Genomic DNA, 468510 nt, shown 5'->3' with positions numbered 1-468510 from the left:
AGAGTTTCACATGTTGGAAGAAATACTTCACCAGGCTTGTCACATTTCAGAGTGCCAAGAATAACACTGGCTACATATCTTCCATTTACATCACTTGTTTCATCTATTGAAACCCGTATCTTATTGTTGTCAACAGCAGATCTTATCTTCCTAACACATCTTCACAGCAGGCAGAGATGTAATTTTTCCTTACAGTTGATTCATTTGGAATCGGGTGACTGGTGTACTTCTCCAAAAAATGCCTGAGGCTACCACTACCTAATTTCCTTAAGGGAATATTTGAAGTAACCATCACTATACAGAGATCCTTACAAAATTCTGACTGGGTATTTGATGAACCTGTAGTTGAAGCAGCAGCTCTCTTGAAAAGGAGACGTTGCCTGTTCTCAGCGAAGGTAAATCTTGCTCAACAACTCTTGCGTTTCATGGTGTCACAACGTTGTTGAATATGAAAATCCTTTTGGGCCGATACCTTGACTTCACACAATTTACAAAACAAAGTATCACCATCACTACTGAAAATCTGCTCCCCAAATTCTTGAACAAGATGCCTTAATTTCACACTCGCTGAACATCTTTTAGGCATGTTGAAATCAGATTGCAGCTCTTATGTGACTCCCCCACCTCGAACACACACACACCTGAGTTGGGGAGCAAATGAGGAAAAAAAAAGGCAAATTCTCACTCTTTTTTTTCAGGCCTGGTCAGGGGAGAAGCCTCTGCCTGAAGTTATTTTTAAAAAGGTTGCTCTCCCTCTGTTACACACACACACAGAGCCCTGAGTTGGGGAGCAAATAAGAAAAAACAGGCAAATTCTCACCTTTTTTTCAGGCCTGGTCAGGCAAGAAGCCTTTTCCCTTTCCCTCCCTCCCTCCCACATACCCCTGAGTTGGGAAGCAAAGAAAAAGAAAACAAAACAGGCAAATTCTTTTTTCAGGCCTGGTCAGGGGAGAAGCCTTTGTTCCCTCTCTCTCTCTCTCTCACACACACACACCTCCCTGAGTTGGGGATCTAATAAGAAAAAAAAAACCAGGCAAATTCTCACTTCCTTTGCTGGCTCGAACTTGCTAGCTTATCAGGAGGGTTGCCAATGACCAAGATATGACGTTTGTTACAAATTTAAGCAGAAATATGACATAACACCTTTAAAAAGTCAAAATATGACTTTTCAGGCCAAATAAAAATAATCTAATTCTCACCAGATTACTCTAAAACATGTTTTAACTTACTTATAAATTCAAATAAGGGTTCCAGAATAAATATGACATGTCACAGAAATCCTCGCCCTAATCATCAGCCTATCTGAAGCTGTTAAGATTTCTTTCAGCTATTTTTATTTCCAACTTTTATGTCTTTTAGTCCAGCACTTCTCATGATGTATTCTGCATATAAGTTAAATAAATTGGGTGACAATATACAATCCTGTACACTCTAAATTTATCTTTTCCAGTTCTGTAGCCACTCCTGCAATTTCTGTAGCTCTTACAAAATAGAAGTAGCACTAATTATAGAATCTTGCAAGATTTTAAACAGTTCATCTGATGTTTTATATACTTACGCAGTTTCGTTGTCAGTAATATTTTCTAGGGCCCAATTCACCTTCTAGAATGTCTGTTTGCTTTATCTTTAATAATGCCATGAATTTCAGTCCAGAGTTCTTCAGGCACTCTGTCAAATACAGTCCATTAAATCAGTTCTTTCCCTTTACTGCATTCTCATGCAATATTGTTGAGATTGTATCATGTTGATCAGATGATTTTGCTTGTTTTCCTTAGGTATGATTTTGTAAGGTTTGTGATCTGAGCCACAATCAGCATCAGGTTATGTTTTTGCTGAGTTGATAGAGTTGCATGATTGCTTGCAGGTATTTTTAGCCCAACAAGGTAGAGCAGACTAAGAAACCAATGCCATACAGGTCAGGATTACTTTTATTGTAACAGCATACAAAGTAACAGAAACTTGCAAGTCTGAATGTTTCCTCCTCCCTCTCTTTATGTGAACTAGGGAGGGGCTTGCCTGAGATGTCTTCTCAAGTTATTTTCTTGGTCTGGGCTCAAGCCCCTCTTCTCACCATTGCCTTGATAGCAGCTCTTCTTCTTGTCCTTCAAAGTCATTCCGTATGCCCTCTACAGGTGTACAGTCAGTTTCAGTTTTGTGTTGTCCATCTAGCAATGTCATATAGAATAATTTGGTTCTTTCCATTATTGTTAAAATAGGTTTGGCTGGCAAGGGGTTAATAACTTTTAAAAATAACTCACAAATCTTATTATTCCCACATAGCTCTATCATAGCTCTTGCAAAATCAAAATTTATGAAATTTATGCTCCACATGGGTTCTGGCTTGAAAAGAGTTAATAAATGATAACAGTGTTTTGGTTCTAAAATAAACTTATGAAGTATCTCTGATTCTATGACACATCCCACTGTTATTTGCCATGGTTTTATTTAGAAAAGGGCTGTTCTGTCTACTTTTACCCTACCCCTATTTAAGATGCTATTCACACTACTTTAAAGAAATCTCATCATTTAAATCCAAATTTAATAATTTCTATAAATCTGTTGCATCCTAGCTGACTATAGCTTGATACAGTACGGTAATCCAGCATCAGGGCACAGCATACACATAGCTTTGAAATGTTTCATGGAAAATAGGAGGATTCTTTTGTTTCTTTTGAGATATGGAATGTAGAAATTAATCATCATGCTTTCTACAAGATCAGCAAATACCACCATTTTGGTTTCTTCTTCTTCTGAGCTGTTTTATTTTAGGAATAAATATAGCAAAAAGTTCCCAAGGCCATGGATATCATAACCTTCCCAGCTGACCCCTTAAGGGATCATACTATCATAGATAAGGGTTTTTCAAACTGTTCCATGGAATACTAGGTTCTGTGAGAACCTGATGGGGTTCCATGCTAGATTAAGCACCCTAAGCACCCCCTCCCTCCCCCCCCAAAATGCAGCCAGTTTTCTATCACTAGAGCTTTGCTTCTTGATCAGGGATTACAGGTTTTTTTTTAAAAAACTAATAGGTTCCACTGCATGAAACAGTTTGAAAACTCTTTTCTTATACTATGCTAAATTTGTCTCATTAGAATGAGTTGATTTTCATGAAGGAGATTTTATGTTCTTTTGCAACATGGAGGACAGCTTGGGTTTTAAGGGCTTTTTAAAGATCTAATTATGCCTACGCATTCTAGTACTAAGTGCATCTACTTATTCAGTTCCAACCCAACAGCACAGATACTATACAATACAGGATGGATGGGAAGAAAACTGGCATATAAAAGAAAAGATAGTAGCTGAGTATGTGGAAATAAAGAAGAAATTATTGTGGTTTATTCAATACCCCATGATAAAGGAAACCATGGTTTAATGTGTTATGAGGATATAGTTACTCTTTTAAACCATATGTTCTTAGATTAATTGTGACCACATACACAATTAATGTGTCCTAAAAGACAAATATTTCTCTGTTGACATGCCAAGTGACATTCAATAGACTGTACTGTGATGAATCATCCATTCAATACAATGTTTGTGTAGCTATTTGATTTATTCTAATTTGTGTATTCACAATAATAGATCAAAATTACCATAATACCTACATTTATTGATTATACATCTATTTATGATTTCTAATACAACTTGAATGTGATATAAGCATTTTGGTGTATCAAAGAGGATGAATGAGAAAATTAGGAGAAATCTACAAAGAAATCAGGTCAGCTGTAAAGATGAAATTCAAAGCTTGGTAAGCAAAATAATTTGGTGAAAGTTACAAAAGACTTTTGACATAAGCAGCAACTGAAAAAGTCCTGGAAGAGGTAAGCTGATGAATATCAGGGAAAGACTTGAGGCTTTGGATGCACCACCAAACGCTGACCTTTGAAGAAAGCTACTACACTCTGAGGGAAGGCCTCCTTTACTGTATGAGTGATTGGCTGTTAGTATCAATACATAACTAAAGTTGTACTAAGGTGCTATTCTGATGCTTCAGTAACAATTCTGCAGTGCAAGGCTGATCACTCTGGCCTGTTTGGAGAGAAGGGTAAGTTAAACAATTAAAGAGATTATGGCTAAACTTTATGCATAACAATTCTGTGCAAAGCACTATCAAAAACATGAATTACCTTGATCAACCTATCCCAACCAGGTGAGTGGACTTCAGCTGTCCAAATTCCCCAGCCAGCATGGTTCCGATTAAGAATTGTGGGAGTTGTCCACACATTTGGTGGGCACCAGTGTTGAAGAAGGCTGATCTAGGTTCCCTTTAAAAATAATAGTAACAACAGTAGTAGTCTAATTTAAATAAAGAGATCTAATCATCTCGTCTCTCTTCATTTTACTTATCTTATGATAGAAAATTTCAGTTCAGTTTCTTAAGTAGGTATGCTAACACTGTACAAGCTTTAAATAAGTTCCAGCCACAAATAAGCTTATAAAACAAATTTAAAATGTTTATTTTCTCTTGCATGTTTGTGGTGGGTTTATGTGTGAAAATTTAGCCCTCACAGTCTTTGTTATACACATAGGGTACTATAGCGTCTACAAAAATGAGAGTACAGTCCTGTGTTTATGCGTTAGAAAGCTTTAAGTCCCTACTTTGATTACTTAGTCCTAAGTAAATGTGCCTCCAGTTCCATATATATTTACCTGGAAATAACCTACTGAAATCAGGGAGATTTATTTCTGGGTAAATATCATTAAAACTATAGCTCACTTGAAACAATATATTTATCCAAAATATGATTTGTTTATTTGTAGCTTAACATGCTGTGTGAACTCAGCCACTGTGGTTTGAAAACTATGATTAAACTGTGGAGTCCCATTTTATGGGAACACACCCTATGCTTTAGTGGTAAACCAAACCAAGTCTTAGTTATGTGTTTTAGATAAGCCAATAGCAGACTTAATGATAATATTAGGAGACTGTCCTCCTATGCTATAACAATTACTTGGGTTGGCTTAACTTCCAGTTTTGCATCTGTTGATGTCAGGCAGGAATTTGGGCAACAACATATAGAATTAACTTGAATCAGGATTCTTTTAAGAGGAAAATAATACCTAATGAATTCTTTATAATAGTTAGAGCCTACAAATGTTCCCTGAATTCCCTTATATCTGCTAGTTTCTTAAGCTGTATTTATAGAACATGCTAAGCCGTGCTTTAATTTAAAAGATATATTTGGATGAATTCACATAACAGACTAATCTATGAACCAAGGCTAACAAATCATAGTGGTTGACTTCAAACAGCATGTTATGTTATAAATGAACAAGCAAGCAAACCATATTTTGCCTTAGCATATTGTGTGAAGCAAGCCCCAAGTTGGTGCTGTGGTTTTCTTTCTTGTTTGTTGCAGGTGGATGTATCTGAATTTGACTGCATACCATTTTTTTCTTTTTTTCCTTTTCTTTCTCAGTAATACAACCCTAAACATTTTTACACACTACTAAATTCAAGTTCAATTGATATTACACCCTGTGACAGTTCACACTCTGTGCTAAGTCATGATTTAATTGTGATTTATTGCATAAATCACAACTGACTTAGTATGTGTTAAATCATAAACCATGATTTACAAGACTCAGTTACTAGGTTTGCAAGTTCAGTACTGATGAAGTTTTTAAAGGTTAATAAAAGAACTCCAGCTAACAGCAATCTTGCAGAGCAGAAGTGTGAACCAAAAGAGAACTTGCACATTAAGCTTAATTATGTTCAGAAACAGATTTAGTCTTCACAGTGTAGTTAGATGAAGAAAAAATAGAGATAGCTTACTTTTATTCAGTAGATCTGGATACAAGTAGATTCATAGTAGAAAGCACTTAATCATCACTGGTTCTTTTGTTGAGGTTTTCCTACTAACAGATTAAGCTACTATTATACCTAATCATTTGGCCAGGTGAAGGGGTTGCATTTGATTGTCTCCTCTCACGTGCTTCATGCAAAATAGCCTGGGGGGAGGACCTGCCCGGACTTGTTCTCACTTCTTCTTTTTCTCTCTGCTGGAAATGTAGCTCAGCAAGGCTTGCTCCAAAAAGGGAGCTAGGTCCTTTAAATGTTTTGCTTTTGTTTTTGTTTTCTGTAAATAAATTATTTTTATAGAAATGCTTGGTGTGTGACTTTTTTGACCTCTCCTGGGCTAAAGGCTTTCCCAGCATCTGCAACAGGTTATGTGCCCAGTAAACAACGCAGTAAAACCCAGAGAGAAAAGAGAGATCAACTCCACACCTCATGCACAATTTAAAGGCAGGTAGCAAAGACCTGTGAAGATTTTCTTTGGAGCCACCTGGAGATTTTCCAGCAACTGCCGGTCTACAGGACAAAGAAGCCAGCTGAGGTGACTTGCAAAAGAAGGAAGAAGCCATGGCTACCTCCCAGCCCTCAGCGATGCCTCTGGAGCGCCTATCAGAGACCAACTATTTGAATTGGGCCCTGAAGATGGAGATGTATCTTCGCAGAGAGAATCTTTGGCTGCAAATTGGTGAGCAAACCCCCCAAAATCCCAATGCTGAATGGCTGAGACAGGATGAGCGGGCTAGAGCCACCATTATCTTGGGAGTTGAGGACAATCAGCTAGTCCACGTGCGAGGCATGCAGTCTGCAAAGCAACTTTGGGACGCTTTGAGAGACTTATATGTAAAGGCAACAGCAGGGAGTAAAGTTACCCTGACGAAAAAGCTGTACAGAGCCTACCTTGCAGAAGGAGATAGCCTTCCTGAGCACCTGCATTTTATTCAGCAGCTGTATGTTGAGTTGCAGGAGAGAGGAATGGAATTTATACCTCTCACAAAATCCTATATCCTCCTGTCCTCACTGAATGCAACGTGGGACATGCTGATTTGTACCCTGGAGGCTATGCCTGAAGCAGACCTCACCCCATCGTATGTTACACAGCGCTTACTCGCTGAATGGGAGAAGAGAGAGGAAAGATCCCCCCCCATCTCTTCTGGAAAGCTGCAAGACCAGAAAATGAGGGAAAAGAAGGGAAAGGAACCTGAGGCCACAGCTCTAGCAAGCCAGAGATGCTTCACTTGTGGTTCAGCTGGACATTTGTCAAGAGACTGTGCCATGAGACCCAAGAGTAGAAAGACAGAGCAGAAGAACACAAGGGCAACACAGAAGAAGGCTCTTCAGACAACCCAAATTGCACAGGTTGCTGAGAAGGGTAATTCTGATGTATGGGTGTTAGATTCTGGGGCCAGTTGTCATTTATGTAATTGTAAAAGCTCTTTTGTGTCACTGTCTAAAACTGAAAGACAAAGTGTATCTTTGGCTGATGGGTCTGTCACCAAAATTATGGGACAAGGTGACTTGTATTTATCCTGCTTAGGAGAAACTGTAAAAGGTGTGTTGTATGTGCCAAATTTACAATCAAACCTTTTATCTGTGGCACAATTGGCTGCAACAGGGTATATCATAACATTTAAGAAAAATGGTTGTGAGATACGTAAAAATGGGAAATTGTGTGCTACTGGTATGTTAAAAGACTCCTTGTACATTGTGCAAAATGCAAGGAAGCCAAGCTGCAAGGCTGCAGTTGGCAACACACCATATCATGACCAATGTGTACACCTGATGCACAGGAGACTTGGTCATGCTAATTACAAGTATATAGCACAAATGCCACAGCTGTGTGCTGACCTAAAGATAAAACCCTGTGATAAATACTTAGATTGTGTAGTTTGCAAAGAATGCAAAACACTAAAAGCTCCTGTGAGTAAGCACAGTGACAGAGTTACAACTAGACCTTTGGAAATTGTACACTCTGATATTATTGGTCCTTTTGCTCCAAGTCTTGGACAAGCAAGGTATGCAATGACCATCATTGATGATTTCTCAAGATACACATTTATCTACATCTTAAAACACAAAGATGAGGCATTTGAGAAATTTAAACGTTTTGTGACATGGGCAAATGGAAAATTCCCTAGGCCTGTATCTGCACTCCAATGTGATAGAGGAGGAGAATACCTTTCTCACAAATTCAGAAGGTTCCTAGTGGAAAAAGGGATAGAACAAATTCTTTCTAACCCGTACACCCCTCAGCAAAATGGTGTTGCTGAAAGAAAGGGCAGAACCTTGCAAAATGCGATGGAATGCATGTTAAAAGATTCACGATTATGTTTTAAGTTCTGGGGAGAAGCTTTATCGACTGCTTGTTATGTTCAGAACAGGTTGTATAACTCTATGATTCAGGACACTCCATTCCATTTGTTTTATGGTGTGAAACCAAAGGTAAGCCATCTTAGAGTGTTTGGTAGCACTGCATGGGTTCACATTCCAAAACAGCAGAGAAGGAAAGGAGGCCCCACAACAAAGAAAGCCATCTTTGTTGGCTATGAACAAAGCCAGAGGAGCTACAGGTTCATAATGGGAGAGAAATTAATAATTAGCAAAAGCGCTTCTTTTGCTGAACAAAACTGGGGGAGATTAAATTCTAGCTCTCCAGTTGAACTGACCACCACAAGAGAACAGCAAGGACTTGCTGATGGTGATCTTTTGCCTGATGAGGACATTAAACCAGAAAAGCAAATTGAAGATCTGTCTGATGAGATAGATGCTTCTCAGGAAAGTGATAGGAGTCAAAATTTAAGCCCTGTATTACCTCGCAGATCTCAGAGGAGTAATAAAGGCGTTCCTCCATCACGTTTTCAGGCTGAAACAGTAAAGGCTTTTCACATATTCACAGAACCTGAGTCTTTAGAACAAGTGAATGCTTTACCACCTGAGATTGCACAAAATTGGCATTCTGCCATGCAACAGGAATTAGCATCCTTGAAAGAAAATAAAACATGGAAACTGGTAAATCTACCTCCCAATGAACGCTGTCTGGGTTGTAGGTGGGTTTTCAAACTGAAAAGGGATGCTGATGGCAAAATCCAAAAATATAAAGCAAGGTTGGTTGCAAAAGGGTTCACTCAAAGGAAAGATTTAGACTTTGACAAGACTTTTGCACCAGTTACTAAAGGTGAATCAATTAGATTACTGTTAAAAGTTGCTGCACTCAAGGGAATGTCAGTTAACCACTATGACATTCAAACTGCATTTCTCTATGGTGATTTAGACCACAGATTATACATGCAGCAACCCCCTGGCTATGAAAAAGGGGAGAATCTAGTCTGTGAACTGCAGAAGTCAGTCTATGGGTTAAAACAAGCTGCTAGATCCTGGAACCAAAAAGTAGATGAAAAACTGCAGAATTTTGGTTTTGAAAAAGGAAAAGCAGATCCCTGTGTATATATGAAGAAGGACAAACAAGGCTGTATGTATCTGTGCATTTATGTTGATGATTTGCTGCTATTCACATCAACAGAAAAACAAAGGCTTGATTTTGAAGCCTGCATGAAAAGCCATTTCACATTAAGAAGCCTTGGAATAATAACCTAGGTTTGGAAAAACACAGGAAGAAGAATGGTAGCTTTCTGTTGAACCAAAGGGGAGATAATGGTAAAGTAATGTGAATGGAAAGACATATAAAGGTGTCAGAGAAGATTGGTTATGCATCTTAATCTGTAGTGTAAAAAGGGGAGTGTTGAGGTTTTCCTACTAACAGATTAAGCTACTATTATACCTAATCATTTGGCCAGGTGAAGGGGTTGCATTTGATTGTCTCCTCTCACGTGCTTCATGCAAAATAGCCTGGGGGGAGGACCTGCCCGGACTTGTTCTCACTTCTTCTTTTTCTCTCTGCTGGAAATGTAGCTCAGCAAGGCTTGCTCCAAAAAGGGAGCTAGGTCCTTTAAATGTTTTGCTTTTGTTTTTGTTTTCTGTAAATAAATTATTTTTATAGAAATGCTTGGTGTGTGACTTTTTTGACCTCTCCTGGGCTAAAGGCTTTCCCAGCATCTGCAACATCTTTGTTAGCAGAGGATGGTTGGGGGAGGGCTGCATTCTGCAGCTCTTCCTGCTTGCATGTCTGCTCATGAGGTAATGGAGACTGTTAATCCCCAAGCCCAAGAAGGAAGAAGAAGAGGAATTCAGGTGGCCCATGTGACATCCCACAAGCACAATAGAGATGCGATTTGCTAGAGCGACCCCTTATGCTTATGAGACAATGCTGAGTTGATCCCTGATAATTCCAACAAGTACAATAGCCTATAAGTACCCCATAGCTTTTATTTTGTGAAATTCAGAGCAATCTCAGATTGTGCCACTGAAAATTAGTGGCAAAATGGCTGGATTTGATGGTTAAGATATTGTACTTTCCCCCCCAAAGTTATAAAGCTGGAAATGGATGCAATAAGCTTTTTGTGAGGCAAAACTGATCTGTTTCCACCCTCAGCCCTGATCAAAACATATACACAAAAGCTTAGCAATCACTTACGTCACAGTTTCATCAGATATGCCTTCCTGTGGTCTTTGAAGATCTATATATGAGGTCAAGATATACATTTATATCTATGTGTTTCTTAAAGCTTATATAAGGATGTCCATTTTATCTTTACAAGAGCAACTCCTAAAATACGATGGACACAGAGAGGGCAGATCTGCACTTTCTGCTTGCCATTGCTAGTATGGGCCACTCACTACTTCTTAAGTGCAGGAATGGCTGTTGTCCATCCCAAGAAACCTTAAGCCCTTTTGAGTGGTTGGTTTGCAGCGCTTCCAGTCAAATCTTGCAATGGCCATACTCTGGAGTGACCACCAGTTCCACTCTGCCAATCCACCACCATCCAGACTAGGATGTTGAAAGTTAGCTTCAGGGATGCTGGGAGTAGTTCAGGAGAACAGGAGCTTAGGTTGTAGTATGGAATTACCCAGAATGGCCCAAAGTCAACCAGTGAGTTTCCATGGCTGAGGATGGAAACACCGTAATTGCTGTGTCACACACTGGCTCTCAGGGTATACATATACACACAAACACTGCTAAACGAGAATATGATTTTATGTAGTCTATATTTCCATCTCAGTTGATCTCCTAAGGCTAAAAAAGATTGCTCATCTTTGATTCAGCAAAACCAAACTATTCTATGGCTAACCTTAGATTAGGTTAACTAGACATGCTTTAGAAATCTTTTCAGACCTGTAAATCTTGAGGGCCTGTTCTGTTTAGACTATGAGGCGACTAGGAAGAAAAATGGAATTCTTTATTTACAATAGAACTATTTACCATCAATAATTGTCCTTTAATTAATAGTTCAAATTCAAGCCCAACCGGGCAATGGTGGAGAGCTTGTCAAGACAGTGAAGTCAGATTCAGCTGGAAAGCAAGGCAATACGGCTGGATGGAACTCGACTGGGACCTGCAGCAAGGTGGCTAGGCAGGACTTGACTAGAGGCTGAGGCAAGGAGGTGCAACAGGACTCAGCAGGAAATGACGGCAAGGCGACTGAACCAGCCTCAGCTGGACGACACGGTAAGACTGCAGGGCAAAACTTGGCTATGGATTGCAATGAGGCGACAAAGCTAGGCTCAACTGGACTCCACGGTGAGATGACAAGACTGGACTGGGCAAGACCTCATGGGAGGGCGGCAAGACTTGACTCGACTGGGTTTTGTGACAAGGCGGCAGGACTCGACATGACTGGGCTTCTTGACTGGAAGGCAAGGTAAGACTCGACTGAGCTTCTAGGCAAGGCGACAGGACTCGACTTGACTGAGCTTCTTGGCAGGTCAGCAAGGCAAGACTTGACTGGATTGCAAGGCAGCAAGGCAAGACTTGGTTAGCTTTTGCTGCAAGGTAGCAAGGCAAGGTTCGGAAGGCTGGGAAGACTCTGGTTCCATAGTGGCTACAGGGCAGGGCTCCGAGAACGGTTCCGGCTTTTCTTCTCCTAAGGAAGCTGTTAGCTCAGTGGAACGTTTGTCTCCGGCAGCCCGGTCCTTGTGCTGGCTCCTTTTTATTTTGTTTGCGCCGTTTCTCCTCCGGAACCAATCAAGCTTCTTTTTGCTTGGCATGCTTTTTGGCTCACCTTTCCCTTGTGCTGATTGGCGGCTTTGAATCCAGCTCCTGGTTTTGGCTAATCAGCTGCTCAGGACTTTCCCGCTCTGCTGAATCACTCTGAATCATTTCGGTTTCCCCGATTTGCCTAGCATAGGTTTCGACTTCCCCTTCCACAGCCTCAGAGTCAGACTCGACCCTTACAGCCCAAACATTTCTGTGAATTAAGCTATCAGTATGGATTCCCAGAGACAACATTTTAAAGACAGGATAAAAAAGCCATTTTTGGTTGTGACTGTCTGGATTCACACATTATGCTAAGATAGAAAATTAAAAACAATGGTTTGTTGTGAAAGCCATGATGCCCTGTTGGTACATCATGTAAACATAACATGAATGGTCATATTAAGCCCACAGAGAACAGACTGTGGTGTAGTGTTATGTATAAATTTGTTTCTCATGCCCAAAAAGATAGTTAATGGTAATCTCTTTGCAATGCATGGCAGGATGGACACTGATGAATAAATGAAGATTAGCATATTTCTTTCCCTGCCTTGCCTACTCTCTCCATAAGTAAGGGGAGTAGAAGGGACAGATTCATTTGTCTATGCTGGAAGTAGCCAGTAGGCACTATGGATATTTTTCCTAAAATCTGATGGGGAACCCCATCTTTTAACATGCTAATGATACAAACATGTTATGTAGTATGAGCAAATTTTACATAAGTCTCCAGTGAAACTGGACCAACTTGATTGTTTGGTTGTTTATAAATCACCTTCCTTTTCATCCAACAAGGGTTCTCAGTGTGGTGAAGTAAAGGATATTCAGCACTTGGTTGTCTTGGAAGCAGCAAGGGCAAACATATATTAGTTGCCTGCTCAGCAAACTAAGAATGGTCAGCTTCACCATTCCTTGTGGGTCTTGCAAAATAGTGGATCAGACTGTAACTGGCATAAGACACAAATGAGACAAAAGATCACCCAGGAAAATACATGTGATGCCAAAAAAGCGAATATTCCATCAATCCAATGAACAAGGTTCATTGTCTGCTAATTGGCTGTGGTTTCATGATATGCTGAATGTCTTGGTAAGATTTTGACAATGCCACTCTCTTTCTAATTTAGTACATTTACTTTTCTCAAGCATTCCAATCTAATGCACACAAAGAAAAACCTAGCACTGAGTTTATGCCTAGCGTTGTTTACAGTTCTGTCAATGCTTTTTTTTAAAAAACTTATTCAGGTCAGAGATAGAAAACCCAACATGGGCAGTCTTTTTGAGTAAATATCTAGGAATTGTAGGGAAAAAAAGAGAGAAGGAAAGGAAGATATGTTTAAACCATGTTTCTTAACTTGGGATCCATTGCTTATATATGATCTCCATGGCAACCAGGAAATTGGAATAGGGAGCAATCCTTTTATGGCTGATTTCCGGATTCTGTGTGGCCAGCCCTGGTGCCTGCAGATCCCCCAGTTACTTAGCAACCTGTTTCTTATGCTGCAGTCGCTAGGAAACACTGTCTATTGCAAAATGTGGTGGCTTTCCCCCCTCCTCTTTTTCGGGAAACCTGATATCATCATCATATGTTCTATTCTGCTTACTTTATTATCCCTCTCCTTCTCTTTTAGCATGAAAAACTGTTAGGAGACAAAGCTGTACAAAAAACTATGTTCTACCTTTTTCACTGTTGATGCTATCCTCCTCTGATCAGGATTACTTAATGCTTGCCAAAAAGAAGAAGAAAAATACAACCTTGTCTTTTTAAAAATGTTCCTCCAAAGTGCTGCTTACTGATAATATAATTGGTGCTTTCTACATTCTGTAAAATTACCATAGCTTGTAGTTTTATTAATGTAGCTTTGCATATTTAAGAGCCATCTTTGTATTGGGCCATCCAATACCATACTAGTATATAATACAGTATGTTCGTTAAGGGCATATTTTTATATTCAATACGCTGGCTGAGAAGAGATACTGAGGCTGTGGCACCAGATCCGTACTGAACCTTAGATACCCCTTCAGCAATGGAGAAACCATCAATACAACTTCACTGTAATATGGATGCAACCCAGCTGGTAAAGGCTCCATGATGGAACAGAGCAAGGATGCTCTGAGAGTATTTCAGAAAAGGGTTAGACAAATATTAAGTCTTAAACTTTCCCCAAAGGGCCTGATCTAGTGCAACATTACATTACTTGCAAGGGATATACAAATAAAAACAAGTCACTGATCTTAAGGGAGAGGAAAATACAACTCCTATTACCCAGTAGTGTTGTAATAGCTTATTTCAGAAACCAATCATAGCATATCCATGTCTACATATAGCCATATCTTTCAAATTTTTAAAAATACAATAGGTCAGGGAACTTTAGAAGTTATGGAGAAGAGCATTTTGCACACAAAGGAGAGCACTTTGGACAAATAATTTGTCTTCAAAACATATTTATAAAGATCTGCATTTATGTGCAGAACCTTTATATTTCCATGTTCAAATATTGCCAAATCACCTCCTACTCCATTTTTAGAGTGGGAATATTTTTGTGAAAAAAATATACTAGACTAGCAGAAAAAAAATTCTGGTTAAGCTCTAGCAAATTATTGGAAATGCCAGCAATAGGACTACTATAAGATTTCTCATTTACTCAGTGGATGCAGAGCTTAAGAATACTGATGATGATAAAATCCTATTTCAGAGAACCAAAGACTGGAAGAAAAAACTGTTTTTTATTTTTATGCCTCTGTTTACACAGTTGGCTAAAGCCACACAGTTCAGCTAAGGTGCACGCACCACTCTCTTACCCACAGCTCAATGCTGCTCTTTAATCAAAGTCCCAGGCTTACTCTCCAATCTGAAATTGGAGCAGACACCATTTGGGGGTTGCAGAAACTGGAAGTTATAACTTAAAACAAGCCTTGGTTATGAATTTCAGTTTCCACAAATCTCAAATGATGGCTGCTCCAATCTGGAAGACCTATTAAGCCCAAAACTTTAGTTTAAGCATCATTCATAGTGAGACAAGGGCAAGAAGATGGCTTGTACTTTTTTTTGTATACTGGACTTTTTGATTTGAAGTGTTGTGTGAATACTGGCTATGGCATTGTGTTATTTTTATTTCTTCTATTCTGATGAGCAACTTTCACTTGCTAATATTTCCAGATGAAATAACAGGAAACTTCTAAGGGGAAAATTTGATGGACACTTTTGCATTCTCAAGACAAAATTGGGTTTTTAAAGAGCAGAAGGGTAATGAAGATTGGAAACTAAATCCTAAAAAGAAAGAACTGGGAATATTTAGCCTAGAGAAAACTAGGAGGGAAATAGCACTTTTCAACTATACCTGAAAGATGTTACATGGAAGAAGTTCAAGACTTGTTCTTTATTACTCCAGAATACAGGATGTGAAATAATGGATTTTCATAAGCCATTATATATAAGATGCTAGCGGGACAAGTCACATACCAGAAGGCAGATTTCAATTCAATGATTTAAAAAATGTTTCCCTACAGCAGAATTAATTACTCAAAGTGGTAGACTCCTCTTTGTTGGATGTGTTGGAGCTAGGCAGCCATCTGTTTGAGACTGCTTTATTTGGATTTCTGCACTTAGCTGAGAATTGGGCTCAATGGCCTAAATGGTGTCTGCTAATTGTTTGATTCTGTGATACTCAAATACACCAAAATCCAGGTAAATCCCATTCTCTGTCATGCATAAAGTCAATGCACATTTCATTACTCTGCATTATTTATTTTTTCAGATATATATACTGTATAAATGCATATGTATAGTATATACATCAGATATAGAGTAATTTAGGAAAACTTACATTTTGGCACAATTTTGTTTATGAATTTTATGGTAAATCACATTAATTTTACTGACAATTATTTTTGAGGAAACTAGTTCACATCGCTGATCAAGCAGATGTATTTTCTCAGTCTTTTCAGAAATGAACTACTGTCTTTCCCTTCAAATCACAGTGACAACTTCACTCAAAAATAATTGTTTTGCTTATTTTATAATTTTTCTGTTTTGCAGTGGAAGTTGGGAAACCAGCAATTTAGGACCATTGAGCAGACACACTGAACAGGAAGGAAAGTAGGCATTTATCAGCACTTCCCCTATAAATTATGTAGTTCCAGCCTTCCTCTCTTATTTAATACCCTAGCTTTTCTCAGTTGAATTTTGAAAACAAAATGAATCTGAAGTGTTTTAAAAAAAAAGACATAGTTCAAAAGGAAGCGGATGCTAAACTTCTACATAAAATACTTTCAGAATTTTTGGCTGTGCAGACTTGAAACCAATATTCTAAATAAAACAAGTATTTTCCTAGCCCTCCTTCCTGGAGTGTTTTTCAATTCAGTCCTAATGCAACACTCTGCACCCTCTCCTCAATTACATGCACCTTATTTTGGCCAGCAAACTTCCCACCCACAACTGCAAATTCTTCCTACTCTCTGGGATAATCCATGCTTTTTGAACCAGCTGTAAAATAAGGCAGTGCCTTAGCAGCACAGATAACCATCAGCATAAAGAGACTTGGGACAATAAGAAAAGCAAGACTTGGAAAGCAAGGCAAGGTTGGTAAGTCTGAAGGTGTTCGTGGGGCACAAAAAGGAGAACAGAGGTAGAACAAGGACTTTGGAGAGAAAGAGGTTGGGGGTGCAAATAGATTAGCTTTTGAAGGGATAAAGGGAGAACAGATGCTACAGCAAAGAAGGAAAGGTGTAAGGAGACCCTGTGCCCTCATTGGAATCCTTATATATATAACTCCATCCAAGGAATGACTCTGGAGAACTCTGATCCCACAGCCTATATTATATCCAATGGGAAGAAGAATCAAGTATCACTAATAAGAGAGACTGTTACCTGCCCACTGGAGTAGGAGTTTTTGACATCAACTCCACCACATCCAACTAGCCCTCTGGAATCAATTTTTAATTCAAGGGCATTCATATAGGATGGAACATCCCTAACTTAACCCACACCAGTAAATGCCAATGCTGTCCCCTTAGAGGACAATTTATTCTGCACACCAGTTAGACTAAAGAATGTGAACAAATCCCTAAGAACTCCAGTTTTGACTGACATTTATCTCAAGAATGCTCCTTGAAAATACTGAGAACATTTTAGAATAGTTTGCTAAATCAACAAATTGGACTTCCACAGTTTTCTACAACATTCTGATGCTGTAACAGACCTTGGTGCTTGATAAATTGGATATTTAAAATGTTTATGCCTACCTTAATATGGCTGTCCCAAGTCAGAGAGGGGGCAAATCCAAGAGAAGTCTTGGACTTTTCATTTCGGCTTAACTCTTCGACAGCGTAACTCAGCTCCTTCTCCGTGGTGAGTGGGTGTTAGCTGCATTTGTGATTTGCATCAATGTGATATACTTTGCATTAATTTGGATTTATCTCCTGTACAACTACAAAGAGGCTAGGATGCTCTGGAGCGAGGTGGAAGAATGTATGGATTATTATATTGGTCAACTTCCACGTTGCATGATGATGATTGGAGGTGACTTTAATGCCTTTCTGGGAGTAAATGGCACTAAGCTGCACAAGTGCTTTCGATAGTGGATGGATAATCGAGATGCAATGTTGACATCACCGGCAAATCCTTTCAATACAGAAGGGCCTTGGTAGGTGCTTCTGACACACACACACACACACACACACACACACACATCAAGATGCCTGTAGAGAGTAAGGAAGATGAACTTGACACAAATATACAAGAACCGTTACCTAGGCAAAGAGTGCTGAAACATCCTTTAAGACTTGGTAAGCAAAATAATATTCAGAAGCGGCTCAGACCAACACCTCCCTGATTAATCAAGGTGTAAGAAGGAGGGGAGTAATAGCATAACCAGACTTGCAAGATTCTGTTGTTATAGCTTATCTCAATAAAATATAGGTCTAGACTTCCTGTGGAGTTGATTTCCTGGTCTGGTCTACCTAGTGGGACTGACTTCGCTTTACCTTCATCTCTAGCCCCCAGGGTTTTCCTGGATTCTACATGTGATCTAGTTGGCTTCTCTTTAGCTCAGATGACCCATATTCAAGAACTCCACATTTTAGATTGGCACCATTCAAGTAGATCTCAGAAAATTTACACACTAGTCAGGCTCTAGACTTTCAACTATTATGTATTTTCTAATCGCCTGTAGCTTAATCCCAAATGTTATTCATTTGGAAATATCATTTGGACAGAGAGTGACCATTTACCTCTCATCCTTGAATGCTTTGCCCAGGATTCAATTCTATTAAAACTGCTAAAATCTCTCTTTCCAACTATTGTTGATGGTGGGAGATTAGAGTTAATGCAATGGACTCTTGAATAAGGAAATTTCCAGCTGGTTAATCCACAAAACAATGCAATAAATTAAGGGAATCCATTAAGCATAGTGTCATAGCTGCTTATTGTGGGTAGGCCAACGGTTTGAGAGATATGCCACTTTAGTCCATGGCCTTTAGTCCTTTTTGGTCAGGACTAACAGCAAGTTCTTATAAAACTATCTTCCAACTTACAGGTGGTTCAACTCCAATTACATTAGGACTAAGAAGACATTAGCTTAGCCAAGATACTCACTGACTATAAAAACAATCTATTGTCTACTTCTAGTCAAATGTTACAAGCTAGGAGGAACATTTTATTGTAAACCACCCAGAGTCCCTCTTTTGGGGGAGATGGGCGGTAATTAAATTGGAATAATAAATAAATAAATAAACATAAAAACCTATTAAAGAAAAAAAAATGAGGCCAGGCAGTAACTGACTGAGGCAGTGAAACTCTGAAACACCTCTCTCTTCTGGCAACTCATGTCTATTTAGCTAGGCACAGGTCTGTCTAGAATATCTTGCTGTATACTGGCCAGTGTATGTGAGATTTCAGCCTGTGACTGACTCCGAAAACGAAACTTATCCGGAGTCAGAGGGGGAAACCGAAACTGACCAGGAGAGGCCTGAAAAAGCAGAACCAGGAAGTGATTCAGCAGAGCGGGAGAAATGGGAAACAGGGATTGGACAAGCTCCAGTGGGGGATTTGAACTCTCCAATCAGGGTGCAAGACAGGAGAGCTGAGAAGCATGCGAACCAGAAAGCAGCCCGATTGGCTACTGGAGAGAAAAGGTGTGGAAGGGATTGGCATAAAAGGCAGACGTGCGAAGAGCAAGCTGCCAGAGACAACTGATCCTTTGAGCTCACAGCCATTGCGGAAGAGTTGGATGCCTTGCCTGTAGCCTGTGTCGGATGTCTTGCCTGTAGCCAGAGTGGAACCAGCACCAGCATCTTCTACCTCCGTAGAATCGCCTTCTGCACAGGCTGCTCCAGAGGATCCTCCTCTTGCTGTCCCTACTGAGCACAGCCTTGCATCTAGCTCCAGACCTTGTTGCCACACTCCAGCGTGATCCAGATGTGCACCCAGCCTTGCTTCTAGCTCCCAGCCGTGCTTAGGATCTCCAGTCCAGTCCAGTCTTGCTTCCAAGCCCCAGCCTTGCCTAGAATCTCCAGTCCAGTTGTGCTTCAAGCTCGCAGCCTTGCCTAGGATCTCCAGTCCAGTCCAGTTGTGCTTCAAGGTCTCAGTCTTGCCTAGGGTTTCCAGTCCAGTCCAGTTTTGCTTCAAGCCTGCAGCCTTGCCTCAAGTCTCCAGTCCAGTTCAGCCTAGCCTCCAGAGCCAAGACTTGCCCAGTGGTTCCAGTCCAGCCCAGCCTAGCCTCCACGAGTCAGTCCAGTCCTATCTGTATGCCAGCTCACAGATCCTTGCCTCCAGTTTCTGCCTTGCCACGCACTCTAGCTTCACCAAGCGTGACCGCTTCGATCAGATAGTTAGCTAAATTCTGCTTTGCTGTTCTGCCACAGTCTGACCCTGCAGCCTTGCCTGTTCATCCGTCATTGCCTGGGTGGCCTTGATTGGAACTGCTTTGCCTTATTATTCACCAGGACTTTATTACTGTAAATAGTTGTTTTAAATAAAGAGTTTTGATAATAATTCTGTCTGGTCGCCTCATAGTCTGAACAGGACAGTCTATGGGAGAATTACTCTCACAGGGTTTGCAGGTTGTTGAATTAATAATCTGCATCTTTAATGCAATTACTACGTGGCTCTCAGTTACCACCTTTGAAACCAAGCACTAATTGAGCAGCTAGTCAGGGAAAGCTCTGGTGATGACTTCATCTCAGTAGAACTACTTAAGTCCAACATAGACTGGAGGGCTCCAGGCCCTGCATTGCTCTTCACCTTCACCTCCTCAACACGCTCTTTTATACTTTAAGGCATGGGCAGGTGTTACAGTATGGCATTCCAAATCATTGGTAAGATCAGGCAGCATCCATTTCAGTCATCTGACTTCTGATTTGTTCCTTTTGCTGGCCTATGAGTCAGTGAGCAGATCTCCAGGAATCTGGTATTGGGTAGATCATCTCTTATATATGAGAAATCTTAGGTACCTGGAATATGTTTTTAACTATAAGAACTTTGCTGCCTTCCTCTTTGCTATTCAAGGTGGCACCAATTACTCACAATAATATGGGACAGTATCTGGGGCCCATCTACATGGACACCGATTCCCCAGCCTTGGCATTTGTTCAGTTCCTGTGAGGACTTGACTTAGTTTTTATTATTCACAGTTGCAGTTCACAATTTTCTTGAGATGTTCTCAACCTTTCTTCAGTCACTAAGGAAGTTCCCACTCATGCCTTCACTCACACATTAAAACAGGTCCTTGACTTGAATACCGTGGATAACATACGTTTTTACAGTATATATAAGATTCCATAATGTACATAAGGATTGGATGATGGAACGTGTGAAGCTGCACAGAGGCAAAAAAGTAGCAGCAGTGGTTGCAAAGAAAATTTTTAAAAGGGCACTGAAGTGGAAAAAGGTGGGATGGCAAAGATCTGCCTTCAAGGAGAAGAGAAAAGGAGTAGCACATTATAGGGGAAGAACAAGGCATAATTATGTTCTAAGTTGTAATCATGACTCTGCAAGGGTTGAAACTGGTGAGATGGGAATTTCTGATTCTCATGCCAGAGAAAGCTGTTTTATAAACAAGACAAGGGACAGATGGCAGAGGCCTTCAAGGCTGGGAAATGAGTAATCACTTAGATGTTGATTCAAAAAGGCAGCAGGAAGGCACTCAGGAGCCAAACCTTCTAACTAACATGTATAAAGGGCATGATTTCTGAATGTTGTATGAATGTTTGAATTTCTTGTACACGACTTTTGAATTCTCTGTAATCAGTTCAATCATCTAACTTGAATCTGCCTAACTGATTGGAGAGTTTAACTCCAGTATGAGGCCTCAACAGATTCTGCATGTCACAGATAGAGCAAAAACAAACACAGCTTTACACCCTTCCAAAAGTTCTTTTTTCTTCCATTTGTTCATTTCACAATGCAATCACCCCTGTCTAAACTGTCATGTGTGAGGAAGAGGAGGAGGAGGATTTTTCTTTGTTTGTATGCACTATACTATTTTACCTTGCTAATTACAGGGCTGGGCTAACACAACTTTGATTTTTACCAAAGCAAGTGGCAGAGAACTCTCCTAATTTTTGAAAACAACTTTAATAAGGAAAAAATAAGGTATACATGTTTTCCTTGAAAAGTGTTACCTTCTCTATGATGTATCACTGAGGTTTTAAATTGCTAAAATATATGAACGATCTGTACTCCTGTTGGTTTCCCTCTACTTCATGAAACTAAAATACACAGTTTCAATGTTATGAACAATCGAATGGTAAAATTCCATCCTGATCACATACAGAAAGGATGTTTCTTCTAATTCTCTTCTTTGACAAGGCCAATACCCATATTTGGGAAGGAACTTCCATGTGAGATTTACTTCATACAACCCCCTATTCATTCATTGAGCATCCAGAAAGTGTTATCTTGTATTTACACCCTTTCTATGAGTTCTTTCACATTTTTCTTTCTATCAATATCTATTAAGAAGGGGAAAATGACAACTTTTTAAATGGATAGTGCTAGGAGCCACCCTCCCCAGAGTAACCTGTTATTGGCACAGTGATAATTTCCCAGAGGAAAATAATCTAAGAAATATGAGAATTTCTCAACAATAGAATAATTAAGATATAAAAATGATAAAACATAAAGATATCTATGGTGATCCATGAGGGGAAAAACATTCCAAGATCCATCTCTCTTCTATTAACACCTTTATTAAAAGTAAACAAAATGCCTTAAAAGTTCATCCAAACTTTCCAGTTTTCCAGTTACTCATCACACAAGGTAATAAAAACAAGCAGGTAGTGAAAAAGCCAAACTATTTAAAAGAATTAAGCTAGGTTGTAATAATAAGGTCTACAGTTTAGAGTTAGCCTTAAGATGGAAATTGCGGACTGAGTGTTTTTGTCACAACTAAATGTTGCAAGATTCTGTAGCACTTTGGACCCAAGAAACAATGGGTGACGATTGCTAAGAATCACTGATGAAAACACAAAGGCAATCTGTATCTCAAATCTATCTGTCCTCAAGCAAGCTGAAAAATGTTTTGTCAGGGAGGTGAAGTAAAGAGAAACATGACAGTCTTTAGCCTACAGATTAAGTTTAGTTGTTGCACTAGTCTGAAATCAGTCAAACTATATAATATTACATAGAAGCTAGAATTCATTACCACTAGGATTGTACTACACTCCGGATCCAAAGTTAAAAAGATACATCAGAGTGGGTATGGGCACACACAGTGTACCTATCAGTGTTTCCTTAGAAAAGTTGCATCTTTTCCTGGGCTTACAAATAGCTGCAAGACCACAGGAAAACATGCATTTGAGTTAAGGAAGTTCCATCATGGCAGTTTCTTTAAGGACTTTCTTTAGAGAGTTGCCAACAGATGCGGCATGCACACTCATGCACACTTTGAAACACCATTTTGGCTTTGGATACAAAGCACAGCATATCTCTAATTACCAAATACTCATCTCCCAAATTGCTGGAGTTTCATATTTGCACCTAACAAGTCACAAACAAGTCCTGACAACATCTTTTTTTCTATTGTGTTCTCATGATGTTCCCTTTGTTTTGTTTCCAGCCTATGAGTAAGATGGCCTTAAGTCATTCTTAGCTATACCAATGTTAGTGTTTCCCCCCTTATTCCAAAATAATCCAAGGGCAGCTTCAAGCACAGGCATTCATTCCTAACCACAATGACACCGAAATGATGAACCAGGTGTCATAATACCACAGTGCACACGCTGCTTCTCCATACTTCCATCTCAGCATTGTATGCAAATACGTAAGGGGTGAAGACTGCACCACAATGTCACAATGCATGTTTTGGCACTTCCCCTCACAGATGATTCCCATGGTCTTTCCCTGGGTGTCCACAGAAGGAAGCAGTTCCCTCCCCTGAACATTAGCCATAATCCCCAGATTCCAGCTTTCATTAAAAAAACAACAAACAACTCCCTAGTTTCTTACCCTTCTAGAAATAAAGCAAAACCCATTGTTACTTTTCTTTTTCTAAAGAAAAGCCTGATTTTATGTTTGTTTGTTGATTATAGATACGCAGGCAGGCAGACAGGCAAGCAGGCAGATATAAACTTTTTATTCTGGCAGGTGTTCAAAGCACTTACAAATGTTAAATAATAAAAAGAAAGTATATTAATTTATAAATAGATTAATATTGACAAAAAATTAACAATGAAATAGGTTCCAAAATCAGTTAAAAGCCTGGTGAGAAAGGTATACTGTGCCTTCACTGAGTTTTCAGGATGGGAGGAAGGAAATGCAACACCCAACAGAGTGCATCACATAGTCTGGGAACAAGACAAGAGGAAGTCATCTCCTCTGTGCCAGAAAAAGGGGGCCCTGACACTGAATGCATCTTCAACAGTGCCTCTCCTGTGGATCTTATCAGCCAGATTCATAACAGGAGAGGGCTGTCAATTACTGTCCTACCAAAGACTAATATTCATATCGTTGCAGGAGAGTATTTCCTGGAGTATTTTCTTTTGAACTTACCTTGTTGTGGCTTAATATAAAACAAAACAAAACAGGTTTCTGGAGTATCTGTGATCAAGTAGTAACGTGTCTGTCCAAATATTAAACACGGCTTTAGGATGTGAACCGCTTGTTAGGACTTCTATCTCTGAAGATTTCACTGTAGGTAGAAAGCTAGTATCTGGAACCATGGGGGGGCAGGGTCAAAGGGAGGCAGAGTAACATTAGCACTGTTGTAGTGTTGCAGTGCAAACCCCACCTCTTTTCTACATAGGTTGAAACGTCCTACAGATACTCCAAAAGGACAGAGCTTGCGTCATATGCTGCTTTCATCATGTTGATGGAAGTAGCAAAATCCTGCAGATGTTGTCATATCTGGATGTCAAGTGTGTCCACTGAAAAGCAAGCATTTTTCACAAAGCCTTACCTTTTTCTTCACAGACCTTGTATTCAGGCTGCTTTGTCACTAGAACTACCAAATATAGTACTGTTCTATGATGCTAGCAAGCCTTATTTTATTAAATGTGCAGCTAGACACAAAATCTGCAAGAAATATACCGTTCTAACAGCATGCATATAGCATAAAATTCAAGTAATGCAAATTTGTTAGCTGATAAAAATGGCTGATCAACAACGTGAAAGTAAAACAAGATCCAAAGCCTAGTCTAATACATCCACTTTCTCCCTTCTGACTGCAAAGCATTCCTTACAGACTTCACTGCTATTCCCTAAAATAATAATTCCTAATTTGTGACTCATTAAATACTAGACAATTTCCCTGGATACCCATGACTATGGCAATAGTATTTTACTCAATTCACCTAAATAGCTTTATGCATTAGTAAGTACAGAATCTCCTGTGTATCTCAGACAAACAGACAGACAGTATTTAATTAGCTTGGGAGGTCTACATAATATAAGGATTACCCAAAATTTCTGAGGCATTCTGGAGACCACAGGAGGACATCTGATGACAGTGGTGTCACAAGGAGCATGGTTGGATTTTGGGGATATTTTTTATCTTCCAATGGGTTTTAACAGTGACAATATGAGAGGAAGGCAAACCATTCCCATTCCTGCCCTAAACCCATCAGCTGAAAATTGCCCCCAAACTGCAACCATTAGGGATTACCTTGTGACAATAAGGCAGTGAAAGTCAATATTCCTCTGCCTTTATTGCATGTGCTGACAGCTGTCCAGTGGCCCTGTTAAGGGTAATCCAGTCCCTATTGGGCAGGGAAGATCGCTGGGAACATATGCTGGGTGCTGTGAGGATTATTCAGGCTATCTGGTGGATAAAGTTGCTCAGATTCACTCTGCCTTGGACTCTGACTGGACAGGGCAGGCTGAGGTGCTTGGGACATGGTCTGGTAGTGTGATCTGGGATGAATTTAAGCCAGTGACTCCTGAGGAAGTGGACAGGGCTCTCTGTGCTGTTGCACGGCAACCAGATTACTGAATCTGGGTCCTTTCTGGGTCGTGAAAGTGGCCAGGTAGGTGACAAGTGGTTGAGTCCATGCTGTAGTGTTGGCCTCTTTGATGGAGAGGGTAGCCCCCCAGCATTGAAAGAGGTTGTAGTGTGCCACCTCCTCAAGAGGCTGTCTTTGGACCCAACAGTCTTTGATGACTATCAACAAATGTCCAACCTTCCCTTTCTGGGGAAGGTTGTTGAAAAGGTGGCCTGTCTGCAGCTGATGAGAATCCTGGAAGAAACAGATTATCTAGACCCATTTCAGTCAGGTTTCGGGCTGAGATTTAGCACTAAGACAGCTTTGGTCATGCTTGTAGATGACTTGTGGTGGAGCTGGGATAGCGGTTGTGCATCCATCCTTGTGCTCCTTGATCTCTTGGCAACTCCTGATACCACTGACCATGGTATTCTTTTGAGCTGGCTCTGTGGATTGAGGAGTTGGGGCACTGTTTTATGTGGTTCTCTTCCTCTCTCTGGGGCCAGTCTCAGTCAGTATTGGTTGGCGGGGAGAGATTGCTCCCCAGGTCCCTCCTTTGTGGGGTGTTGTGGGGTTCTATCCTCTCTCCCCTCCTTTTCAACATCTACATGAAATTGCTGGGTGAGGTTATCCACTGGTTTGGGGTTTGGTATCATCAGTACGCTCATGATACCCAGTTGTATCTTTAAGACTCCCGGCTGGCCAAGTGAGGCTGTGTCATGACCCTGTTGCAAGGCACAAAGAGCCTCACAACGTGGATCATGATTATTAAGAAAAAGAGGAAGGAGATAATTAAATCAGCGCTTAAACCAAGCACCCAAACCACCCACACCCATGGAATCATATGCAGCTGAATAGAAGGACTTCAGATAAGCAGCGATAAGCCGCACCTGGTGCCCTGGAGGACACACCTGAACCAAGAGGACAAGGACAGCAACCGGGAGAACGCCCCCACAGCCATCAAGAAACCCATCAAGGGGAATGGGGACAATGAAGGGTGGAGGAGCACGGGACCCCGCAAGAGGGTATAAATAGGGCACCTCAACACCGCACCCCCATTCCCGTTTTTCTCTCTGTCAGTACCGTTTCAATAAACCGGAAATCCTTAACCCCTATTAAGTGAGTCCGTGTTTTATTCGGAGCGAGGCTGACCCTGACAGGCTATCAAGATTCCGTCCCAGTGCCTGGAGGCTGTACAGGTTTGGAAGAGGAGGAACTGTCTCCGACTTAATCCTACCAAGGCTGTGGGTGTTTGGACTGCCCAGATCTGGGGATATTCCATCTTTGACCTTAGATGGGATGGCACTTACCCATTCAAGGTGGTTGCATAATCTGGGTGTCTTCCTGGACACACACTCCTGCTCATTGTACAGGTGGCAGCTGTGGCCAGGAAGGCCTTTGCACAGCTTCATGTGATGTGCCAGTTGTGCCCTTAGATCGGGGAGCCCTTCAGATAGTCACTCATGTCCTTATCACCTCATGGCTTGACCACTACATTATCTATGGGGTTGCCCTTGAAGACTACCCAGAAGCTTCAACTGGTCCAGAATGCAGCAGCATGGGCAGTGATTGGTATGCCATAGTATGCCCATGTAATACCTCTGCTTCATGAGCTACACTGGTTGCCAATTTGCTTCTGGGTGTGATTCAAGGTGCTGGTTGCTACTTAAAAAGCCCTACATGGCATTGGGCCTGGTTACTTGAAGGACTGCGTTTCCCATAGTATCTGCTTAGGTGATTTGATCTAGAAAGATTGGAGTGCTCCAGGTTCCTTTGATTAAACAATACCATTTGTCAAGACTTCAGAAGCATGTCTTCTCTGTAGCAGTCCCTGCCTTCTGGAATGAGATTCCTCCCAAGATTCTTTGCCTAGGTCCAACCTTTCTAGATCAAATCAGCCAAGCAGATACTTTGGCGAGGGTGATTGAATGTTATCAATGATTATTGATAACATTCAATCACCCTCGCCAAAGTATATCATTGATAACCCTCAATGTTATCAATGAATGATATCAATGATTCTCAGCTTTATGTAATGGTTGCCTAATCCCAAATACTCAGTCTCACAAGCCCGGGCTTAAAGATAACTGATTTATTAAAGGAATAGTATGCAAATACAGAGAAAGCTGAGAATGAGCAAAAGCGCGCCAAATACAAACTTAAAAGCCTTGCTTCCAACCCAGTCCCGCCCCGAGCGCTCGTTAGCAACCACCCCCTCGCAGGTGCTAGCAACCGTTACATCTGCCTGGGAAAGTAACCTTGAACAGAGTTGCAAACCCAAACATACATTCCAAAGTAGCAAAATAAGGAGCACAGCAATAATGGAAAATACCCGCAAACGTTCAAGCATGTAAGACACGGAAGAACGGTTTGACATGTGAAACGTTGCAATGTTAACAACACATTGAAATGGTGAACATGACATTGAAGCCTTTTTCCTTTTGCTTTGTTCTCATATGAGTTTGTCATCTCTGCCATCTTTTTTTATTGTTTTTAAATGTTTTTTAAAAATCTGTAAACTGCCCAGAGTCCCTAGAGGTCAGGTGGCATATGAATTTAATAAATTATATTGTTAAGCTGAAATTTTGCCATTTTGCTGCCAAATTTCAGTACTGTTATTTTGGAGTGCTACAAATAAGCTCATAGCTTGTGGGTTGACCACTCCTAATCTAGGAGGATGAACAGTTTATCTCTCCCCCTTTTCCCTTCTACTAAAGGAGGTTTTGGTGCTGTAGATAAAGCTCAGCTCCTGTATGGACATGTCCATGCAGGTTTTTTGGTAGCAACAGGAAATAAATTGCTATTTCCTTTTTTTTTTGGCACTGTATCCAGGCCTAGATACAGATTGAAATTGGTCTTCTTTTTTCCCATGTGCAGTTCTAGAGGGCATCCTGTCTATCATTTTATCACTTTATGCTCATGTAACACCTCTGCTTCACGAGCTGCACTGGTTGCCTGTTTGCTTCCGGGGGTGATTCAAGGTGCTGGTTGTTGCCTATAAAAGCTGTACATGGCATAGGGCCTGGTTACTTGAGGGACTGCCTGTGTCACATAACACAGGGGTTGGTGCACTCCGGGTTCCTCCAATGTCATCTATCAGGACCCCGGAAGCATGCCTTCTGTGTAGCAGTGTCTGGAATGATGTTTGCCCTGAGATCAGGATGGCCCCCCACTCTGCTGTGGTTTAGAAGGGCTGTGAAGACCTGGCTCTTTACCCAGACCTTTGGCGAGGGAGAGTGATACCCCTTGCTTCATCTTGCTTGCCAACTTTAATCTTTATCTTTTATTGATTTTATTGTACTTACTAATAGTAATGGAAGGAAGGAAGGAAGGAAGGAAGGAAGGAAGGAAGGAAGGAAGGAAGGAAGGAAGGAAGGTAGGTCACAACTGGGCGGTTGTTCCACAAAGTCTCTGGGTACAGAGTAGCTTTTAAGAAGAAGTGCAGCTTGGTATCTCTTTCAAAGCAATTGTCATAATTAGTTCATATATTGAAGGGTTGAACTATCTTCTGATTTACCCAGTCAACCCCACCCCCAAACTAAACCTCACTGGTCAGAAAGGGTAATGATTGAAGTTGTCTAATTCCTACAAATATCTTTTATTCTTCTTCAGACTGCAATATATTGACAGATGCAAATGACTTTATCCTCATCATGTCACACTGAGTGGTTTGAGTGTGGTACTGGACTATTCCTGAGTAGTCATGTCACTGAGAAAACTGCACAGGGTTGTTTACCGAGGATGTAAAGATAGAGAAGTATGACGGAGAAGTATGTTTGTTTTGTTTGCCATTACCAGCGTGAGATGGTAAGTGTACTAATTCACTCTAATCTGTGCTTGGTCTGATTTCCTACCAAATTGTTTGTTGCTCAGAATTTCTCAGAAAACCAAGAGAATCATGAGGCCACAAGGGATGCTCAGGAGCAATAGGTCAATATATACTCACCACCCTAATTCACTTACTGATTTTGCCTACTCTTTCCAACTTTTGCTGTAGTTTCCCTATTTTCTCTTCTCCAATATTGGTTTCCATTTTCCACTGGCCCAGCTCCGTTCCCACTCCCTTGCTTTCTTCATTCTTCTGCTATCTGCTTTTCCTTTGTTATTGGATTTTGACCGCCTCTTGGGTTGGCCTCTGAACACGTGGATAATGCACACCCATGTATCCCTCTGGTGCTGCTATCATCAACTGTCTCTTTTTTATTGGCCAGGCAATAGACTGCACTGGTGAATCCTGATGGATCATCTCCTTTGCTACTTTGTTTTCTACTTTCCTTCCATAACATGCAGACAAAAGTGAAGAAGATAAATCAGTGATAGATGACATACTGCTGTTAATCTCCAAATGTTGTAAAGTTTCTGATCCTTAACACTTTGACAACCATAAATTTTCCAGTACTCCAAGGAATGCAATAACGGGAGGCAAGGCACAATAGTTTCATTCTTTGTTGACTTTGTCCTTGTTGAGAACTGCTGTATGTCATGATAACGAACTTTCATTTATACTTCGTATCATGAGACCTCAATGGAAAATACATTAGCGTCCAATACAAGGAAGAGTTTATATTTGGGCAGTATATTACTTATTATATAAACAATATCCTCAAATAGATACAGGATTGATCTTGACCCTCACGGTAGTCATTAGTCACTGATGATTCCTTTTGCATAAAAAATTACATTGATTTTCTGAGCTACATTATGCTTTAATAAAAACTGACAGGAAAAGACAGAGAAATGGAACTCCTTTCTCTCCACGGTATTATTTACTGTTTCTTTTTACAAATATACAAATGGAGCACAGTAGACATACTTTGTTTAAATACTTCCTTTAAATAGTCTACACCACAATCCCATGATCTAAAATCAAGCCAGTACCATCAAATGCTGCTATAGCTCCAAACTGTACTTTCAGTATCTATTCTCAGCCTGTGGAATTATTTGTATCTTCTTTTCATGTATTCATGGCTTGGGGCCAGGTTACTTAAAGGACTGTCTCTTCCCAGTTGTTTCTACCCATCTCATCCAGTCTGCCAGGACGGGCATACTCCGGGTCCCAGAAGCTGAGCCCTTTTTGCTATAGGGCCCACCCTTTGGAACATTCTCCCTCTGGAGACTTGGTTGGCCCTGACCCTGCTGGCCTTTTGTAAGGCCCAAAAGCTCTGGCCCTGTGCCCAGGCCTGGGGCCCTGAGTGTGTGAAGGGACCTGTCTCTGGCTATGTGGATTATGGTTTGTTTCTCTTGGCTGCTATGTATTTTAATTTTTGTATATGTATTTGTTATATTTTTATTATTGTTCGCTGCCCAGAGTCGTCGTCAAGATGGGAGGCTATATAAATTGATTAAATGAATGAATGAATGAATGAATGAATTAATTAATTAATTAATATACCTACATTTCAGCTTCATTATTCAGGGATGAGATCTAGTGAGAACATTTTCCAATAAAATTTTATAGCTGTTGGGCTATATCTACTGTGACCATATAGTTTTGGAAAAAATAAAAGACAAACTTGAAAAAGGGCCAAATCTGAAAGAGGTTCATAAGGAGAAAAATTGTTGATTGTTTATAACTTTGCCTTACAAAGGAAAATTCAAGAGCAAAACCAAGAAAAACTTTACAAAAACACATATTCTAATAAAAATATCTAAAATCAAACAGTATATATAAATTTATTTTTAAAAGACAATTCAATTTCCATATTTTTCACATGAATGTGAAAGGCTGTGCATTAAATGGTACCATTTGTATGGTAAAAATAAATGGCCAAAATAAAGGACAAAAGTGCGTTGTTGAAAAATAAATAAATCTAAAGGACAACTTTCTGAAATAAAGGGCTGTCCTTTATAATAAAGGATGTATGGCCACTGTAACTATATCCAACCAGTTGGTTTATGTTGATGGCTGATGTCTCAGTTCTGTTAGTGCTAATGTTTTATTCCTGATTTATTCATTGCCTTGTTCTCTTAGAATTATCTATAATAAGCATTTATACCAGTTCACTGATTAATAGAAATGGTTTTACTTGTTATACTAACTTGTTTCCCCAACTGAAAAGAAAAGGGTTATGAAAATGTTAAAGCACGTCCAGAAATAACCATATTGCAGGAGATAAATCAACCCAAGTAGGGATGCAGACTTTTTACATCCTCATGATTTGAGGCTCCACACATCAGCGGGTGCCCCTGAAAGCAGAGGGCCTGCTAATAGTTTTAGAAGCAAGTATTAATTTTCTGGCTACTAATACTGTCTGCGATACAGATGTGATGTGTGTGTCTTACAAGGCACAAATGGATTTAAAAACCAGAGAGTTTGCATTGTTTGATGTGCATAGAAGAGGCTGCTGAAATAGTCATCACCCAGCAAAAATACATGATTAAACTTACCTAGCTAACGGAAGCATAACGTTGATTGTGATGTTCCTGCTGCCATTTTTATCTTGGTTAAACAGCAGGAAGATCCAAAAGCCAATGATTCAATCATAACCATGTTAAAATGACAATTTTTTATACTTAAGTAAAAATAAATTTTATATTGGGATAGTATATAGAAATAACTGGCATTTTCAATAAATTCTAGTCAAGTGCCACAAATGGAGCAGTTCCACTGAATATTGAGTGTCAGTAGATTTGTCGGGTCTAGGATGTTCCTCAATACATCTACTATTTTTAAAAATTAGACATCCGTATGTGCACACATACCATACTACCCATTTTTGAGACAAGTGGCATTATACAAAGCACAGAAAAAGAGTAAGAGAAAGCAAAAGAAAATATAGACAAAGGGAAAAGGAAAAGATATCTAATGAAATCTAGCTTACATTAATAGTATGAAGTGTACATCTTTATACCTTTTTATCTTTGCAAACCCTTCTTGCCTCTATCATATCCCTATGACAGAGGCAAGAATAAACAAATCTTTTGTTCTTTAAGCTTTTCATTTTTTTCTCTTTGTGGATTTCAATTCCGTTCAACCATAACTTTCTCAGTCTTCCCCTTCCTTTTAACCCATTAACCCTTCTTTCAGGCATTTGTTTCTTATTATGGATCCTCATTAATTCTCTCTCATAAAACGGCTTCAACATATTTTTCTCATGCTGATTTTTGTACTCAGTAGGCATTCATTTAGCGCTCCTTCATTGTTCATGCTATCTCTTGTTTTGCCACAACACTTCTTGATTAACCCTTAGCTATTACATTCAATTTATTATTGTTTCTCCTGAAATATTCAGCATGCGCTTCCATATAACGAACTGGACAGAAACACACTTTTATCCCAGGAGTGGGATAAAGGAAGTCCAGTGCACTAGTAGCAGCTTATGGCCACTCATTTATATGCAGCCTGTTGACTGCATGGATCTTGCAGTCCCCCCTGCTCTCTAGCTGGGTTTTCCAGATAGGTTCGGCTAGAGTATACAAAACACACCACTCTGGTCGAAAGCTGAAAAATAATTAGGAACACATGCAAATCTCTTTCAGCAGAACACTGAGGCACATAAGGTTCTGATGGAATACATAGAGACCCAATGAATTCAAACTTTATTGGTTACAACACAAATTTGCTCTCTCATACACTCACATGATCATCCCCACTTACCCAGGTCCTTCTCAACTAGACTGTCCAGACACTAGCTAGAGGGATGGAAACCATCAAGCCTACATCCAGAATGACTCAAAGAGCAGTGGGATTCACAAGCCCTATTTATCCCCAAAAGTCCTTCCTTTATTGATTTACAAGTTTGGTAGCTGTCAATGGGATTAAGGGGTTTTCTGCATGCTCAGGGTCCAGCCTCCTTTGTCTGTCTTCTAATATTTCTCCTTTCATTCTTAATGACTTGGTTCCTTCTTATCAACCTCCAAAAGGGAACTTTTTAACAAGATTCCTGGCTTTTGTCTTCTCCGTGTATGTGCCTGCTCCATTTTTAGGTTATGGCAACTTCAGCCTAGTCTCACATATCCAGGTTTCTATATGCAGTAAGTAACCACACAGAGTGTGTGTCAGTTAATGCTATTGTATTTTGTATGTGCTCAGAGTCTGATTTCACTCACAACTACTTTTCCATAAGCTCAGTCTCCATTGTCTCTTTGTTTACACTTACTCTTGCATGTGGATGCATTTGTAACTCTTGCTAGTAACTCCTGAAACCAAGCAAATTTTTTCCTGGGCTCACATGTTTCAACTACAGAGGGCAAAACAGCCTTACATACTAACCCTTCTGTAGTGTTTGCATTGACATATTATCCTGGGATCATGCTGCTATCATGTAAGCCCAAGAAAAGACATGGGTACTTTAAGGACGCGCTGATAGGTGAAGTGGGACCATGTCTACTCTAAAGCATATTCTTAGCTTTAGAACTGAAGCACTGCACATCCCTACTTGTTACCTTTCCTTTGTACAGCATTCTTCAGATTAAGAGGCACAGATGCACTCTTCACGCACACTTTAAACAAGTTGCACATCTATTCCAGAAAAAAACCACATCCATATTTTAACATTACTCCAGTTACACTATCTACATTTGCAGTCTTACCATTTTTCAAAATTCTGACAGCATGTATAATTTCAATTTTTTCTTGGACACTAACATTTATAGGGTTCATTTCAATCCTATTCTTCTATGTATTGAATCATTCCTCTATCTGTCAGTCAATCAATCTCTTCCAGGATTCCCTCTGTTCAGTGTCATCCTAAATCACTGCATACTTTTTATTCACAATTCTGTTAACACTTCTGGAGGCTTCTTATTTAACCCTTTTCACCCATTTCCAAAACAATTTTTAAAATTTCCATTTAAATTGCCTGTATTTTTGTGCTTCTTTAAATCTTAACTATTCTTTTTTCCCTTTGGCTATATTCTTTGCAACTATCTTTTTTTTCTAGATAGAAATTATACAGTATTTTTCTCTCATCCTCATTTGTTGTAGCAATCATTCTTTTATGTGCATTTTTCTTTATCCAGAGCTGCTTTCACTTCATCATTCCCCCAACTATCCTTTTTAATATTTCCCATTAGCAAATTTCCTCACCCTTCTGCAGCACTTTGTAATTTTTTTCACTCTGGTTTGAAAGCTGCTTTCACACCCTCTTTTCTTGCATTCACATTCCATTCATTATTTGGGAAATAAATCTGTCTTCAATATTTTTCTACCCAAGATTTTACTTTCTCTTGCTGCAGATATTCTACTTCCATTTGTGGCTGTTTCACTTTTTCTCAAGATTTCACTTGAGTAAAGTAAGTGCACCAAGTGCAAAAAAGTTCTTAGTAGGAGGTACCCTTTATGCCTCATGAAGAGAAAGCACATACACATACAAATAAACTATACTGGATGACATTAGAAAATGGTTCATGAATTTTCTTAACTGATGTTACTGCTTTTCATGGCTCAATCTCAAATAACTTCACAAATTTAGTTGCTTCCATTAAACACTTAGTCAGGCTCTTGTCCAAAAAATGAAGCAGGATGAATTTATTATTTCAAAATAATTACATTTCCTCATCCTACAATCACATCATAACATGACATGAACAAAATAACTATTTTGGGAGAGACCAGAGCACAATCAACTCTGATAGCAATATGCTTTGATAAATCTGTAGAATCTGCAGAACATTATCAGATGTTGGAGCCCTGTGACTAGCACAGTTGCATGTGTGAAGCTCATGTATATTAAAACAGCACTGTGATGTGAAGATTAATTCATTTATGATTCTTAGAATGGAACAAAGAGGTGAAAATATTCCATAATAATTAATCTGAAAATGTACATCTTCCCAAATATGTATTCATATTTCAAGACAAAACTTCTTTTTGGAATTGTTGCAATCTAGATGGGGTCCCATTAAAAAGTTCAGAATGGCTAAAATATATAAGTAAGATCTGTAAGTAGAGTCAATAAAACAGTATTTCATCTTTTGTGATATATGGAACTATATTTTAAGATATATTAAGGACATCATGAAACACTATGATGCTGCTTCTATGCAATATACATAGGAATGTATATTGTTTGGTTTAGTTAACCAAACAATGTAATTACATAGCTTGTATCTTTTTTCCTTCTAGCAAGTTATATACATTCATCTTCATATTCTAGCAAGCTATAGAGAGCGAGCTTCTAAAATCTTTGAAAAGTAGATACATACTACCAGTGAAGAAAAATATATTAATGGACTATGCTGGATATGCTCATTTTGTATAGCATTTTCTACAACTTGGTACCATCCATGATGGACTGCAATTTTCATCATTCCCAACCAGCATAAGTCTTTAGCAATATTGTCTGGGAACAGTGGTATACCTAGTGTATTTGACACCTGGAGAAGATCAGGGGGCTGAGCAGCAGCTGAACGATCCAGGCTGACCCAACCATACAATCATCAGCCCACCTCACTCCATCTCCCTTGCTCTACCACATTGCCAAGTGCCAAACAGCTGACTGGCATGCCAAGAGCAGCAATCCGACTCTACACCTGCCACCAACCCTCCAGATAGCTTCCTCAGACAATGCACCTTCTTACTGCCTGTAACTGGGGTGGACCACTCCCACTGCCCTACTCTTGGTACACCACTGGCTGGGAACAATGGAAATTGTGCTCTTAACACTATCAAATGAGGAAAGCTTCTATTCACTAATAGATTATGCTGAATGTGGATCTTTACATAGTTCATGTAGAGTTTTCTTTATGTTTGTTGCAATGTAGTGGTCTTCCAGATCTTTGCAGACTAGGTATAGTAGCCCTAGCATAAACAACATCAATAACAAAGCCCCTTGCAACCATTTCTATGCTCTCTTTTTCCTGTAAATGTCTTGGCTTAGTGTGCAACTTGAAGGAAACTGTATGTAGGAACTGGGAAAAATATCTGCAAATCCTACTGTTTCACCATTGTGATATTCTACAGGTATCATTTCAGCCTTACATCCCATGTCATCCCATGCCTTACATCAACTGCCCTATTGATTTTAATGGCTGTAACCATACAGATTATAGCTCCCTAAATCTTAAAATTCTTCAACCTGATGTGAACAGAATCCAGAGTTTCCTGCAGGGACCAGGATCTGGTAAATCCTCCATTGGAAAATGTGACTGCTAAACATCCACATTCTGTGAGAGCATCAGAAAACCATAACTCTTTTCAGCTTGCCTGTCCTTGCCTTTCCATACCATTTCTGGCCACTTCATCATTTCTTGCATCCAGCATCTGCCTTGAAGTAGCAGCCTCTTCATTTGCATTTCTAGAGCAATGGGAGTCAATCCTCTTTAGCTTGTGCTTGCTATGAAATGATAAATATTGTACTGTAAAAAACTCTGGAATGGTATGAGTTAGGATGCCTCTTAAATTTGAGTTAAGCGATGCTGTCCTGAGAACAGGGTACCCACCAATACACATGACTGCAGCTATTTTTGTGATAGTATAAAAGTGACTGTGAATACAATTACATGCCTTTGAGGTTCTGTTTTGAGAAAAGTTATTGTCAGAGATAGGGAGGCTGAGAAAAGATCGGATGAGATACAGACATAAACGGTCAAGAGTTAGTAGGCAAACCATATTGCAGCTTATTTGAAAGCATTCAAAGGGACTTGAAGCATTATAAAGAATTCACTATAAATGAGCTGGGAAATTCCTATTAGTTTCCAATATTTGGGATTTACCCCAGCTAGCACTAAAGATATTTCACTAAAATCTGTGTAGTTCTTGCTTCCTTGATCTTACCCAACTGTGTGAAGTCTGACAGTTACATATACATTTTTAATGGAGGGAATTCAATTTAAAAACACAAGGATATCTTAGAGTAGAAAACCCTTAGGTTTGAGATGAAGATTGATGAAGATTGAGATCCTCCAAATTCATTCATACATGACATTGCATAAATATGATAAATTATGTCATCATGAACTTCTAGTTTCACGTGCTTTATAACTCAGCAACTACATTTTCCCTTTGAATACCCAGTCCTTCTATTTGGCAAGTGGAATTTGGCAATTTGGAAAACAAACATAAATATGGCGATATGTCTGTCCTTCCTTAAAAAGAGCAACTCAGATCTAAAACAGCCATTTAACTAGAAACACTCAATAATAATACAGATTCAGAAACAATCCCTTATTGAAACTCAGATGCCATATCTCCTGAATTGAGACCAAGATATGTGTTGAACTATTACTTCAATATAATTATTTTATTAAAGACTACTAGAGCTAATTCTTTTTTTCCTCTTTTATTATTCTCCCCTAACATCAACTGTGTGCCTGTATAAAACACCTTCCTCTGCATTATATTCTACACATTTGGTGAACTGAAATCAACAAAATGTGTGTGAGAAATCTTTCTGGAAACTGTTTCTTCTTCTGGAAACTGTTAGCAATGGTTACCAAAGCTACATCCTAATGTATTTGATGGAATTTTAGTTCACTTCTGAAACATCATGGCAAAAAATAGTGGTAAATATTTAATAATTTACATCAGGATTGGGGAATCATGGCTTTAATTGATCATCACCAGTGATGCTGCCTGAGGCTGCTAGAAATTAACACTTTACCCACATCTGATGGGCTCCATGTTCCTCACCGCTGTTCTACCTAACCCTCTCAAATGTGCTTTACATATATTTTTCTTTCTTTATGAATTAAATGAATCCAGTCTAGAATTTAAAAATTTGCATTGACAATGTTCTGGAAAAATGATTTAGTAAAAACTCTTCAATTTAAGCTCTTTTTGCTCAATATGGCATTTACGAAAAACAAAAACGTATTGGCACTCAGTGTAAAAGTGAATGAGAATTTTACCTTTTTGCTTGTAACAAAAATCATAACTCTATAACAGATATAAACCTGCATAGCATATATATCCTTTGTTGCTTTTAAAATTATTTCTATGGCGAGGAACATTTAGGAACGAAAAATAATCAGGAACTGGAACTTATGGGTGCAGACAGTTGATGGTGGATAGAAGCACCTCTTTTCTGTTTCTGCTACTTTATTTTTCTCTATGTAATCAAAAAAGGCATTTGACATCAATGTTAATTAAAATGTAAGAGACAAAAGAATTTGGTTTGAAACAGACATCTATCAGTCCTATGTTGCCTTAAGAAACTGGCTTTATAGAATGCTCTCTGGGAGCTAAATAAATAAATAAATACAAACGGACACACACACACAGTTTTGATATTAGCCTGAAAAATAGAAATTATTTCATTAAAATCAGATTTCTGATGCGCAATCTGCCTTGTTTGGCAGAGATATTTATAAATTTAATTTATATTTCCAGTAATTTGTCTTTCTGTTCATTTTGTACATACAAAAGTGAAAAAAATTCCACTCATGGCAACTGTTTTCTTGCTGTTCCCTCTTAATCTCTTTCTTCCTTTCCACTACTGTTAACCTCCATCCTCTTCTTCCACCATCTTCTGGAAGACTCTAAGGTTTGTACTTTATACCTCTGCTGCAGAAAATAAACTATTACAGACAAATGCTGGCCAAAAAAGAGGACCTTTCCAAATGATCGTATTTGCACAACTGTGATAGGTCTAAATACATTACCCACAACAACTCCTGTGTTGTATGGCCAGATACACCTGCAAACAGTGGTCCAACTGATAAATATTATTCTTTAAAGTCCAGCTGAGTGCCAAATTTTATATGGCACTCAGCATATAAGTTTGATGTGTTTGGATGAGAATTCAACGAACAAGTGCCACATATGTTTTCCAGGGCACCTCCAGAGAATGATCTTTGTCCCATTCCTAAATCAGTGCTACATCTGTATAATCCTAATAATCTGTTTATTAGCTAAATTGTGTTTGTAATTAAATAATCAAGGCTTAGATTGTGCATTTTGAGCTCATCTTTTCTCCAGAAATCTAAGGGTTGTACGCATTGTCACCCCCATGTTTATTTTCACAATAGGCTAAGTGGATTAAAGATATACCGCAGACAAACATGCTCACACCAACCTTTATAGATTGCAGTTTTAAGTTCTTGGAGTCTGTTACCTAAAATCCTTATGGAAATATACATAATTGTATTCTTTGTGTTATAGGGCACAGAATTATGTACAGATCTCAACAAGAGATATGGTATGCCAGTGGCTTCTTCTAAACTCAGGTTTATGTAATAATGGAAGATCAAACCCATCATGGATAAGAGGTCAGTTAGATGCTACTGAGTCAAGATGACTCCTGTTAACTGCATGGGTAAACACCATCCTGATCGGTCTTTAGTAGTATCTTGTAGCTTTCCCAAAGACAGTTCTGTAAGTTCTTTGATCATCCACATTATTGATTGTATTCCCCTTTTTTCTACTTCCCTCAACTCTGCCAGGCACAGTTCTTTTTTTAGCCCACCAGTTTGTTTCCAGTGTTTTTTTGCTGTGAGTTGTTTGCATCACATGCCCAAAGTATGAGTTTCTGCTTGCTGGTAATAGCTTCACGGGAGCAAGAATCGGTATTATTTACTTCAGGATGGACTGGTTTATCTTGCATCCATGGTATTCTCAGTAACCATCTTCAGATCCATAATTGGAAGGTATCTATCTTCCTTCTCCATGTCCAGCTTTCACAGCACTACACACAAATAGACAAGGGGTACAATCCAAAGTACTTTTCTATTTTCTCCTTAAATTCTGGCATTATTGCATCTTTCCTACAAAGAGACGCTGCATTTCAGACCGTATATCTCTATATTAAATAATACCCAATTCTATAATGGAAAACGAATGTGTGCGCAACATATATCTTTAAATACTGCATAACCTCACCTTGCTATTAATAGTAATCTTTCCCCTTTCCTTATGGAAATTCCGTTTTCAATAGCTCTTCCTCCAACCGCCCAGAGTCGCTTGCCGAGATGGGCGGTGAAGAAATGTGATAAATAAATAAACAAACCCCGCAGAAACCTCACCCTTGAGGGACACGGGCGTGCCTCGAACACGGCAAACGTGTGAAAGAAGCAGAGCCAACTCTACCTAGAAGCGCGCCTGCGCGCCCCCTGCTGTTCACTAATAGAACGTGCAGCGGGGAGAAAGTTGTTGGTTGCAGCCCAACCCACCACCTGTGTGCGGGCTTAAGCTACCGCCCCTCCTCCCTCTTTGGATAGAGGGCGAGAGAGTTAAGCGCGCCACCCTTCGCAGGACATACAGTCTGACTTGGCAAACGCGTGGCGCGTGCGCAACTCTGCATGCGCGCGCAGATCTAAAGAAGAAGCGCGAGGCGGTGCCACCCCCCATCACTTCGCTCATTGGGGAGCTGCGCGTGCGAGCGGGTGGCGTGCGGCGCGTGCTCGTCCTTTGCTTCTCTCGTTCTCCTGCTGTGGGGATTGTTTTGTGAGGAACAGAGCGGCTCAATGACTGAAGGCGAGGGGGCAGCGCCATAGCCGCCGCCATCACCGCCGCCACCGTCCCATCAGAAGATCCCCCCGCTTGGCTTGTATCTGAGGAGGACGGAGTGAGCCGCTCCTTGTCGAGATGTGGTGAGGCAGGCAGGAAAGACTCCCCACCTCTGTTTCTCAGCCCCTCCCCCAAACTTCGGGGCAGAGGACGGGAAGGAGGAGAAGTCGAAGTTGCCGCGCCCCGAAGGGTGCTCGGACGGAGCCCGACACCGGAGTAGGTGAGTGAGGAGGAAATCAACAATTTGGGACTCAGTTCGGCTGACGCCCTGCCTCGGAAGAAAGGAAAGAAGGAAGGAAATTGAACGCTGGATGGGTGTGCCATACTGACCTATGCAGGGGTGAGGGGAAAGGGATTCTGTCATCGTCCTTGATTCTTCTTCCCCCTCCCACCGTTTCCATATCATTGTATATCGATGTGGAAGGAAGGAAGAAAAAGGTTCTGGGATATGTATGAGGAACTTATGTGTATTTGTATGAGCTTATAGCATCCATATTACCTGTGTACATTCAATCGATACTTTAATCTGCTACATAAAACTGTTTTTAAAGAAGGACACACAGATCTCTAAAATACTGCTTGTTTATGAAGCTGATGCATGTTTTTATTATAAAGTGATTTGAGGTGGGAGATACATCGTACGTTATTGGAATAAAAAACTATAACACATTGCTAGGGATAATGATATTGCTGTGCCTTTGGAAACATACTTTGAAAACAGAAAAACCATAGGTTCTCAGGAATCTTGCTGTTCCCAACCTGTTCCAATCCTAATTTGTCATTGCTGAACACATAGCAAGACTTACAGAAGGAAATAAACCCAGTGCTATGGTAATGCATAGTCTGTGTGCTGGAAGTCTGTTATTACAGGAGATGCAGGGAGTGGATCTTTTGGTGGTGACTTACTGGGTGGGGAAATGGGTTTCATTTATGAATCTGTTAGGACAGGAGTTGGTAGTTTACTGCTATCACTGCCAGAATATTGGATGAAACAGTAGTGATGCTTGTGAGAAAACATCCTAATTCAGTATTCATGTATAAGAGATGGAGCATATTGGCCTGGATGAGGGGTTGCAATGCATTATCAGTACAGTAGATTATCATGGGCATTTTCTACTCTAATGTAAGTATAAGATTTTATAGATTAAAATGTCAATGTCAGCTATATATGGAGAATACAGGAGATTTTGATAAAAGAGCATGATATGCAGTGGAAAGCAGGGCCATCTGAGCTAAACATATGACTTCATTGAAATTGTCAAACTGCATGTGGGCCACTTTAAGACTTGTTGATATTCATGTATTTAAAATGTATTTGTTAGGCATTTTATACTGTCACTTACAATAAATATCTTAAAAGTAAAATTAAAACAAACATTAAAAATTTAAGTAGTCAACAATTAGAAGCCTGTTCAGAAAGTTGTGTTTTTAGGGCCTTTTAAAAGGCACTACAGAGATCAGTTCCATCTTCAGAATAACAGTTATTTCAGGAAGTCTGCAGCTACAAAGAAGGTTTAACTAGTTGTCATCATGAGATGAGCCAATGGAAACTATAGGTAGAAGCCTTCAGGTGACCTTAATGAACAATGGAAGGGCAGGATTATAAGGACAAAGTGTTCTCTGAGGTAAACAATATATTTATTTAATTATTTAATTAATTTTTATCCGGACTTTTTTATTTTTATAAATAACTCAAGGTGTGAACATACCTAATACTCCTTCCTCCTCCTCTTTTCCCCACAACAAAAACTGTGTGAGGTGAGTTGGGCTGAGAGAGAGTGACCCAAGGTCACCCAGCTGGCTTTCATGGCTAAGGCAGGACTAGAACTCACAGTCTCCTAGTTTCTAGCCTGGTGCCTTAACCACTAGACCAAACTGGCTCTCACTATATCATGTTTAGAAATATTTTTGCAGCTAGTGTAATGCTTTCATCATAGATATAATGGTCTTTTTGAGTACCATTATTATTTGGAGGTAGCTCCAAGTAGAACACATTAAAGCAGTGCAAAGCATTCAAAAAATGTGCTTTACACAAAGTATGTTAGTGCAAGTAAAACACTCCTACTCAAAATGCTTAAGCAGATGTGTTCTCTTGAGGCTTGTGCTGCAGCTTTGAAGGTGTCTGCACATATCTGCACGTGTGTGCATGTACAGCTGCTTTACTGATTATGGACTCCAGTGCAAGTGCCATCTGTGCCTGCGTACACAAAGACAACTAGGGCAGCCTTTGACGTAGCTGTGCGAATCTTTCAGAGGATGTGCCTGAATCAATGCATCAGAGAAGAGTGATTAACTTGTGCTAACATGGTTTGCAAAGCAAATGTTTTGCACAGCTCTAGAGCATATAATAATAGTGAAGCCTGGATGTTACCAATGTGATTTTTCTAAAAACGATGCAGTTGATGTATCAAAGTGATCAAAGATGCTTCTGGCTATTTCCTCACTGAGAGAAACAAATCTGGATCCAGAAGTTTCCCCAAATTATGACCCAATCCCCCATCTTACAAACCTTACAGGTTTATTTTATTTTATTTTCTATCCTGCCTTTATTATTTTTATAAATAACTCAAGGCGGTGAACATACCTAATACTCCTTCCTCCTCCTATTTCCCCACAACAACAACCCTGTGAGGTGAGTTGGGCTGAGAGAGAGTGACTGGCCCAAGGTCACCCAGCTGGCTTTCATGCCTAAGGCGGGACTAGAACTCACGGCTTCTAGCCCGTCTCCTGGTTTCTAGCCGTTGCCTTAACCACTAGACCAAACTGGCTCTTTAGGTGGCTATTCAGAAGAGGTATATCATTACTTGAAAATGTTATGGAGAAATAGATTTGAATGTTATCAGCTTACTAATAGCACCTTATTCTTGAAATTGCTGGTAAGATCATCCACTGGTTTACGGTGAAGTATCATCAGTATGATAATGATACCCAGTTGCATATCTCTACCTTGAACTGAGCAGGAGATTCCATGGAAGTCTTAGCCTGGTATCTGGAAGCTATGAGAAATTAGATGGGATGAAACACCACATTGAGAGTTATAGATTCACCAGAACTCATCTGGCTCTAGATTACTTCCATCTGTGGCTCTAAAAAAGCACGTGTACAACCTGCGGTTCCTCTTGGGCTTACAGTTCTTGCAGGATCAATAGGTGGAGGCCATGGCCAGGAGACCCTTTGTCAAGCTTGTTTGGTGCACCAGTTGTGAACTGTTTTGGAGTGTGGGGCTCTAGCAACAGTTACTCAGACTCTTGTCATATTGTATCAAGACCACTGCAATTTGCTCTACAGGGCTTCCATTGAAGATTGCTTGGAAGCTACTGCAGATACAAAACGCAGCTTCCTGCTTTCTGACAGATGAGGGCTGTTACAGTACAATAGTGTTTATATTATGGGAGCAGCCTTGATTGCCTGCTTCTTTCTGCGTCCAATTCCAGGGACTGATTATTACCTATAAAGCCCTTTATGGCTCAGGCCCTAGTTACGGTCAGGATTGTCTGTTTTGAATAGAATCTCTTCATTCAGTATGGTTGGCTGAGAGGGCATGCTGCAGATGCATCCCCACAGAAACTTAAGGGAGTAAGTGTGGAGGGAGGCCTTGGTTAGAGCACCTTTTTTAAGAACTTCATTTCTATTAACGTTAGAAAGACTTAAGACTATTCTTTTCTGTAGAGTCTTTGGGACATAAAATTTGGGAAGTAGCAGTCCATGGAATGTCTTTAATTTTGGCTTCACTGCTAGTTGATGGCTGAGGTATGTTTTATGATATATCTTATTTATGTAATGTCAATTTTCCTGGATTATGTTATTTTAGTGTTTTTATACTCTCAGCTGCCTTGAGTCTTGGATGAAGGTGGCATACTAATTATATTAGTAAATATAAACCACTCGTGCCCTAGTCATCTCCCGTATAGACTATTGCAATGTGCTGTACATGGGGCTACTGTTGAAGAGTATCTGGAAGCTACAGCTGGTTCAGAATACGGCTGCGCGAGCAGTTTTAGGGGCCCCAAGGATGGCCCATGTAACACCTTTGCTGCACAGGCTGCATTGGGTGCCAGTTTGCTTCCAGGTCCAATTCAAGGTATTAGTCATTTCCTTTAAAGTCCTACATGGCATGGGTCCAGGTTACCTGAGGGACCATCTCACCCCCATTACATCGACCCATCCCACCTGGTCAGGCAGAGACAGGGCCACAACTGGGGGGGGCAAGTGGAGCATGTGCCCCGGGTGCTGCATTGAAGGGGGCACCAAAATGAACTCTGGGGGGTGGAATATGTCACCCCCAGAGGTGAGGCAAGCCCCCATTCTCCCAGCCTTCCGAAAGGGAGTGAAAACCTAGTTCTGCCATCTCGCTTGGGGCAGGAGTGGGGGTAATCAATCATGGGGGTGGTTAGCGCCTTGAAGAGGCCCCGGGAATTATATATATTTAAATTAAGATCTTTGGATTTGCTATCTTGGACTTTATATTTTATATTTATATTTTTATGAAGAATTTTGCTTTACTGTATTTTAATCTGTAATTATTTTAATTTTATTGTAAACTGCCCAGAGTCACTCTTAGTGAGATGGGTGGTGATGAAATATGAAATATAAATAAATAAATGAAAGAAAGAAAGAAAGAAAGAAAGAAGTTGGCATTCAATATAGGAGAAGGATTCTTTATTTCCTCTAAAGCCCTTCAATGTATAAAAGGTATCAGGTATTTTGATTCTAAGGAAGTGCATGAAGAGAAATTTCCAGTGGACAAAACTTGCTTTTTATTGACCTGAGACAGAAAATACACCTTATGATATAAGCTGGAAAATTAAACTCTTTTTTTTCTGCAACTTTTACCCAGTTTCATGAGTAAACAGTGACAGTAAGAATAACCACTTTCTCATTCAATTGCATTTAAAGTTACATTTTGGTAATAAGCTTTGGAGTTATTTGTCTTATGCTGTATTATTTATTTATTTATTTACCACCTTTATTATTTTTATAAATAACTCAAGGTGGTGAACATACCTAATACTCCTCCCTCCTCCTATTTTCCCCACAACAACAACCCTGTGAGGTGAATTGAGCTGAGAGAGAGTGACTGGCCCAAGGTCACCCAGCTGGCTTTCATGCCTAAGACAGGACTAGAACTCACAGACTCCTGGTTTCCAGCCCAGCACCTTAACCACTAGACCAAACTGGCTCTATTTAAGATACAGGTAGTCCTCACTTAATGACCACTCTATCTAGCGACTGTTCAAAATAGGATGGCGTGCTGAAAAAGTAACTTTACAATTAGTCTTCACACTTATGACCATCGTAGCATCCCACAGACATGTGATTGTCATTTGTGTGCTTCACAGCCAGCTTACGACAAGCAGAGTCAATGGAGAAGCTGGCGGTAAAATCACAAGTCGCAATCACATGATGTCTTGCTTAACAACTGCGTCGCTCAGTGATGGAGTTGCCAGTCTCAATTTTGGTTGTTACGCAAGGACTACCTGTATTTATTTATTCAATTTCTATGGCCACCCCTCTCAGACAAGTGACTCCGGGTGGTGAATAATCATTAAAAACAATTACAACCAATTCAAACATAATACATATGTACATACATATTTAGCAGCTGAGAAAATATCACCTTACGTATCAATATAGCCAGGAAACACATTCGGGGCCCCAGGTCTGGGCACATAACCAGGTCTTCAAGGCCTTACGGAAGGCCAACAGGATCAGGGACATCCTAATATCTGGAGGGAGAATGTTTCAGCCGACATTCCTTAGTTGATGGGACCCATAGCATGCCCAACCTGCCAGATAGAATTGGATGGGTAGAAACAATTGGGAGGAGACGGTCCCTCAGGTAACCCAGTCCCAAGCCATGAAGGGCTTTGAAGGTGATAACCAGCACCTTGAATTGCACCCAGAAACATACTGGCAACTGATGCAGCTTACGAAGTAGTGGTGTTACATGTGTTGAATACCTGACACCATTTACTACCCGTGCAGCTGCATTCTGTGCCAGTTGACGCTTCCAAATGCTCTTCAAGGGCAGCCCCACGTAGAGCACGTTGCAGTAATGTAGATGGGAGGTCACAAGGGCATGAGGTTTAGGCTTGCATGAGGCCCTGGGGCCTCAGGTTATTCAATTTTGTTAAAAAAATTACATAGGAAGAAGATTTGTCATCATTGCTGGTGGAATTGCAATTATATTTAGAAACTGATGATTTTTAAAATGGTTTTGAAGTGAAATATTAGTTACCAGCGTTCATAATTGACCAAACTACTTATACACATTGACCGAAAGTAATGGTTTGCCTAATTCTAGTGGGACAGGGACTGATCAGCAGACATTAGTACTACCTTAAATCAGGCAATGTCGGGAATATAAATTACTGAAATGTATAAATTCAGATTATATTGTTTTTTTCTAGCAGTGTAAATAATCATCAGGAATGAGACCATTGTGTAACTAGGACTCTTCTGGTATATCTGCTATAATATGAAGATTGTTTGTGTCTGTTGTCAGTCTACTGGTGACTTAATCAGAAATATCAATTTGTGATTACTGACATGAAAGCAGTTATTCTTTTCATCCGAAAAGGAGGTTACCCTGAATTTTAAGACAGCCTTTCCCAAAGAGAGAACAAATAGAAATACACACACACACACAAATGTAAGTCACAAGTTGCCAGTTCCAGCTGAAACTGATTTTGGAGATTTATTGCCCACCACAAAATATGTGGAAGTAGAAGACGTTTGTGTGTGTGTGTGTGAAAATGTATTTCACAGAGGTCACACTCCCAAAATAGGCAAGACCAGAAAAATAACAGCAGTAGATGAATTTATGTTAATTAAATTATCTGGACCCTTTTCAGTCTGGTTCAAGCTGGGGTACAGCACTGAGATGGCATTGGTTGTGCTTGTGGATGACCTCCGGAGGGCTTGGGACAGAGGTAGTACAACTGTCCTGGCTCTCCTGGATCTCTTGGTGGCTTTTGATACCATCAGGCATGGTATCTTTATGGACTGGCTTTGGGGTTGGGAGTGAAAGGCACTGTTTTACAGTGGTTCATCACCTTCCTACAGGGCCATTTCCAGTCAGTGTTGGGGGAGAAGGCCCAGCCCTAGACCCCTCTACTGTTGGGTACCTCAGAACTTCAGTCTCTCACCCCTCCTCTTTAACATTTACATGAAGCTGCTGGACAATATTATTTGTTGGCAAGGGGTGAAGTATCAGTACGCTGATGATACTCAGTTCTATATCATCACTCCTAGACAGTCAGATGATGCTGTTGAGGTGCTGACCCAGTGCCTGGAGACTGTGAGGGTCTGGATGGGGAGGATCATAAGTAATGGAACAAACCAACTTCATTACAAACATAAGGAACACCTTTAATACCTGGATGAAAATCCTTTGCAGTCAATGACTGCCTGAAGTCTGGAACCCATGGACATGACCAAATGCTGAGTTTCCTCCCTTGAGATGCTTTGCCAGGCCTTCACTGCAGCTGCCTTCAGCTGCTGCTTGTTTGTGGGTCTTTCTGCCTTCATGCTCTATTGAGTTGAGATCAGGTGACTGACTTGACCATTGAAGAACATCTCACTTCTTTGCCTTGAGAAACTCTTGGGTAGCTTTTGCTGTATGTTTTGGGTCATTATCCATCTGCACTATGAAGTGGCGTCCTATCACTTTGGCAGCATTTGGCTGAATCTGAGCAGAAAGTATAGCCCTATACACTTCAGAATTCAGCCTGATCAGCAGTCAGGTCATCAATAAACACCAGTGACCTGGTTCCATTGGCAGCCATACATGCCCATGCCATAACACTGCCTCCACCATGTTTGTCAGATGATGTGGTATGCTTTGGATCATGAGCTGTTCTTTTCCTTCTCCATACTTTTCTCTCCCCATCATTCTGGTGCAAGTTAATCTTGGTTTCATCAGTCCAAAGAATCTTATTCCAGAACTGGGCAGGCTTTTTTACAGTAGGTGTTTGCTGGCAAAGTCTAATCTGGCCTTTTTGTTCTTGAGCGTTACCAGTGGTTTGCACCTTGTTGTGAAGCCTCTGTATTTACATTCATAAAGCTGTCTCTTGATTGTAGATATTGACAATGATATGCCTACCTCCTCAAGAGCATTCTTGACCTGGCTAGATGTTGTGAAAGGGTTCTGTGATGAATCCTTCACCTTGAGCAGAATTCTGCGGTCATCCACTTTAGTTGTCTTCCGTGGTCTTCCAGGCCTTTTGCTGTTGCTGTTTGCTGTTGCTGAGCTTGCCAGTTAATTCCTTCTTTTTCAGGATGTTCCAAACTGTTGTATTGGCCACTCCCAATGTTTTTGCTCTCTCTCTGATGGGTTTATGTGGTTTTCTCAGCCTAACAATGGCCGCCTTCACTCGCATGGACACCTCTTTGGACCTCATGTTGAGAGTTCCAGTGAACAGCTACCAAATGCAAATGTAACACTCAGAACCACCTCCAGGCCTTTTATCTGCTTGATTGGTCCTGGGGTACCCAGGAAAAAGGCCACACCTGGCCATGCAGCTGCTTGTCAGCCATTCGTTCCATTACTTATGAGCCACCAACAATGGGTGTGTGTGTATGCCACTGGCTGTACTTCCTGAATGGTTGGTGTCCCAGTTTTGTCAAAGCTCTTGAATTACTGCTGGAAGTCCTGACTTCGCTCCCATCTGGGTGTGTTTCCTTTCAACTTCAGTGTGGTGGTGTACAGAGGCCAAATGCCAAAACAGTTATCCTTGTTCCAATATTTCTGGTCCTGATTGTATGTTGATAGAGCTGCTGCCTTTTGAGTTTCCATACCAAAATTGGATTTAAGGACAAATTTAAATTTATTTTGATGAACTAGAGCATCCAGAAGACCTGGAGCATCCATTTGAAACCCTCCTGAAAAACTGAACATTAAAATTATCTGGGAACTATCCAGTATGATGAGATTCAAGGAAGTCTGAAAGAAGCTCATTATTGCCTTGCCTCTTTAAAGCTGGATGGGATACTTTTTTGTAAGGAAATGTTTATGGCTATTCAAAAGAGTGCTTCTCTCATGGAGGAATTTATATCAGCTCATGTTGTGAAGTGCTCCTTTCAATACTTTGCATAGCCATTGTGTTTACTATTACCCTTAGCTCACTCTTCAAAAATCTTGTCCCTTTTACTAATTTATGATACCACTGAATGATGGCATTCTGCAGTGATCTGAAAAAGAAAACACTTCTTAGAATGTCCAAACAGCATTATTTAAGACCTTTCATAGAGAAACATTTGGAAGTGGGTTTTTAAAAATTATTTATTTATTACAACTGTGTATGCAACTCTATTTCCAGAGATTTCGAGTGGCTTATAGCAATAATATCAATTAGTACAAACAGTTGATGTACCACCATTTGCATAGTACCACCTTATTCATCCAAAATGCTTTCTTGGAGCATCATCATTTTATGGCTCTCCAAAAATATAGTAAGGAGAGGGTGGTAGTCTGGATATCTGAGGGTAAGCTGTTCCAAAGGTTGGGGCTGTAATTGAGAAGGGTTGAAGCTAGGGTCCTTGATGGTGGCATTTCCATGATGCCAGAATTCTCAGCAAGCCCTCTCCTAGATATTTCTAGAATGGCCAATTCAACTCAAAAGAAGGTACTTGTGGAAATATCCAAACCCTGAGTGATGTAGGGCATTAAAAGTGACAACCAGCATTTTGAATTGCACCTGGAGGTGAATTGGCAGCCAGTGCATGTCTCATAGTAGTGGAACTCCATGGGCAAATTTTGGAACATCCATAATTATTCAGGCCCTGAATATTGCACCAGCTGAAGCTTTCAGATGGTATTCAAGGATTCAGGAAAAGCTGTAACTAGTACACAAAATGTAACTGTCAAAGTTCATTGTGGCCATAGCCTCAACTTGCTGTTGAAGCAGGAGGCAGGAGTTCAGAAGGGCTTCCAAGTTGTGCGCCAGCTCCATCTGGGGAAGCAGTACCCCATCCAGAGTAAAAATGAATTATCTTTGGACTTAGTCAGCTTCCAAATTTGCAGTCACTTAGACTTGACAGAATTTAGTCTACCACATTCAGACTCTTAACAGCCTCCATGCTGCAAGTCAGAACTTCTACCTTATCTCTTCCTTGGATCTAGGTGAAGATATATAAATGGGTATCATCAGCATGTTCAGCCAATGCTACCAAATAGCCTCCCCCTGCAGCTTCAAGCAGATGTTAAAACAGTAGTGGGGTGAGGACTGGGCTCTGTGGCCCTGTGGGGGTTCTTTGTTTTCCAAGGACTGGACATACCACAGCATAGAAGACAACTGTACATAATGGTTTATTATGGCACACACCTTCCCCAACAATAGACTGTTGCTCTGGATTAACTCCACCCTCCTCGGCTTTGCAAATTGATGCAGCCACATAAATAAGTCTTTAATGCTCAGTCTGTAGCTTGTGGTCCTGGCAGTTGACTGGTAGCCTTTTTGCTTGTCTGTAATGGTTGTAAATGCCCAGACATTGCCTCCCACTTCCACGTCTGCTTGCTGTCTTCGTAGCACCTTTTCTCCTACGCATACACCAACTCTGTGGTAGCTTTCCCTTTTATAGGCTAAGGGCCTGGGTAGGGTGAGGCTGCTTATGGACATTGGCACTTCCTGAAAATGCCAGGGTGTGGCTCAATTAGCCAGACAGCTGGGCCACCAGCATAGATACTTGTGAGTGTGCTGTTTCAGTAAACTGTGTGTGTGTGTGGGGGGGGCAGGGAAATGAATGAACGAGCCCATCTCCTCTCAAGTTTCTGCGGCTGTAAACTTTTATGGCCCTTTGGGAAAAGAGAGGAGCTGAGCCTAACCTTGGGGAGGTGAGTGCGGGAAACGTTTCTGCTTGGCTGCAGCTGCTTTTCGCAAGTGCAGACAGCAATCCCAGCTTCACTTTCTCACAGGCCTCCATAACAGAATAGCTGAGGGATTGACCTCTTTCCACCTGCCATCACATTTGTAACTGGCTGCTCAAGAAGGAGGAGAACAGTGCCCCCCACTCGGGTCTATCAGTCTGGGACAGCCTTTCTCAACTTTTGACCCTGGAGGAACCCTTGAAATATTTTTCAGGCCTCAGGGAACCCCTGCACATTCAAGCTCAAATATAGGCCAGAAGTTACAAAAATTATTATATTCGTTTCATGTGTAGGCCTGTATATATGCATTAACATTATTCTTAAACTAAAAATAAAGAATAAAACTTACCTCCTTAATGTGTAGTTGCCGGAATTTGAAATAATTTTTTAAATAAATCCTGATCTCCCAGGGAACCCCTAGTGACCTCTCATGGAACCCTAGGGTTCCACAGAACCCTGGTTGAGAAACCCTGGTCTAGGGGGATACTATGGTCAGTGGTCCAAGGCTGCTAAGAGATCCAGCAGAACCATGATGTTGCAGTCCTTTTATCATAGTCCACCAAAGGTCATCAACAAGGGTGTCATCAGCATAGCACAGGTTATTGATGTTTCTTCCTCCAGCTTTAAAACCATGCTCAACCTTTTCTATTCCAGCTTCCTTTAATATACAGTATATTCAGCATATTGGTTGAATAAATAAGGGGAGAATATAGATCATTGTCTCCTTCCTTTGACAAACTGGAGCCAGTCTGTTTTGCCATGTTCTGTCCGAACTGTGGCTTCTTGACCTGTATATAAATTTCTCAAGAGAACAGTGAGATGTTTTGGGATTCTGGTTTTTCTAAGCACATTCCACAGCTTGATGTGATCGACCAAACTGAAGGCCTTTCTATAATCAATGAAGCACATTGTAACTTCTTTTTGGTATTCTTTGGCTTTCTGAATTATCCACTGTGCATCAGAAAAACTACTTTGTGTTCCTTGGCCATTTCTAAAGACAGCTTGAACATCTGGCCTCTTTTTTTCCATGTAGGGCTCTAATCCGTGTGGGATGATCCTAAGCATTATTTTGCTAGTGTGTGAAATTAAGGATGTTGTAGTTTGCACACTCTGTTAAGTCTCCTTTTTTTTTTTTGTATTGGAATGTACGTAGATTGACCTCTTCCAGTCTTTTGGTTCTCCAGGTTTGCTGGCATGGCTTGGTTGGAACCTTTACTGATTCTTCTTCTGTGGCTTGTCATACAAGTAGTCCTCACTTAATGATAGTGATTGGGACCAGAATTTCTGTCACTAAGCGACGTGATCATAAAGTGCAATGCCATATGCGCTGCTTAGTGACAGAAATTCCAGCACTTCCAGTTGCCATTGTTGAGCATATCATCACAGGTTGTTAAGTGAGGATGTCAAGTGGTTGCCATTTGCAACCTCCTGCCAGCTTCCCAACTGAGTTTGCTTATAGGAAGCCAGCAAAGAAGATCACAAATGGTGATCATGCGACCATGGGATGCTGTGATGTCATAATTGTGAGCCAGGCACCAAGCACCTGGATAGCGACCATGTGACCATGGAGACGCTGTGACTGACGTAAGTATGAGGATCAGTCATAACTACCACTTATTCAGTACCATTGTAAGTCCGAACAGTTGCTGAACAAGTGGTAGTTAAGCAAGGACCATCTGTATTTCAGTGAGTATTCCAGTAGTTCCTGTAGCCTTCCAATCTGGCAATGACCAGAGTGTTGATCTAACTTCCTCTTCTAATACTAGAGGTTCTTGTAAGTAGGGAATATCTTATAAGGTATCTTGGATGTTGACATCTTTATTGTACAATATTTCAGTATAGTTCTTCCATCTTTCTTTGATCTTCTTTGAATTGATAGCGATCTGGCCATTGACGTCCTTTAGCATACCAATTCAAGTTCAGATATCTTTTGAAAGATGTTTCTTGTTTTCCCATGTCTGTTTCCATCTTCATTGTCTTTACAGATGTTGTTGTAATACTTCTTGTCTCTTCCAACAGCCCTCTGAAGGTCTTTTTTGAGTTCCTTCCTGAGATTTATGTCTTTCTAATTGATATTAACAGGTAATTATGGTGTGGTGGTGTTAACTGAGTGTATTTCTTAGAGTGTTTTTTTCTTTTCCTTTTTGTACTTATTAGTTGGGTATATTTTGATTTCAAGGTATGTTTGAGTTTCAGATTTTTGTAATTAGTTAGCACCTACTGCCTTGATATTGTCCTTCTGTAAATGTAGCATTACTGTGTAATTACAGGTAGTCCTTGCTTAATGACCACCCATTTAGCAGTGGTTCAGACTTACAACGGTGCTGGAAAAAAATGACTTACGACCAGTCCTTGCACTTATGACCATTGCAGTGTCCCTGTGGTCATCTGATTGTGATTCAGGCGCTTGGCAGCTGGTTCACATTTACAACTGTCACAGTATCCCATGGTCACGTGATCACCATTTTCAACCTTCTCAGCTGGCTTCCAGCAAGCAAAATCAATGGGAGACAGCATGATTCGCTTAACAACCATGTGGTTCGCTTAACGACTGTGGTGATTCTCTTAATGATGGCCATAAAAATAGTTGTAAAATCAGGTCGGATTCGCTCAATGGCCGCATTGCTTAACAACTGAAATTCAGGTCCCACTTGTGGTTGTTAAGCGAGGATTACCTGTATTAGGGTTTTTTTTATGTTGTCTGTTTCAATAGCTATGTTTGTTTATGTACGTTATTGAAAATCTTTTCTCTTGATCCTTCTGTTTACTCTAAATTCTGCCCCGTGTCTCTTCTTACTCTTTTAGTTAAGGTTCTTGAGAGAATAGTTCTCTCTAAATTGTATCTTCGCCTTTCTGTTAATAATCTTATGGACTCATTCCAGCTAGGTTTCTGTGTAGGATGCTCTTTATGGAATATTCATTGGTTTGTGTTATTAATGATTTGGTGGTGTCCAAGGTGAATCATCTGTAATCAACATTGATGTTACGAGACCTATCTACTGCATTTGACACCTTGGACCAATATTATTGCCCTTGGGTGTTGTTGGTGCAGTACTTCAGTGGATTCAGTTTTATCTGTCTCACCAGACATTATCAATTTAACGGAACAGTTCTATTTTCTGACCTTTTCTTAGGGGTTCATGTTGAGCACCTTATTAATTTCTTTAACAACCCTTCAGCTAGGCTCCCTGATTTCATCTTCTCAGTTCAATTATTACATCTGTGTTTATGATTTACAGGTCTATTTTTCCTCTCACTGGATGATATGGTGTTCACACTTTTTTCCAATTGTCTGGTAAGGATTTCTGATTGGATGTTGTCCCACCATCATAAACTGAATGCAGATATTACAGAGATTATTGTATTCCATCCTGATCATCTCATTCCTTTCCTTCCTGTTTCTCCCTTTGGTTTTCAAGTCTGCCATTTGTGGGTCTTCTTGGCTGTGAAGAACTTAGGAATCCAAAGTGGTGATAGATTGTCTTAAAGCCCCTCATTGAAACAGTAGTTAGAATAAATGTTCATAGGATTCTTTGGTTCCTTAGTATGGAGATGGCTCAGCAGTTGGTTCATGCCCCTGTTGTATTACCCTTGGATGATTCTAGCAGCCTTTGGGATGGATTACCCAAGACCTTGCTTCACCATTTGATTCATATCCACTATGCTGCTATTTCTATCCCAAATTATTACATTGGAGTATTTGTGAAAGATACCAGTGTATATTGCATGCGTTGACACATCATATGCCTGTTTATGGGCACCCCCAATTATTTGAAAGCCTGGCTGGGGCTCATGTACCTGTGTGGTTGATCCAGTTACCAGGCCAATGTCAATTGATTCTCCTGTATTTTAGGATAACCATATTGCAAATGAGAGCATTTTCTAACCTGGCTCTAGTTCTTTGGAATTGACCCCCACTGGATTAAGCTTGGAGTTACATTTTTAAAGAGTTAAAACATACATGCGCACACATACTACTTTTCCTTTGGCTCATTATAAAAACCCTATTAATTTCAATTCATACTGAATGCATTATACATTTTGGGTAGCAGCATCCAAAAGATCTTACTGCTTTCATCAGATTAATGAAAGCAATTTTAGATTAACTGTCTTCAACCTTGACTCATGTGAACATGCAATAATCATCTTCAGACCCTCTAGCACTTGATGAAACTTAGCAAATTGAGTTGTCTTTATTTTTACTTCATCGCAGAGGAATTTCATTTTACTATCAACAATGGTAATGTTCTTGTCCAATGCAGATATCTTCATGCATGCTTACCCTCTCCCCATGAATAGAACCAATCCCTGAACATAATTACCATGATTTGACTCTGTAACACTGCAAATAGACTGCAATTTGGCCATCAGATGGAGCTCTTCTTTAGATGTCCTTTTAGCTTTTGGCGCCACCTAATTCTAGACCACACCAACAGGACCAGTTCTTCTATGGAGGAAGGACTAGCTGCATTCTCATCCGTTGGAGAGGACACTTTCTTTTTGCAAGGCGTAATTAATTCTGCATTTTTGTCACTAAAAAAAATAGTTTATCAAATCTAAACGGTCCCATAAGTCACCCAATATTTAGTCTGATTCATAAAGAGAAAGAGGAGGGAGACTAGCAAGTCAGCTACTTAAACCTCCATGCTACCAGAAGTCCCCCCTTTAGGGTCATGTGTTTGACATGACACATGTTCAAAAGAGTCAGGGCATACTTTGTGATGTTACCTTCTTCAATCTGAGCCCCCTTCCCACTCCTGCAATGCCATTGATTATAAGCCTTTTAGTCTAGTGGTTATTTTGTGATTTTACAATTGTTTGTAGAAATGAGAACCAGCATGGTGTTAGCAGTTAAGGTGCTGGACCATAAGTGGGATGACTGAGGTTCTAGTGTGCCTTTAAGGCACTGAAGCCAGCTGGGTGACCTTGAGCCACTTTCTCTCAGCCCTAATCAACGTCAGGCTCTATCGCAAGCGGCTAAAAACAAAACCCCTCACATCATGTACTGATAGTTACACCGTGTGAACTAAGTGAGCTCAGTACAAACCAAGCAGAACCTGTAACCTAGCAGGATGAACGCTAAATTAAATGTCTGTATTGTACTTAATTATAGACAGTTGATCAATAAATTTACCACTATTACTTAGGGTAGAAGTAAGTAATTCATCATGGTGATGTTAGTGGCTGTAGTGTTTTATTGCATGCAATAATTTTTGTCATATTTCTTTACTATTTCAGTCCCAGGAAAATAATTATTTTGTATTTAAAAACAGAAACATTAATTATAATTTATTTAAAGTTTTGATTTTTAAAAGAAGCAGTTGGAAAATTGTTCTATAGATAATAGAATGATAATTTTGCTCTCTTAATCTATTTATCGTCAATACGTTTTCCAAAGTTTTGTACAGCATGCACTTGGGCAGCCTCGGATATTACCAAGCAGGCAAGAGAGTTCTAATATATTATGGTGTCCATGACAACTTCTCTCAACTGTGCTGTCTTGCTAGACTTTGATTTCTCATGTAATCTAAACTTTTATCCACCTGATTCTTGCAGACTTCATCGCTTTATCGCTTTTCCTTTGACAGATTAATCATGCTGAAATCTATGTATTCCATTTTTTTTCTGGTGTTACTTGTCCATTCCTACTTTTATCCACCTTATTCTTGTATCAGTGCATAGAAATATAATGATGAGAAATACATAACTTCAACCCGCTTTAATAAATGACGGTCACAACAAACACTATGAAATTTTCAAACATACCATTTGTCCAGATGCAAAACTATATAATTCCATTGATTGATTGATTGATTGATTGATTGATTGAATTTATCACCGCCCATCTCCCCAGAAAGGGACACTGGGTGGTTTACAATACAACATAGATTAAAAACCCCATAAAACTACAGAATAAATAAGTATTAGTACCCTGTTAGTGAACCCAAAACTGGATTATTCTTTGGGAGAAGGTACGAACTATTTTCGGAGGAAGAAGCCTCCCTCAGATCCAGTTCTTACTTTCTTTATTGCCTGTCACACAAAGTTGATCTTATTCCACTCCCCAGATAAAAGCTTGGGAAAAGGATGGCATTCCTCACACAGTGCTCTCAAGGCTTCTGTTTTGTCCAGTTGTACTCATTTGGCTCTTGGCCCAGAAAAAGGAGGGTGTGGAAATGCAGTGTTCCCAGAAGAAGTTCCCTCAGTTCTGACACAACCCTGTATGCAGGGTAGTCAGATGTCTTTACTGCTTCATAGCTACCTGCAGTATTGTTTTCAATATGGATTAGTTTATAATTTTCAAATGAAGTAGACTCACTCTTCATTCCTTATTATTAGTCCAAACCAGGATAAAATGTGTTCGGAGAGAAATCTCAGGCATAGCTCATACTGTCTATCCATGGGGGAAAAGGGGAGAAAATTATGAAATGATATCATGTTGCAGTGCAAACCCTACTCCTTTTGTATGTGCTTTGCAATATTGACATACGTGAGGGGCAGAACTGATGTTGCGATGTTTGTCTTGTTCTGATGAAATTGTCAGAACCTGCACATGCTCATGGTAACAAAGCATGCTGCAATTGTTTTATTAAATCCCCATTAATGGAGCAAATATATACAAAAAATGGAAAGCATCTTTTCTAATCTTGTGTTCAGTTTCATTTCTTCATCACTAGAAGCAGGAACTTAAGTAAGAAATGGTACATCTCTTTTTAACTTTTGAGGAGATACTTCCTGATGGTAGTTATTTATGCCAGAAGCTCAGTTATCCTTTTAAGTCATCCTGTCTTAGCTAATAATTGCAGATAGGTCTGCTAGTCTCCCAGAGAAGTCATCTACTTTATGTATCCAAATTGTAGCTTTCTTCTCTTGCTATAGAAAATGCAAAATGACTCACATTTAGAAGTAGAGTAGGAGAAAGGAAAAGATAACGTATTTGCTCAGCATAGAATTTTCATACCAATCTGTTTCCATTTAATATTAGCTGAAGCAGTAATGGTGCTACAGTTGAGAGAGTACAAGTTTTCTGACCCTGAATTCTCATACGGAAGATGCCTCCATTTTTTACTCATAGTTCCTTATGATATTATATTGTACTTTTCTAGATTCCTTTTTAGTGACATTTTGCTTAATCAGGGGAATTAATCTCGTTAGATCCAGGATGCTAAACAGTCTGTCAGAAGATCATGGATAGACTTCAGTGTTTAACAATTAGGGATGAATCACCCAGTAAATTTGGGGAATGCTCATTCGTCAGTTTTAAGCACAAATCTTCTGAAAGACCTCCTACTTGTAACAGGCTTCTCAGAATCTGGGAAAGAGATGACAGTTTGCAAAACATTATGAACAGAAAATATGTGCACATTCTTTATCAGGAAAATGGATAGGAACTTTCCCAGTGCATTAGCAGGTAGTTAGCAAAAGGATCAAAAAATCTGTACCCTAATGAATGTAGAAATAAATTGGGTGCTAAAATAAATGTATCTGGCTGCCATGATTGCTGTAAGCTAATCCCCTTTCCCTTTCAGTAAATCTGGTTAAAGAAAACTCTTTAAGAAATCTTGCTTTTTGGTTGTAAGGAAAAGATAAGGAGTTGACACTACCTGATCTATTCTGTCTGCCGTTATTAGGTTTTAGAGAATCTTCATCTTTGCTTTAATAGAAGTCTTACTTGACTTGAAAGCTGTCCAGATCATTTAAATCTACAGTTCATAGTATCTACACTCTGAGTTTTCTGAAATTCTTTTATGTCTTTGCAACTGAATGCTGTTAGAGCTTGATGTGGCTTCTGCTGATGAGCCTAGGTGAACAAAGAATACCCAAGTTTGGTGCTTATTTTGTTTATTTTATAAAGAAAATCCTCTAACATGCCTTGTGACTATGTGAAAGAATAATCATTTCAGTCAATTCAATTAAAGGCATAACTAGGGGTAGTTATGTATTTCACTAAAAAATCAGAGCTGATTTGAGCTAGCCTTATCCTATTTAAATCTCACAAACTTTAGCACTTTTCCTCACAGTGAAGTTTTCACCACTCAGATTCTAGAAGCATTTCATGCCCACTCAGAATAAATTTCTGAAGAGCCCCATAAAAGTAATTGATGCCCATCAGTCTGAAAATAGTTGCAAAACTATTTTTAAAGCTCTGGGCCTCTACCAGTCCACAATTAGATATAATATTGAAATGGAATAGATTTGAGACAATAAGAGAATATTCCAGAGGGTACCTCCCCTTTTAAAATTACTCCAAGGGCACAGCATAAAATCTCCTAAGAAGTCAGAAAGAACCCGGAACAGCATCAAGAGTTCTGTATGCCTCTCTCATCCTGACTAAACTCGATGTTCATGATTCTACCACCTGAAAAGTATTTGGAGTAAAAATGGGAGAATAGCAAGTCAGAAGCCGTTGTTCATCAAGAAGAACATTGATGCTTGTCCCACATTTGCTAAATAAATACCTGGAGGAATGTTCTACTGACAGATGAAACAAACATGAAACTTTGGGGCCCTAGTTATGTTGGGAAGAATCAAATGCTGCATTCCACAATAAGAACTTCATCCAGTTGTCAAGCATGGAAATGGTAGTGTCATCATTCAGGAATGCTTTGCTGCCTGCATGACTTGCCATCATTGAAGGAAGAATGAATTCTCCTTTGTATCAAAGAATTCTACAGGAGAATATCAAGCCATCTGTCCATCAGCTGAAGCTGGAATGCAGGTGGATCATACAGCAAGACAGTGATCTCAGACATACAAGCAAGGTTACAGGAGAATGGCTGAAGGAGAATAAATCTACTGTTTTGGAATGGCAAAGCCCAAACCTAAACCCCATATAAATGTAAATGTAAATATAAATGTGATAGAACTTGACACAAGCAATTCATGCTAGAAAATTGAACTACTTATCCATGGAGGAATGGACTAAAATTCCTATATAGCAATGTGAGAGGCTGATAACCAATTATAGGAAGAGGTTTGATTTGGGTGTTAAGTGCAACTAGTGACTAATCTAAGGGAGCATTTGTTTTCATATTGGCATCTCATTAGTGCCGTTTATGAAATAAATGAAACAAGCTCCAATCTTTGATGTTATTTTTTCACATGAACTCCCTTTATATATTAGTAGAACCCACAACAAACTTTGTTAACATTCAGTGGCAAAGATATACAAACATTCAAAGAATCTGAAAGGGTGAATATTTTTTCACAGAATGGTAGGAAAGAACTGCAGATTAAAAGTGACCTGTATAGCCTTCCTGCCAAAGAAGCTTTGCCAAAGCAAATACACTGAAGATTCTCTAAAGCCTAATAAAGATAGAAAGAACAGATTTAAACACTGAGTTCATTGCTTGGAATAAATTATTTCCGGCCTGGACTATAAGCACAAGACAACCATTTTGGTTCATACTTGTCCACTGTACTCTTTCTACACTTTCCCTGCACCTGATTTTTACTTCAGAGAGTGCTGTTGCTTGTCCTCTCTGTACATGTTTGACAGATTGAAGGACTTCTTTAATTTCATTTTTTAGTGAAAAGTGAAATCAATATACACTGATACATTTTGGGCACAAATAAAGTTCTTTATTTGTGCCCAAAATGCAGCCTTAGTTTTCATAAGGAGACCTTGTTAGTGCTCTGTCATGGCCTCTTGAATTTCTCTGGTATCCTGTCCTTACTTGAATGTAATCCATTTTGGTGACCTATTTCCTATCTACTTGTTAAAATTTACTGTTATCATTGGCTCTTAAAAATAGCCTTAAATTTACAGGAACAAAGGAGTTCATGCCTGATTCATTGTATCTGGATGTCAGAAGATTATGCTGTTTGCCTTTGCAAATTCATTAGTTAGCACAGTGTGATATAATGACTTACAAAGCAAGCAGAAAATATAAATGATTATTTGTTTTTAACTTATGTCTATCAAAAATGTAAACATCAAAGGAATAAAAATAACTTTTGCATAACAAATTTGCTTTTACATTCACTCAATTCTTTTTCCACTATTGCTTGCAAGTAAGTTCCTACAGTATGTTGTGATCCAGGCAATAGTACACAGTATCAGTGTATGTTGATTCAAACTACAGTGGTGCTTAAAAGTTTGTAAACCTGTTTGAATTTTCAATATTTCTGCATAAATATGACCTAAAACATCATCTGTTCTCCACACAAGCCCTAAAACTAGAGAACCCAATTAAACAAATGAGTCAAAAACTTTATCTTTGTTCATCTATTTTTTGAGGAAAATGATCCAAAGCTACATATTCGGGTGTGGTGGAAGTATGTGAACCTTTGCTTTCAGTAGCAGGTGTGCCCCCCTTGGGCAGCAATAACTGCAACTAAACATTTCCAATAACTGTTGATCAGTCCTGCACATCAGCTTGGAGGAATTTCAGCCCATTCTTCCTTACAGAACAACTTCATCTCAGGGAGGTTGGTGGGCTTCCTCGCATGAACTGCCCGCTTCAGGTCCTTCCACAACATTTCTATAGGATTAAGGTCAGGACTGACTTGGCCATTCCAAAATACTAACTTTCTTCCACTTTAATCATTCTTTGGTCATACAACTTGTGTATTTTGGGTTGTTGTCTTGGTGTATGACCCACATTTTCTTGAGCTTCAGTTCACAGACAGATACCCTGTCATCTTCCTGTAGAATGAGCTAGTACAATTCAGAATTCATAGTTCCGCCAATGATGGCAAACTGTCCTGGTCTAGAGGCAGCAAAGCAGGCCCACACCGTGATACTGCCACCACCATATTTTACAGATAGGTTCTTATGCTGGATGCAGTGTTTGCCTTTCACCAAACATAATGCTTTTCATTCAAGCCGCAAAGTTCTATTTTGGTATCATCTGTCCACAGAATATTCTAAAAGCCTTCTGGCTTATCCTTGCAATCCTGCCATGCATACCATTGTTGTTCAGTGTTCTGATGGAGGTCTCATGAACAGTGATATTTGTCAATGCAAGAGAGGCCATTTCACGTACACCTTGCTTAATGACTGCCCTGTTTAGTGACCATTTGAAGTTACAGTGGCACTGTAGAAGTAACTTTACGACGGTCCTTGCATTTACAATTGCCGCAGCGTCCCCACAATCACGTAATAGCTATTTGTGTGCTTCACAGCTGGCTTCCGACAAGCAGAGTTGATGGAGAAGCTGGCAGTAAAATTGCAAGTCACAGTCATGTGATGTCTCACTTAATGACTGTGGGTGATTTGCTTAATGACCGCAGTGGAAACCAGGTCATAAGTCTGTCATGGTTACATTGGTCATGGTTACATTTTTTGCTTAATGACCATGTCGCTTAGCAACAGAGTTGCCTATCTCAGTTGGGGTAGTTAAGCAAGGACTACCTGTAGTTCCTTAGACATCACCCTGGGCTTTTTTGAGACCTCCCAGAGTACTGTATGCCTTGTTCTTGGTTTGATCTTGGTTGGTTGACCACTGGGGAGGGTAACAACAATGTTGAATTGCTTCCATTTGTACACAATCTGCCTGACAGTGGACTGGTGGAGTGCAACCACTTTAGAAGTAGTTTTGTAACCTTTTCCAGCCTGGTGTGATTCAACAACTGCTTTTCAGAGGCCCTCAGGAATCTCCTTTGTTTGAGCCATGACACACTTCCACATACCTGTGTTGTGAAGATCAGACTTTAGTGATGAATACCCAGAATTCTGTTCTTTAAATAAGGCAGGAGCTCCGCACTCACAACTGGTTATCATTTCATTGATTGAAACGCCTGACTCTAATTTTCCCTTTAAATGAACTGATAATCCTAGAGATTCACATACTTTTGCCCTAAACAAATATGTAGCTTTTAATCATTTCCCTCAATAAATAAATGAACAAGTATAATGTTTCTGACTCATTTGTTTAATTGGGTTCTCTTTATCTAGTTTTAGGACTTATGTAGAGAACAGATCACATTTTGGGTTATATTTATGCAGAAATACTGAAAATTCAAACTGGTTCACAAACTTTTAAGCACCACTGTAAATTAAATAACTTTAAATTCTTTTAACACTATCTAAATTGTCATTATAATCCCTGATAGTTTTACAATACATTAGGTAAAAAAAAATTCCTTTCATATGTCCTGTATCTAATTTACTTCTGTGAATGGCACTAAGTTTTTATATTGTGTGTTACATTTTCTACATGATGCATGATTTTAGATAACTCTCTCAACCTCCTTCCATCTTTTTTTTGAAATCTAAAAAGCCACAAACACTCTAGGAATGTTGTAAGAAAGCAGCCTGCCAATAATTTCAATTGTATAGTATTATTCAAAGTATGCTACTGTTTTGTATAAAAATATTACTGTAATGACATGGCATATCCCTTTTATTTTTAGTACTTTTTTCAATGACATCTTTTTACCAGTGAGGTACATTGGGTTGACATTTTCAATTCGCTATCTCTTATAATGGTATGATCATTTTCTTAGTGATTGACAGCTCTAGCCCCAGTCGAAGAGAATGTTTGTAGCTCAGGGTTGAACTGTGGAGTCCTTGGTGTTCTCTGAGCCCTGTTGTTTTCTTGCAGATGTTTCATTGCCAGACTAGGCCTAGTCTGGCAATGAAATGTCTGCAAGGAAACCACAAGGCTCAGGATTCCACCACTCTGGCCCCATTAGTGTATTTGTGAAGTTTGGATTTTTTTTTAATACTTCTGTTATACTGCACTTGCCATTTTAAAGCCCATTCATCCAGTTTGCAAATAGTTCTATAAGGATTTATTCTATCCCTTTTGGATTTCACAACCTTGATTCAGTCAGTCAGGAAGAGGGACTGTTCCTTCTTCTAGAAAACTACCAGAGGGTTAGGAAAACTGCTAGCCCCCCAGTCAATCAAATGCCAGTTCAAGCCTGGGAGGAGTATTTTAGAGGGTTGTACATGGACCCTGCTAGTAACATAAATGAGAGTGAGATCAACCTGGACCAGGTGCAAAATTGGCTCCCTGTCTCTGTAACTTGATTGATTGAATCCCTTAAGGTGAACATGTCACCAGGTGTTGATTGTGTTTTGCCTGAAATAGTAAAAAAGAATCGCAACTGGTAGATGCCTCTGCTAGCATCCCAGTTTACATTCATAGATCAGACTGGTTATATTCCAAAAGATTGGGGGCCGGCAATAATAGTACCAATTTATAAAAAAGGGCAATAAGAACAATCCATGCAATTACAGGCCTATCAGCTTTTTGAATGTTGTTAGCAAATTATATGCTAAACATTTAAATCACAAGCTCCAAGACTGGATAGAGACAGAGGGTATAATTCAAGATGAGCAGGCAGGATTCAGAGAAGGGAGATCAACAATAGCCCATATTTGGTGCTCTACCATCTTGCACAAAAATACACCCATAAAAAGAAATCCTCCTTCTTTGTGGCCTTTCTAGATTTTAAACGTGCCTTTGACTCAATTTCAGAAATGCCCTGGGGGAGGGGGGACCACAAATATTGACAGACGCCTCCTTTTTCTGATACAGAAAAAGATTAGACTCCAACAGTATAATTAAGAACGAGGTATAATCCCCAGGGGTCCCTCTCTGGCACAGTAAGCGTTCAGAAAGTAGTGTGACAGGGATGTATTCTTGCCCCCTCTCTTTTCAACTTATATGTTAATTCAATGGTGGACCTTCTTCATAACCCGGATTTCCACGTTCCTAAACTAGTAGGGTGCAAAATCCATATACTCGTGTATGCTGATGATGCCACCATAATATTACAAACCCCCTTTAGGGCTGAAAAGAGCAATGGTAGCAATATTTTGGTACTGCAGACAAAACCACCTGGTTTTTAATTTTGAAAAATCTAAAATTTTGCTCTTTCTCAAGAGAGGCACCCAACGATCCTGGACAGTAGAACAGCATAAATTAGAACAGGTTACTGCATTTAAATACCTTGGGGTGATTTTCCGCTCTAAAGGCACCTGAAATGTGCACCAGGATCATGTAGTGCAGCTAGCTTTTAGATTTACAAGTGCTATTAAGGACTCCTTTTACAAAAGTGGAGGCCAATTAATCCCTGCAGCTTTAAAACTTTTTGAGCCTAAATCACTGGCCCAAATCCTTTATGGTGCACAAGTAGGAATTTATGCGAAGAAGGCTGCACTGGAATCGGTGCAAACAAAATTTTTGAGATCCTCATTGCATCCAATGGAACAGCAAACAGCTGGTTAAGGTTTGACACTGCAATCCTGCAATCCAGGTATAGGCCTGGAGGATGATGATAAACTACGGGCTGAAAATCCAATTCTTTCCAGTCAGCCTGACTCCTCTAGTTCTAATTGACAGTTTTCCTTCTCCCTGGAAACAAGCCATAGAGCAGAAGTTGGCATTATATGAGAGTCAGTTTGGTCTAGTGGTTAAGGTGCTGGGCTAGAATCCAAGAAACTGTGCATTCTAGTCCCGCCTTAGGCATGAAAGCCAGCTGGGTGACGTTGGGCCAGTCACTCTCTCTCAGCCCAACCCACCTCACAGGGTTGTTGTGGGGAAAATAGGAAGAGGAAGGAGTATTTGGTATGTTTGCTGACAAAAATAATTGTTGGAGGTTTGCCCCAAAAGCCATATAATCACTTCTGGGACTTCTCCTCTGTCATGGGTTGTAAAAGAGGGAGTGGGGTTCACTAATTACTGCTTGGGAAACCAGAGACATCACTGAATGATACAGCGAGCTGGAGCCAGGCTGTTGTGGCTAGCACCTTATCAGAAAATGGACACTGAAGAATGCAGCTGGAAGTTACGTTTTAAAACCAAAGCAGTTGTAAATATTCAATTTCAAAGAGAGGTGGGAGGACAGGGCAAGAAAAGGAGGGAATTGGGGAATCTTGTTCACTTGAGTCTTTGCATGGATAGGGGACTGTATCTTAAAGAGAATCTTTACTGAAACCTAAAGAGCTTCAAGAGAGATTTCTTGCCATTTGGATATCTGAACCCACGATCCTCACAATAAGGCGGGATAGAAAATACTAATAATACTAATAATGCTAATAATAGTTTTCTGTACCATTCCTAATTTCTTTAGGGTATGACTAAGCCGAACAACTGCTCACTCAAAGAATAAGGAATATGGGGTTTCAGGCTGAAGTTAATATGCTATCCCAACATGGCAGAAATTGGATAAATAAGAGCACTTGGAGACCCACAAGATACCTACAAAATCTGACTTTCCCAGGCTGAGGATAGAATTTTTCAAAGCCAGACATAACATTTTACCATCTGCAGTGCTGCAAGGTAGACACTCCAAAACCCCATTAACTGAGTGTACCTGCCCATGTGGTGACAAGAAGATTGAAATCATTTTGCATGTATTATTATACTGTAAATTCTATAGGGGTATTAGATCTGCTTATATTCTGCCCCAATATGTAAATTTCCAGGAAGGCTAGACAATTCTTATGTGAACCATCTTCTAAAAGATTTGAAATCCTTTATAATTAGTGCAGTAGGTAAATTCTGTGCTGCCATGATAAAAATAAGGCACAACTGGTCACAGAAATAACCACTTCTGCTTTATTCATCACTTTAGGTTTATTACATGTTAGCTCTCTTGTTTAAGGTGATATGTATATATATTTTTTCTCTGCTCAATCATGTCTGATTCTCAGAGACTGCCTGGACAAGTCCCTGCAGTTTTCTTGGCAAGGCTTTTCAGAAGTGGTTTGCCATCGCCTCCTTCCTAGGGCTGAGAGAGAGTGACTGGCCCAAGGTCACCCAGCTGACTTTGTGCCCAAGGCGGGAGTAGAACTCCCAGTCTCCAGGTTTCTAGCCTGATGCCTTAACCACTACACCAAACTGGCTCCCTGCTTTAGCTCGTAGGTTGTAATATTTTAGATGTACCCTTGCAGACCAATATATTTTTATTATAGAAAATCCTTGTTATGCTAGTATTTTATCTCACCCATTTGATTTTACTTTAGTGTTGTATATTTTCAAATTTGCGGGTCTTTGACCGAATAAGCAGTATTTCATTTCACAACTACAGTAATAACCTGAATACAGATCATAGTAATTTATAAGTCAGGGAAAGAGCACTGGTCCTAATACAGATATTTGGGACTACATTTTCCACATCTTTCTATTATGAATATTGCTGTTTTTTCCATTCTTTGGTTTTTTTTAATGCTATCTTCTTGATTTCATTTTCCATCAAGTTGTTGTTAGATTTGTGCATATGCATGTGTGTATGTATATTGGTCAGTTCAAGGCGGTGAACATACCTAATATTCCTGCCTCCTGTTTTCCCCACATCAACCACTGTTGAGGTGGGTTGGGCTGAGAAAGAGAATAACTGGCCCAAAGGCACTCAGCTGGCTTTCTAAACACTTTATCAAGGGACAATAATATATCCTCAGTACTAATTTCCTTTGCAGCCTGGAATTGGCTCCACAAAATTCCTGGGGAGAAATCTGTAGACTCTGCACTACTTGGGAATGCTTGTTTGTTGGACTGATGTTCCAGGGTATCTATGGAATATCCTTCCTTTTCTTACAGTTTTTTTAAAATCAAAGTTCAATATAGAGATTATGTATCTATTTATAGAGCTTATCAGCAAAGATAATTTTATCCCATTGATTCTGACCATTGCACCAAATTTTTGTTATGCATAACTCTCATGCCTTTGTCTTAAAGGTTTGTAGCATTTACAAGTAAACACATGTTGTGTATCCTCTTGCATCTATATGTTGCATGCTGCTTTATAGGTACCTCTATGTTGTCCTTTTGATCTGCTATCATTTGTTATCTTATACCTTTCAACAAAATCCCCATTTGAGCAATCAGTCATTTTCATCTTCATCCTCTAAGAAAGATTCCTCTCAAATGGAATGATGCTCAGACCCTGTTTGCTTGCCCTTACCCAGAGGTCAGTTTAAAAATTGTTCTGCTCTCCTTTTTGAAGTTCTATATAGCCTACATTGTCAAAAGCTATCCCAGTGTTTAAGAAATCTAAACAAATCATCCTGACATCATTACATGTCCCTCTGATGAAACTAATAAACTTTGCTTAATTAGCCCTTTAGGAGGAATAGGTTGCATTTTCAAGAAAGGGATTTTGGTAGCTTTGATTTTCAACATCCTATCCAACAATCTAAATATTATTTTGGACCAAAGGATTACATTTCCTCACAACATCTGAGCTGATATGTACGCTGACCACTAAGTCCTACCCAATACTATTATGATGGGAAAAACTCCCCTAAGAACATGCCAACAATGGGAGAGAGTCCAACTATTGTTTTATCAGGTTAGAAAGTTCTCCTGCTGAGCCACTGTTCTCCTGCTGTTAAGAATGAAGAGTTCCAGAGACTGGTCAAAAAATTCTTATATAGGAATATAGTGATTGAAGATGAACATACAGTGATGGTTAAAATGTTGTGAACCCTTTTGAATTTCCAATATTTCTGCATAAATATGACCTAAAATCTGATTAGTTTTCTACACAGGTCCTAAAAAGAGAGAAAGAGAACCCAGTTAAACAAATGAGTCAAAAACATTATACTTGTTCATTTATTTATTGAGGAAAATGATGGTAATCAAAGACAATTTTGGTATTAAAAATCACGTTTAGATTTAAAGCTACAGTTAATGCAACAAAAATATTTGGTACATTTTTTATGTATTTATTTGTTATTAAATGTATACACTGCCCATCTCACTATAAAAGTGACTCTGGGTGGCTTACAAATATAAATTATAAAACCATTATTAAAATAGAAAGTACAAAAAATAAAAGAGGGAAACTAAAAGGCAGAGAGAGTGTCTTAAGCCACCAACCACCCCCAGGGCTGCCTATCACTCTTGGATCCCCAAGCTAATTGGCAGAGCCAGGTCCTGACGCTCTTCTTGAAGGCCAGAAGAGTGGGGGCCAACCTCACCTCAAGGGGCAAGATGTTCTGCAGGGTGGGGGCAATGGCAGAAAAGGCTCTCCTTCGAACGATAGGGTCCGCAGCATGCCCTTACTGCTGGACCGGGTGGGATGGGTCAATGTAATTGGGTTGAGATGGCTCTAAGATATATTCTGCATTTTTCCAGAAAGAAACTGAGGATTCAGCTAATAATAGATGTAGTGCTGAAAGTGCAAGACAGGTTTATATCTTATCTGTGCGTATTTTTTTGAATAACATAAAAATAATTTGGAAACTAATAAGTGGACAAAGGAAGTGCTATATGGTTACAAAAAGTTTAACATTCTAAGGATGGAAAAATACCACTTACCTGTCATATATACTATAATCTGAAGAACTAATGCCTGCATTTGAATAAGGCTTTTGTCATTGGAAATCTTGACTAGAGAATTATTTAGAAATTTGAACTATTATATGCATGCTTAATTTTCCATTTTTTCTAAAGTTAGTAAATTGACTTAAACGTGAACCAAATAATTGTACAGTGTGATATGAATATATATGGAAGGCTATTTGATTAGTCTGAGTGATGAAAATTTTTTCCGTTTTTCTTTTGCAAATTACATATCACATATATAAAAGTTGGTGTTATGGAAGGATGATTGCTGGATGCCACAGTTATAGCCAACTCTTTTTTTCAGCAGTTAAGAATTGCTCGAGGTATGAGTATTGAGAATCTTGGCAAGAAAATGGTGTCAGTGTTTATTCCATTCACTTTATCTATCTAAGTTTGTGTCATTGCCTAATTATTTTCTTTAAGATTATACTTAGTTCCTTCTAGAGTCCATCAGCATCAGAAATAAAGCAGTGCTTTACTCAGATAACACAGAAATAAGTTTTAAGTTAGTTATTGAATGTTCAGTGTTTCTCTTTAACCTCATGTTGACAGCTGTGGTGTTTTATTTCATTCACAAATTGTCTTAGGCTAGTTTTTGATATAAGGATCTTAACTAGGACTGTGCAGATCTTTCAGAAGAGGTGCTTCAGAATGTGCAGGAGCATATATTTATTTTGCTTTATTTTTTCTGCAATCTGAATTTTTTTTTTTGCAAGGTTATGCAAAGCAACTTGGAAAAAAACAAAGCAGTGTGGCTATACATGCACACAAAGACAGCCAGGAGCAGTTTCTAAAGTACACTGGAAAAAGTTGCTTTAACAATTTGAAAACAAGGTGCTTTGTACAGATTGTCCCCATTTAATGACAGTAATTGGGCCCGGAATTTCCATCGCTAAGCAATGCGGTTGTAAAGCTCTAAAGGCTCTGAGAATAGTGTGAGAGCTTCTGGAGGCAGTGCTATCTTCAGAGAGCTGTGCTCTCTTTCCAAAGGCTCTGAGAAGGTAACATAAGCTTCCGAAGACAGTTGCTCCAAAGGGAGTCACGTGGAGGAAATGTTTGCTGGAGAAGCTGGGTCTGAAAAGGAGTCAGCAAAGACAGCCAGGCTTTCCCCTTGGCAGCTGGGCGAAAAAGGCGAAAGGTCAGTGCAGGGAACTGGGAGAGGAGTCAACTCGATGAATGAATGAGGGCTGGGGAGGGTGGAGCTTGCTACGGTGGCTTTGTGTGGCTGGGCTGGGGTGGCTTTGCATGGCTGGGCTGGGGAGGCTGGGGCGGCTTGGGATGGCTGGGCTGGCTTCATCTGGCTGGGCTGAGTGGGTTTGCGTGGCTGGGCTAGGGAGGCTGGAGCTGGCTGAGGCGGCTTTGGACAGCTGGGCTGGGGTGGTTGCAGTTTCGTCCTGTGCTGCAGCTCAGGGGCGTCTTGCAGCCCCAGAGCTGTGTGGTTCTGGGTCTACTTGCTGCCCCACAAGGCAGGCTGCAGGTTTCCAAAAGGGCAGAGATGGAGGGGAGATAGGTGGGTGGAGGGAGTTGATGCACCTCTGCAATTGTAAGCGTGGGCAGGCTGCCAAGTGCCCAAATTTTGATCACGTGACTGTGGGGGCACTGCAACGGTCGTAATTCGGGCACAGGTCGTAAGTCCATTTTTTCAGCGCCGTGATAATTTTGAATGGTCGCTGAACGAATGGTCGTTAAGTGAAGACTACCTGTATATGCTCCTGTGCATTTCAAAGGACCTCCTTTGAAGGATTTGCACAGCCCTAATCTAAATAGAAATGGAAAAGACCCTGATGCTAGGAAAGACTGAAGGCAAAAGGAGAAGGGGACGGCAGAGGATGAGATGGTTAGATAGCGTCACCGATGCAATGAACATGAACTTGAGTAAACTCTGGGAGACAATGGAGGACAGGAAGGCCTGGCATGCTATGGTCCATGGGGTTACGAAGAGTCGGACACGACTTAATGACTGAACAACAACAACAACAAATCTAAATAGACAATGTGTTTGACAAGATATCTTTAGTTTCACCTTTAGAGAAGCTGCTTGCTAAATAACGGTTATTGAGAAAAGCATTTTACAATATTCACAACATTATCCTTTGTTCAATCAATGTAAATGCTTTTTGCTAAGAAATGCATTAAATAAGCACCCCAAATGAATGTTCTTAGTTAGGAGATTTCTCATATTCTTCTACATTTCTAATTGTGAAGATGTTTGCAGCATTATTCATGACTAGTCATTTCAAACTCTTTTGACAGTTTGTTATAGCCTTTATTGCTACTTCTTATGAATATTACCAGTGTGTACATTTCCTGATGTATCAGTTATATCAGTAAGAAAAACTCTTCCTTCTTCTGTTGATGCAAAAACACATATGAGGAATTATTGTGGGTACTGCATTCCCCATAAGGGCACAAAGTAATAATTGTGCCCTTTAGATTATTTGGACATTTCTGAGAGTTTATTTTACTGTGTATTTATCCAACAATTTCTCTACAATATCTGCTGTGTTGAGTGGACTGTATGCTGGTCAAAGTGACTGAAACATGATGAATTACGCATTCAAGCCAGTTTGGTCTAGCGGTTAAGGCAACGGGCTAGAAACCAGGAGTCTGTGAGTTCTAGTGCTGCCTTAGGCGTGAAAGCCGGCTGGGTGACCGTGGGCCAGTCACTCCCTCTCAGCCCAACTCACCTCACAGGGTTGTTGTTGTGGGGAAAACAGGAGGAGGAAGGAGTATTAGGTATGTTCGCTGCCTTGAGTTATTTATAAAAATAATAAAGGCAGGATAGAAAATAAATAAATTCTCACTAATAGGAAAAAAATAGGTTGTTGCATAAACAAAGTTAAATTTTGTTTTCCAGTTGCTTCTTTTTGTGGCCTCATGGTGATTTATATTTCTGCAATATGGAGTTTCTTTTTTCTTTTTGCCATAGGTAAAACTAGGCCTTTCAGAACTATATGATGTGGCTGGAACATTGTTATCAAAATAACTGAAATGTTAGATGCTAATGATGACATTGAAGAGGAGCAGATGGAGAGACATCAAAGTGTTCTCTACCTTAACATAATGAATCAATGCAATTAATGCAACTACTGTTTTTTTTTAATATTGCTGAATGTTTGCACTAATAAAATGAAATAGTATAGAGATACCACCTGTTTACTAAGTGCATTAAACTACTGCAGCAAACTAGGGAAAGGAAACACTGTAGGTGGCATAGTGCTTAAAGGATGTTAATTGTATAGGATATGCCCTAAATGCCCTTTTCCTCTTTGCCACACATTTAATAAGGACACAGTTTAGAATATGTGCTGCAAAAGATTTGATCCAGTTTGAGAGATTCCAAGGATACTGTCACACTACATAAGAGAAAAAAAGTAGTTTTTATTGATGATATCTTCCCCTTTGATTTGCAAGGGAGGACTATTTATTTATTTAAAGACGTTTTATGGCCACTTAAAGTGGGATACTTCAGCAAAGGATCGTTACCTTGTCGTGGTGCTGGAGCTTGAGCACCTCAATGATGCCATGAGCTAAACCGTGAAGGGCCACCCAAGACGGGAAGGTCATGACAGAGAGGTCAGACTAAATGCGATCCCTGGGGAAGGTAATGGCAACCCACCTCAGTATTCTTGCCGTGAAAACTAAATGGATCAGTACAACCAGAGATATGTCGGTATACCATCGGAAGATGAGACCCCCAGGTCGGAAGATGGTCAAAATGCTACTGGGGAGGAACAGAGGATGAGCTCAACTAGCCCCAGACGTGATGACGCAGCTAGCTCAAAGCCGAAAGGACGGCTAGCGGCCGACGGTGCTGGTGGTGAACGGCGAATCCGATGTTCTAAGGATCAACACACCATCGGAACCTGGAATGTAAGATCTATGAGCCAGGGCAAATTGGATGTGGTTATTGGTGAGATGTCAAGATTAAAGATAGACATTCTGGGCGTCAGTGAACTGAAATGGACTGGAATGGGCCACTTCACATCAAATGACCACCAGATCTACTACTGCGGACAAGAGGACCACAGAAGAAATGGAGTAGCCTTCATAATTAATAGTAAAGTGGCTAAAGCAGTGCTTGGATACAACCCAAAAAATGATAGAATGATCTCAATTCGAATTCAGGGCAAGCCATCTAACATCACAATGATCCAAATATACGCCCCAACCACAAATGCTGAAGAAGCTGAAGTAGAGCAGTTCTATGAGGATCTGCAGCACCTACTGGACAACACGCCTAAAAGAGATGTTATTTTCATCACAGGAGACTGGAATGCTAAGGTGGGCAGTCAAATGACACCTCGAATTACAGGTAAGTATGGCCTGGGAGAACAAAACGAAGCAGGACACAGGCTGATAGAATTTTGCCAAGACAATTCACTCTGCATAACAAACACTCTCTTCCAACAACCTAAGAGACGGCTTTATACATGGACTTCACCAGATGGACAACACCGAAATCAGATTGATTACATCCTTTGCAGCCAAAGGTGGCGGACATCTGTACAGTCGGTAAAAACAAGGCCTGGAGCTGACTGTAGTTCAGATCACGAACTTCTTCTTGCACAATTTAGGATCAGACTAAAGAGATTAGGGAAGACCCACAGATCAGCTAGATATGAGCTCACTAATATTCCTAAGGAATATGCAGTGGAGGTGAAGAATAGATTTAAGGGACTGGACTTAGTAGATAGGGTCCCGGAAGAACTCTGGACAGAAGTTGGCAGCATTGTTCAGGAGGCGGCAACAAAATACATCCCAAAGAAAGAGAAAACCAAGAAGGCAAAATGGCTGTCTGCTGAGACACTAGAAGTAGCCCAAGAAAGAAGGAAAGCAAAAGGCAACAGTGATAGGGGGAGATATGCCCAATTAAATGCAAAATTCCAGAGGTTAGCCAGAAGAGATAAGGAATTATTTTTAAACAAGCAATGCGCGGAAGTGGAAGAAGACAATAGAATAGGAAGGACAAGAGACCTCTTCCAGAAAATTAGAAACATTGGAGGTAAATTCCAGGCAAAAATGGGTATGATCAAAAACAAAGATGGCAAGGACCTAACAGAAGAAGAAGAGATCAAGAAAAGGTGGCAAGAATATACAGAAAACCTGTATAGGAAGGATAACAATATCGGGGATAGCTTTGACAGTGTGGTCGGTGAGCTAGAGCCAGACATCCTGAAGAGTGAGGTTGAGTGGGCCTTAAGAAGCATTGCTAATAACAAGGCAACAGGAGACGACGGCATCCCAGCTGAACTGTTCAAAATCTTGCAAGATGATGCTGTCAAGGTAATGCATGCTATATGCCAGCAAATTTGGAAAACACAAGAATGGCCATCAGACTGGAAAAAATCAACTTATATCCCCATACCAAAAAAGGGAAACACTAAAGAATGTTCAAACTATCGAACAGTGGCACTCATTTCACATGCCAGTAAGGTAATGCTCAAGATCCTGCAAGGTAGACTTCAGCAGTTCATGGAGCGAGAATTGCCAGACGTACAAGCTGGGTTTAGAAAAGGCAGAGGAACTAGAGACCAAATTGCCAATATCCGCTGGATAATGGAAAAAGCCAGGGAGTTTCAGAAAAACATCTATTTCTGTTTTATTGACTATTCTAAAGCCTTTGACTGTGTGGACCATAACAAATTGTGGCAAGTTCTTAGTGGTATGGGGATACCAAGTCATCTTGTATGCCTCCTGAAGAATCTGTATAACGACCAAGTAGCAACAGTAAGAACAGACCATGGAACAACAGACTGGTTTAAGATTGGGAAAGGAGTACGGCAGGGCTGTATCCTCTCACCCTACCTATTCAACTTGTATGCAGAACACATCATGCGACAAGCTGGCCTTGAGGAATCCAAGGCTGGAGTTAAAATCTCTGGAAGAAACATTAACAATCTCAGATATGCAGATGATACCACTTTGATGGCTGAAAGTGAAGAGGAACTGAGGAGCCTTATGATGAAGGTGAAAGAAGAAAGTGCAAAAGCTGGTTTGCAGCTAAACCTCAAAAAAACCAAGATTATGGCAACCAGCTTGATTGATAACTGGCAAATAGAGGGAGAAAATGTAGAAGCAGTGAAAGACTTTGTATTCCTAGGTGCAAAGATTACTGCAGATGCTGACTGCAGTCAGGAAATCAGAAGACGCTTAATCCTTGGAAGAAGAGCAATGACAAATCTCGATAAAATAGTTAAGAGCAGAGACATCACACTGACAACAAAGGCCCGCATAGTTAAAGCAATGGTGTTCCCTGTAGTAACATATGGCTGCGAGAGCTGGACCATAAGGAAAGCTGAGCGAAGGAAGATCGATGCTTTTGAACTGTGGTGTTGGAGGAAAATTCTGAGAGTGCCTTGGACTGCAAGAAGATCCAACCAGTCCATCCTCCAGGAAATAAAGCCAGACTGCTCACTTGAGGGAATGATATTAAAGGCAAAACTGAAATACTTTGGCCACATAATGAGAAGACAGGACACCCTGGAGAAGATGCTGATGCTAGGGAGAGTGGAAGGCAAAAGGAAGAGGGGCCGACCAAGGGCAAGATGGATGGATGATATTCTAGAGGTGACGGACTCGTCCCTGGGGGAGCTGGGGGTGTTGACGACCGACAGGAAGCTCTGGCGTGGGCTGGTCCATGAAGTCACGAAGAGTCGGAAGCGACTAAACGAATAAACAACAACAAAAGTGGGATAAATTAAATTAAATTATACTACCTTGTGAAGGGAGATGCTTGAGCCAAGCATACCACAATGGAGATCTTGGGTGACTCCCAATATCCCATACATTGGATAAGGTTCTTCAAACTGACGGTATTGTATTCTTCTTATTTACACCTAAGATATGCAGATATTGTGATGGCTATTCATTGTGTGTACCAGAGATGTGAATAGTTTGCTCCCAGTCACTCCTAAATCAGCCATTTCCCCCTCCCAAAATGGGGTTTACATTGACTTCCAGGTGAATTTCTAACCCTATATGATACAGTTAAGATCATTACCTGATTTTTGTGTGACAATCACAGTACAACCATCATAATGTAATCATTATATTTTGTTAAAACATTGAAAGTCCAATAGTAACTTGAGAAACTCACCCAGAAATAATGAACATAGTCCTTCAAAGAAAGTATGACGACACAAGAATATTTATTAACCTGAATGTTCAAACACGTTCCCTTCAGCATCTTCAAATCAGGACAACTATAATCATTCTGGCAATCTGTCTTGCATTTCTTTGCCTGACCATTTGCATTTCTTTGTCTCACCATTTGCATTTTTATGTAATGACGCAGCCAACAAAGGTTGTCAAGTCTCAAAAGCAACAACCCTGTTCTGACTTGTTAACAATTAAAATTTGTTATAAACTGGCTAAATAATCCCTACTTAAAAGAATCAGGGGGATTTAAATTCCTGTTTATCTCATCTGGATTATTGCCCTGATGTTATGGAATAATTATCAGTCTTCCTCAAACAGATTTGTCAGGGAACGTCTCCTTTGGTATGGATTCACTTTAGGAGTTGTAACCCCACTAAACTATATGAAAGCTACAGATATTAAAAAAACCCCAAGAAATGTTGATGTTCCAATTATGCTCATTACTGAACAGGAATATAGTTTTTGATCTTAGGGCTTCATGGCAGCCAAATATATGATTAGACACAATAAATACTATCAACAAGTGTGGATAAAAGGATATATATCTTAAAGCATACATTTAGAAATCTTACATATCTAGCATGGGCATTTTTTTTACTGAACATGGATTGCAATGCTCTTATAAATATATCAGACAGGGAATATAATAGATTGATGGCTATTTTACCTGCTTTCACAGAGGAATTCTTGGTGTATTAAACTGCAAGGTGATTCTTACTGATATAACACTTCTAGAATTTTGAATTATTTTTTCCTCGGGGTATTTTTTAATTTGAAAAAGTAAAACATATATGGAACATTTACCACTTTAAGAGCAGAGAATACATAACCTATGAAGTAGCATATAATATTTAGGTGTTCGGCATATTTATGAAATCAGACCTTCTTTGGGACTTACAGGTTGTTTCTCATTGAGATTTTTCTTCTGATACCTTGATACTCAAAAAAGATCTTTTTCATTTTCTGCCTCACATCCCTCTGATCATGTTATTTTGCAGCAAGGCAGAGTAATAAGCTGCTTATTTCCCAGTCTGTAGCACAATGCATATGTCACAGTAGTAAGGTGATGAGAAAAGGTTAATAATTAGGGATCAGATGAAAAGGATGGCAAAATAATTTTGTTATTTATAGCTTTATAACAATAATTTAACTCATTCAAAGGAAGATATTTCATAGCATGATTTTTAATGTATACAACATTACCAGCTTTTCTGGTCAGTGAAAGAAAAAATAGAACATATTTTGCTGTTTTTTAGGGTTTTTTTTATCTTGTAAGAACTTTCATATATTTTTGTTGAACAGTTCCACTTTTCTCCAACATTATCACTGTCCAGTACATTCCCCTTTCTTCAACATTACATTGTAGATTGCTGATCAATTTGTTAAAATTATCCTTTCTGTAACTAAAGAATTTCAGTTACATGTAAGTTACTTGTCCTATTTTATCATGGTCTACATACAGAAGAGGAGCAAGCTCTTGTACCTGGAGATAGTATCAGGACAGGTTATTTCTCTGTAATTTATCTTTGGGTTGTAATCTGTGCAAAATCTTACTTAGTCACTCCTATGGCTTTTGATTTTTCTACATTTATTTCTAGTTTATCTTCACAAATGGTCTGAAAAGATTAAAGGTAAATTCAGCACACATTTGATTCTCTTGTATTTTCTAAGCTTGCATAATATTTCAGAATAGATTCAAAAGTAGCATAATGTTGAAAAAATGTTTGTTCAGTTGGCTAGTGTTCATTCGAAGTATATCAGTTGATAAGTGTTCATTGAAGTTTATTAGTAAATGAGGTAACTAATATGGGTACTTATAAATCACTGTAAATAAATTCACACTCTTTAGTTCCAGTAGCTCATCTTAGAGGATTTTTCACCCCTGATCTGTTTCCAGTTTCCAGTATGTAGGCTTGGTGCCCCTGACTGCCTATGCAAGACATGGCCTGTCTGCAATAAAACGCCAGATCTTATATTGTTACCAATGGGGGGGGGGGCTACCTTGCCAATTTTACTCAATATGCAGAACCCAGTCATGTTCCAAACTGTTAAACAGGTGAGGCAGAACAGAATCCAGAAATATATAAATATGGTCAGCCTGTAGAAGATAGAAAATCTCTATGTAAGAGTATTTCATTCAAAAACTGAGGGTTTTTTTAAACTTGGATTTTGGATGTTGCAGTATTAATGTAAATAGCAGATATAAAGATTTTTGTGCCTCTACTTTATTTTTTGTCATTAATTATCAAAAATCAGTTGATGGATACATTTAATTTTTTACATTTATACAGCTTCTGGGTCGTGCTGATTAGACCAGAACAGCCATGTTTCGGAACAGTCTCAAGATGCTTCTTACAGGTGGCAAATCAAACCGCAAGAACAGATCCAGTGGTAAGTGAGAGGCGTGTCTTGATGCAGTGCAATCATCTTAATCCAGGAAATGAAACTACTTCCAATGTAGTTCCAGCTAGACCTCACAGTGGTGCTGCTGCTCTTGAAATCATGGTTGCTTTGCTTCTTTATTTATTCATTCATTTGCGTGCTGCCTCAATCACTGAAATAAACTCTAGGTGGCTTACATACTTGGGTTAAAATAGTTATAAAAGAAATAGAAATAACAAAATAGATAATAATTCAACATTACCATATACTGGGAAGAATAACCAACACAACAGGACAACAGGACTAAAGCATCATGATAGACTACTAGTTGTTGTTGTTTATTCGTTTAGTCGCTTCCGACTCTTCGTGACTTCATGGACCAGCCCACGCCAGAGCTTCCTGTCGGTCGTCGACACCCCCAACTCCCCCAGGGACAAGTCCGTCACTTCTAGAATATCATCCATCCACCTTGCCCTTGGTCGGCCCCTCTTCCTTTTGCCTTCCACTCTCCCTAGCATCAGGATCTTCTCCAGGGTGTCCTGTCTTCTCTGTAATGATTGCCTATTCTGACATACTCAGTCTCACAAGGGGGTTCTTTATGAAAACTGATTTATTGAAAGAATAGTATGCAAATACGAAGAAAGCTGAGAATGAGCAAAAGCGCTCCAAATACAAACTAAAAACCCTCGCTTCAAAACCAGCCCCGCCCTTCCTCCCTCCTAGCAACCACCCCCTCCCAGGTGTTAGCAACCGTTACCCACATTGGCCTGAGAAAGTAACCTTGAACAGAGTCACTAACCCAAACATACATTCCACAGTTGCAGTAAGAAGATTACAGCCTGGCACGGCTGGAAATTTCCAACCCGCAAACACGGGTTAGAAAAGTGACATGCGAAATGTTACGATGTATACAGAACATTGAAACGATGAACATGACATTCTCATTATGTGGCCAAAGTATTTCAGTTTTGCCTTGAATATCATTCCCTCAAGTGAGCAGTCTGGCTTTATTTCCTGGAGGATGGACTGGTTTGATCTTCTTGCAGTCCAAGGCACTCTCAGAATTTTCCTCCAACACCACAGTTCAAAAGCATCAATCTTCCTTCTCTCAGCCTTCCTTATGGTCCAGCTCTCGCAGCCATATGTTACTAGATAGACTACTAGGAAATAAGTTATTACACACTAGCCCAGGGCTTGCTGGAAGAGCCAAGTTTTATGAAAGCTCATCAGGGTAAGGGCCATTGTTCTATAAGACAGGCACTGCTACAGAGGAGGGACGCCTAGGTCCTGCAAGATGACAGTGCTTTACAGCTGGGACCTTGAGATACCAACTCTATCATATCTTACTGGTTTGGCAGAAATTATAGAAGAAAGACAGTACCTAGAGTAATCAGATGTTACATGGGCAAGATGTTACATGGGCAAAATGAGGAACACCCATAATTGCTTGTATGGCCGCATTCTGGACCAATTGCAGCTTCTGGGTGTTCTCTGAGGGTAGCCAAGTTGGAGGTAACTAGAGCATATGTGGCTGTAGAACTGCCTCCCAATCCTGGAAAGGACATAACTGTCATACAAGATGTGTTTGTACAAAGACTCTCCTAGCCATGGCTGCCATCTGCTCATTGAGCAGGAGCCAAGACTCCAGAAGAACTCCCAATTTACATGCAAGTTCTACTCTGGAGAGTGCTACCCCATCAAGAGCTTAAGATGGTAAATCCTTGGATTGAAAGGTCCTTGAACCTAGAGCACTTGGGTTCTTGCTAGGGTTGAAACTCAGCCTCAGTTGGCAGTGCTAACATCCCCAAGGATCTTTTCCACTTCCTCAAGACTCACAGATTCAAACTCCTCCTAGATAATAGGGCAAGAGCCCTCTCCCGTCAACTCCATGGGACTGCCTAGCCAGAGTCCAACACCAAACAATTCTGAGCAACTTTATCCATCAGATACCTAGAATATTCCTCAGAGTGGCCATTAAGATGTTCTTCATCTCCATTAACACCCATAAGGGTTCCTTTAAGAAAGGGCTTCTGAATTGTGTTCTCAACTTCAATAAGAGTAAAAAAAACCTGTTGCATCTTGCCACCCTTATCACAAGGGCGAGGATTTCTATGACCTAAAAATGTTAGAAATATGCAAGCATTTATGACCTTAAAACTGTTTAAATATGACCAATTAAACCAAAAATATGACTTTTAAAGCAAAAATATGACTTTACAATTTTTCTGAAATTTTAAAAATCGATGCTTACACACACACACACACACACAAGTTTATTTTTCTTCACTTCCAGTACAGAAGTGCTAGTATTGAAGGAATCAAATGAACATTTTGAGAGTAAAATGGTCATCCCTGGATTAGTTTTCATTAACAGCAAATTGCATTGGATGACCACGTGTATCTTGAGGTTATCAAACTCAGAACTCCTTCTGTTGTCCACCAGTATGTTCTTATATCTGGAGAAACTCTGTTCGACATCACAAGAGGTTATAGGAACAAATTTGAAAAAAGCAAACTCATCTGGAGAAAATTCTGACTCGAAGTCTTCAAATTTTCCTTCGAGCCCATTTAGAATGTTACTTATTTTGCAAAGTGTTGAATAATCCAGATTAGATTGGAGCACTCTTTGCAGTTTATCACTAATTTTTTCAGCCACTTTCCCCTTTGCTGGCTTTAAATCACTCTCAGTTTGTTTTACAATGTTCAGTGCATCACTAAATTCCATTCCTACAGTTTCATGGCAGGTGATTGCTCTTGATAATCCACTGAAGTTAGATCCTATATATGCTAAATTTCCAGCCAAGGTTTCAGAAAAGGAATCTTGCACAATCTTGACGGAGGAAGATTCACAACAGTCAAATTCTTTAACTATCCGTTACAGGGAAGCATAATTTGTGAAATGATACATAGCCACATCCAGCCAAGTCCCCCAATATGTCACAACAGTTTGGGGAGGGAGAGCCAAAGTAGGAGCAATTTCTTTGAACTTTTGTACTCAAAGTGGAGCTTTAATTAACATTTTTTTCCCATTTGAAATTATCTTACCTACTGTACATCAGGATAGTTGCTTCGAATCTCTTCGGCCACTCTGTATAAACCATGTGCAAGGCATGTGATACGGATCATTTTTGGATAAAGAAGTTTAAGTCCCTTGGCTGCTTTAGTCATGTATGGAGTGGCATCTGTTACAAAGAGAAGGATATTTCCCCTTTTTACACCATCCGGCCAGAGTAGTTTCATAGAATCATCAAAGAGCATAGCAATAGTGGAACTGTTTACTTTTTGTAGAGTTTCACATGTTGGAAGAAATACTTCACCAGGCTTGTCACATTTCAGAGTGCCAAGAATAACACTGGCTACATATCTTCCGTTTACATCACTTGTTTCATCTATTGAAACCCATATCTTATTGTTGTCAACAGCAGATCTTATCTTCCTAATACATCTTCACAGCAGGCAGAGATGTAATTTTTCCTTACAGTTGATTCATTTGGAATCGGGTGACTGGTGTACTTCTCCAAAAAATGCCTGAGGCTACCACTACCTAATTTCCTTAAGGGAATATTTGAAGTAACCATCACTGTACAGAGATCCTTACAAAATTCTGACTGGGTATTTGATGAACCTGTAGTTGAAGCAGCAGCTCTCTTGAAAAGGAGACGTTGCCTGTTCTCAGTGAAGGTAAATCTTGCTCAACAACTCTTGTGTTTCATGGAGTTACAATGTTGTTGAATATTAAAACGCTTTTGGGTTGATAACTTCACACAATTTACAAAACCATTCACCATTCATCATATCACCATTGCTACTGAAAATCTGCTCCCCAGATTCTTGAACAAGATGCCGTAATTTCACACTCGCTGAACATCTACTTTTAGGCATGTTGAAATCAGATTGCAGCTCTCATGTGACTCCACCACCTCAAACACACACACACCTGAGTTGGGGAGCAAATGAGGAAAAAAAAAAAGGCAAATTCTCACTCTTTTTTTCAGGCCTGGTCAGGGGAGAAGCCTTTGTTCCCACCTCTCTCTCTCTCTCTCTCTCTCTTCCACACACACACGTCCCTGAGTGGGGGAGCAAATAAGAAAAAGGAAAAAATACAGGCAAATTCTCACTTTCTTTGCTGGCTTGAATTTGCTGGCTTATCAGGAGGGTTGCCAATGCCCAAGGTATGACCAAAATATGACGTTTTTTACAAAATTAAGCAGAAATAAGACATATCACCTTTTAAAAGTCAAAATATGACATTTCAGGCCAAATAAAAATCATCTAATTCTCACCAGATTTACTCTAAAACATGTTTTAACTTACTTATAAATTCAAATAAAGGTTCCAGAAAAAATATGACATGTCATAGAAATCCTCACCCTACTTATCACTATTATGTAGGTCTAATATGGGCTTGTGCAAGTGTTCAGTGAGACTCTTCCTTTGTCTTTCCCAGCAGCACTCCAGGCGTCTGTTCTGACAGAGGCTTTACTTAAGACAAACTCCATTGGGAACAACTGTTCTATCTGAAGCTTTGTACCCTTTGCCCCCCAAAACTCTGTCACTCTGAAACTGGACTGGCCGATGAGCTAGACAATTTCAATTTTATTTGTTGCGGTCGTAGACTGGTACAAGCAGAGTGCTTAGTGAATATATATAGATCTTTTTAATAGATAATAAAGAAAAAAAAAGACCTAGACATAAAACCTAGGCCTTTGAACCATGACCTGACAATGCTTCTGCCCATTGCTTTGGATTCTCGCTGTTTGGAACTTGTTTGCAAGCAATCTGATATGTTATTGGGACTTTACTGAGGTGCTTGCAAGCACACTTTCTCTGTTACTGCCTATACTTGCTGGATCCCAAAATAAAGCCTTAGCAACCTAACTTTGTGTGCACATGGCTGGCCTGGAGCAGGATAAGCACGTAGAGAGAAGCCACGTAGTTGCAATCTGATTGATGGCTCCTAATGCTCCCTCATTCCAAGAATTGATCAAGGTCTCGGATGAACTGCCATCAAAGACTCAGGAAACTCCTGACTTACCTTTGAAAACCATAGGTACTTGGGGTGGACTGATCTAATAACTTCCATCTCCTTGCAGGGGAGACCAGCACCAGAAAGCTCCAAAGCAATCAGAAAGTGATCTGACTATAAGAAGGGATAGATAATAACATGTCCTACCCCTCAGATCATTTTGCATGTGCCCTGAGGTAAAAACTAGATCAAGCTTGCGACCCCGATGTGTGTTGAGTTCTCAATAATCTGGAACATGTCCACAATTGTCATGTGGCCATTTTAATAGAGATAATCCTTGACTTATGACCATTCATTTAGCGACCATTCGAAGTTACAATGGCACTGAAAAAGGTGACTCACAACCAGTCTTCAGACACTTACACCACCATTGCAGTCCTGCAGTCATGTCAAAATTCAGATGCTTGGCAACCAGCATGTATTTACGACGGTTGCAGCATCCTGGGGGTCATATGATTGCCATTTGCAACTTTCCCAGCTGGCTTCCAACAAGCAAAGTCAATGGGGGAAGCCAGATTCGCTTAATGACCGTGGCAAAAAAGGTCATAAAATCAGGCGTGACTCACTTAACAACCACCTCACTTAGTGACAAAAGTTCCAGTCCCAGTTGTGGTTGTAAGTTGAAGACTACCTGTATAGCCTCAGCAGCGAGCTAGGGTAAATAGTAGCTAGATAGGAAGAAAGAAGATAAAATAAGTCTAATCTTTCATATGACATTTTTATAATTATAGAAACTTTCTTGGTTCCAGATCCATTAATGTCACATTAAGAAATCAGGTTTAAATAGGTCTTCTTTCTTATGCAAACTGATTTTGAAGTAGAATATCTTACAATCAATATAATTTACTTTTTAGTAAACACGTATAGCAAACTTTTTATTGTGACCTTGCACAATGTGCAGCTGCTGTCAAAAAAAATAAAATGCTCCAAAATCATAACAATATTTTTATTGTGAACTGCCCAGGGTCCCCCGAGAGGGGGAGATTGGCAGTAATAAAAATTGTTGTTGTTTATTCGTTTAGTCGCTTCCGACTGTTGGTGACTTCATGGACAAACATTAAAAACATTAAACCAAACATTTTCTTTGACATGGTACATGACTAAAGTTTAAAAATTTGATTTTGAAGGGTCAGATCATCACATATCACATTCGTTTGCATCTAATGGTGTGAGAGCTTCACTTCTGTTAAGGGGCACCATTGTTGGGCTGCTCTTAAGCCATCAGTTAGCCTTAATCGACCCTGACAGTTGGGGAAGATTAATCACACATTTCTTAGCAAAGAGGTTGTGCTTGTGAAGTTCTAGGATATTTCTGATGTGAGTCTCATGTAAAGATGAAAAAAATCAGGTTGGCATCCTGAAAACTACCATTACTCAATCTAAAGGGCATTACCGTATATTCAAATTTGCCATACTGGGTGTTAAAAGCTGTTAAATATTCATAGCCTTCTTTCATTCAGATCAAATGGTAAGCTCTTCTCAAGTCCAATCTAGTAAAAATGCACACCTTCTGAAGGTGATCAAGCAGATCTAAAATACGAGCTACTGGGTAATTCTCCTTAATAGTCACAGAATTTAGAATCTATAATCATGAACAGGCTTCCAAGAATTATATTTCTTTTTTTAATAAAAAATTAGAGTGCAATATTCAATCTGATTTTTTTCTTGGAGCTGTTAAGACATGATCTGGATCAGGGAGACATTGGATAGATAAATATAATACTTTTTTTTTTTTTGCAATATTCAATCATGTTCCAGTTATACTATGATTTGAATATAGGAAAAGATTCTGCTGATTTATTGATTTATATATTTAATCGAATTTTAAGGTCACCTGACTCCTTTACAACTCTGGGAGACTTACTAATAAAAAAGGAAAAACAATATATAGAAATGTAATTGTTAGCCTGTTGTTAGTCTATTGTTGTGGTCAGATCACTTTCTGATTGCTTTTCAGCTCACTGGTCCCACCCTTCCATTAGTTATGTTTGGTTTATAACCGTTTTGTCCTTCGGGTGCGCCACAACTTTTTGTTGTTGTTTATTCATTTAGTCGCTTCCGACAGTTCGTGACTTCATGGACCAGCCCACGCCAGAGCTTCCTGTCGGTCGTCAACACCCCCAGCTCCCCCAGGGATGAGTCCGTCACCTCTAGAATATCATCCATCCACCTTGCCCTTGGTCGGCCCCTCTTCCTTTTGCCCTCCACTCTCCCTAGCATCAGCATCTTCTCCAGGGTGTCCTGTCTTCTCATTATGTGGCCAAAGTACTGCAGTTTTGCCTTTAATATCATTCCCTCAAGTGAGCAGTCTGGCTTTATTTCCTGGAGGATGGACTGGTTTGATCTTCTGGCAGTCCAAGGCACTCTCAGAATTTTCCTCCAACACCACAGTTCCAAAGCATCGATCTTCCTTCTCTCAGCCTTCCTTATGGTCCAGCTCTCGCAGCCATATGTTACTACGGGGAACACCATTGCTTTAACTATGCGGACCTTTGTTGTCAGTGTGATGTCTCTGCTCTTGATTATTTTATCGAGATTTGTCATGGCTCTTCTCCCAAGGATTAAGCGTCTTCTGATTTCCTGACTGCAGTCAGCCACTGCAGTAATCTTCGCACCTAGAAATACAAAGTCTTTCACTGCTTCTACATTTTCTCCCTCTATTTGCCACTTATCAATCAGGCTGGTTGCCATAATCTTGTTTTTTTTGAGGTTTAGTTGCAAGCCAGCTTTTGCACTTTGTTCTTTCACCTTCATCATAAGGCTCCTGAGTTCCTCTTCGCTTTCAGCCATCAAAGTGGTATCATCTGCATATCTGAGATTGTTAATGTTTCCTCCTGCAATTATAACTCCAGCCTTGGATTCCTCAAGCCCAGCATGTCGCATGATGTGTTCTGCGTACAAGTTGAATAGGTAGGGTGAGAGGATACAGCCCTGCCATACTCCTTTCCCAATCTTAAACCAGTCCGTTGTTCCGTGGTCTGTTCTTACTGTTGCTACTTGGTCGTTATACAGATTCTTCAGGAGGCATACCAGATGACTTGGTATTTGCATACCACTAAGAACTTGCCACAATTTGTTATGGTCCACACAATCAGAGGCTTTAGAATAGTCAATAAAACAGAAATAGATGTTTTTCTGAAACTCCCTGGCTTTTTCCATTATCCAGTGGATATTGGGAATTTGGTCCCTAGTTCCTCTGCCTTTTCTAAACCCAGCTTGTACATCTGGCAATTCTCGCTCCATGAATTGCTGAAGTCTACCTTGCAGGATCTTGAGCATTACCTTACTGGTATGTGCCACTGTTCGATAGTTTGAACATTCTTTAGTGTTTCCCTTTTTTGGTATGGGGATATAAGTTGATTTTTTCCAATCTGATGGCCATTCTTGTGTTTTCCAAATTTGCTGGCATATAGCATGCATTACCTTGACAGCATCATCTTGCAAGATTTTGAACAGTTCAGCTGGGATGCCAACGTCTCCTGCTGCCTTGTTACTAGCAATGCTTCTTAAGGCCCATTCAACCTCACTCTTCAGGATGACTGGCTCTAGCTCACTGACCACACTGTCAAAGCTATCCCCGATATTGTTATCCTTCCTATACAAGTCTTCTGTATATTCTTGCCACCTTTTCTTGATGTCTTCTTCTTCTGTTAGGTCCTTGCCATCTTTGTTTTTGATCATACCCATTTTGGCCTGGAATTTACCTCCTATGTTTCTAATTTTCTGGAAGAGGTCTCTTGTCCTTCCTATTCTATTGCCTTCTTCCACTTCCACGCATTGCTTGTTTAAAAATAATTCCTTATCTCTTCTGGCTAACCTCTGGAATTTTGCATTTAATTGGGCATAGCTCCCCCTATCACTGTTGCCTTTTGCTTTCCTTCTTTCTTGGGCTACTTCTAGTGTCTCAGCAGACAGCCATTTTGCCTTCCTGGTTTTCTCTTTCTTTGGGATGTATTTTGTTGCCGCCTCCTGAACAATGTTGCGAACTTCTGTCCATAGTTCTTCCGGGACCCTATCTACTAAGTCCAGTCCCTTAAATCTATTCTTCACCTCCATTGCATATTCCTTAGGAATATTAGTGAGCTCATATCTAGCTGATCTGTGGGTCTTCCCTAATCTCTTTAGTTTGATCCTAAATTGTGCAATAAGAAGTTTGTGATCTGAACTACAGTCAGCTCCAGGTCTTCTTTTTACCGACTGTGTATAGATGTCCGCCACCTTTGGCTGCAAAGGATGTTGTTGTTGTTTATTCGTTTAGTCGCTTCCGACTCTTCGTGACTTCATGGACCAGCCCACGCCAGAGCTTCCTGTCCGTCGTCAACATCCCCAGCTCCCCCAGGGACGAGTCCGTCACCTCTAGAATATCAACCATCCATCTTGCCCTTGGTCGGCCCCTCTTCGTTTTGCCTTCCACTCTCCCTAGCATCAGCATCTTCTCCAGGGTGTCCTGTCTTCTCATTATGTGGCCAAAGTATTTCAGTTTTGCCTTTAATATCATTCCCTCAAGTGAGCAGTCTGGCTTTATTTCCTGGAGGATGGACTGGTTTGATCTTCTTGCAGTCCAAGGCACTCTCAGAATTTTCCTCCAACACCACAGTTCAAAAGCATCGATCTTCCTTCGCTCAGCCTTCCTTATGGTCCAGCTCTCGCAGCCATATGTTACTACGGGGAACACCATTGCTTTAACTATGCGGGCCTTTGTTGTCAGTGTGATGGCTCTGCTCTTAACTATTTTATCGAGATTTGTCATTGCTCTTCTCCCAAGGATGAAGCGTCTTCTGATTTCCTGACTGCAGTCAGCATCTGCAGTAATCTTTGCACCTAGGAATACAAAGTCTTTCACTGCTTCTACATTTTCTCCCTCTATTTGCCAGTTATCAATCAAGCTGGTTGCCATAATCTTGGTTTTTTTGAGGTTTAGGTGCAAGCCAGCTTTTGCACTTTCTTCTTTCACCTTCATCATAAGGCTCCTCAGTTCCTCTTCACTTTCAGCCATCAAAGTGGTATCATCTGCATATCTGAGATTGTTAATGTTTCTTCCAGAGATTTTAACTCCAGCCTTGGATTCCTCAAGACCAGCTTGTCGCATGATGTGTTCTGCATACAAGTTGAATAGGTAGGGTGAGAGTATACAGCCCTGCCGTACTCCTTTCCCAATCTTAAACCAGTCCGTTGTTCCGTGGTCTGTTCTTACTGTTGCTACTTGGTCGTTATACAGATTCTTCAGGAGGCATACAAGATGACTTGGTATCCCCATACCACTAAGAACTTGCCACAATTTGTTATGGTCCACACTGTCAAAGGCTTTAGAATGGTCAATAAAACAGAAATAGATGTTTTTCTGAAACTCCCTGGCTTTTTCCATTATCCAGCGGATATTGGCAATTTGGTCTCTAGTTCCTCTGCCTTTTCTAAACCCAGCCTGTACATCTGGCAATTCTTGCTCCATGAACTGCTGAAGTCTACCTTGCAGGATCTTGAGCATTACCTTACTGGCATGTGAAATGAGTGCCACTGTTCGATAGTTTGAACATTCTTTAGTGTTTCCCTTTTTTGGTATGGGGATATAAGTTGATTTTTTTCCAATCTGATGGCCATTCTTGTGTTTTCCAAATTTGCTGGCATATAGCATGCATTACCTTGACAGCATCATCTTGCAAGATTTTGAACAGTTCAGCTGGGATGCCGTCTTCTCCTGCTGCCTTGTTATTAGCAATGCTTCTTAAGGCCCACTCAACCTCACTCTTCAGGATGTCTGGCTCTAGCTCACTGACCACACCGTCAAAGCTATCCCCGATATTGTTATCCTTCCTATACAGGTCTTCTGTATATTCTTGCCACCTTTTCTTGATGTCTTCTTCTTCTGTTAGGTCCTTGCCATCTTTGTTTTTGATCATACCCATTTTTGCCTGGAATTTACCTCCAATGTTTCTAATTTTCTGGAAGAGGTCTCTTGTCCTTCCTATTCTATTGTCTTCTTCCACTTCCGCGCATTGCTTGTTTAAAAATAATTCCTTATCTCTTCTGGCTAACCTCTGGAATTTTGCATTTAATTGGGCATATCTCCCCCTATCACTGTTGCCTTTTGCTTTCCTTCTTTCTTGGGCTACTTCTAGTGTCTCAGCAGACAGCCATTTTGCCTTCTTGGTTTTCTTTTTCTTTGGGATGTATTTTGTTGCTGCCTCCTGAACAATGCTGCCAACTTCTGTCCAGAGTTCTTCCGGGACCCTATCTACTAAGTCCAGTCCCTTAAATCTATTCTTCACCTCCACTGCATATTCCTGAGGAATATTCGTGAGCTCATATCTAGCTGATCTGTGGGTCTTCCCTAATCTCTTTAGTCTGATCCTAAATTGTGCAAGAAGAAGTTCATGGTCTGAACTACAGTCAGCTCCAGGCCTAGTTTTTACCGACTGTACAGATGTCCGCCACCTTTGGCTGCAAAGGATGTAGTCAATCTGATTTCAGTGTTGTCCATCTGGTGAAGTCCATGTATAAAGCCGTCTCTTAGGTTGTCGGAAGAGAGTGTTTGTTATGCAGAGTGAGTTGTCTTGGCAAAATTCTATCAGCCTATGTCCTGTTTCATTTTGTTCTCCCAGGCCATGCTTACCTGTAATTCCAGGTGTTGTTTGACTGCCCACCTTAGCATTCCAGTCTCCTGTGATGAAAATAACATCTCTTTTAGGCGTGTTGTCCAGTAGGTGCTGCAAATCCTCACAGAACTGCTCTACTTCAGCTTCTTCAGCATCTGTGGTTGGGGCGTATATTTGGATCACTGTGATGTTAGATGGCTTGCCCTGAATTCGAATTGAGATAATTCTGTTGTTTTTTGGATTGTATCCAAGCACTGCTTTAGCCACTTTACTATTAATTACGAAGGCTACTCCATTTCTTCTGTGGTCCTCTTGTCCACAGTAGTAGATCTGGTGGTCATTTGATGTGAAGTGGCCCATTCCAGTCCATTTCAGTTCACTGACGCCCAAAATGTCTATCTTTAATCTTGACATCTCACCAATAACCACATCCAATTTGCCCTGGCTCATAGATCTTATATTCCAGGTTCCAACGGAGTGTTGATCCTTAGAACATCGGATTCGCCGTTCACCACCAGTGCCATTGGCCGCTAGCTGTCCTTTCGGCTTTGAGCTAGCTGCGTCATCACGTCTGGGGCTAGTTGAACTCATCCTCTGTTCCTCCCCAGTAGCATTTTGACCATCTTCCGACCTGGGGGTCTCATCTTCCGATGGTATACCGACATATCTCTGGTTGTATTGATCCATTTAGTTTTCACGGCAAGAATACTGGGGTGGGTTGCCATTACCTTCCCCAGGGATCGCATTTAGTCTGACCTCTCTGTCATGACCTTCCCGTCTTGGGTGGCCCTTCATGGTTTAGCTCATGGCATCATTGAGGTGCTCAAGCTCCAGTACCACAACAAGGTAACGATCCTTTGCTGAAGAATAAAAATATGACAAATAAATAAATAAATACGAACTTTGAAAATGCTGAAAGCTTCAGTATTTTTGTCAGTGTCACCTGAAATCTCTCATTATTCTTGGCAAAAATACTTAGATCTCATTGGATTTGGTTATTTTAATTTTGAAGTACATTTTTAGCTTACTTTGGCCTCCAGATGCCATCTAAGGTAGCTCAATAAGGAATGTATAGGACTGATCTGCAAAGAATTTAGTCATAAAGAGCTATGTTGTACTTTAGTTTCTTAATGGTTCTATATGTTTCTATTTTTTATTTGGAGAAACTAGTATTCTATACAAACTGCACTTAAGTTGAATCTTAATCTATTGTGAATTTGGACACTAAGCTTATAGTTCTATATGGATATAGACTGTACAGCTCATATTGTGGTTGAATTTTGGATTTCACTTAAATAGCATCCAAAAATACATTCACCAGAGACAATATGTTTTTCTGCTGAGAGAGAATTCTGACAGTGGCGACGTGCAGAAGAATTTCCCAAACCTCACCTTGATTTTGAAAGGAAGATAAAGCTGTATGATGTTTCTCTGCTTTCTGAACCTCTTTAAGATTTGTTATAAAGTCTGGAGTTTTTCCGATTTGGCCAGTGGGGCAGAAGACTGAACTTTTTACTGAGTTACCTCCATAGTGTAGTGTGATGTTTCAGTCAAGAACATTATTTTTCCTTTAAGGGTCACATATCTTTGCTAGCTACCAAATATTCACAAAAGGTGTGGATCCCAGCATTTGGCAGTTAGGCTTCGTTGTTGTTTTTTTAATATTTTAGTAGTGACTAAAATTACTGTGCTCCTTTCATGTGGGACATAAACATGCTGCCTTTCTAAAATTAAAATTCTTCGTAGCATTTCCCAAACAAAGTAACCAGCATCATTTATCTGGGTCAGTGAAAGCCTGTTAAAGATATCTCAATATTTACTGCTGTGGCTCTGTATTCCAGTTGACTGGTTTTATTATTTATTTATTTATTTATCAAATTTTATTACCGCCCATCTCCCGCTCAAAGGAGGGACTCTGGGCGGTTTACAAAAACAGGGTTTAAAATTCCATATCAATATAAAATACAATGATAAATAGTAAAAATATAAAAAATATAATAAAATACAATCAAATCCAGATGGCTACAATTTGTGTTCTAGTCCGTGAGTAAATGAGATTGTCCTAGGGCGCTAGCCATCCCCACAAATGGCTTTTCCCCATCCTGTCCCAGACATGATGGCAAAAACCAGGTTTTTAGCTTTTTGCGGAAGTCCAGGAGCGAGGAGGCTTGTCTCGCCTCTGGGGGAAGAATGTTCCAGAGGGCGGAAGCTACTGCAGAGAAGGCCCACTTCCAGGACCCCATCAGATGGAATTCCTTTACGGAAGCGGTCTGTAGCATGCCCTCTCTGCATGACCGAGTGGGACAGGTCGATGTAATAGGGATGAGACAGTCCCTCAGGTAACCTGGCCCCATGCCATGTAAGGCTTTAAAGGTAATAACCAACACCTTGAATTGGACCCGGAAGCAAACTGGGAGCCAATGCAGCTCGCGTAGCAATGGTGTTGTGCCCACCTTGGGGCATTTAAAATTGCCCACACGGCTGTGTTGTGGACCAGTTGCAGCTTTCAGATATTCTTCAAGGGTAGCCCCATGTACAGTGCATTACAATAGTCTATATGGGAGATGACCAGGGCGTGAGTGACTGTTTGAAGTGTTATTTCAACACTTTCATTATACACTTTTCTAGTAAGAAACTGAACATACATCATCATCAACACATTGCATAGCTCAAAGCAGGATTCTTTAATACTTTGAATATACATTGAATCAATTTATTGTTTCCTTGTAAGGATGAATTAGGAGAGGAAATGGAAATCAGTTGGGTCACTTGAATTTGTTAGCATAATTGTTGAACTTGTCAGAGAACAAGGATTTTTTTTTGCTTTAGTATATAGAAAGCATACAAAAGATATAAATAAATAAAATCCAGAAAAAGAAAAAAAGAAACTAATACATACCTAGACAAGTCAACACAAGCATTTTTTCCATCTGCTATTTCTTCTAAGGCTAATTTCCAAAACAAAATCTTTGTCAGGCCCTTCTCAGGAGGGTACTGAGTGGCATTACAGACAGAGGTATTACAGTTGAGAATGCTGCTTTCGACTTACATGTCAACACTGCTAACATTCTTGAAGATCTCCCAGGTACCCTTCTTCTCCTGATCTATTGCCACTTTCATCTTTTGTTTTCTCCCAGGTCACTGAAGAATTGCCACTGTGAGCTTATCTTCCCTGCCTGCTACTTGCCTTTCTGATCCCTTTCCCTCTTACCTTTATTCTCTCTTTCTTCTTGTTTCCTGCCTTACGTCATTTGCCTCACGGACTATTCTTTAAAATCTTGCAATTGCCCAGGAATAGTCAAACGATTTTTTTCTGACCTTTGTTGAAGAAACCTTCCCTTAGTGTATGCTAATTACCATCCTGTATCACTTCTTCCCTTTTTGTCTAAAATCCTTGCCCTTTCACAATTGGCTGTTCATCCAACCAACCATGATTTTGTTGATCCATTCCAATTGGGATTCCAAGTAGGTCATTCAACCAAGATGACATTCTCTCTAATGGGGGTAATTGAGCACTTAACAGAGATGAAGTTTCAAGAGCAGCAGCATCTGAGAATGTCTCTAGCAAAGCTTTAGAGTCTCTAATCTCTGATAAAGTTGACTTGCTGTACCTTGGAGATATGTGTGAAGAACATTTTTATTGGAATAATTTCTGGTAGATCTTCAAGTATTGTTAAAGGGCGGGGTGGGGGGGGAAGCTTTGCATTTTCTTCCTAAGGGCATCTTATCATCAAATTGAGAGTTAGCAGATTCCTGATTAGTACTGGCACTCTGCCAGAACTTTGGGGTTAAAGTACCTTCTGCCACTTCTTGCATGTAGCTTTTATTTGGATATATAATTCGTTGTAGAGGTTACATCCTGACTCCATATGAATCCGCTCCTGTTGGTCCTCTAAAAAGATTCTCCCTTTATTACATTTCTCATAATTCTTTCCCAGAAGGTCCTCAACCATGGCCTCTGGGATTCTCTTTCTTGTAAGGGCTTTTGGAACTTCTTTGCTTCAGTATGAAAATCTAGATTGGTTTTCTGAGTTCTTCTGTTGGTTTCAATCAGTTGTGTTGTTAGATCTATGAGCAGCAAAATTTGCTCCTCCTCAGGATTGGTCTGCCTTATCAATTTCTGCTGTCTGTCTACATGCAATGTGCTGAAGTCCATTATGTATTCCCTTGTGCTCTTGAATTTGTCTGTTGTGCCTTTCTTTTTATGGGTAGAGGATCTTAAACTGTTCCAATAATATGCTGGTGGTATATATTTTAACGTGCCAGAGTTCCCTTGTTTTTCTTTTATTGGGAGTAAAGTTTTGAGTCATTCAGTAGAAGCAACAGCTGTTGTTAGTCTGCTCTTTACTGCTTCCAGCTTACGTAGATTTTTTAGATTTTTTTTTTGGTAAGCTAGGGAATGGGTTGTGCAGGGCTAAGCAGTATCTTTACCTTTTGTCTCTGTTCCTTCTGCTGATATACCTGCTTCTCCCTTCTGTGTTTTGCATAATTGTGCTGGTTTAGGCCTGGCCTTGAGTTTAAGCACAGTCTCGTATCTCCTATTGGGTACCACTGCATGAATTTATGCTGTTTTCCAAGCACTTTTTACTCCCCCAGACTGAGGCTAGCCTCTGCATTTCAATAAGTGGGAAAAATCAACATTTCTAAAAAAAGCTGCATAAGGACAACTTGTATTTTTCTCAAGAGAAGTTTCATTCTTAAAATCATTAATGGCAAAGTTTAAAGGTTAGTACGATTGTCTTGTGTCTACAGTGACTGAATAGCCATTCAGTCTCTCTCAGATTACTGTAATATATTTGACATCATAGCATTTGAGTGAGAGAATGGATAATGGCTTGTTTGTTAGGCCAGTTACCATGCTTCATCTTATTTACAGTAATCAGCAGCAGAACTCTTCTTTCGAAGGAGAAGGCATGAATTTCTACTTACTTCAGTAGTTGTGTATTTAGCCCAAGTGGTTGCAAGACCACTTCGTAAATGAGCAAGGCTCTTATGAGAATATTTCCTGATACCTTCTGTATTCCTTGCTCAGCCTCTGTGACATACACCTCAATAGTTCTGTCTCTGGGGGCAGCTTTACAGTGGCTATTTCTTTGGCATTCAAGTTCCTTTTCCTCTGAATTTTTTTCTTGAGATTTCATTATATACTGCTCAAAGAGGCATTTAAGCTAATTCATCTTCTTGTGCCCTGCTTGTGGTTGATCATAAACTGAAATGACTGTGCCGTTAATAAACAATGTTTAGCCTCTAACTCAGGGGTGTCCAACCTTTTGGCTTCCCTGGGCCACACTGAGTGAAGAGGAATTGTCTTGGGCCACGCATAAAATATATAATATAGTTAATGTATATGAGTAATAAAACTTCATTTATTTTTTATATTTTTTATTATAAATTTTTTAAAGAGAGGGCAACATAAAACTAGTGGGATATTTGACTTTGTTTTTGTGAAACTAATGCATCAATGTCTGGTTCAATGAAAATGGTTGCAATTCTCAGTGAGTTCTCAAGGTGCTGGTCAGAATTTTAATTCTAATTTTACTCTTCGTGTGTTTCATCCTTGAAAATAGTTGCTCACAAATGTACGTGCTGCCAAAAAGCAATGTCATGAATAAGGCGTGATTGTGAAGTGAGGGATATTTTTCTCTGGGAAGATAGGTCTTATAAAAGTCCAGGAGAGGGACATGATCAAATTTTCTTTGAGTTGAATATCTGATTGCAACTCTATGCATTCCATTTGAAAATTTGGAGGTAATGTAGTTATGTCGACGGAAAATGGAGTTGAAAATATACCAAAATATTGATGAATTTTCCAGAAATCTTGAAACCTGTTCTCAAATTCCTGTATCAAACTGAAAAGCAAGGCTGCATATTTCTCGCTGTTCACAGGACTATGTTTAACCAACTTATTAAAATATATAAAATTATTTTCCATAACTTGAGCTTGGCATACTTTAAGTTTCATTTCAAATGCTGTTATGGTTTGAAACATTGTAGTGATAAGTTGGTTTTCACCTAGGTAAAGGTAAAGGTTTCCCTTGACGTAAAGTCCAGTCGTGTCCGACTCTAGGGGGCGGTGCTCATCTCCGTTTCTAAGCCTTGGAGCCGGCGTTGTCATAGACACTTCCGGGTCATGTGGCCAGCATGACGACTCGGAACGCCGTTACCTTCCCGCCGAAGCGGTACCTATTGATCTACTCACATTTGCATGTTTTCGAACTGCTAGGTGGGCAGGAGCTGGGACTAGCAACGGGAGCTCACCCCGCCGCGCGGTTTCGAACCGCCGACCTTCCGATCGGCAGCTCAGCGGTTTAACCCGCAGCGCCACCGCGTCCCTATTGGTTTTCACCTAGAAGACACATATTTAACTCATTTAAATGAGCGGTCAAATCCACCAAAAATGCTAAATCTGTGAGCCATTTTTCATCTTCAAGTTCTGGCACAAAGTTTCTTTTTGATTCCATAAACAACTTGATTTCATTTCGCAAATCATAAAATCTTTTCAGCATTTCACCCTGACATAGCCACCGTACTTCAGAAATGTAAAAGTTGTCCCAATAATCAACATCCATACTTTTAAGGAACTCCTGGAATTGGCAATGATTTAGTACCTTGGCCCTTATGAAATTCACTGCTTTGATGACAATTTGCATGACATTATCCATTTTTAAAGCTTTTGTGCATAAATTTTCTTGATGTAGAATGCAGTGATACTTCATCAAATGTGAGTTGCAGGTGGCTCTTGCATCGTCTTCTATCAATTTTGTAAGTCCCTCATTTTTACTGACCATCGCCAGGACGCCATCAGTAGATATACCAGATATGTTGACAGTGGTTAAAGAAAATTGCTTTAATGTCATTTTTACTGCTTTGTACAAATCAAGAGATTTAGTTGTGTCTTTTAATAGCACCAAAGAAGCCATTTCTTCAGTGACATTATATTTGTTATCAATACCGCTAATAAATATGACAAGTTGAGCCATATCTGTAGCATCAGCACTTTCATCCATGGCCAAAGCATAAAATTTGAAATCAGCAGCTTTACTTTTCAAACCTCTTTCAATAGATTTTCCTATTTCTTCAATTCGCCTGGCTATAGTCTGGTGAGACAAACTGATTTTAGAAAAATCACTTTTTTTATCAGGACAAATTATAAATTTGTCCTGATAAAAAAAGGACCATATATTGCTTGATAAACTCACCATTGGTAAATGGTTTTGAATTTTTTTTAATCAGATTTGCTACAAATAACTAGCTTTTATAATAGAGTCCTTTTGAATTGTGACTTAAAAAAAAAACATTGTTGAGACAGACTTTTTTTCAGTTCTGCTAATTTATCTTTACGACAAATTCCTTGATACACATCGAATTTGGCAGCATGTTTTTCCATATAATGCCATTTCAAATTGAAGTCTTTGAAAACTGACACATTTTCCCTACAAATTAAACATAGTGCCTTAGTATTTGTCTTGACAAAAAAGTACTCATCTGTCCATTTTTCGTTGAATACTCTTCCTTCATCCACAATTTTTCTTTTTTTCTTTTCTGTTTTCTGTTGAAATGACATTGAAGCCATGCTGGAATAAATTTATTTAGGAATAAATATAAATAATAAATAAATATATTTTTTAGGAAATAACACAACAAACCCATCGTAAATTGTTAGATAGGCAAATAAACAAAGCGAAGTTTAATAATCAAATAAGAGTGTAAAATGGGTGAATTTAGGGGCACCCAACACTACATGCACAACTGCATTCTGGACCAGTTGTAACTTGTGGGTGGTCCTTAAGGGCAGCCCCATGTAGAGCACATTGCAGTAGTCCAGATGAGTTGTAGCTGAAACACCATCATCTGAGCAAAAAAGTGTTGGAGTAAATTTGTATTTCATTGCTGCCATTGTAGATCTCAAAAAAACCCATATCAGAATACAAAACATGAGATTTGGTAGTTTCATGACTTCTGGGGCATTTTTCCCTCTGAAGAATATTTAAAAAAAGAAAACCAATGTCCTATTTAAGTTTGGAGATCCATGGACATAGTCTAGGGGCCCTGATGATCCATGACATAATGGATGTTGGATTTATCAGTTGCAACCAAATCATAAATTACTTAGCTATTAATTGCTTAGGCCTGGTGAGAAATGTAGAGGAAAACAGGAAGAGAACTGAAGGAAACAGACTATTGCTATTAACGTAGACTTCAGCTGCTCTCAGATAAATGTTTATTGTGTAATTGTCCTTCTTCAACATCAGACCCATAGTGCTGACGTCATTGGGTCCCCTTGAAACTTCTTGATTTGGACTGCTAAAGATCCAGTAAAAGCTGTTTTCTAGCACCAAACGAGATGTCAGGGACATAGAGGAGCTAAATTTGTCAAGTGCAATGTGGCTTAATTCCCCATTTTTCTACTTTTGATATGCACACTTTCACACTTTCTCCCTGAAGGGGACCTCCAGTGCCACGTCTTCCAAACCCCTCCTTTGGGAGGAGAGGGCTGGGCAGGCAGCCCCCCGCCCTGGCTTCTCCATGTGTGGACCCCTTCCCAGCCTCGCCTCCCCGGATGGCTACAGTGTGGGCAGCCCTGGAAAGGAGGAAAGGAGGGCCAATCCCTTTTTAGCCAGAAGGGATTGGCCCTAAATTAGGTTGACCATATTTCCTTGAGACAAAAATGGGACATTGGGATGTAAAAATGGGACGGGGTTAAACTTACATAATATTCCATATCAGTCCCTGTGGCATTGTTTCCCAATGCGAGGGGCAGTCAGGCTGGGATCTCACAGCAGGAGAGTTTCCCTGGCATAGCAGGGCAAGAGGCAGGCACTAGGACTGGCATGGAATTACAGCCGGACTCCGAAGCAGAACTCCATGTGGCGGCAGTCTCAGAGGCAGCAACAGCAGGATACAAGCCAGCAGCAGACGCAGAGATGGTGGTGACAGTGAGGCAAGCACCAGCAGCAAGCCGGGGGCAGTGACAGCAAGACTAGACCCGGTGACAGGCTCAGTGGCAGCAGTGGCAAGGTGCAGGTCAGCAGCAGTTTCTGGCGCAATGATGAGGCAGGGTCCGTCAAGTTGGCAGGGCAGGGCTTCTGAGGTGATTCTGGAGCAGAGGCTTGAGGTGGCTCTGGGAGCACGATAGAACGGTCATTTGCGACAACCAGCTCTTCTCCTGAGTGCCTTTTATTTCCTCAAATCTCCTGCCACTTGCAGGCAGGAGCCAATCGCCTCTTACGCTCTTGGGCTCTTTTTTCTGCCCTCCACGCTCGCACCCTGATAGGCTGCCTAACATGCGCTGATAGGCGTTTTTTAAAAAAAGGGACAAAATGGACATTTACATTAAAATAAGGGGATAATATTTTGGGGCCGCATTTCTAGCTGTTCAGGGCTGCACGTGGGCTGCGGGTTGGACACCCCTGCTCTAACTCCAGGTCAGGATCAAGACAGCGGAATTTGAATCTCCCTTCCTCCCTAGCCTCTGAGTATATACCCTCCTGAAGAGATACCAGTTCTTCACTCTTTGTCAGCCCTTTGAGATAGGCAAGATCAAGAAACAAACACAAGAGGGATTGTGTTTGAATGCTCTGTGTTGTTGTAGAGTAGAATAAGAAAATCTTGAAAGCCTGTCAACATTTCTCTCTATGCCATTGTATACCAAACAATATCAGTGCAGGTTATTCTGAGTTTCTTTCTCATATTTTCATCTTTCTCAGGACAGAGTAATCATTTTTGAAACTCCCTCTTTAATGGTTCCTTCCCCATTCCCAAGTCCAGATCTACATTCCTTCAAATTGCCTCCCTTGTAAAAATCACTTTCACCTCCCATGCACAAAGATGGACCAAGCAATTCATAAGGGCAAGGAACACAGCATCATTCTACCTTCTATCATTTGCAAATGAACCTGGCAGCTTGCCAAGATAAGTGGACAAGTCCAGCAGATAAGAGCTAGATGGAGCTGAAAAGTGCCCTTTTTTAGAAATAAAGTGGTTTTGTGTCTTCTGCAAAATTAGGAATGAATTGTCTATAAAAGTTGGCAAGGCCCAGAAAATGTTGCACATTAGGTGCTTGTCATGTGAGAATGGATTGTACCTTTGCAGGATCTATTTATATTTTTTGATTTATATCCTAATGGCAGCCCTGAATTAACTATTAAGCAAAATAAACATGTTCTTAGGGCACTAAGGGAAGGGGGGCACCACAGATTTTTTTTCTCCTAGTTACCATGTCCTTAACACTTTCACTGCCACACTCAGCTTTGGTCGATTTTTTTGTAATTGACCTTATCTGCCATGTTCAACTTTAATCTGCTTTGTTAAAAGAAACATTTTCTTTGACATGGTACATGACTAAAGTTTAAAAATTTGATTTTGAAGGGTCAGATCATCACATATCACATTCGTTTGCATCTAATGGTGTGAGAGCTTCACTTCTGTTAAGGGGCACCATTGTTGGGCTGCTCTTAAGCCATCAGTTAGCCTTAATCGACCCTGACAGTTGGGGAAGATTAATCACACATTTCTTAGCAAAGAGGTTGTGTTTGTGAAGTTCTAGGATATTTCTGATGTGAGTCTCATGTAAAGATGAAAAAAATCAGGTTGGCATCCTGAAAACTACCGTATTTGTCCAAATTATCAGACAATATTTTACTGATGAATGTAGAGAAGACCAGGAAGCAATTACTCAATCTAAAGGGCATTACCGTATATTCAAATTTGCCATACTGGGTGTTAAAAGCTGTTAAATATTCATAGCCTTCTTTCATTCAGATCAAATGGTAAGCTCTTCTCAAGTCCAATCTAGTAAAAATGCACGCCTTCTGAAGGTGATCAAGCAGATCTAAAATACGAGCTACTGGGTAATTCTCCTTAATAGTCACAGAATTTAGAATCTATAATCATGAACAGGCTTCCAAGAATTATATTTCTTTTTTTAATAAAAAATTAGAGTGCAATATTCAATCTGATTTTTTTCTTGGAGCTGTTAAGACATGATCTGGATCAGGGAGACATTGGATAGATAAATATAATACTTTTTTTTTTTTTGCAATATTCAATCATGTTCCAGTTATACTATGATTTGAATATAGGAAAAGATTCTGCTGATTTATTGATTTATATATTTAATCGAATTTTAAGGTCACCTGACTCCTTTACAACTCTGGGAGACTTACTAATAAAAAAGGAAAAACAATATATAGAAATGTAATTGTTAGCCTGTTGTTAGTCTATTGTTGTGGTCAGATCACTTTCTGATTGCTTTTCAGCTCACTGGTCCCACCCTTCCATTAGTTATGTTTGGTTTATAACCGTTTTGTCCTTCGGGTGCGCCACAACTTTTTGTTGTTGTTTATTCATTTAGTCGCTTCCGACAGTTCGTGACTTCATGGATCAGCCCACGCCAGAGCTTCCTGTCGGTCGTCAACACCCCCAGCTCCCCCAGGGATGAGTCCGTCACCTCTAGAATATCATCCATCCACCTTGCCCTTGGTCGGCCCCTCTTCCTTTTGCCCTCCACTTTCCCTAGCATCAGCATCTTCTCCAGGTGTCCTGTCTTCTCATTATGTGGCCAAAGTACTGCAGTTTTGCCTTTAATATCATTCCCTCAAGTGAGCAGTCTGGCTTTATTTCCTGGAGGATGGACTGGTTTGATCTTCTGGCAGTCCAAGGCACTCTCAGAATTTTCCTCCAACACCACAGTTCCAAAGCATCGATCTTCCTTCTCTCAGCCTTCCTTATGGTCCAGCTCTCGCAGCCATATGTTACTACGGGGAACACCATTGCTTTAACTATGCGGACCTTTGTTGTCAGTGTGATGTCTCTGCTCTTGATTATTTTATCGAGATTTGTCATGGCTCTTCTCCCAAGGATTAAGCGTCTTCTGATTTCCTGACTGCAGTCAGCCACTGCAGTAATCTTTGCACCTAGAAATACAAAGTCTTTCACTGCTTCTACATTTTCTCCCTCTATTTGCCACTTATCAATCAGGCTGGTTGCCATAATCTTGTTTTTTTTGAGGTTTAGTTGCAAGCCAGCTTTTGCACTTTGTTCTTTCACCTTCATCATAAGGCTCCTGAGTTCCTCTTCGCTTTCAGCCATCAAAGTGGTATCAACTGCATATCTGAGATTGTTAATGTTTCCTCCTGCAATTATAACTCCAGCCTTGGATTCCTCAAGCCCAGCATGTCGCATGATGTGTTCTGCGTACAAGTTGAATAGGTAGGGTGAGAGGATACAGCCCTGCCATACTCCTTTCCCAATCTTAAACCAGTCCGTTGTTCCGTGGTCTGTTCTTACTGTTGCTACTTGGTCGTTATACAGATTCTTCAGGAGGCATACCAGATGACTTGGTATTTGCATACCACTAAGAACTTGCCACAATTTGTTATGGTCCACACAATCAGAGGCTTTAGAATAGTCAATAAAACAGAAATAGATGTTTTTCTGAAACTCCCTGGCTTTTTCCATTATCCAGTGGATATTGGGAATTTGGTCCCTAGTTCCTCTGCCTTTTCTAAACCCAGCTTGTACATCTGGCAATTCTCGCTCCATGAATTGCTGAAGTCTACCTTGCAGGATCTTGAGCATTACCTTATTGGCATGTGCCACTGTTCGATAGTTTGAACATTCTTTAGTGTTTCCCTTTTTTGGTATGGGGATATAAGTTGATTTTTTCCAATCTGATGGCCATTCTTGTGTTTTCCAAATTTGCTGGCATATAGCATGCATTACCTTGACAGCATCATCTTGCAAGATTTTGAACAGTTCAGCTGGGATGCCAACGTCTCCTGCTGCCTTGTTACTAGCAATGCTTCTTAAGGCCCATTCAACCTCACTCTTCAGGATGACTGGCTCTAGCTCACTGACCACACTGTCAAAGCTATCCCCGATATTGTTATCCTTCCTATACAAGTCTTCTGTATATTCTTGCCACCTTTTCTTGATGTCTTCTTCTTCTGTTAGGTCCTTGCCATCTTTGTTTTTGATCATACCCATTTTGGCCTGGAATTTACCTCCTATGTTTCTAATTTTCTGGAAGAGGTCTCTTGTCCTTCCTATTCTATTGCCTTCTTCCACTTCCACGCATTGCTTGTTTAAAAATAATTCCTTATCTCTTCTGGCTAACCTCTGGAATTTTGCATTTAATTGGGCATAGCTCCCCCTATCACTGTTGCCTTTTGCTTTCCTTCTTTCTTGGGCTACTTCTAGTGTCTCAGCAGACAGCCATTTTGCCTTCCTGGTTTTCTCTTTCTTTGGGATGTATTTTGTTGCCGCCTCCTGAACAATGTTGCGAACTTCTGTCCATAGTTCTTCCGGGACCCTATCTACTAAGTCCAGTCCCTTAAATCTATTCTTCACCTCCATTGCATATTCCTTAGGAATATTAGTGAGCTCATATCTAGCTGATCTGTGGGTCTTCCCTAATCTCTTTAGTTTGATCCTAAATTGTGCAATAAGAAGTTTGTGATCTGAACTACAGTCAGCTCCAGGTCTTCTTTTTACCGACTGTGTATAGATGTCCGCCACCTTTGGCTGCAAAGGATGTAGTCAATCTGATTTCAGTGTTGTCCATCTGGTGAAGTCCATGTATAAAGCCGTCTCTTAGGTTGTCGGAAGAGAGTGTTTGTTATGCAGAGTGAGTTGTCTTGGCAAAATTCTATCAGCCTATGTCCTGTTTCATTTTGTTCTCCCAGGCCATGCTTACCTGTAATTCCAGGTGTTGTTTGACTGCCCACCTTAGCATTCCAGTCTCCTGTGATGAAAATAACATCTCTTTTAGGCGTGTTGTCCAGTAGGTGCTGCAAGTCCTCACAGAACTGCTCTACTTCAGCTTCTTCAGCATCTGTGGTTGGGGCGTATATTTGGATCACTGTGATGTTAGATGGCTTGCCCTGAATTCGAATTGAGATAATTCTGTTGTTTTTTGGATTGTATCCAAGCACTGCTTTAGCCACTTTACTATTAATTACGAAGGCTACTCCATTTCTTCTGTGGTCCTCTTGTCCACAGTAGTAGATCTGGTGGTCATTTGATGTGAAGTGGCCCATTCCAGTCCATTTCAGTTCACTGACGCCCAAAATGTCTATCTTTAATCTTGACATCTCACCAATAACCACATCCAATTTGCCCTGGCTCATAGATCTTATATTCCAGGTTCCAACGGAGTGTTGATCCTTAGAACATCGGATTCGCCGTTCACCACCAGTGCCATTGGCCGCTAGCTGTCCTTTCGGCTTTGAGCTAGCTGCGTCATCACGTCTGGGGCTAGTTGAACTCATCCTCTGTTCCTCCCCAGTAGCATTTTGACCATCTTCCGACCTGGGGGTCTCATCTTCCGATGGTATACCGACATATCTCTGGTTGTATTGATCCATTTAGTTTTCACGGCAAGAATACTGGGGTGGGTTGCCATTACCTTCCCCAGGGATCGCATTTAGTCTGACCTCTCTGTCATAACCCTCCCGTCTTGGGTGGCCCTTCACGGTTTAGCTCATGGCATCATTGAGGTGCTCAAGCTCCAGCACCACGACAAGGTAACGATCCTTTGCTGAAGGGGCCACAATTACATTTTTATATATTGTTTTTCATTTTTTATTTGTAGCTCACTAGCTTCCTTATCATCACTAATCATCCTTTTTCATATTTCCATTTCATGCAACTGCATGCAATTCCCATTACTGCAATTCTTTTTTCAGCCTTTCCATTAGTGACAATCTGTAACAAAGTTCTTTTCCAAAGTTCCATGCAGTTTTCACACACGCTTTCCTTACATTCAATTTTTATTCATTCTGTAGGAGATTATCTTCTAATATTTTTCATGTAATACTTTCTTTTTGCATTTGTTCTATTTTCATTCTTATTACATTCATTTCTTTCCTATATTCCATGTCAGTTTTTCCATTGATATTTTGAAAAAAAAAAGGTCAATCTCACATTCAGGACTTCTGTTCACTCTTGTTGTACTCTTCTCCAATCTTCTAAAAATAATTTTGATTTGTTAACTGTATTATAGTACAATTAGGTATATAATAAACTTTCTAGTAGTAGTCCATTGGGCAGTTTTAAGATTTTAACTTGATTCAGGTTTATCATGGTTGATAAACTGCCTTGCAATGAGTGGGTTGTTTGTGGGGTAGGAGAATATGCTTAATTAGTTGTGCCTATATTTGCTGAAAACCTGGCTTTGCCACCTTGCTTGGGGTGGAAGGGGGGTAGTCAATCAGGGGGGTGGTTGGCGCTGTGATGTGGCCCTGAGGAATTTTATCAAGATTATTTGTTTGTCCATCTGGGATGTTATATTTTATATTTATATTTTTATGATGCACTTGTTTTTGTGATATTAATTTCTTGCTATTTTAATTGAATTGTAAACCACTCAGAGTCACTTGTCAAGATGGGCGGTGAAGAAATGTGAGAAATAAATAAATAAATAAAATAATCTAGAAAGGTCACAAATTAAGTATAGTAATTTTATAGGAACATAAGGCTACCCATGGATTTATTTTGAAGTTAATTTTTACTTTTTTTTGCTGAAAGGAATTCTGTGCCAAGTTCAAATCCCTAATCTTCCTGCCAGAATTTTTTTTCAGACTTTCAGAGAATATGTTCTTAATATAAGTTTTGTATAACACTGATGATTGATTTAAGTTGAAGCAGTTGTACCCGTTCTTCAAGTCTTAATGAGTTCTAGGAAGCAAATGAAAGAATTAGTCAACTTCACTTTTTTCAAATCAAAATGAAATTTGTGACAAACTAGCTGCAAAAATATATTCAGCAAAAATGGCATTTTCATCCATAATGATCTCTTAATTTTATAAAAACTTCTATTTCCTTATTATACAGATTTATCCTCATGCTTAAGAAGATGATCAAGAATGCCATAAAATGAAAAAAATTAGGGCTAAAGATTATTTCATCTCTTCTAAACTTCTAAAATTTTAAATATGGATTTCAGATGCAGTTATTGGTTTCTTAATGCTAGGGAGGAATGATAAGGAGTCCAGTGCAATTCAATTTGTATCAATTGGAGTAAGTTTTGAATTACCTATTGAAAGTCATCATTTTTTCCTGATTTGATATACTTGAACTTGCATCTTTTTGTTTATAAAATGCCTAATCCTATTTTTTAATAGTTCTTCAAATAAATAGATGGATTTTTGCCATCTCAAAAACCAAGTAATAGGTAATGGAATTTGGATTTTTTGAAACAAAAGTAGAATTTCAGGAGGATGATACTTTTGAATGCAGCTTTCTAGAAAGTAATGATAATACATGTTCAGTTTTAATTTTGGGCAGAAAAGGATATTATTATATTTAATTAATTGGTGAGAATACTTTATAATAGCTATTCCCAAGTATTTAAGTCTACCTGGACTGCATCCTCTTAACAGTGTTGATTAACATAGAAGAAAATCTACCGAAGTTCTAAATCTGCTACTGCATAAAATTGATGCAATATTACTACTGTTATTTACTGTGCACTTATATCTAAGCATGATGCAATATAATAATGATGCAGTATAATTTAACACTAAATCAGCAAGACATTTCAAATGTTTCCTCAATGGCCAGATGTATCAACTGGCTGTATGATTTTGGTTAGGAGTTAAGTTATGAGGCTACTGAAAAGTATTCAAATATGTCTGGTCTACTTAGTGTCAAGCTTCCTTTGATATTTTGAGACTAGTATGCTTTATTACTACCCTCAGAGAAGAGGAGGGAACTTTTACAAGAGGACAATTAATCAAGCAAGTCAATTTTGCCATCTCTGCAAATTCTGTCATCTTCGCCAACTATTCCTCCATTGTGGGTATTTCAGAGTCTTTCCATCTTTGTACATATCATAATCTTGCTGCAGTTACCATGTACAAAAACAATTTTCCAGATACTTCTGGTGAGGAGCATGGCGAACTAGATGTGTCTGGAGGAGCAGAGACAACACTGCGATGGGATTGGCACCCGGATGGAGATTTCTGGCTGGCCAAGCCTCTCTGGATAAAGGAGAGATTGTGAGACTGCCCACTTGCACTTCGGACAGCTGCTCATCATGAGTAAACTGCAGGAACTGAGGTTTCTGCAGTCAGCTCATGAGTTGAGCGGCTGGGAGTTGAGGGATTTCCACCAAGTCACAGCCACAGTGTAGCCTATATTATGGACACAAAGTTCTCCTGATCCTCATTTCTTAATCATATTTGGAAACTGCTTCTTAGCTGCTTTCAACTATTAAGAACATTCCTATTGACAAGTTTTATAAAACACATTGGGTGAGTTCCCATTAATCCTTAGCAAAAGAAAACAATTTTTTTTTGGAATAAACAGCAAAAGAGTGATTAGAACATTGATTTTGGAAAGTTATAAATGGACTAAGGGTCCAGATGGATTTGAAATAAGATTTTGAAATTAATTATAAGAATTCTTCCTTTGGGAAAATGCTGTTGCTTTGAATTCTTAAAAGAAAACTTGGTAAGATGGGAATTTGAATGTTGGACTCTAGAGGAAACCAGAAGGTACTAAAGATAGCAATTAAAGAACACTTAAATTTGACTTACTAACACAGAATGGAGCAAAATACCTTAACATCAGATAAGGATGTTTCTGAACAATGGACCCAGAAGTTAATTTTAGAAATGTCCACCATTATAGATAGACTGTGCTCAGATGTTAAAGAAGAGGAACAAGTTTTACTGGATAAGACTGAAACTGATCTGAAAGTGGATTTAAAAATGTTGAGCTACAACAGTGATATAGAAAAAGATGTTATACTGGATATACAAATGAAACCGGCTGATGTTTTAATAATTAAAAGGGATATACAAATGACAAACCAAAAGAACGCCTTGGATAATTTTCATATATTGGATTTACAAAAGGGACCAGTTAAAATTCTGAAGGACTTGTGAGAAATGACAAAGAAAAAATGAAAACAAGCTCTAGGACACTATTTAAAGGGATTAAAGATTAATATTATTAAAAGTAAAAGGAAGGAATATAAAGTGGGTTTATTTGATGAAGGTTAAAATAGATATGTTGTTATTTCTGGTAACCCTTAATGGGTTTTTTTGGCCAGGATTTTGGTATATTATTTTTTTCTTTCTATTCTATTTTTTTTTCTTTTTTCTGCACTTCCTATTTTTTCTTTTTATTCTTCTCTTTTTTGTAGTTTGTATTAGTTTTTTTATCTGAATAACTTTAATGCTTAATAAAATTAATATGTAGATGTGTATCTATATCTATATATCTATCTATATCTATCTCTGTATATCTATATGTAGATCTAGATCTTAAAAAAAGCAATGTTCCATAGGTCTTTTCTAGTTGTCTGTCTATTAGTTTCAACAAAAATAGTTCTAGTTTCAGCTGAATATTAATATTTAAAATTCTTTGTATCACTGTGTGTATTTGAACCCAAAACTTTCTAGCTTTTTTACAAGTCCACGAGGCATAAAAAAATGACCCTCAATTTCCATATTTCCATCATAAATTTGAAGTACCTTAGTACATTCTAGAACATTTTTCTGGTATCATATACATTATTACTGCAATTTTTTAAATTTACAGCCAGAGACCAAAACCCCCCCTGTACACATTAGCACGTTACAGAAAGAGATTATAATAATATTCTAATGTTCTAAAAATAGAATAAAATATAGTAGAATAAAAAATAAAGGTTAGATAGATAGATAAAGTTTAGTTCTCCTAACCACCATAAAAATCAAACCCAGAGCCCTCTAATTGCAATTGCATTACTACATTCCTGGAAATTTCAGTGGTGAAGTTAACAAAGAAAAAGCAAATAACTAGTTTCAGGCCAGCACAGTAAGTAAGAAGTAGATGATGAGCTCTACCAACTGCAGTAGAAAGGATAATAAAGCAAAACATGGCCTAATTTTCAAACAATGGAGAGACTTTCTGCATGAGGAATATTACTATATCTCCCCTCTGACAACACTGAAGGTACAGCATTGAACTTTGCTAACATGAATGTGCCTTTGGTATAGAAATTCTATAGAGATAACTGGGGTATGTGAAAGAACTATGAAAGATGACCATGAGACAGTAAGATGGAATTTTAGATCTGTTATTCTGTACAGGCATCTCAAGGACTCTTGACTATTTGCATGGCTTTGGGTATTCCAAGTGATACTAGAAATAGGGCAGAAAAGCCACAGGAGGAGAAATAATTGTCAGTGATCATCTTCTAAGTTAATAACAGCCAAACTGAGCTGGGTCAGTAATTTGCCCCAGAAGATTTGTCTTAGCCAATATTTCAGATATCATATTTTTATTTAAGCTGCTATAGAGGGGCATCCAAATTCTGAGGAGGTACATTCAGTGAGGAGTGGGAGACCTTAAAGTTTAATGAATTTCGATTGAGTGATTTCAAAATATGAATGATCAGAATATGTACAGAATTGAGCACTGAATGGCAGTAGGTGCAACACATTAGCACTGAAAATTTTTATGGATGGTGGGAACGATATGTTCCTATTGTAGCTGGCAAATCTAATAACTGTACTAGAGGTTTTGTGAGGTTGGGCTGTAATCTTTTGAGATTACTGTATCCTTGATGTGGACAACTGGAAATAGATGCCTAGATATTTAAACCCTTTTACTTACTCAGTTTACTCAGGTTATTGTTTTTCCCTCTGTACTGACATGTACACTTGGGGAAAGTAACACCTTTGTTTTTGAGTAATTTATGTCCAGTCCAGTGTTCAGCCAATGTCCCATAGTTACAGCAAAATCCATCTTGAGTCAGGGAAAAAATAGCTGTATCATCTGTACAGAGGAAAGTGAAAATTAGTATCTGATTTAATGAGGGAGGGGATGAAATTCACATCACCTGAACAATTCTATTAACATAAAAGTTGAAGGGCTGGATACAGAATGCATCCTTCCTTGAGACCCTTTTCGGTGGGGATTGATGGTGCTAAAGTACTATTGACATCACATTTAATTTCCACAGTAGTGGCCTTATGAAGCATTATAATTCGCTGTAGAAGTCAATGATTGATAGAGGAGGCATCATGTTTCTGCCATAGCTGTTCCCAAAGGATCAAAACAAAAGCCACCTTCAAGTCGGTGACAAATAGAGGGTCTCTCAAGGGAGACTAAGGCATTTTTTTTGCTCAGTGTTGCGAAGTGATGCCTCCACAAACTGAATTCTCCTTCCAAGTCACCAAGAGTTGAGTCATCTAAGACATTTAAGGGCTAAAAGAGTTAATCTCCAACCTATTTTTATTATGTTTTTATCTCTGGAGTTGTGGGGCCAAGGTGAAAGAGCTTGTTAAAGTAAATATTTGAAGCATTATAATGCAGGAGTAGAGACTACATTAGTCATTAGCCTTCTATCTGGCATTAAAATCACCAGCTAAAATTGTAAGATCAAATCTAGTATAAAATCCTCAAAAAAATTCTAGGAAAAATCAGCCTATGGGTGGAGGGGGGGGACTTTAATCGATAATAAACTAAGGCCCTTAATTTTTAACTCCAGAGGAAAAGGTACAGAGGTGCAAATTATTGGTTTAAAAGGAATTGCTTAATGTTTGGAGGAGATCAAGTAGTTATGCCTTCTAATGAACACCCATGCTTTGTACTCGATCAGTGGTCCTCAAATATTTTCGTCTCAGAACCCCATCAAATTCTTAAAAATGATTGAGGGACCCAAAGAGCTTTGGTGTATGTGGGTTATATATCTATTAATGTGTACTGTATTAGAAATTAAAACTCAGTTAATTGGCTACTAATTAATGAAATGAGGTGAGTTTTTTTTTGTCAAAAATATAATCTATAAGAACATAGCATTGCAACCATTATGTCATGAGTAAGGATGGCGAGCAGGGGGCTCTCACCCAGACTGTCAAGCGCATGCGTAGCACTGAGGAACTGTTCAGCCATTCAAAGAGACACAGATCGGGACCGCCTTAACCGTTGGGGTTTATATGGCTGGGTTTCCCCACGCTTTCTCAGTTTGTTAGGATTCTTGTTAAGTACTACTAATAAATATTAGAGACCAAGTCCTCGCCTCAGTGTGTTTCCTGGTAATCAGGACACATTAACAGCTTTTGAAAATCTTATGTTGGCACCTGCAGATTCTTTTAAAGGTCTGTATATAAAAATCTATAAAATCCTGTTAGAAGTTGTTGGAGTGGGACAAACATCTCTCAAAGAAACATGGGAATCAGATTTAAGAATCAACATCTCAGACACACAATGGGCTATACTTTAGAAGAACTCCACATAACAATATAATCAGCAAAGATCAGGGAAAATTACTTGTGATTCTTAGATGGTATTATGTTGTTGTTTATTTGTTTAGTCGCTTCCGACTCTTCGTGACTTCATGGACCAGCCCACGCCAGAGCTTCCTGTCCGTCGTCAACACCCCCAGCTCCCCCAGAGACGAGTCCGTCATCTCTAGAATATCATCCATCCACCTTGCCCTTGGTCGGCCCCTCTTCCTTTTGCCCTCCACTTTCCCTAGCATCAGCATCTTCTCCAGGGTGTCCTGTCTTCTCATTATGTGGCCAAAGTATTTCAGTTTTGCCTTTAATATCATTCCCTCAAGTGAGCAGTCTGGCTTTATTTCCTGGAGGATGGACTGGTTGGATCTTCTTGCAGTCCAAGGCACTCTCAGAATTTTCCTCCAACACCACAGTTCCAAAGCATCGATCTTCCTTCTCTCAGCCTTCCTTATGGTCCAGCTCTCGCAGCCATATGTTACTACGGGGAACACCATTGCTTTAACTATGCGGACCTTTGTTGTCAGTGTGATGTCTCTGCTCTTAACTATTTTATCAAGATTTGTCATCGCTCTTCTCCCAAGGATGAAGTGTCTTCTGATTTCCTGACTGCAGTCAGCATCTGCAGTAATCTTCGCACTTAGAAATACAAAGTCTTCCACTGCTTCTACATTTTCTCCCTCTATTTGCCAGTTATCAATCAAGCTGGTTGCCATAATCTTGGTTGTTTTGAGGTTTAGCTGCAAGCCAGCTTTTGCACTTTCTTCTTTCACCTTCATCATAAGGCTCCTGAGTTCCTCTTTGCTTTCAGCCATCGAAGTGGTATCAACTGCATATCTGAGATTGTTAATGTTTCTTCCAGCGATTTTAACTCCAGCCTTGGATCCCTCAAGCCCAGCATGTCGCATGATGTGTTCTGCATACAAGTTGAATAGGTAGGGTGAGAGGATACAGCCCTGCCGTACTCCTTTCCCAATCTTAAACCAGTCCGTTGTTCTGTGGTCTGTTCTTACTGTTGCTACTTGGTCATTATACAGATTCTTCAGGAGGCATACCAGATGACTTGGTATTTGCATACCACTAAGAACTTGCCACAATTTGTTATGGTCCACACTGTCAAAGGTTTTAGAATAGTCAATAAAACAGAAATAGACGTTTTTCTGAAACTCCCTGGCTTTTTCCATTATCCAGCGGATATTGGCAATTTGGTCCCTAGTTCCTCTGCCTTTTCTAAACCCAGCTTGTACATCTGGCAATTCTCGCTCCATGAATTGCTGAAGTCTACCTTGCAGGATCTTGAGCATTACCTTACTGGCATGTGAAATGAATGCCACTGTTCGATAGTTTGAACATTCTTTAGTGTTTCCCTTTTTGGGTATGGGGATATAAGTTGATTTTTTCCAATCTGATGGCCATTCTTGTGTTTTCCAAATTTGCTGGCATATAGCATGCATTACCTTGACAGCATCATCTCGCAAGATTTTGAACAGATGGTATTATACCCACATACAAATTGCTAAAATTATTGGGAGAGGCCCAAATAAATGTTCAAAATGTGGTGAAGGAAAAAGCACCTATTTGCATGTATGGTGGTCCTGTGAGGTTGTACATAGATTCTGGACTGAAGTGATTAGTGAGATTAACAGCATGGATATTGGAATATTTAGTTACAGTCCCAAGATATGTTTACTCTCTTTATTTAGTGAGACAACTCAAACAACTGGAAACATAACTGTTCAATTCATGATGGTTGCTGCAAGGTTGGCTATAATATTGGAAATATTTAGAGCCTCCATCATTAGATGTCTGGTATGAAAAATTATGGAAGATTGTTACGGAAAAAATGATATATAAAAGATGTTGGGATATTTGATTCAATTTGGGAAAGAGTTATCCTTTTTGCAAAACATAATAAGCCAAATTCTTCTATATACAAAAGTTGTTGGAATCTTGATTTGTTCTTAGACCTTTTTAATATGTTTGTTAATTCCACTGTGATATTTTGAAATTTTAATTATTTTGTTTTACTCTCTGTTATTGTTTTTACTGTATATTTTATTATCTTTTTTTCCTTTATATTTTTTTATACTGTGTAGGAATTTATGTAGGAAAATTTGGTTGTTTAAATACATGTTTTTTAAAAAAATTAAAACTGAAAAATGTTAAAGTATTTATTTGACTTCGTAGACCCCCTGAAATGGGCCCCAGACCACAGTTTGAGAACCACTGTACTAGATGTTTCAGGCTGCAAGAACAGGGTGAAGCTGGCATGTTTTGTGTCACCCTAGTTGAGCTGTGAAATTGGAATCATTCTCTTTGGAGTGTCAACTTGCTGTATTCCAGGAGATCAGCTACTGAAAAAGAGTGCAAACTGTTCAGTTGAATGGGGCTCCTGGAGTCACCCAGGATAGTGCTTGAGGGTGGATATGGCAATAGGGAGGTCATTCAAGAGCAAGGAAATTGTATTTGAATTGGTCTCTAGTGCTGATACACTATAGTTGAAAAGCTTGGAACTGGCTCCTTAAGTTACAAAGAAATCATCCCTTGGTTGTATTGCTGCTAAGCACCAGTCCAGAGCAACTGGAGAACAGGATCAGATAACATGGTTTGATACTTCCACAGGACCTATTTATTTATTTATTATTCAAATTTGTCACCGCCCATCTCCTCCCACCTCTGGGACTCTGGGCGGTTTACAGCAAAAGAATCAATAAAACAGTAGATATATGATACAATTACAATATATAAAATACTCTGTATAAAATAATAAATATAGATAAAAATGAAGTCCAGATGGCAATGATCTAATTCAGTCCTTGTGTGGGATGAGCGCTTTAGGGCACTAGCCATCCCCAGGCATGACCATTCCCCTTCTCACCCCAAGCCAGGTGGCAGAGCCAGGTCTTCAGACTCCTCCGGAAGGCCAGGATCAAAGCGGCTAACCTCACCTCTGGGGGTAGGATGTTCCAGAGGGTAGGAGCTACTGTAGAGAAGGCCTGCTTCCTAGACCCTGCCAGACGGAATTCTCTTACCGACAGGGTCCGCAGCATGCCCTCTCTGCATGATTGGGTGGGACAGGTTGATATAACAGGGAAGAGGTGGTCCCTCAGGTAGTCTGGCCCCATGCCATGTAGGGCTTTAAAGGTGATAACCAACACCTTGAATTGGACCCGGAAGCAAACTGGCACCCAACGCAGCTCGTGTAGTAGAGGTGTTAAGTGCGCCCTTCTAGGGGCACCAAAGGTAGCCCGCATGGCTGCATTCTGGACCAGCTGTAGCTCCTGGATACTCTTCAAGGGTAGCCCCATGTAGAGCACATTGTAATAGTCAATATGGGAGATAACATGGGCATGAGTGACCATTCAAAGGGCCTCCTGATCCAGGAAAGGTCGTAACTGGTGCACAACACGAAGCTGCGCAAAGGCTCTCCTGGCCACGGCTGCCACCTGCTCTTCAAGCAGGAGCCATGAATCCAGGAGGACCCCCAGATTATGCACCGGGTCTGTCTGGGGCAGTGCAACCCCATCCAGAACCAAAGATGACAATATCCTGGATACAGAAGAGCCATTAATCCACAGCCACTCTGTCTGACCAGGGTTCAGCTGAAACCTGTTGTTTCCCATCCAGACCCCTACAGCCTCCAGGCACCGAGAGAGGGCGGTCACAGCATTACTTACCTCACCTGGGATGGAGATATATAATTGAGTATCATCAGCAAATTGGTGATACCTCATCCTGTGGTGATGGATGATCTCACCCAGTGGTTTTGTGTAGATGTTAAAAAGGAGTGGAGAGAGTACTGAGCCCTGTGGCACCCCGCAAAGGAGGGGCCGAGGGTCAGATCTCTTGCTCCCTATCACCACTGACTGGGACTGGCCCTGGAGGAAGGAGGTGAACCAGCACAAAACTACGCCGCCCACCGCTAACTCCCTGAGCCAACCCAAAAGGATACCATGGTTGATGGTATCGAAAGCTGCTGAGAGGTCAGGAACACCAAGGATGGATGCACTACCTCCATCCCGCTCCCACCAGAGATCATCCATAAGTGCGACCAATGCCGTTTCTGTCCCATATCAGGGCCTGAAACCCAACTGAAAGGGGTCTAGATAATCTGTTTCATACAGAACCCTCTGGAACTGTAACACCACCACTTTCTCAACCACTTTCCCCAAAAAGGGGAGGTGGGAGACTGGATGAAAATTGTCCAGCACAGTGGGTTTCTTGAGGGGGTGCACCAGTGCCTCCTTAGAGGCAGCTGGAAACACCCCCTCAAGAATGTATTAACCATCACTTGGACCCAACCACATGTCACCTCCCGAGCTGCTTTCACCAGCCAGGAGGGACATGGGTCTAGATGACAAGTGGTGGCATTTACCATCCAGAGGATCCTGTCCACTTTCTTGGGCCCAACAGGATCAAACTGTTCCCAGATAACTAGGTAGGTACGCTCCCCTGGTATCTCCACGGACCATGCCTCATGCTTGGAGTCTAACGTGGAACGGATCTGAGCGATTTTATCCTGCAGATGCTCAGAAAACTCCTCTGCACGGCCCTGTACGTGGGTCACTGGGCCTACCATCCCCAAAAGAGATCGAGTAATTTTAAACAGGGCCGTCAGGCGGCATTCTGTGGACGCGATAAGAGTGGAGAAGTATTGACGCTTTGCCGCTCTTATCACCACAAGGTAGGCCTTGATAGTGGCTCTAATCAGACTTTGGTTGGAGTCTTTGTCTTCCTCCAGTGGCACTCTAGACGTCTCTTAACCCTCTTCAGAACCCTCAGCTCCTCCGTAAACCATGGGGAGTGTTGGGTTCGATGGGATAGGAGGTCACACCGGCAAGATCCTGTCCAAGGCCCCTGCCGCCTCCTTATTCCAGGCTGCAGCCAGGGCGTCCGCTGGACTGTGCATAACCCCCAGCTCCTTCTGAAACCCTACTGGGTCCATCAGTCGCCGGGGGTGGACCAATTGAATGGGTCTAGCCTCCCTGTGGAGGGGGCAGCACAAGAGAATCTCAGGGCCACCAGGTTGTGATCTGACCATGACAAAGGGGACAGATTTAACTCTCCCCTCAGATCACATTGCCTTTGCTCCAACAAGAAAACCAAATCCAGGATAAGGCCACTATCTCGAGTGGGTCCCGAATACTCTGGGACAGGCCCATGGCTGCCATGGTAGCTATGAACTCCCGGGCTGTCTCTGAAGCATGCCCCAGGGACGGCAGGTTGAAGTCCCCCAAAACTATAAGTCTGGGTAACTCCACTGCCAACCCCGAGATGGCCTCCAGCAGCTCAGGCAGGGAGGTTGCTACGCAGCAGGAAGGCTGGTACAGTAGCAACATTCCCAACTGTGCTCTTGGGAACACAACTTGAAAACAGGGTCTCACAACCAGCTACTTGTGGAGCAGTGCCCCTGAAGGCCACTAGAGACTCTTGAATGACACCCCTCCTCCCCTGCCCTGGTGTCTCAGCTGATGCCATACCATAAACCCGTCTGGGCACATTTCCGAAAGAGGCACCCCCCCTTTGGGGCCCAGCCAGGTTTCAGTAATACATGCCAGGTCTGCCCCCTCTTCAGTGATCAGATCACATGAGAGGGGCTTTGTTGTTGACTGACCTGGCATTAAGCAGCAGCAACCGGAGACCAGGGCCTCTATGAATCCACTGTCCAGGGCCTGGGTCTGAGCATAGAGGGCTGGAACACGCCACTGGTTACAAACACCGGGGGCGTCTTCCCTGAAGATGGCCTGCCCTCCGGCTCCCACCATAGCATCTCTTACCCATGACCACCTCAATGATATGACCCACCCTACAACCCCCAGAGTCCATCCTCCTGGACCTCCGGAGTCCCTAGTTTGAAATAGAGGTCCCTCCATCCACTTGCACAACTTCACACAAACTCAATTGCCCACAGGGCAGGTCCTCTGGCGTACCAGATCACGCCCTTGGCACCGTCAGAACCCAGCCATCACCAACCCATTCACTATTCACTCACTATACCACCCCCGGCCTCTCACTGGTCAGCAGGGGGGCATCTCATTCACTCCCTCTCACTTCCTGTCTCTCAATCAGGAGGTGAGTGCTCTCCCACATCATCAAACACTCCTGGACTCCCCCCCCCTTGTCTCTCACCCTTGGGTGGGAGTCCTCATTCACACTGGAGGGGCCCCAACTGCTGTCCACTGTCCCTGGGCAGGTTGGGAGGGGATGGTCGAGTTCTCAATTCCAGGCCCACTGCTCCTTGCCACCAAGGCCTGCCACACCGAGGTCCGTTGTACCACCTGGGTCCCCTGCACTGTTACAATCTGTGGCACTGCTAAGGTTGCTCGCCCCCACCGCTTTGTCCAAGGGCTCTGGCTCATCACCTCGCCCTGCCCAAGTCTGTTGTGTTGGGCAACCTGGGTCTGTTGCATTGCCCGGCTGGCCCTCCCAAGCCAGTCTGCCAGTTTGCCGTGTTGCTGGTCTGCTGCACCGCCAGACTGCTCCACCAGGCTGGCCCTCCGAGGCCGGTCTGCCAGTTCGCTGTGCTGCTGGCCTGCACTGCCAAACCGCCCTGCCAGGCTGGCCCTCCGAGGCCAGTCCGCTGGTTTGCCGTGTCGCTGGTCTGCGCTGCCAAACTGCTCCACCGTGCCTCCCAGCCGCCAAGCCGCCAGACTGCTCCGGCCCACTGTCCAACGCCCCCGAGGGTCGCGCTGCCAAGGCTCCCCATGCTACCGAGATCCCCCAGAGTCTGCTGCACCGCTGACATGCCGCCCAACCTTTGGAACTCGCCATGCTGCTGGGAGCCCGCCCAGACCCACCGCACTCCGCTGCTCCATCCAGGGGCTCCATCCCAACACTGGCCCATCAGGTACAAGGACTGGGGACCCTCAGAAATCTCCCTCCAGGGCCCCAGCTAACAGTGAGGCCGGGGGGCGGGAGAGGGTCAGAGAAAACTAGGAGTCTCCCTTAGAGCAGCGGCTGGCGTCTGCTCTCGGTCGCCATCTTGGAAATCACTCAGTTATGGCTTGATGGCTCCTATTAGTGCAGTGTAATGAGAGAAATGAGAGAAACTGGGTGTAGGATCAGTCAAATTTTTGGTAAAGAGACTTGGCAGAGTGCCTTTGCTTTATAACAAGCAGCAAAGGCTTGATGTGAGAGATTGTGGGAAGACAGGGGATGAGGCATTTGATGTTTGTCTCAGAAGAGGCAATTCATTTCAGCTGCTGAGAGATGTGGAAAAAGGTATTTTAAAAAGACTCACTATAACTAGGCTGGAAAATTGTTCTGAAAAGTTTTCAAGATTTTGTAATTACCCTAGAATAGCATTAAATACACCTTCTTGAAATCAATGACATTCTTGCTTCTTTGGCTGTACCAGCTATGTAGGGCTTGGTGGATGTTCAAATCACAAAAAACACATTTTGGATAGATTTAAAGAACTTCTCATTTTGAAGTTAGTTAAAATTCTGCAGTCACTTGGATTTGGGAGCCAGCTTGTTGCTTTTATGTCTATGTTGGAGATTGGAGCTCTTAGCAACTGGCATAAAGAAAGCCTGATTTGTGAGCTGTTCAACTGTATTTGTTGGCAACGTTTCTAGTAACAAGCATGATTTGAGAATTCTGGTTGTAGAATATAATTAGATGGAACATCAAAGAACTAAGGTCACTTTAGTTTCTCTGGAAAGCCATAAATTGGCCCTTTCCTCATCTATAAATATAACTTTTTATTATTTATTTATTTAATTCAAATTTTATTACCGCCCATCTCTCCCAAAAGAGGGTCTCTGGGTGGCTTACAATAAAATCAAGCTACAACAATAAACATTAAAATCTCATAAAAATCAAACACATTACAAATATAAAATGCAATAAATAAATATAAAATCCAAGAGGCTTTTTGGTTTGCAAGCAGCCAGATGAGTGATTTACAAGGTTGTATAGAGCATCAAGTTTTTGTTAATCACAGTAAAATTCAGATAGATCAAAGATACCGTATCAGCTATGAGAAATCACTGTTCTGCTAGCAGTTTTATGTTAAGAAAGTGAGAGGCTGTTGAATTCTTGTGCAGGTCCTCTATGCCTGAGCTATTCAGTAGCTCAAACCACCAAAAGTGAGTCCACTTTCAAAAAAGAGGGAAGGCTCATTTCATTGTTCTGTAAATCTTAGAGTTCGTTTTCTACTGAGTTTATGGAGACAAATTGGTTAGTGTGGATAAATATCCCCATTTGCTGAAATGTGGTCCACAGTTGATATTAATTTGTCAATTTCAAGTAGTTTATTATTATTATTATTATTTTGTACATCTGAATACATTATGTTGTTTCGGTACTATATTTGTATAATATTGATTGAAGATTGTTAACACTCTAATGTTTAGGTAAATGAAACTGTTGAGGAAAAAAAAGAAGAAATATTCTATCAATGTTAATTACAATTTAGGATGTCAGTGTTAATGAGGGCAGGATTATTTGGGATTTTCATCCAAAATTGAGTATAATGTGAAAAAAAAAACCCTGCTGCAGATTGTGGCAAAATATTTGTTGTGCAATGAAGGTTTCTGTCTTGAGCTAATTACTTAGTGTTAAGCTCTCCATTGCATTGTTACTGTTTTTTATAGATGTTAATTAAAAAAAAGAAGATACACAGAGAAAATTTGACAATTAAATACAAAAAGAAAGGACTATTGGGTTTCTAACTTCCCCCTTTTTGTGCATCTGTTAATTTACAGTGTCCATAAACATTTAGGTCCCCTTAGAAGCCAGACTGTAAGTGATTATATTTCCTATGCTGCATGATGCATGATGCATTTTATGTATGGAAACCATTCTTCCTTAAATTTGGTTAAACTTCTATGGTGAATTTATTTATTTATATTTCAGATTTAGTCACTGCCCATCTCACTCATTATATCTTTCTTCCAGTATTAGGCAAAATTTATTCTTGATGCTGTGAGCATGTATCTCATTAAATTATGGTGTTTCTTATTGGGTTTTTTTTCTGAAATTTTACCTCATAGGAAGAGTTGTGGTTTCATTTCAAATTTAAATTCTAAGATTTTCTGCATTGTACTATGTATATTTTTCCAGTTGAGTTTTGAGTTTTTTTACATGTCTACCACATGTGGTAAAACATTCCTTCTGTTTTGTGGAATTTCCAACATTTATTACTGTATGACTATCTTAGATATTATTGATGGAGTTGTATAACATCTGTAAAATCCTCAGCCTCAAAACTATTTGAAATTTGTACTAGAAAATTTACTAGTACAATACTATTTCAAGGCAGTTAACAGATTAGCTTCCGAACAGTAAATTTCTAAAAATTAATTTTAAAAAATGAAAATGAAATAGAATGAAATAAAATAGGATAACATTGATTGCTAAAAAATAACAAATACTAGGTGAATAAGAAGACTAGTATAAGAAGTTACCATAAAATCAGATAAGAAATTAGAGTTGAAAAGGTCTATACAACCTTGTAAATCACTCACCTGGCTGCTTGCAAACCAAAAAGTTGTATTCTATAGATGGGGAAAAGGCCAATTTATAGTCAATACACTATAAATGACTGAAATTTATAGCTTATACTAAATTGAATCACCACTGAGAATCTAATCTAATTGGAATAGTTTATAATAAATTGAATCAATACTGACAATCTAATCTAATTGTAATATTCCATGAAGTTAAAATATAGAACTAATACATAGAAAAATCCAGATTTTGGTTGAGGTACAACTATTAGTCCAGAAATGTTTCCCAGTTAGAATTGAATTTTGTATCAGATTTACTTAAGGTACAAACTTATTCTGGACATTGAAACATATTCCCATTATTTGAGCATATAATATTCTGGCGGCAGTTAACATATACAGTGCTAATATACTTTGCAGGGATGTATGGTTTAGTAAATATTTTAATGGAAATATCACAGGTTGAAATGGGAAATAAACTTTTAAAACTTGTTATGAATTGTTTTCCAAAATTGTTGAGGTTTACAGCATTGCCACCAAATGTGAAAAAGTGATCCAACGGCTCATTACATTTCCAGCAATTTTTAGAAATTGAATTATTCAATCAGTCAGTCATCTGTATTTTTGTCAAGACCAGCATAAAAGCAAAAACAAAACAGAACAGAGATGGTCCAACAACAATACCATAAAGGAAACATCAATTTTGATTACTTTTGATGTATGGGTATATAATATTCTAATTAAGAATGGCCTAAAATCTAAGAATAAACTCATGGTGTTATTAAGAGCTAAGACTTTGTCCCTAATGAAAACTAAATGGCAGGAGTTTAAAAAACATTATACTTGGAGGACATCAGCTCCTGCCTAATTTTAATAGCAACATGGCTGAATTTAACAACATCCAAGGAAGTAGGGTCTGGCAGGTCTGAGAAGAGAGTGTGTATATAAAAAGAATCTGTACGCTCAAGGTATTTTGCTGTATATGGATGAATGAAACGATCTCTGGAATCCTGGTAGGAACTACAGTATAGCAAAACATGAGCAGTACATTCTATAGCACCTATGCCACAGGACACAATCTGGTAGCATAGGGTATTCTTTTATACCTGCCTGCTAGAATAGCAGAAGGCAGAGTATTAAACTGAGCTAATGTTAAGGCCCTTCTAAGCTTGGAAACAGTGATACAATTTAAATATCTGAGAGGTCTGATTGACTACTTAAGAAAACATCTTTGGGTAGCTGAGACTGATGTAATTGTCTTTCTGTGTCCAACACACACACACACTGTCAATACATTTTTGGCTTGTTTGTGTCCTAGAAGTAAGAGAGCTTCCTCAGCTAATCCATAGAAGTGCAGCTTCTCTAGTAGGTATTTCCTCCATCCAACATTGAAATTATCTGCTAGTGTCAAAGGAGACAAGCCTATGGTAAAAATTTTAGCTTTAACCAGCAGGTTATGAAAAACAGCCAATTCTTAGTTTTGATCTTAGTCACATTGGCCTCACAGTGCGGGACCTTGTTTGAGACATAGCATAACTTGAAAGATGCTTTGTAGAAATTTCAGTTGCAGTTTCCACTTTTAGATAGTTATCATAGGGCCCTAACTGCATGCTATACAAGAACTGGAGGCACGGTTTGGCAAAGAATAACTTTAAGGCAGCACAAATAAATAAGGCACCTCTTGATTGATAAAAAGTTCCAATTGCTTGTTTGGGCATTTTGAACTACATAGTCTAAGTAAGCATATCTCCTGCCAGGGGCCTAAAAACCAATTCTGATATATTTAAAAGCCTTGGTTTGCTCAATTTCATGGCCATTTAACTACCAATTGTGGATTCTAGGGTGTTCAGCAAATACCAGGTCTTGTTTTAGTACTAATTCTTCATCCTTGAAATAAATGGCAAGGGATCTCAAAGTACATTTTAACCCTGTCAAAGTTTGGGACAGTAGAACTACCTAATTAGTGTACAAAAGCATGAGTGAGCTAGCTTGGCTGGGGCAGGGGCGGGGTGAGTTAGGACTGTTCTAATAGTCAATCAGAAAGTTAGATAGTAATTATGCCAGTATGCAGCCCTGTCTGACTCCTCCAATCAAAGTAATTCCTTCAGTTAGATGACCTTGTAGGGTGAATTGATTTTTAACTTAGAATTTTTATATAGCTTATATATCAGAAGTAATAGATGCCTATCGTAGATTTAGCAAGTTTGTCCCATAGCCCAACTCTTGATATCAAATCAAAGGGAGACCTGTAATCTATAAAGACAGCATATAAAGTGGCTCTTGCTCTAGCCATATACTTCTCCATAAGATAGAATGGAAGTATGATTTGGGGGAATGATCAGTTCTAAATCCACCCTGTTCCTCTGCAAGGATTTGTTGTTTCCAGTCATTTAAGCTATCAAGACTTGAGTAATATATCAACAATAAAACAGCTTGTACCACTTTTCCCTGAGTATAAATTTGGAGTAAATTTAGTATTCTTCCATTGAAATTCCCATTGTTGCATCTCTATTACTGCTAGTAATACAACATCTCTATTGCTATTACTATTACTGGAATAAATTTAATATTCTTCCATTGAAATTCCCATTGTTGCATCTCTATTAGTGCATTTAATTTCTGCATCTATTTAATCATACAGTTTTGGACTTCAGACTTCAGATTCTGAATCATAATTCACCAAAAGTTTATAAATAAGACCCTGCAGATGTTAATGGTATAAGATTTTCAAATTCATTCATATTTCTCAATATTCCCTCATGTTTCTGCAATGTGCTATATTACTTAGGCTATATTACTTGTCTGAATATACTGTATCCAGTCAGGCAGACCAAACCATTGTGATGATTTTAGAGGTTTCATCTTTATCTTGTTGACAATTAAAACTTGCCATCTGAACTAGTTATTAACTTTCTACTGAGCAAAAGTCTTGGTATTTTCCTCTTCATAAAAATAGACATTTATTAACAAAGTGAGGGGGTTGAAATCTGGGGTTATTCTTTTCCTATATTTGTCTCAGAAAACTAAATTATTTAATTTATTATTATTATTTATAAGTTATTTCTGTTCGTATTGGCCCAAATATATTTATGTAAACCATCTGTAAGTCCTACTGCTACCATAGAAGTAACTGGGCTATAAGGATCCACTCATAGATCCACCTTGAGATCCATAAGAAACTAACATGACAATATCATTTGAAATTTGGAGTCACTAATCCACCTTGCTGTCTAGAATTCTGCAAAAATTTGAATTAATCTTTGGTCTTTTATTGGACTATATGTAGGTCATTATTTGTTTATGACAGTCCCTTAATACCTTATTGTCAACATATACTTTGAAGAGCAAAATTGAGTCTTGGTAGAATATTCATTTTAATGGCTGCAATTCTTTCTTGTCAAAACAGATCTAGGTTTTTCCATCTATAAATATCTGCTATTATACTTTTCCAACTCAATAGGTAATTATTTTTGAGTAAGTCAAATAGTTTCCTAAATATATGACCTCTTAATACAAATATAGTTTTTCTTCCCCTACCAAGTTCCATGTCCAAATGTGGTTTTTTCTTTATTAATTGGGTAACCTGACACAAAGCCATACAGATAGTCCTCATTTATTGGCTGCAGGTTGGCTGTTAAGAGAAATGGTCGCTAAGTGAACATGTGACAGAGAGAGAGAGAGACTGAGACTCTGCGGAGATTGTTGGATTATCTCATTCAGAGAAAGTTCTCTCATACAGCGTCTAGCCCCCCATTTTCCCCCTTGTAGGGTGGAGAGATTGTTTAAACAAGCCATCTCTTCCTGAACTGCTTTTCTCCACAGTGTAGTGCTTCCCTAATAAGTGCTGACAACAAATTAACAAGCTCAGCTCTGTGACCTTAATTAGTTAATTAAGCCTGCTCACAACTGCTGCCTTAAACTGACCAGTTCTTAATCAGTTTCATACTGAAGGCTTCTGTTGTCATAAATGTGTGTATTGGTCAGAAAATGATTTTTTAATTGCCATTTATTACCATTACATTTGCGAATGGTCGCTATGCGAGGCAGTTGCTAAACAAGGACTACCTGTATTGGTATACATTCCACCATCAATATTAAAAGAGTTTGGGTTGAGTAATTGTGAATATAACATTGTCAGCAAATAATTTCAACACATAATTTCAATGTGTGTTCTTGCATTACTAATTTATCTCCTGGGAATTTATTTTCTTGGCCTATTTTGATTACCAGTGGTTCTTATGCCACTAAAAATAAAGAAGGAGAAAGGGAACAACTTTGTCTTGCATTGTTGTGATAAAGAACTATTTACTGTTATTTTGGCTTTTTGTTCTTTAAAAATGCTTTTCATGAAGTAAGAAAATCTGAGGCACAACCCATGAAAGGCTATTCTAAAATGTCAAAGGCTTTTTCTGTGTCAAGGAAGATCATGGACACTTTTTTTGTTTTTTGTTTATTTACATTGTTAATAACATTCAGAAAGTTCAGAATAAATCAGTCTGATCAGGATGTATCGTTTTGGATTAAAAAAAATCTGTAAGAACTGGCACCCTCAGTTTCACCATTCACCCAACGCATGCACAATAGCTATATGCAGAATATAGGTTTATTGGAAACAAGTGCACAGAACAGTGAAAAAGCTGCAATTAGAAATTCCTGCTCAAAATCCATTAAAACATTCCAGTCCCAGGCATTCCCCTCCCCTTGTTTCTTTCTCATCCTTCTTCCAATGGCCAACACTGCAATCCACAGATGTCTCCTGCAGAACGTCTTTGACTCCCACCTGAAACCCAAACAAGATAGTTTCACACTCCTTGCATTTTCCCCCTCCCCTCTCTTCTTCTGACATGCGTCGAGTGGCTGTTCCATTGCAGACGAACACAATCAGACGTTTCCCCAAACATTTGATTGTGGAGACTGACAAAATCTTTTCACAAGAATTGCTGTGAGAAATGTATAATCTGTGTTCAGTAAGGAAATAGGTCTATATGACTCAGGACAAGATAATATCTTTTTCTCCTTTATAAATGGTTAAGGCAACAGGCTAGAAACCAGGAGACTGAGAGTTCTAGTCCTGCCTTGGGCATGAAAGCTGGCTAAGTGACCTTGGGCCAGTCACTCTCTCTCAGCTCAACACACCTCACAGGGTTGTTGTTGTGAGGAAAATAGGAGGAGGAAGGAGCATTAGGTATGTTCGCCACCTTGAGTTATTTATAAAAATAATAAAGGTGGGATAGAAAAAATAAATTTTAAAAAATTGAAGAAATAAAGGCTTTTTTCCATGACAGAGGAAGTTCTTGAATCTTCCTGAATCTCAGTCATTGCCCCATTCTGGTTTAACCAGAATTTTTTTGAAAGAATATGATAGCTTAATTGAAAAGAAGAAATTGGAGTATATAGCATACAGAGACAAAGAATACAGAGTAAATGGAAGTGTATCTACAACTTAGCTCTTAGGAACACCCAAGATCGTTGGAAGGGCTGAGAAGAAGAATCCTTCCACATAGCTGGAAAAAAATACAGTGGGATACATAGGACTGAACCCAATGAAAAATCATATCGGCAACACCTAAAGAGCTCAAGAAACACAGTAAAATTTTATGATCGAGGATATGAAATGTCACAGAGGAGTCCAACAACATCAGTGCTGATGAAGGATAGTTAGCCACCACAAATCATTTACAATCTGTGCCAATACTGTCTTCATTGAATCACCTATATAGAACCCTCTTTAAAATGGGTCAGTGAGGTGGTTTGCCAAAAGGTAAGAAAGAAATTATCTTCAGTAGATGCAACCACTGAACTATAACTGGTAGACTAAATCTGGCAAATTTCTTTCAGTTTCTCATAAAGGAAGCACAATAACATCTTGCTCCACTTCCAGAGAAAGTGCTCCATGACCACCTGAGGTGAATGCAAAACATCTTTGGCTAAGTAGTAGTTGTCTGTGTGTCAGATAGTTATAAAATATATTTTTGTAGAATGACAGACAGATAGGTGTTTTACTCTGGCTTCATGGTAACATTTAATTAGTAGATTCAAAAGACAATTCAGATGAGCTGTAATCTGCCTGTTTCCCAAGAGTTCATAAAATCTTTAAGCTCTGTTTGGGTTCAGCCTAGATATTGCCAGGTTTGATTGAATTTCAAACATTTATGGATAATTGTGTTCTATTGTACCAGTAAATTAAAAGCTGGTTTATTTTCAAGATTATGTAGTAAATATAACCTTGAATTGCCTTGCTAATAAGCATTTGAGTTCTTTAACTTCTGTATAAATAAAATAAGAAATCTGATTAGATTACTGAAACTCATCAGTCTTATTTTGGGGGGGGGAAATTAAAATACACCAGTTGGCCAGTTTTGATCAAAAGAAGGGGTGGAAGCTGTTATGACAAGAATAAAGTTTGCTTTACTTCAGCCAACTGATTTTGCAAATAGATATTTCTAATAAAAACTGGGAGAGCAAAAGTATTTTTACACTCCTCAATATTACTCACAGGCTGAGCCTACCACTCTCCTTCTGACCCAGCTTTTTTGCTGATGTTTGCCTAATAGCTACCTAACCTGCAAGTTTAGCAGTAAAAAAGATGTCTAAAAAAGGGCAATCTTCAAAATAGCTGAGGAATTAAAGCTTATATGGATCAATCAGAGACAGCCAAGATAGGGCTCCAAACTGGGAGTGAAGAAGAGATAATGACCGAGGAGGAAGAAAATGCCTTGTCAGAGGGTAAAAAAGCCAGAGGGCAGAAAGGCTTGCCAGCTGAAAGAAAAGCCTACTGCCTGGAAAAAAAAAAGCCTCAAGGATGACGTGATAAACAATCTGACTAAGCGACTTAAACAAGAATTAAAGGAGGAGTGGGATAAATCAACTACTTTATTTTGAAAGGACTTGGCAGGTATGCTTGAACATGTTAATAAGCAACTAAAAGATTTGTTTTCTCAGATTTCAGAAGTCGCCCAGACTGGTAGCACAGTCTGATGTGCTATGTTGTTGCTATGAAAAATGAGCCTGATATTGGAAACATTCAAAAAGATATTACTGATATTAGATTGGATTTGGTTGATATGCAGGATCAGAACAGAAAAAATAATTAGAGAATTAGAGAATCAGGCAAAAAGCAGAAAAGACTAATTTAACTGGTTATCTTATCTCAAAACTGAACAATAATCGACTAGATTTAAAGCATTCAGATGTGGAACACACCATAGTCTTCTCTCTTAAGGCCAGTAAAATGCAAAAACTAAGAGATACGCTAATAAGATTTGTAAACAGTCAGGTGAAAGAAAGAATTTTGCAACAAGCTCATGGACTAAAAGATAAATTGGGATAGTGTTAAAGTGTTACTTTTTTCAGGCTATCCGTCCTGCCATATTACAAAGAAAGGTCTTCAAGCCTATAACAGAAGAATTATTAAAAAGAAAAATAAGATATATATGAGGGTTCCCCTTCAAGCTAATTGTATTTCAACCACAAAGAACAGATATTACTTCTACAATCCCAGAGATGAACAAAGTCCTCATAAATTTAAAGAATACTAAATAAAGAATTAATAAAGAACAAGCTTTGAGGGTTTTTAAAAAAAAAAAACCTCATATAAATTTAGGAGAAGATATGACAATGGGATCCTTCAGCTTATGAAACTCATGTTGGTTCTTGTTTGATATAGCTTATGTTAGTTGGGAAAATGTTTAATATTGTTAAATGTTTGATATTGCTTGTATTAGCTGGGAATGTATTAGTTGGGAAATAAGTAAGACAAGACACATAAAAATGGCAGAGCATTATTGGAAGTTAATACAAAGGCAAGGCAAGCTGGGAAAAGGGGAGCTAGAGCTCATTGGAGCACTCACCTCAACCAGACCAGTTAGCACTGCTTCCCAAACCTGGGTAAATTACCCAAAATTAGATAATAAAAGTGGTTTTTCTTTGGGTAATGACACATGAACACATTAAATTGACATAAAGTGTTTTACCTACATTGGGTAAAAAGGACTTTGTCATGCGCTGCCTACCTCTGAATAATGCTCAGACACTGGTTCGGTGGAACAGGCTCTGGTTTATTCACAGCGCAGGTACAGCATCGGAAAAAAGCTGAGAGTGACAGGAGCGCGCCGGTGCGGGGTTTAAATACCCCGCGCCGGTCAGCGCCCCCTCACTCGCGGTCACGTCACCCCCCTTTGTCCAACACGTTGACTTGCCGGTGGGTGAGGGGTTGCGAGGCCCCGCTGGCGTTCCGGGATCGCCCATCATCGGTTTCTCTATTCCTCCAGTGATTGCTGTCAGCTGGGCGATCTCCGTTGTATTAGCGCTAATGGCTTGGGTGTGCTCCGCGATCCGTTTAGCTATTGTTTCTTGACCTTCAGTCGTTGTGAGTTGATGGCTACTTATCTTGAGCCCCTTCCCCTGTTTCCTTGCTATTGTCATGTGTGCCATTGCGCTGATGACTTCAGCTCAACGGCACTCATGACATACTGCCCCCTGTCCGAATAGTGCTCCCCCCCGGTTTTCTGGTTTTTTTTTTTTTTTTTTTTTCGGGGAGCTGTCAAACGGAACTCTTTTTTTTTTTTTTTTTTTAATTTCCCGCCGGAGTAGTTCTCGCCCCTCCCTTTGCTCCTCCCTCTACCACGTGCCTTCCCAGGGTGTGTCCTTAGTACGCATGCCCAGGTCACGCCCTGGCGTGCGCATGCTCCGGCCACACTCTGTTTGTTTGGCTCAGTTCGGCGAGGAGAGAGGCGTGGCTGGTCGGGTGCTTATCAGCTCCAGGTAGGGCCCTTCTTTTTTATTCAAAGTGCGTCGCCTTTGTTATTTGTGCTCCTGGGCGTTGCCCCCAGGTTGCCCTGTTGACTTGCTTGCCACTCCCCCGTGGGCCCGGGGCGGGGGGAGGGTGCTGGCGAACGCTTGTTACTGCCTCGTGGGCCCGGGGCGGGGGGAGTGAGTCCCGGGGGGGGAGGTCCACCCAAGTCGCGGGCTTGGGGGGGCCCTTTCCCTTGGGGCACGGTAGGCGGGGGGGGCCCGCGGGGGAGGGGTTTTGCAGGGGACGGCTTGCTAACCTTGGTTTTGGCTTGTCGGGGTATGCCCGGTGAAAAGCCCGGGTCAGGTCAGGCGCGTTAACGTTGTGCGCCGCCACCCATTCCGGGTGGGGGAAGTGTTTCCACCTGACCAAATAGTGTAGAGTTCCTCGTTGCTTGCGGGAGTCGAGTATGTCCCTTACGTCAAAGTGATGTTGCCCGTCGATCATCACCGGTGAGGGCTGTGGCGTGCTTGGGTGCCATCGAGAGGTGGTTGCCGGTTTCAGGAGGCTGGTGTGAAACACCGGATGGAGTCTCCGTAGGTTGTGTGGCAGGTCCAAGCGTATTGCCACCGGGTTCACTGTTTGCGTGACTCGGAACGGCCCGATGTACTTAGGCCCCAGTTTTTTCGAGGGTTGGGGTGACTTTAGGAATTTGGTGGATAGGTAGACCATATCCCCCACCTGGAACGTCGGTTGTTGGCGCCGGTGCTTGTCGACCTGCTCTTTGTAGGCTGCCTGTGCATCCTTCAGCGCCGCCGTGATTATTGGCCATGATTCCGCGATCTTCCGTCCCCAGTCGCTAGCGTCCACCTGGGGTTCCGGGGGTTGAGGTAGCTCCGGTATGGGGACGAAGTCGCGCCCCGAGACTACCTCGAACGGAGTTTTCCCCGTGCTCGTGTGGACGGCGTTGTTGTATGCGACTTCGGCGAACGGGAGCAGTTCAGCCCAGTCGTCTTGGTGATAGTTGGTATATGAGCGTATGAATTGCTCTAGGGTGGCATTGAGGACCTCTGTGGCTCCGTCTGTCTGGGGGTGCCAGGCAGTGGATAGGGCCTGTTGGGTCCCCGTCAGCTTTAGGAAGGCCCGCCAGAATTTAGAGGTGAACTGTGTGCCCCTGTCGGTCACCACACGTGCGGGACATCCGTGTAGCCTGTACACGTGGATGAGGAAGAGTTTGGCTAGTTGTTGTGCGGACGGGACCGACGTGCAGGGGATGAAGTGGGCCTGTTTTGAGAAGTAATCCTTCACCACCCAGATGGCCGTTTTCTTCTGGCTGGGTGGGAGGTCCACTATAAAATCCATAGAGATTTCCTCCCATGGGCGGGAGGGTTCTGCCACCCGTTGTAATAGCTCCGCGGGTTTGCCTGGTGCCCGTTTGGCCCTAGCGCACGTTGGGCAGGACGCTACGTATGCTTTCACGTCTCGCCTGAGTGCGGGCCACCGGAATTGACGCCGTGTTAGGTGTAGGGTCTTGAGGAACCCAAAGTGTCCCGCTTGCTTGGCGTCGTGTGACCTATGCAAGATCGCTTGGCGTTGCGAGTCCGGGACATAGATTCTGCCTTCCCCCCATGCCAGGTCCTGTGCCATCGTTACCTTGTCGGGGTTTGCCAGGAACCAGGGGTCGGTTTTGAGGGCGGCGGCGATGTCCGTGCGTATTCCCCCTGGTAGTTGCGGTTGGCTTCGTCTGGTCGCCGGTTGTCCCGCCGTCGGTTGCGCCGTAGAGTCGAGCTGTCTCCGAGCGCCGCTTCGGGTGGTCACGGCCATCCCCAGTTGCGAGGCGGATAGGACCGTCCCAATGGTGTCTGGGGCGGGCTCTTCGTCTTGGGGCAGTCGGGAGAGGGCGTCGGCCAGGAAGTTCTTTTTGCCCGGCATGAACTTCAGCTGGAAATTAAAGTGGCTGAAGAATTGGGCCCATCGGACCTGTTTTGGGCTGAGGCGTCTGGGCGTTCGTAGGGCCTCGAGGTTCCGGTGGTCGGTCCAGACCTCGAATGGTTGGGTGGCTCCCTCGAGTAGGTGTCGCCATGTTTCTAGCGCCGATTTTACCGCGAAGGCTTCTTTCTCCCAGACGTGCCATCGCCTTTCTGTCTCGGAAAACTTCCTCGACAGGTAGGCGCATGGTTTCAGGAGTCCCGTGGGGTCCTTTTGGAGTAGGATGGCCCCCAGGGAGAAGTCTGAGGCGTCGGCTTGGACCACGAACGGCCGTTCTGGGTCCGGGTGCGCGAGGATTGGCTCCGTGGTGAACAGCGCTTTCAGCTTGTTGAATGCGGTCTGGCACGCGGGAGTCCAATTCAATACTGTGCCCGGGTTCTTGGCGCGTTGGGTGTCCCCCACCCCTTTGGTTTTGAGGAGGTCCGTTAGGGGGAGGGCTATCTCTGCGAACCCCCGGGCGAATGACCTGTAAAAATTCGCGAAGCCGAGGAAGCTCTGGAGTTGGCGTCTGTTGCGGGGGCGCTCCCAGTTTAGCACCGCCTCGACTTTTGCGGGGTCCATTTCTATGCCATCCCCGGAGATTCGGTACCCCAGGTAGTCTAGGCGCGCTTTATGAAATTCGCACTTTGTAGGTTTGGCATAGAGCTGCGCCCTTCTGAGCTTGTCGAGGACTTGCCTGACTAGGGTCACATGTTCCTCGTGTGTTTTAGTGTAGATAAGGACGTCGTCTATGTAGACAAGGACCCCTTTGAACAGGTGTTCATGCAGTACCTCATTGATGAGCTGCATAAACACCCCAGGGGCCCCCGCGAGTCCGAACGGCAGCACTTTGTACTGGAAGGCGCCTAGGGGGCAGTTGAACGCAGTCTTCCATTCGTCCCCCTCCCTGATTCGGATGCGATAGTACGCCTCGCGAAGGTCCAATTTGGAAAAGACTTTGCCCGTGGACAGGTGGGCGAGCATGTCCTTCACCAGGGGTAAGGGGTATTTGTTGGACAGGGAAGCCGCGTTTAGGCCCCGGTAGTCGGTGCAGAGCTGTAGGGTGCCGTCTTTCTTCTCCCGGAATAAGACGGGGGCTCCGACCGGTGAGCATGCTGGCTCTATGAATCCCCTGTCTAGGTTTTTATCGATGAACTCCCGGAGGGTTGCCATCTCCTTCGGGGTCATCGAGTAGATCTTCGGTCTAGGTAAGGGGACGTCGGGCAGCAGGTCGATCCGGCAATCCGTCTTGCGGTGGGGGGGGTAGTTGGTCAGCTTCCGCCTCTCCGAAGACCTCGGAGAAGTCGGCGTATTGTTCCGGTAGGTCTGCTATGGTAGCGGCGTTGTCCTGTGTAGTCGCCTCCGCTCGTCCCACAGTGGGGTTGGTTCTGCCCGCTGGAACTGGTGCCCGATACTCGCCGTCGCCAAATGTGAAGGTGCGGGTCTCCCAGTTGATGCGCAGGTTGTTTGTCGCGAGCCATGGCATTCCCAGGACTGCAATGGGCCGTCCGATGTGAGTGACGACGAACGATGTGCGTTCGGTGTGAGTGCCCATTTGCAGGGTGACTGGCTCGGTTTGCATCGTAGCTGGTTTCCCTCCCGCTGTAGAGCCGTCCAGCTGGTGGAATGCCAACGGCGTGGGGAGGGGGAAGCAGCGGAGGTCGAGTTTGGCGACTAAGTCGGGGTGGATGAGGTTTTTTGAGCACCCCGAGTCCACTAGTGCCGCGGCCGTGGTGGCTCCGTTGCCGGCAGAGAGTTTAATTGCCGCCATTATTACGGAGCTTTCGCCATTCCGTCGAGGTGGTCCGCGCTGCTGTCCCACCGCCTGCCTCGCAACGCGTTTCAGGGCAGGCGGGGAGCTTTTCCCGCCGGCTGGTCTGGGTCTACGTTGTCCTCTTCCCCCCAGTAGGCGTCCCAGCCTTCCTCTGGTGTCGCTGTGGCTACGGTCATTCGACGGTGAGGGGGCGGCACCGGGTTAGGTGGTTTGGGGCTAATTTTCGGGGTGGGTTTAGGCGCACTGGTCGGCAGTCGGTTGGCGAAGCAATCCGCCGTCTTGTGCCCTAGTTTGCCACACCTCCCGCAGGGCTCCCGATTGAATTTCTTCTTTGGGTATGTGGGGCCGGCCGTCCCCACGTGTGGTGCGGGTACCTTTTTGCAGGTATAGTTCGTGTCTTCCGTGGTTGTCATGAGGAAGGTGCGGTGCGCGTGTTCGGCTTTCCCCGCGAGGTGGATCCACCCGTGTAGCGTTTCTGGGTCGTTGCGGTAGAGGGCCCATTGGAGTACGTCGCGGTTGAGCCCCCTTTTGAACATTTCCAGCAGGGTGGTCTCGGACCAGTCGCTGACCTTCCCCGCGAGGGCTTTGAACTCAAGGGCGTAGTCTGGGACCGTGCGTGTGCCCTGTTTAAGTCTTTGGAGTGCGCTTTTCGCCCTCACTTTGGCTAGTGGGTCTTCGAAGTAGTTTTTCATCTCATTGATGAAGGCGGGGAAGTTGGCGAGGGCGGGGGAGCTGGACTCGTACAGTTGGACGTACCAGTCCGCCGCCCTGTCTTGTAATTTGATCGCCACGGCGGCGATTTTGTCCGCTTCGGAGTCGTAGGAGTGTCCGTGCCTCCCCATGAACTCCCTGGCGTTCGTTATAAAGAACGACAGTTTCGTGGGGTTCCCATCAAAGAAGATGGGGAAGTCCTTTGGGGCCCGGGCGTTTTGCGCGGCCCTTCCTCTCGCTTCCCGGCCTGTGGTGTCGTCCGCCTGGGCCGTCTGCTGACCTTCATTTGGCCCGTGGGGGTTCGGTGCTTCGCTCGGGGTGTGGGCCTGTGCGGGGACGTTGTTGGGCGGCGCGGGGGCCATGAGCGACTGAAGCATGGTCCGGAGTTCCTCCAGTTGGGTCCGCATGGCCGCGAGTTCAGCTCGTGCTTCCTCGTCCACGGTCCGCGCCTCCGCTGGGGCCGGTTCCGTCGGTGTGTCGGCGGGGGTGGGTTGCCGGCGGGGTTCAATCTCCCTCTGCCGTTGGTCCGCTTCCTCCGCCGTCTGCTGGGTGTCTTCATCGTCCTCCTCCGTGCTGACCGCCGTTGGGCTGTCGCTCCACGCCCGTTGCTGGGGTGCGATGTGGGGCGCGGGGTCCTCCGCTGGTTTCGGAAGGTATGTTGCTCCCTCCCGCGGTCGGGTTGCCTCCGTCGCCATCTCCCCTTGGGGTTGGAGCTGAGGCTCGGGTCGGGTCGGGTGGGCGTCCATGGCTCCGGGAGTCCGCGGTGCCTCTGGCCTCGGTCGGTCCTCCTCTGTTTCTCGCCGTGCGGCTCGCCCTCCTTGTCCGCGTCGCTCCGGCTTCATTGTTCTGGTCTTCTCGCCGTCTATTCCTCCCGCGGCTCGTTGTCGTCCGGTGGGGCTCGGCGAGGCTGAGTTTATGACTCTCAGCTTTATGTCATGCGCTGCCTACCTCTGAATAATGCTCAGTCACTGGTTCGGTGGAACAGGCTCTGGTTTATTCACAGCGCAGGTACAGCATCGGAAAAAAGCTGAGAGTGACAGGAGCGCGCCGGTGCGGGGTTTAAATACCCCGCACCGGTCAGCGCCCCCTCACTCGCGGTCACGTCACCCCCCTTTGTCCAACACGTTGACTTGCCGGTGGGTGAGGGGTTGCGAGGCCCCGCTGGCGTTCCGGGATCGCCCATCATCAGTTTCTCTATTCCTCCGGTGATTGCTGTCAGCTGGGCGATCTCCGTTGTATTAGCGCTAATGGCTTGGGTGTGCTCCGCGATCCGTTTAGCTATTGTTTCTTTACCTTCAGTCGTTGTGAGTTGATGGCTACTTATCTTGAGCCCCTTCCCCTGTTTCCTTGCTATTGTCATGTGTGCCATTGCGCTGATGACTTCAGCTCAACGGCACTCATGACAGACTTTCTGATAAGCCATTTTAAGTCAGCAGGATCAAAAAGAAATGTACACAGAATATGGACCTATCTGCAGAAATTAAGATTTTTTAAAATATACATTTTTATTACAGAAGTTAAAGGTTTATGAATAAAATATAATAGAACAGGCTCAGTTAATATATACAAGCAATTAGAAAGGAAAAGAAAAGAGCTCAATATTTTAGAAGCTGACAGAATATCATCCTAAATTTTATTCTTAAAACAAAAATGCTATAAACCCAGGATTACTGGCAAATAAACTAAAAAAAAATGGAAGGAGGTATATAAAGACAATACAAGATAATAAAGGTCACATTGTTACTAATATTAAAATATTTTAATATTAGTAATTTTTTTGTAGAATTTTTTAAGGAACTGTAAACTTCTAAAAACCCTGCAATAGAAAAGTTCAAGATGAACTGAACTTGCCATCCGTCTTTAATGGATGCTCAATACTTGAATACTCCATTTTCACAGTCAGAAGTTGAAGAGGTTTTTAAAAACATTAAAAATGGAAATCATCTGGTGAATTTAACAGGTAAATTCTATTAGGCATTTAAAGATATTTCTATACCACTGCATCAAGGAAATCTTCCCTTATCCTGCTGCAATTCTAAAATTAACTTTAATTCCTAAACCAGGTAAAGACCCATTATAAATATCTTCTTACAGACTTATCTATCTTTTTAGTATTGATTATAAATTATACATTAAACTATTAGCCAATCATCTTAAATTAATTGTAGGAAGACCTATTCATCCTGATCAATATGGCTTTATTGCAAAAAGAAACATATCTAACCATATTAGAAAATTGTAAATTATTATTCATTTTTGTAAAATTAACATGTCTTCCTTATCGGTATGCTCATTAAATATCTTTAAAGCTTTTGACTGGGTGGAAGGATTGTTTTTAAAACAAACTTTAGTTTGGCAACTTCTTTTTCAACACAATAGATCTAATATATAATAGTACCAATGCCCAGGTTATAATTAATAATTATAGTTCTGAGCAATTCCAGTCTCAAGAGGTACCATGCAGGGCTGTCCATTATCCCCCTTATTATTTAACCTTGTTATGGAGGCATCAGTAGTTGTTCTTTGGAACAATAAATAAGTTGAAAAGGATAAAAATAGGAGATAAAAATTATTTATTACATTTATTTGCAGACAATATGTTATTAACTTTCTAGTAATACAGTTAATCCTGATTAACACTAAATTTTCAAAAGTCACAACTGATACTCTTCCATACCGTTCTTAAAATACAAAGTGAGATAGCTAGTATTTTAAATATACCCCTGGAAACGAAATCCTTCAGTTATTTGGGAACTAATATTACTAAACACATTAGCAAACTATATAATAATAATTTCACCCCAGTGTGAGAAAAAAATAAAAAAAGAAATGGAAGACTGGGATAAAAAATATTTAAATATTCTCAGTTGAATTGTGGCAGTTAAATGATGGCTCTTTCAAAATTATTATTTTTATTTCAAACTCTTCCAGTAGGAGTACCATATAACATATGAACATTATGGCAAAGAAAATTTGACCTTTTTTTAATACTAAAGAATTAAGTAATAGATTATATATAGACCTCATGTGCAATGAGGATGGGGAGTTCCATTTTTAAAATTATATTATCAGGCAATATTTATTCTCTTAATGTTGGAAGACCCAACAAGACTATGGATACAGCTAGAAAATAAAACAGGAAACAAATATATCCATAAGTGTCATGTTCACCGTTGCGATGTTTGTTACATCGTAACGGTTCGCATGCCAGTGTGTTGACGCGCGTTCCTGGCTGGGAAGGTGCTGCTGATAAACCTTGTATGGGGAGATGTATCAGGCTGTGCCATGGAGGAATGTGTTTGGGTTATCTCTTTAATGTCAAGGTCTTTTTTGCCTGTTGATCAGCAGAGCTCGTTAGGAGCACCTGGGAATGTGGGATTGTTATGAATGTAGGGGGGGGCGGGATGCTGTTTGAAACGGAGCTATTTAGTTTGACTTTAGCCGCGGTTTTCTCATTCTCAGCTTTCTTTCTGTTTGCACTCTGTTCTAAATAAAATCAGAACCTAAACTTTGATTTGGAGTCTGAGTGTTTTATTTAGGTTCAGGCATTCATCACATAAAGCTGAGAATCATTTCACGAAAAAACCTCGCTAGTCTTTACCAAGAAATTTTCTTGTGAAAGAAGAAGTTAGCAATGGCAGAATCGAGGAAAGAGTCCACGGGGTTTGGGGAGTCGACCAGACAGCTCCTGGAGTCGGCATTCCCAAGCAGGGACCCAAGCCCCCTCCCAACCCACCTTGCCCCCCATTCCAGGGAATCAAGCTCCAGCCCGGAGTTGGGGGACCTGATGGAAGAGGGGCACGGAACAGATGATGTGGGATGCCATGGCCGATCCCCAGCCAGGGACGTCTCATACAACATGGAGGCTGCGGTGCCCCTTGACTCCTGAGAGGGAGTCCACCAAAGTGTCGGCGAGTCAGCAGCCTGAGGTACCAGGGCTGGAGGACTCCATCACGCCTGACAGGATCAGAGTCATTGAGTCCAAGATCGAGTCTTTGGAGTATATGCTAAGATCCATTTCGACCGCAGTGGGGGACTTGGTGAGGATTGTTGGAAGTCAGGGAGCAGCAATGGGACCCAGCATCCCACCTACCCCATCGCCGGCACCGAGGGGAAGGGGCCGGCCACGGGACTCCTCGCCAGGTCTCCGTGGTCCCACTCCGGTATTAGGGACCCCAGCTCGTCCACCGGTTGGGGCTGCTCCAGTTGGCGGGGTTGCTAAGGACTTTCCGGTGAAATTTGATGGCGACCCCACGAATTTGTCATTTTTCCTTACCAACGCGGCAAATTATATGCAACAATATGGACACTGCTTCACCTCAGAAGGGGCTAAAATCACGGCAATTGCCACGAAACTGAAGGGCAGAGCTGCGGATTGGTATGTGCAGTTATCCGAGGCAAAAGCCCCAGCGCTTGGTCCCTTCGACACCTTTCTAGCCGCTTTGAAACACTATTTTGAGGATCCCCTTGCTAAGGAGAGGGCTAAGGAGGCTCTGAAGGAACTTGTTCAGGGGCAGAAGCTAGTTGCTGATTATGCCCTGGAATTCAAGGTGTTGGCAGGAAAAGTTCCTGAATGGTCTGAAGCTACATTGATCAATAGATTTAAGGATGGCCTCAATCGAGAGGTGTTGCGGTGGGCGCTGTGCAGAGACAATCCGGACTCGCTTCATGATTGGATTTGTCTGGCCGGGAAGGCTGAGCATGCCCAGCGCACCTATATGCAAGCTACTGAGGGTGACAAGCCTCCTTCCAGTGGTAAAGGTCCGAGACTGCAGCCTAGCTCAGGGTGGGATGACGAGAAACAGCGCCGTTTTGCCCGTGGGCAATGCATCAAGTGTGGTAAGGCTGGTCACCGCGCAGCAGAATGTCTCAAGACTAAGACGGCGGATTGTCCCTCTAAGCCACCGCAGAAGGCACTACAGAAGGCATCCAACCCTCCCCATCGGCTGGCGGGGGCAAAAGCGACCGCGGACGAAGAGCACGATGTCTACCTTGCGGGGGATGCTTTTGCTGCCCTTGAACAGCCGGCGGGAAATGACTTCCACCTGCCGTAAACAGCGCCGCTGGGCAGGTGGTGGAGAATGGGCGCAATACCAACATGGTGAGTGCTGACTGCCCCATCCTAGCTGTAAAGATCGAGTTGGGCTCCTGCTCCAAGACCGTCGATGTCTGGGCTTTGATTGACTCAGGGTGTTCCAGATGTTTGATCCATCCCGACCTAGTCGCTGCATTGGAATTGCCATGCTTTCCTCTCCCAAAACCACTGATTTTTCAGCAACTAGATGGTTCCACAGCAGGGGGGGGGACCGGCCACCCAGTTTACTGGGGATGTCACGTTGCAAATGGGGACGCACATCGAACTGATCAGGTTCATTGTTACCCCAGTGGGCAATCCGCTGGTAGTTTTGGGGATTCTCTGGCTCACTAGCCACAATCCGTACATCAATTGAAAGACCCGTACTATTACATTTGAGGATGGGTTCTACCAGGCTCCTATGGTGGGAAGATCCCTCACTGTGGCTGCGGGGAGGGCTGAGGTTGTCGACCCTCAGGTTCATGCTCTCCCTATGGAAGGGCTGCCGGCAAGGTACTCTGAATTTGCTGACGTCTTCGAGGAGGAGGAGGCTGACCAGTTATCCCCCCATCGCAAGACTGACTGTGCCATTGAACTTCTTCCGGACGTCCCCTTACCCAAGCCAAAGATTTATCCTATGACCAAAAAGGAACTGAGCGCGTTGCGGGACTTCATTGACAAAAACCTTGCTAGGGGGTTCATTGAACCAGCTAACTCCCCAGTTGGGGCTCCTGTTTTGTTCCGCGAGAAGAAAGATGGTACTCATAGGTTGTGCACAGATTATCGTGGGTTAAATTCCGCCTCCCTGTCAAATAAGTACCCACTGCCTCTTGTAAAAGACACGTTAGTGCATTTGTGTACTGGTAAAGTCTTTTCCAAGCTTGACCTCCGCGAAGCCTACTATCGCATTCGCATTCGGGAGGGGGATGAGTGGAAAACTGCTTTTAACTGCCCCTTGGGTTCCTTTCAGTATAAGGTCCTCCCTTTTGGTCTGGCTGGGGCCCCTGGGGTTTTCATGCAACTGATCAATGAGGTTTTACATGACCATTTGTTTAAAGGTGTTTTGGTTTATCTGGATGATGTCCTCATCTATTCAGTGGCAACAGAGTAAGAGATTTGTACAATAATAAGATTACTATGTAGTATCTTATTACAAATAAGATTTGTAATATTACAAAGAAGAAGAGATTGAGTTACAAATAGTTCCCAGCACTTGGCTAACATGGCTCCAACTTAAATCTTTTTTTGAATCAGAAGGCTATAAAGAAGTCAATATCTCACTGTTCAACTGTTTTTGAAAAATTAATTATTAATTACCTTTCCAACCCAAAGGAACAATCTCAAAATATATAGATTATTACTAGAATTGGATGTGAGTGACAACCCCACCCCCACCCCACCCCCAGGTTTAAAAGAAGCTTGGGATACAGATTTAGGTAAAGAAACCAAAGAGATGTAGTGGTAAACACTTTGAAAATTAGATGGTTTTCTATCAGCTTCCATACAAGAGCCCACAGTTATTCATTAAAATATTGGAGTGGTTGCAATCAGAATGAATGAATGAATGAATGAATGAATGAATGAATATATTTCATATGTGGTGGACTTATGAAAAGGTGATGCCTTATTGGAAGACAATTTTCAAAGAAGTTAGGATAATAACTGAACAAAAAATAAAATGTGTTCCAGACTTGGGATTATTACATATTTTTCAGGGAGCTAACTCTAAGCTAAACAGGAAGTTGCTTACTGTATTCTTACTCCTGGCAGGAGTATTTCTAGATAATTTCTAGATAATCTATCATTGAATATTCAGTGTGCAAAAATATGGTCAATTGCTCTTATGGAAAAAGTGACTGATAAAATTTGAATACTGACGAGGGATAAAGCACATTTTTATTGGATCAGGGAAAATAAGGTAATTCTATTAATAGCTCTTCTATTGATAAATTGAGTGTTATGTGAAACCTATGTTTTACTGTTGATGTATATGGTTCTGGGGAGTTACCTTGTGTTTTTTCTTCTTACCTTTCAGAATATTAAAAATAACAAATAAAATGGGAAAACTAAAAAAAAAACAACTACTAAATTTCTAATTGACAAACTCTTCTCCAAAGTACCCTGTCTGGGAATAAATTCATATTAAACTCAATTGGCTTACTTTGCAGTATGCATGGATTAGCTTGCACTATCACAAAATGGAATCTAAAATGTGTAAGATACCCATGATCCATGGCCCACATCAGCCTCCTGAACTCCTTTTGTGGTTTCCAGGGTTTTCATGGAATAAGAGGAAAGTATATTTGCACAATTATGTCTAGTGTTCTCCCTACAAACTTTTCTGAGCCAATCAGATTTCAAAGAGTTCTCTGTCACTTCCCTTAAACACGCTAAGTTCTTGAAGTGGCTGGCTCAACACAAATCAGCCTCCCAGGTAGAAGAGTATTTAACAATTTCTATGCCCCAACATCTTAGAAGAGTTTTCTCTAGAGCACATTTTGAACTAGGTATCATGGTAAGATATGCAAGGTTCCATGGAATTTCATTAGAAGAAAGACGTGCTTATGTGATGCATCAGCTGTTGAAGGCATCACAAATATCTTCTTTGATTGCAACCTGTATTCTGTGGAAAGGACCATTTACTTAGATCCTTACTTAAACACTAAAAAAATATTGGGATGCTCAGGAGAATGAACCTGCATATCGTTAGTAAGACTGCAGTGTTTATCTTAAAGACCATTTTGAAGAGGATAGATTATCGAGAATAGATTGGGGGTTGACTGCAGGGGTGACAATTTAGCATGAATTGTCTGTTTCATGATAAATGTTTACTCTGTATTGTTTTTACTCTACTGTTTACTCTGTATTGTTTTATAGCTTTTTGATATGGTCAATAAATAATTTTGTTGTTGTTGTTAAAAACAGTTATCCTTGGGCTTAGTTGCATTCTGTCTTGTCTATTGCAATGAACTCTTCATGTGGCTACCCTTGAAAAGTCTTTGGAAGTTGCAAGTCATAGGCAGCAGCTTTGTTCCCAGTGCAGTATATAGAATTGTGTGTGTACTGAAAGATCTGTGCTGGTTGCCGGTTGGTTATGGAGCACAGCTTAAGCTTTTCTTGTTAACCTTTAAATCTCTAAGTGGCCTTACAGCCTGACTATCTGTGGGAATGCCTCTATGAACTTGCTCAGGCATTAAGTTCTGTAGGAGAGGCCTTCCTAAAAATTGTCAGACTCATTTATATCTACTTGCATCATTCCTTGTAGGTGGAATATACTCCCTTGGGAGTAGGATTTGACCACCATTCTATCTTTAAAAAGGCAGGCAAGAGGAATCTCTTTTGCCAGGTATTTTATTGTTATCTGATGTTTGTATTCATTTTATCTTGTGTTTTTGAACATTTATTTTTAAAATATTTTGTATATTATTTATTTTTAGCCCCCTTGAGTATTCAACTAGTGTAGAAGATTGGGATATAAATCTAATAAACAAATACACAGTGGCCGTTCTCTAATTCTCCTATGTAAATAAAAATGATTGGAACAAAATACAATTTTTTACTCAGTATATGGTAATTCGTATAGCTGGTACTAATCTAAGAGTGAAATGTTTCAATGCTTCTGTCATTTAAATTCACTCTATCCTATTAAGTGCTTTACAAGATTTATGACATTAATTAGTTTTCTTATTTATAAATGTTTTCTAAGTAGAGAATCTGATCTCAATTGAAACATCTCTCCTTAGGGGGAGATGGGTGGTGATAAATTTGATAGATAGATAGATAGATAGATAGATAGATACATACATACATACATACATACATACATACATAAAAAAAACATTGCCCCAAAGCTTTATTTAGGTCTTTCTAATCTGTGAGCAAGAGATGTATTTAGTGTTGAATCTTCCAAACTTGAATCTGGATTAGAACAAGAATAGTTTTAGCTTCTATCTGTGACTGGATTTTTTCTTCCTTTCAAATTGTACACAAATGGTTTATAAGCCTACATGATAACCAAATATATTACTTGATAACATTTTGTTCCAAACCATTTGGTCCAGGGGATTGATGTAATTGTAAAAATACTCATGAATTTATGCAGAACAACTTTTTTTTTCTGTCAAATGCAGCTAGAGAAATAAGGAGAATGATTACTATTTCAAATGGCTGCTTTTGTCTTATGCTTGTGTCCCTTGAAGAACTTTTTTTTATTACATTGTTATAATCTGGATGCATTACATTGCTTCAGTACAATGATTTGTACAGTATTAATTAATGTTATTAACATTCTTTCATATAGGTAATTTGGAATATTGGAAGTAGAGTAAATAAAAGGTATATTCTATCAATTTTAATTACAATTTAGAATATTGATATTACAAGCATAAAATTATTTGACATTTTCATACAAAATTGAGTACAACATTAGAGAGAAAATACTGCTGCAAATTACCTCAAAATGTTTGTTATACAATATAGGTTTCGGTCTTGAGCTGATTGCTTAATATTTAAGTCTGTATTTTATGATTGGTATATATACATGCACATACATAGATACAAATATTTGTTTTATATGTTAATAAAAGGAAAAAATAGATAAGCAGATCGTATTTATCAAAAATTAAAATACCAAAAAATACTTTAAAAGAAAGAGGGGAAAAAAGGAAAAAAATAACTATTGGGTTTCTAACTTCCCCCTTTTTGGTACATCTGCTAATTTGCCATATTGTAAACATTTAAGCCCACTTAGAAGCCAAGCTGTGATTATATTTGCCATATTACATGATGTATGTATGGGAACCATTCTTGCTTAAGTTTGGATAAACTTCTGTTGTGTTTATACAGTAGTCCTTGCTTAGTGACTGCTTCAGACAGCGACTGTTTGCAGCTATGACTTTGTGGCATCAGTGGTTAAAGCATAACCTTGGATAATCATCATATTAAAGGGTTGTTCACCAAGTCTAACTGATATTATTTGATCATTGATTGCATTGTAGCCAAGTACTGTTTTTACTATACCCTTCCTAACTGTGAAAACAACACTGTTCCTTCTTTATTTTTCATGTCCTGAGTAATGGATCTTGTGACTGAAAATGTCCAATTCCAGTCCATTTCAGTTCACTGATGACAGTGTGTGGTCGATTCATTTCATCTTTCACTATGTTGAGCTTTTCCATGTTCATGCTGCTAACGATCCATGCTCCCGCTGTAATTCTGTTTTTGCAGCTCAAATGTTCTTTTTCTGCATGGCAAAATCAGCAGTTAGATGTCCCAAGGTTTTAATCTAGCAAGTCATAAATGCCATTAGTACTTTGAAAGTTTTTCAGCCTTTTTTTTAGATTATTATTTTTATAAATAACTCACAGTGGCAAACTTATCTAATACTCCTTCCTCCTCCTATGTTCCCCACAACAACAACCCTGTGAGGTGAGTTGGGCTGAGAGAGAGTGACTGGCCCAAAGTCACCCAGTTGGCTTTCATGCCTAAGGCAAGAGTAGAACTCACAGTCTCCTGGTTTCTAGCCTGGTGCCTTAACCACTAGACCAAACTTTATATCCATGTGACTTTCTTGGTAAAATACAGAAATGGTTTACTGTTTCCTTCTCCCATGCAGTATGAAATGATGCCTTTGCTGTTGTCACTAAAGTGATCTTCTGCCTTCAGCATCCTCCCATATCTCTGCTCCCAGTTACGTGATTTAGCTGAGCAGCTGGGATGACCTTCACACCCTTGGGTGACCTGCTGGGATTATATAATATTGACATACACTCCTAATGTATACCCTTCCCTCTACCACAATGAAGCAGCACAGCAGGACTTGGAGGGGTGTAAGGGCATTATACCAGAGAAATTCTAAGATGAGTTAGACAGGGCAGTATTATGGCATCTTAGTTATTTAAACTTAATATTAATTATCTTATGTCTATGATAAATAATCCTACTCAACCCCTCCCCCCCAAAGTTGGCTAATAAACACATCATGATCCTTTTGTATTGCAGATTATGTAGTATTACTATCTGGGACACCAATAAATTGAAAATTAGCCTTGTGTGTCTTAGCTGCTTATTTCAACATGGAAGCTCTGAACACCAACTGTATATTAAAACTAATTTCTGCTAAGTGTTCCAGAATTTAGTCTTAAAAATATTTTTACACCTTAGCCTTTCTATCATAGAAGCTACTTAATCTGCTGTTGAGTTTTTTAAGGCTGCTGCCATGTTTTCTGAATTCTTTTTGATTATTTATTGGTTTGATGTGGTGTGATTTTTTTAATGAGTTTGTATTGTTTTATTATTCTTGTCTTGGTCTATATTTGGTTTTGATTTACATTTATTGATCTTGCTGTTAACTGCTGTAGGTTGGTTTGTTGGAATTGTATGATATGTAAATGTGTTAAATTAAAGAATTTGCAGTAACTGCTTCTGTTACAGCAGCAAATTTTTTCATGCAGTAAAAATACTTGCAATATTTTGTTTTTCCTCTTCCTTGCTATATAAATTGATCTATCCTTTTTTAATGAAAAAAATAAAAATAAAATGTTAATGAAGTATATAGTGATTATGGAATCAAAAATAAAACTTCAGTATGCCATAATAATAAAAACCTATGATTTGGTCACATTTGGAACACCGTGTACAGTTTTTGCCACACATTTTGGCATGAAGCTGAGAAAAGTGCCAAAGAAAGCCACAGAATAATCAGTTGTCAGAAGCATTTTCCCATGAGAAAGGACTACTATACCTGGAGTTCTAATTGTATAGAAAAGATAGAGATGTGATTAAAGATTAAAGAAATATGTGATAAAGGTTTATAATTTTTTCCATTCATTAGCTTTAGTTTGTCCACAGTACAACAACTTGATTGTTCATGGGTGCCTACGACAGAAAATCCTACACATGGGCTTTGAGCCCTGCATAGTAACTTCTGAGTGCAATGCAAATTTCCAGTTTTTACCTTTAAAGGCGTACATGGTGGCTTGGCACTGGATAGTTGCAGCATTGCCTTTTCTGCCCAATTTCAAACAGACAGACAGAAAGAGAAAGAAAGTTCCAAAAACAGTTGGCTCAACTTACTACCCAGACAAAAATGCTAGTCAGTTAGATTCTGAAACACTTTAAGCGTATATGGTCAGGAATAAGTTGTACTGTTTTGCCATACTGTAGAAACCTAAGTTTCCACATATGAGCAGGGCCGCAACTAGGGTCTGTGTCACCCGGGGCAAACATGGATTCCGCAACCATTTTGGCACCCCCCAGTGCTCATTTTGACGCCCCCCCCAGCATGGTGCCTGGGGCACATGCCCCACTTCCCCCCCCCCCAAGTGCGGCCCTGCATATGAGAATTCTGTTTTAAAGTCTGATCTGACCTTATACTAGAGAACAGGAGATGAATACTATATATAGTTTTATAGCAATGATAATGAAAAATAATGTTCAAAATGCAAAAACATTTACAGCTTTTAGAATCTATATCATATATTACAGATTTTACACAAATTTTATCAATGGCTTTTTAGGATCAAAAAGCTGACACTAATGAGCCATTTAAGTTAATTTTTATTCAGTTTTCTTCTATTATATCCAAGAATGACGAGAACTAAACTCTTCCAACATTTTTAAAAAGTGTATCCTAATTTGATTTGCCAAGTCATCTGCAGACCTGGACATATTGTGAATTGCAAAAATCAGATTTCACAGTCACTTTTGTATTTGGTATTTGATTTGGTATTCATGGAGCAAGAATTGCCAGCTGTACAAGCTGGGTTTAGAAAAGGCAGAGGAACTAGGGACCAAATTGCCAATATCCGCTGGATAATGGAAAAAGCCAGGGAGTTTCAGAAAAACATCTATTTCTGTTTTATTGACTATTCTAAAGCCTTTGACTGTGTGGACCATAACAAAGTGTGGCAAGTTCTTAGTGGTATGGGGATACCAAGTCATCTTGTATGCCTCCTGAAGAATCTGTATAACGACCAAGTAGCAACAGTAAGAACAGACCACAGAACAACGGAGTGGTTTATGATTGGGAAAGGAGTACAGCAGGGCTGTATCCTCTCACCATACCTATTCAACTTGTATGCAGAACACATCATGCGACATGCTGGGCTTGAGGAATCCAAGGCTGGAGTTAAAATCGCTGGAAGAAACATTAACAATCTCAGATATGCAGATGATACCACTTTGGTGGCTGAAAGTGAAGAGGAACTGAGGAGCCTTATGATGAAGGTGAAAGAAGAATGTGCAAAAGCTGGCTTGCAGCTAAACCTCAAAAAAACCAAGATTATGGCAACCAGCTTGATCGATAACTGGTAAATAGAGGGAGAAAATGTAGAAGCAGTGAAAGACTTTGTATTTCTAGGTGCGAAGATTACTGCGGATGCTGACTGCAGTCAGGAAATCAGAAGACGCTTCATCCCTGGGAGAAGAGCAATGACAAATCTCGATAAAATAGTTAAGAGCAGAGACATCACACTGACAACAAAGGCCCGCATAGTTAAAGCAATGGTGTTCCCTGTAGTAACATATGGCTGCGAGAGCTGGACCATAAGGAAGGCTGAGAGAAGGAAGATCGATGCTTTTGAACTGTGGTGTTGGAGGAAAATTCTGAGAGTGCCTTGGACTGCAAGAAGATCAAACCAGTCCATCCTCCAGGAAATAAAGCCAGACTGCTCACTTGAGGGAATGATATTAAAGGCAAAACTGCAGTACTTTGGCCACATAATGAGAAGTCAGGACACCCTGGAGAAGATGCTGTTGCTAGGGAGAGTGGAGGGCAAAAGGAAGAGGGGCCGACCAAGGGCAAGGTAGATGGATGATATTCTAGAGGTGACGGACTCATCCCTGGGGGAGCTGGGGGTGTTGACGACGGACAGGAAGCTCTGGCGTGGGCTGGTCCATGAAGTCACGAAGAGTCGGAAGCGACTAAACGAATAAACAACAAAATTTGATTTGTATTTGATTTAGGCAAAAATCTGATTGATGGGCATAATGCTTCCCTAGAACATCATGCACACAAACCACTGATACTCAAAGTGAATCCATAGAGTAACAGTTTTACTCTATTAAAGAGAGGAAAGAAAGAAAATGGGATAAGTAAAAGAAAGGAGATTTTGTATGGTGTTGTTATAAGCCACTAAGAGAAAAAAGGCAGCATACAGATTTTACAAATAAAATAAATAATACTTTTAAAATTTCATGTGGTTTTGTTTTTGTAGACTGGTTTGAGATTATTGTAAATTATGAAAAGTGGGTAATACATTTGATAAGGAAATAATATAAATATGTAAGGACAAGTGAGTGAAGTGCTATAACATTTGGGTAGGTAGATTTTGCTTTGCAGGATAGGCTTTTTCTTTTGCTAGAATTGTGGGAAGCACCAGAGAGTTGCACAGGGATAGTGGGATGAGTCAGAGCCAGTCACCGTTCCTAAGAAAAATGCTAAGCTTCATTCTGTGATGAGCCATTCACTGAGCAACATGCCTTCATTGGTACAGTTTTCATTTAAATTACCGCAGATCAGAGATTATACAAAGACCCCCTCATTACGAGTCATTACATTAAAATAGGCCTGGCTACAGAACTTAAATTATTAAACTATATTAGATTTAATGTACTTCAGTTTCTTACAATTCAATCTTTTGCATGTTTACAGCTGGTACTCTTGGAACAAAATTACTGTTGTCACAATTCTGCTCAAATGTGATCTCATTTAATTCCTCTTTGTTTTAAGTATACAGGTAATCCTCAGTTAATGATGGCAATTGGGACTGGAATTTCCATCGCTAAGGGATGCAGTCATAAAGCACGATGTCATGTGACCACGTCGCTTAGCAGCAGCAGTTCCAGCACTTCCCAGTTGCGATTGTTAAGTGAATCCCACAGTCGTTAAACAAGGACATCACATGGTCACCATTTGTGAGCTCCTGCTGGCTTCCCCATTGACTTTATTTCAAATCTGGCAAAGAAGGTTGCAAATGGTGACCACGTGACAGTGGGACTCTGTAACGTAATTCTGAGCTGGGTGTGAAGTGCCTGGATCGCAATCACATGACCACAGAGATGTTGCAATGGCTGGAACTTTGAGGACTGGTTGAAAGTACCACTCATTCAGTCCTGTCACAAGTTTGAAGTCACTGAATGAGTGGTCATTAAGTAGGACCTCCTGTATGTAGTTTATTTATATTTTACACTAAATTTGGTGATGTCTAATCATATTAACTGCTATCAGCTTCCTTCATTTTTTATGCCCTTCACATTGTTCTCATTCTTTCTAATGAACATTTTTTGTCCATTGTACATCTTTTTCTAAAAAATATTGATTACCCACAGGCAGGAACTCCATGTTCTGTTTGTTCCCTCCTTGTAAAACAAAGGAAGAAACATGTAGAACTACCCCCAGTCCTTCTCTTTCTATACTTTTCCTAACAGTCACTGGGTGTGTACTTGTTTCTGTGTGACAATGTGCAGAGTTTGATTCTAAAACAATAGTATCATTAATAATTTCCCCTTGCTTTAAATAAAGGTTAATATTTGTTTTAATTGAAGAAAAATGATGTTCAGACTTCAAAGAAACTTCCCATTATGTATTTGTGATTTATTATCCAGCAAATCCCTTTCTTACCACCAGATTTTTGCGGCTCTGCATTTTTTAGCACAATAAAGAGATGGAACATAATATGGACTAAAGACACAGGGTATTTTACCTTCACAGAACTTGATGTTATTTCATTGCCCACTAAAAAGATTAATGCGCACAATTTTGTGAGATATCTTGCATTGGATGAAATGTTCAGGTTTATGAGCTTTGTGCATCATTCAGTTACATCAGTTAATTAACACTTGAACCAAATATTGTATTCTCCCGCCCAATTATTTTTATTAGCTAAATACAAAAAACAAAGCAAAAGTACATAAAATTATAAAAGAAGTACAAACAGGCCAAGAAAACCAAAAACATACAAGCATGCAAGATGCATATTGACAGACAGACATAATATCAACTCTCTTGTAATTGAGATAGAATATAAACATCTGGAAATATTAAAGCCCAAAGTTAAGTTAATGCTTATAATTGCTTCTGACTAAAATGGAACAATACATTTAAATAAAGTATTAATTTCACTGCATCTCCAACAACATAAATACAATAAAGTCATTTCTAAAATGTTATTTTTTTGTTGAAAAGGATATAATCTTAACATCAATTGAAAATTTTTTAACCTCTTTTTATTAAGTAAAACATGCAAGCAAAAAAAAAAAAAGATACCCTCACAGACATACTTAAAGGATTTTGAGAAAAAAATTAGAGAAGCAACACAAAAAGGGCTTTCTGGTAGCCCCTCCCCGCCTTTTTTAACCCCAGCCACTAATGGCTATTTGGCTATTTTTATATTTTACTTTGAACATTATTACTCAAATGTATTTTGATCATTTTAATTGTTATTACTTTAAAAAGTTTCTCTTTTTATTCAATGACCATATTCTAAGTGTCTTTGCTTGCCTTGCTGTGTGATGTGTTACATATAAGGGAAAATTGTATTATTGCTATATATATTCATTTCACTGAAAAGGAAGTGCAGTTGCGCATGCACAGAGGAACAACCTTTGGCATGATCTTTGCAAAAGATGTGACTGCTTTAATTATTTCAAAACAAACAAACAAAAAATAATCTGGACCAGACATGCATACTGCCAGGTTTTTGGAAGCTGCCTCAACTAAAAATAATTATTCCAAGCAAGATTCCCACAGACTTGTCTTTAACAAGATTTACTGAGATGAAAGGGATAGGGACACAAGAATTTTAACAACTGAACGATTTATCTTCCCAATACATTATTCTAGCAAGGAGATGGTTCTTTTCACTGATACTGAGAAACTTGCAAGTGGCTCTTTACAAAAACCATTGTCAGACCCAGTAGGTAGACCAGACCAGGAAATCAACTCGAGATGAATGCTAAAACTGCTTTAATTGAGATTGGCTATAATAACAGAATCTTACAAGTGTGATTGTAGTGTACCTCCTCCTCCTCCGTATAGTTAAGTGAATTAGGGAAATGTTTGCCTGAGCCACTTCTTAACATTATCTTATTGTTCTGGACTTAAAAAAAGTTTCAGCCTCTGGTTAGGTAATGGTTCCTGCATATTTACATCAAGGCCATCTTCCTTATTCTCTATACCCATCTCATGAATTTAGGAACTGACCAATATATCACTTTCCCTCTCAAGTCAATCTACTGCTAGTTTTTCCTTCTTGGGAAGGAGTTGAGGTATGGAGGAAAAAGTAGGGGGAGCCCTATAGACCAATTCTTTTCCCTTCTCAGTGTCTGGAGGATGCTTGTTTCACAATGGTCATTTATTTGCTTTTCTTCCTCTCATGGAAGTGATTGCCTTGGCGCTAATGGGAAGAGACAATCTGAATTAACATCGATTTAGCTGTAGTTTGTTACCAGTATGTTTCTGGCTCCCTTCAGAGGAGTGGTGTTACCAGATTCCAAGCCATGTATGGTCTAAAGCAGACCTAGGTGTCAAACTCAAATAGAAATAGAGCCCACTGAACTGTACATAAGGATCCTGGCAGGCCACATAATGACTTTGAAAACCACACATTTATATATTTCTTTTTTTAATACATCAGTGCAACAATCAGATAGGGACTAGATACAACTAAAACATAAAAAGAAACATTATTACAAATTCGATAATTTGTTTTCAATATTTATGAAAAAATATATAAATATAAATATTTATATGTATTTGTGTGTATAGAGTACACACACACACAAGTATATTTATTTCCCCATCCCCACCCCACTCTGAACTTCCTCCTGGCCTACCGCCAAATTATCACACAAACCACCTCCTCAACTCCTACTCCCACTTACTACGTCCCTCCAACATTCCCTCTAATTTTTGACATCCCATGTGTGGAAAAAAATGTTTTGTGCGGCTTTTCCTAAACCAAGTACAAATTTCTGTGCCACAATACAAGAATATGAGTAAATTGCAAATACATGTAATAGTGATGTTAAAATATAGATGTATTTCTTAGTTAAAGTACAGAAACTAGAAAATATAATAGTACATCAGATACATGCTTGAAAGTTGTACCTTCAAGTCATTTTGGACTTTTGGCAACTGCCCACTACACTTTTCTTGGCAGCATTTTTGAGAAGTGACTTGGCACTTTTTCCCCCCCCTAGGTGTGAGAAAAGTGACTACCCCAAGGTCACACAGTTGGCTTCATGCTCAAGGCAGGACTAAAACTCACCATCTCATGGCTTCCAGTCTGATATCTTAACCACTGCGCCAAACTGGCTCCATATATACATGCTGACAGATTATATAAACTCACTAGGTGCTGATAACTGCAAATAATATTTTGTAAGCATTTAAAACTTACTTTCTGTCTCTTTCTCTCTGAATTTGATATTGTAATAAAATATTTTTTTTAAAAAAAGAAAAGCGTACAAAAAGCATTTGAATTGCCCCTTCTCTTTTTTCCTCTTTCTTTCCTTTTTCTCTGGATGTATTCTGAACTTATTTAAACTTTTATTATTATGAATTTTAAAATTTAAAGTTTTATAAAGTTAACAATGGACCTTGTGCAGCATAAAACTCAACCTATATTAATTAAACCTCTTTTGGAGGGAGGAGAGAAATTAATTCAACATGTTTTGGAGAGAGACATCCTTTGTGTACTGGAGGCTCTGAGGTCTGGAGCAGGTTGGCTACCAGGCAAGGCTGCCAGCCTGCTGTCTGGGGAAGAGGCACCAGCGTGCTGCCTCAGCTTAATTGCAGCAGGAAGGTTGCTTGGTGCTGCTGCAGCTCAGACTGAGAGGGAACTCCTGTCCTGTGGTGCTCCTGCTCAGCCTGCACTGGGGCAGCACCAAGCAATCTTTGCCACTGCAATTAGCTGAGGCAGCAAGCTTGTGCAGGACTTCTCATCATGAGCACAGGGTTTTGGCGTTTGGTGACTAAATGCATTATTACTTAGTTTTAAAATGTAGTATTATCTATGTTTTGTTGTACTTTCATTTTACTTTCTTAAATATTACCAGTTGCATTTTAATCTGGTTTGGGCCACACTCAGGAGTGTTGTAGGTCGCATGCAGCGCATGGACTGTGTGTTTGACACTTCTGGTCTAAAGAATTGCCTGTATCCACTCAATTGTACATACACTTTGAATTTTTTTCCCCAATGTCCTGCTTCTGTGCCCCTTGGTTAGATCAGCAAGTGCTATGGTCATCTTCATGCTGGCCATAGGATGTAGAACTTCTTTCTGTTTAACATGATACAAAAATGGAGACTGGGAAATGGAAGGGGGGAAGCAAAATTAAGATGCATGTGATTGTTAATTTTGAAGTTCTTATGGATGTTGTTTCAAGCAGGGAAGGACAAAGAAAGTCTTAGCAGTGTTTCTTGTCTGCCTAGTGTAGAATACGAAGTTGGCCTCCCTTTTCCTACAGTAATCTTCTTGGAGACAAACTCAGAGTGGTATTTAGTCATCTTTCTCATTGATGAAGCTAGAATCTGCAATCCTCCTTGTTGGTGATGGACTTCATTAGTGTCTAGAAATTCCCAGAGCGGGAATAAAGAGAATTTAGGCAGACAACTGCCACTTAGGAGTGGGAACCAAATGACCAGATTACTGTTGCAGAGGGAGCACTGAATTTGAACCCAAAGGAAAGAGGTGTTTAGGAATCTGTGGTCAGAGACTGTCAGTTGTTTTTAATGGTGACTGTCTTAAGTTACAATAAAAACACAGCCTTAGTCATATCATGAGAAGTCTCTGGGAAGCATCAGCCAACTTTGTGCCTGCCTTCGGGTGGCCTGACAGTTACAGGTTTTAATGAGCCTTGAAACCTACCTGTAATGCTTAAGTGATTTGTTTATCTGAAACAGTTTTTGTTCATAGTGTGTATCATTCTGATATGCTTATATATTTATTAAGTCTATATAAATTCTTTCAGTGCACATTTTGGTAGTAATGTAGCTCTGCAAAGTTACTTATAAATAGTTTTAAATAAGTAAATAAATAAATGGCTTTATCGCATGTTATTCTCACAATGAACTTCTGATGTAGTTTTGTGATTGTAACTAGCACTTGAAATTCACTGGCTTTCAAGAAATTATGAGGCTTAATCTTATTTTGAAACCTAATAGAAACCACTATAAAGAAATAGCCTTTATTCCTCTCTTATTCCATTACTAATTTGATGTCCATTACCTCAAACTCTCCTAATTGTCCTGCTGAAAGAGCTGAATACAAGTAAATGGCTGCCATTCTCTCCAATGGGGGAAAATGTTGCTCCTCCAGGCATTGCTTCTTCTAAAACAAAATCTTCATCCACTCAGCTTCTAAACAGGGAGAGTCTCTTTGGAACATACTACATTTTATTGCAGAACATCGAGATACAGACTGTACTGTATTGCAAATTGTACATTATCTGTTCAAATAATTCTTCCTTAGACCTTCTCAAAATGACAGCTATTTTGCAAATATATTATAAACACTAAAATGTTTAAAAATGGAGGCCGTGATAAAGTTAAAAGGATGATGATGATGATGATGATGATGATGATGTTTTTACCTTATCAAATAAGTTAAAATGTGTTTGTGGTAAATATAATTGTGTGGTCTTTTCTATAGGAAATGTGCTGCCTTAAAGCTTTTCACTGTGCCTGCAATCTTTTATGTGAAGATTCTGTCACAAATACTCTCAGGGATGGTACTGGTTTACTGTCATGCAATGGGTTAAAGAAGAATGAAAGTGGAGCACAGGCGTTCTGCTGAGAAAACGTAAAGGCGCTGCCTGCAGCTGTATGGCTTTACGTAGGCACCTGTGGGTTTCAGTGTGTTTAATGCATAGACTGCAGTATGAGGCTATCACTGACATTTGCTGACTCCAGTATACTCCTCTGTCTGCTGCCCTGCCAGCTTATGCACCATCCACGAGACAGGCAAAATGGTGCAGCGTGTTTGAAGCTTCCTTAGGAAACAATAACCATCAGTATGCAGCAGAGGTAGGTGTGTGGTTTTATTTAGCTGCAACAGAAAGAGGGAATATAAGACTTTCTAGTTTATAAGGTTAACCAAAAATAATTCTACCAATACTACCTTTTTGTAATCCTAAATTTTGTGACATGTATCTTGATAGTGAAATAGATTTGCATGCTACTTCTAAAACTGAACCTATATTACATGTAAGAGTATGTATTGGATAATGTAAAATTATCTGGCATGTTTTAAAAGAAAGACTTCTCATCCTTATAAGCATGCAGTATTAATTAGATAACACTATTATACTTCCAATCACAATTTTTCTGAGGGGTATGAAAGACAAGAAGAGGTGAAAGAAATAGAGTTTAATTTTATACTATTGTGCATAGTGGAGGATTTTCTGTTGAATTGGCCAAGGGAGGACAAAGCAATCCTGAAGACTGAGTGCTGTAGCTATTTTTGACAGCTGCAATATCAGGTTTACATTCCAAATGCTTAACATTTGTTTGACACTTGTTCAGATTGATTATGTTTGATGAAAGAAATATAAGCAGATTCAGCTTTATAATGTTTTTTGCTCAAAACATACAATATTCAAAAAAGCTCCAAAACATGTTACACAGTATTTTACAGCATCTTGTAAAGTTAAAGTTAAGAAAGTAAATAGAAATAGAATCTTTAAAATTGGATTTAAACGTGTTTGTTTTTGAGCTTCTGATTTCAGCATGCCTCACAAGCATTAATAGATGCTAGTAAGTATAGTGTGTGAAAAAGGATAGCTTAACTGTCTTAAAAGCTAATTAAATATATTTTGAAGGTAGTGGATTATGACATCTTCAGGTTATGATCCAAGTTTGCACATACATAATTGAATAAGAATGATTTAAGCAGTGCTGTGTCATTAAACATGGGGGTGGGTGGAAAAGGAATGCAGATACTTGTATTTTGCTTACAGTAGTGGTACTGCACCTTAACTTGTATGTCTAAGATCAATTATGCTTTTGTGCAATGAACCATTGGTAGAATAAACATTTAATCATGACAGAGATGGAAATGTAATTTTTGAAAGGACATTTTTTGTTAATGGCTAGTTTATGGATTTTCATGTTAAAATGATTAATACATTTTTTATATTTCAACTCTACATACAATCACAAAATTCTATCTTATATATTGTAATTCAGTCCTGCATATTGGTATGTGGACAGTATATTTCAATGTACCAATACAGAATATTTGCCCTATTGGGTCATCCTTTTATTTTGAAGAGTGGAAAACCTTTCCAGTCTCTTAAATTTAAGTCACATGCTATTTCTGACAGAATTGTCAGTGTCATACTGCTATTCTAGATTTAGAACAATGTTATTATTTGAAGCAGCATATAATTCCCCTGAATAGTTTATATTTGTTCTAATTATTAAGACTGTACCATGTGATAACTTCTGAATATCTGAGTGTCTCCAAAATGTTATATAATGCTTATGGTGTGTTGCAGATGAAACTGAATAATATGATTGATTCTATAATAAGTTACAGTAATAGGTAAATTACTTCCCACTATCTGTTTCAACCCCCAACCCTTCATAAGAAACTCATATTTATTTTAATCTCTAAAATAGCAATGCATTGCCATGATAGCTATTCCCTACTTTTTTCTGTCAGACTGCAGTACATTTAGTCTGAATTCAGAGATGCTCCGTTCTTTATTTTGTAGAGGTTGTATTTCTTATATTTCTTGTTGCCATGCTATTATATAAACAAGTATGTGCATGTATGTATCTTCTTAAAAATACAGGATGTAAATGTATGTTTGAGACAGATTAACTGAGGAGAAATAAGGACTGTCAACAGTGACACCTTTTTAATTGGCATTCTCACAGCAAGCTATTGCAGTCTGAACAGGTGGAGAAAAATGTGTTGGCCTTGACATATTTATTACAAGGCAGCTGAAGCAGTAAAATATACTATTTTACTAAATAAATGAACATATTTATTTAGAATATTTTAAAAAATGTATTCAGAAGCTTTATATAGCAGTAGATTTTGTTTTGATATCATAGAATGGAAGCCCATTATGTTTCAGAGTCTGCTTTATATGAATGAATGTGCAAATAAGTGCATATTTGTAGCTGTCTTTGAAGCAACATAAATTGTTTGATGCAAAATACTTGATACAATATGTTGTTTTAATGCTTATTTTAAAAATAATCTAATATTCTAATAAAGGGATAGAAATATATCTGGCTGATAGTCTTTCATGCTGAAAACAAAATGGCTGGTTACTGTTATTGCTGCAAACTGCAGATGAAAAACTGGCTGCAATTAAATATCTTTTCAGTGAAGGGGAAGCAACAAAATATACATACTTTGACTATATATTTTTGCCAGTTACAATATTTTCAGGGAATAGGGATAAAAGAGTAGTTTCTTTAAAATATAATAATGCGTAATTTAAGTAGTAGAATTGTATTTAAAGTTTGTCAAAAATTACTTGTTAGATGAATACTTTTGCTTTTATGCTATATGCTTTTATTGACTTTTTCAGAAGAGATGCTTCCATTTAATTCAAATAAAATATCATAATGGATTGATGCAAATAGCCTTCCAAAAATATTGTCTACTAATGCACAATATCCTATAGGGAAAAGGGAAAGGCTTTTCACACTGACATTTGAATTTAGGGGATTAATTTTTATTGGTTTATACATAGAAGAAAATCTGTTCTGAAAATAGTCCCGTGATTTCAAGTATACAAGGAACTTAAATATATTATTATTAGAGGGGATATTTCTAGACCTCAGTTTCTTGTTGGCTGTTAAACTGATATAATGGAATTAGTTCCTCTGCTCTGACTAAGCAACTGTAGTCTATGAGTAAATGTGATTGTAAAGCCACGCCCGGCAACTTCATAACATTTATGTAACCTCACGTGGCAATCTGTGAACAATTTGATACTGTTTATTTCCAAGCATAGTTATATGTTTCATTTTTGTTGTTTCTTAGATTACGTATTCCAGGCTAGCTTGTTTTAAGCTATTGAATAAAGAGAGATTTTCTCCAATTGCTGGTTTCTAGTAGTAATCCAAAATATACAATTCTAATTTAATTTAAATAGTAGCAGACATCTGCATTGTTGTATACCTCTCTATGAGAGGGGATGTACAGCAGTTAATTTGTAAACCATATATTTTTTATGCAGATGGTGACAACCACTTGCATTTTCAGTTAAAGGCATTGAGAGCAGGAGATATGGGATATATCAATTGTGCTACTTTTAGTCACTAGCTATTTAGGGTGGGAAGACATGGAGTGTTACATGTCTTTCCTCCACTCAAGCACAAAGATATCTAACTTTTCCCCTCCCCTTCTCCACCATCTCCAAACTTGGCTGAAAAGTAAGGCATAAGTTAAAGAAGAAATACATGATAAACAAGGAACAGATGGGAAAGGCCAAATGCTCTGTATTAAAGCATATTATTTGTATGTAGATATTTTGGGAAGTAACTCTGCTTCACTTAAGAAAACCAGATGGGTTTATTTGATCACATTCTGCCTTTTGTCTATGCATTCTTCCAAGAAGTAAGTCCCATTGAATGTGGTTGAACATCCATGTGCAGCTCTCTTGACAAATTGGCAAAAATAAACAAATAAAATTGAGGAAGAACAAAAGAAACATGGGAACACCTGGAGCAATAGATGTAGGTAGGAAAGATTATGCAGTATGTTTTTATTTCGGACGTAACTATAGAGGTTGGCAGACAGAGGTCCACACCTGAAGCATTTTTTGGGAGAGAGGGAAAATAATGTTATTGGGTGACCTGAGGTTCAAGTCATGTATTTTATTGAAGTATTCCTTTTCTCTTTCTGAAGAAGAAGAAATGGTTAGGTAGCTGATCATTCTTTTACATATTAGTCTATGTGATAAACATTTGAAAATTATAAAAGAATTAAAATGTGAACTATCTGATTTAAGAAGTCTCTCTCAACAGCTTTAAGGACAATAACTTATTGGTAGTGACTATTTAGTAGATATTTTGTAGTGTATTTAAACTCCTATAATGCATCTATTGCCTCTCAAAATCTTCCAAAAGAATATAATATCTTCTCAAACCCTCACAAAAGAATCTTAGTAAGACTGGGAGGATTTGATGAATCCTCATTCAATTGACAAGTTGAAAAAGCAAAGAACTGAAGTAAATGAATAATTCTCACAATGGAGAGAAGTAAGAAGTGAAGAGATCTGATGTGATTGCTCAAAAAATCTATTTGGTTTCTTTAAAAAAATGAGTTTATTCATTAGTAATCTGGAATTAGGCATGAATAATAAGATATAGTATACATTTATAATACAGCTAAAAGAGGTTATTCAGAATGCTTAAACATATAGATTATAAAGAGCTCTATAAAAGACCTTGTCAAAATGAACAAGTATTCAATAAGTTAGCAAATGAAATTATTATGGTTGATCACACAGTTAGCCAGATGTTTAGACTGGATTTGGCATTTTGGTCCACCTGTCGAGTCCTTCCCAAGGACCTGGGATTGGCAAATGTTGTTTAATAATATTGAAGATATCATTGCAGGATGTAAGCTGTTCCAAGTAAAGCTGCCTTTTGCAATTGACTGATGGTGATTTTGTCAATGCTGATGGAGTTCAAGTGGTACTCCAGATGTTTTGGAATTGCACCCAAGGTGCCTATTACTATTGGTACTATCTTTGCTTTCTTTTGCCACAGTCATCCTACTTCTATTTGCAGTTCTTTATATTTTGTGATTTTCTCCAGTTCTTTCTCTTCTATTCTAGGGTCTCCAGGTATTGCAATGTCCACTATCCAGATTTTTTTTGTCTTTCTTATCAACAGTTGTTAACTCTGGGATGTTGCGTGGCAGATGCTTGTCTGTTTGAATTCTAAAGTCCCAGAGCACATTAGCTTCTTCATTTTCTATTACTTTGTCTATTTCGTGGTCCTACTGGTTCTTGCTTGCAGGCAAGTGATATTTCTTGCAGATATTCCAGGGCACCATTGTTGCTACTTTGTCATGCTTTCGTTTGTAATCAGTCTGTGCAGCAGCTACAGTAACTAGGTAGTCCACTGTTTCTTCACCTTCTTTGCAGAGACAGCATTTGCTGTCTGTTGCTGTCTTCTCAATTCTGGCTTTATATGCATTTGTTCTTAAGGCTTGATCTTGTGCAGCCAGAATTAGCCCCTCTGTCTCTTTCTTCAACTTTCCTGCTCTTAGCCATTGCCAGGTCTTGTTTTTATCTGCTTTGCCTGCTAGTTCTTTTCACGTACTGGCCATGTAATACTTTGCCTTGCCATGTCTCTTTTCTAGTCTTTCTTATAGGCCAGTTTGGTCTCTTTGGTATTGAGTAAGCCTTCATGGTATACTGGCCCCAGTGCATCTTCTTCACTGTCCTTCAGATATTCTTCCAATGCCTTTTTTCTTCTTCAACTGTCTGGTGTACTTGCAACATTCCACGCCCACCTATGCTCCTTGGTAAATAGAGTCTGTCAATGTCACTGCATGGATGAAGGGCATGATTCATTGTCATTATTTTTCTGGTCTTCTTATCCAGGGCTTCTATTTCAGCTTGAGTCCAGTCCACTATTCCAGCTGTATAGCTAATGACTGGAATTGCAAATGAAATTATTATTATTATTATTATTATTTTTATTATTATTTAATTTGATATGCAACACAACTCCCAATGACTCTGGGTGGTTACAACTAAAAAACGTTAAAAATGAGGAAAAAAATATAATGACAGACAAAAATGAAGAGTAAAGATGGAAAGGATGACAAAAAATTGGACTGGAATGAAAAGAAACAAACCCACACAGTCCAAAGGGGGGCTTCACTCACCCTTGCCAAAGGCCAGAGTGAAGAGTATAAATACTCTGGATGAATACATAAATAAATGCCAGTGTGCTGCAATTTGGGCATTGGAGGAATTAACAGGATATTTTGTTAGATATTGCAATAGGGATATCATTTTTACTTATATTCATTCCTGTATTTGCTTTTCCACCACACTCATTGCTCTGAGCAGGTTACAATTAGTAATTTGTAATAAAACATTTATGATCTAATGAATCAGAATAAATAATCCAATGTTAAAACCACAAAATATATTTAAAAAGTCAGATATATTAAAGGCAATTTAATTCCATGCTAGGAATTGTTAGAAAAGGAATTGTCTTGTCATTATTTATAGTTCCTTTATAAAAATCTGTGGTGGTAGTACCCTGTTTATAATATTGTGCATAGTTCTGTTGAAAATACAGTGTTTTTTCCTCTTACCAGTGAGAAAAGTATGGCTTAATATTCTTGCACTCAGTTTTGAAGTTGAAAAGGCCAACACAGGGATTGTTCTGGAGTTTGGTGATCTCCATGCCTACAATGATGGAAAAAGGTTGATTGGATGATGCATAGGGCAAGGCTCTTCAACTATCTTAGTATTATGGGGCTAAACCAGCAAATCTGCTGGAGCACAAACAGTTAGTGAAGTGTGAATTTGCTTGGTGTCTTATATTCAGGCAGAAGCACCCAAGCTGGGATGTTCCTCTTTTAAAAACTGGCTAGATGAGTCTTGTGCCTTTGAAGTAATTTATGTGGTTGCCCCTTGGAAAATTGGATGGTGAGAGGGGAATGAATACCACTGCCTAAAGATGCTTGGGACACTTTTCAGCAGCAGTTCTGAAATTAATACACTTCCCTTGCCAAAAGAATGATACGTAGTGATGACATTTGCTAAGATAGGAGCAAGAATCTAAAATGTTTGGCTATGTCTGAAATAAGAGGATAGAAAAACAGCAAAGGTGGTGGATTTGGGTGCAGTCCCCAAGCATTAAATGCCCCCCAGCATTAAAGCACACCCCACCTTTTGGACTGCAGCCCACCTATTCATATTTATTTCTAATTCTGCTGATCTAATTTCTTATTAGAAAGGAATTTCTTACAGAAATACAGTGATTTTTATTTATTGATAGTAGTGTTTCAATTTACATTTTTTGTAAGCTGCACAACAATACACTGAACTTTAAACTCATTTATTTGTTCACAAAGAGTTTTTAAAATTAGTAATTAAAGTTGATTAGTCACTATAGACAAATTGTTCACAAACAAAAGTGAACATAACTGAAAATGCATGCATTTGTATTTGTGTTCTTTATGAACCACTGGGGGCTGTTAAGTTCTTAGACTAATGGAACAGTGGGGAAACAGTGCGTTTTCCACAAGAAAAGGAACATATTTGCGCAGGATAAAGCACTTCACTAAACTTGGCTGTTCTTGAAAAAGTTACACAGGGTTCGATCTGGGTAGTAATTGAATGGAAGAACACTAGGAAATCCCATGGCTGTTGACTAGATTGGAGATAAAACATTAGAAAAAAACATGCCTAGAAAAAAGCAATAGCACACCACTTCCATATTGGTGACAAAGTATGTCATCAGGTGTCAAGCTCAATCTGTGGGAGGCTTCACATTACCTTAATCACCATTGCTCTAATGAGAAAGAGTTTTTAAACTATTTTGGCCATTTTAAAAATAATTTTTAAAAGAACAGGGATACTCACCTTGGCTAGACTAAAACCCTGTATCCTTGGCAACTTTTAGCAGTTGCATAAAAAATCCTCTTAGCAATATATAATGTAACACAACATAAAATATTCATAGTAGAAATAATAACATGTCCACAGTACAATAATAAATAAAAATAAACACAAATAATCAATAATCACAGTAAAATAACTGGAGCAACATACAAAAACCATTCACATGGTGGCACCATCCCATTAAACTAAACTAAAGGCTTTGTCTGAACCAGTCTTTGGAAGACAATCAATGTTGGGGCAAGCCTTACCTTTAGGAGAAGGCAGCTCCATAATTATAGGACCGTGACTGAAAAACACTTCCTTCTGGACTCAGCCTTCTGACTTCATGGAAGTGAGGGACCAGCAGCAGTTTCTCTGGGGATGTCCATATTTTAAGGAACAGGCATATCACAGTTTCCTTCAAGGCCACAGATAGCAGGCCCTCTCAAAGTGAGGCATTCACTACCTCCTGAATCAAGCCAGAAAGAGATTAGAAAGAGATGGATATAGTCTACAAGTGCTAGAACATGCTAGAAAGCATCTATCTACAGGTCAAAAGGAGCATCACCTAACATGGTAAGACTTCACATCAGTCACAACCATGGACTCTAGCCATGAAGAATCACAGCTTCCGTGAATCTAGTGACTTTGTTAGCAAAATAATCTTTAATATGGTCACAGATGTCAGGGAAAAGATCTAATTGGCTACCTTCAAATCCTCTGGCACTGAGTCTGATTTGAGTGACAAGTTACATATTTTTTGCCAAGCTTTTCCCTGACTTAGAGGGACATCAAATAAAGCTATACTGATAGAGGTGTGATTTTTTTGGGGAAAAATGTGTTCACTTGACCAAGATGAAAAAGCCAGTCATAAGCAGCTTGCCCATTGACAGGAATTACAACAAACAAGTGAACACTTAAAACTGTCTTAACTGGCTTCTGGATACAAAACGGAACTCAGAAACCTCTGTAATTGATAGTTACTCAGTTTGGGAACACTGATATTCACTGTTTTTTTCTACTGTAGTCCTTTCATGCTTCATGAGAGGACTCATGCCATCTAGATAAGTGGAATATCTACAAGGAGGAGAGAAAATTGCTCTGATACTGTATATGATTGGTAGCTGTGTGTGTGGGAGAGAGATGGTGTACTGAATTTATGTGTGTTTTTATAGAAGGAGTAAGTACGTATGCTCTAAAGAGGGAGATATTTCAGGTGATTATATCTGAGTTAAAGAGAGATGCCATGTGTGCAGGAGTGAAGTACAGCTGTAGAGTGTGTGTGTGAGAGAGAGAAAGAGAGAGGGAGGAAGAGAGAGAGGCTGCTCCTTGTTTATGAGATGGAGAGAAAGGGATGATGCTGTATTTTCTTTCTACACACAGGTTGTGGCTGTGAATATATTCAGTGATCCTACATAATCCAGGTTACCTAAGGGACTGTCTTCTCCCAGTTGTTCCTACCCGTCCAATTCGATCTGGCAGGTTGGGCATGCTATGGGTCCCGTCAGCCATGGAATGCTGGTTGGTGGAAGCTAGAAGGTGTGCCTTCCCTTCCATAGCACCTGCCCTCTGGAACATTCTCTCTCCAGAAATTAGGATGTCCCCAACCCTGTTGGCCTTTCATAAGGCTGTGAAGACCTGGCTATGTGCCAGGGCCTGGGGCCCCGAGTGTGTGAATGCTCCCATTTCTTGGTTATATTAACATCCATAAATTGCTTACTTGGCAGCCATCTATACTTACTTTGTATTTTAATTGTTTTAATTGTTCTATAGTTTTATTGTTGTAAGCCACCCAGAGTCACTTGCTGAGATGGACAGCTATAGAAATTGAATAAATAAAATAAAATAAAACAAAACAAAATTACCAAATAGATGAAAGCACCCCAAAAGATAAGCCCCCTCAGAATTTCATGACCTTGCTTGTTTTCCCCAGCCTGCAGCAGGATTAAGTTTTCAAAGACCCAGATAAAAGTATGAGAACATTGAGTAAATTTAAGTAGCCACACTGTGTTGGGCTGTTTCTGTCATGAGCTGAGACAGCTACTGGGTTCTTGGTATTTTCTCAGCTTGGTTGTCTTTCTGCAAGAGATTTCATTGTCAATCTAACATAATCTGTTAGGAGGAGGGTGAAGTTTGCTGGTTGTTTAGTAGTTGCAGCTGTTATATATACTGTAAGCAGCTGGCAAACTTTACTCTCCTATGCACTGATGATATTACCTAGGCTGGTAATGAAATATCTGCAGGAAAACAATCAAGCTCAGAGAAGACCAAGAACCCAACAGTTCATCCCTGAGCTACATACACTGAGACAGCTGCTTCAGCAGCAGATGTTATGAGAAGGAGATTAGGTGCAAGATGTTGGTAGACATGTGTATGAGAGAGCCAGTTTGGTGTAGTAGTTTGAGGCACTAGGCTAGAAGCCAAGAGACTGTGAGTTCTAGTCCTACCTTAGGCACAAAGCCAGCTGGGCTGCTTTGGGCCAGTCACTCTTCCTCAGCCCTAAGAAGAAAGCAATGGCAATCCACTTCTGAAAACCTTGCCAAGAAAAATGCAAGGACTAGGACACGCAATCACCAGAAGGCACCAAAAAACACCCTAGCCTGACATTCAGAATGCTGTAGTGGATTGAAATTTGACTCCAATAGGTTTCTGTATGTAGAATGGGGAAATGGTACCATCTTGACCTTTAAGTGCAATGGCAAAATATGCTGTATTGAAATTCCTGAAGTTATACAATTCATACCCAATATAACATTAATAAAAGATAAACTATGCCAAACAAAGTACATGTTGTTATTATGATATAAAAAAAGAATAAATTTTTGAGCTTAGTGTCAAAATCTCCACTATATTATTATTGTAAATATTAAAGAAAAGGAAAGGAAAGAAAAAAGAAAAACACTGCTAAATATGAGTATTTAATTTCTTCCCTCTTCTCTGATTTACAGTTGTTATTGATATAAACTTTAGAAACCGTGTTTATATTTGCCTTGCTGTGTAATATTATATATGTTAAGTTTCGTCATTGCTGCATATTCTCCAACTTTAAATTCCCAATTGTTGGTACTCTTTTTTCCAATGTTGTGCAAAATTTGTTCTTGCAGCAGTGAGCATGTATCTTAATAAATTATGGCATTTTTTATTTATATATTCTAGAAGTATACCAGTAAAAAGAAATTAAGGTTTTATTTTGAATTTGATTTTTGAGATTCTGTGAATAGTACTGTGTATGTCTTTCCAAAACTTTTGGAGTTGTTTGCATGTCCTCCACATGTGGCAGAATGTTTCTTCTGTCTCATGGCATTTCCAACATTTATTACCGTATGATATGTCTATTTTGGCAATTGTTAATGGACTTATATGGTATCTGTAAAACATTTTATACCAGTTTTCTCTTGGGGTAAATTTTACAGGTTTATTCCAGTTCTTGCCATTGCTTTATATGCATTTATATGTATTGGAACTGTTTCTCTAAAATTTTACATTTGCTATACATGTTTTAATTTGTTCTGTCTCTGTATCATGTCTAAGTAGGAATTTATACATACGCCCTAATAGGTAGTCTTGATTCTGTTTGAGCATTTCAAATTCTATCATTTTTCTCAATGTCCCTCACTCGTTTTTAAGGTCAGATTTTATTCTTTGAGCAATTTGTAGGTATGCCAATCATGGTATGTTCCAGACTGTGCTAAGTAATTGTTGCTTTGTCTGTATAGACAACAGAGAGATAGAGAGAACAAGAGAGAGCTATTGTTTAGAATAGTTATGAAACAACTTAAGCCATGTTTGAAGAGGATGGTAGCCTGTTTATTTACAGTGAATAATGGTGATTCAATTAAATTCTTATGGCCATTAACCATAAGAATGACAAATAACAAGGTGCTGTAAAGCTCTGTTCCATATCTCATGCTGATTTAGATGAAATGCCGAAAGGGATCATCTTGAGGTTTGGGCTGAAATGTGCCCAATATGCTGAAGATGTAAACATTCCAGAAAACTTGTGTTTCAAGGCAGTTTTGGCCTACATAAACATAATCTGGGTAAAGATATGCAGTTTATTTTGGATGAGTTGTACTCCTAAAGAATGAAGTATACAGTTTGGGAATGCTTTAGAATCCTTTATTATCCTTTGAAACCTAGATTGTATCAGTAGCTGTATTTCCAAAGTGTGGTCCTACCCAAGAAGGCCAAACAGGGTTCACTCACCTGTGGACTTTAAATTGGATATTTCAATGCTCTCTCAGTATAAAAGGTAAAGGGTAAAGGTTTCCCTTGACGTAAAGTCCAGTCGTGTCCGACTCTAGGGGGCGGTGCCCATCTCCGTTTCTAAGCCTTGGAGCCGGCGTTGTCCGTAAACACTTCCGGGTCATGTGGCCAGCATGACGACACGGAACGCCGTTACCTTCCCGCCGAAGCGGTACCTATTGATCTACTCACATTTGCATGTTTTCGAACTGCTAGGTGAGCAGGAGCTGGGACTAGCCACGGGAGCTCACCCCGCCGCGTGGTTTTGAACCACCGACCTTCCAATCGGCAGCTCAGCGGTTTAACCCGCAGCACCACCGCGTCCCTCAATCTCTCAGTATAGTTGCCTTTAAAGATAGTTTGGAAACTACAGTTTGTATAAAAAACAGCTGTTATGACACTGGAAATACAGTAATAAGATTGCATTTCATGCATGTACATCAATTGGCTACCATTTTTGGTGGAAGTATTCAAAGCTCAAATTAAATTAAATTAAATTAAATCAAATTAAAGACTGAGAGTTATAGTCCCGCCTTAGGCATGAAAACCGACTGGGTAATCTTGGGCCAGTCACACTCTCTCAGCCCAACTCACCTCACAGGGTTGTTGTTGTGGGGAAAAGAGGAGGAGAAAGGAGTTTTAGGTATGTTCGCTCCCTTGGGTTATTTATAAAAAAAAATAGTAAAGGCAGGATAGAAAATAAATAAATAAGGTAAGTAAGTAAGTCCTGGAGATAGCTTTTAAAACCCTAAACAGCCTGGAATTATGTTATCTCAAGAAATCTTTTTGTGTTTACAAACATGTTCAGTCTAGCACCTTCTTATACTTAAGGATTTGATATTTTAATACCAGGGACAAGACATTCTTGATAGTATCACTAGGCTGTCATGGGCATATCTCCTAGGCTCCTTTGTTTTTAGTTAGCATTTGAATATTTCTTTATTATGATATTTAATAAGGGGGAAGTAATTTTATTGCTGTTATTGTGTTGCTTTTGTTTGTGATTATGATTTGTTCGGTTTTAGTTTACATTCTTTATTTTGGTTTTAAATATAAACCTCTGAAAAACTAATTTGAAAAGCATAATTGTAAGAAACTGACACTTTGAATCCCAATAACAACCTGACTCATGCACAATTTAAATATGCAGAATTCAAATTTATTGAGAATGTGTACAGATCACATTCACAGATCACATGTGATTGAAGATTCCCACCCAAACTACCTAATTAAAAGTTAGCGACCACCCCACTCCCCCCTTACTTCTCTTCCCACCTAATTCTAATGGCCATGCATGCCAAGCACGGATGTCTCTGATGGTACAACCTTGACTTTGCCTATTAGCCCAAACAGCATACTTTGACACTCCTTGGTGTGCCCCCTCCCCACTGGTTCTTGACACGTGTTGACTCATCATGGCAGATGAACATGGTAAGACAATTCATCAGTCATTTGATCATGGAGTCTGACAATAATACAAATAATCGAAACATTTAATATACATTATAAGTACTTATTCATTGATCAGAAAATGAATAGCTTCTTTTTTCAGGAAGTTTTCATTGTGATTATGAGAAGGTACAATACTGATCAGAAGATGTTATTTGCTATTCAAAAATAAGGTTTAAATGTATTTCAGAAAACTATTGAGAAAATATTCATCTTCCAAGTAGTTGTGTAAATTATGCTCCTATTAATTTTTATGACCTAAGAATCTAAAAACATGTTCCCATATTATCCAAGCTGTTTATAGCAGTAAGTATTTGGAGCATTGCTATGTTGTCAGGAAAAGAGTAGTGCTTATGTTTCAATTTGGAAGTAGAGCAGAAATAGTATTTTCAGAAGAAAAGGAAGGAAGGAACGAATTTTAAAAAACCTACTTTTTTGGATCACTTGTATAAGCAAAGTCTGTATCCACTGCTCCCATCTACTATATTTAAAATGACATTTGACTCTTTATCTAAAACCTTTCCTTTTGAATATATATTGTGAAACATTGCATACATTTAAAATTAATTTTTAAAGACACTTTAATTTAAAATCAAAATAAATAATGCTGTATAAAAAAACACAATCATTTACATTATGGCAATGTTAAAATTCAACATCCAGAGCATTCTGATTATCTCGGCCCATTTCAGTCAGATATTTAGCCAGGATACGAGCCTACGACTGCTTAGTAATTTTTCTGGGATGTGGAATAGAAAAGTGGTTTTGAATCCTCTTGATAGTTTTTGATACCATTCCAATTGTATTTGTCCCTCTTCCTGTGCTGTATCCAGAAAGTGATGCTGTAGAATGACTATTTAAAACCTTCCCTGTTGGCCTATGGCAGGGTATGGTCCACAAGCAAACCTTTTGTGATCCCCAGCTCCCTTGCCATAGTGGATGGAACCAAACTTTTGGGAGGGGAAAGTTAAAGGCATTTTAAATGCTATTTATGATACATTAAGCCTGAAATGATTTTTACAATAAAAATATTTAATAATTAAAAAGTGTTCCTGCCCACTTTGGGAGAATGTCAAAAGCGAATGCATGCCACAGAAAGATCAGAGCAACACTGAGTTGAAAGAAGTTGTGAATCATTGGTGTGTGATGATTGATAAGTTCTTTGCCTTGTCCCCTGTATTGTTTATTATTTTCATGAAACTGCTGTCGAAGTTTCTCTGGAAGTTTCAAGTCACTTACCAGCTATATTTTCTTGACACCCAGCTCTATTGTTTCTCTTCATGTCATCTACATTGTTGTTTATTCGTTTAGTCGCTTCCGACTCTTTGTGACTTCATGGACCAGCCCACGCCAGAGCTTCCTGTCGGTCGTCAACACCCCCAGCTCCCCCAGGGATGAATCCGTCACCTCTAGAATATCATCCATCCACCTTGCCCTCGGTCAGCCCCTCTTCCTTTTGCCCTCCACTCTCCCTAGCATCAGCATCTTCTCCAGGGCGTCCTGTCTTTTCATTATGTGGCCAAAGTATTTCAGTTTTGCCTTTAATATCGTTCCCTCAAGTGAGCAGTCTGGCTTTATTTCCTGGAGGATGGACTGGTTTGATCTTCTTGCAGTCCAAGGCACTCTCAGAATTTTCCTCCAACACCACAGTTCAAAAGCATCGATCTTCCTTCTCTCAGCCTTCCTTATGGTCCAGCTCTCGCAGCCATATGTTACTATGGGGAACACCATTGCTTTAACTATGCGGACCTTTGTTGTCAGTGTGATGTCTCTGCTCTTAACTATTTTATCGAGATTTGTCATTGCTCTTCTCCCAAGGATGAAGCGTCTTCTGATTTCCTGACTGCAGTCAGCATCTGCAGTAATCTTTGCACCTAGAAATACAAAGTCTTTCACTGCTTCTACATTTTCTCCCTCTATTTGCCAGTTATCAATCAAGCTGGTTGCCATAATCTTGGTTTTTTTGAGATTTAGCTGCAAGCCAGCTTTTGCACTTTCTTCTTTCACCTTCATCATAAGGCTCCTGAGTTCCTCTTCGCTTTCAGCCATCAAAGTGGTATCATCTGCATATCTGAGATTGTTAATATTTTTTCCAGCGATTTTAACTCCAGCCTTGGATTCCTCAAGCCCAGCATGTCGCATGATGTGTTCTGCATACAAGTTGAATAGGTAGGGTGAGAGTATACAGCCCTGCCGTACTCCTTTCCCAATCTTAAATCAGTCCGTTGTTCCGTGGGCTGTTCTTACTGTTGCTACTTGGTCGTTATACAGATTCTTCAGGAGGCAGACAAGATGACTTGGTATCCCCATACCGCTAAGAACTTGCCACACTTTGTTATGGTCCACACAGTCAAAGGCTTTAGAATAGTCAATAAAACAGAAATAGATGTTTTTCTGAAACTCCCTGGCTTTTTCCATTATCCAGCGGATATTGGCAATTTGGTCCCTAGTTCCTCTGCCTTTTCTAAACCCAGCTTGTACATCTGGCAATTCTCGCTCCATGAATTGCTGAAGTCTACCTTGCAGGATCTTGAGCATTACCTTACTGGCATGTGAAATGAGTGCCACCGTTCGATAGTTTGAACATTCTTTAGTGTTTCCCTTTTTTGGTATGGGGATATAAGTTGATTTTTTCCAATCTGATGGCCATTCTTGTGTTTTCCGAATTTGCTGGCATATAGCATGCATTACCTTGACAGCATCATCTTGCAAGATTTTGAACAGTTCAGCTGGGATGCCATCGTCTCCTGCTGCCTTGTTATTAGCAATGCTTCTTAAGGCCCATTCAACCTCACTCTTCAGGATGTCTGGCTCTAGCTTACTGACCACACCGTCAAAGCTATCCCCGATATTGTTATCCTTCCTATACAGGTCTTCCGTATATTCTTGCCACCTTTTCTTGATCTCTTCTTCTTCTGTTAGGTCCTTGCCATCTTTGTTTTTGATCATACCCATTTTTGCCTGGAATTTACCTCCAATGTTTCTAATTTTCTGGAAGAGGTCTCTTGTCCTTCCTATTCTATTGTCTTCTTCCACTTCCGCTCATTGCTTGTTTAAAAATAATTCCTTATCTCTTCTGGCTAACCTCTGGAATTTTGCATTTAATTGGGCATAGCTCCCCCTATCACTGTTGCCTTTTGCTTTCCTTCTTTCTTGGGCTACTTCTAGTGTCTCAGCAGACAGCCATTTTGCCTTCTTGGTTTTCTCTTTCTTTGGGATGTATTTTGTTGCCGACTCTTGAACAATGTTGCGGACTTCTGTCCATAGTTCTTCTGGGACCCTATCTACTAAGTCCAGTCCCTTAAATCTGTTCTTCACCTCCACTGCATATTCCTTAGGAATATTAGTGAGCTCATATCTAGCTGATCTGTGGGTCTTCCCTAATCTCTTTAGTCTGATCCTAAATTGTGCAAGAAGAAGTTCGTGATCTGAACTACAGTCAGCTCCAGGTCTTGTTTTTACCGACTGTATAGATGACCACCACCTTTGGCTGCAAAGGATGTCGTCAATCTGGTTTCGGTGTTGTCCATCTGGTGAAGTCCATGTATAAAGCCGTCTCTTAGGTTGTTGGAAGAGAGTGTTTGTTATGCAGAGTGAGTTGTCTTGGCAAAATTCTATCAGCCTATGAGCCGCTTCGTTTTGTTCACCCAGGCCATGCTTACCTGTAATTCCAGGTGTCATTTGACTGCCCACCTTAGCATTCCAGTCTCCTGTGATGAAAATAACATCTCTTTTAGGCGTGCTGTCCAGTAGGTGCTGCAGATCCTCACAGAACAGCTCTACTTCAGCTTCTTCAGCATCTGTGGTTGGGTCGTATATTTGTATCACTGTGATGCTAGACGGCTTGCCCTGAATTCGAATTGAGATCATTCTGTTGTTTTTTGGATTGTATCCAAGCACTGCTTTAGCCACTTTACTATTAATTACGAAGGCTACTCCATTTCTTCTGTGGTCCTCTTGTCCACAGTAGTAGATCTGGTGGTCATTTGATGTGAAGTGGCCCATTCCAGTCCATTTCAGTTCACTGACGCCCAAAATGTCTATCTTTAATCTTGACATCTCACCAATAACCACATCCAATTTGCCCTGGCTCATAGATCTTACATTCCAGGTTCCAATGGCGTGTTGATCCTTAGGACATCGGATTCGCCGTTCACCACCAGCACCGTCGGCCGCTAGCCGTCCTTTCGGCTTTGAGCTAGCTGCGTCATCACGTCTGGGGCTAGTTGAACTCATCCTCTGTTCCTCCCCAGTAGCATTTTGACCATCTTCCAACCTGGGGGTCTCATCTTCCGATGGTATACCGACATATCTCTGGTTGTACTGATCCATTTAGTTTTCATGGCAAGAATACTGGGGTGGGTTGCCATTACCTTCCCCAGGGATCGCATTTAGTCTGACCTCTCTGTCATGACCTTCCCGTCTTGGGTGGCCCTTCAGGTTTAGCTCATGGCATCATTGAGGTGCTCAAGCTCCAGCACCACGACAAGGTAACAATCCTTTGCTGAAGGTCATCTACATAGCTCTAAGTAAAAAGCTCATAACCTTGAATGTAGTCCAAGTTCAACAAAGGACTAATTGAACAAGCTGAAGTTAAATTCAGACAAAATGAAGGTTTTTTGGTAAATGGGAAACCAGATTCAGAGATTAGGCTTTTGGGGAAGGGATTGCATTGCACTTCCCCTAAAAAGCAGATCTAGACATTTGCAATGTGCACTATGCATGGTTTCCCTTGAGAAGTGTTTGGAAGGTTTAAACAGAACAGATTGTGGAATCTAATCTGTAATTCTGTATAAAACCAGGATCATGTAATGCTCATGTTGAAAAGATTTGCAGCTCACTTCAGTTACAATTTAAAGTCTTGTTTCTAATTTTTTAAATCATAAGTAAAAATCATAAGAGAATGAGAGGTAAAACTTTTAACTCAAGTTTCATTAACTTGAACTTAAGTCTTTAACTCATAACTGGTAATGATCCACAATATAAACAGCATATGGCTTGGAATGCTATGGGTCACTGACTTTACCTAGGATATTCTTCCATTTTTGTTTGTTGTGGACCAGCTGTTTCTGTTCAGTCTCACTGAGTTTACATTTTGTTAGATCTTCTTCCACATGCTTCAGCCAAGTTTTCTTTGGAGCTGATAGCTATCCTTTCCAACCTATGAAACATGATTTCCAGAACAATCAATAAGGAAGTTGGCATGGGGCCATGCAGCAGAGGTGTCCAAACCACCATGTTTGGTGCTTCTGAATTTCTGCAGATTGATTGCAATACCATTATTTGTTTTATTTCCTATTTTGTCATGCATTGAAACCCATCATATTCGACTTAGGCAACACATTTAGAAAACTTCTAGATTTTCAAATAATTTTGAAGTGAGGTCTGAGATACTGCACTATGCAGAAGCATCTGTAGTATCAATAGATCAATAGATGTATAGTATATTTTACTAGCAATGCTTATGCTTCCTTTGCACCTGAGGCACCACATCAGTTCTGCAAAAGTCGAGGCAGCCTAACTGATTTGATTGTTGATATTGTCTGTGGTAGCTATTTTCTCTTCTTGGATAACTGAGCTAAGGTATTTAAATAGTTCAACTTGCTCAAGCTGAACTCCATCAGAGTGGATGGTTGCCTGAAAAGCCATCAGTTGTGAATGCCTTGGTCTTGTCAGTATTGATGGTTAAGCAGGAGTTTTTATATCAAGAAGGATATTATAGCCTTCTTTTTCACTGTCTGCAAAAATCACACTATCATCAACAAACATTAGATCTATAATGAATTCATCTTGTCCAAATTTAACACCATACCAACCAGCAAAGGTTTTCTGCATGATTGCATCAGTTACAGTACTGAACAACAAGGGAGATGTAACAGCTTTTCTTCACACCAGTACATACAGGGAAGTCTTTGGACATTTCACCATTAACAGAAACAGAACTTCATGATCCCTTATATACCTGCTGCAGAAGATGTGCTGTTTTAGCAGGCACACTTCCTATAGCAAGTGCCTTCGATAGCATTGACCAATGGACATTGTCAAATGCCACTGCAAAGTGAACAATCACAGCAACAAGCCTCTTTCTGTATCTGATGTATTCCTCAAGCAATTGTTTTAATTGGTCACCATATCCTCTTGCAGGCCAGAAATTGCACTGTTCTTCTTGAGCTAGTTGTTTTCTTGTTTTCTGAAACCTTCGTTGGAGTACTTTCATTAATACCCTGCCCATGACTGACAATCCCATAACAATTCTTGCACTCTTGATTCTCTCCTTTCTTGAAAATTGGTACTATTATTGCCTTTTTCCATGAATGTGGTATTTCCTCAAACTGCTGGATGCTTTGAAGGAATGAGTGGAGCCAGCAATTTACTTCTGAGGAGGTATAATGTGGTATAGAGGCTGCAATATTCATTATGATATACAACTTGTTCTTCTGCAATGTTATTTCAATATGCATTCCATTCTGCTTTGAGGTGGGTACAGACTTGCTTATTAAGCTGTTGGTATTGTGTCAGATCTTTGAGTTTGCATTGGCTTTGTTTGTCTATCAGTGCTAGGCATTCATCCAAATGCATGGTTGTGTTTGTGCTATGGGACAGATTTCTTGGCACATTCATTAATTATTTTTGAGAATTATAGTACTTAATCATTTATACCTTCCAGATGTTCAAGGGTGCAAATCAGCTGGTAAGCATTAGTTGGAATTGTTGTTTGCAAGTAGGGTCTTGCAAGTATGTAACATTTGGGTGTAGCTACATTATGAGGGGTTCATTTCAGTCGGAGTTGTAGAATTACATGTACAGGGTGATGGTCACAACTGCAGTTTGGTCTCTGTTATTGATCCAGCATCCATGAGTGATGTTTGAAAATGGCTGCTAATTAGGAAATAGATGTGGACTGATTTATCCTTTCTGCTTGGTGAATGCTATGTCAATTGATGTTTTAGCAGATGCTGAAATAAGCTGTTTCCAGGCATTCACTAATTTGCTGCTGCAAATGATAGCAGGTGCATCCATTGTCATTCATCTTTCCAATATCAAATTTGCCCAGGACATTTTTTCCAGCCTTGTCAATTGTTACCAACGTGAACACTTAGTTCACCAGCGATTAGGATTAGTTCCCTCCATGGCAATGAATTCAGGATCATTTGTAACTGCATAGAATTTGTCTTTTGCCTCATCTGTGCTTGCTGCAGAAACCTAAGCTATGATTATATGCATTTTTATTGTTCCTGAAAGTGACAGAAATGCTATTTGACTTGCGACTAGTTGGAAGTTTCATAATACTTTTGAAAGCTATGATTTCTATAGCTCAGCCAAACCATCTGTTTCTCATTTTCAGAGTAGCACAACATCTGGTATGTGGACAGGGACATTTTCAAATTCAGTGAGTACTAATTCTGATGATGCCACAGTTGAAATTCCATATCAAAGTTCACAACAATTATTTTATGATGTCCGACCTGGAGCATACTTCAGATATTCCAAGTGGCCAGTTTAAGATGTTTTCCTGACTCCACAATTTTGGATAGTGTTTGGCCAGTCACAAGTTTTTCACCAATACCTTGCATTTGGTTATTTGACAGTGGTGATGCATTGACTAAAGCCCCAAATGGAAAAGCATTATTTTCAGTGTGACATTTCATTTTCATTCCCATAGGTTCATGCCTGTTTTTGTGGTCTTTCATCAGGGGGCCAATCCTGTTCTTTTATCTGAACTTGGGACTGGTTAAAGTTGCCTACAAGTGGAATTCATTTATCACTTAATGAATAAAATTAGTCATAGATATTTGGGTTCAAGAATAATTTACTTATTTACAGTACCAAGTTCTGATTTAGGATGTACTTTCCTAAGTTTATAATTTAAGATTAATTAGCATGAGGTGGGATGAGGGATGTCTTAAATGCTTGAGATGATTTTGGGAGATGATATGATGATCATAAGCAGTATATATACAGTAGCTTTGGCTTCCGGGTAAGGAAAATGGCAAACTAGACATCTCTGAAAGAGTGGAGATGCTGTTGCAGTGACAACTGACAAACCAGGGGCTAGCTCAGTCCAACAGAACCTCTCCGGATAAGGAGAAGATGAGAGATTGCCCATTGATGCTCCAGATGGCTGCTTCTCACAAGGAGACTGCAGGATAGTGGTCACCTTGAGCACTGGGAGACAAGGAAAGCCATCAGGTGTTTAACCTTTAAGGACACTTGGATTCACTCACCTCGCTTGTGAATCACCTTTGGATTTACAATTATTTTACAATTAAAAGAGGTCTTCTAAACAAAAAGTTTGAAAAACTATCTAGTGAGTAAAGCTTCATCCCAAAATAGAAGACAAGCTAACTAATAATTTAAAGGATATAAAGGATATACAACAAATGTCAAAAGGCTGAATAAGAATTTAAGCTAAGAAAGTTTTAAATGGATTAAGGGACCAGATGAATTTGGAATATTAGAACTTTTGCTAAGACTTTTGAAAAATTGAGTAACAAAACAATATTTCCATGAGAACACAAATTGTTTAGTCTATCAGCAAAGAGATAATTGGCTGAAAATTGAAAACAAAGTGACAATGAAACCTGAGACTTTGTGAATATAGCAAAGGGACACTAGAGGGCACTAAAGTTCCAGAGAAGAAGAAGAAAAGTGAAATCTACAAAATGATGGATAAAAGTATGAGGCTTGAGAAATTTCAAAGGATTTTTGAAGAATTGGGAGAGAAACTTATAACTAAACTGGCAACAATAATTTCTGCACCTATAAATGTACTTTTTGAAGAAGATTTTAAAGAAGAAGGGAAAGATGTGACAGACAACAATACGGAAGAATTTATGGACAGACAGGATGAAGAGATGATACAAATCCTAGCTGATGTAGAAATATTGGAAAATAAAGAAATTGTGGACTGTAAGACAGAGATGACAGAATGGAAAAACAAATGATGAATCAAGAAATGAAAAAGGACCTGGGCAAGGACTTATTTTTGGATTTGCAAAAGTGGGTTTCTAAAATCACGAAGAAATCTTTGAGAGGGGAGAACGTTTGAATGGAGATTCAGTCCTATGACGGCAACTTGATGAATTAAAGATTAAAGCTGTCAGAAGCAAAATGAAGGGATATAAAGTTGACTTGTTTGATCAGGGTTAAAGTAAGAAATATTTTTAATAAAATTCTGGAAACCCTTTATGGAATATTTGTTGACACTTGGACAGAAATAATGATTTTTGGTTTTGTGAATGGATAATGTGGTGGGGGGTATGGGAAGAAGTAAACTATGTATGTAATCTTACAGAGGGTAAGGAAATACTAATTTCCTTGAATTTGTTGCAAGGAAGATTGGGAGTCATTTCTTTAAATATTCTTTTTTTCTATTTCTTTTTCCTTTTTCCTTTTCCTTTTGCACTTTGTATCTCTTCTCTTTTGTTTCTGATTTCAGTTTGTATTAACATTGTTAAACTCTTTAATAAGAAGTATTTAAAAAGAAGCAGTAAACAGTAGGTTTAAATGAAAAAAATAAAAAGATACTTAAAAATCAAAATAGTAACAAAGGATCAAATGTAACCATCACATTAACCATTCCAGAAAATTAGTTCCATATCCTCCTTTTGTCAATCATTATTGAGCAGAATTTGATAGTTCTTGCTTATTTCTGTAGATTAATCCTCTAGCAGAGGGGGAAAAAAAACCTCCAACTCTACATTTTCTTCATCTGGCTAGCCCAGACAAGTAACTAATGAAGATATTATTGAGACATAGACAGCAGAACAAACATGGGAAACTGACTCAATCAACTTTTTTGAGTGGGGGCAAGGGCAATCTTTTAAAAGGATATTATTATACTATCCCTCCAGAACCATTGATGACAATACATTAAATCTAGCCAATGAAAATACTTTCCAGTGTGGAACAGACAAGATACTACTAAAATAATTGGCTGTCTTGCATAGATCATGTTAACAGTAGTGGGGTGGATAAGCTTTGATCTTTCTATAACTTGGCATCGGGAACATGCTATTTTGTATCTGAGGTTGTTTTCTCATGTTCTTGTTGAAGCAAGAACTGGGCTTACAGCAAGTCAAGTTTGAATGTTTTTTTCCAGGGTGAAATAAACCTTTTGGCAAGAATTAAGGGGACCAAAAACGCTTGCTTGCTTGCTTGCTTGCTTGCTTGCTTGCTTGCTTGCTTGCTTGCTTGCTTGCTTCTCTCTCTCTCTCTCTCTCTCTCTCTCTCTCCCTCTCCCTCTCCCTCTCCCTCTCCCTCTCCCTCTCCCTCTCCCTCTCAATTTAGACACTGCCTGACTCCAACTGACTCTAGGCAGCTCACAGTATAACACGATAAAAACCAATACAAAACAAAACAAGATGGGATCCAATTACTATATACAGACAAAACCAAAAATAACAAAGATGCACCCAACAAGGGGCCACATCCATCTCAACCCAAGGCCTGCGAGAACAACAAGGTTTTATGGAATGCCAACAGGGTGGGGGCCACATGGCTTTCAGGGAGGATCTCATTCCAAGGGCAGCCACCATGACAGAGAAGGTATGCATTGTGATCCTGATAGATAAACTAAGCAAGTTAGTTTTAGCCACTACTTTCTGTGGTGTACTCTTACGTTTAGTTTATTGATTAGGCTAATGACCATGTCAGAAAGAATAAGATAAAATAATACAGTGTATTGGGATATAAATAACATTCAATGAAATAATCAGGAAAGATCATCACCTTGGCAGTTGACACCAATCTGATCTAGAGAGGAAGCTCTCAGTTGAATAGCTTTAGCAATAAACTTGGCAGTCTTTCTTGCTGTCCATTTGTTTGTAACTTGGAGGATGTAAGATTTCTTATTAATGGGGTCCCAATGGGCTATCCTGACAATTAGCTACTTTAAATGCTGTTCTCTGGCTGAAGCATACAGTTGGCAGTCAAAGAGGATATGAGTGATGTCCTCTATTTGTGGGGTGCCACATTTACATATGAATTTAAATCAAAACTTTTAATATTGCCATCCTGGATGCTAAGTTATAGCTATAGCTGTAGCTATAACTATAGCTGTTGTTATAGCTGTTATAGTCGTTATAGTTATAGTTAAGGTATCTTGTTTTTATTGTATCTTAATCTCTTTTTAGCTTTATTGTAAACCGCTCAAAGTTCCTCTTTTGAGGGAGATGGGTGGTGACAAGATTTGATGAATAAAATAAATAAAAATATCCTCTCTGGATAAGGTGCTTGATAAAATTACCCATGTTTTAGCATAGCTCAAATCTTCCTCTGGTTGAAGCTGTTCTTTGTTACATAGTTAGATATTTTTCTGGTTGAAAGGGGTTTTTTTTTGTTCTGGGCCAGCCATTTTAAGGATTTGATGTTAGTGTCCTGTTCAGACTATGAGATGGCCAGGCAGAATTACTAATAAAATTCTTTATTGAATTAACTATTTACAATAGCAAAAGTTCTTGCAATAGATTAGACTGTATAAACAATCAATTCCCGCAGGTGGCAAGGGACACGCAGACAACACTGCAGGGTCAGACAGTGGCAAGAAAGTGAGGCAGAATTTAGCTAATCCTCTGACTGAAGCTGTAGGACTGGAAGGAGCTAGAGTGCTTGGCAAAGAAGAGGCTGGACACTCAGATTTGCACCCTGGCACACAGGCTGGATCTGGCTGGTATGTGGAGGCTAGACAAGGCTGGGCTGAGGTATTTACAGTCATTAAGCAAACTGCATGGTCATTAAGTGAATCTTGTAGTTCCCCTTTGATTTTGCTTGCTGGAAGCTGGCTGGGAAGGTAGAAAATGGTTATCATGTGACTGGGAAGCTGTGATGGCTGTAAATGCAAACTGGTTTCCAAACACCCAATTTGATCACATGACTGCAGGGATGCTGCACCGGTCATAAGTGTGAGGACTGGTTGTAAGTCATTTTTTTCCAGCACTGTCATAAGTCCAAACCATTGCTAAACAAATGGTTTTTAAGTGACGACTACCTCTACTTCCTTTTCTAATCACATTCCGAAATTGCTTGTTAACTGTTATCAGCTATTAGAGATCTTTAGATTAACAAGTCTGAAAATACTAGGTGAGTCTACCTTCAATCCTTAATGAAAGAAATTTTAACTACAAGCTTAAGAAGTTCAAACATTTGAAATAAACAACAAAAAGCTAATTGAGGCTTTGATTTCGGAAAGTTCCCAATGGACTAAGGGTCCAGTTAAATTTGAAATAAGCATTTGGAATTAATTATAAAAAATTCTTCCTGTGGGAAAGTGGACTTGTTTTGAATTTTTTCTAAAACATAATAGAGATAAGCAATTTTAAAAACTAGAGGGAACTAAAAATTGTAATTAAAGGAGAAGAATACATACACCTGATTAACAGCTATAGAATGATGCAAAGTATTATAACATTGGAAATACTGAATGACACTTTTGAAATATGGAATCAGAAGTTAATATCAGCAAAGTCAATTGCGATGTTTGCTTCTGTGGATAGACTGTGTCCAAAAGATAGTATGGAAGAAATGGCAGAAGAGGATAAGTTTTGTCTGACAAGACAGAGACAGAATTGACACTGAAAGGGATCTACAAATAACAACTATAAGGATGACATGGAAAAAGATGTTTCATTGGATATACAAAAGAAATCTATTGATGCTTTAAAAATCAAAAGGGAATTACAAATAATAAATCAAGAGAGTGAACTGGATACTTCTTTTATATTGGATTTACAAAAGAGGTTTGTTAAAATTTGGATGAATCTTGTGAGAAGGGGCAAAAAAGAAATGAAAAGAAATCAAGTTCTACAACATTACTTGAATGGATTAAAGTTTAAGATTGTTAGAAGAAAAAGGAAGGAAGATAAAGTTGGTTTATTTGATCAAGGTTAAAATAGATATGTTGATATTTCTGGCAACTCTTAATGGACTTTTGCTGACACCAGGACTGAAATGACGATGCTTTATGGATTTGTTTATAGATAAGAGATGGGACATGGGATGAAGAGATCATTGGTTGTAAATGTCCTGTTCAGACTATGAGGCGGCCAGACAGAATTATTATCAAAACTCTTTATTTAAAACAACTATTTACAGTAATAGAGTCCTGGTGAATAATAAGGCAAGGTAGTTCTAATCAAGACCACCCAGGCAATAATGGATGAACAGACACGGCTGCAGAGTCAGACTGTGGCAGAACAGTAAGGCAGAATTCAGCTAACTCTCTGATCGAAGCTGTCAGACTTGGTGAAGCTAGAGTGCGTGGCAAAGCAGAAACTGGAGGCAAGGATCTGAGAGCTGGCACGCAGATAGGACTGGACTGACACATGGAGGCTAGGTAAGATTGAACTGGAACCACTGGACAAAGCTTGATTCTGGAGACTAGGCTGGGCTTGGCAGGATATTCTAGGCAAGGCTGAGAACTGGAGGCAACGCTGGACTGGACTGGAGACTCGAGGCAAGACTGCAGGCTTGAAAAAAGGCTGGACTGGACTAGAGTTCTTAGGCAAGGCTAAGAGCTTGGAGCCAGACTAGACTGGACTGAAGACTCTAGACATGGTTGTTGGCTTGGAATGAGGCTGGACTGGACTAGAGATCCTGGGCAAGGCTGGAGCTTGGAAGCAGGACTGGACTGGACTGAAGATCCTAGGCTAGACTGTGAGCTTGAAACGAGACTGGGCTGGACTGGAGATCCTAGGCAAGACTGGGACATGGAAGTAGGACTGGACCGAACTGGAGATCCCAGGCATGGCTGAGGGCTAGGAGCAGGGCTGGGTGTACAGCTGATTAGCGTTGAAACACGGTGGCGAGGTTCCGAGCTAGACGCAAGACTGTGCTCAGCTTGGATGGCAGGAGGAGGATCCTCTGAAGTGGCTTGCGCAGAAGGCAAATCTTTGGAGGTAGAAGATGCTGGTGCTGATTCCAATCTGGCTACAGGCGAGGCTTCCAACGCAGGTAAGGACTCTTCTGCAAGGGCTGTGAGCTCGAAAGATCGGTTGTCTCCGGCAGCTTGCTCTTCACGTGTCTGCCTTTTATGCAGATCCCTTCCACGCCTTTTCTCTCCAGCAGTCAATTGGGCTGCTTTCTGGTTTGCGTGCTTCTCAGCTCTCCTGTCTCGTGCCCTGATTGGAGAGTTCAAATCCCCCATTGGAGCTTGTCCAATCCCCATTTGCCATTTCTCCCGCTCTGCTGAGCCACTTCCTGGTCCTGCTTTTTCAAGCCTTTCCTGAGCAGTTTTGGTTTCCCCCTCTGACTCCAGATAAGTTTTGTTTTCGGAGTCAGATGTGGGCTGAAACCTCACAGTAAATTAGGAGGTGAAAAGTTACTAAAATTGTTTATCCTTGTGATGAAGGCTGGAAGTCACTTCTTTATATATTTCTTTTCTCTTTCTTTACTATATTCTTTTCTTTTTTTTCCTCTATGATTTTTCTTTTTCTTTTTCTTTGCAGTTTTTACTGTTTCTACTCTTTTTTCTTTCTTTTAGTTTGTATTAGTTTTTACTACTGCAATTATAATCTTTAATAATTTTTTTTTTAAGATAAACTGATTTAGCCATGTGATAGGGTGGGATATGCCAGACAGTTTTTTGGTCCATTAAATCATGGTCCATTAAAAGTATCTTCTACCATAGTTGAACGCTCAAATTATTGTAGAACTATGGACGGAAGGGAGGGATGCGGTGGCGCTGCAGGTTAAGCCGCTGAGCTGCTGAGCTTGCTGATCGGAAGGTCGGCGGTTCGAATCCACGTGACGGGGTGAGCTCCCGTTGCTAGTCCCAGCTCCTGCCAACCTAGCAGTTCGAAAACATGCAAATGTGAGTAGATTAATAGGTACTGCTTCGGCGGGCAGGTAACGGCATTCTGTGTAGTCATGCCGGCCACATGACTGCGGAAGTGTCTACGGACAAACGCCGGCTCTTCGGCTTTGAAACGGAGATGAGCACCACCCCCTAGAGTCGGACACAACTGGACTTAATGTCAAGGGAAACCTTTACCTTTACCTATGGACGGAATGGATGCCTGTTTCAGCTCTAACTGCAGAGGCTGGAGTGTTTTTGTCTGTTCCCAGAATGGACCTTAGGAAGCAGGCCTGGGTTTGTTTGAGTAATGGTGACTGTGACAGAGGTGTTTTAGAGCTGGCTGAGGCCTTGTCACACTTCTTTTAAGATGGCTTATCCATGACCCTATGATGGTGAAAACTACCCCTAGATATGAGAAAGAGTTGACTTGTTCTAAAAGGTTCCCTGTCCAAGTACCAGCTGTATTTAGTACACCTCTTTCCAAATACCATTACTTTGGTCTTGGCCTTACCGATTTTCAAAGAATTAATGACACAGTAAGCACCAACTTCCAGAGTAGTCTCCTTAGGCCAAGATTAAGATTGCATCATAAGGACTGTATCATTCACACATAGAAGAATGTTGATAGATTTATTAAGTATCTTTGGCATATGAACATCCTGAGAGCAGAGGTATCCTGAGATGTCATTGACATAGAGGTTGAACAGCATTGGGGCAGGATGCATCCTTGTCTATCACCATTGGTAATAGGTATGTTGTGTGTTAGGGTGTCATTTGCTGTGTACTCTTATGCAAACTGTGTACTCTTATCTAAAACTAGATAAAGAGAACCCAGTTAAAGAACTAAAAAACATTATACTTTTTCATTTATTTTTTGAGGAAAATGATCCAAAGCTACAGAACATATTTGTGTCTGGTAAAAGTATGTGAACCTTTGTTTTCAGTAAATGGTTTGCCCCCTTGGGCAGCAATAACTGCAACTAAATATTTCCAATATTTGGTCAGTCCTGCACATTGTCTTGGAGGAATTTTTGCCCATTCCGCTTTACAGAACAGCTTCAACTCAGCGATAACTCCCTCGCATGAACTGCCCACTTCTGGTCCTTCCACAACATTTCTATAGGATTAAGGTTAGGACTTTGACTTGGCCATTCCAAAACATTAACTTCCGCTTTAACCATTCTTTGGTCATACAACTTGTGTGTTTTGGGTCGTTGTCTTGCTGCATGACTCACTTTCTCTTGAGCTTAGTTCATGGCAGATACCTTGACATCTTCCTGTAGAATGTGCTGGTACAATTCAGAATTCATAGTTCCATCAATGATGGCAAGCTATCCTGGTCCAGAGGCAGCAAAGCAGGCCCAAATCATGATACTGCCACCACCATGTTTCACAGATGGGATAAGGTTCTTATGCTGGAATGCAGTGTTTGCCTTTTGCCAAACAATGCTTTTCATTCAAGCCCAAAAGTTCTATTTTGGTCTCATCCATCCACAAAACATTTTTCCAGTAGCCTTCTGGCTTATCCACATGGTCTTTTGCAAACGGGAGATGGGCAGCACCATTCTTTTTGGAGAGTAGTGGCTTTTTCCATGCAATCCTTCCATGCATGCCATTGTTGTTCATGATTCTGCTCTCATGAACACTGACATTTGTCAATGCAGGAGAGGCCCTTAGTTCCATAGACATTACCCTGGGGTTCTTTGAGACCTCCCGGAGTATTACATGCCTTGCTCTTGGAGTGATCTTGGTTGGTTTTTCAGAGGCCCTCAGAAATCTCCTTTGTTTGAACCATGAATCGTTTTCCTGGTTTTGACTCATTTGTCTAATTGGGTTCTCTTCATCTAGTCTTAAGACTAGTGTGGAAAACAGATCACATTTTAGGTCATACTTATGCAGAAATGCTGAAAATTCAAAAGAGTTCACAAACTTTTAAGCACCTCTGTAAATGGGAGCTCACCACAAAATCCCATAACTATAGGCCAGTCTGGAAAATTGAGAAAACTTCCTGGAAGAAGGCATTAACCAATGCCTTCTGTATTGTTGTCAAGAAGAGAACATAGATATGCCCATACAAGCAACTTGAGCTGAGTTTAACTTGAGGGAATTTTTCCTTATTCTTATGGTTGTTGGTTTTATTGATTTATTGCAACTATGTATTGTTCAGATATTCTAGAGAAAAAACAAAGGTTTGCCCGAATGCATACTGCCTCTCAATCTGTTACACATACCTGGAGAAATGTGCTAAAGAAGAGGTTCACATATTTTTGCTACACATAAATATGTAGATTTAATTCATTTTCCTCAATAAATAAATGAACTATTTAAGAAAAGAGATAAATAAATCAAAAGGCTATTCAGTTCCAAATGTCTAACTGTTGGTTTGTGCAGTATTCATTGTGCACACACAAAAAAAAGGTCCTTCAACTTCCAATATATCACTATTAAACTGAGAAGAAAAGTTACTACACTTGATCTTGGATAAAAGGCTGAGAAATAATATTATTCCTGTTGTTCCTGGAGGCTGGAAAATAAATAAATAAATAAACAAAACAGAATGCCAGAGAAAGATGTCCTATTGGATAAGTTGAGTTTTAACCTATAGCCTCACCTTGCAACAGTATAAAGTATAAAATGTGTAAGTTTTCTTATGTAAGTGACAAAATTATTAAATGATGTGGGTCAAGGAAGTCTGTAGAATTCACAAGTACAGTTACTCAATATCTAATATAATTATTTTTAAAATTCCAGTTTCTACTTTTTTGTCCAGTTTGAGACTCTATTAAAGAGAGTTACACTTTTATACCGTGAAAGTTCTTTAAAGCCTGAAGAGTATTAGAATCATGTTAATTTATTCCTGCTCTTATTATCCCTCCTAAACTACTTTAGGCTTTAAAAATTAATTGCAAATTATTCAGATTACAATGAATGAAACCAGAATTTCTATGAATCAAATTGTAAGTCTCCTACCAAATATATAATAGGTTGGAAATAGCTGTTGCTGGTTTAAGGGTACTACAGTCCAGCATTTTTGCTTAATGTTTGTCATTCAATTTGTCATACATTGGTAATAGACTTTTCCTACTACAACCATATTTACCCAAAAGGAAGGGACCCTGAATTTAAGACATTCTTACCCTTGTAACAGAAGACTGAAAAAAGATACACAATTACAGCTAATCCTCGCTTAATGTCCATTCATTCACTGACTGTTCAGTTATGATGGTACTGAAAAAATGAACTTGCGAACAGTCCTCGAACTTATGACCATCGCAGTGCCCTCATGGTTGTGTGATAAAAATTTGAGCCTGCCCACATTTACAACCACCCCCTGCCGCTTCCCCAGCTGACCTTCATTGTTGTCTTTGCCTGCCTCCGGTCCACTGGGCTCACCATCCTGGCCATGCATGGGGAGGCACTGCAGGCCAGAGATGTCAGGCTGGGGCATGAGGGCCACTTTAGGAGGTGTGGCTCTTGCAAGACTGCTCCTGTGGTGGCAGAGTCATGGGCGAGAGGGGCCCAGGTGAGCAGTGCAGGGCGCTTCTCATTTGCTAAGCCACCAAAGGGGTACGGCATGAGGTGGGCTTTCCGGCAGGCCTTTCTTGCCACACTGCGCCTCAGGGGTTCCTTGCTGCACTGTGGGTCTGGGGCTGCTTGGGGCAAAAAGCCCCAGAGCCACAGTGTGGCAAGCAGCCCCCAGGCTGTGGCACTCCAAGAAGCTCCCAAGCTGTGGCATGGCAAGCAGCCCCAGAGCCATGTGGTTCTGGGGCTTCTTGGTGTGCTGCAGCTTGGGGGCTTAATGGTGCACCGTGGCAATGCAGCTTCTTGGTGAGCCACAGTTCTGGGGCTGCTTGCCACGCTGTGGCTCTGGGGCTGCTTGCTGTGCTGTGGGGCTTAAGGTAGCACTCCTCAGTGGTAGTGGCAAGCCCAACGGAGGAGAAGAACATGACGATTGTGCTGCTGACAGGGAGAAAGGTCCGCTGGGGGCAGCGGCAGGGGAATACAATGACCTTTTGCTGTGCAGAGATGGGGGGAGATGGGTGGGGAGAGTTGAAGGGGAGGCAGTCCCTTGCCTTGTAAGAACTGAGACTTGGGGCTGGGAGGGACCAAGCTGGGAATGGTGTGGATCGGGGTGGGTCCTCGCCTAATGAACATGCAGGATTTGTTTAATTATAGCAACAGGGACTGCTGGAACTGTTGTTAAGTGGGGTGGTCACATGATGTTTCTGTTAATGACCACTTTGCTTAGTGATGGAGTTGTTGGTCCCAATTAAGGTTGTTAAGTGAGGACTCTCTGTACAGATTTGGATGCTGAAGTCTTTGGTAGCAGTTTTGCAATAGTTGTGTTATTGTGGTATATAGCCTATTTTAGTATGTATACAATCTTAGAACCAGGTAGTAATGAATATTCATAATCATATTGGGCATGGAGGACTTTCAGTCGATATTTAAGTTTCTGTTAAATAGTATAGCTTCTTTGCTTTTTCCTTAAAGCTTTCCTTTCTGATTTTGTTTTATTTTTTGTTTTGTGCCTTCAAGTTAGTCTTGACTCCTGGCAATGCCTGGACAAGCCCTGCAGTTTTCTTTGCAAGGTTTTTCAGAAGTGGTTTGCCACTGCCTCCTTCCTAGGGCTGAAAGAAAGTGACTGGCCCAAGGACATCCGGCTGGCTGTGTGCCTAAGGGGGGACTAGAACTCACAGTCTCCCAGTTTCTAGTCTGATGCCTTAAGCACTATACTAAACTGGCTCTCTTCTGAATTGTTACTGAATATGAAATTTGCATAATAAATGATATATTTAAATTAGCTGTGTTTTGATGCACAATTTGGTCTATGTAATGCATTGTATAAATGTTGACATAGGTGTCTGTAGTTATTAGTTATTAACCAAAGAGTATCATGTGATCTTAACTGCATAGTATGCTCTTCTAATTTTTCCATAAAGAAGTTCATTTGGTCATTTTTGTCTGCTACTATATAGCTCATCTAAATAAGAAACATCTGTAAATACTGAGCTGTATGAAAGGTAGTTTCAGTGTGATGGAGTGCTTTACAGAATGATTAGCTGGTTCTCAAATGTAGATTTATTTTTAGTAGGTGGTTAACTATTCCTTTATGCTTTGGAACGTATGATTTGAAGAAGAAGAAAATGGCTGGTTTTGTTCAGATGTTTAGGGAGGGATCAAGAGAAGTTAAAAGTGATTATTTTTATGGTTTTTAAGATATTATGTATTGTAAATTGAGGCACTAAGAAATAAATCACAGAGGTATTGCTATTAGAATGCTTACAATAATAACAGCAACAATACAGGTGGTCCTCACTTAGTGACCACTCGTTCAACGAATGTTTGAACTTACAACGGCCCTGAACAAGTGGTACTTACAACCGGTTCTAATACTTATGAGGATCACAGCTTCGCTGCAGTCATGTGATCGCCATTTGTGACCTTCACTGCTGGCTTCTGACAAACAGTCAATAGGGAAGCTGGCAGAAAGTCCGAAATGCTAACCATGTGACATCATGCTTAACAACATCACAGGATTCACTTACGGCAACCAGAAGTGCCGGAACTGCCATAACTAAGTGGGACAGTCATGTGATGCCGCGGTTTACAACTGTGTTGCTTAGCGATGGAAATTCGGTCCCAATTACCATCATTAAGTGAGGACTACCTGTAACTAATTAGTCCTCTGTCTTTTAAGAGTTAGTAATAGTAGTGGAAGTGAAACTGTATCTGCCTATTCCCTCTGCTGATATGCTTGTGCTGTTTTGGTTCTCCTATAGATGGAGGAAGCGAGGAACCACCAGATCGAAGGCAGGCAAGCATAGATTATTGTCAGAGCCATTCTGGACAAGGTAAGTAAACAAACAGATTTCAAAGTGTTCTTGCATTTCATTTTATATGAGATGTTTTTTTGTTTATTTTTATTTGAGAGGATTTAAAATCTGTAGTAATTTATATTTTTGAAAGAAATTCTGACTTTTAAAGAGGGAAATAAAATGTACATAACATTGTAGGAGCTCACCTGCACATCCTCAATTTCTTCTCCCAAGAAATATTGTTTAATACATAGGCTTTATTAAGGGTATCTCAAAAACAACAACACATGCAAAAGATCACAGTGAATTGAATTTTGGTGACCAATGATTCTTTGAGAAAATACCTCATCAGAATACAGCTCAACTGAGCTGTCTTAAGATATCAGTGGAGAACTATTCTGAAGAAGGAATGTTCTCTCACTTCACTTAATCAGCTGTGCGCCAGCTATCTGTATATTTTCTACTCTCTCTGTTCCTCTTTCTACTGAATTTTAGGTTTTAACCAGCTACACTCTACCTTCTTGCAGCACCCATTTGTTACCTTATCTATTATAGATGCATATAAGATTGTCTCTACAGAAAATATATATAAAACTGGAGGGATTGATCAATATTAAATCAGAAAGAAGCATAGAGAATCTATGACTTCAAGGTATAGACTTCCATATCTGTATTTGTGTTAATATTTCTTGAAGATGATTAGTGAAAAGATTCAAAGTAAATAATTTTCCTTTAAATTTTGTTGACTCTTCTCAATAAAAGATGCACCTGTCCTTTCTTAAAGTATTCAATTTAAATAACTGTATAAGGAAATCAGCTAATATTTTCTCAATAATGCACTGTTAACATAGATTGTGGAATATGCCTCATAGAAGTTACCAGATAGTGGCTGTATGTTTGATGAAATAACTGCTTTCTTGAAATATTGTTACTAAATATCTTAGATACCAAAAAATGTAAGCACTTATACAAAAAATATTATCACATGCATTGTTGTTGTTGTTTATTCATTTAGTTGCTTCTGACTGTGACTTCATGGACCAGCCCACGCCAGATGGGGGTGTTGTCAGTTGTCAACACCCCCAGCTCCCCCAAGGACGAGTCCATCACCTCTAGAATATCATCCATCCACCTTGCCCTTGGTTGGCCCCTCTTCCTTTTGCCCTCCACTCTCCCTAGCATCAGCATCTTCTCCAGGGTGTCCTGTCTTCTCATTATGTGGCCAAAGTATTTCACTTTTGCCTTTAATATCATTCCCTCAAGCAAGCAGTCTGGCTTTATTTCCTGGAGGATGGACTGGTTTGATCTTCTTGCAGTCCAAGGCACTCTCAGAATTTTCCTCCAACACCACAGTTCAAAAGCATCGATCTTCCTTCTCTCAGCCTTCCTTATGGTCCAGCTCTCGCAGCCATGTGTTACTACGGGGAACACCATTGCTTTGACTATGCGGACCTTTGTTGTCAGTGTGATGTCTCTGCTCTTAACTATTTTATCGAGATTTGTCATTGCTCTTCTCCCAAGGATGAAGTGTCTTCTGATTTCATGACTGCAGTCAGCATCTGCAGTAATCTTCGCACCTAGAAATACAAAGTCTTTCACTGCTTCTACATTTTCTCCCTCTATTTGCCAGTTATCAATCAGGCTGGTTGCCATAATCTTGGTTTTTTTGAGGTTTAGCTGCAAGCCAGCTTTTGCACATTCTTCTTTCACCTTCATCATAAGGCTCCTCAGTTCCTCTTCACTTTCAGCCATCAAAGTGGTATCATCTGCATATCTGAGATTGTTAATGTTTCCTCCAGCGATTTTAACTCCAGCCTTGGATTCCTCAAGCCCAGCATGTCGCATGATATGTTCTGCGTACAAGTTGAATAGGTAGGGTGAGAGGATACAGCCCTGCTGTACTCCTTTCCCAATCTTAAACCAGTCCGTTGTTCCGTGGTCTGTTCTTACTGTTGCTACTTGGTCGTTATACAGATTCTTCAGGAGGCAGCCAAGATGACTTGGTATCCCCATACCGCTAAGAACTTGCCACACTTTGTTATGGTCCACACAGTCAAAGGCTTTAGAATAGTCAATAAAACAGAAATAGATGTTTTTCTGAAACTCCCTGGCTTTTTCCATTATCCAGCAGATATTGGCAATTTGGTCCCTAGTTCCTCTGCCTTTTCTAAACCCAGCTTGTACATCTGGCAATTCTCGCTCCATGAGTTGCTGAAGTCTACCTTGCAGGATGTTGAGCATTACCTTACCGGCATGTGAAATGAGTGCCACCGTTCGATAGTTTGAACATTCTTTAGTGTTTCCCTTTTTTGGTATGGGGATATAAGTTGATTTTTTCCAATCTGATGGCCATTCTTGTGTTTTCCGAATTTGCTGGCATATAGCATGCATTACCTTGACAGCATCATCTTGCAAGATTTTGAACAGTTCAGCTGGGATGCCATCGTCTCCTGCTGCCTTGTTATTAGCAATGCTTCTTAAGGCCCATTCAACCTCACTCTTCAGGATGTCTGGCTCTAGCTCACTGACCACACCGTCAAAGCTATCCCCGATATTGTTATCCTTCCTGTACAGGTCGTCTGTATATTCTTGCCACCTTTTCTTGATCTCTTCTTCTTCTGTTAGGTCCTTGCCATCTTTGTTTTTGATCATACCCATTTTTGCCTGGAATTTACCTCCAATGTTTCTAATTTTCTGGAAGAGGTCTCTTGTCCTTCCTATTCTATTGTCTTCTTCCACTTCTGCGCATTGCTTGTTCAGAAATAATTCCTTATCTCTTCTGGCTAACCTCTGGAATTTTGCATTTAATTGGGCATAGCTCCCCCTATCACTGTTGCCTTTTGCTTTCCTTCTTTCTTGGGCTACTTCTAGTGTCTCAGCAGACAGCCATTTTGCCTTCTTGGTTTTCTCTTTCTTTGGGATGTATTTTGTTGCCGCCTCCTGAACAGTGTTGCGAACTTCTGTCCATAGTTCTTCTGGGACCCTATCTACTAAGTCCAGTCCCTTAAATCTATTCTTCACCTCCACTGCATATTCCTTAGGAATATTAGTGAGCTCATATCTAGCTGATCTGTGGGTCTTCCCTAATCTCTTTAGTCTGATCCTAAATTGTGCAAGAAGAAGTTCGTGATCTGAACTACAGTCAGCTCCAGGTCTTGTTTTTACCGACTGTATAGATGTCCACCACCTTTGGCTGCAAAGGATGTAGTCAATCTGATTTCGGTGTTGTCCATCTGGTGAAGTCCATGTATAAAGCTGTCTCTTAGGTTGTTGGAAGAGAGTGTTTGTTATGCAGAGTGAGTTGTCTTGGCAAAATTCTATCAGCCTATGTCCTGCTTCGTTTTGTTCTCCCAGGCCATGCTTACCTGTGTCATTTGACACCATTCTAGGTGTCATTTGACTGCCCACCTTAGCATTCCAGTCTCCTGTGATGAAAATAACATCTCTTTTAGGCTTGTTGTCCAGTAGGTGCTGCAGATCCTCATAGAACTGCTCTACTTCAGCTTCTTCAGCATCTGTGGTTGGGTCGTATATTTGGATCACTGTGATGCTAGACGGCTTGCCCTGAATTCGAATTGAGATCATTCTATCGTTTTTTGGATTGTATCCAAGCACTGCTTTAGCCACTTTACTATTAATTACGAAGGCTACTCCATTTCTTCTGTGGTCCTCTTGTCCACAGTAGTAGATCTGGTGGTCATTTGATGTGAAGTGGCCCATTCCAGTCCATTTCAGTTCACTGACGCCCAAAATGTCTATCTTTAATCTTGACATCTCACCAATAACCACATCCAATTTGCCCTGGCTCATAGATCTTACGTTCCAGGTTCCAACGGAGTGTTGATCCTTAGAACATCGGATTCGCCGTTCACCACCAGCACCGTCAGCCTCTAGCCGTCCTTTTGGCTTTGAGCTAGCTGCGTCATCACGTCTGGGGCTAGTTGAACTCATCCTCTGTTCCTCCCCAGTAGCATTTTGACCATCTTCCGACCTGGGGGTCTCATCTTCCAATGGTATACCGACATATCTCTGGTTGTACTGATCCATTTAGTTTTCATGGCAAGAATACTGGGGTGGGTTGCCATTACCTTCCCCAGGGATCGCATTTAGTCTGACCTCTCTGTCATGACCTTCCCGTCTTGGGTGGCCCTTCACGGTTTAGCTCATGGCATCATTGAGATGCTCAAGCTCCAGCACCATGACAAGGTAACGATCCTTTGCTGAAGATCACATGCATATTTAAACAATAAAAAAAATCAAGAAGTGGGTAGGCTTGGAAAGAAAGGAAGGAATGGTTAGGATGTTATAAAGCAAAGGCAGGGAAGCAAAACAGGCTTAAGGACTGGATTACTCCCCCCCCCAGATCCTCATTACAGTGGGAAATATGTATGGGAAATTCAGAGAAAGGAAGACCCTCATTTTTCTAAAGTTCCTCCCTTCAGAAACATTTTACTGTCCTCCAGACTTCTTGCAACCTTTCTCCTTAAAACAAACAAACAAGAGGTCCTGCTCATCACTCAGAATGCTCTCTTTCTGAGCACTAAGGAGTTAAACCATATTTCTTTTTCCTTCTTCTGCACAGAGAAATTTAGACCTTTTCACTGTAAGAAGGAGCGTTCAATTACTCTTTGCCTTCTGCTGCCAGAAAAGAAAGCCCCTCTGTGCTTAGCTGAATTTATTTGGATCACTGGTGATTGGAAATAAGCTCACTGATTCAGGAATGAAGTTGTTTTGATGCTGGGGATGGATTCTAAGAAATGGCTGAGGGAGAGGTTGCTGCCTGGCTGTAGGACAAATGTCTATACCGACACAGCCAAAAGGATTAGTAGCCCTCCCCTTTTCCCCAAAGAATCCCAATTTGCTGTGAAATAAGTTGAAACCGAGACAAGTAAACGTCATACACCATTCTTTATTCCATAGTTCATAGAGCAGGCACTTTCTTTTGATGTATGACTTAACATGTTCTTGTAAATAATAAAACAAATGAAAATGGCATGGACATAATTATTGGTATCCCTTAGAAATCTATAGCTTGGAGGTTCCATATATATTTATTAAGAGACAACTGATTTTGTAATCTGTGAAGAGTTCTTACGGTTTTATTCTCTGTAAAATGTATGTCTTGTTTTGTTTGAAAATAGCGTCAGTAAAAAGCAGGTTAAAAGATTTGTATTTTGGGCAGATGCTATAATTCATTTTTTAGAAGTTTACAGATATGTTTGAGTAAGTGATGGCCCAAAATAAAAAATAGTAATAATTTATTTTAAAAGCCACAATTAATTGTATTAAGTTCAGCAAATTAATATTTTGAGAATTAAATCTGAATAATTTGAAGGTGTCAGTTTAGAAGATAAAGATATAAGAAAATGTGTATCATTTATTTCCACATTTTTAAATTTATGTCTGAAGAACTTACAACAATTTTAAAGAATAAAATACAAAAAAATCAACATTGCAGAAGAGTAGAAGTTCGTATGAACTTTCCCCAGTTCACATGTAGCATTTTAAAAGTTAAAAAAATAAAAATAAAATAAAAATGATTTTTTTCTTACTAGTGTTTTTTTTAATCCATTCATTCATGTCCAATTCTCAGAGAGTGCCTGGACAGGTCCCTGCAGTTTTCTTGGCAAGATTTTTCAGAAGTGGTTGCCATTGCCTCCTTCCTAGGGCTGAGAGAAAGTGACTGGCCCAAGGTCACCCAGCTGGCTTTGTGTCCAAGACAGGACTAGATTCTGGTTTCTAGCCTGATGCCTTAACCAATACACCAAACTGGCTCTCATTATTAGTGTGTAATCTAGGAATAATTTATCAGGGGAGAAGGTATAATCTTGAAAATTTCAGAAAATTTTCAGGCAAAATGAGCCACAGCAGCTCAGCTCCTGTGGAATAGATGTATATACACTCTGTATATGGACTTCCCATAGGTATTTATTTAGCCTTTGTGAGATTCAACTGCTTGCCTTTGGTTTGAGTGAGGATTTTTTTTTTTAATTCATGCAATGATATCAGCAAAGTTAATGTATATTATTGAGTAACTTTGTTGATAGAGATTATTTCTATTTATATGTATTTTATTTCTGTATATTTCGAGGAGGGGTAAAAAATTAAGAATGGGTAACTGGATAGATAATGAGGTTATTATGATTTCATTTTCTTAATGATTTGGACTAAGATTTACAGGACTTTTGATTTATATGATTTAAAAAGTATTGATAAGATATAATAATATTATATTTTGGCTTTTAAACTTAATAGGGGTAAGACTGTTGTAGCATTATTAATTATAAAAGCAGATAACTTCCATGTTTTTATAATTTGATTTTTATTATAGTGGACAGAAATATATAGAATAGTGGTAGGAAGGAAATAATTAAATGGATGTTGTTTTAAGGGGGAGGAAAGTTGATTTAGAAATTTATATATACTCTATATACTTTCTTTTTTTATATAAGGGGAAGGAACAATTGTATTAGTGATTTGCATGTGTCAATGGAAGGATTTATAGAAATAATGTGATCTTGGTTTGATAAAGAGTAAGGGTTTGACTATGGAAATTGCTGTATATGCTTGCTGTTGAAAGTTGGAAGTCACCTTTCTATGTAATCTTTAAAATTCTTTTTCTTTGTGTTTCACACTTTTTAAGTTTCTTTTTCCTTTTCTTTTTGTAGTTTTTTGTTTTTCTGTAGCTTTTATCTTTGTTTTAAACTTAATAAAATTCTTATTAAAAATATGTGTACTGTATTTGTATATTTAGGAGCTAGGATGGGTATTGATAAAAATGGCAGGTGGCAGCATCTGGCTGACTTTGTCTAGGCTTGAAAGCTAGGCAGAATTGGGCCTGGGTAGTGCTTGTGTGGGATATCTCCAGGGAATACAAGAGTTGTAAACTAGACCATGCAATTAAAGGAATATCCCCCCAAAAGGCAATGGCAAATCAGTACTGCTGCCAAGGGTGTGTCTATGAAGTCAGCATATGCTGAGCTCAACCAAAGACTCTTTTGATGAGCTAATTCATTGTATAAAGATGGTCCTCGTTTAGCAACCGTGGTTGGTTTTTGTGAAATGGTTGCAAAGCAACATGGTCGCTAAGCAAACCATGTGACACAGAGAGAGAGGGGGGGAGAGAGAGAGAAAGAGAGATGTTGGAAAGATTGCTGGTTGCTGCTGTCTCATTTAAATAAAGTTCTCTCATGCAGCAATGCCAGTATTACTCTCACTCCAGTGTGCATTGTTGTCAGGCACAGAAATTTGGGCATGAGTATGTGCATTGATTGGAAAATGACTTTTTTCTACCGTATACTACTGTTTATTACTGTCATATTTGCAAACGGTCACTATCTGAGGCAGTTGCTAAACAAGGACTAGCTGTATTACCAATATAACATTAAAAACAACAGAGTAATAATAACCATTGATCCAATTATTGATAAAAGAACTTAAACTGTTATATGATTCTTCTCTAATCAGGAGGCAGATTTAGGGAAAATATTACAACAAAAAAGGCAATATCTAGCTTTATTTCCAAAGCAAATATTTCGTAGCAACAAGCCCAATTTTAATGGAATTTCAGTGTGAGCACATTAACTTTTCTTCAGCATATGCCCCAACTATTTGTGAGTCTAGAAAAGACCAGTCAAGAAACTTACAGCTTAATTGCTTAATAAAAAAGAAGTTTCAACATGAATTTAAGCCTTATATCAGTTTCTTTCATTCTGGGTAGAAGTCTGGACTTGACTAAACAACTCTGAACACCTAAGATTTAGCAACCTTCTGTTGTCTTGGATCAGAAGAAGAAAAAGGAGGGAAGAGAAGGATCGATGTAGAAAGTATAAAGAATATTAATTACTGGCTTAAGTTGATTCTGAAGAATCTTCTTGAAAACCTTCCTAAAACATAGCTGGAAAACCTAATTAAAATTTATCTTGACTCAGTCCTGGACTGGTGTTTTTAAAAATTCTGGGGTGGTTGGTTCACATCATTTGATCAATATCTGAAGATTAGCTATTACAACCCTTCTGGATAAGAGACTTTACTTTTTTTCCTGTCATCCTGATTCTTACACTCAGCTGTCTTGCTTGGGCAACATGACTGTTTCTATCTTTTGTGTGCATCTTCCTTCATTCCAAAGGCTAAGTATGGTCTGCAGAGATTTCTTATTCAGGCTCCCAGCTTTTTTGGCTTCTGTTGAAAGGAGAGCTGATCAGAGATAAAAATGTCAGTACTTAGAATTACAGCTCTTCTGAATACAGTGTAGGCATGTAGCACCAATAGCCAGGAAGTGGGGGAGCTCATGCTTTGACTTTTTCATATTTTGGAACCGCTCATATTCTCCTCTCATATTATGCCTCTGGATATATAGAGTGGAGGATGGAATTAATGGAGTCACTAGGCATGAACTCAGCTTCCTGAAATTACTCACATGAAGTATGTGGTGTATCTCATAGGCAGCCTGGTGTACTCAGGTAAAGTTGTGACCATGTTATTCTAGTTTTTTATTTTTATTTTTTCGCCCTAAAAGATTTCAGTTTGTTTTTCCATTGAATTGTACAGCTAGTAAGTTATAGTAAAGGTGGAAAAAATTCTGAAGTGATTTATCTTGGTCTGATTTTTTTACATCTCAAAAACCTGGCATTTTAACAGGAGTGTGTAGACTTTTAATATCCACTGTAAGTACTTTTTTTTGCAGTTTTTCACTAATTTTTGCCATAGATGCCAAGAAAGTTAACAGTGTGTCCTCCTTTCTCCCCCATTTGTTCTCCTTTCCAACTGGTAACCCTACATGTACCAGTTTATAAATTCTAAGCCTTAAATTTCAATGTAGTCCCACACCAATATATACATAGTTTTACCTATTTTAGATCATATCTGGGGGCAGGGTGAAAGAGGTTGAGAAAGTTGGGATTGCCCCTTCCTATTTGGTTTGTCTTCATGTGTGAACCCATGGCATATATGTACTTGAGAGAATTTACTGCAAGTGCACTCCCCATTATGTCTGCATGTAGAGATAACTGAAAAACATCTTTAGGGCGTTTGCCACAATATACAATGGGGATCTGTTTCACCTTTTGAACTCTTGGGTTGAGCCAAGTTAATGCCTCCAGGGCTTCTGCATGAGTTTGGTATCTGTGTTTCACGCCTGTTAGGGCTTTGCCCATTAATAGTTTGTTATCAGAAACCTGCACAAGAGTTGTGAGTAATTTGCAAAGAAAATCTGCCTCTAGCCTTCCCTTCCCTTCCCTGGAAAGCTAGCATGCAGGATTGGCTGGCTGATGCAACACCAAAACAGCTGATGAATTGCTGACAATATCTGTTCTGTTTGGATTGTTTTGAACTTCGTTGATCATTTTGAACTTCATTGGCCTGTCCTTCCTTTCCTTCCTGAGTTGGCTGGAATAAAAGGCCATTTTGTAAGTAATTGCCCTAATCATACTGAGCCTGCTTTGGGGGGAGTGCCTTTTCAAGAGCTCAGAAGGGGCATCATCCAACAGTTAAGGGGAGCTCAGATGTATGATTCAAAGCAACAGTTTATTCTGACTGTATTTGCTCTCAGAAAGGCTCAGTTATTCAGTTTTCTGCCTTATTGGATTTGGGAGCCATGAATGGTTTTATTGAGAAGACTGGTTCAAAAACCAGTTTGCTTTCATTTCAGTTGTAGACCAGCCTGAAACAAATAACATTAGAACCATTTCAAAATAACAATAAAATATAATATTAGTAAGATTAAAAAAGATTATTAGCATAAAATTACAAAATTTAATTTAATAATTTTAAATTGTTAAAGTGTCTTATAGATCCTAGCATTTCTTATGTATTTATCTATAGTTATCTAGCCTAATTACTTCTAGCCTTTAGACTACAGATTGCAATTTTACAGGTTTTTCCCTAGAATTTCATAAGACACTATAACAATTTAAAATTATCCTAACTTGTGATGGGTCTAATACTTGTTGTAGCCCTAGTAGGATTTGATTGGGATTATTGCAGTCATAATCAAACCAATTAGAAGTGAAGTAATAACTAGATAAAACATGGTGGAACTAGAATGGTCCCCCCCCCCTTCTCTGTATTACATTACAAAATATGTTGAGTTATGGCAACCTAAATGGGGCTCAGAATCACTTTACTTGGAGGAGTCGTTTGCATTCAATCTTAGCTTGGATATAGAACTGGGCTATACTGTCTGAAATCCCTGCCTCCAGGTCAGCTAGCAAGAGGCTAAGATTCTGTCCTGCCTGAGTGTTGTGGACTTTCCCCTGGTACATTGATTCCAGTGGGACTTGATCAGGCCAAAGCATCTTTCAAGCAGCATGCCAAAGATCATTGGTAATCCTTCAGGTTTGAAGAAGACATGCTGTTGTACAGTCCATTTTTGGGCACAGAAGTGGCTCTGCAGTTCCAGTCTAGAAGTGCAGAGTCTAGCACAATGGGGGCACTGGAAGTCCATTGTTGTAGTAACTGTGGGTGTTATTCTGTGACACCTCTCATGGTCTTCTACCAGTTTTGGTGGTGCCTGTCTTCAAAGCCAGTAGAGGCTTCAAAGTGCAGGGCTCGCTAGTGGGTTTTGTCAGCAGCCGCAGCTTCTAGTTCCCTTGGCTGGATGTAACAGTGGGGTAGGGTTTCTTTCACAGCGTCTTTGTAGTGCTTGCATGGATGACCTCAAGGTCTCTTCCCAGACCCCAATACACTACAGAGCAACTGACGAGGCATACGGTGGTCATCCAATCTGATGACATGTCCCACCCACTGCATCTGATAATCAGGGACCCAATGCTGGTGGACTCCGTGTGATCCAAGACCTCCAGGTTGGAAACACGGTCTTTCCAATGAATGCCTAGGATGGAGTGGAAAGCATGCATGTGAAATTTTTCCAGTTATTTGATGTGCCTTCGGTACAGAGTCTAGGACTCACTGTGAGCACTGACACCTTTAGTTCCAATAAAAACCCATCTCATGCGCAAAAGTGAAATGCAGATTCCAGGTTTAATGAAATGTGTACAGAGCAAGAGAAAAGCCATGATTGAGAAGAAAGTGCCAAATGGCTTCACTAAAAGTCTCTACAGTCCATCCCCCCCCCCCTCTTCACAGATCCATTCCCATCTATCTCCCAACAGTCAGTTGTTGTTTTTTTCCAGGCACAAATGTCTCCACCAGCATGACCCTGATTTTATTTTATTTATTATTCAAATTTTGCTACCGCCCATCTCCCCCAAAAGTGGGACTCTGGGCGGTTTACAATAAAATTAAAACTATAATAGCAAACAATTAGCTCAAACAACAGCAATTTGCATTCCTGCCAGCCACGTCTTCCCCTCCTTTCTTGACGCGCAGTAAATTATCATGGCAGGCACACACAATCAAAGGATGTAACCATCCTTGGATCGGGGGTGAGCCTGACATGCAGCCTTTCCTGAAAAAAAAAGAAACTCAACAGACACAACATTAACATACATATTCAACTTCACTATAAGAAAAGAAAGAAGATAGTGGGGTTTTAGGACTTAGGCTTGTCAGGATATTTAGCATGGAATTTCTTGATTCCAGATTGGGAGTATGGATGTGACGTCTGGCTACCATTCTGGGTCTGAAAACTGTTTCAATTGAATGAGATACTGCAGTTCACCTCAATATTTGTGAGTGTCTAGGAGTTCTTTAACTTCAAAATGTTGCTCCCCTTCAATCATTATGGGAACAGGGGTCAGTTGTTCTGGGTGCCACCGTGTTGATTCTTTCAGTGGTTTTAAGAGACTACAATGGAACACAGGGTGAATTCTTTTGAGGTTTTTTGGTAGCTTTAATTTCACAGTCACTGGGTTTATTATTATCTCAATCTCAAATGGTCCTATGAATTTAGGCCCCAGTTTCTTGGATGGTTGTAGGGACTTAAGGAATTTAGTGGACAGGTAGACCTTTTCTCCTTCCTTAAATTCCCATTCAGGTGCGCGTTTTTTATCGGCGTGCCTTTTGTAGGTTTTGTACGTATCAGCTAGGGCTTTTTGAATGACAGGCCAGTTCTCAGTAATTTTTTCAATCCACTCACTTGCAGTTTGGGGTTCTGTTGTTTGCTGAGTCAATTCTGGGATAGGCACAATTCCTGCCCATATACTATTTTAAACAGAGTGAATCCAGTGCTATCATGAACTGAATTATTGTACGCCACTTCTGCAAAGGGTAACAGGTCTACTCAGTTGTCCTGTTGGTAATTAATGTAACATCTTAGGAATTGCTCCAATGTGGCATTAAGATGTTCAGAAGCCCCGTCCATTTGGGGGTGGTGCCTTGAACTCAGAGCTGAGAGGCTCCAATGACTTTTAAAAATGATCTCCAATACTTGGATGTAAATTGGACACCTCAATCACTCACAATTAGATCAGGGACCCCGTGTAATTTATACACATGCTGAATAAACAATTTAGCCAATTGGCTAGCCGTCGGAATGGTGGTACTAGGTATAAAATGAGCTTGCTTAGAGAATAAATCTGTAACAACCCAGATAACCGTCTTTTTCTTACTCTCTGGCACATCAACTATAAAGTCCATAGTGATCTGTTTCCCCGGCCGCATTGGGTTGGCAACTGGTTCGAGTAACCCTTGGGGTTTACCTCCTTTTCATTTAGCTTTTGCACATACCAGCAGCTGCTTACATACTCTTTTACATCACATCTGTTCTAACAGTCAGGAACCACACTGAGACAAGGAATAGGTCTCTAGTGTTTTATTACTGCTACATTAGACAGAAAATCCTAACAAACTGAAGAAGCGTGGGAAAAACCCAGACAGATAAACCCCAAAAGTCAAGGCGGGTCTGATCTGTGTCTCTTTGAATGGCTGCTTAACTCTTCAGTACTACGCATGCGTTTTCCACCCTGGATAGGGGCCCCCTCCTGCTCACCATCACTACTCATGACAACATCTCAAGGTTGGCTACCAAAACTGCCTACGGATCAGGTGTAAAGTTTTCACAAATTGAAGATGACCTGCTGAATGAGCATCATGACTTTGTTCTAAAACTCTTCTTTACCTGCTCTGGTATGTAAATTTTACCTTCATACAACCATAGTCCATTGCTCTCAGTTAACACTTCTTGATTACACTACAACCAAGTGTCGGTCTGCAACTCTCACTTCAGAATTTGTTCTAGGCTCTCGGGCGCTTTCACTTTCTTTGGGGTGGCTTGGCTGCAAGTTTTTACTGCTAATCCCAATTGTCTCTTTGGAATCACTGTATCCACTACCTTCTATCTCTGACTGTTGTGTTGGGGTAGTCGAGAGAGCGCATCGGCAAGGAAATTCTTTCCCCCAGGAAGATACTTTAACAAAGTTAAATCAACTGAAGAACTGAGCCTAGCGAACTTGCTTGGCATTAAGTTTCTATGGGATCCTTAGCGCCTCCAGATTCTTACAAGTCCACACCTCAAAAGGCTTCTGGGCCCCTTCTAGCAAATGCCTCCATGTCAGCAGAGTCCATCTCACTGCAAACACCTCCTTCTCCCACATGTGCCAATGATGTTCAGTCTCAGAATTTTTGCGACAAATATGCGCACAGATGCAACTTGCCATTTTGACTTTTTTGCAGTAACACAGCCCCAATTGCCACATCAGACATGTCAGCCTGTATAATTAGAGGCTTGTCGGGATCGGGGTGTTTCAAAATGGTTTCAGCTGTAAAAAGCTTTTTCAAATTATCAAAAGCAGCTTGACAATCATCAGTCCAATTCAAAACTGCACCGGGACTTTTCGCTTTCCTTGACTCCCCCTTCCCTCTGGTTTTTAACAAGTCTGTTAATGGAAGAGCAACCTGGGCAAAATTTGGGATGAACTGGTGATAAAAATTGGTGAACCCCAGGAAACTTTGTAATTGCCTTCTGGTTTGGGGCGGCTCCCAGGCGATTACATCCTGAACCTTACTAGGGTCCATTTCAATGCCCCGGCTGGATACTCTGTACCCCAAATAATCCAACTGCTCTTTGTAGAATTCACACTTAGATAACAGCATAAAACTGAGCTTCTTTGAGCTTTGTCAAGACTACACACCAGTTCTATGTGCTTTTCTTCATTTTCGATGTAGATTAGAATATCATGTAAATACACTAAAACTCTTCTGTATAAGAATTCATGTAAGACTTCGTTGATTAACTGCATGAAGACTCTAGGACCCCCTTTCAACCCAAAGGGTAAAACTAGGTACTCAAAAGCCCCAATGGGACAATTAAATGCTGTTTTCTATTTGTCTCCCTCTTGAATCCCTCTCTTAAGTCCAGCTTGGTAAAGATCCTTCCCTTCGATAAGTGATCTAACATGTCTTTCATTAGAGGGAGAGGGTACTGATTTGTGGTGGCTATCACGTTTAACCTTCGGTAGTCCATGCACAATCTTAGAGACCCATCTTTCTTGGTTCTAAACAACATAGGGAAGTTTGCCGGTCGGATAAATCCTTGCTCTAGATTCTTATCAATAAATTCACTCAACACTTCCTTCCCTTTCAGCGACATAGAATACATCTTAAAGGTAAAGGTTTTCCTTGACATTAAGTCCAGTCGTGTCCGACTCTAGGGGGCGGTGGTCATCTCCGTTTCAAAGCCAAAGAGCCGGCATTTGTCCGTAGACAGTTCCATGGTCATGTGGCCGGCATGACTACACGGAACGCCGTTACCTGCCCACCGAAGTGGTACCTATCAATCTACTCACATTTGCATGTTTTCGAACTGCTAGGTTGGCAGGAGCTGGGACTAGCAATGGGAGCTCACCCCATCACGCGGATTCAAACTGCCAACCTTCTGATCAGCAAGCTCAGCAGCTCAGCCATTTAACACGCAGCGCCACCGTGTCTTAGTCTTAGGGAATTTCGCCCCCAGTTCAATTTCAATAGCACAGTCAGTTTTACGATGTGGGGGGCAATTGATCACATTCAGCTTCTCCAAACACCTCCTTTATATCACGGTATGGTTCAGGGATCGAACCCTTGGTGGGGTCCTCCACTGACCCCATCTTGGCAGACACCGTAGCATTTTTCTCTCTCAACCCTGAATTATCCACTTCAGATCCCAAGCAAAATCCGTCCTTAAAATCTATATGTCCCGTAATCCAGTCAATTTGCGGGTTATTACTTTGGAACCAGGGCAGTCCCAAAATCACTGATTGGCAATGGGAGCTATAATAAATTCCAAAGTCTCTCGATGGGTGTCCATTTGCAATTTCACATCTTCTGTATAGATGGTTGCTGGCCCCCCTGTGGCTTCTGATCCATCCAATTGGGTAAACACCATAGGCTCTTCTAGCCTATGTATCTTCAGACCCAGTCCAGTTACTATAGCTGGGTGAATTAAGCATCTGGCACACCCAGAGTCCAAGAAAGCGATCAGATCTGCCCTCCTCCCATGGGACACAGTTTGTAATTGCACCCCCACCATCATCATGGGCCCATCTATACTCACCATTGAATTGCTTCAGGATAGCCTGCTTTTTGGCACCCTTCAAAGCAGGCCTTACTCATTTCCTGCCAGCGACGGACTTTTGTCTGAGGAGCCCTCCAAGGTTGGTATATTCACATTTGGTTGCACCCATGCAACTGCCACAGTCACCTTGGCTTTGGCCACCGGGGACTTGCTGGACTTAGTTCCTGGTTTGGCAGCTGGGGTTGTTGTCGTCCCCTGGCAATTAGTTGCTCAATGTCCCTCCTTGCCACATTTAAAACAGAGCCCCTCCTTGAGGCATCATTCCTTTTCCTCTTTTCAAGGTTTTCGGGGTCCAGCCTTGGCCCCACTGCCAGCTCCTGGCTTCTTGAATAGGGGTTGGAGTTGTTACTTGCCACCACCTCCTCTTCAGCTGCCACCCCATTGTTGTCATGATCCTCATATCCCATTCTGTCAAAATTTGACTCTAAGGAGTTCAGAGATTAACCTTCCTCAGAGGAATTAATTTTTATGGGTAAAGACAAAATCAATTGTGGCTTTATGTAAGCACTGACACCTTTAGTTCCACTAAAAACCCATCTCATGCACAAAAGTGAAATGCAGATTCTAGGTTTAATGAAACATGTGTACAGAGCAAGAGAAAAGCCACAATTGAGAAGAGAGCGCCAAGTGGCTTTACTAAAAGTCTCTATAGTCCATCCCCTCCCTGTTCTTCACAGATCCATTCCCATCTATCTCCCAACAGTCAGTTTTTTTTTTCCAGGCATAAATGTCTCCACCGGCGTGACCCTGACTGCGGACAATTAGCTCAAACAACAGCAATTCGCATTCCTGCTAGCCACCTCTCCCCCTCCTTTCTTGAAACTATCAAGCTATCATGGCAGGCACACACGATCAAATGATGCAACCACCCTTGGATCTGTAGGGGGGAGCCTGACACTCACATCCATATAGGAGAGAAGGGATAATCACAGCTCTGTAGACTTTTGGCTTTGTGGAGATACAGATGTTGTGTTGATCAAGCACTCTAGTACGCAGCCGCCCCAGTGCCTGGCTGGCCTTGCTGATCCTGGAGTCAATTTCTTTGTCCAAAGACCCATCGCTCAAGATGATGCTTCCCAAGTGTTTGAAGCTATTTACTTTTATCAGCTGGGTGTCATCAACAGTGATTTTTGGTTCTACAGGGTTGGTATTTTTTGGTATGGGCTGGTAAGGTACTTGTCTTGTTCAGGCTGATAGTCAGGTCAAAGAGCATACCTGCTCATTATCTATAGAATATTACCCCTAAAAACACCAGAAGAGCTTTAATGCTTGCCCACTGTAATGGCCTCCCTTCCATCCTTTTGGAGGGGAAGTTCTATAGTATACCAAAAGAACAGGAATTTTCCTCTATGGTGAGAAGGAAATTGAAACTCTGAGTCATGTGTTTGCTGCACTGCTTTTTTTATAGAGACCTCTGAGATACATATATTTTCCATTGTTCAAAAATATGCATTATGCATTCAGACAATTGTTCCTCTGATGCATATGCTTTGGCCTGATCAATGAACATACCGCTTCCCTTCATCATTGGGAACCACCATGAGACTTCACAGTGCTGTCTAACAATTCCTTTGCATGTTCCCATTGTATTGGGCATGGCTTAACTACATAATCCAGAGGTTTATAGGAATACAAGAATTATTACTTTTGGGGGTGAAGTTAGGTCAGTCTTGATTTTTTTCCTGTTCCACTCTGGAATTTGTGTTTTTATCTTTATTAACTCTTAGGCCGTCCGTAAACCAAGAGTCTTTGGCTCCCCCAAGCTGCAAATAATCATTTAGCACCCACAAAGTTGTGGGTTTTTTTTTAAGTTTAATGGCCAAATGCTTGACTCCCAATGCAACCATTCTCCCCCTCCTTTCCTTTCTGGCAGAGGAATTTAAAGAACCTTTGAAAGAACTAACCATTGGATTATTGTTGTTTTGGATTACACAATCAAAATAACTTTCCTGCTTTGGATTACAACTATAATTATTTTATTTCTTAATTGTTTCTGAGCTGTGTTGATGCAGTGGCAAGAGAAGAAAAATGGGAGAGAGGTCTGGATTGCAACAATAAATGGTCAATGGTGAGAACATTTCTTTTACAAAGGAACTATTCACTGAGGTGAACTCTGAAATTAAAAGCATTTCATAACAGATTTTGCTGAGCTCTCACAGTAGCCAAATTTAAATAAACAAAAGGAAGACAAGAAAGGGAGGAGAGAGGATTGGAGTGCAGCAACAAATGGCAGTGGTGAGAACTCTTTTTTATAAAGGAAAAAAAATAGCTGAGCTGAACTCCAGAATTGAAAGCATTTCAAAAGATTCTTTTGTTCTCTCGTAGCAACCAGGCTTGAGCAAATGAGTAATTGAAATTTTGATAATTAGCACCATTTGTCAATCCAAGCAATTTGTGAGTTTTAAGTAATTGCTTTTGTACAGGTAGTCTTCACTTAATGACCATTCAGCGACCGTTCGAAATTACGACAGCACTGAAAAAATGGACTTACGACCTGTGCCCGAAATGTTGACCATTGCAGCACCCCTGCAGTCATGTGAACAAAATTTGGGCACTTGGCAGCCTGACCACACTTACAACTGTAGGGGTGCTTCAACTCCCCCCTGCCTTTCTCCCCCCCTTTTCTGCCCTTTTGGAAAACCTGCACTCTGCCTTGCAGGGCGGCAAGCAGACCCAGAACCGCGTGGCTCTGGGACTGCAAGAAGCCACTGAGCCACAGCACCACACAAAACTGCAACCGCCCCAACCCAGTTGTGTGAAGCTGCCGCAGGAAGCTGCAGCCACCCCAGCCCTCATTCATTCACCAAGCTGCCTCCTCTCCTAGTTCCCTGCACTGACCTTTCGCCTTTTTTGTCCAGCCACCGCAGGTGAAGCAGAAGTGCCTTGCTGCCTTTGCTGACTCTTTTTCAGACCCAGCTTCTCTGGTGAACGTTTCCTCCAGGTGGCTCTCTTCAGAACGCTGTCTTTGGAAACTTAAGCTCTCTTCTCAGAGCCTTTGGAAAGAGAGGGCAGCTTGGCTCCAAAGTCTGCGCAGACTTCGGAAGCTTGCACAGCAGACTTTGGAACAAGGGAAGAGAAGGGGAACGTGTAAAGGGGTTCTGGAACGGATTCTTTATAGAAAGATGCCAATACAAGTAGTCCTTGCTTAATGACTGGCCACTTAATGACCATTCAAAGTTATGACAGCCTAGGAAAGGGTGCTTTACAGCCTGTAAAGGACTTCTGGCCATTGTGAAACATCACACCACTGCCCCCCTGCGATCACATGACTGCATTTCAGGTGCTTGGCAACCAGCTTACAGTTATGACTGGTTGCCAAGCGCCCCATGATCATGTGATCGCCATTTGCAATCTTCTCTGCTGGCTTCCCCAGAAAGTCAATGGGGAAGCCAGGGAAGGTTGAAAGCGGAGGGGACAGAGGGGAGGGGAAACCCTTTGGTAGTGTCCTAACAGTCAGGAACCACGCTGAGACAAGGAATAAGTCTCTAGTGTTTTATTACTGCTACATTAGGCAGAAAATCCTAACAAACTGAAGAAGTGTGAGAAAACCCATACAGATAAACCCCAAAAGTCAAGGTGGGTCTGTTCTGTGTCTCTTTGAATGACTGCTCAACTCCTCACTACTACGCATGTGTTTTCCCCCCTGGATAGGGGCCCCCTCCTGCTCACCATCAGTGCTCATGACAGGTAGGCTGGAGAAAAGGAGCTTAAATCCTGAAGATACCTGCTTTGTTCCAGCAGCCCCACAAAGGATTTCCCCTCCGTACATGGAGGGGGGGAAAACCCTTTGGCAGTCAGCTCTTTTGCTGTCTGCTTAATGACCCGGGAGATCGGTTAACGACCACAATCGGGAGTGCTGGGATTGTGGTCGTTGAGTGAAGTAGTCACATGGGCATCTCGCTTAACAATCAATTTGCTCAACCACCGAGACTCCTGTTCAACTGTGGTTGTTAATCAAGGACTACCTGTAGTAAGCAGATTGTAAAGAAGGTTAAGTATGTGAACAGAATGTAAGAGTAAATATTAGAAGTATTCCATCATTTAATATAGCAAGGTCACAATTCATGCAAGTTCAAATAATGCAATATTCAATTTAGTGCGAATTGTACAATGATACCAACTTCTGTTTAATGCAAACCAGAATTCAGTTACTGCAGGGCCAGCATGTACGCAGTTGAGTTTACCAGCTTACCGTTGTGGTCTTAGATGCTGCTACTTGTTTATTTTTGTTTGTGCAAAATGGACAAAGGAAGATTCTTTCAGATGAAAACACTACAAGCTCAAAAAAGAAGAGGCTCTTTATTACATTAGAGCAAAAATTTGATGTGACTGAACAACATGCATGTGATCATAGCAACTCTAAAACAGGACAAGATGTTGGAATGCTGGAATCTATGATACACAATATTTTAAAACACGCAGGGAAAATAAAAAGGTAAAGTTGCATCAATTATTTGTGGTTTGCAAACATCTGCATGGAGTAGAAGTGTTACAGTGATAGAAACAGCATATTTTATCTGTGAATTGATAACTGCAATCAAGAATGCATTCCCCATAGCAGAGCAGCCATTTAAATTTTTTTAAAAGAGTGAAAGAAAAAATAATGAAGTAGAAGAAATGTTTCATGCAAGTGTTGATTGGTTTGATCAATATAAAAATCAAGGTCATCTGCATAATGTTAAAATTACCAGTGAGGTGGCCAGTGCAAATGAGGATGCAGCATCGAAATATCCTGAGGTTTTTAAAAAAATAATTGAAGATGGTGGATACACTGATCAACAAATATTTAATGTGGATGAAACCAGTTTATTCTGGAAAAAGATGCTTTCCACAATTTACATTTCTAAGAAAGAAAAAACTCAAACCTGTATTTAAAGTGTCCAAAGATTGCCTAACACTTTTATTGGGAGGCAATGCTCAAAGTGATTTTCAATTGAATCTAATGCTTGTTTATTGGTCTCTGAATCCTTGTGCTCTGAAAAGCTACAACTGTAGATCACTTCTAATTATTTGGTGGTCAAATAAGAAAGCCAGAATGACCCAAAATGGTATTCAGTAACTGATTTTCAAGCTATTTTTGCCCAGCTGTTGAAAAATATTACAAGGAAAGCAACATCACACTTCAAGTACTACTAATTTCAGATAATGCTCCAGGTCATCCAACTACAATCAGTTCATTGTGTGAAAATGTAAAAAGCATTTTTTTTGCTGCCAAACACAACATCTTTGTTGCAGCCCATGGATCAAGGGGCCATTGCAATATATAATGTCTACTAATAAGAAAAGAACCAGTTTGGTGTAGTGGTTAAGGCATCAGACTAGAAACCAGGAGACCAAAATGCCTTCTGACATTTTGCCAAGAAAACTGCAGTGACTAGTCCAGGCACTCGCCAGGCGTCAAAAAACTGACTCGAAGGCACACACAAATATAAGAAAAACATTTGAACAGGCAATTGCTAAAACAAAAGATGTGATGCAATTTCCTTAACAGAGTTCCAGAAAGATTATAACATCAGACATGCAATAGAAAATATTCAGCAAGCATGGCAACATGTAAATGCAGACAACATGCGTGTAGAAGCGCATTTTGCCTCATTGTGCAAACAGTAGTGAATTACTCCTAATAGCAGTAATAGTAATTACAATATTTGTTAGAAGAAATAACAAATATTGGAAGAGACCTTGGATATGATGAACTAGAAAATGACCATGTTCAGGAACTGCTTGATTCACAGTTGGAAGAATTGACTGATGATGATCTCCTACTTTTAGATCAACAAAGAACTTTTGAAGAAGTTGACAGTGATGCTGAAGAATGAGGTAATGTGCAAGTGAAGGAGTTCACTATCAAGAAATGTGAAGATACCTTTTGAGCTGTAGAAGTTGTGAAGCAAAAAATTATGGATGTTGACCCTAACCTTGATCAAAGCATGTGAATTCACTGTGAATAAAGCACTCTGCATCTACCAGTATATGTGTGAAGATTTAAAGAAAGAGAAAACAGTTCAATCTATGCTGCTAAAATATTTTGAAGGACAATAAGGTTATTTTCATCAGTGTAAGCTTTCCTTTAGGAACGATATTTAGATTTTTTTAAAATTTTGCTTTCTATAACTACTCTGTGATTTTGTTAACAAATTTAAATACTAAGTATATTCTTTTTATCCTTTAATGAAATTATTCATTAATAAACTTAAACATTTATATTTAAAATTTTTCATTGCCTATTTCTGTCAAGCAGGAACCAAGTACCATATTTTCCATAGAATATAACTTCAAATAGTGTGAATTCAAATAATGTGACCACTTAAAATGGAGGATGAATGATACGCTGTTACTTCAAGAAAGCATATAGCAGAAATGCAAAGAAGAATTAATTTAATAACTACATATATACATATGATTCCAGGGATGTCAGACACAACTATATGGGAGACAAGTAACTTGGTGCGTAACTTGGGGGTCCTCCTGGACTCACGGCTCCTGCTCGAAGAGCAGGTGGCAGCCGTAGCCAGGAGAGCCTTTGTGCAGCTATGTGCTGTGCACCAGTTACGCCCCTTCCTGGACCAGGAGGCCCTTCGAACAGTCACTCATCCCCTTGTTATCTCTCAGATAGACTATTGCAATGCGCTCTACATGGGGCTACCCTTGAAAAGTATCTGGAAGCTTCAGCTGGTCCAGAATGCAGCTGCGTGAGCTGTTTTTGGTGCCCCTAGAAGGGCACATGTAACACCACTGCTGCGCGAGCTGCATTGGGTACCAGTTTGCTTCCGGGTCCAATTCAAGGTGTTGGTTATCACCTTTAAAGCCCTACATGGCATGGGGCCAGGTTACCTGAGGGATTGCCTCTTCCCCATTACATCAACTCGTCCCACCCGATTGTGCAGAGAGGGCATGCTACGGACCCCGTCTGTAAAAGAATTTCATCTGGCGGGGTCCAGGAAGCAGGCCTTCTCAGTAGCTCCTGCCCTGTGGAACATGCTGCCCCCGAAGGTGAGATTGGCCCCATCACTCCTGGCCTTTTGGCGGAGTCTGAAGACCTGGTTCTGCCGCCTCGCTTGGGGTGGAGAGGGGAATAGAGCTACATGGGGATGGTTGTTATAGACCACTCCTCCCACACTTGGACTGTTTTAGATGCTTCACCGCTTGGATTTTTTATTTTTTATTCTTTATTTCTATTTATAGTATTTTTTACTGTATGTTACTTTTTGTATTATTGTGATGGTTTTAATCAATTGTTGTAAACCACCCAGAGGCCTCCGACGGGAGGAGATGGGTGGGGATAAATTAGATAAATAAAGAAATAAATAAAGTAAAAATTATATAAGAGGAATCTCAGTAAGGCTTGGTGCAAATCAAAAAAAAGAACATAATGGGCAAGGATCACAATTAGAAGAGAAAATAAAAGAATTGGTTTTTGATTCATAAAACTAGTCCAGGTTGGTAAGCATTGAAAGAGTTAAATAAAGTTAAGTAACAATTAGATTTAATTGGAAATGGCAGAACTCCAAAAGAAGATAAATATGTCAAACAGAATCATTTTGGAAATGCAAACAAACCAGGAAAACTTCTGGCATATCAAATTAGGAAAGAGAAAGAAAGAAGAATGATAATGATAGAGAAAGGGAACAAACTGTTATATATGAGATCAGAAATAACAGAAGAATTTGCAAAAAAATTCAAGAGTGTTTATATTTTAGGCACAAAATTGACAAAGGAAGTTTGAAAACATATATTGAAAAGTCAGAGCCTAAAGAATGTACTGAAGAACATAGACAAATATTAAGAAAATTTATAGCTACTCAAATTGAAGAAGCAATTAAAAAAAATTAAAATTGGTAAGCAACCAGGCCCAGATGGGCTGATGGCCCTACATTACAAAAAGCTAGAAGAGGAGCTGAGGGAACCACTATGAAGACAAAGAATGAAATTCAAACAACAAAAACAATACCAAATACATGGGAAGAAACATATATAATATTAATACATAAAGAAGGAAATGAATGAAGAAATATAGTTTCTCAGTTATATAGACCAATTTCTTTACTCCGTGTCGATTACAAGATGTTCACTATTATATTAGCTGAACACACAAGGAAGTGCATTCCTGAAATTATACAGATCAGACAGATTACATTCCAAAAAAGGAAATACTATAACATTTATCATAAAAGCACTAGAATTCATCAACAGTAAGAAAAATAAGGCAGCAATAATATTTCTAAATGCAGAAAAAGCCTCTGACAATTTGCAATAGACTGTTTTACTAGAGGTCTTAAATGAAATTTTAATATTTACACCAAGCTACAATTTGAGGGAAAATTGGTATAGAATGTTCTACAGATGATATATAACTCTGTCAATTATTGCCTTGATGGATAAATCATACAATAATAAATGTTAGAAATGCCACAACAAAGAAGGAACGTTTTACCATATATGGCAGTTATGTGAAAAGATTCAGAAGTACTGGAAAGAAGTACACCAAACATCCAGAAAATTCGGAAAATAAAATTTGAATTAAAACCACAAATATTTTTATTAGGTATGATACTAGATCCTTTTTCATCCTAAATGAAAAGCATCACAATGTATTAAGAAATACGCTGACAGCAGCAAGAATCAGTTTGGCACAGCATTGGAAAAGAGAAACCTTGCTGACAATACAAGAGTGGGAGACTAATATTGGAGAATGCAACAATGGAAAAATTGACTGTATAATATTCAGAGCAGAAGTTTAACCAAATTCAAGAAGGAAGAGTTCCCTTATATACACCGTATTATACAGAGAGGCAATCTTAGAATATGTTTTTTGAAGAACAAAACTTTAAAAATAATTAAAATTATCTAAATAAAAATGATCAATAATTGCAAATGTCCAAAGCATAATATAAAAATATTTAAGTAGCAATCAGAAGTTCGGAAATAAAAAAAGAAGAGGGAAAAAAGAGAGAGGAGGGCTAATAGAATGCATTTTCTTATAACTTTTTTCTCTTTTTAATTATTTTTTTATAATCATATTTTCACTTAAACCTTCGCTGTAGTGTAAAGTTCACATATGTATGTATATGTATTTTTTCCCTCTTTGTTTTTTCTTTTTAAAAATTGTTTTACCTAATTAAAAAAGTGATTACATTTAACTCTTCATTATTTCCAAGGACTAAAGCCCCATCCTTTCCTTGTCGATGATAAGCAAGACATTCCTATGGTTTTATTTTCAAAATACTTGATTCTACTTATATGCTTGGGAAAGAGGAGGCATGTCACCCTATCATTCCTGTGATGGTGCTGTAATGTTGGTTCCTGAAGCTCAAATCTCTCTAAATGTCAATATCCTATGTTTGCACAAGGTTTGGCTTGTTTAAGTACTATATTGTTAACAAGTTGCAGAGAGGACTTACTAGACTGTCGTCTCCTGTTTCTGCCCCAACGTTTTTTTTTTATCAAGAAGGTGGTTTCTAAGACTGAACCATGACTTCAGGGTTCCTGTTATGGATCACTACTCACTCCCACAATTTTTACTAAATTGTTCTTAAGAAGGGCTTATAATATGACTTGTATGAAGGAGTGACATCCGTATTTAACTGCCTTTGACACTCATTTTGGGAAATTTGATTACATAGGTCTATCACACCTACCTTCATAAATTATCAGATTATCAGATTCATAAATGAAGTATTTTTGTACATTTGTGACTTTTATATGGTTGTTCATTTACTGACTTTCTGATTTTTTTTCCCCTGAGGATCCAGCTGCTACATGTCCAATTATACTGAACATGTCACCAATATTCTGGAAAGGTTTTGCAAACACAATCTGTATGTGGAGTCCTTGGTGCTCTCTGAGCTTAGTTGTTTGCTTGCAGACATTTCATTACCCAACTAGATAACATCTTCAGCACAAGTGAGTGTGAGGTTTGCTTCCTGCTTGTATACAGTAGCTTGCCCTGCCAGTGTTGGTGGGTGTGTGGTTTTCTCCTTGGTGGTTCCTTGATTGGGGTATTGTTTTCGGCTTGGTTGTTTGACTGGTGTTAATCTCTATTTATCCTAACAATCTGCATGTTAAGCTGAATAAACGTTCCTTTCATATTTATGCCTATGAAATTTCATCAGATGGCATACTGATAGTCTATGTTAAAATCCAATATATCCTGTCTTGGCAACTCCTAAACAATATATAGACATTCAGGTTTTTCTTAACTTTGATAACTTTTACAGGTAGTTCTTGTTTAGCAACCACAATTGGCACCGGCAGCTCTGTCATTAAGTAAAGTGGGAAATCACATGACTGTGATTGTGCTTTCCTTTTCCCCACTCCCCCACCCTTTGGAATGCTCACCCCAGTGCTGGGATAATTAGCAAGAAGGGAATTAATGTTTGCATTTACATTCATTGGAGAGGAAGGTTTACAAGAGAGTAAGCAGGCACACAGTGGGGAATACACATTGAAAGCAATGTGGTGGCTGGCCCTGGCAGCCCAAACATACTTGGGGCTTGGAGCTGCAAGTGCACTATGCAAACAATCCAGTGCGTTTCCCATTGTGTGCTTGCTTACTCTCTTCTAATCCCTTCCCTCGGTTTCTGTGAGGGGGAAAAAAAAACAAGCAATTTCTGTAGACAATCCTGTGCCTGACCCATCCCCCCCCAGTGAAGAGATTGGAGAGGGAGAATACACAGGCTGTTTGTGTAGTGCACTTGGAGCTGCCAGCACCACCACATTCCTTTTGATGTGTATTTCCCATTGTGTGCCTGCTTACTCTCTTGTAATTCCTTCCTCTGTAATCTCTCTGCTTTGCAAGGGGAAAAGAAAAAGAAAAACAACAGGTCAGGCACAAGACAATGAGTACTGACTGTAATGGCGATCATGTGACTGAGGGATGCTGCAAAGGTCATAAATGTGCGTATTCATTGTAAAGTTATTTTTCAGCACTGTTGTAACTCCAAACAGTTGCTGAATGAGGCAGTCACTAAGTGAGGACTACCTGTACCAATATTTCATACATGGTTTTTCACTGCATACCAGAGCTCCTACTCAGCGTATGAAGAAAAGGGCACCATTGAAGTTAACTTCTGAGGCACAGGATAGATTCATGGCATTTAAAGAAGCATTAATTTCCTAATCCTCATTCATTAGGCAGAACTCACTTCTCTTTTGTTGTTCAAATTGTTGCTTCTGAGTTTGCATAGGGAGCACAATCAGTGCCTCTGATATGAGGCCACTATTATTGTTGAAAGGAACCATGATGTGTTTTATAAGGAACTCCTAGCAATGAAACTCATCATTAATCACTGAACATACCTTTTAGAAGGAGCATTGTATTCCATCCAGATTCACACTGATCAGAAGACCCTGGAACACATACAGGCTTTGTAGAAACTTACACAATATCAACTCAGACTGGAACATTTTTTCTCTCATTTTGACTTTTACATATATCACTAGTTGATAGAACAGGCTGGCTGAGGATTGTTTCCATAACCGGAGAAGTTTTTTCCTTAAGAACCACGTTCTTCTGTGATAGAGATCAAATAATTCCCTCACCCCCAACGCATAGTCTGATTGCTACGATTCCTGACTTTATTGAATGAATGCATACACAAGAGCAACAAAACCTATATGTGCAGGGTTGAATGAAGGACCTTCAGGGCTCCCCTGCTGATTATTCCTCTCCGTTTTCTTGGAAACGGAGAGAACTGGGTCACAATGGCCACGTATATGTTTCTTCTTCCATGGTCTATAAACCAACAAAAACTAATGCATTCTAAGCAAACCCAAAGATCCAATGGCCAATGAGGACAAAATAAGAGTGATCTACAACATACAATGCAAGGATAGTGAAAACCACTATAAGGCAAACAAGTAGAAAATTGAGAGAACACATCCATGAACATCAACTGGCAGTCAGAAGAAACTATGAAAATTCTTTAATTCCATAACATACTGACAAGTTCAACCATAATTTCTATTGAGAAACTGCAGACTTCATAGACCAAGCCAGATCCAAAATCAAGAGAATTCCTAGAGGGATCATATCTTGACAAATCAGCCAGTAACTTACATACTGAGATGCTCCACCTACAAACCATTCAAGGAAGGAAGCACACAAAGATGAAGGAGATAGGTAAACAGATGTAACTACATTCTTCATAATCATACATCTATTAACCAATACCCAGATAAGCAGGAACCAGGATCAGATAAACAAGAATAATTACAGAAGGAACAGTATCCTGTCCAAAAAGCAATCAAAGAGGAAACAATACCCCATTCAAGGCTGGTAGGACAAGCTACCCTATAAATAGCCAGCAAACACCATTTCCCCATGAACTGAAGATGTTACTAGCCTGATAATGAAATGCATGCGGGAAGACAAGCAAGTTCAGAGAACACCAAGAACCCAACAATTCAACCATGAACTACATATGTTCTGCATTATGGATTCCATCTTCCCTCAGGAAAGAAGTCTTGAAATTCTTTGAAGGCAGCAATCCTGCAAAGCATTTCAGAGTGTTTAAAGCTAAACACCTGTTGCTGAAGGATTTTTGATGGTCTTACATTAGAACTCTTCAGCAAAGGATCGTTACCTTGTCGTGGTGCTGGAGCTTGAGCACCTCAATGATGCCATGAGCTAAACCTGAAGGGCCACCCAAGACGGGAAGGTCATGACAGAGAGGTCAGACTAAATGCGATCCCTGGGGAAGGTAATGGCAACCCACCCCAGTATTCTTGCCGTGAAAACTAAATGGATCAGTACAACCAGAGATATGTCGGTATACCATTGGAAGATGAGACCCCCAGGTCGGAAGATGGTCAAAATGCTACTGGGGAGGAACAGAGGATGAGTTCAACTAGCCCCAGACGTGATGACGCAGCTAGCTCAAAGCCGAAAGGACGGCTAGCGGCCGACGGTGCTGGTGGTGAACGGCGAATCCGATGTTTTAAGGATCAACACACCATTGGAACCTGGAATGTAAGATCTATGAGCCAGGGCAAATTGGATGTGGTTATTGGTAAGATGTCAAGATTAAAGATAGACATTCTGGGCGTCAGTGAACTGAAATGGACTGGAATGGGCCACTTCACATCAAATGACCACCAGATCTACTACTGTGGACAAGAGGACCACAGAAGAAATGGAGTAGCCTTCGTAATTAATAGTAAAGTGGCTAAAGCAGTGCTTGGATACAATCCAAAAAACGATAGAATGATCTCAATTCGAATTCAGGGCAAGCCGTCTAGCATCACAGTGATCCAAATATACGACCCAACCACAGATGCTGAAGAAGCTGAAGTAGAGCAGTTCTATGAGGATCTGCAGCACCTACTGGACAACATGCCTAAAAGAGATGTTATTTTCATCACAGGAGACTGGAATGCTAAGGTGGGCAGTCAAATGACACCTAGAATCAGTCAAACACAGGTAAGCATGGCCTGGGAGAACAAAACGAAGCAGGACATAGGCTGATAGAATTTTGCCAAGACAACTCACTCTGCATAACAAACACTCTCTTCCAACAACCTAAGAGACGGCTTTATACATGGACTTCACCAGATGGACAACACCAAAATCAGATTGACTACATCCTTTGCAGCCAAAGGTGGCGGACATCTATACAGTAGGTAAAAACAAGACCTGGAACTGACTGTAGTTCTGATCAGGAACGTCTTCTTGCACAATTTAGGATCAGACTAAAGAGATTAGGGAAGACCCACAGATCAGCTAGATATGAGCTCACTAATATTCCTAAGGAATATGCAGTGGAGGTGAAGAATAGATTTAAGGGACTGGACTTAGTAGATAGGGTCCCGGAAGAACTATGGACAGAAGTTCACAACACTGTTCAGGAGGCGGCAACAAAATACATCCCAAAGAAAGAGAAAACCAAGAAGGCAAAATGGCTGTCTGCTGAGACACTAGAAGTAGCCCAAGAAAGAAGGAAAGCAAAAGGCAACAGTGATAGGGGGAGCTATGCCCAATTAAATGCAAAATTCCAGAGGTTAGCCAGAAGAGATAAGCAATTATTTCTGAACAAGCAATGCGCGGAAGTGGAAGAAGACAATAGAATAGGAAGGACAAGAGACCTCTTCCAGAAAATTAGAAACATCGGAGGTAAATTCCAGGCAAAAATGGGTATGATCAAAAACAAAGATGGCAAGGACCTAACAGAAGAAGAGATCAAGAAAAGGTGGCAAGAATATACAGATGACCTGTACAGGAAGGATAACAATATCGGGGATAGCTTTGACGGTGTGGTCAGTGAGCTAGAGCCAGACATCCTGAAGAGTGAGGTTGAATGGGCCTTAAGAAGCATTGCTAATAACAAGGCAGCAGGAGACGACGGCATCCCAGCTGAACTGTTCAAAATCTTACAAGATGATGCTGTCAAGGTAATGCATGCTATGTTGTTGTTTTGTTGTTGTTTATTCGTTTAGTCGCTTCCGACTCTTCGTGACTTCATGGACCAGCCCACGCCAGAGCTTCCTGTCGGTCGTCAACACCCCCAGCTCCCCCAGGGACGAGTCCGTCACCTCTAGAATATCATCCATCCATCTTGCCCTTGGTCGGCCCCTCTTCCTTTTGCCTTCCACTCTCCCTAGCATCAGCATCTTCTCCGGGGTGTCCTGTCTTCTCATTATGTGGCCAAAGTATTTCAGTTTTGCCTTTAATATCATTCCCTCAAGTGAGCAGTCTGGCTTTATTTCCTGGAGGATGGACTGGTTTGATCTTCTTGCAGTCCAAGGCACTCTCAGAATTTTCCTCCAACACCACAGTTCAAAAGCATCGATCTTCCTTCGCTCAGCCTTCCTTATGGTCCAGCTCTCGCAGCCATATGTTACTACAGGGAACACCATTGCTTTAACTATGCGGACCTTTGTTGTCAGTGTGATGTCTCTGCTCTTAACTATTTTATCGAGATTTGTCATTGCTCTTCTCCCAAGGATTAAGCGTCTTCTGATTTCCTGACTGCAGTCAGCATCTGCAGTAATCTTTGCACCTAGGAATACAAAGTCTTTCACTGCTTCTACATTTTCTCCCTCTATTTGCCAGTTATCAATCAAGCTGATTGCCATAATCTTGGTTTTTTTGAGGTTTAGCTGCAAGCCAGCTTTTGCACTTTCTTCTTTCACCTTCATCATAAGGCTCCTCAGTTCCTCTTCACTTTCAGCCATCAAAGTGGTATCATCTGCATATCTGAGATTGTTAATGTTTCTTCCAGAGATTTTAACTCCAGCCTTGGATTCCTCAAGGCCAGCTTGTCGCATGATGTGTTCTGCATACAAGTTGAATAGGTAGGGTGAGAGTATACAGCCCTGCCGTACTCCTTTCCCAATCTTAAACCAGTCTGTTGTTCCGTGGTCTGTTCTTACTGTTGCTACTTGGTCGTTATACAGATTCTTCAGGAGGCATACAAGATGACTTGGTATCCCCATACCACTAAGAACTTGCCACAATTTGTTATGGTCCACACAGTCAAAGGCTTTAGAATAGTCAATAAAACAGAAATAGATCTTTTTCTGAAACTCCCTGGCTTTTTCCATTATCCAGCGGATATTGGCAATTTGGTCTCTAGTTCCTCTGCCTTTTCTAAACCCAGCTTGTACATCTGGCAATTCTCGCTCCATGAACTGCTGAAGTCTACCTTGCAGGATCTTGAGCATTACCTTACTGGCATGTGAAATGAGTGCCACTGTTCGATAGTTTGAACATTCTTTAGTGTTTCCCTTTTTTGGTATGGGGATATAAGTTGATTTTTTCCAGTCTGATGGCCATTCTTGTGTTTTCCAAATTTGCTGGCATATAGCATGCATTACCTTGACAGCATCATCTTGCAAGATTTTGAACAGTTCAGCTGGGATGCCGTTGTCTCCTGTTGCCTTGTTATTAGCAATGCTTCTTAAGGCCCACTCAACCTCACTCTTCAGGATGTCTGGCTCTAGCTCACCGACCACACCGTCAAAGCTATCCCCGATATTGTTATCCTTCCTGTACAGGTCTTCTGTATATTCTTGCCACCTTTTCTTGATCTCTTCTTCTTCTGTTAGGTCCTTGCCATCTTTGTTTTTGATCATACCCATTTTTGCCTGGAATTTACCTCCGATGTTTCTAATTTTCTGGAAGAGGTCTCTTGTCCTTCCTATTCTATTGTCTTCTTCCACTTCCGCGCATTGCTTGTTTAAAAATAATTCCTTATCTCTTCTGGCTAACCTCTGGAATTTTGCATTTAATTGGGCATATCTCCCCCTATCACTGTTGCCTTTTGCTTTCCTTCTTTCTTGGGCTACTTCTAGTGTCTCAGCAGACAGCCATTTTGCCTTCTTGGTTTTCTCTTTCTTTGGGATGTATTTTGTTGCCGCCTCCTGAACAATGCTGCCAACTTCTGTCCATAGTTCTTCCGGGACCCTATCTACTAAGTCCAGTCCCTTAAATCGATTCTTCACCTCCACTGCATATTCCTTAGGAATATTAGTGAGCTCATATCTAGCTGATCTGTGGGTCTTCCCTAATCTCTTGAGTCTGATCCTAAATTGTGCAAGAAGAAGTTCGTGATCTGAACTACAGTCAGCTCCAGGCCTTGTTTTTACCGACTGTACAGATGTCCGCCACCTTTGGCTGCAAAGGATGTAGTCAATCTGATTTCGGTGTTGTCCATCTGGTGAAGTCCATGTATAAAGCCGTCTCTTAGGTTGTTGGAAGAGAGTGTTTGTTATGCAGAGTGAATTGTCTTGGCAAAATTCTATCAGCCTGTGTCCTGCTTCGTTTTGTTCTCCCAGGCCATACTTACCTGTAATTCGAGGTGTCATTTGACTGCCCACCTTAGCATTCCAGTCTCCTGTGATGAAAATAACATCTCTTTTAGGCGTGTTGTCCAGTAGGTGCTGCAGATCCTCATAGAACTGCTCTACTTCAGCTTCTTCAGCATTTGTGGTTGGGGCGTATATTTGGATCACTGTGATGTTAGATGGCTTGCCCTGAATTCGAATTGAGATCATTCTGTCGTTTTTTGGGTTGTATCCAAGCACTGCTTTAGCCACTTTACTATTAATTATGAAGGCTACTCCATTTCTTCTGTGGTCCTCTTGTCCACAGTAGTAGATCTGGTGGTCATTTGATGTGAAGTGGCCCATTCCAGTCCATTTCAGTTCACTGACGCCCAGAATGTCTATCTTTAATCTTGACATCTCACCAATAACCACATCCAATTTGCCCTGGCTCATAGATCTTACATTCCAGGTTCCGATGGTGTGTTGATCCTTAGAACATTGGATTCGCCGTTCACCACCAGCACCGTCGGCCGCTAGCCGTCCTTTCGGCTTTGAGCTAGCTGCGTCATCACGTCTGGGGCTAGTTGAGCTCATCCTCTGTTCCTCCCCAGTAGCATTTTGACCATCTTCCGACCTGGGGGTCTCATCTTCCGATGGTATACCGACATATCTCTGGTTGTACTGATCCATTTAGTTTTCACGGCAAGAATACTGAGGTGGGTTGCCATTACCTTCCCCAGGGATCGCATTTAGTCTGACCTCTCTGTCATGACCTTCCCGTCTTGGGTGGCCCTTCACGGTTTAGCTCATGGCATCATTGAGGTGCTCAAGCTCCAGCACCACGACAAGGTAACGATCCTTTGCTGAAGAATGCATGCTATATGCCAGCAAATTCGGAAAACACAAGAATGGCCATCAGATTGGAAAAAAATCAACTTATATCCCCATACCAAAAAAGGGGAACACTAAAGAATGTTCAAACTATCGAACGGTGGCACTCAATGCTCAAGATCCTGCAAGGTAGACTTCAACAATTCATGGAGCGAGAATTGCCAGATGTACAAGCTGGGTTTAGAAAAGGCAGAGGAACTAGGGACCAAATTGCCAATATCTGCTGGATAATGGAAAAAGCCAGGGAGTTTCAGAAAAACATCTATTTCTGTTTTATTGACTATTCTAAAGCCTTTGACTGTGTGGACCATAACAAAGTGTGGCAAGTTCTTAGCGGTATGGGGACACCAAGTCATCTTGTCTGCCTCCTGAAGAATCTGTATAACGACCAAGTAGCAACAGTAAGAACAGACCACGGAACAATGGACTGGTTTAAGATTGGGAAAGGAGTATGGCAGGGCTGTATCCTCTCACCCTACCTATTCAACTTGTATGCAGAACACATCATGCGACATGCTGGGCTTGAGGAATCCAAGGCTGGAGTTAAAATCGCTGGAGGAAACATTAACAATCTCAGATATGCAGATGATACCACTTTGATGGCTGAAAGTGAAGAGGAACTGAGGAGCCTTATGATGAAGGTGAAATAAGAAAGTGCAAAAGCTGGCTTGCAGCTAAACCTCAAAAAAACCAAGATTATGGCAACCAGCCTGATTGATAACTGGCAAACAGAGGGAGAAAATGTAGAAGCAGTGAAAGACTTTGTATTTCTAGGTGCGAAGATTACTGCAGATGCTGACTGCAGTCAGGAAATCAGAAGACACTTCATCCTTGGGAGAAGAGCAATGACAAATCTTGATAAAATAGTTAAGAGCAGAGACATCACACTGACAACAAAGGTCCGCATAGTTAAAGCAATGGTGTTCCCCGTAGTAACACATGGCTGCGAGAGCTGGACCATAAGGAAGGCTGAGAGAAGGAAGATCGATGCTTTTGAACTGTGGTGTTGGAGGAAAATTCTGAGAGTGCCTTGGACTGCAAGAAGATCAAACCAGTCCATCCTCCAGGAAATAAAGCCAAACTGCTTGCTTGAGGGAATGATATTCAAGGCAAAACTGAAATACTTTGGCCACATAATGAGAAGACAGGACACCCTGGAGAAGATGCTGATGCTAGGGAGAGTGGAGGGCAAAATGAAGAGGGGCCGACCAAAGGCAAGATGGATGGATGATATTCTAGAGGTGACGGACTTGTCCCTGGGGGAGCTGGGGGTGTTGACCAACAGGAAGCTCTGGCGTGGGCTGGTCCATGAAGTCACGAAGAGTCGGAAGCGACTAAATGAATAAACAACAAAACGTTACAACTGATATTACAGCTGTGTCTTCTTGTCACAATTCCCACCATGCCAAGATTTCAATAACCAAACCAGCTGGTATATTGAACCCCCTTCCTTATCTGAGAGGACATGGAATATATTTCTTTGGATTGTTGAGCTGCCATGTATCAATAGATGGGATATTATATTGGTGGCTGTAGATCTTTCCTCAAATAATGGCTCATTTCATCCCTTGCAGGGGCCTCCTATTTGCACCAGAAAGTACTAAGTTGTTCATCTACAGTGTGTTCTATCACAGAGGCATGTCTAGTTATCTGATTGAGACCATGAAGCTCAATTCACAGCTTGTTTCTGGAAAGTTATTTTTCCCTTTTTTATTGGACACTTTAAAGAAAATATGTAAATAAATAAAGAAGAAAAATATATAATACAGATGAATAAAGCAGGAATTTAAAAATGTCATGGAAGTTATAGCTTTCTAACATATCATTCATTAGTTATAAACATTTAAATATATTGTATATGTTTATCACATCATCATACTTGTCATCTTTTATCTTTGATGTTTTAGTGATTTATTTATTTGATTGTTGTGAGCTGCCCAGAGTCATTGAAAGTCAGGCGCATACAAGTTTAAAAAATTATTGTTGTTGTATATATCATACTTAAAGTGTAAGAATCATTGTTAAACTTGAGCAAAAAGTGAATGTCAAGAACCATAGTCAAACAATATAAATCACTAAATAAAGTTAGCTGTCTTCAGCAGATGAGGCTCCACCGCCCTGCCACAGTCACCTCTGCTTCAACTCCCCCCACCCGCCTATCTTCCCCCATCTCTGCCCTTTTGGCTGCCATCCACTCCGCTGCCACCTATCCCTGCTGCCCCCCACTGTCCCAGCTGACCTTTGCCATCTTCTTCCTTTCTTGACAAGGTACGCCTAGCCAAGGCAGCTGCTGGCCCTTTGTGATGCCTTGCGAGTCATGGTCGTGTGATGTTTCGTGGAGGCCTTGCAAGGCATGATGAAAGGCCAGCAGCTGCCTCGGCTGGATGTGCCTCATCAGCAGCGGGAGGAAGTGCCCAAATTTAGATCACCTGACTGTGGGGACACTGCAACAGCTGTAACTTAGAGGACTGGTCATAAATACCATTTGTTCAGCACTGTTGTAACTTCGAGCAGTCGCTGAATGAATGGCCGTTAAGTGAGGGCTACCTGTAAAGAAACTGAGGGTTCTGGAATGACCAAGTCAAAGACTGATCTACATTCCATCAAGATCCTGAGAGAGATTTGACAAGAAACCTCTCAAACATCATGTATCTGAAAAAATTCTGCATGGAGGAGTGGAAAAAAATCTCTCCCAATTGATGTCAGAGACTGGTAGACAGTTATACAAAATGCGTGTTGAGGTTGTTTTGTTTGTGCCAAAGGGGGCAATACCAGGACTTTTACAGATCAGATATCTGTTTCCTATATAATCTGGTATAGTAACTCACAAATTGCTGCATCATCTCTTTTGTTGTAAATTAACCCTGTAGGTCTCTTTTACTTCCAGTAAATCCAATTAATTCTGTATTGCTTTTATCTTTTGTTCTAAATCCAAAATTGGGTTAAGTTTATGCCTTGACTATAGTTATTGCAAATCATTGAGTAATATGTCCTTGTTTGGACATATTACTAATTGCAAATCATTTAGTACATATTGTTTGTTTGTTTGTTTGTTTTATCCTGCCTTTATTATTTTTATAAATAACTCAAGGCGAACACACCTAGTACTCCTTCTTCCTCCTCTTTTCCCCATAACAACCCTGTGAGGTGCATTGGGCTGAGAGAGAGTGACTGGCCCAAGGTCACCCAGCCGGCTTTCATGCCTAAGGCGGGACTAGAACTCTCTGTCTCCTGGTTCCTAGCCCGGCACCTTAACGACTAGATCAAACTGGCTCTATGCATGGCTTTTTTTCTGTTTGATGCCAAAGACATAAACTAACCTCTCAAAAATGTACTAGAATCCCTTACTATAGATGAAGAAACATCAGGAATTAAATTGATTTGGAAGCATGCTGTTTAGTTCCTGGTAACACTTCAATTTAATATATCTTGTAATAATAACAATAATTCATTAAGTCTCCATCTACTTATAATAATTCATTAAGTCTCCATCTACTCAAATCTACTCTATTTATTCTAACAATTATTGGGTCATGATCCGTATGCGGGAGTTGCCACTTCCATGTCTATAAGGTTGGTTAGCAATGAACTAGAAATCGAGTGCATGCCTATTCTTGAATATGTTTTACAAACTAAAGAGTAGTAGGTATACTCTCTCTCTGTAGGATGTTTATATCTCCATACCTCGAAGAGTGATAACAGTGACGTATAAGCTGAAAGGTTTTGAGGAAGTTTACTGGAGTTTCTTTTGGATTGAAAGTGTTTCATCCATATTTGGCAGGGGGGGGAGCTCATTCATATTGCAAAGGATTACGATATTTCTGTCTGCAATTTCAAGAACTATTTGAAAGAATCTTTCATAGAATTTTGTTATAATTCAAAACATAAATTGAGACAATTGTTATTTTTCCAGATTTTCCAGTCTGAAAGCATAATATAAACCTTCCTTCCTCTTAAACTTGTTTCGCTAGCATCCATGGCATATATAGCTGTTTCATTTTATTCTGTCTATCCAAGGCAACAAATTTTTGACCCAGTTGCTTACATTCTAACAGATTTTCATGATTATTTTTAATATGTGTCTTTAGAAGACATACATGTTTTTGTTCTTTTTTAAGTTAATTTTCTTTGTTTTAATGTTCTACTGAGTTGTTAGTTTATCCTACCTGTAATTAATATTAGCCTTGAGAGAATTGAATTTTGTTTCTACATCTTGATGTATTAACTGAAATAATGTAGAGAGATTATCTTCCTTTCTTTGCAGCTCTTCTGTAAGATTTTTTTTTTAAGTTGAGAAAAGGCAGTAGAGGGATCAAGCTTGGCTTCTTCTATTTTGGCTTCTTCTCTGCTGTATTTCCTCCTACTCATGTTAGATGAGTAAATAATATACTTAAAAATAATACATAATTTTATGCTTAGAATTTCTATTCATTAAGTTAAAAAAAATCAAAACATTAATAGGGAATTCTTTAAAAGTTCAGTAATATTCGATAACATGGTATGTGAATGACCAAATAGTACAATATGAGAAAAACCCAAAGAAAGTTCTTAACATTAGCTTTTACATTAAAAATTAAATTCCATTATCATTCCTAACATAATGAACATTTTATTTTATTTTATTTTATTATTTATTTTATTTTATTTATTATTTTATTTATTATTTTATTTTATTTTATTTTATCCTTATGTTGGAGCTCCCTCTTGTGGCTAGAAGAAAAAAGAAAGATTTAAAGCAGGGGTTTTTTTAAAGCTAGTTTCAGCCAGTATGAATACTGTAGGTTGAGTGATGCATGTCTGATTGGAGCAAACACAGTATGTCCAGAGCAGATGTCTCCAAATAAACAAAACTCTTAGCTGTACAACTGCATTGGAGAAGTTTGAAATCAAAGCGTTATTGCTTTTGAATTTTTCAAAAAAAGGAAGGACAAAGAAGATAATAAAAGTAATAGGTCATTTGATTCAGAATATGGGGCTCATTTTACAACCCATTAATCTCCATTTGTCTTCAGCACATCACCCAAAATTCAGTGGCAAGGGAACAAATGCTACCCAGGAACAATACCTGTGTTGTTATATAAGCTACCAAAAAGACAACTGGTCTGAATGTTTGCTTGTGGTTGAATTTTCATATAACAGCTCTGTTTATTCTTCTACTTGCATGTCATCATTTCAGGCTTCTTATGACTACCATCCACTTCTGTTGCCTGCTTTACTCCTTTCCATTCCAGAGGTTTTGGGTTTCCTACAAGAACTTCAGACAGCACAGCAACTTCTCAAGGAGCAACTAAATCTTGCCAATGATTTTTAGAAATGTACTGCTGATCACTGTCACCAAGAAGGTCTTTCTTTTGCTTTGGAGGATCATGTTGGGCTCTCAGCTAGATTTATACCCTCCAAACATGCCTCTAAAATGCTAGATACTAAATTCATTGGGTCCTTCCCTATAGTAGCTTGGATTAACCTTCTGGCCTTTCATCTCAAACTTCTAACTTCAAAGAAAATACATCAAGTCTTCCAATGCTTCTTTCTGGTCTTTGAATGCCCTCTGTGTCCCTTACCCTCTTCTGATCTATTGCTTCTCTTCATGCCTGTTGTCAGAAGGAAAAATTCATAGTGAAATGTATTTTAGTTTTCAAATTCAGAAGAGCCAAATTGGAACACAGGATTCACTGGCAGAGATATCCAGACATAGATAGATCCTTGGAAGCAGCTAAAAATGTCCATGCACATCTCCCCCTTCACCAATTCCATTTGCAGTATCCACACAACCAATCCACTTGACTGTCCCTTCCTGTTGCTAGAGATGTCTATAGACTCTCTGGACTTGAAGGGTAAGGCAATGTACAGCAGGTGGCCATTTAACTGTTATACCAACTCTGTCCCTTCCCAGCTCTCAATCTCCAGACAAGTTATGGGCAGGCAGGGAGGAAGCCTGACTGTGAAACAGAAATTGATACTTGTTTTTGGTCTTCCCCAGATTCTATAGCCAATTTAAATGCTCTTTCAATGCCCATTCTTTTCCTGCCAATCCTTATGAGGTGGGTTCTTCATTTAGACAAATTGGCCAGGATTCTCCTACCTGGCACTTCTTCCTGATACTGTCCCTCTCTGGACTCAAGTAGCATGGAAATCGGCTTGCAGATTCTACCGGCCAGGAGGAGGAAAAGGAACTTAAATGATGTAATTCTCACAGTGATAATGTGGTTAGTAACCATTATATAAACAAAATCCAAGGGCAGACAGGCCACAGGCCTGCCTTCTCGGAAGAAATTGTCATCCTCCCCATTACATCAAAAGCATGGGAGGGAGAAAAATAAAAATATAATAGCTTTGAATTGCCCATACATGAGTTCCACATTTGAAAGCAGACTTACTTGCTGGAATTCTTCTGTTCTTGTTTCAGCCTTTTTTCCTAATTTTATCCTAATCATCTCACAGAGGATTGTTCCCTTGCTTGTTCTTCTCCAGTCCTGATTGTTGCCAGGAAGATCTGGCAGTGCTTTTCTGTGCTCCACTTGAACCAAATTATAGTTTTCCTGGTGTCCCACACTCCAAATCTTTGTATCTGAAAAATATTTTCATACCTTGGAAGTCTATGCCTTACAGTCTGATGGACAAATGTTTTTAGATACAGCCATTATTGTTTTCCTGTTCTCGGCTTGGTGGTTCTCCCTCTGGATTTCAGCAACTGTAAAGTTCTAGTATAATCTGCCTCATCTCTCTATGCCTACAGCAGTGTAAACAGTCTCTGCAAGGATCATTGTACTCTCTATATCTTCACAGGGGAATCCTAGTCTATGAGTTGTATCAAGGCATTATTTGCTCCAGTTATCCAACTCGAGTAAACAAATATGGATTCAAATCCAATTAAATCTTTATTATAGTCATAGACCAGCATACATAGATTCAAGGTTTAGATGTTATGGATGTCTTAATTTGGGCTACATAGAGACCATTAAGAAGAAAAGCAGGTTGCTTACTTACAGTTCTTTTAGTGGCCATTTTGAATAGCTGCACAGCCAGTCTTCTCTCTCTGCTGCTGCTGATTTCAGTATCCTACTTGGGGCTTCCTTGTGATAGTCTTTTAGCAATTTAATGAAAAGATTGAAACCACATCTCTTTAGTGTATGGAATGATGGTAACGCTTATTGTCTAAGAACAATACCCACGTGTGGGAAAAATAGAAATAGTCATTACGCAGCAGTTAGACTGATACATTAAGAATAGTTCACAACTGAGAATGGTGGAATGGCATATTGTCCAATTTTGCAACTACAAATATATGTTCTTTGTAGTAGAATCAATTGCATTTTTAAAATATTTCATAAGTTCACAAGCTAAAAACATAAATATAAATGGATGCAGACTACTGTATGAAGATCCATTTTTGAAAGTGACACAGAGGCATATTCAAACCAGACTGTTGCACTGGCAATTCCTTCATTGTAATTATGGGTCTTGGCAGTTCCAATATAAAGATAGTCTTCTGTCAACATAGCAATGCTTGTGCAGTAATAGCACAAACTATGTTTCTCCTTTTGGCAACATCTGCTAATAAATTCTTTAACCAGAACTCATTTAAGAATTTGCTATGGGATATCCTTCTTATACACTGAACCAATATTGCCTGCTGTAATCAGTTATTATTCTGCACTATTCTGTAGAAATAGACCCTCACAGCAGCAAATTCCCAAGGCTAAACCAGCCATAGATCATCCCAGCTGTTCCATCTGTGCATCCCAGTTCATCCATATGGATCTAAGAGTCACGAGGAACAGTTATCAGTATGTTGTGTTCAAGTCCAAGGAAATGTTGACCCTGCCAACCCCCAGGTAATGGTAGGGGTAGGTAACTCCAAACTTAGCCTTTGACCTTGGGGATGCCCTGTGCTTTGCCCTCAAAGCCTTCTGGCTATAAGAAGTCTTCTGAACCTGACAGCTAGAAGTGCAAGAAGCAAAGGAAGCAACTGACAATAATGTGATCTGTTGCTTCCTTTGCTAAATGCCAAGAGTTTAATAATCTAGAACTCCTGGCATTTAGTAAGAGAGGCTGTTAGTTTTCAATTCTAAAACTGCTGCCTCTCCATCTTTCATTAATACCCATAGTCTATCACAGATCATCTCATCCTAGACTTCTCTGAAGGTGCAGATGGCAGACTCAGTTTTTGATGGGAGTCCTGTGACTAATTTCCACTTGGCTACCATGCAAACTTCTTTTTTTTTGGTTCTGTTGAGTCATGAATGATGTTTAGTTTTGACTTCTTTTATGCCATCTTGCTCTGATATGATGCAGCAGAGGCAGTACCAGCATGATTATTACTCTTGGCTGCATCATTGATCCTGTTGATCCCATTGGTTGCATCATTGATCCAAATCTCCATCTAATCCTTCATAACAGGATTACAACTGGCTTTTTCAGTTTAATTCAATATGCTTCTCTGAGAACAGTTTTTTATTTATTACCCTTTCTCTCCTGGCAGAGAAACTTAGTTTCTTCTTGGAATACTGTTGTTCATGCCACATCACAGTCCAGCCCAGTGGAACAGTATTGTTATTGCTGCCATCCTCATGTAGTGCTGATCTCTTGTCTTCTCTGCGAGGGTTGAAGCTGATGAAGTTGGCATCTCTGATTCTGACAGCAAAGAAAGACTAAATTGTCTTAAACAAAGGTCAGATGGCAGAAATTTTAAAGGTGAAGAAACAAGTAACCACATCACCATTGACTCAAAAAGACAGGATGAATAAACTCAGCATTCAAACTGTGGGACTACCATATATAAAGGGACAATTCCTGGGTGGTGTTAGGTGGAGAACTTGTAGTCAAGGCTTCATACCAAGTATCTTATTAAACTCTCTCTGTTTTGCATTCCCAAGCAGACTCATTAAGATTAGTAAAGTAGGTTTATTACAGAGAATTAGAAAGCACTTTACACTGTTAATGCTGATGGGGCCCTAGAGAAGGCTGGGAGACACTGTTGATGTTCTATCTTCCTATCCATAGCTTCTGTGGGGTTGCTTGTTACACATTAATTATTGTTTATCTGTATTTTTGGCTTCCTCAGTGTCCCTTTCTATCCCAGACAAGATACTAGCCCTGTTGAGGCTTGTGGGGTACCCTTAAATACAGTTAGTCCTCATTTAGTGACTGCCTCATTTTGCGACCGTTTGCAGTTACGGCAGTGATTAAAAAGTAACTTTATGACCAATCCTTGCATTTATGACCTTTGCAGGTCTGTAAAGCAAAGGAAAGCTGAAGTAAGATCATTAGCACAGTCGTGGTTTCTCTTAGTGACCGCTTTGCTTAATGACAGAGTTGCTGGTCCCAGTTGTGATTGACTACTTGTAACGTTTTTTGAGTTGTCACAGTTGGTTACTGTTTCTAGATTCTCTTGTTGATCCCCAACAGATTTCTATCACTAGCTGCAGTGCCACTGGAGGTGAAATTATGTCTCTCCAAATGGTCGGTTCAGCTGGTCCCTTTGTCCCTTACTCGATCTGGATTCTACTCTGTACTAAGAGGGTGGTATTCATCCAATCTTAGAAGTTAAGAACATTAATACTTACTAAATATACCAACATTTTGAATGGTTTCATACTAAGCTTTTTTCCATTAGTTCCATTAGTTTCAGAGGCTGTTGATTCACATCTGTTGATTTGACTGATTTTCATGTTTTGTTTGCTCTGGGGTGTAACTGGTATCTTCACTTTAAGGTTGGGACATTTCCTATCAGTTCTGTGTCCTATTGGCTCTCTTTTTTTTTTTTAATCCATTCAATTGTGTCCGATTCTCAGAGACTGCCTGGACATGTCCCTGTAGTTTTCTTGACAAGATCTTTTGGAAGTGGTTTGCCATTGCCTTCTTCCTAGGGCTGAGAGAGAGTGACTCTCTCAAGCCCTCAAGGTCACCCAGCTGGCTTTGTGCCCAAGGTGGGACTAGAACTCATGGTTTCCCGGTTTCTAGCCCAGTGCCTTAACCACTACACCAAACTGGCTGTCATATTGGTTCTTTTAATCCTTTCCATAATGTCAAGGATACTTTCAGATTGTATATTGCTAGCAGTAGCCCCCGTTTGTCTTCATGGTATTACAGTGTAATCCCACTGTTATAAACCCAACCCACATTTACAACCACAGGGTGTGCATCAAATTCGCCCCACCCACCTATCTCCCCCCCCGCCATCTCTGCCCTTTTGGCCACTCTGCATTTCACCGCCTCTGTTGCCCTGCGCTGTGCTGCCCTGTGCTCCACCACCACCAAAACTACCATTGCTAAGTGATGCAGTCACGTGATGTTTCACCTGACAACTGCATTACTTAGCGATGGAGATTCTGGTCCCAGTTAGGGTTGCTAAGAGAGAATTACTTGTACCTCTATTGCATTTGCTGATGGGAGAGACTACGCTTTTGGAAATCATCAGGTTATGTTCATCTTCTTTATAATCTGATGAGCTCTGATATTTCTTAAAGACAAAGCACTATTTAGTTTTTTTTTCTGAACGCAGTTTCAGAATTTCATTGCCATCACTTTATTGTATTGGTGTTTCCTTGGAGATTAATTCTGGGAGTAATATCTTCTTCCTCTCAATGTCTGGAGGCTAGCTAACTAAACTGCACTGCATCTTTCAAAAACTTGGGTTGAGAATAAGCCAATTATCCCGCAGTGGTTTTCCTATTGGGTCATACCACAATTGTTGTTGTTTATTCGTTTAGTCGCTTCCGACTCTTCATGACTTCATGGACCAGCCCACACCAGAGCTTCCTGTCGGTCGTCGACACCCCCAGCTCCCCCAGGGACAAGTCCGTCACCTCTAGAATATCATCCATCCATCTTGCCTTTGGTCGGCCCCTCTTCCTTTTGCCTTCCACTCTCCCTAGCATCAGCATCTTCTCCAGGGTGTCCTGTCTTCTCATTATGTGGCCAAAGTATTTCAGTTTTGCCTTTAATATCATTCCCTCAAGTGAGCAGTCTGGCTTGATTTCCTGGAGGATGGACTGGTTTGATCTTCTTGCAGTCCAAGGCACTCTCAGAATTTTCCTCCAACACCACAGTTCAAAAGCATCGATCTTCCTTCTCTCAGCCTTCCTTATGGTCCAGCTCTCGCAGCCATATGTTACTACGGGGAACACCATTGCTTTAACTATGCGGACCTTTGTTGTCAGTGTGATGTCTCTGCTCTTGATTATTTTATCGAGATTTGTCATTGCTCTTCTCCCAAGGATGAAGCATCTTCTGATTTCCTGACTGCAGTCAGCATCTGCAGTAATCTTCGCACCTAGAAATACAAAGTCTTTCACTGCTTCTACATTTTCTCCCTCTATTTGCCAGTTATCAATCAAGCTGGTTGCCATAATCTTGGTTTTTTTGAGGTTTAACTACAAGCCAGCTTTTGCACTTTCTTCTTTCACCTTCATCATAAGGCTCCTCAGTTCCTCTTCACTTTCAGCCATCAAAGTGGTATCATCTGCATATCTGAGATTGTTAATGTTTCCTCCAGCGATTTTAACTCCAGCCTTGGATTCCTCAAGCCCAGCATGTCACATGATGTGTTCTGCATACAAGTTGAATAGGTAGGGTGAGAGTATACAGCCCTGCCGTACTCCTTTCCCAATCTTAAACCAGTCCGTTGTTCCATGGTCTGTTCTTACTGTTGCTACTTGGTCGTTATACAGATTCTTCAGGAGGCATACAAGATGACTTGGTGTCCCCATACCACTAAGAACTTGCCACACTTTGTTATGGTCCACACAGTCAAAGGCTTTAGAATAGTCAATAAAACAGACATAGATGTTTTTCTGAAACTCCCTGGCTTTTTCCATTATCCAGCGGATATTGGCAATTTGGTCTCTAGTTCCTCTGCCTTTTCTAAACCCAGCTTGTACATCTGGCAATTCTCACTCCATGAACTGCTGAAGTCTACCTTGCAGGATCTTGAGCATTACCTTACTGGCATGTGAAATGAGTGCCACTGTTTGATAGTTTGAACATTCTTTAGTGTTTCCCTTTTTTGGTATGGGGATATAAGTTGATTTTCTCCAATCTGATGGCCATTCTTGTGTTTTCCAAATTTGCTGGCATATAGCATGCATTACCTTGACAGCATCATCTTGCGAGATTTTGAACAGTTCAGCTGGGATGCCATCATCTTCTGCTGCCTTGTTATTAGCAATGCTTCTTAAGGCCCACTCAACCTCACTCTTCAGGATGTCTGGCTCTAGCTCACCGACCACACCGTCAAAGCTATCCCCGATATTGTTATCCTTCCTGTACAGGTCTTCTGTATATTCTTGCCACCTTTTCTTGATCTCTTCTTCTTCTGTTAGGTCCTTGCCATCTTTGTTTTTGATCATACCCATTTTTGCCTGGAATTTACCTCCGATGTTTCTAATTTTCTGGAAGAGGTCTCTTGTCCTTCCTATTCTATTGTCTTCTTCCACTTGCACGCATTGCTTGTTTAAAAATAATTCCTTATCTCTTCTGGCTAACCTCTGGAATTTTGCATTTAATTGGGCATAGCTCCTCCTATCACTGTTGCCTTTTGCTTTCCTTCTTTCTTGGGCTACTTCTAGTGTCTCAGCAGACAGCCATTTTGCCTTCTTGGTTTTCTCTTTCTTTGGGATGTATTTTGTTGCCGCCTCCTGAACAGTGTTGCGAACTTCTGTCCATAGTTCTTCCAGGACCCTATCTACTAAGTCCAGTCCCTTAAATCTATTCTTCACCTCCACTGCATATTCCTTAGGAATATTAGTGAGCTCATATCTAGCTGATCTGTGGGTCTTCCCTAATCTCTTTAAAGGTAAAGGTAAAGGTTTCCCTTGACGTAAAGTCCAGTCGTGTCCGACTCTAGGGGGCGGTGCTCATCTCCGTTTCAAAGCCTTGGAGCCGGCGTTGTCATAGACACTTCCGGGTCATGTGGCCAGCATGACTCACGGAACGCTAAATCTCTTTAGTCTGATCCTAAATTGTGCAAGAAGAAGTTCGTGATCTGAACTACAGTCAGCCCCAGGTCTTGTTTTTACCGACTGTACAGATGTCCGCCACCTTTGGCTGCAAAGGATGTAGTCAATCTGATTTCGGTGTTGTCCATCTGGTGAAGTCCATGTATAAAGCCGTCTCTTAGGTTGTTGGAAGAGAGTGTTTGTTATGCAGAGTGAATTGTCTTGGCAAAATTCTATCAGCCTATGTCCTGCTTTGTTTTGTTCTCCCAGGCCGTACTTACTTGTAATTCCAGGTGTCATTTGACTGCCCACCTTAGCATTCCAGTCTCCTGTGATGAAAATAATATCTCTTTTAGGTATGTCGTCCAGTAGGTGCTGCAGATCCTCATAGAACTGCTCTACTTCAGCTTCTTCAGCATTTGTGGTTGGGGCGTATATTTGTGGTATATATATATACCACAATTAGAGTATTATAATTTGACCAGGCAGTTTGCTGCCATTTGACATGTATAGTAGCCTTCATGGTAATTTTTCTGAGAAATATTGTCTTTTCTGAGATTTGTCCAAGTGTTACCTGATCCCAAATCTGTACATTTATAAGATGTTGTCATCTGGATCATTGGTTTCAGTATGGGGCAATGTTGGCACATTTTTTTTCTTTCCTCAGTATTTTCCTATTATAAGTCTGCCATGAAGTGCAATTTTGTGCAGATTTCCCATATGTGTAAGAGCCCGAAGAACTGGTTTCTTACCTTTAATAGTAGTAGTTCAGGTGGTCAGCTCAGCTTTATACAACCTCTCTTATCTCACCACATTCACCTTGAAATAGTATCATGGTTTTGATTGTTTGTGGTGATAATTGAAATTGAGAGATTGGGTAGGAGCCTCATTCACATATAATGCTATGAGGTGAGAAGGGACGTCGGTCAAAAATCTTCATTGTGGAGCATTCTGAATTTGCTACTCTGCAGTTACAGAATCCATATGTATACATTTACAGATAACCACTTGAACTACAGTTACAGGTAAACAGGGAGTTATTTCTAGTTTGAACATGGGAGTGTCCTAAAGGAAAAGATAATTAAACTTGATTTCCTGTACTATAGAATACAACTGAGAGTGTAAGGCTTTGTTTGTGGAACTAGTGAGATTTCTAATTCTTAACAGATTGGGGAAATCAGTCTGATTCTTAGAAGATTTTTCCTAATTTAGTGTAAAGTGTAAAGTCCCATAGATGTTGTCTATGCATTATTATATTAATAACACTTTAAAAAATTATATTTGTCTTAGGTGGCAGTTCTGCAGAGAACGACTGTGCTTTTGAACCAGAGTATGCTATCCCAACACTCCCAGTGCCTGAAGGTATGCAGCACATTCGGATTATGGAAGGCATGTCCCGCTCTCTCCCATCTTCCCCATTACTAACACACCAGTCTATCAGTGTTCGACTCCAGCCTATGAAGAAATTGACTGGTAAGGAACTTACATTAGTAAATTCAAACTGTTAAGTAAAGGTTCTCTCCTTATCCTCAATCCTTCCCCTCCCCACCCACAAAACTGCACTGATGATCCCTGGTTTGTGTAGATTAAGTGAACTGGAGTTTTATTGTACTTGTCCTGTACCTGTTTTACTTCTGTCAACAAAAGGGGCTGAACAAAAGAGCCATTGTAATGTTTGCTGAATGGCAGGTCAGTGAACTGGAGATCAACAGCTATCTAAGATTTGCTCCTGGTTTTGGTCATGATTCTGATTTGATATGCATAAATTATTTTTGGATGTTACGGAGATATCAGTTTTGCCCACCTAAGTTCTCCCTACAGCAGTAGGCAAGACCTGGGGGAGCAGCTGGCTTCATGACTCTAAGCCCGAGTGTGTACACCATCTTGCTGTCTTTCTGTTTTGAATGTTCATATGTGAATGAGCAGAACAGGAATCCCAGATCACTCTCTCTATGATACAGTTTTCAGGGGTGATGCTAGAATTCCCCCAGCTTGTTCTTTGGAGTGAATTCTTGTATTTGGAAAGGTCAGGACTTCAGGGTATCCATGGTAACTATGGAGCTGTCCCTGTTTGTATGTGGTGCCAGTCATTTGGCAGAGCATACAGTAATTCTAAATAACAGATACAATTTTGAATGAATTTAAATAAACAGAGGCTAGAGCCCAGTAGAAGGCCTGTGCCATGGTGGGGATAGCATATACCAGTGAGACCCAACCTCTTTTTTCTAGTTCCTGTTTTTAACCAATAGGAAAATGAAATCCTCCCCCCAGTAATTCCATTACATTTGCTGAATAGAAGCAACTGTTAAAAGCAAAGGCATTATGGATGCAAATCACTGTAGATGTTGCTGCTGCAAAGCTTGAATGCCTTTGAAGAGTAGCCTGAAGATCAGCAGCTGGATGAAAGGGGCTGTTTGCCTGACATGTAAGCTTTTTTTTTTTAAATTAAAAATGGCTAAACAGGGCTTCCCTCTCTTTTATTTGCTCCCTTATCCAATTACCTCTTGCCCGTGCCCCATTTCCATCAGGTTTTATACCTCATTTCTCATTTCTTTTCCAGTGTACATACCCATTCTTCTTAACCTATCTCTGTTACACTTTTTATTTTTTCTGTTTCTATCCTGGAAGGAAGGGAAGAGGGTGTATCTGTGTGAGTGAGATAATGGTTGATAGAAGCAGATCGGGATTAAGTAAATAAGTTACCTTGTTTTACAGACAATTGATTTTAATTAATACATATTAATATAGCCAATGTAATTTTTTTTCCTCCTGAGCTTGACCTTTTTGGGGAATGTGGCTTCCGGCAAGTGTATGTGTGCATGTGTGCATACACACATTATGTGCATATTTACTGGGCAGTTGGAATGATGGGATCCTTAAGATTGAAGTTGGCAATCTTAGATTGAAAATATGGGGAAGCTAGATGTGGCTCTAGATTTTTGTTTGTGTTATAATTTTTTTCTCTCTCTACTTTTCCCAGTGAGTTGCGGGGTGGGGTAGGGTAGGATCATCTTAACTTGGGGGGCATTATCCTTTTGGGAAGGTGGTACATCTAAGGAAGCCAATCAATGATAAATGTATTTATTATATATATATGTATGTGTGTGTGTGTGTGTGTGTGTGTGTATTTGTGTGTGTGTGTATATATATATGTGTGTGTGTGTGTGTGTGTATTTGTATGTGTATGTATATACACACACACACACACACACAAACAAACATCCAAGGAGGTTGCTCAAATTCAAAATCAGTGATTGAGGCTGATAACAGACTGGATGGGAATAAACAAATTGGTTGATTCAAACAAACAGATGTACTTCTCACCATTGAAAAGCTGATCAGGATATATGGATTTATCCTGTGCAGGATAGGGTTACATATTTTCTGAAGACTCAGGGATGCTGTTTGGATGTGCTGTTTCACTTTGTTTTAAATCTAGATGGCCAGCCAGTGCTAGCACGTTCCCCATTGTGTGCCTGCTTACTCTCTTGTAATCCCTTCCTTTCCAATGAAAGTAAATACAAACATTAATTCCTTTCTTGCTAATTATCTCAGCCCCAGGGTGAGCATTCCAAAGGGTGGGGGAATGAGGAAAAAGGAAAGCTGAAAAAAATCATAAGCACACTTGTGGTCACATGATTTTCCACTTAGCGATTAAGTTGCCAATCCCAACTGTGGTTGCTAAACAAGGACTGCCTGTAAAGACTTTTATAATTTGAAATACAATATTAGCCATTATTAAACTGCTCTTGTTTGCCTTATTAACTTGTATCTTTTGTTCTCAGTTTATCTAGTGGGAATATTAGAGACAGCCTGCTCCCCAGGCTTTAGATATTTGTATCTAGAAAGCTGACTCTCTCTAGGTTTCTCTTCAGATTCAACCTGCAGGTCAAAATATATTTTTGAATCATGCCTTTGATGTATTAGCAACTTTAGGGTAACCATCTAATGGGTAGATGCTGGATACTGTTCCTGTTTTAATAGTTGTGTTTTTAATATGTTTTAATTGTATTTATTTTTGTTAGCTTATTTAGTGCCACCTGCCTGTCCAATTGCATCACCTCAGAAACTAACCTTGCCCCATTTTCATTTTTTTTTACTGCATGTTCCAGCCACCACTCATTAGACCAGTATTAGCTGCCATAGGCAGGCAGGGCCTAGCCTAGTCACATTCCCTTAACATTCACATATCTGCTAGCCCTAACTAACAATCCCCTAACTCTACTCTCTCAGAGAGTTATTACCTCCATTGTACCCACGAGAATCCCTGTTCCCAAGGACCACCAAATCCTGGAGGCCATGTAGAAAACCTGTTGCAAAGTAAGGTGGGTGATACACAAGCAGGATCCTGAACTTATCCTGAGATCCAGCATCACAAACAGTCATTCACAAGCTGTCACTTTAAAGCAGGATCCCTGGCTATGGTTACATTGTCCCAAACAATCATTGCCACCCCACCTTCTCTACCTTGAGATTATTGCTGATACGAGATACAAGACCTGGTGGAGGAGATTTCGGACAGTGTTACATCATCTGTCCACATACATCCTGCACCCCCCAAGTTATACACCGAAGGCTATATGTTCATCCACTATTAGTTTGTGGACAAATAGGATCTTGTTGCACACAGACCTCCATTTACCAGCAGCAGTTTGATGCCAAGGCCACCAGCAGTCTGGCCACTGGGTTCTGGAAACTGGGCTGGGAGGGGAAATGGGCATCAAAGGACCCATAACCTTGCCTCTAATATGGCCTGTCCAAACCCCCCTACCACATCTCACCCAATTTGTCACTACATATATTTGTTCACCATCCCCATTATGTCCTCCTGCTCTTTCACTTATTCTCCCTTTCCCATCCTGGTAGACCCAACCAACCTTCATAGAGCCCTTACTTACACTTACTCTTAACATGCCCATCCATCCTCCAATCCTGAGAGTATGTGGCATATTCACTCATGTTGTTGGCCTGGCCTCAATCTTCCTTTCTCCTCCTTCCACATTAATTCACCCCCACCTCCCATTAACTCATCACATCCACCTACCTTCCAGTTTCCCACTCTGTTCCTCCTCTCTCTAACAACTTTGGAGTAACTTTATGTCATGCTATAATGTTGTTCTGAAGCAAATATTGTGAGGAAAACAAGTATTCGCCAGCAGCTGAAAGCAATGTGATTATTCCTCCCCCCTTGCCTATCCCAGTCACTGAAACTCCCTGTTTTTTTTTTCATGTACAAATAGGTCAGTAAAGTGGCAAGAGGCATTTCAGCTTGGCCCCATAATTATGCCTCTGAAATAACTTCCTGGAAAACTGTAGGACAATTTTTTTTTTGGCCTCTCAAATTACGATGATTTAGATCCCACATTTCAGGGTTCATATCATTCCAAAGCAACTTAGAAATAGCATCAAAAGAGAACAAAATCACAGTGTCCATCTCTGTTCTTCTATCCTTCCTACAGTGGAGTTGGTTTAAAGGCCTTGTAAGAGGAAGGTCAATCTACTTGAATAGACTCTTAGATGCTTTTCACTACAGCTGTGCAAACACTATATAATCCACTGGAACTGTAAATAACTTGATCCACCTTGGGTCAGTCTGTGGAAAATCTGTTTCCATTCATTTGCTGGTTCCAGAAAATAATTTGGAAAGGCAGAATTCTGTTCTTGCTGGGAAGAGTCATTAAATATACTTATTCCTTACTTTAGGTGAAAATAGTTCCATAGTATGGTTAGCAGGAAAGACAGTGATATTCTTTGCTTTTTTGGAAGTCTTTTAACCCCTTTCTTGCTGTTCTGTAAATTGCTCTTCTATTCACATAACAGAACACAAATCCTATTGAATCATAAGGCGTACTTAGTTTTTCTCATATGGCTTCTCCATTTTGGCTTTATTTTTGTAAAATGAATGGCACGGTGTAATATGTCATGTGTTGTTGTTCATCTGAGGTTGTATTTACCTAATTTTAAGACCTGCTAAGGACCAGATGATTTTTATTATGTCCTGATACGTAAAACCATAGAATTCAAAGAGGGTGTACTTTCTTTTTCACACAACTGTAGAGGTCTCTGTGACATGTCTGCGATTTTACGACAGATTTGGGCCTAGTATTTTGCAGATAAAATGAATGTACCATAATGTTTAACACTAGGAAACATACATTCAGGACCAAAAATATTGGAACAAGGATAACTATTTGCTGCATGGCCAGGTGTGGCCTTTTTCCTGGGTACCCCAGGACCAATCAAGCAGATAAAAGGCCTGGAGGTGGTTCTGAGTGTTACATTTGCATTTGGTAGCTGTTCACTGGAACTCTCAACATGAGGTCCAAAGAGGTGTCCATGCGAGTGAAGGCGGCCATTGTTAGGCTGAGAAAACCACATAAACCCATCAGAGAGAGAGCAAAAACATTGGGAGTGGCCAATACAACAGTTTGGAACATCCTGAAAAAGAAGGAATCAACTGGCAAGCTCAGCAACAGCAAAAGCCTGGAAGACCATGGAAGACAACTAAAGTGGATGACCGCAGAATTCTGCTCATGGTGAAGAGGAACCCTTTCACAACATCTAGCCAGGTCAAGAATGCTCTTGAGGAGGTAGGCATGTCATTGTCCACATCTACAGTCAAGAGACAGCTTTATGAATGTAAATACAGAGGCTTCACAACAAGGTGCAAACCACTGGTAACGCTCAAGAACAAAAAGGCCAGATTAGACTTTGCCAGCAAACACCTACTGTAAAAAAGCCTGCCCAGTTCTGGAATAAGATTCTTTGGACTGATGAAACCAAGATTAACTTGCACCAGAATGATGGGGAGAGAAAAGTATGGAGAAGGAAAAGAACAGCTCATGATCCAAAGCATACCACATCATCTGACAAACATGGTGGAGGCAGTGTTATGGCATGGGCATGTATGGCTGCCAATGGAACCAGGTCACTGGTGTTTATTGATGACCTGACTGCTGATCAAAGCAGCAGGCTGAATTCTGAAGTGTATAGGGCTATACTTTCTGCTCAGATTCAGCCAAATGCTGCCAAAGTGATAGGACGCCACTTCATAGTGCAGATGGATAATGACCCAAAGCATACAGCAAAAGCTACCCAAGAGTTTCTCAAGGCAAAGAAGTGGGATGTTCTTCAATGGTCAAGTCAGTCACCTGATCTCAACCCAATAGAGCATGCTTTTCACTTACTGAAGACAAGACTGAAGGCAGAAAGACCCACAAACAAGCAGCAGCTGAAGGCAGCTGCAGTGAAGGCCTGGCAAAGCATCTCGAGGGAGGAAACTCAGCATTTGGTCATGTCCATGGGTTCCAGACTTCAGGCAGTTGACTGCAAAGGATTTTCATCCAGGTATTAAAGGCGATCCTTATGTTTGTAATGTTGTTGGTTTGTTCCATTATTTATGAGCCACCAACGATGGGTGTGTGTGTATGCCATTGCCCTTCCCCACCTATTTTTCAATAAAACAGTTTTTCTAAGAGCATTGATGTCATTTTTCCATTTGTAGCATGCTGAAGTCCTAGATATACAGATCAGGACTAGAATTTCATGGAGTTTTAATTTCAAAATGAGTCCAGTTTAATTGTCCAGGTTTGTTGAATCCAATGTAAATAGTTTGCCTACTGCAAACTATTAGGCTAGACTGTAATGAAGTCTTACTAAGTCTTATGTAGGGCTAGAAATTAAAATCCAAACCGAAGGTCACCCAGATGATTATACACTGGATTGAAGAACTTCAGTCTTCCATGTGTAGAACAAAGACATCCAGAAATCAATTTCAGTATCATTTATCACAGATGATGAGAATTAATTAACAAGCAATAATGTAATCCTTAGCAGTCCAGGATTTTATTTTCAATGAGCAAACTAAATGTAATTCATCTTTGAGGTATATAGCAGCAAGACAAATGCAGTGAATTATAGAACTGGAATGTTGTGGTTTATTGTTATTTCATGTCCCCATGCCCGGTATATGTTTGGGATATCTTTCCAGTGTTCAACATGTCTGGTTCATGTTGCACTCTAAGAGCTGTCCTATAAATACATTATATTATAGCTAATGTAATTGCATAATGTATTAAAACAAATAATAATTGATTGAGTTTGTAGATGTATGAATGCTTTTATATGTTCGTTTCTCCTTTTTAATGATTTTGGTGCTGACTAAACAATAATGTACTGTAAATCATAATGGAATCTCCTTTTCTGATGCAACTCAGGTTCATAGTTTTAGTATATCATACTGTTGGGTTTCTGCCTGCATAGATTAATGTTTTAGAATATTCCAGGCCTTTTTGATAGGTAACTTTGCATCTTTTACCATTGGAGCAACATATAAAAAGCATTTTTAGTGATCCTGCCTGCCTGCCTGCCTGCCTGCCTGCCTGCCTGCCTGCCTGCCTGCCTTCCTTCCTTCCTTCCTTCCTTCCTTCCTTCCTTCCTTCCTTCCTTCCTTCCCCTCCCTCTGAGTTTAGGTGTTTTTATTTTTGCTCTTTCTACAGAAAAATATTTTGAATGTTAAATCATATTGCCACTTCGGCCTATGGCCTTGAAGTTCTTCTTGTACAAGGGCTCCCAACTATGGAAACAAGCTTTTCCCCCGTGGATAGGTACATGTAGTAGTGGTAGTAGTACTGACCTTTAATATGGTGAGTGACCAGAATTCTACAGTTAACAAAATAGTTAAAAGTAATTAGACAGTTTCTATTTCAAATAAAATAAAATAAAATAATAGTTATAACTAGGTCATCAAGGCAACCAAGACATGTATAGTTTTACAAACAGCATAATAGAATTTAACTACATCCAAGGAAATGGAATCATACTGGTCTGATAAAAATAACTATACATAAAATAAATTGGAATATCTGGGTACCTCACCAAATATGGAGTTATAAAGCAGGTCCTTACATTCTTATAGAAGGCACAACATAACACGATTATGGATTCAGTGAATCCTTCTCCACAAGGGCGCAATCTTAGTTCATAAATTTTTTTTTAAACATTTGCCTTCGAGAACAAGTTAAATTGAAATTGAAATTTCTAATGTTAGTGCTCTTTGGAGTTTGGGAACAGTTATTTGGTTTAAGTAACTTGTCAGCCTTAAAGGGAGGGGGATTGTCTACTCAGAACTATTCCTGGGTGGGGCAAATTGGTCCAATTGGGCTTCAAAGTCTCATACTGCTTGAGTTCAGTAAGTGCTCTATCATAAACTATCATCCGAATGGCCTCCCTTGAGAACCCATAATATTGTAGGTTTTACAGGGATGACCTTTTCCATGTTGATTCAGAATTATCCACAAGGAGGAAAGAGCTTTGACCTTCTGGGAAAAACAATAACTTTAGCCATTGGGCAATAATACAGATTCATGTACCCATTTCCACTGTCTCCCTCCTTAGTACCATGTTAAGATATACATGGGAGCACTTGAAATATAGTCCTGAAGAATTTATATTAACCCTTTTCCAGAGGGTCAGAGGAGCTTTATGGTTCCAAATCAGCACCAAACAGAAGTTGCATATGTGTCTTAATCAGATACAGCTTTAGCACTGGTGGAATATGCTGTGCCCCTCTGGCAAGGTGGATGAATTGTGTTGCTGCTAATGAGTTTTGTGCATTTTGAATTACATAACCTTGGTGTGTGCTGCATTTGATGCAGGTATGACAAACTATGTCCAAATATTTAAAGATTTTGACTTGCTGTATTGTCTGGCCATTTACCTGAATTTACGCACTCTAGGTTACTTTGCAAGAATTGAAGTCTTAGTTTTAATGTAATTAATCTTGAGTGCTTCCTTGGAACAATAAATGGCTAAGGCACTCATTTTAGCCCAATTGATGTTTGTGATTGAAACGTCTACATGCAAGAAGATTACAGTATGCTTATTGGCTGGCTTTGGGAATGATGCTTTACATTATTTATTTTAGCCACAGAGGATTGATGTAGAAATTAAACAGCAAGGGAGCCAAAATATATCCCTTACACTTACTTTTCTTTGAGCTGAAATTTAGCCACCCCACTGCAACCACTGGCCATGAATTCTTTGATTTTGAACCTGATCCAGTTGGAACTGGCCTAACATCTGGAGATAATTTGATCCTGCTGAATACCATTCAGATCCCATTATTAATATCAGCATCTCCTCCATCACAGTACCCCAGTATCCTGATGCTGACTCATAAAGGGCAGTCGGCAAGTTTTCACCTAACAGAAAAATATACATATAACAGCAATAATTATAATATAATTCAATGATGTTAATGAAGAATGCCTGGAAATTTTTATCGTAAATCCCGAAGATTTGCTTGGAAGTGTTCTTCTTTGACCCTTAATAGGGTAAAATAATAATTTGAAAGTTGACAAATAACACAACATCCATTGTTCGAGATCAACATTGATTTCACTGTTATACTATAATTCTTCAGGCCAGCATCCATGCTGGTCTACAGTTCTTCATATTTCCATACACTCCAAATACTAGGGATATAGATAAGAAGCACCTATGCATATTTAACTTATAATGCTCAATCCAGTATCAGTAACAGTCCTTTTGATTTCAGCCTAAAGTGCAGGAACTGACAAGTCCAAACAATATGAGTTCTACCTCCTAAATTACATCTCCAACGGTTTTCAAGATTTCCAAGATTAATGTCAAGCCCCTAACAGCAGAGCACAACCAGAAAAGCATGGTTCACACAGTATTTCATTAATCAAGTTTAAAGTAAAAAAGTAAAGCATTGGGATACAGAATCTTGGAAAATGAATAAGCAAAAGTCCTGTCCTCATTTATGAATTAACTAAAGTGAGGTATCTCTGAGATATTTAAACCTCGTTGGTCACCTTTTTATACAATTGGCAGCCTTATTGACTCTTCTTTTATTTTGGATATACTCCAAATATCCCTACTTACTGTATTTTGCATTCCTTGCCAGTTTCATCTCATTCTGAGCTTTTGCTTTCCTGACTTCATCTCTTACATGGTTGAATTACCACTTTGTACTCTTCCTCAGTGTAATGGTTGCCTATCCCAAACACACTCAGACTCCCAAGCACAGGCTTGAATCAAATCTGGTTTATTTAGAATAGTGTGCAAGTACAAAGAAAGCTGAGAATGAGCAAAAGCACGCCAAATACAAAGTAAAAACCCTCGGTGCGAAAGTAAGCCCTCCCCCTGTTCAACCGTTTCAAGCTCCCCATCCCAGGTGCCCCTAACGAGTTCAGCTAATCAATGGGCAAAAGACCTTGGACACCAATGATAACCCAAACACATTCCTTCGGTAAGAAAACATACATACAGCCTGGTACAAGGACTCCCAGCAGCTCCCTCCCAGCTGGAATGCGCGTCTGCACCATGGCATGCGAGACGTTATGATGTAAATCAAACATTGCAACAGTGAACATGACATACCCCAGGCTCTCCAGCTAAGCCAAAGGGGAGGACTTTGTATTGGAAGGAGCCCAAAGGACAATTGAAGGCGGTTTTCCACTCGTCTCCAGCCTGTATGTGTATGCGAAAGTAGGCTTCTCTGAGATCAAGTTTAGAGAAAATTTTCCCTTTTGACAAATGGGCTAGCATGTCTTTCATTAATGGCAAAGGATATTTATTACATAGGGAGACTGAATTTAATCCCGATATTCTGTACAAAGTCTGAGGGAGCCGTCTTTCTTCTCTCGAAAGAGGACAGGCGCGCCTACTGGGGAATTGGCAGTCTCAATGAATCCTCGTGCTAGGTTTTTGTCAATGAACTCGTGCAACGCCTCTAATTCCTTTTTGGCCATTGGGTAGATTTTAGGTTTAGGCCGCTGCGCGTTGGGGAGGATCTCAATTGCACAGTCAGTTTTACGACGGGGTGGTAATTGGTCCGCCTCCATTTCCCCGAAAACATCTGCAAAGTCTTGGTAGTGGCTTGGCAGCCCTTCAAGCTGTGGTGCCAAGGGGCGTGGCGCCGCAATTGCAGCCCTGGTTCCCCCCCCCCCCACTCAAGGGTCTCCCCATTGGGGAGGCTTGGTAAAACCCATCGCTAAAGGTAAGGGTTTGGTGTTGCCTGTTTATATAGGGGTTTCGCCAAGTTAACCACGGGATCCCTAGGATTACCATGGGATCGCCCACCGGGACAATGATGAATTTTAAAGCCTTTCTCTGGCTTCCCATTTGCATTGCTACAGTCCCCGTAAAGTGAGTTGCTGGAGCCCCCCCCCCCCGCTGTTGAGCCGTCTAACTGGGTAAAGAGTAGAGACTGTTGCAGAGGGTAACTAGGCAGGTCTAAGGCAGTCACTAGATCCAGGTGGATGAGGCCTCTCGAACACCCAGAGTCAATTAGGGCCCAAATTTCGGTGGTGTGGGTTCGGGACCCAAGTTTCACTTTTACAGCTAGGGTGGGGCAATCAGCACTCACCATCTCATCCTCATGCCCATCTTCCTCCACCTGCCCCAGGGCGCTGTTCAGGGCAGGTGGCTGGCATTTCCCGCCGGCTCTTTTGCAGCTTCCTCAACCTCTGTGTAAAAATACAGGGCTTCTTCCAGGTCCGTGGCTCCTTTGGCTGTGGTTGTCCGGCGTGACGGCTGGGGTGACTTGGCCGAGGTTCTCGTCCGCTCACCTGCCTTGAGTTTCGGGCATTCAGCGGCTCTATGCCCCCCTTTCCCACAAAGGAGGCACTGCCCTCGGGCATAGCGACGTTCCTTCTCCTCGTCTTTAGCTCGGTGGCTCGGTGGTGCAGCTGTTGCTCTGCTCCGTGGTCCCCGCGACCAGGTTGTCACCTTCTCAGTTCGGCGGGTTTGCATGTAGGTGCGCTGAGCATGCTCCGCTTTTCTGGCCAAACAGATCTACTCGTACAGGGACTCCGGATCATCTCTTCCCAGCGCCCATCTGAGGACATCCCGGTTAAGTCCTTCTTTGAATTTATCAATGAGGGTCGATTGTGACCAGTCGGGGACTTTGCCTGCTAACGCTTTAAATTCAAGGGCATAGTCAGCTACCGACCTGGGTCCTTGGGTGAGGTCCTTGAGTGCCTCCTTAGCTCTGGCTTTGGCTAGGGGATCCTCAAAGAAGAGCTTCAAGGCAAATATGAAGTCGTCGAACGACCCCAGCTCTGGTGCGTCCGCTTCGGTCAATTGGACATACCAGTCGGCTGCTCTGCCCTTCAGCTTAGGGGTGATGGCTGATATCTTAGCCTCTTCTGAGGTGAAGCATGACCCGTATTGCTTCATGTAGTTTCTCGCATTGGTCAGGAAAAAGGAAAGCTTGGTGGGGTCCCTGTCAAATTTGACTGCAAAGTCCTTCACCACCTTCCCGGTTGGAGGGGGGGGCACAGCTGTGGTTGGGCTGGAGGAGCCCAGGATACCCCAATGGACCCTCTCCGTGGTGAGGCTCCGTCGTGATGTCTTCTCCGACCCCGCACCAGCTGTGGTCTGCTAGGAGGAGGGGAGGAGGGCTGTGGAGAGCGGGGGCTCTTGCCGCGGCTTCCCGGATCAACTAGTGCCATTGATAGGGTCTTTAGGAGATCTTCCACCGACTCCATCTTCGCCTCCAACCTTCTCACCCTCTCAGGAGTCAGAGATTCGTCCCCTCGTTGGGTGTCCAATCGCTGCTCAGGGGCCACTTTGGTCGACTCTCCCTTGGGAGTCAGAGGGAACCAATACTTCCAGGAGGTCCCAGCTGTTTTCTCCTTGGATTCTCCCTCATCGCTGGAACCTCCCAGCTCAGGGCTCGAGCTGGAGCCCCTCCGGTAGAACGACAAGTCGGGGGGAGTGGGAATGGGGCTCCTCGGTGCCGGGCCAGCTTGCGGTTCCAGCTCCTCGGATGTTGGGCTTGCTTTGGTCATCGCTAACTAGGTTCCCCGCAAGGGTTAGCCTTGGTAGGAGTTAACGGGATTACAAAGGATTCTCAGCTTTATGTAATGGTTGCCTATCCCAAACACACTCAGACTCCCAAGCACAGGCTTGAATCAAATCTGGTTTATTTAGAATAGTGTGCAAGTACAAAAAAAGCTGAGAATGAGCAAAAGCACGCCAAATACAAAGTAAAAACCCTCGGTGCGAAAGTAAGCCCTTCCCCCGTTCAACCGTTTCAAGCTCCCCATCCCAGGTGCCCCTAACGAGTTCAGCTAATCAACGGGCAAAAGACCTTGGACACCAATGATAACCCAAACACATTCCTTCGGTAAGAAAACATACATACAGCCTGGTACAAGGACTCCCAGCAGCTCCCTCCCAGCTGGAATGCGCGTCTGTACCATGGCACGTGAGGCATTACGATGTAAATCAAACATTGCAACGGTGAACATGACACTCAGTTATTAGCTCTTGCTTCCATTTCTGATATGTTTCTTTTTTGTTTCTTAGTTTGTCAGTTATCTTGCTATTCTGAACCGGCCTCTTAAAGCTTTTGCTGTGGTCACTATAGTTTCTGTCTGTGTTTTCAGGATGTTGCTTTTCAGGCTCTCTCGTCCTTCTTGCACTTGTTTGTCCTTCATGATTTTGTGTCATTGTATACTGCCTGCCTTTTGCTTGTGTTCATTAAAATCTGTCTTTCTAAGACCAAGGTACACAACTAACTTCTGTTTACTCTCTCCTAGTCATCATGAACTCCCAACAAGGCATGGTCACTTAGCCCAAAATGCCTGTCACCTTCCCTCCATCAACCAGTTCTTCTCTGTTGGTCACCAGATTCAGAGTGGTTGACTCCCATTGTTTCTTTTCCCACTGCCTGAAAAATTGTCAGTAAAAGAAATTGGTTGAACCTCCTACTCCTAGTTGAATTAGGTTTCCACCACATGTCAGTGTTATTGAAGTCTCCTATTAACACTACATTCTTTTCTCTTGAGCACTTGATGAATTGATTTAGAAAGACATCATCCACATGCATTGTCACGGTAGGAACCTGTAATAAATTCCCACAATGGTATCACTCAAGGTCATTCGTTTCTTCATAGGTGTGTAACTTGTTTACATACATACATACATTTCACCTCCCTTTTTGTTGGGTTTATTGAACAAGTAATATCCTATAACAAGTAATACATTCCTACTATGACCCTCTTCCCATCAAGTTTACATATTATTTAATCAGGTCATATTTGCTTTCCTTTGTTCTAGTTCTAGTTCCTTTTCTTTATTGCCCATAATTTGTGCATTGGCATCCAGACATCAGAGTCTGTGGGTATCAAAAGGTGAAGATAATAAATAGTTGCTCCATCCTATGATTGCTGGTAACAATGACATTTACTACTGCTTGTCCTTGAAACACATGAATTTTCTCTATTTTGCTCCAGCACCAAATGTATCAGAGCATTTTTATCAGCAATTATATTCTCTACATTCAACTCCTTATGGTGGTTGCATATGGTGGTTGTCATGGGTTTTAGTAGTTTTTGTATGTCCCCATCTCCTCAATATACTGTGCTCCAAATAGGTTTGACTATATTCAATTAATAAATGAACTAATTAATTAAAAAGTTAACACTTGCTTAGATGGAAGAATATTGGTAGCCAATGCAGTTCACTTAAAAGTGATATATGTATTTCCTAAATGACATACTAGATGGCAAACTAGATGGTACATTCTGCACTAGTTGCAGCCTCTGTGCCATTTTCAAGTGCATTCTCACAATATTCTCAGATGGAAGTTACATTGCATGAATTTTTTAAAATGTAATTTTCACTGAAGAAATTTTTAACAAGATAAAAACAATACAAATATTAGAAAAGAAACAAGGAAAATAAATAAGTAATAAGTAAGAAAGAAAAGAGAAATAGAAAAGAGAAAAGCAGAAAAGAAAAGAAAGATTATAAAGAAGCAGCTTCCAATCTTTTTGACAGCAGTTATAAATACTATACTATATTTTACCCTCTCTCTCTAAGGTTGCATCATAATTTCCTTCTTTCCATAAGCTACCGTTTCTAATCTTCAAACCCATAAATCACAAGTTCGTTTTTCTCTTTTCTGCAGAAAGTCCATAAGGAGTTTCCAGTCACTGATAAATGTAGTTGTTGATCTTTCTCTAATCAAACAAGTTAACTTTTCTATCTCTGCTAGTTCTGTCATCTTCACCAACCATTCCTCCGTTGTGGGTATTTCAGGATCTTTCCATTTTTGCGTATATAATAGTCTTGCAGCAGTAATCATATATAAAAATAATCTTCCATGGCTGTTTTCTAATTGACTGTCCATTAATCTCAGCAGGAAAAGTTTTTGTTTCAGCTGAATGTTGATCTTTAAAATTCTTTGTATCATTATATGAATTTGAATCCAGACATTTCTGGCTTTTTTTACAACTCTACCAGGCATGATAAAATGACCCTTCATGTTGCCCACATTCCCAACATAAATTTGAAGTACCTTTACACATTATAGACAATTTTTCTGCAGTCATATACCAATGGTACATCATTTTATAAAAATTCTCTTTTACGTTATAACATAATGTAAATTTCAGTCCTTTTAACCACATATTTTCCCACTGTTCCATCAGTATGTTGTCCCAAGTTCTTAGACCATGTCCTCATACAGTCTTTCACTTGTTCTTCCTTTTCCAATTTTTCAATTTCAATAAAGTTTATACGTTTTAGCAATTACATGTTCATCATTTGTACATAGTTCAAATTCTGTCTTCTGCTGCTCAGTTTCAAATGTCCTATTACCTACCTTAAATTTACCTCTTAACTGTGCATATGAAAACCTTTGAAAACTGAATCCCTCTGCAGCCAATTGCTCTCTTGATTTCATCTTATATTCTCCATGTTCCTGTTCTATCAACTCTTGGTAAGTTAACCATTTTCTTTACCCATTGTTTCTTTCCTGTAAAATGCTTCTTGTGCTGAGATCCATAAAGGCATTTTCAGGCACAGTCAGGGTTTATATCTGTTCCATATTCACAATATGGCACTTCTAATATGATGATTCTTAAAATCTACATTACCACTGCATGAATTATTGTGATTAAATTGTCCCTGTCTTAGAAGAGTCGTAAGTGAGGGGCCAGCTAAAACCACTTGGGGTAACTTATAGTAGGTCACTTGAGCCTCCAAATCCAGTTGACTCTAGGAGTACTAATGAGTAGGGAAATCTAAATAACTGATTGATTCTATTGCCCATTTGATAGGGCAGTACTTGGGTCCAGCATTTTTTGTTAGGATTTTAAAAATACTAAGGAACTCTTCAAGTTTATTTGAGTTTTTAAAGAGTTGTTGCATTGAAACCATTTTTCTTTTTCTTTTCCAATCTGTTGAAAAGAAATTCTGTAAGGAGGATCAGGATTCTGTCTGTCCATCCATCAACAGGATAACTCTCCAAAACCTGAACAGAATTGGACCAAATTTGGTGTGAGGGGAAGAAGCAAACAACAAGAAGCCCCCTGCAAGAGAAGCTGAAGCAGCTGCTTGCCTTTCTGAGTCCTTTTTGGACCCAGCTTCCCTGGCTATCGTTTCTTCCACCTGGCTCCAGAACACTATCTTCTCAGCTTACGCTATCTTCTCGGTTTACCTATCTTCTCAGAGCCTGCTGAGAAGATAGCGTAAGCTGAGAAGATAGCGTAAGCTGAGAAGATAGCATTCTGAAGGGAGCCACATGGAAGAAATGATCGCCGGAGAAGCTGGGTCTGAAAAGGACTCACAAAGGCAGGCAGCTGCTTCGGCTTCTCCTGCAGGGGCTGAGATAAAAAGGCAAAGGTAGGTGCGGGGAACTGGGAGAGGAGGCAGCTGGGTGAAGGAATGCAGGCTGCGGAGGTTGGATCTTGCAATTGGAGGCCTTGCGCCGCGTGGGAGAGCTTCCTGCCCCCGAGGCAGGTTGCAGGGCTTCCAAAAGGGCAGTGATGGGGGGGAGATAGGTGGGTGGGGGGAGTTGAAGCATCCCCGCAGTCGTAAATGCGGGTGGGCTGCCAAGCGCCCGGATTTTGATCACATGACTGCAGGGGTGCTGCAACAGTTGTAATTTCAGGCACCGGTTGTAAGGCCATTTTTTCAGTGCTGTCGTAATTTCGAATAGTCGCTGAATGAATGGTCATTAAGTGAAGACTACCTGCATAGCAATTTTGTAATCTGCTCACTGAACTAAGTTAACAGATAGCTTGGAAACATAAAAAACACACAAATCTGGAGAGCATGAGATTGGGGAAGGCTAACTGGTAAAGAAACCAGTTAGAAAACTTTCAATAAATTTAAATGATGCTGGTCCTTAATTGAGATTCATTTTTGTTAATTTGCCTTCTGTCTAGCTGAAATTGTTTTGGTTTCTCTAATGGATGACCTGACCCAGGAGACAGGCAGATGAATATTACCATGTTCTTCTTTTGTGGAGAAATCAGAATTTGTTTTAGTTATTCATGCCTTTGACAATTTCAAATAGGGCTATGCAGTTCAAAAAATTTACACAGTCTTATTTCCAATAGGAGTACTGTAAGCAGTTTTCATAGTAGAATGTATATATTACAGCTGTTCTATTAAACTGTATTGTCTTGTAGTTACTTCTAAACTCAATTTGAGATGCTGAGTAATGCTTTTAAAGTCCTAAATGGTTTGTGAATCAGGAACCTCTTTGAGATCCATGCTGAAATTCTCAGAAGTTCTTCACCAATGAAGAGATGGCTGAATGGTATTAGTTTTGGAAGATCCTTTAAAGGGAATTGAAATATTAATGGGCATATTAAAAGAATTTGGTGCATTAGCCGGTTTCAAGGTTAATAAACAGAAGATGAAGATGTTAACAAAAACGTGAAAATAGAAGATCAAAAAGAATGGATGAATAAAATGAGTTTTAAGATTGAGAAGCAGGTAAAATATCTGAGTATCACTATGTTAAATATGAACTGTATGCTATTTCAAAATAACTGTTAAGACATGGAATTAAGTTAAAAAAGATGTTAAGATGGGAGAAACTGCAACTGTCATTGCTGGGAAGAATTTCTGTGATAAAAATGAATATTTTGCCTAGAATGATGTTTTTATTTCAGACAATATCTGTTTTGACAACTGATGCACCTTTTAAACAGTGGCAGAAGGATATATCTAAATGTGTGTGGCAGGGGGGAAAAAAACCACGAGTTAAGCATGAAGTTTTACAAGATGGAAAGGAAAGAGCAGGATTGGGTCTCCCTGATTTGAAATTGTATTTTGCAGCTTGCTGTTTGGTTTGGATGAAAGAATAGGTGCGGCTGAGAAATAGAAGGCTTTTGGAGTTAGAAGGACAGGATCTGAGATTTGGGTGGCAAGGATATTTGTGGTACGATAAAGTCAAGGTTAATGTGGATTTTAAAAATCATTATGTTAGACTATTGAGAATATGGAATAGATACAAACCCAGGTTGTGCCTGAAAACATCTTTGTAGCTCTCAGCACAAGAAGCATTTTATAGACGAGAAATATTGAAAACAAATGGCTAACTTACTATGAGATACTAGAATTTTGTCAAGGGGAATGTAAAATAAAATCAAGAGAAGAACTGGTGGCAGAGGGATATAGTTGTTAATGATTTTCTTATTTACAGTTATTAGAAAGATTTAAAGTAGACAAAAGAGTTTATGGTTTTGAACATTGTAAGACTGAGTTTAAAATAGAATTGTGTACAAATGATGAACATGTAATTGCTAAAATGTACAAACTTTTATTGAAATTTGGAACAGAAGGAGAACAAGTGAAAGAATGTATGATAAAGTAGGCCTAAAATTTTGGCTATAATACACAGATGGAACAATGGGAAAATATGTGGTTGAAAGGGTTGAAATTTACACTATGTTATAATCTTAAAGTGAATTTATAAAACAATGTACCATGGTATATATCAGCAGAGAAATTGTCTAGAATGTATGAAGGCACTTCAAATTTATGCTGGAAATGTGAACAAGAAGAGACATTTTATCATGTCTGGTAGATGTGTAAAAAAGCTAGAAAAATTTGAATTCAAATACACAAACCGATTCAGAGGATTTTAAAGATTAATAAAGAATTGAGACCAGAGGTTTTTCTTTTGGGATTGATGGACAAACAGTTGGAAAAAAGTCATGGAACTTTGTTTTTATATATGATAACTGCAGCAAGATTATTTTATGCACAAAGATGGAAAGATTTGGCACTACTCAGAGTGGAGGAATGGTTGGTGAAGATGATGGAACTTGCTGAGATGGTTAAATTGACTTCTATGATCAGAGAAAAGACAATATCTACATTTATTGCTTATTGGAAACCTCTTATGGACTTTTTGTGTAAAACGGGAAAAATGAACTTATGATATATGGTTTTGATTATTAGACAGGATAGATTACTTGTATAGAAAGAAGAGAATTATGTTGTAATCATAGAGTAAGAGGTAAATTTATAATTGTACTTATAACTGCTGTAAAGAAGATAGGATGCTACTTCTTTGCATCTTTTTTCTTTCTTTTCTATTTTTCTTCTACTTTTTTCACTTTCTTGCACTTCTAGCTTTCTCTTCGATTTCTTTCTTTTTCTTACTTTACATTGTTGTTTATTCGTTTAGTCGCTTCCGACTCTTCGTGACTTCATGGACCAGCCCACGCCAGAGCTTCCTGTTGGTCGCCAACACCCCCAGCTCCCCCAGGGACAAGTCCGTCACCTCTAGAATATCATCCATCCACCTAGCCCTTGGTCGGCCCCTCTTCCTTTTGCCCTCCGCTCTCCCTAGCATCAGCATCTTCTCCAGGCTGCCCTGTCTTCTCATTATGTGGCCAAAGTATTTCAGTTTTGCCTTTAATATCATTCCCTCAAGCGAGCAGTCTGGCTTTATTTCCTGGAGGATGGACTGGTTTGATCTTCTTGCAGTCCAAGGCACTCTCAGAATTTTCCTCCAACACCACAGTTCCAAAGCATCTATCTTCCTTCGCTCAGCCTTCCTTATGGTCCAGCTCTCGCAGCCATATGTTACTACGGGGAACACCATTGCTTTAATTATGTGGACCTTTGTTGTCAGTGTGATGTCTCTGCTCTTAACTATTTTATCGAGATTGGTAATTGCTCTTCTCCCAAGGATGAAGCGTCTTCTGATTTCCTGACTGCAGTCAGCATCTGCAGTAATCTTTGCACCTAGGAATACAAAGTTTTTCACTGCTTCTACATTTTCTCCCTCTATTTGCCAGTTATCAATCAAGCTGGTTGCCATAATCTTGGTTTTTTTGAGGTTTAACTACAAGCCAGCTTTTGCACTTTCTTCTTTCACCTTCATCATAAGGCTCCTCAGTTCCTCTTCGCTTTCAGCCATCAAAGTGGTATCATCTGCATATCTGAGATTGTTAATGTTTCCTCCAGCGATTTTAACTCCAGCCTTGGATTCCTCAAGCCCAGCGTGTTGCATGATGTGTTCTGCATACAAATTGAATAGGTAGGGTGAGAGTATACAGCCCTGCCGTACTCCTTTCCCAATCTTAAATCAGTCCGTTGTTCTGTGGTCTGTTCTTACTGTTGCTATTTGGTCGTTATACAGATTCTTCAGGAGGCATACAAGATGACTTGGTATCCCCATACCACTAAGAACTTGCCACACTTTGTTATGGTCCACACAGTCAAAGGCTGTAGAATAGTCAGTAAAACAGAAATAGATTGTCCTAACAGCCAGGAACCACGCTGAGACAAGGAATAGGTCTCTAGTGCTTTATTACTGCTACATTAGACAAAAAATCCTAACAAACTGAAGAAGCGTGGGAAAAACCCAGACAGATAAACCCCAAAGGTTAAGGCGGGTCTGATCTGTGTCTCTTTGAATGGCTGCTTAACTCCTCAGTACTATGCATGTGTTTTCCCCCCTTGATAGAGGCCCCCTCCTGCTCACCATCAGTACTCAAGACATAGATGTTTTTCTGAAACTCCCTGGCTTTTTCCATTATCCAGCGGATATTGGCAATTTGGTCCCTAGTTCCTCTGCCTTTTCTAAACCCAGCTTGTACATCTGGCAATTCTCGCTCCATGAATTGCTGAAGTCTGCCTTGCAGGATCTTGAGCATTACCTTACTGGAATGTGAGATGAGTGCCACTGTTCGATAGTTTGAACATTCTTTAGTGTTTCCCTTTTTTGGTATGGGGATATAAGTTGATTTTTTCCAATCTGATGGCCATTCTTGTGTTTTCCAAATTTGCTGGCATATAGCATGCATTACCTTGACAGCATCATCTTGCAAGATTTTGAACAGTTCAGCTGGGATGCCATTGTCTCCTGGTGCCTTGTTATTAGCAATGCTTCTTAAGGCCCATTCAACCTCACTCTTCAGGATGTCTGGCTCTAGCTCACCGACCACACCGTCAAAGCTATCCCCGATATTGTCATCCTTCCTATACAGGTCTTCTGTATATTCTTGCCACCTTTTCTTGATCTCTTCTTCTTCTGTTAGGTCCTTGCCATCTTTGTTTTTGATCATACCCATTTTTGCCTGGAATTTACCTCCGATGTTTCTAATTTTCTGGAAGAGGTCTCTTGTCCTTCCTATTCTATTGTCTTCTTCCACTTCTGCGCATTGCTTGTTTAAAAATAATTCCTTAACTCTTCTGGCTAACCTCTGGAATTTTGCATTTAATTGGGCATAGCTCCCCCTATCACTGTTGCCTTTTGCTTTCCTTCTTTCTTGGGCTCCTTCTAGTGTCTCAGCAGACAGCCATTTTGCCTTCTTGGTTTTCTCTTTCTTTGGGATGTATTTTGTTGCCGCCTCCTGAACAGTGTTGCGAACTTCTGTCCATAGTTCTTCCGGGACCCTATCTACTAAGTCCAGTCCCTTAAATCTATCCTTCACCTCCACTGCATATTCCTTAGGAATATTAGTGAGCTCATATCTAGCTGATCCGTGGTGCAAAGGATGTAGTCAATCTGATTTCGGTGTTGTCCATCTGGTGAAGTCCATGTAAAGCCGTCTCTTAGGTTTACTTTAGATTAGTTTGTATTAGTTTTTATCTTCCTTTTTAAAAATCGTTAATAAAACTATATTAAAAAAAACCAATGAAGAGGTAGCTGACAGTGGTACAATGTGTTTTAAGATTTAAATGGCTGTTTTGAGTGCTCTAAGCTTGGATCCAAACTTTGCTCTGAACTCAGGATAAACTGGGATATTTTATTCCATGTTGTTTTTAGTGTTTTGACATCTCATGATTGAATTTTGTTTTTCAATTCTTCTAACCATGAACATTTGAAGATAGCATTAGCTGATAAAAAGCAGACAGAGATTCCATCCCTGGTGCCATTATCTATAGGTAATTGAGAGGATGTGTAGTTTGGAGGTTAATGTGAATGAGTTAAGTATATATTGCTGCCTACTTGGGAGGTAAATTTAATAGTACTTTCCAGGTATTTTGTTATAGGGAAGTTAAAGTTTTTGGGTTGTCCTTTAATACTGTTGCTCCAGGTATTTTCTGTGTGTTGTACTTTCATTTTCAGACAACTGGCCAAATATAAAAGTGTTCATTTTGTATGTGTGTTATAGATAACCATATTTAGATTTCTGAATTCTGAATTTTTTTTTTTAAAAAAGTCATTTTGTTGAGCTTTGAAGGTGATGACAAATGCAAAAAAAATTGTATTATGCAGCCATATATCCTTTGAAAATACCTTAAGCCAATAACCAGAGAAGGACACTTTCGTAGTTGTTACATTGTTCATGGACAATCTTGAGGTTAAATCATTTCTGTTGCTTCTTTTGCTGAATTCATTTTTGTGGCTGAGTGTTTGTATGGCTTCTAGTTGCAAAAAAAGTTGGGGGGGGGAGAGGTCTTAGTGTTCCTTTTGCTACATTTATTTATTTATGAATCATTCCCTTGACCATTTGTGTGTGTGTGTGTGTGTGTGTGTGTGTAAAGTGTGTGTAATAGAGTAATTTTGCCAGCTTTTAAAATACTTCATAATTGTTTTATCCTGGCAGACATTTTTATTAGATCATTTGATGAATATAGACTGGCACTTCTTAAAAAAATAGTTTGTTAATTTTCTTAATGAGAAGTATGAAGATTACTTTTCATTTATATTTTCCTTTGCTTAGCAACTTGGGTTTGATTAATTTAAGAATGTATTTAACTCCACAGAAAAGTGGTATATAAATGTCAAAATTAATGAAATCCAACGGAGTTTAATTGGTCAGAAGATAATTAATTTTAAAATGTATGTAGTTATAAAGACTTCCTGTGGGAAAGTTATCGGAAGAGATTCCTGCTTCTCTTGCATATAAGAGGATTGCCTCTTCTATGATAATTCCACTATGATGGAAATGATATAAATGTAGATTAAGTTTATGCAAATATAGTTGCAAACATAGTTGTTAAGGTTAAAATGTTAGTGTAAATGCAGTTGATAAGGTAAACATGTTGGAAGTAACAGCAGCAAACAAATAGAGTAAAACTAGAGAAATTGCAGGAGCACTTTAGGGTTTTGTTTGCCTCTTTACCATCTCGGCTCCATCCCTTAAGTTATAAGTAAATATTTGTAAGTAAGCAAATATTTATTGTAAGTAAGTTGTAAGTAATTTTTTTTTAATCAGGTGACTGTTCTGTCAAAAATGTTTATCTTAACTGCAGACCAATACATTTCTTATTTTATATTGCATTATATAGGTTGTATAGTTTTAACAGTTTTACAGTACAGATGAAGATTAGATACGTAGTTAGCATTTCTTTGGTGCAGAATTGCTTATTTTGTAATAATTTTAAAAACAACTTGTTTTATTTGTGTTCTGTTAAAAAGCAGCATATATTTATGAAAATAGCATTTAATTAATCTATTACTTGACATCTTCTTGTTGTAGCTATACATTAGAAACATTCCTGTTATGCCAAAGCACAAATATAGTAATATAGCAAACTGTAGTTGCTAGGTAGTCTAAAAATAGAACAAATAGTGGTTTCTAAGAATCTGATAAGGAATACATACTACTGTTCAATTTATCTCCTTCTAGAGTTGGAAATTACCTTAGACATCATCTAGTCCAATCCCCTGCTCGGTGCAGCATCCCCTAGAGCATTTCTGACAGATTACTATTCAGTCTCTTTTTGAAAACCTCTAGTGAAGAACTCACCACTTAAGGTGGCAGCTGTACAGTCTTGGTGTCTAGCCTGAACCTAGTTATTTGTAGTTTTAATTCACTGTTTCTGATTCTGCCCTATGGGACAACAGAAATTAAATATATTCCTCTTCTATATGAAGACCTTTGGATATTTGAAGACTATTTTCATATCTCCCCTAAGATATTGGTTATATCACAGTAATTTTCTAACCTGATGGGGGTACAAATATCAGTGAAAATATTAGTTCACAATATTTGTCTTTAATTATAGTATGATACTATATGTGCTTCTTACTAGGAACAGTTTTATGTGTTGCAGCAATGTGTTCTCTTTGTTTATGAAATCTCAAAACTTTCTTGATCAATTTGTTTTTTTTAAAACTAGAGAGATAAAAAAGTAGATTTGGACTCCAGAGACAGGCATATATTTCCTACATTACAAAAACATTGTGAAAATAAGATAAACCCTGGGATACAACTTTGAGTACTTTGAAGAAATAGCAAGATTCAAATGTGATTATAATAAATAAAAATATTGTTGGTGCTACTTTGAATTAACAGTGTCCCCATGGAAAAGTTTTGAAATCGAGGTTGCTCTGTTTGACAGAAAAATAAGTCATTGTATTTTATTTGTATTTATTTATCTCAATGTATCTCAAAATATTTACATTTTTATTATAATTATATATTGCTTTCCAATATTTGTACAAAGATACAATATAATTAGTATATACTGATGTGTAGAGAGGGGCATCTTAACCTCTGTTAATTGATAGTTTCATCAGATTCCAGGCTCTTCATCCCAAAATTAGGAGGCAGAAGATGGTTTCAGTGCCTGACTGAAAATGCTGGTAAAAGATGCTGACACAGAAGCAGCTCTTATAGAAAGCTTAATAGGACCAGGGTGTTATCACAGTGCTTTGGCAAACTGAGTCAAGGTATAACTGAAGGCAGGTTAGGGATTTTCTATTCTTTGCAAGAAAGATGAACCCATAATGCTGCATTGCATGAAAAGACTGCAGGGTATATTAGTTGTCCCTGTCAAACCTGGAGTGCAGCCAATTTCTTTGCCAAGCAACCCAGAATCCTCAGAGGATTGTTGGGGGTGGAAATGAAGAGAGGAATAAAATACAAAAATAGTTTGCTGTGGGTGGAAAAATGCTAGATGAACATATAAGGTGTGTGATTTTATGAAGGAATTGTGAAATAAGCTGCATCATAGCATAAAGGTATAAGAATAAATCTGTAATTGTTAGCTGTGTATCCCCACTTTTACAGTGCAAGAAATTTTTATGCCTTTTTATGAGATGATTTTCTAAGAAGATATCAAACAAATGGCTGGAAATAATGGAATTGGTGTGAGAATCTGATAAGAAAAAGCAGTGCCGGGAAAATAATACTACTATTTTAAAAATATGGATTATTCTGTAAACAAGTAGAGTGTTTTCTAGAACAGCTTTTGTATAGTCATTTGCAGTGTTTCTACAGAAAATATATTGGGTCATCTGTAATGTTCCTATAGGAAAAATGCTGTGTAAAATGTAGATTAAATGGGAGAGGATATGCTGAGCAACCAAAGTAAATCCCTGGTACAGTATTTAAAGAAAGACAACTTGAGTAAGGGAGTAATTAGGTATATACTGTGGAAAAATTATTAAATACTCTTTCCATGTATCATGTGAGTTTGACTTGGAATTTCAGTAACTGCTTCTAATTTGAAAACCCATGTGCACTTACATGAAATTCAGAGATGGATTCTCCTGATGTTTTATCCTGTTCGTTCTTACATCTACGACTATTTGTCAGATGTTCTTACAGGAACTATTTTATATTGGTTGACCATTAACTTTATAAACTGGATTATGTTATTCAATTAAAAAAATAAGCTGTAAATTAAATGGTGTATGTAATGAAAAAAAAATCTTGCAACTGTGGCCTGGTTGGAACATTTTGTCTAGCTTAAGGCTGTATAGATCTTGAATTTCAGAAATGTAAAATGTAAAATGATTGCTGAGACAGAAGATGCTAGGGATTGTAAGAAAATCAAGGAAATAGATTTAACATGGAATTTAAAATACTTGTACCAGAGAAGGAATGTTGAGGTGTTATAAGAAAACATGCTTCATTTTATGGATAGGCAAAACCTAATGAAATGATCAGGTATATTTCAATCAAGCTGCTTGAACCAACGGAGGTCTTCGTAACAACAGAGCTTGTTTGTTTGTTTGTTTGACTTATATGACTGCCCATCTTATGTGCCACAACTCTTGGTGGCTCACAACAATAGTAAAAATAAAAAAACAATAAACCCAGAACCTGGTGCCCTAACCAACGCTCTCCAATACCTTAACAAATACAATCCCTGGGCTCCAACCTCACCTACTTTCAGCTCTTGGGGGAAGAGCCAGCTTTTCATGGTTTTTAGGAAGGCTAAAAAGGCTAAAAGGATGGGGCCTCCCAGATCCCAGGGCGAAGGGTGTTCCACAGAATACGGCAGGGCATTCTTAGTTATAACTAGGAATCGAACTATAACAGCTATAGACAGACGGAGCAAGTCATGTGTGCTTATTTATTTGTCAGATTTATATTCCACCTTTCCTTGAATATTTGTACATAATTAAGAAATTGACTACTGTAATCATGTAAATGTTTTCTTTCATTCATACTGGGTACCACATAGAAATATTTAAAGTAAGGCAGTACACATTCTAGAATAGTATTTTGTTATGAATGTGTTAAATGAGCTAATTCGAAGTGCTATTGCTGGAGTTTTTTCAATAAAGAAATAATAAATGTAGCATCTTACATTCTTTACCTAGAATGTAACATATTTAAAATTGTCACAGAATGGGGAAGTTTCAAATCTCCATCACTTAGCCCAACAGATACCTCTTTATTAAGATCAGCCATTTATTAACCCAAAGCTTGACATCTCTTGACTTTCTCTTCCTGCTGACTCCTCCTGTAACTTTCTTATAATTGCTGACCGTATTGGAGAAATACTGTATGCCTCCACCTGAGTTTCAAAATATATTCTGTCCCAAATTATTATGGAAAACACTGTTTTATGTCTTCCTTTTGGAAATGTCTGGATATTTACAGCCAAATTTTGTGAATTTTTATTTGAAAGAAAACATCCTTTTTTATTAAATTGGTGTTCTGAGTAGGTATGCATCCAGATATAGCAACAAAGAACAGATATAATATTCTGAAAACTGCTAGGATTCAGTCTGCTCCAGTTACTCATTAAAGTCTAATTCATCCAAACAGTGTGGCCCTAGAAGGAAGAAAGTTTATAATACTGGCAGGACACAAACAATGAAGTATCCCTAAAAAATACAGTGCTGACAACCAGTCAGGAAGCCCATATATAGTCAGCTAGTAAGGCGCTGGCATCGGTCACACACACATGCATACACAAATCTACAAAATGAACACAAAGAAAGGCAGGTTAATATCTGTATGCAGCAAAAGGTGAAGTACTTCAATTACACTATGGGTAGGAACATGCTATAAAACCTTGCACTTCTTTGATCTAAGAAGGGGGCTACAGAAACAGATGCAGGAAGAAAAAAACAACTTTTTTATCATCATATACTATGTCCATTAAAGCTCTTTCTTTGGAAGACCTGAAAGTTGTAGACATAAGCAACTGCTACTACAGGGGCAAGAAAAGAAAAAAGTTGTAGCTAAGGTCTCTTGGAGCTAGCAAAGGAGGTTGAATGAAAGTGGGCTAGTCTTTTAGAGAAGAGTGATTGAGCGCTGAAATCAGCCTAGGCAGGGGCCAATCAACAGGGAAGCCAAACAACTGGCATCTGTAGTTTGTGAGGCAAAGCAGTGTGGAATGCCTTGGAGATGGAAATGGTTGTGGGAACTGCCCATGATAAAAACTGAAATGTGTAGGTACAAGACAGATACTCATCTTCCTCCTTCACTTCCTTCTGAAGCAGACTGTATAGGGACTCTATTCCCTGAGAAATATCCCCAAATTTCAAAACTCTTGCCTTTCAATACTAGAAGGAACTTGGAATCTGTATGACATATGAGGTGGCTGAGGTACCAGTTCTGCCTATAAGAGCAAAGGGGAATCTGTAAGAGCAATGTGTATCAACCATTAAAATTCATACAGCTGTAAAATTGAAAGCCATCTATTAGTTCCCTGCGCCACAGAAGGAAAGTTGCCTTGATTTAAATCAGCCTATCAGTCTGATTAGAATGAATGCTAGTTTCCGACTCTAGCTGTGTTCTACCACGTTTTCTTTCTTCTTTTTGAGCTTATTGTTACATTGCCTCCACTAAGCTTCCTAACAGAAGTTGAGAGCTTCAGGTTTTGTTTTGTTTTTTCCTGGGTTGGGGCAACTAGTGATTTAATTAGTTTTCAACCAGTTCCAGTGCTATGTTGTTAAAAGACTGTGGCTCACTTAACTCCTTTTCCACAGAGCCTGCTTGCTTCCTTTCTGATGTGCAGTTTTTGATTTCTCCCGCAAACGTAAATAGAATCCTAGATCTGCAGGCAAAGTCCTTCTGCCTAACCGCTGCAGGAGGAGCTTTTGTATTGTTTTTTTCAACATTATTGCTGCTACTTCAATATTCCCAGCACAGTTTTGCCATCTGAGGTGATTATGCATGTGACAATTTGTTGTGATTGTAAATCAAGGCAGCACAGGCATATGATAGATAGATGGTAAGTGTTAAAGGGTTTATTGCTTTTTAATATAAACCATTCCCGGAATTCATGTCATATCTCTATATATGGTAGTGCTTCCCCCCCCCCCCAGTTGCTATGACAACAACAGCATTGCACCATTCATCAGCTCTGTACTGGGTTGCATTGCTAGCCTTTCATATTACTTTTGAATGTTAAGGAGCATATAAGTGAATCATTCACTTGGCTATACTGCGCCATTACCTATTTGTCCCTTCTATAATTTACTCTGACAAGGGGTGGTACAAATTAAAGAGCACTGTAGAAAGAAACTGTGTGAAAATACTTAATTTATCTCCAGGGAGCTATAGACTCTACATTCTGTATGGCAGTCCAGAAAGAAGGATTATTTAGTACTGAAGGACTTAATCAAGAGAGAAGGTTGGCGTTTATTTGAGCTATCCTGAAATTGACCTTGAACTGGATTTCCGTGCTTGGAAGATGCCAGGGCCAAAGGGAGATTGGTTTTGGGGATCAAACATCGCAAGATACGTAACTTCACACTGGTGCTGGCAGCAGTAATATGGGTCTAGCAACAAGGAAACCGAGCGGGTGTTTTGATGGAAATGTTGCCCATGGAAGCAGGCTTTTTTGCTCTTGTTGGCAGAAAAATGTATTCTTTTAATGGGGAAGAAGAACTGAAGTCTGTAAGTATATTAAGAGGAAAATTGATGCCTTGAATTATGCCTTGGATTATCTTTTTAAATTATTTTTTGGCCTGCTTCAGACCTTACGAAAATCAGTATAGAAAAAGAGATTTTTGTCTCTTGAAAATTAATTTACAGAAACTATCAAGAGGCTGCTGTTGTGAGTCAGAGATGTTCCATATAGCTTTTAACTGTTTACCTGTAGCTTTGTATAATGCATTTAGTTTTTTCTTTTAGAATAAGGTGCTCATATTTATATGAAACTAATCAAATGGCAACTTTTAAAATAACTATAAGTAGTTGTGCAATTTTCTTGTTTCTGTTTGATTATTGGCTTTTGAAAGATGCTTCCCAAGTTGTTGTTGTTGAGAGAGAGAGAGAGAGAGAGAGAGAGAAAATCTCCAGATTTCTACCACCCACAAAAGGAAAAATAGACTACAGTAGTCACTTGAAAAGTTGTATGTATACTGCAAGATATAACAGTCTCAAAAATCATAGTTAAGGATATTTATGCTATAGATTTTGATACCAGAAACAATTTCACTGCAGAAAACTGTATCTAGATTTTGTATGTATAATATGAAACAATAACGCCCATATGTACAGTATAGCTTCAGAATTGTGTGTTTATACTTATCTATTTACTTGCTTATTCCTTTTTGTTTAGAATAGGAATCTAATCTGTTTCTGAGCTACATAGGTGGTATGTTTTGAATTTTTGAAAATATAAAATCCTTCCCTTTTGATCTGAATTTAGTATGCATGTTGGAAATGATATTTCATACATGTATCAGCTTGAGAGATGAGGTCAGGTCAAGAGACAAGATGAATGCTAATGCTTTTAACTGTGCATTAGCATAAGCAAACTTAACAGCTATTGTTACTTGAGAATTAACTGAATGGTATTAAGGGTCTAGCTCTAAATCAACTCACATACAAATGTATTGATGAATTATACATGGTGTTTTCCTTCATAATTATTTGGAGTTTGGAATGAATCTTTAATTTCTTGTTTTCATATTCCTTTTTCCGTTATGGGGAAAATAATTTTTGTTATTGAGCAACTAAAAATATATAACATGTAATAGACTTCATGTGATATAGCTTTGAATTGGGAAAACCTTGTACCCAGACTCTCCTTTCAAATCTTTTGAAACTAAATCTCATTTTTGGACCAAGATAAAATTGGGTTGTTATCACTGGCAGTTACCACTACTAGCCAGACTTAAACACACCTCTCCTTTTTTACTTTTGACATAGTATGCATTTAGGATTTATTGTTGTACATTTATTGTATACGTTCACTAAACAGTGGAGTTACTATGTTACTATTCACTGTGAAATCAAAATGTTCAAATGGTGAGAATCACTGAAAAAATTCTATAGAATCACCCAAGTCTTTTCTCACTGGTGATGCACTGCCTTTAAAAGTGACCTTGATTATCACAACTTTCACTATTATGCCTAGATCCTGGTTTCTCCAGGACAACGGTACTGCCAGTGTGTCAAGTTCTCTCCCTGACCTTTTCAGAGTCATATATTAATAGATTAGAAGGAAAACAGGAGAACTGTTGTCCCTTGCAATTCTGGACACAACTTTCCTCCATATACCGTTTTTTTCATTCCTAATTCCCTATCATTAGTAAACAGATTCAAAAGACCAATCCCACTGCAACTCCTTAGGGGATCACATTGTTTATTTCCCTCTAAGATCTGATTATTATGCTACCTATATTATCTGATCCTTTAAGCATTTAACAATTCTGCATCAGTTCAGGAGCTCAGATCCTTGAATGCTATGTAAAGGATCAAGGTGCAATCCTTTAGCATAATTTCCATCATCTAGGGCTCTATATGAACTTCAGTATACCATCTTTAGCAATTAAAAAAAAAAGGAAAATATCACATAGCTAAATTTAAAGATAAGATACAATATTTGTGGATTACACTTGTGTCTAGTGTTATTCTCAGTTGATTAGGAATATTTATAGAGAAAAATAATGAGGAAACATAGATTGAAATAGCAATTAATAATATCAAATGGTACAGTGAGTCTGAGTGAAACTCAGATGTATGCAAAATAAGAATAATAGCCATCTGTTGCATGTTATGCTAGTGCAGCATTCATTTGGAGGGAATGCCCTCCCTGCTTGATTGAATTAATATTCTCTGGGGACTGGGACAGCTATCAGTTCCATTTAAAAAAAAATGTGGGGCTGGCCCAGCTATCTATAGGCCCATTAGCCTTTTGAATATAATTAGTAAGCAATGTATAAGATGCTTACATTATAAACATCAGGATTGGCTGAATCAGGAAAATACATTGGTAGAGGAACAAGCTGTATCTAGAATTGGCTGATCCACTAATGATCAAGGAGTTGTATTACAGCATCTGGGTGGGGAAAAAAATCTACCAGGTCCTAAAGCTTTGCTCCACAAGGCATTGTGGGTTTCAGGGCTCCTTTGGATTCAGTCTCAAGATAAATCCTATGGGAAAAAAATTAAGACCATATCAGTGGATAAGCAATTATTCTTACTTATATATAAACTATACAAGCATGCTTACCTGAGGATTAGATACAACCTACCTGGCCCACTTTCTCATCACATGAAGGATTAAACTGGGTTGCATATTAGCATCCTGACTTCTCTAATTTTTACATTAATTTTTTAGTTAAGTCTATACAAATTTGATCTTCATGAGCTTATATTAGTAGGAAGCATCGCCAATCTTATTCTATGATATGATAACAGTGTGGTCCTATTACAGGCTCCTGTTGGCATTTAGAAAGCCATAATGCCAACTACATAATGCCAAGTATGTGCAGCTACTTATCTTTTAATCAAAAACTAAAGTTTATGATCTTTGCTAAAAGATCAAGGATATTCAAATGGAGTATTGTTGGTGACAGTACTGATCAGGTTAGATGTTTTAGTTGTGGTATTTCATGCTGCAGGAAACAAAAAAGCTCAGGTTGATTATATGACCCTATTAGCCCAAAAGGATATAGTAGTTATTTTGTACTACTTGAGGAAATTTTGTACAAGCATCTGTGAAATTATTTGTGGCCCAACTTCTATATGGAACTCAATTAGGGCCATATACAAATTTTGTCATGCTCTGGACAGTGCAGTTTAAATTTCTGAGAGCTTTCTTTCAAGCCCTCAAATGTGTATTCAGTGGAGACCTTTACTTCAAAGCTGGATTGCTGAGGGTTAAAGGCAGTTTGTGCTTAACTAATGGTTGAAGTTAGCATTTCTCCTTATTGGGCTGGCTCCTTTATTTTCTGATACTTTTCAGTTGATCTAGATCAGCCTTTTTCCATTTTTTGACCCCGGAGGAACCCTTGAAATATTTCTCAGGCCTCAGGGAACCCCTGCATATTCAGGCTCAAATATAGGCCAGAAGGTACAAGATTATTGTATTAGTTTCATGTGTAGGCCTGTATATATGCATTAACGGTGTTCTTAAACTAAAAATAATGAAACTTACCTCTGTAATGTGAAGTTGCCCAAATTTGAAATATATTTTTAAAATAAATTGTGATCTCCCAGGGAGCCCCTAGTGACCTCTCATGGAACCATAGGGTTCCACGGAACTCTGGTTGAGAAACCCTGATCTAGATGGCTAGTTTAGGACAACTGCTTTAATATAGTCAGTAGGAGCTTTGGTGAAAGACCATGAGCCATAGCAGGACTACAGAGACTCTTAGGCAGCATACTTTGGATACAGAACATCAAAATGATTGAAATTCAGAAAATTTCAAATTCTTGAGACTGAACTCCATCCAGGTACCAACCTGTTACCTTTCTAATGTAATGGTGGCCAAATACTGGAAAGCATTTCCCAGGACATATTTCAGTACCTGGCCATCTGCTTTGTTAGCTTATAGATTTGGTAGTACCCCCTTTAATAAATGCATTTGTCCTTGTACCTTTGGAATAGCTGAAATGCTTGGCTTTATTGAGCTTTTATATATGATGACTTGATTTTATTTTTTATGTTCTCTTTCTGGATATTCAGATGATTTTTTCCTCTGGTTATTTTTGCCCATCCTGATAGATGGGCATGCTTCAGGTCTCCTCTCTGAAGCAGTGTCATCTGTTGGGATATAGGAGATGTGTCTTTGCTGTAGGGTAGCCTGACTGTATTAGTCTTTCGTACTAAGTGCCTCTAGTATTCCAGCCTTAGAGGGGGCTGCATTACACAAGAGTCAGATTGCCCATGAGCTCATGGGCAGTTCAGGGGGGGAAACCTTACTTCCAACCCAGTGAGGGTGCTGAGAATTTGAGGCAACATTCCTCAGAAGCAGGAACCTAGATGTCAGTTAGAATGTGAGCAGGACAGTGCAGGGTGGAAGCAGACAAACAGGAGGCTTGGAGGTCATGATCTGCTGCAGGGGAGGGGAAAGTCATTATAGATTGCATGGAGGGAGAGAAAGAGAGGTTGATCCAAAGTTTCCAGGCAGATGAAAGAAGCATCTGTACTTACAAGAGGCAAAGCCAAGGGGAGCTCTGCATCTCTTCCATATCTTGCAGGAGGGAGATGCCTTAGGTCAGGAGGCCCACCTGGACTACCTGGTGTGTATGTATAGGGACAATGCTAAAATTCAGTATGATACTTTCCAGGAGGAAACCCAGGAAGAGCTGCCCTTGAAAGAGGAGCAACTGGGACTAGGTAACAGTGCCTCAGGTCTGGTCAGGTTGCCTTGAGCTGTTGCAGGACTAATAGATATAGTGCAAAGGCTGTCACAGGAGAGTTCTGCCCTGGGAGTGATTTCTAACAGTGATCCAGCTTTGTGTGCAGTAGCCTGGCATGTACATACAGTGGGATTGTTGCCAGACCACACTCCTGTTCTTCCTAGAAAAGCCAGTATAAGCAGAGCAGAAGCCCTGTCAGAGCACAGTCTGGCAATTTTATTCATGAGTGGCATTATACAAATTGTTTTGTTAATTTAGAGGATCATAATACCACAAAGTTTGAACATTTTTGTAGGGGCTATTTTTCCTTCTTCAAAATGCTATTTGTCTATTGTTTCTCTAGCAAACTACAAATTAAATAGATGAGCCAGCTTGGTCTAGTGGTTAAGGTGCTGGGCTAGAAACCGGGCGTCTGAGTTCTAGTCCCGCCTTAGGCCTGAAAGCCGGCTGGGCAACCTTGGGCCAGTTGCTCTCTCTCAGCCCAACTCACCTCACAGGGTTGTTGTTGTGGGGAAAATAGGAGGAGGGAGGAGTATTAGGTATGTTCACCGCTTTGAGTTATTTATAAAAATAATAAAGGCTGGATAGAAAATTAAATAAAATACATTTTCTCAAAAGTAAGCTGCATGAACTAAATAAAGAATGTGAATAGTAGACATATCCTGCAAGGCATGAGTTTGGTAAGCCTAAACAGTATATGCTTTTTCATCCATGTTTTGTTCCATATTATTATAATCTCTTAAAGAAAACAGTTCATTCCATTGTTCAGGTGATTTTGATTTAGATACTGGAAGTGTCTGCCATCCATTGGATTTAGCTGTATCTTTAAGTAAAGTTGTAACAGTTATGTAATACTACAAGTAATTAACCCTTGTATATATAATATCCAAATTGGCTTTTCAAGGCATACACTTACAGCGGTTTGTGGGCAGTCTTATGAAATGGCACGTTTTTATTTTATTAAAAGTGTTTCTTTCCAATCTGCTTCTAATTGCTTTGCAGAGAAACACCATTGTTTTCAAGAACAACTAATTTTGTTAGATACATTATGTCCTACAGAAATAGATAGAATGATAGAAATGATGGTATTGAAAGCATCCATTTGGCCATCAAGTCCAAACCTCTATTCCATGCAGGAGGCCAAATTAAAGTATTTAAAACAAAGGGCTGTTCAGCCTCTTGTTGACACTTTGGGTGAAGGATAGTCTATTACCAGTTTAATTGATTCCACTGTTGAACTGTTCTTACTGTTACAATTTTTTCAGTGACCTTATTGACTGCCATTATCCTTGTTCTTATTATTTTCCTCCATAAATTTAGCTGCTGCAAATATTCTGTTATAACTATAGAGAGGGCAATAAGAGACGAAGCTCTTTGAGACTTGCAGATTCAATGGGATGATAGTAGATTGAAGATCAGGACTTCAGAAAGCTCTGAGACTTACATGAAGTTTGGAAAAAATCAGGAGTCTGGTCCAGTTAACAAATGTTTTTAAAGGCATAAGCTTTTGTAAGCTATAGCTCATTTCATCAGATATACAGAATGGATACATTGGTATAGGATTTAACTTGGAATGAAGTGGGAGGGAAAGAAAGGGAAGAAAACTTAGTTATGAACTTAGTTATAAAGATACAGGTCATGTGTGAGACAGAGTGCCAATGTCTTATCAATTAACAATTGCAATGAGTTAATACAGACCTTTTGAGATTGTCTGAAACCTTTTGATATGTGAGTTCAGGAATCCCTCACTCAGTAATGCTGTTAAAATCTTGTTTTTTCAAAATGGTCACTTTAAGTCTGCATTTGAGTGTTCTGGGAAGTTGAAATGCTGTGAAATGCTACTTTTTCCTTCTTTTGAGTCCTGATGTCAAACTTGTGTCCATTAATTATTTTGTGCAACTTTTGTCCCATTTGACCTATGTAGAATCTGGTGGGGCATTGTTGGTAGTTGATGGCATAAATTGCATTAGAGGAAGAGTGTGTGAAGGCTCCTCTCATCTTGTGTAGGTACTTTTTGGGGCCTGTGGTAGCGATGTTGGCGTAAGTATGGAGACGAAGTACAGGTAGTCCTCACTTAATGACCACAATTGGGACTGGGATTTTGGTTGCTAAGTGAAGCAGTCATTAAGCGAATCTGACCCACTTTTATGACCTTTTTGCAGTGGTTGTTAAGCGAATCTCCGCGGGCATTAAGTGGATCACATCGTTAAGCAAATCACATGGTTCCCCATTGATTTTGCTTGCCAGAAGCTAGCCAGGAAGATCGAAAATGGTGGTCACGTGACCACAGGATGCTGCAACAGTCATAAATGCAAACCAGTTCCCAAGCGCCAAAATTGTGATCAGATGACTATGGGGACGCTGCAACAGTCATAAGTATGAGGACTGGTCATTAATCTTTTTTTTTTTCAGCACTGTTGTAAGTCCAAACCATCACTAAACGAATGGTTATTAAGTGAGGACTTCCTGTAGACATCTGGAGTTGTTGTAGGCTCTGGTTCTCATGTTAACATGATTGTCTGTTGTTTCTTCTTGTTTGTGAAATTCTGCTTCAGGCTGTGTGGGTGTCTATATGCAAGTAAGCCTGCCACCCAGTGCTGGCTATAACCAGTATGGGTTGTAGCTTATTAGTAATGTATTTGAGTGGCTTGAGCTGTAGGTTATAGATGACAACCAGTGATGTTCTTTTGCGGGGGCGGGGCGATCTGGCTTTTAATAGGTCTTATCTGGGAATTGATCTGGATCTATTGATTTGTCTATCAATCTTTTTAGGTGGGTGGTTCAGACTCCTGAATGCCTAGTTTGATTCCAATAATTGAGCCTCTCTGTCAAGTGGGTCAGAACAAATGTCTTGTAACTTAGAGCCTGGCTATAGATGATGGATTTGGTGGTATGTTTGGGTGGAATCTGGAAACATGTAGGTATGCATGGTGATCTGTGAGTTTCCTGCAAATAATGTTATTTATGTGTCTATTGTGTAGTTTTATCTTGACATCAAGGAAGTGGACTTGTTCTGTAGACAGGCCTAGACTGAGGTTGATGGTGGGGTGAAAGTTGTCAAAGTCATGATGGAATTTGATGAGAGATTCATTTCTATGAGTCCAGACAATTAAGTTGTCATCACTAAATCTCAAGTAAAGGATGGACTTCAGAGAATAAGAGTTGGGAAAACATTCTACATCAGCCATGAAGATATTGGCATCTTGAGGAGCCATGTGTGTGCCCATGGCTGCGCCAGTGATTTGCAGATGCATGTTATTACCAAGATGAAGTAGTTGTGGGTGAATAAGAAATCACACTGACTGGAGGTAAGGCATGCTGTCTGGGCATCAGTGATTATGTACTTGATGACTTGAAGCCCATGTTTGTACAGGATGTTGGTGTATAGTGTTTCAACGTCTATGATAGATAAAATGGCACTGTTCAGGAGATTGCCTATGAAGTTCAGACTTCTTTGGAAATCTGTGGTGTCTCTTATGTATCTGGGAATGCTGGCAGCATAAGGTCTGAGTACAGAGTTTATGAAACCTAATATACTTTTGTGGTAATTCCAGTGCTTGAGACAATGAAGTGGCCCAGGTTGCCTGGTTTGTGTATTTTGGAAAGTAGGTAGAAAATGCCTGGTCTGGGCTCCTGAGGCATCTCCATGTAAATATGGTCTTGTAGGTTCTTAGGAAATTATTTCAGTTGATTGCATAGTTCTCTCTGATATGTAGCTGTGGGATCTGGGGAGAGAAGTTGGTAGGTGTTAGAGAGTTGTTTTTTGGCTTCCTTGATGTAATTCATGGTATTCATAATGACAATTGCAACTCCTTTGTCTGCTTGTACAGGTAGTCCTTGGTTAACTATGGTAACTGGGATTAGAGACTCTGTCACTAAGCTACGTAGCTGTAAAGTGCAACGTCACATAACTGCACTGACTTCTGATGACAGTTCCGGCAGTTCCACTTGCGGTCATTAAGCAAACCTGCTTAGTCATTAAGCCCGACATCAAGCGATTGCCATTTGTGACCTCCTGCTGGCTTCCCCATTGACTTTGCTTGTCGGAAGCCAGCAGCGAAGGTCACAAATGGCTATCACATGACTGAGGGATGCTGCAAATATCATAATTGCAAGCTGGTTGCCAAGTGCCTGATTTGTGATCATGTGATTGTGGGGACGCTGTGACAGCTGCAGCTTCAAGGACTGGTTGTAGGTCTCCTGTCATAACTATGAATGATCACTGAACAAATGGTTGTTAACGAGGATTACCTGTACTGAAGTTTTATGTAAATTATTTAATTCAAAGCCTTGGCTTTCTGAGGACTTCCTTCATACCTTTGCGTAGAGATTGATATATTGATTATGTGACACCAAGTTATTGTTGACTCTTAGCAACCACACAGATAGATTTTCTTCATAATGATCTATCCCTAACCTGATTCTTCCAACAGTCTTCCAGTGGTGCACCCATTACTACTGTAACTGACCTAAGGTAATTTCTAGGTGATTTCTCTGAGATCTATATTGAAATGGATTGGGTAATTAGGGAGTGGCTCAGGAGGTTCTAAGCAGCTCTTTACTAGAGTCCAGAAAATGGCTCCCTCTATCTCCAAATCAGTGTTGGACTTACTGAGTTGGGCCATGAAGAACAAGAGGAAAATGTTTTTCATTTTAAAAAGAATCAAGGTCAGAAATGATATTGAGGGTACAAAAGAGAGAAGGGAAAAAAATATACTAGTATAATCTGTCAGAGTGTGCTGGAAAGCGTTTGGCCCGAGAGGTCAGAAAAATCACACTCCAGGCATTTCTATAAAAATAAATTTATTTACAGAGAGCACTAAAACGTATTTTCAACCTGTGCATTCACACGTGCTCAGAGAGGACTGGGAAGAGAGGCTGTGCTGGAAGGCTACAAAAGCGAAACTAAACAAGCCCAGGCAAGCTGCCCTCCTCCAGGCAATGCAGCTATTAACGCCCAAACTGAGGACAATTAAGTTCAACCTCTTCACCCTGCCGATACTTAAGATAGTACTAAATTACCATGGTAACCTAGTGGCTTGGTCCGTGCAAAAAACAAAGAAATGCCAACACTCCCCTTTGTTTTGCTAAGGAGTAAGACACAAACCAATTTTCTTTGTCAACTCTGTATGTCTTGGTAGAGCAAGAGGTTTGGTTAAAATATCAGCAATCATGTCTTTTGATTCACAATATTTTAACATTATTTCCCTTTTGGCTTAACAGAAAGCTACCACCCTTCTCCCTGTGTATTTCCAAGCCTAGGTAATTTGTTACTGTTCCAAGGCTTTTTAGTGTGAAATGGCTTTTCATGCAGGCTTCAAAATCAAGCCTTTGTTTTTCTGTTGATGTGAACAGCAGCAAATCATCAACATAAATGCACAGATACATACAGCCTTGTTTGTCTCTCTTCACATATGCACATGGATCTGCTTTTCCTTTTTCAAAACCAAAAATCTGCAGTTTTTCATCTAATTTTTGGTTCCAGGATCTAGCAGCCTGTTTTAATCCATACATTGATTTCTGCAGTTCACAGACCAGATTCTCCCCTTTTTCATAGCCAGGGGGTTGCTGCATGTGTAATTTGTGGTCTAAATCACCATAGAGAAGTGCAGTTTGAATGTCATAGTGGTGAACTGACATTCCTTTGAGTGCAGCAATTTTTAACCGTAATCTAATTGATTCACCTTTAGTAACTGGTGCAAAAGTCTTGTCAAAGTCTAAATCTTTCCTTTGAGTGAACCCTTTTGAACCAGCCTTGCTTTATATTTCTGGATTTTGCCATCAGCATCCCTTTTCAGTTTGAAAACCCACCTACAACCTAGATAGCGTTCATTGGGAGGTAGATTTACCAATTTCCATGTTTTATTTTCTTTCAAGGATACTAATTCTTGTTGCATGGCAGAATGCCAATTCTTTGCAATCTCAGGTGGTAAATGCCAATTCTTTGCAATCTCAGGTGGAACCTTACTTGTTCTAAGGACTCAGGTTCTGTGAATATGTGAAAAGCCTTTACTGTTTCAGCCTGAAAACGTGATGGAGGAACACCTTTATTACTCCTCTGAGATCTGTGAGGTAATACAGGGCTTAAATTTTGACTTGTATCACTTTCCTGAGAAGCATCTGTCTCATCAGACAGATCTTCAGTTTGCTCTTCTGGTTTAATGTCCTCATCAGGCAAAAGATCACCATCAGCAAGTCCTTGCTGTTCTGTTGTGGTTAGATCAACTGGAGAGCTAGAATTTAATCTCCCCCAGTTTTGCTCAGCAAAAGAAGCACTTTTGCTAATTATTAATTTCTCTCCCACTATGAACCTGTAGGTCCTTTGGCTTTGTTCCTAGCCAACAAAGATGGCTTTCTCTGTTGTGGCACCTCCTTTCCTTCTCTGTTGTTTTGGAATATGAACCCATGCAGTACTACCAAACACTCTCAGATGGTTTACCTTTGGTTTCACATCATAAAATGAATGGAATGGAGTGTCCTGAATCACAGAATTATACAGTCTGTTTTGCACATAACAGGCAGTAGATATCCCTTCTGCCCAATATTTAAAAGATAATCTGGAATCTTTAAGCATGCATTCCATTGCATTTTGCAAAGTTCTGCCCTTTCTTTCAGCAACACCATTTTGCTGAGGGGTGAAGGGTTAGAATGAATTTGTTCTATCCCCTTTTCTACTAAGAACCGTTTGAATTTGTGAGAAAGATACTCTCCTCCTCTATCACATTGGAGTGCAGATACAGGCCTAGGTAATTTTCCATTTGCCCATGTCACAAAACCTTTAAATTTCTCAAATGCTTCATCTTTGTGTTTTAAGATGTAGATAAACGTGTATCTTGAGAAATCATCAATCATACCAGAAATCATTGCATACCTTGCTTGTCCAAAACATGGAGCAAAAGGACCAATAATGTCAGAGTGTACAATTTCTAGAGGTCTAGTTGTAACTCTGTCACTGTGCTTACTCACAGGAGCTTTTAGTGTTTTGCACTCTTTGCAAACTACACAGTCTAAGTATTTGTCACAGGGTTTTATCTTTAGGTCAGCACACAGCTGTGGCATTTGTGCTATATACCTGAAATTAGCATGACCAAATCTCCTGTGCATCAGGTGTACACATTGGTCATGATATGGAGTGTTGCCAACTGCAGCTTTGCAGCTTGGCTTCCTTGCATTTTGCACAATGTACAAGGAGTCTTTTAAAATACCAGTAGCATACACTTTTCCATTTTTACATATCTCACAACCATTTTTCTTAAATGTTGTGACATACCCTGTTGCAGCTAACTGTGCCACAGATAAAAGGTTTGACTGTAAATTTGGAACATACAACACACCTTTCACAGTTTCTCCCAAGCAGGATAAATACATGTCACCTTGTCCCATAATTTTGGTCACAGACCCATCAGCCAAAGATACACTTTGTCTTTCAGTTTTAGACAGTGACACAAAAGAGCTTTTACAATTATATAAATGACAATTGGCCCCAGAATCCAACACCCATACATACATTACCCTTCTCAGCAACCTGTGCAATTTGGGTTGTCTGAAGAGCCTTCTTCTGTGTTGCCCTTGTGTTCTTCTTCTTTTTCTTTCTACTCTTGGGTCTCAAGGCACAGTCTTTCTGCAAATGTCCAGCTGAACGACATCATCGCTGTGGTTGCTAGTGCTGTTGCCTCAGCTTCTTTTCCCTTCCTTTTGCTTGCTTTCTGGTGCTGCAGCTTTCCAGAAGAGGTGGGGGGGATCTTTCCCCTCTCTTCTCCCATTCAGTAAGTAGGTGCTGTGTTACATATGATGGGGTGAGGTCTGCTTCAGGCATAGCCTCCAGGGTACAAATCCGTGTGTCCGTGTTTCATTCAATGAGGACAGCAGGATATAGGATTTTGTGAATTGCAAATTCCATTCCTCTCTCCTGCAACTCAACAAACAGCTGCTGAATATAATGCAGGTGTTCAGGAAGGCTATCTCCTTCTGCAAGGTAGGCTTTGTACAGCATTTTTTTGTCAGGGTAACTTTACTCCCTGCTGTTACCTTTACATACAAGTCTCTCAAAGTGTCCCAGAGTTGCTTTGCAGACTGCATACCTCGCACGTGCACTAGCTGATTGTCCTCAACTCCCAGGATAATGGTGGCTCTAGCCCACTCATCCTGTCTAAGCCATTCAGCACTGGGATTTTGGGGGGTTTGCTCACCAATTGGCATCCAAAGATTCTCTCTGCGAAGATACATCTCCATCTTCAGGGCCCAATTCAAACAGTTGGTCTCTGATAGGCGCTCCAGAGACATTGCTGAGGGCTGGGAGGCAGCCATGGCTTCTTCCTTCTTTTGCAAGTCACCTCAACTGGCTTCTTTGTCCTGTAGACTGGCAGTGGCTGGAAAAACTCCAGGCGGCTCCAAAGAAAATCTTCACAGGTCTTTGCTACCTGCCTTTAAAAATGTGCATGAGGTGTGGAGCTGATCTCTCTGCTCTCTCTGGGGTTTCCCTGGGCTGCTTACTGGGCCCATAATGTGTCAGAGTGTGCTGGAAAGCATTTGGCCCAAGAGATCAGAAAAATCACACACCAGGCATTTCTAAAAAAATAAATTTATTTACAGAGAGCACTAAAACGTATTTTCAACCTGTGCATTCACACGTGCTCAGAGAGGACTGGGAAGAGAGGCTGTGCTGGAAGGCTACAAAAGCGAAACTAAACAAGCCCAGGCAAGCTGCCCTCCTCCAGGCAATGCAGCTATTAACGCCCAAACTGAGGACAATTAAGTTCGACCTCTTCACCCTGCCGATACTTAAGATAGTACTCAATTACCATGGTAACCTAGTGGCTTGGTCCGAGCAAAAAGAAGAAATGCCAACATAATCATGAGAGAAACCCTTAGAACTATCCATCATTCTGTGGTACTGTTATCTAGATTGTGATCTGGGCTTGATCTAAGTCCTAGTCATAGATAAAGAGTGTCTGGTTATATGAAAGACCCAGAAAACAGTGTACTGTGTCATGTTTTTATTCACTGTCTTTGTTCGAAAAAGTTTGTGAAATTTTAGATTTAGTAGTTTGTTTAGCAACAGTGGCTTAAGATAATTTTTTTCTATACCTGTTGATCAATTCTGTATGTTTTAAAAATTTATTTATTTATTTATTTATTTTTATTGTATGGCATAGCAGTTTGGTGTTCATGCTGCTTTTTCTTGCTGGGAAATCCTTGTGAAGTCCTGCAGCCAGGTTTGTAGACTATTTAGATGTGACAAGTCACATTGCCTGGGGTGCTCCACGAGGAGGCTAGTCTACATTGGCCGTGAGTTGGGCTGAGAGAAAGTGACTGTCCCAAGGTCACCCAGCCAGCTTTCATACCTAAGGCAGGACTAGAACTCATAGACTCCTGGTTTCTAGCCCAGAACCTTAACCACTAGACCAAACTGTAGACTAGCCTCCTTGTGGTGCACCCCGGGCAACGTGACTTGTCGTGGCTAAATAGTCTACACATCTGGCTGCTGGACCGCACAAGGATCTCCCAGCAAGAAAAAGCAGCATGAACACCAAATTGCTTTGCCATATGATTAAAAAAAAATAATTCTGTACATTGGCTGGGAAGTATTTTGGCTTATTCCTCTTTACAAAACTGCTTTATCTCATTGATATTTTTGGGTTGTCTGATATGAACTGCTTGCTGCAGGCCAGGGCACATTTCAGCTGAATTAAGGTCAGAATCTGGCCATTCCAAAACAGGAATTTTCTTTTGCTTTAGCCATTCTGTTGTAGGTTTACATCATTAATTTAAGTTTAATTACTTTATTCTGTGAAAGAGTGTGTGAGAGACTGTGTGAGAGACTGTGGGAAAGCAGGGGATGGGGCATTTGAAATTTTTTCCCCACATCTTTCACCTTTGGAATGAGGTACTTCTTTTGATACAAATTTCAAATGCCCCATCCCCTGCTTTCCCAGTCTCTCACAGAATAAAGTGTTGCATTTTCTCCAGACAACATTTTTTATTAATGTCAAAAACTTCCATATATCCTGCTCAATCATTCATGTAGTTTTTTGGCAAATTTAAGAAAGTGACAGTGTACTTTCTGGAGAGCATTGATTTCCTCCTTGGTATTCTCCCATGCACACCACTTGTCATGCGCTGCCTACCTCTGAATAACGTTCAGACGCTGGTTTGCAAATCAGGTTCTGGTTTATTTCAGGGCAGGTACAACGTTGGTAGAAAAAAGCTGAGAGTGACAGGAGCGCGCCGGTGCGGGGTTTAAATACCCCGCGCCGGTCAGCGCCCCCTCGCTCTCGGTCACGTCACCCCCCTTTGTCCCATGCGTTGCCCTGCCGGTGGGTGAGGGTTTCCGGGATCGCCCATCGGCAGGTTTCCATTCTTCTGCTGATTGCTTTCAGCTGGGCGATCCCCGTTGTATTGCCGCTGATGGTTTGGGTGGCTCCGTGATTCCTTTGGCTATTGTTTGTTGGCCGTTAGTCGTTGTAGGTTGATGGCTACTTAACTTGTACCCCTTCACCTATTTCCTTGTCATTGTCATGAGTGCCATTGCGCTGATGACTTTAGCTCAACGGCACTCATGACATACTGCCCCCTTTCCGAATAGTGTTCTCCCTCGGGTTTCTGGGTTTTCCCCGTGGAGCTGTCAAAACGCCACATTTTTTTTTTTTTTCAAAGTTCCCGCCGGAGTAGTTGTCGCCCCTCCCTTTGCTCCTCCCTCTACCACGTGCCTTCCCAGGGTGTGTCCATGGTGCGCATGCTCGGGTTCTAACCTGGCGTGCGCATGCTCCAACCACACCCTGTTTGTTTGGCTCAGTTCGGCGAGGCGAGAGGCGTGGCTGGTCGGGTGCTGCTCAGCTCCAGGTAGGGCCCTTCTTTTCTTATTTAGAGTGCGTCGCCTTTGTTGTGTCTCCTGGGCGTTGCCCCCAGGTTGCCCTGTTGACTTGCTTGCCACTCCCCCGCGGCCAGGGGGCGGGGGGAGGGTGCTGGCGATCGTTTGTCACCCCCCGTGGGCCCGGGGCGGGGGGAGTGAGTCCCGGGGGGGGGAAGGTCCACCCAAGTCGCGGGCTTGGGGGGGGCCCTTTCCCTTGGGGCACGGGAGGCGGGGGGAGGCCTGCGGGGGGGGGGTTTGGTTTTGCTGACCTTGGTTGCGGTTTGTCGGGGTATGCCCGGTGAAATGCTCTGGTCAGGTCAGGCGCGTTAACGTTGTGCGCCGCCACCCATTCCGGGTGGGGGAAGTGTTTCCACCTGACCAGATAGTGTAGAGTTCCTCATTGCTTGCGGGAGTCGAGGATGTCCCTTATCTCGAAGTGGTGTTGCCCGTCGATCATAAGTGGTGCGGGCTGTGGCGTGCTTGGGTGCCATCGGGAGGTGGTTGCCGGTTTTAGGAGGCTGGTGTGGAACACCGGGTGGAGCCTCCGGAGGTTGTGTGGCAGGTCCACGCGTATTGCTACCGGGTTCACTATTTGCGTGACTCGGAACGGCCCGATGTACTTAGGCCCCAGTTTTTTCGAGGGTTGGGTTGACTTTAGGAACTTGGTGGATAGATAGGCCATATCCCCCGCCTGGAACGTCGGTTGTTGGCGCCGGTGCTTGTCGGCCTGCTCTTTGTAAGCAGCCTGTGCCTCCTTTAGCGCCGCCGTGATTACTGGCCATGCTTCCGCGATCTTCCGTCCCCAGTCGCTGGCGTCCACCTGTGGTTCCGGGGGTTGAGGTAGCTCCGGTATGGGGACGAAGTCGCGCCCCGAGACTACTTCGAACGGAGTTTTCCCCGTGCTCGTGTGGACGGCGTTGTTGTATGCGACTTCGGCGAACGGGAGCAGTTCGGCCCAGTCGTCTTGGTGGTAGTTCGTATATGATCGTATAAATTGCTCTAAGGTGGCATTAAGAACCTCAGTGGCTCCGTCCGTCTGCGGATGCCAAGCCGTAGATAGGGCCTGTTGGGTCCCCGTCAGCTTCAGGAAGGCCCGCCAGAATTTGGAGGTGAACTGTGTGCCCCTGTCGGTCACCACACGTGCGGGACATCCGTGTAGCCTGTACACGTGGATGAGGAAGAGTTTGGCTAGTTGTTGTGAGGATGGGACCGACGTGCAGGGGATGAAGTGGGCCTGCTTTGAGAAGTAGTCCTTCACCACCCAAATGGCCGTTTTCTTCTGGCTGGGTGGGAGGTCCACTATAAAATCCATAGAGATTTCCTCCCATGGGCGGGAGGGTTCTGCCACCCGTTGCAATAGCCCCGCGGGTTTGCCTGGTGCCCGTTTGGCCCTAGCGCACGTTGGGCAGGACGCCACGTAGGTTTTTACGTCTCGCCTGAGCGCGGGCCACCAGAATTGGCGCCGTGTTAGGTGTAGGGTCTTGAGGAACCCAAAGTGTCCCGCTTGCTTGGCGTCGTGTGACCTATGCAAGATCGCCTGGCGCTGCGAGTCCGGGACGTAGATTCTGCCTTCCCCCCATGCCAGGTCTTGCGCCATCGTTACCTTGTCGGGGTTCGCCAGGAACCAGGGGTCGGTTTTGAGGGCGGCGGCGAGGTCCGTGCGCATTCCCCCTGGTAGTTGCGGTTGGCTTCTTTCCGTCGCCGGTTGTCCCGCCGTCGGCTGCGCCGTAGCGTCGAGCTGCCTCCGTGCGCCGCTTCGGGTGGTCACGGCCATCCCCAGTTGCGAGGCGGATAGGACCGTCCCAATGGTGTCTGGGGCGGGCTCTTCGTCTTGGGGCAGTCGGGAGAGGGCGTCGGCCAGGAAGTTCTTCTTGCCCGGCATGAACTTCAGCTGGAAATCAAAGCGGCTGAAGAATTGGGCCCATCGGACCTGTTTTGGGCTAAGGCGTCTAGGCGTTCGTAGGGCCTCGAGGTTCCGGTGGTCCGTCCAGACCTCGAATGGTTGGGTGGCTCCCTCGAGTAGGTGTCGCCATGTCTCTAGTGCCGATTTCACCGCGAAGGCTTCTTTCTCCCAGACGTGCCATCGCCTCTCTGTCTCGGAGAACTTCCTTGACAGGTAGGCGCATGGTTTCAGGAGCCCCGTGGAGTCTTTCTGTAGTAGGATGGCTCCCAGGGAGAAGTCTGAGGCGTCGGCTTGGACCACGAACGGCCGTTCTGGGTCCGGGTGCGCGAGGATTGGCTCCGTAGTGAACAGCGCTTTCAGCTTGTCGAATGCGGTCTGGCACGCGGGAGTCCAATTCAGCACTGTGCCTGGGTTCTTGGCGCGTCGGGTGTCCCCCACCCCTTTGGTTTTGAGGAGGTCCGTTAAGGGGAGGGCTATCTCAGCGAACCCCCGGGCGAATGACCTGTAGAAATTCGCGAATCCCAGGAAGCTCTGTAGTTGCCGTCTGTTGCGGGGCCGCTCCCAGTTTAGCACCGCTTCGACTTTTGCGGGGTCCATTTCGATGCCGTCCCCGGAGATTCGATACCCCAAATAGTCTAGGCGCTCTTTGTGAAACTCGCACTTTGTAGGCTTCGCATAGAGCTGCGCCCTTCTGAGCTTGTCGAGGACTTGCCTGACTAAGGTTACGTGTTCCTCGTGTGTTTTTGTGTAAATAAGGACGTCGTCGATGTAGACCAGGACCCCTTTAAACAGATGTTCATGCAGTACCTCATTGATGAGCTGCATGAACACCCCAGGGGCCCCCGCGAGTCCGAAGGGCAGTACCTTGTACTGGAAAGCGCCTAGGGGGCAGTTAAACGCCGTCTTCCATTCGTCCCCCTCCCTGATTCGGATGCGATAGTACGCCTCGCGAAGGTCCAATTTGGAAAAGACTTTGCCCGTGGACAGGTGGGCGAGCATGTCCTTCACCAGGGGTAAGGGGTATTTGTTGGACAGGGAAGCCGCGTTTAGGCCCCGGTAGTCGGTACAGAGCCGTAGGGTCCCGTCTTTCTTCTCCCGGAATAAGACGGGGGCTCCGACCGGTGAGCATGCTGGCTCTATGAATCCCCTGTCTAGGTTTTTATCGATGAACTCCCGGAGGGTTGCCATCTCCTTCGGGGTCATCGAATAGATTTTTGGTCGAGGTAAGGGGACGTCGGGCAGTAGGTCGATCCGGCAATCCGTCTTGCGGTGGGGGGGTAGTTGGTCAGCCTCTGCCTCTCCGAAGACCTTGGAGAAGTCGGCGTATTGTTCTGGTAGGTCTGCTGGGTTAGCGGCGTTGTCTTGTGTGGTCGCCTCCGCTCGTCCTACCGTGGGGTTGCTTTTGCCGGCTGGAACTGGTGCTCGATACTCGCCGTCGCCGAATGTGAAGGTACGGGTCGCCCAGTTGATCCGCGGGTTGTTTTTCGCGAGCCATGGCATCCCCAGGACTGCAATGGGCCGTCCGATGTGCGTGACTACGAACGATGTGCGCTCAGTGTGAGTGCCCATTTGCAGGGTGACCGGGTCGGTTTGTAGCGTGGCTGGTTTCCCTCCCGCTGTAGAGCCGTCCAGCTGGTGGAATGCCAGCGGCGTGGGGAGGGGGAAGCAGCGGAGGTCGAGTTTGGCGACTAGGTCGGGGTGGATGAGGTTTTTTGAGCACCCCGAGTCCACTAGTGCCGCGGCCGTGGTGGCTCCGTTTCCGGTGGAGAGTTGAATTGCTGCCAATATTACGGAGCTTTTGTCGTTTCGTTGAGGTGGTCCGCGTTGCTGTCCCACCGCCTGCCTCGCCACGCGTCTCAGAGCAGGCGGGGAGCATTTCCCGCCGGCTGGTCGGGGTCGGGATTGTCCTCTTCCCCCCAGTAAGCGTCCCAGCTCTCTTTCGGTGTCGCTGTGGCCACGGTCATTCGGCGGTGAGGCGGCGGCCCCGGGTTGGGTGGTTTGGGGCTAATTTTCGGGGTGGGCTTGGGCGCGCTGGTCGGCGGTCGGTTGGCGAAGCAATCCGCCGTCTTGTGCCCTAATTTGCCACACCTCCCGCAGGGCTCCCGGTTGAACTTCTTTTTAGGGTATATGGGGCCGGCCATCCCCCCGTGTGGTGCGGGTACCTTTTTCCCGGCATCGTTTGTGTCTTCCGTGGTTGTCATGAGGAAGGTGCGGTGCGCGTGTTCGGCTTTCCCCGCGAGGTGGATCCACCCGTGTAACGTTTCTGGGTCGTCGCGGTAGAGGGCCCATTGGAGAACGTCGCGGTTGAGCCCCCTTTTGAAGATTTCCAGCAGGGTGGTCTCGGACCAGTCGCTGACCTTCCCCGCGAGGGCTTTGAACTCCAGGGCGTAGTCAGGGACCGTGCGGGTGCCCTGTTTAAGTCTTTGGAGTGCGCTTTTCGCCCGCACTTTGGCTAGGGGGTCTTCGAAGTAGTCTTTCATCTCTTTGATGAAAGCAGGGAAGGTGGCGAGGGCGGGGGAGCTGGACTCGTACAGTTGGACGTACCAGTCCGCCGCCCTGTCTTGGAGTTTGATCGCCACGGCGGCGATCTTGTCGGCCTCGGAGTCATAGGAGTGTCCGTGCCTCCCCATGAACTCCCTAGCGTTGGTCACAAAAAACGAGAGTTTTGTGGGGGTCCCATCGAAGAAGATGGGAAAGTCCTTTGGGGCCCGGGCGTTTTGTGCGGCCCCGCCTCTCGCTTCTCGGGGTGTGGTGTCGGCCGCCTGTGCCGTCTGCTGGCCCTCCGCTGGCCCGTGTGGGTTCGATGCTTCGCTCGGGGTGTGGGCTTGTGCGGGGACGTCGTTGGGTGGCGCGGGGGGCATAAGCGCCTGGAGCATGGTCCGGAGCTCCGTCAGCTGAGCCCGCATGGCCGCGAGTTCAGCTCGTGCCTCCTCGTCCACAGCCCGCGCCGCCGCTGGGGCCGGTTCCGTTGGCGCGTCCTCGGGGGTGGGTTGCCGGTGGGGTTCATCGTCCCTCCGCCGCGGGTCCGCTTCCTCCGCCGTCTGATGGGTGTCTCCGTCGTCCTCCTCCGTGTCGAGCGCCGTGGGGCTGTCGCTCCACGCCCGTTGCTGGGGTGCGATGTGGGGCGCGGGGTCCTCCGCTGGTTTCGGAAGTCGTGCTGCTCCCTCCCGCGGTCGGGTTGCCTCCGTCGCCATCTCCCCTTGGGGTTGGAGCTGAGGCTCGGGTCGGGTTGGGTGGGCGTCCATGGCTCCGGGAGTCCGCGGTGCCTCTGGCCTTGGTCGGTCCTCCTCTGTCTCTTGCCGCGCGGCTCGCCCTCCTTGCCCGCGCCGTTCCAGCCTCATCTTGCTGGTCTTCTCGCCGTCTACTCCTCCCGCGGCTCGTTGTCGTCCGGTGGGGCTCGGCGAGGCTGAGTTTATGACTCTCAGCTTTATGTCATGCGCTGCCTACCTCTGAATAACGTTCAGACGCTGGTTTGCAAATCAGGTTCTGGTTTATTTCAGGGCAGGTACAACGTTGGTAGAAAAAAGCTGAGAGTGACAGGAGCGCGCCGGTGCGGGGTTTAAATACCCCGCGCCGGTCAGCGCCCCCTCGCTCTCGGTCACGTCACCCCCCTTTGTCCCATGCGTTGCCCTGCCGGTGGGTGAGGGTTTCCGGGATCGCCCATCGGCAGGTTTCCATTCTTCTGCTGATTGCTTTCAGCTGGGCGATCCCCGTTGTATTGCCGCTGATGGTTTGGGTGGCTCCGTGATTCCTTTGGCTATTGTTTGTTGGCCGTTAGTCGTTGTAGGTTGATGGCTACTTAACTTGTACCCCTTCACCTATTTCCTTGTCATTGTCATGAGTGCCATTGCGCTGATGACTTTAGCTCAACGGCACTCATGACACCACTCTTGTTCAGTGTTTTTCATATGGTGGTTTCATGAACACTCATCAGACGAAGCAAGAATAACTTGCAGATCATTTGCTGTTATCCTGGGATTCTTTGTAACATGCTGACTTAATGTATTCCCTGCTTTTGGGTGATTTTTGTTTCATGACCTCTTCTGGGAAGAATAACAGTGATGTTGCATTTTCTCCATTTGTACGCTATCTGCCTGATCATGGATTGATGGAGGCCAAAATCTCTGCAATGTTTTTTAAGTCTTTCCAGTCTCATGAACATCAAGGACCCTTTCTGTGAGAACCACAGAGATACATTTTGGTTGGGGCAAGTTCCATAAACAGGTGTCATAAAGAGGAAGCTTAGCTACTGGCAATCAGTACAGTATAAAAGTTATGTTTACACTCTACTGTAGTCTATTAAGTGTGTGATAACATTATGTCTAAAGAAACAATATGCATATCTTAATTTAAAAGTATTTTATTGCTAAAAAATGCTAATCTTTGGAAAAATGGCACTGATAGACTTGCTTGATGCAAGGTTGGCACAAACTTTCAATTTGTAAAAAAAAAGAGAGGTATCTCTGTATATGGCTAACCTTGTAATCTGTAGTAGCTGACTTTTTGCGTATATACTACATAACCTCTCCAAGTATGCAACAAAACTTTCATTTAATTATGTCAAGTTCTTGATGGTTCTGCTGTTGGCTAGTTATTGATTAAGGGAGGGGTAGTATCTGAAGAATTGTGAATAAAGCCATGATTGTATGAAATCTAGCAGAAAGAGAAGTGAGTCCTACAGGAGGAAACCCATGCTCTGACCCCAAGATTATAACAGTGTCTACCAGACTTCTTGCAACTCCATTGACCATGGTACTGATTGTAATGCCTAGCTTTGGTATCAGAGCTCAGTGATGATCCAGATTGACCGGTTAATCCAGATAATGAATCAGATAGACTAACAAATAGAGCAGAACAGCTCCAGTACTATCCGTAGCCCAGGATCTACCAGCAGCAGCTCTCTACTCCCAAACGCCTGCCTCATTATCTGACAAATATAATGCAAATCCTGGCAAATTTACTACCTTCAGTACCTTGCTGAAGGAGCTGCAAAAGGGCAAACCTCCTGCAGAACAGCCCAGTTCTGGACAGCTATGCCAGTTTTATAGCATTCCTAAAGCTAACAAGTAAAGTTTCTACAAACCATGTAATATCATCTCCAACAGGGTAAGCAATATGGGAGTATACTGTTGATTTTGTTAATATGGGCTGGAATTGAAGAGCCTTAATTGACCAGTTTAAGGAGGAAACTGTCTGGGCCAAATGTATTCTTCAGGGCAACCCAGACACTTTGGCTATATTAATCCAGGTCTGTTTGAATATCAGAGAGAACTTGAGGAATTATAGGAAAGTATGGGCAGCAGAGGATTTGCTATTTTATCCCCCCCATCTCCAATACTTATTGGAGGTTTGTCCATTTATTTATATATTTTGAGCCATTCATCTGGGAGCTAGTAGTAATATATTGGTTAGTGGCATGTTGATATTTTGCTGATATTTCAGACTATTATTAGTTTATTCTTTAACTTGAGTTTTTTGTGTACTATACAGAAGGTTTTGGTCTCTGATTGTAAATTAATAAAGTTACATCTCCCTCTATTGGCATGGACAGCAAGACATTAAATCTGGCTAGAGAAAGAGCATACCAGTACATTATGTATGAGATGTTAAGATCCTTTAATCCATCAGTGTTGAACTATTTGGACTGTCCTGTGTCTTCAGAAGGAAATCAGATAGATTCAGATTAAGATGGACATCTCTTACCTCATCAGGAATGTACAGCATTTTGGGGCTTTGCCAATTTTTACCATAAATGTTTCTATTCTTGCTCCACTGGCTACTGTCTCACATTACCAAGAAAGGGAATTCTTTTAAATGGGATGCTAATGGCCAACAAGTCTTTCTTTGACTCAAAGAGGTCATCACTTCTCATCCAATCTGCTGCTATCCAAATCCGACCTACCCTCTTGCTGTATCAGCAAATGCTACTGATTTTACCTTGGGGGTGGTCCTCTTACAATCCTTCCTCAAATTTGAAAACAGCTTATTACCTTTTGAATTCTGGTCCCAGTATTTCCTTCCAGTTGACTGGAACTATTTTATTGTTTTAAGTAGGAGCTTTCGGAGAAGTTTTTTGTCATTGGTTCCAGATCCTTTGAAGGGGCAGAACACTCTAGAGGTCCAAACTGACCACAAGAATTTGGAACATTTACAGACTTTCATATATTCAGGTAGCAGCAGTTCAGGTAGACTACATTTCTAGCTCTTAGAATAAGCAGGCAAAAAAAGAAATTCTGTCTAATGGATAATCCCACTGATCCTCCAAACCAATAAATCATTAGTGAGTGTATTGATGTAGAACTTATACATCTGATAGGAAGCTGTTGTTTTTGATAATGAAAGACTTTTGAGGATCATGCAGTTTTCTGATACCAGTTTCCAAGATTTAGTTAACAAGTGCAGTATACAGAAAAAAAGGCTTTATTTTTGGGTGTTTGGCCATGAAACAACCTTGGTGGAATTCTCTGTGCTTCTGTCCCATTGTGAAAGGTAGATCTGAGAAAAACAAGTTTCTTTCTCTCATATTCCAAATCTGTTACCAATGTTGTCATTTGCATTCATTTACATCCTAATTATTTAATTAGGGAAATAATGTAACACACTGTGGAAATTTAGTTAAGTTGTATCAAAGTCTGCTGTTTTTTGTTTATTGATTAGTCCAATGACTATATCAAATAAAATTAGATAAAATAATATAGATGACTACTCACTGTAAAAGAACAAAATCAGTTGTTTCAATAGTATAGATTCTTTTTACTATTAAATTACTTTTTCTATTTGAATGCAGGGATTCGTATTTTATCCTTTATGTTCAACTATACATGACTATTCTTCATGTATAGTCCCTTTGATTTTCTATGGTAACCTGTTTTATTTGCTTCTTCTTATTCATTGCCAGCAGCTTAGATATTGTAAAGCTTATTGTCTTGTCATGTTTTCTAAACATCCAGGTTTTTTAAAAAAAACTTTAGCATATATTGTATAACTATGAGAATATCAGTAGTTGCATTTATTCAAAATGTGTAGCTAATCAGGACCAACATTATATTTAAATCATGAATTGAGCCAAATATTCTTCACTAGGATTGAGGTAATAGTTCATGAAACTGCTTTTCCTGGTGCACCTATCTCAGCCCAACTCACCTCACAGAGTTGTTGTTGTGGGGAAAATAGGAGGAGGAGTATTAGGTATGTTCACCGCCTTGAGTTATTTATAGAAGTAATAAAGATGGGATAAAACTAACTAACTAAATAAATAATAATAAATAATTTATAGTCCTGCTGTGGCAGATTATACTCCTGAGATTACCAATTTTTGCTGGGGACCTGCCTGCCTGCTTATTGTTCTTTCTTAAACTACAAGACTGTAAAAGATAGGTTTTCTTTTAAGATCTACCTTTGCCGATTAGCTTTATTTTAATACATTTTAATTGTTACTTTTTCTGTTTTTAACTTCTGTTTCTGTAGTACACTGCTTGGAACCATTTTGGAGTAGAGCAACATAAAAATACCAGTAATAAAATACCAGTAATAAAAGATCATTAGTTTTACAGCTTGGTGGATATACGAAAATGCCAAGTGCCACTTACCAAACAACTCCTGGAAACACCTTCTCTGATGACTTTGCATCCATTTTTCTCATCCTATGCTCTGTAAACCTGTGCATATGTGGATGTGCTAAGATGGTATTTGGGTTTAAATAACTGCATTTATTTAATATTTGTATACCATTTTCTATTTATGAATAAATAATGTCACAGATATGGTGGTTGGCATCATCTGGTTATATTGTCCTAGACATGACTTTACCACTTATAAATCTGGATGAGAGAAGAATTAGATCGCAAGAGTAAAACAGCCAATTTCATTGTTTTCTTCTAGGTCCAACTAGTCCATGCGTAATGTCCTTGTGTTGCCTAATATTTTTGTGGTGTCAGACTCCTCCTGAGGAAGAAAGGACCTCAGTTTGTATATGTGTTGAAAAGATCACATGAGTTTTGAGCTGGGGATTTACTGCTGAGCAACATTTCTTTTCTATTAAATTCAATTTCCCTTACCCAGTTTTCTTTGCACAGACTCTACTTCTACACTTATTTTTGCTAAGAAGGTTTTGATTCACTCTTCACTCTGTTATCACTGACAAGGTTCAGTATTAGTAAAAGACAAAATCTCTTCTTCCCTCCCTGTTCTCTACTTTCAGTTACTTTTCTCTAATAATAATTGTGATTTATTCTCTTACCAGAAAGAGGACTATCATAGCAGAATAGATTTTTTATTATTATTATCTGTTCATTTTTCTCACTGACCTACTTAACTATAATGGGTTGCTATAAACAAAACTGAACCATACAGTAATGAGAGACTTTGAGGATATCGTTTAATAATATTAAAGATAGATCAAAATTAGTATGTTGTTCAAAAACTGGTGCTTATAAAATTAAAACCTGTTCATATAATACTTATTACTGACTTTTGGAACCAAGATACCAAAAGTTCTATATTTCTATTGTATATGAATTCTTATTCAGTTGTTCATTTTTACTCTAAGAATGTTATCTATTCTTCAAAATAAGGGATAGCTATCTCAACTCCTTTAGTGAGGGAAGCCTTTAGCAAGGGTGAGTGAAGCCCCCTTGGATTGCGTGGGTCTCCTTCTTTTTCCTGTTCCTGTCTGGTTCCTGTCATTTTGCTGTCTTTTATTCTTTTTGTTTGTTTGATTCTTATTGTATTTTTTAAAAAAATATTTTTACTTGTGAGCAACCCAGAGTCATTCAGTCAGGCAGCATAGAAAATAAATAAATAAATAAATAAACTCAGATAGCTATTTCCTGCATTTTTCTCCATATAGTTTGTGCAAGGAATATTTTTCCTTCTGCTATGTCCCTCTGCATGTAACTTCCATAGTCCTTAAGAAGTCACTGCTGAATTTTGGCAGCAAAGCCATAGATTTTTAAATGTGATTTTTGGGGCATTTAGAAAAATAAAATAGGTTTGTGACATTTCTGTGATGCTTAACACATATGTGTTAGTTTAAGACCCCAAATCCCTGCAAACAAAAAAACATCATCAACAACAACAGCAACAACAACAACTAAAGACTGACTTTTTTGGCATTGCCCCCTCTAATACTTGAATATGAATATTAAACGAACCGTTCAAGTGCTTCTCTGTACTTGCAAAGAATTCAGGCTGTATTTTACTTGAAAGCTAGTAAAAGACTCATAACTGGTTTTGATTTAGCTTTGCTGAAATGGATTAATAACTCCATTTATTTATTTATTTTATTTTCTATCCCGCCTTTATTATTTTTATCAATAACTCAAGGCAGCGAACATACCTAATGCTCCTTCCTCCTCCTATTTTCCCCACAACAACAACCATCTGAGGTGAGTTGGGCTGAGAGAGAGTGACTGGCCCAAGGCCACCCAACCGGCTTTCATGCCTAAGGCGGGACTAGAACTCTCAGTCTCCTGGTTTCTAGCCCACCACCTTAACCACTAGACCAAACTGGCTCTCCATTGCTTATTTACAGGCATTTTGTATATGAATAAATGCACACATATACACATAACCTTTCTTGAACATATGCACATATCCCATACACAGATTTCTTTAATTCCAAGCAGAGTTGCTGAATGTAAGGACAAAGCTAGTCTGGGTTCTTGATGAAACCGATGATACTCACCTCCTCTTCCCGATTTTCTGGAGGCAAATAAGTATGAAATAAGGTGCCAGTCAAAATAGTAAATTTGACCATTGAATGAAAAACTGCCAGTGATTTATTGGTGGATGGATTGATTGATAGGATTCCTTCTGCATTTGTTTGAGTGTTTTTGCTTATATACTGGTTAGCAGCACACTTAGTGTATATCATGAACTCATAGCTAAGCTCCAAACTTTTGTAACAAAGGTGAATACCAACCTGACCAGGATGGGATGGTGTTCTAAGAGCTGGTTTGACAAATCTTGGATCGCTGCCAAAGCAGCATTATTGGAATCCTATGCCACCTCGCTGCAGGCCAATTCACCAGATTCTATCCAAATTTTAAAGGAGCAGAACAGACAATATAAGGCTCTGCTCAGAAAGCAAAAAACCCAACACCCGAAGAAAAAATGGTCACACCTAATCAAAGCTACAAAGTCCAAAAATCCTTCCCTATTCTGGCATATTGTAACAAATTGTTCTCATAATGACACCATATAATTGCACTGTAGTATTCCAAGTACCTGGGTACTTCATTTCCAAATCCTCTGTTGTGATCTGCATGCTAACACCTATGTGATGGATTTACCTTTATCCTCACTTCTGCAGTGGCCCCCAGTCACAAGCAAGGAAGTTAAAAATCTTATTAACCAGCTTAAGTGTGGTAAAGCCCCCGGGAGTGACAATATCCCCCCTGAGCTAATTAAATCCAAACTGGTGAGCCCCTGTATTGGCCTCACTCTTTTCATACATTAACCACACAGTTAAGATTCCAGAGGACTGGAGGGGGGAGCCATAATTGTTCCCATATATAAAAAGGGTGATAGAAATGACCCAGCTAACTATAGGCCAATTAGTTCATTGAACATTATTACCAAATTATATGCCAGGTACCTATTTACCAGACTCCAAACCTGGGTAATAGATGAGGGAATAATTGACCCTGAGCAAGCAGGATTCCAACCAGGACAGTTACTATAGATCATTGTTTAGTGCTTCAACACCTGGCAGACAAATATACAAACTACTCTGGCTTAAATCTATATGCAGCCTTTATCAATTTCAAGGCAGCTTTTGATAATATCTCAAGGGTCAGATTCTGGGACATTCTGAGCAGATCCTCTATAGACAAAAAACTCTTGCTCCTAATTCATAAACTGTATGATAAAACCAACCTTAGAGTAAGATGTAACCAGGGAGGGGACCTTTCAGATTTTATTCAGACTGTTAAAGGGATGAAACAAGGATGCATTTTAGCACCATTGCTTTTTATCATTTATATCAATTCTCTGATTAAAACTCTTCAGAGAGTTGATATCTATGCACCTAAATTGGGTGATAGACATCTCCCAATTCTACTCTATGTGGATGATGTTCTTCTCTTCTTGTCCTCTATAGGAATGAAGCAGGCACTAAGAACCCTGGCATCGTACTGTAATGAGGAACAATTAATAATCAATTATGACAAATCTAAAGTCCCAGTTTTCTCTAATAAAAGACAAAGACAAAAGTGGACAATTGACTCCCATGAATTAGAACAAGTTAAATGTTTTAAATACCTGGGCATAGTATTTCAGGCCTCTAGGAAATTAACAGCCCAGGTAAATTATGCCACTTCTACTGCCCAGAAGAACTCACAGGCAATAATGAAATTTTACAGGCAACAGGGGGCAAATTACATCCCAGCAGCAATTAAACTGTTCATGGCCAAAACAGTTGCCCAACTACCATATGGGATACAACTTGGCCCATATACAAACCTAAGGGCTTACAAAAAAATCAGTCAAATTTCCTTAAGTCTTTGGTACCCCAAAATGCACCCCCCATGCAGTTTTGAGGCTTGAAGCTAATGTGCCAAGTATTAAGGATCAGATTCTAATTTCAGGACTCAAAATCATGTTCGATCCTACAGGCCTGATACCTCTGCTGCTGTCAGACAGGTACCAATCTCATTGGCACCATACCTGTACAGAAGAACCTTTGCAGTCTTGTCCTCGCTCCTGAATATCTAGGCCAATTAACCTCAGAGAAGGCCAAATCAATAGTAAAAGAAAGAATTTGGGACATTGATCACCAAAATTTTATTGTAAACTGCCCAGAATTATGGATAGCCAACATATCCTTCATTATGAACTTTGTGATTCATGGGTGAGTACCAAGCTTACTTTCTAGCGGAAGGTAGGTGCCACTGTCAACGTAAGATAATTCTATGCCTGAGTGGGCTGAATGACTGAATAGTAATGTTTGATAAGGGCATTAGGCTGAGACTGTGTAGTTGTTTGACACAATTCTAGGAACCAGAGCATGATGCAAAGCTATGAAAAAAGAGAAGACCTAACTGAGCGCTCTTGTATCTCTTCATGCCAGACTTATTGTTTGTTTTGGCAGTCAATGTGCTGACTATTTACCAAACTTCTGGGGTGCAAATAGCAAGTCAGAGTTCTGTCCTAAGTGACAGATGAAAACTTTCTGGGATTGATGGATCTGGACAGCACAATGAATGTAATAGGCAAGTACTCTATGAATATCTAGAGCATGGGTGCCCAACCTTTTGGCTTCTCTGGGCCACACTGAGTGAAGAGGAATTGTCTTGGGCCACACATAAAATATATAATATAGTTAATGTATATGAGTAATAAAACTTCATTTATTTTTTTTATATTTTTATTATACAATTTTAAAAAAGAGGGCAACATAAAACTAGTGGGATATTTGACCTTGTTTTTGTGAAACTAATGCATTAATTAATTCAATTAAAGTGGTTGCAATTCTCGGTGAGTTCTCAAGGTGCTCGTCAGAAATTTTAATTCTAATTTTACTCTTTGTGTGCTTCATCCTTGGGGCTGCATCACTAGCTGTTCAGGGCCGCATGTGGCCCGTGGGCCACGGGTTGGACATGCCTGATCTATAGCATACAGCATGCACTTTAGCTCAATAGCAAAAGTGGATGCTAAATAGGTGATACTGTTTTAAATGGAATTTGAAGTCAACCATGGATAGGAATAAAATGTCAGGCCTTAAGATAATCTTACTCATGTGAACAGTAAGGTATGATAGATTGATATGTAGCACCCAGAGTTCACCTCTTCAACAGACTGGCTTGATTGCAGCCAGGAAGCTACCTTTAGAGAACAGAAGTGGAGGTTTATTGGTGTTATGGGTTCAAAAAGGAGTGCCATGAAAGTTGCAAATGTTTTTGGCAATTTTACAACTGACACCAATGTGAGCTTTGTCTGAGCTCACCAAGCAAAGGAAGCAATCATCTGTTAATGAGGATTTGTGGCTGCAACCTGAACACTGTGGAGTGGCACCTTCATATGGCCATAGATTGAAAGTTTCAGGGATGGATAAAACTTCAGACAAACAGTATCCATATCAATGTTCCGTGTCTAAATTTTGATCACTGACCCAGAAAAAAAAACTTGAGATTCGTTTTCTCAGTGGGTAGTATTGAGATAGAATGAGAGACAGACAGACGGACACCCTCCTGCAAAGTCAGGCCCTATAGGCCAATCACAATATGTTTTATTAATTTTTTTTTTCCAGATAAAATGTTACCATACCTAGGAAAGTTAAAAAATCATGTGTCAAATGAGTAAGGAAGTGTTTAGAAGAAAATAGCAATCAATTCAAATATTTATTGTAATTTATATAATAAATTGTTTATAGGGCCTGACTTCTGGTACACCCTGTATATACCAAAGTATACAGAATTTTTTTCTGATGTTGCTGCTATAGTGATCCAAAGGAGTCAGCAGGGGAAGAGGAACAGTGGCAAGCTGTATTTGGATCATCTGTTACTCTTTCTCTTAAGATTAACAGGCCATTTTCAACAGCAACCAGAACTGCCTATTTTAGCCACTGTAGCATTTAGCAGTCTACCATCACCTCCATTATCTGCTACCATTTTGTGATGTACATACTGTAGATTTGAAGAATCTGATTGAAAGAGACAGGACAGCACAGCTTCCCATTTTTTCCAACTTTTTTGTTCACTTAAAAAACAAAAAGAAGCAATTTTAACCAAGCTTTAGCAAAACAGTAGTCAAGTAGTTTCACTTTCCCAGCACCAAGCTTCACTTACAGTTTTCATTCTTTGGTAACCGGTTTGTTTGTTTATTCATTTTATTTTTATGGCCTTCCAATTCAAAGCAACTCTGGGCACATGTAACAAATTTAAAAGCAGATAAAAATATCAAACCTCAAAAGCAAAACAACTAGCAAGTGAGGAAAATCACTCAACTCCGTAAAACATCTCTTAAAAACATATCTCAGAATCTGACTCACTCTGTGCCCTGGCCCAGCCCCTGTAGGAAAAGTCAGATTTTCAAGGCCCACAGGGTTGGGCCATCTGAATTTTGGAGGATAAGCTGATTCACAAGGCAGGCACCTCAACAGAGAAGACATGCTTCCTGGGGTCTGTCACATGGCATTGCTTGTGGAAGGGACTCAAAGCATGCCAATTGTGTTGGATCTGGTGGGTGGCAGAATTAATAGGAGACAGCAGTCCCACAAATAACCTGGCCTTGGCCCATGAAGGGGTGTATAGATGACAATCATCACTTTGAATTGCACTCAGAAGCCTACTAGAAGCCAGTGCAGCTCAGAGAGTTGTGGTATAACACAGGCATACTGAGGCATGCCCATAATTACATGAGCTACTGCATTCTCAACCAGTTGTAGCTTCTGAATGGTCTCAGATGCAACACCATCTACAGCATATTTCATTAATCCAGATGAGAGGTGACTAAGGTGGGAGTGATCGATCCAGGAACTGATGGAATCAATGCACAAGATGAATTTGTATAAAGGCTCCCCTGACTACAGCTGCCACCTGTTCTTCCAGCAGGAGCCATGAATGCAGAAGGATTGCCCAAATTGTGCACCAGTTCTGCCTGACAGAGTGCCACCCATTCAGACCTAAAGATGGAAGGTCCTTGGTACTGTGGGGACTTGGTCTTGCTAGGGTTGAGTCTAAGGCTTTTGCTTCCCATCCACACCTCTATAGCTTCCAGACACTGAGAAATAATCTTGGAAGCAAAATTACTTACCAAAGAAACCATGGACAGATGTACATGGAATATCATTAGCCTGCCGATGATATCTTACTGCATAACTGATGACCTCATCCAGTAGTTTCATGTAGATGTTAAATAGGAGCAGAGATTGGGTAGACCCCTGAGAACCTCAGAAGGCATGTGTAAGGCCTAAAGATTAACCTCCTGTCATCACCAACTGGAGCCAGCCTTGGAGGAAGGAGGATAACCACTGCAACACAATGTCCCACATCCCTAATTCAGCCCAGAAGTGTACAATAATATTAAAAGCCATTGAGAGATTAAGGAGGGCCAGAATGGATGCACCACTGCCATCCCAAGCCTTCCAAAGGTTATCCACAAATGCAATCAGTGCCATCTCACCACTACATAAAGGCCTCAATCCTAATTGAAAAGGGTCTAGATAATCAATTTCCTCCAGAACCCTCTATAGCCACAGCCCAACTACCTTCTCTACAATCTTCCTCCAAAAGGGGAGGTTGGAAACTGGATGAAAATTATCCAATATCATTTAGTCCAGAAATGATTACCACTGTCTCCTTAAATGCAGATGGGCCTTCTCACTCAAGGAGGAATTAACCACCAATTGGATCCTAACACACATCATCTCCTAGGCAGTCTGAACCAGCCAAGAAGGAAATGGATCTAATATACAGGTGGCCAGGCTTACAATTCCTAGGACTTTGAGCCTGTTGATCCCAAGGAAGTGGACAAACCTCCCCCAGCTAACATAGCCAGTCACCACCATAGGATATGCACAGCCAGATCCAGCTCAGAATGAATCTGAGCAACTATCTGCCAGATGCCTTGAATATTCCTCACAGCAGCCCTATAGATGGTCCTCTGGGCCCTCCCTCTACAGGAGGGTCCAAGCTATCCTGAACAGGACTGCCAGCTGACTATCTACGGACATGATAAGAGCAGAAAAATAACTATATTTTGCTGTCCTTACCTTCATGAGGTAATCCTTAATAATAACCCTTACCTGTATTCAGTCAAATTTGCTCATTGTTTTTCTCCAGTGGTGTTCTAGGTGCCACTTCTCCTATTTCATCTCCTACAGCTCCTTTGAAAACCAGAGGGTACCATGGCACTCACTTACAGCTATGGAAAACTCCAAAACAATAAAAGAGTGATCCAACCATGGCAGGGAACTGGTGTTAACACCCCCAATATTTATTTTATTTTATTTTATTTATTAATCTAGGCAGCTTACAATAAAAACCATAATAAAAAAGCTAAATGTTAAAAATTACAATTAAAAGACAATTAAAAATATCACAATTATGTTGCCACAAAAATCAGATTAAGCGTTTGACTTCTGCTGTGAGTCAGGCCCTTGATGACTTGGGTCAGGTCCATGGCTGCCATTGTGGCCATGAACTCTCAAGCTGCATTTGACTCAACACCCAAGGAAAGCAAGTTCAAATCCCTCAATATCATAAGCCTACAGTATTCTACTGTCAACTTGGCCAAACCTTTGAGCAATCCAGGCATGGGAGCCACTGTACAGCAGGATAAAATTGCAGCAATTCCATCCAATCCCTTTAGTTTCACAAAAACAGGCTATCACAACTGGTTATCTGTGAAGCACCATTTCTGAAAGCCACCAGAATCTCCTAGATAGCCACTCTACTGCTCCTGCCCCGAGGTCACCATTGGTATAACAATCGAAACACAGGTGGGCGCACTCCTGCCCTGAGGTCACCATTATAACAATTGAAACACAGGTGGGCACACTACCGAGAACCTCCCTCTCTCTGCCCAACCAGATCTTGGTAAGACATTCCAGATTGGCCTTTCATCCATAATTAACTCCTGGAAGAGATGAATCTTATAATAGGCTGACCTGATGTTACGTATCAACAACTGAGAAACCAGGTCACTGAGGGTCCAATTATAGGGCAATGGGGCAGAGCCCAGGAGGCAAGAAGGCAGAATCAGTAAAAGATACAGCATTGTCTGTAGGTTGAGTCATGGCAGCTGGATTTCTTTCTTTTTGGTAGAAACGTTTCGCTGCTTGTCCAAGCAGCTTCTTCAGTCTGGGCAAAGGTTGGTAAGGGGACCCCATATATGTCTTCCAGGGTGGCTGCATTGTCCCTACACCTGAATGGCTGTTAATGGTGCCATGGAGGTTTGGATTGTCTTTGGGATGTCTTACTCCTAGATCCTTTGTTCATCCCCAAGTGGATCGTTAAGAGAGGGCTTTCTGGTGGTCTTAACCTTCTTAGGGACTGATGAAAGAGCAGCCTGAAAAATGGGGGACAAGTTGTGTCTGAGGCCTCCACCTCTATTGAGGGAAGGATTTTCCACTTTGGCATGAATGGATTCCTTAACCCCTCTCTCAAACCACCTATCTTCTCTGTCTAAAATATGAACATTGTTGTCCTCAAATGAGTGTCCTTTTTCTTTTAGATGAAGGTAAACTGCTGATTCTGGTCCTGTGGTGTTGCTTCTCCTGTGTTGGGCCATCCTCTTGTGTAAAGGCTGTTTGGTTTCCCCAATGTAGAGCTCAGAACACTCCTCACTGCACTGGATTGCATATACTATGTTGCTCCTCTTATGTTTTGGTGTTGGATCTTTACGGTGTACAAGCCTCTGTCTCAGTGTGTTAGTGGGTTTGAAATATACCGGTATGTGGTGCTTTCTAAATATCCATTTTATCCTTTCCGACATGCCGGCCATGTAAGGAATGACCAGGTTCTTCCGTTGACTCTGGGTCTCAGCCCTGTCTGCCATTGTTTTAGGTCTAGGGGTAGACTTAGATTTAATGAAGGCCCAATTTAGATACACACAGGCTTCCAGGGCTGTCCTCAAGTGCTGGTTTTCTTTCTTTTTGGCATCCATGGAGGTGGGGATGGTTTCTGCCCTGTGACGTAATGTCCTGATGACTCCTAGTTTGTGCTGCAGTGGATGGTGGGAGTCAAACATCAGGTATCGGTCTGTGTGTGTGGGTTTCCTGTAAATCTCGTATTTCTAGCTTGCCGCCGGTCCCAATAAGAACCTCACAGCCTAGGAATACCAGTCTGTTGTCCTTGGTGTCTTCCCTGGTGAACCTAATGTTTGTGTCTATGGTATTTATATGGTCTGTGAAAGCCTGTACCTCCGCTCAGCACATTCCAGGGAATGGCACCCACCCACTGGTTCAGGTATGTGGATGATACCTGGGTTAAAATTAAGGCTCAGGAGGTACAGGCTTTCACAGACCATATAAACACCATAGACACAAACTGTCATGTTCCCATTTCAATGTGCTGTTAACATTGTAACGTTTCACATGTCATCTTCTGTTCCGTGTTCCTTCACCCGGGGTTTTTCCATTCCTTCACCCTCCGTTGTTTTGAGGGCTTGGAATGTGTGTTTGTGTTTGCGCTCCTGCTCAAGGTTACTTTCCCAGGCGCGTCTAACGGCTTCTAGCACCTGGGAGGGGGAGCGCCCTGACGAGGGATGGGGCGGAACTTGCTTACAGGCAAGGCTTTTAAGTTTGTATTTGGCGCGCTTTTGCTCATTCTCAGCTTTCTCTGTATTTGCATACTATTCCTTTAATAAATCAGTTATCTTTAAGCCCGAGCTTGTGAGACTGAGTGTTTGGGATTAGGCAACCGTTACACAAACATTAGGTTCACCAGGGAAATACTGGAAACTTCAACAAGGCCCTTGATACCTCAATTTTTGTCCTAAGTCCACAAAAGCAGGTGGGATAGTAATCCATACTGAATGTTTTGTACCACCCACATTGAAAATTGAGATTTAAAAAAAAAAATTCCAAGTCCCAGTGGCTGTACCACAGAACTGAGATTGGGAAAGAAGCAACAGTGATGGGTTCAATATGGCACAACCCATGTTACAGTACAGCAACAGTAAAAATGCAATGTTCTGCTTTTGGCTTGACACTTCTTCCTAAGTGCAAATTATTGCCTTTTTCCATGCTACTATACTCAATAAATAAAGCATATTTTTGGCATTTGCTCACCATCAGAGGAACTATCTGTAATGCACATGTAATAAACTTACTATGAGACAGGCATCAGTTTTGTACTTATGTCCATACTCGTGGGGTATATTCTTAACTGAATTTCCTCTACCCTACCCCATAACTCCCTTGAACTCTGTCCAAAGACAACAAAGGTGAAACTATGCCAGACCATATTATTTATTTATTTATTTATTTATAATTTAGATTTATATTGGAGATGCACTCTGTAAAACCTCAGTGACTTGGAGCATTAAAACAAACAAAACAAACAAAACCGTAACTAGTTATGGAACATAAACATAGTTGAAAAAACACAAAAGGACATCTCCATTTCTTCTGAGTTCAGGACAGAATTTTGGAACAAAGAGTGTTTTGTTTCAAGCTTGGAAAACTTAGGATATTGTTTCAAGTTCAGAACGTTTTGCGCAGCTCTGCTGTAAGCAATTATATACAGGGTTGTGCAAAGCTGTTTTCTTACAGGGTTGTGCAAAGCATTTATAAGAGATCCTTTGCAAAGCACTTCAGCATAAATGAAGCATCTTTTAAAAGCATCATAGCAACTGCATTCTTCAGAATGCTTACTCAGATGCTTTGAAAGCTGTCCTCTTCTGTTTCCAATTGTGTGTATCTTCACAGACACTACTTCACTGAGACTCCCAGCAGAAATCTTGTCTACATGTGCACCCAAAACTTCTCTACCACACACGTTTTATCAAATATATTGTTGCTTTAATGCTTCAGAGAAACATGTTTCATTCAAGCTAATGTACTTTGAAAAGGAACACTTCTTTCAAATGCTTTGTATGTCCCTACTATCTAACCCTTTGTAATGCACCAAACACATTAGTATTATAATTCATCATTGTTATTTAAACCAGGATTATTCCATAATCATATTGATAAAATACTTGTACTTTGCAGCAGTAGTCTAACTAAACTTACTAATATTAGTAATGAAACACAGTATGTTAGAAAAATTCATTGCAAAATGTAGGGATCTACAAATGCACACTTTGGTGTTCTGCATTGTTGAGTATATCTTTAAAATGGCAAAACAATGCAGTATTAATGACAAGATGCTGACCTATCACAGGCAAGGAAGAAAAGGACAAAAGTAGTGAGAAGTGTAAATTTTTGGTGGCTGTCAATGCAAGCAATGCGCGGAAGTGGAAGAAGACAATAGAATAGGAAGGACAAGAGACCTCTTCCAGAAAATTAGAAACATTGGAGGTAAATTCCAGGCAAAAATGGGTATGATCAAAAACAAAGATGGCAAGGACCTAACAGAAGAAGAAGACATCAAGAAAAGGTGGCAAGAATATACGGAAGATCTGTATAGGAAGGATAACAATATCGGGGATAGCTTTGATGGTGTGGTCAGTGAGCTAGAGCCAGACATCCTGAAGAGTGAGGTTGAATGGGCCGCAAGAAGCATTGCTAACAACAAGGCAGCAGGAGACGTTGGCATCCCAGCTGAACTGTTCAAAATCTTGCAAGATGATGCTGTCAAGGTAATGCATGCTATATGCCAGCAAATTTGGAAAACACGGGAATGGCCATCAGATTGGAAAAGATCAACTTACATCCCCATACCAAAAAAGGGAAACACTAAAGAATGTTCAAACTATCGAACAGTGGCACTCATTTCACATGCCAGTAAGGTAATGCTCAAGGTCCTGCAAGGTAGACTTCAGCAATTCATGGAGCGAGAATTGCCAGATGTACAGGCTGGGTTTAGAAAAGGCAGAGGAACTAGGGACCAAATTGCCAATATCCGCTGGATAATGGAAAAAGCCAGGGAGTTTCAGAAAAACATCTATTTCTGTTTTATTGACTATTCTAAAGCCTTTGACTGTGTGGACCATAACAAATTGCGGCATGTTCTTAGCGGTATGGGGATACCAAGTCATCTTGTCTGCCTCCTGAGGAATCCGTATAACGACCAAGTAGCAACAGTAAGAACAGACCACGGAACAACAGACTGGTTTAAGATTGGGAAAGGAGTACGGCAGGGCTGTATACTCTCGCCCTACCTATTCAACTTGTATGCAGAACACATCATGCGACATGCTGGGCTTGAGGAATCCAAGGCTGGAGTTAAAATCGCTGGAGGAAACATTAACAATCTCAGATATGCAGATGATACCACTTTGATGGCTGAAAGCGAAGAGGAACTGAGGAGCCTTATGATGAAGGTGAAAGAAGAAAGTGCAAAAGCTGGCTTGCAACTAAACCTCAAAAAAACCAAGATTATGGCAACCAGCTTGATTGATAACTGGCAAATAGAGGGAGAAAATGTAGAAGCAGTGAAAGACTTTGTATTCCTAGGTGCGAAGATTACTGCAGATGCTGACTGCAGTCAGGAAATCAGAAGACGCTTCATCCTTGGGAGAAGAGCAATGACAAATCTCGATAAAATAGTTAAGAGCAGAGACATCACACTGACAACAAAGGTCCGCATTGTTAAAGCAATGGTGTTCCCCGTAGTAACACATGGCTGCGAGAGCTGGACCATAAGGAAGGCTGAGAGAAGGAAGATCGATGCTTTTGAACTGTGGTGTTGGAGGAAAATTCTGAGAGTGCCTTGGACTGCCAGAAGATCAAACCAGTCCATCCTCCAGGAAATAAAGCCAGACTGCTCACTTGAGGGAATGATATTCAAGGCAAAACTGAAATACTTTGGCCACACAATGAGAAGACAGGACACCCTGGAGAAGATGCTGATGCTAGGAAGAGTGGAGGGCAAAAGGAAGAGGGGCCGACCAAGGGCAAGGTGGATGGATGATATTCTAGAGGTGACGGACTCGTCCCTGGGGGAGCTGGGGGTGTTGACGACCGACAGGAAGCTCTGGCGTGGGCTGGTCCATGAAGTCACGAAGAGTCGGAAGCGACGAATGAATAAACAACAACAACAACAACCCTATTGGCAATTTCATGGTTGATTTCATGGAGGAATAATATCTGGATTGGGGAGTAGTATAAAAAAACCCACGGATCTTGATTGAAGTTTGCCAATTCAAGTGTCATTTATTTACTTACTAAATTTATACACCACCCATTTCTCAAGGCTTCACTCAGCTAACATAGAAAATGCTTTAGGGTTCAATTGGGACTATTGTGATTATATCAGCCTACCTGTTGTGTAGCAACTTCCTTGCCTGAGCTCCTTAATTCTGTGGCCAGGCTGACAGTGGAGTTCCCCAGATTTATGGACTTGGGGGACTTCAATGTGCCTTCTCTGGTTGCAGGACCAGAGGTAGCTCGAGAGTTCATGACTACCATGACAGCCATGTGCCTGTCACAAGTCATCCAGGGCCCAATACATAACAATGGTGATATGCCTGACCTGATTTTTCTGTCAGAGCAGTGGCAAGGTGATCTGGACTTTGGGGAGCTGGAATTTTCTCCTCTGTCATGGTCAGATCATTCTCTGGTAATCCAGCAGTTCTCTTTTGCCACCCCCCATCGCAGAGAGGCTGACTCTGTTAGATTGGTCTGCCCTTGGCAACTAATGGATCTAATTGGGTTCCAGAGGGAGCTTGGGGTTGTTCTGGAGGGTCTGCTGCGCTCCAGTTGAAGACCTGGTAGCTGCCTGGAATGAGAAGAAGGCTTGGACTCTGGATTGGATTGTGCCTGAGTGGTCTTTCCTCTCCCAGGGATCCTGGAACTCTCCCTGATTTATAGAGGAGCTAAAGCAAATTAAACAGGAGAAGAAACACCAAGACCATCGCTGAAGGATGATGAGGAGTGAACTTGATTGAACACAGGCTAGAGCACTATTAGAGCCTACCTCATGGCAGTAAGGGTGGCGAAATGTCAGTATTCACTGCCATTATTGCACCCATGGTCCAGCAGCTATCCACATGTTTTGGATGACTGAAGCCCACCTGGGAGAGAATGGTTAGGGATCCATCTGCAGGGTCATTGTAAGGAATATGCTAAGCATCTGATGAAGTCCATTGGATCTGGTCTACATTGGATTCTGGCCTTGAAACAGATCTTGTGGAGGCTGTAGGGGTTGGGGCTGTCTTAATTATTTGGGAGGCGTTTGATCATGTTGGGCCTGAGGAAGCAGACAGGATTCTTAGTGGTGTTTGTTTGGCCACCTCTATGTTAGATCCACATCCATCCTGGTTGATTAAGGCTGCCCAGACATGGATGTGTGGCTGGGTCCAGGCAGTGATTAATTTCTCTTTGAGAGAGGGTGTGGTCCCACCATCTCTCAAAGATGTGGTGGTGCATCCCCGCCTCAAGAAGCCATTGCTGGATCCTACCATTCTGGACAATTTTCAACCAGTCTCCAACCTTCTCTTTTTAGGGAAGATTGTAGAGAAGATAGTTGTGCTGCAGCTTCAGAGGACCCTGGAAGAAGCAGATTATCTGGATCCCTTTCAGTTAGGGTTCAGGCCTGGGTATGGGACTGACATGGCATTGATCACACCCTTGGATGACCTCTGACAGGACCGGGATGGGGGTACTATATCTATCTTTGCTCTTCTTGACCTCTGGGCAGCCTTTGATACCCATGTTTATGGTATCCTTCTGGGTCGGCTCTGGGAGTTGGGGTGGGCAGCACTGTGTTGTGCTGGTTCTCTTCCTTCCTCCAGGATCAATTCCAGTAGGTATTGATGGGGGGGAGAGGTCCTGCTTGCAGCAACTCCTTTGTGGGGTACCGCAGGGCTTGGTACTCTCTCCCCTCGTGTTTAACATCTACATGAAGCTGCTGGGTGAGATCATCCAGTGTTTGGGGTGAGGTATCATTAGTGAGGTAATGATACTCAGCTTTTTAGCTCCATGCCAGATTGTCTGAGTAATGCCATGGAGGTTCTGTCTCAGTGCCTGGAGGCTGTGGAGGCCTGGATGGGCTACAACAGGCTTCCGCTCAACCCAAGGAAGACTGGATGGGTTTGGGTTTTTGGACCTCCTGGTTCTCTTTGGACTTCCTGGTTCTCTTCGATCCTGGATGGAGTGGCTCTCCCTCAGACAGACTTGGTATGCAATCTGTGGGTCCTCCTGGACTTGCAGCTCCTGCTTGAGCAGGTGGCAACTGTGGCTAGGAGGGCCTTTGCACAACTTTGGGTTATGTATCAGTTGCTTCCATTCTTGACCAGGGGGCCCTGCTCATGGTCACTCATGACCTCCAGACTGGACTACTACAGTGCGCTCTACATGGGGATGCCCTTGAAGAGTATTCGGAACCTTCAGCTGTGCAAAATGTGGCGGCACAGGCAGTTAATGGCAGTGACTATTTGGCGCATATGACATCACTGTTCTGCAGAGCTGCATTGGCTTCTAATGGGCTTCTGGGTGTAATTTAAGCTGCTGGTAGTCACCTTTAAAGCCCTGTATGGCTTGGGATCAGGTTACTTATGGGACTGTCTCTTCCCTGTTGTTTCTACCTGTCCTACCGATTCAGCAGGAGGGGCATGGAGTAATGGCTGGCAGGGCCTAAAAGGACAGCCTTTTCTGCCATGGTACCTGCCCTCTGGAATATCATCCCTTTGGAAGTCAGACTGGCCCCAACCCTGCTGGCCTTCCACAAGGTCCTGAAAACTTGATTTTGTGCTTGAGCCTAGGGTCCTGGTATGTGTCGCAACCCGTCTTCTAGTTATGCTAATGGTTGTTTTATGATTCCAACTGCTATCTGCTTTTATTTTTTGTACTGTATGTGTTTTATTTAGTTTTTACCTATTTTTATTGTAAGCTGTCCAGAGTCTCATCTGTGAGATGGGCAGCAATATAAATCAATTGAGTTTAAATAAATAAATAAATAAAAGGTCTATTCCATCTCTTTGTTGCGTTAAGGAATTTATCTGTCCCTCTTGAAATGAATCTAGAGATTGACATAATATGCTCTACTCTCTAAAAATATGAAAGGATAGTCCATTAGAATCTGCTGCACACTTCTGCAGTATATGGAACAGTTCTATTTCTGCATAAAACTGTGTTACTTTTTATAGGAATCTTTTATAGGAATCTCCACATTAACAGATAAACATGAAAGCATGGATGTTTGTTGCCACTTAAAATTATTATAGTATGATGCAATTTTCTTTTAAATCTGACATCTATTCCACCTCCCTTTCATACACTTAGACAATATACATGGATTTATTCCTCTGTAAGAAAAAATAAATGATCTTCTATATAAAATATTTTAAAATGGGAAAAATAGCAAAATATTTTAGCAATGAAGGGAGGGGTAGATAGCAATAATATATCGTAGCGGGCAACAGGATAATCATTAAAAGATGTGGAGCAATAAAAGTCACAGAAAAATACTAAACGCACTGTTTGTAATTACATATAAGAAATAAGCAAAATTATTCACTTTTTCTGGCAAACTTTCCATCTATTTTGCAGCAACTTTTGCTACAGTTCTAAGCATATTTAGGATTGGGAAACATGCAGCTCTAGGACTTATACAATATAGTTTTAAATAAGCAGTTTAAACCTTAGCAAAATCAAACTCTTTCTCTCCCTGTCCCTCTTTGCCTAGTGAGCTGGCAGAGAAAGGAAAGGGATAATAGAGAGAGAATAGCATATATCAGGAAGAGAGGAAGAGAAAATGGAGTGGCAGAAAAATGAAAAGGGATTATTCTGCTCACTTCAGGTCCCATGCTGCTAGGAGTTGTGCAGTCACATATCTGTATGCCTTTTTTGTGATGTGGGATTTGCATTATATGATATATTTAGATACAGTTATATAGGCAGGAAACTAATTAGTTCCAAGAGACTATAAAATTGGCAGTGAAATTTAGATTTTCTAGATCTCAGTGGATCCCAGTAAAAGATGGCTCATTCCCATTTTTTTGTGTATGTTCTTGGAATCTTTCCATAATTGGTCCAGAGAAACTATGGATATACAAGGAGCACTATTTATGGTGTGAAATTCTAGCACATATTTACAAGCAAATCTCACTTAATATAATAATGTACTATGTGATTAATTCTTTACCTAGATGTTTTGAGAAATTGTGAGAGACATCTGTAGTAGTTTAAACTTGTTAATGTGGGCCATCTCTTTTTCGTAAAATGGATAATTCCTACTTTTGGCATAAAAGAATAAAAAGTGGAGCTGATCTGGGTTTGATATTGTTAACTGATTTCATATGCTATTTACTGTACTATTATTCATGTCCTCTCTTTCTATTTCTCTCTTAAGCTCCACTGAGGAAAGCAAAATTTGTTGAGAGCCCTCGAATTCCAGAATCTGAGCTTGGCTCACCAACACTCAGTTCAACACCAAAAGTGGATCTGGATGCCTACTGTCCTGGTAAGCATGTGTGCAGAATGCCTGTGCATTCTGAAAGGGGGAGAACAGATCTGTTTTAGTTCAGGAGGATTTGCCTTACTTAGACCTGATGATTAGCTTGCTGGCACCTTTTTCTTAACCTGAGAGTTGGCAGTTTTTATTTCTGGCAGATAGATTGTCAGAAGTGGCAGTTTTATTTTTGGCAAATAGTTGCTAACTTAATATTTGATGCCTTGCAGATTTAAATTAAAGCTTTTCAAAATTGGAAATAACAATATTTCCTGGACAGTCTAAGGCATGGATATTTATTCAATTTATAGTTCTCTGGGAGACTAAGAATTATTATAGGACTCCATGGAGCTTATAGGTCAAGCTTTCTTAGACATGAAACACTGATGTTGAAAGTAAAGGCAAAGCAGTTTTATTCTATTTTTAGACAGAGAAGAGGTTGCAGCATGTTTGTAACAATAGAATAGTTGATAGTCTTGATAGTTTCCAAAATAAGCGTATGTATATATAAGCTGTGTAATACACATATAACTAGCTGTCTGCCCATTTCTTTGCTTAAGAAACCTTTAGAAGGATTATCAGGAGTTTGGTCATTTTATCTTATGAACAGATAGTTTTGAGCAAATATATTTCAAACAAGTGGTAATGGAAAGTCAGGAAAAGGGAAGTGTAAAAACAAGACAGATCACAGGGTAGTGACCTCTGGGTGGAGGATCCAGGATTGGTTTTCCCTTCTTTACCTGTCAGCTTGATATTGTAGGTGACTTCTGAAACCATTGGCAAGGATAGGATACACGTTACACTAACTTGAATTCCTGAAGCTTCTTGTGGATTTTGTTTACTATCATGTGTAGTAGCTCAGTCATTTCCCTACTCAGTCTCTGAAATACAGAAATTAGTAGGACTAAAGTCATGATTGTTCATAAAAACTGTCTCCCTGTTTAACAAGTTCAAGCAATTTCTTAGTTTTCTGAGGAGTTGAGAATTAAAAAAAAAAAAAAACAATGTAATATGAATAGAACATTTTTGTATTGAATTAGACATAGGATTAAGGGGAACTTCAGAAATCTTGCTCTCTTGCTATCCTAGAATGTTTACTCTGTCATTCTGCTGCTGTTGAATTTTCTGGAATATTCTCTTTACTATTCTGTCAAAAACTGAACACACTTCAATAAAACTAACATCCTTTAGATATGTCACATTATCCTGAAATACTCACCAGAGTAGAAAAATGTGGTTAAATCAAATAAATAGCAATAAATAAAAATTGCAGCAACACCTCTGGAAGCTACTCTTGAGTATATTAGTAGAAGGATTGTGTGTGTGTATGTGACAATGACATGCTCTTTAGTATTACATCACAAGCTTACTTAAAATCAGTTTCTCTTTTCCACTTTTATCTTGTTTTGTAAATATCTAACACAGAAAGATACTAATTGAATAAAATGAAAAATTGAAGTGTTGCAGTTAAAAAAAAACAAGTCATAATCCAAATTTTTTCATGAGTTTGATTCACGTGAACAAATAATTAATGGAATTTTAGAGGTTTGATTATGTGCCTTATTTTGTTTTATCACAGCAAAATGTGAAAATTTCAAAAAGCATGCAATTCCAGCAAAATGTATAAATAAGAATAAAACTCTTATTTTCTTACTAGTGAAATTTTACAATACTTGTTTTATTCTGCTTTTCTTCAATAATCAACTCTCTGTGAATTTAGAGATCAGCTCTGTCAACCAAGAAGATATTTTGTAATGATGGAGATCAAAATTCTCAAAGCTGAGAAAAAATCATTTATATCCTGGCAAACTTATATTCTAGCTTGTATTAATCATAATTTGTCCTACAACCAGAGTCCCAAATGATAATTTGATCTTAGTTTGAAATTTCGATTTGCCAAACCCATTTGGATGAAATAGGCTGTTGTTTTGTTATAAATAGAAATGGTAAAAATTCAGTTTTCTCCCCTTTACTGTAATGACAAACTATAGTTTGCTATTTCTGAATCAAGCCAGTATGCTTCTATTATTTCTCCCCTGAAGTTCTTGGATCTTACGTTGGTTAATAGTTTCTTACTTCATGTTCAGAGAACTACAATGTTTTGATTTAATCCTTACCTTTTTATTTGTTATGTGGCTTGGTCTCCCTTTCTTTTCCTTCTCCGTTTCCCCTGTTTTCTAACAGTGTTATTGGCTCTACAGTTTGGGATCATATCAAGAGCTGTGCAGTGCTTCAGTTTTAAATCCAAAATAAGGTGTTTCAGTGGGTCTGGGAGTGCAAACATAATATTTGTCTGCAAATATTTAAATGAGCCATTTTTCCTCTTCTTCAGCACATTTCTCCAAGAACAAGGGACAGACTGAGAGGCAGTATGCATTAGGGCAAACCTTTGTTTTTCTTTTAGAATATCTGAACAATACATAATTTTAATAAATTAATAAAATCAACAACCATAAGAGTAAGGAAAAATTTCCTCAAGTTAAACTCAGTTCAAGGTGCTTGTATGGGCACATCTATGTACTCTTCTTGACAATAATACAGATGGCATTGGTTATTGCCTTCTTCTAGGAAGTTTTCTCAATTTCCCAGATTATCTTATAGTTATGGAATTTTGTGGTGGGCTCCCATTTACAGTGATGCTTAAAAGTTTGTGAACCCTCTTGAATTTCCAACATTTCTGCATAAATGTGATCTAACGTGATCTATCTCCACACTTGTCCTAAAACTAGATAAAGAGAACCCAATTAAACAAATGAGTCAAAAACATTATACTTGTTCATTTATTTATTGAGGAAAATGATTCAAAGCTACATATTTGTGTGTGGAAAAAGTATGTGAACCTCTAAGATTATCAGTTCATTTCAAGGGGAAATTAGAGTCAGGTGTTTCAATCAATGGGATGAGAATCAGGTATCAGTGTGGGAGGTCCTGCCTTATTTAAAGGACAGAATTCTGGGTATTCAGTATCAAAGTCTCATCTTCACAACACAGGTATGTAGAAGTGTGCCATGGCTTGAACAAAGGAGATTTCTGTGGGCCTCTGAAAAACAGTTGTTGATGCTCACCAGGCTGGAAAAGGTTACAAAACTATTTCCAAAGAGTTTAGACTCTACCAGTCCTCTGTCAGGCAAACTGTGTACAAATGGAAGCAATTCAGCAGCATTGTTACCCTCCCCAGGAGCAGTCAACTAACCAAGATCACCCCAAGAACAAGGCATGTAATACTCCAGGAGGTCTCCGAGAATCCCAGGGTAACATTTAAGGAACTAAAGGCCTCTCTTGCAGTGGTGAAGGTCAATGGTAATGAGAACACCATCAGGAGAACACTGAACAACAATGGTGTGCATGACAGGGTTGCAAGGAGAAAGCCGCTACTCTCCAAAAAGAACATCACTGCCCATCTACAGTTTGTAAATGACCACAGAAGGCTATTAGAAAAATGTTCTATGGATGGATGAGACCAAAATAGAACTTTTGGACTTGAATGGAAAGCATTATTTTGGTGAAAGGCAAACAATGCATTCCAGCATAAGAACCTTATCCCATCTGTGAAACATGGTGGCGGACCAGGACGATTTGCCATAATTGATGGAGCTATAAATTCTAAATTGTACTAGCAAATTCTACAGGAAGATGTTAGAGTATCTGTCCATGAACTGAAGCTCAAGAGAAAGTGGGTCATGCAGCAAGACAACGACCCAAAAGACACAAGTCATATGATCAAAGAATGGTTAAAAAGGGAGTTAATGTTTTGGAATGGCCAAGTCAAAGTCCTAACTTTAATCCTATAGAAGAGTTGTGGAAGGACCTGAAGCGGGCAGTTCATGTGAGGAAGCCCACCAACGTCCCTGAATTGAAGCTGTTCTGTAAGGAGTAATGGGCTAAAATTTCTCCAGGCCAATGCTCAGGACTGAACAACAGTTATTGCAAACGTTTAGTTGCACTTATTGCTGCCCGGGGGGGCACACCGATTACTGAAAGCAAAGGTTCACATACTTTTGCCATATAGAAATATGTAGCTTTGAATCATTTTCCTCAATAAATAAATGAAGAAGTATTAATGTGTTTGGCTCATTTATTTAACTGGGTTCTCTTTATCTAGTTTTAGGACTAGTGTGAAGAACAGATCACATTTTAGATCTTATTTATGCAGAAATATTGAAAATTCAAAAGGATTAACAAACTTTTAAGCACCACTGTGTGTGTGTGTGTGTGTGTGTATGTATGTATGTATGTATGTATGTATGTATGTATGTATGTATCAACCAACTTCAGTCAAGTCTAGCTTTTCTGAGATCAGCCAAGGTCAGTAAGGTGCTAACATCTAATCCTAAATGAGAACATTGTTGTGCCTATATCCTTATTTCCTAGCAGGAATGCTTCTCCTCTACTCCTTCTTCAGTTTTCTGATTTTCTTTTTCTACTAGTAATCATAGCCTATAATTACTGATCATGTTTTATCTTAATTGTGTTTTTTTAAATAAATTCTCCTCCTACATTTTTAAAAAGGAATACATCTGGAATGCATATCAAAATCTCCTTGTAGATTCTCAGTAGCCTTCTTTTGGCTCTATGTCTCTTGATGCTTATTACTGAATTGCCATTAGAGGGACAATAAGTGATAATAATGACATGATTCTTAAATGTAATAATAATGATATGCAAGCTTTATCATACTTCTATGAGCCACAAGGCAGGAGATAGCAAGTTAAACTTTCAGTTCCTGCCATGCACTATGCTTTGTTTTCAGCAACTGTTTTGTGGAAACTGTGGAAAGAACTAAAGGATATTCACCTGAGGTTTGTTTTGGGTAGAAATAGCTATGCATTCAGTTTCCAGGCCACTTTGCCTCTCTTTTCTTATACCAGCAGAGAGTGTGGGAGGATCACTTTAGGACACTGTGTACATTGAAGAGCTAGAAGAGTTTGTTGTAGAGCTTTGACGACAGGCTGTTCCCACACTGGGTCCCTGTTACAAGCTCAGAAATAGCAGGGCTGGTGAAATAACTGAAACCTGGCAAAGGCCCAGGCAATGATTTTATCGCCACTGAAGTTATTAGTGATAATCTGGAATAAGAGGCCCCAGTGTTAGCCTCTGTGGTTACTTTTGTAGATTGTACTGCACAGATTCCAAGAGAGTGGAGCTTAGCCATTATAGTACCATTAATAAATAAGTGAATTTTTAAAATTTATTATTATTTATTAAATTTATACACTGCCCATCTCACTATAAAAGCGACTCTGGGCAGCAGTTGAGATTTACCTGCTCATTATAGACCCCTAAGTCTTTTAAATACATTATGTAAATGTTATATTCAACATCTTTATAATAAACTTCTAGACTGGCTCAATTCAGAACATAAATTGCTGATGAGCAGTTAGGCTTTAGAGCCAGGTGTCTGATTATAGATCATTCCCTAATTTTACAACATCTAATTGAAAAGCATACTGTTAAAGCTGGATCTGCAGTGTATGCTCCCTTTATTGAATTTAGGTTTGCATGTAATTCTATTTCTAGATCTAGGATGTGATACAAAGTTAAAAATTCTACTGTAGATGGATGCTTGCCCTTGTTAATGAATAAACTGTATGAAAGTTGTAGATTAAAAGTTCAAGGCAGTATACAGAGACATTATACCAGAGTAATTCCTATCTGTACAGGAGTTAGGCAGAGCTGTATCTTGTCACCTATATATTAATTTGGTTGTTACTAGGTTAAATCACCTTGCAGACCATCCTCTAACATTACAATACTAAATTTAGGAGAGCATGTTGCAGTCCACTAACGACAACTGTTGTTAAAGAAAAGTTTAGGAAAATCCCTTACTCTTAAGATTTTGTCTGTGATAAGGTGTCATGTTCACCGTTTCAATGTTAAACGTACATCGTAATGTTTCGCATGTCATTTTGCTGATGTGTGTTTAGGTTGGGAGGGGAGGAGGATTCTGTCTCCTGGGATGTTATCTGTATTCAGCTGGATTGGAATGTGTTTGGGTTATTTTGTGTGTTCAAGGTTTTCTTCCCAGGACATCAGCAGAAATTGTCACCAGCACCTGCAGTGGGGAATTTGAAACGGTTTGGGCGAGGGGAGGGATTATGTTCACACCGAGGGTTTTTAATTTGTATTTGGCGTGCTTTTGCTCATTCTCAGCTTTCTCTGTATTTGCACACTATTCTTTAATAAATCAGGTATCATTAAGCTTCTACTTGTGAGTCTGGTTTTGTTAGGGTAGGCAATCATTACATAAAGCTGAGAATCTTAAAAATTTACCGTTAGCCCCTTTCCAGATTTATCTTGTGAGGGAGTAGCGCTAGCAATGACCGAACCAAAACCCCAAACCGGGGAAAGCAAGGACACGAGCGATGGGGAACCCAACTCCTTGGTGAGGAGAACGGAGAGGGTCCCTACCCGGGAACTATCTGAGGTACAGGAGATTTTGTGTTCCAGTCCGGAGGAAGAGGAGGTTGGAGGAAAAGGAGCCCCTGGGCCCATCGAAGAGTCGCCCGGCAAGCTGATCACTTGGGATGAAGCACGGGGACCCCTGCCAGGGATGTCCAGGACGTCGTGGAAGCAGCGGTACCCGATGCCCCCAATCGTTGTGAGGCAGGACGGGGGAGGGAAAGAGGATTCTCAAACCCCTGAAAGAATAAGACTGTTGGAGGCCAAATTTGAGTCGATGGAATATATGTTAAAGAAACTGTCAATGGACTGGGGGCCCCGGGAGAGGGGGAGAGGAGAACCAAGCACCAGGTATTCGTCCCCTTCTCCTCCTCCTTGCTCGGTGGAAAGAGACAGGAGAAGGCACAGGGCTGAGCCACAACCTCACAGCACCAGGTATTCCTCCCCTTCTTCTCCTCCTCGATCGGCAGAAAGAGGAAGGAGACGGCACAGGGCTGAGCCAAAATCTCACAGAGTGAGAATTTCGAGGTCCCCTATTCAAGAGCGGAGATCTCCAGTATCCAAAAGAAAGACCGACCACCCAGATGTGGCGAGGGGCCCGCCTGGAGTGGGGGTTAAAGACTTTCCAGTCAAATTTGACGGGGATCCAACTAAGCTGTCATTCTTTCTTACCAATGCAAGCAGTTATATGGATGAATTCGAACCGTATTTCCATTCCGAAAGGGCCAAGATAAATGCCATTGCCACCAAGCTAAAGGGGCGGGCTGCTGACTGGTTTGTCCAGTTAAATGAGGCGGACGCTCCTGAGCTGGAGGATTTTGAAGAATTCCTGTGGGCATTAAAGCTGCACTTTGTAGACCCATTAGCCAAAGAAAGGGCGAAGAGGGCTCTAAAAGAACTCAGCCAGAGGCAAAGATCCGTAGCCGACTATGCTTTGGAATTTAAGGCTTTGGCTGGTAAGGTTGAGGACTGGTCCCAGGCCACCTTAATAGAGCTGTTTAAGGATGGGTTGAACATGGAGGTCCTGCGGTGGTCGTTGGGCAGAGATGACCCAGATACTTTGTATGAATGGATACAGTTGGCAGGGAAGGCTGAACATGCCCATGAGACTTTCGCACACAGTAGGAAGGCATTGAGACACGCGGCCCTCAGCAAGGGATCCTGACCCACTGCCACGACTGGGAAACCCAGGCAACGTGCCTGGGAGGAGGAGAGGGAGCGCCGTTATGCCAAAGGGCAGTGCCTTTGGTGCGGGAAGGAGGGCCACAGGGCGGCTGCTTGCCCAAAACCCAGGCCAGACGATCGGTCTGGAAAAGTGGCGGGCAAATCGCCCTCACTGCCCAGGAAAATGGAGGCAGCCAAGGCGGAAACCGAAGTGGAGGAGGTTCCCTACTTCGGGGGAGAGGAGGAAAACAATCTAAAAGAGCCAGCGGGAAAACGCCAGCCACCTGCTCTGAAAAGCGCTTGTGGGCAGGTGGTGGATGACAGGCACGAAGATGTTTTGGTGAGTGCCAATTGTCCCACGGTGAATGTGAAAGTGAAGTTAGGCTCCCGCACTAAGACTGTTGAGGTTTGGGTGTTAATCGACTCAGGGTGTTCGAGATGTTTAATGCACCTTGATGTGGTGGCTGCTTTGGACTTACCCAGCTTCCCATTGCAGCGGCCCATGATTTTCACCCAGCTGGATGGTTCAACGGTGGGAGGGAAACAGGTGACTCATTTCACGGGCATGATGGTGTTGCAATTGGGCAGCCACCGTGAGGGGTTACAATTTGTGGTAGCACCTGTGGGTCATCCCCTGGTCATCTTGGGGATTCCCTGGCTAGTCCAGCAAAACCCCTACATAAATTGGGAACACAGGACTTTGGCTTTTTCCGATGGCTTTTACCAAGCTCCTGCAGCGGAACAAGTACCATCTGCTGCGGTGGGGAGGGCTGCGGCAGCAACTCTGCATTTCAATGTGACACCACTAGAGGGTTTGCCGGAAAAATACCAGGACTTTGCGGATGTGTTTGGTGAGATGGAAGCAGACCAACTCCCGCCCCATCGAAAAACTGACTGTGTGATAGAGTTGGTCCCCAGCGCTCAACTGCCTAAGCCGAAGATTTACGCCATGACTCAGAAGGAGCTTGCGGCACTGAGGGAGTTTGTGGACAAAAACTTGGCCAGGGGTTTTATTGAACCAGCAAATTCGCCAGTTGGCGCCCCCGTGCTGTTCCGAGGTAAGAAGGATGGGACACTGAGACTCTGTACAGATTACCGCGGATTAAATGTGGTCTCAATATCAAACAAATATCCTCTGCCATTAATAAAAGACATGTTGGCACATCTAGCAAAGGGGAAGATCTTCTCTAAGCTAGATTTGTGGGAAGCCTATTTCCGCATCTGCATATGGGAGGGGGATGAATGGAAAACTGCTTTCAATTGTCCACTGGGTTCTTTCCAATATAAAGTCTTACCTTTTGGATTGGCGGGGGCACCAAGGGTGTTTATGCAATTAATCAATGAAGTGTTACATGAACATTTGTTTAAAGGTGTACTGGTGTATTTGGATGATGTGTTGATTTATACTGAAACTGAAGAGGAGCACGAATGCCTGATGAGGCAGGTGCTTAGCAAACTGAGAAATGCTGAACTGTATGCCAAAATTTCCAAGTGTGAGTTCCATAAGACTCAACTTGACTACCTGGGTTATAGGATCTCTGACAGGGGCATTGAGATGGACCCTGGGAAAATTCAGGCTATTTTGGGGTGGGAGCGCCCACGCACCCGGAGACAACTCCAAAGTTTCCTTGGATTTAGCAATTATTATCGCCAGTTCATCCAGGGGTCTGCTGAGATTGCATTGCCCTTAACTGACTTGTTATGTACAAAGGGGTTGGGGGACACACGCAAAGTAAAGAACCCAGGGGCACTGCTGAATTGGACGACTTACTGCCAGTTGGCTTTCGACAAACTCAAAAGCCTGTTCACTGCTGAACTACTTTTGCAACACCCTGATCCCACTAGACCATTTGTAGTTCAGGTAGACACTTCTGATTTTTCAATTGGAGCACTTTTATTGCAAGCAGATGCTGACAGTCACTTGAAGCCTTGTGCTTATTTGTCTCGGAAGTTTTCCAAAACTGAGCGGAGGTGGCATGTCTGGGAAAAAGAGGCTTTTGCAGTCAAGGCTGCTTTGGAAGTGTGGCGGCACCTCCTGGAAGGGGCTAAATGCCCTTTTGAAGTTTGGACTGACCATAAGAATTTAGAAGTGCTCAAAACACCCCGCAAGCTCAGTCCTAAGCAGATTCGCTGGGCTCAGTTTTTTAGTCGCTTTGATTTTCAATTGAAATTTGTCCCGGGAAAGAAGAACTTCCTAGCTGATGCGCTTTCCCGCCTGCCCCAGGATTCGGTCCAAACCCCTGAAATCGTGGGCACAATGTGGACGGAGCCCCAGCTGGGGTTGCAGGCTGTCACACGCAGCCAAACCCGTGCGCAACTGCCTCCAGCTTCGGTTTCACTGGCGGGGAGGAGGACACCAGTTCCCTCTCAATTGCAACAGCAGTTTCTCCAGGAACTGAAATCTGATACTTGGTTGCAGGAAAATAGAGACAATGTTACTTTTGACAATGGGTTAGCTTGGAAGCAAAACCGCCTCTATGTTCCTGACAACTTGCGAAGGGAAATTTTAACCAGGTCTCACGATGATAAAGTAGCTGGTCATTTTGGGTTTGTCAAAATATTGCACCTGGTATGGCTCCAGTTTTGGTGGCCTACCCTGAGACGTGATGTGAAAACCTATGTTGCTTCTTGCCCTGTCTGTGCCATGTCAAAATGGAAGGGGGGTAAGCCGCAGGGGCTTTTACAGCCAGTTGCGAGCCCATCCTGTCCATGGGAGGAGGTTTCTATGGATTTCATTGTGGACCTACCTCCTAGTCAGAAAAAGACGGTGATTTGGGTTGTCAAGGATTATTTTTCTAAACAAGCCCATTTCATTCCTTGTGCTTCTATTCCTTCCGCCCCACAATTGGCACGCCTTTTCTTAATACACATCTACAGGATTCACAGTAGCCCCTCCCGTTTGGTCACGGACCGCGGGACACAGTTCACTTCCCACTTTTGGAAATCATTTTTGAAACTGGTTGGCACCAAACAGGCATTGTCCACTGCTTCGCATCCAGAGACTGACGGATCTACAGAGGTTTTAAATTCGACCCTTGAACAATTTTTAAGGTCATTTGTTAACTATCAACAAGATAATTGGGTTGATCTGCTACCTTTTGCTGAGGTGGCTTATAACAATGCTGTCCATCAAAGCATGGGGCACACCCCTTTTCGGGTGGTTTCTGGGCAAGATTTTGTACCCATTCCTGAGTTGCCACAACCTTCTACGCAGCCCTGTTCTGCTTCTGATTGAGCTGCTCAGCTGGCTGACTCATGGCCAGTGATTCAGCAGGCATTGGCTGATGCCCAGTCTGCTTATAAATTGCACACAGATAAGCGGAGAGACCTTCAACGTGATTTTAAGATTGGTGATCAGGTCTACCTTTCCACCAAGTTCATGAAGTCCCCACAGCCTTCCTGAAAATTGGCTCCCAAGTTTGTGGGTCCTTTCCCCATTGTGGGGGTTGTGAACCCTGTCACATTTAAATTGGACTTGCCTCACAATCTGAAACGGTTGCATCCTGTTTTTCATTGCAGCTTGCTTAAGCCTGTCAGCCATTCGTCCCATTGGCATCCACAGCCTCCGCCTCCTGCTCCGATCATGATTGATGGGCAGCAGCATTTTGAGGTGAAGGAGGTCCTTGATTTCCGCAGGATTCGTGGGACCCTGCAATACCTGATTTGGTGGAAGCACTTCCCCCACCCTGAGCGGGTGTCTGCCCGTGATGTTAATTCTCCTGTTTTAGTTAGCCGCTTTCATGTCGCTTATCCTCTGAAACCTGCTCCCTGAGGTTTTGCTTATTTGGGGGGGGGCAGTATGTCATGTTCACCGTTTCAATGTTAAACGTACATCGTAACATTTCGCATGTCATTTTGCTGATGCTTGTTTAGGTTGGGAGGGGAGGAGGATTCTGTCTCCTGGGATGTTATCTGTATTCAGCTGGATTGGAATGTGTTTGGGTTATTTTGTGTGTTCAAGGTTTTCTTCCCAGGACATCAGCAGAAATTGTCACCAGCACCTGCGGTGGGGAATTTGAAACGGTTTGGGCGAGGGGAGGGATTACGTTCGCACCGAGGGTTTTTAATTTGTATTTGGCGTGCTTTTGCTCATTCTCAGCTTTCTCTGTATTTGCACACTATTCTTTAATAAATCAGGTATCATTAAGCTTCTACTTGTGAGTCTGGTTTTGTTAGGGTAGGCAATCATTACATAAAGAGGTGGTTGAAAATACAATCCGTGTATTGGTGTATTGCCCGTTTTATATCCTGTTTAAATTTTTGAACCTTTTAGATATATTTTGGATGATATTCTAGAGGTGACGGACTTGTCCCTGGGGGAGCTGGGGGTGTTGACGACCGACAGGAAGCTCTGGCGTGGGCTGGTCCATGAAGTCACGAAGAGTAGGAAGCGACTAAACGAATAAACAACAACAAAAGTTCTATTTTATGTACAGTTGCTGTTAGCTGATCAATAGTATTTAGTTTCTTTGAATATGGCCAAATTTTGTTTTATTTTTTGTAAAACTTGCTGTGATTTTTATATTGATTATTTAGTTATTACTGTTTATTTTCTACTTTTTATTTTGCATGTTTTATTTTTATTTTCTTTTAAGTGGAATTCTCGTCACTGACTGTAATAAAGGACTGATTGACTGACTGACTCATTTCACCTGATATAGTTGTGCTTTTGACGTTCCAGCCCAATTTTTTTGTAGGAGCTTTGCTCACTTCTGCGTCAGAGAGAAGGAATTTAACAGGTGTCTGCTGACTCTGCTGTTCTTTCCCATCTTCATAAGGGAGTGGTCAGAAACTCTCATAATATTAAATGCTGCATAATTGCTGTCCAGGACAGCTATAGTATATAATTTGTGTAGTTGCAGAGATTCATACCAAAAGATTTGCAGACACAGCTAAGTAACATACCTACAGTGTGTTGTCCTTTTGTTTTCCCTTTCTTCTTCCTGAATGTCCATCAGAGCAAATTGTAAATGACTGGGGATTTTCATAGTGTGACATCATTTCCCCAATTTCTACATGGTTTTCTTTGTGCAATTTGACAAGTATGTTCATCTACTAGTGTAGTCTGCAAAAAATGGCATTATTAGAAATAAAATACTTTCATTCCCTGGCTTAATGCAATAGGTGCTCTGAATCTTTTGTTCATCAATTAAGTTCTTTAGTATCTTAAGCAGCTTCAGGCTGTTACAGATGTGAGAATCCCGTTAAAGCTTTATTTAGCTGCAGCTCTGAACTTGGACTGGTTGCTTGGCAACCTCATGTAGGCTGTGCACAAAAGGAACACAATGCAGGCAGACAAGGCTTTTATCTGAAGAACTGAGGATAATCTATTTTCAGCTGTTTTCTGAAAGCTTCTCCTAAGCCAATATATCAATTGATTTTTTTTACAAGTTTTTAAAATACAGATCCAATAAGTAGTGAATATCAAATATTTCCCAAAGAACAACAGTCACTTTCTATCAATTAAAGCTAACCTCAAGTTTTTCCAGTTACTTTTTAAATTCATCACATGTGCATTTTTTTTTAATCCGTTCAATTGTGTCTGCCAAGTCCCTGCAGTTTTCTTGGCAAGGTTTTTCAGAAGTGGTTTGCCGTTGCCTCCCTCCTTACTTTCATGCCTAAGGTGGGACTAGAACTCATGGTCTCCTGGTTTCTATCCTGTTGCCTTAACTACTAAACCAAACTGGCTCTCTCACATGTGCATAAATACCTGTGTACAGAAAACATTACCGCATAAAAAGTGATATCTTTCTCATATTTCTTCTTTTATAATTCACAATTTGAAAAAACTGTTTCTCTAGATGAAAGCTGAGTCCTTGGGCAACTAAATCAACATTTGATTTATAATTGCTTTCCTTTCATGGGACAAAGACATGAAATAATGTAAAAATACAGATTTCCCAGTTGAAAACATGTTCTGATGGAAACTAGTGTCATTCATTCATTCATTCATTCATTCATTCATTCATTCATTCATTCATTCATTCATATATATATATATATATATATTCACACACACACACATTATATATAAATTTTAAATATTATGTCTGCAAGGAGACTGTCCTCAATTTATTTATTTGAATATAGCAAAAATTCAAAGCCTTAGAAACGTAATCATTTTTGAAGGAACATTTTAGAATATTAATAAATTGTAGGCTTGGTGCAAATGCAGAAGGTGTGTGGCAAAACATATGGGAGTCATGGTGGGAGTTGTTTATGTCAGCAGTGTAGTTCCATATGTTAAAACATCTTTTGAGGGAACTTGACTTCCTCCTCCACTCAGCTTCTCACCTTCAGTAAGAGGACTGTAGTTCAAGGAAGAATAAAAAGCAAAGAATCTGAATTGCTAGGGTAGTTTTCAGTATATTGGCATATGTATGCTTGCAAATGTGGAGTAAAAGAAAACAGTTCTTGAGATTTCAGAATATTGGAAGAGCTTTTTGTGGCATTGATGTTTACGTTTTTGCTCTTTCACTATGTTCTCTTTTCTCTCCACTCCGCTTTATAGAATTTTCCATACATATATCAACTATTTTCTCCTATGATGTAATATAAATAGTTGCCAGAACCTTATGTCGAAGAGTGGATTGGCAGAGCTCTTTATATACAAAATTGTAAATAAAACTTTGCTTCTAGTTTTTCCTCTCTGTAACATTCCACTTCAGAATGATTAAGCACTAGCCCTTAATAGATTTGTCTGTATCCTATTTCAAGATCATTAGGGCATACTGCCTTTTTAAAAGACAAGATTTTTTCATTTCAATTGAATTTTGACAATAAATATGTTATATATACGTATATCATAGTGATAAAAATACCAGATAAAATATTTCAACATATTTTTTAGATGTTTTATCCTGCCTTTATTGTTTTTATAAATAACTGAAGGCAGGGAGCCCACAACAACAACCCTGTGAGGTGAGTTGGGCTGAGAGAGAGTGACTGGCCAAAGTCACCCAGCCAGCTTTCATGCCTAAGGTGGGACTAGAACTCACAGTCCCCTGGTTTCCAGCCTGTGCCTTTAAAAAAAAATTGTTACAGTTTTAAAATACAAAGATAAAACACTAATTTAGACTACAAGAAATACAAAAAATAAAGAGACGAAGAAAGTGGGAAAAGAAAAAGAAAAAAGACGTGGACACACACACACACGCACACGCAGTATTCCTATAAAATAAATTTATCAACAGTGAAACATCAGCTATCCTATTGACCAGCACATTTGTGATTAAATATGTGCAACTATTTAGATGCATTTTCTGACTGGCTATCCCTCTTTTGCCCACCATACCATTTTCCCTCAGCTCTCCCCCAATTCCCTTCTCCATTTACTGCCCCTACCCTCACCCACTCAACCTCTTTAGGCCACATATGAACAGCATTCACGGAGGATTAATTATATCCCCTAATTACTCTATTTTAGGGGTGTGCTGTGTTGAGCTCCATTTCTTCCTTTCACAGCTTGCCTTGTCCTTATATTAACTTCTGTATAATACTTTGCCATTCTCTGTGTTTTGTTGTTCTCTATGTTTTTCTTACTTATTTCCCAACTAATACAAAACGTTGTCAAATATTTGTGTTATAACCACTAACTGTGGGCTCCTGGCTCACAAAGACAATGATCTACAGGTGATGCTGAACAGATTCTCAGACGCTGCTGTGCTCTTTGGCCTGACTATCAGCTAGGAAAGTCCTGCACAGGCCAGATACTTAATCTCGTCCAGCATATAGAGGATGGCTTTCAATTAGGTTTAATCACAGGAGCTGCTTTTGTTGATTTATCTGCGGCTTATGACACAGTTAATCATAGGAAGCTTCTCTTGAAATTATATATTACACATGATCTTGCTTTAACTAAATGCGTCAAGGCAGTATTTGAGAATCGTCGATTCTTCATTGAATTCCAGGGAAAAAAGAGTCGGAGAGTTCAGCGGCATGGTTTCCCACAGGGGAGTGTCCTTGCCCCCCTGTTATTCAATATATATACTAATGATCAACAGATCAGTCCTGATTCATTGTCCTTCATCTATGCTGATGATTTGGCACTTACTGCTCACGGAATTAACTTTGAGGAAGTGGAAGACAAGCTCACTCTGACTCTTAAGAATATGTCTGAATATTATAATGAGAATGGACTAAAACCTAACCTGTCAAAAACTAATGTCTGTGCATTCCATCTCAAAAATAGGCAGGCCAGATGTAGGCTTGCTATTATGTGGGATGGAGTGAGTCTGGCACATTGTGAGATGCCATGTTACCTCGGTGTAACACTGGACTGAACATTAACTTTTAAAAGATGTTGTTGCAACTTAAAGCAAAAGATTCCACCCATAATAATCTTCTCAGGAAGCTGGCTGGTACTACTTGGGGTGCTCACCCTACTATTCTATGCTTGGCCACCCTTGCATTGTGCTACTTGGTGGGAGAGTATGCTTGCCCCCTTTGGAGCCGGTCTGCGCACTCTGCTCAGGTGGATAGGGCGCTTAGTGACACATGCTGAATTGTTACTGAATGTTTACACCCCACTCGATAAATTATATATCTTGGCAGGAATAGCCTTACCAGGCATTAGAAGGATTGAGGCACAAGGTGTGGAATATGGAAAGGCATTACACAATCCAGCACACCCATTATTTGGCCAAGTACCTCCTACAAAAAAATTAAAGTCAAGAAGGAGCTGCGCTGAGGAGATTGCTACTACACCTCAAACAGAATGATTAAAAAGATGGAAATCTCAAGTAAAACATCTTCATAATTGGATAGAACCACTTGAGGAGTTGCCTGGAGGTTCGGAGGAGGAATGGATGGTTTGGAGATGTTTAAACAGACTGTGCACTGGTTTGGCCAGAACTAAAGATTATATGGAAAAATGGGGGTTTCTCCCTGAGGGCAAGGATATTTGCTGTGAATGCGGCAATATTCAAACAACTTCCCATCTTTTACAGTGCCCTTTGGGACCAACATGCACACAGGATGACTTATTGATTGAAAACACCTCTGCCATCAATGTGGCCCGGCACTGGGCTAGAGTTATATAAATTTTATATTTTTATTAAATGTTTTTAACTTTTTAACTTTTAATTAATAATCTCCCCCCTTCTATTTCCTGCGCTTCTGACACAAAACAAGACGAGATCAGCCTGAACAAGACTGAAGTACTTTACCAGCCTGTGCCAAATATCAACCCCATAGAACCAAAAATCACTGTTGACAACACCCAGCTGACAAACGTAAACAGCCTCAAACATTTGGGAAGTGTCATCTCGAGCTGTGGGTCTTTGGACAAAGATTGACTCCAGGATCAGCAAGGCCAGCCAGGGTCTGGGGTCGCTGCATACCAGAGGGCTCAGTCAACGCAACATTCACATCTCCACAAAGCTGAAAGTCTACAGAGCTGTGGTTATCCCTTCTGTCTTACATGGATGTGAGTCCTGGACTCTGTACTGATGACGCATCAAACAACTGGAGAAATTTCACATGCATGCCCTCCACTCTAACCTTGGCATTCATTGGCAAGACTGTGTCTCCAACCTGGAGGTCTTGGATTGCATGGAGTCCACCAGCATTGAGTCCCTGATCATCAAACCCCATATGCAGTGAGTGGGATATGTCATCAGAATGGACTACCACCGTATGCCTCGCCAGTTGCTCTATGGTGAACTAGAGACCAGAAAGAGACCTCAAGGTTATCCATGCAAGCACTACAAAGACATTGTGAAGGAAACACTACACTGTGATTTCCAGCCAAGGGAACTAGAAGCTGCAGCTGCTGGCAAAACCTGCTGACAAGCCCTGTGCTATGAAGCCTCCACCAGCTTTGAAGGCAGGTACCACCAAAAACTGATGGAAAACCATGAGCTGAGTTATTCATGTTATCACAGAATAACACTCACAGTTATTGTAACAATGGACTTCCAATGCCCCTATTGTGCTAGACTCTGTGCTTCCAGACTGGGACAACAGAGCCACCTCCATGTTCACAGATGAATTGCACAACAGTGTGTTTTCTTTGAATCTGAAGGACTACCTATTATTTATATTTTGTCATTCTGTGTTTTGTTGTTCTCTGTGTTTTTCTACTTATTTCCCAACTAATACAAAACTTTATCAAACATTCGTGTTATAACCACTAACCATGAGTCCCAAATCCTAAAGGATCCCATTATTCTATCTCCTTCATATAAAATTATACCAGATTTTTAAACATCAAAGATTATTCTCAATTAATTCTTCATGAATATTCTTTAGGTTTATTAAGATTTTGTTCAACTCCCGAAATGTTAAAATGATATCTCTGCCTTTTGGTTAAAATACAATTAGCCTGAAATGAAACACCCATTTATACTTTATTCCTCTTTTTAATAATTTTCTGTCAGAGGTTTGAAGGCCTTTCTTCTTTGTAGCATCTCAGGACTAATATCATGAAAAAATAACACTTTATCTTCATCCCAATTTATTTCTTTTAGTCCATGAGCTTTTTGCAGAATTTTTTCTTTCACCTAATCATTTACAGTTCTCATTAGCATATCTCTTGGTTTTTGTATTTGATTGAATTCAGGAAAAAGACTTCTTGTGAGCACATTCCACATCAGTGTGTGAAAGCTTTGAACCTTGTGGCTTGTCATTAAGTTTTGAGATATTATATTCAATTAAATTCATTATTCCTGCATTTTTCCTAATTCTTCTAATTCTCAAATTATTTCTTCTGTTCCAGTCTTCTATATTAGCCAAATCCAACCCAATGTCAGTAAGATCTTTGTGAACTTTTCCGATATTGTTTTCATAGCAGCAGCATATGCTTTGTTAACAGTCTGGGTGATCTCTGAAACTTGAGAAGACAAATCTTTTATTAACTTGTTCAAACATACCTGCCAAAGCCTTTTGAATCAAAGTGGCTGATTTAGCCCATTTTCCTTTAGTTCTTTTTCAGTTGTTCAATCAGATTTCCTATATAGTCACCCTTAAGGCTTTTTCTTGGGTGGCACTCAGCTTTTGCACCTTCCGATGGGAGCATTTTCCTCCCCCACCATCTTTTTTTCACTGCCAGAGTGGGTGGTGTCTCAGCTGTCCTTGATTCCTCCATGTAAGCCTTGATTCTTCTGCGATTTTGCAGATTACCTTTCTTAGAAATCTTTTTATTGTGAGCCTTGCCAATTAGTCAGGTATTAGTGAAAAATGAATGGCAAAAATCATCAAGAAATTTGACAAGAGGTTTTTCATATGTACTTTTGTCTGTTTCAAAGCATTCCTTTTAAAGGCTTTACACATTCCTAATCTTAACTATTAATCTGTGGCTCTTCTGAAGATTTTCAAGTGATCTTTCTTATCCTGTCCATCTGCCTTATCTGTTTTCTTCTGAATTTCCCTCAGATTTGCTGAACTTAGTCATTTTTCTAGTCTCATCCTGCAGTACATGCCCAAAGAATGTCATCTTCTGCTTGCCTGACTTCATCTTAACAAAGCAATCCGCTTTTATTTCTTCCATGGCTCCTCCCATTTGGTCCATGTTACTCTTAGTAACCATCTCCAAAACCATAATTTGAAGATAGCTATCTTCTTTTTCTTAACTCATTCTCAGTATCCAGCTTTCATAGCCATACATACCCACTGGAAAGACTATTAACTTCGTTGTTATGAAATATTCTTATCCTTCATGTACAGTACTTGTCTGAGTTTGTCATTGGCTTCTTCTGTAGGATTTATTTCCTCTTACTTTTCCATAATACTGTCCATCTTTTATCTATTCTTGAGCCCAAGAAAACAAAACAATCCACCCCTTTGCTTCTTCACCATTAACTATAAGTTCAATATCTTCTCTACTTTTAGCTAACAAAGTAATGTTATCTACATCTCTCAAATTGTTAGTGTTGCAACCTCTAGTAATCATTTTCTTTCAATTCTGTCATGCCTATAACATATTTGGTACAAACCATAAACAGATACGGGAATAATTTGCCTCCATGTCTCACCTCCTTTCCTATTATGAACCACTCTGTTTCTCCAAATTTTGTTCTTATAGTAGCTTCTTGGTCATTACAAAGTTTCCCCTGAAGATTAGTAAAATGATGATGTATACCTATTAGCGTTAAAGTTGTTGGTATTTGTTTTTTTTTTTCCTGCTTTTGGCTGTAGAGCCATTAAGTTACTATGGTAACAAATCACTCTGGCAGGGTGAACAGGTCAGACTTAACTGTCCTCAGTTTTGGGTGTGAAAAAGCATGACCATATAAGATAAAGCTCCTGATTTGCCCAAAGGAAGCTTGCCTGGACTTGTTTCAGTTTCCTTTCTACACAGCCTTCCTTCCAGTCACAGCTCTGCGCATGTGAATGCATGAGCTTGTAAATATGTATTTGTGCTTTCTGTAAATACATTTATTTTTATAGAAATGCCTGGTGTGTGTTTTTTCTGATCTCTCGGGCCAAACGCTTTCCAGCAAACTGTGACAAAAATATTCCACATTCTGCGATAATCTACAGAGGAGTATTATCTAAATTAGACAGCAATCAGTTTTAACATTATTTCCTTATGTGTGTTCCTCAGAATTAAAAATATGAAAGTAGTATGTACCAATATGAAAGTATATAGGGGGTGGTTTCCGAGGGGTCAGTGGACTGACAGAGTGTGCCAAGCTTTGGGGGGATGACAGACTCCAGAGAAGCCCCTGTAGGCCTTGGTGAGGGGTGGTGGCCTTAGTGGCTGCCATGCCTCTTGTTTGAGACGGAGGGCCTGGGTGGAAGATCGGCCTTGATGGCAAACTGAATTACAAGGAACTGTTGGAGGAGGCGGAGGACTGCCCATTCCCATCCTATTAGGCAGCAGAGGGTTAGGGGCCCTTGGTGCAAGAGTGGTACTCCCCCCCCCCATAGGTGAGAGGCACAGGGAGCGGGTTATGTTTGGCTGATGGTGTGCAAGACTCCCCGCCCCCCTGAGTGAGAGACAGGTGGTGGTTAGGAGTGGCTGGAGTGCCTCACCTCTACTAGTGAGAGAAGTTGAGGGTGGGGCACAGTAAGGGTGTGGACAGTGGTTGGGACCCAATAGTGCCGAGAGCGAGAGCTGGTGTGCTGGGGGGCCCTTCCATTGCCCAAGGGAGATTGTGTGCAAAAGGATGGATGTGTGGAGAAAGGGTCCCTTGATTAAATCCAGAATTTCTGGAGGTCCGGGAGCAGAGGCTACTAGACTAGGAAACTCTGGGGGCTGTGGGGTGGGCTATCCAATCGAGGTGGTGACGGGCCAGGGATGTTATGACAGGACTTGGAGGGCAGGCCATCATTGGGGAAGACGCCCCCGGTGCTTATTACCGGTGGCGTGTTCCGGCCCTCCATGGTCATACCCAGGCCTTGGACAGCAGATCCTTGAGCACCCCAGTCTCTGGCTGCTGCTTCTTAATGCCAGGTCAGTGAACAACAAAGCCCCCCTCATATGTGACTTGATCACAGAGGAGGGGCAGACCTGGCATGTATCACCAAGACCTGGCTGGGCTCAGAAGGGGGAGTAGCCTGGGTGTTTTGCTATTGTACCAGCCTCCCTGCTGCGTAGCAACCTCCCTGCCTGGGCTGCTGGAGGCTGTCTCGGGGTTGGCGGTGGAGTTTCCCAGACTTATGATCCTAGGGGACTTCAACCTGCCATCCCTGGGACATGCCTCAGAGGCGGCCCGGGAGTTCATGGCTACCATGGCATCCATGGGCCTGTCCCAGATTATTCGGGACCCGACTTGAGACAGTGGTCTCACCCCGGACTTGGTTTTCTTGTCTGAGCACTGGCAATGTGATCTGAGGGGAGAGTTAGATCTATCCCTGTTGTCACGGTCAGACCATGCCCTGGTAACCCTGAGATTCTATTGTGCCACCCCACTCCGCAGGGAGGCAGGACCCATTTGATTGGTTCACCTCCAGCAACTGATGGACCCAGTAGGGTTTCAGAGGGAGCTGGGGGTTATTCCTGAGGATCTGCTGCACGGTCCAGCGGAGGTCCTGGCCGTGGCCTGGAATAGGGCCGGGGCCTTGGACAAGATTGCGCCTGTGTGACCTCTCTTACCTCATTCAACCCATCACTCCCTGTGGTTCACGGAGGAGCTGAGGGTTTTGAAGAGGGTTAAGAGATGTCTAGAGTGCCACTGGAGAAAGACGAAGACTGAATCCGACAGAACACAAGCTAGAGCCGCTATTAAGGCCTACCTTGTGGTGGTAGGACGCGGTGGCGCTGCAGGTTAAACCGCTGAGCTGTCGATCGGAAGGTCGGCGGTTCGAAACCGCGCGGCGGGGTGAGCTCCCGTTGCTAGTCCCAGCTCCTGCTCACCTAGCAGTTCGAAAACATGCAAATGTGTGTAGATCAATAGGTACCGCTTCGGCGGGAAGGTAACGGCGTTCCGTGTCGTCATGCTGGCCACATGACCCGGAAGTGTCTATGGACAACACCAGCTCTAACGGCTTAGAAACGGAGATGAGCACCGCCCCCTAGAGTCGGACACGACTGGACTTTACGTCAAGGGAAACCTTTACCTTTACCTTTACTGTGGCGGTAAGAGCAGTGAAACATGAGTATTTCTCCACCCTTATTGTCTGCAGAATGTCATCCAACAGCCCTGTTTAAGATCGCTCGATCTCTTTTGGGTCAGATAGATTCAGTGACCCACTTACAGGGCCGTTCAGAAGAGTTTTTGAAGCATCTGCAGGACAAAATCACTCAGATTCATTCTAAGTTGGGCTCTAAGTGTGAAGTGGAGTCTCGGGAGATGCCAGGGGAATGTACTTACCCTGTTATCTGGGAAAGGTTTGATCCTGTTGGGCCTGAGGAAGTGGACAGGATTCTCCGGACTGTGAATGCAACCACATGTCAGCTTGACCCATGCCCTTCCTGGCTGATAAAATCAGCCCGGGAAGTGACTTGTGGTTGGGTCCAGGCAATGGTTAATGCATCCTTGAGGGAGGGGGTGTTTCCGGCTGCCTTTAAGGAGGCGCTGGTATACTCCCTCCTCAAGAAGCCATCCCTGGACCCTACTATACTGGGCAATTTTTGTCCTGTCTCCCACCTTCCCTTTTTGGGAAAGGTGGTTGAGAAAGTGGTTGCACTACAGCTCCAGAGGATTCTGGATGAAACGGATTATCTAGACACCTTTCAGTCAGGTTTCAGGCCGGGATATGGGACAGAGATTGCATTGGTCGCACTTATAGATGATCTCTGGTGGGAGCAGGATGGAGGGAGTGCATCCATCCTGGCTCTCTTTGACCTCTCAGCGGCTTTCGATACCATCGACCATGGTATCCTTTTGGGGGGGGGCTCAGGGGATTGGGGGTGGGCAGTGTAGTTTTGCGCTGGTTCACCTCCTTCCTCCAGGGCCGTTCCCAATCAGTGGTGATAGGAGAGGAGAGATCCAACCATCGACCCCTCCATTGTGGGGTGCTGCAGGGTTTGGTTCTCTCTCCTCTCCTATTCAACATCTACATGAAACTGCTGGGTGAGATCATCCGTCACCACGGGATGAGATATCATCAATATGCTGATGATACCCTGTTATTTATCTCCATCCTGGGTGAAGTAAGTGATGCAGTCTCTACCATCTCCAAGTGCCTGGGGGCTGTGGGGGTCTGGATGGGGAACAACAGGCTTCAGCTGAACCCTGGTAAGACAGAGTGGCTGTGGATTGATGGCCCCTTGGTTTCCAGGAAGTTGTCATCTTTGGTTCTGGATGGGGTGGCACTGCCCCATTTGGAACCAGTGCGGAACCTGGAGGTCCTCCTGGACTCGTGACTCCTGCTCAAAAAGCAGGTGGAAGTCGCGGCCAGGAGGGCCTTTGCACACCTTTGGGTGGTGCGCCAGCTCCACCCATTCCTGGATCGAGATGCCCTCCGAACAGTCACTCATGCCCTGGTCATCTCCCATATAGACTACTGCAATGCGCTCTACATGGGGCTACCCTTGAAGAGTATCCGGAAGCTTCAGCTGGTCCAGAATGCGGCGGCGCAGACAGTTATGGGTGCTGTGAAATCAGCACATGTGACACCACTGTTGCATGAGCTGCCTTGGGTACCAGTTTGCTTCTGGATCCAATTCAAGGTGTTGGTTATTACCTTTAAAGCCCTGCATTACCTTTAAAGCCCTACCTAAGGGACCATCTCATCCCCATAACATCAACCCACCCCACCCGGTCAGGCAGAGAGGGCATGCTATGGACCCCATCAACAAAGGAATTGCATCTGGTGGGTTCCAGGAGGCGGGCCTTCTCTGCAACAGTGCCTGCCCTTTGGAATATCATGCCCCCGGAGTTGAGATGGGTTTCCTTGCTCCCACACTTCCTGAAGAAATTGAAGACCTGGTTCTGCTGCCTTGCTTAGGATGGGAAGGGTAACAGCTCCACCTGGGGGTGGTTGATGCCATTGCACCCCTATTGATTGGGATTCCATCTCCCCTTGGATTTTATATTTATTATTTATGTTTTTAAAACTGTGACTGAGGCTTAGATGTTTTTATTATCTTTTTTTATTGTAAACCGCCCAGAGTCCCCCATTGGGGGAGAGGGCCGGTAATATAAATCTTATAAATAAATAAATCAACGCATTTTTGAAACATGTATTATTTCAACAACGATGAACAAGTCACACAAATCTACTAGGACAGGGTTCTCAAACTTTCTGGTGCCCTTTAAATTTTCAAATAGGATTGATCAGTCTCATTATTTTGATATAACAGATTCAGGAATTCACTGAAAATAATGCAATTTAACCAAAGTCAAATTGTTGAGAAATGCAAATGTTTCTGAATTTTTCCTGCAGAAAAAAAACTTCCACTTAAAAAATTGCACTGGATAACATACCTTGATAATAAACAATTAGAAAATTGAGCCCTGGTTGCTTTACTGGGAGAACTGAGGAGAAATAGCTTGATGCTTATTTGTTTATTGTATTTATGCCTGCAGCAATAGAGGTTTATAGTAACACAAGCATCTAAATAAAATGTCCATAATAGAAACTAAAATACATAATATTCTAAAACCATGAAACTATAAACACCATAAAAACAAACTGAGTGTCTTATTTAGTTTGTGCCTTTGAGTCAGTCTTGAATCCTGGTGATTACATGGACAAGTCCATGCAGGTTTCATGGCAACGCTTTTTGTAAGTGCTAGTGCCTTCTTCCGAGGGTTAAGAGAGAGTGACTGGCCCAAAGTCACCCAGCTTGCTTCGTGCCTCAGGCAGGACAAAACTTGCAGTTTTCTAGTTCCTAACCCAGGACCTTTAACTACTATACCAAACTGGTTCTCATCACTCACCATAAGTCTTCTGGAATAACTCAATTTTAAGGAACTTCTAGAAGGCCAGGACAATTCCTAAGGAGAAGCTGTTCCATAAAATAGGTACCGCAATTGAGCAATAACCCATGGCCCTTAGTTTAACATGAAATGAACAATGGACAGATCAACAGAATACAAAAAAAAAGTAAGAAAGGTTTGCATAATTACAATAATTTAAAAGACTCTACTAGTTAAGAGACATCAGCTGCAATCCTAAACTCACTGGGTGTCCTTTTCTGTAGAACTATGTTGATTTAATACAATGTTGTATCCAAAAACTAAATTGATATATCTACAAATTAAAATTTGGGAGATATTTTCATAAACCACAATTATGCTCATCAAGTTCTATTAAAAAAAAGCATTAACAGAAATTAAATTCTTCATTAGATGCTTAAGTCTCAGTATTTACAATTAGAGGTTAAGCCCAAATTTACATTTTTCCCGTGCTACTTGACAAGTTGGCTATCCAAAAAGCTTAAGCATGGTTCTTTCATGGCTGTGGCTTTGCCTGTTCATGCAAAGTCCAATACTGTCAGATGTGAGCTGGATTTACCTTCCCACACCTACTGGACAAGCAGGAAAAAATAAGAGATTTTAGCTTAGCTGCTCTAGACCATACTTCTAGGTAACACCCTGATTATAAAAAGTTCTTGCGTAGTCATTGAAGCAAAGGTAAACCATCTTTTTGTATTCTGTTGATTTCTCCATTATCCATTCTATGTTAAATAAAGTAACTTAATAACTAATAACCTGCTTTATAGTTTTTTTTACTCTAGAGCTGGATTCCCATTGCAGAACTGTTCTATGCAGCATTGCCTAACTAAAGCCAAGCTTAATCCAGTTTTATTCTTGTTGAGTCACTATTTCTGATATATACAACCTAGGCAATCTGAGCACAGTTAAGTTAGGATGCCTTGTCTGCTTAGAAAGTCATATACTTCTTTGTTTTCTTTTCAGTGCACTTTTTTTTTCATTTCTCCAAGTCTTTCTGCTACTTTAGAAGGGATATATCATTTTATGTTACTCTAACTGATGTGATTTATTTTTATTGTCACTGTATATTTGGGTAAAATATAGCTAATAAGTGCTTTTAATAAGAAGTATAAATATTATTACTGGGACAGATGAAATGGTTGCAGTTGTGAGAAAATTTACAGAGGAGATCAATCAAACTATTATGAAAATATGCTTAAATTTAGTTTTTATCCAGTTTAGATTTTTAAAACCAGCAGTACAAAACATAGTTCCGGCTGTTACATACACTAGTAGTTCACAGATATATGAAGCAGTAACAAAAAGATAAGTGCATTATGGCAGAAATGAATGACAGTTATTCTTACTGAGTACTTGCACAAAGGATCAAGCAGTGGGTCTTCTAAACTGGACAGTAATCTTTCCAATATTTTCACTGAGGTTAGGACTACCATAACATGACCTGATGGAACCTGGAATGTAAGATCTATGAGCCAGGGCAAATTGGATGTGGTTATTGGTGAGATGTCAAGATTAAAGATAGACATTTTGGGCATCAGCGAACTGAAATGGACTGGAATGGGCCACTTCACATCAAATGACCACCAGATCTACTACTGTGGACAAGAGGACCACAGAAGAAATGGAGTAGCCTTCATAATTAATAGTAAAGTGGCTAAAGCAGTGCTTGGATACAATCCAAAAAATGATAGAATGATCTCAATTCGAATTCAGGGCAAGCCATCTAGCATCACAGTGATCCAAATATACGCCCCAACCACAGATGCTGAAGAAGCTGAAGTAGAGCAGTTCTATGAAGATCTGCAGCACCTACTGGACAACACGCCTAAAAGAGATGTTATTTTCATCACAGGAGACTGGAATGCTAAGGTGGGCAGTCAAGTGACACCTGGAATTACAGGTAAGCATGGCCTGGGAGAACAAAATGAAGCAGGACATAGGCTGATAGAATTTTGCCAAGACAACTCACTCTGCATAACAAACACTCTCTTCCAACAACCTAAGAGACGGCTTTATACATGGACTTCACCAGATGGACAACACCGAAATCAGGTTGACTACATCCTTTGCAGCCAAAGGTGGTGGTCATCTATACAGTCGGTAAAAACAAGACCTGGAGCTGACTGTAGTTCAGATCACGAACTTCTTATTGCACAATTTAGGATCAGACTAAAGAGATTAGGGAAGACCCACAGATCAGCTAGATATGAGCTCACTAATATTCCTAAGGAATATGCAGTGGAGGTGAAGAACAGATTTAAGGGACTGGACTTAGTAGATAGGGTCCCAGAAGAACTATGGACAGAGGTCCGCAACATTGTTCAAGAGGCGGCAACAAAATACATCCCAAAGAAAGAGAAAACCAAGAAGGCAAAATGGCTGTCTGCTGAGACACTAGAAGTAGCCCAAGAAAGAAGGAAAGCAAAAGGCAGCAGTGATAGGGGGAGATATGGCCAATTAAATGCAAAATTCCAGAGGTTAGCCAGAAGAGATAAGGAATTATTTCTGAACAAGCAATGCGCAGAAGTGGAAGAAGACAATAGAATAGGAAGGACAAGATACCTCTTCCAGAAAATTAGAAACATTGGAGGTAAATTCCAGGCAAAAATGGGCATGATCAAAAACAAAGATGGCAAGGACCTAACAGAAGAAGAAGAGATCAAGAAAAGGTGGCAAGAATATACAGAAGACCTGTATAGGAAGGATAACAATATCGGGGATAGCTTTGACAGTGTGGTCAGTGAGCTAGAGCCAGACATCCTGAAGAGTGAGGTTGAATGGGCCTTAAGAAGCATTGCTAATAACAAGGCAGCAGGAGATGACGGCATCCCAGCTGAACTGTTCAAAATCTTGCAAGATGATGCTGTCAAGGTAATGCATGCTATATGCCAGCAAATTTGGAAAACACAAGAATGGCCATCAGATTGGAAAAAATCAACTTATATCCCCATACCAAAAAAGGGAAGCACTAAAGAATGTTGAAACTATTGAATGGTGGCACTCATTTCACATGCCAGTAAGGTAATGCTCAAGATCCTGCAAGGTAGACTTCAGCAATTCATGGAGCGAGAATTGCCAGATGCACAAGCTGGGTTTAGAAAAGGCAGACGAACTATGGACCAAATTGCCAATATCCGCTGGATAATGGAAAAAGCCAGGGAGTTTCAGAAAAACATCTATTTCTGTTTTATTGACTATTCTAAAGCCTTTGACTGTGTGGACCACAACAAATTGTGGCAAGTTCTTAGTGGTATGGGGATACCAAGTCATCTTGTATGCCTCCTGAAGAATCTGTATAACGACCAAATAGCAACAGTAAGAACAGAACACGGAACAACGGACTGGTTTAAGATTGGGAAAGGAGTACGGCAGGGCTGTATACTCTCACCCTACCTATTCAACTTGTATGCAGAACACATCATGCGACGTGCTGGGCTTGAGGAATCCAAGGCTGGAGTTAAAATTGCTGGAAGAAACATTAACCATCTCAGATATGCAGATGATACCACTTTGATGGCTGAAAGCGAAGAGGAACTGAGGAGCCTTATGATGAAGGTGAAAGAAGAAAGTGCAAAAGCTGGCTTGCAGCTAAACCTCAAAAAAACCAAGATTATGGCAACCAGCTTGATTGATAACTGGCAAATAGAGGGAGAAAATGTAGAAGCAGTGAAAGACTTTGTATTTCTAGGTGCGAAGATTACTGCAGATGCTGACTGCAGTCAGGAAATCAGAAGACGCTTCATCCTTGGGAGAAGAGCAATGACAAATCTCGATAAAATAGTTAAGAGCAGAGACATCACACTGACAACAAAGGCCCGCATAGTTAAAGCAATGGTGTTCCCCGTAGTAACATATGGCTGCGAGAGCTGGACCATAAGGAAGGCTGAGAGAAGGAAGATCGATGCTTTTGAACTGTGGTGTTGGAGGAAAATTCTGAGAGTGCCTTGGACTGCCAGAAGATCAAACCAGTCCATCCTCCAGGAAATAAAGCCAGACTGCTCACTTGAGGGAATGATATTAAAGGCAAAACTGAAATACTTTGGCCACATAATGAGAAGACAGGACACCCTGGAGAAGATGCTGATGCTAGGGAGAGTGGAAGGCAAAAGGAAGAGGGGCCGACCAAGGGCAAGATGGATGGATGATATTCTAGAGGTGACGGACTCGTCCCTGGGGGAGCTGGGGGTGTTGATGACCGACAGGAAGCTCTGGCGTGGGCTGGTCCATGAAGTCACGAAGAGTCGGAAGCGACTAAACGAATAAACAACAACATGCTGGTCTACTCAAACAAGTAGAAGATTGAAAAAGAGTGTTTCTAGTAAAAGCCCAATGGACATCCCTTGCAATTGCTAAATTTGCAGGTCAAATTTGGTAACAATTTTGTCTAAGCAGCTATTAAACTATTTAAATCCAAAGTTGTGGGTTTGATGCTGTATGGTGCTCAGTTATGTATTTATAAGGAGTCTTCTAGTTTAGAAGCAATCCTATCAAAAATCTTACTACAAGTTCCTTATTCAACTCCCAATTGAATTCTAACACTACTAGAATTAGGCTGCATTTCCCTTGGGGCCCAATTAAGACTTTGTCATCTTAGATTCTGGCTGAAGCAAGTCTATTGGGGAACCTCCTTAATCCATCTCACCTTGCTAGATAGATGATCTGGCATATTGCAGTCTCACCCTGTCAGCACTATTGTAATGATTGCCCTAGCCCCAAATACTCAGACTCACAAGAGGCTGCTAAATGAAATCTGATTTATTAGAGTACTAAAGACAAATACAGAGAAAGCTGAGAATGAGCAAAAGCGCGCCAAATACAAACTTAAACCCTTGGTGCAAACGTATCCCGCCTCCCTCGTAACAGCCCCGCCCGGCACAGGTGCTAGCAAACGTCAGAGTTACTAGCCTGGGAAAGTAACCTTGAGCGCAGTAGATAATACAAATACATTCCAAAGCAAAGCCAAAAGATAACCGTTCCCATCCTCCCCAGAAAGATGAAACACGCATCCAATTAATGACATGCGAAACGTTACGATGCATCAAAGACATTGAAACGGCGAACATGACAACTATCTACTCTCTGAACTAAAGTAAAGGATTTGGGACCTAGATATCCAAAATGACAGAGCCAAAGTCCCCCATCCCTTTTATAGCACAATTGTTTCTCCTTCCTGGACTATCCCTAGATATTTCTTTAACATCTTGTATGCCTCACATAGGAGATTATTTACTTTGTCTGAATTGGGGCACTATCTATTAGGACAACAACTGATAGATATATAAGCCTCCCACTTGTTTTTGTTCAGACTCAAAGGTAGGATCCATCTCACATGTGCTATTAAAATGTCCATTGTACATCCAATGAAAATCAAGTTTAATACTGCAATTGTTAACAACTCTGATTGCCATTGTGACTAGGAGGCTATTACCTTCTCCTGCGTGAGCACTCTTCAGAAAACTCTGAGAAGGTTGCAAAATTCTTATCAGTAACTATAGCTGTTAGAAACTGTCTGGTTCCTCCCTCATGTTATTAATTGCCAGCTGCTAATTGTTTTAGGATTTTCTCACAATTATAAACATTCCTTTTTATAGTTATGGAATTGTATGCTGGTCTTTTATTATGTTTGACCTTGGACCATAAATAAATTTTGATTGATATTACAAGTGGTCCTCAGTTAACAACCACTTGTTTAGTGACCATTTGAATTTATGACAGCACTAAATTAGTGGTTCTCTCAACTGGCCTTCAAAGTTCTGGCTATTGCAATGCCCACGTGATGATCCGAGCGCTTGACAACCAGTCTGGATTTCCAACCGTCACAGAGGTCACATGATCATGATTTGCTGGCTTCCCACAAGCAAAGTCAATGAGGAAGCTTGGCAGGAAGTCAGAAGTTGGAAGTCGTGGTCACGTGAGGTCCTTGCTTGATGGCCCCTGGTGATTGGCTTAACAATGGTAACCGGGGACTGCTGGAACTGCCGTCATGGTCACATGACATCCTGCTTTACGACCACATCCCTTAGCAACAGAAATTCCTATCCCAATTGCTGTTATTAAGCAAGGACTACCTGTATTAAAATTCAGAGACTATAGAAAAAGGCAAATACTAAGAAAGAAAAGAAGGAGGGAAAAAAACAAGAAAATACAAAAAAAGATTTCTGTGTTTAAGTTAAAAATAAACCATGGTAAGAAAAAAAATAAGTAAATCGCATCTTCCCCTTACCTTCCATTTATATCCCCAACTACAGGCCACAGTTTGAATATTTGACCTTTGCATCCAACATTAGTAATTGTTGCTAGTTTCTATTTGAGTCCTAAAAACCATATTCCAGATATCTACATCTGCCTTGCTCTGTGATATATTGTATATAAGGGAGCCCCTTGCTTAAACATAGCTAGGCTTCGTGTGTGTGTGTGTGTGTGTGTGTGTGTGTGAAGTATCAGTTTTGCCATTGCAGCATATTCTCCAATTTTAGCTCCCCAGTCTGATATTGTAGGCAAGATACCTCTTTTCCAGTGTTGTCCTAGGTTATTCTTGCTTCAGTCAACATATATCTTAATAAATTCTTAATGTTTTCATTTATGTTTTCTGGTATTATACCTAATAGAAACAACTGTAGTTTCAGTTCAATTTTTTATTTTTTTTATTTTTTATGTATTTCTTTTCAATACTTTTGAGGGGTTTTTTGCATGACCACCCCTTGCAGGGCCGCAACTGGGGGGGGGGGCAACTGGGACATGTGCCCCGGGTGCCGCGCTGGTGGGACGCCAAAATGAGCACTGGTGGGGCGTCAAAATGAGTGCTGGGGAGGGGTGCCAAAATGGATGCAGAATCCATGTTTGCCCCAGGTGACACAGACCCTAGTTGCGGCCCTGACCACTTGTAGTAAAATGTTCTTTCTGTGTTATGGCATTCCAACATTTGTTGTTATATTTATATATTTATATTTATATATATGTTTTATCTATCTTGGCAATTGTACATGGAGTTACTGTATATACCATCTGCAGAACATTTTATACCAGTTTTCCCTTAAATTGTAGCTTTGAGTAAGTTTTATTGATTTCTTTCCATAGTTCTTCCCATTGGTGCACTGTGATTACTTCTCTCAAATTTTGCATCCACTTGATCATACAGTTTTTAATTTGCTCTGCCTCTTTGTCATATTCCAGCAACAGTTTATGTTGGGGCTGATTTTCTGACTAAGTGCCAAAAGGACTGCTTGCATTATTTTACCCCATTTTACCCTTTGCCATGGCAATTGCTTTCTTCTCAGGTGAATCTTACAATCTGCCTTCAGGAAGCAAAAACACTCAGTGTGAACAGTGATCTTTTTTTTTCCTCTGGAGAATCGTAAATTTTTAAAGAATACATCTTAAAACATCCATAAGCCTGGTTTTTGCTAGTATGCATTCCTTATTGAATCAAGGCTTTGAAAATTTATTTCTTGGGTTGCCACACAAAGGAGCAGAATGAGAACTTGAAGAGCCGTCATTAGTTAATGGAAAGCATTTACAGGCAGCACTCGCTTAATGTCCACTCATTCAAAGATGCAACAGCACTGAACGGGAAGACTTACGATGGGTCCTTGTAGCTGCAGCTGTTGCAGCATCCCTGCAGTCACGTGGTTGCAATTTGGGCACTTAGCAACCAGCTCTCAATTACAATGTTGCAGCATCCCATGGTCACGTGACTGCTATTTGCGACCTTCACTGCTAGCTTCTGACAGGCAAAGTCAATGGGAAAGCTGGCAGGAGGTCACAAATGGTGATCATGTGACTGTGGGATGCTGTGACTATGCAGGATTCACCTAACAGCAGCAACTGGAACTGTTGGAACTGCTGTTGTAAGTCAGTATGATCATGTGATGTTGTGCCTTACAACCATGTTGCTTAGTGACAGAGTTCCCAGTCCCAATTACTGTCCCAATTACCGAGGACTACCTGTAATGTTTCAGGGGCATCTACCACTGACATAATGGACTGTTTAATTAGTGAAGCTTCAGAGAATTATAAAATGGGGTCTGATTAAAAAAAATCATCTAATAAATCCCAAGAAGCATTAGTCTGTGAGATTAGCCTATCTTTTCCAAGACCTTCATTGCTATCCTACCAAGAGCTAGTCTGCGGTATACTTCTTGATTGCTTGTCCTTTACTATCCATAGTTAATCCTAAAAACAAAAGTAGAAGCTTTCTACTGTTTTACTGCCTACATTGCCAATTCTAAGGCTGGTTACTGTATCTGTTGCAGATCATTGGCATTTTCAACTATCAGAGTAGTGTCATTATCATCGTATAAGTTATTGATGTTTTTCTTCCAATTTTAAATCTACACTCATCTTACAATCCATCCTCCCACAATATACTGGTAGAATAAATAAGGAGGGAGTATACAGCCTTATCTCATTCCTTTGCCAGTTTTTTTCACCATGTTCTATCTGGGCTACGGCTTCCTGCCCTGTTTACGTGTATATTTCTCATGAGGACAGTGAGATGTTTTTCTAAGGACATTACTCAGTCAACATAAAAAGCCTTTGTATAATCAATGAAACACATACTGACGTTCTTGTTCTTTGGGCTTTTCTAAAGCCAGCTTGAACATTAGACACACACATACACATGCCAACCCATGTAGGACTAATCTGTGCTAGATGATTGTAAGCAATGTTTTGTTAACATGCAAAATTAAGAATAGTGAGAGCCAGTTTGGTCAAGTGGTAAGGCACAGGCTAGAATCCAGGAGACTGTGAGTTCTAGTCCTGCCTTGGGCGTGAAAGCCGGCTGGGTGACCTTGGGCCAGTCGCTCTCTCTCAGCCCAACTCACCTCACAGGGTTGTTGTTGGGGGGAAAATAGGAGGAGGAAGGAGTATTAGGTATGTTAGCCACCTTGAGTTATTTATAAAAATAATAAAGGCGGGATAAAAAAATAAATAACTAAATAACTAAATATTGTGCAAAAGTTTGCATAGTTGGCTAAGTCTCTTTTCTTTGGTATTAGCACATAACCCAACTGCTTGCAATCTGTTGGCCACTGTGTCATTCTCCAGATTTGCTGACATAGTTTGGTTAGAACTTTTAGTAATTCTTCTGCTGTTTGACATATTTCTATAGATATTTCATCAATTCTGTAGATTTCTGACTTGGTAATGGTTGAAATGCTGATCTAACTTCATCTTCCAGTACTAGAGGTTTTTGTAAGTAGGGAATATCTTCTAAGGTATTTTGATGGTTAACATGTCTACTATTCAAAATTTCAGCATACTCCTTCCATTTTTGTTTGATTTACTTTGAATCAGTAGCATGTTGAACGCCAGCTGAACTGAGGAGCCCATCATCCAGCATTATAATGTCAATCACTTTATTTTGTCTATCCACATGGTTGTAAGGATGGAAAATCCAGAGGCAATGGTCAATTATATCTGGATGCTCCAACCTTAGACAGGTTTAATAGGAAAGGACTGTAAGGAATGTAAAAAATGAAGAACAACTGGAGGTTGGGGGAAGTGTGGACCTGCAAGGCAGCAGAAGGGTGATTAGATAGCAATTAGCACCTTGAGCAAACAGCACGAAAGCCCATGGAAAGAATGAAGGGATCTGAGCAAAGGAGAATTATTCGTGGCTTTGATAGAGAATGATGCTTAACTCAGTAAAGAACTTCACATATCTTTCACGGCTTGTGTTGGAAGTTACTTGGTTTGGGTTTTAAAGCTCACGATCCTCACAATGGTTTTCTTGGTAAAATATCAGAGTGGTTTATCATTGCATTCTCCCATGCAGTATGAAATTATCCCTTTGTCTTTGTCACTAAAGTGATCATCCAGCATCTTCCTATATCACTGATGCCTAATATAAGTGCCTGCTTGCTTTAGCTGGGCAGTTGGGATGATCTATACACCTTGGGTGTCCTGCTGGGAGTATAAACTCTTGGCATACATTCCTAGCATTCCCTCTGAGGAACACCCGCCCCTCCCCACCCTGCCATGATGAGGCAGCATAGCAGTATTTGGGGAGGGAGGTTACAGTTGGTAAAATAGTAACCTTATACTGGGGCTATGTGCCTCAAGGTCCAGAGATTCACTATAGTCAATAAAACAATTGTTTGGATCCTCTCCAGTTGATTTGGTAAGTTCTTTGGGTGCCTGTTCCATCATAGTTTATATCTCTCTCAAAATATATCACAATATGTTGAATTAAATATGTCTACATGTATAAATATGATTTCAGTATAAATAATCTAATGGTTAAAACTCCCATGTAGGACAAGATTAAAGTTATCAAAATGAACATTATGTTGAGATTCACATATAATTTTAGAGGGATTCCAGTGTTAATTCCTATTAGATATTTTATACATGATGACTTATTGAGAAAATGTTCATGGCAGGCTGCAGCCCCTAGGATACAATTGGCTAAACTGAGGCTGATTGTCATGAGTAAGGATGGCGAGCAGGGGGCTCCATCCAGACTGTCAAGCGCATGCGTAGCACTGAGGAATTGTTCAGCCATTCAAAGAGACACAGATCGGGACCGCCTTAACCCTTGGGGGTTATATGTCTGGGTTTTTCCCACGCTTCTTCAGTTTGTTAGGATTCCTGTTAAGTACTAGTAATAATTATTAGAGACCAGTTCCTTGTCTCAGTGTGTTTCCTGGTTGTTAGGACATCAATCCTAACAAACTCATACTCCCATCGAAAGAGGGAGGAACAAGCAATTAAGGAGATACGTTTAGAAATGTCTTCAGAAAACCAAGAAATGCGGCTCGCCATCAAGCAATTGGCAGCAGCCACCTGGCCCGGAGGCGTTATCGGATTGGGAGGGCAGCACTACTTCGTCCTTGGAGGAGTTGTTCTTTGAAGACTTGCCTTCCTTGCCCAGTTCCCATGGGACTTTACAAGCAGACAGCACATCTTATCAAGACTCTGGAGGGGAGGGGGCTGAAATGGAATGTGAATCTGCAGGGGAGGGTGATGTCATGAGTAAGGATGGCGAGCAGGGGGCTCCCATCCAGACTGTCAAGCACATGCGTAGCACTGAGGAATTGGTCAGCCATTCAAAGAGACACAGATCGGGACCGCCTTAACCCTTGGGGGTTATATGTCTGGGTTTTTCCCACGCTTCTTCAGTTTGTTAGGATTCCTGTTAAGTACTAGTAATAAATATTAGAGACCAGTTCCTTGTCTCAGTGTGTTTCCTGGTTGTTAGGACAGATAGTGGCTTTAACCAATCAGATTTTCAGCTATAAAATTGGGCTTTCATTTTAACATTTCTATTTTGGGAGGAATGAGACTTTTCATGATTATTCTCCTCCTTGAACCAACAGCACCATCACAGGCCCCAACAAGTACACCTTTCATACGCTCTTCCTCTAATGTCATATATGCCATAATCTCCAGCAACACCCCTTTGGATTCTAGCATCTATGTAAGACAGATAGGACCTTTTCTTTGATATTAGCACATATTTGCCCAAAAGAATTAATGGACACAGATTTAACATCAGAATTCAAAACAAGAACGAAGTAATATCAGAGCATTTCAACCTTCTAGGACCTTCTACTGCATCTTGTTCTCAAAAAACTCTATGGGTTTTTGACACTTTACAATTGTTAATTGATAAGGTACTGTAAACTGTCTCACAAGTAACCAGCATTTGAATAAATAACTTGTCTTCCCCTCCCTTCCTCTGCCACTGCATCATCCCAATTTAAATCCTACAACAGTCTAGCAACTTCATTCATCTGATAAAATGAGCTGCAGCTCACAAAAGCTTATGCTTTTTAATAAAATTGGTAGTTGGAAAAGAAACTACCAGACTCCTGATTTTTTTGCTACCATAGACACGGCTCTCCTCCTACAATGTTTCTGCCAAACATAAAGCCATACCTCACTTCCCAAATTTTGCTTATTGTCACCTCTCATACACTTTGATCAGAAATTTGCCAAACACCTTCCCAGATACACTTAACAGATTAATCCCCTAGTAGGTTTTGCATTCACTTTTGTTCCTTTCCCTTCATTAGAGGGGAATAATAATATTCTAATTGTTAGGCACAGATGTAGTTTTCACATGCACATTAAATAAGTCAAAGTGCCATTCCATAAGCAAACCATGGGGTGTACATCCTGCTCTGTGCCATCTTTTCTAGAAAGAAGTGAGAACAAACACATTGCTGCTACTGATTAAATTGTGTTTCAGGAGAAAATCTGCTTGCCTTTTCTATCAGTATTCACTTGTTTATCTGAAATTAATGCAGCGCTGAACAAAGCCTTTCTGGAAGATAAAAAGGAGAGGCTGTTATTTCTGTTAAGATCACAAAGACTGCTTCAAGGGAAACAAAAGGCCTGAGCTGAGTTTGTTCCATTTGCTGGTAACAATGTACTATACACTACCTCTTGAGCCTCCTTTCTTTTGTTTTGCCCATCTAGTTCAGAATCATCTTTCAGAATAAGTTGGACAAAGATATCTTATATATCTACATTTGTACTTGTCCCCTTGCATGCAGTTCTTACGTTAAGACTGTAAATTGAATGTTTGTTAATTTTTAATGATTATAAGTGGCCCTGGATATATGGGGGAGAAAAATAGTAAATAATAAATATTTACATCTTATATACGTTATCTAAAAGCAACTGTTATAAACAGGTGTATGTATAAATCTTTTCGTCTCAAGTTGTATGTAAATGTTCCCCAAATTTAAAATTACATGGCTGTAAGCAATAGCAAAAAATCCACTACTCTTTTTTGTAATTATATCCTAATAAAATTTTGTGTATAGCGTAGGGCAGGCCTGGGTAACATATGGCCCACAGTCCGCATGCCACCTTCCAAGCAGCCTTTTGCTGCCTGCCAGCATTTTTTGGAAGCTCAATAAATTCACCACTGCCAAATGTTGCCGCCACCCTGAAAGACACACTGCCAGCACCTATACCGCCTCCAGGCCACACTGACGCCATCAGTTCCACTGCTGCTGCTGTGCTGCTAGCCCCTGAACAACGCATCAGCACACCAGTTATTCCTCTGTGGTCCACAATTATTTTAAATTGATCAGTGTGTCTCTTGCCCTTCTATGAGTTGGGCTGGCCTGGTGTAGAATCTAAGAATCCAACAACACTTTTGCATTTAAAAAGCATATTTCTAGCCCCTTATAACAGCCTGCAGAATATTTTCAACGCTACAAGTGCAAGATCATATTTAAAAATATATGTTAGGATATAGTTAACATCCTTTTTCTCATTCAATGCAGGTGAAACTGAACAGGAGCTGGGACCTCCTCCCTCTGTAGATGAGGCAGCAAACACACTAATGACTCGCCTGGGCTTCCTCCTGGGAGAAAAAGTCACTGAGCTACAGGCAGGGAATCAATATAACATGGAAGGACAGGAAGACAATCAGGTGGGTTTAAAATTTTGTGCAAAATGATAGCAATTTCACTGTATTCTGATTCTGGAGAACAAAATACTGTATGTTGTGATTCAGATCTCAAGAGACCATATCTCATCTGAAATCTATACATATTGGTGATTAACTGGAACTTGAGACATATTCTTTCCTCTGTTAAACTTGTAAATATGCAGCGATGGAGGAAACCAAGTCAAGTTTATTTATTTATTTGTTCGTTTGTTTTTCAAATTTTGTCACCACCCATGTCGCACAAAGCGACTCTGGGTGGTTTACAATAAAGCTAAAAATAAATACAGATTAAAATACACTAAAAACCGTACTTCTCAAATACAAATATAAGTATAAAATATAAAATCCAAGATGGCAATATTAAAAGTTCTTAATTTAAATTTGTAAATTCATAAATTCATGGGAGCTTCTTTAGGGCACTAACCACCCCCAGGATTGGCTATCCCCCCTCCCACCCCAAGCAAGATAGTAGAGCCAGGTTTTTACTCCTTTCCAGAAGGCCAGGAGCGTAGGGACCTGCCTCACCTCTGGGGGAACAGTATTCCATAGGGCGGGGGCTACAGCAGAGAAGGCTCTCTTCCTGGGCCGTGCCAATTGACAATCTCTCATGGACAAGGTCTGTAACTTGCCCTCTCTGCCTGACTGGGTGGGGCAGGTCGATGTAATAGGGATGAGACAGTCCCTCAGGTAACCTGGACCCATGCCATGTAGGGCTTTAAAGGTAATAACCAACATCTTGAATTGGACCCGGAAGCAGACTGGCACCCAATGCAGCTCCTGCAGCAAAGGTATTATGTGTGCCATCCTTGGGGCACCCAAGACTGCTCGTGCAGCTGCATTCTGAGCCAGCTGCAGCTTCTTGATACTCTTCAAGGGTAGCACCACGTACAGCGCATTGCAGTAGTCTATATGGGAGATGACTAGGGCATGAGTGACCATTCGAAGGGCCTCTCGATCCAGGAAGGGGCATAACTGGTGCACAACACGAAGTTGAGCAAAGGCCCTCCTGGCCACGATTACCTGACTCTTCGAGGAGGAGTCATGAGTCCAGGAAGACACCCAGATTCCGCATCAGGTCTGTGTGGGGCAGTGCAACCCCATCCAGAACCAGAAATGGTAAATTCCCAGATACAGAGGAGCCCCCAACCCACAGCCACTCTGTCTTACCAGGTGTCAGGACCAGACCTGCCTCTGGCTCAGATTCAGTTTCACTTTCCAAGTCAGAGGAGGAATTAGAAACTTAGCGTGCTGGAGTTGGAGAAACAAAACTCCAGCAAGACTCAGCAGAGTGGGAAGAATCCACAAAGCTGATTGGGCAAGAGCTGGAGGGGGATTTGAATACACCAATCAGCGTATGCCAGAGATGCGCTGAAAAGTGCACAAAGGAAAAGGCAGCCCAACTAGCTGCAGGAGACTCCAAGCACGCCAAGGAACAGGATAAAAGGCAGCCGTACAGACAGCAAGCTGCTGGAGACAACCGATCCTCTAAGCCTGCAGATCTGGAAGAAGACTCCCTATCGACTTCAGAAGCAGCGTCTGTGTTCGAAGAAGAAACAGTGCCCAGCGTGAATTCTGAGGAAGGGGTTTTCACACCAACTGCAATTGAGGAACCAGCATCGCCTGAGCCCCGCAGCCAGCACCTTCCCTCCAGCTTTGAAAGCGCGCGTTTACCTCAGCCGCTGCCCGTTGGCTGTGTGCTGCAACCACACTTTGTAAACCCCTGCAAATATTGGAGGTTGTCACTCACCTTGCTCAGGATCTGAGTTTGTGGCACCCAAGGTGCCCCCAGCCAAGTCCAATCAAGTTCTGAGTTTCCAGCCTTGTTTCAAGTCTCCTGCCCAGCAAGTCCAGCCTAATCCAGGGCTTCCAGATGAGTCAAGCAATATCCCAAGTTCCAAGCCTTGCTTCAAGTCTCCTGCCTAGTAAATCCAGCCTAGTCCTGGGCTTCCGGCCGAGTCAAGCAGAATCTTAAGTTCCCAGCCTTGTTCCAAGTCTCCTGCCCAGCAAAACCAGCCCAGTCCAGGGCTTCCAGCTGAGGTGGAGAGAAACCCTCGAGTGACTGCAAAAGACTTGCAGCAAGATTTGGTGGCAACAGGCACTGAGGTTTCAGTGAGCACAGTAAGGCGCGTACTAAACACAGAAGGTTCCCATGCCAGAACTCCAAGACGTACACCACTACTGACCCAAAAGCACAAGAAATGTTGGCTCCAATATGCGCAAAATCATATAAATAAGCCACAGAAGTTTTGGGATTCTGTTCTGTGGAGCAATGAAACAAAACTGGAACTTTTCGACCTGATGGATCAGCTGTCTAGAGGAAGAAGAATGAAGCATACGCCGAAAAGAACACTCTGCCTACAGTTAAGCATGGTAGTGGTTCAGGGATGCTCTGGGGCTGCTTTGCATCCTCTGGCACTGGAAACCTGCAGCGTGTGGACGGCAAGATGGATTCATTTAAGTATCAGGAAATCCTAGGAGAAAACGTCATGCCGTCTATAAGGAAGCTGAAGCTTGGGTGTCATTGAACCTTCCAACAGGACACTAATCCCAAGCATACCTCAAATTCCACTAAAGCTTGGATGCAGAAGAAGTCCTGGAAGATTCTGTAGTGGCCATCACAGTCACCTGACTTGAACCCCATAGAAAATCTCTGCTGGGATTTGAAGAAGGCAGTTGCAACACGCAAACCCAAGAATATTGCTGAACTGGAGGCCACTGCTCATGAGGAATGGGCTAAGATTCCTCAGGAACGCTGCCAGAAGCTGGTGTCTGGCTATGCATCTCGTTTGCACCAGGTCATAACAGCAAAAGGGTGCTCTACTAAGTACTGAAGATGCTTTCCATGAAGGGGTTGAATAATTCTGAGACTGGAGAAGTCATTATAAGTTGCATTTTCAGTTGACTTTGGGGACACCACTTGAAGCATTCGTTGTGTTGAGCTATTTCAATTGCTTTTGTTTGATTTGTTCATTGCAAACAGCTGAAAGTCTGTACGTTTTGACAATCAACCTGATTTGCAATGGGGGTTGAATAATTTCGATTACAACTGTATAACTCTGACTAGAGGCTAAATAGGCTTTCTTGTATAAGATCCAAGTAGGAAGAACTTTTCAGGTTTTGTCATTTTGTCAGATATTAGTTTAACGAAGAATTTTGTCTATGTAGATTAGACAGAAACTAATATAAACTGTTTTTAGTAATTCTTGTTTAAGATGGGATACAGATTAAACAGAAACACAGTAAAATCATTCATGTGATCAAATGATGGCCTTAAAGCAATTTGCTATCTTAGATTATCCATTATTTTAGCCATTAAAAAGTTCCTGTGCCTGCTAATTATTTTTCTAAGGAAGGGCAGCCCTCTACTGATTTAGTACAGGTAGTCCTCGCTTGCCAACCACTCATTCAGTGACCTCTTGAAGTTGCAACAACACTGAATGAGTGGTATTTACAACAGGTCCTTGAAGTTCCGGATGCTGCAGTGCTGCTGCAGCACCCCTGCAGTCAAGTAATTGCTACTTGGGCACTTGACAACCAGCTTGCACTTATGACAGTTGCAGTGTCCTGTGGTCATGTGACCACCATTTTTGACCTTCCCTGCTGGCTTCCCACAAGCAAAGTCAATGAAGAAGATGGCAGAGAAGGCCCCAAGTCACTCTGGTAAGCCCTCCCCTGCACTTGCATCGCACTGCACCCTCTTTCCCTTGGCCTCCCTGCACTGACACTGATCTGCACTCTCCTTGCTCTCCCTGCGCTCGCTCCACACTGCAGCACCCCCTTCCCCAAGTAGTGTGCGGCCTGTGCCAGGCCTCCCAAGCCCTCCACCAGAACCCTGTGGCACCCCTGCACTCCTTACCTGGGACTCCCGCTGCTTCCCGCTTAACGACCAGCACATCTTGCGGTTATAGTGGCAACTGGGACTTCCTGGATTGCCGTTGCTAAGCAATGTGTTCACGTGACATCACGCTTTACGACTGCATCACTTAGCGATGGCAGTCCTGGTCCCAATTGCCACTGTAATCCGAGGACTATCTGTAGAATATTATTCTGGATGGACATGCTGCAACTATTAACAAAGAAACAGCTGTCTTCAGAAAAAGCTGAGCAAGTTGATGTGCTTCTTACAATGCTTGGTCATTGTAAAGACTTAATGATATATAGTAATGCAGTGGACCTATACTCCATACCCGGCCGTTACAAAAGCGTCTTTGATTATCTCTGGAGGATGTAGCCAGGACCCAGTACAGATTCCTTAAATTACTCCACCTCATGCTATTAGTCTGATAGCAAACACCTCTTTCCAGATTTCAGGGAGGGAAGCCCAAAGCTGATTCACCTTCAAGGTTTTCAGAACAATTGACAATTTTTGAATAGGAGTCTCTTAGAAAGAACATGCTTTCTGGAAATTTTAATCAAAAGAGGACGTTCTCAGTTATATGCACTGCCTCTCAGTGCACTCTTGGTCCAATTTCTTTCATAAATCAGAGTTCAGTATGCCAGACTTCATTGGGTGATGTTTTGTCTGTGCATTTGTGCGTGTGTGTGTACATGTGTGTGTGTGTTTATGTGTATGTATATGTATATTTGTGGGTGTATAATACATATACAGTACATATACATACACAAGTATATACACATACACATATACAATACATATACAATTACAGATACAGATACTGATACATCCTGACGACTGGGGAGGGCAATGGCAAACCACCCTGCTATAGTCTGCCAAGAAAAGTTCGCGAAAGCAGCATACTCCCAAAGGGTCAGACATGAATCGGTCCTTGCACAGCGGACCTTTCACCCTTTTTTTCACATACATCCTAAAGCAACAAGAAAAATGACCTCCTTCAGGCCAGTTTCTCGCCCCCTCACAACTTCTCCTTCAAAGAAGCCAACAAAAGGTCAAATAGAGTTGCTGTCAACTTTAAGGGAAGCTGAAAAAAAGAAATTGAAGTTGCATATTGAGCAGGTTTTTGCTGACTTAGCTCGGAAGCATAGTTCCATTGTCATGAGATTTTTTTGCCATCTTCAACATTTATCTTAGGCCTTAGGTTTGAATGACATTCAGAGAAGATAATGATTTTTCCAGATCTTTCTCCGCAGATAGTTCAGAAGTAAAAAGCTTTTTTGGGGGGGGGGGCTTGCCAAGCAGCAAAACAAAAAGGGCTAATGCCACTTTTCAGTAGTTGTTGTTGTTGTTTACCCCTAGAAAAGGTACAAAAATGTTTTATGATCCAGCCAGAGCTGAGAAACTCACTTGTGGGAGAATAGGAAAGGAAATAGCAGTCATTGTATTGATTTTTTAAAATTTACTACAGTGTAGCTTTGCTCAGGGTGAAGTTCAAAGTGCACTCTACCAGAAGACCTAATGGGGTTTTGTTTGTTTGGGGGAGGGGTGCTAGATTTTTCTAATTTAGAATTTCTGATGTTAGATTTTTCTAATTTTGGTTTTAGTCCTTTTCTATTCTTATTTTTCTTTTGGGAGCTTCTCATATACTGAGAGTTCTGTTTTTATTTTTTAATATTATACTTTGCATTTTGTTTTTGTTTTTTATTGTTTTGTTAAATTCTTAAAATATGTTAACTATTTTTTCTTTTTCTATTTTTGACCTATGGATGTATATGTGTTTATGTGTGTATATATACATACGTGAACAGCCTTGTGTGGCGCAGAGTGGTAGGCAGCAGTATTGCAACCGAAACTCTCCCCACGATTCTCGGGTAGCCGGCTCAGGTCGACTCAGCCTTCCACCCTTCCGAGGTCAGTAAAATGAGCACCCCGCTTGCTGGGGAAGGCGACGACTGGGGAAGGCAATGGCAAACCGCCCCGCTCTATAGACTGCCAAGACAACGTCGCGAAAGCAGCATCCCCCCAAGGGGTCAGACACGACTCAGTGCTTGCACAGGGGACCTGTTACCTTTTTTTTTTTTTAAATATACATACATGTGTGTGTGTGTATGTATTTATACACACATACTAGTAGAACTCTCATGTTTGTTTGATTATTTGTAACCTTCAGTTAGGCAAAATGGTGCATCTTAGGGCAACAGTTTTTGAACCAAGTTACCTCAGATGGGCTAACTTATAGCCCATTTGAGGTAACTTGGTCCAAAATCTGGGACCCATTACTCCTGTGGGATTGAAATTTGGCAACATTGTCAGCTGTGGTCACATGATTGTCATTTCCAACACTCTCTGCTAGCTTCCCACAAGGAAAGTCAATGGGGAAGCAGGCAGGGAAGATTGCACCTCCTTCCCCAGACTTCCTGCACTCCCACACATGCACCCCATGCCCTCCTTCCTGGGCCTCCCTGTGCTCACACATGCACACACCCAGTAGCACCCTCCTCTCTGTGCTCGCACGCACCCTGCACCTTCTTTCCCCACATGCACCATAGCACCCCCACTGCCAACTCACACGCGGCCTCCCCCACCTCCCCACAGCACTCCCATGCTCCTTATCTGGGACTTCCTGCGCTTCCCCCCCTGCCATAGCGGTATCTGCACATCACACCAAGCCAAACTGAAGGGCAGAATAGAAATATGATTTATAACACAAGTGAGTGTGTGCATCAGAGAGAAAGGAAATGACATTTAAGGGCATATACTACATATTTGTAACAATAATTAAGAAAAAATAAATATTAAAATTGGAAAATTAATGTTTTAGCCTTCATGGTTTTTAATTGATCTATTGTAAACAACAACTGTTTTTTCAGTCAGAGGAGGTGAAAAAGGCAGAAATCAAAGCATTTTTCTTTAAAAAGGGATATGTGGATTAAGCTATTCCAAGAATTCTGTGAAAATTAGCATGAATGATAAAAATGTTTTAAATAAGCAAGATCAATATTCAGCAGTGGATTTCACAGAATTAGATGGAATTTATGGAAAAGTGGTTACAGGTTTATTAGGTCATACAGACAGCATTTGTAGGAACAGTTTGTATGAATTCTAGCAGTTTATTTCTGCTATTCAGAATTTAAACTTTAAGCATAATGAACATAGTTTTCAAATATGTCACTAATACTGTGCCCAAAATCCTACATTCTAATCTGTAAATTTAATATATTTTTTTCTTCTTTGAACTGGTTATTATATATAATATAATAAAATAATAATGCTTCTAATATTTATAAGTCACTCAACAACTCTCTTTTGGGGGAATAAAGCAGATTTTTTTTTAAAAAGCTTCAATTCTACAATAGAATTTAATTAGAAACATTAGACAAATTACTACTTTTAGCTTTCTGGGATTTTTTAATGTACAGATTTAATTTTAATGCAAATGAATAAAACAAGTAACATTTTAAAAATAATTTAACATACATATAGTATGTCTATCTGTGTGAGGGTCCACACTTGCTATCTCAGTCTCTTCCTCTCACTTCAATATTATATTTAAAGTTTTGTCTGATCAAATATCCTGGATTGTGAGGTATTGATGAATTCAGATCCTATACCCATACCACTTTGTACCTCTGAATGTGCAGAAAATCAGATGTGAAGAAAAGACAAGTCAAAAGCTAGATGTGAAATATTTTGGATATAATCCAAGAAAGCAGGAAAGCATTTTTTAAAAAAATCCAAAGTACAAAAATAATGCTAATAATTTAAGCATACTCTTTATAATAATAAACAAGTAATTAAAAACATTAAGGCCCCTAATTTTCACGATAACTCTGTTTAGGTAAGGAAATATCTCTGAAATGATGACCCTACAGGCTGCCACAGTCGGCTGCAGTTACATGATGTCATTTACAATGCTTCCTGCCAGCTTTCCACAAAGAAAGTCGATGGGGAAGTGGTAGGAAGTCAGAAGTTGCTCCTGCTCCCACTGCTTTTTTGCCCTTGGTCATTCTGTTTCTCTGTTTAGGCAAGGAAATATCTCTGAAATGATGACCCAATAGGTCACAGGTTGTCTAGTATATAGTTAAATCTTATCCATGTGTGAACTATTTGAGTTCTCATGGATTTGTGAAATATAGAAGGCTGTAGATAATTCACTAAGAGACAGGAAATACTAAATTAGATAAACTAAAAACTAAAATTACTTTTTTACAAAGAAAATCATACTTCTATAAGAAAAGGATTTTTTATCTAAAGAATGGGTATCTCAAAATCTTAATTCATAAGTGGTCAAAACTTTTGGTAGAAATACTTGATTCAGAAGAATATTTTTATTATTAGTTATTAAGTGTTTCATTACCATTATTGCAATGTAATACAGATCTTTCATTTCTTTATTATTAGTGGTATTATTTTGCACATGGTAAGGACATGTGGTAAGATTTTTGACAGGATTGCCCTATCAATATATAGAATTACCCTGGTTTTGAAGTTGCTGCATTGGTTACCAGTAGGCTTCTGGGCCCACTTCAAAGTTTTAGTCATTACCTTTAAAGCGCTTCCTGGTACACTACCGGGTTATATCAGGCAATGCCTTCTCCAGATAGAATCTGCCTATCTTGTTTGGACATCTAAGGAGGGGCTGTTAAGGGTCCTGCCTTGTGGGATCCATAGGGTAGCCAAGAAAGCTTGTGGACTAGGCCACAAACTTTCTTGGCTATTCCACCACCCACCCATCCCATGGAACACCTTGCCTCCAGAAGTATGAATGGTTCCAACCCTCTTTGCTTTCAAGAAGCAGGTAAAAAAGATACTGTTCCAGTGAACTTTAGGCCCTCATTGGGAGTGTTATTATTTTGTTTCTTTAAATTGAATTATTTTTTGAATTATTGTACATTGGCCAGAGTTCTTTTGAGTTGGGGCAGCTTATAAATATTGATAGATAAAGAAATTGTTGTTTGAAATGTGCTGTTCCAAATAATAATTATCTATATTTATTTTGTTGCTAATTAGAAGTAATTAAAAATATCCACCTTTCCCAAAGAATAACATGGTTTTTATTTTGTTGTATATAATACAATATATGAGGCCAGCAGTCAAGGTTTATTGAAACTCAATAAAAATGCAGGATTCTAAAAAGTATTGGGCAGGAGAGGGTATCCTAATGCTACTGGTTTCATCTTGTGCTAAGTTTGCTTTTTGTTATTGCTGAAATAATACATTTTTCACATATTCTGTATCTAAAGAGCAGAATAAATGATACAATTTGTAAGGGAATGGAATATTAAATCAGCTTTCTAATAGTCTAACATAATTGTGATTATATCCAATGAATTCTTCAATATGTTATCGTGAAAGCCTATAGGCTCTACTGAAAGACTGTGATGACTGTGTTCCTGCTTCCAATTTTCCAGACTTCGGCGGTGTCCCAGAGAATAAGTCCCTGTTCCACACTTACCAGCAGTACTGCTTCACCACCTGCCAGTAGCCCTTGTTCCACCCTCCCTCAAACTAGCACTAAGGATGTTATAGCAAAGGACTGCAGTTATGGGGCTGTCACAAGTCCCACGTCTACTCTTGAAAGCAGGGATAGTGGCATCATAGGTGAGTCTTGGATATGCAGAAATGTTTTTTAAAATTTGGCTGAACAATAATGATCATTTTTGTTATATAGTATTCTGAAAGGAACTGGGAAATGTGGAACAAGTGTACTTGAGCTCTGAACATTGTCTTATCTTGATAAAATATATAGTTATATTTATGCTAATAGAGTTCCTAATTCCAAAACAGCTAGAAGAATGATGTTGATAGTCATACCTTTTAGAGAACTCATCCTTTGAACTAAGATTTCTGAACATACAGTTTAGGCTCTACATAAGAAACTTTCAGATTGTTCGGTTTAAGGGATGAAGAAATATCCTAAAAAAATTCCAGAAAGTTGGTTATATTGGGTATAGAAAGTTGGGTGTATTCCAGAAAGTTGGGTATATCTAGTGTGTGTGTGTGTATGTATTTACACACACACACACACACACACACACACACATATACTGTTTGGCCAATTTGGTCTAGTGGTTAAGGCAACAGCCTAGAAACCAGGAGACGGTGAGTTCTAGTCCCACCTTAGGCATGAAAGCCAGCTGGGTGACGTTGGGCCAGTCTCTTTCTCTCAGCCCATCTCACCTCACAGAGATGTTGTTGTGGGGAAAATAGGAGGAGGAAGGAGTGTTAGGTATGTTCGCTGCCTTGAGTTATTTATAAAAAAAAATAATAAAGGTGGGATAGAAAATACACACACACACACACACACACACAATATAAATAAATAAGCCTGGATTGTTTTGAAAATACTGGTGTCAGTAAGTCGAAATTCTTTATTTTGGTCATTGACTAGCCTTATGTAACATAAAACATAGGAATAAAATCAAAGAAGCTTAAAGATAATACAAGATCAATAAAACAAAATCGAACCACACAAATTTCTTTTCTTTCTCCTATTACCCACCACCTCCTATTACTCACCATACCTCTGAATTCTTTCCTACGTATCAGGCTGCTGATTCCACCTGCAGAGGCAAGCATGGTTGACCTTTCCCTTACATAATGCAATGGCAAATCACAGCATTCATGAAAAGTCACTAGATAAGAGTGTTAAAGTACTAGAGAGGGAGAATATAAAACAAATATTCTTCATTCAAAATTCTATTAATTAACTAAAAAGTCAGTTTAGTTTTTGGAGTTCCAGCTAGGAGCTACTTAAGAGAATTAATTTGATCTGTAGTATGAGAGAAATATGACCTACTCTAAGTATGAGAGAATTGTCATATTTAATAATTAAAAGTGTAAATAATGTTTTTATTTTAAAGAAGTACATTAACTATGAGCCGATGTATATATGGTATAGGAAGTGTGTTTTTTTATCAGATGGTCTACTTGTGGAGATAAGAGCAAATGATAAGCTGGGTCTTTTATTATGTAGTTAATCTATTAAAAATAAAAAGAATTGGATAATACAGTTACAAAGATTGTTATATTTGTTTACCTGTAAGGAAGTTCTTACAAGTACCACCATAGCTGTACATTTGAATGTCTAAAAGATCCCAGTTACTACTATGTTGTTAACTGTCAGGATGCCTTCAACTATATGAGGAAAAAAAGTGGGGGAAAGCATCAGGAAAGGGGAATGTGACATAGGTATAGGATGGGAATGCAAGTAGTCTCCACCTTCTGCATCTTGAAAAAACAGCTTTAGTAAGGAACCGAGAGACTTATGATCTCTTCTATATTGTTTGTTGCATTAGGATGATGCAAATACTACATTTATGGCTTTTATATTTGTTTATGTACCGTGGTGATGTTGCATTTGTCAACTGAAATATAAATATGCAGTTTCAACCCTTCCAAAATACTAATGTTTGATTTTACTTGGTAGAATAACTGCTATATATCATATAATTGTTGAATTTATTATTCATGTTTTGATAATGCAAATCACCATTAGGGTTGGCAAGTTTTTACCATGAGACTGAACATATAACTTGTTCCTGAATGTTTTGAGTATTCGAGAAAGGATATAGGATATACTATATGCTATACATAGTTACTGTACCTCCTACCTTTCTTCTCAGTTGGCCTTTTCACCCACCAGATACCCAGGTTAATATGGAAATCACTAATGGAAAAGAGACCAGAAGGAGCAACGGATACATTCACACTATCATAGAGCATCTTTAAAAAAGAAAAATCCATAGTATTAAACCTTGACAATCTTAATCTATCCTCTGTAATGTCACAGAAATGAAATGCTTATTCACTGTCTTTTATTGTTTGTTGCAGCAACACTGACAAGTTATTCTGAAAATATGGATCGTGCTAAGTATGGAGGGGAAAGCAGTAAGGACTTAGGATCTGGAGGAAACCTGAAACCTTGGCAGTCTCAAAAATCCAGTATAGACTCCTGTTTATATAGAGTGGATGAAAACATGACAGCTTCTACATACAGTTTGAATAAGATCCCTGATAGGAATCTAGAGACTGTTTTATCCCAGTCGGTACAATCCATTCCACTTTATCTTATGCCACGGCCCAATTCTGTAGCAGGTAAGAATCTCATCCAACAGATTATAATTAATTTTCTTTGTAAAATTGTTGGACAAATGATTCAAGTGTTTAAAATAGAAGTTGTAGAATAACAATGCATTTTGATTGCTGGATTTTAGATTTCTAGTTTGTACTGAAGGTTATGCAAAGCAAAAGCTCCATTGCTGGTAGTATCATAACTACTTGGATAATGCAACATTTGGCAGTCCTGAATTGACATTATATTCCATGGAAGCTTCAGATGGCACCTGTACAAACCAGTAAAGTTTATGTTAGTGATATGGCAGACACTTGTAATTACTTGCCTTGGACCTTGAACTTAATGATCTTGTGAAAAAATTCAAACCAATTATTATTTCCCTGATAGTTATTCTACAGCCTGGAATTCACTTTGTATTAAAAAGTATTTGCATGCTGTATTAGAGAGATAGGACAGAGCTTGATTGAACAGCCATATATTGCACAGTTTTTCTTTCTCTAGATTCAATAAGCATCAGTAGACATACTCAATTTACCACTGGAACCCCACACAGATCCTTACTTGAAAGCCAAATTAAGGAAGAGTCCCAGACAAGTTATTGTCTGAGAAACATTGGTTCACATCACCGCTTCATCCTAGCCAGGTTTCCTGTCCTCCAATATTGCCTTTCTTCTTTTTACTGACTCGTGATGAGGGAACCTCCCTTCCTTATTTTGCCGCCACTCGCCAACTACTTGTCTGCCATTGTGGAAAAACGGGCTGTGCCTGATAGTCAGGTTAGGCTGAAGTTGAGGCTGCTCATACATGCAATTTCAACACACTGTATTTCTATCCAAGCAACAAACTGAGCCAACCAGAGCTTTCTTTCAGCTTGCTACCTTTTACAAACTGGAACTGTTCACAAATGGTCTGCAGCTGACTGGTACTGATTGCTGCCAGTATACCTTAACTCAAAAGCAGGTTCATGTTCCTCAAGTGTGAAAGAATTCTTAAGTGGTGGATGCTGCAGTCTAACCGGTCTTGAATCCTCTCAGGCTGCCTGTAAGCACTGGCACATTCAAGCATTCATACAATGACGGTTGAGAGGCCAAGATCTTTTTACTGTTTTAATGAAGCAAAATGACCAGCACAAGGAAAAAGCTGTGAATGGAGAATTCCCACTCAAACCTACATTTAAAACTACATTCACTTAATTACCCTTTACCCCTCTTCCCACTAGAGTATGTCACCCCACTTCCCAATCCAGGTGGCATCTCTGATGTATCTCCTTTCCCTGGCCTTGAGGTGTTAACGCCATAAATCCCTAGCCATAATAATGCAGTTCACACTCCAACCCGGCACTCCCTCCCATCTGGCGACACGGAGTCTGTTACCACTGATAAGAGACTAGTGAAGATGCTCCAATAAGGGGTTCTGTGAACCTTTTGATTGGAGGGTCCAGAGGCCTCCGACTGCTGCTACAATGACTATAGATGCATAATTCAGGATTGCAGATGCATTATTGTAGGGTTGGGGAGATCACTTCAGTCCTTTTAGCACTGTTCTGGAGGAGTATATCATATCAGTGTTCTTGAATTCTTGGCTGTTTTCAAGGATCTCTATGCTTTTGTTCTTATTTAGACCAAATATTTATTATTCATATTATTATTGCATTTCTCTTCTGCTTTTCTTTCAATAGTTCATGATGGCTTACAAGAGGGTCTTCCTTTCATTCTATAAGTTTTGTGAGGTAGATTGGGCTGAGAGACAGTGACTGGCCCAAACATATTCTGCTTCAATGCCACTGACATTAAGTAATTACTAAACAACATTAAAAAATTACTTTAGAAGTTTAGAAAATTTTGAACTAATTTTTGGCTCCTGACCTTTTTACTTTTCTCCCATTTCTTGAAAGAGTCATAAGTACCAGTTTGGTTTCAAGTGAGGCATGCTCATTCTTTCCTTCATTATATATCTAGGTCTCATTAAGTAATATAATTAGTAACATATGAACAATTGTTTATATTTATTTTATTTAATAGTAAGGGAATATAATCAGTGCTACAGTAAGCTTTTCTACTAAGCATCAAATATTCTCTTGGAAGTCTTTAAAAGCATTAGGAAGATGTGAGCTTTGAAAAACCGTATAGTGGAGCAAAATGTATTCAAATTTAGCTCCTATTTATTATGTTAATGTTTTCTCTAATAGATTGTTTTATTGTTCTGAAGAAAAGTATTAACACTGAATGTTTAAAATGTTTGTTTTATTTTTAATATCACATATATAATTAGTTCCCTTTTTTCTTCTTCTTTTTTTCAGTTGTTGTTTCAATAGGTTTTAATTCTGTGGGTTTTAATATTTGTCTTTCTGTTTAGGAAAAAAAAATCCAGAAATGTAGTATCTTTATATTCTATATGGGAGACCCATTTAAGCTCTATGGAAGTTAAGGGAGTGAAATGAATGAGTATAAATGTTTTGAGCAAAATGAAGTGAGTCTATAACTTACGGAATTTTACAAATAAGAGTGGTATAATTGGAGCTATATTCAAAATAAAGGTGATATTCGGTATCAGATTCGAAAGGGTCTTAATTTATATTTACTGGAATGTATTTATGAATGTATCTGATTATTTTCTTATGGACAGCCACCAGCTCAGCCCACTTGGAAGATCTAGCTTACTTAGATGAACAGAGGCATGCTCCTCTACGAACATCTCTCCGGATGCCTCGTCAGAGTATGGCTGGTGCTCGCACACAGCAGGATCTAAGAGGTAAAGATCATGTGACTCCTACATTAGGTTTTTTTACTACCTCCTTGTACCAATACAGATTTTTAAAATTTCTTTTGGAAATACGCTCTTCCACTGTGCAATATAACAGCAACCTTCCTACCACACCTGTCTTAATAAATATTGAAAACTGAATTTAACGTCTTTAATATAAAACATAATCACTACTGTCCATCCACGCTCCAGAGGGCATTTGGGGAAGAGATGGAATGTTGAATTACACCTGAGATGTGTGCTGTGTGGGAAAAGCAAGTTATGGGTTTTGTTCTTTTTTTGTGGTGTATGATTTTAAATCCCATTGCTGTTAGCAGATTGTAAGTGGTTCAGAGTCTTCAGACTGGAGTGGCACAGAAATCTGAGTAAATAAAAACAAACAAAACATAAGGATACTGAAGTGGAGCCACTCGCATATTTCATAGAGGGTGGAGGGTAAACGAATCCTTCAGACTCTGGCTCACAGCTCCTTTGTCTTGGTTTCCTATTACCTTAGCTCTTTTCCCAGCTAGGTGGTAACTAAAAGTATATAAAACATGTTTGGGTTAGGGTTAGGGCTAGTTTGGGGCAGCAGTCTTTTTCCTTTTAGGGGCACAGCTACCACTTATTCCGAGATGAGAGAATATTCTTCTTCTACAGGAAGATTCCTAAAGGATTTAACCCTCAGTGAGCCTTTCTGGCAACATTTATAGAGTAAGATTTTAATAGGACACAAATGTAAAACTATGAAAATGGCCTTGAACAGGCATAACCAAGATTACAATTTAACAAGCTATGTAATCCTTAGTCAGAATTCTTCTCTCTCTCTGTCTCTCTCTCAGAGCAGAATGTCTTTTCCTTTTTTTTCCTAAACAACTCCCATCTACTGTCTTGCAAATCAACAGTCCTAGTCACTCTCAACTTTTACTCTCTTTTACGTCAGAAACTTCTTTCTTCCCTTCTCTCTGGGAAAACTGTATTAAATTTTTAGTGGCAACCAGCCACTACCAAGGATTTTGTCTACTTAGAAGAATAAGAAGGGAGATATCTGAATATATGCATATGCAGTTTTTTCCTTGGGAACAGCTAAAATCAATGACAGTAACAAAACACAAGCAAATGGTCCCCTCCCTGTTAGACAAAGACAACAAATCTTGAAACATCTGTTCCCAGGGAAGCCAATTTCAACAAGGTGAAAAAATCTGAAATAACATAGAAAGGAGGAGAAAAATTGTCCATTGCCCACTGTATTGCTCAGGTTGAGGGCCATCTGCACAATCTACTGTTCAGCTAAGCCCTATAATTCTCTTTCCTGTCATACTGTTTTGTCCAGTCCTGGTCAGAATGAGTCAGCAATGGAGACTGGAGAAAACAGAATTGGTGATGATCCAGAGCAAGTACCACAAGGAAGAAGCTGTTAAGCAGATAATGTGAATCAGGAAACACAAATCAAAGTCTGTAGGAATGAGAAGGCATAAGAAGTTGTAAAGATAATCTTTAGAATTTTGGATTTAAGATCTCTGGGTTAGAATACCCTGGTATCTAGACTCAGTCTCAGGTTCACATCCATTGCTTCTGAGGATTGTGTTACTGCTTTCCTGGCTCAGCTTATACCTCTTATGCTATGTCAGTGTTTGCCACTGTAGTTTACTAGATTTATATCCTGCCTTTCTTTAAGATAGGAATCTCCCGTTTCATCCTTTAAAAAAAATCATATGAGTGGGATAATCTTTGGCCTGAAGTCACCAGTGAACTTCCATGGCTGAGTGTAAATTTGAACCCAGTTCCTCTTAATTATAGACTAAACCCAAATCACTACTCTTCTAATCCATAATCTGGTTCTGGCTTCAAGTGATGTGTGCATCCACTTACTGATGGTTGGAATTGTATATATTATTACTTGTTCAACAAGCAATGATACAAACATCCTGATTTTTTAGTTCCCCAACCCCCACCCCACCCCAATAAGTATTCTTTCAGTTTAGAACTCTTAGTCCTTATAGTCATAGGTTTACGTTTGTGTTGCAGTTAATCGGTTAGAAATATCCCTTTGGAGCTCTTTGCAATCTTCTTTGCATTCTTTACATCCTGAATAATCTGGTGTTATCCACCAGCTAGATCACCTACCCCAGCTTCCTGTAATTTAAGAGCATATTATAAATAAAATAGGTCTCAATACAGATCCTTGCTTGATGCTATTGCTTCCTTCCCTTGCTTGTGAGAATGGTCTATTTATTCCCATCCTTAGTCTTAATTTCCTTTTGTTCGGGCAATCCCCCCTCACTTCAAGATCTGTCTGTCTATCATCTATCTAGATTTATATATCACTCCAATTAACAAGTCGCTTGTATACCCTTCTTTGGTAATCTGGTTAAAAAGATACAGTAGGAAACCCATAAACAACAAACATGCCTTTATAGGAGGAATCATCCCACCTTTCAGACCCCAAAGACTTGCTAAAACAGCGAGAAATACCTTCTCTACCTTGTAATCCACACTTTTTTTTAATTCAACATTTCTGGTTCCACTATTTCTGCATCAACCAAGATTTGTTTCACGTCTGTCATTCCTTCATTAACATCCTTTAAACATAGTCTATCCATAGAAGCAGACATTGTTGCTGATATTGTTGATATTGTAGCTACTAATTTCTGGCCCCATTATTTGAAGATCTCCTTTAATATTTCAAATGTTATAGTGTTTTGTGTCATTTTGTAAATCCCAATCCTAATCAAAACCAAAGGCAGAGGTTTTTTTCCTTTTTTATTTATTTATTTGTTTATTTTTCAAACTTCTATCACCACCCATCTCCCCCAAAAAGGGGGACTCTGGGCGGTTTACAATAAAATCAAGAATTAAAACCATAAAAATGTAAATTACAATATAACAAACAAGAATAAAATAGATACAAAATACAAAGGGCAAAAATGTTATTCGTTGGGGAGAGATCTACGGTGCTAGCCACCCCCAAGAAGAACTGTTTGCCTGAAATCTTCTAGTGTCCAATTTCAATCATAAGGTCTCTAATCTCTGTTTATGATTTACAGTAGACAAAATAATTCTGGTTCCCACAAAAAGCTATTTTATATAGTTAGTTCCAAAATCTTATAATAAAAGTTTCAATATTCCAAATTTGTCTTGACCCTTAATTCTTCTATAACTTTATTGGTTCAAAATCTTATTTAGCTTTTTGCCATTTATTTCAGATTCTTTAAGTTCTTAAACTTATAGTTAATTTTTGTTTTGTTCAGAAATGAAGATAGACTCACCAGATGGTTTTCAAACCTGTCATTCTGAAGTTCTCTAACAGCCTTAAGATACTTAAATAGGCAATTTCCAAAAGTGATTAGAAGCGAGATTAGCGAACTTAGTGTCTTTTAAAAGGCTCCGCCATGGTTGTGACATTGATGATTGATTCCTTTGTCTCCCAGCACTCAAACCCACAGGGGACCTCTGTCCTATGATCTCCTTATGAGGAGCAACTGTCCAGAGCACATGAGGGCGATATCCTGACCTCCTTATCCAGAGAGGTTCTGAAGAACCAGTCTCCTCACTGGTTCTTCGGACTTTGCCATGGTCATTGTCTCCACTCTCCATGGAGATGTCTTTAGCTCACCATGCCTCCACTGGAAGTCCCCCCAATACTTCTTTGGAGGCTTTCCCCAGACAAGAAAGTCAGGGATCCCAACTGCAAGTGGCAGGACTGATCTCACAGAGGACCCTGTCCACTTCCACAGTACTGCAAAAGAAAGACTTGGTCACTTCTATAGGATGTGTCCAACTCAAAAGGTATCTGAATGATTTTATCCTCCGAATGCCTGACAGATTACTTGCAGCAGCCCAGCAACTGTTCCTAAGGCCCCTCCTTTGTTAAACGGATCTGGATTATTTTAAACAGGGCTCTAGAAAGCAGTCTGAGGATGCATTAAAAACAGAGGAATGTTGTTTTTTTTACTGGTCTTCATGGTACAGACTGAAAAGTAAGCTTTTATCTGCCTTCAGTCAAATTCACTCCTTATCTTTAGTCAATGTCACTTTAGGCATCTTCTCTGTTGCATGCAGTAATCTCCTGGCTTTCTCAGTAAATGAAGGAGCCCCCCCTGGTAAACAGGGTGAGACTGCTTAGGTGCAATTCTACCTAAGGCTCCTATTTCAGGAGCTAACCAAGGTCTCAGCAGAACTGCCCACCATAGTCTTGGGAAAAGCCATTGAAAATAAATGGAAATAGTTTATAAATAAATATGTGATAAGGGGACCTATCTTCTATCCATCTTTGGTGAGACGCTTTTTGAAAGATCAGGTATTTAACATTGTACAGATACTTTTATGGGATTGATCTTTACTGTCAGCCCATTCCCTGAATGTCTGCTCTTTCTTTTCCTTTCCCCTTTAAGAGTATAATGGAAATATAATCTGTCAATAATGTGGGAAAGAATACTGGAATGAAAAGGGATGAGTGAGTTGATCTGTACATGGCTTCTAACTGCACATGGAGTGGCTTACAAGACCTTATTTAATTTCATCACTTGACCATTCAGTGTCTTCAGTGTGCCAGTGCATTTCTTCTTAATGCATTTTCAATTACTAATGGTGAGTCTGGGAGGATAAAACAGTATTCTTCCCAGCTTTGGTTAAAACATGAGTCAAGTTACAAGCTGGTATTATTTAGAACATTGACCATTTATATTTAGTTAAATAGTAAACGGGAATCTTTCATTTGGTATTAGTAAACAATGTTGTAGTTTGTCAAATAATGAAATGAGTGATAAGTTCACTTCTACCAATACAAAGAAGGAGGATGCCTTACATTTTCTATCAATTAAAAGAAGATTAAGATTGTGGCCACAATTCCTGCTGTTTTTAAGAAATTTATTGGATGATTCAATGAACTGAAACTCATATAAGAACAATTGCATATTAAACACTAAAATAAGTGGAAAGCTGCAGGAAGAACAAATTTATTCATATGCAAGCTTTTAGTATTGGAGTATTCCTGCATTATAAATTAAGTATCATCATTTAGTAATCAGTATTATAATTTCCAATATTACAGAGATTTTCTGTAATTATTGGAAGACAAAACACTACAGCAAATATATTGAATTTACAAAATTATGTCAGAGCAATTTCCACATCCCCACATTTAATCTCTGATTGAAAAAAAAAACAGATGAAATAAGAAACTCGGGGGACCACAACAATATTTTTAAAATGTATTATTTTTAGCCTTCTTTCACTTTCTGATTTTTCTACATCTAAACAGAACAGCAGTATCATAGTTAATAAAACCTACATTAGGAATTGATTGATTATGTGCCATCAAGTCAGTATCAGCTGTCAGTGACCACATAGATTTTCTCTAGGATGATCATTAGGAACATGCATTTGAAAAATATATTCATGTCCAAGAGAAGAAGCTCTGTACTTCCCTAGTTAGTAACCTGTTACAGAATGCTGAATTCTGTCTTCTTCATTCCTTTGCAGTTCGTTTTGCACCTTACAGACCTCCTGACATCTCTTTGAAACCACTGCTTTTTGAGGTACCTAGCATCACCACAGAGTCTGTGTTTGTTGGCCGGGATTGGGTGTTCCAGGAGATTGATGTACAGTTGCAGAGTACTGATGCCAATGTAAACAGAGGTGTGGTGATAGTTGGGAATATTGGCTTTGGCAAGACAGCCATCATCTCTAGACTGGTTGCACTGAGCTGTCATGGCACACGCATGAGGCAGATTGCTTCGGACAGCCCCCACGCATCCCCAAAACGTAAGTGAAGAGAAATATTGAGCTGTTGCGTTCACATATATAAATTACATATTATATGAATAAATTGTGTTCTTGTACAAAAAAATTGGGACAATAATACTTGAATATGTGAAAAATTCCTCTGTATTAGAAATATTCATTTTCCAGTTCTATACCATATTATCTTCAAATTCAAAGGTGCTTCTTTCCAGTAAATATTTCTGCTCTAGTTTTATTGCAATGCAGATTCAAATAAGTTTGTGTGCACAGCCTGTTTATGGCTATGTGTGGTTGTAAAGAAAGCATCCTTTTAATTGAAACAGGTAGGTGCCAAGCTATACAGTGAGGACAGATGCAATGAATTCATAGTAGCCACCTACAATTGCAGAGTTGTCCTTTTTGAAATCTCCTTTCCAAACGAGTTCTCCTTTGGAAAGTTCAAGCCTTAGGAGTCTTCTTAAGTTATACGAAATAGCCAAGAGTGTAAGTCAGTTTGGTTTGTTTAATCTACAGTTTTATAAATTGGTTTGGTAATGCTTACAGAACATTATAGGCAACATGAACATTCAAATAATAATGCTTTGGGGAGAACTGTTATTTCAGTTATAGCAGGCTGTGTCAGCATTGTAGTCTGTCCTGATTTTATATAATACTATTTTGATTTGCATCATCCACCTCCTCTGTTTCTACATTTGCCCCTTGCTTTTGCCTTATATCAGGAGAATTGGTTCTTTCTTTGTATTATTTTAAATAGAATTTTATTTAGAAATGCAGTTTAGAAATCTTCTTTTATACATTAATATGATTTGCTTTTCTCTTGCTGTCTAAGATAAAAGTTTACAAAATAGTATTTTTTTAAAAAAATCATTCAGAGTTATTAAGTGCTATGTGACCTTTAAGAGACTAGACCTTTTTCTCTGCCTTTTTTCACAGTTCATATGACTCCTTGTGCTAATTCATGTGTCTGTCTATATACAGTATGTTGAGTAAATTTAAGATTTTGTCCCCTACCTCCCTTCACTGAATTTAGCCACAGGCATGCCATTCAACACTGTTTCCTTAAGAGAGCAAATATACTCTAATCTATTCCTATTTATCTGCATTGCAGATGTTGATGCAAATCGAGAGCTTCCCCTCACACAGCAACCCTCTGCTCATCCCTCCATTACCAGTGGGAGTTGTCCTGGAACTCCAGAAATGCGTAGACGCCAAGAAGAAGCTATGCGAAGACTTGCAGCTCAGGTATAAAAGGGTTATTTCATTTAAATGTTTTCTTTTCAATCTGTATTCAACAATCAAAATTTGAATATGTCTGCATGGCACCAAATTTGGTAAAGGAAGTTACTAATATACTTTAAGCATTTATTTATTTATTTATTATATTTTATCACTGCCTGTCTCCCTCGCAAGGAGGGACTCTTTATGTAGAGCACAAGGACAAAATAGATGTCAGACCAGGCCTTTGCAAGCACATATATTAATATACACATATATAGCCACCAGCAATGATCTCCTCACACTCATGGACACAGACACAACTTCTTCAATATTTACACAACTTTCCTTCTGTTACATTCCTCACACAAATGCACGTGCATTCATATGCGTACAAATTTTTCTTCCCTCTACCTAAAGGCATATCACATATATATGTCACAATCCTCCTAACTCCCCAAAATTATTCTTTTTTGTCACCAATGGCAGGAGAAATTGAGCCATTATAAAGTTTTCTGCTGGGAAGAAGGCTTGCATTCCCCACTCTCAGCAAAAGAAGGCAAAATTGTCCCCATTGTTTAGTCATTTTCATCACTTTGCCCTCACTGCCTTCCTTCCAACAAATAAGCTTCAGAGATTCTGCTTTGCTCAGTTGTTTCACACCAGACACACCCAATTAAAATCAGAGTTCACTTTTCTGGACTACCAAAAAAACCTGAACCACTGCCTTTGGGGTACAGAACCAATACTTTGTAGACTATAGAAGTAAAGTCTAACACTTTTAAATCTGTATTCATTCTGTGTGAAGAAGGTGGTAAGGTGCACTTTGAGTGGTTGGAAGCAGCCATCAGTGTACAAATACACACGTTCCTAGTGCCACATGCACCTTACTGCTTCGTCATTCACCTTAACAATGGATCCATTATAAAGAGAATTGGATCCATTCTCATTCAAAGAGAAGCTGCTTCATACAGACCCTGCAGCACTGAATTGACTGCAAAAAGCCCAACCCAAGAAGTTCATCCATTGCAGCTTATCACTGCAAGAATATGACTGAACTATAGGATATATTCAATGAAAGATGAGTACCATAGCAGACATGTTATCCAGAGACCCATTTGAAGATCAGAATCGAAGGAAAGCAAATTGAGCCAAAGACTCAAGAGGAACTGGTAACTTTTCCCCTCACTATTATTGCATAATAAGCTGTTGTTATGGTGGCTTGAGATATTTTAGCTTGGCATGAAATAGAATATACGTAACACAATGCAGGTAGCATCATTGCTTTTTTCTCCCTGCTTTTCACTTAGGGATGTATAGTGAAGGGGAATAAATAGTTTCAAAGGGTCAGATATGGAAGAGTTAATCAATCAACCAATCTAGACAGTGGGAAAGTCCAGCAAAGCCCAGAAAAACCAATTTCCAAGCGACCAATCAGAAACAGAAAGGTTTTTCTTCTCTCAGATGAACTTTTAATAGGGGAGGGGGAAAGCTCTGTTTTTCCTTTTATTGTTCCATCATGGGAGGACAGAATCATTCCTGACTGGCTTCTGCCAGATAAGAAGCAACCACCTCAGTCCTGGAACAAAGAATTAGTCATTTGAGGAAAATGCAAAACTAAATGCAATTAGGATTTTGTTTTTAACGTTATATTAAGGATTATTCTGAGCCGTTCTTTGTATCCCCTTACTACTGTTTTATTCTACTTGTGTGTGTGCAGGTGTCTTGCTGCTGGCAGGGACCCAGTTTCTAGTTTCCTTTCCCCATTGACCTTTAATGTTAAACTGATTCCTAACTGTTATATACATATACATAATAGCTGCCTGTCACTTCTCATTAGTTTGGTACTTTCATTCTGCCAGGGAAGTTGCCTAGCATACCTTGCAGCTCTGACATTAGAGAAAAGAAAGAGAAAGAAATGGGAGAAAAAAACAGAAGGATCATGTGCTTTCTCCCTTCAGAGTAAACCATGGGAATAAAATTTGTTCTTGAGTGAAATATGGTGGAAATTGCCTACAGATATATACCACACCCAAAGGGACATGGTGATACTGCGGGTTAAACCGCTGAGCTGCTGAGCTTGCCAATCGGAAGGTTGGCGGTTCAAATCTGCGTGACAGGGTGAGCTCCCGTTGCTAGTCCCAGCTCCTGCCAACCTAGCAGTTCGAAAATATGCGAATGTGAGTAGATTAATAGGTACCGCTTCAGCAGGCAGGTAACGGCGTTCCGTGTAGTCATGCCAGCCCCATGCCCACGGAAGTGTCTACAGAGAAATGCCGGCTCTTCGGCTTTGAAACGGAGATGAGCACCGCCCCCTAGAGTCGGACACGACTGGACTTAATGTCAAGGGAAACCTTTACCTTTACCTTATATACCACACCCACCCAGTTTACGGGAGGTTGCAACAGTAGGGGTTGTAGGGAAAGGGCTTGTGGATTCTAATTTCAGGGAGCAGAGGAGCCAACCCAGCACAAGCGTGTTCCCCATTACCAAGCCATTTCTACATTAAATGACAAAAATGTTATTTGTGGAAGGGAAATATATTAAATTTATGCAGCTACAGCAAAACATAATTCATAGATATAGATATTGTTTTTAATAATTGAATGTCTATAGAAAAAAGGCATAGAACATAAGTACACAGGACAAGACAAATGGTTAATTTAATTTAATAAAGAGTTCTTTCCTATTTTTTCTTTTATATATTAAAATTTGGTGACAACCCTTTGAAGGACTCATTAGGGACAAATGTTTACCTGTGCTTTAGGGGTAGAGGCAGAGATGGCCCCCAAGGAGTTTAATGTCCCCTGAAATGTTTGCACATTTTATTCATTATTTTTTTAGAAATCTAAAACAGAGCATTGCAGTATTATTATACTGTTTACCAAGTAGCATTTCCAACAAACATGTTAGACCTGTTGGTGTTTGTGTTGTGACAGTTGACATTTATTTATCTATTTAATATTTAATATTTTATTATTTCAGTTTCAAGGCTGCCTGACTCCACGGCAGCTCTAGGCGGCTTACAATTTAAAAAAGTTAATAGAAACAACATATATAAAAGGAAGAGAATACAGCTGATTGGAAGGCAGAACCAGAAACCCAAAGGGGCTTAGCCACTATCCTAATCTAGAATTTGTGAGAACCAGAGTCTTTAGTATTTCTTTTTATAAAGTTCCTCTGCCTCTTAGGTTCCAGATATTTGGCAGACATCTCTCTTTTTATTTGACTGAATGAAACAAAACGAATGTTGTTTTCATTTAATACGTATGTGCTGAGAAGCTGATGTTTGCTTCCCTTTTTCTAGGTTGTTGCGTATCACTATTGTCAAGCTGATAATGCCTACACCTGTCTGGTGCCAGAATTTGTACACAATGTAGCAGCCTTGCTCTGCCGTTCCCCCCAGTTTGTTGCCTACAGAGAGCAGCTGTTGCGTGAACCACATCTGCAAAGCATGCTTAGCCTGCGATCCTGTGTTCAAGATCCTCTTGCTTCTTTCCGGAGGGGAGTCCTAGAACCCTTGGAAAACCTTCATAAAGGTAGGAATTTAATTACATAACAATATATGATTGCACAATTGCTTAAAGCATATGATGAATTACTTTGCATATATCTCTCCTACCTCTCTCACACAAAATCTAGAACGGAAGATCCCAAATGAAGATTTCATCATATTGATTGATGGCTTAAATGAAGCTGAATTTCACAAACCAGATTATGGAGATACAATTGTATCATTCCTCAGCAAAATGATTGGAAAATTTCCATCCTGGCTGAAGCTAATTGTAACAGTTAGAACAAGTCTACAGGTAAGATATAAACTATACCATATATTGTCCTATTTCAGACTGAGCGCAAAAACATTTGCTCAATTTACAAATGGTTTATTGGCAAGTAGCTATGCAGTCAAATACAAAGACTAAGAGAGAGCTGGCTGTGCAGATGCACACCCCCCAGAAAAGATAGACGAAAGCAGGGCTTTGGCAGATTGTTGGGCAGCTTAGAGTTCAGTTCATAGGGCTCAGAGAAGCAAATAGTCTACAACAGTCCAAGATTGTAACACCAAAGACATTAGTCAGCCAATCAACTGCTAAGAGTCACGAAGCAAAGAGGAAACATGGATACGAGGTGAGTGAGTCATTCCCAATGAAGGGTCAACTGTTGATGGCTTTTCTCATATAGGCCAGATACAGGTATGGCTCAGTTATGGGCACTGACACCTTTGCTTCTCAAGTTGCTGAGCAGAACATAACGTCTTGGCTTTCTGAAGCTGCCAATGCATTTTGAACTCGTCATCACCTGACTCTTTCCATACCCGCTCCTACTGATTTTCTGTTAAATCAGCCCCAGGTAAATGATATCTGACAATTCCTGAGGCTCGCAACTTGATGGATCAGGGCCCTCAGTCTCTGGCTCTGACTCTGAGGAATCTGAGTCCATAACAAAATCCACCCCACCCCACCCCATGACTCCCACCTCCAGTAACTGGAGGCTTGGCTTTCTGCAGGTAATGGCAGTGAAACTGCTGGACCAAGCACAGTGCATAGGTCTGGTTTGCATCTTCTCAGAAGCGATCGTCTGGACCATTAGCCATCCAGTCAATCAAGTAATGGGGTCATCTCTGATAGTGGCATTTGTTCAGGATGCAGTCCACTTCATATTCCAGTTCCCTCTGCACCAGAACTGGGAGTCTTGGAGGTGCATACTGACGGTGATGGCTTGGAGGAGATACTGGAACCAGTAAGAATCAGTGGAACACAGGATAGATCTTGAGGATTGTCAGGAGCTTTAAATGAAAAGCCATGGGATTGGTGATAGATTCACTCAGGGAAAACCCCCCAAAAGCAATTGTCAGTGAAGTGTCTGTACACTTCCTTGGCTTGTGTGAGCTGGTCCTGAAGGACAGAGCATCGGCTCTTGGTTTCTCTAGGAAGCAGTCTGTTGTGGGGACTGACAGTGTCAGGTCATGGATGGAAACAACTGGGATAGTGTCCAAAGTTTGCATCAAAGTGGTGTTCAAGACCAGGTGACACTTGTTGGAAGGGGGCCAATATCACTTCAAGATGAGGACAGACCACCACAACCTGAAGCATCTGCAGACAGCAAGGAAGCTAAATCAGTGGCACATTCACTGTTCTCCTTTTACTTTGACTTCAAGATCACATACATTCCCAGTAGCTACAAGTTTGCTGATGCACTGTTTCCTCTTCATGTGTGCTATCCCCCAGAGAGGTTCACCACAACTCAATCTGTTGATCTGCTGCAACAAATCAGGCAGAAGTTTGGGAATGACCTCTATGCCCAAGCACATTTCCTGGACTTTGGGAATGAATTTATAATAATAAGCTTATTATAATTTGCAAATCCCAAGAACCCTTGCATATCTTTCTTTGGACCTTGTGTTGAATGGTAACTTACTGTGTGCATACATTTGCATACCTCACTTAGAATTTAGAGATTCAGGAGCTAAATCCTAAAGAATGATATCAACACCTAATACTTCATATTTAAAAGATGCAGATTTGAAAAATATATCTTGTTTCTGTTTTTATTCATCCATATACCTCTGTCTTTTCCATGGCTGCCTACTTGAAACTTCAGGTGTAATAATCTTACCCATGTATAGTCAGAAGAAAGGGTTGTTGAGATGAATGGGTCACACTTCCAGTTAAATATGTACATGATGCTTAGGAAGTCTTATGTGCATAGGTAAGTATACATAGATTTGCAACTGAACTTCCTTTCTAGCCTTCTGGTGGCTGGGTACCCCTTAACTTCACAACCCTTCTCAATGAATTTTCTTAAAACAACCCCCCAGCACCCGGTTAACTGGATAACAGTAAACTTCCCTCTCACCCACGAAACTAGGTATCACAGTCACCTACTTCATAGGGCAAGCATAACTCACAAGAGCTAATTAGGAAAAGTATGACCTCTGTCTTGGTCCCAAAATGTGTTATCCAGTCAAATTTACACTGACATTCTGGATTTCTTAGGATTTTTAATGGACAGTAATAATTGTTCTAGAGGGATAAAGCAAAAATTAGGTTCTAAAGGAGAAGTTCTGTTTTGCAGAAAAATAGTCACTCTGCACTTAGCTCTAATACAGAGGATAGTAATTAAAGGTGAGAAAAACATTTTGAATCTGAAACATTTCAAGGTCAGAACTGTTGTTTTAAGTTCAAGGCTACTTGTTCTGACATTGCCAGAATATCCCGACCATTCTGGAAGTGTTTTGAATGTGGAACGTCATGTTCAGAATAAAGATTTTGGGCTTGACTGTTTCAAGCTTGTAACACTGGAATAGAGCATCGGGTATATTTCCAACAAACTTCCGATAAGTCTTTGAAGCTGGAAACATTCTGAAACATTTTGCACACCATTATTAGAAAGCTTTATTCCGTGGGTATACTCCCAAAATATGCCTGGAATGTTGCAAAATTAATACATTTTGCGACTTGTGGATGATCCTCTCCTTGCGATAGCTTTCATTACATGTAGAAACACTAAACTCTCATGAGAATGTTTGAGATTTGGCAATCTCTAGATAATTGGGCCATTATTTTTTTATTATTTTAACTCCAATTTAATGTTTACGTTTGGAGGTGATGAACACTTGCTGCCCAGACGTGCCATGTTGTTGACCCCTCTTCTAAAGCTACCACTGCAGCCTGAAACTGACAGTTACAGCCAACACTTTATTAATATTAATAGAACATTTTGACATAATTCACTTAGAAATTCTTTTTTTAAAAGGCCTGTCAAATAAAAATATATTGCATAACTATTTCTAATTCTCAAACACTGTGGAATTCAAACATACAATATGATTTTGTACCATAACTGCACATTCGGCATTTTTCTTCCAGCCGAGATCCTGGAAAAACAAATGAGAATTTAATGAAATGATGTAAGTGCCATTCTCCAGATTAGAGACTTAGGAGAAAAATGGGGGTGTGGGCCTTGTCTGCCCACCCCTCATTTTTTGTTTGTTCACATTCTGGAAAATCGGAAAAAATAAACAAGTTTGTATTATAAACGTTTTTAGGAAGATGAACAAAATGTTTAAGATAGTATGTATTACAATCCTGTATTCCCTCAAAATGATCTCTTAAAACCATGAAACAGAAAAATATTTCTCCACAAGGGGGCTTCTGTTCCTCAGGAGAAGATAAGCAGAACTTGTAACAATAAGATGTATTTCTTCCTTCAAGAAGAGAAACTTAATGTGCCTTTTTCACTTGTGCTGCCCCTGATAGTTGTTTAGAGCATAGTGGATCTGTTCCTGTCCTCTTGTATTTGACTAGTTCTCAGTAGAAAGGACAGGAATCCATTCTTGTAGAGATTGGCTTAGGAATTGTCCTTGAGAGCCAGGCTGGTGTAGGGGTTAAGGCAGCAGGCTTGAAACTGGAAGACCATGAGTTCTAATCCTGATTTAGGCATGAAGTCAGATGGGTGACCTTGGGCCAGTCACTCTTTCTCAGCCCTAGGAAGAAGGCAAAGGCAAACCACTTCTGAAAATCTTGCCAAGAAAACTGCAGGGATCTGTTCAGTTAGTGGGCAGGAGTCAAGACTGACTCAAAGGAACAAAAACAAACAAAATCTGATTGTCCTACTTGCTCTGGAAGACACAGAAAAAAGTCCACAGATTTTCAAGTTGAAGGAGCTCCCTTCTCAGGACCTGTAAGATGTCCTTGGAGATTGCCTAAAAAATACCAAGGAACCAAAAGGACGTATTTTATATTTCTTTACTAACTGGTGTGAATTCTTAATTCACTATATTGATTTCTATTTGCTACATTAGTACCTTTTCTTCACTATATTGAATTCTTATTAATCCAATCATGACAAAACTCATTTAATAACCCTGAAATAACATAGCATCTTTAAATATATAAAAGAAAGAGTGCTTTAGAAAAGTGTTTTAAATTTTACCGAACTTCTTGGATTTGGAGGGGGGGAGAGTTGGGGGGAGGTTCCTGGCTGCAAAATGTTCAGAAATTTTGGATCTGTACTCTTGACTGTTATCTTTCCATTTCAAATCAGGCCTTTATCCATTATTGTCATATATAGAACTCCACCAAATGTATGAATTTGTGTTTATAAGACTTTATTAAAGTTTTAAAATACAGATAAAATACGAAATATAGAAAAGCTTGAGAAAAGAACTAAAAGAAAAAGAACGAACTAAAAAAGTGCAGAAATATTTAGCAATACAAAGAAAGTGACTTCCGACCTTCTTCAACACAGATATGAATACAAATATATGATACCTTAATCTCTTCCTCTTAACTAAACCTTAATAAGCATTATTTCTATCAAAAATAACAATTTAATCATCCAAACCCAAAATCAAAACTTCATTTTTTTCAGTTACAAGCAAATAATCCAGAAGCGATTTCCACGTAGACACAAATCCAGTCACAGTATTTTCTCTTATCAATGCTGTCAATTTTGCCATCTCTGGCAATTCCAATAATTTCTCCATCCATTCTTCCATTGTGGGAATTTGCTGCTGTTGTCATATACAGAAACAAAGTCCCAAATTTTCTTTGAAGTTGTTGGTCCATCAAACCCCAAAGAAAAAGTTCTGGTTTCAATTGTATATTCACTAAGAATCTTTTGGATTGTAATACATATTTTCTCCCAATATTTCTTAGCCTTCCCACAAGTCCACCAAAGGTGATTAAAGGTACCTTCATCTTGAGAGCATTTCCAACACACATTTGATACCTCTTTATATATCTTTAACAACCTATCAGGTGTTAAATACCAATGATACATCATTTTGTAAAAATTCTCTTTCAAATTACAGTTCAACGTGAATTTCAAACCTTTATTCCACATGTTCTTCCATTGAATTATTTGCCCATTTGGTCATACAGTCTTTAACATATTCATCTTCCAAATTCCTCTGCAATAATATTTTACACATCTTAGTAATAACATGTTCATCACTAGTACATAAATCCACTTCAAACTGAGTCTTTTCATCAACAACATTATAAGTCTTTTTGTCCAAATTGAATCATTCTGTCAGTTATGCAAAAGTAAACCAATGACAAATATAACCTTCCACTTCTAATTGTTCTCTTGTTTTAAGATTGGGTTCTCCTTCCACAAAAGTTAACAAATAACACAATCAAATTGGTTTCCCAATCGTCTCTCTTCTAAAAAAGGCTTCTTGAGGTGACAATCACAAAGGTACATTAGGAGACCATCTTAGTTTATATTTATTCCAGACCCTAAGTATGGCTCGCCTTGAATCTGTGTTTAATTTAAAGCACATCAGTGAGAATTTATCCTGTACTTGTCATTCATTCTTATCAGTAGGGCGAGGATTTCTATGACATGTCATTTTTTTTTTGGAACCTTTATCTGAATTTATAAGTTAAAACATGTTTTAGAGTAATCTGGTGAGAATTAGATGCTTTTTATTTTGCCTGGAAAGTCCTATTTTGACTTTTTAAAGGTGTTATGTCATATTTCTGCTTAATTTTGTAACAAATGTCAAATTTTGGTCATATTTTGGTCGTCGGCAACCCTCCTGATAAGCCAGCAAGTTTGAGCCAGCAAAGAAAGTGAGAATTTGCCTGTTTTTTTCCTTTTTCTTATTCGCTCCCAGATCAGGGAGGTGTGTGTGTGAGAGAGAGAGGGGTGGGAACAAAGGCTTCTCCCCTGACCAGGCCTGAAAAAAAAGGTGAGAATTTGCCTGTTTTGTTTTCTTTTTCTTATTTGCCCCCCAACTCAGGGCTGTGTGTGTGTGTGTGCAAGAGAGGGAGAGCAACCTTTTGTAAAATGACTTCAGTAGGCAGAGGCTTCTACCCTGACCAGGCCTGAAAAAAAGAGTGAGAATTTGCCTTTTTCTTTTTCTTTTTCTCATTTGCTCCCCAACTCAGGTGTGTGTGTGTGTTCAAGGTGGTGGAGTCACGTGAGAGCTGCAATCTGATTTCAACATGCCTAAAAGTAGATGTTCAGCGAGTGTGAAATTACAGCGTCTTGTTCAAGAATTTGGGGAGCAGATTTTCAGTAGTGATGGTGATATTTTGTTTTGTAAATTGTGTGAAGTTAAGGTATTGGCCCAAAAGCATTGTAATATTCAACAACATTGTGACACCACGAAACACAAGAGTTGTTTAGCAAGATTTACCTTCACTGAGAACAGGCAACATCTCCTTTTCAAGAGAGCTTCTTCTTCAACTGCAGGTTCATCAAATACCCAGTCAGAATTTTGTAAGGATCTCTGTACAGTGATGGTTACTTCAGAAATTCCCTTAAGGAAATTAGGTAGTGGTAGCCTCAGGCATTTTCTGGAGATGTACACCAGTCACCCAATTCCAAATGAATCAACTATAAGGACAAATTACATCTCTGCCTGCTGTGAAGATGTGTTAGAAAAGATAAGATCTGCTGTTGACAACAATAAGATATGGGTTTCAATAGATGAAACAAGTGATGTAAACGGAAGATATGTAGCCAGTGTTGTTATTGGCACTCTGAAATGTGACAAGGCTGGTGAAGTATTTCTTCCAACATGTGAAACTCTACAAAAAGTAAACAGTTCCACTATTGCTATGCTCTTTGCCGATTCTGTGAAACTACTCTGGCCGGATGGTGTAATAAGGGGAAATATCCTTCTCTTTGTAACAGATGCCGCTCCATACATGACTAAAGCAGCCAAGGGACTTAAACTTCTTTATCCAAAAATGATCCATATCACGTGCCTTGCACATGGTTTACACAGAGTGGCTGAAGAGATTCGAAGCAACTATCCTGATGTAGATAAGATAATTTCGAATGGGAAAAAAATGTTAATTAAAGCTCCACTTTGAGTACAAAAGTTCAAAGAAATTGCTCCTACTTTGGCTCTCCCTCCCCAACCTGTCATGACAGGTTGGGGGCTTTGCCTGGATGCAGCTATGTATTATTTCACAAGTTATGCTTCCTTGCAGCAGATAGTTAAAGAATTTGACTGTTGTGAATCTTCCTCCATCAAGATTGTGCAAGATTCCTTTTCTGAAATCTTGGCTGGAAACTTAGCATATATAGGATCTAACTTCAGTGGATTATCAAGAGCAATCACCTGCCCTGAAACTGTAGGAATGGAACTTAGTGATGCACTGAACATTGTAAAGCAAACTGAGAGTGATTTAAAGCCAGCAAAGGGGAAAGTGGCTGAAAAAATTAGTGATAAACTGCAAAGAGTTCTGCAGTCTAATCTGGGTTATTCAACACTTTGCAAAATAAGTAATGTTCTAAATGGACTCGAAGCAAAATTTGAAGACTTCGAGCCAGAATTTTCTCCAGATGTTTGCTTTTTTCAAATTTGTTCCTATAACCTCTTGTGATCTCGGAGTTTCTCCAGATACAAAAACATACTGGTGGTCAAGAGAAAGTGTTTTGAGTTTGATAATCTCAAGATGCATGTGGTCATCCAATGCAATTCTGCTGTTAATGAAAACTAATCCAGGGATGACAATTTTACTCTCAAAATGTTCATTTGATTCCTTCAATACTAGCACTTCCGTACTGGAAGTGAAGAAGAATAAACCTTTTAATGTGTGTGTGTGTGTGTGAGCACAGATTTTTAAAAATTGGGTGCTAATTTCAGAAAAATTGTAAAGTCATATTTTTGCTTTAAAAGTCATATTTTTGCTTTAATTGGTCATATTTAAACAGTTTTAAGGTCATAAGTGCTTGCATATGTCTAACATTTTTAGGTCATAGAAATCCTTGCCCTACTTATCAGTGAATTCTTGACCAGCACAAAGGCAATATCCTCCATCTATCAAGTATACTGGCAATGAATATGTAGCAAATGTCCACATTATCATCACTTATCTTTGGTTATACTTTCAAATGGATTTTAGAACTTTTAAAATGTTATTTTAACATATCCATGGGCATTTAATAAGCCTTTAAGGATTAAAATTGTGCTTTGTCCTCTTCCCTCTCACCCCTTGTTCTGTTTCATATCTTTTAGATTGTAAGCCTAACAGCAGGGACTATACACTATTTTCAACGCAAAAGCATAATAAAAACATTTTAAACAAAGAAAAGCAGTGGTACTTGTTGATATTTGGTTTTTTTTTTTCTGCTTTTGGCTGTAGAGCCATTAAGTTACTATGGTAACAAATCACTCTGGCAGGGTGAACAGGTCAAACTTAACTGTCCTCAGTTTTGGGTGTGAAAAAGCATGACCATATAAGATAAAGCTCCTGATTTGCCTAAAGGAAGCTTGCCTGGACTTGTTTCAGTTTCCTTTCTACACAGCCTTCCTTCCAGTCACAGCTCTGCGCATGTGAATGCATGAGCTTGTAAATATGTATTTGTGCTTTCTGTAAATACACTTATTTTTATAGAAATGCCTGGTGTGTGTTTTTTCTGATCTCTCGTGCCAAACGCTTTCCAGCAAACTCTGACAGGTTATGGGCCCAGTAAACCCCCAGAGAGAGCAGAGAGATCAGCTCGACACCTCATGCACATTTTAAAGGCAGGTAACAAAGACCTGTGAAGATTTTCTTTGGAGCCGCCTGGAAGTTTTCCAGCTGCTGCCGGTCTACAGGACAAAGAAGCCAGCTGAAGTGACTTGGAAAAGAAGGAAGAAGCCATGGCTGCCTCCCAGCCCTCAGCAATGCCTCTGGAGTGCCTATCAGAGACCAACTACCTGAATTGGGCCCTGAAGATGGAAATGTATCTTTGCAGAGAGAATCTTTGGATGCCAATAGGTGAGGAAACCTCCCAAAATCCCAGTGCTGAATGGCTTAGACAGGATGAGTGGGCTAGAGCCACCATTATCCTGGGAGTTGAGGACAATCAGCTAGTGCATGTATGAGGCATGCAGTCTGCAAAGCAACTTTGTATGTAAAGGCAACAGCAGGGAGTAAAGTTACCCTGACAAAAAATGCTGTACAAAGCCTACCTTGCATAAGGAGATAGCCTTCCTGAGCACCTGCATCATATTCAGCAGCTGTTTGTTGAGTTGCAGGAGAGAGGAATGCAATTTGCACCTCTCACAAAATCTTATATCCTGCTGTCCTCATTGAGTGAAATGTGGGACATGCTGATTTGTACCCTAGAGGCTATGCCTGAAGCAGACCTCACCCCATCGTATGTCACACAGCGCCTACTCGCTGAATGGGAGAAGAGAGAGGAAAGATTCCCCCCCCATCTCTTCTGGAAAGCTGCAGCACCAGAAAGCAAGCAAAAGGAAGGGAAAAGAAGCTGAGGCAACAGCACTAGCCAGCCAGTGATGCTTCAGTTGTGGTTCAGCTGGACATTTGCAGAAAGACTGTGCCTTGAGACCCAAGAGTAGAAAGAGAAGAAGAACACAAGGGCAACACAGAAGAAGGTTCTTCAGACAACCCAAATTGCACAGGTTTCTGAGAAGGGTAATTCTGATCTATGGGTGTTAGATTCTGGGGCCAATTGTCATTTATGTAATTGTAAAAGCTCTTTTGTATCACTATCCAAAACTGACAGACAAAGTGTATCTGTGGCTGATGGGTCTGTGACCAAAATTATGGGACAAGGTGACATGTATTTATCCTGCTTGGGAGAAACTGTGAAAGGTGTGTTGTATGTTCCAAATCTACAGTCAAACCTTTTATCTGTGGCAGAATTAGCTGCAACAGGGTATGTCACAACATTTAAGAAAAATGGTTGTGAGATAAGTAAAAATGGGAAATTGTGTGCTACTGGTATTTTAAAAGACTCCCTGTACATTGTGCAAAATGCAAGGAAGCCAAGCTGCAAAGCTGCAGTTGGCAACACCCCATACCATGACCAATGTGTACATTTGATGCATAGGAGGTTTAGTCATGCCAATTTCAAGTATATAGCACAAATGCCACAGCTGTGTGCTGACCTAAAGATAAAACCCTGTGACAAATACTTAGGCTGTGTAGTTTGCAAAGAGTGCAAAACACCAAAAGCTCCTGTGAGTAAGCACAGTGACAGAGTTACAACTAGACCTCTAGAAATTGTACACTCTGACATTATTGGTCCTTTTGCTCCAAGTTTTGGACAAGCAAGGTATGCAATTACCATCATTGATGATTTCTCAAGATACACGTTTATCTACATCTTAAAACACAAAGATGAAGCGTTTGAGAAATTTAAAGGTTTTGTGACATGGGCAAATGGAAAATTCCCTAGGCCTGTATCTGCACTCCAATGTGATAGAGGAGGAGAGTATCTTTCTCACAAATTCAAACGGTTCTTAGTAGAAAAGGGGATAGAACAAATTCTTTCTAACCCTTACACCCCTCAGCAAAATGGTGTTGCTGAAAGAAAGGGCAGAACTTTGCAAAATGCAATGGAATGCATGCTTAAAGATTCCAGATTATCTTTTAAATATTGGGCAGAGGTTATGTCCATTGCCTGTTATGTGCAAAACAGACTGTATAACTCTGTGATTCAGGACACTCCATTCCATTCATTTTATGATGTGAAACCAAAGGTAAACCATCTGAGAGTGTTTGGTAGTACTGCATGGGTTCATATTCCAAAACAACAGAGAAGGAAAGGAGGCCCCACAACAGAGAAAGCCATCTTTGTTGGCTATGATCAAAGCCAAAGGAGCTACAGGTTCATAGTGGGAGAGAAATTATTATTACCAAAAGCGCTTCTTTTGCTGAGCAAAACTGGGGGAGATTAAATTCTAGCTCTCCAGTTGATCTATCCACAACAGAACAGCAGGGACTTGCTGATAGTGATCTTTTGCCTGATGAGGACATTAAACCAGAAGAGCAAACTGAAGATCTGTCTGATGAGACAGATGCTTCTCAGGAAAGTGATAGGAGTCAAAATCTAAGCCCTGTATTACCTTGCAGATCTCAGAGGAGTAATAAAGGTGTTCCTCCATCACGTTTTCAGGCTGAAACAGTAAAGGCTTTTCACATATTCACAGAACCTGAGTCCTTAGAACAAGTGAATGCTTTACCACCTGAGACTGTGAAGAATTGGCATTCTGCCATGCAACAGGAATTAGTATCCTTAAAAGAAAATAAAACATGGAAACTGGTAAATCTTCCTCCCAATGAATGCTGTCTAAGTTGTAGGTGGGTTTTCAAACTGAAAAGTGATGCTGATGGCAAAATCCAGAAATATAAAGCAAGGCTGGTTCAAAAGGGTTCACTCAAAGGAAAGATTTAGACTTTGACAAGACTTTTGCACCAGTTACTAAAGGTGAATCAATTAGATTACGGTTAAAAATTGCTGCACTCAAAGAAATGTCAGTTCACTACTATGACATTCAAACTGCATTTCTCTATGGTGATTTAGACCACAAATTATATATGCAGCAACCCCCTGGCTATGAAAAAGGGGAGAATCTGGTCTGTGAACTGCAGAAATCAATCTATGGATTAAAACAGGCTGCTAGATCCTGGAACCAAAAATTAGATGAAAAACTGCAGAATTTTGGTTTTGTAAAAGGAAAATGCAGATCTCAGTGACAGGAAATCTACTTCTGGGATTTTAGTTCAATTTGCTGAGTCAAGCTTAGGCTGGCATTCTAGAAAGCAAAGAGTTAACAAAGCAAATTGGTCTACAGCTCATTCCTTAGCATAAGAAAAAGGGGAGTGTTGGTATTAGTTTTTTTCTGCTTTTGGATGTAAAGCCATTAAGTTACTATGGTAACAAATCACTCTGGCAGGGTGAACAGGTCAAACTTAAGTAGCCTCAGTTTTGGGGGTGAAAAGACATGACCATATAAGGTAAAGCTCCTGATTTGCCTAGAGGAAGCTTGCCTGGACTAGTTTCAGTTTCCTTTTCTTTCTGTAGCCTTCCTTCCAGTCCTCTCAGCTCTGCGTATTTGAATGCATGGGCTTGTAAATATGTTTTTGTGCTTTCTGTAAATACACTTATTTTTATAGAAATGCCTGGTGTGTGTTTTTTCTGATCTCTCGTGCCAAACGCTTTCCAGCAATCTCTGACAGTACTGTCTGATTTGGTCCAAGCACAAGAAATCCAGTACATATGGTTTGTAACGCTACTTGGGAGGTAAAAGATTGCTAGTATTTATACAGTGAGATACTGTATGTGAGCCTTTTTCAAGTCCTCTGGTATTCATTCTTTTTTTTTTTGCTCTCTCTCCTTTAGGAAATAATAAAGTTATTGCCCTTCCATAGGATATTCCTGGACAGACTAGAAGAAAATGAAGCTATAGATCAAGATCTCCAAGCCTATATACTACACCGAATACACAGCAGCTCAGAGATACAAAATAACATCTCTCTTAATGGCAAAATGGACAATACAACCTTTGGCAAACTCAGTTCTCATCTCAAAACCCTGAGTCAAGGATCCTACCTATACCTTAAGCTCACATTTGATCTCATTGAGAAGGGCTATTTGGTGTTAAAAAGCTCCAGTTATAAGGTAGTGCCTGTCTCCCTTTCAGAAGTATATCTACTGCAGTGCAATATGAAGTTCCCAACACAGTCTTCCTTTGACCGGGTAATGCCTCTTTTGAATGTGGCAGTGGCATCGCTACATCCTTTGACAGATGAACATATTTTTCAGGCTATCAATGCTGGGAGCATTGAAGGTAGCTTAGAATGGGAGGACTTTCAGCAAAGAATGGAAAATCTTTCTATGTTTCTTATCAAACGCAGAGATATGACCCGGATGTTTGTCCATCCTTCATTTCGAGAGTGGTTGATTTGGAGAGAAGAGGGAGAAAAGATCAAGTTCCTGTGTGATCCTAGGTAAGTAATTAATCCAATTCTGCAATGAAAGTACTGTTTTAAAAAAATGCAATTCAGAGTTGCAATTTATAAAAGTACACTCATTTAAAGCTAACATTATTTTCTATAGATGTGTTATAAATAAAATCAACTTTGTAAAGGGGAATTTGACTTCCTCATTTTTTATTTATCATGACACAGCATTAGATCCCAAACAGTTTTGAGTCTTTTATTGGACCACTGTTTGAGGCCAATATGGCAAGGTTTCCTCAGTGAAGAATAATTCTGAAGGACAAACTTGATTCCCTCATAAAGTATAGGTCTATTTGAAAAAGAAGAGATCAGTCACTAAAAGAGTTGCTTGATTTTATGTGTGGAGTCAGTTTCTAGGGCTGTGAAGAGGTGAAAGATGGGCTGTGATGACACCTGCTTTCTTCTGGTGAGAGTTGAAGGAACTTTTCTTTGGACTTATGGAGAAAGACATCAAAGCCAAACTAGATCAATCAGTTTGTTTAAATGTGGGTCTCCTCAATCAAATCTAAAGATGGTATTTTTAAAAAAACTTCAATTTTAAACAAAGAGAAAACAATATGTAAAAAATAGTAATAGCCAACAAATTAATTAGTTATGAAATTGTAATACCATAAATATAGATGATAAAGTAAATGCCAAATGATAGTGATGCAAATCTGCTAAAGAACCCCCCATCATCAATAGATTGTCTCAACTTTACCAATGAAATCCCTTGGTGGCCTGTTGTTCTGCCAAGTGTCTAAGCAGCGATCAGGTGCTCAGGCAATTGGTTCTTTTAGATCCAGAGACAATAAGCACGCCAGTGGATGAAGAAACTTTAATCTTTATTATAAACTTAAGCAAACAAAGTTAAACAGAAACACAGTTTAGGCAGATTAAACAAAAGTATAAAAAGCATAGCATAAAGAAAGAGAAATCATATACGTATACCAAGTTGATACCCAATCTCTTTTATGTTGCCAGGAGCCTCCTGACCAAGACAACAGGGACCCCCCAGGGTGGCAATATTCCACAGCACCCAGTGCACAGGATCTGTGCAGAAGCTCCCAAACCCCAAAAGCAAGCCTAGGAGTTTTATCCAAGCTTGGACCTCAAACCTTGTGTCCATGTTTCCATGATACCAAGGCTGCATGGCCCAACCTTGACTGGGATACTTCCCAGGGTCTAGAGGACCTGTTTATGACATCGTCCAAGAGCCTGGGAAGCTTTACAGATAGGCTAGTGCTTAACAACAATCTGGGGGTTTTCTCTTATCTCTCTCCCCACTCCAAACAAAGATATTTTCTGGAGGGCTGTTGGAGGAATAGACTTACAAACTTTCAATCTTGTGGTTTTATCTCCCCCCCCCATGCCAAACAGAAATAAAAACAAGCCAGTTAAACATCAGTATAACTCAAAATAAACTCTAATCTTCATTGTGTGAAGGTGAAAATCAAAATATGTCACTTAACTCCTTGAAATAACAACGGTCTTGCGCATTGCTACTACACCTGTCTTGCCATGTAAGTTTCCATAGGAGACTATCAATCCGAATAAAATAGCTATTTGGAATTAATATTGGAGTGCCTCTTAAAATATGCATAATTTGAGGAGTAATATTAATTTTAATAATATTAATCTTACCCCATTAAACTTAATGGAATTTTAATCCATCTATTAATGTACATAGAAATCTTATGACATTTGACATATTAATTTCTACATATATGGAAATATTTTTGATATATATAATCCTATGTAATCCTAAATGTTTAATATATTCTATGCATATAATAAAACCCAATATCTTTAGATCCAACCTAAAATGGGTCCTGTAGATAAATAGGTACCGCTTCGTCGGGAAGATAACAGTGTTCCGTGACTGTCATGCTGGCCACATGACCGTGGAAGTGTCTCCAGACAACACTGGCTCTTTGGCCATGAAACGGAGATCAGCACTGCCCCCTAGTGTCGGACACGACAAAACAGGAACCTTTACCTTTTTTTTAAGCCTAGGAAATAAAAGTATAATATCTTTTTATACTTCATAACAAGATTTAGATCTCCACCAAGAATTAAATTATCCAAAAATGTAGTAAATAATTTTGAAAATCATCTATGAAAGGCTTCTGGATTATTTTTTGCAGGGCCATAAAAGTTTACTATAACAATATGAAAAAAAGATATCTTCAAACAACGAATAATAAAGCTTCATTCATTAGCTAAATAATCTTGAACTGTAACATCACATTTTTACCATTTTTCCGGTCACTTGGGGAAAGTGCCAGAACTCTTGTAAATTAAAAAAAAAAGTTCATTTCAACATTCCAGCAGTGAAGTTTAGGCTGTGTTATGGGGGTTGGTGAAATAAGCATAGGAGTGGGAGCAGTTTGCTTCCTGGAGGCTACCTATTCATCATTAACTCTTCAATATACAACTGAGGAAGAGAGAGCTAGTTTGGTGTAGTAGTTAAGAACCAGGCTAGAAACTAGGAGACCATGCATTCTAGTCCTGCCTTAAGCATGAAGCCAGCTGGGTGACCTTGGCCCAGTCATTCTCTCTCAGTCCTAGGAAGGAGGCAGTGGCAAATCACTTCCAAACATGCTGACAAGAAAACTGCAGGGTCTTGTAAAGGCAGTTGCCAGGAGTTAACGCTCACTTGAAGGCACACACACACAGAAATACCACTGAAGTATAACCAATCAAAAGAAATGTAAATCCATATGTATATTTCTCATTAGTAACAAGTTCTAATAATCTCTATTAGGATTTAAATATGCAGTACATATGCATAAATCATTATTTTACTCAACAAGAATTCAAAGAAAATTAACAGGCATAGGGCACTGATTCCAATCAAGACTACAGTGGAGATAGGAGATTATTTCATCACAGATTTTCACTACATGCTTGAGGATGATACCGATAGATGTATTTATCATGTTATAAATTTGACTCTTAGCCCGTGTGTTAGTGTTTTTACATTCAGTCTAAAGCAGGGAGATTCTTTTCATGAAACTCAGTTGAACAGTGTTTGATATTATTCAGTTAAGCTGAATTCAATTTATCTAGCAACATTTTATCATATAAATAAATTGTACAAGTGAAATCAACACTTTTCAGTGGTCTGATTGTTAAATGTCATGAGATGTGTTAGAGTTTTGGCTTCCTTTTCGCATTATGGTTGTACTCTCTATCTCTCTGTTGTTATTTTTATTTAGGAGCGGTCATACTTTGCTTGCCTTTTGGTTTTCTCGTCAAGAGGGAAAACTCAACAGGCAGCAGACTATTGATTTGGGCCATCATATTCTCAAAGCACACATCTTCAAGGTAGGCAGAAAAAATACGATGACATCTTTTTGTTGGATTCTGTATACTGGTGTGTGTTGCTGTTTTGATAAAGCATAAAGAATGCTTACTTTGTGAGATACATATTAGCACTGTACCTTAGCCAACAGTTATGCTGAGGAAGGTCAAATCTCCATTCTCAGATAGCTTACTGTCAAAATAATATAGGCAGGAAAGGGAAAACTTACAATGTCCTTGCATGCTTTTTCTACTGTTATCAGACACAGCAAAGGATAACTCTAAATCTTTTATTGACCCAATTTCATTAATTATTCCATTTTTCTCTTCCGAAATCTAGAAACAGTAGGAACAGTAGATGGATATGTTACAGGGACAGGGTGAATGATTATTGTTGTCTCACCTCTCTCTTGTGAATCTGGTGAGCAAGAGGAAGGAACTTGAAAAAGATCTGGGTTTGACCTGGGAACCACCAATTGGAGATCCTCTTAAAACTGTCTTACCATTGATAAATCCACATTAAAGGATTCCTTTCACAGTTGAAATGTTGTCTGTAGATCAGAAATGAATTTTTTCAAAGGCTTTTAGTAAAGCCCAGTAGCTTTAAAAAACTTAAGCATCAAAAGTTTCCTATAAATATATCTGTAGGAATCCTGATCTCTGTGTGAGATGATCCAGTCCTAAACAATCACACCAGGCCGATTATGTTCCTGTCTGATTCAGGGTTAGAGAGGTAGGAGGAAAGATTTCCAAGTGACAGTAAAAATGATCACTGATGCTCTGGCTTTGCTTTCATTGGGCATAAAATTTAAAACATTCCATCCAGTACAATATTCTTGCATTTTCTTAAGAAATGTATTTACTTAACTTTGAATTATTGCTAATAGATTTGAGATTAAATTGTCCATTGGATTTAACAAATGAAAATAAATGCTTAGAGTTATATCATGTTTATCTTTTTCAGGGGCTGAGTAAAAAAGTTGGGGTTTCTTCCTCAATTCTTCAAGGGCTTTGGATTTCTTATAGCTCAGAAGGTCTTTCCATGGCACTGGCCTCTCTACGCAATCTGTACACACCCAATATAAAGGTACTAGAAATAGAGGTTGTCTTTTAAATTCCAGACTGCAGAGATCAAGTCCTTTTGAGATTTTGACAAAACGAAGGCTTTAAGTTCTTATAAAAATATTTGTTTAAATAAAAAGTTGGATTCTGAAATTGTGGATAAATCGACTGGACTTGGAGAAATTAAACATTGATCATCATGGTTTGTGACCCATGATCCATATCGTGGAATTGCCTCTTTGCTTAATATTATGTTATGTTGGTACCAAACCAAAAGTGACATTAATTTCACAAATGTGATTAATTTCCATGTTTCCTTATACAAATAGCATCTGTGGTAAGCCTGAATATTGTCATAAATACAGAAGATGGAGAGAGGATCTGAGCCGTTTCTCTGGTTCCATCTTTCCCCAATAGTAATTATTTTTGGTTTGAAGTAAAATTTCAATTAATACCAAGAGATGCTTTCTCCTAGGGCAAATTAAGAGATTATTCTTAAAAAACCAAAACAATGGTGGGTGGACAAAGATTTTAACTGTAGGATTCCTATAGTGGAGCACATTGTCCTCTATATTGTCTCCTGCTCACTCCATAAGGGAGTAGGTTATCCTAGTTATCCTATCCTACTCATTCCAGAAAGCAAAGCCAACATTTTGATAGACCTTCCTGTTGGAAAGAGCAATCCTTTTGCTTCTGGTTCTGTCTAGCTCTGGAAAACATATTTTCAATTTCTTTAATTCTTTGAGGTTTTTGACAAGTGAAATGAGAACAAATTGGAGAACATCCTTGTTGGGCCTTTGGGCAAAGGCATCCTGCTTGACTTCTGTTCAACCTTTTTGATGTTTTGGCAACTTAGTACTTTCCATCTCAGATACCAGAAATGCAAATTTATTTTTGTATTCAAGTTAATTACCTTTCCATTTTGCCTTGATTTTACTTGTATCAAGTTCTATCAGTTTACTAAATTATAATTTCCATAGATCTGAAGATATTTCTCCCAATTACCAGATCTAATATTTTCCTTATTTCTAGGGACATTTTGCTGACTATCTTTAATACAACTTTGTTTAATGTAGTTAATGTAAGTTGTTTTATTTCATTTATTCATTCATTTGGTTTAGGCACTGCCCAACTCCAGACCAACTCTGGGCAGCTCTCAGTATAAGAACAAAATAAAAAATGTACAGTCTACTTTATATAGAAAACAGAATGGTGAATCCAGCCAACAACACAGAAACATATATCACACACTCAGCAAGGGGCTGAAGCCCACCTAGCCCAGGGTCTGGGAGGAGAACCAGGTCTTTAAGGCCCTCCAGAACACAGTCAAGGTGGAAGCTACCTGGATTTCAGGGGAATCTCATTCTAGAGGGCAGGTGCCGTGACGGAGAAGACACTTTGATTGAAGGAACCCACAGCATATCAATCCTGTTCAAATCAAATCAAATCAAATCTCTTTATTACGGTCTTTGACCAGACTTTACAAAGAAGAAGAAAAATAGTTCAGTCCACAATTCATTATCGGGGAAAAAAGGAAAACAATAAAACAGTAAAACAACATATCTAATTAAAAGTTTTGTGCAATTGTATAACTTGATAAAAATATTTGGCCACCTGGTGTATGAGTGTAGAGTTGGCATCCCTTAAAAAGAAACATAAAATCTATCAGTATGACCTTCAAATTTAAAAATAATTGGGGAGATCAAAGAACGTCTTGGGGCATCATAAAAAGGACACCGTATGAGGACATGGGCAAGAGTTTCTACCTCCCTGGATCCACAAGGACAAAGCCTCTGTGAGTAAGGAGTCCTGTGAAATCTTCCTGCCAGCAGTGCTGAAGAGAGGGCATCAAAGCGGGCTCTGGAAAAGGCCCATCTATGTATATTTGCTTAAGGTTAAATTGTATAGATACCCCACAGTAGAGGGTTTGCGGCTATCTAACATTTGGCAATAGAATTCGGGAGCACTGGTAATACCATTTTTGCGATCGATGTCCCGAATTTTCTTTTACTATTGATTTGGCCTTGGTTAATTGGCCTAAATATTCAGGAGCGAGGACAAGACTGCAGAGTTCTTCTGTACAGGTACGGTGCCAATGAGATTGGTAGCTGTCTGACAACAGCAGAGAAATCAGGCCTGTAGGGTCAGACATGATTCTGAATCCTGAGATTAGAATCCTGGTCCAGGCCTGAGCCTTAATATTTGGCACATTAGCTTCAAGCCTCAAAACTGCATTGGGGTTGCATTTTGGGGTACTGAACAAAATCCTAAGGAAATTCAATTGAATGGTTTCATAAGCCCTTAGGTTTGTGTATGGGCCAAGGTGTATCCCATATAATAGTTGGGCAACTGTTTTAGCCATGAACAATTTAATTGCTGCTGTAATGTAATTTGCCCCCTGTTGCCTATAGAATTTTATTATTGCTTGTGAACTATTCTGAGCAGTAGAAGTGGCATAATTTACCTGGGCTGTTAATTTCCTAGAGGCGTGAAATACTATGCCAAGGTATTTAAAATGTTTAACTTGCTCTAATTCATGGGAATCAATTGTCCATTTGTCTTTGGAAAAAACTAAAACTTTAGATTTATCATTATTGATTATTAATTGTTCCTCATTACGGTAGGATGCCAGGGTTCTTAGTGCCCACTTCATGCCTATAGAAGACAACAAGAGAAGAACTGCATCATCCACGTAGAGTAGAATTGGGAGATGTCTATCCACTAATTTAGGGGCATGAATATCAACTCTCTGAAGAGTTTTGATCAGAGAGTTGCTATAAATGTTAAAAAGCAATGGTGCTAAAATACATCCTTATTTCACCCTCTTAACAGTCTGAATAAAATCAGAAAGGTCCCCTCCCTGGTTACATTTTACTCTAAGGTCAGTTTTATCATATAGCTTATGAATTAGGAGCAAGAGTCTTTTGTCTATAGAGGATCTGCTCAGAATGTCCCGGAGTCTGACCCTTGAGATATTATCAAAAGCTGCCTTGAAATCTATAAAGGCTGCATATAGATTCAGGCCAGTGTGGTTTGTATATTTGGTTGCCAGATGTTGAAGCACTAAACAATGGTCTATAGTAGATCATCCCAGTTGAAACCCTGCTTGTTACCCAGGTTTGGAGTTTGGTAAATAGGTACCTGGCATATAATTTGGTGAGGATAAAGGTACATCCATCACATAAGTGTTAGCATGCGGATCGCAGTAGAGGGCTTGGAAATGATGTACCCATGTTCTTGATGGGATACTACAATGCAATTGTGTAATGTCATTATGGGAACAATTCGTTATAGTATGCCAGAAAACGGAAGGATTTTTGGACTTTGTAGCTTTGATTGTTGTTTATTCATTTAGTCGCTTCCGACTCTTTGTGACTTCATGGACCAGCCCATGCCAGAGCTTCCTGTCGGTCGTCAACACCCCCAGCTCCCCCAGGGGGTGGAGCTTTGATTAGCTGCGACCATTTATTCTTCTGATGTTGGATTTTTTTCTTTCTGAGCAGAGCCTTATATTGTCTTTTCTGCTCCTTTAAAATTTGGATGGAATCTGAATTGGCCTGCAGTGAGGTGGCATAGGATTCCAATAATGCTACTTTGGCAGCAATCCAAGATTTGTCAAACCAGCTCTTAAAATGCCATCCCATCCCTATCAGGTTGGTATTTGCCTTTGTTACAAAGGTTTGAAACAGCTGGACAGGCCCCACAGGAGATAGACAGTCCCTCAAGTAACCAGACCCTATTCCATGTAGGGCTTTATAAGTCATAACCAGCACCCTGAATTGCACCCAGAAGCAAACTGGCAACTAGTGCAATTCACAAAGCAAGGGTGTCAGGTGATCACACTGAGGCATGCCCATCACTGCCCACACCATTGTATTCTGGCCCAGTTGAAGCTACTGAGTGGTCTTCAAGGACAGCCTCATGTAGAGCACATTGCAGCAATAGAGAATTTTATTAATTCATTTATTAGGCTTATATCTTCCCTTCCCACTAGCAAATGGTGCTCAAAAAAACTATTTAAATTTAGAGTAAAAAAAACCTATTTAAATATTTCTTTACAATATGTCAAAGATTTTAGGGGATACACAAATGACAAATAAAACAAATAAGGATGGTCAAGTCAGTATATCCTTTCCATCCTGACCTTACATTTGCTCTAAACCAAGTCCAGTCTGTTAAATTTTTGTGCGGATTTTTGAGAAATAATACATGAAAAACCAAACATCTGCAGAGATTCCTTAAATTTTCATTCTTTTTTTCCCCAATATATATCCATGAAGATTTTGCACTGGCATCACTTTTTTTTAAACTAATCTTCTATAGCCTAGACGTTTTTGGTGAGAAGGACTACATTCAAGAAGGCTGGGTTGCTATCTGGGTTGCTATGTCCCTTTTTTTCCATTGCCAGCAATAATATTGGTAAAGACATTTTCTGCCTCTTTCTTTACAAAGATCCAACAGTTCTTCAGATTTATGCAGTTCACATACCTGAGTTATACACTTGCACAGAGCTCCATTCAGAATCTGGCTAAATCAATCTAATGGAAATTATTCAGCTCTCATATATTAATTTTATTAAAATTATAGGCTGGAAGCAGACGGGCAGCCAATGGAGCTCATGCAGCAGTGGATACCATCACTGCCTGCACCACTGCAGTCCAGATCAGCTGTAACTTGTGCGTGCTCTTCAAGGGTAGCCCCATGTAGGGCTCACTGCAGTAATTAACTTGTGAGGTGACTAGGACATAAGTGACTGTGTGAAGGGCCTTCTGGTCTAGGAATGAGTTCAACTGGTGCCCCAGATGGATCTCTGCAAAGGCCCTCCTAGCCACATTTGCCATCTCCCCAAGGAATGGTACCTCTTGTGCTTTATAACCTGTGCAGCAAAAAATTCACTTCTCAATGGCAACCTCTGCCAGGTAAGCTTTGGCTCCTCGCTTCTTCTCCCACATACCAATTCTGTGGCAAAGGTCCATCTCCTCACCAAAACATATTCAGCAGTTCACCTTGGCTCCACAGATCTAGTTGACCTCTAAATGGCAGCTACAAGAGACAAAAAAACACTAGTTCTTTGCTAGCACCAAATGGTCAAACTGCCAACCTATAATTTTTAAAAAATAGATTAAGAAATCAGTTGATGGTATGATGACAAAATTAAAAGAAAAAATTGCAGTGCATGGAGTAACCAGAGTGTTGTGCATGCCAATTGGAAGAAGCTTTTCATGGGGTGGATGATGTTGGGTAGAGCTAGAATTTCGGCTGAGGAAATCACCAGTCATGTCTCTTAAAATGTTAAGAATTAAAGCTGTACAGCAGCAGTGCAGCACAGTCCTGTTAAAGCTGTGCCATGCAGGCAGCAACATTTAGGGTGTTGTGCCAGTTTTGGGATGGGAGGGCAGCATGGCAAAGCAGCTCTCTGAATGCTTTAAATTTAGATATCAAAGAATTAAATACCAGAAAAGAAGTTTTAATGAAGACTGATTTAGAGAAGAAGGAAAACTTAGGTCAGGGGGAGAAAGGGAGGAGAAAAAAAGGGGCACAGCTGTGGGAGAAGCATCAATTCATAGTCTTTCATTGTAGATAGAATTGTACAGATACAACAAATGTGTAATAAAAAGCGAGAGATAAAGTTTAACCTGAATACAAGCAAGAATAATATCAAACCTAGAGGACAAAGATAACAGTACTCCTGCTTCAATAGGATCTTAAATAAGTGAGATATTTTTCAGCTTTCATGTGATTATGAAGGGATTTTTGAAAATCATTTAATAATTTCAAAAGAAAGATGGCAGGAGGCCTGATGAACCTGATCAAAGAATAAAATTCCTTGGGCAGTCTGTGGTTCTCCATTCCTTGTGTTTTCTGTCTTCCTCTGTCTAAGCATGACAGTCTTCCTCCTGAAAGATTCCAGAATCAACAGGCTGTTATGGGATTGCTTTTGTACCCACATGACATTTCTGTTCTTCAATTTGTCCTTAGAAGTACATCTCACATTTAGGCTTTAGCAAACTTAGCCTCTCAATCAAAGTTTGTCATCTCCTCCATGCCCAGAATTGAAGCTTGTTCACACCACTGATCCAACCAACTACATTGTTCACTACTTTACACAGCTCAGTCTGACCATTCAGAAGGAAACAATTACAGTTTTGGTGTTTCCTTGATTTGGTCAACTTCTCCTTCTACATTGTCTAATGTGCTAGTGGAGACCAAGCTCCTAGTTCCTCACTCAATGTCTTCACTCTTCTAGTGAGCAATTTTTTCCCAATGGCACAATCTCTTAGTCTGTTAAATGAAAAACAATCTCAAACTTTGGAACACCTGATTTAATGTTACTTCTTCTGTCCTAATTCCTTTCCTATACGAAGTGTTAGACTGGGAGCATAGAGAACAAGAGAATATTTTCAAATTTTTAAACTTTAATTCGGCTTCTTGTAAATCTTCCACAGTAGCCGAGAAAAATATAAGCTTAGGCTAAACTTAGAATTAGGTAGAGCCTATTCAGGACCTTCTGGAGTTTACAGAATTTTTGCTTGGAGTCCCATTATCCATGTATATCATGTGACTTGGGACAGTTCATGCTACCTTCTGGAACCTTGGGCTAAGGTGGCTGGAGCCTCTTCTGAGTTTTGCTGATGGCCAGATTCACCACTTATTTTTTAATTTGCCTTCTTATTTTTGTGCTGGTTTGCTTCTGAATTGTATTGTATTTTATTTTTTTGTTGTATTGTGAGCCGCCCAGAGTCATTTGGAGTCAGACGGTGCCTAAATCAAATGAATTAAATTAAATTAAATTAAATTCACAGATAAACACTTGAAGAACTGCAGCTATTGGTAAGTAACCACTCATTCCATGTTTCATTTTTAGATCTTTCATCTCTAGTCTTCTAAGTCCAGCATTGCAAAGAATTTCTCATCCAATTCAAAATCAGTCTGGCGAGAGCTGTTACCTGAAACACTGAATTATTTAAGTTCAGAAAATCAATTATTTTTTCTCAGTTATTAGAAGTTTGGAGAATATTGTTCTAATTTATTACTATCCCTATTTCTTTCTTGTTACATAGGTCAGTCGGCTGCTGATCTTGGGAGGAGCCAACATCAATTACAGGACTGAAGTGCTAAACAATGCCCCAATTTTATGTGTCCAGTCTCACCTTGGTTACTCTGAGATGGTGGCCTTGCTGTTGGAGTTTGGAGCAAATGTTGATGCCTCTTCCGAAAGTGGCTTAACATCTCTTGGTTATGCTGCTGCTGCTGGCTATCTAAGCATTGTGGCACTTTTATGCAAGAAGAGAGCTAAGGTGATGAAGGGAGTTGGAGTGGATGGCTGCTTCATTCACAAGCTCGACCTAGGTTGGGGTAGTTGGGCTACCTATGTGGGCTATCTATTTGAGTAGGATTGGGGTGCAATACAGCATAGTTGCTATTTAATTTATTTGAATCAGGCAAGTGGCTACATCTTTCTGGTTAAACAACTCGTGGAAAAATAAAATATTTCAATATTAGAGATGTGCTCCATTTCAGATCTGGAGCTGAAAAAGTGCTATAGAGCAGACATGGGCATATCTGCTGCACCTGTTAACAGTTATTTAAAGCACTTGTGTCTTTTCCTGGGCTCCTTTGGTAACTGTGTGATCATAAAAATACATCTTTCAGTTAAGGAGGTAGTAACAGGATGTGACATGCTTCTTCAGAGTAGGTGTGGGTGTATTATTGATGTCTTCTTAATTGAAACATGCATTTTTCCTGAGACTCTGTGAGTGTGGGAAAGATTCTGACAGGTGTGATATGCATACACAAATCCTCTCCAAAGCACCTTTTCAGTTTCAAATCCAAAGTACACCAAATTCCTATTAGGTGTTCAGTTTAGGCCAAAGGTAGGCAGCCTGCATCCCCAGGATTGATGAGGCTGCTGAAGCCCATTTAATCATAATTCTTAAAATTTAGTGGTGTGATCTTTTACCATTCTGAGGCAGGAAACACATGAAAAATGTAATGTAAGCCTAAAATTGACCTCACAAAACTTTTCAAAATAAAAATAGACATTGAAAGTCCTCTCTCAAAACCCTGGGAAACAAGAAGACCCTCACACATGTCCACTTCTTTTCCCAAGTTAAGCAGGTTTTTTTCACTTGCAAACCTGATTAATTCTTTATCATGGGCAAAGGCCAACAGCTCAAAATAGCCTAAAAGAGCAAACTGCTCAGACAATAATAGAATAATACTGTAATAAAGTAGATGATAAGATAATATCAATAGGAAATTATATGCTACTTCTGAAGAGAAAGATGGCTTTCCAGTTTTCACTGTTGTTGCATTCTTCATGCTGTTATATAACATTTTGCTGCATTATGGATAGTGGCTAGCTGCCTGTCTACAAGTAAATTGGTAAAAAGGAGTTCATGTGGATGGCCTGAAAAGTTCACTAAAATAATGTAGTAAGTTTATTGTATGCAGTATAGGAGAGCATACACAACTGTTTTGACCACCCTACACCATCAGGGAGAGCAAGTTTGGTTAAGGCATCAAGCTAGAAACCAGGAGACTGAGTTCTTGTCCTGCCTTAGGCACAAAGCCAGCTGGGTGACCTTGGGCCAGTCCCTCTGTCTCAGCCCTAAGAAGGAGGCAATGGCAAACCATTTCCAAAGTATTGCCAAGAAAACTGCAGGGAATAGAAGCACTCCTAATAGGGGGACCTAGTAAATCTGCTTCCCAGAATGGTGTATGGAAGGATGCTAAGTTGAACCTAAGAGAAGGTTCTGCAGTAGTTAGATGGTAGAAAACTATTTAGCTGGCTGCAGACACAGATTTGGTCCCTAATATTGTTAGGGACTTGATTTAATTCATTTTACCATTCAGTGCCCATTCAATATTTAAGAAGCTCTCTAGGTTGAACATAGCCTACGGATAGCAAAAACTCTGGAGAAAGGCCATAAGTCACTAGTTTGGCCAATAGGTTCCTATTTTCCTTTCCATATCACAGTGTACTAGGGTGCAAGGGGATGCGCAAGAGGTGCAGCGTGGATCGGGGAGGGCGCGGAGGAGTGCATGGAGGTGCATGAGGGTGTGAGAGAGGCATGGCAAAGGTCAGGGAGGGTGTACGAGGGTGCACAAGGATGCAAGGGAGGCATGACGAGGGTCAGAGAGAGTTTACGGAGGGAGTGTGAGTGGCCAGCACAGCGCAAGTGCAGGGGGGCTGGGGGAGGGTGCGCGGGTCATGGAGACACCCCCGTGACTTGCAGCCTTACCTGCTGGCTTCCCCATTGCCTTTCTGGCTGCAACCCATCATAAGTGTGAACCAGTTGCCAAGCACCCAGATTGTGATCACATGACCACGGGGATGCTGAGATGGCCAGTACTCCAAGGACCGGTCGTAACCACCATTCATTCAGTGCTGTCATAACTTCGAACAGTCACTGAACAAATGGCTGTAGGTCAAGAACTACTTGTATTATAGAACATGCTTCTATTATCAAAGGACACCAATTTTTAGGAACTTATTCTGGCTAACTGCATGTATTTGGCTAGAGAAACAAACTAAAAGTATTCTATATGAATATTGCATTATGTAATAAGAGTTACTCATAACAGTTGAGTTTAATTTTAATTGTGGTTTTCCTTTCTTTGCCAAGGTGGATCATTTGGACAAAAATGGTCAGTGTGCATTGGTACATGCAGCTCTTAGAGGCCACCTGGAGGTTGTCAAATTCTTGATTCAGTGTGACTGGACAATGGCTGGACAGCTGCAAGGAGTGTTCAAAAAAAGCCAGGCCATCCAACAGGCACTTATTGCTGCAGCTAGCATGGGATATACTGAGGTAAGCTGTTACTTAGTCTTGCTGAATGGCCAAGTAGCCTTCAAGTTAGATATGTTTAGCAAGATCCTAGTTAACAACCCATTTTTAAAGCTTGAAGGAAGTGAAGAACATGCCATTATTGAGGGAGGCTGGATTGAAATAAGATGAGCATGGTTTTACAGTTGGAGGAAGAAACATCAATAACCTGCACTGATGGTTATTATAACCTGATGTCACTACTCTGATAGCTAAAAATGCAAATATCTGGAAGCTCTAGTAATGAAAGTCAAGAAGAGTGAAAAAATGGGTCTAAGATTAAATATAAAGAAGACCACACTAACAACAACAGATGTCATGAGTAAGGATGGCGAGCAGGGGGCTCCCACCCAGACTGTCAAGCGCATGCGTAGCACTGAGGAACTGTTCAGCCATTCAAAGAGACACAGATCGGGACCGCCTTAACCTTTGGGGTTTATATGGCTGGGTTTTTCCCACGCTTCCTCAGTTTGTTAGGATTCTTGTTAAGTACTACTAATAAATATTAGAGACCAAGTCATTGTCTCAGTGTGTTTCCTGGTAATCAGGACATCAGGTCCAGCAACCAGCTTTAAAATTGACAATGAAGATACTGAAGTGGTGGATATTTCCTGTCTTTTAGGACTGACTATCAATAGTAAAGAAACCAGCAATCAAGAAATACACCATAGACTAGCACTTGGTAGGGTAGCAATGAAGGTCTTGAAAAAATGTTCGGATAGTATGATGTGTCTATACTTACAAACATCAGAATCATGCAAGCAATGGTTTTTGCTATGACACTCAATGGAAGCAAATGTTGGATTTTGAAAAAGCACAATAGGATAGAAAGAGTATTGATGGTTTAGCACTTTGGTGTTGGAGAAGACTTCTGAAAATAACATGAATAGCCAAGAATAGAAACAAATGGATCATAGAACAAATCAACCCAGCATTTTCACTCAAGGCACAAACGACCAGGCTCATTTGGAAAAAAAGAAAAGAAGGTGACCAGTAGCAAAATCGGTGAACTCTATTTATTTATTTATTTATTTTCTATCCTGCCTTTATTATTTTTTTAAATAACTCAGGGTGGCAAACATGTACCTAATACTCCTTCCTCCTCCTATTTTCCCCACAACAACAACCCTGTGAGGTGAGTTGGGCTGAGAGAGAGTGACTGGCCCAAGGTCACCCAGCCGGCTTCATGCCCGAGGCAGGACTAGAACTCACAGTCTCCTGGTTTCTAGTCTGTTGCCTTAACCACTAGACCAAACTGGCTCAGTGGTAATGGGTGCACCATTGGAAAACGTGAAAGGGCAGACTGGGGACATATCATCCTGGAGAAGGTCTATTTGTGTGATCACTAAGAGTCAACATCAGCTTGATGTTTATGTTTGATGGCATGTAATCAGTCAGTAACCACTTTGCCAGAGAAAAAGTGTTGTGGTCAAAACTGAGATGGGAACAACCAATCCTTGAAGATCCTGATATTAGACTATATAGAGCTTTAAAGGTCAAATACAGTATTTTGAATTGACAGCCTCTCTCTCTCTCTCTTCTTTTTTTAATTAATTTTTATTAAAAGTTTTTACATAAGTAAAAGAAATCAAAAATATATCAAGAAAAGAAAAAGAGAAAAAGAGAAAAGAAAAACTGCAGAAAAGAGTAGTTTAAGAAAAGGAAAAAAAGATAGTTAAAGAAGCGACTTTTGCCCTTCTTTACAGCAGTTACAAACTCATTATCTCTCCTCCTTCCTTAACAATAATCCCTTCAGCCCCTTATTCAATGGTTTTTCATTCATCAGATCCAGAGAACACCATTTCACTTTTTTTCCATTTTCAGCATAAAGTCCATAAAAGGTTTCCAGTCTTTTATACTTATTGTCCCTGACCAAACAGGTCAGTTTTGCCATCTCTGCTAGTTCTGCCATCTTCACAGTCCATTCCTCCATTGTGGGATTGTGGGTACTTCAATATTTCTCCATCTTGTGCATATATCTTGCTGCAGTTACCAATCATAAAATCAACCATCTATAAGTCTTTTTTAATTGACTATCCATAAGTCCCAATAAAAAAAGTTCTGGTTTCATCTCAGTATTAAGCTTTAAAATTCTTTGTATCATCATAAGTACAGTATCTGTTTCCTTTTTTTTTTTTTGCTTTTTCACAAGTCCACCATGAATAGTAAAATGTCCCTTTACGTTTTTCATATTTCCAACATTGACTAGAAGTACCTTTATATATCTTAGATAATTTCTCTGGTGTCATATACCAGTGGTACATCATTCTGTAAGCGTTCTCTCTTAAATTTTAACACAATGTGAATTTCAATCCCATTATCCACTTTGTTTCCCATTGATCCATCTGTATGTTATAGCCAAAATTCTTTGCCCATTTTATCATGCAATCTTTGACTTGTTCCTCTTCAGTTTCAAATTTCAACAAAAGTTTATAGATTTTTACAAATCATTTGTACACATTTCATTTTCAAGTTCCATCTTACGTTGTTCAATCCCCATTAGCATTTATCTATATTAAATCTTTCTCTCAATTGTGCATAGGAAAATCATTGAAAACTAAATCCCTCTGCAGTTAATTGTTCTCTTGATTTCAACTTGAGCTGTCCATCTTCCTATATTAATAAGTCTTGATATGTTAACCATTTCTCTTTGCCTGCTGTTTATTTTCTAAAAAATGCTTCCTTTGCTGGGACCAGTAAATGTATATTTGGGCACAACCTGGGTTTATATTTATTCCATATCCTTAATATGGCACTTCTCACATAATGACTTTTGAAATCTACATTAACTTTATTGTACCATAAAAACTCATGCCATCTAAACCTCAGGTTATGCCTTTCTAATTCGAACATTCTTTTATTTCTCAGCAAACCCACTCTTTCATCCAAACCAATCAGCAGGCTGCAAAATACAATTTAAAAACATGCAATCCTAATCCTCCTCTTTCTTTTGCATCTTGAAGAATTTTATATTTAACCCTTGGTTTCTTACTCTGCCATATATATCTGGATGTGTCTTTTTGCCATAACTTGAAAGATACATCATTTTTCAAAACAGTATTGTTTGAAATAAAAACATCATTCTAGGTAACACATTCATTTTTACCACTGAAATCCTTCCAAACAATAATATGTGTAACTTTTCTCATCTTACTAGATCTTTCTTAATTTTACTCCATACCTTAACATAATTATATTGAAATAATATACAATTCATATTAGTCATAATAATGCCCAAATATTTTACTTTTTTCTCAATCTGAAAACCTCATGTTTTTGTTAACATCTTCATTTTCTCCTTATTAATTTTAAATCCAGCTAATGGACCAAATTCCTTTAATTTTTCCATTAATATATCTATTCCTTCCATAGGATTTTCCAAAACTAAGAACAAATTGTCTGAAAATGCCCTTAATTTATATACTTTTTTTTAACTTTCACCCCACCTATTCTCTCATCTCTGTTCAAAACTGTAAGTGCCAGAATGAACAGCAGTGGCGAAAATAGGCATCCTTGTTTTGTCCCTTTCTGTATTTCACAGGGTTCACAATTTGTGCCTTTTCTAAAATATATATTGATTTCACCCATTTAATAATTTTTTTCCACATTCCATATTTTCCAAAATTTTAAATAAGTCCAGTTCAAATTGTCAAATGCTTTCTCCGCGTCAAGAAATATCAATGCAGCTTGTTTTTCATCATGATGTTCCAAATATTTTAATATGTTAAGAATATTTCTAATATTGTCTCTTTAGCTGTCTTTTAGGTGAAAATCCACATTGAGCTTCATGTATAAAATCTTGCAAGACACTTACCCTTTCAGCTAAAATCTTAGTAAATATTTTATAAACATTGTTCAATAAAGATATTGGTCGGTAATTTTTTGATAAACTCAGGACTTGCCCTCTTTAGGAATTAATGCTGTATTTGCAGCTGTCCAACTTTCTGGTATCCTTCCGCAATCCAAAATGGAATTCATCATTTTTTGAAGAGGTTGTAACAGTTCATCTTCGAAATATTTATAACAAGAGGCTGGCAATCCATCTGGGCCATGAGCTTTCCCTATGTTAGTGTTTTTTATAGCCTCACAGACTTCACTTATTGTTATAGGTCCATTCATCATCTGCTTTTGTTTATCCATTATCTTTGGTAAATTTTGTTTCTTTAAATATTCATCTACTTTTGCCAGGGAAATTTCTTAAAGTTTTGTATAATATGATGGAATGTTCTTTGTATATTTGCATTATCTGTTACCATAGTATTTCCATTTTGTAGTTTTAATATCATTTTCTTCTCGCTTTCTTTTCTCAATTTATATGCTAACCATTTCCCCAGCTTATTTGCTAACTCAAAATTTTTCTGTTTTGAAAAATTCATTTTTAATCTCAATTTCTTTGAACATAGAAAGTTGGCGTTGTGAAAATTTAATTTGTTGTGAGATATTTTTCCTTCCTGGAGACCTCTTTAATTCCTCCTCTTTCATTTTTATCTCCATTAAAATCTTTTCCATCTTCTCTTCATCTTTTCAGTGTAGCATTTTGCTGTCTAAACTGTCCTCTCATAAAAGCTTTACTTGCATCCCAAACTGTGCTTATGTCTGTGCCTTTATTTAAATTAATCTCAGAATATTCTTTCAACTTCTTTTTGCAGTCCTCAATTACTGATCCTTTTTGTAGCAAAGTTTCCTTTAGCCTCCATCTGTAAATTCTGCTTTTACTCTTATATTTTAAAGCCACAGGATTATGATCTGAAAAAAGGTTTTCATCGTATCTCCACTTTTTAGTACATGTAGAAGTTTCTTAGAAATCCAAAACATACAGTACCTATTCTTGAGAAAGATCTATGCCTTTCAGAAAAATATGTATATTCTTCAGAATTGCCATTTTTATGTCTCCATATAGCTATAAGCTCAAAGTTGTCCATCATTTCAAAAAAATATTTTCGGCAATTTACCTTGGGTTGATTTAATTCCTTTCACAGAGATTCTCTCTTTTTGTGGGCAAACCATTCCATTCCTTTTCTATCTCTCGGTTTTTAGTTCTGTCTTATTTTCCAAAATTTCTATTTTTTCTTTAATTTGTTTAACCTGTTCACTCATCTGCATTACATATTCTTCCAGTTTTTTATTCATCTTTTCTTCCATATTTGTAAACTTTTCCTTCATTCTCACCATTCTCTCTTCAAGGGTACCCAGATCTCTTTTAACTGATGCAGTTACTGCTGCCATAACATTCTTCTCTAATTCTTCAAACATCATTTGTAGAGACTCTGGTGTAATCCCTTTTTCTATTTGTTGTCCTTCTAATGATCCTCTCCTCCCTTCTGTAATTTTTGCTGCTTTTCTAGTAGTAGCCATTTTTTCTTTTTTCTAATTTGTAATCTAGAAATGAGAAGTAAAGAATAAAAAAGAGCCTTTTTTTTCTATGACTGTAACTTTTTAGTCCCTTTTGGCACTCCGTACTTCTGTAATCACATGATCTTTCACAACTTCCTGTTTCCCTTCTTTCTCCATTTATCTCTTTATTTAGCAAAGTCAGCCAATCATCCTCCTTAGCAAGTTTAAACAATCCTCTTTCCCTTGGAGGTATGTATTATTTATTTAATTAATTCAAAAGTACTTTAAATAAGGCAATACTCCAAATTTAACTGTCCCCTTAGTCCATTTTTAACATTTGCATTCCAAATGCCCAGCAAGCTTTTGCTTGTTATTCTTTTTAAAGTCTTTATAGGTTTTTCCTTACTTTTCTTTAATCTTTCCTATGGGTCTAAGGTATTTCACCCAGGTGGTTTTGGGCTTTCTGCTGCTTTGAAGATCTCTTTACTTTAAATTTTCTCCATCCAAAAGTGCTTTAGATAAGTGGATTGGGTGAACCCAGTGTCCTTTAAACAGGCTTTGCTTGAGGCTGTGAGCAAGCTATTTTCTCCTGGGATTCCCAGCACTCTTACTCACAAGTCACCTGCAGGATCGCTCAAGATCCTGTAGGTTTCCTCACAAGGACTGCCCCCTGGAGCTCAAATGGGCAATCTCACAGCTTTCTCATTGTCTGGAGAAGCTCCATTAGCTCAGGCGTACCGCCCAACTGCCTGTCTGCCTCTGCATCGTCCCCAGTGCACAGAGATGTGCTAGTCCACCTTGTCTCCACCCCAGAAGTCTGAATTGATCACCTGTTTAAGTTGTTCATGGCTAAGGTATAAGTGACTAAGTTGCTCATGAGAATCCCTGATTTAATGAATTAAAACTTTGTTTAAAGTTTAAAATAAAATTTAAGTTTAGTTTGTGACTTGGTGCCCATCCACTTCTTTGTCTTGGCCCCATTCTCTTTTTGGAGTCCAATCCCAGTACACCACTCAAGAGTATAGCTTTTGGACCACCACCCCCAAGTAAGGTTAACCAAAATGTGGATAATTGTAGCAATGCCATACGTTCCCAGAAAAAAGTTGGTGTGTTAAAAGTTTGTATTAACCAAGCGGAACATAATGCTGGCCAGAATTTTAAATATACCATGCATCATTTCAGTAGATCAAGAAAGTAGATCAAGAAATCTCAAGAAATCGTTGTTTTGCATACATTTAAAACTTGTGTAACTTAAAAATATGCTAACCTTTTAGTTTTTTATATTGTTTCCAGTGAGAGTAGAAAGTCTGTTTGCCTTATAAGTACAGTTATTTTAATGGTGCTATGTAATTTGGTTTCTTTGTGTGTGTGTGTGTGTGTGTGTGTGTGTGTGTGTGTGTGTATAAATATATAAATAAAAATATGGTTCATGAACTGACAAGATTCTTGGTTTTTAGATTGTCTCCTACCTACTTGATCTCCCAGAAAAAGATGAAGAGGAGGTAGAACGAGCACAAATCAACAGTTTTGACAGCCTTTGGGGAGAGACAGGTAAATTCTTTAGATACTATATTCATATTCCTTCGGTACATAGAGGATTTATTGAAAGAAATTTGGTTACTCTGTGGGAAATTTTTTGTAATGCCAAAATTGCCTCCCTGTTTTCTTAATTTTTGAAGTGTCACATATAATTTGTTATATAATTTAGTTTAGGAAATAAAGGCTTTCATATATTTGTCAGGTAATTAGACAGCCTGAGATAACTGATGAAATACTGTAGCACATGTTCAGGCTTCATAAGCATTGCCTAATACGTTGGAAAGCTAGAGCATTCTGGCCTCTAATACTAGAGTAGTACACTACTGCTGTACAAAAAAGCATTTGTACAGACACAGATGAATCTATTATAAATTATAAATATTAACTTTGTTGTTATGTTAATTTTTCAATCAGTGCTATTTCTCACTTTTAAATACCTTGATGCAAAAAAGGTATACTTCGATTTTCAGTGTTTTTCTATAATCATTCAGTTACATGACCAAAGATCAACCTTGCTTTGGTGTGATAAATCCGGCAGCTAACAACAACAAAAAAATGACCCATGTTTCTATCTCACAGTGTACTAGTCACATAGGCATATTACAAAGATGAAGTGGAATAAATCCCTATATACCGACCTGATCTCAGAGCAAATTAGAAAGATACATAAAATTATTTCAGTGAGGTAGGGGTCTTTGCACATCAATTTGTGGTTCACTCATATTACATGTGAAATATTCTTCAATCCATCATCCTTTCACTATTTCTACCTCAATATATTGTATTTTTCCAGACCTCTTTTATGGATGTACTGTTAGTTGATTGTAGTTGCCAGTTATTATTGACCCATGTGCATTCCTATCTGGCATTATTAATTCTTGTCAGCTGGAATGCCTTTAAAAGGTAGAGCCATTTTTCCTCATCTTATCATTAACCCTGGGATAGAGATTTGCAGGCAGGATATTTCTAGCTTTCTTCATCTATTTTCCCTTAACAGTAGGGACAGTTGATCAACTACCTTAAGACTAGTTCACAGTGTATACCTCCTACACAATTATACAGGTATGAATAACTGACTTTTTTTTTCTTTTTAATGCTGTGGTCCTGCACAGATGCACATATGTTTACAAAACGTATATTTAAAAAAAAAAAAGATGAAATAGCCCAATCTTGGACTTCTTCCACACTTGTAGCATTATACCTGTGGTATGTGCACCCAATATAAACCTAAATAGCATAAACACGTTTTCATTTTTCATTTTCATTTTTTATTTGTTTTGTTTTAGTATATAAAAAGAAAGGGGAAACGATCCAAAGAAGAAAGAAAGGGTATTGTATTATACATATGTGCATATAAACATAAATACTGTACATATACGTATACATAATATAATTCAGTATATGTGGAAGAGGCAATTATGAAAGCAGTATTGTGATATTGCACATATGTATAAAAGGGATAAAGCTTGCATCACGACAGTGTGACACTGTTTTTGTCATTTTGACAAAAGCCTTCAATCCTGCAGACACGTCTGATAATAAAAAAACAGGTCACTTTTAAAATACACCATTAAAGCTTGACTACCTGGAATAATATTTAATTAGTATTTTCATTACATCAATAAAAAGCCAGTTCAGACACAAGAATGAGCACATATCCAAGATTGTATCTCCAGGGTAACACTGTATTTTATATCTCTCAGTCCTTTTTGTGAGGCGGAAACATGCTTTGAACTGAGACCCTAATAACAAACTAGGAAGTACTCCTGCATTAACCTTGCCTCACAGGTTGACCAGCTGTAGCCATTGCTAAAGCAAGATTTTTTTTTTCTGTAAATTTATTATAGGAAATGCCCTGTTAACCCAAATTTCTGCTTATTGACCCATAATAGTAGAATTATTGTATGTCCTACTGTACTATATTGTCTTATTTTGCATTGTCTAGGATCCTGCATATATAACCAGTGTACACGTATGTATGTATTTCTTCAATAGTCAGAAATATGAGGTATCAAGAATAGCTTCTAAATTAAACAGACTAAGCCCTGCATTTTTAAAGCAGTGGGCCTCTATCCTGGTTGATGTGTCCTAGACTTTGAAGAGAACAAAAGGGTGGGCTTCTTCCAGATTTTATGCTTTACCTCTCAGCTCTATAAATTTAGGTTTAGGTCTAGATTAATTCTTTGGTTCAGTCCTACTTTATGTGCAATAGAAGAGAGATGTGCCAAACCTTCCAAGGTCAGACCAGGTTGTTCTGAGGTCAGAGTATTTCCAGTAAGCTAGAAGCAGGCCATTCTGATGTTGGAATGTGCCCACTAAAGTGGAAATGGGACATTTTGGGTCAGCACATTTCAATCATGACATATTTTGTTCACTTTAATAATATAAATATTTAAGTAATTATTTTAATTTTGATCCAGATACCCAGTATAAAAAATAACATACATTTCGGTTTTCAAGTGTAGCTTATCATGCAGGTGAGTTTGAAAGAAAATTCAGAAATTGCAGTAGCTTCTCAGCACCATCAGTTTAATTTGTCCTCCTATACAAACCATTTTCTTTTTAAGCTCCCTTGTGACATAAAATCACCATAAATAAATAAATACCCGTTTTTGAGGCAGGAAATTGAAGTGTGTATCAATAATTTACTAAAATGGGTCTCTCTGTATTGAAATTGTCCATCAACAATGTTGCATTCATTTGTCAATGTTATAAGAAATGGATCTCATAGATCAATATTTGAGGAGATGATAAAATTATCATGCAGTGTTCCTTTGTGTCTCATAGTTTAATATGCTAGAAACTACACTGGATTCTAATATACACGTGAGAAAAGTTTTGTTTTGGGAAGGTTTAAAAACAAAGAATTATGATACCTTTAAGACTATTTTTTATGGATCAAATAGCACAATAGTATCTTTTAAGATAGTAGAAAAATAGCTTATGGCTGTTTAGTCCAACAAATGAGCTCTCATTCCTGTCTAGAAGTATTTTTGATGGAGCCATTTTTGTTGTGTTCACGTGTGCAAACTGTCGATTATGTAATCGACAGTTTGCACATGTGAACACAATAAAAAATCAGAGTTCTACATATAGCAGAATAACTCTAATTATCAGCAGTGCCTGGGAATGGAAATTCTTGCAAGGGGGCAAAACTAAATGCATTTATTAAAATAAGAAATATTACTCCGTCTCCAGAAGTTGCCCCTAATAAAATCTGCTCCACTTGTCTTGGAAAAGTGTTGGAAACTATAGCCCGAAGACTTTGTTCCATTTTCCTTTCTTTCTTTCCTTTCTCATTTTTCTTTTCTTCTGAAAGTAGATTGTGGGCCTATAGTCAATTTTTTCCAATCAGTCTTTTCTCTCTTCAGCTCTAACTGCTGCAGCAGGACGAGGCAAGTTGGATGTTTGTCGTCTGCTTCTAGAGCAAGGAGCAGCTGTAGCCCAGCCCAACCGACGAGGGATTGTTCCTTTATTCAGTGCTGTTCGGCAAGGCCATTGGCAGGTAACAGAATACTGTCAGAGAGCTCTTGCAGGGGAAAGCTGTTTGTTCCCTATCCCCTGTACTTCCCTAACATGCATACACCATAAATTCTTGGGACCACTTTTGTTATTTTCATCAGCAGGAGTATGTGAGCCTTTTGTTCTCATAACATGAGAAAGCTTTTGACATGTTGGAATGCATGTCGTACTCCCACAACTTGGTTAACCATTCTTCCAAAGAAAGAATCAGACAATTTCCCAATAAGAAGCATATAATATCTTTGCAGCAGTTAACATATATGGGGCTAATTCGGTATACATAGAGGGAATATATGGTTTAGTAAACTTTGTATCACAGGTTGAAATGGAAATTGAACATTTAAAATTTATTCCACTCTAGTATTACTTTACAAAATAGTTGAGTTTTACAACATTGCCACCAAATATGAAAAAAAAAGATTTGATCTGCTCATTATATTTCCTAAGTATAATATTTGGAGTAAACTTAATATCCTTCTTACATTAAAATTCCCATTATTGCCTCTCTGTTACTACATTCAAATTCTACATTCATTTAATTATGCAATCTTTGATTTGTTTGGATTCTGAGTCATACCACCAATAATTTATGAATCAAGCCTAACAATTGTTCCAAATTATGTATTGTGAGGTTTTCAAATTAAGTCAAGTCTCTCCCTTGTTTCTGTAATTCTTTTAGTGCTGTACTACTTACAGTATTTGAAGATGCTGAAATCTGTCAGGTAAACTAGATCATTCTAAAATAAAACTTTAAAAAGATTTCATCATTGTCTTATTGATAATTAAACCTTACAAGCTAAATGAATTATTAACTTTCCACTGAACAAATTTCTTAATAGTTGCCTCTTCATAGAAGTAGACATTTAATAACAAGGTTGTCAGTGGGGGTGGAATCTGGACTTACTCTTTTCCTATATTTGTCCCAGACATACATGATCTTTTATATATTGTTTATTTCTGTCTACACAAGTATCTTTGAGTTGATTCAGACCACTTGGAAGTCCTGCCCCTTCTCTAGAAGCCACCAGCCAAGAGATACAATCAGTTACAAAACCCATGTTAAGCAACCAGCATGTTTGAAATTCAGAGCCACTAATCTACCTCACTTTTTTTAATTTAAGGTCTAAAATTTAATCCTTGGTCTATTATTGGACCATAAGTACTTCATTACAGTAAATCATTATTTTTTGTCAAGTAGATTCCTAAGTATTTAACCGTTTTTACAGTAACGTTAAACTCCATTGCTAAATGCAAATATTCTATTCCTTCCTCTACCAAATTCCATGTCAACATTTGAGTTTTTTCTTTCTTTATTAATTTGATAGCTTGACATAAAGCCATATTGTGGTATATAGTCCACCAGCGGTAGTACAGAGTCTTTAGGTGGGTACGGATAGTCCTCGGTTAATGACTGCCCTGTTTAGCAACTGTTTGAACTTGTGACAGCACTGAAAAAGTAGCTTTACAAACAGTCCTCAAACTTACTACCGTTGCAACGTACCCATGGTCACGTGATTGCTATTCAGGCACTTCGCAACCAGCACACATTTATGATGGTCGCAGCATCCCGCAGTCACGTGGTCACCATTTGCAAGCTTCACAGCTGGCTTCTGACGAACAGAGTCAATGGAGAAGCCAGCAGTAAGTCACAAGTCACAGTCATGTGATGTCACAATGACCACGGGCAACTCGCTTAATGACCGCAGCGGAACTGATGTTGAAAGTCCATCATGGTCACATTTGCCAATCCCAATTGCAGTTGTTAAATGAGGACTACTTGAACAACATTGTCAGCATATAATTTCAGTTTATGTCCTTGTGTTGCTGGCTTAAATCCCAAGATTTTATTTTCTTGACATATTTTAATTGACTGTATTTCTAATGCCAGTAAAAATAAGGAAGGGAAGAGGGGACATCTTTATCTTGTCCCTTACATTATGGTACATTGTTATAATAAAGAAACTTTTACTATTGTTTTGGCTTTTAGTTCTTTATAAATACTCTGTGATCCTAATATAAGAAAATTAGGGCCACAATCTATATTTTTCAGAACTGCAAGCATGAAGGACCATTCCAAATTGTCAAAGTTTTTTTCAATATCAAGAAAGATCATAGATTTATCATGTCATATTGAACATCAAAAAGTGTCTAATATTATTTCTCATACTATTTCTTTGGGACTTGTTCAAAATCCAAGATTGGGTTATACATTGATTCTAACTGCTTCAAATCATTCAGTAATATAACCTTCTGTTTTTCTGTGGCTCTCTTCTTATCTGATGTCAGAGAGATAAACAAATCTATCATAAATGCCTTACCAACATCTCATACTGTAGATAAAGAATCATCAGAACTTACTTGATCTGAAAGAAGTTATTTAATTCTTGATAACACTTTTAATATCCTCTATAATTATAGTAGTTCATGAAATGTCCACCTGTTCGATCTGGAAGTTCCTTGATTTAGTCTTAAAATTATTGGATTATGATCTGCATATCATTCAGACCATAACTTGAGGCAATTGTTACTTTTCCAGATTCAGTCTGAAAATGCAGTATAATACATTTTCCTTGTTCATCTTGGATTTGTTTTCCTAGAGTCGGTGGTCAATTTTTTTTAATCTATATAACTGCTCCATTTTTTTCAATATATCCAAGGCCACAATTTTTTGACCAAGATGAAATAGACTAGCTCATTTGTATCTGATGTTTTAACCTGTCAAAAAACTCAGGTTTCTCCTCTTTCTAAGGATATCCAGAGGCATATCTGGTAAAATCTCAGTTATGGTAGCATAAAGTTTTAGAGGGGTTTCATTTCTTTTTAATTCCAATATTTCCTCTTTAGATTTAAAATAATGTAAATTTGATTGTATCTCCCATGGTAGTTTTTTCCTTTGCAGTACCCGAGAATTTATTCTGTAGATTTCTTGAATTTCCAAAATTTCCTCTGAATCCAAGTCAAGACACAGCTTAAATAAATGTCCCATTCTAGATCTTCTTTACCAAAATCCTCAGGTATGCCTCTAAACTTTAAACTGTTTTTGTGCAATTCTATTTCAACTAGTTTTAATTTAACTTACAACCTTTTCAATTCTCTTTGTTGAAATTTGTGAATTAAGGACAATTCCAAATGTCCAGTCTGCAACTCTTAATTTCTTTATTCTGTTGTTCCACTTCAGTTGATAATTTATCATGTGTATCATTTATATTCACCTTGAGACTTGAATTTCACTTCCATAGCTTGATGTGTCTCTTGAATTAATTTAAAGAGGTTATCTTCTATTGTACCAAACTCATTTGCAAGAAATTCTTTGAACTGAGAGAAAGGAACAGAAGAATCAAGCTGTACTTCCTTTATATTTGATTCTTCTTTATTATGTTTCCTCCTACTCATTTTGGAAAGATAATAAATTATCTTATGCCCAGAATTTCTATTCATTAAATTAATGCAACATTTAAAATGTTAAGAGTAGGTTAAAAAAAATAGAATAAAATTCAGTAATACTTAAAACATAATATATAATAGCCAACTAGTATTAATAGCCAACTATGAGAGGAGAAAAAAAAGTAAAGAAGGTACTCAATATTACCTTAACAGACAGTTAATTCACACATGATAAATTGTATTTAATTTCTTTTTTAACAAAATTTTATTAAAGATTTTTAAGAAAAGAAAATACAAACTAATACAAACTAATAGTGAGAAAAAGAAAGAGAAAGGAAGAAATCAAAGAAAAGCTATGTGAGGATTGTAATGCCTCAATCCTAATGCCTAAGAACTTTTGCCATAAGCCATCAAGAATATGCTCCAAGTCTTTATTAGGATATTACTAGGACGGGTAATCACAAGCCAGTCAAAGCCTTGAATAAAAAAGTTCACGCCCAAACAGCCCATTCAAACAGTTTCTTCTTCCCTCAGCCCCTCCCTGGGCTGCCCGTCACAGCCTGGTACTTTTCCATGTTTTCTTGCATTCTCTCTCCCTCCTTTGAAGATTTACAACCGTTCTCAGATGGCCCCAGTTTGTTTTCCTTTGATAAGGAGTTCTTCCAAAAAAACCAATGTCTCTCTGGAATGTGGGCTGCTCTTTTGCTTACAGCTTTAATTACACATCTCTATTCTAAACATTACTCTATGTACCTTTCTATTTCTCCATGTTGGAGTATTGCGTTCAGACACCTATTGTGCCTGAATGCTGAACTCTGACAAGCTAAAAATGCAAGAAAGGAAAAAAAAGTAAAAGAAAAATAGAAAAGGAAGTATAAAAGAAGCAGGCTCAAATCTTTAGAGCAGTTATAAGTACAATTATAAATTTACCTCTTACTCTGTGGTTACAGCATAACTCTCTTTTTTCTATAATCTGTCCTGTCTAATTATCAAAACCACAGATATTGCATTGGATTTCAATTCAAAATATTCTCTGTGCTAGAATTCTCTTTTGTGGTTAGAAAACAAATTAAAGGAATTAAAGAAGCAAATTGGCCAATGTATATAAGATCAAAGCAAGCAAAATAGCAAGGTTCAGAAATACGTATCACCAAATTAGTGAAGTTTTTGAATGTACAGTAATATTTTTAAAAACGTTACATCAAAACAATGTTCACTTTAAATTTCTCAAAAAGGAAAAAAAGAATGATAAAATTAAGAGTCTTTACTATGCTGACTTGACTATCTTTTTCAATAGTCTACTGTATTAATAAAAATTTAGTTCTGAGCTCTGTTAAAACAAGAGCAGTAAGGCGCTAAGTAGTAAAAAACTGAAAGAAATGAGAAACAATGTAAATATATTTTTATAAATCCTTATGTTGAAGTTCCCTCTTGTGGATGACGAAACAATATTAGAAAAAGTTATCTCCTTGAAACTGGGATAAACTGGTTGAAGCAAAATATATTTAGTTAAACAGAATAGTAATATTTGGATCCAAGTAAATCCAAATTAATAAAGTTATAAGGAATACAGATGTCTTAAGAACAATTATATTTATACTTAAGGCACATTTCCCTTTAAATTCCTTGAATGTAGAAGGAAAATCATAATAAGGAAAAAGTAATCCTTACTGTGTTGACCAAATAACTGTCCTTTCAGTGATTGTCCTTGTAATTAAAAATTGCAATTCTAAGTATTTTATTTATTTATTTATCAAATTTATTCCCCACCCATCTCACTCAGAGAGTGACTCTGGGCGGTATTATTAAAACAAAGATAGTAAGGTGTTAAGCAGAAATTTTTTTTGCTAAAGTCAATATAGAAAGTTAGTCAGTATGATTTTCTCTGAAATGTAGAGAAAAAAATCATAAATCCCAAACAATTTCAGTGGAGGTTTTTGGGGGGATCAAGCTAACAAAAAAGATACTTAAATTAAACCTGAAAGTCCATCATAGGAATCTCTAATCAGCAATATGGCACAATAATTACAGTAGCATTTGAATATTTATAAACCTCTGGGTTCACCCTCTGGGAATAGCCCCCAGAAGAAAATGCTCTTCTGCTGGATTCTTGGCAATTAACAGCTTAGAATATATCCTTCTACAATTAGGAAGAACCACAGACTCTGTGCTGTAGATTTTGGCACCTCCTAGGGAACTGCCATCTTGAAATTTATCTTGAATTGATAAATTTAATTGAATTTAGTCTTCCTGTGTTTCAGTTAAGAGGCATTTGAAGTGTTTTTGGGTCACGGAGATGTAAGTTACAGTCATGTGAAAAAGTAGGCATACCTGTCATGTTCACTGATTCAGTGTAGTTTATACATCGTAACGTTTCACATGCCATGGTGCTGATGCGCGTTTCTGTTTGGGAGGGAGCTGCTGTGAGACCTTGTACCAAGCTCTGTATGTGAAATCAGTACAATGGAATGTGTTTGGGTTATTTTCTCTGCTCAAGGACTTTTCCCGCAGACCATCAGAAACCGTTAGGAGCACCTGGGATTGTGAACTTGAGATGATTCTACGTGAGGAGGGATTTCATTTGCACTGAGGGTTTTTAGTTTGAATTTGGCGCGCTTTCATCATTCTCAGCTTTCTCTGTGATCCTGCATACTATTCTTTAATAAATCAGATATCTTTGAATTCCTACTCATGAGTCTGATGGTGTTTTAGAATAGGCAACCATTACAATACTACACTGATTTTTTTCCCATTGGCCTGGCTGTTGGTTTCTTTCCACCCCCCAAAAAAACAAAACACAATTGCAGCCAACAGCCATCAAAAGATTGTCATTCTTAGCAGAGGAATCCATGATACTTCTGACATGATGTTTATGTAGATGGTTTGTACCCAATGTATTCTTTATGTGCTTTCAGATTGTCGACCTCTTGCTTACCCATGGTGCAGATGTTAATATGGCAGATAAACAAGGTCGGACCCCTCTAATGATGGCAGCTTCAGAGGGGCATTTGGGCACTGTGGAGTTCTTATTGGGACAAGGTTTGTCTTGATACTTGTAAGATTAAGGCCAAATCTTACAGAATGCATACATCTCTCATCTTTATGAATCGTTTGTTCATTCTTTGGTTCCATTCTATAGTATTCATGTGCAACAGAACAGAATAGTTTATTTCAAGGTCAAAGCATTTACGTTATGGTTGGGAAATGCCTTATTTTCAGCCAATATTTCAGAAGTGTTCAGGATCTTTTTTAAAAAACTTTTCAACAATTTATTTTAATTTACAACTTATATACTATGTTCACAGAACTCCACCCCACTTCATTCCACCTATGTAGAAACCACTGTCTTATTTTTATTTTTGTAATTGCATACTACTCCAAACATAGATCACCCTGGTTGTATACTGTTATTCAGGAAGTTATAGAATCAGGAATAATTTGTACCAAAAGTTTGGAGCCATTGTCCTGCAGAGAAACGAAGTGGCTTGCCAGTTGTAGATTTTACAAGAAGGGACATAATAGCACTCTCTGCTATTGTATTAATCTTCTATGAGATAGGGATCTCTCTATCCCATTAAGTTATATGGCTACCCGTCTTAATCAAGTAACTCTGGACAGCTTATCTCCCCACATCCCCCACCATAAAACAACTATAAGGCAATACCAAATTAAAAATAGTTGAGGCACTTCACATAACTGTTAGCAGAATAAAAACAAAACACACATACTAGACCCCACTAATATCATGTCCCCAGCACTTGAGGAAAAAGCCTAGTTCTTCACAGCCTTCCAGAAGGCCAACCGGTCCTTCCGGATTTCAGAGGGGAGGCTGTTCCACATGACACAGAAGGCAGGCCTCCTGGATATAAATGATACTATTTCAGAGAGGGGACCCGGAGCATACTTGTCCTGCAAGTTCTGATATAGAAAACGTACTACTTAGTATGGAGTAATTAAGGATGGGTTCAGAGCCAGGCTATTAGTTTCTATTCTTTTGCAGTATCTTTCTGAGGAGATGTCAGACACTTAAAGTAGGCTGACCATATGTCCCGTTTTGAATGGGACAGTCCCGTTTTTTTAACATTTCCAGACCGTCCCATCATTTTAATATAAATGTCCATTTTGTTCCATTTTCTTAAAAACCTTACTTAAAAATTTGAAAGTTCCCACAAACCTGTCAGAATACAGTCTGACTTTGAGTGGAAGGAGGGGGAGCTCAGCAGAAACAGCGTGAATAAATGGCATGCAGAGCTCAACCCGGTGGGAAACTTAAAAAGAAAAAAAGCAGGATCAGCTGGTAGGTGGTGATCAAAGGGCAAGCCCTTTGGCTCCTGCCTTGAAACGGCAGGAAGAAAAGAATGTAAAAGCACAGCCAGAGGAGGAACAGCTTGTCAGGGACAACCGTTCACTAGACTCTCCAGCCCAGCCTTGTCTCTCGCAAACAAAGGAATCCGAAGATTCCCAGCCTGAGAAAACCGGAGAAGTTCCTGTCTGCCAATCCAGCCCGACACCCAGCTCTGCCCTGTTTTGCCATCCCAATGTCCCTTTTTAAATCCCGTCATGTTTTGCCATCCCAATATCCTGTTTTTGTCTCAAGGAAATATGGTCAGCCTAACTTAAAGAAAATTTAACAGGAAATAAATTGTGGTGATTGTAAGGGTAGTGGGCAGAGGAAGGAATGGTGATGAGAGGTAGATTGGTAACCACAGGATAAAGTGGAGAGATAATGTGTGTTGCTCCCCCACAATCTAGTCTGCTTATTTCTCCAAATCCTGGATGTTTGAATGACTCAGCTGATAGGTATCTAGGGGACACGTAAAGGCCAGGAGCAGCCCAAGACTCCATGACAACCTTGGGGCTCTCCCAATTGATAACTGGCCCCACTCATATAGAGGACAGACTCTTGGCTTGATTTTTTGCTCAGGACAGGATTCTGATGATCTGATTATGGAGAGGGCAGTATGCAGCTCTTTTAGAATGGACAGATAAATAGATGCTGGCAAAGGCAACAACTACTGCTGTCCCCACGCCATGCCCAAGCCTGAATCCTGACTGAAATCCATTTCGTTTAATGTGCTCTGTAGCTGACCAATGACCACGGTCTGAGTGACTGAAGAGAATACACCTTGATGGAGAGAGGGAAGACCTATTACCAAGGCAATGAGGAAATAAAAATTGCTTAAGCCTGGATGAGGGGAGAGGGTATGAAAATGCTGTAGACAAACACCCCCTGAATTCACATGATGATAAAAGAGGGAGGAGGAGAAGCACATTCCTACTTGCAAGATTCTGTGACTATAGCCATTCTTAATAAAAATAGCTTTAGGTACATGTGGCATCTGTTTCTTGGTCTAGTCTGCCTTATAGGGCTGACAGTAGCATTTCCTATAAAAGGAAGGTTAGACACAGCAATAGTTTTCAAGAATAGCTGGATTCAGGGAGGGCCTCTTAAGAAAGGGGCACACTGCAGCCACTTTCAAGGCTGCAAGAAATAGCATTGATAATCTCCTGGAACCAGCCCATCGTATGTACACACACACACACACACACACACACACACCTCCCAAAGAAACTGGGAAGAACATGAATCCAAGCCACAAGAGGCTAAAGAATACCAGAGACAACCCTGCTTCCTTGGAGTTCACAGGCAAAAATGAATCCTAGGTAACATGGCAAGGTGCTGTACCAGTGCCTACATTGACTCCACCCATAAAGAGTCAAGAGATTGGTGAATCTGGGTGACTTTTATCAGCAAAGAACTGTGCAAACAGATCACAGTGGTTAGGAGGAGCTCCACATGATATCTCCTCTCTGAAAGGGAGTCAGCTAGTTTAAACAAGACCATTGGACAATGGCCCATTGATGCAATGAGAGAGGAAAAGTGATGGTGTGTCATCTGTTTTATTGCCATGATGTGAACTCAAACTTGAACTTGCACCCATGTTCACTTCTCATGTTTCTACACCAGCATTGCAGGTATTGCTTCTGTTGTTTCATCTGTTTGAATTCTGCAGTAAGCAAAGCAGCTATCCAGGATCACTATACAGAGACAGGGCACTCAGAAGCAATTCCCCATGAGCCCAGGTTGAGTAGACTACTCATAAAATCACTGAGAATCTCCCCAGGCATCTCCAGAGTCCATTTGGATCCATGATGCACCTGAGACAGACCTTTGTAATCAGTCAGTTTGCCCCACAAAGGCCATGGGTGGCAGTCAATCTCATCTGCCTTGAGTCATTTCAGTTAAGTGACCCTATAAATTGAATAAACTATTATCAGGTTTGGGAAGTGATCTGATCATGGCAAAGGGCTAGCTGTAATGTTGTCCATATCTAGATGGTAATACAAATGGCTCCAAGTCAGGGATAAGGTCCAAGTATACCCACTTATTTGTGTCTTGACTAGGGTTTCCTGGGGCAAGCCCATATAACCATAGAGGCCATGAAATCCTGAGCTCTTCCCAACCCATTCACTAAAGCATGAAGGCCAGCAAGAAGGGGCACTTCAACAGAAGCTGGGTGACCAGATTTGGCAACTTGGGCAGGGATTCTATTGGGCAGCAGGCAGCCAATAGACCAGCTGGATCCCAGATTTCATCCTCTGTTCTGGTAGTCTAATAAGTGGAAGCTTGGAAACTGATCTAGAAAAAAAAATAGGCTAAACAAATATGCAATTATATATACACAGAAATTTTCTTGTGGGGAACAAGATGATCTGATATGCTGGAAGGAGAGTTGTCAAGACTTGGGATGCATGGAAAAACTGGTGACCATAAAGGATTATGCATTTGGCTGCTAAAAGCTTCCCTGTTCCAGAATGGCCCAGGAAAAACAGTTGAAGATCCTATCCAGAGGGGGAGAAATTATCATTTTGTGGGATCATGTTCCAGAGAAGATAAAGGAAGACAATGTTTGGCCAACCTGAGAGATTGTCAGCCAAGTATAATTGATGCCCTTGTTTAACTCTTAAGAGAGGGATATAGAAATAGCCACAGATATAACAGTTTAGTTATCAAAAGCAGAAGCTTTACTTTTCAAGCAGAGAAATAGTTAAATTAGAAATATTAGGGACAGTAGGTATAAATCAAGGATTGACTTACTGCAGTCCAACCTTGTTATAGCAGAATTTATATAAAGGGGAAAACTGAAAGGGAAGATCTAAAGATTGTATTGTTTGTTTAAACAGGCTAGATATAATCTGTATAATTAGTCTTTCACACTTGGAAATAAAACTTAGAATTTTTTCCATTAGCAATCTGCTGCAAATAAATGAAAAGAAAAATTCACAAAGGAATTTTGTGTGTTCTGGAGTTGCCTGATCATTTCTCAAAAACCCAAAGCCTTGTGACAAAGGAGCTGTCACAAACAAGTTGGATTCTTACTGTTACAGTTCTGACTAAAAAGCTTTATTAGGCTTGCCCCAGATTCTCTTTAAGAATTTTTCATCTACCAGGGAAGTTTTTGATGTTCTGAATGGGCTACATAAGGACTAATGAAATCTAAACAAGTCAGGGCAGCTGCAGATCAGAAAGCTGACAGACTCAGAAGTAGGTGTTCAGCTTCTTTTGTAAAATAGCATTCCCTCTAAAGAATAAGTTGACAGTATAGAAGGGCTTCTAGATTTGGCTTGGTACCTAGACTATAGTTGGGATTGCATTTGCAAACAGGTGTACCTATTTATATGTTCTTTATAAAATCTGTTTATGATGACACATGCCTTAGTTACGTCCAGATTGGATTACTATAGTGAGCTCTGTGGGAGGCTACTTTGGAAGAATCTTCAGAAACCACAAATGGCCCTGCATGAAACATAAGAATATTGGGAGGTGCTTCCAGGCAAGACTGTATAAAGCTACTCCTACAAAGCTGCACTATTCCTAGACACAAGTCAGAGTCTTAGTGGTGATCTTTAAAGCCCTAAAGAGCTTAGGTTCAGGATAATTCTGGTACCAGCGCATGATATACTGGCTTTTCCACTCCCTAAGGTCTGCTGTAGATATTCTACCTTATGCCCCAACTGTGGTCATGTCAACTCCCTGTTTTCAGGAGGGTAAATCGGCATTTTCTCTGCTGGTATTTTGAGCTGAGACCTTCCTTTTTAGAAAAGCATTCACTCCTTATGGAACATAAATGATAGAAAACGCTATCTCCCCACCTCCTTATTTTCTAATTGTATTACATACTTATGTAAGATTTTGGGTTTTCCTTTGTTTGGTGTTTTTGGTGGAGGAAGAATGTTTCTTAAACGTTGAAGATAACATGAAATAATCTTAAGTAACATTGTAAGCCACCCTGAGTGATGCATTAGAAGGGAAAATAAATTGTTTTCTTCACTAGCAAAGATCTGAAACATGGCCATGTGAATCTCATTATCAGTCAGATATATATTTTAAAATATATAGACTTCATAGAAGTTAAATCCTAAGTTGCTTATATTTAATACAGTAAAGAGCTCCACACTGTGTTCGTTTTTGGTCGCTTAGTCCCTGTGTCTTGTTAAATGCTTTTATTGCTCTGTTTTACCCAGCAGCCCATGTTTTTATTTTATTTATTTATAAATGTATTCACCACCCATCTCCCCCTTATGGGGGACTCAGGGCGGTTTACAATAAAATGCAGTTAAAACTTAAAACCATTTCAGTACAACAATACAATAAAATAAGAATATAGTAACATCTAAGTGGCAAGAGATTTTAATCAGTCCGTGAGGGTAGCAAGCCCCTCAAAATCACTTAGGGCGCTAGCCATCCCCAGGTATAACTATTCCAATTCCCATTCCAAGCCTGCTGACAAAACCAGGTCTTTAGTCTTTTTCAGAAGTCCAGAAGCGAAGGGGCCTGTTGGACCTCTGGGGGAAGGATGTTCTAAAGGGCGGGAGCTACAGCAAAGAAGGCACGCTTCCGAGACCCTGTTAGATGAAATTCTTTTATAGATGGGGTCCGTAACATGCCCTCCCTGCATGACCGGGTGGGGCGGGTCAATGTAATAGGGATGAGACGGTCCCTCAGATATCCTGGTCCCATGCCATGTAGGGCTTTAAAGGTAATAACCAACACCTTGAATTGGACCCGGAAGCAAACTGGGACCCAGTGCAGCACATGCAACAAAGGTGTTACATGCGCAAATCTTGGAACACCCAAGATAGTCCATGCGGCTGCATTCTGAATCAGCTGAAGCTTCCGGATACTCTTCAAGGGTAGCCCCATGTATAGCGCATTACAGTAGTCTATCTGGGAGATGACCAGGGCATGAGTGACTGTTCGAAGGGCCTCTCTGTCCAGGAAGGGGCGTAACTGGTGCACAACACGGAGTTGAGCAAAGGCCTTCCTGGCCATGACTGCCACCTGCTCTTCGAGCAGGAGTCGTGAGTCCAAGAGGACCCCCAAGTTACGCACCAGGTCTGTCTGGGGCAGTGCAACCCCATCCAGCACTAAAGATGGCAAGTTCCTTGGAGCAGAGGGGCCGTTAACCCACAGCCACTCCATCTTACCAGGGTTTTCAGTCGAAGCCTGTTGCTCCCCATCCAGGCCCCCACAGCCCCCAGGCACTCGGAAAGGGTGGTCACAGCATCACTTACTTCACCAGGGATGGAGATATACAACTGAGTATCATCAGCAAACTGATGATACCTCATCCCATGGTGACGGATGATCTTGCCCAGCAGTTTCATGTAGATGTTAAAAAGGAGAGGGGAGAGTGGGGCCGACCTCTCCTCCCCTATTACCACTGACTGGGACTGGCCCTGGAGAAAGGAGGTGAACCAGGGCAGAACTACACCGCCCACCCCCAGCTCCCTGAGCCAACCCAAAAGGATACCATGTCAATGGTATCAAAAGCCGCTGAGAGGTCAAGAAGAGCCAGGATGGATGCATTCCCTCCATCCTGCTCCCACCAAAGATCATTCATAAGTGCAACCAATGCTGTTTCTGTCCCATAACCAGGCCTGAAACCTGACTGAAAGGTGTCTAGATAATCTGTTTCACCCAGGATCCTCTGGAGCTGCAGCGCCACCACTTTCTCAACCACTTTCTCCAAAAAGGGGAGGTGGGAGACTGGGCAAAAGTTGTCCAATATGCTAGGGTCCAGCGATGGTTTCTTGAGGAGGGGGCACACCAGTGCCTCTTTGAAGGCTGCCGGGAATACCCCCTCTCTCAAGGAAGTATTTACCACCGCTTGGACCCAACCACATGTCCCAAGCTGCCTTCACCAGCCAGGAGGGGCATGGGTCTAGTTGACAAGTGGTAGCGTTTATAGTCCAGAGGATCCTGTCCACTTCCTCGGGCTCAACAGGCTCAAACTGTTTCCAGATAACAGAGTAAGAACGTCCCCCGAGCATCTCCCCAGACACTGCCTCGTGCTCAGAGTCCAACTTGGAACGGATCTGAGCGATTTTATCCTGCAGATGCCCAGAAAACTCCTCAGCTCGACCCTGTAGATTGATCTCTGGATCCCCTTTCCCCAGAAGGGAACGGGTAATCTTAAACAGGGCTGCTGGGTGGCATTCTGCGGATGCAATAAGGGCGGAGAAATACTGATGTTTTGCTGCTCTTACCGCCACAAGGTAGGCCTTAATAGCGGCTCTAGCTTGTATTCAGTCAGGTTCGGTCTTTGTCTTCCTCCAGCAGCGCTCTAGGCATCTCTTAATCCTCTTCAGAACCCTGAGCTCCTCCGTAAACCATGGGGAGTATTGGGTTCGATGGGATGAGAGAGGCCACACAGGCGCAATCTTGTCCAAGGCCCTAGCCGCTTCCCTTTTCCAGGCCGCCGCCAGGGCCTCCGCTGGACTGTGCAGCAGATCCTTGGGTATAACCCCCAGCTCCCTCTGAAACCCTAACGGGTCCATTAGTCACTGCGGCGGACCAGTCGAATAGGTCCTGCCTCCCTGCAGAGGGGGGTGGCATGGGAGAATCTCAGGCTCACCAGGGCGTGATCTGACGATAACAAAGGGGAGAGATGTACTTCTCCCCTCAGATCACACCGCCATTGCTCCAACAAGAAAACTAAGTCCAGGGTGAGGCCACTGTCCCGAGTTGGGTCTCGGATAATCTGAATCAGGTCCATGGCCGCCATGGTGGTCATGAACTCCCCAGCTGCCTCTGAGGCCCGCTCCAGGATGGCAGGTTGAAGTCCCCCAGAACCATAAGCTTGGGGAACTCCACTGCCAACCCCAAGATAGCCTCCAGCAGCCCAGGCAGGGAGGTTGCTACGCAGCAGGAAGGCTGGTACACTAGCAACACCCCCAACTGTTCCCGTGAACCCAACTTGAAAAACAGGGTCTCACACCCAGCCACTTGTGGAGCATGGCCCCTGAAAGCCACAAGGGTTTCCCGGATGACAACAGCCACCCCTCCCCTGCCCTGGGGTCTCGGCTGGTGCCATACTCAAAACCCAGCAGGGCACATCTCCAAAAGAGGAACACCTCCTTCCATGCCCAGCCAGGTTTCAGTAATGCATGCCAGATCTGCCCCCTCCTCCGTGATCAAGTCACCGATGAGGGGGGCTTTGTTGTTAACAGACCTGGCGTTGCAGAGCAGCAGCAGAAGCCCATGTTGTTTTTTTAAAAATGCAAGAATGACTTACTAGATGCTTCTGGAGAACTTAAAGTTTATCTGTTAGCTAGGAGAGCTAATGAAACAGGTAGCTTAGTCTGCCTCACTCTTAAGGAATGAGCAAAAATGCAGAAGGAGTGTTACAAGAATTTTGTTCAATATAAACAAGCTGAGAAGCCATGCTTTGACCAGAAAGTACTCTAACATGCCATTCCAGGGGGAACAAGCTATTGGTGAGAATTTTTCTCCCATAGTATCTACTGAGATGATATAAGCAATATTTCTTGTAACTAAGATACATACATTCCTAAATCATTATAGGACCAAAGCTTTATTAAAGAATACTACAAGAATGAGGTGCAGTTAGCTGCATTTACACAGCTTTGCTTTTTTCTTCCAGGCTCCTCAATTTCCTTGATGGACAAAGAAGGATTAACTGCCCTTAGCTGGGCTTGCCTAAAAGGCCATCTTTCAGTAGTGCGAGTTTTGGTAGAGAGTGGAGCTGCTACAGACCATGCTGACAAAAATGGGCGTACTCCATTGGATTTAGCAGCTTTTTATGGAGATGCAGAGGTGGTAAGTGTTGATTGTTTTTATTGCATATTTACTTACTTACTTACTTACTTACTTACTTACTTACTTACTTACTTACTTACTTTGCAAGAGAAAGCAATTCATTTCACTTCTTTATCACAGCCACTGACTCGTATGACATACAGACATGGCCAAAATATTGGTATCCCTCCACTTTCCCCCAAAGAATACCAATTTGCTGTGAAATAAGTTGAAACTGACACAAATAAATGGCATCCATCATTCTTCATTCCATAGTCCATAGAGCAGAGCCTGGGGAAAAATGGACAATGGAATCCAATACTTTTGGCTACATCTGTATAAAATATGACAGAGGAATTGAAACCTATGACACCTTTGTCAAGCTTTCAAATTTGATTTATTGTATGGAGCTTATCGGGCTACTAATTGTCTCCTCAGACCACTGAAGTGGTCAGTTTTGAAAAGCTTGTATTGCCTTTCAAATGTAAACTGAAGGGCTAAAGAAAAGGAACCAGCATGATGTTACTCTGTCAGGCATGAGCACTGATGACTCCTGAAATATTTCAGGTATGTTATAAACTTCAGCTGTCTGCGCCGTTTGGGATTTTTGTGCAACAGACTGCCCAGTCTGACAAGCTGGTCTGGACTGATGATACTCCTCTAACATGAGATCAAAAGGGATATAAATCCTAATATTTTTTGACATGTTTATTGTTTTATATCTTTGTTGACTGCTGCCCAGGGTCACTTCTTGTGAGATGGGCGGCCATATAAATTTGATATATAAATAAATAAATATTTAGAGATACAGTTAAACTTATATTTAGAAATATAGCTTACAATAGAAAATGATAAAAACAACATATATACAAAGACAAACAAATCTAATAAATTTAAAAACCTAGGCATCTCACATGTTATCCTCAATCATAAATTAACCTATATTGGGCACCACTAACAACCCAGCCCTAATGGCTGTGAGAAAAGCCAGGTTTTTACCATCTTCCAGGATATGTTTCCTGGATCCTACAAGGCGGCACTGTTTCACTGAGATGACCTGGAACATACCCACCCTAATGGATCTGGTGGGATGGGCAGAATCAGCTGGAAATAAGCAGTCCCACAAGTAATCTGGCCTTGTGCCAGATAACCAGTATTCTTTGGATCTGAAACCTCAGCTTAATCATATAATAACATTGATTGTTCCTGGATGATGCTGACTCAGTTGTTTGTTTATTTATAGGTTCAGTTCCTGGTGGATCATGGTGCCATGATTGAGCATGTGGATTACAGTGGGATGCGCCCCCTCGATAGGGCAGTGGGTTGCCGCAATACTTCTGTTGTAGTTACTCTGTTGAAGAAAGGAGCCAAGATAGGTAGGGAGGACACACACAGAGGGAGAAATCTATCTTTTATACCTCTCTTGGATATGAGAACACAGTGCACTCCTGTGACATAGGCATGCCCAGTTTCAATACGCAGATGCACAGCATTTCCATATGCAATGACTACAGTATTGTGAATTCATTATGTACAGTAACTCTTACAAACTAAAGAAAGCAATTCATAATGAGGTCCTTGTCTAAAACTGAAAACTTGAACAGCTGTGTTATGCTGGTATGCTGCTTACCCTGCTCTATAGGTGCTTCTAGACTTGAGCATTATCTGCATATGCCCTTGTCCGTTAATTCTTGCGTCACAACAAAATTTGCTGTTGCCTTGCTGCTTTGCTGCCTGCCTCTCACTGCTGCTTTTTCCTTTTTTAAAATTCACTTTCATCCATTTTTTTCTCCCTCTCCTACAACTTTGTTTTTTCCTCCTACCTTCCCCCCCACCCCACCCCAAAGGCTGTCAGACACTACCAAGTCGCCCACGAGGTATATTTCACCGCTGTCATCATCTAACTTGGTGGTTTAACAGCTCTGCTTTTTCTCTTCTATAGTTTTGCCTGCCTGTATTCCATTCCCCACTTTTAATTTGTCTTATCTTCAAATAATTATTTTTTCCTTACTGCTGCAGAGAATAACTTGAACTCAAGACTTAATTTACTTGTAAAATGCTGTAAAATATTGTGAAAATATTGTAAAATACTACAAATTTATTTTTAATGAGTCGTCTGAAATGCTTTTCTATGATGATAAGAACTTCAGTAGCTGACAATTTACCAAGTAAAAAACTTATTCTGAAGTGGTTTGTTTGTTTGTTGTTTTTGTTTTTGAAAACCAACATAAGACAGGTGCAGAATTGGACTTTTGAACTGCATTAGAAGGGGAGTGCACTTTCACGAATAAAAATCTAGTTTGAACTGAAACTTTTTCAGAAACACTAAAGTTTTAAAAGATTTTCACGTGGTGTCACAAATATTCACACAGAAAATTTCAAATATACTTGTATCAGATTTTGTAGTACACATCAATGAACTTCTGTACAATGATATAGATGTTTAATTTTAGTTCTGTTTAATTTTAGACTTGTTCTCCTTATTCATTTTTCTAGAATATGTTTTCTTGCTAATGCCAATAATTGAATATTCTCTCTTCTGAAATGACTCAAGCATTTATGAGTTGTTTTAAAATTAGTTTAATTATACTATTGGAAAGTATATATTACACTCACTCACATATATAAGCCCAAATTTTTTACTGGGACAATGTTGCTTCTTGAGTTTGCTGCAACAAGTTGTTCTCTCCATCAGAAATTTTCTGCCCAGGATGTTTTCCCATCTTAGCTTTCCTCCACTGCCACCTTTTGCATTGTATAAGTTTTTTACCCATCATGCATCCTGTACACTACAGGTCCAGCAACATGGGCAATGGCCACTTCCAAACCAGACATCATGGTCATCCTGTTGAGCAAGTTGATGGAGGAGGGAGACATGTTTTACAAGGTAAGACGGAAAACTGTTTTTACGTTTAATAATTCAGTTTCTGCATTAAAAAAGAAACATTTATCATTCTCTTTTTATGGAGAATTGAAAATATTAACCACAATAACTGATTTTAAACAGATTCACAGTGGCTGAACATGACCCTAGGTTTCTAAGATTTCAGTTTTCTTCTGAAAAGTTCCTTACTTCAGTAGCTAAGAGAGCCTGTTCTTAATTTACATAATTTTATAGATTACATAACCTTATTCAGAAATTTTAATTTATAGCACAGATAGTTCTGCTAGTATTTTGACTTGCTAAATAAATTAGAATTCCCTAACTCCACAGCTAAGAACAGATATCCTTAGTCTAAACAGGGCAATATATGTAAGTTAAATACTGTACTTGCACATTTGATGACTCATATCATTCTCTGTGATCACTGGGACAAAATGCATTCATTGATAAAGTACAAGGGGTCTTTTGATTGTCCATAGTGTCTATAACATCAGCTCTATGATAAATTGTCTAATCTGGGCAAAATCTTTGAATTCTCTAATATCTGAAATTCTCTTGGGATCAGGGTAGGGTTTTTTTTTTATTCTGAAAGTTAAGATTGGCGTATATTTTATCTGTATAAAAATTAAAATTCATATAGGTTGTACCTAGTACAGGCTGAGGTTATGCACACAGACAATGGTCTTAATATCCAGCCATAATTAAATCATAAAGATCAGACTATGAAATTATCTCGGTTTATTTTAGATTCTCACTTTCCTTCCTCTACAAGCTGTAATCACAACTAAACTTAACTCTGGCTAAGATTTACCTGAATCCTTTTCCTGGAAAAAAACAGAATTAGTTATCATTCATCCTTTTATAATTTTCAGGCTGGATTATTGTACTGTATACTATGTGGGACTGCTTGTAGAAACCTCAGTTAGCCTGGAATGCCACTGTGAAGATCTTATTTGGACTTGCAAGACAGACCATATTATGTGAATTTGACCTCAGCCTGACTCACTCCCACTTTGTTTCTATGATCAGGTTTTTCATTTTGTCCTTTAAACCCTGTTAGACTAGAGTGTCTCAATAATCCCATCCTCCCAATTGCATAAGAATGTGCCTCCATTTCTGCAGACTTTATTGCTGCCACCTTCTTCTGAGTCCCCCTGCTGCCAAAAAACTCTATGTGCTGAGGATTAAGGAAGAGACACTTTTCAGTTGTGGCATCCATATTAGGGATCATTCTCCCTTATTGGATAGATTAGCTTCTAAAGTACACTGAATATGTTTTTAGTATAGAATTTTTAATCAATTTGCTTCCATTGCTCCTTTTTAAAATGTGTTAATTAGATGGCTTATTATATTGTTTAAACCTGTAATTTAGTAAGTAAATCACCAAGTCCCCCGACAGGAGGAGATGGGTGGGGGACAAATAAGATAGAGAGAGAGATAAAGTAGTCTTGTAATTAAATAAACCAGGTTCCAATCATAATCACTAGCTGAAACTAGTTGACAAACACTGTGACAAGAAAACCTGATTAGCACTGATCTTTTATTGCCAGTATAGGCAAAATCTTTAATCATATTTAAAGCCCTTTGGAGAAGGACAGAAATCATCTACATTAGAAAGAGAGAGACTGAGTGGGGTGAATGACCCTATAGCCAGCTCCCAAGTGTTTAATCATGATAAGAGATTAGGAGTGTTGTGAACTGAAATAATAAACTATTATTATTTATATATACTAAGTTAGAACAAGGAGAACCATTAAACTGAGATGCAGTGATTCTGAACTGGTGGAGTATTATGAGCAAATTAAAGATTGCAGATAGCAGAGTTACTTATTAGGCTTTTTGCTGGCCAACTGTAATACAATCCTGAAAATTGGAATAATTCTATAATTATTTCTGTTTCTAGGCCATTTCTTCATTGGCGCCAGTCAGTGTCCTCTAAAATCATTCAGCTGTCCTTGAAAGCCTATCCTTGTATCTTATTTCAGTGTCTCTAATTCCTTTTAGAGCTACTTCTACTATGAATGCTCTAATAGCATTATGGTTGTCACAATTCCCTTGTAAATAGAAGATTGCTGGTTCAAAACCAAGAGCAAGTTCTTTTTTAATTAGTGTTTTTCTTTCCACAAGCTTCTTTCTTTTTCCCATGGTCTTTGAAAAAGAAGTCTAGTGGCATATGGTTTTAGTGTTTTTGCAGTCACTTAAGGTATAAGAGTTTCACCCAACACTACTAAATAGTCCATTTGTCATGAGTACTGATGGTGAGCAGGAGGGGGCCCCTATCCAGGGGGGAAAACGCATGCGTAGTACTGAGGAGTTAAGCAGCCATTCAAAGAGACACAGATCAGACCCGCCTTAACCTTTGGGGTTTATCTGTCTGGGTTTTTCCCATGCTTCTTCAGTTTGTTAGGATTTTCTGTCTAATGTAGCAGTAATAAAGTACTAGAGACCTATTCCTTGTCTCAGCGTGGTTCCTGGCTGTTAGGACACCATTGGTTATTTGGGACGTGGTGGCACTGCGGGTTAAACTGCTGAGCTGCTGAGCTTGCCTTCCGATCGGGAGGTTGGCAGTTCAAACCTGTGTGACGGGGTGAGCTCCCGTTGCTAGTCCCAACTCCTGGCAACCTAGCAGTTCGAAAACATGCAAATGTGGGTAGATTAATAGGTACCGCTTTGGCGGGCAGGTAACGGCATTCCATGTAGTCATGCCGGCCACATGACCACGGAAGTGTCTACGGACAAACGCCGGCTCTTCGGCTTTGAAACGGAGACGAGCACCGCCCCCTAGAGTCGGACACAACTGGACTTAATGTCAAGGGAAACCTTTACCTGCTTGTGCTATTTGGGAGCTGTGTGTGAAATCTTTTTTTTTCAGGCGACTGCAAAAATAATTAATTGATAAATTGCTGGACCTAGCTAAAAACAAACAAACAAACAAGCACAGAGGGAAAAGTATGAACCTCATAGAAAATAAAATAGTAACTGAAAAAAACAAAACGTTTTTACTGGCTTTCAAACCAGCAGCCTTCTACTTAGAAGGCATGTACAATTGTGCTATTACAACATTCATAATAAAGGTAGCTCTAATCAGAAATGAACAGTAAGAAAGGGGTGTTTTTAGAAAGCTGCATGATGTACCTGCCTGTATGTGCATTTTAATGCTTTAATATACAAATTAACTTTTAATATACAAATTCAGTTTAACTTTGAGTGTACCCTGCTCACAGGAAGGAAAATAATTGGCATTTGTATTCATGGAACAGAAAGGAGGGAGGGCACAGCAGCAGGGGAATTATCCAGTGGGAGAATATGGCAGCCTGCTGTCCATACTAAATATCTTGCAAGCTGTCTCAGTCTGGACAGAATTTTCTTAAGCCACTTTAGAGTAAAGTGGTATGATAAAAAATAAAAGATTAAGATTAAATAAAAAGATTTTTTAAAAGGGCCTTCTCCATGGTGGCTCCCTTTCTGTGGAACATCATTCCCCCAGAGATAAGATTGGCCCCCACCTTGATCCTTTTCCAAAAGGTCCTGAAGACATTCTGTCAGTGGGCCTGGGGACCCCAGGTTGAGATGGAGCTGATCAGGTGGCTGATTTGACTGTGTTAGTAGCCGCCCCAGGGGGTGGGGGGGTCATTGGGTTTTTTATACTGTGGATTTTAATTTTGTAAGCCGTCTGGAGTCCGCATGTGTGAGTTGGATGGCCATATAAATTTATTAAGTTTATTAAATAAATAAAATAAATGAGAACAGGACAAGAATAGCTTAAACAGTAAGTGTGGATATGCCAGTGTTTAAATTACTCTAGAACAATGTTTCTTAAAGTATGGTCCATGGACTTCTGGGGGTCCACGCAAAATCAAAATTATTTGCCAGATATTGAAGATACTTGCAAAAAATAAACAATGTCACTCTTCTCATTAATATTTTTCATTTATTAAAAAATAGAGTTTTTTCATGAAAAATATTTTTTTATGTTAATATCTAATGGGTTTAATATTGTTATTTTTACATGATTCAATAAAACATTTTCTACAAATGTGTCAATTTTAATTTTAACACGGTAAATATTGGTAAATATAACCCATACAAAGAAAAGCTCTTTAGGGGTCCTCCAAAATTTTTAAAGTGGGAAGAGGTCCTGAGGGAAGAGGTCCTGAGAGCAAAAAGTTTAAGAAACCCTGCTCTAGAAGATGCTATCAATCCTGTCCTAGAATGGTATAAAGAAAACATCCAGATAGGGGATTTAGTCTGCCTCCCGTCAACCACCAGGAAAGGCCTTTACCAAAATCTTTACTTATTCTCTGCCTTTGTCCATAATGGTTTTCTCCTAAATCCTTATGACCTACTCTTTTACCTTCTTCTGTATGTCTCATTATTCTATCATAGTGTTTTCCTAGCCATTTTCCCATTAAAAAGTAATTCTTCATTATTGAAGTTAATTCTGTTTTCCCTAGAACTCACAAGGAGTCCAGCTTACCTTCTTTCTATCCTGATCTTTCTCATCAGCATGGTTATAGCATAAACTTGATGTTCCGTTTTCTTATGAGAGCCAACCATCCCACCCATTTATTTATGTTAGCTAACTCACTATACAATATTGTGCTACAGATAACGCAAAGAGGTTTGCTTCAGCACTAGTTACACATTAGTCCTTTTATTATATTATCCGGGCCTCCCTGGTTTAACTTGCTTTATTTAAAACTTTGCTTTGGAATTGAACTGGTAGCCGTTTTATTAAGAGACTGATTCAGTAAAGATCTTGGGTAAGGAATGTTGCCATTTCTGAACTGCAAGGAAATCATAGTCCAATGGGAAGATGTAACACATCAAACAAAAAAATAATCTTCATGATAAGTGTCCAATATTCCATTTTCCCCACAGAAATAATACTTGTTGTTTTGTCTCTGCTAATCTATTTGCTAATTAATTTACCCTTTTCATGAAAAACAAACAAAAATCTCATAATTGAAAACTGTATGACAAGAGAATAACCATTACATCTTAAATCATAGGCCAGAAGAGGTTGTTTGGCAACTTTACATGTCTGTTAGGCACATGATTTTGGTTAGAGTGAAGTATATGCTAAATAGTGGAAGATATTGGGAGTTGTTGCCCATTCTGTCTTACTAAGAAATAGTACTTTATTAATATTTACACTGTTCAATCATGCCATGAAAAGTATCTCCTAGCAATCTGATTGTCCAATAACAGAGCAAGAAAGCTAAAAAGTATCCCGAAAAGGAATCTGAATTGTTTGTAAGGACAGAGCTTTCATTAATGATCACCAAATTGATAAAAGTTATTCTGCAAGGAGAATAACTGACATTCCTTGCTTATTTCTAGAACCTTTCATAGGCACCTTCAACTTCTTTAATAGGTTGATTTGTAACTGTTACAACCCTCGGATAAAGAACTGAATGGTGAATTTACTGTTTGACATTTTATTAGAAAGGGAAAGTGAAGGAAGCTGCCCAACGGTACCAGTATGCTTTGAAGAAGTTCCCCCGAGAAGGGTTTGGAGAGGACCTAAAAACTTTCCGGGAACTGAAGGTGTCACTCCTACTGAACTTATCACGCTGTCGGAGGAAAATGAATGTAAGTGCCCTCCTTCTTAAAGCCTATTCCTGAATATGCTCCTTTCCCAGCTTCCTTTCCTGTTCCTAATCACTTCCTAACCAGAATCTTACCCATATTCCTAGAATGGCCTTTAAACCTCCACCTTTTTGTAACTTGGTTGTCCTTCACAGAGCACTGGCGTTTTCCAATTCTGAAACAGCCAAGCAGTGGTTTAGGATTCATTTCAAACAATTAAAAATTCATCAATTTATGAAAACAGCTGCTATAGCTTCCTTTGATTTTTAAAAAAATATTTCTGTGTGTATGCAGATTGGAGGATGCTGGTGGATTTAAAATGCTGTCTTTTCCTTCTAAAGCTCTTGCTTTGTCTTAGAACAGTGACTCAGAGTCAAGATACATAGCTTACACACTCCTGGCATGTGACAGCACTTCATCCTACTCACAAGCTATCCATTTTTAAAACAACATAAAATGTGTCTTTGTGTGTGTAAAGTGGAATATGCCTGTGAGAGAGAAAAAGGAGCACTTTTTAGGTTAGAAATCATATAATAATAACTCAGTGATATAAACACTGAGACATATAACAAAATATAATAGGTTAGAATTTAAACTATGGAAACAAGATTCAGACTTAAAAATATGGATAGATTTTACAATTGCAACCTTGTACATTTGGTTGGCCACTATGAGAACAGATTGCTGGATGAGATGGGCCAGGGGTCTGATCCAGCAAGGCCGTGCTTATGTTCTTACTAATATATTAGTAGACTTCACTTACATCATCATAATGATGGTATTAAGTCTAGCTAAGATGGGGAACTCTTTTATGTTAATAATAATGGTGGTGCAACAAATACTTCAGACATACCTATGTTTGTCCTTATTCTTGGAATTTTAATTCTGAGAAATGTGACTTAAACTCTCTCACGTTTTAAAAGCATATGTAAGAAGGTTACACAATGTGAGCTTGCACATGCTGCCCACTCTGGCCATACCTCCCTTCCTTTTGGTACCAGCCACACAAGTGTGAAACATTTGCATGGAGAACTTTTGTGTGTGTACTTCACACATAGAAGGACCCTATGTGTCATAAAGAGAATTGTCATTAGGAATTGTTGCTAATATCCAGGATTGTGTAATACATCCCTAAGTTCCCTTTACCTAATTCCTTCAACACATGAGACAGTTCAAGTGAGCCAACCTTACGAATATGAGAAAAACAAAATAGGTTATAATATATATTGTTCCATAACTTGTTCATGTCAATGGTCAGTATGAAGACCTAAATCATTTGAAGTTATTAGTACAGAGGCACCAAAATAAAATGGCAAATAAAAAAAATACTTAAGTTTTCTAGGGCAGAGTAAATGATAACACATGGACTGGATGGATGCACAAAGAACAGGTTAGACACTTACAGTCCCAGTTTGGCAGTGGATAACTTAACATCTCAAAACGGAGTTGGATCTCTTGATACCAGCTATCTGATATTTTGCTAATGTTGGAAAGTACTCAGTCCACTTACAACACTCTATCCATGTGCTTTTTTTTTTCTTCCCAAATTCTCTGTATGTTTTTTCAATGACTTATCTACGCACCTATTGTAATGGCAGGATTTTGGAATGGCGGAGGAATTTGCTACTAAAGCACTGGAGCTGAAACCGAAATCTTATGAAGCTTACTATGCAAGAGCAAGGGCCAAACGCAGCAGCAGGTGAGAGGAGAGCCAGAGAGAAATGAAGGTTTGGGTGTGATACACTCTTAAAAATGCCGTGATCCACATAAGGAACAAATAGCAAGAGTGTACCTGAGGGAGAGTATAATTATAACCTGAAGATAACAGATTCAGAAACTGTTATGGCCTATAATCAAGCTGAGCACCTTCCATAGTTTCAGCTATAGCAGCTCTTTAAGTTGTGCCATAGTGTCCTGCAGGTACTACCTTTATCCATACCATAAAAACATGCATCAACATGGAGGATAAGTTTGTGGATTAATCAATAACTTGCTCTGCTCTTAGCATAAGATTAACTGTTACATAAGAAAGCAGTTGCATCAAGGTATTATCTCATTTGTATTATGATTGATGTTCAGTGGGCCTAGTTCATGTGCTGACGGTGGGATCACATTTCAAAATTTATGAAATTCAGAATAATTTCAGAATGAAATTACTGGAGAGCTTTGTCTTTCAGAAACTACTATCCTCTTTGATCAGCTAATGGAGTAAGATACCTGACAAGAATAGTGTGCTTTGTGCCAGACTGAGCTGAAAACCCTGCAGTTTAACCTCTTAGCTCAAGAACAGCCCATTGAGTTGCTAATATACCCTTCTCTGGGTCTCTCCTTGTTGTGATTAAATTTCATTCCAGAGGCAGAATTCTACTAATTGAGCTAAACCACAAGTCAATGTTATACTTTCCCACATTTATGCTGTTTTATTTGATTTTCCACAGTTGGCAATATGTTGTTCAAACAGTTAACCAGGTTAATTTCTAGGACTTCCCCACATTTGGATTCTTGGGTCTACTATAAAAAAAGTCTTCCTTTGCCTTGCCTCCCAGCATCAGCAATCAGTATAGGTCAAACTTTTAGGTGTTCAACTGTTTTTGTGCTTTTAAAACACATTTGTGTGTTTTAAAAACCAAGCAAGAAAGCAAAATGGATGAAGAGTGTAGAGATTAATCTCTACCAATCAGAAACACATGACTAGATTACTACTTTGTTCAAAATCTACCAGTGTCCCTGTAAATGACAACCCACCTCCCTTGAAACTTCCCACCCTTCTGTTCCTCATAGGGTAGGCAAAGGCCTGTGAGTTTTTTTGAGTTTCGTTGTTCTCTTCATTTCCAAGAGAACAATACTCAGAGCAGAATCCACTGGCTGAAGGCAGGCCAGAGCATGCCCCTTGTCTGGAGCCTTAAACTGCCATAAACTCAGACCTAAAATAGTGGAGGAACAGAGCTCTACAAATCTGAAATACCCCAATATATTGTCTTTGTTCCCTCATTTCCAAGAGTGCAGTCTTGGAAATACTGTCTGTTTCTTCTCCTGGGTAAATGGAAGAAACACACAAGGCTGAAGAATCTGGTTCATAAGATTTGGAAATCCTCCTCCTCATGACTAGCTATAATTTTATGCATAAGAAATCTTATTAAAGCCATTCTGATCCAGAGTAAATTTTATTTTTTTGTTTTTTCTTTTTGTCACTTTTTTTGGATCAAACAGGCAGTTTTCAGCAGCACTGGAGGACTTGAACGAGGCCATCAAACTTTGTCCGAACAACCGTGAAATCCAGCGGCTCCTTATGCGGGTGGAAGAAGAGTGCAGACAGACGCAGGTGCAACTACAGCAGCAACCTCTTGTAGCATCTGAACCAGAAATACAGCATGAAGAGTTGTATGCAGTACAAGACATCTTGGAAGAAGAATATCTTGAGCAAGATGTAGAAAACATTTCTGTTGGCTTGCAGACAGAGTCACGACCTAGCCAAACATTGCCCATTATCCAAAGCCCACCATCTTCCCCTGCCCACCGGGACTCTGCCTACATCTCCAGTTCACCACTTGGTTCACATCAGGTCTTTGACTTCAGGTCAAATAGTTCTGTAGGATCACCAACAAGACAAGGATACCAGCCCACCTCACCAGCACTTTCCCCAACGCACCAGAATTCTCATTATAGGCCTAGTCCACCTCACACATCTCCTGCTCACCAACCCTCCTCTTATCGTTTTAGTCCACCTCCAGTTGGTAGCCAAGGGAAGGATTATCAAAGCCCTCCTCCTTCACCCCTTCGTAGAGGCCCTCAATATCGAGCTAGCCCTCCTGCAGATAGTGTGAGTGTCTACAGAGCTCAGTCCGGCTCACCAGTACGATACCAGCAAGAATCCAACATCAGTCAACTTCCCAGTCGGCCAAAGTCTCCACTTTCTAAAATGACACAGAGATCTTTCCAGATGCTTCCACTACCTGTTGCAGTTCCACAGCAAGGACTGAGGTTGCAGCCTGCCAAGGCACAGATTGTCAGAAGCAACCAGCCAAGTTCAGCTGTGCATTGTAGTACTGTGATCCCAACGGGAACTTATGGCCAAGTATCCCATTCTGTGGCCAGCAAGTATCAGTCTTCACTAGAAATGGCTGTTGGCCAAAATCGGCTGGTTTATCAGAGCTCTATTGGGGGAATAGTGGGGGATGGGCGACCTGTGCAGCATGTTCAGGCCAGTCTGAGTGCAGGGGCAATCTGTCAGCATGGTGGGCTGACTAAAGAGGATCTTCCACAAAGACCTTCCTCTGCTTACCGTGGTGGGATGAGATATAGTCAAACCCCACAGATTGGGCGGAGCCAGTCAGCTTCCTACTATCCAGTCTGTCATGCAAAGCTTGATTTGGAACGTTCCTCTCTACCTTCTAGTCAGCTTGGTTCTCCTGACATTTCCCATTTGATACGAAGGCCCATTACAGTAAATTCCAATGAAATAAAGCCTCACCCACCAACTCCAAGACCTCTGCTTCATTCTCAAAGTGTCGGTCTCAGATTTTCCCCTTCTAGCAATAGCATTTCCTCTACTCCCAGTTTGAATCCCCCATTCCGCCCTTCTGCTTCTGTTCAGCAGATGGAGATTCCACTTAAGCCAGCGTATGACAGATCATGTGATGAGCTTTCCCCAGTGTCTCCAACCCAGGGTGGTTACCCCAGTGAGCCTGCTCGCTCCAGGACCACACCTTTCATGGGGATCATAGATAAAACGGCCCGGACTCAGCAGTATCCTCACCTACACCAACAAAACAGAACCTGGGCTGTGTCTTCAGTGGATACCGTTATAAGCCCTACATCTCCTGGAAATCTTCCCCAGCCAGAAACATTCAGCCCACCTTCTTCAATCAGCAGCATTGCCTTTTATAACAAAACCAACAATGCACAGAATGGCCACTTGCTGGAGGATGACTATTACAGTCCACATGGGATTTTGGCCAATGGCTCCAGAGGAGATCTTCTAGAAAGAGTTAGCCAAACTTCTTCATATCCTGATGTTAAGGTGGCCAGGACACTGCCTGTTGCACAGGCATATCAGGACAACCTCTATAGGCAACTTTCCAGAGACTCCAGGCAAGGGCAGACATCCCCAATCAAACCAAAGAGACCATTTGTGGAGTCTAATGTTTAAAATGGATATGTCTTGGAGTAAGAGCCTTTTATTTTTTAGCACATTTTTCCTGGCTGAATTCACATCTTACGTTGCTCTTTTTCTTCCTTTCTAAGGTTTTTATTCACTAGCACACTACCACCCAGGGGATTTCCTGTGTTTTCTGTATGATGATGAGGCAGTCCAAGACATGCTCCAAATTCTTTTCTATACACAGCTGACCTCAGAAAAAGCCAGCACCATACAATTTTCAGCTGTCAATTAGGCAATTCAATGTACAGTATGGGGACTGAATCAAATTTTATATACACTCAAGGGAGGTAACCAGCTCTTTGAAGAAAAGTTTGATTTCAAAACTGAATTGATTTGAACACAGTCTGACCTGTTTTTGTGTACTGACCCCTTTTTTGGGGGAAATTACACTCTTCGGTCTGCGTAGGCTTTCCACATTTCTTCATTGTGTCCGAAGAGCTATTAATCTGCACGAATGGGGTCTTTGTTTTTTAGTATTAACAAGGAGCTATGCATAAAGCCCATTCTGCTTTTTGTGGTATGATAGGGGTGCCCCTTTTTTAAAGTCACATTATTATTTATCTTTAGCATCTTTTCCTGCTACCCTGTTGGCAGTAGCTTTGAAAAGCAAATTGTTATTTTTTCCAAGGCATTTGAACCAATATTCAGGGAGAAATTAAAGTTCTCTCCCTTTCAGCCCAACAGTCAGTAGTGATTTCATTCTGTGTCTTAGACCTACAGTCCATTTTCTAGTGTACTTGTCTTCCTGATGGAACAAATCACACTGTAGACATATCAGTAAAATCCATTTTAAAAAATAGGAATTAACCAAATGCTTTAAATCATGGTCCTCCAGATATTGGATTATACTTCACATCATCTCTGACCATTGCTTATGTTTCTCGGGGATGTTGGAGCTGTAAACTAGTATCTGAGTGTCTAAAATTAGAAAAGTCTGCTTTAAATTATGAAGGAGGACCTAACAGAATGGTAGTTTTAATCCTAGATTTAGCACTGGTACTCTCCTAGCAAGGCTTCCTGGATTACAGATGGGCAGTCTTCCCTGCAGATGCACTTTGTTCTGCTTTTCTTCTCTAGTTTTGGCATAATATAATTCGGAATATCTGGGTTAATTTGCTATTGAGATGAAAGAAATATGATTTGGTGTTAGAAGTTGGACTACTTTTCAAATCCAAATGCAAAAGACAGTGATTCATGATTCCTGCAAGCTAATGAAACCAGTGATCTCAAGAGAAAATGATAATGTAGCAAATGCTTTATGCAAATATTCTCAGTCCATACTATTTTCATTAAGCACTTTGAATTAGCTCAGAAAGGTTTGACTTGGTACAGCCAGGACCCATACCAAGGGAAGGAAGAATATTCTATGAACGCATATCTGAATCAGGAAACCATCACTAGTATGGAGAGGTCATCCCCAGGGCAGAAACACAAAGCAGGCCATATATAACATTTTGCCTTCTCTGCATTTTGATCATTCAGAGGATAAATTGGCTTACCAATTTCTGAAAATTAATTTTAAAAAAAAACGTTCTTCATATCATGATTGCATAGAAGTGAACAGCTAGCATCTTGGCCCTCTCATTAGTCTTCATTATTTTTGTCAAACTATACTGATGGTTCTAAGGCACAGAACACCTTCCACTGTGTTTTATGATACCTATTTTTTTTTTAAAAAAAACATGCTGTATTCAGAAGTTCCTTCATATAAATAGAAAAGCATGATGAAATACATATTTACTGATCTTTAAGGATTCCTCCTTGAAAATGAGGTCAGTATTTTTTTTTAATCTGGAAATGTTTTCAGATATTTCCTATTTTAAGATCCTGAAAGAGCTCAGAGAGGCAAAGAGATCAATATAACAATCTCAATGACTGCTTTCTCTAGTTTCATTATTAAAAGTTGCCATATTTCTCTGAGTGTGAAATGTAGCATTTCCAAGAGCTACTTTTACTTTGGTTTTGGTTCTTTATAACTCTTTTGCAGATATTTTTCCACCTTGGATTGGTCACGTTACAAAATTTGCTTGCAAAATAGGAAAATACTGTTCTGGTTGATTCATGCTATAGCATGCTGGGGTCAAAGAAGCTCAGATGTTTGCTAGTGCTTTTTTTCAAAGAGCTGGAGGGCTTGCTTCAGTTTTGTTTAACTTACTGAAACCAACACTGGTGTTCTCTCTTTCCTTTTAGTGTTTGAATGTGCATGTGTGGTGCATGAGTGTGAGAGAAGGAGAGAAGTGGAGGGGAAATTTCATAAATAAACCCAAGGATGCAACTCTATATTTCCTTTTATTATCAGAATAGATAAAGCCACTGCTGTTTTCTCCACACATTTCTTTTGTCTCCTAGGTGGTTTAGATTCTGGGTCTTGTAAAACTTTTTTCTTGCTTTTTGAAGAGTGGTTATTTTAAATTTTAAACACTTTAAAACTGGAATTTGCACCAAACAAGGTTATGTTTCTATACGTTTGTCAGTGATTTATTTCTTTAAAACATTTTTGCACTTGTCTTGGTTATATCTTGGAAAAGCTAAAATCTGTTTTGTCACAGTAGGCAGAGGAGGGTCAGAATAGTTGTTGTTCTGATTTTGGGCCTTTATATAGTCACTTGTACCACAGTGCAAGTGATCAGCTGAAGTGCACAGAGATACTAGGTTACCCGCTCCTTCCTGGTAAAGTTAAAAAGAATTAATAAACCACCTCTGTCATATGGAAGGTTGAGTCGTAATGCTTCTATCATGGCAACTGCCTTGATAGTTTCAAGATTTTAATCTTCTTAATGAATAGTTTTGAATCTGGCTCCATTTTCACTGCCATGGGGTTCCCTGTACTGTACTGTAACTGTTTACATTTAGGTGTTACTAAGAAATGGCATGTTCATCCAAAATGAGGTATCAATTACTGCTGCTAGGCAGAATTTTCCTCCCCCGCTTCTTAACAGTACTGTGTTGTGATTTCACAGGATTCTTGCACTGATGGATTTGCCACCTGCTCTCTATTAATTGGGTGCACTTTATAGTTGGTTTTGTTTCTATGATCAGTAATGGTTATTTAAACATAAATGATATTGTCAAACAGTTCTTGTCATTCAGTATATATTTTTAAAAAAGAAGCAATGACTCAAAGTATATAGCACAAGTACTAGACATTGTATATAAGCCTCAAAAGTTGAAATCATTTTTAGTACAAAGAGAAATAATATGCTGTGTTCTTCCAGCAATTCTCTTTAGGTGCATCTGAGGCTTAATTGTTGCTGCTTTTAGTTACCAAGTAACACATCTCACCTGAAATAAAAGACACATTTCTCTGAAGATTTGGCAGAGAGGAATTCCCTCTGTATTTGCTCTCAGTTTAGTTCTTTATTGCTTATCATATCCTCCCTTGAGATATAATACAGCACAAAATAATTGATTTCATTGTCCTTTTTTCAATTGAAATATCTTTCAAGTGAGTTTTTTCTACTCAGGAAAGTTAAGAGAGAGTGGCTAATACTGCAACACAGAGATCTGCCATACTGCTTTTTTTGTTGGAAGACATGCAAGAGTATTGTACCAACCCCTTTTATATTTACATGCGTACACATCACATGCCTAAGTTGGAGTTTCAGTACTATTTTCTATAAAATCGACACACCAAATAAATCACAGCCTCAAGTCCTATAAGACTTTTACTGTGAATGTATGCTTGCTTTACCAAATCCACCATGTAATGCTACTCTGGCTTTGCAGAAAAGTTTTTTTTGCTCACTGGTCATTTTCTTGAACAAAAATCTAGATGCTAACTTATGTGCATCTGGCTCTCAAAGATGTACCAGTTGATTCTAGTAAAGACATGAAACCTAAGCAGTCTAAGGTCTATGTGGAGCGAAGTTGAATTCTTTCTCCCTTTCTCCCTTTCCTAAAATTACCTCTCCAAAATTGTCAAAGGAGGCTTCCTTTTAAATGTAAAAACAGGTTAACTGGCAGAAAGAGGAAGCTACTTCCTCTCTCTGTCTTCAGTGGTGACTGCTTAGTCATATAACAAAATGGGCACATTGATTGCATTCACACATTTGATCTTGTTTGGCCCCTGAATCTGCTCTCTAGAGGACTATGGAGACTTAGTAATGTGATGCTGACATCTAAGAATTTGAAACAATTCGTTAAGCTGGCTCCAAGTAAAATTGCTATCAGGTCCTAAGAATAATCTAGAAATCTTAATCTATTTCAAGTTTGGCTTGGCTCCAGGGGAGAGAGCTGCTAGCTTGGCATATAGCTCGATTACTTACAGAACAAGAGTTTCTCTAAGAAACTTACAAATATCAAGTAACTGGAAATATGCTTTATTTTGCTTTTTCAGTGACAAAGAAAGTATCACTAGGGGAGAGGGGGGAATGTATTATATTTATTTTTACAAGTTTTACAGAATGGACTAAAAAAGAAACAAAAATGCATCCATTTTGAAATTTCAAGCCATTCACTTGGCCATAGACAGGAGTTAACAAGTTGTTGTTATTCATGATCTCCACAGAAAGTCATCTAATAAAAACCGAAGTGCCAGCTTTTCTGCACCTTACATTAAAAAAAAAAAACACTCTGTGCCTAGAAATTTTTCTCCTCTGCTTAAGGTGGCCCCTTGTAATTCTTGAATGGCAAGCTGCATCTCTCTCCCCACCTCCCACTACTTAACACTGGGAGTTCAGGACCTTCAACTATTAAGAGTTCAGCTTTTTTAAAAGGGCTTAGAGGGGGCAAAACCTAATATACTTCTTTTGACATGTTAGATGCCTTCACCGAATTTATGGTTGCTGTGAAAAGGGAAGGACAAACCTAAGGCACAAGCACAAAGGGGTAGATAAGCTGAACTGCCCCTCCCCTCCCTAATTACTTGAACATAATTGCTGGATTGTTATTGCTCCCCTAACAAGAAAAATCATATTAAGGGCTGAAATTTCATAGCAGGCTATTTTGTGCAGTGGTAACTGAATTAACTTACAGAACCTCAACACAGTATTATTAAATTGATATTTCAGACTAGGACCCTTGGTACAAATAAATATATATATATATCTTTAATTCTTCTCTTGCAATCCCTTGGTTTTCCTCTTGCAACTGCTTTCCAATGAGAAATACCAACCTTGTTGTCTAGGGCTGCTTCTGCATTTTGAACAAGTGCATATGCAAGAGGCTTTTAATAAAATGGAATGAGCTGTTACACTTTTCTGCTTGTTTGGAAGTAAAAAAGAAGGAAGATGCTTTTTGCTTGTTGCCATCACAAAGATTATGAGAGAACTGAGGCAGTTTGACTTTGTCCCACCTGAACATGTACCAGACCTTGAGACCTTTTCCTACCATTGTTTACTGTTACTAATAACATTCTACAGAGTACAAGGCATTAATATGTATAGATAGAAGGTATGTTTTCAGGGAATGAATGTTTTGCCTTTTTTTTTTATCACCAGTTAAATATGTTTCTCATGACAATTTCTTCCCCATGAGCATTGAAACATTTTGCCTGCCTTGTCTGCCTCTATACAGCAACACACATTCCTTTGTTATTAAAACTTTCTGGTTTGCCATCTGGCTGGAAAGATACTGAGCTCCTTTTCCTTTTACCCTTTTCTATCAGTCTGATGTAAAGAATTTTCCCTGTACAGTATAATATTCAATTGCATGTTCTGTTCTCTTACTGATATATTGAATCACCACACAGTTGTGATCTTTTATTGTAGGGAAGCTGCACAAATCCCTGCAATCGGTTAAGACTCTTGGCCACCCCTGTATAAAGGAAAGAAATGTGTTTCTTTCCCTTCCCTGTATTTGCTTGAGCAGAGTTCTATTGTCTGTACATGTGAGCTGTGAGATAGACGTGGAAAAAGTTCAAAAAGAATGCATTATCCTCAGCCCCTCCCTAATGTATACAGATTGTAACCTGTACAATGAACTGTATGTATTAAAAATGTACTTATTTATAAATGGTTAACACTTGGAAATGGTGATGACTACTGTGTTCAACATGTCTATTCTCACACTTCATGGAGTGGGAAAAGCACACGTTTTCGAAGTACAACTCCTCTACTAATTTTCCTATACCTTTTTATGCTTTAATTGTTAACAAATCATGCTTTATGTGTACTTCTTGCAATGTATCTCTCTCTTCCATTTGTTTTCAACATTTCTTGTTCCAGAAGCCCTATTTTATAGTATTGGTTCAATGGTGGTCAAAGAAATGCTTGTCAAGGCAGGATTTCTTATCTAATTCTTTTACATCCATTGGAGTGGGTGTAGAATAGAACATGTCCAAAGAAATTCCAGCCTTTTTTACTGACATCTCTTTATCCAACATAGTTTAGTCTCTTTCGCATATATTAAAACACTAAATTTATCACTGTTTTTGAAAGACAGCTGAAGCACTGCCATGATGGAAAAAAATAAGTAAGGTTCTATTTAATGGGACTTGAATTCTGAAGTACATAATTGTAATGGGTATAGTTAATTTTAATGATTAATCCAATGGGAAATATGCTACAAGTATTTTATAGATATTATATCAAGTTCCTGCATAACTGGTTCTTAACTAAAAATTGTTTTGCACAATTAATCACTACTAGGCATGGAACAACAGCCTATCAGGGTCACTCAGAGTCCATTCTGTCCAATTTCCACATTCATTTATACTTCCTTGGGAAATGGGGATCTGCATAAAAATGCATACACATTCTATACTACTTTGGTACCTTTCTAAAGTTGAAAACTTAAAAAAAAATTAAGAGACACATTACATCAAATGTTCCAATTTGACATTACATCAAATGTTCCAATTTGAGCATTATTTTGGAAAGTGCAAAACAGATTGGTTCTCTTCCAGATGTGTTCCAAATGAATTTTCAGTCCAGTCACTACAGAGCTTTGTTCTATTGGCCCATTTGTAAACACAAAGCCATGTGAACACGCCTCTTAGTATACCTGTTTAATCATAAAATAATACATAAAGGATTTTATTTTATTTTTAAAGTGGTAAACATTTGGCTAATAATGGAAATGGTGCAAGAATGAAAAACAAGCATAATTCTGGGGTGAGGTGGAAATAAATAGCAAGCAGCAATCTCTCTCTCACACACACACAGACACACAAACATTTTACAAGAGCAAAAGCAAAGAGCTGAGGTCTCCATAACAAAAACTACGCCACGTTGCTACAGTATTGAATTTCAGCATGTCAATTGTGAATCTTACATGTTCATACGATCATATGAAAGTTTCTTCATACTCAGTCACAGAAACAGACATACCCACATTTGATATGAATTCATTCTTTAATCCCTATATAGCCCCTAATCAATAAAATCTAACCTCCAGGGGTACTAAACGTTTTGGCTAAGCGTGCAGACATCTGAATGAAAGTACCAAAAACTAAATAGTAATCAAACACAATGCAATATTGAAAGACATTTCCATTTACAGTATTGAAGTTAGTCCCAAGCAACTATTAGATTAAGGTACAAAAGGCTCTCGATGTGCTTTGAAAATTAGTTTAACTGCAAGCAACTGAAAAGTCCAGAGTTTAAAGCGACTATTTACTGACGTCAAACTTATTTTCCAGACAAAAAAGATATTGCCAATACAAGAAATAAATTGTTTTATTTTCCTTTTGATTTTGTTAGCTGTTTCAATGGTATGTGATATATGGTACTTGAAAGAAAATCTTAACTTCATGAAGAAATCTCTAGAAAATGAATATTTTCATATGCAATATGGGACCTAGCATTTATTTTAACTGCTCAGAGTCCCTCTTTGCGGGGAGATGGGCGGTAGTATAAATTTGAGATAAATATAACTAAATAAAGTATTTTCGACTACTCAGAGGCTTAGCTAAATAATCCTTGCAACAGCTTTATCCAAATGCAGGACAGGATATTATCCCATTATTATTGCTGATGCAGCGTCAGTCAGTTCAATAAGTTGACTTAATAAGTATGACAGTTTGCAATCATGCACCTGCTCACATCCCTTGGCTTATTTCCCCAAGTAGTACAGTTAAGAAACAGCAATCTGCTGTTTATTTTTAAAGATCAGTGTGTTGCCTAAAGGGACTTTCCTCAGTATTAATTAGGAAGCATTCTTATAATCAATCTTTTGATTACATCAGTAATGAATACAACTATTAATAATCTTCAGAGCATAGGAATGCTTTATAGATGTTGTAGTGCTAAGTATCCCGCAGATCACATGGTAAGCTTAAAATCATAGGTGGTGGTTTCCTAGGCATGCATGACTCCTTTCTCTGATAAGTGAATTTTCTGCCATACTCTGTCATACGAACACAGTTTCTGAATTTCTAAATTTGAACTGCTGATTTTTAAAAGTACCATAAGGAGATTCTGGATTACCTCTTTTTTTTCCAGAATTTCTGTAGAGGGGTTTCAGTAAATCTCTGTTAAGAGAGGAAGTGGAGATTCTTAATAGCACAAGTAGTACTCCTAAATCTATTTTTCCATATACACAAAGTACTGAGTGTTAAGTTTAAGTTATTGGATAGATTTTAGTGGAGGCAATGGCCATTCAGCCATTCAATTTTATTTGATTCATCTTTGTCAATAACATAATAGAGACTATGTGCAAGGCCTAAGCTGCACCAGTCGGGAAGGAGAAAAAGCAATGTATTTTCCTCCTCACTGCATCTGCAAAGTACTGCCCAAGATGGTGTGAGACTAGGCTGAAGCTGCCATAAAATAAAGATGAAACAGGCATGTAAGCAGAGAGGAATCTTGTCTAAAAGGTCCCTTTGAGGGGAGGGTAGACAAGAAGGAAGCAAGTCATTAAGGAAAAGAATGTCACCTGAGCAACAAAGGAAATTGGGCCTGAGAGCAAATGGGCCTGAGCAAATGGAGACCCCCCACCCCAATCCCATCAACAAAGCAAGGACTTTAGGGGCTAAAAGGGTTCCCAGAGCCCACCCCTTGAGTCTTCTTTGGATCCAGACTTGGTGGCTTCCATCCCTCTAGCTAGTGCCTGGAAGCCTAGTTTGGAAAGTAAGTGTGGATGAGCGTTTGTGTGTGCATGTGAGAAAGAGCAAATGTACCTTGCAACCAGTAAAGTTTTGCTGTTACTTTAAATTCACGTGTATTTCAAAGAACCTGTTGTGCGTCAGTGTTCAGTTGGAAGTGATGTGTGTGTGTCCCTAATTATAAGCTGAACCTGGGAGCGTGTGTGTAACAAGGGCTCTTCAGAGATGATAGATAACTAAACCTCTCAAGGTGCTGGATAATTTCTTAATACTGTCTGAGATTCATCGAGGGCAATTTGGTCAGTTTTTTGTGACCAGATTTTCCCAGTTTGGGCTGAGCTTGATGTCACTTTGGGCAATGACTTATCTGGAAAGTTCACTGCACTATCTGCTAATATCTGTCTGAATCACTTTATTGTTTGTCTCCCAAGAAAGTGGACAAGGTTCTTGAATCATTTTGTGCCACAATTTGCATGTTTAGATTGTTTCCCAGCCTGACTTATAAGGATTCTAAGGACACAATTTTGCCCATTATCACTCTGATCATTAATATTTCTCTCTTGCAGATGGAACTACTTCCTTAAAGAAGGCGGTAAGAGATCACTGCTTAAGCAGCCATCCTTGTCATGGCCACTTTTTAACAATTATTGGTCAGTGTCCAATATTTTCCATTTAGCAAAAGTGGGAGAGAAGGTGGTGGTGATGTCATGAGCGCTGCTGGTGAGCAGGAGTGGGGCCCTCTTCAGGGGGAGAAATGCATGCGTGGTTTAGAAATTTTGAATCTCCCATCAAAGAAACGCAGAGCAGACCCCCCTTAGATTTCTGGATTTTTCTGTGAGGGTTTTCCCACTGCCTTTCTGTTTAGCAGGATTTTCTGTCTAGTAGAGTAGAACAATAAACACTAGAGACTCAACCAATTGTCTCAGTGTGGTTCTTCTCTCCAAGATAGGACAGGTGCAGCAGTTTAAGGTCTTTGATGAAATGGATTATAACGAGCCTTTCTCAACTTCTTGACCCTAGAGGAACCCTTGAAATATTTTTCAGGCCTCAGAATCCCTGCACATTCAGGCTCAAATATAGGCCACAAGTTACGAAATTATATTTGTTTCAAGTGTAGGCCTGTATACTGTATAAGCATTAACAGTGTTCTTAAACTAAAAATAAAGAATGAAACTCACTTCTTTAATGTGAACTTGCCCAAATTTGAAATATTTTTGAATAAATCGTGATCTCCCAGGGAATCCCTAGTGACCTCTGGCAGAACCCCAGGATTCCACAGAACACTGGTTGAGAAACCCTAGATTATATAGTACTGATTCTTTCTGATCTGGGCTTAGACATGCATTTGGCATGGAGGCATCCTGAATGCATGAGCTTTATTGGAAAGAGGAAGTGTGATCCTAGTAATATTTCTGTGCCTTGCAGCAGTTTTCAGTACCATTGATATGGTATTTTTTTCTGGCATTTTGGGAAGCTGGGGGGTGGAGATGCTTATCAGCCCTTTGAGTTAGATACCACAAGGATTCCAGGAATGCTACTTTATTGCTATAGAATAGCAGTAATATTGAATATAGTGTCTACAGAGCCTGTCAGAGTTTCTCTCCCCCTCACCCTTATACTAACAAGAATCAACACAGTGTTATTTTGAATTTTGTTTTCATGCTTTTCACAATCCTAGGACTAAGTTATGATTTTACCTCCCTTAGTGGTTTCTCTACCCCAAGGTCATCTCTTCCTTTACAGTGTCTCTTTGCACTAGTTCTATTTCTCAGTGTGCTACTAGAAAGTGGTATTGGAAGGCCAATATGACCGATCCCTTAGGAATGACCCTGGAAGGTCTCATGGGGTTTCATCTTGTTTCCTGTATTATTTAACATCTACATAAAATTGCTGGGAAGGATCATTTGGAGCTTTTATCAGGATATCAGCCAGTTTGGTCTAGTGGTTAAGGCAACGGGCTAGAAACTAAGAGACTGAGAGTTCTAGTCCCGCCTCAGGCATGAAAGCCGGCTGGGTGACCTTGGGCCAGTCCCTCTCTCTCAGCCCAACACACCTCACAGGTGTTCCTATTGTGGGGGAAATAGGAGGAGGAAGGAGTATTAGGTACGGTCGCTGCCTTGAGTTATTTATAAAAATAATAAAGGCGGGATATAAAATAAATAAAATAAATACTGATAATATCAATTCCTGCAAGCATGGAGTTGGATGCTTCCAAAGTTTCTGGGGGTTTCTGAGATGTAAGGAACTGAATGTGAGACAATAAATCGACAACGTTGCTGATTCCAGAGGCTGAACTTTAGGAACCGGTTTGTGGTTAGAGAATTTTCCTAATGGTGTTAGATAGTCAAATAGCTTCAGTATTAAGAAGGATATTTTATCAATTTTGGCTGATAAAACAGGTGTAAAAAACATAAAACCTGGAGGAAAAAGACCTGGCTTTGGTGACTTATGCACCAATAATATCAAGGCTAGAATATCACAATAATATTTTGCTGAGGTAGCCATTGAAGACAGTCCACAAAGTCCAGCCAGTCCACAATGCAGCCATGTAGTGGTGAGTTGGGCTTTTTTTGAAGTCCCTTATTACTCTGTAGTGAAACAGTCTCATTTTCTTCCAGTTGCTTTCCAATTTAAGGTGACTAAATGCTTTCCTATAATGGTGACTAAAAACTGCTAGGAGATAGACCGTTGATACAAATTACTTTGAACACAGAGTAGGAGTAATTTCAACACAGAAAAAGTAATGTGGCTTCCTTCTAATGTGCATTATACTTCAAGCCAATGCTGATTCTTCCAGTTGCATCAGCAATTATTACATATGTATTTGTAGAAATAGGGCTGGTGGATTGCTCAAAATGGAGGCAAGCAAATTTCCATCACCTTACACAGGAATTTGATTAGAAGTTATTTTTCCTCAGTCTTTGGAAATAATTTCTTCTGTTTCTGGAGAGGTGTTTGCCTATTTTTAGAGATGTATATCTAAATGGGAGATACCTACCACATAAAGTGCTTTTGAGAAACTATCAATAGAGAATTTCTTTGCCACGTCAGCAAGCAAGCTCTTTGGATGGGTTAAGTGGTCTTCACATGTACCCAACAAACAACAAGGTTTTAATCAAGAGTGAAGAGCATATCCATGCATGCTAAAGCAGCAGCTTGCTTTGGGCATGTGATTTATGGGCTCTTCAAGTACAGAATCTAATTTAACATTCTAAGGAAGAAGAGAACTTCCAAAAGAAATGGAGTGGGTCTACTGAAATCCAGCTGATTGAAATAGCCCAAAAACTCTTATAATAAATAATAAATCATTTTATCATTTTCTTCAGCAAAAAAACTCAGAGCTTTGCAGTGCTGTTCTCCTAAGTGCACACAATGTACTTTGTTAGTTTAAAAAAAAGTTAAAAAGAAGAAAAGGAATGGCATTAACCTGGCAACAGCTGACTGCAGCCATTAAAATCTAAGGCCCTTCATCCTTCTGGTGAATTACTGTGGGACATCCCAATTTAGATATATCCTGGCTGGCTTATGGAATATGTGTGGAGAACCTAATACAAATTATCCTCCATTAGATTTATTGGCTAATCATTTACAATGGTGACATCCAGTATCAGTCATCAAGATGCAGTAGTTAAAGCAAGGAAGTTCCTGGTGATTATTTCAGTAGAGTCAATACAGACTAATGCAGATCAGGGGGCTTCCTTCTTGGCATCATTGTTTACTTATATAAACAACTCAGCACACTTCTCAGATGACTGAGAGGTTGCTATTGTTGTCCCTATTTTCAAAAAAGGCAACAAAAACACTCCTCCCAAATACAGACTTCTAAGTCTATTAAATATAATTAGTAAACTACATGCCAAACATCAGTGATGGAAGCTTTATCACTGGCTTAACCAACAGAACATATTCAAGGATGAACAGGCCTGATTTACAGAAAGAAGATTCACTACAGATTGTTTCTTGATCACAGCATCTACCTGAAAAATACACGTGCAGCTCAAATGTTCAATTATTTATGGCATTTGTGAATTTTAGGGCAGCCTTTGATCCGATCTCTAGAATGGGGAATACTTTAGAACCCTACTACTGCTAAAGAGTGGTTGCCACTGGAATATAAACTTTACAACAACACAGCATTTAGAGGAAGATGCTGAGCAGCTCCCTAAAACCAAATTATAATGGCTAAGGGAGGTAAAACAAGGCGGCATTGGGGACCCATTTAAATGTTTTAAAATACAAATTCCTGTATTAATTGCATGCAGGAAGTAGATCTATATGCCCTGAAACCTGTGGGTAAATGGATACCTTTGTTGCTTTATGCTAGGGACACTGTAGAATGGCCAGACTGGCCATAAGGGAGCATTTAAGGGTTGGCTTTAAAGCTGCTAGCTGCCGTCAGAAAACTAAAGTCATGATCTTTTCCAACCACACCAAGATTTGCAGGTGACATATGGATCACCATACATTAGAGCAGACAAAAGGCTTCAAATAGGCAGCAATTTGTTTTTCTAGAAGGATAACTGCACATTAACTATGCCCCAAAAGGACCTCACAATTTTATGCTTTCACAGGTTGCAGGGAGGGAATTTTGTTCCAGCTGCCATCAACTTATTTGTGGCAGAATCTGTCATACCATTACTATGCTGTATAGGATGCAACTAAGCTTTATTCCGATTTCAGGGTCCTTGAAAAAGTACCATCAGTTTCTTTTTGACCCCTAGATTATCTCTAATGTGACTCTGAAACTAGAAGCCAGTTTCTGAGAGTCAGATCCAAAGTTTGGCTAGTTATTTTGTTTGCTTTGATAAGGCTTAACTAGGATCAACTGGGCTGCTGTCATTAACATCACTGGGCATTTATAGTGGTAGAAGTGCATCACGAGCAAATTTCCTCTTGTCCCGGCATCTATTATCATATACTCGAAAATGCAAAATACATAATCAAACAGCAGAATGGATTCAGTGTTACAAAATGATCTAAGCTGAAGTTCATTCTAACACTCACTTTACTGCTCTCTCCTCAGCCGTTTTAGAGGGCAGATACAATAACATTCTGGGCCCCTGAGGATGTGTCCATGCACATCAGGGGAGACTGCGGCAATTGTACATGTTCTTTTTGAGTCCCAAAAAGGCTAATTCAGCTTTTGCTAAAACGTTTCCCACGCCACCCAGAAATGTATATTCTGTATCTAACAGCAGTCAGAGACGTTAAAGTTACATATATGGTTGCAGAATTTTGTTTTACAGCTACAAGGACTCATCACACTCTTGAAACCTCTACAGGACTGATTTGAATTAGTTGTGTGAATTTTGAGTTAAGTATTTTTTTTTAATCTAAGCATAGCCATTTATTTCACTGCTATAAATGTATCCACTGAGCTGTATTTTATATACTAATTTTTATTTATAGTTAGTACTCTTGTCTAAAGCTGCGATAACGTATTTGTTCATTCATTCAAATAGTTTACTCAAGAAAATTGTTTCTGAATTATTATGCAGTTTTGAACAAATATTAAGAGGAATGTGCATAACCATTCATATAAATATTTGTAAAAATATTAATTCATTCTCACTAGATGACTTTTCATTAAGTGAAAGGTTTACATAACAAATGTATTCAAAGATCAGAAATTTACGTTTTGTCACTAGTGTAATTTTGAGAATAGCAACTCCAAGACATTTTACTGGGACGTCATAACATTTCATGTGGTAGCATTAGTGAAAACAAGAATGAATAAAAACATAAGCCTTGTAAAATGTGTGCATGTGCCACAGAGCGGGAAAGGATATTACAAGCTCCCCACATCCAAAAATGATGATTTGGTCTATTTTCCCAGGCTCTCTGAGGAGCTGTCCTTGCAACACCCACGTGTACACCCACACACTAGGCCACAGGCAGGATAGCCAAACTAAAGTATACCACTTTAGCCCTTGGGCAGCAGGCTGGAGTTCCGCACAAAGAGGGACAAGGCCAGAAAAATAGATAAATAATTATTAAATAATAGAATTTTAACCTGTATATTTCAAATTCATTATTAAGCATAATTTTTTCCTAATTGAATAAATTGACTTTTTCTTTTAAAAAATGCATTTCTGCCTGTAAAACTAATTACCTCCTTGTATGGGATCGCCTAAATCACAACAATTGCTACAATGGGAAGTGGTAAAAATATTTAGGAAAGAACCCAAACATTCTATTCTTTCCCCATCCCAGTCCCAGCTCCTGCCAAACAAACACCAGGTTATATAAGCACAGTCTCCTCTTTCCATCAGCAGGTGAGAAACCATCATTTTCCCCACTGGCATCAGGAACGGCTGCAAATGTCCTTTAGAACTTGGAGGAGATATAACTGGAGAGTCAAATATCTGTTACAACGGTTGACTGTGGGTATTTCCATGGTGTCTCCATGTTCACTCCCCAACCTATCAGAAGCCACCTCAGCTGCTGTACAATTTACTGCCCTAGATGCGCATTCTGTGATTCTTAGTTTCCTTGCCGCCACAGCCTATAAAGCAGCTCACTGTGTTACATCAATACTAGACTCTGCCAGGAAAAAAGCAAGTAATTTTACTATGTGAGGCCTGGCTATGCCCCTGCAGCATTGAACAGATAAATCTGATTCTAGGGGCCCGGTATAATTTACAGTGCTACATGTAAACCAACCGTTTCATATTTAAATATGTAAACATGTAAACTTGTAAACCACATGAATCAACTGTTTCACACGGATGCTCCATAAATACACCGGGGCTGGGCTCCCAGGATCCTGTTAGATCTTCCTTCCAAGGATGAAAATGCAGCTGCAAATATGAGGACGTTCCAAAATACAATTTCACCAAGGAGAACAAGTTAGAAAGCCCTGCACACCACATCAAACACCAATCCCTCTCGGAGTACCTGGGCTGCCTACTAGACTGTATTCCCCTCCATTCCCTGATCTTCTTATATGGCCCACCAAGAGATGCCCCCTGCAACTTTCTCCTCCACAGCTTGCCACCACTCTGTCTGTGGGGTAGATGCAAGCCTATTGTCCTTCTCCGTATATTCACCCTCTTCAGTTCCCCATTTCTTCCCCAAAAGTCCCCTAAAAATAAGGGACGTAGACATTCAGTGAGTGATGATGGTATGCCAGGCAAACTGCTACTGTTTGGCATGCTGTTATTTTAGACAGACTCATTTTATCATCTGGAAAGACATTTGTTTACCTTGTCTGTCTCAGTGCTTTAGCGCTCCATTTGATGTTTTTCAACAACAGTGTTGCTTTCTGTTGTATGAGCCAAACTACAGTTTCCTTGTATTTGTTTTTTGACATAGGTTGTAAAGAGTTTTTTAAAACAACAACAACAAATTACCACTGTGTGTTCCTCAGTCTGAATCAGTACTGTAATGGATAGGGAGGATTTTGACTCTGTTGGGGGCCCACACTGGCAATTAGTATTTTTTAAAAGGTTGAAATTAATCCATTTGGGAGAAAAGTCTAATCTTTAAGTATTAGGTACATAAAGTCAAAAGCTCCATCTCACCAGCTAGGGTCCTGAGAGTTGCTAGTGCAGGGTGGCATGCAGTCAGTTTGTTGAAAACAGCTGCAGCTCAAGCTTATCACACTGAAACCAAAATTTCCATAAAATGAATTTTGGTGAATCCACATAGACAGATATATCCACTGGTGCCAACAGGACTAGGATACTGGGCACAGGTCTAGGGTCCCATAATTTAGATGACCTTCAAATCCAGCAGCCCAAATGGTTTCTCACTGGCTGCTTGGTTGGCTCTTTCTCTCTGTTATCTTCTGGGAAAAGGGGAAGTAGGGAAGAAAAAAAGAGACCAACCACTTAGAATGCATGTGGGAAAGCCCCATGGGGCATCTTCTCCAGGATTCTTTCAGTTCTGGAAGCATCATTTCACAGGACATTGGGGTTCCACATTCTCTGCAAGATCTATAGAAAATATTAATTTGGAATGGGGATCTCATGATGCAAGATTTAGAGCTTGGTTCACTATAAAATTACCAATAGCAGATCCCGTAGCAGGAGAAAAATAGCTATGAATTTAGGCATGGAGATGCAGAATATTCTCCTCCAGTCTCTTTTGTCAGCTTTCATGACACTGTATTTGGCCACTAGATGTCAGGGAAGGTTCACAAAAATCAGTTTTGAGTTCTCAAATCTGGTGGCATCTTCTGAAGCAAGTTCTAGATCACCCTTTGGTCATACTGCTTGGGGATTCTGGAACTTTTGAAATATCTAAAGACAACAGATTGAGGAAAGGTGAGTTAGGAAAGCACTTAAAATTAATAATTACCTATTTTTTAAAATGTTTTGAAATTAAAAACGAACTGTGGAGCTAAATGCATCAGAGACCTTGTGGTTTTACATTTACAGTACAAACATATACATTTCTTCTCCTCAATGAAATTTACTCTAGGGTAAATTATGCATAGGGTAGTAGCACATAATTTTGTGTGTGGAAAAATAAAGCTATTGTATTGAGAAAGATTTTTGCAAGCAGTAGGATAAGGGTCAAAGGACCAACTTTTGATGTTTTCTAAACATCAAAATCTAGATGGTGATAAATTTTGATTCCATGTGCACAATTTCCTGTAAAAATTTCATCCCAAATCACACTAGATTTAGAATATGATTAATAATGTACACCCATACAATAAAGCTGGTTTGTTTCCAAATGAAGGTATTTATAAATTGCCCAGCGGTTATTTATTTATTTATTTATTTTTATCATCGCCCAGAGATGGGTGGTGATAAAAATTTAATAAAATTAATTGCTTGATTAATTAATTAAATTGTTAAATTAAATAATTAATTTAATAAAAATTTGGTAAATAGATAAATAAATAAATAAATTTATTCCTCTGCCCGTGGAACCTTCTCATACTTGTCAAAGGGGCTACTCAGGAACAAAGACTTGCTTCTGAGCAGATACATTCATCTTAAGGAGGTTTTCCATGCCCCCAAACACTCTTGTATATCTAGGCTTTTTGGCTCTGGAGTCTGAGCTACCTGTGTTCTCTAGGTGTTTGGCTAAAGCTACCAGATCTGGGATGCAAAAATCCAGATAATCACCAGGCAGTGGCATGTTAGAGTTAAGAGGCTTTTTTTTTTTTGTATCTCTTTACCTCCCTGCCTAATAGATGTCTGACTTTTTGAAAATCTGTAGCTCAAGATATCCACCACTAGGTTAGACTCAGGTGTTTGGTCCCTGGGCACGCTGAACAATTGCCCTGGCACAGCATGTCCTGCAGGTCTCAGGTTTGTGGATTTGGAGCTTTGCCTCATCAAAACTTTTTTTAGGATAGAGCATGACAGGTGCTTCAAACTCTTCTCTCCCTCTCTCTCTCTCTCTCTCTCTCTCTCTCACCTCATCATCATGTCCTGTTTGTTGTGGCATCAAGATGCCACAAGAACCATTTAAGGGACATGCCCTCATGGTGTTTCTCTATCTCATTGTCAGCCTAATGAGGAGGCAACTCAAAATCATCTTTAGTTGTTTCTCTGTTTAAAATTGTGTTTTCCCTCTTCTACTGACACAAATCCTGCCATATGGACAATCTACAATGCTTCACATGATATGGTCAGAGGCTACCATCTACCCAGCTCCCAGTGGCTGGGTAAGTCTGCCGTAGGCACATTCCCTTTTGCCCTTGCTGAGCACTGGCCTCTATATCAATTTTGGCTTGAGCTGCAAGACAGATCAGACAACTCACTTGTGCAGAACATCCTGGTCAGCCAGGATATTTTGTGTAGGTGGTGGGGTGTTGTTTTCTCTATTTTTGACGTGGAAGAATTGATCTTCAGGAGACTGATATTTTCATGTCAGACATACATATTCTGGTCAGTGGTCATACTTCCTTCCCATTGAACAACCTGCTTTGAAATGCAACTTGCTATAGAAATGGACTGGTAGTTGGAAAAGAGAGAAGGAGAGGGGGAAAAAAATTCACTTAACTACATGGGATGACTCCAAGGTTGCAGCTGCTATAAACCCTGGTTATCTTCCATCCAAGGAGACTTCACTCAGATTGGGCTCAGACTCTCTACAAAGTTTTACTGGAAAGAATGTAAGACTTTTTTCACAAATGGTGTGCTTAAATTAGCAGGTTTGTAATCGTGCAAACGCCCTGACTTCTGTACTTGGCATTTACAAGATTACATAATCACCCACATGTCATTTTAGGATGTGAGCAGGAGGATTTTTGGAACCTCTCTTTTAAAAAAATACCTTTAAGTCTTGTGATTGACTGATGGAATGTATATCCTGCCACAATCTGATGAGTCAGTAAGGGTACGAAACACAGAAATAAGTGTTGTATTGACATATATACAGATTCCCCAAGGAGACTTCTCCTTCATTGTTTTTGTTTTAATAAGTGCTTTACACATATTTGGGACATCAAATGCTGATTCTTAGAATGAATATAAATGCACCCTTATTCATAAGTAAGCGTCACTGTAGTAATAATGAGTCTTCTGAGAAAACTTGCCAACATCAGGGTAATCATGTATCAGGAAGTAAATGCCAGGTTTGTGTAGTTGATGGAAATGTATTTATAGATGGTGCAGATGTATCTGTTTTTAATCTTTGAGAGACTTATTAAAACTCCATAAAACTTCCTCCCCGCCCCCCAAGAAGTGGAAATAAGTTTGAATATTAAGAAAATGGAGGAGGGCAAGAAAAGGCAATGGATAGAGGGAAGATTTGATAGGACTATTGATCTTCTGGGAGATTAGTAGTTTGGTGCTAAAACCAGATATTCTGGTTGGCTGGCTAGTGGGAAAAGATGGATGCAGAAGAAAGGGCTCAGACTTCCCCAGCATTGCTCTGGACAGCAGTTGGAGGTTTACATACACATACATTTATTTTCAACCACTGGTTTTAGCAAAATTGAATTGGAGGTTGTTTTTTTTGTGTGTGGGGGGTCTTTTGTATATACTACTGAGCTTCAGTTATTACCTCTGTGAATTTATGTACCAATGCTGTAATCACAAGGAGGATATCTTTGAATGTGTTCTGTGTGATACATCTGTGCAATATTCATGTAACTGAGTTGTTGATTAATAAACATTTGCAGAACCTGCCTGTGTGAACTTACAATTTAATTTCCTCTCTCATATAATTCTTACCACCTTCTTTTACTTCAGCCCACCCTCATTCAAAATGCTAAATTAAAAAAAAAAACTTAGTCTGCAATTTAAATATATGAATGAATATTTATATTACTGCTTTTCCCCCTCTGAGTGGGTCTGACCTTTTGTCAGCCTTCCCCGGTAGACCAGAATGGAAACATGACTAGATCAGCTAATTCTAAGCTACATTAACAGAATCTTGCAAGTCTGATAGTATAAATCTCCTGCCATCTCTTTTATAGCCTGAGAAGTTAGTGGGGTCCTTGCTGAGTCTCTTTCTCTGTCCATTATGCTGCTGCAGGCTAAGCCCTCTCTTATCTGATTGTTCTCTAGGCAGCATCTCTTCCCACATCACCCCATCTCCCAAAGTCATTCCCACATGCCATTACATCTTTCCCCAGCATCCCTCTCATCAATTACTGCTGGAAATAACCAGGGGTATCTGGTGGGGGGGGTCAAAAAAGTCAGGGTGGTGGTTGTGACTGTACAGTTGAAGTCCCACCCCTTGTTTATGTGCTCCCCAAAAGGGGTGGGGCTTGATTGCACAGTCATGGTTGCCATCATGACTTTTTTGGCCCCTCTTCCACAGACACCCTGGAAATAACTGCTCTGCTGGAGAGACAGTAACTAAAAACACATTCTGGTGCACTCTACTGCTGTTCAGTGTGCTGCCTGTGCAATTCGTCAGGCAGAAAAAGGGAGAAAATGGATTATGTAAGGGTGGCTCAACCTTGGTGGCTGAGACATGGAAACGGGAATAAAGAGGGGAAGCCAGAGCTGTCACAGGACATTTCTTTAAGTTATATAACCATATAAATGCTGCTTTCCCTTTCTGGCTGAATGACAGGAAGGAGCTAACAGCGTCTCAACAGCAAAAAGAGTTTCTCTTTAACTCAGAGGACTTTGCTTCTGGCTAATGGAAATTTCACTAGCCTTTAAGGAAAAAGAGATACCAGTATAATTAGGAGCAGAATGGACAAAAGCTTTGATGGGTAAATTATTCAAAATGTGCATGAGAAAGGCTAATTGTGCACTGCACAATATCTTCCCCTCTGTATTTCTACAGTGCACCCTAGTTTCTTTTAAGGTACCCTCGTTCCAGGGCATTTGGGAACAAGTGTAAGGATGTGGGCTGGCAAGGTCAGCAAACAGCTGGGGGGCAGTGGCCCATTATAGTAACAAGGGACAGAGGTCAGCCCCTGCCCCTGCCCAGCGTGAGTGGCAGAAAGAGAAAATTAAACCTTGCCACTACTGTGAATATGGCTTGCATCTCACTCTTGGCAGTTGAGTGACACTTTGTCTTAAGAGGATTTCCTAATGCTTCCAAGAAGCAGAGCTTCTCAGTGTATTTACCCTTAAATCACTGCCTGTGGGACTTCTACTTCCAGTACTGGCGAGGTGAAGCCTGACAAAATTGTGGTTGTCATTTTTTATGGTGCTACCCAAACGCCCTGGAAAAAACAAAACAAAAAACAATGTTCTCAGGGTGGGGAATAACAGTACCAGCTAAAACTGAGGGGGCCTCCCAATGAGGTTTTTATTGCATAATCATGCTTCCTACCCACAGAATTGTATAGAAGATCTGGCATAATTCTCTATTTGTGATCCTCTAGACCAGTGTTTCTCAACCTCAGCAACTTTAAAAAGTGTGGACTTCAACTCCCAGAATTCCCCAGCCAGCAACTCCCAGAATTCTGGGAGTTGAAGTCCACACATCTTAAAATTGCTGAGATTGAGAAACATCACTCTAGACATTTCCCAACGTTCTTCCATTATTTTTCAATTTAGCGAAAAATCCAATGAAGGAGGAAATGTTGAACTTACTGCCCAGTGTCTTTGAACTGATAGCACTAAGAATCCTCTTTCTGGAAGCACCCTAACTTCAGAAATGGAAAAAAGAGGTTGCTTTCTCTTTTGTTTTGTTAACCTGTCGAACAGTTTTACCTTTGAGAAAGATCTTGCAACTGCCCTCCCAATTAGTTACTGAAAATTAGGGGAAAATTTTGGGATGTCTGTTTTTGCTCAGCCAAACTTTAATCAGAGAAAGTTGGCTTGATGGACCAGGACTTCCCTTTGGAATAGGCTATACTCTGTAGCATGGGAGGGAATACCAAACGAAAACTGTCTGTGAGCATGCTTTCCTCACCCATGAAATTTAAACTTAAGTAACCTTTCATGTATGCTATTAAACATGATTAATATAGAGTTCTCTGGTAATTTTTTTTTTAGATTTTTATCCCACCTTTTTTTTCATATACAATCAAGACAGCAAACCTGCCAATGATCTGTCTCTGTTATCTAAACATTCAAAGTCTCCTATATCTCTCATTGTTTAATATCTCATATCCACTTTAACAAGCAACTGTTATCTGCAGTAAGCCTTAAAAACAACTCAAGGGTACAAAATACTTCAGGAGAAGACAAGCAAGGCAGAGAGGAATTGTTTGCAATAACAGAGTTCGCAGCAGAATCTGGCCTTGGCTCACTCATCAATCCCCTTCTGTAGATGACTGGAAGTTGGAGAATACAGGCAGTAATATTCCACACATATCACATCTTTGGGCCTTATGCCACAGGGTCCAAGGTGATTTATGCTTGTTTCATATACATATGGATTACAGCTAAGAAATGGACTTTAATCATCTTTAGACAATCTGAACCTTGTATGCTGAACACAAGGTGAAATATGAAATATTATGACTCCTTGAGAAGGTGGAAACATGACCACTCTGCAAGGAAGGCAATATTTAATCTGTTGTAGAACAGAAGCATATGAATATTTATGGTTATTCTGATAAGCAGTATCATTAGGACATCGAAATTAAACCAGGTAATAACTTCAACAATAAACATACTTATCAGTCTTTAGGTCTAGAGGGTAATGTGATTCCTGTTGTTCTCTAAGATGGTATGACTTTTGACACATCTCGTGGGCTCATTAAAATTGGCACATTGTGAAACAACATGACACTTTTCACGTCAGCCTGCTGCTTGTCTATCAGCCAAGGTTAAGGAAGATGGGCATATGCGTATGGCATGATTCTCACATGCCTATATTATCTCCAAATGCCTTTGTCACATCTCTTGTTTGACTATGCACCTATATTAAGGTGCATAAAGAGGGATTTGATTTTCCTCACCCTGTTGTCTTACACATCGTTTTACTGGGTGGGAGCAACCTGTCCCTTTTCTCCCTGTCCAGACAGATCTTCCTATCCTCCTGCTCATCAGCGAGCTAAGATTTCAGATCTACCTCCTCCCCCAGAAGAGAAAACAGGAAGATTACAGGGGAAGATAGGATAGTGATACAACCCTGGCAATATCCCCAGTGTGTGCTATCTGAATTCACTTCAAGTGCCACCTGGATATACAATGCCAGACATTATCAGACAAATTAGAACAAATAAGGTTCAGAGAAAGGTACAAAGATGATCAGGGGCTGAAAACTACATTGTACAAGAAGGGAATGTGGGAAAGATACAATAGGAATATTATAGCATTTTTCAAATACCAGAACAGCTGTGACATAGGCCAGGCCCTGTATTTTCTTATCCATAAATGGTCTTTAAATGAAAAGAAGGCAAATTTCTGTTAAATTCTAGGAAAAACTTCCTAATAGTAAGAGCAGTTGAATAAGTCACTATACAAGGCAGTGAGCTCCCCTTCTGTGGAGCTTGGACAACATTTATGAGGGATACTTTAATTCCTGCCCTGAGCAAGGGATGGATGTGATGGCTTAAATGGTGCCTCCAAACATTCAACGTGACTAGCAAGTCTGGTAAAATAGATTCATGCTAATGTTCTCTGTATATACTTGCAGGTATTGTTTTCAAACTGTTGTACTGTACAATTTGTGTGGCATTCTTATGTACACAGTTCTTTTGCATGAGCAGGCATTAGGGTAGTCTAACAGCATTTTTGCATTGAGCCCATAAGCTGCTCCTGTCCTGGAATCCTGTGCTGATTCCAGCTTAACTCTAAGGCAGTTTAAGAAAAATCGGTCCAGACTGAGATGCTTTGGCAGTGACATGAACCAGACTGCACACAACCACACATAGATGTCCACTGTTTTCTCCTGTTGCTTTCATCAAAATGACCAAAAGCACCATTGTGCCATGCTGCGAGCTCCACCCCTTTCGGGTGTGTGTGTGTGTGTGTGTGTGATATCCTAACACACGAACAGAAGAGTTGGGACTTGCGTCATAACAGCATGAGAATGCTTTGGTCAGAATGACCTATCTGACCCCCCACCCATCCCCCCGATGCCACTGCTATCCATCTGTCTGTCTGATTACCTACCTACCTACCTACCTACCTACCTAGGAACAGCCTTTCTCTTTTCTCCTTCTCCAGGCAGACCTTGCCATGAGCCCTATTGGGTGTCTGAGCCAGTCGCTTTCTCTCAGCTAGAGACTGGGGAGCAGAAAACATCTATCTGCCATCCACCAAGATGTGCTGGACCAGCATGGTAGATTTTGGTCCATAACCTTTGATGAAGAGGCATTCATCCTGCAATGGGTTGATTCAGGCTGAGAGAGATATAATACATATATATAAATGCATGTTTGCAAAGTTATATTAATTTATATATGCAAAGCCGAATCATTAAAATGTGCTTTTATGCAGGCACAATAACCAGCTTTAAAACCAATATTTCTGTACCTGCAAAAGCCATGAAATGATGCCCATGTCAGGCAAGTATCATAATGATCATGTTATTGAGATCCTGTTTTTCAACAGCAGCTGCAACAGACATCAGTGAGCTCCAGAAGGCAACCACCGATTCAAGGGAGGACGATTCCTGCCTTTGCACAGGAGTCAATCAAAGGGCAAGAGCTGCCTAGAAGAAAGTAAAGTGTAGCAGACAAAGGGGACAAGAACATGTGGTTCGGCATAAGTTGGAAAAGACAGCTTCCAACTCAGAACAGGAAAATAGAGAGCCAGTTTGGTCTAGTGGTTAAGGTGCTGGGTTAGAAACCAGGAGACTGGGAGTTCTAGTCCTGCCTTAGCCATGAAAGCTGGCTGGGTGACCTTGGGCCAGTCTCTCTCTCTCAGCCCAACTCACCTCACAGGGTGGTGGTTGTGGGGAAAAGAGGAAGAGGAAGGAGTATTAGGTATGTTCGCTGCCTTGAGTTATTTATAAAAATAAAAAAGGCGGGATAGAAAATAAATAAATAAATAAATAAAATACACATCCCATTTGTGATGTGCCAGAGGTGAGCAGAAGACAGCACTGCCTGTTCCTGCCCTCCAGAAACCCTTGGTGGCCCCTATTCATCACGGGGTCCACCTGGAAGGGCAGATATGCTCTTGATGAGCTCCAGCTGTTTTCTCTTGTCTGGCAAAGTTCACTGGCCTTGAGCCTGGGTATAAGGTCTGAAGATCCACAAACCTTTGCCTAGGAGAAGAGAAAATCATTGCAAATCCATCGGGGGTTTATCTATCTATCTATCATCTACCTATCTCTATCTATCTATCATCATCTTACCCTCTATCATCGTACCCTCCTGGCTGAAGATTCCTCCCTCACCTCGGCTCCACTGTCTCCTCCCTTCACATGAAGCACCTGACTTGATAAGGCAGCAGGTGCAGTTATAACACTCTGTTCCTTGATGAGGAAAACGTAGGAATGAGGGAGGTCTCTTCCACATTCCCAGGAGCCTGTGGGGTTATTTTTCCCAAAGGCCACCTGACTTAATCCCAGCATTTTGCCAGGAGGAAAGTGGTTTTAGGACTTCTTCAGTTCTGCCAAGCTGCAAGGAGTGCAAATTTGGACTCCTGATGATATTCCTCTCTTCTCTGTTTCTTTCCTATTCTGAGTCAGACTTAGTTGTTTATCCAAGTCAAATCCATGGGTTTCCTTTTTACCATTTATTCTGCTTCTTGGGCATTCATAAGCTGTAATGCTGGGTGGACAGTATTGCTAGGATAATGGTAGGTATAGAAAAGTTGGGATAATTCTGTCCGACTACTGTCATTCGGGCATGATCTTAGCTTAGGTTTTAGATGCGCTGCTAAATACATTTTAGGAGTACTATTGGATGGCATTTTAATGATTCTCCTTATCTTTGGAGGCTGAGATCATAAATACACCGCTGGTCCATTCCTACTGGACCTGCAAGGTGGTTGTCTGAGGTGTTGGTCATGGGTGCCCTAAGCACCAGAAGGAGGAGGAAAAGACTGCCATGTAATTATGTCTTGGATAAGGCTGCTTAGTGAAACGTTTAAATTCCCCACCATCATATCCCCCTTCCTCCTGCCAAGAGGAATTGGGAGGGGAGGCTTAGAAAGTCATTTCTGCTTGGGCTGCAGAGTCTGCAGGTCTGGATGATAAGTCAGCAATTCTTGTGTCTTCAGTTAATTATCTGTTCCGATCAGCCTTGTTTGTTCTTCTCAGGCAGGGAGGAGGAGCTGCATTCTGTGGTGATTTTCTCCCTGAAAAGATTACAGAAAGGGGATCTGTAATCTTCCAGCTTGGCAAATACATTTTGAAGATGGGTCTTCATGTCAGGATAAGGGTTCTACTCTGTGCTTCTTAGTTTGCTATTTATCGTTCTCCATTCCTGAACTAGCTAACAAAGTCTTGGGCTTGCTGCTGGAATCCCTGCTTCTTCCCTGTCCCCGACTTGTCCCACTTGCTGAAGCTGCCACAAAAGAAGTACTTCCAGCATAAGACTGGCACCAGCCACACGCCATTCCACAGGAGGTAGATGATCGGACTTTCTGGTCTGAGCAGGGAGAATTTCCCAGCAATTCTGTGATCACTGCGTGGAGAGACAGGGATTTGAATCATGGCGACTTTTCCAAGGAAGGATTAAAATCATTTCCTGATGTGCTGTATCTTTGGCAAGTTTCTATCAGTTCAGCAGAATTGATACAATTCTGTGAAATCTTTCCTGAGTAGTGAGAATGGGAAATGGCCTGAGCATGTGACCCAATAGTCACCCGGGAGTGCTTTTGCTCACTAAAGCAAGCAAGGCAGACATCTTGTTTTCCAGGGAGCGAGGAATGGATAGAATCACAGGTATGCAGGGCGGGTGGGAAAGAGGCTGGCTGAACTGGGGCTAGAATTCACCTGGAAGCCTACCCAGAGGGCTGGCAGAGAAGTTGCTTTGCTCTGTTGCCATCGCATCGTCACTGAGTAATTCAAATGAGGGGGATGTGCGGGCATGGTCAAAGGTCGAGTACATAATGCTTTGCAGGAAAATTTAGGCCACTTAATGGAGTATGATAATAGATTTCTACAACATTTTCCAGATAAAATTGCTCATATCTATGCTGAGTTGGACAGGGGTAGCCACAGAAGGGGTCAAGATGCAGACCCCCTTCATTTGATTAAAGCCCTGACTCATTTTTACGTGCAACACATGTAAAAATGGGTGGGGCTTCAATTGCCATCATCTTGACCGCTTTGACCCCTTGTATGGATGCCCCTGGAGTTGGAATGCATATTGTGGACATGTGGTCCAGTTTGCTTACCTTTTAATTCTGCTTGACCAGTTATTATAGACATTTTTCCATCTTTAGTGCTGAGAAGGCTATTTTGAGAGGTGAAACCTATCACATACTGTATATGTTTGATCTTACTCTTTAAAAAGCAGCTGGGCAGTAGCAGGAGTTTTGCCAAGATAATACTGGTAGTGGCAAACACAGCTTTACAACAAGGTTGTTTCCTTCATGCCTCAAAAGGACAGAAAGGTGACTGCTGCTGTTTGACAAAATCCTTCGCTGAACCTCGCCACATTGGATAATTTCCAGTGAACTTTCCATTTGAGGGCAACATGATCACTCTGGGCAGAGGTGGGTTGGGTGGTAAAATCTCCATGTATATGTTTAGACAGGGAAGACAGCAGGTGTGTAAGGATTGCACCATACATCCCTTGCAACATATAGCCCTTGGCAGTAATATTAGTGCCCTTTGAATCAGTGGCGAATTTAATTAGCATTATATTTAGTTAATCAGCCAGCTACACTGACAGATAACAAGCTTCAGAGTATGTCTTTTATCATCACTGCTGCATTCCTGACAGCATGGTCAGATTTTGTCTGTACCTACTTATTATTAAACATGCTGGTGAAGGCCTAACAAAATTGTTGCTTTTACCTTATATACTGTACGGCAATATATGCAATTAGGTAGGTTGGGTCATCTTCTTACCTGTTATTTTTATTTACTTATTTGCAGGGTTCTTACCATTCATACAAAACTTGTAACTCTTTACAAAATCCATTGCTACCACCTTTCATTCTAGAGAAATCTGGGAGAAACCAAACTTTCCAAACCAAACTTGGAAGAGGGATGTTGTTCCAACCTCCATTCAGATCAGCCAAGTGACTTACAATGCTTCCAGACAGCTACCCATACCCTAATTCATTTATTCTGCATGTTCTCTACAAGTTATAGATTGAAAAGATTAAAAGAAAAAAAGATCTA

The 468510-nt window shown here is 40.1% G+C and overlaps 1 protein-coding gene and 1 long non-coding RNA gene across 3 annotated transcripts; one reads left to right on the top strand and one right to left on the bottom strand.

The window, feature by feature from the left end:
• Positions 1–40500: 40500 nt before the first annotated feature.
• On the top strand, positions 40501–445921 carry TANC2 (tetratricopeptide repeat, ankyrin repeat and coiled-coil containing 2). Its single transcript, XM_063300427.1, has 28 exons — positions 40501–40903; positions 79248–79347; positions 189771–189842; positions 237141–237323; positions 309537–309647; positions 347731–347879; positions 357165–357354; positions 359587–359850; positions 362456–362581; positions 368057–368338; positions 369426–369559; positions 372840–373071; positions 373175–373341; positions 385637–386244; positions 389457–389565; positions 390506–390628; positions 397665–397901; positions 400233–400418; positions 407225–407318; positions 410678–410811; positions 417128–417251; positions 426161–426336; positions 427559–427691; positions 428163–428192; positions 429111–429202; positions 434648–434794; positions 436390–436490; positions 438002–445921. The coding sequence occupies exons 2-28, from the start codon at positions 79281–79283 to the stop codon at positions 439938–439940; spliced, it is 6210 nt and encodes a 2069-aa protein (XP_063156497.1). The 5' UTR covers positions 40501–40903; positions 79248–79280; the 3' UTR covers positions 439941–445921.
• On the bottom strand, positions 426565–433812 carry LOC134495193 (uncharacterized). 2 transcript variants are annotated; one of them, XR_010067792.1, is made up of 4 exons: positions 433677–433812; positions 428936–429160; positions 427388–427666; positions 426565–426606 (listed from the first exon to the last, which is right to left on the bottom strand). It is a non-coding gene; the product is annotated as an uncharacterized LOC134495193 (long non-coding RNA). The 2 variants fall into 2 exon arrangements; XR_010067791.1 differs by lacking the exons at positions 426565–426606; positions 427388–427666 and having other exon boundaries at positions 428880–429160.
• Positions 445922–468510: the final 22589 nt, after the last annotated feature.

This window comes from Candoia aspera, chromosome 4 (assembly GCF_035149785.1).
Source record: "Candoia aspera isolate rCanAsp1 chromosome 4, rCanAsp1.hap2, whole genome shotgun sequence".
NCBI lineage: Eukaryota > Metazoa > Chordata > Lepidosauria > Squamata > Boidae > Candoia > Candoia aspera.
Note: the sequence above shows the minus strand (reverse complement) of the source record. Positions and strands in the feature narration are given on the sequence as shown.

Bases quoted from the DNA above. Each gene is read 5' to 3' on its own strand.
- TANC2 (XM_063300427.1), top strand. From the start codon at position 79,281: ATGTTTCGGAACAGTCTCAAGATGCTTCTTACAGGTGGCAAATCAAAC. The intron at 359,851-362,455 runs GTAAGAATCTCA...TCTTATGGACAG, and splicing joins ACGGCCCAATTCTGTAGCAG to CCACCAGCTCAGCCCACTTG. The intron at 369,560-372,839 runs GTATAAAAGGGT...CCCTTTTTCTAG, and splicing joins TGCGAAGACTTGCAGCTCAG to GTTGTTGCGTATCACTATTG.